General features: G+C 37.0%; 48 protein-coding genes and 1 long non-coding RNA gene across 72 annotated transcripts; 20 read left to right on the top strand and 29 right to left on the bottom strand.

Moving 5' to 3' along the window:
- Positions 1 to 6090: 6090 nt before the first annotated feature.
- Positions 6091 to 17623, top strand: LOC110843439 (potassium channel subfamily K member 13). Its single transcript, XM_022089402.2, has 5 exons — positions 6091 to 6197; positions 6580 to 8925; positions 16080 to 16506; positions 16598 to 17195; positions 17283 to 17623. Exons 2-5 carry the CDS (start codon positions 8385 to 8387, stop codon positions 17406 to 17408), a joined length of 1692 nt encoding a protein of 563 aa, XP_021945094.1. The 5' UTR covers positions 6091 to 6197; positions 6580 to 8384; the 3' UTR covers positions 17409 to 17623.
- A 921-nt stretch (positions 17624 to 18544) lies between these two features.
- LOC110844451 (uncharacterized protein DDB_G0292186) lies at positions 18545 to 22104 on the bottom strand. The gene is made up of 6 exons (XM_022090657.2): positions 21573 to 22104; positions 20057 to 21492; positions 19785 to 19967; positions 19573 to 19715; positions 19282 to 19375; positions 18545 to 19195 (listed from the first exon to the last, which is right to left on the bottom strand). The coding sequence occupies exons 1-6, from the start codon at positions 21844 to 21846 to the stop codon at positions 18794 to 18796; spliced, it is 2532 nt and encodes an 843-aa protein (XP_021946349.1). The 5' UTR covers positions 21847 to 22104; the 3' UTR covers positions 18545 to 18793.
- A 3164-nt stretch (positions 22105 to 25268) lies between these two features.
- Positions 25269 to 30032, bottom strand: LOC110844116 (DNA replication licensing factor mcm5-A). The gene is made up of 13 exons (XM_022090244.2): positions 29727 to 30032; positions 29509 to 29635; positions 29293 to 29421; positions 29016 to 29194; positions 28688 to 28931; positions 28332 to 28575; positions 28039 to 28232; positions 27793 to 27933; positions 27656 to 27701; positions 27402 to 27532; positions 26608 to 26855; positions 26240 to 26510; positions 25269 to 25673 (listed from the first exon to the last, which is right to left on the bottom strand). The coding sequence occupies exons 1-13, from the start codon at positions 29891 to 29893 to the stop codon at positions 25572 to 25574; spliced, it is 2223 nt and encodes a 740-aa protein (XP_021945936.1). The 5' UTR covers positions 29894 to 30032; the 3' UTR covers positions 25269 to 25571.
- LOC118434443 lies at positions 29981 to 33621 on the bottom strand. The gene is made up of 8 exons (XM_035848025.1): positions 33147 to 33621; positions 32811 to 33002; positions 32354 to 32626; positions 31813 to 32208; positions 31421 to 31719; positions 31132 to 31347; positions 30672 to 31017; positions 29981 to 30609 (listed from the first exon to the last, which is right to left on the bottom strand). The coding sequence occupies exons 1-8, from the start codon at positions 33538 to 33540 to the stop codon at positions 30455 to 30457; spliced, it is 2271 nt and encodes a 756-aa protein (XP_035703918.1). The 5' UTR covers positions 33541 to 33621; the 3' UTR covers positions 29981 to 30454.
- A 1160-nt stretch (positions 33622 to 34781) lies between these two features.
- LOC118434348 lies at positions 34782 to 36373 on the bottom strand. Its single transcript, XM_035847639.1, has 2 exons — positions 35778 to 36373; positions 34782 to 35132 (listed from the first exon to the last, which is right to left on the bottom strand). The coding sequence occupies exons 1-2, from the start codon at positions 36003 to 36005 to the stop codon at positions 34782 to 34784; spliced, it is 579 nt and encodes a 192-aa protein (XP_035703532.1). The 5' UTR covers positions 36006 to 36373.
- A 1408-nt stretch (positions 36374 to 37781) lies between these two features.
- On the top strand, positions 37782 to 91187 carry LOC110843436 (voltage-dependent T-type calcium channel subunit alpha-1G). Of its 5 annotated transcripts, none has more exons than XM_035847809.1 (52): positions 37782 to 41238; positions 42335 to 42398; positions 66884 to 66998; positions 70162 to 70258; positions 70338 to 70374; positions 72631 to 72658; positions 73152 to 73224; positions 74694 to 74871; positions 75375 to 75428; positions 76833 to 76906; positions 79679 to 79861; positions 79938 to 79954; positions 80068 to 80111; positions 80197 to 80260; positions 80464 to 80557; positions 80621 to 80693; positions 81535 to 82093; positions 82192 to 82199; positions 82270 to 82384; positions 82475 to 82672; positions 82755 to 82801; positions 83228 to 83235; positions 83309 to 83384; positions 83460 to 83505; positions 84274 to 84422; positions 84495 to 84699; positions 84907 to 84930; positions 85353 to 85635; positions 85707 to 85821; positions 85975 to 86059; positions 86172 to 86248; positions 86406 to 86504; positions 86817 to 86846; positions 86926 to 87033; positions 87142 to 87210; positions 87324 to 87520; positions 87589 to 87717; positions 88184 to 88215; positions 88297 to 88353; positions 88425 to 88486; positions 88570 to 88645; positions 88784 to 88838; positions 88899 to 89050; positions 89120 to 89270; positions 89550 to 89610; positions 89693 to 89721; positions 89823 to 89999; positions 90094 to 90188; positions 90263 to 90311; positions 90393 to 90469; positions 90550 to 90577; positions 90649 to 91187. In XM_035847809.1, the coding sequence occupies exons 1-52, from the start codon at positions 41148 to 41150 to the stop codon at positions 90858 to 90860; spliced, it is 5226 nt and encodes a 1741-aa protein (XP_035703702.1). In that variant the 5' UTR covers positions 37782 to 41147; the 3' UTR covers positions 90861 to 91187. The 5 variants fall into 5 exon arrangements, with proteins under 5 accessions (XP_035703702.1, XP_035703701.1, XP_035703704.1 ...); XM_035847808.1 differs by having other exon boundaries at positions 84495 to 84711; XM_035847811.1 differs by lacking the exon at positions 75375 to 75428 and having other exon boundaries at positions 84495 to 84711.
- Positions 91188 to 91542: 355 nt separating this feature from the next.
- Positions 91543 to 93324, top strand: LOC110844171 (S-formylglutathione hydrolase FrmB). Its single transcript, XM_022090305.2, has 6 exons — positions 91543 to 91847; positions 91948 to 92026; positions 92091 to 92277; positions 92438 to 92511; positions 92600 to 92742; positions 92841 to 93324. Exons 1-6 carry the CDS (start codon positions 91662 to 91664, stop codon positions 93054 to 93056), a joined length of 885 nt encoding a protein of 294 aa, XP_021945997.1. The 5' UTR covers positions 91543 to 91661; the 3' UTR covers positions 93057 to 93324.
- On the bottom strand, positions 93145 to 96119 carry LOC110844170 (WD repeat domain phosphoinositide-interacting protein 3). Its single transcript, XM_022090304.2, has 10 exons — positions 95291 to 96119; positions 95186 to 95223; positions 94892 to 95068; positions 94648 to 94830; positions 94413 to 94573; positions 94264 to 94335; positions 94046 to 94191; positions 93839 to 93963; positions 93692 to 93745; positions 93145 to 93586 (listed from the first exon to the last, which is right to left on the bottom strand). The coding sequence occupies exons 1-10, from the start codon at positions 95323 to 95325 to the stop codon at positions 93549 to 93551; spliced, it is 1029 nt and encodes a 342-aa protein (XP_021945996.1). The 5' UTR covers positions 95326 to 96119; the 3' UTR covers positions 93145 to 93548.
- A 262-nt stretch (positions 96120 to 96381) lies between these two features.
- LOC110843435 lies at positions 96382 to 98996 on the bottom strand. Its single transcript, XM_035847083.1, has 7 exons — positions 98718 to 98996; positions 98410 to 98624; positions 98031 to 98321; positions 97685 to 97939; positions 97197 to 97595; positions 96978 to 97085; positions 96382 to 96911 (listed from the first exon to the last, which is right to left on the bottom strand). The coding sequence occupies exons 1-7, from the start codon at positions 98833 to 98835 to the stop codon at positions 96519 to 96521; spliced, it is 1779 nt and encodes a 592-aa protein (XP_035702976.1). The 5' UTR covers positions 98836 to 98996; the 3' UTR covers positions 96382 to 96518.
- A 232-nt stretch (positions 98997 to 99228) lies between these two features.
- LOC110845112 lies at positions 99229 to 101302 on the bottom strand. The gene is made up of 6 exons (XM_035848705.1): positions 100944 to 101302; positions 100814 to 100857; positions 100399 to 100723; positions 100112 to 100328; positions 99914 to 100004; positions 99229 to 99834 (listed from the first exon to the last, which is right to left on the bottom strand). Exons 1-6 carry the CDS (start codon positions 101216 to 101218, stop codon positions 99320 to 99322), a joined length of 1467 nt encoding a protein of 488 aa, XP_035704598.1. The 5' UTR covers positions 101219 to 101302; the 3' UTR covers positions 99229 to 99319.
- Positions 101303 to 101552: 250 nt separating this feature from the next.
- LOC110842996 (WD repeat domain phosphoinositide-interacting protein 2) lies at positions 101553 to 107482 on the bottom strand. 2 transcript variants are annotated; one of them, XM_022088895.2, is made up of 11 exons: positions 107267 to 107482; positions 106832 to 107182; positions 104579 to 104668; positions 104224 to 104272; positions 103854 to 104076; positions 103695 to 103759; positions 103561 to 103600; positions 103418 to 103464; positions 103109 to 103343; positions 102888 to 102997; positions 101553 to 102777 (listed from the first exon to the last, which is right to left on the bottom strand). In XM_022088895.2, the coding sequence occupies exons 2-11, from the start codon at positions 107126 to 107128 to the stop codon at positions 102698 to 102700; spliced, it is 1236 nt and encodes a 411-aa protein (XP_021944587.1). In that variant the 5' UTR covers positions 107129 to 107182; positions 107267 to 107482; the 3' UTR covers positions 101553 to 102697. The 2 variants fall into 2 exon arrangements, with proteins under 2 accessions (XP_021944587.1, XP_021944588.1); XM_022088896.2 differs by having other exon boundaries at positions 102912 to 102997; positions 106832 to 107481.
- Positions 107483 to 108028: 546 nt separating this feature from the next.
- Positions 108029 to 112298, top strand: LOC110842997. Its single transcript, XM_022088897.2, has 4 exons — positions 108029 to 108170; positions 108244 to 109192; positions 109274 to 109469; positions 109573 to 112298. The coding sequence occupies exons 2-4, from the start codon at positions 108957 to 108959 to the stop codon at positions 111685 to 111687; spliced, it is 2547 nt and encodes an 848-aa protein (XP_021944589.2). The 5' UTR covers positions 108029 to 108170; positions 108244 to 108956; the 3' UTR covers positions 111688 to 112298.
- Positions 112299 to 112341: 43 nt separating this feature from the next.
- On the bottom strand, positions 112342 to 114185 carry LOC118434321. Its single transcript, XM_035847565.1, has 4 exons — positions 114076 to 114185; positions 113515 to 113995; positions 113096 to 113420; positions 112342 to 112940 (listed from the first exon to the last, which is right to left on the bottom strand). The coding sequence occupies exons 2-4, from the start codon at positions 113873 to 113875 to the stop codon at positions 112394 to 112396; spliced, it is 1233 nt and encodes a 410-aa protein (XP_035703458.1). The 5' UTR covers positions 113876 to 113995; positions 114076 to 114185; the 3' UTR covers positions 112342 to 112393.
- An 8214-nt stretch (positions 114186 to 122399) lies between these two features.
- Positions 122400 to 152787, bottom strand: LOC110845227 (gonadotropin-releasing hormone receptor). Of its 4 annotated transcripts, none has more exons than XM_035847890.1 (13): positions 152187 to 152787; positions 148591 to 148958; positions 143146 to 143429; positions 135614 to 135735; positions 134889 to 134983; positions 126995 to 127019; positions 126772 to 126930; positions 126548 to 126709; positions 125653 to 125706; positions 125518 to 125584; positions 125194 to 125263; positions 124638 to 124759; positions 122400 to 124247 (listed from the first exon to the last, which is right to left on the bottom strand). In XM_035847890.1, exons 2-13 carry the CDS (start codon positions 148702 to 148704, stop codon positions 123803 to 123805), a joined length of 1719 nt encoding a protein of 572 aa, XP_035703783.1. In that variant the 5' UTR covers positions 148705 to 148958; positions 152187 to 152787; the 3' UTR covers positions 122400 to 123802. The 4 variants fall into 4 exon arrangements, with proteins under 4 accessions (XP_035703783.1, XP_035703784.1, XP_035703782.1 ...); XM_035847891.1 differs by lacking the exon at positions 152187 to 152787 and adding an exon at positions 150558 to 151681 and having other exon boundaries at positions 122400 to 124154; XM_035847889.1 differs by lacking the exon at positions 152187 to 152787 and adding an exon at positions 150558 to 151671.
- Positions 152788 to 162751: 9964 nt separating this feature from the next.
- Positions 162752 to 165986, bottom strand: LOC110845226 (DNA polymerase epsilon subunit 2). Its single transcript, XM_022091603.2, has 9 exons — positions 165726 to 165986; positions 165481 to 165628; positions 165218 to 165387; positions 164769 to 165125; positions 164536 to 164671; positions 164208 to 164443; positions 163764 to 163947; positions 163475 to 163651; positions 162752 to 163395 (listed from the first exon to the last, which is right to left on the bottom strand). The coding sequence occupies exons 1-9, from the start codon at positions 165794 to 165796 to the stop codon at positions 163309 to 163311; spliced, it is 1566 nt and encodes a 521-aa protein (XP_021947295.1). The 5' UTR covers positions 165797 to 165986; the 3' UTR covers positions 162752 to 163308.
- Positions 165987 to 167111: 1125 nt separating this feature from the next.
- Positions 167112 to 170652, top strand: LOC110845225 (organic cation transporter protein). The gene is made up of 17 exons (XM_022091601.2): positions 167112 to 167274; positions 167352 to 167463; positions 167553 to 167760; positions 167875 to 167978; positions 168050 to 168177; positions 168329 to 168358; positions 168467 to 168635; positions 168947 to 168984; positions 169044 to 169239; positions 169347 to 169433; positions 169515 to 169642; positions 169715 to 169744; positions 169864 to 169892; positions 169962 to 169980; positions 170078 to 170102; positions 170184 to 170256; positions 170337 to 170652. The coding sequence occupies exons 1-17, from the start codon at positions 167232 to 167234 to the stop codon at positions 170559 to 170561; spliced, it is 1644 nt and encodes a 547-aa protein (XP_021947293.1). The 5' UTR covers positions 167112 to 167231; the 3' UTR covers positions 170562 to 170652.
- A 696-nt stretch (positions 170653 to 171348) lies between these two features.
- Positions 171349 to 187534, top strand: LOC110844305 (PTB domain-containing adapter protein ced-6). Its single transcript, XM_022090480.2, has 10 exons — positions 171349 to 171939; positions 175943 to 176004; positions 182701 to 182820; positions 185018 to 185039; positions 185148 to 185180; positions 185263 to 185330; positions 185405 to 185467; positions 186049 to 186338; positions 186432 to 186577; positions 186660 to 187534. The coding sequence occupies exons 1-10, from the start codon at positions 171873 to 171875 to the stop codon at positions 187118 to 187120; spliced, it is 1332 nt and encodes a 443-aa protein (XP_021946172.1). The 5' UTR covers positions 171349 to 171872; the 3' UTR covers positions 187121 to 187534.
- Positions 187364 to 191100, bottom strand: LOC110843434 (copine-9). 2 transcript variants are annotated; one of them, XM_035847745.1, is made up of 10 exons: positions 190745 to 191100; positions 190568 to 190671; positions 190418 to 190488; positions 189999 to 190307; positions 189763 to 189873; positions 188868 to 189110; positions 188634 to 188745; positions 188344 to 188560; positions 187976 to 188246; positions 187364 to 187898 (listed from the first exon to the last, which is right to left on the bottom strand). In XM_035847745.1, exons 1-10 carry the CDS (start codon positions 190807 to 190809, stop codon positions 187602 to 187604), a joined length of 1800 nt encoding a protein of 599 aa, XP_035703638.1. In that variant the 5' UTR covers positions 190810 to 191100; the 3' UTR covers positions 187364 to 187601. The 2 variants fall into 2 exon arrangements, with proteins under 2 accessions (XP_035703638.1, XP_035703637.1); XM_035847744.1 differs by having other exon boundaries at positions 188634 to 188748; positions 190745 to 191099.
- Positions 191101 to 191685: 585 nt separating this feature from the next.
- LOC110843772 (26S proteasome non-ATPase regulatory subunit 13) lies at positions 191686 to 193863 on the top strand. The gene is made up of 8 exons (XM_022089805.2): positions 191686 to 191833; positions 192016 to 192264; positions 192356 to 192545; positions 192621 to 192872; positions 192970 to 193158; positions 193234 to 193407; positions 193486 to 193509; positions 193617 to 193863. Exons 2-8 carry the CDS (start codon positions 192050 to 192052, stop codon positions 193713 to 193715), a joined length of 1143 nt encoding a protein of 380 aa, XP_021945497.1. The 5' UTR covers positions 191686 to 191833; positions 192016 to 192049; the 3' UTR covers positions 193716 to 193863.
- Positions 193864 to 194057: 194 nt separating this feature from the next.
- On the top strand, positions 194058 to 205843 carry LOC110844952 (5-oxoprolinase). Of its 2 annotated transcripts, none has more exons than XM_022091291.2 (31): positions 194058 to 194217; positions 194291 to 194407; positions 194483 to 194591; positions 194661 to 194790; positions 194880 to 194935; positions 195016 to 195260; positions 195348 to 195510; positions 195578 to 195660; positions 195731 to 195929; positions 197994 to 198063; positions 198127 to 198440; positions 198505 to 198706; positions 198788 to 199004; positions 199109 to 199250; positions 199327 to 199592; positions 202807 to 202869; positions 202940 to 202999; positions 203073 to 203100; positions 203177 to 203194; positions 203281 to 203362; positions 203446 to 203479; positions 203547 to 203608; positions 203672 to 203831; positions 203903 to 203957; positions 204038 to 204270; positions 204370 to 204481; positions 204554 to 204712; positions 204821 to 204886; positions 204962 to 205014; positions 205283 to 205568; positions 205636 to 205843. In XM_022091291.2, exons 2-31 carry the CDS (start codon positions 194364 to 194366, stop codon positions 205687 to 205689), a joined length of 3765 nt encoding a protein of 1254 aa, XP_021946983.1. In that variant the 5' UTR covers positions 194058 to 194217; positions 194291 to 194363; the 3' UTR covers positions 205690 to 205843. The 2 variants fall into 2 exon arrangements, with proteins under 2 accessions (XP_021946983.1, XP_035704408.1); XM_035848515.1 differs by having other exon boundaries at positions 194063 to 194217; positions 194298 to 194407.
- Positions 195937 to 197103, bottom strand: LOC110844955 (peptide methionine sulfoxide reductase-like). Its single transcript, XM_035848516.1, is given in 4 exon segments — positions 195937 to 196433; positions 196511 to 196647; positions 196732 to 196849; positions 196928 to 197103. Coding segments are annotated over 4 exon segments (654 nt in total). The 5' UTR covers positions 197089 to 197103; the 3' UTR covers positions 195937 to 196195.
- On the bottom strand, positions 199822 to 202810 carry LOC110844953 (GRB10-interacting GYF protein 2). 3 transcript variants are annotated; one of them, XM_022091294.2, is made up of 6 exons: positions 202281 to 202810; positions 202123 to 202208; positions 201642 to 202031; positions 201371 to 201527; positions 200054 to 201293; positions 199822 to 199961 (listed from the first exon to the last, which is right to left on the bottom strand). In XM_022091294.2, the coding sequence occupies exons 1-5, from the start codon at positions 202285 to 202287 to the stop codon at positions 200248 to 200250; spliced, it is 1686 nt and encodes a 561-aa protein (XP_021946986.1). In that variant the 5' UTR covers positions 202288 to 202810; the 3' UTR covers positions 199822 to 199961; positions 200054 to 200247. The 3 variants fall into 3 exon arrangements, with proteins under 3 accessions (XP_021946986.1, XP_021946984.1, XP_021946985.1); XM_022091292.2 differs by having other exon boundaries at positions 202123 to 202810; XM_022091293.2 differs by having other exon boundaries at positions 201651 to 202031; positions 202123 to 202810.
- A 76-nt stretch (positions 205844 to 205919) lies between the features above and the next one.
- Positions 205920 to 207062, bottom strand: LOC110844956. Its single transcript, XM_022091296.2, has 4 exons — positions 206807 to 207062; positions 206479 to 206727; positions 206220 to 206386; positions 205920 to 206124 (listed from the first exon to the last, which is right to left on the bottom strand). The coding sequence occupies exons 1-4, from the start codon at positions 206922 to 206924 to the stop codon at positions 205966 to 205968; spliced, it is 693 nt and encodes a 230-aa protein (XP_021946988.1). The 5' UTR covers positions 206925 to 207062; the 3' UTR covers positions 205920 to 205965.
- Positions 207063 to 207240: 178 nt separating this feature from the next.
- On the top strand, positions 207241 to 209686 carry LOC110843433 (methyl farnesoate epoxidase). The gene is made up of 9 exons (XM_022089397.2): positions 207241 to 207572; positions 207648 to 207755; positions 207886 to 208304; positions 208400 to 208517; positions 208609 to 208647; positions 208705 to 208849; positions 208965 to 209082; positions 209169 to 209316; positions 209407 to 209686. Exons 1-9 carry the CDS (start codon positions 207350 to 207352, stop codon positions 209586 to 209588), a joined length of 1500 nt encoding a protein of 499 aa, XP_021945089.1. The 5' UTR covers positions 207241 to 207349; the 3' UTR covers positions 209589 to 209686.
- Positions 209687 to 209956: 270 nt separating this feature from the next.
- On the bottom strand, positions 209957 to 218207 carry LOC110843432 (sodium channel protein type 10 subunit alpha). 2 transcript variants are annotated; one of them, XM_035848514.1, is made up of 18 exons: positions 216808 to 218207; positions 216422 to 216648; positions 215688 to 215816; positions 215507 to 215589; positions 215013 to 215385; positions 214820 to 214925; positions 214288 to 214653; positions 214101 to 214217; positions 213837 to 213987; positions 213123 to 213742; positions 212875 to 213045; positions 212655 to 212786; positions 212350 to 212541; positions 212162 to 212251; positions 211805 to 212029; positions 211569 to 211719; positions 210200 to 211483; positions 209957 to 210114 (listed from the first exon to the last, which is right to left on the bottom strand). In XM_035848514.1, the coding sequence occupies exons 1-17, from the start codon at positions 217105 to 217107 to the stop codon at positions 210717 to 210719; spliced, it is 4200 nt and encodes a 1399-aa protein (XP_035704407.1). In that variant the 5' UTR covers positions 217108 to 218207; the 3' UTR covers positions 209957 to 210114; positions 210200 to 210716. The 2 variants fall into 2 exon arrangements, with proteins under 2 accessions (XP_035704407.1, XP_021945088.2); XM_022089396.2 differs by having other exon boundaries at positions 214074 to 214217; positions 216808 to 218206.
- A 2468-nt stretch (positions 218208 to 220675) lies between these two features.
- LOC118434379 lies at positions 220676 to 223387 on the bottom strand. The gene is made up of 3 exons (XM_035847725.1): positions 223115 to 223387; positions 221291 to 223031; positions 220676 to 221208 (listed from the first exon to the last, which is right to left on the bottom strand). Exons 1-3 carry the CDS (start codon positions 223370 to 223372, stop codon positions 220697 to 220699), a joined length of 2511 nt encoding a protein of 836 aa, XP_035703618.1. The 5' UTR covers positions 223373 to 223387; the 3' UTR covers positions 220676 to 220696.
- A 927-nt stretch (positions 223388 to 224314) lies between these two features.
- On the top strand, positions 224315 to 225558 carry LOC110843992. The gene is made up of 3 exons (XM_022090073.2): positions 224315 to 224574; positions 224720 to 225333; positions 225425 to 225558. The coding sequence occupies exons 2-3, from the start codon at positions 224728 to 224730 to the stop codon at positions 225476 to 225478; spliced, it is 660 nt and encodes a 219-aa protein (XP_021945765.1). The 5' UTR covers positions 224315 to 224574; positions 224720 to 224727; the 3' UTR covers positions 225479 to 225558.
- Positions 225559 to 225705: 147 nt separating this feature from the next.
- On the bottom strand, positions 225706 to 233066 carry LOC110843991 (oxidative stress-induced growth inhibitor 1). Of its 2 annotated transcripts, none has more exons than XM_022090071.2 (12): positions 233006 to 233066; positions 229737 to 230163; positions 228395 to 228465; positions 227874 to 228326; positions 227771 to 227801; positions 227482 to 227693; positions 227354 to 227397; positions 227210 to 227276; positions 226990 to 227137; positions 226798 to 226904; positions 226598 to 226692; positions 225706 to 226497 (listed from the first exon to the last, which is right to left on the bottom strand). In XM_022090071.2, the coding sequence occupies exons 2-12, from the start codon at positions 230136 to 230138 to the stop codon at positions 226424 to 226426; spliced, it is 1704 nt and encodes a 567-aa protein (XP_021945763.1). In that variant the 5' UTR covers positions 230139 to 230163; positions 233006 to 233066; the 3' UTR covers positions 225706 to 226423. The 2 variants fall into 2 exon arrangements, with proteins under 2 accessions (XP_021945763.1, XP_021945762.1); XM_022090070.2 differs by lacking the exon at positions 233006 to 233066 and adding an exon at positions 231788 to 231959.
- A 2239-nt stretch (positions 233067 to 235305) lies between these two features.
- LOC110843431 lies at positions 235306 to 258024 on the bottom strand. Its single transcript, XM_022089395.2, has 19 exons — positions 256878 to 258024; positions 252195 to 252341; positions 251414 to 251584; positions 249830 to 249940; positions 249694 to 249759; positions 248222 to 248701; positions 245810 to 246100; positions 245636 to 245696; positions 245287 to 245551; positions 243735 to 243876; positions 242845 to 242961; positions 241662 to 241737; positions 241493 to 241578; positions 241370 to 241421; positions 241224 to 241275; positions 240426 to 240618; positions 240126 to 240208; positions 239029 to 239197; positions 235306 to 236411 (listed from the first exon to the last, which is right to left on the bottom strand). The coding sequence occupies exons 1-19, from the start codon at positions 257670 to 257672 to the stop codon at positions 235425 to 235427; spliced, it is 4344 nt and encodes a 1447-aa protein (XP_021945087.2). The 5' UTR covers positions 257673 to 258024; the 3' UTR covers positions 235306 to 235424.
- A 303-nt stretch (positions 258025 to 258327) lies between these two features.
- On the bottom strand, positions 258328 to 259890 carry LOC110844949 (10 kDa heat shock protein, mitochondrial). Its single transcript, XM_022091288.2, has 4 exons — positions 259618 to 259890; positions 259468 to 259542; positions 259197 to 259382; positions 258328 to 258809 (listed from the first exon to the last, which is right to left on the bottom strand). The coding sequence occupies exons 2-4, from the start codon at positions 259468 to 259470 to the stop codon at positions 258669 to 258671; spliced, it is 330 nt and encodes a 109-aa protein (XP_021946980.1). The 5' UTR covers positions 259471 to 259542; positions 259618 to 259890; the 3' UTR covers positions 258328 to 258668.
- A 316-nt stretch (positions 259891 to 260206) lies between these two features.
- LOC110844947 (heat shock protein 60A) lies at positions 260207 to 263601 on the top strand. Its single transcript, XM_022091285.2, has 14 exons — positions 260207 to 260441; positions 260511 to 260711; positions 260800 to 260872; positions 260975 to 261085; positions 261182 to 261399; positions 261480 to 261726; positions 261856 to 261901; positions 261986 to 262130; positions 262220 to 262403; positions 262498 to 262578; positions 262716 to 262985; positions 263052 to 263111; positions 263215 to 263238; positions 263317 to 263601. Exons 2-14 carry the CDS (start codon positions 260511 to 260513, stop codon positions 263418 to 263420), a joined length of 1764 nt encoding a protein of 587 aa, XP_021946977.1. The 5' UTR covers positions 260207 to 260441; the 3' UTR covers positions 263421 to 263601.
- LOC110844948 lies at positions 263588 to 265553 on the bottom strand. Of its 2 annotated transcripts, none has more exons than XM_035848568.1 (2): positions 265307 to 265553; positions 263588 to 264492 (listed from the first exon to the last, which is right to left on the bottom strand). In XM_035848568.1, exons 1-2 carry the CDS (start codon positions 265320 to 265322, stop codon positions 263660 to 263662), a joined length of 849 nt encoding a protein of 282 aa, XP_035704461.1. In that variant the 5' UTR covers positions 265323 to 265553; the 3' UTR covers positions 263588 to 263659. The 2 variants fall into 2 exon arrangements, with proteins under 2 accessions (XP_035704461.1, XP_021946979.1); XM_022091287.2 differs by lacking the exon at positions 265307 to 265553 and adding an exon at positions 264716 to 264938.
- Positions 265554 to 265700: 147 nt separating this feature from the next.
- Positions 265701 to 295323, top strand: LOC110843430. The gene is made up of 17 exons (XM_035848567.1): positions 265701 to 266004; positions 278635 to 278840; positions 281265 to 281420; positions 285362 to 285496; positions 285555 to 285609; positions 285909 to 286052; positions 287521 to 287633; positions 287978 to 288146; positions 288469 to 288947; positions 289015 to 289267; positions 289344 to 289473; positions 291525 to 291630; positions 291819 to 292195; positions 293986 to 294133; positions 294368 to 294523; positions 294699 to 294849; positions 294945 to 295323. The coding sequence occupies exons 2-17, from the start codon at positions 278717 to 278719 to the stop codon at positions 295141 to 295143; spliced, it is 2895 nt and encodes a 964-aa protein (XP_035704460.1). The 5' UTR covers positions 265701 to 266004; positions 278635 to 278716; the 3' UTR covers positions 295144 to 295323.
- Positions 281905 to 283645, bottom strand: LOC110844962 (glutathione S-transferase 3). The gene is made up of 8 exons (XM_022091303.2): positions 283455 to 283645; positions 283353 to 283371; positions 283217 to 283293; positions 282978 to 283151; positions 282838 to 282897; positions 282717 to 282739; positions 282444 to 282579; positions 281905 to 282371 (listed from the first exon to the last, which is right to left on the bottom strand). Exons 1-8 carry the CDS (start codon positions 283489 to 283491, stop codon positions 282196 to 282198), a joined length of 702 nt encoding a protein of 233 aa, XP_021946995.1. The 5' UTR covers positions 283492 to 283645; the 3' UTR covers positions 281905 to 282195.
- On the bottom strand, positions 289490 to 291490 carry LOC110844339. Its single transcript, XM_022090516.2, has 5 exons — positions 291343 to 291490; positions 291177 to 291285; positions 290739 to 291118; positions 290335 to 290664; positions 289490 to 290268 (listed from the first exon to the last, which is right to left on the bottom strand). Exons 3-5 carry the CDS (start codon positions 291024 to 291026, stop codon positions 289567 to 289569), a joined length of 1320 nt encoding a protein of 439 aa, XP_021946208.1. The 5' UTR covers positions 291027 to 291118; positions 291177 to 291285; positions 291343 to 291490; the 3' UTR covers positions 289490 to 289566.
- Positions 295324 to 295964: 641 nt separating the features above from the next.
- LOC110845035 lies at positions 295965 to 301404 on the top strand. Of its 2 annotated transcripts, XM_035848132.1 has the most exons (11): positions 295965 to 296911; positions 296983 to 297233; positions 298275 to 298396; positions 298465 to 298602; positions 298673 to 298759; positions 298818 to 298904; positions 298992 to 300231; positions 300323 to 300440; positions 300523 to 300629; positions 300695 to 300778; positions 300872 to 301404. In XM_035848132.1, the coding sequence occupies exons 1-7, from the start codon at positions 296115 to 296117 to the stop codon at positions 299070 to 299072; spliced, it is 1563 nt and encodes a 520-aa protein (XP_035704025.1). In that variant the 5' UTR covers positions 295965 to 296114; the 3' UTR covers positions 299073 to 300231; positions 300323 to 300440; positions 300523 to 300629; positions 300695 to 300778; positions 300872 to 301404. The 2 variants fall into 2 exon arrangements, with proteins under 2 accessions (XP_035704025.1, XP_021947086.2); XM_022091394.2 differs by having other exon boundaries at positions 298992 to 300440; positions 300872 to 301402.
- A 348-nt stretch (positions 301405 to 301752) lies between these two features.
- Positions 301753 to 303073, top strand: LOC110844406. Its single transcript, XM_022090597.2, has 5 exons — positions 301753 to 302164; positions 302232 to 302338; positions 302408 to 302466; positions 302536 to 302575; positions 302664 to 303073. The coding sequence occupies exons 1-5, from the start codon at positions 302105 to 302107 to the stop codon at positions 302770 to 302772; spliced, it is 375 nt and encodes a 124-aa protein (XP_021946289.1). The 5' UTR covers positions 301753 to 302104; the 3' UTR covers positions 302773 to 303073.
- A 794-nt stretch (positions 303074 to 303867) lies between these two features.
- LOC110845123 (xanthine dehydrogenase/oxidase) lies at positions 303868 to 314012 on the top strand. The gene is made up of 36 exons (XM_022091485.2): positions 303868 to 304168; positions 304636 to 304693; positions 304762 to 304800; positions 304893 to 304950; positions 305018 to 305126; positions 305196 to 305235; positions 305313 to 305412; positions 305478 to 305712; positions 305787 to 305876; positions 305952 to 306003; positions 306074 to 306295; positions 306368 to 306484; positions 306559 to 306668; positions 306741 to 306876; positions 306959 to 307005; positions 309728 to 309800; positions 309872 to 309888; positions 309959 to 309996; positions 310083 to 310288; positions 310358 to 310509; positions 310606 to 310653; positions 310725 to 310984; positions 311057 to 311130; positions 311234 to 311402; positions 311471 to 311668; positions 311751 to 311919; positions 311997 to 312211; positions 312364 to 312428; positions 312524 to 312696; positions 312766 to 312893; positions 312964 to 313078; positions 313148 to 313304; positions 313368 to 313394; positions 313471 to 313541; positions 313609 to 313776; positions 313855 to 314012. Exons 1-36 carry the CDS (start codon positions 304118 to 304120, stop codon positions 313903 to 313905), a joined length of 4038 nt encoding a protein of 1345 aa, XP_021947177.1. The 5' UTR covers positions 303868 to 304117; the 3' UTR covers positions 313906 to 314012.
- On the bottom strand, positions 307162 to 308812 carry LOC110845125. Its single transcript, XM_022091487.2, has 6 exons — positions 308645 to 308812; positions 308394 to 308583; positions 308102 to 308305; positions 307846 to 308028; positions 307608 to 307766; positions 307162 to 307545 (listed from the first exon to the last, which is right to left on the bottom strand). Exons 1-6 carry the CDS (start codon positions 308748 to 308750, stop codon positions 307344 to 307346), a joined length of 1044 nt encoding a protein of 347 aa, XP_021947179.1. The 5' UTR covers positions 308751 to 308812; the 3' UTR covers positions 307162 to 307343.
- Positions 314013 to 314201: 189 nt separating the features above from the next.
- On the top strand, positions 314202 to 315771 carry LOC110845124 (unsaturated glucuronyl hydrolase). Its single transcript, XM_022091486.2, has 3 exons — positions 314202 to 314473; positions 314568 to 314860; positions 314953 to 315771. The coding sequence occupies exons 1-3, from the start codon at positions 314259 to 314261 to the stop codon at positions 315696 to 315698; spliced, it is 1254 nt and encodes a 417-aa protein (XP_021947178.1). The 5' UTR covers positions 314202 to 314258; the 3' UTR covers positions 315699 to 315771.
- A 1694-nt stretch (positions 315772 to 317465) lies between these two features.
- Positions 317466 to 319303, bottom strand: LOC118434578. Its single transcript, XM_035848383.1, has 2 exons — positions 319077 to 319303; positions 317466 to 318855 (listed from the first exon to the last, which is right to left on the bottom strand). The coding sequence occupies exon 2, from the start codon at positions 318693 to 318695 to the stop codon at positions 317544 to 317546; it is 1152 nt and encodes a 383-aa protein (XP_035704276.1). The 5' UTR covers positions 318696 to 318855; positions 319077 to 319303; the 3' UTR covers positions 317466 to 317543.
- Positions 319304 to 319853: 550 nt separating this feature from the next.
- Positions 319854 to 323077, top strand: LOC110845261 (zinc transporter 1). The gene is made up of 9 exons (XM_022091649.2): positions 319854 to 320854; positions 320930 to 320972; positions 321034 to 321074; positions 321160 to 321244; positions 321317 to 321425; positions 321482 to 321622; positions 321683 to 321808; positions 321895 to 322160; positions 322234 to 323077. The coding sequence occupies exons 1-9, from the start codon at positions 320583 to 320585 to the stop codon at positions 322711 to 322713; spliced, it is 1563 nt and encodes a 520-aa protein (XP_021947341.1). The 5' UTR covers positions 319854 to 320582; the 3' UTR covers positions 322714 to 323077.
- A 997-nt stretch (positions 323078 to 324074) lies between these two features.
- LOC110845262 lies at positions 324075 to 326082 on the top strand. Of its 5 annotated transcripts, none has more exons than XM_022091651.2 (2): positions 324075 to 324313; positions 325246 to 326082. In XM_022091651.2, exon 2 carries the CDS (start codon positions 325369 to 325371, stop codon positions 325777 to 325779), a length of 411 nt encoding a protein of 136 aa, XP_021947343.1. In that variant the 5' UTR covers positions 324075 to 324313; positions 325246 to 325368; the 3' UTR covers positions 325780 to 326082. The 5 variants fall into 5 exon arrangements, with proteins under 5 accessions (XP_021947343.1, XP_021947342.1, XP_021947345.1 ...); XM_022091650.2 differs by having other exon boundaries at positions 324075 to 324354; XM_022091653.2 differs by lacking the exon at positions 324075 to 324313 and adding an exon at positions 324743 to 324975.
- LOC118434267 lies at positions 325863 to 326787 on the bottom strand. Of its 2 annotated transcripts, none has more exons than XR_004833885.1 (2): positions 326647 to 326787; positions 325863 to 326474 (listed from the first exon to the last, which is right to left on the bottom strand). It is a non-coding gene; the product is annotated as an uncharacterized LOC118434267 (long non-coding RNA). The 2 variants fall into 2 exon arrangements; XR_004833884.1 differs by having other exon boundaries at positions 325863 to 326566; positions 326647 to 326739.
- On the top strand, positions 326738 to 331794 carry LOC110845260 (polycomb protein suz12-A). The gene is made up of 14 exons (XM_022091648.2): positions 326738 to 327087; positions 327365 to 327411; positions 327494 to 327695; positions 327786 to 328513; positions 328596 to 328667; positions 328753 to 328834; positions 328924 to 329023; positions 329410 to 329444; positions 329837 to 329920; positions 330001 to 330032; positions 330113 to 330378; positions 330464 to 330649; positions 330716 to 330947; positions 331035 to 331794. The coding sequence occupies exons 1-14, from the start codon at positions 326976 to 326978 to the stop codon at positions 331194 to 331196; spliced, it is 2340 nt and encodes a 779-aa protein (XP_021947340.1). The 5' UTR covers positions 326738 to 326975; the 3' UTR covers positions 331197 to 331794.
- Positions 331795 to 336885: 5091 nt separating this feature from the next.
- On the top strand, positions 336886 to 339686 carry LOC118434306. Of its 3 annotated transcripts, none has more exons than XM_035847470.1 (4): positions 336886 to 337001; positions 337088 to 337166; positions 337238 to 337382; positions 337465 to 339686. In XM_035847470.1, the coding sequence occupies exon 4, from the start codon at positions 337478 to 337480 to the stop codon at positions 339329 to 339331; it is 1854 nt and encodes a 617-aa protein (XP_035703363.1). In that variant the 5' UTR covers positions 336886 to 337001; positions 337088 to 337166; positions 337238 to 337382; positions 337465 to 337477; the 3' UTR covers positions 339332 to 339686. The 3 variants fall into 3 exon arrangements, with proteins under 3 accessions (XP_035703363.1, XP_035703362.1, XP_035703361.1); XM_035847469.1 differs by having other exon boundaries at positions 336889 to 337001; positions 337055 to 337166; XM_035847468.1 differs by having other exon boundaries at positions 336901 to 337166.
- Positions 339449 to 445236, bottom strand: LOC110843093 (Down syndrome cell adhesion molecule homolog). The gene is made up of 30 exons (XM_022089012.2): positions 444978 to 445236; positions 443158 to 444170; positions 351186 to 351282; positions 350986 to 351078; positions 348495 to 348534; positions 348356 to 348408; positions 347302 to 347480; positions 346918 to 347100; positions 346523 to 346610; positions 346333 to 346420; positions 345527 to 345759; positions 345250 to 345455; positions 345096 to 345129; positions 344884 to 344964; positions 344751 to 344815; positions 344321 to 344666; positions 343833 to 344243; positions 343618 to 343741; positions 343431 to 343526; positions 343237 to 343308; positions 343022 to 343132; positions 342837 to 342900; positions 342708 to 342761; positions 342480 to 342644; positions 342365 to 342397; positions 342216 to 342293; positions 342082 to 342139; positions 341638 to 341924; positions 341348 to 341564; positions 339449 to 341251 (listed from the first exon to the last, which is right to left on the bottom strand). Coding segments are annotated over exons 2-30 (3630 nt in total). The 5' UTR covers positions 443231 to 444170; positions 444978 to 445236; the 3' UTR covers positions 339449 to 341250.
- An 8029-nt stretch (positions 445237 to 453265) lies between these two features.
- LOC118434619 lies at positions 453266 to 454199 on the bottom strand. The gene is made up of 3 exons (XM_035848541.1): positions 453741 to 454199; positions 453549 to 453678; positions 453266 to 453482 (listed from the first exon to the last, which is right to left on the bottom strand). Exons 1-3 carry the CDS (start codon positions 453854 to 453856, stop codon positions 453405 to 453407), a joined length of 324 nt encoding a protein of 107 aa, XP_035704434.1. The 5' UTR covers positions 453857 to 454199; the 3' UTR covers positions 453266 to 453404.
- Positions 454200 to 468654: 14455 nt separating this feature from the next.
- On the bottom strand, positions 468655 to 472532 carry LOC110844378. Its single transcript, XM_035848388.1, has 3 exons — positions 469566 to 472532; positions 469201 to 469465; positions 468655 to 469134 (listed from the first exon to the last, which is right to left on the bottom strand). Exons 1-3 carry the CDS (start codon positions 469760 to 469762, stop codon positions 468724 to 468726), a joined length of 873 nt encoding a protein of 290 aa, XP_035704281.1. The 5' UTR covers positions 469763 to 472532; the 3' UTR covers positions 468655 to 468723.
- Positions 472533 to 492273: the final 19741 nt, after the last annotated feature.

Here is a 492273-nt window from a genome sequence, read left to right as displayed (position 1 = left end):
GTTGTGCATGTACATATTCGTTCCAGGTTAGTAGGATAAGCCTCGTTTGCAAACCTGTTTTTGCCGATTTTTGTGTAACAAAATTATTCGTATTAGCGATAATAAGAAGAGTTAACGCATAGCTACTAGGCTGAATTGATTTTGATTCCATAAGCAATTATATGATGCGTTGAAAATTGATCAAGTTGATGTATTCAACATTTGCCCTGGTTTGCCGAACGGCATAATAATTGTCAGGAATGGGTGGTGGATTTTTTTATTAGAATTATGATCATGGTGCACCAATAATAAAGTATGATTGGGAATAATTACACGTTCGCAGGTGGGAAACGGAATTTTTGGTAGTTTGATTTAGTTTGGCTTAAAAAGTGGATCAGCATGAATAATAATCGGGTCTGTCTGCTAGCTAAAATATAAACGAACATTTGCTGAATACTTTGTTACTGTTTGTGAATTCATGAAATTTGTAGCATCAGCACTTATACATCTCTATATATCACGTAACAATAGAACACGTAACAATTGAAATCTTTGATGAAGTTTGTGTGGATTGCCAACTAAAAGTTTTGATATTCATATTTTACCTGAAATTACATACGGTATTTTTATACATAGACGAGTCAATAGAAGATTTAGGATAAAGCAAATGGACTACCAATATCCAACCATTTTGTAGCAGAACAGTATCCAATTGATCATCTTCACTCGAGACGCACATAAGTATGCTGTCATAAGTTTTTCTCTCAAGTGCATACTTTTCTTAAGCATACTTTATTCACAATACAATTCTTTCTAACACACAGAATTTCAATGACAATGCAAACTTAGCATTGTCCCATAGAGCAGATTATTATGAAATGCATATGTATAGCCAGAACGGTAAAAAATGAAACCAATTGCAAAAAAAAATTCGACCTTGACTGAATAAATACCTGGATAAATGTAAAAAAACAGACATTCTATTTTGATAACATTAAAAGCCTATAATTTATTGACAGTTTATAGTATATATGTATAGCTATGTACATGTACATTTAGTTATATACATATTTAATTTGAGAATATATTTATTTAGGAATGGTACTGGTGCACGATGATCTGAAAAGTGTACTTCATGCAAAATTTATTTACATCAGTGGCAACACAAGAACATCATCTACGCATTATTATCAAGTCTATGTAAATATGTATGTACAGATTATATTACATGTGCACATCTACTTTAATAGCATCTAGCAAATAACACATTTCAATGAAGAGTCTGCAGTTCAGACTGCAACTTCAACATTGAAGACCACCTCAACTCTTTCACATACAGATGCATGTATGTAGCTATGTATTTATTAATTCATAAATATTTATGTACATAATAAATTGTCGTCTGGTCCCTTCTGTACAACGAGTTAAGTAAAAATCATCATGTTAAACTTGATCATGGTGCTTGGTTTTTATCGATCCCGTACAGAAAATATAATTCCGTAATTTGCTGAATGAGTTTCTTTTTGTCTACGTGTTATTATGTTTTTTGTAACGTAGTCACCCAAAATTCGTATGGACGCTATGAACGGTACGTTGTTTTGAGTAGGATTCTGCATTTTTATAAGTGTCACGAGGAAATAATTTTCTCTGGCATAAGGAAGTGACTTCTCAAAGTTTCCGACTAATTTTTAGTAGGACCTTTAGCTTCTGGACATGAGACATTAGGAATAACGACGTTGCTCTAATGGGCAATTTCCGTGTCCATAATAGTTTTACAATTCAAGTTAATTCGAGGCTTGAGGACATCCTAAGGTCAATTCTGTCGTACTCCAAAAAAAACTTTAGAACATGCGATACCGCAAAATGTCACCCCTTGGAATGCTTTATTCGGAATCTTTATTGGCAAATGCAAATTTGAACTGTACACAAATATTACTAGATCAAATTCACCAATGCTAAACGATGATAGCAATGACAAATGCTAAACCCGTGGTGGCATTTGCAATCGTTGGTTTGTATAAATGGACTCGCTATCTCATAGGATTAATTTCACATCTATGTTAATTTTAATAAGTTTGTCGCTTCACGCATTACATTTTTGATTTTAGCTTTCAACCAGATGTGTATGCATGCGTATTTTATGACTCATCTTCAATATCCGTTTCGCACATTTTCTATAACGAAGAATTAGTTCAGTCGATCGTATGCACCTCTAGTTAACCAAGACTCTCCATTTTTTATACAAATACTTGCTCCAGTTTATTCCAGCCACTGGATTAGAAATCTGATCCCAATTTCCTTGATAATTTCCGTAGCTTAGAAAATCGTCCCAATTAAAAGAAACGGCTAATGGATTATGGCCTTTATATCCTTGTTTTATAAATAGAATTGAAGCCTGATATACATACGTGTAACAAACCAAGTAGAAAAAGAAGCTTATACGTGTGCGTAAGTAGAAGGCTAAATATTTAGGTTCGGCAATCTGAAAATACTGATGTACCATATATAAAAATGTATTCTTTGGTAAATATTATGCAGGATATAGTCTTAACATTATGCCATTTTTTATGTCTTTTAACTGTAAGAGAGATAATATAATTAATTTTGATACTCAATATTTCCTCAGCAGATATGAAAGCTTCTTTAAGCTACATAATGTGTCATGCATATCGAAGTAACATCTCTCAAGTTGTGAATATTGCCATATGAATAGTGTTTTATTTAACATATAATTTTGTATTACATTAGTTCGGAAAAGAATAAGATGGTTCAAAACTATCTTGCATGTGACTTTTATTTCCAAAAGACCACCGCCCCTGAACAGTGGCACGTTCAATTTGGCCCCAACGGGAATAAGGATGGACGTGATGATTTTTTTCGTTCTTTTCTCACATTATGCCATGTCGTCTCGCAAGATACGTCCGCGCCTACAAATTCCACACACAAGAAAAGTATTCTTTTGGATAGAAAAAACTTTCCCTCTTGAACTGCGTTAAAATAGGTTTGGTGATCTTGCATCAGCGATCGAATCTAATCTTGCAGGGGGAGATCGGCTGGGGGACCGGCAAGGTCAATAAAACCACTTCAGTCCTGCGATTGTAATGAAGAACGAATCATGATAATGCGAACATAACATTTTCTCCAGTGCTCTTAATGGCTGAGGTTGATGGGAAGAGGGAGAGAGAAAGAGAGAGATGAAAGCTGTTCTAGGAAAATGATGTTGATTTGGTTGCTTGTTACCAGCGACAGTAAAAAAAACCGTGCCCAGCCCCACGGACAACGGATGCTGTGAATTTCTTGCCATAGGTCTGAATGACATGCCGTCTTCCTTTGAATGTCTTGCTTATTATACTTAGCAAACCCGTTAGTGGATGATTTCAAAAACCAGTCCGTGGTTGGGGCACTCAAGTTATCTGCTTTGGAATCTACAATATTAGGCCAGTTTATTTCAAATTCATATCTCGATGTTGGTATTTAAAACCGTATGAAAATTAATTGCCCATTTTTGACAGAATTTGGGTGATCCGATACGTTAGTACACAGCCCTTAGATACTAAATGTCAAGAAATAATGGATGGTATCATATGTAATTTAACAACATATATAAATCTATGTAAATGTGTACTTATAAGCAAGAGAGGTGAACATATTTTGTGATGAGTAAGCCAAATAGTTATGAGTTCGACTTCCATTCCTCACACTAGCCACACTTCACGCGATACTTTACTAAAAGTGAAAAATCCATCCCTTCGTCAGTCACCCTACTGACAGGGAAGTTGCATTACCAAATTGGGTCTGTATTTTTCATAGAAATTGAGAATATTACCCTTTACTTTATAACCAGATGGGATCCTTCTCGTTCGTCCTGCTTCCCACTTTCCCTCTTCCATGGCCTCCCAGTAGAGATAAGTTTGTATCTGTATTTACATGCGCAAGTAAAAGTATATAAAAGTCGGACGTGAAGTCGAAGTAGCTCGTGTAATGTACTCTGACTAAAACTGATGAGTTGTTTATTAGTGCCAAATTGAGAATACAATGCTTGGAATTCTCATTTGTATTTTTAGAGAATGTCCTTCTGAAAGATTTATGTATGCAATTTTAAGCAGAAACTTTTCTCATAAAAGTCATAATCCTCATCTAGTAGTATACGCAAACTCTTAATATTATCGCATTTGGGAGTGGATTTTCCCATTTCCTCGGTTTTTGCTGGATGGGCAAAAAAAATGTGGTCGGAATTAAAATTAAAGAAGAGAAAGAGAGTTAAAGCAATTTGTTTTCATTTGCTCTGAATGGGCAATTTACTAAAGAAAACGCAAATAATATGCAATATAAAAATTTACTGTAAATCGGAACCAATTTAAGATTTCTATTTTATTATCAAAGTATAAATTTGTTTTGGCTATACGAAAGGAGTGATTTCTACATTTTTTTTTCTCCTGGGTAAAAGCAAAGTCATGTTGCCCTCGTATAGTCGGAAGTAATAAACAAAACGGGACGTGGGTTTCATCAACTTGCAGGATGTATTGCATGGAAATAGTGACAAAGTTGGGCAGCATGTCAAAGTGCTTTCATTAACAGTTTGCACCATCAATTGTAGAAATATTTTAATAGATTATAGATTTTGCTTTATTATTGAGTCATGCATAAAACTAAACAGTTGCTTGCATATGAATGAAGGTGTTGGCAAATTTTTACTATTGGTCTGTAGGTCAGGCATAATTGTAATACTTAAAGTACGTGCAGATATAAATGTTTGAATACAATATTTACGAATCAAAAAATGTTGGTTTCTTGTCCCACTCACCACAGTCTACTTATTTATATGCATTACATGTCAATCGTGCATACATACATATGCAACAATATTTACTTCAGACAAAATAAGCCTTCATAATCCTTCGTTTGACTTTTTTGGACCAATTATTGCATGATCGCACATAAGAACTACCGATGTTTGGTCATAGCACATTTCCACCGTTACATTTGCTTCAGTGGAGAAGGTTCTGCTGCTCTCTATCTTTAGCTCAAGCTTTCACTCTCACCCAACTTTCTCGCTTGCTTCGTTTTCAGAACACAGATTGCGTCGGGCCCAACGCATCCAGCTCCGTGCTACCGGGTTCTTGCTTTCCTTCAGTTTCTATCACCAAAGTAGTCGATGTTCAATCTCAATAAATTCACGTTCATGTTCGGTATGAAAACATGGAATGCATATTCTGTACAAAAATCTAATTCAGGATACTTTATATATTTTAAGATGGTTGATGTATAAGCTATCAAACCGTTAATGGTTTTCGAATATTTTTTGTCAAAAGTCATTCTGGAGAGGTGTAGGTAGACTCACTCAAAGCTGTGTGACACAAAGTTTGTTTTGACAAATTGAAGTGCACTTTCGCGTAGAAAATAACTTGAAGTTTTAACGAGGTAATTTCGTTTTAATTAAAATATTAGATTCCGCGTTTAAGTACAGAGTTCTTGAAATATACACATTTGAGATCAAGAGTGATTTTAATTAATTATCATTCAGCGTGTTTAAAAATACTTTGAAGGTAACTTAGTATGTATAATTCAAGTCTGTGCTTTTAACTAAAGAACTGGCATTACATAATAAAATTACAAAGGAATTTGCAAAATTCAAAATGGACAGCATTTAATTAAACTTATTTCAAATAATTCCCAAGCCGAAAAATCCCCAACGTGTCAACTTTCTCCTAAATTAAACTTAAATTAACACATACAACCTCTGAACTCTGTAACGATCTATATACGTAGTATTTTAATTTTAATTAGTTCAGTTTCATAGATAATTGCTTATGTAAACACAAGTAGCACATACGATAACACTAGAAGTAAAAATACATACGTGGGAATTAACGTGAGCTTAAATCGGACAAAGAAGCGACCAGTGACGCATGCGGATCTTCTCTTTTCTACACACACACACTGCACTCCTTTACGTATGTCCTTTACATATGTACGTACATTGTAGACGACTTTCACTGTGTGGGTTGTGGAAAGCATGAAATGTGCTCATCTCTCTTTGCCTCACAGATTCTCCATCTCGCAACGATTATGGCGACGACGTTACTTTCGCCACCACCTCCTCACTCTGTGTACAAGGGAGGAAAGAAAGAGACCTACGAGTTCACGTCTCAGTTCGCCAGCAATGTTTGGCTTGGTAATCCGTTGAACTACCCGAGCTTCATAATCTGTTTTCAGAGGTACTTGTTTTCTTAACATTATCGCAACAGTGTCATTTCGTTTTGGTTACGTCAATCCCTTGCACACTTTTCTGCATGGAAGTGTACTTGGAATTGCAATCTGAATTGAATAGCATCACTTTTGCTGACGCCAAGAAACTGTGATTGGGTAACCAACTAGGGTCTAACTTAAACTGAGGAATATAATTGTCAAAGTTAGGAAATTATCCATTTAAAATTTCCATTTCTCTGTATAGTTGTTTTTACTGCAGTATTTTGTACTTTACTTTGGTAGCCTTACTTATTTGTATTCCAGCAGTAAATACAGATTATATTATATTTTTCACTTTTTCAGAAAATGAAATTTAAAACTGGGTGGCTAATGGAATTTAATTATTCATAGGACAAGTGACACCGTGGGACGGACGTTTGTAAGTCGCTACTTTTAAATTTCAAACATGTCCTCTCGTCTCATATTTCGGGTGAGAAAGTCAACAAACGTCACATTTGTATGCAAGTCAAAATCATAATGCGCCGCATTCTGGATGCACACTCTGTCCAGCAATTTGCCCGTGACCTCGTCCGTTTTATGTAGTAGTAGTTTCCGAAAAGTTGTCAAATTACATAATAAAAGTTACAGTGGAAAGTGAGCGTAACAAGTTCAAGATAGTGAGTTAATTATAAAACACGAAAACTGAGAATCCAGGCCATACAAACTCTGAAGAAGATGGTAAAAGTTTCCAGTAAGCGGGTTTGAACATTTTTTGTGTGAGAACTGTGTTACGCAGTGCACTTTGGCACCTTGCTTTCATATACATTTATACATTTGAATATGCGGAAATGAAAGTACATGAAGCGTTACATGTTCACTCCTTCAAAGACATTCGTCATCTTCTTGAGCATTGAAGGAAAGTTATTAATATCCTTCTGAACGTGAATGAAAGTCGTCCACTGACTCAAAACCCAACAACAGGAGGAAATTGACTGGGAACATGAACAGACGTAATTTACTCGGTAGCTTACATAACCTTAATATCTGTCGGCGTAACTATGAGTAAGGACCACGTTGCATAATTTTGAATCCACAACATTTAATCTATATCCAAATAACTACATGCATGTACTTATTTTGTCATCGTGTCGAGTAATAACGTTGCCGTATTGTCATGTGGTAGACATTATAAAATAATTTACTTGTACTTTGTGTTGAGGGAGGACATCACTACATCAGCAATAACTTCAGCGAATGAAAAATAGCGTGCTCGACGCAATTTGCTAGACACACCTCGTGAACTCCTTCTTGATTCTTATCGGGATTACGATCTCATCAGCACTATAAAAGCATAAACTTTCACAAGACTTTCACCACAAAATTCTAACCAATTAAACCTATTTAATCCTCCTGGAATTTGGTTAATTTGGACGTTCGCTAGTGAATAAGCATGACAGGATTACCCAGACGTTAATTTTCCTACTCCAAGCGACGATAATTTTATTTTAGAAATGGTACCTGCCAAATTAAAGCTATAAGAGAAAAAGCAACGCAATTTAGACACGAATTTGCAAATCAAATGTGTTTGGCGTAAAAGTTAATAGATTTATATTTTCAAGGTGAAACAAAAATTATATAACGTGACAATTAAGTGATTTAGATTTAATGAGCAGTCCACGAACGCCCCACAAAAAAACATACAGCAAACAAAGACGACTTTCAACTTTGTGATGATCAGGTTCTGAAATATTTTGCATGGCTTACAAATCCTCAGTTGATGACAACATCAATCTGGAAATCTAATTGGAACTTATATTCGAATTACATCGTGTAATACTTTGAGTTCTGAAATACATTGCTACTTTTCGCCCATGAAGATCAGTTTAGTCATGCAAACTCTGATGCAGCAGCAAGAAAATAAGCCCGTGAAGTGAACAAGTGTTTTATTATATGAAATCTGCGCTGTGACACTTTCTACAAGCCAGCTTCATAATAATTTATGGTCAGTTTCTGGCCACAGTGGCTGAAGTGGTGGTGCTAAAGGCCCCGTAATCGCTGCTCGACGCTTTACTCGTCCCATTTGCCAAATCGTATTCTTCTGAATACATTAGTCCCCTCCTTGCACATCGTCGTCCTCAAATTCGTAAGCATGCAACCATCTGCTGTTGCTACACAAAGTTGATTTGTTAAAAATATAGCTTCAGTCACTTGAACCAATGGCACCCTTACCGCTGCAGAACCCAGATGTCACAAAAAACCGACAAGGTGGCATTTGTCATTTCCTTAACTTGCAAGAAGATAATGTGAGGTTCATTCTCCTGGCAATTTTCCTCTATGTCTACTTGGCCATGGGTGCGTTCATCTTCCAAGCATGTGAGGAAAGTGGGGAGAATAAGACGAGAAGAGATTTCCAAGATTTGTACGATGAATTTGTTCGAAACTTTACAAGGTGCTATTATCCCACCCCCTCGAAAGACACGATGGGACTCCAAGTTACCAAGGACAACAAGTACACTTTCGGAGGTGGCGTTGACATTGGTGCGAACACTACGCTTTTGACCAGCGTGGATGATGTGAAAAGTGTTGATTCTGAGGAAAGCAGCAGCAGGAGTGAGCCTTACCGTATAACGCTGGACGGCCTTCACGAGTTACTTTTTGCATACGGAAATGCTACCCAAGCAGGAATGGTGTGGAAAAGGAAGAGATGGGACTGGGTGGGAAGCTTTCACTTTGCCTGGACCATCGTTTCAACCATCGGTAAGTGAGGTTATTGTACTTGATGCATTCTCAATTTGTATGTCACTATTTTTTACGTCACAATTTGTCGGTTTAGTTTTTGTCAGATGTCAATGTGTATGCTTGATCAATTTGGGACAAATATTTTAGTGTTAGGTAAAGTTGACTAATACATGCATACGTATGTATGCAATAAACATGTATATTGATGCATATATACGATTTTTACCATGATTTTTCGACTCAATAGATGATTCTACATTTTAGAAAAGTTTTTGAATTATAGATACACATTTCAGATTTTTACTTTGACGGGATTACTATGCTATTGCTAAATGTAATTTATCATTTATCAATAGCATAGTAATATAATTTTATATTTTATATTCAATTTAATTTGCACTGAATTTATTCTTTAGTTGTGTATTTGAACTTGAATGAATATTGATAACGAAACAAATTTTTTTAAAGTATAAAAGTTTCTTTCATATTTTGTATCTTTGTACTACTTTCTTTTAAAGTAACCTGTATTTTCAAACAGGTAAAGAATAGTATTGTGTATCTTATCTGAGAATAATGTATCTGCGTTCCGTTTTGTATTTAACAGTAAACCGATCTTGCGCACCCCTGGCGAATACCTTAAAAACAGATTGTGTTTTAAGTTTTTTTGCTATTCGGCACACACACACTTTTCTGGGAACTTTCCTTTAGCTTGCTACAAATTTATGACGTTATTATTATCACTGTTTGCCTGACTGGTATGCTAAAATTTAAACATTAAATCTTTCGCTAGAGTAGTTGTAAGATGGTGTTCAGCTTTCTGTTGAGTAATTTAAGTTCTATTTTTGGTTTATTGAACTAGACAGATGTACAATCCCATTTCTGTATTCAGTTTTAAACTGAGCCGGCCGGAAGCTATGCAGAAATTGTGAAATTTGTTGTTTAGAAATTCATAGTTGGAGCACAATCTGTATAATATCGGTTTACGTACATATGTAGAATTTGGCATAATTGTTCTTTTATTACAATTTAAACGTTCTTTTGATTAAACATTCAAAATTCCATATGCCTTCTTCCAAAATGTATGAACTTAATTAATTACATTCAACATTTTAAAAAGCTTCCTTGCACCAACTGAGAAGAGTAACTGACAAACTCAAACCATGTGGTTCAATAAAAGCAAACCAAATTCATATACGCCAAAGATATAAGTGTGAAGAATGTTGAGGTTTGCGTTCCACGTTTTAGTTTTATTTTTCTCGTAGAAAAGCAATAAAAGCAGTTGAAAACCCCATAAAATTTCAATCTGTTGATGTCGATGTTGGACAATTTATTCCATCCAACCATATGTATGTACTTTGGGAATTGTAACTTGGTCACTTTATCACCTTTTAGGGTAAAATGACGTCTGTTCACAAGAATTTTGATCACTCTTAAAACCAAAATGACGGGAAATCGGAAACTAATTGGTCAAATACATATACATAACGTATAATACTAGCATTTCTTTTCTTGTTTCTCATGAGCTGGTTAGGCTGCAGGCCACAAATTCTCGGCCTGTTTTGATTAACACTGAATTAAAAAATAATTTAATACGTATTGTAGGCTTTTATTATTTCTTTCTAGTAGTCTTAAACTGAGAGAAATGTAACAACCATTGAATAGCTACATGATTTTGATAACTATTGCATTGCCTGCTTTTGCAATGACACTTTCACCCATAAAAACTAATCAGGGTTCTCGCTCAGTCTGCTGATAAATTGTGGTGAGCAGCATCTCATAAAAACAAGGCAACCTAATTCCGTGTGCATTGGCAATTTCATGCGCACGAACTTATAACATCTCACCCTTTTCAATTCAACAAAATCATTCCTAAATTAGGTGCTGCTTTCAGAGAAATTGGAAAGTATTGGTACATTTAGCAGCCTAATTATACATAAAATGGTCCGCATGACATGAGATGAAATTAGAACGAGGTAATAACAGGAATAGTTCATTTATGTCACTCATGCTCGTATGGACTACGGACATGTAGTATAATTGGTTAGCAGCCAATAGCCATCGCAATATCTGCAATGTGTGATACATATGTTGGTAGATCAGATTTTTAGTAATATTTTGACGTAATTGGGACTTCAATACTTTCATTAAACTCGCCACGGAAAACCGTGTATGCTATTGCGTCAGTCAGTGAATGAGTGTCGGTTGATTCATTTAATGTGGACGAGGAATTAGTAATTCAATTAAATTACCAGCCTTTTGCAAAATCATTTCAATTTATTTTTACTAAAGAGATCACGACAAATTAAGTCAAGTATTGGCGAAAACCAAATGTACCTATAGCTTCTGGAAATGATTCTAAATAGATGTTCTCCATCCCGGCAGAAATTGTCGAATGTAGTAATTCGAAAATTTGTAACTTCCGATTCGTTTCACGTTCCATGAGTTCACAACATCACTGTGTAGAACAAATTCTCTTTACGTAGATACTTACACTTACGTACACATATCTGTACAAGTCCCAGTTTCACAGTATAAAATAGTGCTACAAATACAGATGCATCGTTGGATAACCACCAGAAAATGAAAAATATAGGTTAACCAACACAAAGCAACATGCAAGACAAACTTTCTTTTTACCTGATATATGTACATGCATTCGTGCGTATGTACATATGCAAATATACGCAAATGATATAGTGATTCCAATACTAGAACGACATTAGAATGAACAAATGTTGTACGTGGGGATGCACATGCAAATATAGGTTTGAATGCAATGATTACTAATTTGGGAAGCTGTCAATCATATATTTCCCTGAAAACTGACTAGATAACTTGTAATTAGACTTCTAAAAATATATCCTAATTAGAACTAACTAGATGGCTTGAGATTTGTGATTATGTTTATAAACATGTGTATGCATGTATATAAACTTGGAAGAATAAACACTGATAAGAGTTTACACAATTTTCCTTCCAGTGTTTGGATGTCAGTCGTCATAACTGAATATTTCTGACTGTATCAACTTCCACTAGAGTTCAATCGAGCTTTGTAGTTTACTGGAACTTACTTTTGTCCTCGTGAGCAAAATGAGTAGATTAACAGAATTATATCGCCGTTCTATTCATGATTAGAATTTAGTGCTGGATTATATTTTCTATGTGCAAGTGCCAAGAGGTACTTATGTAGGATTAATACTGCGAGTTAACTAAAAATAAGTTATGTCAGCCAAAAGTTTAGTATTCGAGGTTTGTACGTAACTATAAAAGAACATTCCATTCTCTGATTTCTGATCGTGTTATTGCATGTGACAAGGTTTATGACGGGGCTTCTGCAAATATGGTTTTATGAAGTTGCCCAATTAAGACAGAAATAAGTCTGCAGTGAGTGACGCTCAAGAAGATTGCCCACTTATTACTCTCTTCCAACTCAAACTTTCACAATGAGATTCCATAACAGAACAGAGCAGAATGATGCAAAACGAAATAAAGTTGTTTCCAGTGGGATTTCTTTTACTTGAACATGCTCAGAATTTGAAAATGTACTGAAAATAATTAAATGGACATTTCTAACTTATGTATTACATACAGCACCGTTTTTTGAAGTCAAACCTAACTCATTTAAAAATACATTTGTTAAGAAAATTCAAAATAAGTGGCATAAAGTCGATAAGTGTGTTACTACTATTAAGTACTCGTATTGTGTTGAAATTTCAGTTTAACAAAGTCAAGTATATTTCATTGATTATTAGAATTCAGTTCATATTAAATACGTTGTTGAAAGGAGATTGGTTAGATTTTAGACTGACAACGAGAGCAAAATCTGGAGAAAATCTGAACGAAGTTGTACATTTGTTGTTTTATTATGCGAAAGTGGGCAATAGCTTCAAGTTACAATATCTCCGAGTTTTATGTTAAAACTTTTAACATAAGTAGAACTTGTAACAAATATAAAACCACACGGGCAACAGGAACAAGTGTACGTGAGGACAACGATTGGGCTGACAGATTTTGTCACAAAACGGGCATTAGTATTTGTAGACATGTGGACTTACCATCCCGAGCTGCCAAATCCTAGTACCGAAAAACTAACGAAATTGAACACCATAATGTAACGATTCGGCGCCGAAATTTATCAATGGTACCGATCAGGTACCGATCTGGTTGGGTATCAACGTTCACTAACGAGCACCGATTATACACCTACATTTCGGTGCCAAATCCGCACGGAATATTCAGTACCAATGAGTAGGCAATGAAATAGCGTTGATTTGGTGCTAACTGCGAAATTTCGGTACCTTTTCATTAACGAAGTAGCGTTGCATTTCGGTACCTTTTCGTCGGCGCCTAATCGTTACATACTGTGTAGCTCGGGATGAGTACTACGAGACACGTGTGCTAGGCTTTAATTTCTGTCCCATTCACGTGGAGATAACTTGTTGAATTTTTATGCCTTCATTTGTCGGAATTCTTATTTCACTGACAATTGTGTGCAAAGAACATTCGCCATTTCACATTAAATATGCACGTGCGTGGACTACTTATTACAAGTGCATGCATATACATGGATTCAAAAATTACAAACCTGCTAATATTCCTCTACTCCCAATGACTGCAATTTGACTATTCTAGACCTCTTTACCCTAAAAATAATCTACCCTTTCACATGTTAAACTTTTCGCCCAACTTTTAGACTCAACTGCTAAAATATCAAAATTAGACCTCACAATCTAAGGCTTGATACAAGATTTCCCCTGTGTTGTGTACCTCACATTCCCCAAAAAGCGTCCAACACTAAATATATGTTTGATTGAATGCCGACTACTAAACAATGAATGCCGAAACCTGATAAATAATGCCGAAACCTGATAAATAAATATATTCATGATTTGTGACCCACACGAAAACCATCAACCTGCTTCTTAACTACATCCCAAATGACCACAATGAAAGATTGAGATTTGCAAGGGCTAATGGCCATTTATGCAATAAACACATACGCACACATTGGCATATACGCGGTTATGTATTTATTGTTAGTTTGTATAAATTAGAAGGGCATCAAAGTTTTTAAACTTTTTAACAAATTCTTTCAAACAATATATGTATAGTTGCAACATTTGTAATATTTTGGTGCACATATTTTTCAGGCGGTGACGGGTCAGTGCTGATAAAAAACAAAGCAAATGCACCCTTAATATCGATTGCATAAAACTTTCTTCAACTTGTCGACCTCACGTAGTGTTATTGTCCTATCGTTTTGTACATAAAAAGAATAAGATGTAGGAAGGAGGATTACGAAGCTTTGCAATATTCATAGCGTATACACCGTCTAAAAAAACGATGATCACAGACAACGACATCATCTTTGCTACGAGGAGAAAATTCGAGTAGAAAGTAGAAGTTGAGCAAGTTTCTCACAACCAAATCATCCTGTCCACCATCTAATCCATATCTAATCCCAAGAACTATGGACTTACATCCAATCCAATTGAGTCAATTGCATTTTCCATCTGCAACAGAACGCTTTCACTTTCTCCTCCAATTTATTTTACTATGCTTAGCGAAAGAATTGAGTCATCTCGCACTTTGTGCCTTGCTCGTGTTTGCCTTTTCAGTCCCTCATATTTTAGCGAAAAGACAGACTAGAATGGTAAAATCAACAAGGAACACAATTTTGTGACTAATATTACATGAAAGGTTTTAATGAAAGTTTATTATTATGACACGAGTAAAAATAGATACAATTCTGTTCGAGTCAATGCTTTCACTTGCGGCGTGACCATCAAAATCCGAGTTTGGTAATAATTATTGTTCGCATATAACTAACTTTAGCCTGGAGAGGGTACGTGACTATTGCTTTTGTAAGGCTTCGTAATAATACATGCTGACACGAGAGAACAAAAGGGGAGAATGATCATCCTCACTTGAAAGGATTCACTATTTCCGACGTCACCCTTGAACTACCAAACACAAAGTGTTCCGTCAACCGTTCTGCACAGCAAACAATTACATTTCCAGGAAAGACAGGCTCACGTAAAGTGTTTGTTCAGCGAAAACACAATAACCAAGGAAGGAAACTTGATGACACGATGAGCTCATCCCAGCAGAACAGTCTCATGTCAACCAACCAATGCCATGATCAATTTCAATTTTTAACACACCTGACCACCAGTCGAGGTTAAGGAAAGGTGAAAGTTGAGCTTGAATTGACATTGGTTTAGTTACGGTCGTCCCATGCATGATCTGCTCATCCTTGTTATCTCTCTATCCATCAGCCACCCAATCATCTATCTCACTCGATACAGGTAGATTGACAGTAATCCAATACTCGAGTTCACTCGAGTTCATTCATATGGGATTTTTGGAAACATACATTTTGCTTTCTTTGAATGTCGTTGTCAAATGTATATTTTTAAGGAAAGTCACATTCTGTGAATGCTCATGCTGAAAAGCAATATTTGAGTGTGCTTTGATCCTGGTTCGAGTCTGTGCTCTTGACTTGAAGTTAACCAATCTACTATTTTTAAAATCTCACAGTTTTATCGTCATGTCGTTTTATCCAGAGATAGGAGAAATAAAACGATAGTTTTTCATCTGTATTTTATGCCACAAAAGACCGATTTTGATCAATTTGATAGCAAATGGGATGTCAAACCCACTCCCGAGTATATTTAGAAACGTTCTAATATCGGAACGATTTTAATGACTCTCGCTCGTGTGACAATCTGTTTGCACAAAAGTTGGGCCAACGTTGCAGAGTTTGGAGCAAATAAACTATAGATTTCTTGACAAATTCAAAAACTGTTTTAGATTTATAAAATTTTCATGGACATTGAAGAGCAATGCAAATATTGTTCAACTAGTTTTAGATTCCCAAAAGGGGAACGGGTATATAAATATATGTAGTAGGTCCACAAACGGTAATTTTGTTTCATGTTGACAATTCAATGTCAACCTATTCTGCTGAAATGTCACAAATAAATAATTTAAATGGGTGACAATGTAATTTATGGGACCTAAACTACATGCATGCGTAATTGAGGAAAATAAGTAAGAGTTGAATAGTAAAATGTGGTGCTCATCAAATATGTATGTAAATAGGGTAGGACTCAAAAATTACGCATTTTAATGCAATCATAAGTAACACTTGCGATTTTATCTTCGAGCAGGTTATGGAGCGACGACCCCTTCCACGCTCTTGGGAAAACTGTTAATAATTCCTTACGGATTTGTTGGGTGCGCTGGCGGATTACTCTTTTTTAACCTATTTTTGGAGAGGATTATCACATTTCTCGCCACATGTATGAGAAGTTACAGACTGAAACGACAAAAACGTCGACCTTGCATCGACAACGATAATGCCATAGATGAAAAACCAGACCCCCCGAATGCTGCTGCTGCTGCTGGACCCGCCATCGCGATAACGGTGGTAGCCGCACATCGTGGAGCCTCCCCCTCCAGATCTTCCACAGGGGAAGAATCTATCGTCGAGCAGCCAGACTGGAAACCCTCCGTGTACTGGGTGATGCTCTGCCTCTTTGCAATGTCAGTAACAGTGATTTGTGCATCAGGGACCTTATTTCAACAAATGGAAGGGTAAAAGTTACTTCAATTATTGGTTTCGTTGAAACAACGATGATAACATTTTACTACAGCACAGATAAAACTTTTTTTGTTGTTTTGGCAGATGGACCTTTGGCGAATCTGTTTATTTTAGCTTTATATCCTACTCAACAATTGGTCTTGGGGACTATGTTTCATTACAACAGCAAAGTTATGGGAGTATGGAAATGCTTTATAGAATTGTGGCGTTCGTTCTCATGATTTTTGGCTGCTGCTGTATATACAGTCTTCTCAACGTTACTTCGATAGTAATCAAACAGTTTTTGAACTACATAATCAAGCAGATGGACTACTGTGGCGAGTGCTGTTGTTGTACTTACTGTCGATGTTCTGCTGCCAAAGTGCGACGGAGAATGAGTTCCAAAAGAAGGAGACCAAACCGTAGTCTTCGCAACATTAGAAATGGGGTTGGAAATAGCAGTAATCGATGTCAAGTTTCCGTGCTAAACAAGTCCCACGCAGCACGAGCCTTCACTCTGGGTCGTCATCACCCCTACAACATTCCAGAATCGCCAGACTACGACTGTAACGAGAAAGAGGAGGGTGGGCACGGGGGACTCAATAGTAGTCGATTTGATTTGGACGAGAGGCGATGTTCGGGAGAAAACATGATCAGCATTCGTGGGGAGTTAAGTAATAAAGTGAGTTTGGCTGTGATGCAGGTAATTGAACTACATAAATACGTAAAATTTCATTCTACGCAGATTATGCATTTACTTAGAAAAGTCTGTGTACATGTTTTTTTGCAGAAAAGACTTTATGAAACGGCGCAGATGAGTAGACATTCTTCTGCATATGATTATCCAGGCTTTTCAGCAACTTCAGTAGGACCACTTGCAATTGTCACGGAGAAACTGGGAGATAATCCGGTTTAGGACTTATCCTTAGAACCCAGCCACTATGTGACCCTTGTCGTTTTTTGTCCACTCTGCACTCTCTGTTATGTTTAAATTACGGACTCATATTTTTACTACCGATAGCGAAAAAGTCTGTGGGTCTAGTAATGGAGAAACTGATGGAGAAAGTCAGCATGCTGCACAAGTTGACACGAAATGTTTGTATAACATGAGAATAAATTGATTCGATATGATTTCCTGTCAGAAAGAGCTGCAATATTTTGTTACAGAGACTGACAAAGTTTGTCCAACATGGTGCGATATCAGTACGCAAATATTGGGCACCCGCACCATACCATTAGTACTGCAGGATTTGAAGATTTTTGTAACCAGCTTCTTTTATTAAGCAAACGTCTCAAATATTCTATATTGTCCAGCATTGCATATATGTTAATTTCGTACTATACACATAATACGGTATGTGAAAGCACACTTTATTATTAACTAATGTCAAAAATATGTCAAAAATTTTCATATCCAATAATTTGTGAATATGAATAGAAATTTAAAGTTTTGCACAAAATACATGAATTAGGAAGTCTTTAGTTTAGTTCCTGAAATGCAACAGGATATACGTGAATACCTCCATCAATCATGGTGTGCAGCGGCCGCGGAACTGTGGGGACTTTAGAATTACAAGATTTGGAAAGCATAGGAACCTCAATATTTTTGTGGGGACAATGGTCACAGGGTTCCATTACCCATGATGATGTACATTTAGTTATATTTTAGACTTTAATTTTCTACCAACTTTCCGTTTCACTTTTCTTCTCAACTCAACCGTAAAACTCATCGACCAAGACGGAGCTCATTCGCTGCTGAATGTGAAGGTGACTTGTGGCGACGGCGTCAAAAACTTTAACAAGTTTAACTTAAGACGACAACTTATATACATCCGTCATCATCACTCAGAGACATTTTCATTTATGGCTGCACCATAAAAATGGTAGTTAATATCAAATGCAAATTATCTTCTCGAATTCACGTCTCAACAGGCAACAGTATATATACATAGATAGGTATGTATATGTATATATATTTAAACCTGAATATTTTTAAACGATTATTGTAAACCAACTATACGAAATAACTTACTATTGCGACCTACTAGTAAATTGTATTAGCAGATTCCATTTAAACCATATATTAATAAACGGAATAATTTATTAAAGCTTTAAAGAAAAATCGTTTGTTCGTGGAAATTCATTTTACAGACAAAAAACAAACACAACTTTATGAACGATAACAACCTTGCAGTTCCAGACACTAAATTAAACATAACATTTCATTCTAACAACATATATATTGTGCAAACAAAATTGAAAAAAAAGAAATACGCGAAGAAGTAAGGGATAAATATTACGCTAACGCGAAAATGCAGAATTCTGGCCTCCAGCTGCAGGTGAGATGTTGTTGCTGTTGTTGTTGTTGTTATTAGATTGGTTTGAATTATTATTGTTGACAGAATTTGAGTTGGTAGATGGTATCAAGAGGGAAGAATTTGGATTTTGATGTTGCATGCCTTGGATAGCACTTGGATGTGGTTGTAACTGTGGTGCTTCGACTCCTTGTTGCATTCGTCTCATCATTGGATTCAAAAATACAGGAAGTCGGGTTCTTGAAATTCCTTGTGGGATGCTTATTAGAGGCGGCGAAACAGCGTCAGGATTTCCAAGATGAGCAAATAAACCCATCTGTTGTTGCTGCATTGATCGAGATTCCGTTCGAGGCATTCCATTTTGCTCTTGATTGTGTGATTGATGTCCCTAATATTTTTGAACAGACGTGTATATGTATGAAATGAAAAGGTAAGTCACAAAAATGTATGAAATTTAAAAGATATATCACTTACAACTGAAATTGGTTGTCCGATAGTCACTGGAGTCATGACACATCCTTTAGGAAAGTTATTGTTTGGACCTCCAATAAATGGTCCTGGGTGAAGCCTTTTCCAAAAATAAAAATGTCATAATCATACCTGTGAATGGCGTATTTATTAATTACGGTGATTAAACCCAGTGTTTATTAATATTCTACTTAATTAACTATCAAGATTAAACTCTTATTAGTGTCAATACATACAACTTCCGTAATGCAATTAATTAGCAACATAATTATTAACTTCTACTTCACTAGGACTAACCCTTGATTCCGATAGTGAGCAAGACGAGCTTCATAATACTCTTGCAGCTTCAGCACTTCAATCTCAAATGAAGATTTGACTTTCTCTACTTCCACGAAAAGTCGGTCTTGATAAGTCAAGGCATATATCAGTTGTATATCCGTCTATATAGTAGAGATTTAATACTATTGCATCAGATGCATGTCGGTTGAACTAAAATCCAATACCAATACCTTATTCCCATCATTAGCAGGCTCAGCGTCTCGTCGTTTAAGCGATTCCACTTCTTCCTGTTTCAATTTCAATTCCAGTTCTACTTTTTTCAGCTTTTGTTCAGTATCCTTTAAACGTTTTTCGCTTTTTGACATGTTTTTCTTGATTTCCTCCATTTCATTCTCCATACTAGTTTTGCGCCCCTAAAAATTATACAAATAATATAAACCAATTAATCAAATCATAATCAGTTGTGATCAGTTTTAATTTATTAGGATGCATAAGGATTTACCCTAAGAACTTTAATCTTAGCATCTTTCTCCTCTCCTAATTTTACTTGTCGCTTCAGATCATTGATAACATGATCTTTCATATTTAATTGTTGCTCAAGTGATGCCATCTCAGTCTTTATGCGTATGGTTTGAGTCTTCCAGTAACTATCTAATGGATCTACAGACATTCCAGGCGAGGTCTTGTAGTGAACTTTATTTTGGCTATCTTGAGCAGTGGCAGGACTTAGACTTCGAATAGTTACTTTCCTGAATGGGAGAACTCCTCTTCGTTGTCTCTTTTCTAATGCTGCTGATGCGGAAGCAGGTCGTTGCACAACAATTTCCGATGATGGTTGACCGCCAAGACCTGTATTTTCTGACTCAAGTATAAATAATCCACCACTGCATGCTGAAGAAGGCGATTGCACATTGCTGATATTGATATTATTCTCGTTCTCTTTTTTAGGCCCTAGCTCGAATGCAGTATCCAATAATCCTGCACTGATAGTGACATTTTCGTGAGAGTTCAACGCTTCTCCAAGGTTCCGGTCTTCTGACAGACGCAGATTTGTCGGTGAATTAGTGCGACTGTTTTCGATAGTATTACAACCACCCTGGGAATGATCATCTGGGATGTTTGTCCCAGCAACCGAGGAAGCAACAGATGCAATTGTATCTTGTGACAATGACTCTGCAGATATTGGTCTCAACTCAACTACTTTGTCGTCTACTTCTGGGCACAAGTCACCATCTCTAATCGATGTGGCAGTGGAAGTTTTGGTATCCTTACCATCTTCGTTGTTTTTTGGTGACAATGATGATTTCTTGCTCTTGTTACCACTAGCATCGGAACTTTTACGCACCTCCTTATGTTCTGATTTTTGACTTGAAATGGACGAACTCTCGTCTGTGTCCAAAATCTCTCCCGGTTCTCTTCGGAAATTGTTGTTACGAACATTTTTCTGTCGGACAATAGTACATCGTAAATCTTCATCTTCGTCGCCCTCCGCATCGCTCGGGCTGCTCAGTAAATGAACGTCTCCTCCAGAATCATTTCCTTCATCACCTCGGTTCCTTTTTGAACGCTTGGATTTTTTATGTCGCCTGTGATTGGCTCGATGAACCGCGACTTCTGTCTCCAGTTGTTCTTCGGCTTCAGACCGACGCTTTTTCTTGCGTAGACTTGATGGATTGTAGCCTGTTATTGCAGGAGTACTACGTACAGCTAGTACTCGTTGGCGACCATTTCCAAAATCGAAAGTTTCATCCTCGCTTCTTCTATTGATCAATGAAGGAACAGTTACAGATATGTCGGTAAATATGTCCTCACAATGATCGTCCAATCGAATATCAGAAGAATTCGCGTTATTATTATTGTTGTTGTGAATCCGGTTATCAAGATGATATCGATTGTTGCTAGCATCATTGTCCCCACTCCCACCGCTCGCCCAACCAACTATAATTCAAAATACAATACAATTATACTTTTAATTTTAGTTTTTCGCCTCAAGAAAATAATAATTCGAAAAAATTTACCCCTGCGCCTAACTCCATGCAGGTTTTGCAAGTCTGGAGTATTGTGTTGATTAATAAATTCTGCGTTTACGTAGCAAATCCGGGATTGTTGGTGTTTCCGCATCCCACGGCCTCGACCTGACCAACCACCACTAGATCGTCCCCCTCCTTGGAAATTCTGATTAGTTTGATTATTATGATGATTATTATTGTCCCTGAATCCGACAAAGTCCTGCTCATAGTATTCGGTATAACCGCCGCCGCCGCCGTACTGTCGCTTTTGACCTCTCGACATTATTAATTAATCGTCGCGCTAATCCTTCTCTATAGCAAATTTCGTAGCAATTTCGAGGAAATAGAAAATATGAAAACTACAGTTTGGAATTTGACCAATCTACTAAATATTGTGAAACACAACACAACCTAACCTCAGTATGCAGTGTAGTGTAAAGCGTACAATAACAAACTGTAGAAATAATTTATTTACATAATTTGTGAGAGAAGAGGAGGTGCAGTTGTGCTCGACTCGGGTGAAACGTCAGTGTGAATCAAATTTCGTTCCTCACACAGATTATCACCCTCCACCAATCTGGAGAACTTTGAGACACTTTGAGAACTGAGATTGCTTCGACTTGAGAACTGTGAGACAGTTACAAAAAATAGTTACCATCAATTATTGCTTTTGTTTCTACATGTTATGTTTGTAGTTTATAAAGGACAGTTAGTATGTAAACCATCTTGAATAATTTTAAGGTGGTGTAAGTACAAGATATCCCTTCAAACAAGGTTTATAACTATGTCAATTACAAAGACATATGTACATATTTAGTATTGGAACAAATTAAAGCTGAACATTTATTTGTTTTCATTCCCTGTCAGGTTTAAAGTATTTTCAGATCCTTACATATATCAAAATACCCTGTTTTCTAGATCAATAAGGCCCTGTGGCAGTTGTATCCTCAAACAAATCAAATCATGACTTTCTCTTTCAAAGCCACAAATGCCATCACTTCAAACGAAACTAATATTTATGAAAATGTGTTTCAGATTGTTTGAAATAAATCACAGAGCGGAATTAGGATTTACTTTGATGAGAAATAGAAACAACAACAAGAGCTGTCCAGTTTTCTACATATATTTAAAAAATATTTCGCAAAAAATTGTGCAACAAGCATGCATGTATAATGAGCTTTGTGTTGGGAAGCAGGGCGCCGTATGAGATTGCATGGACGCAGCACGAGACTGGCATATTCGTTCCAATTGCTTATTCATGAGCACGGAAGGGAAAGCGAGGAGGAGCACTTTCTCCACATTGCATTACCACGTTATCTACTGGGTTGGAGAGGAGAGGAAATTTCTCCTATACGGCATTGGCCTCATAATAATAATTCTTTTCATTTTTTAGGCGAAAGAAAAAGCATATTTGGAATAAAAAGCAGCAGAATTGGAAAAGAGTAGCTAAAGTATCCAAATATAATAGTCTCTTGTTGGCAGTAATCGTATACACGCAGGTCTGTATTTTCCATAATTCTGGATGAAAGAGGAACCATTCCAACGTTTGACCAAGAAAATGAAATCATGGTCTTGAAAGTTATTTGCGAGGCAGTAAAAGTACTACAAAAGATGAAGAAAGAGCCAAAAAATACTCGCATATTTATTCATCCACTTACATACAAACTGTTGGTAACCTCAGCCAAATGCTGGAAAAATAACAAAAACGAGCCAAAACGTACACCAGGCAAAGTTTGGTGAATTAATTCCAAGCAGAATTGTTGCATATGAAGTGAAATCCTCACGTCTAGTTTTCTTTCAACTCCGTTCACTTCTAAAACAGCCGAAATAACTTGTTCATGGTTGACAAATTCTAATTGTTTTCTTTACTTTTGAGGACATAAAGACAACTTGATTAAGATGGGATGGCAATTATGCTGATTACATACTCGGTTTGTTTGGAGCGTCTTTAAAATTCCTAGAAATAGCAGCAGATTTGTCTGCATTCCCGTTGGCTGGTGCTTTTGAACTTCCTGAGAAACAGCAGCAAGGGATCATCCTACATAAACATATAGGTTCGAGTTTGAGTTTCAGATGAGAATGGAGCTAATGACGAGGACGCCCGGTGGGGACAAATGGTGCTACTTACTAGAGATCACCAAAAGCAGTCCGCAGTACAATTAATTCATATATGCAAAGAATGGTTTGGTACAATATGTATGTACATATGTGCAAAGAAGGACCAGATTTAAGAAATTCGCCCTCGGGACCATCTCTGGAGATGATTATCCAGAACCAAATTCCATATTTTGGAATTTTAGATTCAGTTTATATACATATTTATGTTTGATATGGACAAAAATTGCTTCAGGCTTGCACACTCCTCCATCTCCATCCAACTAGAGCAGTAGTGGTGTGCAAGAAAGAAGTAATAGGTTTGCTTCTTCCTGCCTTCCAGACTTCCTGTTTCATGTTTAGAATTGTTCAGTCGGATCCCAAAGTGTGCTTCTGTTTGTGCTGATGTATAATTCAAAGCAGCAACGTTTGAATTCCTAAATTGCAAAGTGCTGTTTTTAACGTCATGTAGGATGCAACAGATATATACAGACAGACGTATATAGTAGATACAGATGTATGTGTACGAGCAGATCATTCCATAATTTTTCATTAGCTTCATCAGAATTCTGGCTAAAAAGTATTTATGGGAAAATGGGGATAGATTGTCTTTTTGCCATTGAATTCAGAAATGAACTTTCACGCAGCGAATTTTACACATACATGCTGCTCTTCTGCTTACTATTTATTTATCTAACTACCAACCACAGCCTCCAATAACTTTTCAAATTCGCTATGCATCAATATTTTAGTGCTTAATGGATGCCGGATGAGCGTATGTGTAGTAAAATAATGTATCACATTGAAATAAGAGGCTATAAAAGCGCATAAAAGTAAATGGTAAGTGGTGTTGAAAGCTAATGTGATCTTTTCCATCACACTCCGGGGAAACTTGATAAATGGGGAAAGCAGACTGTAGTAGATCACAATCTCGTGCTTTCTACTTTCTTTGCCCACACTAACAATATTTGCGTGTAGTGCAACAACTGATAACATCAAACCATTATCCTATTTTTTCATCGCTACTTTCTAATACTCAGGGGAGAAAGTTGAGTCATTTGTTTTACGTTGATTTTCGCTAAATCCAAAATATTTTTGTTTGGGTAAATTGCCACCATTTTAAACTATTAACAACAAACATGTTTACAACATAACCCAAACTGCCATCCGACTTTACAGGAGGGAGGAAGGTTGAAATATGTATTAACATGGATACGTGGAGCCAACCTTGTGCGAATTCCGACAGCAAGCATGAACTACTAACCAAATATCTGTAGGTATGAAAACATGCTGACAAGATAAACTCGCTCGGCAGTTCCATTTCCAAAAAGTCTCTAGCTACAAGCATACATGCAGCAAGTGGATGAAGGACCAGGAGGTGACAAAACTCGCTATACGTATTTCGAAGAATAAACTAATTTCAACTATCAACCGCACCTAGAAGAGAAGCCATATGCAATTTGTAAAAGCTTGCATTTACATACTTACAATAATTTTTGATGGATTTCTAAAAATCAAATTTAAAAAAGTTGAAGCATTCAATAAAAAGTACAGGCAGACCGACAGTGTGATGTTACAAAACTAATGTCTTTACAAACAGGAAAAGCTGAACACATTATTACCAATGTTACATTTTATTACTTTTGGGACCAAATTGTCCATAGCTTTTTAGTACATGTTTCATATTTGTAAACCTAATTACACGTGCACAGCTTTCACTCTAGATGTTACCATTTATTTTCTGTACTGCAACATCACTGGTGTAAAAATATTATAAACATATTTCATACAGAAAGTTTTAAAATTCCTCACTGTTGAGTGAGGAGTCGATAAGTGATATAATTATTAAAGTAAAAATGTACATTAGAAATATTGTAATGGCGAGTTACTCGTATTTGATGAGTTTGCCACATATTACTTGATACGAAACAGCATTTTTCTTTGCAAGCGATGTTGCATTTCTCCACGGCGGATCATGGTGAACAGGACTTTAAAAATCGCTCTTTCCGGGTATTTCTGTAATAAAATATTGACATGTTAGAGGTTTGCGTTTCAATTTTCATTCTCCTCCTAAATAGAACCCCAAGCGAGCGAAGAGCCAGCGAGCGTCAGAATTGGGATTTTCTTTTCACACATGTCATCAAACCCAACTTTGCCAAAATAATACCCAGCAGTATATGGATCCTAGGGATCAACCCGCAAGAGTCAGTATAGAAGACAGACAGACATCTGAATAAATAAACCACAACAGCGGACAACAATGTTAGAGAACACATGACCAAAATGAAATTTTCTGATACATCTCAGCTTTGTTTGAGCTTACTTTGTTCTCCATAAAGAAAGAAGCCAGATACGAGATGCAAGCACAAACATACACGTGTACCGATATATTACATATACTAGTAGATGAATCTACTTTAATTAAAATCATTTAATACTACTACTGACTCTGGGTATATAAAATGAAATGGTTCTGTCATGTCATGTTCTCTAACAAATTCACTTAATTCCAGGTTTGAAGACTGTGTTTATACAGACATATTATTATTTATATGTTTAGTATTTTCAGGGTGACCGCTAACCTGGCGAATAAAGTCCTGAACTATAGTATGCTCTGATACTTGGGATCCAATAGCAAAACGACGCTTCAGCTGGGTTTCAATACGATTCAGCAATTCTTGGTCTTCTTGAGTTGTAAATCCTTCCACTCCAGCTAGATTTCCAGAACTAGCAGCGTCTAAAGTTGACACCTGGAAAAGTCTGAGCGCTTCATCAATATGAGAATCAGTAGCAAACGGCTTCAACTCCATTTTTGCCAAAGATTCAGCTATACGAATAACAGCCTCAAGTTGTCTGAAAGGTTATTTAATTCAACAAGCACAGTTAACTATTAATTTGTGCAAAAAACAACGGCATTTAGAAATATGATATGAATTATTATGGAACTTACCGGACCGTAATTGGAATGGGATTTTTCTTATCTGCCTCCATCTCTGCTTCGCGATTTCCACTTCGCATGAGAACATAACGATTCTTCAATTTCTCTGCCGCTTCTACTGTCAAACGTGGACCACAACGGCTTCTACAGTACGCAATATACTTTTTCAAAAACGTCAAGGATAATTCTCCTTCTGCAATTTGCTGTTCATTCGCCTTCTGGGCATTCATGTGAATTCTCATGACATGCTTTGCCATCATCTGCAAGAAAGAGTTTTAAAATGTTATAAAACTTATACGACCTAAGGGGAGATGATTCCCATTTCTGCAACAACGACGAATTTTATATTACACCACCAATCAAGAAACAAATGTAGAATGCCACAAACAAGCACGGAAATGAAATGTTTCTTACAAATAATATTTCAAGGACCTCAATAACAAGAAAGGAATAAAACACATTGTGACATTCTGTATTGTTCAAAAAGGAGTGCAAATTAAGTCAGATGGCCCCTGGGCACAGGGTTGCTATCAAAGGAAGCCAAATACAACTTATGTTTTTGGTTGTTCTTCCTCCATTATTTTGCGTGCCTCTCATCATTCCGTTTATCGTAGGTTGTTATTTTTATAGTACAAAAATTGAAAAAATCGGAGCAAGATTGAGCTATCTTTCCTGTTAATTTTTTTGTACTAATGTAATGAAAATGTAACATTACACAATGTGTAGTACACATCACATCACATTAACCCCAAACAGCTCAAGCTTACTATCGAAATTGGACAAGTATGAAATCGGCATGTCATTACCATATCTCTCGATTCATTGTGTTCGTCTTTAACAATGAAAATCATATCAAATCTCGAAAGAATTGTTGGCATGAAGTCAATATTTTCATCTCCTTTTGTATCGTCCCATCGTCCAAAGATTGAGTTGGCAGCTACGGAAATAACATAGCAAATGTAAGTACTTAACACAGCTAAACCTAAGCTGGACTTGGTGAATATAGAAAATGCTTCAATTCTTCATTAAAAATATGACATTTGATTTACAGTACACCTACCTGCCAGAACGGCACAGCGTGAATTTAATGTTGTCGTTATTCCAGCCTACACACATATTTGTAAAGTAGAAATATATTTAATGAATTTAATGTCTATGTAGTTCACCACCATCAATCTTAGAGTGAGATAAACATACCTTTGCAATGGAAATTGTCTGCTGTTCCATGGCTTCGTGGATAGCAACACGGTCATCTTCTCTCATTTTATCAAACTCATCAATGCAAACGCAGCCTCCATCAGCGAGGACCATAGCACCTCCCTCCATTACAAAGTTCCTCTAAAAAATAATAGAAATCAGATTATGAAAATACACTATTATAATGATCTTAATAAAAATATATATTGAAAAAAACGGAGAAACCCTCGTATCAATTCTTCTTACAGTAGTGGGGTCCCTGTTAACAGAAGCTGTTAAACCAGCCGCCGAAGAGCCTTTCCCAGAAGTATATATTCCAATTGGAGAACATTTTTCCACAAACTTTAACAGTTGAGATTTAGCTGTTCCAGGATCTCCCAATAACAAAACGTTAATATCGCCACGACGTGTCAAACCATCCGGGAGTCGCTTACGAGAACCTAATTTGAAGAATGTATTCAAAACAACCTGTTAATTGCTTCAATCAAAAGAGAATATCATCTTTCGTTATACTTAGTTATACATATGTACATATTTACCCGCAAACAGGAGGCATGCAATCGCTTTCTTAATATCATCAGATCCAAAAATGCTAGGAGCAATTGACTTTGAAATCAAGTCGTAGCAATTCGGTTTTTTTGCCAATGTTTGAAACTCTTCTTCTTCCTCTGCTGTAAATTTCACTTTTCCCGTTCTGCCTGACCCCTCTGTGTCTAATTCAATTCCAAACACACGGAAATATGGTTGTCGAACCCCAATGGCCACTTTAGTTTGAGCTGATTTCTGTAATGGAAAATATATAACCATATGGAATTTTTATACGGTGTTTTTACGAGCCATTCATGTATAGTATAGTAATTAGTTACTTCAAATTCAGAAATTCCAAAGTTTTTACCTTTGTAGGTGCTGTAACCTTTTTAATAGAGTAAATCCCAAGAATGCAGACTCGATTTCCGGGAACAACTTTATCGCACAAATAGCGATCACAGTAAAGTTGCATGTGTCTGGGCATTTCTCCTGGAGGAACACTTTCTGGCGACTCTTGCAGCTTCAAAACTTGGAAGTCCACACATCTGCATCTGTCTGGCATGATAAAGTACGGATCTAAAGGACACTTGACGGCACCGGCTTGGACTCCTCTACAATTTTAAATTCCAAATTAAATACTCGACAACCATGTCATTAAGTTTAAAAACATCAGTATATTGAATTAAGGGACTCACTGATTCGTTGAGCACTGCCTTGGTAATGCATACCCCTCGAGACCAGGGGGGACAGTTACATTAGGAATAACCGATCGGCAGCTTCTACACATTAGAGATATTTGGGCAGCTTTAGAACGAATGGCGGACGAGGTCAAAACAATTCCCGAGATTTTCACGAGATGAGACACTTTCTCCGACTACAAGAACAACATGGATTTTGTTATTATTTTATGTACTAGAGATACCCATCCCACCCAATACCACTATAGACGCATAATCCCCCCTATAAACTTACCCTAAGCTCTCGAATCGCAACAGGGTCAGACTTCGAGGCTAGCATCACTTGAATGTCTTCAATCTCGTGGGCATCGGGAGGTCGAGGAGAAGTAATTTCGTCAGTCACTTCCCTTGCGGCCTCCTCAAACTATTAAGAAAAGTCAGCTTCAATAATTTAGTTCCTTGTTTTGTTTTACGAACTAATAAATCTACGACGCCTGTCCATTAAACTTACAATAAGAATAAACTCTCCAGGTCTACGCATTATCTGGTCAGCCAAATCCTCGTTAAAGTTCATCACATCTTCAATTTGAATTTCAATCCATAACTGACGGGTGTTATAATTATGACGAAGAAGATCCCTAGTAAAAGTCAAGTAAACTATCCCTTAAATTGCGTTATTTTTATAAATTGGCAACAAATCGCCAGATTCAACCAAAGTATTAACAATACCTGTATTTGTAGTAGGACGTATTGTCCCGAAATTGTCGCAGAAACTCTTTAAAATGTTTCTTATAATTTTGATGGTCAATAATTCCTCCGGTCGCCTCGTCTAAAATTTGTTCGCCACTGTCTCGAGGTCCCGACACATACACGCTGGCTTGGTCGAATGATGCCATTTCAAAACGGAATTGTAAATAGAATTTTCTAACAAAAATTGAATTATGAAATGCAAAATAAGAACCGGTGTGTGGAACGAAAATAAATGAAACTGAAGAAAGAGAAGAAGCTTTATTGGAGAGGTCTTTGTTGTTGAGGAAGCGGGCCCGTCTTCGCGCCTCCTGGACGGGAAAAACAAGATTCCGGGGAGAAAGTGCTTTCCCATTGAACTAGGGGGCGAGTTTGACACGTAAAAATCGCGTTGGTTGGTTGATGTTGCCATTTATTTTGCAAAACTTTCACTTCATGGGGGACTCGAAATCGAGTAAAAATAATGAGAGAAAATCATAGTTTTTCTCAAATATGTGCACTAAACACTTTAGGTCTTTATCTTTTTCATCAATCATCTATCTACATGTTCTCATTTTTTACGACGCAATATAGATCTACAAAAATTATTAGGTCAAGGCTTATCCGCTTATCCAAGCATATAATGTGGTTTCTTGTCTGGGACACACATTTAAAGCACAAATAGTCAGGTCCACAAGTACATGTAACGCAGTCACGCTGATATCAAATTACTAGAAACTAGGATTTGAAAACTTGGTTTTCAGATCGTGCTCTACGTCGATCCTCCTCCTCATCATTGTCAGGTTGGATTCATTTGCTCGAAGAATGCTTGGACTGAGTCGGGGTCGCGAGAAGGTTGAATTATTCAGCTTTCCCCGCAGGGTATCTAAAATCATGCAAAGAAAATGGTAAATGCAAATGAAAAAAAGTTGCGATATGAATTGAGACCTTCATTAGTTTTTGGTAGGTGAGTTGGGATTGGGGGACTTGTGGGTCGCTGTCGTTGGAACTCCTCAATGTACTTGACGTAAGAATAGTCCTGCTCATCTTTAGATTGAGACGACTTTTCATGATCATCTCCGCCTACCCCCAATTTGTCCCATGACTCTCGAGGTCGACTTTCACTTCTGCTCCGGTGTCGAATTTTTCTAGCCAATGACACCTCTGGATTTTCAGGGCGTATTTGTGTTGTAAACGATTCTCGCAAAGTTGTCTTTGGTTTCGTAATAGGCTTGTGTTGGAAATCTGCTTCTGCGATAAAATATTTGCTCACGGCTTTCTTGTTGTTGTGCAGCTAAATAAATATTGGGAGAACTTAAATGTAGCTATTTATTGATGTATATATATATATATTTGTATTGTCGATAATATTTGGTAGTGCAATATGTAATATATTTTATACACGTACGCGAGCCCATTCATCTTTTTGCGCCTCTGCATTTTGTTCTCTTTTTTTCTGAATTTCGTAATATTCTTGAATTTTTCTTTCCAGTTTTTCTTCCTCTTCTCTGTCCTGAGCTGCCTGCAAGGCTTTTTGTCTCTGATTTATCTTAATTTGCTCAGCTAACTCTGCCCGATTGATCATATCTTTGAGTGGCTTCAAGTCTACAGCAGTATCTGAAGTCTGTGCGAAATCAGAAATAATCCAAAGACTGTAATTATTTTTAGATTATTGACCACAGTTCCTTTGCACATACCTTCCAGTTATTCGGCCTGCCGAAAACAAGTTCTCTTAATTCGTCGAAATCTACATTTTGATCGGCCAACTTCTCCTCTACAAAGTTCCTCAACGTGTCACCATCCAACTTTGTGGGCATTAATCGGTTTGATTTCACATTTCCGTCATGATAAGACCCCAAGGCGGAAGAGTTACTGTTGTTGTTATTATCATCTTCTTCAACATGCATTTGTCTTTGGATTTCAGCAACTTTTTGTTCAATGTGCTCATCCTCGAGATTTCTCGACTCGGCTGCTCTTGAAGAACCAGGGTTATTGACTAAAACAACATGTACAATCTTAATAAAGCATCATCAAATTCACACTCTACACCGTAGATACGTTTCAAGAGAGAGATCAGAGCAATGCATACGATTATAAAAATTAGGATTAGGATGCGGAGTTTGCTGTCGTGGAGTAGCAAATGGATATCGATTGCTGTGTGGGTCCATCATCATCCCTCTTGGTGGCCTATTTTGATACCCTGCTGATGACGGTGGTTGGGGGCGAGGAGGATAATACCCTAGCGATGGGTGAGGATAAGGTGAGGGGTAAGGTCCAGGAAAAGCAGGATACTGTTGGTAACCAGGGGGCATAAATTGAGGCTGATGAAGAGGAAACTGATTATTTTGCATTTGGGGTGGATAAAATTGGGGCCCAGGTTGCTGCTGAACTTCTTGATATGGAACATGACCCATTGTCATGTTATATCCATAGTTGTTCACGGGTGGGGGACGCATGATACCGCCGGTAGACTTGTTCCAGAATCCTGCAGCAACCGATGGAGACTAGTGTTTCTCACGGGTTAACCCGAACCATTACTATTAACATTCGGGTTTCGGGTTCAGGTTTCGGGTCCCATGTTAATAGTAATGGTTCGGGTTAACCCGTGAGAAACACTAATGGAGACGAACGTGCCCGGAAGTTGTTGCCACTTGGGCTTGATAAGTGATGTTGTGACGGGCCTGTGAAGTTTGCATACTCGTTTCCACCATCGTCTCCACCAGCAAAAGCTACAGCATTACTTGCATTCTTGGAAGCGTGGCGGTATGTGTCTGGACTTATCCGAGAATTTTTCAAGTTTGTACGAGCTTGTGCGACTCGACTACATGGCACCTTGTAATCCGTCATTTTTGTTGAGGAATTCTGTGCCAAGATTCGCTTCTGAATGGGAATATCTTCTGGACCTGAAGACAGAAAGTGATATACATAAAATCAGGTACAATAAATGCATACATGCAATTTACTTAAATAAGCTGGGATAGATTCATTTACAGTTTTTACTCAATTAGAATATCGAACATGTGAATTCAAATACTCAATAGTTCATAAAACAATGCGTATGATTATTTAGTTCATAATAACTCTCACAGTTAGGTCTTGCTCTCTTGGAGGTCTGCCAAAAGCTGGGCTTTGGCTGTTCATAATTTGGTCCAAAAGGATGCGTATTTAATTTGCGTTCTTCTTCAACCATTCTCCTACTTTTTTGCTCAACTTGTCTTTCCAACGAAGCTCGGTATGCTTCCTGCTGCAATTTCTTGCTTCCGTTCCCCTCTTGTCTCTCTGAAGGAAACATTCAAATAACTCTTGAAATATTAGCAATCACGCAATGTTAATGCGAACAGAAGAACAGTTTTTTGCGCACTTGTCCCGCTCACGGATACACCCACTTTGAGATTATATTTTTCATTTTTTCTAGAAAAATACCTTTTTCTAGTTCAGCCATGGTCATTCCGCCTCCACTTCTACTACCCACCGAATTCCACGACGCTGTTGGTCTTGTGTATGAACTGAGTCTGTCTTGGAATTGATTATTGGTATCGGCAAGGTTGGAGCAAAGGTTGTCTTTGGCCTTTTGAGCTTCCAATATCAAAGCTGACACTCGAGAATTTTCACTGTTCACTCGAGAATTTTCATCATTGAACCCACCACGACGACTTTGGCCCCCAGGAGAGGTGTTATTATTAGTGTTGAGAGAGGGTGTAGAAATGGTTCCCGACACGGATGATCCGTACATTTCAGGCTGACGAATTGATGAGTTTCTGTCACTCCGAGTTCCTCTCCATACCAAATGGGAAAGGCCTCTGCTTCTGACACGCATAATAAAATTGGAATAAAAACCTAAAGGATCATTGTTGGGGGAACATCACATCAATTTAGGTCCGTAAGAAATACGGTATGGATATCTGTAGTTAACGAGCAATTTGATAATATGGACTTTATCTACAGATACATAATATTCTAATGTTCATGACTCCCTGAAACATCAAGACAGGATAAAAACTTCAAAGATTTGCAAATGTGAATAGTTTTTTTATGAATATTATGATGCATCTTTGACATTGTTTGCAGAACTCTTATCCCCAAACGCAGGTCTGGAACCTAAAACCATCAGTAAAGCTATCCAGACTTTCCTTCTGTTGAAACACCTTTCGCTTCAGACCGAAACTTTCTGGCATTAGTTCAATATGCCAAACCATGTTCCGCACTTGACTTTGAAGACTTCTCCTGCTGAACACCACACCCGCTGATTCAAATGTTTCACCCACACTCAGCCCCACATAAGTATGCAATGTTATTATGCACGTAGACTGAATGCTACGTATGCATGTACAATGGCGTTATCATGCATGCAACATGTTCATTAAAACCAGAAGCAGCGGAATAAGTTGACCTGGTGCTAAAGTTGATACTATTGGAAATGCTAGTGGTCCTGGCGATGAAAGGAACGAGTCAAGCAAAAATGAATGATGATCCTACAAATTGATGATGGAAATTTTACGCTTCTACATGCATGACATCCATCCGCATCTCTAAACTTTCCGGAAAGGAAGGATACCTTGCTTGTTTTAGTTTCACACTTTAGTAGACACACATAATATTTAATATCACAATGCCCACGTTACTCTGTCTGTATATGTGCCTGCTATGCCAGTTTCTCCATGATTTTAGTAGTATGATCACGTTTATCTATTTTAAATTGCCTTCTCGCCCTCAAATGCATTTTTGATAATTCATTCATAAAGCATGAGTTCTGTGCTCAATTTGTGGCTCGACGAGTTTCTTCTGCGGACGGGAATCTCTATTGTGCTCTTGCATGCTGACTATATACTTACCTTATCTATCCACTTATACCTACCTACTATGTATCTACCACCAATAAGTGCCAACACCACGCGATCAAAAACTGTTTAGCTTGATTCATGACAAGGAAACATCGATCATGGACAATTCGTTAGTCGTGGTGGCAGTGTTCTTTCAGTTGTGCGTCTTGACAAAAGTCATCACGCAGTATGTACAATGCTTGATGGAGAGGAACACGGTATTTTTGTGTGATTCCCATTACCTGTCAGGCAAAATTCCACCTGGAAGAATTCCACTCCCAGTCCGGGCCATTGAATTAGAATCCGCCAATTCGTCCTTCATTCTTTCCCGATCTCTGCCGTAGCGCTGTCCCAGCCGACTATTGATGGTAGGAATGGAGTACGAGGAGTCAATACCATAATTTCTTGGGAGAGCTCTTGATAGGTTGGGCACATTGGGGTGATGACCCCCCTGGGAAGAAGAGTTACCATTACCCGTCCACAAATTGAGCTGTGGGGATTCAGCTCTGAACGATGCAGAGGTGCTGTTTCTCTTGGATTGTCCTCCTCCTCCGAAGTATTGATCCCCATTACCTGTCCATGCAGCCTCCTGTTTTCAACCAGTGCAAAGAAACTTTTTTTATTGCTACTCCCAAAAACAAAAACCATGCAAATAAATATACTTTTGCATCTTTAGTATCGCGTAGTGTAGTAGTTTACAATATTTTCCTTTACTTGGCGTTGTTAGTGTGCATAATGCGAAATAAGTTGGTAACCCACATCTTAGAAATGGATTTGCTTCTTAGGAAATATGAGGATTGATTTATCAACCATTTTGCTTTTACTACGTGTACCAAATGTACGTACATAGTTTGCGTCAGGAAAGCGTTGTCATTTCCTGTGCAATAACTTCATTTCACACGATTCTAATTTCCGGTGGCTTCTCAACCTCACAACAATTTTCCTGTTTCCTGTTGATATTTGTAATTATTTATAAAGAAAGCAGTCACTTTTTAACATGGAAAGCATGTTAATTTACAGCCATGATAAGGTGCATATGTATAATTACGACTATTAACCAGTGTTTCTCGATTTACAGTTTTATACCTAAGGTCAGTGGCTTAGAAAGATGTACAAAGAAAACTAATTCTGTGCCGTGATAAATGTTCTGCAAACCTTTCACTTTTTACAATCCTACGCAAGTAAATCGCCATTCTCTTGAATATTCTGAGATAGAAAGAAAATTCCTGATTACCTGGTTTGCCGTTGTCAGCGTAGTTCCTCGTCTTGACAGATCTGAATCTTTATCACTCGCATATCCTGATCGGCTCAAGTGTCTGCAATCCCCATCACCATTCCTTGATAAGGAAGAATGCCCTCGAGTTGCATAAGATTGGATTTTGGTTCCAGATACTTCATGCAACCCAGAATTGCTAATACTCGTGTCTTTCATGTAATAATCGCCATCTCCGCCCATCCTCATTATTTCAGAGGTGAGGCGAGAATAGGTGTCCTTGTTCTGCAAAGTGTCCTTATTACAATTGAGACTCGAGGGGTTTAGAAAATCCGCTTTAAGGATACATTTGAACCACTAATGACGTTTTATATCCGCTACACAAAATAGTTGTGCACTTTTCCAAGAATCGTCCACTCAAATGAGAAAGTGTTAAGGTTTGAGGCTGTTGGGGTCCAATTGCAACGTCAGTTTAACGAAACCTTAAACAATGATTAGATTTCCTTGAAGGCGAAGTGTCATAAAATCGTCTGAAAGAAAAGTTAAAGCAATGTACACACATGTAGCATAACTAAATTAAACAAGCCTCGTGAGTCATTGATGTTACCTTTGTTTAGGCTTTGTGAATATGCGATCAGAAATATGCGACAAAATTGTGAATACAAAAATCCGTAGACCAAATACGAAAATTCACACGTGAGAATTCAGAAGGTTGAACAAAAATAAAATTAGTTGCATACAAAAATAATTATTCCTTTCAAAAATTTTACTACTATAATGTAAATATTATTGACGGAATTTTGGTTGAGGCTTCCCATAAAAAATAATGGCATTGAAATTGTTTCCAGGTCGACTAAAATGATTTACTTTTCCTCACCAGAGCCTGTTGAGGTGTTATAAGTAGTATTGCATACATGTGTAATACTACAAGAGGGGAGGGGTAAGTGTGAAGGGGTATGTGCATAAAATTGGCTATGAAAACAGAATAAAAATTTGGTTTTCAAAGCTACGACGCAAAAACCTCTGGTAGAAAATTTTTCACGTTTCTCATATCCTTTCATTCCAATGATTTGCAGGGAAGTGAATTTGGGTATAATTTGTTTATTTGACGGTTTCGCACAAAAAATTCTAAACCAGATGCCCACAATTGTCCTTGAACCACCACGCCATCCTATTTCCCTAAAGTATAGAAATTGTATGTATGTAATGTAGGTGTCATGTTACCATTGCACAAGACAAGAATTAGATCAGCAGATGTACATCACCGTTTGACAGCGATCTTCTGAGCTAATAGACTTGATTGAAGTCTCTCCTCCTACAATTACTCTGTAGAATTGGGACAGAGTGATGGCGAAGGAAGAATGGATGTTGTGGGATTGAGTAGGCAGAAAAAGTCATACGAGAACATGTAAGCTCTGACTTGCTGTTAATGGTATTTCACAATGTTTAGAGTTTCGTCATGTTATATAAATACAAATTTTTTTGATTATGTAAAAACCTACTCATCGTTTTGCTCCAAACTGGTCATAACTAGTTTCAGGCACTTTCTCTGGAAATATTTGGCTTTCATATTTGCCTTTAAATATTTCATTGTTTGGTCAATAACGGAACAGGACCAACAATAAATATAGGACTTCTTACTTGTCATAATAACAAGTCTCCTTATTTTTGTAGTTGTTCAATACTTAAAAATTCTACATTTTGAACTGTTAATAATGTTCATAATTAACGAGCACAAAAGACTACACACTATTACTGTTGTTTACATAGAGTGGTACAAATATGTATGCATGACAGACAACAGTCATATGCATTTCTTTTCCTAAGAAGGCAAATGATGCTTCGCCGCACAGGACAAAACCTTGCCAATTCTAGAGCCAGGAAAAAACGGGAGAGGGTAGAAACGTGGGTCTGCAAGCCTTCGGAGCGGCGGATAAGAGTGAGCTAACGTTGAAAATGAGAAGGAAGGAGCAGGCGAAGGCAAAAACGAATCCTTCGCTGGCAGTTCAGTAAAGTTCTGGAGTCAGTCCCGAACACATTTGGCAAAAGCGAGTGGAGTTGGACCGCTTCGCTTGCGGATTCCCCATTCACAGATTTCCTTCAATCAGGAGGACGACCACGTAAATTCGTCATTGTGCGAATGTTTTGGTCTCAAATATCTCACGTCGTCTCAAACTTTTCTTCGCAGTCTCACATCACTCGGGCGTTTATTTGTGTAAGAATTGTTGTTGGCAAAACTGAAAGTGAAAGTTTTGTCTCAATTTAGAGAAAAATTTTAGTTTGGGGAAATTAACTTTGAATTTAGCACAATATTTCTTTACGAATTCATCTTTACTTTCTGTGAGATTAAAAAAGTTGGCCTGCGTCATCCATACCCCTGAAACCCTCCTGCAAAGAAGTGATTTCTACTTCAAGTTCATCCCCACTGAATAATAAATCATCCACCTCATTCATTCATCGTCCATCCTCCACAGCCCTTCCACCGTAGTCACCGTATCACTAAACAATTCTCTGCATCAAAGGAAAGGAAAGCATCGAAAATTCCCAGCGCATCACAAATTCGTAAAATATGTGAGGTGTGTGCCTGGCTGTGACTTTGTTTATCATAATTGAATTCTGCAGCGAGTCAGCGATTTTATCAAATCAAAAGGGAAATCTACCACAGCTTTCAACAGATTTGTAGTCAGGCGCACCTGTGTGTTGTGCTGGCGTTATTCGTCATTCACAAATATACGTAGAAATATATGTTGTATATATATGCCCAGCAACAACAACAACAGAACAGCAGCAGAAGTGCCCATTTCCATCTTCCTGTCCAATCCATACAAATTCTCTATTTTTCATAGTTGGAAATAAAGTACCTTGCCGCACTCAATAACCACGTTGCCTTCCTTCTCGACTTTCTCCTATTCATACTTTCTTCTCAACTAGTTTGATACAAAGATCACTGCGCTGAATTGTTAGACTTACTTATAATGGACTAAAGGGAAAGTTGTTTGGAAAAACAAAAGTAAACTCGGCTGGGCTGACTCTTATTCAACAAAAGGTAGGATCGAGTGAGGCGGCGGTGTGTTCCAGTACCGGACTCAAAATTCACTTCAATTCCCAAACCGTCAACCCAAGAAGAAATCTTGCCGCTGGATGCACCTGACGTTCTTTTATTCGCCCAGGTCTCTCCAATCCCACGAGAATAATAATAAGTCGGGATGTGTCCCACTTTCTTTTGCCCTATTCCTCCCACTCTCGCCTGTATTTCAATTTGAATGAAGTTGATGGAAGACGTGTCTACGCCGTTGGGTTGTACCTCCGAGTTGACATTGAAAGTTGAAATTATAGGAAACTTCCTTTCTTTGGCAGTCAAGACAAGTCATCGCCAAAATATTTGTGCACAATTCGTCTGAGTCCTAAGAAAGAGTGTCATTCTCATGCTCACTCTTTTATCATGGAGTTTTGAAAGTGACATTATGGACGATCTAGCCCCAACCTTAATGACAAGCTTTATCTGGACAAAGAATTCGACAATAATCCAAATCCCCCATTCCCAGCGCACAGATGAACGTCAAATCAGAGCAGACAAAGGTACTAATAACCTCTGTCTTCATCAGTCTCTTTCAACCAAACCACTACTTTCTCCGAGAAAGAGATAGCCTCAGGATGTCCATTTTCGTCAAGTGAAGAGATCAACCACTAACAGCAGCAGAAACCAAAGTTGAGATTCAGACTTTGCTTAAGTACTCGTCGTTCGAATGTACGAAGGGAGCACTACTGCTGCTACTGACGGTTATGTAACTGCTCCTACCGGTGGGAATAGAATAAGTAATATGTTTATGCTGGTGCTTATGCGTCGCTACTTGAAAACAAAACAACAAGTGCAATGTATTTTTTCGGATGAGTAAAGTTGCATTCAATTAAAGTTTAAGTGGGAGTGAAGTGAACTCAATCCACGGAACATAAGAATTACAATAATACAACCTGAAAACAGAGACAGAAAGCATTGTCTATGTAATAATCCGCAGTGTGATCTCTTATCCTCCTTGTGAAGGGCTTTCACCTTTGTTGTTGGTGAAAGTGGACGAGAGGGTGCAAGGAACGTATAGCCCAACACACCAAAAAATCCAGAACCAAAACAATCCGACTTAACTTGGTCGCGGAGAAAGTTTAGTTTCTCCAGCACAGAAATTGGGAAAGAATTACTCTGCCTTCGTTGGTGTGCTCGTCAACATATAGCTGATACTCCATGCATTTCGTTTATTTGCTAACTATTATTACAAGCCCATGTTCGGGAATGTACTGCGTCTATAAAAGCGACATAAAATAAAAACCAAGGAAGGATTCGATTCCAATTTGGAAAATTGGACCGATTCTATTCCTGCCCTGGATTCTGCCGGCCTACACAACGCAGCCAGATTCAGCCGTAATATCCGCGTATATATATCAAACAAGTTGAATTGATCCATTATTCTTTCAAGTTTCCTATCGATCATACATACATCGCCTAATGCAATACAACCAGTCGTTCCGCATCTTCAAGCGAACAATGAAATAAAATATATGAACACAAGTCAACCTTTGGTTAACTTTTCCGAATCGAGAAGAAATTGAAACATCCTGGATCTCTGACTAAACTTTTTTTCAACTCGTTGAAAACCTTCTCCTCAATTCAAGACATGACTTATCGGCGTACCATTACAGATAGAGATACAGGCAAGTGGTGCACTTGAAGACTGTTGATGCAGCTCGGGTATATGCAGAAATAAGACAAAAGTGGCAGTAAACATTATTTCGCAAGTGTGTAAAACTTTGTGGTACACATTTTCTGTGAGTCAGGGGACTTTTCCCGAGTGAATGAATGTTCTTCTGAACTCGTAACCCCGTTGGATTTTCCTTCAGACGGGATTGAGCAGTGTTTCAGTGCCCGTGCTTGTTTAGCTACTCAATTTTGTTTTAAAGATAGAATTTATTGTCTGGTGGCTTTTCTGAAACATTCAAACATTTATTATGGATTTGACAATCTGCAAAAGTTTTTTTGTTGTATTTAAGAGTTAAAATCTCAAGAGTTTCTACTCCAAAGCAGTAAAATTTAAGAAAACGTTGAATCAGGAGAAGAGTCTCCAAGTTCAATCTCGTCTGCAGCTTCGTTGGTGGAAATGCAAGAATTTATTTATTTGCATAAGCGTTGCCTTTCCCAGTTCTATCTCGACACTCGCATCATGCATAGGCATTGGCTCGGATTGGCAGAGTAAAGTGCTGTTCAAAGAGCACTGTACGTTCTACATATATCGCATGGCATATTAACAAGACTTTTAAAACTCAACAAAAACAGTCAACGAGCAAAAAGTGTTTTTGTCCGCCTTGCAAAGTCTGGAAATCTCGGCTGGGAGAAGACTAAAAATGGAGCTGCATGGGATTGAGGAGGACGACACTGGAGGCACATCATCCGCTGAGGACGCCGATCTTCCCTTCCCCGGATTCCAACGCATTGGTGAGCTGAATGTTCCATGACTGTACTCGGTTTTTTATTTTTTTTATTAATGATGGGCTTCGTACTTATTAATGACAAAGGCTATTAGAGATGTTTAGAATTATTGGTCACTTTTTCACTGTCATCGCTGACTTCAGTTCATTCATATTTCACCCGTGGGGCGTTTGCTTTTGGTGCTGATGATTTGCAAAGTAAGCAGAATTGAACGATTTTGAAATTGTGATGATGTCCACAAAATCTCTTTGAATCTCAATTTGGGACGATTTCATTTGTTGAGAATATCAAAGTGCGGTTGAAATTATTCCCTTTCACAGTTTCAGTTCATTTATTTCGCAAACTTCAAGCGTAGAATTATGAATAACAAATTTGTACGAATATATATGAATGCAGAATTACTTTTGTGTAAATTCATGCTACTATTAACATTCATGTTGTACAAGTACATGCGTATTTAGTTGGAACTCTTTACTTGCATTCATTCGAGTAGTGTAATCTGAGAATGCATTTTTTGTGAAAGTTGGAGTATGGATTCATCAACCTTCGTACACGCGCTACTCAAGGTTTCATCAAGTTGATATGATCCACTCAATTTGCCTTTGTCGTCGAGGAGATACTAGAGTTTTCTTTCTTGGTGTGCTAGAAATTCCGAAAGAACAAAGAAAGTGAAAGTTACGTTTGCATACTTGTTGTCTTTTCTACACTTTGTTGACCCCTGATCAGGTCGGCTGTATGACACCAAGAAACCAATATGTAAATATAGTGTTCTTAAGATTTACGATCAGCATTCTTCCCGCAATGTTACCTCCTGACTCATCCACATCTACCGTAAATAACATGTTTAAGCTTCTTAATCGCGACTGTTATCATAAGCATCTATGCATATTCTATTCTCATATAATAAGAACGATATGGAAAAAATTGGAAGTCTATGTACAAAATGAATTGCCGTTGTTGTTTGTTGGTAACGTTTTTTATTACGAATTGTTAATTTGTATAAGCCTATTGTTATCTCGATCGAGTTTGATATCTTTCACTTTCTTCAGGTAAACTAATTCACGGGATGCAACATTTGGTAATAATTTGTTTTATTTTTCAGCTGTGCGATGGCTGCCTCAGACGCATCCTTTGAGATACACCTGCCTCCGAATGATCACCAATCCATATCCTTTTTCATACAACCAGTCTTTCATTTAATTTTTAATCTATTTAATTATGTATGGTGTCAACTTTCGTATAAAATGCAACGTTCCATAAAAAATGTTCCTACAGCCAACCAACCAACAATATCAGCATTAAAAAGGTACAGCAAATTCACATTATATAACACAAGATACAGATGCAGGTACAGATTTATTGGATTTGTTCCTTAGGTTGCTTAACCTACGTCATACTCATAATATACGCCTATATGAACATGTATACTCGTAATTACAGTACAGGCATGTATGCACATGTCGGCATAATTTATCCACTGGATGGCTATGAGAATTATTCTATGGCTATTTTATTCTTCAAGAAGCCAAATTATGTGCATTTTAGCCCGAACTAAGGCTTATGGAGCTCCCGTGTCTGCCTGTCTGTACATCATCTCGTTAACTCCTTTTATCCTTATCCAATCGAGTTGAAATTTTGTACACATGTAGTATTTGTCAAAGCAGGAGAGGAATTCGAAAATGAGCCAAATCGGTATGACGGTAACCGGTGGAGGTTATTATAGTGGTCCGGTTGGGGACTTTGGCGCAGAAAACTGGAAATAAACCTCCTGGTTCGGTCCTTAGCCGAATCCAAGTTTTATACTTGCACAAACTATGAAATGGAAAAATCAATTTCCATTTTACTCAATCCCATTCGAGAAGAAATATGAATAGGATAACAGTTAGAGAAAATCATTTAAGAATCGTTTTTCATTTTATGGACGGTACTTTATTGAACCATCATGTAACGACATGTTGTAAAATCGGTTGAACCTGGTAGGATAATGTTTTATGCTGCTATCAATCAAAAGGTATTTTAAATGACGTTGAAAGTTATTCTGCGTTTATACTACAGTAATTCCGAATCGCAGTTCTTCACTTGTCAGAACATTAGTCTAGTCCAAGAAATTAGGGGTAAAGCGAAATTAGAATGTATGTGCATATACATACTTGAACTTTCCTGTTTGTAATGTTCCGCACGAACTTAAGACTTGAGTCTGCAACCCCACGACCGAGCTAACAACCTGGGTGCCTACTTGTAAAATAGTTTCATGGAGGAAGGAGGTCGCCTCACTTACATTCTTCCAGAATTTTCCTTGATTTCACCTCATTCTGCAGAGTTCATCACCGTAACCGGATAATGGGATGTTATCTACATGTACTCACCATGGTTGGTTCACTCAGCTCCCCATTCTTGTCCCAGACTCTCCAGCCACTGAAGAGGCTGGGACAATAAACCAACTCGGGGAAAATGGAATCCTATTTTTTAAATGCACGTTATGCTACACTCTACCCATCCCAATTTCCTAGAATATTTCTTGCCATTGTTATTGAACCATTATTTTGGAAACTTATTTCGAGAAGACCTAGAAGCAAAAATCATACAGTTCATGACAGGAAGCCCTGTGAACGTCAAATGATAAGTGCAGCTCCTGCCGATGAGAAATTGAGAATTAGAATGGTTGCACTTTCACAATCTCGTATGAATGGGTGGAGACAGACGATCTGTCTAGTTTTTCTCCTCGCTCAACGGGAGAACCACCACTAACAGATAAATTGAAGATATATGGGGAATAATGGAGGTGGGACTGGGAACTAAACCAGTGATATCGTATTCCTTCACCACGGCATTCGTAGAGATGAAAAGTGCATATGTTGAATTCCTTTAAGTGAGCATATACTATTTCCTGTGTAACTTTGTCCTTGTCAAACGACTCGTGCCGGCCTAAATATATTTGCATACGTACATGTGTATCTATGCATATGCTGCTATATGTCCTGAATCTGCATACATACGTATGTATGTACATAGATGGGAACTATCTACCTAATGTGTCTTCCTCTCAGCATAAAGTGCTCTATGACGTAATAATATCCATTAGAGATGATTTTGCTTTACCAACCTTGAAAAATAGGAATTGGAGACTATCAAAATTAAGCAAACTGAGTGCTACACGTTAAACTCTTTACATATTCCTGACAGTTTTATAACATTTGCATTTATAATAAATAGACACGAGATTTTATTGTGAAGCATATTTGTTACAACGTTCAGGTGTCATATTACATACGTAACAATGGATACTGCATAGTTCACACAATGCAGTTGTTTGTGAGTATTTACGCAATTGCACTTTCTAAAAAGTGTCACAGCTCTGGAAACGAGATGTTGATGGTGCCCTTTCACCTCTGTATGACGTAACCGATGCATCAAGTTTACAGCTTTCGCAGATGGTGTTCTATTTTTAGCAATTGAGAAATTCTCTCCACAAGCATTTTATTAAGCAGTCATTTCGGGGTGTCCCTTTTATCCGATTACAAGTAGTTCAGGTGGATTGCAGAAAGTGTGACGTGGCACGGCAAGAATTTTAAACACTTCTTGGATACTTCTTCATTGGTCACTAGCTAGCATTGTTCACTAAATGCATTCAGTCGATAGAACTACATATGCACATTGACCAAGTCCAATTATATTGAAGTATTGAAGATAAAATTCCGACGAGAAAGATGACCCAAGTATATGGTGTAGTACAAATAGGCAGATATACATACATTTACACACATACGAGTACATATGTGTGTATTACAAGAACACAGAGTACTTATTTTCCCAACGTACTGCAAATAATTTTGCTTGACTTTGTAGATATCTTGATGGAAGGGATAAATGAGTAGAAATGTAATTCCATAATGCTTAGGTATGTGTACGTATGTTCCGGCAGATTCTGTCTACTGAACACATCAACTCTGGACTTTTTTCATCTTTTACATCGACCCGTTACTTTCTCTTTTCCTTTGTAAGTGAAATGTTACGAAACGAAGCCATTATTCATTATTTACATCACACACATGTTTTGCAATTTATCGGAATGTAGATTTATGAGTGAGTATTACTCGTGGTAACCGAGATTGGTTGAGCTTTTCCGGCATTCCAAACTAATGAACAGAGTTTGTATGCGCACCGAATTGTTTTCTACTAAACATCATATATTGTAAATATTTGACAGGAAACAACCTTGAATTTTCACGTATTCTTCACCCTTCGCATGAAAAGTACTCCGACATTTCACCCTGAACAAAAGCACAATGTTCCGTTAACACATCACAACTTTCACACTATGTGACTAAATATGTTTCCTCGTGGTCCCAAATCCCATCCGTGCCTGGCAAGTAAGCTTCCATTTACTCGTAAACATAACTAAGTCAGCGAAATTGTAATGCATAGGCTGAAAGGCCACGCTGTATGTTATGCGATAACCCACGGAATGTCGAACATCGACCACTTTTTGCTTTCACTCACTGATGGATTTATCTGAATGGGGGTTGGAAGCAGCCAACGTCTGCACACACAGCCACTCATCCGTCCAAACAGCTCTGTTCTCCTCAGCTTCGAAACACTGATGCTTGAACCACTTAGGTTAGTAAGCGGGTTGATGGGTGGGTGGCTGCTACCGTGCTGCATGAGGATTTAAAATGAATGTAGAGCACGATAGACGATAATCCTTTAAAAAGGTTTGCATTTGAAAGGGCTTATTCTTGTCGAATTTTCAATGGGATGAGAGGAGTCTCCTCAGCCCAGCCCTGTCCATGTCATGTCATGTTGTGAGGAGGAGGAGGATGATGTGAGTATCGATGAATTTAAGAAAAGTGAGAGAGAGTGGATTGGATGATGATGTAAAGTAAAACGGGGGAAAATGGGTCAGAAAGTAGTTCACTCCTCGCTTCACTCGCTTTCCAGATCAGGCTCGGGGCAAATAAGCGCTCGCAAAAAAGAAAATGCTTATTCACTTACTTATACATACACACATTAGATTACACTCGTGTGTATAATTCCTAGTCTCAATTCGACCTTCGTTTACATTATCCTGCATTACCAGCTTACCCGCTCGCTCTCTAACTCAAATATAAATGACATTTGAATTTGAGTGTCGTTCGTTCGTTCATTCGTTCGTATGAGTTTAGAATACAAATCGCTAAAATCTTTGTCATTCTAATTTCAGTAGGATTTACTGCTCTCAAGTGTTGTTCGGGTTGGTGGGGCGCTGCCTGGGTGTGAAGTAATGTCAAGTTTGAGCGAGTGAGTGAATTGTTCTACGTGAGAAATGTGAGTTAGTGGAACTTATTATGTATTCTTTATTCCCGTGCTCAGGTTGGTTTTGGCGATGCAGCGCATTTATAACATGAAAGCATGTCCGTGTCCCTCTAAGAGGTATATTTGAGAGAAAGTTAAAGATCAATAGTTCATTTATTGCATGCTTCAAGTTACTTGGATTTGTTTCAGACCGATTAAAACAAACGTACATACATTGAATAGAATTCTTAGGCTTAGAAATTAGTACGTGACACGCGCAATATCGTGATAATGTAGCATGCATTGCTGTTCATTTCGAAATGCAAACGCGCAAACTCTAGTGAGTGGGTCGCATTTGCAGTTTGTGTTCAACTCCTTCGTAAAAAATACAAAAGAAGTTGTCCTCCAAGCTGTAGGCAAAAATTCAATTATTGCATCAACAATTCCGCTGCTGGCTCAACAGGTCTTTTACGACTCAACGTCCACATTTCAGGAGAAAATTTATTCTCGCTTCTTGAGTAGAATGCATTCATGTATGTATTGCATAAGTGTTATAAAAATTCAAGTAGGATCCAGGCCGAGTATGATTATAGTTTTGCACAGTGAGAGATCAAGTTGTCAGGGTTAGTCTCATCTGTTACCTCCATATGCATATTTAGGTGGATGGATTGTACAAGGCGAAATGGTTGGCATTAAAAATCAAAGCCAAACTTTTTGATTACGTTTACATTGCCACATTTGCCCTAAAACATTTTACCTTTAGTAGTAATTTAGCGAAAACAATGTTTAATTCCCTATTCTACAATCTCATATGGCCCCACAAGCAGGCAAAGATACTGAGGATTTCTGAGTGAAAGTGCATCACAGCCCTACAGAATTTATTTCTTTGTATGCATAAGGAAATACTTACAACGTCATGACAAAACAAGCTGAGGATGAGTTATAAATATACAAGACAAATAAATAAATGTTATATAAGCATTTAAATGTCAAACTATGGTTTGTAGCTTTTTGGATAGAGGGATTAGGCATTGGAAGACCTTATATAACTCAGGTGTGCCATGAATGTACATTAACATTTGTTTATGTATATTGATGTGCCGGCGGAATCTAGTCCAATTAAATCATATGCAATCGCCATTACCTGATGCTTGTTGTTTATACACATAAATATTTACCTACACCCACCCACCCACCTTGCGGAGACCTGCAATTACTGTTACCACTGCTAAATATGTATGTCTTTACGGCGGTTTTATACTAACTACTGTTTGCCAGGAGCGAAAGCACAGGAAGCAGAACATCTATTTTACTAATGCATACGCGGATGCAGGTCGGTGGTCGGTCGATGTTGAGTTGGACGAGATGCGAGTCGAGTCGTCTTCTCTCCAGGGATTATTCAGGTTTAATGATGTCAAGACGATGAAATTGAGTTTCATCCCTGCAAAGAATGCAATCAGGCCAATCTGTCATTGGCCAGGAAATAATATAAGTTGGGTGACAAAGTAGTGAAACAAGGATTCTCCTTGCCTGACGACGTTAACAATGTTGCTGTCGTTCACACCTGTCTGGTTATACCATAAATTATGAATACAAAACTTTATTATGCTGCAAGATTCATGATGTTATTGGACCGAAGCTAAAACCCATCACTTCCGATATCTCTGAAATATGAGCTCATTCTACTCGATCCCAGACGAGTGTGTTTGCGACAACATAAATAATCCAAACTTACAGTTGTACTGCATCCGTAGAATTAAAGTAAGTCTGCAGTCTTACTTTCACTGCCCATAAAATGTTATGCTATGCGTAAATCACTGTCAATCTGCACTCGAGAGTGGCCCCGTAAAATTTGTTGACAAGGTTGATTGATTAGTTCGCCGAATTTCTCCACCCGGACGTAAATCGAGCTCTACCGTGACAGTTGGAATATTGTTATTGATTTCTTTGTTTCAAATCTGCTTACTACACAAAGTAGTGGTTATGGTGGCGGGTGGTATCTTCTCATTGCCAAAACTTTGCAACTTCAAACCAAGCTTGAGATGTTTTCTTCTCGACTATGACATATCCATGCTTTCCAATTATATCAAACTATTCACGTGATAATAGCAGTTCCAAGAACTTGATAGGTAATTGCGAATGCATACATAGCATTCTGATGAAAGAGGTTTAAAATATTTTTCTGTCATCATGTTTGGACAACATTTGCTTATTATCTGAGGACCTTATCAAAGGTTCTTGACTTTAGTTTTCATTATTTCCTCTAATTTTGTAACACTGTGTGACGGGTGTTTTCGCAAACATGCCAAGTTTTCACTTTCAACACGTTTGTATGTGTGGATGTTTATTGCATTTTTGAAAATGGCTAGATTTAAGAAAATGCTTTTTGTGGACGACCTTATGCAGTCGCATTTCAAAACTGTCAGTTACGCCATTCAAATATATATCCCAAAAATGTAAAGATCTTATCGCCTTATCGTGGCGACATGGGGCGGAATAGAGAATGAAATTTCTGTAATTCTGGCGCAACAACTTCTTGCCAACTTTAACAATTTGTCACTTTCCTAATTCTGGGAATCCTGATTCAACAAAAATCTTGTCGGTAATAGAACACCGCACGATGACTCAAACATAAAATCGTACATTTTTGTCAATAATGAAATCTAAGATGCACCCAGCTGCTGTACAGGTGGATGCAAGCCATAGTTCCCGTGTAACCAGAAATAGACCGACGTGGATACGTAAATATATGAACTTTTTGTATTAAACTATCAAGTACGTTGAACGCCGTGTCGAATACAAAAATTCAGCTCCTTTGATTGACTGAATAAATAAAACAATTTTCTGCAGGACATGAATTTTTGTAGTAGTTGGAAATTGCAAGAAGCTAAAATTTGCAGCTTATCCTACTAAATGAAAAAGTTGATTTTGTCATTTTTTCATATGAATGTAAAGTCACAGATGAGTTTTTTCATGTTGTTACTAGAGTTGGACAAAGCGCAGGGAATGAGGATAAATGCCTAGCATTTTGGGCATTCGAACATATACTGGGCATTTATTATAACATTTGACATTGGCCTAATGGGGACATAAATATGCCTCGGGTATGGACAGAAGTACCATTCTGGTAACCAGAGTCTTATCAAAGAAAAAGAGATTACACTGCTCTTGACAATTTAGGCAAGAGTTGCGTGAGAAAATTCAATTACGTAGGTTGAAGATAAAAACTGAATTGTATTCTTTTCATTCACTTGTGACCAAAATTTGTCTGATAACAAAGTCCAATTTCCACAGTTCCTGATTTTGTAGGTGTGTATTAACAGGTGCAGGTGTGTCAAGGTTTACGTTGTTATTAAACAATTAAACGTCACGACAATAATTATGATAATTAAAGGCAAATTAAAGAACAATGAAGTGTTCCTAATTGTATCCAGTTAAGTCAAACTGCTGTAACTGCTGGTTTGAATCTTGAAAATATCTTTAGTTAAATTATGCTAATATGAAAGTCTGGAAAAATTAGCTTTTGTGCTGAATGTCAATTTTTAATATGCTCTGTGCAATGTAGACATGCCCATTTCTGACTCTGCAGTTTCACTTCGCTCTTGCCTGCATAAGTCCCAAAATAAATAAATGTTCCATTTCTTTGAAGTTTATACTATCTCATTCCCGTTCTAGATTTGTTTGATATTCGTTAATTTGAGTCAGGTTTTATTGAAATTCAGCTGAATACGAATGCCAGGATCCTTATCATCCTGTAACATATTTTGTAAACAGAATTTCGAAATTTTGAAGTTGGACAGAAGTAATAATATATATCGCATTTTATATGTATATAATTTAAAATTGCATGTCCATAAAACCCAGATTCAACTCCCGTGTCCCTTTAGTAAAACAGTTTTTTCTGCAGCTTTTATGCATAAGACTATTTTGTAAATTCGATATTGCTAAATATGTGCAAAAGTCTGAAAAAACTGTCGAAGCGAAGAGATTGAATTGATGCAAGAAACAATAAATTCAATTAAGTTCGAAACCATTCAGAACCACATTCTGTATGATTCCATCATTTCGGTCGATTTATTACGCGGAAAGAAGCAACTAAATGTAGATATCTTGCATTGAGATTTTATTGCAGATCTTTCTCCTATACTATTCGGCTCTTGTCATTCCTTCAGGTTCTTTATTATCAAAACCAACAAATCGGCATAGCCACACAATAAACTTTCCTGAATTGTATGTTGCCTTTTTCGTTTTCATTTCGCTGGAAAATATTTTCTTGACTTTCACTTTCAGATTTCACCAGTCCAATCTTCCACTTCTGCTTAACAAAATTTTCAAGGTGTGTGGGTGACATTTATGCCATACGATTTACTTATTACGATTAATTGTATCGATAAACTAAGGTGAATGCCTATTTCAAATAGAATTGTATAAGGAGCATAGTGAAAGTCTACACATATACAATTTCATGAATGGGATAGGAAACCATTGTGAGCAAACTCGACAAGGCTAATGCCACATGGATGTATGTGTACATACATTGGTTTGGGAATCCTCGCGAGTATTGGATGACGAATAATACTCCATTATTACGTTTTTAGCCAAGATAAAGGAATGTCATGTTTTTACTCTGAGAAGGACAGTGTAAACCGAGAAGGGATGGCAAAATTGGAGAGAGAAAGGACCCCCACAGACCAAAATAGATTTATGGAATTTCATCTTTTCATTTATAACCGCCGCATTCTTATCCTTTCATCCATTCCATAGGTTCAGTCGTCGGCTTATGTCCTTTCCATTCCTTGTTCTATGAAATGAACCCAGACACACAAAGGAAACCAACTCTTTCACTGGTCGAAAATCTCACTACGTTGCACTTTCACTCTCTTTTTCCTCATCACAGGAAAGTAAACGTGGTCGCTTGCATACATCCATGTACGTGATTGATGTACAATTGAAATAATGCATTAAGGTGGGTTTCGCGCATGTGATATGTAGCATTCGTGGAATCAGATTTATGCATGGATAGCCAATGAAAACGATTTATTTGGTTTGAGAGAGAGAGGAGTTTAATTTATTAGGTAGACAAACATGAATGCTTAATTTGCATGTGTGTGTGTGGACGACATGACCTGAAGTATGATAGCTACACAGGTTACCAAAAGAGCTGCTTCACCAACTTTTGCACATTTTGATGGGCAATAGGTTATGGAAAACAGAATTTAAAAGCGAAATTTCATCCCTACTTTGGTTCGTTGACATTTGGTTTATTTTGTATTTATTCAGTGTTGTAACATCTTTCATCGTGGATGAACAGAAGTGCAGTCAACATTTTATCACGCAATGAAATTCTGTGTCGATTCGACTACCATGAGTCATTATCAGTTTATGTATTTCTATAAATCTGCTTTTGAATTCTGGCCAATTTTCCATTGAATAGGATGCACTCAATACACATGAGATTTGAGTTGAGAAGAGCCTCTTATAGTAGCGAAATGATTTATACTTTCTGAATTGAGCGATAACAACACGGAAACTGAGACGAGGCAAACTACACAAAAACTTCAACACGAATCACCCATTTGTGAAGAGAAGAGTCAGTTCAGTGGCATGCGATACCAACTTTGGCGTTCTGTACTTATTTACCAAAAGGACATTGGCATGCCATAAGAACAAGATGACGGGAAAACACAAAATTCAAACCAGGACGAACACAGTGAAGGAAACAGTATTATTGTTACTGCAGTTTTATTTCTTCTGTATCTACGAACGTTGTAAAACTGGCTTCATCTTTATGATCTAGCGAAGCTTTTTTGAGCCCCTGTGTACATGTGGAGGCCGGTACAAGTAGGGAAAATTAAACCTGGTGGAAATGAATGCATTTATTGTGCGTGTTTTATTATGGAACTAAATATAATGCCATTATTTGATAAAAATTTAATCTGGGACTTTCAGATGTCCAAACACAATTGTGCCAACTCTGCACAATTCATGCTAAAAAATTGTGTTCATATCAGCATCACTCGTTCGCACCAGTATTTGGTTGGACCGATATCCCGAAATGCATTACAATATTTATACAACTGATCCTGAGTGGAGACACTTTATTGTTTTATTGCAGTAAAGCAAAATGTCATATACGTACATGACAAATGTTTTTGAGACTTGCACAATTTTGCACAATTTTTCGCCGAAACTCGTCCAACGGCGTAATCAGATTGTGACAATTTTTGCGACAATTGCGAACCTAGTCTTTGGGTAATAAATGTGAAATGATGTATAGGATTACAACTGCATACTTTCGTTGAATGTTCCATGGTGAAAACTTTCATTTTGAACTGAGCAGCTCATGCATTATCACAAACATTTTATGCATTACTGTTCTGGAGAGCAGGAATTTTCACTGGAACTGTTTCAACTATTTTACTCTCAAATGTGAACCATCCGGGATGGGCACTGTCTTTCCTCCTCGTCTCGAGTTTGATCTGGGTAGGAGCTAGTGTTTGGGTGGGATGATAGAAAGTGAGAATGAACTATTTAAATACATTACGGGTGGAACATGACAAGACACTTTAGTGAAACGAGCCCATCTTTTGATGCTATGTCCTTCCACCGCTTAATTTTGATGATGAGTTGCAGAAACATCAGAGCGGGTGGGCCGGGTGACGGAGAGGTTCATTTGCAAAATATTAAGTAAATAAGAGAAGATGGAAATTTGAATATCTTTCCCAGTTCCTGTATGATTCATGTCTTTGTACAGCGAGCCCAAAATTGTCGTATACGTTTTCAGAGTCGTTCCCAGTTTAATGAGCTTGGAATTCCTGTTTATGGTGGTACACGAAATGGTAAAAACGATCCTACTGACAATCTCATTCCCAGATTAGCAAATTTTCTTTCTAGTGATTTTAATGAGGCAAAAAATGAAATGGTAAAAAATCGAGATTGATTTGTTCTTCCTTCACCACGATTTAGCATTTACCACAAGCTTCGGTTATTATCGTCTCATTTTTCACCCTTGGGTGGATTGTTGGCTGTTTGAATGAAAACTCTCTGCGCTTCTGCAGCAGTGCAAGTTAGGAAGGAATAAAGGAGCTCCTGAGGTTCTTGATCGATCGCAGGACTACTTGTTACACTAAAGCAGCCTCGCATGCACATATCTCACTCCTTTTGGCATAGAACTAAACGCAAGTCAGTTTATGTGGTTTGCTGGAGTGTAATTCAGATATGAGGGAAAGAGCGACAAGAAAAAAATGGTTTCAATTACGAGCTTTTAGGAGAAAGCCTCAAATGCATATTTTATAATCCTTCATAACTTATACTTTTTCAGTGTCATCTTCCCCATCGTAAAATTCAAATTACGTATTCCACCTTACCTGTAAAATACGTTATACGGAGGTTTCATTTAGGAATTTCTGTCGTAGTAGCGTTATCTAATATTATTTGCAATAAGTATATATCCTTTTGGGTCGTATCTCTTGTGTGGTGTTTGACTGCTTCATATAAAAAATATGTCCCTCGTAAAAATTTTATCCAGTCACCTAAATTCCAATTTTCTAAACAACCCTGTTTCTCTCGGCGAAAGTAAACGACTTTTGTGGTTTACCATAAGCTGCTTAATTCCAATATTCGCGGCAATGAATTACAGCCAAACAAGGTTTTATAGCACTCTGATTGGAGTACTTTTGATGATTTAATAAGGATAATTGTTGGTTCTACTGATATTTTCATCATGTGCGAACTTCCGATACAAATTTATGCACATATTACATACATACATGAGTCAATATTTTTCTGAAAACCTGTCTTCTTTCGACATTATGCCCATTGCCCTTCTATGCATATTGTTCGTGCTTATAGAAGGGAAACTAGTTTTCTATTTGAAGTGCAAATGTTTTTGAAAGGCTTTCCAATCTTGTAATGGGGTAATTTGAAGGAACTTTGGCTGAGCAAGGACGAGGAAGGAGAGGAGAATAAGTCAGTGTATGTATATAATATTCGGACTGAATGGAAGATGATCCCGACTCTGCCCGTCGCTCTCCCACCAGCCAACCGCCTCCGCCAAGCCGTTCTTGATGCTTTCACCTGGTGGCATGGAGAGGAGATTAAGGATGAAAACCAGGTGTGATGTTGTGCTACTTATGTATACCTGTGGGGACCCAGAGAGAAGAAGAAGAGTCTGTTCTGTTCTTTCCCGGAGGGATGCATGGATGGATCTTCGTGCTCATTCCTTCCCTGCCGTGTCTGCCATGATGTTGACCATGGATTTCGCCTGCTTATATATCACATCTCAGCCAGCTCTGTTGGTTTGACCTTATTTTTCATTTCAATAGGCTGCAGAACCTTCCTCCATCTCGTCTCTTTCCTACACAGCACTGCATGCCATCCATCCATCCATCCATCCATCTACCAATCTTACACAGATGTAAGTACGCCAAACGGGAAGGAAAGTAAAATTTGAGAATCTGCTTCGATTCCTCCAAGTCTTCCTCTTTTTTTACTCAAAAACATGATTCAGCCAGCTACACACCATTCCGTTATTGAATTTATTTCCTTATATAAAGGAGGAAATGGCAAACACCGGAAGGAACAGATTTATATTTGTCGAGTTTTGTATTTGTGAGCGTTTTGACATGTTCGAGAACGTCAGGGTTGCAGCCGACCGTGACAAAGATTGTGTGCTGTTGTGTACCAAATACGTATGTAGTAGTAGAAGGATCTACTAAGAAAGGTATGTATTCCGCGCTGGTGTTGGCGTTGGTGGGTGGGTGGGCCATTCTTCTACTCCCAGTCCTGCAGATTTTCTTTCCGTCCATTTCATTTGCTTTCTCCTCATGAAAGGAATTGCACACACATTCATGCATGCGACCATTTCAATTTGCACAACGGCATCAGGTCCTCTCCGCCGCCGACGTCAGAAATCTCGTCTCCGTGCGTCAAATCTGAAATTGATTAAGCAATTAACTCAGAAAGCGAAAACCAACACGGAGAGTTTGTTTACTCCTGAGACTGATCCTTCTAATTCACTTTAAGCCGAATTCGAAATGGATTAATTTCTATTGTGCTTTGCAGAAACTCTAGAACCCTCCAAGCAAATTTTAATCTACGTGCATGCAGATTTCATTTCAACGACATACATGTGCACCATGGAAGAATGTACTACTTGTATGCACACTATATTGTTTCTTGACAACTTGCTGCTTCAATAACTGAATTCTACATAAAGCGAATAAAGTAGAAAGCAAAACTCTTGCAGGGTTGGGACGACATTATGGCAAGAAGAGAATGCCATGAAAATGAATGGCAACCAGATACGGGTAAAAGATTGGGCAAGTTGGTTGGAGCCGGGAGTTGGAATTATCAGGATTGTTCCAGTAGATGTACATAAGTAAACTGAGACAGAATTGTTGGTTCAGTTCATCCGAACTGATATCGACCTTCATTCACCAGCTCTACCATCACCACCACGTGTTTACTCACTTTCTCTTCCCTTTGCTCACCAGATCGTTCATTTGGAAGATGAGGGCGAGTGTTGAGTGCTGGGTGAAAATGGAATCAGACACGGTCAACATTGCTGCCAACTTTGGACAAAACTGTTTTCACTCGGCTCAATCCAACGTATTATCTTCTTTGCCCACACAGACATGCATTTTCGTGGATATCATATCGTAAAATCCGCTGCTCCTTTGTTTAAGGAAACGAAGAATGTATGAAGAGCTCTCTAATGCTCCTTTTGAAAGTGTCTCACGCTTGTTGAATTATTATTATCGTGTAATAAACAAAAGTACATAATGTGGGGATAGATATGCGTAAGTACATACAGCTGGACTGAATAGAGTTCAGCTCTTTTAACAAATGCTAATCTAAATAGTCGCTGGTTTTCATAGCGTAGTGGTGAGTTTGCAAGTACAGATAATCTGAAAATGAAAGAAAGTGAGACATACAAAATAAAGGGATTAGACAAACTTAATATCAACAGGTTTTGCCATTGGCGAGTCGTTATACATTAAATACTTTTAGGGTCGCTGGAATCAATTTTTGCTGGATTTGAGCCAGAACAACAAGCCTAACTAGTTGAAATAAGTAAGATATTGATAATAAATTAACGAATTGATAATAATAATTTAATAATTTGCTATGCATAATACTTTATTACTAAATTCAAGTGGTGCCAAATATGCACTGCAAATCTCATTGCAAATATGAAAAAGTTTACCAAGAAGGGCGGAAATATTATTCGTGCGGCTTTGTCGTGATGGAAAATAGCCGAATCACCAATATTCATTAGAAGGGATGCTGCTATGCCTTCGAATTAGTTGTAGTCGATTGTCCAGGAAGGAATAGTGAGATAAATTAGCGAGAAAGCAATATCCTAAAACGGTGAAAGTAAGCTGTCTTTATTGTATTGTCCTATTTATGTGGTTGTAAATATGGTAGCTGCGCAGATGTTCAAATTAAATCCATTCCAAGACTAGATGTTAGGTAGGTTAGGGTGGTTTCATATGTGAAATTTGTAATTGCATGATGGAAAATGATGCATTGCTTTCAATAACGGTAATTACTTATCCGGAACTGATATTATTGCATTTTTATGGTTCCCGTCCTAAATAATTTGCCAAATCAAATTGTTTCGCATGATGAATTTTAGAGAAAACATACAATTTGTTTTTCGCTGCATTATTTGTTGCGTAATCTGATGCCTCATTTTCACATTGAAGTAGCAACATGACGGCAAAATGTGTTTTTCTGTATACGTTTGCAGTAGGTAAAGCAGCAGGGAATGTACGGTGGTTTCAGCCATTCGTACGTACATATATACGTACTTGCATGTATGGTGTATATTGTTCTCCCCGTATTGATTTTCCCACAGGTTGTCGAGTTCAACGCAAAATCTTTCCTTGATTCTACTTTCTTTTCTTCAAAGAATTCACACAATTGTATAACTGCCTTTCTCTTGGTGGGAAATACTTATATTTAGGTTTACAAAGTACCTTGTTTGCTTAAAAAAATTTGATTTTGAGTCAATTCACGAACTGATTATGTGTCAATTCAGAAAATCAATTGCCAGTGCGAATAAGTCCATCAAAGTGCCAAACAAATGAAAAATTAGTTTTCTGGTTTCTATCAAAACTGCATGTACAAAATATTCGCTTGGTTTCATTAATTTGAGCTACATATGTAGTTGAATAGAGTTTAACGTACATATCCAGATATTGTATTACACTGTTCTCTATAGTCTTGAGATAATGGCGTTTGAGTCAACTAGAAATTTTGGTCACGAAAGAAAAATGTCCAGCTTGAGGATCCTGCACGACCGAGCAGACAGTGTTGTGAAACGGCAAATTGCACACTGCTGGACCATACACCCGTTTCCATTCAAAAGAGAAATGGATTCCATTTCCTGTCGACAAGAAGTTGAGCAATGTTTAGTTTCATTTCGAAGCCTTCATATTTCCAACTCTCGAACCTCGTACTCCACAATGGACCCGTAGTCACAACTTTCAAAAGTGGTTTCATTTACTGAGTACACCACCTGAAACCAGAAAAGCGATTCTCTACGCCGAGAACATTACAGAGCACTATGTATTTTAGTGGCCGTGGAATCTCACAAATTGTGTCAAGGTTTTCTAAAATATTTAAACACTTCTGAATAATTCTGTTGGGAATGCTTTCTCTTTATTTATGTGCACGGGCTAGTCAGCATACATATTTACATGCATATTAAATAAGTGCATTCTCCATTTCATAGATCTCTCAAAGACCTGTACGCATAAACAACAAAGTAAATTTTGTTAATTATTTCATATTTCAAATACAATCTGCTAGTATTTTGGTACAAAATGATGACGCATAATCAACTTGTCAATTGATGCAGTACACCAACGTGCATACTAATCACTTCGGAACTAAAATTGTGGATGACGAGATACATGCCCAAAACATGTCGGTTGTGTGGACAAGCCGAGTATATTATTGCTGTCATGTCACTCACATACTGCTTCCTCATTCTTCAAGCCTGCTATAAAACAGAGTGAGTGATTCCGTGAGGTTTTTGATCCCAACTCTGCTGCTAATGCATCACCAAATATATACTTTCTCCCAAGACATTCTTTTTGTCTCTCTGCACGGCCAGCGAGCCAGGATGGTCATGTTGGCCTGGTATCCACGCATAAGTACAACATTGGCAAGGCTACTGCCTGGTACTTTCTCCACCCTCCTGAGTAATGGTTCACGGTTATTCCTTGCACACAAAAACATCATTCGTTTCTTACTTACTCCTCAAAAGGCGGTCGACTTCTTTTCATCACTCTCTCACTCTCCCTCCGCCTGGTACGTACGCCAGGCATACCATTCAGTCATCGACCCGTGCAAAGTAGTTAACTTACGCGCATCTAGTAATGCAACTTATGTTTGCTTTAATAATATAAAAAAAGTTGAATTAACCATTGTAATTGAGCTTGGGCTGTGGGAATTGCACCCATGGGTTGATTTTTAAATGGCTAGAGTGTAATCGCTAAACATAGTAAGATTGATAATAACTACACGTCCACATCCATGTACATAGTTGAAGGTATACATATGAATATGATCGAGCAGCATGTTTTATAGAAGCGGCAAAGTTTAAGACGGATAAATTACTTAGCTTAAGTCAGACACGGGATAATTTGCAAGCCTTTGTCGATCGTTTGATAAAGTTTCCCCGAAGCTTTCAGAGAATGCAAATCACTCTCAGTTTTTCTTGGAGGTTTCCCAAGTTAAACAATTCTGTGGAATCGATTACTTCGACTCACCACCTACCACCACCACCACTACCACCACCACCACCACAGATTAACATGATTACAGGATTCGACAAATTTGTCATCATTTCATCCTCGAGTCGAGTCAGATGATAAATCTTTTGAAAATCTTTAAAGATCAATTTCACAAAGGGTATTTGAAATGGACTTTTGTGCCAATATCCGACACGAGTCTTATCTATCAGAAGGAGTCGTCAGTCATTCATAAAATTGGGTAATAATATGCAGTGTAGAATACCTAATAACAGGGAGCGACCCACCAGTTTCACACCCGTCACGGGCAATTGAAACCATTCAGTAACATATCAAAATGCGTACATTTCATGGATTATTAAATTTCATGCACCACAAACCCGTTCTTGGAGGAGCGGTGGGAGAAAGCGAGGGGAAGGTGAAATGGATGGTCGGTGCGGAGATGATGCCGATAAGGGGGATTGAAATGCCAAGGTGAAAGTATTTCGGTCCGTTTAAAATTGCATGCCTGTCCTTCCGTAAAACACAAGGATGTGAATTTGTAGAGATTGAACAGGAGTTGCGCACTGCGTTTTGCATTATACGACGTTGACGAGTAGCATGAGGGTCTTGGACTTTGTGTAGCTTGTTTTCTCTCCAACATGTTTGTATATGTACTACAGCCACGTTTCACCTGGCTAATTTCTGCACATATACACCCTAGACGATAAAACTGCTGAACTCCTCAACCCAGCTAATTCTTTATGCAAACAGTAAAGTTGAACATGGGAATGGCTGATTAGAGTTTCTCAGAGTGGAGTTTGCTTGGGTAATAAATAAAGTGAAAACAAACTTGCTCCCAGCTAATAAGAAAGAAGGCAGAAAGCAGGAAATTTCCTCCACAAGCACAGCACAAGAGAGCAACAGTCTAATATCTACATTTAGCCAGCAGCAGCAGTCTCTTCATACATTTGCTCTCCCTGATTATTTATTTATTTATTCACCAGCAACCAACAACTGCAACTCCTCCGGTACTGGTCCAATGGACTGAAAAGGCAAAATGCTCGCTGGCTGGTGTGAGGAAAATGCAGTGAGTACATCTGTATGTAGACCTGGTTCAAACAAACTCGTTCGTGCAATGCGAACCTGTCCAACACTGCGTACATTGCATTGACCGCTGTATGTAAGTCCGTTTCCACCTTGGTTTATGTCGACAAGAACACGGTTTATAATGTGCTGACCAGGGTCGTTTATTTCGGCTGAAAGCTGAACCAAGTTGAACTGAGTCTCTACCACACGTATTACGCAGTTTTGAAAATTTCACGCAATAATTATAGTACTAATGCATATCTGTGTGTACTTTTATGATAATTTTATCTGAATGAAGTTGCATAATAGTAAAATTTACAATTCAATTACCGGGTGAAAATTTTTAGTCCTATCTTGGTAGTGGCAGAATTTTGAAAAAAAATATTCAAATTTTAATACCATGCAGGTTATCATGCATGCTTATCTAGTCATGACTCAGTTATCTTCACGAAGAAAAGTAGTATTCGTGTCATATAACTTATGTAAGTATGTAAACATACTTACGTAAGTATCAAATATGTAAACATTCAAAATTCGGCATACGAAATGAAATCATTATTTTCCATATTGACAATGTGTCTATTCAACTCTGAACGCAATTATTCATATTGCTGTTGGACGCACATTTGCATGTACATATATAGCACCCACATTATGTATTTATATCACGTATGTATTTATGTACTGCAACCTTTGTAATGATAATGCATATGCGACATTACCATTCCAAAGGTCAAGGGATTCAACTACATAGATTTAGTTTCATATGCAGAGTGTTATATGTATGTATCAACTCGCCTCTCATGGTTAACCAAACACATGTAGGTGAAGTTTCAAGTTTGATCAGGCCCCATACCTCGGGTATTGCCTTATCCTTAACTTTTCTTTGATAGATAAGATAATCAACTATCTTTCTATAGTTCTATCAAAGTAAAAGTTGAGGAAGGTCGAAGTATGAGGTGTACGGTCAATCGGAAGATGTAAAAGGTAGAAATCCATGACATGATTCGACCGTATAGATGCGCTCGTGACCTTTTCTCAAATAACTTCTTCAGGAAGTGATAATCAACTATCACTCTATATACCTGCAAGAAGTTTAGATCAGAAAAGTCGGTACCGAACGTATACGGTCCCTCGAGGGATAAAAAGTTAGAATTCGTGACGTAGTGAGCTACTCTTCACGAAGGGGAAAATAAGATAGGGAAGAGGAGCGTAGGGTGGTATCAGCGCTACAAGCACTGCTACGTCATAGATGTACATATATAGAGTAAGCAGAGAAGAGAAGAGGAGAGTGTAGTTTTTGACTCAGAAGAAGAAGGTCTAGTTTAACAACCATCAAGGTTACATAGTTTTAAGTTTCCTAAAGTAGAATAAGTTCCCGTCAAGATAAGGTGTAAAATATATATTAGCTCTCCCACGTATTTAAATAATACTAGCATTTCGGTAATCAATATTTTTCAGTCGGTATTGATATAAATAAATATATTTTATAATCTTTCTAAAAAGTGAACTTCTACCACATTTATTCGCACAAAAGTCACAAAACAAGGGGCATCCACGAAAGTGGGTGTGGACAGGGACACGCAAACCCCATAGTTAGAACAGGGGGCGTTATAGTACACATCGTAATTATTGTGCATTCACGAAATATGTACATACATATGCACATTGTGAATGAGAAAAATAGACACAAAGTGAATGAATGCATAAAATTTATAAATATCGACAAACACTTTGTAGTCAATAATACATATTTCACGTCACCATTTGCAATTTACCTCCAAAAGCAGACAATGAATTTACCATAATTTGCCACGAGCAATGGTTCCACGCTTGTTTTTGTTGCAGTTTACGTTCACATTGTCTCTCAGGGATTGTCGTATCACACTTGAGACATAAATTCTAAAATTTGGAATACAACTTGAACTGAATAATTCATGAAATAAAGAAAGAAAGGTAGCTCGCTATTTCCTAAATTCAGGTTTTTTTATAACTGTTGTTCGCTCCCCATTCCACAAACATTTTCATTCTCATCCAGCTACGACTGTCTGAAAAAAAGCAAAAAAAAACTCTTTCTTTATGTTTCTGATTTTTTTAAAGTCAACTCTAGACCATCGTATCTATTGCCACTGCTGGGTAAACTTGGTTCTACTTTGGAGACTTTTAAGAACCTTTAGATTGAAAAATGGAATTGAGTAAAGCTTTCTTCTTGATTTATTGTATCATATTGCACAGTGGGCGTTATTATGTTTGTTGCCAAAAATAGGAGATCCACAGGTAGGTTAATTCCTAACTAAAAATGTAATGTATTGCCATACTTACATGCACATCAATCTACATTCAGAATATGGAGGCATGGTTCAACAGAACTGGATAGAATTTTAAATGGTGTATGCACATGTATGTAGGTTTTGACAAGACACATTGTCTATCAAAACGTGCATGGTAGGCATATCAATAGCTATTCACAATGTCACATATCCATTTAGCACCGCTTTGTGGCACTGTAATAGATGGAAAAATATGATTAGTTATAAAGGTTCATGTGACAGAATTGTGGTCATACACGCTCGCCTCACAGTATCAAAGGTGACAAACGTTGTATTGATTTTAGAATGACATGAAATGTGTTGTAGTTTTTCTTGCAACCCACTCTTCCAAGAAATTCAGTCACCAAGGCAGAAGAAAGTATTGCGGCTACACCGTCACCACCACAACGAAATCAAAAGCTGATTCAAGCAGTGAAAGTCGCCTCCTCCCAGAGTCCAACTGAATCTTATGCTGCACAACTCTCCGAGAGGGACATGCAATTTATGTGAGTAATCAATACTTCACTGACAACAGAGGCAAGTGACTTCCTCGCCATTATGCGCCCATCGATTGTTTCTGCTCTTATGCGTGATAAATTATGTTACATTCGTACAATGGGTGGTGTGACAGTGTGAAGTGAGTGAAGTTCCATTTGCACAACAAACATATGAAAAGGCATCAACGTGACAAGTGTGACATTGGACCCTTGCTTGGCAGTTGATTCATTCGCGATTTATTGTGCTGGAATGTTTTACTCATCATTTTATGACCATAATATACTTTGCAAGTTTCGTCTGCTTTCTTCCGCTGCAATCATCTTTTTTTCTAGAGGAGCTTTTTTTTACTAGGAGAGCATCATTATCGTGCAACTTTTACTTTTACTTTCCGGCAGTAAAGTCTGGTCAGTTGTTCATATACGGAAAAAAATAATAAATGCCCAAGATATGATGGAGGGACATGCACATCTAATCTCGTCAGAGTTCATCAAGAGTGGATGCTGGCCCAAGATTAATGGTGACGCGATGGTATAAAATCATCAAAGGTTCCGTTCCGTAGTAAAAGAGTCAAGTGCAATCACAATCTTTTTACTTGCGCTCTCGTGAATCAAACTACTACTTAATTCTTCTGCTTGGCTGGTGAAGGGAGGAGGCAGTGGATTAATGACGAAGTTGAGCAGTTGTGTATGTGCATAGGTATAGAATGAATGGTATAGATGAGAGTTTTCTGCTGAGGAAGATTATTATTGGAGTCATGGGGAAAGGCGGAAATAAACGTGCAGAGACTCAGAAATTGGACTGGAAGGAAAATGAATAAGACAATAAGGGCTTTCTCCACTGGAACAAGAACATCAGCTTTAGCCCAGCCAACAATGAGTATGCTTACGTGTGTGAACATCAGATCGTATTATACAGACTGTTGACTTTGGGTGGAGTAGGATGTAAAGAATGGTGTAAGTGCAGTATACCTTATTAACTCACAATCCGGTACGTCTTCATATAATGATTTGTGATATTTGGTATTACATTCCTGCATTACGAGGCTGTTGGATAATCCATATGATTTTGGGACAATGAATCAAAAATGATATGCTCATTTTTGTCGCTAGAATTACATGGATCAAAATTAACTATGTGAAGTGGTACGACTCTCTTTTTCTGGAAGTAGATCCCGTCGTGATATGCTTCGGATTATGTATTTAGCAGTATTCATCACTGAGCATTCTAACTTGTACCGGCTGTCTCCTCGCTGGGAGGGAGGAAGAAATTAAGGCTAATTGACCATGGCCATCTGCACGAGCGGTGGATGGATTTATTTTGCAATTACTGGCTATCACTGGGCTCTCCAGATTCAGCAACTCCTCTTCTTGACTCTCCTTTCTCCTTGTTGCGGCTGCGGAGAAATGTGTGGAGTTAATTGCATAAGGACTGATGTAATTTTCTTGCCTGTTCGCACCAGCAACTTGCCAATTACGAATTAATTACACAATAAAATGAGCTAAACCATTTAGAGGATTCCTTTTGCGACTTCAAATAATTTCTGCAGCATCATCTTCCAAGAAACACACCTTTACCAATTTACTGGTTAAAATTAATTAGCTTAGTTTTACACACCATAGTTCGAATTTCTGGTTGAAATTTTTAAGATACAGTTTGAGTTGTGTGTGTGTGGATGCAGAGTACTCGTAATAAATCAAAAAAAATTGTTTTGATTTGAAAATTCAGGTACAAAAACCAAATTAGTTGAAATACATGGTCTTGTTAACCCGAGTCAAGAGTTATATACCCGTTCTGTTCGTGTGTATGTCTTGAACCAATTTTGGCTAACTTAAATGCTCTAAAAATTTCGATGTATTTCGATAAGGATGAATCATTTCAGTGAATAACACCACATTTTACAAGTTGTCGGTAAAACCTGAAATTGGCATCCAAGCGCCTATCAGACCAAAGAATTTAAAGCCAGATTCACGAATTTTTTTGCCAGAGGGACCCAACCGGGTTACCCGCAGGGAGTCTCGAAAGTAACCCTCACTGGGAAATTAAGAAAGAAACGAAGCAAATGACAGAGTCGGGCTACATGACGCTGCACTGTAGATTTTTGTGCCTAGATTGTTTCAACGCTTCAGATTCTTAGAAGAAAATTGTAAATAAATGTGCGTCTGGAAATTGTAACTTGGCTTACATTGTCGGTTTGACTGGACGAAGGAGACGACGACGGGAGGAAAATGTGGGGGCGAGATGAGCTTATTCTCTGACTCACACCGTAAAACCAAACGAGCACCTACGTATTTATGCTTCCAATAATTTAGTCTTTCTCTGGTGGAGCCGATAATCCTAGGGAATTTTGAATGAAATATCGGATGAGAAAATATGGTCGGAATACGCGGAATTGGAAACGGATGCGTGTAATCACTGGGAGTGATCTGGAAATCATAAATAAAAACATTTTTCTCCCCTTTCGCCCGTGACTCTAATCAAATATCAAATAGATTTTCGCCTCGACACATACATACATAATTCAACCCACACAAATAATTATTTACACATGTTTCGAAGGTACACGGCACACAGGTTCGGAATTTCACTGAACCACACCGAACCCATTTGCTTTGCACTCGAACTACTATTATAATTTTGCCAGTTTTGCATATTTACACCGTATTCTACTCCACTCTAACGACAACTTAATTATGCATACTACCCACAAATGTCTACATAAATAAAATTTTCAAATGCATTATAGGATTGTGGCGTAGGCACTCTGAATCCAATTACGGCTCAAGTTACGCAGGTTTGCGAATATATAAATGACCATGAAACCCAACACCTTCCACTTTTGCAATTCAGAGGACTTCAATTGGTGGAATTGGAGAATAAATAGTTATTTATTCATGCTGTGGACATGTGTAAATTAACAATGAAAAGTTAGATGCTATTAATTGTTTCTCGTACAAAATACGATTTAAATACTGTGTCAAGCAGATCAAACTAAACAATCAATATATGTGTGCACGTATAAAAGGGGAATCTAGTGGAGCAGAAAAATTAGCATGCATTTCTAAATTATCAATAAATCTCAATAAATCCGAAATGAATGTAAAAATTCTTTGAATTAGAGTTAAAACTTGAAATTACACCTTTATAAAGGTGTAAACTCTATAGAGTTTTCGGAAGAACTATTAGTTTCTGCAGCGGGTTAATCTAAACGTAAACGTTGCGAAAACAATCTTGATAAATGTATCCTGTAATTGAAGACATCAAAATAAACGACCGGAACTCGGTCAGATAAAGATGACACTTCAGGAAATTATCACAGGCCATATTACACTAACAGAAAGATAAGAAATCGACCTGAAATGACCTGAATCTTCCTTCCTGTGGGTGTGCACTTTGATAATCCAGCTTATTATGTGTTTCTTAAGAAAATTTAACAGTTCGCTTTCTACACACATTTTATCATTAGGAGTATATTTACCTTAGTATGGTCCCTTACTCTAAATTGGTGTGTATCTTTTGTGTTGTTTGATGATAGTGTTGGTTGGTTGGTCGGTAAGTAGTACATTTGAAATTGGAACATGTGTAGACATAAGTACATACATACTATTAAAGTAGCATATTGGTAATGTAGGATTGTCATCAATAAGTAATAATGAAAAAATAGCAATGAATGATACCATAAAGTCTTGACAGGCAATGAAACCGATATTTTCCTTAACTTCTCTCTCTTTCTCTGATAATTACGTGGTTCGAGAGGATCAGCATCCTGGTCATTTTAATCAACTGCGTTACCCTAGGTATGTACCGACCTTGTGAGGACGATGCCAAATGTGATACGCCAAGATGTCAAGTCCTTCAGGTGAGTGCCAACTTTTTATTTGATCTCAACTATTTGTACGTATCCTTTCGCCCCAATTACCACAACTTTTCACACGCTCATTTGCGAGAACTTGTAGACGCGCAGAAATGACAAAGGGTTCGCTGATCACAAATACAGCTTGTACACGTAACTGGGATGATTACTTGAATGCCATTCACTATGTATGAACATACTTAACAAATAATTGGGAATACGTCGTTTGATCTGACTTCCCATAAATGCGAAATTTCGGCCCATGGTCCTATTTCCTATCGTTTCATTTTCTTTCGTTGGCTGGCCAAAAGTTAGCTTTGTGAGCATTTCTCTCGTCTGTATTAAATAGCTCAAAATACCACGTTTTCTATTGGCTATGTTATTACTGCGTCGAGTTTGAACGTATCATGGTGAGGGGCCCCGACGGAAATCAAATAAATGATCAAAGTAAACATTCAGCTTTGCGGAAGGATGTCAGATTTTCCTGTTGGTCAATTTTAATGAAATTGATCTTTGAAACTAACAGACTAAAGTTATTGGATTTTAGTCGTTTTGATTCCTAATTTTATGTATTGTCCGTACATACATAGCACATTCGTCATATTATTGATCTCAAGATCAGACATAGATAAAAACTAGACCAAGTCAAGTTACAAGAGCCACGTGGCAATAATGAAATAACATGCATAACACATATTATTGATAGGACTTTAACCTTTCAAGAAGACCTTCCCGTGCACTTGTTTTAACGCCACCGCCGTCAGAGGTGTACCATTGTACTATTTTTAGATTAATAGTGCAATTGATTTTATGCTCCAATTTACTGGAATTTTGTGTATTAGTTCGCAAAGATGTGTTTTGTAAGAGCCATTAAATATATGTAGCGAGCGAGTATGAGTGTACTCGAAATAACGATGTAATAAACAAAAGTCACGCCATGTTTTTGCTACTTGTTAGTAAGGAAGGCTCGAGATTGTGGTAAAACTGTGTTGGCAAATAAAAATGATGGAATTGACATTTGGTGAAAATGAAATTTGGTGTAGCAATTTTGCTCCCGTCATAAAACACAAGGTTACGCTGATTTGCGTTACCAATTTATCGGCAGCCCTGATTCCGCTCTTACAGTAAATCTCACTTCAATAAGATTCAGGAATTCGGGCTTTGTACTAACTCAAAGTAATCTTAACATTTGAATATACTTACATTACATTTGGCTTTGGCTCGTTTTTGTGGTATAGTTGACAATTAATGTCTGGAATGGATGGAAAGTATTAACAAGAGTTCCATGTTGAGTTTCTTTCTTTGAATTTGACCACTTGATTTATTTTTTCTACTTTAAATTATATGCATTCGTAGATGCTATTGTCAGCGCATAACTAAACTTGTACTACAACTAGTGTAATTTAAATTAAGGTTTATAGATGGACATAAATGTGTGTATGATTAGTTAAGTTGAATAATTTTTCATTAATTTTTGCAATTATATACTTTACAAGTACATATCTAACATAAGTATTATTAGAGTAAGGACACGAATCGTGGCCTTACGTGTCCACACGTTAATTAATCGTGTCCACAGGATTAATTTGTACATACGTAACTTGACTGCTCAGATATGCAAATGCAACCGCTTCAACAGATTTCTTAATTTTGTTATTTGTAGAATTAATTGCTGCAATCTTTCTTACCAAGCGTTGTAGATAGTAGAGCTTTGTGGAAAAGTGTCCCTACGGATAAATTTCACTTGACCAAACCACCAAGCACCGCCCAAATGGGAGGCGGAAGCATAAAAGAAATTGAGGTCGATTAGTAAAATTTCTTTCTCCATTTTTCATCTCAAGCTAAAGTTGGAAGTTTATCATCACGGAGGAAGTGGAAAAGTCTTGCCATAAAAATCAGATGCACATGCTACGACCTCTCATGCTTATGGAACTTGTGTATAGTCCCAACTTTCTCCAAGTAGTGCAGTCGCTATGTTCCTCGTAAACTGGAAAAGCAGGATATAACAGTCAGAGGCAAAGCGGGGAAAAGTGGAGCTGGCAAATGGGAGTAAATCTTACCAAGATTTTTATGCCTAATTAATCATTTTTCGTTGACTGAAAAGTCAAACGAAAAAATGGGTTTGATCTTTCGACTTTCATTGTGCTGATCAATAATCATTCTTCGCGCCCCGAGTGTTCTTTATCATAAACTAATTACACCAAGTTTTTGTAGCTTTAATGTATTTTGTACAAATGTACACGTAAAATTGTGTGGATTTGTGTGCATACAATGGCCCTTCTACGACCGCCGCTTTATCTACATGGTTAAATTGGACATGCATCCTGGACTTAATTGCTCGCATAACTTCCCAATTCAACTGCTCGTCGTGTTCAGGACCGTACAGTAGAATTGAGATCTTTATTATTTAACTATTTGCTTTTACCAACGTTTACGTGAAAGCTTTCCAATGGAGAATATCTCATCTATTCCACATTTCAGAAAGTGCTGAAAAATTGTGTATTTTTCTTAAGATTTGTATGTCTAAGAGTACGTTAAATGAAAGATTATGCTTACAACCTTAATTCCATGCTTCATGTTAAAACTTCCAGACAAATTAACAAGGAAACTTTCATGAATGCAGGCACAACGCTTAAATAGTAGTTAATTAACGAAAACTTGCTAATGAACTTTGTGTCTTTAGACCACAAACTCACTATTTGCAAGTATTAATTAACTTATTAATTTTTCGGCATTTTTTCACCTTCTTCTGAATCACTTAAACTTTCTCCTACTTAAAGTGGCCTATTATAATTCCATTATGTTTAGCAACTAAAACTCAAATTACTTTTTACTATAAAAATATATTGTAATGAGAATTTGACACAACGTTACAATTTGAAATTGACATCCATCGCAAGCGTTCAGATTTTAGATATTAATTTTTACGAATGTCCTCAACATTTCATTCGCAACAATTAAGAGATTATTTTATCATTATTGTGATGTAAAGCAACCGAGACTATTCAATACGACGAAAGACAAATACCCGTAGTCCTTACTGCGTCACAGGCTGTGTGACTATCCCAATTCGCATAGAAAAGATGAGGAGTATGTATGTAAGAGGTGGAAAAGTGAGACTACTAAATAGTTCTCTAATAAATCTTTGTATTTCTTTGATTTATCGCAGAAGTTGGACGACTTTATTTTTGGTTTCTTCACCATTGAATTATTAATCAAGATGATTGCAATGGGAATCGTTGGTCGTGGAGCTTATTTCAACGATCGTAAGTACAATGTTGAGTTATAAGTATTAGTTAGTGTATGGAATGTGCTGCATATTTGACGTATAATTTATTGTTTTAGGTTGGAATTGGCTTGACTGCTTCATCGTATTCTCTGGGTAAGTACATAACGCAATTTCATACAGTAGCAGTGTGTACATACTTCATTTAGCCCGAGTCAGGGAAACAACCGACTTCTAAATTGTGGTCCGTATTGACCGGACTGTGGATGACAGTTGTATGTATTTGTTATGCAGAAGTCAGGTTTAGCCTCCATACCAAATTTCAGCTGAAAATTGCAACTTAAAAAAACTGTATCACCCTCTCATTAGCAATATGTGTGTCAAATTTCAGCTTTCCAACAATATCTTGATTTTTTGGTTCATAATGCCCCATCCACCTACTTATACATATGACTCCCACGGGTCAACCACTTGACCGAACTTGAAGACATATCTTCGAACTGATCCAAGGCCTTGTTGGGATACGCATTTTAACACCTAGTTGGTCAAAATCGGTGCAGGGGTTCGTCAGCTATGTATATAGCATGTCATAGGCAGACACACACAAAGGTTCGGTTCCATAATCCCCGACTTGTGCTAAAAACTAGTGATTTTCTAGATAAGAGCAAGTCTATGGGTGATGAATGCAACTCGCTACGTGTAATTAACCCGTTGCAAATTGGTTGTGTGTATGCAGTAGTAATTCCAATTGCTGATAAAAGTTTGAAACAGTCTGACACCAGCCACTGGTGATGAAACTTCAGAAATGCCATTAAAAGTTAGGTTTAAATTTGGCGAATAGTTGGGCATATACAAACCTCACCACGTTAAAATGCGCAATCCAGTCTAGAACAGATGGAGGTTTAATTATTTCAACAGACAGAAAGTGAAAACAAGAGGCACGAGAGGATATTAAAGAAGTTTTGGTTTTAGCCACAAGCAAGCTTTTAATCTAATCAAAGTTTGTAGTAAGGTTGTCAAATTTGTAATATTACGGACCCATTAATTTTGACACCGCTCACTTGGCGCAGTCTGTAAGTGCTCATCATTTACCCGTTTTCCTCATTCAAAATTGTTTATTGTCACAATTGACCCAGATTTAACTATTTTTTGACGAATAATAATAATTCGCTACAATGAGATTTAATGTCCCACTAATCGTAAGTGGGTCATTGAATACATAAATCTTGAGGTCAACAAGTGACCATTAATAAGTTTCCACGTTTTTTGCACATTTCAATTCCGTCTAAAGGATAAGTTGATAAGTGGGCAGACGTGAATTCTATTCTGATTCTGATTCATTGAACGCATATATGTATATGTACGAATATGTACGTATTTCAGAAAATGCAGACGTGCAAAAAAATATGAGAGGCTTACTGCAGAGAAGACATGAAGAAAGTTCAATTCATAAGATAAGTACTTTCAACACAAAGTACAAAGGGAAAGTTGTTCCGTCTTCCGTCTCAAAAAGTTTGAAATGCATTATTGTGACGATATCTTATTCAAATACTTTGAATAAGAAGATTTGGCTAGTTTCCATCCGGGGCATTAGTTTACCTGTCAATATGACAAATGGATATAAAGCATGATGACGTCCGAGGAGAAACGAAACAACATTTCGAGTTGTAGCATTTCATCTTGGGGTGAAATTTAGGGTGAAATTTATGGAATAGAAATCTTTCAGATTGTTGCATTAGTAGATCACCTATTATATTATTTATGAGGCAAAATGAGATAAGCACAACGCAATACATAAAGGCAGTGCTCCTTCCCTTATCAAAGTTATCCTTATAAGTTATCAAATAGAGATATGCATAAGTATGTGTGTTATACACATGTCCATAGTTCCATACATACATATTATTATTATGTATGCAGATACATAGGGGAGTCTAAGAGGTTAATGCCTCTTTTCCTTCTCATCGTCATACATGTTTGAAGAACTATCTGTACAAATTTCTATTTTCCACATTCGCCACCATTAAAACGCGAAACGTAAACATCCATCATCCTATACACACGAACATACCAACGGAAAATGTTGCAGAATCCGCATATCCTGTTAACTAGTAAAGAAAGCAGTTTGACAAGGCATTATTGCCAAAATTTATTTGTGAGGCTTTTCAACCCTATTATAATTCCATCAATATTAATACATACTTTTTAGGGTAATATATTAATACCAGCCGAAGAAAGATCATGTCTTTTAATATCAGTGAAATAATTTTAGATGAGGAGATAAACTACGTATTATACATGATACCTCGTGACTTTGAGTATGAAATGTTATATGGAAACAGATTGCGATAATGTAGCATTATTCATGAGCGTTTTGCTAACCAAATGGATTTTATTCTCGTTCTATTTCAGGGTGGCAGAGTACTGCATTCAGACTGAGGTAAATGATCATTATTAAATTTGATGGACATGATTTGCAGATGACGACAACATCGGACCACTTCCATTTTCCACCAATATTTTAAAAAGTTGAAATGACCCTTTGGCTCGCCCAATTTTCAGAATGTATAAAGTTTCACCGAGTTTCCTAAAAAAAATCCAGTCCCATGAGTTTGTTTGAGTTTATAGAACCAAGGATGAAAAATTCCTTTAAAAGCAATTTCCATGCATAGAAAATTATTAATACCAAAGTCACATTGGATTCCTCTAATTTTGCGACACAAAACCTTGCAAGGGGTCGAGTCGAATGAACTGGTTGTTCATAATTATTTAAAAGTTCTCCCTGCAAAGTTTGAGATTTGTGTTTAATTATTTCGATGACATATGTATGTAAATGTAGCAAGTTAAATCTAGATTTTTTTAAAGCTATGTGCCTATGTATCTTTGAAATGTGTGTTTTATTTGTTTTAATGAATATTTGATGATTTTTTTAGGGAAATGTGAACTTAACGGCAATTAGAACCATAAGAGTTCTCCGACCGTTGAGAGCAATTAATCGAATCCCAAGTGAGTCACAACTTTCTACTTTTCTCTGCAAATTGAATTATCCAAACGTTAAATTATTACTTGGACTGACTTCTGTCTTGGTCATCCTGCATTTCCTCATATTTCATTAGTTTTCTTGTTACATCGTATCAAATTTGCCTTAGCTTTATGCTCCACAAACAAATCAACACTTTTCCAATATTTGCACATGCGGTCCGTACATACACGTTAGTCCAATCTTGTATTACAAAAGGGACGAGGTTTTACTGTAAATGCGGTATGGCAGTAGCTCCTTTGATATTTTTAAGACGCATCAAAATTAAGAGCACTGAAATATTCTTCTCTCAGAAGAAGACATACATACACTCCCCGGACAAGACACTTATCATCGCAAAAATGTGCAAGATAATCAATTTATTTTCAAATCTTATTTATTTGGCCATAACTTATTTTAAAGATTTTGCATCAATCGAGTGTAGAGAATGCATTGTTGTGACATCACACTGCTTCTATCCACCAAGGAAAATAAAAGAACACTGACTGAAGTTGCAATTGCAGGAGTTACAACATGCTCACTCTTAATACATAAATATGATCCATTGACGCAAACTGTCTAGTCTTCGCACGAATCCCTGATATGTACATACGCCTGATTCGAATTTCAACGGATATCATGAGTTTGAATGCTATTGAATCTCCTGACAAAATCCGGAATCAGATTCCAGTGGAACACTGCTTTAAGGACAACCACTCTATCAGAACTACAGCAACTACCGGCTTGAATACCTTGCGTAACACCAACTAAGGAAAAGTATACGCCGTCTCCGTTTCATCATTTGGTTCTCATCCCATTCCGTTGTAGTCGCAGATACGGTCACCGTTGAGTGAAATATTGATTGAAACATGAAGATCGAAGGAAGAAGCCCATGGTCAGCTCAGCAGACCCCGTCTTTCGGATTAACTTTAGCTCTTCCATCAACAAAATATAATCCTGAATGCAGGGCTGAGCTCAGAGCTGAGAATAAAGTGAGCATTGTATGGAATGGCGTAGGTATGGTGGCCATTTGGCTATAGCGACTGTTTTCCAGAACAAGGGGAAGAAAGTAATGTTTACCGAGGGCAAAAGTGATAATGCTGCTTTATCATACCAACGAGAAAAGGAGATTTTTTTATTCAGGATTAGAGTTCAATAATAACACCTACGTGTTCTCTGGCTTCAGTTTCAGGACGGCTGCATGGAAATTGTGGAATTGCTTTCTTACTGCTTTTACTGCTATTTTTACGATTGTACTGCAGTCTAGAGGTACAAGTTTCTGATGCAAACGATCTCTTTTGTTAACATTTGCCTTGCATCACTCAACACCAGGCAGGATCAGGCAGTCCACCAGTTGTTTAACTGAAAATCAACAATATGCATGTTATATAATAATGAAATCTGTTTGGGTATGACGATACAAAATTAGTGATGACGATGTTGTTTTCTTTTCCAGGTATGCGGATACTTGTGATGTTACTTTTAGATACGTTGCCAATGCTGGGGAACGTCCTGCTTTTGTGCTTTTTCGTCTTTTTCATATTCGGTATCATTGGCGTACAATTGTGGGCGGGGACCTTGCGACAACGCTGCTTCATCGATTTACCTTCGGGAACCACAACGGAAGAGATTGAGTGCGTAATCGAATTTTTGCATTCTGTTTTTGTAAATTTTTGTCAAATTTTTAATGAAAGTTTAAGTATTTAATAATGAGAGATGTTGAGCATATTTTGCGTCTACCAAACTCTTATCAACTTTGGTTAACTGTGATCATTCGTAAACGTAGAATGCATAACTAGTTTACTTATTAAAAGATGTAGCAAATAGTTTGATTGAAAATTTTCCCCTCGATAAACATAATTTTTAAGTAATGAAACAATACGATGTATTTTTTAATTGGAAAATTTGCAAAGCTTTGACAATGACTGGGGACATTTATGTAGTCGTGTGTATTTATTCATATGCGCAATTCTTGTATCACATTATTGCGGAACAATATTTCTAAACGTAATTTTTGTTGTGTTTGTTTATATCTATCTCTGCACTCCACCACTTCTCTCTCCTGTGTCTCTTGCAATTCTTGGTTGGGTAAATGCAATTCAATTCCATTCCACGATCGGATCCTTCGATCCCGCAGTACACTGAAACAGTTGAAACAGTTCTACACGGTTCGAGTGCCGAATTTGCAGCAGTAAGGAACTATTATGATTCGAGTTGTGTGTCACTGTCCCATGACCTCTAATACCTGTTGTGACCCTTTGCAATCCCCCCTACCTCGTTCGACCAGGGCAGTTCTCCACTAATTATTTCATGCCACCTATTTTACTATGTAGCTGTGCTATTGAGTTTGAAACGGCAATACGTGATAACACTCACTATTATATAATTGTTGGTAGATTTTCATGCTGCACCATAGTTAGAACACCCAACTACTTACGTGTGTGGTATTATTGTATGACGGTGTTCTTAAATTTGTGTCCTATTTGCTGAGATTTGTTAAACCTACGTACGTATATAGTACGGAGAGTGCAAGTTTCGAGATTATAAAAGGTTGTGGAAAATGGCATGATTTAAGTTACATTTTAGTATGCACAAGAGTGAACAAAGTATGGAAACCTTTTTTTCGATTATTTTATTCTTGCACTCGTGTGATGCCCATAATTCTGGTATGATGATGAATAACACAGAAAATAATACCGGTATGGTTTGTGGTTACTTGCATGAATGACCATATACTCTCATCAACTTTAATCCTAAGCGTACTAACAAGAATTTAAAGATGACAATCAAGCCATGGCTCTTCAATGTCATGTGAAGCACAACTAATAAATGTGTACAAATATGCAGCACCTTCCTCACTTTTAATTTTGTTGGAACGTAAATTAACTATCTTGAGTTTAATGTTTTTTTTAAGTTCTGAGTTTGAGTACACGACACTAGCACAAATTCCAAATGTTTGGAATTACCTATTATAATTTGTTACTCTTAATTGGTCGATGACTATAACGTGTGACAAGTCCTATATGCTAGATTTTTTGCTGGCTTCGTCCATTGAATTGAATTTTGAGATTGGCATTGATCCAAAAAATAAAAGAAACATTTCCATCTGCTTCCGAAACCTACCATGTTTTCTTTTTAAAAAATGCTTAAACGGTTGTAAATCCTCAATGTGTGAAATGTTGGCTTATGGGCGGACGCAAAAAGTGAGAGCAGTTTTTCCCCACTCGTCAAGGGGGACTTTGCTTCATTCATGTTAAAATTGAACCCGTGTTGTCCTGCCTTCAATTTTTTTTCGATTGTACAGGTACCTGCTAACAAACTGTAACAACTTATGTTATGTCTTTGTGTCCTCCAGTGTGGCGTGTTTATACGGTTTAACCACCTTTACTAAGGGCCTACAGTTTAATGTGTTCAATAATCAATGCCAATATTTACAAATTTTTTAATTTTGTGCAAATATTTTTGCGACAATTAAACCGGAAAAATCATGTGTATTAAATACCTTGAGTAGTTTTTAGTTTGCTGTTATTATGTGTGAGCTTGTAAGCTTGTTTTGTGTTTGGATTAAATCAAAACTTATTACCTTTTTCCACAGGCCGCTCAGTGCGTACTACAGACTTAATGACAATCCAGATCGAGATTACATTTGCTCCCTTACAAAAGATAATGGTAAGTCGTTTCGTTTTATTAATTCACGGTGTGATTAGGTCTCAACTGGTCATTAGAGTGGGATACAGATTTCTTTCGTGCCTCTGGATGAAAAGTTATTGATTTTAATGTTAATGAGAATTATTACGAAAGGCTTGAAAGAACGACCTTGAATGTGGATAACAAATCCTGGGTGAAATTAAACCTAGAGTTGGGTACATACTTACATCCAGTGTTTCGCTTACGGTTCGTACGAACTTTACAAGGAGGCAAGAACTTCATCCATTTTATATTTAGTGCATGTAGCACCAGCATCAACGGCATTATCGTCCTTCTTTGCGAGCTTAGAGTGGGGTACGATTGTCTTCCTGTATTTTCACTTCTCGTGCTGGCATGATGATGCATGCCTATAAATTTTGTATGGAAGTTTCTCATTGAACAAATGTTACTTGAAACTTTCCTCGTTTCATAAAAAATGCAAACTTAATTTACCTTTGCTGTGTAACTTGGCTTATCAAACGAGAATTGCAGTTTGTTCTACATTTCATAACATATGCTTTACAAGTTTGGGTATCAAGGTTGAAAAGAGAGTTTCTATCTTGGCTTTTGACAATGGAGATTTCAAGGCCCACATTCTATTTAAGTCAAATTCTTGCATTAAAAATTAAATTATTCTGTGGGCTTGCTAAGTAAAACGGAATGTTTTACACCACCTATTCTTTAAGCCGCAGCAGTTACAAAGTATGCAACAACAAAGGGCAGTATATAAAGCATGTAATCGGTTTTTGAAGAATTTTTACTCCTCCCCCTTGTGTGGCCTATATGTCCCATGTTATAATTAACATGGAAAGGACAGGTGCCTTGCCCCATACTCCTCAAATTGATCACATGCTTTCTCCACAGTCCGTAAGCAGTTTACAGCACAGAACAAAGAGACAGAAAAAGGGAAAGGTAATCCATTCTTGTGTATGATCCTAGAAATCATGAGACGATTTATCTACTACAGGGACGGAACATATTTTTGCTCATATAATAATGCCTGGCTGGTCATGTAACAATTTTGTCAACAAGTATTTACTTGCACCATGTATTGCATACATATATAAATATATTGCGAGTTTGGTCACAAAACACTAATTTTGTACTGCGTCATGCAATCGTATATCTGTTTACTTACACGTATATATATGACCAACAAGAAGGGGCATGTTTCAAATGCGGACAAGTTATGAGAAAATTGTGTGGTGCATGCAGTACCTTGGATTGTGCTTTCACCCTTGAACATGAAAAATGAAACTCTGTGCAATATTCTATCTCTCTACCACCACCCGGAGTTGGTCAGTTCAGCTCTAATGACTGCACCAACATATGGATATATGTAAGAAACGGGAAATATAGATATAGAATTGTAGAAAGTCACGAGCTGAGAACTCCAAAAGATGTGGAACAAATCTCATTTTTGTACGAGGTATAATTAATCTCCGTCTGACCAGATTTTTTCGTAGTCTGTATTTCAACCAAGAGACTACGTACTTGGGAAAGTGGCATTTGAAACAGAAAAACAAGGTTTTAAAAACCTTATTTCAGGGTTAACGCTATGTAATATTTTTTCAATGAAGAAATGTCCAATAATTATCTGCAAAGTAATAAAGAATCTGTGATAAAAATAGGACGAATCGACGTGATCGGCGTACCAGCAACGTGATCTGTTTCCCAAGTGGAATTAGTCGTAGAAAGTGGAAAAAGACTTGAGCAGAGCCTTGTCCTTTTTCAGGTAGCTTTTCGCCAGTAAATCTTTGATAATTCAATAAATCCCCCAAAAGGTTACGCCTTAAATCGCCTCATTCATCGTTGTACCTCTCATTCAATCCGTTGGTTCAGAGGGTTCAAGGAAAGGAACTATTACGTAGGGACTCGTGGTGTGATGTATTGAACTAACAGAAATCAGATCTATGCCACTGTTTCTTCACCAAACTTTTTCTGGTCTTTTCACCTCATACATAAATCCTCAATGATAATGCAAACTTTCATTCATGATGTAGTGCAAAAACCCGGTGTAAAAACAACTCTGGTTTGATCCCATTCTTAGTTTAATACACAGCGTGTAAAATGTAATGCCAAATGTTGAAAGGTTAAAATTAGAAGGTAGCGGCTAAGGAAAGGTAGATTGAGGTAGCCAGTTCAGTACTAAATGCATGTAATTTATCCCCTTAAATAATACATATATAATGTATGTATCAACGTCAGGCTGTGCAGTTTCGTGTGCCCATGAACGAGAGATAACTATGTATGAGTGATATGCACTCTCTTTTTGGACAGACTGAACTTTGGAACTTGGAACATGCTCAATTCCAAATCCATTAGTTGAGCAGTTACGGTCCGTTGTCGACTTTCGATTTCAATTCAAAAGAGAATGAAACCTCCTAAATCGTGGTGAATCCTGTCCTCGTATCACGAAAGACAACTCTGTGAAAGAGAAGGTCAGAGGCAGGAAGCGGAGTTAAGAGTTGAAAGAAAGGATTATTAAGTGCAAGGAAATTGGACCTCACTTTCCGCCTTTCCAGTCATGCATTCGAACAAACCAGCCAGAATGTACATGTGCACATGGGTTCACGTCCAAATCCGGCCAATGCATTACATAACTAATGGCTGCTAAAGACTTGCTAAACTCGGTACAATTCTCAACTTTGGAAAATCTCATCTTGAAAATATCACAATACTTATTTCAATGAAAATCACGGTCAACTTTAATAATTAATTAGTAATAAATGAAGTCTACTTTCACCCTTTTAGGCCTCCATACTTGTCACGACCTACCCCCTTTGAGAACTAAGTTGAATTATGACTGCACTTTTGACGCTTTACCTGGGTCGCCTAACCTGTCCAATGATACACACTGCATAAATTGGAACAAATACTATACAAATTGCAGAGCCGGAGAGAAAAACCCTTTCCAAGGAGCTATTTCATTTGACAGTACGTGAATACATGGATATGTAGGTACAAATTGGTCGGGAGAAAGTAACCTATATTTTTCCGTTTTATTTTTCAGACATTGGTCTTGCTTGGGTAAGTTGAGATATTTCAGATTATATTATTGAGTCAGACTTGCAAGAAACAATCATCATCGAAGATTTCTATATTAGCAAGTATGAGAAACCTGAAAAATGTGTTGTCTTTAGGTCGCTATATTTCTAGTAATAAGTCTGGAAGGATGGACTGACATGTATGCACTGCTATGAAATTTTTTATATGTAGTACACGATGGTGGACGCTGAATTGTATGATGTATTTATAATTCTCTACTCTAGAATGTACTATGTCCAAGACGCACACTCATTCTGGGACTGGATTTACTTTGTTCTTCTCATTGTGGTAAGTGTATAATTATCATGTGCACTGGATCTCTCGAAATCTATAAAGTTGTATGATCCCAAAGTTGTATGTCCCGAATTGCGAAAACTCATTTCCCGTTTTTCTAATCAACAAAACTTTGGTTCTTGCAAGACTTGAGAAAAAGCGAAACAATCAACATCATTAGATCCGTAACAAGTATTGTCTCTCCTCTGTTGTTACAGATCGGATCCTTTTTCATGATAAATTTGTGCCTCGTTGTGATTGCAACTCAATTCAGCGAAACGAAAAAGCGAGAGTTGGAGAGAATGAGAATTGGTAAGTTGGAAGTAAGGGCCACATGCAACATGGTTTTGCTATTTCTTTCTCTACGGATTTCAGAACGGGCAAGGTTCACCTCGAACTCGACTCTCACAGCCATCGAACACGCCTCATGTTATTCTGAAATTATCAAGTAAGTCAAGTGCTCTCTCTCTCTCTCTACATCACAAGTCCTCCTTTTTCACTCGTCCTTAATGGGGTAAAAAAACGGGAAATGGCACAAGTGAAAGTCAAGCAACGACGAGTCACAGTACTTCTGACCTTCTCGTGTCATTGACATAAAAATGCGAGCACTTTACTATGTTAAACAAAATAATAGAAGCAGCACGAAATTGGACAGTATAGCTGCTAGAAGGCTGCACGAGTAGATATATATGTACTTCTAACCTCTAACCTCGTGCTAGCAACTTTCTCCCTTATCTGTAATTCACAATTAAATTAAATTAATGTATAAATCAATATTTCATTCTTCATATTTGAATAATTTCTCAATGTCGTTAGTTAGAGTAGGATGTGCTGCTGATCAGATGCGAAAAAAATTGTCTGCTTGCTTTGGATCTTCAGTAAAAGAACTACCTTCGTCCCATGGGTTGAATAAGTAACTTTCCAATTTATCAACTTTTCGTGTTGCTCCGAAAGTTTTTTTTTCGTTTCGATTCTCAAGAGTTTTTAGAGCCCAGAATATGCAGAATCCCTGGCTCGATACTTGCTTTTTCTGAGCTTGTTATCTATTTTTACTTTCTTTTCCAACAATGATACAGAACTTTATACATAGTCTTTGTAATCAGAGTAAACTTACTCCTCTGAGTTTCCTTTTTTCTAAGGCTATGAAAGTCTGGTCTGTTTAATGGTTATTATTTTGGATTTACAATGGTCGGCCTCTTATAATCTAAAGTCTGATAATAATTATTTCTACTCTACATTAAAAAAAAGAGATAGTCGTATTATGAAACATGAACACATTTAAATTTCAGACTGATTGCTCACTCGATTCGAAAATTGAAGATGAAAGCAAAACGCAAATTTACTCGCAATGAGGAAAACACAATCGACCTTGGTCAAGTCCGAGGGAATAAGGACTCGATAAAGATTGAGCAAGAATCCGGCCCCCGTTCGACTGCTTTCACTTGTCCTCAACTGCTAGCCATCAGCGGGGCTCTGGGGGCTTTACCACAAGTGGCCTTGGGCACCAGCCCAGTCTCTGGATTACCTGATTGGGGAGCCTTGATTTCATCGCTGAGAAAGGCTCAGCCCATTTCCATATCCGCTCCCGTACTCACTGTGACCACACCCATGGACAGTCCCAACAATCGGGACCTCCGCTCCCACCATCACCACGCGTCCAACAATGCGGACAGGAGTCTTAGTTCTTCGAGTTCAGATATATTTTCCATTTCTCACCGACCCACAGAAGAACTGGGCCCATGTCGAGCAAAAGTTAGGGAGCTGGTAGAGTCAAAGTTATTTCAACAAGGAATTCTCTGTGCCATCCTTATCAACACTTTCTCCATGGGAGTTGAGCATCATCTTCAAGTAGGCACTTTTCATTCGCTTATTGACTTGCATACATTGCATACATTAATTGTATTGAAGTATACTCAAAGTTGTTAATTTTCGTTATTATTTTTTAGCCCGATTGGTAAGTTTACACTGAACTTCTGTGGCATTACTTATTTGGATATTGTCACCATTTCATTTTCTCTTTGCAGGTTAACTACGATGGTGGAGATGTGCAACTTCATCTTCAGTGGAATGTTTTTCCTTGAAATGCTCTTAAAACTTACGGCCTATGGATTTGTAGGATACGTCAGCAATGGATTTGACGTAAGTTGGAAACAGTTTAGTACAAGTTCTAGAAATTAACTCTGCGAAGTTAACTGAAAAGTTGTAAATATGGTTAAACCACAAACATAGGTTTTCGATGGAACCATCGTAATTTTATCGGCCGTAGAAATATGTCAGAAATTATTTTCTGGTGATATTCATGGTGCTAGCGGTGGAGGTGCTTTAAGTGTTCTTCGAACTTTTCGCTTACTCCGAATTCTTAAACTAGTACGATTTCTTCCCAACCTGAGGCGACAACTTGTGGTCATGCTCAAAACAATGGATAATGTAACCAAAAATTGGCAATTTAATTTAAAATTCTCTTTAAAACAAACTTTAATTCTTTGTGGGGTTTGGTAATGTTTTACAGGTAGCCACTTTTTTCGGGTTATTGGTTCTCTTTATCTTCATTTTCAGGTATGACATGCAACTTTCACTCCTTCATACACATACCGAATAGGTAGAAAAAATGTCAATGATAAACTCAATAGTATTTTTTTAGTGCATCCTGATACGACTATGCATATAATGATCAAGATGTGTTATAAACGCCATAGTTGCTTCATGCGAATTTCTTCCTGAAAGATAAATTATTTCAGCAATATATGTAAACACATACGACTCGTATGATACGAGTACATATTTAGCAAACACATGTATGTGATCAGTTTTTTTCTATTCTTGTGACTAACGAGTCATTAGTAATGACACTTGACTTGTTAATTTTCTAAAATCTAAAACGATAAATACATAAACACATAATTAATTTTTATTGTGGCTGAAGCGTTTAACAAACATTTATATATTTAATTGATATGTGCTTTTTTCCATGTTCTGGAATAGTATCCTAGGTATGAACAGTATATGTATATATATGCATAGATGGGTGAAATAGTTACTGACATTTCGGTTCTGAACCGATAGGTATGAACCTCTTCGGATGTAAGTTCTGTGCAGACGCAATAAATCTTCAGGGAAAACTGGTGAAAGTTTGCGACAGGTCAGAACATATTTCTGGGGTCAATATATCGCAAAATTACAGCTTAATTTCAAATTTAATTCCATACATCTTTAGAAAAAACTTTGACTCCTTGTTGTGGGCTCTGGTAACTGTCTTCCAGGTATGCGTTAATACAGGTTATTTGGTGTGTGTAGGATCTTGCAAGTAAGATGCAGCTAGAGCATATATGCATTTATTTATTGAGTGTCATATTTATGTATGTATGTAAAGCTTGGAATGATACCTTTGTTGGCATATATGCACGCTATTTGACTATTTTGACTTATTCACACATTCGTAATAACTAATATCCACAATTTAAAAAATTGTAATTAATAGACGCGCATGTACTAAATATTTTTTCAACATGCACGCACTGAGAATTGATATTTGGTAGAGACATAAGTACGTAAATAGTTTGAAAAACTTGTTTGTGTTGTTGATTACCTTAAATTATTTACGTTTTGAAAGGTTGGTGAATGATAAATGAACGAATTATTAAAATATGTAGAAGTTTGTGCTATAAGTCATGATTTTGAGCACTTTTAATTTGAATGCCCATAGTTTGCTTGGAACTTTGATATTTGGAGGAAAGTTTTGCAACGTGGATTGTTGTTACAAGATCAAGTCGACCTACCCGAGTTGCAAGTGTGCGAGATCCAATTTTGATACCATTTTGTGGTCATGCATCACAGTGTTTCAGGTTTTGTAGTTTGCACTTTACTTTGCACTTAAATATTTCCTATTTTCTATGCCGGTTGGAGTTGTTGCAGACTTCTTTTCCTACTGCATATGCTTCTTCACTTGAATGCTTACAATTTTTGCATATCTGATGATAGCCTTGTGTATTGAACTCATTCTTACGTACTACATGCTCAAACAAATTTAGGTGTTAACCCAAGAAGATTGGAATATTGTCTTATTCAACGGAATGGAGAGAACCAGTCCTTGGGCTGCTCTGTATTTTGTAGCGTTGATGACATTTGGAAACTATGTTTTGTTCAACCTTCTTGTCGCTATTTTGGTGGAAGGGTTCAGGTTCGTCCCCGTGTTACATATTCTCAAACCCAAGTAATTGGCAGTAATCACGAATTTCGTACGATTTTGCAGTTCGGAAAGGATTGAACGTGAGCAGAAGGAACGGGAGGCGGAGGCCAGAGCCGCAGTCAGAGCAGCGAAAGCCTTAGAATATTACGGTGACAATCCCAAAGCCTTAGAAGCCCTAGAGTCGCCCCCACCACCTGTTCCACCCGGTTGCTCCTCCAATTTACGTCCAGCCCCTGTTATCATTACGCACACGGCTGCCACTCCAGAGGTAAATCAGATGGTAATTATTCCTTTCTATACTAATCACCATTAACATTAATGTAGCCATGTTTTTCAAAAAAGAAAAAAAATCAAGTTTGTTTCTTTAAAAGAATATGTATAGAAATCAATTTTAGATTTTTATGTATCAATGTGGTATTTGAGATTTCGACTGGTGAATTGATTGTACTTTTATCTTTACATTATATGCTCACAGCTTTGTAACAACAAGAACAATAAGGTGGAAAAATATTTTCTCACTTTCCCTTAAAGCACACGTATTTAATTAGGAATTGCAGCAACTCATCAAAAAACAAAAAATGCACCCTGGTTTTAAAAATGTAGTAATTTTATTATTACAAAGTTCTTCTTACAAAGTGCAAAATCATTATTACGAAACAAATTGATAGCTGCTGCATTCCAACTCCAACACACTTTCACCATTATCCACTCCACCACTGCTACCAAAGTCAAACCTAGCTTATATAGAAATATTTATGTACCTTATAAAATAGTAACCGGCTACTAACATCAAACGAATTAGATTTTAGATAGTAAAAAAAATAATAACACACATTTCACACTTTTCACATGTGACCTTTGCAATAACTCTGCAATATTTATCTGCGATATGAAATGAAAAGTGTGCATATGTAAATACAGGGTTCTCCTCATCCTCCAAGTGTGACAAGCTCCAGGGTAAACTTGAACCATATAAATGTGAACATCAGGATTCCCAAGGAAGCTTTATCCGCACAACTATCCAACTCTTCGTTGAATTCGTCGTACTACCTTCATCCATCACAAACAGACCTTGGGCTTGGGATGATCCACTCAAGAATGTCGCCCAACAGTTTAAGTCCTTACAGTTTATCTCCTCCCAGTCTCAGTCCGCAAACTTTGAGTCCACTTTCCAGTCCAAAACGGAGTCCTTGCTTGAAGAGGGGTAATATTTACATCATTACCCTGGAGCATTACACTTGCATACAATAATCATGCCTTATATTAAATTGATAGCCAAAAGTTGGCGTGAAGATCGTGAACAGAGACGAAAAGAGAGAAGATGCAGTCTCAGCCCAAATTTAAAGATGAATGATCACAGTAATCATAACAATAACAATATTCACGCCAGGTAAGATGACCGCCGTTGTTTTTTATCGTTCATATCACATAGTTAAACCTTACTGTTCTGAATGTAAACACACTTTTGAAAGCTGAATGAGGAAATAGCGCAACAATCGGCAATGCGATAGATATGTACATGCATTTTTGACACGTTTCACAGTTGGTGCGAATCTCGATGTGCCAGTTTAGCAGGGACCCCACCCTCGCCAAGTTTAGTGGGCAGTGTAAAGATTACACCGTTCAAAGTAAGTGTTCCATTGGACTGAGGATGAGCTATTTTTGAAGTTAATATGCGTTAAGTTCACCAGTTAGAGTTGCATCAAAAAAATATTTTGTTGTTTGTTTGTTATCCTACAGAGATCGTGTCAAGATGCTCTTCACTGGCTGCGAGGAAGATCTGAATACTCGTGCTTTCTCTTCGGCCCAGAAACAAAGTAATAAAACTGAATTAGTAAAGAATTATCCTGGATTAAAAAAAATATTTCTCCATGATTAAGTTTTTAATTTTTGATGGATGCGTTGTTGAGTAATATTCAGAGAGGGTTGTTGCACATATGTATCTTAATTGTCATTTGGTTGTTGCTGTTACAGGTTCCGTCAGCGGTGTCATGCCATAGTCGAATATCCAGCCTTCGATAGATTTATTTTACTTCTAATCGCCCTGAATTGTATTACTTTGGCAATGGAAAGGTAAACCACTCATGGTATCCTAAGGATATATGATCCTATGGAGAAAGCGAGGGAGAGAGAAAGCGCTTATAGAATTTATTGATCACCACAGCATAACCCCGATACATGCTAAACATTATGTTTTTGTCGGCAATCTCAATTTGCCTCATTGCACTCCTCTTAATGATACAGAAATAAATACCCATCGTATGTATGTATATAAGATGGGTACAAGCATAAGTTTAGATTCTTCTCTATTTCTCTAATTGCTTTCTCCTAAAAATCTATCCTTAATATTTACCAACAAGAAGCAACAATATTCTATTTTTGCAGACCTTCCATTCCACCCAACTCAGGAGAAAAGTATGCATTATGAAACATTCTTATACATTTAATGATTATATAATGTAATCTCTATAATATTTGCTTTATATTTTTATAGGTATTTTTTGCTGGTTTCAAACGATATATTTACAGTCATGTTTTTATGCGAAATGTCCATAAAAGTTGTTGCAGTTGGAGGATTTCAACAATACTTCAAAAGTGGATGGTAAGTAATTTCCTTTCTGTACTACATATTATTGTAAATAGAATATATACATGCATATAAATTATTACTTATGAATATGTAAATCATGGTTTACTAACATTTTATTAGGAATGTTATGGACGGAATATTGGTAATTGTCTCTGTCGTGGATCAAATCATTTCCGTCTTTATGAGCAGGTTCGTTTGTCACCAGCTTTTGGCATGCATGGCGTTCATCTCACTTGTTTACTCGGGTTTAGAATGATCATAATAATGAATAAATTTCACAATGGGTGTGCTTTCTATTTCAGTCCTAGAATTTTCGGAATTTTACGAGTCTTTCGTCTTCTCCGATCTCTTCGACCACTTAGAGTAATTAATCGGGCACCTGGTCTTAAGCTTGTTGTGCAAACATTGCTGTCTTCTCTGAGACCAATTGGGAATATTGTTTTAATCTGTTGTACTTTCTTCATAATATTTGGCATACTTGGCGTACAACTTTTCAAAGGTAAATGCAAATACATTAAAAAAATTGAATTTAAACATGTCAACTCAATCTGTTTTAACTTGATACAGGCAAATTTTTTTACTGCTTTGGATCTGTGGAATCTGTAAGAAACGTGACAAATAGATGGGACTGCAAGTCAAATGATCCCCAAAACAAATGGATAAACCAAAAGTACAATTTTGATGACCTTGGTCAAGGTATCTAATCATTTGATCAACCTAATAATTTGAGACTACAGGGCACACAATGCAAATAATGCATTGTGCCATGTACTTTCACTTTGTGAAGAATCAAGTCGCCTCCCGTGATATCCAATGAACTAATTCCAGTGATAAAAGCTAAATAATTAAAATTAGGCCAGGGTAATAATAATAGAAAAATTGAAGAAGCTAAAAGTGGTGTAAGATCAGAGGGTGACGAATTCATATTTGTATTTTGTGTCTCTGTCTTAAACAACAAAAAATATTCAAAACTCTGAAAGAATTTTTATCTGGAGACAATTACGAAAAATTTGCATTCATAGTTTGATTTAGTTTCTGCCATAAAATTTCTGGGTAAATGTTTAGACTTTACTGATTGCATTTTGGACATCTCGGGAGAAAAGAATATTTCATGCATGCAAGTCTCAAAGTTAATTTTGTAATGTATATTTTTTTAACGTAGCTCTCATGTCATTATTCGTACTGGCCTCGAAGGTGAGAATTTATAATTTATCTTTGCACCTCCCTTTGCCACCTATCCGTTAATCACATAAAAATTTCTATTTTCTCTCAAAGGATGGCTGGGTCGGAATAATGTATTCTGGATTAGATGCAACAGAAGTGGATAAGCAGGTAAATTATTAAACTTCATAGTCATTAATTATTCAATTCTCTTATGTTTATAAATATCCTGTACATTTCAGCCTATTGAGAACGAGAACGAGTGGCGTTTGCTATATTTTATTTCATTTCTTCTACTAGTGGGGTAATTAGTGAATAAATATTATCGATTTTTTAGGAAATTTTTAGTTGAACTTGGACAATATTTATTGTGCTGGTGCATTTCAGGTTTTTTGTACTAAACATGTTTGTTGGGGTTGTGGTGGAGAACTTTCATCGCTGTCGAGAAGAACAGGAGAAGGAGGTATTTTTGAAGTATTATAAAAATAATGCTAAATATATTAGCATTATTAGCAAGATTATTTGACACCAATGCTACTTGACTTTAACATCGAATTCTCTATTACAATGCCATTAATTATTCGATCTAACCAAAATATAGGAAAGGGTACGCAGAGCAGCGAAACGGGCTAGGAAGATGGAAAAACGTCGCCGAAGTAGGGTTTTAAAGCTATCTTTGAAACAAAAATAAATTATGCTAAAATAAATAATTATAGAAATGAGGGAACCACCGTATTGGAGTCATTTCGCCTCCTGGAGGATCAGAATTCACCGATTAGTGACTTCCAAATATTTCGACCTAGCCATCGCTGGGGTAATCGGGCTTAACGTAGTCACAATGGCGATGGAGTTTTACATGATGCCAGAGGTAACATATGTGACTTTGGGGGACATCTACGTACCAACAAGTTGTTTAAAACATTTAATCTATTCACAGGAATTAGACTATATTCTAAAAGTATTCAACTACTTTTTTACATCCGTATTTATGTTGGAATTAGCCTTCAAATTGCTAGCTCTGGGATGGAAACGATACTTTAAGAGCAAATGGAATCAGCTCGATATCTTCATTGTAATTTTATCGATAGGTACGTACGAAAAATAGTGCTAATTAATGTCTTTCTCAACCACCAAAACCACGCGTTGCGTCCACTATTTGTATTTGCACCCATTTCGAGAAATCAATGACTTTAGAGGTCATTAGAAAAAAACATGTTTGCGAATCCCCGGAATTCACCAATGACGGGGGAACTTGTCATAAGCAGTCAGAGGCAATTAGACGTTTCATACTGAATACATTTTGTGGCAGCGTTAAGTTTGGTGGTTGAAGGGCCCCTCGTAAATCTTGTATTTTTTTAACAAAATAGCTGGTATAATCTTGGAGAAAATGGAGAGTGACTTCATTCCAATAAATCCGACAATCATGAGGTATACAACGTTAGCAAAACTAATTAATGATGATAAAAACAGTTGTCAAATTTTTAACCAATAATTAATTCTCTATTTTTAGGGTCATGAGGGTGCTTCGAATAGCTAGAGGTGCGCTGTTAAAATAAACCCGATAAAATTATACAATTGTAGAGTATTTATATATAAGCAGGAAAGTATTTATTTATGTGGATAATTTTTCTTGGATTTAGTGTTAAAACTTCTGAAAATGGCAAGCGGTATACGAGCCTTGTTGGACACAGTGGTGCAGGCCTTACCTCAAGTGGGTAATCTCGGTTTGCTATTCTTTTTGTTGTTCTTCATTTTTGCGGCACTTGGCGTCGAGTTATTTGGACGATTGTTATGCGATGATGAACATCCATGCGAAGGTTAGTTAGCCTCGTCTTTAGCCAAAATTGTCCTTTAACACTTCCGTTTGTTCTCAAGTATTATAACTTCTATTTTTGTCTCTTGTGATAAAAGGCCTTGGAGAGCACGCAAATTTTGAAAATTTTGGGATGGCCTTCTTAACATTATTTAGAGTTGCAACGGGAGATAACTGGAATGGAATTATGAAGGTACTGAAGATTTACAAGATTACCTCTAATTTTGAGCGTGTATTTTAAAACTAATATTATTATTATCCTACCAGGACACTTTGCGCGATGAGTGTGATGCAACTCCTGAATGTTTCCGGAATTGTAAGCATTGCACAAAATTATTTCATGGTTATTTAGAGATTCGGCTGCATATATATTTGACCATGCTTGATTTTCTTTCAGGTTGCGTTTCAAAATTCATTGCACCCCTATTCTTTGTAGTTTTTGTACTTATGGCTCAATTCGTTTTGGTGAATGTGGTAAGTTCATAAAAAATTATGACGTACGGTCAAGTAAGTTTATAACTTTAATACACTCAATTGAATATTATCACGATCAGGTTGTTGCTGTTTTAATGAAACATCTCGGTTAGTTATTGCATAATATCGGATATTCACGAGGTGTCAGTTTACTAATTAATTTATAATTTGTCAATCAGAGGAATCCCACAAAGCAATGGAGGATGACTTGGACATTGAAGCCGAACTAGAAGCAGAATTAGCAGCTCAGGAAGAAATTATGGCTAAATTAGTGGATGACATACAAGATACAGATGATCCAGAATCTAATAATCCTCCAAAATTCATAAGGCTTCCCAAAGTTACTTCACTTCCAAACAGTTTCGTATTTACTTATTTTGATGATGACTAGTTTAATAATAAAAAACTCAACTATCAATATATCTAATTGTAGTACATAGGTAACGTAAAATATGTAAATTTTATTATGAAAAGTGAACCTTGCGCCTTGTGTATGTTGTAGTTCAACGTGATTTTAAAAAGATTTCCTTTAATGTTTTTATTACGACAGTGATCTTTGAAGACGTACTCTATTAAAAATGCATTCGATAAGCCTTAAGCCTTTTGTACCTTTCTCTGACTGCTAAGAGTAATAATATTGGTAATGACACAATATGTGTGTTTATGACATGAAACAATATAAACTATTAAATAAAAGTTTTACGTGATGGAAACTCTATATTCATGGGCCTTTCTTGAGCATTTGATGCACAGCATTAGCCACCATAATTATCTCACGCATTCGCACGTTCCTCAAAAAATGGTTGGCTTGGCTGTAAGAAAAGGCAGAAAGTAGCCTGGCTCCTGTGCATATATTTGTACATACATGTATGCGGCTTAATCAGATTATATTCCCCGATATGTTATTTTTTACTGGCATCTAACCACTGTATGCAGCCAATCGTAATCCAACAATTATTTATATGCATCCAAGTATGTGCATACATACATATTTGCCGATGGCCTCAGGGAAGTACCAGAGTTTAAATGGTAGTTTTATGTGTATCCCAGCGTCTAGCAATATATTCACAGCAGTGATAGGCAGCAGAGCGTGCATTTGGCTTCCTCTTGACTTTTCTTTTTCTCGCAGAATCCAACAATTTACTTGCTGCCAAATTTCGTCTAGAAATTAACAGGCATTAATTTTTGTAAAATGGCTGGACGTATGGAAACTCTGTTTCAACGAAACATTGGTGGGGGTGTCCAAACAGTGTTCAAGCATTACAGTTTTGTAAACAAATGTGACATGAAATTTTCCATCTTCGTCCCTGATAAAATTTCGTACGACGAGAAATTTCATGTCATCTTCTTTCTACCAGGAGCTGAGTGTAACGAGCAGGTTTGTTTAATTGCAGCTTAACTCATAAAAAGACTACGGAAATAAATAGTTTAACTGTCTGATAAATTTTGCTCGCTCTCATGTTAAAATAATTTTTTAGCATTTCATCAACAGGACCGAATTCCACGATAATGCAGCTGCAAGTCGATTTATTGTCGTATGCCCAGATACCTCGCCTCGTAAGGGAGACATGAATTATCTATGTTTTAAACCGACAGATCATATAATGCTATTTGAATGCAGGGGTGGATCTGCCTGGGGATAAGGTGAAAGGTCAATGGGTGGGACAGGGAGCTAGTTGGTACGTGGATGCCACTGAAGAGCCCTACGTGAAGCACTACCAAATGTACACTTATGTCTCAAAAGAGCTGTACGACATAGTAATGAAGCATTTTCCTGCACTTCCAAAATTCGGAATCTGTGGGCACAGGTATTGATTAAATAATAATTTAGAACCATAAAGGATCACATAGATGTAGACAAAAATGTCACGTAAATGTCTTAAGCATCAGCATTTCCAAAGAACCTCTCCTATGATTACGAGTTAGTTATGACGAGTGGATGATAATAAACTTTCAACACATTTGCAGCATGGGTGGAGCAGGAGCGATCTGCATTGGGCTAAGGAATCCAGACAAGTTTCCTTCAATTTCCTTGTTTGCAGGTATGCACTATTTTATTTTACAACCTCTCGTTATGCTCTATTAAACTTTTATTGTTATTCAAGATGAAATTATATAATAAATATGTAGCCAATTGCAACCCTATCTCATGGGGAGAAAAAACTGTGTTCCCAACTCTGCTTGGGACGAATAGGGAAACATGGAATAATTACGATGGTTCTGAGGTGGTTAAACGTTATGATGGTCCACGAAGGGAAATATTGGCAGATCAGGTAAATCCTTCATATGCATTCGTATGTATTTCCTTGCGTTTTTGGACGCAACACTAAAAATATTTCTTATGCTTCATTTTTTATGACTGGGAACACAGGGAACTGACGATTACTTTTATCACACAACTAAAACCTTAAACCCTGAAAAACTCGTTGAAGCTGCTGCTGCAAACCCCAAGGGAACCAAAGTCATCTCTGTAAACATGCGGATGCATGAAGGACTTGACCATGGATTCAATTTTGTGAAACGGTTTTGGAAAGACCACTTTGCCCACCATGCTAGGAATTTGTTTCTAGAGTCTCAAGGACTCTAATACATGCCCCTAATACAAATTGGTTAATCACATAAATACAGCGAAAAAACCTCAGCCCTCAAAATTAACATGAAAGTTACGCAATCACTCATCAGTACTATTCAACATTTATTTTCATAATCAGTGCAACCTTTTCAAATATATAGGGACCATTATTATATTTCTCATAACAGAATTCAATTTCCGAAAGACACAGTCAATTCTATTTTTTCTATTATTATTATATTGTCTTGTATAATAAATATCTCGTCCTCGTTATGATAATGTATCCTTAATTTGCTACCACAATCCTTTACAAAAGTTTTAATTTTACAACTGATAACCTTTGTAGCACGTGAAAGAATGGATTGTGATATTTTGCATATCGTAATTTATCAACAATATTCAATAACATATACATTTTTAGTAAAAACTTAACTTTTAGATTGATTGCATATAAATTGCGAACAATTCCGTTGTATATATGCGTTCTATTTCTTTACGTATCGGACTTCAAATTTCAAGAAAGGAAGAATAAATCTCACGAGTACCTTGAAAAGAAGAAATTATGAATTATTAGAGTAAACTTTTTTGATTTCACCTTATATTATTTAATCAAGATTAATAATTGATAAATATATAACAATGTTACTTACATTGGCCTTGAGGGTCGAAGCAAAACTTATGATAACTCCCATCTCCACAAACAACTAGATTGGTACAGAATGAAATGTACATTTACGTAGGATTATGGATTAGCTCGAGCAATATGAAAATATCAGTCCGTAAACTTTAAAGCTCACCTATGACAGAATTCGGATCAACATTTCCAAAGGCACATATGCATGGAGAATTTCCAGGAACTTGAAACTTCGAAAAACTCCATTTAGAGCTAAAGTACTTGGGCAGGAATGATGCAGACGCCAACCTTTAAAATTATAGTTGTACACAAATCAAAGGTTTCTAGATTTTTTGATTATGAAATTTTCAAAAAACATGACAATACGTACGAGGATTGTTTGTTCTTCTTGTGATCATCCACAGCAAAAATATGTACTGTTCCATGATCCGATGATACACAAAGCAGCGTAGAATCGAGATTAAAATTTATACAATAGATCAAAGCAGGTTGTGTTCCTCTTCGTAATTCGTTAATCTGAGTGGGGAAGAAAAAATGACATTAACTAAATGTATCCCCCATGAAAACGAGGGACACATGCAAACCCACCATTGTACCATGCAACGTTTCAAATATACGAATTAATGTTCCTTTTTCCGAAGTTGTTGCCAGCAATGTGCCCTATTTAAACAATTGTCAATATGAAACAATATAATTAGTAATATGACGTCCTCTAAATAAAAATAGTAACTACTAACTTGCAAGTTCATTGAAATGCAAGATAAAGATGTTTCATGTGCGGTAACGCTGGTGGAGCCCTTTTCCGTATTTCCAAGGTCAATCAGTTCAACTTGTCCAGGGCTTTGTCCAGGAAAAGCCAGTATTGAATTTGTTGAGGAGGGACATAGGACACAAAGACCTATAGTGTGAATATCAGAGTATATAATAGTATACATATTTCGACAAGCTAGTAAAAATCAAATCGATGGATACCTCTTGGATTATGGCAAGTCTCAAACACGTGCAATTGCTGAGGAGTCTGGGTAAATGTATAAACCTTTACCATTGTCTCTAACGCCACAACAATTCGGTCTCTTCTTAATTTAACTGCCCTCACTGCGCCAGAGAACTCCATCTCCAACACCACACGCTTCTTTAGATCATCCCAAATCATTACTAAAACAAAGTGGGACTTATTAGAAGAATTACCACATTATATAAAACATGGCTCAGCTACCTTTAGTTAATGGGTACTTTGGGCGGCTCCCACCTCCCACCAAAGCAACGTAATTGCAACGGAACAGCATTTCAACCCTTCCAAGCCCACCATCATTAAAATCTTGTCGTTCTTTTTCTTTTAATGGGTCACAATTGAATACACGGAATCCGCTGTCAGTCCCGCAAGCAAAACAACCTGTGAAATAAAGAGAAGTATGTATTAATTATGTAGTGATATGTACCATTAGCTGATCGTAAAGTCACCAGTACAAGTCAAATTTATGTGCATAAAACTGAGAAGATTATTATATACCTTGATCTTGATTAAATCCAACATATAACAATCCGTTGCTGAAATAAAGAGAAAATAATATTTTGTTTTAATTTTATAATTACTGAACAATCGTATCAAATTTACCTGTACGGATTGTTTTCACCCACTTCCATTTTCATCGGTCGTCAGATTTTTATTTATTTGAAGTATAAATACTATTTTAAAAGTAGATTATACTCGACAGCTCTTGTAAATTTCTTAATCCACGTCTATAGTTGTATAAGAAATAGAACGTTTCGATCGATATCAAGAAAGATCGCCACAACTTTTTAAATGTCAGCCAAATAAAAATTATCAATATCACTGCAAACTTTTTTCGATTCAAAATTCTGACAAGATACGCCCAATCAGTTAAATCATTTATATCGAGCTATATACTTAGGATGATATGACGATAATATGCTTCACATTAAAATCTTATACCGCTGGACAGCAGCACGGCGGCTTAATGTTGTTGATTAACTTACAAATTGACTCAATTTAATTGAGGCAAGTTTGACTTGACAGTCGACGTTTATAATAACACCTGCTGCTTATTACTATTACACATCTCCTTCAGTACACTATTCTTATGTTTAAGTCACATGCTAAGTTAATTATAACCAACGACAAATACTTAAAAAATTATGAATAAGGTGATGCGAAACACGTGTACAGAAATAAAACGACAGCTTCACTAAAATAATTAAGCCTTTTTCTTTGATTTATGTTTCTGTGAAGTATTTGTTCTCAGAATTGACGAGTGCTGGGTCAAAGTGCAGAGTTCCAAAAATACTCTAACGATGATGCGATGCCCGAAAGAAAGTCTTTTTAAAGACGAAATTGGTTTTCTTTTTCTACGTTGTAAAATAAATACCTCTGTTTGGTTGGAGTGCTTGCTTGCTTGTCAAGTCAAGGCAATGTTTACTGCTGCGCTTACGTGGGACTGTGTTGCACATTACTCGACTCAAGTTGTGCATGTATATATATTTGCTACAATTTGGCATTTGCACACCATCATGCATCATGATTCCTGGTATAAACACTGTTGAGCTTGCTTTTGCTTTGGACAAGTTTTTTTGCAAATAATTAGCATCATGCAACTGTATTTATTATAGAATGACAAGCCAATCTCATATTCCTGACTGCCCATGAACCTCAAATAAATCAAGTCAACATTAATACATGAGGAGAGATAGAGTCGCACAGTAATATCATACTGTGATTTATTGAATAATCCATTAGCCCAATATTTATCTCTAGTACAAATTAATTCATTTTGTACAATAAGAAAAGCACTCCCAATTACTAATACGCATTACTAATAGTACGACTAATGCTTGTTCTTATAAATTGAGACAGTGTTGGGTGCATACTCGAGGACGCTGATGTGTCTCCTGTACATTTGAATCGATTTGTGGTCATAGTTGTACTCGAAGAGGCGTCCATCCAACTTGTTATACCGCTCCTCCAGTGGTAGGAGATACCTCTGGTAGGGCAGCCTGTCCTGACACGCGCTGATGTCGTTGCTGCTTCCACGACTACCGCTGCTGCTGCTGCTGCTGCTGTTGCTGCTGCTGCTGCTGCTGCTGTTGCTGCTGCCCCCACTTGCATTCGAACATCGCGACTCAGGCCGAACATCCGGTCGCCGGAAGTTATTTCTTCTGTTATCAGCGGGAAAGTAGACGGTGATCACTGGAGTTCCCATTGCTGGGCTGGGCTTTTCCTAATTAACGAAGGCAAATGTTTTTGAAAAAAACTAAAATATTCAAATGCGTTTAAAGCTCCGAACCTCTGCAGAGAATCCAATTTTTAAGCCCTTTGTCCGACGAAGGAGGTCGATATCTTTCCTTTTCAATATTACATCACCCTTTGCGACTCCAAGTGTAGCTGCAAATCCCTGTACAAATAGAAATATGTATAACATGCAAAAACTTTACAACTGACATTTAGGTGTGTGTGCACGTTTGTACATGAGTGTCACAGGCATTATATTTAATAATTACTGTACCTGGGGTGGAACGTCTTCTAATATTTCAGGAAAATATGAGAATGGAATAAGCTGTCCCAAGTAGCCAAGTTGAGTTGTTCCAAAATCTGTGTGGGTTAAGAACACCTCCGTGTCGGCAGTATCATCATCTGGTTCTTCCAAGTTCTGACGGCGAATGGCTGTGGGCTGATCGCTATGGACAGTGACTCGGCGATATTTCCCATCAAACTCCATAACGAACGCTTCTTTCCCCTGTTTCCTTAATGCAGAAACAGTGGTCAAAATGTGACGGGAATCCATGAAAACATTTCGAATTGGATGGAGATCCTGCAGTACGTCCATGAGGCCAGATTGAAGTTGGACCCATACGTTCCCGCTGACCGTGGCGTGAGTAATTCGGACGTCAGTCAGAATCATGTCCTAAAAAGAATAAAATTTTAGAGTATATTTTTTTTAAATAATTCGTCGGTAGATCAGATATTTGCATTTGTTCTAAAAAATTTCCTTACATAGAGAAACTTCAATGGCGTATTATTCCAGTTTGTGATGCTTCGACAAATGTCACGATTGAATGACCAGTCAGAATTAATAATTTCCAAGTCTGATGTGTAGAGTATGATTTTTGGAATCTCGTCCACTGCATCCAAATCCTCAACAATTTTAACAATCATGTTAAAGTCTGTACATTCGGACGATCTAATAGCATCCGTGATAACTGAAGTTCCAATAAATTCTTCGAGCCCAGCCAGAATGCATTTGATTGCCTACAATGATGCAACAAAATTATGTTTTTGTAGTATTTATACATGTAAATAATAAAAAATCTTAACCATTGATTATAATTGTTAACCTTACCCGCATTGGAAATTGATAAAAGTACTTCATCATTCTATACATATCGGTTCTGTGAAAGTTGTACGTGACTTGCTCGTCAATGTCCACGGCAGTAATGGTCTCCCTCTCAGGGTCAATCTGTACAACCTGGACACGTAGAAAGAGGTCGGTTCGGTCATGGCTTATCTTCCTGCGAATCTTTCCAACCAAAATTTCCCCCACGACGATTTCCGTTGATTCAGCACGCATGTGATGGTAGTCAAGATTATTGTATATTTGATTTAACCGAGCCATTACTGCCAGATGCCTTGTCTACAAATGTATGATATTAGTTTACTTTTCTTGTACACAACATTAATAGCTTCACTCTACTGTTGGCTAAAACCGAAAACGTACATACCTCATGTGGATGATGTGGAAATCCAATGAATACAAAGCCCTCTGAATCAATCCCCATAACTTGACATCGAATTCCGGTGCTAAAAGCCCCTAGGGGAATGGTCACACTAGTCGACGGCGGAAGTTGAAAAAATCTTGATTTTGTGACCCTAATCTTCGAATTCTCAGTTATAACGGCATAGTTTTTGTTGTCAAACTGTTGTTCCAACAGAAGTTCTGGACAACGTAATTAAAATAAATCACTTAAATAATCCCGAATTTTTATATAATTAAATTCCAGACTTAATTTATCCCTAGCGGATGGTTTACCTTCCGGTAACGTCGACTCGCGCACCTCGTCGAAAGCTTCAAGTGAGAAATCGTTGGCCATCCAGTCGACGATGACTTGGTCGTCTAATTTCTCAAATTCTGCTAATAATTTATCCATCGTATTTCTATCTTTCTTAAAACCCTCTTGTCTCGTTTCCGACAATGGAGAAATGGCGGACGCGATTTTTGAGATGTGTTCCTGACGAGAGTTGAAGAAGGAATGAGGCGTTGTCTGCTCGTGTCCTTTTCCTTACTTCTGCTCCTGCTGGCGTCGCTTGGGGAAGCCAAAATCGTGCTATTTCTGTTTCTTTGCTTATCTTCCCAAAGTCGTCTCAAGCTAAGCCATGCACAAATCTATAGACTATTTTGTGTGTATGTGTATTTATTACAATTATCCATAACGAAGGCCAAAGCTATATAGCATTAATTAATAAAATCGATTGATTGACCAATCAATCTATTTTACTAATGCTAAGTTTGTATGTCAAAACAAATTTATGGGGGGTTATACTGGGTACAGCAGCAGGTGTATTAACCGTTCTTTATTCATTGCTATACAGCGCAATTTATTATTTTACATCATTTTGCATTATAAATAATATTTACGAAATATATATGAATACAATTAATCCGATTAAAACTGAATTGTAATGGATGTCACTAATTAATAGAGCAATTGTTATACCAGAGCTTCGAAATTGTTCGAATGCTCCAGTATTTGAATTAAAAATCGTGTTGGTGTCAACCTGTTCAATCTTTTGTGTCAATATCCTTCTATTTGCTTTCTTGGTTAAGTTGCAACGACCTAAAATGTGGCGTTTACTCCCAGGTTGACAATAATTTGTGGAAACTGGAAGTGATTGCATTAAAGCCCTACGGTCATTACAGGAAGGCTGAAGGGAGCCAGGTAAAAATGTTAGAACCGTTTTATAAAGAAAATTGTTGTGCGGATTATTTGCTTGTGGTGGTGGTTCTGGGAATGAAAGTGATCCATTGGAATAGCGATGACACACCTGCCCCAATGGGACGCACTTTTCCACTTCAAATACGGGAACGATTCCTTCGTTGTTCATAAAAGTCATGTTGGAATTTCTTGTCCAGTTCCAAACCAATTGACCTACCATGGTTATATATAAATATCCCAATACATTACGGTATTCCTAAGCCAATATTGCTCCATAGATAGATTGTCTAACCATAATCCCAACATGGATTGGGCTGACAAGTAGGAACAACTTGATCATCGTCATCAGATATCACTAGCCAATGAGTTTCTCTACAGTACGCCTTGGCGAATAATTAATGCACAAAATATACGAAATGTATTTATTTTAATACAGAGATTAATGAAACCAGGCGATCGCATCTAAATACATAATCATGTATGTTCATACCTGTTGATACACAAAGTAACACGTGTCACTTGATTTGTGGTAAACAAGTGGACGACTGCTTCTCTGCATGCAGTCACACTCGCCATAAATGGGGTCAGATGTATTAGGACTGCTATAAAACGCCATATTCCTTTGCTCCCCTCCACAGGGTTCTACAGACCCCAATGCGAAACACCGGTTGGTTTTACGGTCAAGTAGACCATCTTGTTCACACGGGCTACAAAAATGAGTTTTCAAAACTAATTAATCTGTTACACTGTCAAAATATTTATCCAGTAACTGCATGCCTGGTGCTGGTTGTCATTTCTGTGGTACTGATAGTCTTTCCCTGATGATTACGGTGCGTTGGCGTTGGTGAGTAAGGAGCCAATGTAGGAGCAACTGCAATTGGATTTAGATGACCAAATTTTGCATGCGTCCTAGGTTCAGACGGCTGATAATTATTTGGTCTATGTCGAGACCATTTTGGAATCGTCATCGTGGTGTCTAATCTTGTGGACCATCTTGGCGCAGGAAGACATGGGCGAGTATTCCAAACAATTTGCCCTGTAGCTGTGGTACAGTTGTAAAAAAATTTACTCACACGGCCGCCGTTTACTGGAAATGCAGCATCTGTGAATTCAATGATTAGCATCGTGTAAACATATTTAATAAATGCGGTACACCGCCCCCATGTCCACCAGGAAATCGATTATTTGTTACCATATTGTAGTCCTTCCTTCTTGTTCTCAGTTTCATAAAATACCCTGCGCGTATAAGAGCAAATATAATTAATTGGTCCAATATCAGGCCACATCCACAAATTATAATTATTAGAAAAACATGTGCATACATTGTGGGTCTTGATTCCTCAGGCTCTTCTTTTGATAAATTTGGCATTTTGTCTTGGCTTTCTCTTTCGTATGTAAGCGATGGGGGTAAAGTTGGGGCTACAAAAATCGGATTTTGATAACCAAATCGAGTATATCCCTTCAAACTTCGTTTTGCGTGAGAATGAAAAACCTCCTTCCCAGCAGAAACATTGTCACAACAAGCGAGCAACAGTATTTTTAGAAATATTGACGTTATTGACCTCATGTCTCCCATCTTTGAACAAAATTTGCACATAGGGAGATGCTAGATAAACTAAATTAAAAATTGGGAATTTAGTGCATATTATATGAATTTTTATGGACGTCACAACTAAATAGCTACTTATAAGAAAATTTTTGAGTTGCATGTGACATTTATCTGCGGTCATACATAAATTTATATAAAACCCATCATTTGGCATCACCACATTGAGTATGCATACATGTAAACTATATAGTGGTTTGATGAATGTCAATTAATTTAGTAGTATGAAATAATTAGTAGACCAGTGCTATTTTTGGTGACAACATATGAATATACCTACGTACATATACACGTAGCACGTACACGTACCACGAATCCGGGATCATAGGTTGCTTAAAAATTTGTGGTTTTATTCCGTTTGCGACGTATTAATATGTACTCGAATATAACTTTATTTAACAATCATAATATGCATCCTTCCTAATAAAACAAAACTTTACGTTTTTATCGCAGTCATAATAATCATTGTTTTAGTAGCAGCAAAGTTTGACGAAGCAACTCTGCCGTTCTTGTTGGTACTATTTGAATTATATACTTATTATAAGGGTCCATACGTAGTATTATATGTAATAAGATCTTGTATATCATCAATAGAACTATATAAGAATATTATATAGTTGGTAGCCTCATTTCAAGGGATGATGGTATTGCTCGGACCATGACAAAAACGAAGAAACATTAATTTTATATATATATACATAAGTATATACACAATAGAGTACAAATAAAATCTCGCATTGTCTTTGACTATAAAAATTACATGTCAGTTGTTGTCACTAATAATAAAACTTTGTGTGTATTCATTTATCCAAATCTACCAACAAATTCATCATGGTCGTCGTCAGTGATACTTTACTACTATTGAAATTCAATTTTTAGGTTTTTACAATAATAACACTACAAAATTCATTAAAACTAGTTGGCGTTTAAGAATTCAATACGTTTCGTGAATATAACATCATATTTCGTCATCTACCCTATCTATGCATATTCATATATAAGTAAGTAATATCAAACTAAAGTACTAAACAAAGACGCAGTAGTAGTCAGGCGATGAACACACTACTACAAAAGATATTTTAGCCATATTCATATTGTCCAATATTCATATCCAAACTATGACCAGATTATTCTTGTACGGCTGTCACAATAGAAACATCATAATAATATAACGACTGGACAGTGTGATTGAAGAATAGTTTGATGATGGATAGCAGCATCTTGCTTCACTATTCATATGTATGAGTTTAGGTTACATCATTTTCTCCAGTGAAAAATATGTGTAGAAATATTGCAGAGGAAATATCTTTTTTTTGTATTTTAAGTGATGCAGCATAAACAAGATGCACGTGTACGTTGAAATATTGAGCGCTATACGGTGCGCGAAGGCCGGTCGGGTTGGTTGGTTGGTTGTTTATTGGTGTCTGGGAAATCGAATGGGGAGAAAGATCTCTAGATCTCTGCTGTTATCTATTCCAGTGTAGGGAAATCTTTCTCACTTGAACCAGCTTGGTCGATAGCATTTTTCATTTCCAACATTTTGTCCGAATCTAAACCAAAGGAAAAATATCATTAATATAAAATATTTCTGTCTTCGCCAAGTACCCTTTTTGGGATAAAAACTACAATGATTTCAAGAGGGGCTTTCAAAAGGGGACACCTGACATGGATTGTGAAAAGTGACCTTTCACAACTCCGGCGTAACTTGCTGTCCCTGCAGGTCCGGAAGATGAAGGACATTTCTTGGCATCGCTCCCGGTTCCAGTTAATCTACCATTACAATATAAATATAGCGTATAAACAGAGCATATCAAGAGTAGTACGAATCGCCAATGACTAAACATTAACTAAAGCACAAACTAATTTTAAGCAAATACATACTTGTACTGTTTTAGAAGTTGACATTCCCCGCCTTCTTGTGTGTTTAACCCATAGACATAGAGGAATCCGTCATATGATCCTACAATTACTCGAGTTTTGGGGCCATCAGCCTCCGTGACCGTGATTACGGCCACAACACTCCGAGTTTCTACAAATGGGGTTGTAATGGTTGCAAATGAGCGTCCTTGTGCCCACACCTCGGTCACTTGAGTTGGCAGTGAAGACTTGACCCATTCTGGAAGAAATTGTAGTCAAGAATCATGAATACCTGTATGTTTACATATTGCATACTTATGGCTTAAACCATACCCATCCAAGAAGCTGCTGGGCTTGCTAATTCCTCTTTAACTTCGTTGCTAAAATTACACATTTGATCATTACATGTTACAAACTTATGGTATTAGTGGTTATTTTTCAGGAAAATTTTAGTTAATGGTCTTAGGTATACTTACGATTGGTTAGCAGACTCAAGTCGAAAGACATGAACGGTTTCTATAAAACAAAAAAGTACACACATTAGATTTATAAAAAATAAAGGACGACTAAGGTCAGCCGAATGGGCACTTGGCTTAATACTAATACTTGCCCGTATTTGATGACATAGCCAGAAAGGAGTTGTCAGGAGAGAATGATATAGAGTAAATATCAGCTCTGTAATTTTAATCGTATCATAAGAAACATATTATGCACGCATACATATAATAACCTAAAGCGACGCTGGACACCTGGCGGCGGAAAACCTTACCGGCGTTTCATCCCACGCCGAAATTCAAAGAGTCGAGATCCATCCGTCGTGCTGAACACTCTGATAACGGTTCCTTTCGAAGAAGCAGTGGCCAACAATGTCCCGTTTAGGTTAAAAGCCAAAGCAGCCAAGGAAGAAGCATGTGCATGAATCACAATTTTCGCTTGCAAGTTGAAGGCGTCGAAGACTTGCACTTGACCCGTTGAAGATGATCCAGGATACGCTGTTTAAACAAAATCATTTTAAGTTACACATACTAATACAAGTACATTTGAAAATTTATTTGTTTAATATGTCATCTCATCATCGGACCGAATTTTTAACAATTTTGATAATATTTTAAACATGTCAAAGATTTACAAGAACTCACCCAAGAATGAATTGTCAGCATTGATAGATAATGCCAAAATTCCCTTTTCCTATTTATGAAAAGAAATATCATATGTAGATACGACTGCATTTACTTACAACAAATGAGATTCAGGATGAATCAAATGAAAACACAATATTGACCTCTCACTAAAGGTATACATGACCTGTCCCTCTATTTTTTTTGATTTAAAAATAATTATGAATGGAGTCACATTTCGGCACCATTCCACCAAAAAAATCGCAAAAATAATTTTTAGGGTAGTAAACATCCATAAATTTCGGAATATATTTAATATTGAGTAACAGTAGATTATAATTTTAATATCTAATGGTCCGGTGTACAACGAACTTACATTTAGTGGCGTATCCCGAATTGTATGAAGAATTTTCATGTCACGAATATTGTGAATATAGAGCATATTCTCCAGGCATACGACCAATCTCTGCAATAATAAAAAAAATCATCATGCATAATTTATAACAATAAAATTATTTCCGTTTTGCAATTTAATTTACTTTAAAGTATATATTATACTTCCAATTCCAAATAAGGACATTCTATACATGATTGTCTCACTTCGTTTACACCTAACTGTAGAAAATGTATTGTCCAATGAAATCAAATCAAATGAAAGTTTTATAAGTTATTGATGTGCATTATAGCTGTTTATAATTGTCCACTAATGGCATACATACTGGTGCTTTAATAAGCTGAGACAATCATTTTGTATTAACTGATGACTAAAAAAACTTTATCGATTTTAAACGTTTAAATGCAAATATAAGCATGTATGTGAATTATCGGTCATTTACCGTTGAAATTTAGGCATTATTTTATTTAAATTCTCACTAATCATTTTAATATAAACATATAATGACAACCTATGCATTGCAATAAAGGTTCGTGTGCATACGAGTGATAAGGTTTTTTAAGTAAATAAACACACTTAATAGCTGACAGTGGCATAGATAAGTTAGGTACAACATGTTATACTGAACCTACACAACATATCTGCGCTTGCCCTATGATACCTGATCTCTAGTAAGTGTTTCAGCTGCAGGAAAACTATACCCTGTCCCTTACGTTTATGCAAACATCAACTACATGTAGTAGACCATGATTTTTTGTATCGTATACTTATTATAAGCATGCACAAGAGTTCCTGATCCTTTACCCAAACCAACAACGATACAACTAACAGCAATCCTAGCAACAATAATTCCTGAACAATTGCAAGGTTGACCAGCTTCACCCATAGCTTGGCCATCATCAACAACAACAACAAAGAAGTGCAGTAGTGTTCATGACAAAAGTCGCGAGTAAAATGATGTAACAGTAGTGGTGCGAGTTAGTAGTAACACCTTGAAGTCAAGTACATCTAATAAAGCGCAGGATTAAATACGCAGTTTGTCTGTTGGCAGGTTAAATGAAATGCTCACGCTAACAAGAACAATGCACAAAAGAGAAATGATGACAAATTGAATCAAATGAACTGCATTCTTGCGTCATTAGTCCAATTTCATCCGAAAAACAGAACCTGCAAACGATTGATCAGTCAGGGTGGACGACATATGCCCAAGTTCGCTATTATACGTTAAATCTTATACGCTATGGATTTCTTTCAATTGTCATAAAGACACACTGTCTTTACGACAGTTAATAGTTCAGATTGAAACATATATCAGGATGTCTTATTATCCTTGTAAGCATTGCCATATTATTATGTATTTATGTGACACTACTTTACTAGACATGCATTGTCCTTCAGATGATTAAAATCTAATGCACTTTTATTGCAACCTTAAGACGATTTATTAAATCACAATTTGGTTCAGTATGAAACACTCTAGTAACTAGAGTCTAGCTATAACACACCAAGTTTGATGTTGCACTTGCATTTTTTGTGAAGCTTATAATAACATTACACATTGCAAAATATTACCATGTTATTAGTGCGAATAATAATGCAAGTATACATGCAACATTTTTGCAAATGTCGTAATCAAAGCAAAGCAAGTCAAAGGTCACATAATCCAGCATCAACACAAGTAGAACATTGTAATTGTTCATTATATGCGGAACTGGAACAGAAATTGCGACGTACATTTTTTAAGTACATAAATATTAAACCTGTGTTTGGGGAATAAACTTCTACCTACCTAGATTTGGAAGAAATATATGCAAAAAAATCCTTCCTAGCTATTCAATTCCTATTTTACTTACTTATGTTTTATCTGCAATATAGTGACCAAGATAATGCATAACCTACACAACGACGCATAAAAATTAGACCACCACGTATCGCATTATCTCATAAATTAATGGTCTATTTATAAACCTTTTGCTCGAGTACAAAGTTTCTCAACAACAGGATTGATATTTGTGATGATTTCAAACAAAATTTCTAAAAATTTTAACTTGTTTTTCCAGTGAAGTTTAAGAATTTTTATTCTCAAGCTGCAAGAGGCTGATGTGGATTATAAATGGTTCAAAAACAAAGGTTTTCAAACACATCTTTGTTCCCCCAACCAACTGTTATTATTATTTTTAATAAAATGTTTACTCCGTTACTTGTATTAAACAACAAATCTGACCAGATACTTACGGCACGGTTAAGTCTGACGCCCAGAATGGTGTTTTGATAGGAGTAGTTGCATATTTCGTTGCCCTTCTTGAAGTGACAAACCCTTAGCTTCCTGGGACTCTTGAGGGAGACGATGGCGACGAGGGAGGAGGAAAAGAGCCTCTCCACAATTTGGACCCCGTCTGGCGCTGACGCCTCGTGAATCCTGTCCAGTGCCTCGAGGGATGTGAGACTAACCAGCGTCCACTCCCCCCCTGTCCCCACGGCCAGCGAGGAGTAGTCCTGGTTAAACTGGACATACAACACCTCCTCGCCCATTTTTACTTATTGTTCGTCGTCGTCACTTCCACAAACACGCCAAAACCAAACCAACTAATACAATAATGATGATAATTAAATACGATCTTACTAAGTCATCAAATTTATATTTAACTATATCTGAAGTCGTACGCGTACCTCCTCCAATTAATACCACAATCTCACTCAAATTCTATATTCAAAAATATTAAGAACAAAAGAAGAAGCTAAGAAAAATGGTGGGAAATTATATTATATTAATATTATTATTATTAACTGCTACAACTAGTGGCCAAGAATTTGTGATTAATTATCGTCGTCGTCGTCGTCCCAGTTCCCTGTTGCTGTTCTGTGTGGCATATATACGAATGTGAGTTGTTGCAACTGACTGACTGAGCAACAAAAACAATAGTGGACCAACCACAACTCTGAGACTCCTCCAATGGAAATTTCGAGCCAGCCTCACACAACTGCGATCACAGGCCAAATTTCTGCCACTTTCAAATTCGCATACATTTCACACTCTGCACATCTGACTTATTAGACCTTATTTATTTAGTTGTTATTTATTGTTATTTATTTATTTAAATTTATTTAATACCAATCAACACACATGTCCAGTAGCTTTGTGTTGAAAACAAGTCAAAATTTCAACATAATTATCGTAGTTGCATTTTAGAAATGGAGCGAGGAGTGAGATTGTTGTCCAGTAGCAGCAGCATCAACAAGACCAACGATGATTGTCTGAAAATGAAAAAGGAAATCAAAAGGCTACGGAAAAAGGTTAACACATTACAAAATGAAGTGACGAAAGCAAACGAAAATGTTGGTCGGTATATGACTCAAAGCACTTTGACCAGTTTCGGGATAAAATTGTTAAAGAAATCGTCAGAGGGAGAAGGATCTCCAAAATTACTTCGAGATATTTCGCAACAAGTTAGTGACACGTTTTTTACTCCGACGATCGTGAGAAAAAGAACAGTCAAGTTAAGTTCGCCTCATGTTAAGTTACGGAAAAAACCTCGTCGCACAGAGTCATCCATTGCTCAAGAGATTTTTACAAGTAACAAACAACATCATTTAATTATTTGTTGATGGAGTGTTGGTAGTAAATGAATGTTAATATTATATTATAGATCCACTGTTGCCTGAAATTCCCGACAAAGTGTGGACCACCCTCAACTACGGAGCCAGTCAGCCTAGCGAACTTAGTCAATTTCAATTTAGCCAGTCGATTTATGAATAAGTCTGTATTACCATTCGCTCCTTGTGATCTCTCGTACAACGTAGCAGGAACTGCATTAAACAATTACTAACACTCACACAATGTAAAGTATTTGTTTAAGATTCTACAGTAGAATTTCTACTACTTTGCCGTTTTAGAAAGTTTGTATATTCAACTTGTCGCAATATGTATGTAATTGCCAAAATTAACTGTTCTATATAATAATATGTTTTGCTTTATAATAGTCAACATTCCAAATTAACCTGCCGATATAATAAAGTCAAATTGTACACACGTTACGCTGCGCAGTACAATACATTATTATTTAGCTTTTAATTTATGTACGTGTATAAGTGGAGCCTAAACAGGAAATGTAGTTCTGAAAAGTATACTGCAAACAAACACGTACTTATTAATGGGATTTTATTGTAAGTTAGCATTGAATGAATGATAATAACAACAATATAATGATGGGTCCTGTACATGTTTTTACCAAGCTCAATATTGGTGATGGTCTGCCTTTCTTGAACACAAACCTAGTTGAAAATGAAACAAACTTTTAATTGACAATATATTCTTTTTTCCCCAATTTTTCTTCTGAAATTGAAGCAGTGATTGTAAAAAATGAATCCCTTGAGATGGGTGTGGTGGACATCTCCACAGTTTTTATTCGGACTCTTGTTACTCCTCCTTGCTGACATTCATGCATTATTTGGCCCAGTCTGTGATCCAGATACGTATGCTGTTCCATTTGTCCATGTTTTGAAGAAACGCAACGGACAACCGATAGAGTCGTTAGACTTTAGTGGATTCATTAATTTGACCAAATATACTCACAAACTACTTTGTTTGAATGGAATGTGAGACAAATATCTTTTTACTATTTTTTCATTCGCATTATTAACAAGTTCATTAATCTCAATTTTGTCTGCTGATCGCAGTGTGCTATTGTACAAGGATATCATCACCAGAGATAACGACACAGTTATATTTACTAACCCTTCCTTGGAAATTCACATTCATAATTGTTCAGTTTTCAATCAGATTGCAACGAAAAAGGCAATCGAGCTCCGTGATGCTGGTATTCGCGACCCCACATTATTTGACGTAGCAGAATCCGACATTGTGGGCAGACGGGTAAATAAATATATATGCAATACAAGTTTTGTTATGGCACTATATTTTTTAAAAATCGGTGACCATTGAATCCATCCGAGTTACTTCATATGTATGCATATAGATCACTGGAGTTTATCTAATCAGCGAACCCAAAGACTACTACCTTCAAACAGCGGTCATGTTTCTGCAACAACGCTGGGATTATATTGCAACTTCTGATTCTCGAATAACTGATGGTTCTTTGATAACCGTTGGCAGAGGACCCTTTTGTCTCTCTCTCTACAATGACAGACTGGACATTGTGGTGGAGGCGCAGGATGCTGCAATAACGGACACATCAGTCTGCAAGTGGACTTTGGAAGAGGATCGATTGGATCCCGAACTCGTGGGAAAATACAAAAGAATCTTTAACGGTTCGTTGACTAGAGGTCAAATAGGGTGGCATTCGTGCGGTGGTTCTGGAGGAAGCGGTGGGGATGGGTTAGGGCCCTACCCAATTGGTGGAAGTACCACGCCCGCGCCTCCTCCAATGACAACAACAATTGACCCATTTTCAATTTTTCAAGGCTCTAAAGTGACAGCAATTCTTAGGGCAAGAGCCAAGAAAGTAGTAGGAAAACATGGAAGATCCTCATATCAAAGAGGAAATATGACCAATTGGATGGGAGACGGTGGTTCAGAACCTGGCCAACCCAATCCTGGCACAGGAAAACCAATCGTAGATGAATGGGATTTCTCTGAAGACTATTATATTATACTAGACCCTGCTCACTGTGAAATGCTTCCACCAAAAGTCACCAGCAAGTCGCCACAATGTGAGGAAGCGCCTACGGATGAAGAAACGTGTACATTATTCAAGAAAAGTTTATCCATTGATGTAGACCCACCAGTTGAACTTGATTCTTGGAGAAAGAACGTCTTGGACGTAGCATCTAATATTTTTAGCAAAATATGCGAACCTTTTCCTTCCCATGTACCATTTACTGTCTCCCGAGCCCTGGGGTATCTACTCAACAAAACTAAAGCTCAAACGGTAACTCAGAGAGCCATTTGGACTCATTTAACAGCAGAACTGGAGAGATGTGATACTGAAGCGAAACCAATGTCTTGGTACTGGGACAATAAAGAAGACTCAAATGTTCCTCATGAAGCGGAACATGTTACGTGCGTCATACAAAGTTGTTCAGATGGGTGTGAGATAAACGAAACAAAAAGTGGCGAGTCTGCTTGCCACCCATCATTCGACTGTTCGAAAACGCATATCGAATGCCCAAGTCCATGTGCGTTGGACCCAACAACCGGAGCATGTACTTTTGTTCTCCAAAACGAAGATTCTGACGGCTCAAACTGCTCCTCGACATTACCAACTTGTCCAGACCCTTGTGTGCTGCACAAAGGAGTTTGTATAAATCAGGAATGTCGCGTTGTAACTTGCTCTCCAGAAAAAGACTGTAAACCATCATACAACGGAAGTCAGTGTGAAATGAAAAGAGTTGACGATGGTGCTTATCCAACGGCCAACGCCTTGTCTTCAAATGACATTGAAGCTGATCTACAACAAAGTGGAGCAATAGCTGGTCCCCCATCTTCGAATGCAATTCTTGTCGATTATCCACTAAACGAAATTGTTGTCACTCATGAATTTATTCATCCAAAGAGGAATGGCAGCTACGATTTTAATGGCTACCCAATTAATGTTCTAGTTATTACAAAGGTCACTTCACCGCAAGGGCGTAGCATTAATTTCCCGGTGGGGAAAAGCGAAATTTTTGGAGAGTGCTTATTTTATTATCAAGACAAGGCAGAATCTGACTATGAACTGGGAATTGCAATTGATATTTTCTGGAAAATATGGACAACTGTAATTGGTTACTGCAATCAGCATTATCAAGTCCGAAAGTCAGACACTTTTCCCCGGCTGTACAATACATTTTATGAAGATTTTCTATTGCCAGTTATCGAAGAGTGGAAATATCCAAAACATAACCAGGCCTTCAAATCAATTTTTGGGGACTTGAGTACTGACACTGCGCAAGCATGGCTCGACATCTGCTTAGAAAGTTCGTTCATCATTTCGAACGCTTCAAATTATAGACCCCCTCGACCAGTGATACTTGGCGATGATGCAACTGTACCAAAGCAGGCAAATTATTTCCTGGAAATTCCTGATCATACGTCTGCAAGTTTTAATCCAATCAATTTGTCTGACCCAGTAGATCCTATAAAATGTCCCTAACTTGTACTTTTTATTTAATCGCACAATCATGTATAAATATAAGGAATTAATTCTAGTAAACGATATATGTAGAAAATAGTGGTGGTGCTAGTGCTATCGCTATCAAACAACGCTCGCCACCATATAGTTTGCTGAAATTATTAATTTCAAATTAAAAATACATTTTACATCTTATCGTGCCCTCAAAAGTCATGGAGAGGTCACAGACACGATGTACTATTTCAAATTGTCTAGTCCTTATCCATACCTTTCGAATGAAACGACATATGTATGTTAGAGGTAGCTAAGTATTTTTGAGTGTGGTGACCTTTCACTGACAACGACCCTCTAGGTCAATAACAATAACAAACTGGATCTTACTTTTCAGGTCTGCTCTCAACACCCAAAAATAGAACTGCAATTTTTTCTTTCATAAGGTAACGTCCGTCTGTCCTCACCCGTACAGAAGAACGTTCCCTTGAAGTAGTTCGCAACACAATATTTGTAAATTATTTAAGAAACAGGACAACAGGTCGCATTTTTCGTAATAATCTATCATAAGTATACATGATATAGACTATATTATATAGTATATATTTAATACTCTGATTAAATCAAACCTATTAATGAACTAACAATTCAATGATTTTGAACTGTTTATTATTATCATGTAGACTTAATTCTCTTCGATTATAAAAATATTAATTTTTGTACATACGTACATTAATCACCCACGTTCTTTAATATTATTATAACGTTCAAACACAGTTGTAAGATGATCTCCTGACATTATTAAAAGTAAAACGACATGTTTGACACAAAAGTAAATTACTGAGAGCCATGTGCAAGGTTTGATAAAGGCAAATGAACCATATCCCATTCTAATAGCTATTGGCTGCATGGCCTGAAAGTTGATCCTGATCCATTGGAGACGATTGATCTGTCCTAATCGTTTCCATTGAGTGACCACTTTCTCCGAATTTCGGTAAATCTTTCCAGCCGTCCCGTATACCAGGTAAAGAGTACAAAGTGCTGCCATTAAACTTAAATGAATGCATACTTGACCAATGACCGGAAACACTGTGTCTGGCCTAAAGAGTTTGACGAAAAAATATATCAAGGTCATGAGAACAGTCGACAAGATTATCTTAAACAGGAGAAGAGTAGTGTGAAAGCATTCGTTAATGATGGTCGTAAGGAGTTGCAGCCTTCGGTAAAGAGTTAGTTTCTTGACAAATAGTGGACGGAAGTGAAAATGATTCAGCCTTATGGTTCTGTAATCCATAATAGATTCATTAAATTACTGCGTAGATAGTTCAAATCATATATTATTAAATCTTATAACTTCAGCAACTATATATTAAGCAAAATACACAATGATTTCGTAGAAGCCTGGGTGGAGATTATTGCATGAATGGAATTTACTTACTTGATATACTCGAGGTAAGCTCCGAGGCTACTTATCATCAGGTAGTAGCAGGTAAAAAGCATAAAAATTGTATGTAGCACCATTTGTTGCGAGGCTATAATTTCCACGGCCAAAAAGAGTAGTTTGAGTATCAAAAATGTCCATGTCCAGTTTCCTCTTGAGGGGCAGGTTAGCACCATGGAACTCAGAAATTGAGGTGCACATGGGTGAAGCCAGAATGCAAAAGGAATCACGTATGGCACCACCACGGTGAGAATTGTCGAAATGAGGTGGAGAAAGTAAAGACAGTCTTCTTCACGTTGACTTCTTTTCGGCCGAGGATAGTCTGTTATGCAACCCAGCGGAGATTGTATTAAGGACTCAAGTGTGAAATGAAGTTATGAAACAGGATTATATGCAACCATGATTTTACAGCTTACCCAAATCTCTTCTTTCGAAATCTATCATAAAATTGAAGACTTCCATAATCATGTCCCTCTTAAAAAACAGAGGAATATACCACACTGCTGAGCAGTTATGTAACGAAACCCATCCAAAGATTGCTAGCTTGGCAGCGGAAGAATAGTCTGGGTCCATGAAAGACTGGACGAGTCTCACAATTAGAAAAATAGCGTAGCGTATCTGAATCAAGCTTAGACATTTCCATATCCATGTGGTCACAAACGATGCTGCTCGAAGCTTTGCAGAAGTATCATCCCAGCGATATGGGATTGCACAAAATAAAGAAAATATCCTGATTTGTGTTACAAACACATTATAAAACTTTTCTGTCAACATCATCTTCTTTCCATTAAGTGCTGCAATTCTGTCTTTATTATGTTGCAGAATATTATGTCTTATTTAACGCTGGAAAACAATTAGGCAATCCAGGAAGAGCACCAACATGAAACATTTGCATATCTGTTGTGGAAGGAATACACGGTTTGGCTTTCTAGTAAAAATATGTTTAATTCAGGAAAGAATAATGCTAAATATCTAACCTCATGGAAAAAATCCCAGTTTCCGCTTTGATTCTTTGCAGGGTGAGAGATTATATGTAATGTCCTTGTTGTTCAAATTTGTAATAATCAAGAATATGCATACTGCTGTGGAATGAGAAGGTATTACAAGGATCAATGCTAAATTACTGTATGTGTACGTAGTTAATGAGACAAGGTATGAAATAACTATGACGTATTTGTTTGGAAAATATTGGGTTAAATATTGTCAGCTCGTCGTTTGCATTACTTATATTGACTTACCTATTGATTTTCAATAGCTGTCGGCTACTCTGTCATTTAGCCGCACTATAGTTTTGAGTTTAATAATTTCTTCTCGTCGTATCTCGGTCTTCTTCTTCTGACTGAAGCCTGAGTTATCAGAGGGAGCAGAGTGGTGGACAATAAGCTTGGATTAATATTGGTTTTGGCAAACCTACACGGTATCAATATTTGCTCGAAATATAGAATTCATACCAAACAAAGTAAATTATAGGATTGTAGAAATTCGTCAGCAGCCATGTCGCACAAACCTACGCCGACTCGTGAATATTTCATTTTGGTAGGCTGCGAACCTCGTACGTATGTACATATGTAACTCACAGTAAATGTTGGATCGTAGGCAGAATTGATATTGTATTTGTCATACTCAAACGGAAGCACTTAAATCTTGTGTTCGAAAATTATGCTGGTATTTAGCAATTATTGTACAAATACGAGATACGTGCCAAAATTTCTCCTAGAACTTGTTTTTGTGGAGGATATACGGCTCCTTTTAATTGTCCAAAATAAGCAGAATTGCAAAATCTCAAGAGAAAATGTGTGTTGTTAAACCAGAGATAAATGACTATAAAATAACGTCAGCCATTGTAATAATTTATACAAGTAAATAGGGTTCACTGCGTAGAATTAGAATGCAACTGCAAAAAATTTCGCAGCATATGTAATATAGTTACTTTATTTTGCACTCGTTTTTGCGCAGAAATGTTACTTTCTCCCAATACTTATGATTTGCAACCAAATTAAGCTTGGAAATCAATTCTGCATGCATTAATTACTTTCCAGCTGGCAGAATTCCTCCATATTAAGAGCATATTAAGAGCAGCAACAACTGAAAGTTGCGTGTCTCATGTCGCATGAATGTTTAAGTTGCATTTCGAATAACTTATTAATGAATCCGCCGACACAACGGTTGACCAAAAGTTTGATAATAATGTACTTTCAACATGTTAGATATGATGCCTTCAGATCTGCGTATGATGAATACTGAAATGCTTCACTATGATCTAAGCACATGTATGTTTTATACTCTTTTTAATAGGCTTCAAGGTTACAAAATTCACCAATGATTTTGTTCCCTTAAATTTCTTTGTGAAGAGTTATACCACTAATTATTTAATCGAATTTTGACAAAAGTTGGTCATTTTAAGATCGAAGGGACTTTATACATCCTGCCTGAAATCATGAATTATTTATAAAAAACAAAGTCAAATATTAAAATGTGGGGATCTGATAGGTATAACGACTCTTGTACGCCATAGGGAGTACATATTCATGAGACTGATTAGAACAGTAGCTCCTAGCATTCATTTATCTGTCCTAGTCCCTATTACGTACTTGCATCCATATGTGTACACAATAACTCATATTTGTAAGTCTGAAACTTTACATAGTTTGAAAACGCAAAGGTTCAATTCCGACTACCATATGTATGTACATGCACAAGAGTACATATTTCTTTCCAAGTGTCGATGTGCATCTTGCGACACTACTGTCGTCAGACGGAAGCAAGGAAAGATTCTTTTTGTAATCTCTGCAAATTAGTCATGTCATTGAGGACGTCTCTTGGTCCAGGAAAAGCAATAGAGAGAGAGTCCATTGAAAATGTGTAGAAGTGGAGTTGTCAGGAAGGCTCTAGATATCTGTACACACGCGTTTGATGAGGAGGCTGAAGTGGCCCAGAGACAAAATCTGTCAAAGAAAGCAAAGAAAGTAGTCTTGAGCCAACTCGCCAGTCTCGAACCCGCATTATACATCAATTTCTCCCACACACAATCCCAATTACGATGTCCATTATTACACGCACAATGTAACAGTGAGTCGGGACAAAGAAACTAGGGCATCGTCCCCATCAAAGGCAGTTACAGTTACAAATAGGAGTCCGATTCAGTGCCAAAGAAATCAAATCAGTTCAAGTGTGTTGGATGGATCATGACTGGAGAGAAAAAAAACTCTCCACTTTTGACCGCCATTGACCTAAAAGTAAACAAATCAACATTCTGAATACATCCTGAAAGCCATGAATCATTTGTCTTTTTGTTATTGGCTGGTCGTAAATTGTTCACACAAAACGGAAATGAATTGTAAAAGTCGTAACTGATCAGCAACATTTTGTACCGTCTTTTAACTTTGAAATCTACCAAATAAGGCTGTAAAATGGTATAAATAAATACATGTGCACAACCACGACAGTTCAAACTTGGCAATAACTATGATCTTAGTAATCAGTGGCTTTAACAAAGGCTAGCAAATCTAGGAAGATTTTCAGTTTTTATATTGTATGGATACATACATATTTATGTGTAGTATAACAGCTATCAGTGCAGTGATTCACAGCTTTTTGTATAAACCGTTGACATCACCGGCAACATAAAATTAGTCGGAACAAATTATTATAGTTATTCTTATTAGCAACTATTAATCTAAAACTAACCGACAACTAAATAGTAGCAGTCAGTAGCTCGTTCATTCTGTGGGACTGAAATTCCAGAGCATGACAAAACAGTGAGAGCCCACGATTCCATGATTCTTGAATGAAAGAGTACATTATTGTAGTTGATCCAGCAGTAATTCGACCAACCTGATTTTCTTTTATTGCTTTGAGGAAACCACATCTCCACGGGTCATTGAGCCTCGTTCATTGTTATTATTGTAGTTTCTCCACCATTGTGAAAGCAGTCTGGGGATTACATATGATGAAAGAAAGGAGGCTTGCTCTATTAATAAACTAAGTAAATCCGATTAAGATACATATTCCGTGAGAATCATCAGTCATCAACTTTATTAAATCAAGTCTAATTTTTATAAAGTAGGTTTAGACTTTTACTACCATTCGTATTTCTGCATGCTTATCAAGTGCACAGATATACGAATGCACATTGCACAAATATTTGCCATGTCTGTGGACCACAGAGATCCGCTTTCACTCCAACTGTTTGCCTCCAGCGTGTAATTTCAAAAGAAATTGAAGGATATCCTTTTGTCCTTGCTGACATTTACTTTTCGGTGGGTGGTCAGTAGACATTTTTGTTCTTTTTGAAAAGAAAATTGAGTCTGAGTCTGAAATTACTGCGTAGTTTTGTACTCAAACGTCTTTCAAATTTGTATGTGCCAGTCTGCGTTATACATATTTTACTCGTGACTTTGACCCTAAAATCACCCCGTTTAGTTAAAAATTCCTGCAGGCTTTTAGGACGACTTGAGATAAAAATAGCTACAAAAATAGCGCAAGAAAAGGAGACGTCAACACAGAATGTTTAAAGAAAACGAGTTAATGAAAAGAAAGAAAATTCAACGAGACCCGTCCAACCAATGTTTCAAATTTCATCAGAACCAATGCAGCTTCCTTGACGTTTTTTTTGCAGATAGAGTGGATAAAGTATCTCTTACTTGGGGAGTCGTGCTTGTGTTTGCTCAAGATTCTGTAGCCATCGCAGGAACTTAAAAGGGGATGTAATGAAAGTGTATTCTCCAATTTGTTTTCCTTGCAGACCTTCTTTGTGAAAATCCAAGTGCGTATGTTTCCTGGGTGTATGTAAGTAGGTGGAGACATGGATGGACTCCACGTGGCTATCACGCAGTATTGGGGTCAATTCCACTTGGTTTCACTCCATCACTCTCAGCGTGAGTTAACCAAGATATTATCACATCTTTCCCCCTGTTGTGTCGGTTTGTTTTGCTTGACTTGATTCTCCGTCCATTAGTTAAAATAACCATTACGCTTTTGATGAGAGCTTTTATATACACATAACGCCAAGAAAGAAAGTGCGTGAATAAGAAGTCATGACGAAGGTTGAGCAGTTTTATGTTACTTTTCGCCTATCCATCTATAGATGACGACGTACTTATAAGTACGTCGTTGGAAGATGCGTCGTAGATGCCTACGTACACATACGCACCCACCTATTGTCTTGTTCTCCTGTCCTTCCATGTGTAATTTATTTATGCGTATAGCGACATGCACCCCGGCACGTAATTGCACATTACCATAATTCATTTTAGTAGAGCGTAAGATTGTGTCAAGGCAAATGTCAAGTTCAGCCAAACCAATTCAGCTATTTTCATACTAATGAAGCTTTATTCTCACAAATTGCCTGTCACATACGATACAACATTTCCAATGGTAAAGTGCAAATAAGTAGTTACAAATTGTGTCAGTTGATTATTTCTTTCTTTATCTGGAATCAAAGCTCGTTTAATTTATTTTCGAACTAATCCTAAGTATGTACATTTATATGCATGTATTTATATACGTACTTGTACAAACCATGTGTTGAAGGGTAAATGAAATCTGTGAAGCGAAAAGTAGAACGGTACTTCTTTGCTGTCCATTAAACCGGATAAGGTAACACATGTTTCATGTCATGATGTAAAAATCTGATACGGTTGAAAAGTGGTTCTGCCTCGTTGTGGAGTGAGTTCGGGTAAGCCGGCCCATTGGAGAAAGTCCTGCTAGTCGTGGTGCAGGCGACTACTGGTCAACTGGTGAAAGTCCGTTTAGTTATTAGACCTCCGTCATGCCTGTTTTTTATAAATGACACCGATGAGTACGTCACATTACGTGAAGGACTACCAATGATAATGTGACGATGATAGGATTCCATCCACCGCAGTTTGTGGACGATTAAGTTCAAGGCTGATTCGAGAAACTTCAGCAACTACAGTTTATGACAAAATAATACTGATAATATGCAATGGATGACTTGAATCTAGTAAAACAATTCAGCCAGCATCATTAACTGAGAAATATACATAATATGCATTAGATTTGCATAATTCTCTTCATTGTTTACCAAGAATAAGCTATAATGGATATCAAGCCTAAGTCATAATTTAAATTTAAAGAATGACGCTTATTCTAGATTCCATCGCCCAGTTTGAAAAGATTTGTCGATTGGCTACAATCGTTAATTCAAAGGTATTAAACTGTCAGTGGTAAGTAATCATGCGTATACTTATGCGTATTCCCTGAGAGCGATAAAAAGACAAAATTTTAGAAATCCAATATTCTTGTTTCGCTGATGACCAAGCAAAAGCGAAGAAAGCACTTTATCCAGTTTTATGTTCGATACTAGTGCAAATAGTTCTCATTGATAAAGACAAACGAGCAAAAGCCAAAAGGGACCACGAACGAAATTGCATTTCCACTTTCCGATATTCTTGGAGTTGCTCTTTCAAGTTGGTTGTCATTCGGATCTGGTGGGACAATTGAGCACACAAACAATAAAGATTAGATTCTTTTGTTGCTGGTATCACGCAGTTTCTTGATTTCCACTTTCCCCACTCTGTGTTTTATACATACAGTAAAATAAGTATTATTTATATACGTTGGCTGGTTGGTTGGTTGGTGAAGTTGGTTGAAGTGGTTCTACGAAAAAGACCATAATGGATGAGATCTTTGTTGTATGTTCAAGTGGTCGTTGCTCAACATCCAGACCAGATGTCGACCGGTTGAATAATATAATAGGTTACCGGTTGGGAATAATTTTATCGTATATCCCACATAAATCTACTCCCTTGAAATATACTCTCCGTTTCAATGTCTGTATTGAGGACAGTAAAAGTTAAATGCGGTTAGATTTTGACCATGACTTTCTCGACCTTCCTCCTTTAACCACCACCCTCAACATAGCCAAGGTTGAGCTACTGAAGTATTATACAACTTGCAAAACTGCACACGCACTTCTTTCTCATTCGAATAAGGAGGAAAGCGTAGGAGACACAAAACTGGATCGATTTTGGCAAGCTCCTTTATTTTTGGCATAGTGTCTGCAGGATGAGATGACAATGTAAATCCACGAGTATCACAGATAGCGAGAATTGAAGAATATGAGCTGTTCTCGGAGTTTTTGTTTGAGCCAGTGAAAAAGTGTATGTATGTTACGGACAGGGTTTTAAATAAGCGGATGATGCATGTAATACTGTTGACTGTGTTGACTTTGCCTATGCTCTACCGACCTCACAAATTGAATCACAGTGAATTGGTCAGGTCTCCCTGGTCACGTTTATCTTGTGTGGCCAGGCGCTGGCAGCGATGCTGGATCTATCTAAAATGTCGCTACAACTTTTTCCAAGTTGAGGCACAGCTTCATCAAATATGTTCCACAACAAGTTTCTGGAATTCGTCACCCTGGGAAAAGTTAGGTCGTGGATAGCTTTTACTTACTTGTGAGTATACTAACGCTAGTAGATACCATATATTTCTATATGTTCAAGTTAGGTACTTGGAGGCTGAGCCAAGTCACGTAATGTCTCTCTCTAGAACAAAATGACGGATTATGGAGATAATTTTAATTCCTTGATTTATTCAGGGCGAATTAAGCTCAGGGCGAGTTATTGATTCCGCGATTGGTTATTACATGGTAGCGAAAACCAATTGCATAATAGTTGATGGATCTAAAAATTAATGTCACTTTGCGTCCTATGACATTAGGAGAAAATTATATTTTCGAATGACACAAGTGAAGCGTAAGGTTGAAGCAGTGCAATAACTCGAGCGTTTTTCTCCGGCCCATAAAACCATTTCTACCAAATCTTTAAATGGACGTTCTCAGCTTAACGAAATACATATGTGTGCTCAAAGACTTAATGCACCAAGTCGATTTATGATAAAAAAACTCCTGTTATGAATGCCTTTGAGAGCGCTCTGATAAATGTTTCCCTCCGCGAATCAATAAGGATAAAGTCCAGGCTGCATCTTCCATCTGTAGTTGCAATTTATTTTAACAAACCGAGGTCCTTTTTATGCCAAAACAACACAGGATTATGTGCATGATTACGTACCACGCAAGTTGCAAATTCAACTCTCTTGAATGAAAGTCATAAGAATTGACGATCAAAAAGATTAGGTGAAAGTAATGACTTTGTCTTGAAAGTCATGTCATCCAAACTGTCACTCGTGTTTTCAAGAAAAATAACTTGTGTCAACATTGCGTCATTTTTCGCCAACAATATCGTATTATTTTGCAATTTAGCTAGGAAAGGTTGGTAATTTGACGATTTTTCATCCAATTACCCACTCAACTTGACTCAACTTAACCTGCATATGCATACTGTAAGGATGTGTATGTACTATTGATGATATATTACAAGTGTCAATCACTATATTGACCTGTTTTTTTACAATTATAACTTGTTTTGCTTGGAATTTGGGCTGTATTAAGATGAGGTAACCCAACATCTAATAACTCAGTCGGTGATGTGTCCTGTCTAAGTTGGGACAAGAAATCAATTACGCCCAACCAACCCCAAAGAGGTTGACCTTTCTCTAGCTTTCATCGTGTAGATGTTCGATCAAAGTCACCAGGGAAAGCATCCTTCATTGATGTGTAATTTATTAGTCTCTGCTAAGCTGGTCACAGTTAAAAATGCATGTACGGTGTATTGACGTAAGAAATCCTAATCATTGATGAACAACTGGTGCACGGCATACTGTGAAATTGTCTTGAGTGTTAAACAAGTATTAAAATAATATCAAGAGCCTGACAACCAGTAAATAAAGTAAATAGATACTTGATACTTTTTTGTATAATATTAGACCCGGATATTACACATAATGATACTTACATGTATCAAAACCTTATGCAATTTCTGACAAGTCCCAGACAAAGAACATTACACATTCTATATTCTGAAATCAGAGTTTTTTCTAAGAGGAAATTTCAGAACAAATAATTATATGTTCCTGAAAGCACTTCGTTGGTACATACTTAATCACTAATTATGTAATAGTTGAGATGCAAACCGTTGTGAATTCACCGTACATAATCCATTAGCTAATTCCATCATCCGTTAAATTATTAAGTGTAGTGGGTTACCCACTACAAGATCCCACTTTAGAAGTCACAGAAATATAAGTACATACGTAGTAACTACTTATGTATTCCTTCATAATCAAGATATTTTTATATAAATATATAAATGCTGATGTTCCTCATCTGAGGATGAGATCATTGCATAATCTTTGTTTATGTAAACATACGTCTTCTGGGAATAGATCGCAGCACCATTCTATATATTACAACATAAAAATAAAGTATGCAACCCGGTGGAAGAATAAATATGCTTTATTTAATAAGCTTTCTGGGAGGGTCGAATTACAGCATAAATAATTTTCATAAACATATTCATATAAATTTTTACAGGTACGTATTTCTACCATATGACTAATCATAAGTTATGTAATCACATTTCAAAGTGGAATATATGTCATGCAGGTTAAATCTGTGTGTACCTACATAGGTGATAGGTATGTACATACCTGTAAATATCTACAGGTACAACATAACACTGCAACGCACCTAATTACAGAGTCAAAAAAATACAAGTATGTGTGTATGTATTTATTTATTTTTAGCTTAGCTCTTTAAATTTTGAGGTGCATCGAAGGAAAATTAAAAATAATTTGTACTAAACTGAAATTCTTGTTTGTATGAAAAAAGGAATCAATGAGTACTTTATAAAGTTCACAAAAATGGAAATAAAGTTTGAAGTTGATTTATCAACTTTTTCCCCTTCAAATGCTCGGAGTATTTAATATTGAGAGAGCCTCGAAGTGCTACATTTATCTAATGGAAATTATTTTTGCAGATATATCTGTAAATGAAGAAAGAGATTCCACATTCACAGACAACTCTATATTTGCAGTCATTTGCGCAATTATTACACACATATCTATGTATTTAATTAAGGAGTTGGATTAATTTCTTACCTGACTAGATTTTCTAACAATGTATACCTAAATGTATGTCCTGTATTAAGTGCTACATAAATATGTATATTTCTAAAGAGTGTATATCTAAAAGTTAAGTAATTACTCGATATATTCCAGTTAAATTCGGGTTGATTTCTATTGTAAGTCAAATGTGTGTCGTCGTCGAACTAGATCATCTTCCCCTTAAATCGGACCAATTAGAATGGATAATCCCATTCTCACCGTTCCTCTCATTTTTCATAAACCTCAATTACAATCGTAAATAATATGTAAAATAAAATTCATCGAGGACGTACGGCATTTGTGTATTACATATTATCACCTCCTTACACCTGACAAGAATGCAACACTAAGACATAAAACAAAACTGGAGATAATGCGAGTATTTGGTCATAAATATGTACTGGAGTTTCTTGTAGCACGAGACTGAATATATTTTTAAGCTTAAGAGGTAACAAGGTAATGGTCCATATACTTAGGATTAGCTTAAAAACAAAGCAACTTGAGTGGTTTGATTGTAAAAAAATGGTCAGATCTATTATATTGATAATTGTTTCGCCTCAAAAACATACATATGCATAAAAGTAATAGTCTATAAGGAAGGCATAACAAAAGGAATATTTTTGAACTCCCGTTTCTCTAAAAGTTATTCGTGCATGGATGGTTGTAAAAAAAAGAATTTACAAAATAATATTAAACATTTACTTATCCCATTTCATAAATAGAAAATCAGGCAATCTACACGTGATTTTCAATGGCATTGGGGGAAGTTATACCCTTTTTGTTGCAGATACAGATGTGAGTTTCGGGTGGGGGTTCTTTAGCTGAAGGGGTGGCCTGATTGTCATTGTGGAGATTGGGGGTGTGGCTCACATTGTGATTGTTCTGCTCACTCAGACTATTTTTTCTATTCAGAAACTCCTCTTTGGTCTGTTTGTTGCTGAAGGATGTGCTCATTGTCCTCACACTGTCCTTTGATGAGATCCCACTCGTTCCAAATGTTCCGTTGCGGTGAAGGTGGTGATGGTGTTGTTGGGAGTGGTACCCATCCGCCATTGAGTGACCTTGGCCGCACTCCGCGTTCACATTCCTGCTAAGGAGAGACCCATTTAGTAAAGTTCCGCTAGATCTCTGACGATGAAAACTGATACTGGTCAACAACGTCCTTCGGCTAGATATTTCTCTGTCAAGGGTGGAACACAAAATAAGCAAAATTTCAACAACTGCACTACATTTTACTGGTATGGGGATACACACATAAAATAATAGTAGCAAAAGTATGTAGAGAAGCGAAAATGTTTGCATATTCACTACAGGGAATTTCAGCAAAAGAAATTGTCAAAACACGAGTTAACATGCAAACTCATAAGTAACTCATAATGAAGTGCATTCATAATCACGATTTGTTACTTGAAAATCATACACATGTTTTTATAATAGCACCATCAAAAGTACGCTGTTAGTCTGCACGTGCTGTTGGTAGCGTGGGGTGCTAATTGGTTTTCAACATGGGAACGGCAAGAGGTCTGACACCAGTGGCGAAAGAAAGCATAGTTGGGACGCATACACTTACCGCTGTAACTCCTTTCTCCGTGGTGTCCAAATGTGAAATATCCCATAGATAAGCGGATTAAAAAGACTGTTGCTCATCCCGAAGAAGAAAAAACCAGAGTAGAGGTCTTCATTAATAATTTGCTGAAATTAACATAAAAAATATTTTACTTTCTGGCAATTTTAGTAGTATGTTTTTGGCCATAAACGTGAAATGGTCCACATGTCCTTCTGATGCAGCCACAGTAGGAACTAATTGTTCCAATTCGGTTCACATCTGCGTGTCCTTCACCTTAAATTATTAGCTAACGTGATAAGTTGTTATAAAACGACAATGTTGGCCTGAAACGTAACATTCTTGCCATTGTGAGAGCTATAATTAATTTCCTTTGGTATTCAAGCTGCAACAAAAGAACTTTGCCAATCGAATCTTAACAAATCGAATGCGATTAACACTAATCCAGTCAAAGAAAGTCTTGTAGCTAAACCCGTTATGTAAGTGTGGCTCTTGGCCACGTCTGGCGTTGAAGTGGAGACAGAGATGATTATGTGCTAAGGAGTATTTGACGAGGTCTTACATCTTTGTTAGGGACGAAGAAGAGATACGCCATCATCACCGCATAATAGGGTGTCCAGCAAATAATGAAACTGAAATTTTAAGTGAAAGTATATGTTCAATTCATGGTTATTTAAGAAATGATAATTTAAAAATGTAAAGGTATATGTTAAGGTAAGTTCAAGCTAAGTTCCATAGAAGTTGGAGGTCACCATTCACCGGTGACTCATGTTACCAGTTTGTCTCTGTTCGACACTTACTGCTTTGTTGTCCATGTATTTCATTGTTGTATTGTTAATAAAACTGGAAAAATGCTCGAAAAAAGTTATTAAATATGCTGTAGCACCTTGCAACAATGGCAACCGAGATTCGCAGGCTCTTCATCTTGGCCCTTCTGAGTAACTTTCTCCGATCTGTAATGAATGAAAGACAGCATGAGAACACGTTAACAAATGAAAAACCTGTCTGGAAATGAGATTACTTGGATCGATGAGAGTACGAAATGTTCCAGTGTGATCCAAGATCTCCTCGTTACCTGAAACAAAAGATTCGCATAACATTATATTTAGAATTCTAGCCATGCAATGAGATAATCTGGGAATTATTTAAAAAATAATCCATGAATATGTACAGCACAAAATGTTTTACGTAGGTTGGCTAAGTTACATATGTAGCTACATATTAATAAGAAGTTAATCGCTTCAAGAGTAATAACTTGCATTCTCAGAGACTACGGCATTAATCCCGGTATTAAATGCGGAAAAAACACAAAAGGCAGAAAAGGTTTCTGGAAATTATACAACCATGTTATTGTGAAAAATAGTAGTAAGCAAAGCATACCAACTTTTAATTTGCAGAATAACTGACAGCAAGCCAAATAGTTTTTCCCTATTCCATCCAAACACACACCGTTTAAACTTGTTTCACTCATAGTCAGTTGCACACTTTCGTAAATTAGCGACAATTGTTCTGCAAATTAATTCTCAGTACTTATTATGTAAAAATAAAAGATTAGCATTCTCCTTCCAAGCCATTTCACCCTAGTTCGTATGCAAAGGGCAAATTCTTATACAGCTTGCGTAGGAGTATGTATGAAAGTTGTACACGATTTCAGAATGTCAAAAGGTCGGCAACAAAATACTTGAGAGTAACCGAGCTGGAGCTCCAGAGTTGTTTTGATCATCAAGGTAAGCATTGATTAAAGTTCAAACTTTAGACGCGATGATAATTCTTGGGCCTTTAAAACTTTTAGAGTAAATCCTGAGAATTAATTCGAAGCTCTACCCTGATTCGCAAACAACTTTTGCTTAGTTATATATATATTGTAGCAACTTCTTCCCTGCTATTCGTCAATCCAGTGTCATTTAGAATATTACCCTTTAGACTGAAATCTCCATATTTTATGCAAACCCGATCCTGTATCCTGTGCAGCCTCCATACATACATCTGCCAAGTACAGTGCTGCAGGGCTGAGCACAATTGTGATATAAGGAGTGAGATGCAATTTCGTCTTGACATCTCCCCATCATATGCATATTCTGAGAGGTGAAGAGTGAAAGCATGAGAAATGCATTTAGCATTTACAAGTAGCGACACTTACGATGAAGAGTGACGACGGTGAGGATGTAGGTGGTCACAAGGATGAAGAGAGGAAGGAGAAATCCACAGATCAGAGTGAATACGGTGTACAGATGCTCCTGCCAGGGCGCCGTGTAAAATCCATACGTAACGCACTGGAAAAAGTCTTCCACAAAGGGTCCTACACGAAATTAGGTATTAATAACACTCCACAATAATAGCATTACATATAGGAATTTATGTACCCTGTTTTACGTGGAAAATCACCATCTGCAAATACACGTAAAAACAAATCATTATTTTTATTCAATTAGAAAGCCAGCTGTATTAAACGAGCGATTGAGGGTGGTTTCTACGGACTTCTGTGTACAATGGATTTCCAAGCCACAAGTAGAAAAATAATAAAAACCCTGGATGCCCCTGGAGAACTATTTAATTCTGCTTTTATCCAGTTTCCATTTGCAATTAATGCCAAGTGCATGGAAGAAAATTGAAAGCAGTGTTGATGCCATTCAACTCTTTGCTAGCTCCACAAGTTTATAGTGCAGCTTTACAGATAAGGCTTACAATGTTTACATGTACTTATAAGCGTGGCCAACTATGAATAACAGAAACTACTCACGCTAAAACTTAACAATGCAGATGGGCCAATTTGTTAATTTGCATCCAGACAACATTTAAGTAGCACAATTTTAACTTGAATCAAATACAGATCTATGTAGTTTATATTCCTGGTTGTTGTTCTAACTAACAACCAAGGTGGGTGTAAGTATTGGTCAAGCTTACGCGAAAGGAATTTCATAATCCAAGCATTAACTTTTCCGATTAACGACATTGCATAATAAGATGTTGTGTGGGCAAATCAAAAGTACTTATGTATTACGCAATGCATAAGTGTTAATTAAGAAAAAGAAGAAAGGTCGCCGAATTATTTCTGCTGTCTACGAATAAACTTCCAGTAAGTGCAAACTTCCGTGCATAACATGGAATAAGTATTCGCAGACAAAACAAAAGAATTAAAATATAAACTTCTTCTCGGAAGGAATAAACCAATGCTAGCTTCACTTGTCAAGCATGACTGATTAAAAAGTGGATTATTTGCATGAGTTTCTTCTTTGTGTTTGAAAATAATTAAGCTCCTTGGAAGGATGTTGTTATCTCAATTATCTCAAAATACTAATTACCAGACACCACTCAAAGTCTCGCAAATAGAACACACCGAATTGTTTTTAAGGTCCCGACACACACCCACATTTATCTCACTTCCGATGGGAAAACGTACTATGTGCGTACATATTTATGCTAGAAATGTATCTTTGTGATTAATCTACTAGACGTAATATACGTCACTACTTTTTTCTCTCTGACTAATTAGTATTTTTATAAAATTGATTTAGTTCATGTGCAGATCATCACCCCCAGGATTTCTGTAACCAAAATAGTAGACAATTCCATTACTTGAAGAAGGATTAACTACACACGTATCACGGACGGCAAATTAAATCTCGGACCAGTCCTTAAGTTCGGACTTCATGTAACAAAAGTCTCTCGCCAACTCGGTCTCTGATCTGGCTTGCATTCGTGGTGTGTTACTTAGCCTGATTAGGTTTTTTGAAAACCCGTCGGTATATCCACCGACTAAAATATCACGTTCCACCAACCTACAACGTACATAGTCCCAAAAGATGTTGTTTGCAGATTCCATTGCCGATACAAAAAAGCGAGCAATCTCTGATGTTCGTTATGCTACAGATTTGATTATTCTCACCTCGTAAAACAGGTCAATTTCATCAAAACTACGTCAAAATAGGTCTCAAAATCGATTGTAAAATCCCAACCAAAAGTGTAATATTTGCATTATTCAAATAGTGTCTTATCATAAAATAACCATCTCTTATATAAAAGCGCAAGTCAATGTACGCTAGAAGAGTTTATTCCGTGGAAAAGCTCAGATTTCACGGCAGGACTCACATTAATAATTCCATGCATAACGGTAACACACGCAGAATACCTGGTAATCAACCCCTGACTTTTTTCAACTTCATTTATATTCTGAAATGCTCGTGTCCATATGAAAGAAATATTCCTACTTTTGTAGCTTATGCAAATCTAAATATGATGGAAACATCCATACCAACAAACATTTGAGTTTGCATAACTTCTTCCAACTTTCACCACCTAGCACTGAACTGAACTGCCTCATCCCACACGGAGTCCTAGCTTCCATCTACGCGAACCTGCGTGAAGGCAAAGTGAGACACTTTTCTCAGAGCTTCACTTCAAGTATTGTTGCTTTCTCCGGCATCACTCGAAGCTTTTCTACTCTGCTGCATTCAATTTTGGACCAGATTTTCAACCTCAATTGATGTTTTGGGAAACGTCTTGAGCAGAAAACATTCTTTGCGAATCCATATACATATTATTCTGCAAGGTCAAAATATCTGATTTAGTTGGATCGTGACATGAATTATTATAAGCTCAATTCAAATATTATCTGAATCAGCGTAAGTATTATGACCTTCTTGATATCTCAATTTCGCCCAATGTAAGATCAGATTTGTATTTATCGCACTGTTTTGCCCATGGATAATTATTTTTCTCATGATTAAATACTTCAGCGGATAAAGAATTTATACATAGAACATCTAATTCCATGGACCTACTGTTGGAAGTTAATTCTCGTGATACATAAATATGTCGTGTATTCTATACTTAGGCAAGTAGGTGCAATGGATATTCTTGTGGTAGGATCACTCGTGTCTTTATATGTCCCTCATCATTTATCTTTAGGCATTCGAGAACAGAGACCAGACTTACTAGCCATTATAATCTTTATATTGTAATATACGCATCCGAAACTAAGAATTGACCATGGGCAACCGCAATAAAATGAATGTAAGCTAAATGGAAAAGTTAGGGACTTGCCCCAAGTTTTGGTTTGCTATCAATGGAGAAAGATATGATCAAGCAAATTATGCTGACAGGGTTTTCCCATTACTTCCTTATACATAAATACGACTCCTAAGGAAACGCAGTCCACCAGAGTTTCCTCAGAACACAGTCCGCCCAAGTATTATTTTTTTAGAAAGTCAGCCGTCGCCTCCAAGACCACTGAAATTTCCCTCACAAAGATTTCGGTTTGACTTAACGTATACATTTTTCCGGTACATTACACTTCCGTTATATTCCCGCAACGAAGTGCATGTCCATGTCATCCAGCTATCTGAACTGCGGATTATACGAGCAACTCGGCCAAAAGGTGAAAGGAAGCTACATACACATGTATCTAAGGTGAGTCTGTGCGCCGTAGCCAGTAGGGAAAAATTGTCTGTAATGTTGTATCCCTGAAAACAACGTGTTAACCTGTCACTCGTTAACTAACTTTCACTCGCAACAGTCAATCAAACTTCAAGACAACAAAGAACAGAGTAACTTGGTCATTACGTCCTTATTCTCATTGTTGAACAGAGGTTTATTGACTTTTCCCGATAACAACATATCTGAACATGACTCACTGCGTTACACAGCAGAGTTTTTTTTTCTAGGCGAATTTTTGTACCAATCGAAGAAGAATACAGAAAATAATTGAGCTTCACTCTTCCTCGGGCATGCTTATTGCTGATGGAGTTAGTTTGGTGCCATAACCAGAATCTTACAAAATCTTGATGATCTAACAAAAATGTCTTTCCTCCATGTTCAGCGATGATCTATCGTTGTAACTATTTCGACAAAGCAAAGGAATTTGGGGACTCATTAGTTTTGTAAACTCGAGACCTAAATTCTTATGCGAAACTCAAGAGGAAATAATTGGGTCAGAATCAATCACGAAGATCTGTGATATGCGGCGTGGGAGGATTATATGTGAAATTGAGTTTGTAAAATTATTTCCGTGAGGCAAACTTCAATGTTGTCAACATTCGTCCGGCTTTCTAGAGATTTTAATTGAAAAAGCAAATGAGTAATGTGCTCGAGTTCTGTCCACATTGATAATTTTCTAATCAGAACTACATAATTATTTAATATAAATATAGATGCAGCAAAATGAATCCTCACATTCTCAAGTCGTCTGCTTTGAAGTCTAGTATTTATGTATAATTTTTATAATGCTCTTGAATAAATCAATGACATTCTTTCGTAGGCTTGGCGGTATTCAATAAACCGTTTGGACGTTACATAACCCGTCCTTCTAAATGAAATTAAGCAGGCTGTGCACTTCATAGTGCTGAGTTTCATAAACCAAAGTTTAGTTGTTCTGAAACTGAGAAACTTTTCTACGCTTTTAAACGTGCAGCATAAGTCTCCGAAAGAATGTATTTACGAGAAGTTGTATGAAAAAGGAGTGGGCGCAGAATATTTATGCAGTATTAAAGCTGCTTTTATTCATCCTGAACATAGGTACGCACAGTTACTGCACTTTTATTGTTTCAAAATTCTACTTCGTCAGAATTAAATAATAATGCACTATATATTAACTTTCAGAAATAATAACTAAACATATATGTATACATCACAAAATTATTTGCCGAAGTAGATATATGTCTCAATAAAAAGCGATCAGTGACACTTTCAAATCAAATACATAACTGAGTGTTAAAATTTGAGAGATAATTCCAAAATATGCTCTGAGCTACAGTTCATTTGTGTACATAATTTAAGTCTGTTGCCGTTCAATAAACAATAAGAAATAAATGAAATACAAAGCATCAAATACCTAATAAGAAGCCACGATTAGTGTAAACTGTACCACAAAATGGGCTCAACCATAAAAAAATAAAATAAAAAGGCATATAGAGAATTGATTGAAAGCAAAAACCAAACCATCCACTCATAAAAGAATTTAATAGAAAAAAACGAGTTCATCACAACATAATATTCTATTTATAATTTTCAAATAAATCCCAAATTTCAATTGGATTTATCGAAAACACAAATTATCATAAGGTTTGACCGAAAGTGAAATTTTTCCGTAGCAATTTTGCCCAAATTCAATTCAGTGTTATGTAGTAAGGACACAGAGAAAAGGAAAAGAGAAAGTTTAATCTTGGAAGAGATCTCATTATTTACACTAGAATGAATCTTTTGGAAACTGAGAGTGGATGATCAACCTTTGTATATTGATATTGATATAAATATGCAGTTAACATATTGCGCTGTAGTAAACCTTTAGTGCACAAATATTCATCTATGACGTTACAATATTCATCAATCTGGGAGTAAGGTTCGTAAATTCCTGCGAAGTGGAAGTTGGACAAAAAATAAAATTATATTGTGTCCAAAGTTAACATATTAATCGAATATTTTCAATACAAGCAAGGGTTTCTAAGCCTAAGCCTATCAACAGCAACGCGTATAAATTGAGTATTGAATTTGGTGCACTTGAGTACAAAATTCGTGTCAGCTATAATACACAGTGTGTCTACGTGTATAATGTCAAATTGTAAGAAGTAGACGAACTTTACACTTTGTAAAGGGAATTGATAAATTCACGGTGACACTAATAACACGTATTCGCAAATTCCTCGCATCACACACTCCTCCGGAAGAACAATACTTCAGCTGGAAATGCAATACAACGCTCATCACACCTCGCAGCTAGTGAAGTGTCCTTGAAAGGGTCGACATTTTGTCGATATTTATGTATCATTCTTTGACATAATGAACGACTATGAGAAGAGATCAACATGCGCAACTGGGGAATCTGGGTCAAATTTTGATAAAAACAATATAGGAGCATAATGAAGAAATGAGATACGTTCATTCATCATATCTGCTCCAATTACTAGAGGCTTATTATAGAATATCTCATTAATTATATCTGCAAGGAATTAACTCGTTGATTTTGTGAGCAGTCAGATAAAATTAGTCCACTTTATGCAAAATTACACACACTTTTAAGTGCTACGCTATTTCAACCCGTAAATTCCTAGAATTCCAGAAACATTTGCAGACTTAAAAAATTTCTTCCACAAATTATTTTTTCAATTTTATTATGACCTTGACTATTTGATTGACTACCAGGTGGTTTATGTAACCGAAACCTTGCCTTAACTAGTGAGACCAAGTAAAATGTACATATGCAAGTTATGGGAAAGGGGAGAAGTATGTAGTTGTGAATTTAATCGTACGTAGTTTTTAATATGGGATACAAATGAACATTTACATAATCTAACTTTGAGTAATTTTATATTTTACTTTTAGTTCGGAGTCTACTTGAAAACTGAATAAGAAGCAAGCATACAAGAATCTCTTACTCTGTATATAAATAAGAAACAAGCAATGAATTTTTAGGTGGAATAATCGGCGTTATGTAACACAATTATGCCTGAAGGTCAACGGCTAACTGAACACATATTCCAGTGAATGGCATTAGTATTATTGCTTGATATCTCGAGTTCATAAGAAGTACGGTGTTCCTTTAGGCATTACCGACTATGATATGTATTTACAATTCAAGCTCTTCATTCGGCGTTTTTTTCATATGAAAAGGAAAGGTTATAAAGAACTATAAAAACAAATTGGAAAACTATCCATAAATTCTCAGAGTGACAAACTGAAATCATAAGTATTCATAGTCAAATGAGTACAATAGCAAATAACTAAATTCTATTTAGTACCAAAATATGCTATTTTTCTTAGGTGAAGGAAAAGTAACCAAAAGGAGATCATGTTAAAAGATCACCATGGTTACGGCGAAGCCTAAGTATGCATTCAGCTGCAACTTTGAAAAGGTCGCACTGAGATGTAGCCCAAACCGTTCGTTGCATGGAAAACATGTTGAAACAAAAAAACCAGAGAATTCTGTTTTACAAATACGTTTTTTTTATTTTTTCCGAAATTTTAATTCCTTAAGGTAGAAAGTCCGATGCCTAAAGTTTCAAATCCATTTCTTGGCATCAAGGAAGTGTTTCCGACCGGGGGCTTGCCATTTTTATTATTCTCCTGGATAATACGCAAATTTTAAGCCTTTGTTGGACTTAATCGGATGAAAACTCACGGAATTAGAGCTTTTTGAAATATTTCCATCAAGCAACCTATTTACGTATGTATATTTACGTGTTAGGTTACTGGTTGCTAACGTGTGCGAAAAATGTAAGGTGTGTTTAGCATATTTGGCTGAAACAATTAGCAGCGATCAAATTGCATGAAATACAAATATTAACGCATGCATACCCTGGGAGACTAATTTAGTAGGGCCGCATACACACCCACTGCGGGACTAATTTGGTATACCAAGCGTCCACTGGGGGATTAAATAAGTATACCAAACGTCCACACCCACTGGGGTATTACTTTAGTATACCACGCATCCACCCACAGAAGAATTATCAACTTTTAAGATTTGATAATTGCATATTATTTTATGCATTTAAGTTCACAAATCACTAAAAATAATTAAATAAATAAATTTTAAAAAACAAACTTAGGTGAAGGACGCGCTTAAAATATTAAAACAAGAAGCATTACAAAATGTCATAATATCGTTTAATATTTATTAACCTTTACTTCACCGTGGGCCCAACTAATACAGGAGAAAAGCTATACTTTCAGGCATTTGGAACAATTATTCGAAATACGTAGTATTTGTATATTAAGCTTGCAAGATGTGATTGGTTATCTTTCAATAAATCGCGACACCTGTTATAGAGGAAATTTGTTCATATTCTGGCATATTTTAGTAACTCTCCCTGTAACGGTGCACTTATTTGTTAATCAAGTCGTTAGTTTAGTTACATTTATTGTTAATTATTATGAAAAAGTTGGGCCCACTGTGAAGTAAAAGTTAATAAATATTAAACGATATTATGACATTTTGTAATGCTTCTTGTTTTAATATTTTAAGCGCGTCCTTCACCTAAGTTTGTTTTTTAAAATTTATTTATTGTTGAATAGAAAATATACAAATCAAACGAATGGGTGCGGAAAGCTATGCACAAGGTTGTAATGATCTGTCACAAAAGAAACAGCTCGACTGGAAAGATAAGCTCGGTGAACAATGTGACTCAATGTCTCCGAATGCGTGTGTTCCTAAATGGGTACTTATAGATACATAATAACATGTTCGTAGTAATCTCGCAGGACATTGTACACACTAAGCAAAGCAAATGTAATTATTTTTACAAAGTAAGAAACTGCACATACCTGTGGTAAACTTAGTACCGCACTTGCAACCCAGCACACTGCAATTAGTTTGAAACATAGTCCATTCCGCATCGACTTCAATGGGTACTTGACAGCTGTAAATATGTATGTGCAAGATTTAATTCTCCATCAAAACGCAAGTCACATTGTTGTTCAATTACTACTGTTCAAGCAGAAATTATGCCTAATGCTAGGATGCCGTCAAACATTTTCCAGTGAGTAATATTGTGCAAATGAGATTATGAGTTAGAGTTATAGCATCGCATTTAAATTCACTGCGTAGATTCCAAGTACTCTGATAACTTGTGTAAAATTCAAAATCTTGAAAATGCAAGAGTGAACTCAATACTTAAATTGATGATGGGATGTATATCTATATATAGCGCTAGTTCGTACACACTTTATGCTTTTCTAGCCTATAAATTGTGGAGTACAATTATATGTAGCTCATGGTCGAAAAAAGGGAACAAGTCTCATTTTTTTCAACAACAAGTTCTTCTCTTTTCCAAGCAGTTGCCTACCCACATAGAATAAGTCGACTTTCATCCACGACCACCATAAATGAGACAATTGTTCATTGCGGAAATTAAACAGTTTGAATGGCTTCATTTCATCCATTCCGCAACAAAGTAGGAAGCCAAAATGGTGTATAAACTAATGGCGTCATGGTCGCAAATGGAAGCAGATAATTGAATAAAGGAGGAAAAGGACGGCTTGTTACTTACAAATGAATCGGTCGACGCCGATTAGGACCATGATAAATGTGGACAAGTAGAGACTGAACATTTGGAAGAATTTAAATATCTTGCACTCAATATTGCCAGCCATCCATTCGACTGTCAACGACCTGAAACACATAACACAAACTTATTTTAAATTCAAATTATCAATGCAAAACATGAAAAGGAAAACAAACGTAAATCCATCTTTTCTTAGAACAAGTGGATATGTGCACACATAACCAGAGCAAAAGTTAGGAAACATTATATTTATTCGGCATTTGTATTTATCCAGCATGACAAACCATTTGTTCGTCTTGCGTCAAATTCAATCATGGTTTCGAAATACGATTCAAGTTGCATGTATTGGTATGCAGCAAGTTCAGTTTTGTTTATTTTCGGTATGTAGCTACACGCACACTCTACAAAGGACAGGGAAGAAGCACCAAGTAAAAAAAAATCACTTTTTCATACAATGTAAATATCAACGGGTAGAGAATCCGTAATATATTTTCTTGACATATTGTAAAATTACATGCCGACACTGACTGAACTTGTTTACTTCAGAGCGTTGAAAATAAACCAGAAGGAGCAGCATGAAAATCCGACAGGAAGTTGATGGCATCTGCAAAACGTCGCATATGTATGCCCCAAGTTCACCCAGCTTTTGTTAAAACGCATTCGCTTTGGGGGAAGGACATTAAATTAAATTGTGAACAATGGATCCTAAATGCACATGGTCTTGGTCTAACTGTCCTTCATTTTCCCAGCTGCAAAAGATAACGTGAAGTCAACAAAAACATAACTATTGTAATCATTCTGACATAAAGTCGCGACACCGCCAAGCCCTCTAAAAAATAAACAGTCGATCATTAAACTATCTTCAAATTGGTGATTTAATCTTTTTTCCTTGAGAGACACTCGAAATAATCTTTCCAGATACTTCTTAACCGTCAAGTTTTACGTCCTGTACTAACAATTGCCATGAAGGAGACATTTTTCTGTCAGTTTTTCTTGCGAAATCTTGTGAAATCTATTGTATGATTCTGACAATTCTAGAGAAGCTTCAGGAAAGCCAACTGAAAAAGAAGTGAAAGAATGACGTGAAGCCGGTCGACTACGAATTATGTTGAGAAAGATCGTGGAGAGACCCAAGAGGAAGTTTATCGGTTCTTTTTGGCTTGATGAAATGACAATGGAAATCCTGTTGAGAAAGCACATCCTATCCGCCTACTAGAAAGCGTGGACTCGTTCGTATATACTATAATCTTGATGATCATCACCACTAATCCTCATTTTACAGCTTTGCCAACGGTTGTTTTCTTCCGCAATGCAATCATAATGAAATGAGCTGAAAGACTTTTGTTTTCCATGATTTTCCCACAAAAGCATGCAACGTTGGAACTTTGAAGAATAAAATGTGCCCTGAACCATTCTAGGTATGAACTTTATGGGGTGGCCAGACTACTCATTAGTAGAGACAGCCAGAATCTCTAAGCGGCGGTAGCACATGAAAGGCTAATTGCCGACCCCCCTCAGGACACTTGCGTTGATTATTGCGAAATCTGCAATTCGCGATCGTTTAAAAGCCCAACCAGTTATACTTTTCAGATACATTTAAAACTATTATGTCTGACTGTTTGTAATAATACGAAGGAGAAAATTTGAATTTAAACCAGCTAAAAGTATATTTAGATTGTGTAAAAGTTGAGTTACAGCTTTATGTAATATAATAAATATAAGTACAATTAAGCTTGAGACGACTTGGTTGCTAGTGCAGTTCTTTGTTATAAATAGCCTCACCGCAAATGTGCTATGTTATCTCTTTGGACGAATAACAACATAGCACTGATGTGGTTAGACAAGTGGTCGACTTGATCTGACAGATAATGGCAAAATATGGTTTGAAGTGGGTGGGTCCGAAATAAGGAATTCTTCTGCGAGAAGCTTGCAACCGCCTACTTACTGCAGGAGAAATTGAGAATTTCTCAAAGAAAAAAACTAGCCATGACCAGTTTCTGATTTAGGGCTTTTGTGTATACAACATACCATCATACATATTTCTAACCCTGATTTATACTGCAGATATAAATATGCGTATAGTTCGCCAGTCACATTCTTTCACTTTCTCCTCGTTCTTTCTCTCTGCCCTTTCCCTCAACATTGCTGTTTTTTGAAGCATGCATTCATTCTCCATTATCAACGACTTGCATCACACGACTGCGAAGAAATTCTATCTTATCGAGCACGATACCATTAATAGCCAGCGCACTGCCACGTTATCCAAATTACTTTTCTTGACTTACATACATACATGCATGGACCAATAATATTGCATTCCTTTTTAGCTTGTCAATTAATTTGTTACGTGCATGTTGTTGGATACGGAGGAACGAAAAGTTGGCAAACTCTGAGAAATGCGAAATATTTTCAGTAGACAAATGTGTTTTCAGTCCTATGAACGTAATCGAAGCCGAGGCGTTGGCATATCCGCATTTTCAATTGTCTACCTACGACAAATTCTTCTATGTCTTGGGAAATTGTCGAGCAGGCAAGAAAATAAATGAAACAAATTGAAAGGGAAAGTGCCTGTGTTACGGAATAATAAATAGAGTACTCCCCGGGCCCCGTCCGGCAAGCGTGTCAGCCTCAAACACTGTTCTTTCCTTTCCAACCAGTGAGCAGTCCGAGGATGAGAAGGAAGCATCCACTTTCAGACATTGTACGTGACGTTGCTACACTTTTTTTGCCTTTTACTCGCATTTTGGAGTAATCTATTTGGGTATTTCTTTAAAAATGGGTTTATTTCTTTTGACATAAACTGAGGGAGAAAGTATGAATTAGCACTAAAATTCTGCGCAAGAATCTTCTGCTCAAATGACGTTGCTGCGCCTTCCTTATAAACATCGTAGTTATCAAAGATTTTGTGTTCAGCCGTATTTCCTGACTTTAAATTATTACGCGTCGCATCGCAATTAACGTACAAATTCAATTATGTATATTTTTCTCTCGGAGATCTATTCTGTCTTTCTCTTTTTTTCTTACAATGGAATGTGCAAGTGAGCAATCTGGATAACGAAATTATCTAATCAAGCAATCGTTGATTGCAGTGACATAATATAGAAGCAGATGATCAGACCGTATATACTTCTCTCATCTATATCTAAGGGAAGTAATTTAATGCCTCTCCAAAACAATGGGAATTACCCTCCGAATATTTAAGAAGTTACCTAAATGGAAAGCAACCTCTTAATGCTCTAAATTTTCCCTCCCGTTAAATGGAAGTAGCCTCTCATTTTGCATATCATAAATCTGTATAAATTTCTTATCAGTGATGGGTCTTACTACCAAAGTCCGGTTGAATATGCTCATAAAAACCCTAAATCTTTATGTAAAATGTTTAATCAGATCCCCAAAAGATGTATATATGTATGAAAAACATTTTTTTTATTCGTTTTAAATTGCTTAACAATTAGTTTGTTTGACTGCAAAAATGACAAAAATACATAGCTTTAATATTTCACACTGACAAATAACAAGCTTTCCACATGCTTTGGTTTCATATTACATTAATGATGGGAATTATTTGTATATTGCGAATTTCTGAGATTTTTCTAAAAGAATATAATTTTTTGAAAAAATCGCTGACATATGTAAAAAACTGTTTAAGTGTCTCAAAAAATTCACATTTTTGGCTAAATTCCAAAGCTGTATGTCCTATCCATGAGTGGTTTTTACCCTCCACACTAAATTTAATATGAAAATAATAACTTTCAAACACGGTATAGGTCACCCTATAGGGTCACTGGTTGTACTTTGCTCACTTGTAACTTCATATTCTTTCATTGGAAGCGATTAGGTATTAATCGCTAATTTCAATGCGCCGAATTTCACCTTTTTAAGACAATTTCTGGAAATCGCAACCCTATAGTTAGTTCTATTTTACTGTGCTGATGAGAAAAAATCGACATGCACGTGTACCAGTTTTTTAAGAATTGGTACCATAGCTGTTCAAACCACAGTGTGGATCCACAAAGTGGACTGTGGTGTGGAAAGTGGACACGATATTTTTGTGGTTTGTGGAATTGTGGATTGTAGTTTGTGGAAGGGTTTGTGGTTTGTGGAATTGTGGATTGCAGTTTGTGGAAGGGTTTGTGGTTTGTGGATTTGTGGATTGTAGTTTGTGGAAAAGTTTGTGGTTTGTAGTTGTGGAGTCCACAACTACAATCCACAAAACCACAGACTGGTCCACAATGTGGGCAGGTCTGTAGTTTATAGTTATGGTTAAGTTTTGAGGCATTCCTGTGAATGATATAGCCTTAGATAAATAGTTAAACACACGTTTCATGATTTTTCAAAATGCACACTGAAAACCATGTTATAATCCGTAAGCGGGAATTTGGATCTTAAAATTTCGCTGTAAAAAATGCGAATTGTCGCTCACGTATAACGTTATAACTTCGTTGCAACTGAGCATTATGAAAAATTCTGAAACACGTGTTTAATTATGTATGTAATTACTAGTAATTAGCATATGTAGCTGTTCAAACCAAAGTGTGGATCCACAAAGTGGACTGTGGTGTGGAAAGTGGACAAGATTTTTTTGTGGTTTGTGGAATTGTGGATTGTAGTTTGTGGACAGGTTTGTGGTTTGTGGAATTGTGGATTGTAGTTTGTGGTTTGTGGAATTGTGGATTGTAGTTTGTGGAAGGGTTTGTGGTTTGTGGAATTGTGGATTGTAGTTTGTGGAAAGGTTTGTGGTTTGTGGATTTGTGGATTGTAGTTGGTGGATTGGTTTGTGGATTGTGGTTTTGTGGATTGTGGTGAGATGAAATGTCAACTATGATTGGTACTGTATACCTCTTTGTAAAGATGAACTTCGTCTGGCAATTATAAAATAATTTTTCGATATTGTCCTGAACCCAAAACCTGTACCAAGCGGAAGAGTGGATGAGCTGTTAAGTGCACAACAGCTTTAATTACTATGTGGTTTTTAAAAATGCATGTTTTTATGGAAGAATTAACTTTAATTGTATATAAATAATACGCTTTTTATATAAAATGCTAAGATTATGGCTTGCAGATATGTACATTATTTTAAGAGGTAGTTTGCCACCAAAATCCTAATTAAAAAATGACTTTAAGAGGGAGGTATCCATGTAGGGTACTTTTGAAATATTTGGAGGGTACTTCCCATTTAATTGGAGAGGCTTTAAATGCATGCCATATCTAAGTATAGCTTCTATGTTTCCTTGAAGACGTATGTACGTATGCTTCCCAACTAATTGACTCCCAAAATGACGTCAATCACTGAGCAGATGGGCAAAGACGACATGTCATACTGTATCATAATCACTTGCACAGTCTGATACAGATAAAGTAACCCTATCATAATAAAATTAACCATGCCGCAATTATCATAAAGTTGTGAGTCCATGCTATAATTATATTTTGCGCAAAATAACCACTCCTATCTGCTTATTCTCGTTATATATAGGGCAACAATTTAATTATGGTCTAGCAGTTTGACTTAGAATGATGCGCATTTACTCCATTTATACTTATTTCTAATCTTCTACATAAATAGCAAGTATGTATCCATCCACGATGTTCATTGATTTTACTGATCAATGTATTTCATCGTTAGCACAAAATAATCATTTCCATCAAATTTCTTATGCGGTCCCTGGAGATGACATGACCACCAAATGTCTGTAGCTAAAGGCAATAAAATAAATTACCTTCCAGCCCTCAGCCATCGCATAATGAAAACTGACCTATAAGGCTGTCTTTATACTTATAACAGAGAAAATAACAAAGAAAGACTAGTAAATCATACCCCCAGGTGCACAAGCCAAGGACATTCGATGCTCGCCCATTACACAATGAACGAAAGTCATCAACAGAGTTTTTCGTGTAATTTATCCGTCTGCATTTAATAATGGGTTGTTGGAACACAGGTCAGGTCACACCCATCCAACACCCCAGAGGTTAATTTTATATATTTTTGGCAGAAAACTGTGTGCACAAAGATATGATTTACTACATTACAAAACCCTAACGATCAAATAATACTATAATTAATGGTTTACGACAATGAACAACAAAGCTCACTCTTTATTTCAGAAAAAATCCAAATTGCTAGAAACCAACATAATCTGAGGTATTTTAATTGCCAATTTAGAACTCGAACGCTTTCGTAATATAACGACGCGCTGCAAGAACATTACAAAAAGATTATTACTTACTCGGAAATGCCGTCTTTTGTAAAAAGATAAATAGCTATTTTTATTGCAATTGGACTACAAAAGATAAATATCTGTGATCCTAATGGGTTAAAAAGAGGCCTATTTGTAGATTACACGAATACATTTTCATTAAATTCAATATGCTACGCCAACCTACCACAAAGTGACATAAAACATGTTTGATAAAATTACACAGAATGCATTGGTAATGCATTTAGGACCATCCGTTGAGGCATCGGGCTTTTGGAAAAGTGGAGAAAGCGAAAGTGTGTGCATGGTTCTCGCTGGTTTGCCAACTGTTGACCTTTTCTTTGCAATAACAGTTTGTTGTAATAAGTCACTCAATGAACGATATTAAAAGTATGAAAACAGATCGCTCGTCTGCCTCATACTGGAGGGACACGCAGAGTCCAAGAAAACCCCACGGATCAAGAAAGACTCCGCCACCACCGACCAGCCAAGAACGACGCATTGTCTGCCCCGAATACAAATATCCAAGTTCACTTAAAGGCAATGTCCGGCCCAACGTCTAGAAAGACATTTTGAACCAGCATCGAGAAATAATGGGTTCTATGAATGAAATGAACGTCTTATTCCCCACATTGTCCAGTCTCATATACCATTTTTAATCAAAATGAATTGAAGCGAACCGGTGGACACCATGCTCATTCTCATTCTCTCATCACGACATGGTCTGTTCTCCAATAAAATAAAAATCCGCCCTTTGTTTGTCACTTAGCAGAGCACAATGTCAATACAATTGTGCTCTGCTGTTTATTGCATTGCCAGGCCCCATGACCCAGACAAACAATCCCATATTACATCTCCCCATGCACAGAGAAAGTCAACATTCAACGCAATAAATTCATGTCTCCTTCCTACAGGAAGACTGGAAAATACTCTTCGTTCGACGGTTGCAACAAGTCAAATGAGAGAAAATCTGTCTATTGCCTAAGGTCAGTTTGAGCAAATGATGTTTATTTGCATAAGAAGGCCATTACAATTGGACACCCATCGCCTTCAACGGATCAACGGACAAATCCTTGGTTTTGAGATGAAGATTACTTAGCTCCACTTTTGAAGGTGTTTAGAAGGACAGAAAAATCTATTGTTTTGCGTCCTACAGCTCCATATGTGTAGCTCTAGAGTGCGAGGTTGACATATTGACAATTTTTTTTCGGATTTTTTTTGGAACTCTGTAAATTCGATCATCATCTCTTCCATTTCGTCCGTCACTTCACACTTCTTGTCCTCTTCCATAAAAGATAAGACATTGTGATGGGCACTTACCAAATGGCGTCTCCGAGTATACACCAGCCGGTGACAAACAAGTCCGCGATCGAAAGGTGATAGATCAATGTGTAAATATGGGCGGATCTCTGGCGTTTTGATTTCTTTATGCTCACCATTGTCCCCACGTTGCCCACCAGAGAGAGAATCACCATCAGTGAGAGAATCAAACTTTTTATGACCGTGGACTGAGTCAGGACAGGAGCGTGTTCGAGACATCCCACATGTGCTGGAACGTTGGACTGATTTCCGAAAAGCTCCACACATTCTTCGATGGGGTAAATCTAGAAACATTAAAAGAATGTTATGATTAATGGTTTATTACGGATAAAGGTTATTATGAATTTCAACAACGCAGTAAAATATTTAAAAAAAATATATACATATGAAAGTTGGAATTCATTTAACAACAACTTAGTTATTAACACAACAATATTCCCATTTATGTAAGAACTTTAATGTTATGTCAAACCATTAGGAAGATTGACACCTTGACGGGTGAGGGGTGACAAGACAACTGCATGCATATGTACATACATACATGCGTCTAATTGTGTTATCATAAAAATAGTTCAAGCGTACGATTCCAAGTTCTAACTGACAGGTTGCATGATTCAATACATATGAGTGGCCACAAAGAAGAATCCAAATGCATTATCGCCCAGCAGAGAGGATAGTGTGTTACAATTTAGGTTATTAAATGCAAATTTTATGCCACTGGAATCTGACAAGGCATGTATGATTTAGGTACCACCTACGCATACCCCGATTCAACCTGCATGAAGAAATAAATCAAATACAAACTTACTAGCAGGTTTTTAAACAAAAACTCACATATTAATCTATCAGGCTTGAGTCCTCTCACCTCGTATTTAAGATTGCTGATGAAATGACAAATTGCGATATGCAAGAAAATGGTATTAGGATTTAATTTGCATGACATATTCTAATTAATTCAACGCCGTTGGAGACTAAAAGTTTACGCATTTAATGGAACGGTTAAGAACTCCATTTGATGGTTTAACCCAGTCAACTAATCCTAAATCAAAATTCAACAATTGAATAGCATATTTGCACATTCATCGTAATTCGTTCGCCTAAAGGCTGCTTGTGACGAGAGAAGGAGAAATAACGGGCGAGAGAGCAGTCTCAATCTTCCCCCTCGCTTGGAATATAACATTTTTCGAACCTTCGCATCGACCTTGTTGGGGGAGGAGGACGAAATGCTTCCAACAACAAAACTCTCTGATGGTGGATAAAGATAATTTTTCTGAAATTTATCATGTTTATTTCAGATTTTTTCTTCCAGGGGAAGTAACGTATTTAGTAGAGATTTGAAAAATACTTCAAATGTACACACTTTTCAAACCTCTACTGCGTTACCCCCGCTTAGATACAATTTCTCCTTCTCTTGCCACAAGCAGCGTTAACGAAGATGAACGGAGGGCGTAATCCTTCGTTATGTCAGTGTGTATTATCATAGGTGATAGATTACGATTGTTCTTTGAGGCTTTATTGTTGCAATTTGTACACATTGTTACATGGGCCGTGTAGTCTACAAGATACGGCTTAGCTATGAAAGACACAATTATGGATATAATGGGACAGGCAGGCACGTCATTATCAATCAGTTGTTGTGTATGCAAGTGGATAAGCTAGGATCGGCCATGTGTCATATATGGAAGATGCAGAATCACATCATTGAAGGAGAAGATCTTGTGTGATGCGATTTAACCAACTCTCTTAATCTGTCAAGCTGTACTTATACTTGAACTCTTGACGAAAAAGTGCAATAATAGCAACTGTGTTAAGGGAAATAAGTATGTGTGCACATGGGAAAATTCAAGTTCAATCTTAGGAACATTTAAAAAGTGATTCGTCATTACTTCCGATGTCAAAATACTAATGTCTTGTCATTCTTCTGAGAACGTCAGAGATCCATATGTGGATGCAGCCTTTAAAATCACAACACTCTTGGTGAACTTGTTGCATGTAAACTTAATTGTAATCTACGTATGAGTTGCAATTGCAATTACATTATCAATTGCCATCAATACATCATCAATCAATTATTGAAGCTGCTGCTCCACTCAATTACTAACTCCATGTGAATAATTTTTCGGCACGAAACCAAAAAAATATATAAAACAGTGTGGGAATCGGGAAATTACAAAACTTCCACAATCCCACACTTTTTGTATCTATTTTTCTGTACTGAAAATTTTCAACAAAAAGGACAATACTTGTGTTACAACTTTTCTCAAACTACATACTTAACTTTAAGCCGAACATGATTAATTTCAATTATTTATACGGAAGTAAAAGTTATTTTGGTGGAACATATGGCTTTTGAGATATTTTTGGAAACTATCTAAAAATTATCTTTCGCATTGCGTGATTTTATCAGACATTTTTAGGTTATCTCCGTTAATATATATGAAGTCGAGCAAAGTTATCAGTTTCACTTACTAAATAAAAAATTTAAACCGCCTCCCCACGCATAAAATATGAGCAGAATCAACAGAGTATTCTAGGATATTCCTACGGTTTTTATATTGCACATTAGAAAAAGTTTGATATTTCTAACTTTTACTGTCCTATTCCATACTCCGCAGGAAAAAATGAAAAAAGCCGGAAAATCACACCGCGATAAACTTTCTCTTCTCATTTACAATCTGCCAACCTTCGGATGAAAAAAGTTGTCTCAAGAGCCATCTTATAATTGTAATAGCGCAACCCTGACCATCCCATTGAAACATTTATGACTCAACCACTTCTAGAAAAGTTTTATCCAAGATTTATTAAGTGAAACTCACACCGTAAACGACATATATAAGTATTATTATATATCCAGCATAGCATTTTGTCGTGTGGAACCTATGTGGAAGACTTTTTATCGGATGAAAGCTTTCATGATTTGTTCCATTCAACTTACTATCTCAACTGTTCAACTTCCTTAATTTGTTGAACATGCTGAATCCTTAGAGTGGAGTCAGCAAAAGTTGATCCAGATATATTTTATCAACGCAAGTCGCTCTCTAACAGTTTCCACCCACGGAATTCAAATGAGAAGATTTAATGAAGTTGCAAAAAGAGAAAGCGACATAGCTGCATTTAAGTGTTCCCAAATATTCAGCTCCATTAAGCGCAAAACAGGACTCGGTTCGAAAGTAAAAGCATTTACAAGTATTTCTGCAAAAGAAAACAAAACTTTTCTCTCGCCAAAAAAGATGTGGGGTGCTTTCACAACAACGGAGATACTAAATAAGCAGATAATAAAGTGGAAGCAAGCGATGGAGAAAAGATGCAAATATTCGATAAACAATTAGAGATACTTGTATGCATTTACGTGCCGTATTAATTAATGGGAAATTTGGGCTAGATTATTTTCAATGAATGAAATAAAATATTTAATATTCACAAAAGTGTAGTATTTATTTACATAATGCCTTTCATCATGAAGTACAAATATTCATAGATGACTCCACATAATTCAATGACCTGTACTATTCTATATGGGCAGATTCTATAAACATTCCTTTCTTTCGGATTGTATATGTAGGTAACGTTCGTTGCTTTCGGTTTTAGGTACACTGTAATAAAAGCAAAGCGTGTCGCACTTCACCCAAGATTGAAATAAATGACATTTGACGTACACATAATATTACTTTGTGAAACTAAATCATGACAAATTTGAACTCTACGTGCTGTGTTTGCTTCTTTTGATTTCATTGATCTGTCACACCAAAAACAAAAACAAGACCAAATTTTTCAAGTAAATAGAACACAGACATTGTTGCTCATTATCCGTAATTTCGCTGCCTAATCCCTAATTTGTATTATTATAGGAAGGAAACGCACACACGTGCAGTAAACCATGACTAAGTAAATTGTTGATTGAAATGGTTGGCTGCCTGAACGAAGGAATAAGATGCGAAAAAGATTTCCTCAGCACTTTCCCAGATTAAGATGGAATGAAAATGAAGATGTTAAAAACAAAACAAGTTCAACACGGAACATTTTCTAGCCAAGTCGCATCTCATAATTTTTTAATGAACGCATCGTGATAATGACATGTAAGGGGCGGGCGGAAATGAGGAGTAAGCAAACAAAAAGGAACAACAAATCTGCCAGTTTTTCAAAGATAACAAAGTCAAGTATTCAATAATTGACGGGAACTACGAGACTTGCAAGACTACGATAAATCTTAATCATCTTACGCCGTGAAAATACAAACGAGTCAATTTTGTGATATCAACAGGATAAAGAAGAGAAAATTGTTAGTACTCTGTCAAAGTCTGGAGTTGATCATGTTTTGCATAAAACGAGTAATCCAGTTCATAGGAATCGTTATGTACGAAGAGCAAAAAATGCACATAAAATAAAGTTTGCCCTCTAAAGGTAAATGTGAAGCATTATTTACTACAATAATTTCTTCATTACTACGACCTACGAATCTACTACTATTTTCAGCAGCTTTATTTTTCATACCAACCAAGAAAAGCGAATGTATATCAACTAAAGTGTAATGAGCGACCTTCAAAAGCGTTATGTTTAATGCGTTTCCTTCTTTCTGCTACTGTATTTGCATGCACACTTTCCGTGAAATCTGTCTTTTCTTTCCTCAACAGTTCTCAACACCAAGCAATGAGCACGATATACGTAGATCGTTGAAAAACCTTAACTAAATCAAGAAAAAACAAGATACATACAGACAAACATAAGTCTCAAGGATTGGGATTTAAGGTTAACGCATATGTTGAGTTGAGCAGCAATTTCGAAGCATGGCAAGTGCAATAACGATCTTCAGAGCTTGAATCTTGAATATCCGGACAGATAGATACTAAATATCTGCGCAAATATGACTTAACCTAAGATAACACCAAAGTCAACCACATTCCAATTCAACACTTGTCGCCATCAATGCCCACTTGTGAAGTATGAGGTTATCAAAACGCATAAATTTCATCAATCAACACCAACTCCTTCTCGCTCAATAACTTTTATGAAAGGAGTTTGTGTTAGAAGAGACAGATTTTTTATTACTCATAAAATTTAAAATTTGATCTTCTCCGCATTTCTTCACTGCATCATGGAAATTTTGTTAATAAAATCAATTTAATCACGCGGATTAATTCGATTTTTTCTTATCTCGCAGGTCATTTTTGACAAATTTATTACACCTCATTAATCAACAAAGAAATGACAGTATATGGATATTTGGGATATCATGAAAACGATGACCAATGCTAGGCGAACAGTGTCGTCCTTTAAGAAATTCACCATTAGTCAGTCGACAAGTTTTCGGAAATTGGTTTTTTGCGTCACAATTTTCGATACAATTCATTGCTGTTTGTTCCATCTCTGTGATTGGTGACCACCACATACATAAAGTGCATCATGCATATACGACTGAATTTTTAATAAAAATTCAAATAAACTCACCTGCGTAATTTCTCTTGCTGATAAATTCATTTTCTGAAAGGAATAATCCAAGTCGAAAGTCAGGCCCTCATCTCCCCCAGGCTCGTCCATCGTAGGAAGTTCGCCCACAAACATTGGTGTCGAGATATGTTGCGTAGTTAGATTATGGCGCACTCATTATTCTGTCACTTGTAGCCATTTCACGAAATTGCACCCGCGTTGTATGTAGCCCAATGAAGTTTTTCGCAATGCGATGCACTACGTATAAGTTTTATTTATCTCGCCTGAGTTCTCGAGAAAATTCCCTAATCGGGGAGATAGATCTTCATGCATTTATTTGGAAGGGATGGAAAATTTCTCGCAGTATCCCAAGTCTTTGTTAGCTGCGTCTGTAAAAAAATTAGTGTGAGGTAGAAAATACACGTGGAACATTATGTATTATTATATAGTCGCAATTATTATATCATGTCACGAGTGTATTTGACAACAACTTGTGTCAATTAAATAACACAAGAACCAGAAATATGTATATACACAGTTTAATGAAATTTATAATAAATCTTAATCAACTCTTGCAATTAATTTATGGTCAATGTAAACACGAGTTACCAACGCCCACAAATGCGTCACAAATATCAATCTTTCGTTGTTTATTGTATACATTATTGTATGAACAGGTAATTAATGAGATTCGGAGCAACTGCGCAAGTTGATGAGATGTGACGTTGTTCATGCAAGAAGAACTATCCGAAGTTCACGCAGTTGCATACATAAGCAATTGAAAATTGTGGATCATAAATTTATTGTAAATCTTACTAATTGTTGAGCAACACTGGCGTAAAAAATTCTTGAGACTTGTTTTGTTTACAAGTCTGTAGTAATGGTGAACTTGCTCTACGGCTTGCTCTGCTCAGGGTTGTTTACATGTCGATTTATAATAACGACTTTTTGTGCAATTTTTGTTCATGGTTTTGAAAAATTAATAAAACCCCAGAGTCCAACTAAGCCACGGTTCATAACGTGTTTGAGATTAAACTACGCATTGACATGGAGGTGAAATAAGAAAATATTTTTGAAATGGGCTAATCCTAAGTAAATGACGGAAAAAGCAATTACAGAACAACACACGATCAAAATAAAATCTCAATTGGGTAGGTGTATAGTCCGCAAACTCTAAATTGGACCTCAAAATCTTGAGATTCGGAAATGTACCCACCAGCCTAATTACACGGTTCTAGAATAATGAAATGACAGCATATGGAAGGAAGGTTTCCAGATTTTGCCGTACATGTGTATTTACTTTGTACGTGGAATAGTGTTCAAATGCAACAGACTGAAACCGGGACTGTTTCTTAATTATTATTGTTATTGTTTTCCACCCCAGGAAATCTTCCGGATGCACTGATTGTAAGTCACGGTGTGTAAGTAGTTGTATTCAAAGCTCTGAAACACTTGTGTGCATGTCGGGTAGTTTCAGAATAACGTCTCCCACCAGAGTTAATCGTGTGCTCGGGCTGTCGTTTATTGTATTTCCTCTGATTTAATCTGGATCTTAATACTCATTCCACTACCTGATGTGCATATGCATATTTTGTATTTACTAGCAGAGTTGAATGTGTTTCAAACTTTAAATGACCACTTGTAGAAAAATTGATGGTCAACTCCTCACGACAAATGTTTCAGGTCAAAAAAGATATAAACGATCCAAAGTAATGAGATATCGCATGATCAAAACGTAAAATGTAACAAAATGTACACAATCTCAAAATGTGATCTTTTAGTTGCACAAATACTGCAAAGAATTTCGTAACGGAAACTCACGTTTAAAGTCATAACGATAAGTTACATGCATACTTGTATGTTTAACTGCATGTTTTGCTCTCTAAACAAATGTGCTAAAACTTGAGAAATTCTAGCTTTTGTGCATATTTATGCAAATGTCCGTACATAAGGCTACATTTTTATAGACTATGGATTTTGGAATTTACCCAAGTTTGTTCCCTTGCCCTTCACTTGATGTACATGTGTATGTGTATCCAGTTTTAAAATCCAAACAGCAATATCTGCGTTTTCAAGCAGATAGCTAAAAGTTTTATTATCCAAGACCGCACAAGATCAAATTTGTTTCCTTTCATGCACTGCTCTCTCCAACCACCAATCCTAAGATGATTTCCAAACTTTTGAACGTTGAGATATCTGCTCCATTACGAGGATCTGTATCATATTATTAAACGGAACATTTTCACTACTTCTCCACGCACTTCCACACCCTGAAGAAAGATAGAAACTCGCCCGACTATTTAATATCTTGTATTCACTGGGGAGGATCTTTCTTTATAACACAAACGTAACTTTGTGGGTTCGACTGGCAAGTTGATGTTGCGAATAAAGTTTGAAGTTTGGGCTTTGAGTATGAGCAAAAAGAAGAGGTGTTGTTGTTTCACTCTGAGGATGAGCTGGTCAATTGAGGTTAGGCTATTCTATGTACATACATAAGTACAACTTTTGCATATGTATGCACGCTGAAGACACCGACCACGCTGTTTCATAGGGTATTTATATTATGCTAGATGGCTGAATAAATCCTATTTTTTAAACTGCTTAAATTGTGTGCATCTCCATTTACTTCTAAAACGAAAATGAACAAAACTTATTCTGCTATCAGACTCTAATCAGCTCTGTAATGATTAACTTTAATGAATTTGAATATACACACAAACAAAGCATGCAGCGTTGCATTGAAGAATGGAGAGAAAAGGCAGACTGATTGTATTAGAATCTAATAATTGGATGCACTACCACTGCAACGCAGACATGTACCTACTATGTAGAATATATGTACATGTACATGTGTATGTATGTGCTTGTGATGATTACTATGTATTGAGTTCTCTTCCCTCAATTGCATATTCTGTTTGCAATTTTGTTGTGCGAAATATGTGTATAATAATTTTTTTCAACCGTTGGTTCAGACGAAAATGTTGAGTAATACGATGATGATTTCTTTTGCTTCTGGACTTTTGATACAAGTTTAAGTTATGTTCACTATATATTCTGTATATTAAATGTGCTCTAACGACTAAACTAATGAAAATAACCACAATCAACTTATATGACTCTTCTTATATCACTGCTTCATTCATATTAATTTCAGCTACCTGTCCGCATTCGCCACATATTTAGTGGTACTACTGAGTTCTGCATGCATACCTTTGTATTAAATAAATGTATGCATTTGAGTTCGGCTTGCACAAAGTTTATGATCCGATATGACAAATTTATGGTTCTCATGCTTAACTGCAATTGAAAGATATGATGGATAGATATATGTACCTATGTATGTGGATTCCATTAGATAAGTATTTTGTGATTTGCACTATATAACAGTAAGCCTGCTATTTATTCGTTATTTACAGGTAAATCCAAAACCAGTTTGATGAGATTCTCGGACACAATGCTTATTCTTCATTAACGTTGATATTAAAGCAATTCGATAGTTGGCATTGTTGTTTGCATAAAATAACTACAATGTAAACTCCAAGCTACATAGTGTGCATAATAAGGAAAAAGAAGAGTCTCGCCGTCTCACCTACCTCCTCATGGCACGTTATACTTACCGACCAAAGGTAACCCTGCAGTCACATCACAATTGTTCAAGTATGTATGTATGTACTACTCTCTCGTATGTATGAACGTACATTTGCATAAATTGACATCACCAAGAAAGTTGATCACTCAATATTCACTGCCACTACTTTTGCCAATCATTCAGTTAATACAGTATCAATGTCAATCAGTCCTACTCTCACTGCAGAAAAGGGATTAGCAAGAGTCAAACTGCATGTACGTATCACATGAGTCTCATTGTTGTATAACCAACAAATGACACTGTATATGCACAATAAGTTATTTGATTTTAATACTTTCACGAAAAATTGTGACTGTGTTAAAAATGTCCAAACTGATGAAATTGAAAATATAACTTTCACTTTCTTCGTATACGACAGGCGTATTTATAGAATCGGTAATTCTCAGACTAGCTTTTCAAAGACGGTTGTAGGGCAGGTACATAAGTCACGTCGAATAGCAAGTAACTGAGAGACTCACATATCCGCTTGGTTGGCGTATCTCTGGTGGGGTTACGACAGATATGGCAGTCGACTAGACGACCGAGAAAGTAAACGTCACCCGTGGAAGTCAGGCATAGGAATGTGAGTCTTGGAGGTGACGCCAACCATTTTACTCCGTTCTCGGCATATGCAGGAGGAAAAAGAAGGGTAGCTGGTGGGAATGGAAGAGCAAAATCGGTGATCTGAAAACAGGCAGATGCAGGAAAATGGAAATCGCCAGGAAATTTGTTTTTCTTTTAGTAGGACAACTAGCCGAGATGGTGTGGTTCGAGCTAAAAAAATGTTCTTTGTGTGCATGGTGCTACTTGTTACAAAATCTACTCCAAAACCAGCTCCAACTCCGTGAAAAAATATAATCCAGACACACAAAAATGAAACCGAAGGCGGTTTGAGTACAATATCATGCATATAATTCCTGGACGTAATGAGATGCATTTTATATGTATATTTTGAGAAGTCACACGTACATATGTACAAAAAATACTACGGTAAGCGACGAATGCCTATCTCCCTTTGCCTCCTCTGTAATAAATATGTTATTTGAGCCTTTAAATATCCATTTATTTGCAATAGTGCAAAGTGATTTTCCATTTGTTTCCCACTTACGACTACCATTACTCCAAGCATCTCATAACACTTGGTATATGTGACTGTCTCCATGAAAAGGGACCTTATTCACCAAATATCTACTTTAGCGACTTTAATTTATTATGAAAGTTCTTGCCTCAGGCTTTAATTTGCTATTTATTTTAGCTCAATCTGTTAACTACAAGTAAAGTTATTTAAATTCAAAGTGCTGCATGGACAATATGGCAAAACGACCTTTTGGCGAAAATTTTTATATTGATTAAATTTAGAACACTGTTTTAAAATTTAGTATTGTAGCTCATATGGCGCTAATAATAGATTTGCATAGGCCAATACAAGCCTGAATGACCTTACGTTTTAAATTTGAGGTTTATCGCCCCAGGTTAAGTGTCTAGGTCACGTTAAGGTCCTCAAAAAGGTCAAGGCGCAAATTTCATTATTTTATTAGGTAAAGCAAACCTGTACAACCTTAAGTTTTAAATTTGAAGTGGAATGCTTAACATTAATATTTATTTCGCCAATTCAGCTTTTTGACGAAATGGGTTTCGCTGAAAGTTTTCTGTTTTGGTATTTTGCCGCTTGTGGAAAATGAGCAAAGTATGAATAAGGTCCCTTTTCATGGAGACAGCCACATATAGCCTAATATTACACGTTTGAATTACAAGACTATCCATATCAAGGATCCGATTCACTGCAAAACGCTGCTTGTGTGAAATCGATCAACTGGGGCAAGCCGAATATATATTTCGATGGAGTTTTGTTTGGATGTATTGCAAATCCAGCTCCGTACGACCATTATTGGAAATTACTGTGATTCGCTTGCGCAAATATACGTAAATCTGACATTCAAAAACAAGTAATTTAAGCCGTAGACTCGCCCAATAAAACAGGAATGGATCCAACAAAACCATACAAATTCTCAATGATAATTGAACTGCCCAAATTTTGTGATTATGATTTTTACATTAAACAGGAAGAAGTCATTGAGTATGTAGTAATTTCCCAGCAATTAAAACTAGACACAATAATAATGATAATTTTTCTTGTGATTATTCCTTATAAATATAAATATGTAAATATGTGGAAAAGATGCGTTTCATATTTAATGGCTTCAAGCATTCTGACTTAATGCTGTTGATCTACTGATGTACGATTGACCAGTGTAAAATTATAATAAACCGTCACAACGAATGTAACCAAGGGGTGAAAGAAGTGTGTTATCCGTATTTCAATTCAAATTGATGCATGTATGCAATTTGACCTTTAAATGACATTTCATGACCTTTTGACCTTGATGGGTGTGACCTACAGTGCCCATCTTCGAACTCGTCCTGTCCCTTGACGCTAGGAGTTTACGTTCAAAATTTCAAGTGTCTATGTCTTTTCGTTCAAAAGTTATCGGAGCTACGGACAGACAGACGGACGGACGGACAGACGGACATAACGATCTTATAAAGGGCTTTCACCCCTTAATAAACCTGCTTAATTTTTTTATCAGGAAAGATACAACCTGACTTGTTTATTCGCAAATATTTTGAATCGAGATCATAAAGGTCATGTAAGTCGTCACCCTGTGTGTGCTGCACTATGACCAGCTCCAATAATAAATTTTACCGTCATTAATCTTAAGCGATAACCAGAAGTGAAGTCATAAAAAGTGACTTACCGTTTCCTAACAAAAACAAGAGCAACAATCCAGTTTTTGATGTTAACTTCCTTGCTGAATAATCTTACATGACATTGTATGTATTTAAGGAAGGAGAGTAATTTAGTTTACATGACTCTGATTTGCACAGAAAAAAAATTGTAATGCATATTCTTATTACACTAATTCTTAATATAGATTTTACACTTTAATTCGGAGGCATTAATATGGTTATATTTTCTCTCAATGGAAAAAATACATCCAAATACTATGGATCGATCACCATCTATTCTGCGTTTATTAACTCATACATATTTATTTGTCCCATATTCACCACAAACACATGAAAAATCAACCAACAAAATAGTTCAATATATTTACATATGTATGAGCACCAACTATAATCCAAAAATGACCATATTCACTTGCAAAATAACTAATTGGGGCTTCTTACAGTTTCTTTGTTTTTAACAAACTTTTTGCAAAACTGTTATACCAATATGTAAAACCTTATTGATGAAACTGGGTCGATTAAGTAATCGGTTGCTTGAATTACGTACTTACATAAATATCTAAAAGCATAAGCACATATAAAAATATGTGCATCTCTTGTGATATAATGTTACAATTGCCATGTCCGTATTGAAATCACCGTATCAGAAATATTCATCCAGTTTTTTTTATAGGATTAACACCATCACGAGTTCTCAAATACGAAGTAACACGCTAACCAATTTCTATACCTATGCAAGTGTTATTTAAATGGTACGTAGCATGCTTGTCGTTCTCACTCCCTTGGTTGGCCAAACATCTTCAAAGAAATCCAAGTGCTGCAAAACATCAATTATTCGGATTCAATTTCTCTGCATCTCTGTTACCTGATTTAGTAGGATCAGAGAACTGAGGGATTGAGACGTCGGCAACGCTTTGCTGTATTACATGGTTTCCTATCTAGATCGCCTGAAGGGGAGTCTGGTGTAATAAACTATTCTGAAAATCAGAGATCTTCACGTTAGAAAATGCTCCATGATAGCTAACTCCTTGGGCCTTGTAGTGATTTTTAGCCCAGTCAAGGAAGGACATCAGAGTGTCAGGCCGACGTCTAAAACCATAACGATATCAATAATTCATGCCACTCCTCCCCGTCGCTGCCATCCACAATCAAATCCATCCCAAACCTGAACACATTTTTTTCCACGTTCCTTTTGTTGAGCTCAACTCAAACGCGAAGAAAAGCTGGACTTTACTTTTGAATCATAATCTGATTACGTGCATATATTTGGGAACGAATCGGCAGATATTTTACATAGACAAAAATAATACTCCCACATTCTTTTTTTCTGAACAAGAGCAAGTCCCAAGCAGATTCTCGCTCATTCAAGAAATCTCACATCAATCTCAGCAGACTCAATCGATTCAAAGCCGTTTCCAGCCTTGTTTTGTTCCCACGCTAATGGATTTGTCTTTTCCTCCTTTGGGAAAAATCCCGTTATGACGTTATTATTCAAATTTTATTTCTATTGAAAATGCAGACTTTTGGTACCGTAAACTTGGTGGATGAGAACGGAAAAGTGAAGCTGGGACATCAAGGTTGAGTGAAAGAGAGATTCTGTGTTTTTTTTCTTTTCGTTTATTTCTATTCAAAATATAGTTCATTTTTTACATCATCAGAATTAATATTGATGATTTCAATGACTTGTTTTATCTTGCTGGCTTACTTGGTAATTTATTCATTTTCGTCGTTCATGCCATAGAGCATCCCGGAATAAATTTGCCAAGCTTATGATTAGTGGTGTAACAGTGTTCTTCATGTAAGCAGGCAATATGCACTCATAAAGTTATGTTATAAAATGTCTGAACAATGAAATAATTCAGCAGGTCAGGTAGTGTTCACTTGCTCCTCTGTCTGTGCATATTCCGTCCACTCTCACCAGCGCAAGGTTATGTTCACTTAATATTTCTTGGTCAATGGTCAATTACAAGGAGAGTTTAAGAGATATGTACATATGTTGGTAGCTCATTCCGATTCGTGACAGAGTTAATAGCCAATTAAAGAACAAAGTTACCATGTTTGTACAGCGTAATTAAAAGTAGTTGCATTGTTAAGACGCATTTGATATTACTTATTAAAGTACGTTTTTATGGCCTCAAAAGTTTTATAGACGAATTGAGTGATTCGCGATTGTCACCTTTTAGGCACTGATGAATATGTTGGTCTTGGTGTTTTGATATGCATTTTTACGTAAAAAAACTCGGCAGGATTTTAAAAGCATGCAATATTTTGTTGAAGTTTGTTACTAAATACAAACCATAACCTTCCATACTTCCATTGTATAAATACGATCTGTGAAATACTATTCTTTCATTCGTTGTGCCCGTCTTAGTTTAACTAAAAAGGAAGGTGACTTTATTTACATTTTACAAAACTTAGCATGCCTACAATGGTAAAGCCCGAAATATACACACTAACAATAAGATTTTTCCAGTATATCTGTTAAGTCCCATATGTTGAAAGAGTGACTAATATTCCTAATAAATGGTACTAAAATGCATAAGTAAATCATATTCAATGCTTTTATTATATTTATTTTTCACCGGAATATCATTCAAAGTATATTTATCTGCTGGTACTAAATACATGCATATGAGACAAATATATGGTTGCAAATGATTTGCCTCCTACGTATGATCGTGAGTGAATCACTATGAAGAAAGCCTCTTATGTACATTAATATTATTTTGTGTACGTGTATTCTGTATTCACAGAAATTTTTCCCGAAATATTGAATTTACTATTTTGTTAAAAATAGTAAATCTTTAGTTTCTGGAAGAAGACCTAGTCCGTAGTCGCCTGAAATTAGAATATCGAACTCTCCAATCTAAATATAAATATGCTAAGCTGTAAATCATAGAGATTCGCACCAACATAAAAGAAGTTGCATAACTGATTTCCAACCAAGTCCTGATTATGGCACCTTTTGCATAGTTTATGCCGTAATCAGAATTTTGTTCGGAGTGTCAACTCGATACAGTACAGTTTTAAGTAATTTCAAATTTATGAGTGTTACGAAACAACAGACTGAACTGACAATAGGCAGGTAACCCTATGCATGCATACATTTAATGTGTACATATGACTGACTGATGTAAAAATAACTGGACAATAATCGAGTTAAAGCTTTATGTAAAGGTGAAAATTACATAAAGGGGAATATATACTGTAATTATGGGTAAATGTATCTGCAGATTTCCAAGGTCAAAGTACATACACTAATCAGTCAAACTTTTATTCATTTGTATTAATTAGCACATATATTAATTATGTAGGCATATGTAATTGCAATGAAAATAATATTTGATAATCCTTTTCAAATGTTATGCTTAGAGAGAAAGAGAGATGCGAACAATCGCTAAGTTGTTTCTATTTTTCATTCTCCAGGATTATTTATACAAAATTAATCATGATTTATTTGCATTTTTCTACATCAACTGATTTTTTATAGTGAGACACTATAATTACAGTCTATTGCTATTCTACATATATATTTTTCCTGCGTTATCTTTTATGCCTTGGTTGATAATGAAAATGAATTTTTATATCCGTATTTCCCAGATACTTACGTGTGCAATATGTGCAAACAAACAAATTATGCTCTACGTAACGTTTCGATGTGCATACATACTTTGATTTCATAAAACTTCCCTTCTGGCACAAGTTCGAAAATAGCCCAAAACCTGTGTCGACTATTTACATACGCCATTCAGTCAGGTAAATCTGTCAAACAGAAAACCTGTCCTCCAGTTCAGTCATCAACATCCATTGAAAATAATGAGTTCAAAGGCGTCTCTGTACCATGTTGCATACTACTTTGGCTAATTACGTGAGTTGATTAATTAGGCAAATTAATCATTAAAATAAAAAGGTATGTGGATTTTATCCTTGGTGAACACGATCAATTTGTCAAATACCATATCTGGGTATGACATCAGTCACATGAATATTACTCGTGGGTTTGTGATGATGGTATTACTGCTGTACAATTCTTGTCTCAAATGTGAGAATTAATGTGTGATAACCATTTTTGATGACTTAATTAAGTTAGTGTTACAAAAAAGCATTGACGAAAATGTTAATTTTACTTGAATACAAACTTGTTTACTCGTAGTTACATACGCACGTGTGCAATTATTTGTGATACAAAACACTTAAAAATACATTTTTCAACCCTCCCGGAGTATTTTGGATAAACACTTTATAACATTCAAATATGGAAGGCGTACCGGAAGAATATGATTTTTGTGAATAAATACAAAAGTTTTGTTACAATTTCAATAATAAAATAAAATCCCTCCAAGGCTTCTTAACGTGTGGGACGTATTTTTGCGTCAGCAATAAAATACTCGTCTCAAATTACATAAATAAATTACACAAGTTTGGATTTTCGTGAATACTTATGATAATATGCGCACGTGTTTCCTGGTACGACGAAAGTGTAAAGCGAAACTTTGTTGGTTTAGAGTGATCAACATTTTATAACCTTTGAATATCACATCACGCATACCTGAGGTAAACTATGTTCAAAGTGCAATATGAGAACTTTCTCCCAATTCCAGATTTAATTCAGCATTTAATTCCATTTTAATTTGAGGACTTCAATGTACATAATGTATTTCATTAATTTCATTTTGTATGCTTCCGTCTCATATAACCGTGCATATTTTAAGTTATGTAACACTCCTACATAAACGAGGAATTTGAATGTATTTCCTCAACGAGAAATGAGTATGTAGGTACATATGCAAGCGTTGGTGTTTTTGCGGTGAAGATGCATCTTAACCAACTTTCCCCGGTTAAGACAAACACTTCAACGAAATAACCCTTTGAAATTTGTTTAATTAAATTACATAAGTCCAAGGCAAATGAATATATCAATTTAACGAATCCTAAGCATAAATATATCCGAATCCCATGAGCGTATGTCTTTTGCATAAAACTGGAAGGGTGAGGGGGCTCAAATAAATTACTGTCAAATCTTCTCGACTTTCTATTTATGACTTGTAGGGTTTCCTTGAATAGCCAACTTAACCCATCCTCAGCCGGACTGCATGCTCAAGGTTCGTGGCCTATGAATTTGAGACATTTTTATTACTTGAGGTATCTCTAAATTGGAGAAAATACGAGTTCGTGATCTTGATATAGCCCAAATAGTGATTACTCAACTGAAATGCAATCTGCTTGCTTGTACATATAGCGGTTTTATGCTTGTACTGATGACTGAAATGACGGGTCTGGCTGTAAACTATTCAGCATAGCACTGATAACTCGACTACCTAACTTTCTCCTTAGGGCTTAGGTCATGGTGGAGGTTTATTGATTGCTGGTTGAACTAAACTATCCACGAATATAAGATTATTGAGATTTACTACGTAATATCCCTTTAACCTGTGTATATTACCATCATGCCACATGTCGAGAATCACATTATGCCAATCCGTGAGATTTTCATTTTCATTTGCTTTTGCCAATGTTATGAATGATTTGCTCACGTTTCATGTAAATTTGAATGTCATTGCATCGATCCGTAATCTTGTTCCCAGACTTTCACGGCCAATTATTTTGTGTCTCAGGAAACTACTCACTCAATTCGTAGTTAATGCTACACTTGACTCGTGCTGCACAGCACTCAACAAATCAGCCAGTATAGACAGAAATACATAATAGTAGAAACTGGAGCAAATTCTAGTCACGGAGACGCACTTCCCATGAGAATAAATAGTCGCTTTAAGCTAAAACTAGAGAAACACGATGTCTCGAGTTTTGGTCCTTCAAAAACCAGTGAAAAATGTGCTGTGTCAGACAAGGTGGTCGTGCTCCATGCATCTCACACCAGTTCCGTCAAGGAAATTTGTTGTAGGTGTATTTCAGCTTGAAACCTAATTTTAAGGAGGAGACAATATCGAATGAACATGGCGTAGAAATGTTCGCATGCATGACGTGTTTTCGGTGCCAATTTCAGTGTCATATTAAGGACTGGCTGACAACCGTGTGTATACAACATTGGGTGCAAATATCAATAACTTGCTGCTGCTCCGAGGCATGGTTTGCAATTTCTACGGCATTATTTTGCATCAAGGTGAGAAAGTTGTCTAGCTTTCATTAAATTTTAACCGAGCTACTTTATGCTCCCAAATTTCGAGCCTATTTTGAGTGTATGGAAATATAAAAGTGCATTGTCTAATATAAACCCGAACTCATGTTTGTTCACTAAATATGCACAATTGCAGTTAGCTTAATAGAAAGAGTTTGAGAAAACAACCATTTCGGTGATTTCGAATGTTCAATAGAACTGACCCCACCAGGCCTTGTTTGTAGAAAGCATAAATAAGTAACGCGTATGATCTTTTCCTTTGTGAAAGCAAAATTCGGCACACCTTGCGTTTTCAGATTTAGGTAAAAAATGATTTTCAAGCAGACTTCCCAATTATTAGACGCATGGGCATATGCACATCCATGAAGCTAACTACTAACATAAACTATACCCACAGTCTCCCTTGGTCCGTAGATCCGCATTTAGAAAGCTTGCCAAGGTTGCTAACCTTGGCATTAAAGAGAAAACTTTTACCCACAAAATTATGGCCATAAAAATTGACGACTGTTTTATTATATCCTCTTCCTACCTCAATAAGGAACATCGTACGCTAGCAGGATGTGTGTTTATACACGTCACTTGGGAGTTTTAATATGCATGCACCCGAATGAAGTCCTGCTCTGGATTCTGCAGCGATTTTGTGATCCAATACTTGCTATTGATTAGAGGTTTGTGGTGGTGACTCGAGTTTGTCAATATTTATGTTTGGACTGTATAATGGGATTCCACTTATTTCACCTCGTCTTATGCTGTCAATAATTCAATATCCTTATTAACTCACATAAAGAGATTTTACATGAATGATTTAGTAGCAACCTGCACTCGTTACATAATTATTCGTACATTTCAATTTGTCAGTCTAACTGCATTTAAGCTCAAATTGAAAATCGAGTGATAAGAATATTAAGTTCATGTTTTATGAAGTGAATAGTAGTATTCCCAGGGTGAATTTGGAATTTGTGGAAATTTGACTCGAGTTCATCAGTTCAGTTGCATGCTTAAATTCATCAGGGATTTAATTTGCATTGGATCCGCATTCACTTTCGCCAGAGAGCAGGGCAGCATCTCAATCAGTATGGCATACCTAAATATTGACTTCCTTGCAACATTATGTATCAAGCACCAAATTCCATTCTATTTTACATTATAATCTGTAAAACCTGCTCAATTTCTGCACTTTGAATACCGAAAACCACACCTGTGTCACATAGTCTTCTGCTGGCATGTCATCCGATAGAAATTCTGTAGACATAAATACAACGGTCACATAGCCACAAATATTGGATTTTATGAACCCGGATTCACGGATGGATAACGACGTGTGGTTTCAACATGCTTTTACTTTGCTTTCCTCAAAACGTGTAGTATAAAGGAGTGCTAAGGAGTTGGAAACTTGTTGGTAATCTCGCTACGACCCAACGACGACCCCAAAATTGCATCGGCTTGATGGGAACTGCCAGCCTAGTATTTGTGGTAATTGGGCATGGTTTTATGGGATTAATAACGGGAATGGCAAATCAATGGAATACGTAGAGTGAAATGGATGACCTAAAATTTCCAATTGTTTCATCCTCAACTATGTAGAAAGGACGCAGCTGGAAAAATCGAACAAGTTACCGACTTGATGGCTGTTACATAAAAATGGAAATAAGTGTGAAAACAAAATTAAGTAATGGTGAAAGCAGATTCTTGATTTTAATTGATCTTCTGTTATGCAATATAACAACTTTAGTTATATGTACCTAACATGTTTATTGAAAAAAGTGTACTCACTGTGTGTAGGAGTTAAAACTAATCCACTATAATATGTAGACCCTATGTGCACACATCATGTGCATGTGAGGAAAACAGACAAATATTTAAATCAATAAAAATGTCATCATAGGTTACTTACAGAGCTTGACTTGGTTATCGCAATTAAGTACAGCTAGTAGGTCAGTGCAAATGGAAATGTACAATTTCAATTTATACCAGTGCTTGGGAATGTTCACTCATTTTCACTTCCGATGTAACCTCTCAATAGATAGCACTTTCTTTGCACCGAGCATTCTGGTAAAATAACCGCAATCAATCAGCGGTTAACACCAACATATTCACAATCACATGGAAGGTCGTAAACACTCAAATAAATTCCAAACAAATCAATTGCAGGAAATAATTTTTCAAGGTACGATGTTGGGTAATATTTATGATATAAACTGTAAAACGTAATAATATAACTAGGTCGTCAGTCTGATGGGAGTTGACAGTCTTCAACTTTATTCTCAAACGGAGTGTAAACTTTGAAAGAGTAATCCGTTTTCAGAAAGGAACCCTAAAAGGAAGGAAATAAATTATGACACTCATACTACGTGACAAATGAACACTGAAGAATCATGTGTGTGAAAACATACTGGATTAGTAAATATGCAACCCGTGTTGGTCTCTGTGAATGGATCGGCTTTATCCCCAATTATAACTAGATCAGGGAGTGGATATAGTGATAAGGCATGATCAAAGCTCCAATACACAGGGCATATGTGCAGTGGAAGTGGACACAGATGAGCTTGGCCAACAACAGTTGAGACAAACTGAAAATTTGGGCAAAATATTATTGATATATTAATGTACAAGCACATGTAGTAGGGAAATCAAGCATCAAATTTAATGGCACGAGACTTGCGTCACTAAAACGAAACATACTTCTTTTGGTATATCGCCAGATGACGGGAAATATATTGAGTTGCGGCAGAGCTTTGTGAGAATATCTTCCCTAAATATGACGATATTTTTAGTGCAATATCTTATCCTAAAAGGGTTTGATGCAAAAACTGAATTTGGAATCTTCTCACGGAAGTACAGCGTGATACAGTCAGCAAACGGTGGTCTGAAATGAAAATACACCAAAAACTTTCAAATCTAGACGTACATAAAACACAAGATCATAAAATTTAACTCTATAAAATTGAAACTTTCCTAATAAAATGGAACGCGTTTACGACGAATATGACGTTGCCAAAAGCCAACTTTTGCCGAGTCAAATAATTACTTACTACATTACACTACATATATATATCCTTGGGCCACTAGGCTAAATTGGGATGGAATGGAGTAATAAATTTATTAATAAAAACACATTTGACCAACCTTGGCAGAATGTTGACAAATCCAGGATCTGTTGGACCAGGTACAATAATAAACTTGGAGTTGAGCACTAATGGCGGAAATTCAGCAATTATGTCAGCCAAGGTCTTGAAGCAGTCTTTTAGTGCAACGGCACTTTGAACCCCATGAGGTTCAGATAAAAAGTTTCCCATTATAATAAATAAAACAGGTGGAGCTTCTGAATATCCATGTAAGAGTATTCTTAATTTTTCCAAAACCTGCAATAGGCGACGTACATGATTAATTTTGCTTGTTTGAGTTTCAACATAAAAAGTCGTAATAATTGTCTAGAATGGGCAATCAATATTACCGAAATTTTATCCAGATGAACGTCAGACAGGATAACAAACATGGCCCCTTCGTTCTGCTTGTCTATTAATCGTAGGCGTTCTTTACTTATTACATTTGGGTTACCACCAAAAAAATTAACGCTCCCATGATAACTTCTATTACGATAGGATTAATAAAACCATATAGTGATGTCAGTATGCATACCTTGTAATTCTCATATTAATAATAATAATTCTTGGTCAATATTCTTACTTTGTAACCAAAGCCGTTTCCGGAGGAGGGAGTCCCATAGCTTTTATATGAAAAATCCCTTCATCATACATACCCTCAGCTAGCACGAAACAATTTTCTGTGTATAGGCCCGTATGAAATTTTGTTTCGGAAAGATCCAGTTCCATACTCCCAGTGTTGTCTTCAATAAAATATTTCCCCTCCTTCAGTTGACTAATCATTCCTAGTACAACAACGTCCACGACCTTCGTATTCGATCCCGCAAGAAACTCTATAGGGCGAAGTTGAAATTTTTTTCGGGCATCATCCCACTCGCCTCCTCTGATAATGGGGCTGAAAAGCTCGTGATGGTATGTTCGTTGAAGAAGAATAGAATATCTGAAAGTGTTCACAACATTGTTAATCCACCAGATGTATTTAACAATTTACGAGTGATTGATACAAGTTGGGCTTAAAACACTTTGACTGACCGATTTCTGTAAATTAAAGCCTTATGTGTGGCACCAGCCATCAGTACGTTAGGCTCTGTGACCGGGAGGAACTTCTTTTTATCCGCATTGTACGAGTACCTGGGCACATCGAATGACGAAATGAGAGTAATGAGTTCCTCTTGTCCTTCATCAGTCCCTTTCCCACATTCCTGGCATGAAAATATGAATACAAAGAGATCAAAAAATTATATCGTCCATGAATCAGGCTGCGGCTCAATAAGCCAATAGTTTAAATTCCTTACCTTCACAGCAGTTTCTACAATGGCCTTGTCGACCAGTGGAGTTTTGAGCTTTACTTTTAAAATTCTGTCGACAATGCGCTCCGCCCATTGTTCAGGTTCTAGCCCTGGAAGGGGTGCCAAAATTCCAACCAGGTAACTTGTTGCATCACTAATTAACAAAATATTCAACATTTAATAATCGATGCGATACATCACTTCCAATGGTCAAATTATTTATGTTATATGAAAGCAGGGGATTGGTTTACCTGCGAATTTGAAGTCCATTCAATTTGAAAAGCGATGAAATCACTTTCCGAATCCTCTCCGTGTTCTCCATTTTTCTCAATCCAATCAGTCAACCAGTAAAATGTCAAGTACACCAAACTATTTTTAATCTCGACAACTATGAATTTTGATCTTCAGAATAATAACTCAAATTACAAAATAAGTTAGCTGCACTGCAATGCAATCAGGTTGGATTGTTGTTGGTGAGAAAACCAGACAGCCGCCGTAATTTGTGTCCCCGGTCTTCTCTTTACAGCTCTCCATGAGACGAACGCTGTGTTGAAGCTGATGTGCAGCTCTGACGCTGAAGAATTTGTGCCGTGTCGTCGAAATTGTCGCTGTCCTAGTTTTTAAGTGATGGTCATTCATTGTATAGCTGAGAAAGATGTGTCACATTCCGGCATCATTTTCAATGTCATAAACTCATTTTCATCTTCCCAGCATAATTGCATAGACATACAGACATTACATACGATATACGTGACGTAATTGAAGGCTAAACGACGCCTCCTGCTTATGTAACCAAATTTTGATCAAAATTCGAAAAATAAAAAGGATGAACCGCGTGTGGCGTGATGTCGGCAATTAGCACCCAATTCTCGACGGATTGGACGAGGTGCTTCACTTTTCATTTTAAGACAGAATAATAATTGGAGATAATTTTAGAAGGTGTTGCAACGTGCAATTACCACATGCTAAATTTACAATTTAGTAACCGAAGCATAATTTGTGCCAGTTGTTTTCCTTATCGGGAAGAAAATCAGAGACCCCACGGTTTTGCATAACAGAGTGATCGAAACTTTATTGGCTTACATAAGATGTAGGATATAACATGTGCAAACTACCTATTTTATAGGCTAAAATTAAAAACCAGTTAAATCTGGACCGTAACTTATCCACACCCATTCCGTGTTTTGTCATCGTAATCATGATACAGAATATTTTGCATACGAGACAATTGGCTGCATGTGACAAATGATCGAATATCATCCAATTTTATGGCCGCATGACGGATGGATTTTATAGCAGGAATCAGAATGACAATGGATAAAGATTTTTACAACATGAATAAACCAATAAGTTCCATCCCTTTTCCGTTCGTCCTAGGCCACGCTTCCATAATTAAGTAAATGTGATGGTCAGTACTCGTGTGTTGGGCAAGGCAAGTCAAGCTTCTAAATACGGCGAGGACATTCGCAGGTTAAAAAGTCTCATCAAAGTTCGCCTTACAATTTTAGTATTATTCCTTCATCCAGTTCAACCGTGGGCTCAACGAGACGTTAATTACTAGCTCAAATTACCACACTATAATACACTCTAATGGTTTCGGTCCTCATCCTGTCGAATAAAACTATACTTTCCACCCTGAATCTTGTCCACTCACCCTGACATCTTGGAGGAGGGAGGTGTTGCATATACTCCATCCATCAAAACCTAGTTTTTGTATAAAATAAAATAGTACTTTGACCAACCTACAGCTAGTCAAGATGCATACTGATCCTCTTCTCGAAGATCTCATGGCCCAGCTTGGTAAAAACTTTATCATTAGGTTTTCCGTATAAGCCATTGCTATCTAACAAGCAATTTAATTAAATTACTATTTTTAGGGTCTTTTGGAAAATACCAGTTAAGGCAGCACCTTTTGCATTTGCTGACAGCATTTTTGGCTGGTATGCATATGTTGTCCTTGACCTTTGTTGCACCCACGCCACCTCATCGGTACGAATATTTACCTTGTTCATTGTTAATACATACATACTTTTAGAATTAAAGAAATCGTCTAGCGTTATTATACTTTCTCTTTCTAGATGTTACATTGAACAACTAGATCTCAATCACTCTGGAGCTCCTGTTTTTGATAAAGACATTCTCGCCCATTACATGCCTCTGAAACTAAATGGTGACTTGGACTCTTGTAAACGGTTCCCGACTCCTGAAGAGAACTTGACAATCTTGACATGCGATGGCAAATTCGTTTACGACACGTCGTTTTATGGACAATCTCGAGTCTATGAGGTATAAAATTAATTATGCAGTAATTATATTTATTATTATTGTTTCGTTAGATTATTTGCCCTGCCCATAATACGTTTAAATGTAATCATAGTCCTCCAACTTTTGAATTTTTAGTGGGATATGGTATGCGAACGAAAGTGGATGAGAGCGTTTATCCAATCGATTTATGTGTTTGGGGTGTTTAACGGAGCTTTAATCTTTGGCTCTCTTGCCGATAGGTATGAAATATTCGTAAAATTAAATTTATCGCAGCAAAGATTTTAATGAATTAATGGTGTTTAATATTTAGATTTGGACGTAAGAGGATTCTGTGCTTTTGTGCAATCCTACAGTTCGCATTTGCCATCATGGGGCCCTATATCACCAATTACATAATGTACAGCATCAGTCTGTTCTTCTATGGCGTATTTGGATCAGGTTAGCCCATCGCCAAATTATTTCTTATGTTCAATCACGAATATTTATTTATGCATGAAAATATCTCATCGAATAATTTGATACATTTAACTGACTGAGCGAATTCAGTGCATATCTCACATTCATGTATTTGTTTAATTTCATGGCACAGGAGGGGCGTACGTGACAGGGTTTGTTCTGTGTAAGCCTCATTATCACATCGGTGTAATTGGAGATGCCAAGAATTTAAATTTCTGGCAAACAGCTAATTAGCAGATTGGTAATGAAATCCAATGAAATTTTTTCACAGCAATGGAGCTAATTGACAAAAAGAGGCGGACGTATTGTGGGACGGCATTTAGCGCTTCATTTGCAACTGGCGTCTGTTTCGTGGCCTTGTGGAGTTATCTAATCCGAGATGTAACGATGCTCCAAACCGTTTTCGCTCTCCACGCCCTCATGCTCTTCGGACACTTTTGGTAATTTAATTAACACTCATTTACACTAATTCGTACATAAATGATATGCCTTCTTTTGACATAAACTCGATTAGTATAAAATTAATATTGCACAAAAGTAATTAGGTTATGAGAGTAATTATGTAAAAAGAGTTTTTTAAGATGATAGATGCTTTCACTCACGCACACAATTCTGTCAACCGAACTCATTTTTATAAAGGGTTTTATAAGATCTAACGGTCTAATCAAACATGGTTTGCCCAGATTATGAGGCAGGGCCTGATGCACACTTGTCAGGTTTTTATTTTAAATTTCTTTGTCGAATAAATTAGGTTCATTGATGAGTCCATTCGATGGCTATGGAGTCAAGGTAAGTAATGCTTCATAACGTTGGTAATATTTCAATAATAAATGGGATGGTCTAAAAAGGGCTCATAAAGGAAGCGGTGGCGATTGCTCGGAAAGCAACCCGTATCAACGGAAAGACGTTTAACAATGTGGACGAAAGAAAATATTCAGTGGTTGCACTGAAAGCCGTGAACACAGTTTCAGAATCGTACGGTTTGTCAGATCTGTTCCGAACTCCTAATCTCCGATTCAGAGCCATTAACACAGCGTTCCAATGGTGAGTTACTTTTAATGATTAATTATTTCGTGAATAACAAGTGACTACAACAAGAAGTAGTATGCATCATTTCATAAAATTTTCTATCTCATTTATTCATGTCTCAGGTTCTCAATTGCCCTCTGCTTCTACGGTCTTGCTTTTAATACGGGAGGACTTCCAGGAAACCCGTACTTGGTTTTCTTTCTATCCGGGTAAGTAATACGTAGTAAATATTTAGTGAAATTGTATTCTGTCCATCGAATAGATAAAATTAAATTGTAATTAAAAAATAGGTTAGCTGATCTTCCTGGTCATCTTCTCGTCATTTTAATCGTCGACAAGACGGGAAGAAGGCCTCTGAATGCGTTTTTCCTGTTTATTGGAGGAGTGGCGTGCATCGTTACTACTTTCATTCCAAGAGGTTTCATAATCAATAAGGTTTTTAATTATCAAAAGTACGGAACCTTAAATGAAACTCTTTTGTTAAATTCAGGGTTGGTTGTGACAACTATCGCAATGTTAGGTATGGCTAGTTACATTTAGTGTAATTTATCCATCATTAAAACTCAGATCTTCACGGTGATCTACTTCAACAGTTATAAATCGGCCTTAATGTAATTTAATGTAAAATCTAATTTTCAGCAAAAATTGCAATGGCAGGCTGTTTTGCTGTAAGGGTTTAACAATAATTATTTATTATTGTTTGATTTATGCATAATTAATGGATAATTAATTTATAGGTGATTTACAACTACACGGGTAAGCGAAGCCTTTAGTTTTGTAATATGTTTATGTACATGAAACATTTCAAACTTGTAGTTTGCAAATTATTTACTACGCATATTTTTTTACATAGCCGAACTGTTTCCGACGGTCGTTAGGTAAGGGTACATACATACGTACATTAATCTGTTATACAAATTTTTATACATAATATTATTCAAATCATAACTGTTCGTTAGGAATTCTGCGGTTGGCTTGTGTTCCATGTCTGCAAGAATGGGAGGAATGTTAACTCCACAAATTACTCTATTGGTATGGATTATCTTGAAGATTTTAACATGATCAATCCAACTTATAACTCCTGACACGTGAATTTTTTTAAATTAACTCAGGACTCGCTGGATAAATCAATTCCCACTCTCGTGTTTGGAGGTGTGGCTGTTGTTGCTGCATTTACAGGACTCTTCCTTCCAGAAACGCTGCACAAAGAAATGCCCCAGTCCTTGCAAGACGGAGAAAATTTTGGAAAGGGAGACACTGCTTTCTCTTCCTGCTGCGGTGGTCCATCTAGTCAAGAATATTTGAGGGATCCAGAAGCTGGGCGAAGATTAAAGTAGATAATGCTAATGAAAATTTACTCGCATTTACGGTGTCACTCCGCATTTTGCAAATAAATAAAATTCAGTTTGAAAGTTGTTATCTAAGAAATTTGATGGTGGGTGCACCTGAAAGCATTTGCTCTTTGTTGCTGATTTATACCTGCATACGTCCAGTTCCAGCCTTTGTTCTCAAGCCTTTGTACACCTGGATGTACGTATATAATTCTCATGGCACAAACTCGCTCAACCCTCAACAGGTATGCATATGAAGGGATTGTTATACCTACGTGCTTCTCTTAACTTGTGATTTTAAAGAGGCCACAAGTCGTGAATACTGAAATCCTTTATTTTCGTTCAGGTTTCTTGGTTGATATTCACATCTTGAGAGTGGTTGCGAGGTGGGAGAAATTTCACGGGGGTGGGTGTATGTAAAGGTGTTTGTTAATGGGAATATTGGGTTCACCTGATGCAATGCATTATTGTTGGTCATGTCATTCAGTCTGCTGCTTATACGGAAACAGAAAGGCTTTGGTTACTAAAAGGTGAGCACATGAAACAGACAGAAGGGATGATGAGGAGCTTACAACACGAGTATAAAATATCTAAGTGTGTAATGGGAGGTAGAAAACAAAACATCGTACGTAACAATACAACTCAATGCATAATAAAACAAGCGCAGGATTTTATACGCTTTTGGCTTATACGAGTGGGTTGTAAAATGAAAAGTAATGCAACAAACCAACGATAGTTGAAAATACAGAGTGACGATGAATGCAGAAGGGATGATGACAATGGAACGGTAGAGTTGCTTCATTATTCGCAGTCAGTCCTCCTCGGCAGTTTCAGCAGTAGTCCTCCTCTCTCTGGTACAGCCTTCACTGTCGAGTTGACTCGTTTTCTTAATCACTTTAGTTGTACTTCATAAGATCATCGGTGTGGTTTTTTAGTTTTTTTAAATTAAAAAATCAGGATAAGGTCATACTTTACTCGATAATCGAGACTTTGATTAATCGTGTTTGGGAGGGGTAAAAAGTAAGCGACTGCGTTTGACCCGTAATTTCATGGGTCTGCCAAAACCGTGAATAAAATAAGAGATAAACCAGGAACATTATAAGCAAAGCCAGATGACGTGCAGGCTGAACTAAATAAGAGAAATATTTACGTGAAGCTATTTAAAAAGTTAAATGTTTAAAGTTCTTCCGTTCACATTTAACGTCCTCTCGGCCTGTGTGTTAGTCAACTTCATTTAATTTCTTGCTGCATTAGCTGTGTTTTCATTTGAAGTGTGCTCGTATCTTACTATTACTGCGTGCGTCTGTTACTTCCGTAATGATGAAGAACAATGGGCTGCTCAACAAATGGTCTCTCCACAAGAACAAGAGTGGAGTCAACAACGGTATGCAAATTCACTACTTGGTTAAGTTGTTCTGTGCAAATTAATGCAGATGCAACTTTATGAGAGATATATTTTACGGAAGTTTCAATTTGATATGAAATGCACATACGTACGCTTTAAACTTTCGCATTTATTGTTTAAATATATAATATGTTTACATGTTTGTATGTGTACATATTATTGTGATATGTAAGCGATGCATCATTTCTTCTTAGCAGTTTTGATTTCAAATTTCAAATCCAAACAATGATTCATAGTGACAATAAATTTACTGGAGTCATTTAACTTTCGAACCTGAATCACAATGCACAATATAAATTATATTCACTTACAATTCGAAAATGAAGGTCAAGTCCAAGCTTTTTATTTAGAATATGTATCACCTACATACATAACTACACTCTTAGAAATGTCATAAAGACACAATTTCATGTATAATTTCATTTCGTCAACTCATGGTACAATTATTTGTATTATTTTGCCAAGTTGCAGTACGTAACAGAACCACGCTTTTAACTTTTGACCTGGTTTTATTAGCAATTTTGTTCGTGCATGTGCGTATTTATTCTCTGATTACAATAAAGCATAGCCGTGAAGATTGTGCAAAAAATGGCTTCCGTCTTCTTAACGACGTCCATTTTGGTTAGACACGATCCAGATATTATTAGGAAATATGAAGTCCTGTCAAATATAGACTGCATACATGTGCACGGTGTATAAAACGGCTAGGATAGTAGTGTAGAGTTGATTTCTATTCTAGACACATTGGTAAAGCAGTTGCCAGATTTTATTAATGTCAACTTTGTTTGCGTATATTTATAACAAGCTAAGGAGGAGAGTACGCCAACCTGATAATGACAGATCTTGATGTCCTTTGGATATATGGTAGTACCCCCTCTGAAAGCAAAAAGTGTGAAGCGGTTTGATGCCATGGCCCAATTTACGCCCGTCACACCCCTTTGAAGGCGCGCCCGATGCCAAACTAGCTGCACTAAAAAATTCGCCAAAAATCCAATTTTGTTCGGATTTTCATAATAATTATGTATTTGTGATCCCTTTATCATATTCAGTTGCAAAATTAACTTTTCAGAAATTTTCAATATTTTCGAATATTTCCTGAAAAGGGCATGGCTTGAAAAAATTCAAAATTCCAAAAAAATTCAGATTGATATCTGATATGATAAAGCAACTATGTGGGATCATAAATATGTAACTATTATGAAAATCCGAACAAAATTGGATTTTTGGCGAATTTTTTAGTGCAGCTAGTTTGGCATCGGGCGCGCCTTCAAAGGGGTGTGACGGGCGTAAATTGGGCCATGGCATCAAACCGCTTCACACTTTTTGCTTTCAGAGGGGGTACTACCATATATCCAAAGGACATCAAGATCTGTCATTATCAGGTTGGCGTACTCTCCTCCTAAGTTGTTCCAAGTTTAAATGGAAAAACAGTAGACTTGTGAGTATAATTCATCTGGCTCTGAGCATATAGACTTTATATGTACATGGATGGACAAGTATTTATCAAATACCGAATATTTGCAATCTAATATCCCTTCATAATATTTAATATGCAAATTATACTTCCCAAGGATGAGTCGTAAATAGACAGGTGTTTATGAAGAGTAAATAAAAGCGATAAAATCTTTGATGGGACTTACAGCAAATCAAATTATAGTTTCAAGAGGGTCATACATATGCAAATAAAAACTGCAATTCACCACTTGCTAATTGGCGCAGTTATGTACATTATTTACAAAGGAAGCCCAAGATTAAATAACTGTGCAGGCGAGGGTGGAATAACAGAAGATTAACTTCATGTCTACTAACGGCAAGAACATGAACATAATAGCTTTCATCTTGCGTTTCAACAATTCAACATTTTTCAACCGCGTCCAACTAAGGAGGACAACCCTTCACCGACAGAATCACCGATCTTGATGCCCTTTGGATATGTTGTAGTCCTAGGTGAGTCTAGCAAAAGTGAAGAAGGATTTCATTCAATGGCCCCATTTGCGCCCGCCACACCCACTCAAAGGTGCGAAAAACACGAAAAACACCGTTTTCGTTCATTCTAAAAATCACCAAAAATCCAATTTTGATCGGATTTTCATAATTTAAGCGTTTTTGTGATCCTAGATAGTTGCTTTATCATATCCAATAGCAAACTCAATTTTTTTGAAATTTTGATTTTTTCGAAGGCATACCCCTGGTCAGGAAATTTTCGAAAATACTCAAAAAATTAAAAAAATTGAGTTTGCTGTTGGATATGATAAAGCAACTATCTAAGATCACAAAAATGCTTAAATTATGAAAATCCGATCAAAATTGGATTTTTGGTGATTTTTAGAATGAACGAAAACGGTGTTTTTCGTGTTTTTCGCACATTTGAGTGGGTGTGGCGGGCGCAAATGGGGCCATTGAATGAAATCCTTCTTCACTTTTGCTAGACTCACCTAGGACTACAACATATCCAAAGGGCATCAAGATCGGTGATTCTGTCGGTGAAGGGTTGTCCTCCTAAGGAGGGGAGCTTGCGAGGTTGATAATAACAGATCTCGATGCCCTTTGGATATGTGATAGGGTCTCATGAGTGTACTAAAACCCTGAAGTGGTTTGACTCCATGGCCACATTTGCGCCCGCCACACCCACTCAAAAATGCCCAAAAAACGCTTTCACTCGAGTTTTCACTCACTCAAATCCACGTCAAAAATCCAATTTTACTCGGATTTTGAAATTTCTTTCATCATTACGCTCCCAGATAGTTGCTTTCTTCAATTCCATATCAAACTCAATTTTGCTGATGATTATTTCGCAGGCGTAATTTGAGTTGTTGATTACTACAACAATCCTCATTCAGAATTTCAAATTTTAAAAATACTAAAAATTTCGAAAAAATTGGGTTTGATATTGGATTGAAGAAAGCAACTATCTGGGAGTGTAATGATGAAAGAAATTTCAAAATCCGAGTAAAATTGGATTTTTGACGTGGATTTGAGTGAGTGAAAACTCGAGTGAAAGCGTTTTTTGGGCATTTTTGAGTGGGTGTGGCGGGCGCAAATGTGGCCATGGAGTCAAACCACTTCAGGGTTTTAGTACACTCATGAGACCCTATCACATATCCAAAGGGCATCAAGATCTGTTATTATCAACCTCGCAAGCTCCCCTCCTAAGTACGCTACTTAAAAACCACAAAAAATGCATGCCATTTTTATGTAAGGCCAAATATTATGGTTGAACGTAGATATTTATGTTTCCAGTATTTTCATGAATTGCCAATTTGCAAACATTATCGCCTTTTGTGAATTAATTCAAAGGGCAATTTTGGATTATTGAATAGTGCAATTATATATAATTTTTTTGTCATCATGCTTTGATATTAATAGTTTTGCAACTTGACATGAGAGCGGTTAAAATGAGATTACTTGGGCCAGCGACACCATGATGCACATATAAACTGCCAACTTCCTTGTGGTTAAATGCCACCAAAGTTGTGCAGTTAGCGTTAATTTGTAATACTTAATTGTTGCATGTATGAGCGATTTGTGGTGTCCAATTCGTTGTAACGTTTCGATAGATTATCTTACAAAAAAGACTCAACAGTGAAGAACGGATTGAGTAACACGATAACTTTCCGACAAAATGTAAATTATGCAACTAGGGCATACATTAAGACGTCGAAGAACAAATGTTTATAGTTGTAACTGCAAACATACATAAATATGTACGATTCAATTTATTGATAAGTAAAACCAAACGCGGTACCCCCGCCATTGTATGAAAATTATAATTTATTTATTTTTAGCCCGACTTATTCTTAATTGATACATATTTTTAGGCATTCCTTCAAAAATGTAATTACTACAGTTAAATTTTGATGAAACCATGTAATTTCAATAAAATAAATCCCTCAACGACTAGCGAACATGAGTCAGGGTTATATACACAGGTTTTATAAAAGTGAGATTCACTAGTGTGACCATAAAAATTTTGTCTTTCTAGGAAAGAATTGGATTCACGCTCCTGATGCACTCACAAGTGGTCACATTGCTTATCTTGTTAAGGTAAGTGAGTTATAAATATGTTTTACTTTTCTTCTAACGATAAGCCTCGCATTGATTACGGAGAAACGGCATAACATTTCCATGTTAAAATACAAGGTTCTTATTGCTCACAGGTAGCGTTCGATAATAACCAATCAATTGGCATTTATTTTTTTTGTTAATTAAATTTCAATAGAATCAATCAATCATCTTCAATTTTTGAATATTCAATGAAAATGATGGTCTTGTTACATTATAAAAAACCTTCATATAATGCCATAGTCTTAATTTAAATTGCGCTGCATACTTGTTACAGAGGTTCAATTCATTTGTTGTAATGTCTGCAAGATGACCTTGCATGTGACTGGTATTAACTTACCACTGTAAGGTGGCAAGCGTCATCAATGACCACTAGAAAAACACTCGACGTGTTTTGCGACTCTACGTCAAGTTTTCAATACGTACATATTTTCACCATTCCTTTCACCGAAATATGACTCTCGTAAACATAAGTTCACGAGCAAGTGTTCCACTTAAAAAGCAACTGCACCAAATAAAACCGAACCCCAAAAACTGAGTTTATAAAGTGGGCCGCTTGTGTAAAGTCTGGTTTTAGATTGTGTTAACATGATCAGATTTTATCACCTGCACATATGAGTGACATGCATGTGTACCTACTTATTCCACTGCATATACGATACCATCAAGTTTTTCATACACTTTGATCTAAAGTCTAAAGTCCACTCTGAATGGTCCTCAGTACGATAAAATTTGGATACGCATTGCCTGGAACCTGTTTTGAGAATTCGACTGGATCATCAATTGCTACTTCGTAATTAGGTCGTAATAATGAGAAACTATTTGGTACTCAATTTCTTAACTCTTCAGAATCACTGTATAATGGGATTGATAAAACCATCACACGCATTACAGACAGATTTTTCTTTGTTGCAATTAGTGATACAACGTAATGATTGTCGTATACTTTTTTGAATTATAATTAAATTATATGTGTTTAAGATTAGTAAAGATGGAGTATGTAACAGAATACATGGTGTCATGCGTGTAAGCATTGACTAAAGTAAAGTCTGTGCTGGTTGATAGACCTCGAAAAATAATGGTTATGACATTCATATGTATTAACTCACTACGCACAATAAATTCTAATGGATATTGTTTATGCAAAAATTAGTAATCAGTCATCCAGCAACTTCAAGAAGAACTATAGAAAATAATAATTTGGAATTTTACACACGCTGTCAACTTTGATTTATATTCAATTCACAATGGGCCAATTTTTCAATATATTGCTATTGACTGTTGTTAAACTGTGACTGTTATTCAGAAAATCATAAGTTTATTTCATCAACGTTGTTACGATAATCTAACCAACAACATGAGAAGACCACATTTATAAAAATTACAAATTATCTACGCAGTTGTAAAAATCAGTCACGACACTGGCTATCTTGCAGCAGCCAGTTATTAGATAAAAAATATGCACTGCAATTTTGTGTGCAGATTTTATCTACCACCATTACTGCAAATTCCTTCCGGCCGAGGCCTTTCGTGCTTTTCTGCTTGCTTATTATGTCACAAGAAATAAATTATTGTCATCTACTAATCCATATGAAACATTCCTTGTTTAACTTCTATGATTTCAAGAGCTGTCTTGCTTCGATTTTATATTGATCTACGCAACTGTACATACATATGTTCGTAAACTCATAAACTAACTTTTATTTTGACATGATGATATAAATTTTTAAATACTTTCTAATTATTAAAGTCCTCCATTGAATCACATCAATGCCCAGGCAATGCTTAGAAATATTTGCGTATATTATGTATTAGCTTATTATCCAATGTATACACATAATTTTCATTGGTTATATGTAGAAAGTGCGTATAACATCAATTTTAAATCCCCACAAACCAATAACCCAATAAATCAATAATTTGATGGTGAACTACAGGTTTTAAATGTTCTTGGTAAGTTCACTTCATATAGATCAAGATTTGTAATTTAGCATTTCACTGCGTACAGTTATTTGCCAAACACACTTCACAAGCCAAAATTGCCAAGTTCCTGTTGTGACCATTTATTATCAATTTAGAACTAACTTTCGACCAACACATTGGCTCTGTATCAAAGCGAATCATGTGAAATGGAGCGTATACATTTTTTGACACAATGCAGCCAATCAGAATTAGCACAATGGTCACTTGGATCATTTTACTTTGAAACTCAATGCGTCTTCCGGATTTGGACATGCAACAACGACTTGTACACGAAACGATTTCGAGGTTTGACATTTTCGTAATATTGTCACAACATGTCTCCACACTTGCCATTTCTTTTATTTCCATTTCAACAAGTCACACACTGCACACACCCCAGCAGCATAATTTCCACCCTGCCACTTTCTCTCAGTCAAATTGACGCCATTTAATCGAAATTGGCATTTCGGCATATGATATTGCATTATGCACAACAATAGGAACTAAACAACAAGCCAACCCTGCATTATGCTACATATATTACTAGATGCATACATATGTACGTATGAGTATGTGAATTCCCTTCACTATGGTGTATGCATGTGAATATTTAAAGGCAGAAACGCTACCACCCTGCTAAATTAGACTGAATTTCATGTCCTTATTTATTACATGGGAGAACAACAGGACCTATTTTGGCTGAGAATAAAGGACTCGCAACAAATTTATCAACCAAAACATTTAAGAAAAGTTCTCACTCGTCGTCACCTACATGCATCCCAGATCCTACATCATTTCTCATGACGATCAGAATAGTGAGCTGACAAGCCAACCACCTTCATAGATAAATACATACGTTTCCTTTGAAACACTACCTTTCTGCAATTTTATTTATGCTGCATTATTCAGATACCCATTGGAACGGAAGTGCATAAAATGTTAGAAGTTGGTCTGTGTGGGATACATATAAACTTGTGCACTAATTGCATGAATTTTAATTCACGTTACATAATACTAATCCAAAAGAAATTGCGATTGTGTTATTAATATAAATGTAAATGTGATGATGAACAAGACATCGCCCACCAAGAATAATCCTGCCTATCCGGTCATGCATACAACGACCATTTTATTGTGTAGTGCTATTTAACATTGTCATGTCATCCTAGCCGATTTCTCTTCTCCTCCATCCATTTCCTTTTCTTCGCTCTCCTGATGAATTAAATTACAGATTTCATCAATCGATGTTTTAATAGATTTTTTTATACCTGCGATCAGACGCCATATATTGTCTGACAAATATTAAAATGATAGAAATTGATGAAATTACGTGATAAATATGGGAAAGATTACTTGCTTGCTATCCAAATATTATCCTTGACAATGATGCTGTCCGTATACATTCTGCTTTACCTCGCAGCTACGTGGATTGTTTAAAAAAGTACTACGTAATATGAATGTATCGTCGTATCATCATCATCATCATCCAAAATTATGCATTAAGCGTCGAGCAAGCAGATCAAGAAAAAATAGTGTGACTCTGCTTTTACTTACGAACCGCATCATGCAACGGACAGGTTTGTGTTGGAAGAATTGTGAATCTTATTTATTAGGAGACACGAGAGTTGGTCTTGACGAGAGATTCGTGCAGGTGCTGCAAATCCAATGTGATGAGAAACATTAGGTGTGTATTATGGCATACAAGGCAACAAAGCTTGGCCGTACTGGCTCTCGTGTCAGGCAGTACCAATCTCCGCAAAGCACCACCATCATCAAATATTTATATTTATTTATGTAGTTAGTTTTTACAGCCATGCAACTATTGAGCAGTGCCTATGCTGCTGCTGCCAACAATGGAATCGTCCATTTGGGTTATGACGAACAATGGGGTTGAGACGCAAGATCATTTGAGGGATATTTGTTTAATTGTATTTGTTTGGAGAAAATGATTCACTCGGATTGCTTATATAATTCCTAGAAGCTTGAAAAATGGAGTTGTACGAATCATGAGTCGGAGTAAAAATATTTGAATTTCATAAAAATAAATATGTATGTTTGTAGCACAATACATTTAGCAAAAGAGTGTATTCAATCATGGTGACATACAGAAAATGGTAAATCAAGTGAACGAGAATTAAAACATGGAACATGGGAAAATGTTAGACATGAAAGTTTGAAGTGCTAGTAGGTTGGCGTCGGCACTAAATATCTCGAGAAAGAAATAAGAGCAGTTTGTTTACTAACACACACATTTTTACTGACTATTTTAAAAGTCGGAGACGTGCTATAAATTAAGAATTTGTAAATATATGCATAACAAAGCGGAAGTATTAAACTGTTGACTGTAGTTGCTTTTAAATAACAGAAATATGAGAGGTATAAATATATGTACATACATATGACGCCTTCTGAATGTTAAGTTATGCAAAATATTCTTATACGGTTTTTGCCAATGATATGATATCGTTGGCACTATTGATTGCCTAATGTCCACAGAGTATTAAGTGCTATGAGCATGCAGTGATGTCGAAAGAAGTTTTTTAACAAATTATATATATACATATACTGATATACATATGTACATATTTATTTTTATTGTTTCAAAATGTGTATACATAGCTAAAATCTTTATTAACAATTTATGTACCTCCTGTATAACTGTGCAGATGCGAGACTCGGTGAGAATCAAGACTACAAAACTCTGTGATAAAAATGATGTCGCCTGAAAATTAAGTTTTCGGGATGCTTCTTGTTAAAATTTCAAGGCATAAATATGTGTTTCGTTATAATTATAGTCACGGAATCATCTACTAATAAGTCTGTGTGACAATTGGTCTACCCTGTGAAAAGTATGTAGCAAATTACAAAAAAGGAACACGGTTTGTCTTAGCGTAACTAGTGGAGCGGAAATATAATTTGCAATTATGTCGTTCCTTGTTGTTGATCAAGGTTAGTAGACTCTCTGCAATGATAGTGGTTTCATTTAGTGGCGTGGGTTTGATTGTTATTCTTGTCAAACCGACGTAAGCCATCCAAGTTGATTCATCTTTATCTTGTCGAACGGAGCTTTCCTCTACTTAGGAATTGAATGTGCTCCAAAGGATGTCAATGGGTTTGCACTCTGAACTGTGCGTAACATATATTGGTAGATAAAGAACAAAGCCCATTTAAATTGTTACATATGCATTGCACTCATGACGGGAAGTGTGTAATTATGTGCAGATAAATGCACTCACTAGACGCTTATCTAAGCAGATATATGCAAATATAATGATTTTTATCTCCGGTTATTAACAAACTGTGAGACTTATTGTTTTCCGAAGCAGTTGAAAGTGAACCAAAATCATATATTTGCATTGTATACCAACGGCTCATGAATGATGAGCTATAAAGAAATCGGTGAACAATTGCGTGATTAGTTTAAATTTAATGTTGCTGTCAGGAAGTTTATTTGCATGAAGAGATCATGAGAATGGGAAGAGGATTTGCCTTGGTTCGAGTAATCTTCAGGATTTCCTGTCATTTATTGCTTCATTTTATAAGGTTTACATTGCACTCAGCGGATGAGTACTAAATGAGTTGGCAAAAGCAAATTTTTTGAGCAAACTCATTCATGTTTGCATTTTGGATAATTTCTATCGGCACAGCCTTCGTTGTTTGAGAGTCGGGCAATCTTATGAAGGAAAAATAGTGATGTTAATATCTTTGATTTTTTTAAAATCATGCATCTTGGCCATTGCCAAGCTAACCTTGACGTCGAACTGTTTAGATTGAACATAACGAGTTGGTATTTTTTTCAAACATTTTACAACGGATCGGCATGCCGAAGATTACATGCTGTTGTTGTCATGCTATGCTGGCTGAGCAAATTCTGTCATTTTATTCGCCGAGCTACATATATCAACTTTATTCTCTAGAGCAGAACTAATAACGCAAACTAAATTTTATGACCGGAATGGATTTAATTACACGAAATATACTTGTAAACTACAGTTAGACGACTAATAAAATGTCTCTAATTGTTACTGCATCTCAAAAATAAAGATGTAATGAACTAAAGTTATGGCCATAAAATTGCAGTTTAGTGGAATGATGTTTTACTCTTAAGATTGTAATTTTTTTCAAAAACAACCATTAATATGATACGTGGATATTTCGAGGTATATCATTCAGATCAAGTGCAATTGCAGATAGTACTAATTACTCAAAAGAAAAATGAATATTAAATACCTTGAAATGGGTAATACGAGCCAGATGTCCAACATGACTGTGCAATAATGCAATGCAATTCTCTAACAGGATGCAGTTGCACTGCACACGTCACTTGGTTAAACCTGAATTTCAGGTGAATCATTCGTCCCATTTATGTCTTACAACATTCGTAAATTACCGTATAAGTATTATGTACGTAGGCACATACATGAATCTATATACATGTACGTACTTTAAAAACCAAAAATTAAACTTGTGACAAATATCACACTAAATGTAGCAAACCAATTGCATTTTATCAACGCAGAAGTACATATGAAATAAATCTGTATATCTGTAATATTCAACTTATTATTCAACTGATTTTCCTGTGAGGGATTCCCAATTGAGACCTTTGTATGCTTGTTTATGTGTACTCATGTAATAAAGTCCTCATGACTGGCTTTGTTTCTCTGTAAATTTAAATAAGCATGATTTATAATGCAACCTGATTTTAAATTGCAGTTTTTGGGTGTAACTGAAGCAGAGCAACCCAAGGGAATCGAGGTTGTGAAAGATTGCATCCGTAAATTGAAGCTTGATCAAGAAATCCGTCGTGCTGAAGGTGGAGGCAAGATTCCAAAGGTAACTTTAAATTTTGCAACAATTTATTCAAGTACCCAGGCCCGAAGTTTGTGCAAGTCAGATAATGCATTAAATGTCTGAAGGAGAAAATAGGATGCAAGGCGGCATAAATAATTATCATTGTCTGGGTGAATACCACATCTCAGCCTAATTCCCAAATCTTGCTTTTAAATAATATTTTTGAAGACCATTCCTTTGCCTCGAATTGTATCATATAAAAGCAAAGCCAAATATGCAAATTTGCTCTGTCATCCATTCGTCACAATTACAAGCCGATGGGGTTTGCCGTGCCGACATGGATTTTTTATTAAGTTTTTTAGAAATGTGTAGCACTGCACAAGTAAAGGGATTACTAATCCCAAGTAGTGCTGGCGTCAACGCAAAGTAAATCTCTTTCAAATTTATAAGGTCTGAGCAGCAATTAATAGTCCTTGAAACCTCATTTCTAATTTTGCATACATAATTTGTTCCAATGCAAATTCTATCGACGACATGCTGCATATGCAATTTATTTGTTCTCCATAATAAAGTGACACAGGTGCTCAAATGATAGGTTATGATTTTGAAATACCAAGTGATTAATTGAATTATAAAAAATTAAATGGTAAGAGAATACATATTTTTTGCTCCAGGTCGAAATAGATATGTATTGTAACACAAGTCAGGCAAAAAACATGTGCGTATGTACTCTAAAATTATTGTTGCGGGTCTCCTCATTTACATAAATCTCACGGTGCTCATTTTCGGCGATACGGACTTTCCATGTTATGTAAACTCTGTCTTTCGACCTAGCGTCAACATCTGCAAATGATGTGACATACCGGAATAATTCTAGTGTAGGTATGCAACATATTCAACGCTCTGATGGACATTTAGCTTACTGTTAAGTAAGCTAATTTTAGCTTGTATGCATGTGAAGCAAAAATTTAAAAGAGTTTGAAGGTTACAAGTTGGTATTTGCACAACAAATCAATACGTCATGGTCCGGCCGGAATACTTATAAAATGCTCACTGTGTGTTACTAGTATCAGCCAGAGATTTTTATCGAGTCGCAGACAAACCTGTAGAAGTTTCACTTATGCGTTTAGCGATTAGTCAAGGTACATCAATTTAGACTCATTGTTGAAAGCAAAAACTGTCCTATGGTCATCGGAGGTTGTAACCCAACTGATTTGTCGTATAATAAAGACGCGAAAACAAAACTGGCTGATCATAATGCCAAGAATGCTCATACTTGAGTACGAGTTAAAATGTAAAATACGGAAAAAATCACTCCGAAAAGAAATGATTTAGGCATGACATCAATGAAATCTAATGGAATAAACGTGTCGAGTCTGGTCTAGTTTCCACATTATTCGGCCAAGCACAATAATATATTAAACACGATTTGCAAAGCCAGTAATGCCATTTTTGTAAAATAGTTTGGTTCGAATGACCTGTCTGATATTGGCCAATTTGGTGCATAAATCAACTATTTGGGCTTTATTAAATAAATTGACTTGCAATATGCGTCTTGAAATTTTAATCTGATCAATATCCGTTTTTTTGTTGTCCTGATATTAAGAATTATATAAATGTTGAAACATGTGATGATGTGAACATGTAAAATATTATTTTTTATAAACATACCAAAAAACTTAAACCTCGTTGTTTTGCATGTAAACTTAACGATGTGAAATATCAGGCAACAAACTTGCGTCGCACATTAAAGATACACAAGTAAATATGTGCAGTAAATAATATTAATTAATCATTTCTAGGTTCACGTCTCAGCTTGTCATTGACACTATTCAGTCAGCTTGTTATTACTCTGCATTAGCTTGATGATGCTAATTGTTAAAGATTATCTTAAATCTGTATGACAAAATGTTACGGGGAGCCTCTGCTATTCTTCTCATTTGTATTGTTAGCATCAACAATTACTTGAAATTAAAATTGGAAATAATCATCACGTATATGTAAAACCAATTAATGTGCTGTATGATTATACCTAAATCGTAAATTATAAAGATTGTCGTGTTCAACTTAATTGTTGTGGTAATTTGTGGTACTTACTACTTTGTACTTATGTGATTGGACACTTGAATTAATAATGCATGATTAATGTACTTTGACGAGGTTAAATATGGTCTTCAAAGTAACAGGATAATTGTTATTCATTCAGTCCTGACATTAATTGCTTCACTATTGTTTGCAGGCTGAGGTGACAATTTCAATAGGTAAGGCATTATAAATAAATATTTAATTCTTGCAAATATCGGCACCTGATATTTCTCGAGGTAGTTTACCACTCGAGATGACTTAATTTATCTTAACTCTTTTTACAGACGGTGTGGCCGTGCAAGAGCCAAAAGGGAAAGGTATGCATAAGCGTACAAGTTGAAATCAAAATGAACCGAGAAACAAAGTTCAGTTAAATAAACCACAAATTTGTGTCCTCAGGAATCCTTCATCAATTCCCACTTCATCAAATATCCTACTGCGCGGATGACAAGACAGAGAAAAAATTTGTGAGTATTTACTTGAAACAAGTTGGCCAATCAAGACGTATTTTCCTTAATTAATCTGAACATTATCTTTTCAGTTTTCTTTTATCGCCAAGGACGGTGAATGTCATCGTTGTTTTGTTTTCTCATCTGAAAAACTGGTAAGAACAATCGTATGCATGATTTCATCCGTATCGTCGTGCATTTTGATTTTTGAAGTAAAATATTCCGATAGAATTTGCAAAATCGCAAAGTAATAATGCCAGAAAACTTTAGTGCCAATTTAAAGTCGATTTTTTACCGTAGTTTATTTTGTGGTTTTAGGGTTATAGTAAAATGTCAACTCATGTATAACAATGTTGCCTTCCTACATAAGTAACTGTCACTGTCACGTTATGCGTTACTCTATCGGATTACAAAAGTTGGGCACATGATTGAAGAAAATTTGAGATCCTGTTACATTTTTTACCACGATTTTTCAACAAGTGTTTGCCACCTAGAAGCATCCATATTGGGAATGCTTAAAATAGCACAAGCCTAATTTGGTCGCTAGAATGCACGCCAAAGTTTATATATATAATTCTATTATCTTTGTTTCATTCAGTATTGCATGCATATACACCAAAATTCTTGTATGCTAAACTGTCATAAAATCATGTCAAGTACATTGGTTAAATAGTAGCTTAACTGACCCATGTTCTCATACATAATTCTAAGAATGTATTTATTTTTTCAATCTTAGGCGGAAGAAATAACGCTGACAATTGGCCAAGCCTTCGATCTTGCTTATAGGAGATTTCTAGAGACGTCTGGAAAGGAAATGGAGTTCAAAAGAGAAATTATGGTGTTGCAAAAACGAGTTGCAGAACTGGAGAATGAAAACAGTGATTTGAGACAACAGCTTAACTTGCCACCAGCCACAGTTACAACGGAAGTCAAAGTATCCAAGTCTGTTGATGGTGATATAGATTTGCTTATCTGTCCTCCAGTTCCTCCAAGAGAGTCTGCTAATGTTGCTAATCAAATTTTTGCGTAAGAATAAAGTCATTAATTATGCTGACAAAGATAACTATACGAATAGTTAGTTGCATTTTCTAATAATGTATGACGATTGTAATGATGTAGGGAGTTTGCAAAAACAGCAAATGAAATAGAGAAAAGAGCACAGGAGACTCGTAAATCAGATGGACTACTGTTCGATGATGATCACATTATGCAATTAGACAGCAAACCGAGAGGGTCGCCTGATGGAATTGAAGCTCCTCCAAGAAGTAACTCAATAATTTACTTTAATATTGGCAATATTCCGTGAAATGTTAATTCGAGAGTCTAAAATCATGTGTCCCTTTGCAGTCTCTCCTCCACCAAAGGCACGGAAAAATGAGAATCTTTTGAACGGGTCCAGCTCAACGGATGTATTCAGCTCAGATCCGTTTTTTACAGCGGATGACCCCTTTGGAATGTCTGACTTTGGAACTAAACATTGCCACGAATCTAACAAGCTTAACGGTTATGGGGATACCAATGGATTCAATGCTTTCAACGGGAATAACAATATATCGTCGTATGGCAGCAATGGTGTGAATTACAACAACATTAGCAACGTGTTTAGTAGTACAGCACTTACTGCTAACTACAATAACATTACAGCTCAAAATAACCTAGCAAATAATATAAAGGCTCAGCCGCAGCAGATTGAAACAGCGCTAGAATTTCTAGACAAGAAAATTGAGGAGATGAAAGTAGGGTTTAGTCGTGGGATTCTGAACGATGATTTTCCTCTTGAATCTTTGGATCCTTTAAAGTCCTCGTAAAATTTTACACTTCAATTGTTTCTCTCTCGCACGAAAGTTTTTCAAGGTTTTTACCACTATTGCTTTCCTTTTACATATACTTAAGCCTGGGTGAATTTAGCTCTTGCTCCGTAGTTTCACCGTGACTTATTAATCAAAGAATCGCCAACGAAAAAAGTGATAATGATCGACAGGATTACAGAGAAAAAAGTACGTGCATACATACATAAATATGGATGAAAGTCACTTTTGAGCCAAATTAGGTAGAGGAATATATAAAGATCGTGTTTATTGTAAATCAAGGAAACCTTCATTAAATGTATTTCTTGTAAAATATGTTCTACATACATAAATACATATGACATAGTCTAATATACGCAGTTTGTTTTTAGCTGTAATTTTTTAGTAAATAAATTCCAGCATACACACAGACAATCAATTACAACAATGTGTTGGTTAAGTATTAAGACTTACTTTTAAGCATACACTCACAACCATTAAATTACTTTTTATACTCGGAACATCTCTTAAAATAATCGAGGGCGTGTTCTTGGACGGTAGTTAATAATTCTCTGGTAAAAATCTGCTTTGGATCAGTTCGATACTGTTCATGAGTGAGTGCAGCCTCCCAATGACTCCTAGATCTAAAATGCATCAAATGCACAAATTTCCTACTCAAGTAAATCCCATTGAAAGACAGTGACCAAGCTTGATCTAGTTGTAGAAGTAATCTCAAGTCTCCAAGACCAATCCCGATGAAAATGAGAGACACCGGAAGTATCGACAATTCTTTCAGCAACTACGCACAGGGGGAATTTCAGCGTCATAAATACTTCAAATTTTATATCTACGAAATATTCATATGTATGTGCATACCGTCATATATGTTGTGCAATCCGTGAACTGTCCATCGGTAAGAATGACGACGGTGTAGTATTCAAAAGCGCATTTCCTTGCTGAAATTAATGTTACCAGGTCACTGAGCAACGGGGACAAAAGACTTCCAGTGTACAGGACGATGGCGCTGGAGGCTGACGTGGATGACGTGGACGAACTTTGAGAGCTCGCCCCTCCGCCAACCCCAGTGCGACCTTGCTGGTGATGAGAAAGGCTGAGGGCAGACATCAAACTGAGACAAAGACCGTCACTGCAAAAGTACAATACAATATCACAATATCAATTGGAACTAATCATTCATATTGATATTCAAAGGGAGGAAAAGAATATATTCTGTGATTAATTACTGATAGTTCTTCAACGCAGATGCGATAAATTGGTGCCCAGGCCGATATGCATTCATGTAAGCGTTTGAGGGACATCCAAAACCGTAAAAGACGGCGTGACCATAGGCCACTGCGCTCAGGGCTTCAGAGCAAAATTCTAGTGCTTCTTCATAAGGTGCTCTACCAGTTTTGGAATCGTGAAGAATTCGTTTATGCAGTGTCTCATTCCAGTTTGAACCTGAAAATTGTTTATCAAAATCAGCAATTCTGACAATCGAATGAATTTATGGGTAAATAAATATTTCATTTACGGGAATAATCAATGGCAAAAACGGGGACTATTTTCCATCCATGGTTGAAGTAGTACTCAATGGGATGATTTGGAATTTTGGAACAAAGCTTAAGAATGACTTTGATTTCTTTCTGCTAATTTCGTAAACACATATCATTGAATTTTACAAACGGTTAAGATAGTGCGTACATATGCATATATTCAGTATTGAATTGAAACCAGAGCGCAGATATAGTAAATTGTATATACTCACCTTTTTGTAAGGGTAGAAAGAATCAACTCGATCAACAATCAGCTCCTGATATTGATCTTTTAGCAAAGTACCCAAAGTAGTCAATGCAAAACCTTTCCTGTCGAATGACTCCTTTTTGAAAATATCAATTTTTAGGACTCGATCCGGGTCGCCGTTGGATAATCTCGATTCATTAAAATATACTCGTTTCCCATCCGAAACAAGAAAATTGGCCAATACTTCATCAAGCTCGCTTCGGTATACCTTGCCACGTGAAAAAACATCTTATTGTACATATTGTATTAAAGTATGAAAGGAAGGCGTGATTTACTTAAGATGAAATTTATATAAATATATGTAAGAGAATGATAGGTAGAAATCGGTAGAAATAGGTAGTAAGTATACTCCAAATCTGTGGTAGAAATCCACCAAACTCAAGTCTTTCCGTGCGCTAAGCAGAAGGAGTTAACGACTCCCAATTCATCTTGTATTTTTAAACTTCAAATTTTGTTGTGTACTTGAGATTTTCAAGATTTTAGGGTTGATATGTGGAAGAATGAAGAAGATTACGACTTGGTAGTGGCCACTTAATAGGTCCGACCACTAACATCAACCACCTGTGTGCGTGGGGCAAGTGAGACTTAAGCAAGTGAAACGTTGAGATTGACCAGCATGGAAACGGAAGTTGGGAAAAGAGATGGACAAGAGGATTCGAAGATGAACTGAGGATTCAAAATACAACGTAAAGTATTTACTTGGGCATCGAATTAAATTGTACGAATGTACATCACTTCTATAGGGCGAGGAAAATCATTACTTTATGATGCTTAAATTATGTAAAGGTAATGTTCTATCGTTTAAGACAAGAATATATTTTCAATTAAATATGCAGAGTTACAAAGAGTAACCAACTTACCAAAGTGTAAGGGTGAGAAAGTTCGAAAGCGTTATCCTGGTTAAGTTTATGTAATTCGACAAAATAATCTGCGGTGGATTTTTCGGACTGCAATCCAAATTGAAGTAGAACCTAAGATTGACACAAGTTATCTACCTATTACATACAGCCCCGCATGTCATACATAAATGCATTTACAAATGACATGCCAAAACACAGAAACTAATCGTACAGCTGCCAAATATTACATGTCTCACCCCATAAGGCGACGGATGCAAAATTTCTCCCCGAATCAACAAGTTTCCTGGAAAAAGTTTCCTTGGCTGTTTCGTCAAATACTTAGTGCCTGAAACTCCAAAATCCAAGGACAGATATAACTCCAATCCTTTGCTACCAGAAACTAAAATTTTATCCAACGTTGTGTGCGCAGTACTCCAAAGTGACATTTCGTCACGTTTCACGTCCATCGTTTCTGGGATGGGACCCTTTTTTGAAGTGATGAGGTGTCTCATTTCGAATTTTAAGGATATTGACGTAGCATCTTTCTCATCAAAGTCAAATAGCAGCTAGGCATCAAAACCAACATGTACCATTAATTAGGTTTATATAATTTAAGTGTGCTAATTGGACTAAACTCTGCAAATATAAATATGTATGTGTATACGAATGTACTTACTGAAGCAAGAAATTGCAAATTTGACTTTCCTGGTAAAATTTCCGTTTTGTATTTTTCTAACCATTGTAATGCTAATACAATACACGTTTATGTTTAATAAAAAAATTCGTAATTCGTTATTCATTCCTTCTATAATATGCTAGTACATACCCCCAGGAGGTCTCCAAAAAACGGTGACTTGTTGGCTCTTGATGTTTGCACTACTTTTTAGCTCACCGGTACTCGGGGTCAACGTGTATGACGTGTTGACATCCCTGTGTATGACCCAAAAGAGTGTAATTAACATGGCATGCTTCATAAAGATGGTGCTAAAAAAAATCTACTTACTTCAACACCATGAAAATCTCAGCTCGAGTATTGTAATAGATGCTATTTTCCGTTGGCAAGCTCATTCCGCTTGTTCCGCCGTGTATGACAAATTGACAAATTTATATAATCTGAGTTGAACTTCTTTAAAAAATCACAGATGATGAGCAAGTAGTAGCCAATGGAAAAGTACGCTATTATCACTCGGTGTATGTAGAAAGTACAGAGTACCCTGGAATGTGTGTGTTGTTTGTGTGAAAGCTACCTACTTTTAGACAAATCTGGAATCCAGGCCATCATGATGATCTTGTTGGAGATGTGGACGTTGTTCAACAAGTAGTTCCCCTCACTCGGTCGTCCCCAACCTGCCTGCTTTCACTTCCTTCCCTCCCTCCCCACATCAGCATCATATCGCCACGACCATGCACAATCACACGAGAAGAAGAAGAATCACAACAAGTGTCTCCCCGAACATATTGATTTTCCCTGGTGCGCATCCATCTCCGACAAAACTGATAATAAATATTACGACGTGGTTGGCATGTATGAGGAACAGGAGGATGCGGAGCATAAAAATATCGCCCTCGACTGTCTGTTTTTACCTACTTTCTCCTCTAATTAACCACCATTACATATCTTTGCTCTGTATTTTTCCTCAAATTGGATTAGTGATGAGTCGGGATGTGTAGATTTGTCACATTAAAAAACAACTCTGTAGTCTGTCTGTGATGCATACCTACCTACTATTTGTACATGAATGGATTGATGATCTTTGCACTGATGAACAGTGCGTAGCGTGCCGTTATCTACATTAAAATTATTATGTTTGATTTTTCACACCTCTGTCATCACCGTACATTTCACCATCGAGAGGATAATACTTTAATCATCATAAACCGTTAAGTTTCCGGGGAGAAAGTGGAGTGGAGAATCTGTGGAGAAAGTGGGAGTAGGAATAAGTTGCTTAGAGAGTGATGACGACGGGGGAACTTGCGATCGTTTACCCGGAAAAACAGCTTTTAACAGTGACTTTGCATTTCATTTCACACACCTGAATTCTGCATTTTTCTGCAATTTTGTGTCAAAAATTTTGAACAGGAAAAAATCGTGGTGAGTATTAATTTACATATTATTACTTTTGTGGGTTGTGAAATATATCTGGTATTGTATTAACGTTTGTTGACACACGAGGTAATTGTAGGTTGGTCTAAAGTTTTGACAATGTCAAATTGACATCTAAGGATTCTTTACATTTGAAATTTTAATTAATTATTCAAAATATTGTATTTTAGATATATAATAAATAGACACGAATTAACAGTCATCATGGTTCGAGACGTCAGTGGTTATTTGCGCAAGAAGGAGGGAGATTCCACTACCGCTTTGGCGAATGATTGGGCGCAGTTGGATGACCTCTACTCAAAACGCTTGTGGCATCAACTGACTATTAAATTGGGCGAATTTGTTAAACACCCGGAACTTCAAGAGAAAGGACAGCTTATTGAGTTGTACGACAACTTTATTCAAGATATTGAAATGAGGTAAATAAATATTAGATGTGCCCTTTATGATACTTGAGCATATGATTTAACTACTCAAGATTTACTGCTGTGTTTGTAACAAAAATTGTAGAATCAACCCCCTCTCACTGATGGAAATGCTGGCAATCATTGTCAGGCAGATTGAGGATGCAGATGAGGCAATTGAATTTCTTGCTAAAGCTGAGCCGAAACTTAAATCAAGCGATGTCGCTGTTGCTTTGTGCTTGATAACGAAAGGTGAAGTCGTACTGGGAAAGAAGAAAGATACTAAATTGGCAAAAGTATTATTATTAGCAATAAATACATCTAAAGTAATAATTTAAATGTCTAACTACATAATGATATTGTTTATTTAGGAGATGATGGAAACAGCGGACGGAATTTTAACCCAGATTGATGGGGTTTCTCCTGCACATGGGCGATTCTACTTATTGCAGAGCTGTATTTTTAAAGCTATTAACGATACTGTACAGTACTACAAGAGTGCTTTGAAATTTTTGGGATGTACCAAGATCACGGATTTACCACTTGATGAACAACGTGATCATGCTAAACACTTGTCTGTGGCTGCTCTTGTGAGTGATGGAATTTATAATTTCGGGGAGTTGGTGAGTAATTATTTGTATAAAAAATCTGTTGAAACTAGTATTAAATATTTTTTGGTGGGAAATACTTATTGCTTATGTGCGTATCACTTGAATCTAGCTGGCTCATCCGATTTTAAACTCTCTGGAAGGGACCAAGGACAAGTGGTTGATTGAATTGCTCAAGACATTCAACGCAGGTGAAATCAAAGCCTTTAATAATATGAAGAGACAATGGCAGACTGAACCCACTCTTCTGAAGCACGCCAAGGAATTAGAAGTCAAGATTTTACTTCTTGGATTAATGGAGGTATTGGCCGGAAATTAATAGTTGACTGCCTTAACGTGAAATAATTAACTTTTAATTACTGGTATTTAATTTTAGATGACATTTAAACGCCCAGCTACCACGCGACAAATTGGTTTCGATGAAATAGCACAGACTTTGGGAATCAAAGAAGATGCCGTCGAAACATTCGTAATGAAAGCCATTTCAAAGGGGTTAGTGGATGGCACTATTGATGAGGTGTCAAGAAAGGTTCACATGACCTGGGTTCAGGTGAGTGGCATGCACAAGTCTGTTCAAACTGAAATTATTATTTTTTTCATTATTTGTTCCTTTGAATTGAATTTACAGCCCAGGGTTTTGGACCGCGTGCAGGTTTGTAGTTTTTAATTTTCATTCTTTATCTCATAATATTCTATGTAATGAAGAATTTTATGATTTAGAAATAAATTGATTTATCTCATTGTTGTTTCTAATTTCAGATTGGTAACATGATTTCCCGTTTGGATGATTGGAAAAAGGAAATTCGACATGTTGAAAAGTTAATGGAAGATAGCGCAGAGGAAATATTATTGATATAAATAATTGTAATCATCAATTTGTAAAAAAATGTTTCACCCTTTTTGTACTCGTTGAAATTTTGAAACTCTAGAATTAGGTAAATTCAAGAAAATCATTGGTGTGAATTGGAATGGGTCAATAAATTTTTAGTTTGTCTATGATCTTGTATATTTTCATGGCATATGTTTCATATTACTGCAAAGTACGTTACATAACACCATTTCATATACTACGTTATAATTTTGACTGATTTTCAGTTCTTTTGAAGTTATCAATAGATTGCATAACCAAGAGATTTAGAATGCATGGGTATATGGATCGATATGTGTACATATGGATGTACATACGACCGGTGTTTGTTTCATGTGGCAGCTGCTAAAAACACCAGCAGAAAAAGATCTGTTAAAGCATATTTGAGTTGACCACATTCAGCAACGTCTAAATAATCTGGCTGGATTATTTTAACGAAGGAAGATTATAATACTACCAAGGTCGGCCAAAGAATCAACAACCTGATTGATGGTAAAAACTGACAACATATATAACCATTTTAAAATAAGTTAAGTCGAATAATTTCCTACTAACTCAACTTTAGATTGTAGATGAGCATAAATAAATCCGGAAAAGAGCAACCCAGGCAATCGGTGTGACCACAATCATTAGGCAAGATGAAATTCAAATTCGCCGTCGATCGTGGAGGCACGTTTACTGAGTAATATAACATATTAAAACTAAGTTTATAAAGGTATTTATAAGGTAAGTTTAACAAGTATATTTTTCTATTAAGTATCATAGCGAGATGCCCTTCGGGCGAAATAAAGGTCATGAAGTTGCTCTCGGTGGATGAGTCATATCCTGATGCTCCACGGGAAGGGATTCGTCGTATCATTGCTCAAGTATTTGACTAATTTGGATTAATATTGGAATTGCATGCATTATTATTCAAACATGTAAACATGGGGTAGGAGACTGGGGTGGACATCAAGGGACCAGTGGACGCTTCTGCAATTGAATGGATCCGAATGGGAACCACGGTGGCAACAAATGCATTGCTAGAACGAAAAGGCGAAAGGATGGCTTTACTGATAACCTCCGGTAATAACATAACAATGTTTTGTAATTCCAATTCGACCCACAAATTTCCATTTATTTTCTTAATTATTGTGATTATTTATATTCAACAGGATTTCGAGATTTACTACACATTGGAAATCAAGCCCGACCAAAGATTTTTGACCTGGTAAGATCTTGTCATTATTTGCATGAATTCGCTAGCTATGTGTTACGGACTTTTGTGTTGTTAAATATTTTTAATTGTAGAGCATAGCAATGTTGGAGAACCTTTATGAAGAAGTTTTAGAGATTGACGAGCGAGTGGTCACGGACAGGACGGACTGCCAATTGTCACCCGAGTTGAAAGAATCCTGGAAAACCGGTACTACTCTGAACAATGAAAAAGTTTGGATCGCAAAAGAAATTGATTTGGATTCGGTTCGTTCCTCATTGATTGGGTTGAAGAACAAAGGCATCAAGTCAATTGCCATATTATTACTTCATTCCTACTCGTAAGAAACGTGTTTTTACGATCTATGGTTTTTGCAATTTTGTTGGGAGCTTAGGATAAATATGTGTCAATTATTTAAAATAATTAGTTATCCTCAGCATGAATTGAAACTTCGGAATCTCGCATTAAGTCTTGGGTTCTCTCATGTCTCACTGTCTTCTGAGGTAATGCCAATGATAAGAGCTGTTCCTAGAGGTACGACCACATCTGCAGACGCTTATCTTACCCCTCTGATTAAAGAATATCTGAACGTGAGCTTCAAAATTTATTAACCCGAATTTATTCAGTGGGTGTATGAAAGATTGATAATTTTTTCAGGGATTTTCGTCTGGATTTACGGGGTTGGGACAATCACAAGTACTTTTTATGAAAAGTGACGGAGGACTGACCCCCATGGAAGAGTATGTAGTCTTGTAATTAATATCTCGGATTTAAAGTGTATAAACCTATGAAAATATTCAAAATTTTCAGATTTTGTGGCAGTCGTGCAATATTATCGGGGCCGGCTGGAGGTGTTGTAGGCTATTCAAAATGCTGTTACGATGAATATAAAGTTCCTGTGATTGGGTTCGACATGGGAGGGACTTCTACAGACGTATCCAGATATGACGGGCATTTTGAACACACATACGAATCCATAACTGCTGGAGTAACTATTCAAACCCCACAAGTAAGCATTATACTTTGTCCACCCGTTTTAATACTTGCACTTTTTGCATTGATAGATTAAAGTTTACAAAAGTTTATAATTATAAATACATCAACAATTATAAGTCATCAACACACTCATTTAATTTATCGACTTCGAATGATCAGCACATCCGCGATTATGGTTCCTTTTTGTGCCAAGGATTTCCCACAAATCACTTCAAAAGAACTTGGAAATCGATAAATTGATTGAATGTGCCATTGAGCTTGTCACTCCCACTAATGCGATCAACAGTCAATGTCGGAACGCTTCTTATTCGATATTTGATTCTTGATGGATTGTTCCACTTGCGGCGGAAGTGCAAGTTGTTCCAATTCATTCTCAAATGCTTTCATACTTCCGTAACCACCAATGTAGCCGTTCAATCTGGTTGCCACAAAAGAACGAACAAGTTGTTCTCCAGGCTCAATGTCCAATTGGGATAAGATTCGTGGATAGCTCTGGAGCAAATATTTTTGGTGATAACTGTGTAAAAAACAGGAAACAATTAATTATATTTAGTTGATCTCACTTTATTTATACGAATAAATCATAAAAATTACTTTTCCGCTTCGTAAAAATCTTTTCCTGACAAAATTTCAGTGTTAATGGGACGAGACCTCTTCTTTGCTTCTTGCTCCTTTGACTCCTTTGCCAATCTCTTTTGCACTTCATTGTGGTAGAAAATTGCTGACATGTACTAAAATCATGTATGATGATAAAACTGGTTAATGAGTAGGGAAAACCATAATCTCATAATATTTATTTGCATCAACAAACTAACCTGTCTGGAACACTTGCTGGTTGTTGGGTCGTGATTCTTCCAAAATATGTCGAGCATGTTACTGTATGATGTTACTTTGGGGTCATATTCAATGTCAACCGATTCGGTGTGATTGCCCCTACAAGAATATTTTACTTGAAATACTCATGAGACACTCTGATCAGTAGTTTAAAAATCAGTGTTTTAATCGACTTACATTCGATGGTAAGTTGGATTCACAGAAGATCCGCCAGCATAACCAACTCTGGTTCTGATAACCCCTGGGGCACACCCAAACTGCCCCTCGGGGAACCAAAATCAGGACATTCCAAACGTTGCCCTCTCTCCTGTCCACCCTTCGTAAACTTGATCTCCCATTGAGTTTCCCTTCCTTGTTCTGGTTGTGGTATTAAGGCGATGATCACTTCCCGTGGAAGGCTGAAGAATCTGAAATGAAGAGATGAGTTGTGCTTACGAACTTGGTGGATATAATAATGAAGTACACGGCTGTTAGAAGACGTTCTTTGTCAATTTACTATGTACATATTGGCACATTATTATGTTTATTCATTTTAGTATAGATTATATTCGCAGAGATGTATGTATGTGTACACATGGCACATGTACATACTTATGTATGGTTTGGTTACTTGTAAAGAGAAGGAAACGAGGAAAATTTGGCGTAATGTCCTTGGCACACTTAACTTGCAATATAGCCTAGTAACATACAACCTATGCAAAATTCAATTCATGTTTTTATGTGACGATAGACTCAAGGTAGGTGCGAATTAGCAATTCAGTCGTGATTTTTCATGTTACCTTTGAGTAAATGTAAAATATGTAAAACTGTCTTTATGTAGTAAGAATACACAGATATCATATCTAATCCTAAGATTGGCTGTCCAAATCTTACATATATATATCCAGTGGTAAAGCTTACCTGGTTGTCGGAAGTGCACCCAATTTGCTGTACAAATAAGCTAAACTTTTTTAGCATACTTATGTAAATTCCCTCGAGTTGGACAAGTATTCCGTACCACAACTGGATGACGAATGACTAGAATGAAATGGGTTTCTCTTCTTTTTAACTAGCGACAATATTTACGCGTTGTCAATCAATATATTCCCAGGCTGCTTATCGCTGCATATAAAAAACTATTATGCATGCAACCTTCTTTATGTAGTTGGTGCATTCCTTGGCTTGCTGATTATGCAACTTTTTACATATGATTCAATTTTGGTAATAAATACATCTTTAATTCGTCTATTTTCTAAATTAATAGCTCGACATCTCTACAGTGGCAGCTGGGGGTGGGTCCAAATTATTTTTCCGATCTGGAATGTTTATCGTGGGTAAGCTCTCCTTTCATCAATTTGTGAAAAGTGAAATTCTACAAGAAATGTGAAATTTATTAGGTCCAGAATCTGCCGGGGCGCAACCGGGACCAGTGTGTTACGACAAAGGAGGTTCTGAACTCACAATCACGGACGCAAATCTCGTGCTTGGAAGAATACTTCCCGAATTTTTTCCAAAAATCTTTGGGCCTAATAATAATATGCCCCTAAACAAAGACAAAACTCTGGAATTGTTCAACAAACTAACAGATGAAATTAACAGATTTCTGGAAGCGCAAAATGACGCTAAACGCATGACTGTTCATGAAGTCGCGATGGGCTATGTTCGAGTAGCAAATGAAACGATGTGTCGACCGATACGAGCCATCACACAAGTGAATAAATACATAGTTTGCGATTACCTTAGTTAGACGACGCGTTTATAACTATTTCGTTTAGGGCAAAGGGTACGATACCTCTGTTCACATGTTGGCGTGCTTTGGAGGAGCTGGAGGGCAACATGCTTGTGCCATCGCTAGCTCTTTGGGGATTTCCTCCGTCTTTGTTCCGAAATATGCTGGAATTTTAAGTGCAGTTGGAATATTTTTGGCCGATGTGGTATACGAGGCTCAGGAACCTGTTGGAAAGGTTTATAGAAAAGGTATGAACGATGATTTATGATTTATATATCAATAATCTTTCTAAAACTTGCAAATATAATAATTAATATTGTAATGGGCAGAAACTATTTCGTATTTCGACGCAAAGTTTGCTGACCTTGAAAAACACTGCACAGAACACTTGACCAAATCTATGAAATTCTTTAAAGTGGAGATTGAAAGATTTTTACATCTTCGTTACGATGGAACAGATTGTGCCTTAATGTGCCTTCCAAAAGATACTACAAATTCTGAAACAACTAGCAAATATGGAGATTTTATTTCCAGTTTTGTGGAGAGGTAAAATTATATTGCTTTAATTGCAGGAATTATTTATTTGGGATAGTGTTTTGTCTCCAGACATCAGGTATTCATGTAACATGTATTAAAATTATAAAATTTAGGTATAGCAAGGAATTTGGATTCACGATCCAAGGACGAGATATCATAGTTGACGACATAAGAGTTCGTGCGGTTGGGCTAACTGATAAGGATTCTGGACAAGATTTAGAAATTGCTGATTCCAAAATACCAGACTGCAAAATTGTAAACCAAATTTGAATTTAATAATTTCCGCAAATGAAATTAAGCATTTTAACCTTGGGTATATTTAATTTTTTAGAAATGTGACGTTTATTTTGACGCCGTTGGTCTTGTAGAATCTCCAGTTTATTTATTAAGCGAGTTAAAATCGGATCATTCTATCCAAGGACCGGCGATAATCATGGATTCTTTGAGTACAATTTTAATCGAACCAGCAGCTATTGCTGAAATAACAAAGAAAGGGGACATTTTAGTCCGGTTGGAATCTTCTCTCGGTAGGCGAGTTAAAATTGGGACAGAACTTGATACAATTCAACTCAGTATATTTTCGCATCGATTCATGAGGTTTGTTTTCACCATTTTTTTTTATTCATAACAAAGCGATTCACATTATTTTTATGTTTCGTGTGCGAATCCGCAATTAACAAGTAGCTACCGGTTCTTTCCGGGGGAGTTCAATGTCAACATTCTCGATGTTTCGCCATTTATTGTGGGGTCTCCCTCTGTTGGGCAGCCAGCGTTCTTTGAAATCACTTCTTGTAATGTGGCACGATTAGGAGGAAATTGGTCAACATCATCTGGCACCAATACGAACATGGGGATTTTATCCAGAACATATTGTTCAGCTTTTCGTCGGAGCTGTCGGGGAGGAGTTGTAGCTGGTCCGACTAAATGCTGCGTGCCTTTGTTGGTATTGCTGAACGTACAGTAATGCTATATCAAAATAACAATAAAATTTCATTACTCCCATTCATCAAACTTGTTACACAATTTCAATTTGATACGTATATATACATGTATATTACCATAAGGAATCCTTCCCCCATTTCTGCAGTACTCATATCGTCGCAGAGTATCGGCAACATTTCAAGACAATATCTGAACGACTGATGTAGGTACCAAAAAATTTGACTATCGTTCGAGAAGTGGCTGTTTCGCATGGCAAACATACCAAGCGAGAGCCACTTTCCTGGATAAATTCGCAGTGTCAGCATTGTCCTTAACAGGTCTGACCTGTTAAGAGTCTTTTCTGGTACGAGGAAATGTCAGCTGTAGTCTGGAACACGCCTGCTAAATAGAGAATGGGCATTCCTCCTTTAGCTCGTGCAGTTTCATAAAATGAGCGACGGTTTATTGACATCTGCAATTTTCTTTCTGGTTTAGAGTTATGGGCACGCTCTGAAGCCTTTTTGTTGTCAGACTTATTGTACTTGATCATACTTTTTAGCCGCCCTGATAGACGTTCTCGGTGTGTGATAGAGTGACGTATGTAATACCCTATGTCCTGAGCGAAGAGGATTTCAGTCCGAAAACCTGGAGCGTGTGTTTGCATATAATTTTGCAGAATACTATCGTCTTGCATATTTAAACCCAACCAATTCATAAATTGTTGTCCATCACGAGCTTTGTTCTCGTCCCTGCAAACTGCGTGTTCGGTAACTGACGACGAATCCGATGAGGTGATAGGTTGGTTATTGGGCAGGATTTGCAACGCTACGCGATCTGAAATGATTGTGTTACTGGACTTCGGGTTGGTGACAGAGGCTGGTCGGCACAAATTATCCTCCATTGGTGAAGTTGATCCGTTCCCCTTGTGTGCATTCTTCCAACGGGATCTCCGATCCAAGAACTCTCTCGAAAACTCCTTGGCTTCCTTCCCATCGCCAAGATAAGATCGAACATAGTCTCCCACTTCGTAGGGAGATTGAACCTCTTTGAGGAAGGACACGAATGTGGGGATGTCCACGGAACCGGAAGCAATGGCCTGAATTCTATCTGAGCACCAGCGAGTAAACTCATCAGCGGCCTGTTGTGTCATCTTTGGTCGGTTGATTCCAGCTTTCTGATTAGTAGCGGCGCCGTCTTGTTGAACAGAAAATAGCTTCATAAACGAGTCATCCGAAATTTCTTTGGTCTTTTTTCCGACTGCTGGTCCACGATTGTTGCTATTGCTTGAAGAAGAAGGGGCAGAAGAGGGGAGAGGATTATTGCTTCCTTTCAGTTTCCACGCCATCGAGCCCATGGAGGAGTCATCCCATACTCCACCTAATAACATATGTTACACATATTTACTCATGATTAGTATTTTTATTTTATGCAATTAATTACAAAAAAATACGTACCAGTTACTTTCTTGGCACCACCCCCACTGCTATTACTACTTCCACCCCCAGTACCGGCTAGGGCTCGATCAGCCCAGGGTAGCTGAGCACTCCATACAGCTTGTTTTTGCTGTTGTTGATTAATTATGGCCCGCTTCTCACGTTCTTGGTCTTGTTGCTAAAAATTAAATTTATTTAATGGAAACCAAATCTATGCATAACTAATGAGGTTTTCAACAAGTCAAAACTACGACAATAACTGCATGTAACTGTAATAAAATCAAATATGAACCTTTTGCACCTTGGCTTGTTCTTCTGCCTGGATTTCAGTTAAAGATTTGATGGGAGCCTGTTTCGTCGGAACGGCACCAGCATTGTCGACCCATTTTAAATTGATGGCTTTCTGCTGTTGAGCTTGTTGTTGACGGAGCTGTTCTTGTTGTGCCTTTTTCTTCTGACTCGCTTGTTCCTTTTCTTGCTTTATTGCTTCTTTTTGTTGGATCTCTAACAGACTTTTGGATTCGTCACTACCTTCCATATTTTGAGATGCATTAGGTTGGACGGTGGCAGTATTCCATGAAAATTGGGCTTGCTGTTGCAGCTTTAATTCACGTTCTCGTTCTTGACGAAATTTAACTTCACGTTCAGCTGCGACCTGGCCCTTACGCTCATTGTCCAGTCTCTGTTCCTCAAACAAACAAAAAATATTTCAAATTAGTACAAATCGACATAAATATATTGACAAAAATTGTAGCCCATATTTCTAAGCTGACGTTGCTGTTCCAACTCTTGTTTTTGAAGTTCTTTAACATGTTGAAAATCTGCATCCTCATGTTTCCGACGTTTAGCTTGTCGCCGACTAAAAAATTGAATAATTTTAAGGTATTAGTTATATCAAAACATGTAATGCACAACCAAATATTGCCATTACCTCTCATCACTCTCCAGTTTCATCTCTAACCACTGCTCCCAACGTTTTTGAAATAGAATATTGTTTTTGTGCTTTCTAAATTCAGTTTGTGCTACTGAATGCTCGGCGGAGCAACAAAACTGTGCCCACCTCGACTGGAACTCATCATCAGTTAAACGAGAATTTCGGACCCATGCAAAAGACTTTGGCAACAACAGTTTTGTAGATTTTGGTGGCATTTTGCAAACTAAAACCACCTACTTTTGTTTTCTTACAAAGCTTCTGTTAGAAATGTTGTGCTGATTGCACAGTAAACCTGGACGAACGACAAGAGTTTTGAAGTTCGCTGTTGAGAGAGAGTTGAGAAGAAAGTTGTGCTTGTCTCACCGTAACATAAATACTCGTTTAGTTCACATTTCTCCATAATACGCAGCTAAACATAAAGCTACGCCCACAATCAAAATAATAAATACTGTCAGAAGATCTGTCATTGATAAACTTATTGTTGTAAATTTAATGATATTTTTTCCAAACAATAATTGGTTAGTATTGCGGAACAAATGGGAAGAATTTTACAACGGACTTCTATTTCCACAAATATTAAAGAAAGGTTTAGTAAACCATAATTGCCTAATTATTTGTGACTATGCATATTGAACGACGTAAATATTATTTCATAGACTGGACTTTTCATGTGCAATATTCGGCCCAGACGGGGGACTCGTCAGCAACGCACCTCAGTATGAAGGATTTATTACTACTGATAATTAGTGAGCTAATGTCAATGGTTATAATCTTTACATTTTTGGGTAGTATTCCAGTTCACCTAGGTGCCATGCAGGTAAGGTGTACATTTAACATTTGCATGCCACCATATAATTAAATTGTTATTAATTTACACGTTGTGTGCTGTGTAGGAAGCTGTGCAATATCAGGTAATAAAATACATACATGTTGAATTACTTCACAATCATTATTTTTATAATTCATTTAATCATTATTCTATCATTGATGACTTTAGCTTCAAACTTTGGTCGACGATTTAAAGCCAGGCGATGTTCTTTTGAGCAATCATCCCATTGCTGGTGGGTCACACCTTCCAGGTAAATAATAATTCCTACCAGGTCCGTACATTGAAATTGAAAAACAGAACACAACGGTATCCTTTTCATTCTATTTTTTTTAGATCTGACTGTAATAACTCCAGTCTTCCTTAAATCGTAAATATACAATGATGTATTTCTACGTATTTAATGTTTTTTTCGTAATATGTTGCCCTATGATTAGAGGTGGAAATGGGAAGCCAATATTTTTTGCGGCGAGTCGGGGACACCATGCTGATATCGGAGGTAATATTTAGCACGCATTGTAATCAGAAAAGCTCAAGGAAATTAATGAGTGGCACCATTTAGGAATTACTCCCGGCTCCATGCCACCACATTCAAAATCGTTGTGGGAGGAGGGTGCCGTCTTCACAAGTTTCAAACTTGTGTCTGAGGGAACTTTTAGAGAGAAGGAATTGATTGATGAGCTTAATGCTCCAGCAAAATACCCAGGCAGCTCTGGGACAAGGTTAAATTATGACTTAATTTTATTCGTATGGTCACATTTTAAAATTCTATAATTTTCTGTTGCTAAATTAGAAATTTGCAAGACAATCTGTCAGACTTACGAGCACAAGTCGCTGCGAATCAAAAGGTAACTTCTATAAAAATGTTCCAAGACTCAAAAATAAATAAAAACAACAATATACCCTCATGTTTTTTTCCTGTGTTCAGGGCATCAATTTAATTCTGGATTTGGTAGACGTTTATACCTTAGAAGTTGTTCAAGCTTACATGCTGCATATCCAAACTAATGCAGAGGTAGCCGTAAGGCAAATGTTACGAGATTTTGGCCAAAGCTTGGGGACCAACGTTCTGGAAGCTAGTGATTTTCTTGATGATGGAACTGAGATTAAACTGACTGTGACTATCGACAGTGATAAGGGAAATGCCACTTTCGATTTTACGTAAGGATTTTACAATACATATAAATAGCATCTAATGTATGTATACTGGACATATTTTATAAAAATGGATAATACGTATGCGGTTTTACCTTTACATAGCGGAACTGGTTATGAAGTGTGGGGAAACCTAAATGCACCAAGAGCTATCACAGTGTCGGCAATAATCTACTGTCTTCGGTGTTTAGTAGCTCAGGATATCCCACTCAATCAGGCATGAAATCAGCATGTATATATTTCGTCTTATCGTTATGTTGCTATTTAATAAAATACTCAATTTACACAGGGTTGTCTTGTTCCAATTAAAATTATCAACCCTCAAGGAAACATTCTTTGTCCTTCCGAGGATGCAGCAGTTGTTGGAGGAAACGTCTTAACTTCACAGCGTGTTGTTGATGTCATTCTAAAAGCTTTTCAAGCATGTGCGGCTTCACAAGGTTGTATGGTACGGTAAATTTTCTTATTTCTGAGGACTTGTAAAACGACGTGTGTATTTATGGACATACCAACATATAGGAAGTGCTCTGAATTTGTACGTCTATCTTGTTTTTAGAATAATGTAACTTTTGGGCATGAAACTGTTGGGTACTACGAAACCATTGCTGGTGGGGCTGGAGCTGTATGAACATAATTATTCAATTTTTTCGTACTAGTAAATCATCTTTATAATCACTAATTGTCCTGTTTTCTCAAGGGACCAACATGGCATGGAAGATCTGGAGTTCATACACACATGACCAACACTAGGTGATTTAATTAATTTTTTTATTGTGTAGATTTACAATTTTCAAGGAAATCATAATTTGTAGCATAATCTATACGCCAATCTTTATTTTCAATCAGATTTTCAAGTGTCACAAAAAGTTTCTTGAACCTAGATTCGATGCAGTACATTAAAAAATTGTGTGCGAATTATTGGTTACATTGAGCCACGTACTGTTGATTGCATTTGATTTGTTGTCATTTTTATTTTATTAGCAAAATTATATACTAAAATATAAAAATCATATTCTAGGATCACTGACCCAGAAATTTTAGAAAAGAGGTACCCAGTCATTCTTCAACATTTCAGTTTGGAGAGGGGAACTGGAGGAGTTGGAAAATTCAACGGAGGAGATGGCGTTCGCCGAGAAGTTATGTTCCGAAGAAATATGACCTTATCTGTTTTGTCTGAACGCCGTGCGTTTTCTCCGTATGGAATGAAAGGGGGGTCGGATGGATGCAAGGGGAAAAATCTACTAAAGACTAGAAACAAAACCATCAACCTTGGCGCAAAGACATCAGTTCCTGTGAAGCCTGGGGTAAGGAATTTTTTGGTATAAAAATATGAACTTAATTTATTAATTCTTAATTGCATTATATTTTCAGGACGTATTTATACTTCTGTCCCCCGGTGGAGGTGCCTATGGTACTGCCGATTAAATCGTAGTCTGTCAAACACATGCATGCATAAATTCCTCCAATGAAGTGAATAAAAGTTTGATGCATATATTTATGTATCTGTATATTGATGGACAAATTCATTAGTAGTATATCTTGATATTTATTATTTATCAATAAAAATATAGAGCAATGACTGGACGGTTTATTTTAGAAAATAATTTAATAGGAATTCAATGGTTGATAAAAGGGACTGAATTGATTGCTACATTCGATGGGAGAAACGATGCCGATTTTGTCTTGTGAAATATTTGTACTTCAAGGACGTATCTTTTTTAGCAATATCCTTCCCTGTTTATGAACACCATTATCTATGCTTTCAATATTCCTCAGATGTCCTGCCAATGGTATTTCTCGAATGACAGAAAATCCACACCGATTAAATATGCGGTACGAAAATTCTGAAGTTGTATCCACCTAAAATATGCATTTATACACGTAATATTAAAGCAAGGGGGTCCTTTTATTAATTCAAAGTAATTATTCCAATTATAAAGGCGATTTAATTTTACCTGCATATAGGCAGCATTTTTTTCTCTTGCAATAACCTCAGACTTATCAACCAGTGTCTTGCCGATCCCTTTTCCACAATATGCAGGGAGAACATTCAGGTATACACAATTCACCGTCCTAACCCGTCCATCAGTGTCCATGCCGGGTTTATAAACTTGCATTGGAACTTAAAAATGAACAATTAAGTAGCCAACATTTTATATATGGTCCCATTAATTAATTTCAATACCTACATTCAAAAGTATATACTTATTACACCTTGATTGAGGAAGCCGAGGAATTTAGCAATTTCAACCATCACAGGTTCCGTCACATCAAGAAGGTCTAACAGCCCCCTTCCTTCCCCTACAGACTCTGGTTCCTGCAAGTTTTTCTCGACTAAAATGTTAATTGCAACTCCGACAATTTGACCGGTTTTTATGTCAATCGCTTGAATGCAGCATTCTTGTTGGACACTGCCAATAATGGTGGGTGTAAACCATCGCTGAACTTGATTAGGTGGAAGTTCTTTGTGACGTAAAATTTATTTGAAAATCAGCATTAGTCCCACTAAGCATATTAGTTTGCTAGAAAATTCAAAAGTTACCTAGTGCTCGGGATATTGGCTCGTTTGGAAAAAAATTAGACAGCAAAAAATCAGCAACGTCTTTAGCATTTTCCGGTAAAATCAATCCAAATGAAATTCCGTCTTCCATTGTGTGCATATGTATGCACGTACAGTACGTACAACGTGTGTATGTATTTATAATCGGCAAATTACATGCGCTAAATACTATGAGCGGTGTCGTGTGGTGGTCAAAGTATGATGGAATTAATTATTTTTCCGCTGTCGCAAAAACTAATCATAGGTTATCAGCACTCTTGATGTTTTTTTTCAATTTACTATAATTTAATATGTTATGTGCATAAAAAGTTCATGTTCGCGTTAATTGAAAATTGAGTTATACAATACAACGCGATTAACTTTGAGATTATATGCCGACTTTAACAATGACGTGATGGTACATTTATGTATTCTAAGACTGCAAAATAATGCATGGGTGACTTTCGTTTTCATTTTATCTGCGTCATTTACCAAAGACAGATATTTGTAGCTCGAAAACAAAAATAGGATTTATACAAATTTAAAATGTTTGCAACATTTTTCACGTGTGTGGTATCCGCCCTGTTAATTTATTATTTGTTAACCAAGCGGAGAAATAGAAAGTTACCGCCTGGCCCTGCAAGGTACCCAATACTTGGAAACTTACCTCAAATGGCCAAAGCCCACCCATTCGGGTATCGAGCATTTCATAAACTTTCTGAGCAATATGGGGAAATTATGAGTGTGAAAGTTGGGCTGCAAGAAATGGGTAAACTGCATACGTATCTATACTTAAATGAATGTACGCAAGTATTTTGAATTAGAAAATTGCTTTAATTTTCAGTTGTACTTTCATCCCATAAAGTCATGAAAGCTATTTTGGATAAAGACGAGGTTAGCGGTCGTCTATGGACAGGGATTTTGGAAGATCGATCCTTTGGAAAAGAGCTAGGTACGTACATATATGCATACATATATGTACATACATAGTGCATATAGGATAGATTGCATCACGATACGAACGGGTATTTGCGGATACATATATCAATAATTAGAACCCGAAAAATGTCGCTATTTTGCAGGGATTGCATTTTCCAGCGGAGATTTGCAGAAACAGCTCAAGACATTCGTCATAAAGGCACTGAGAGAATTTGGGTTTGGTAAAAGCGCTTCGATGGAAAGTATTGTCGAACTCGAGCTAGAATGTATGGACAAGCGACTTCGGTCCGCCTCAAAAGTGAATGGTGGAAAGGTGCTGATGGAACGATTTTTCCAGCCCAGTTTGATGAACGTTTTATGGACAATGATGGCAGCGAAGCGATATGATCACGATGACCCCAAGCTCACTAAGCTTTTAGAAATTAACTCTGGATGGTTTCAAACTGGAAGTTTTGGGTCTGGAATAATAACAGCTTTTCCTTTCATAAGGTTTTTGTTTCCTGAGTGGACTGGTTATTCCTCTTTGATGCATGGAAATCGAAAAATTCATCAATTTGCCAGGGTATATTATGCTTACAGAGATTATTGCTCACATAAACATATGATATAAATATTGATGAGATAAGAACCTTAATTAATTACTTTAACCATTTACAGGATATTATGCAAGAACATCGAAGTCGAGGAACGTATAAAACAGATCCGCAAAGTTTCGTAGATGTGTTTTTGAGAGAAATCGACAACCAGGATGGAGATTTGACGACAGCATTCACAGGTTCAGAATTGTCTTAAATGAATTAATGTTCATTAAATATTTTACTTTATATTTTTACAAAAATTTAACAATGTCATATGTACATATGTAGATGAGCAGTTTATGATCATTTGCTACGACATGTTTCAAGGTACACATTGTCACATTTGCATACATTTTAGTCGCATTAACTAAATAAAAATTTAAGGTGGATTTGAGACCTCTAGCAACACTCTGGCCTTTGCAATTTTGTACATGATACTGAATCCTGAAGTCCAAACGAAAGTTCAAGAGGAACTCGACTCTGTCTGCCCTTCAAAGAAAACACCTATCCTTCTCTCACAAAGAACAAAGTACGAGATTGCTAAGTACATCATCTCATAACTAATATATTTGCACGTCAAGTAGATAGTTTGCTTCTAATTTCCTTGATGCTTTATGTCTGCTGAATCTGATTCTTCCAATTAGATTGACGTACACATATGCCACACTGATGGAAGCCTTTCGAATGAGTAATATATTACCAATTTCTGGCCCAAGAAAAGCAATGACAGATTATACATACGATGGTTACGTTATTCCGAAAGTAATTGAAATATAAATTTTACAAAATAAATAAGGACATTGAAGTTATGTGTTGATTGTGTATATATTCAATCGATTGATATACAGGGAACGGCAATAACTTTCAACACGTACAGTGTAATGCGAAGCAAAGAAACTTGGGGAGACCCAGACAAATTTCGACCAGAGAGGTTTTTGAACCCTGATGGAGGACTTAATTCGCTTGTGGACTTGATTGGAATTTCTTGGGGGCATGGTATATAAATACTGCTAATGATATCGCATTTCAATTAAATTTAAAACACCATTAACGATAATACTAAAAATGCTCCATAAAATTATGCAGGTCGACGGTCGTGTATAGGTGAGATCTTGGCAAGGACCACTGTTTTCATGTATTTCACATACCTGCTGCATAATTTCTCCTTCCGGCGTGTCCATGATACGAAACTGCCAACAACGGAACCAATTTATGGCATAATCTTGTCTCCACAACCGTATGAGTTAATCGTTGAACAAAGAAGTTGAGAGCTGAAACAATGTATCATTTTATTGCCAATTCCCGTGGATCAGAAGTAACACATGATATGGATTTAAAATAAACATTTAGTTGTATTTCTAAAATATTCTTCTGCAAGTGTATTTTCGATTCCAATTTCGCTCTCCACTTGTCAATTCTATACAATTATTAGAAAAGCATTTTGGTAAATTATTGCCAACATGGTTTTGTGGAAATCTACATATTGCAGTCCTCCCAGAATTGCTCTCACTCTATCTGATGTTAAGAGACTCTTAAATTCGTCATGATATTTTTCTTCATTTTTCTTGTTGGGCCAAAAACAAAGGCCAGTTAATTCCCAAATAATTCTTAATGACTAAATAATCGACCCACTCACAGTTCACTGCACACCATTTGCGTAATACTTAGGAGGTTAAGGTTAGAACAAGCTTCACTCATTTCGGAGGATCCATGTGCGGATTCTTGTGAATTGCTTCCCATTAATGCACAACATTTTAGCATCAAATTCTGCTCAGTAGTTGGATCTGGGGTACCCTTAAAATCGAAAAAGATAGATTTAATATATTATATGGCTTCATTATTTGTTGATTTTAATGTAATTAATATATTTGTTTAATACTTTGCATCCGCGGTGTTGAATGAAATTCAGCAAAAGTTCTTTGGTATCATAATTAGTTAAGTTTTGTATAAATGCTGAAGTTGCATTGCTGAAGGGTGAACAATCGTCGTTATATTTAGCAGTAATATTCGCCATTTCGCTGCAGTTAAATGACAAGATTAGCAAACATGTTATTGGCAATAAAATGATAGCTGCAACACAATTATCAGAATCTCGAAATCTCGACATTTTTCAACTTTCCTCAAATATTTACCAGACAAGTAAGCTATGTGAGTGTGTATTTATAATTTTATTAAGATAATTTCAGTCTGTTGCCAGTTTTTAACTATTTCTAACTTGCAGTGTAGAGTCAGTACATATACTAAAATGCTTCACACAAAATATTAAATAAATGGAAATTTATTTTGGGCATACAGTCTTGAATATACTCATTTGTATGTAAATCATACAAAAATAAATATACGATGATTCATGGTGTCCACAAAAGTTTCGAATAATTTCTACTTTATTTTCATAATCAAACAGTTGTAACAATAGCTTCTACATGAAGAATGTAACCATTAGCAGACATTCTAATTGGGTACTTGATGTCTTCATCCCCGTCGTCTAAAGGATCATCAGACATTGGAGTTAACATTGTTGAGACAGAGTCGGGCTCGTCCGGACTTTTTGCGTAATCACAATTAAGAAATCCTCCATTGGTATGCTTGTACTTGTTCTCATTTACATCATCGCTGTGATGAGGCAATTCTTCATGTTTTGAATACAAAGATTGACTGATACTCAGAGTTTTGAGAATTTCATGCAAAACAATTGCAAAAAAACTCCCGATGAGAACATGGCTTAAAATAATAAACGAATAAACGTACACGGGTAAAGCTACTCCTACAAACTCCGACCAACACGAATGTGTTTGAGCAATTTGGAAAGAGTTTATGCTTCCATAAAATGGAAGTGATATTAAAGACACTGAAATATTGTTTAAAGCACTCGTAGCTCCTTGAAAATCACCAAGTGAGCTCATATTATTATTGTTGGAAGAACTTATTGTGCTGTTATTAATCCCACTGTTCAGCCCGATTGCGGCGAACGTGTAGAGGAGAATTCCTTGTAGAAAAACAATGTTTCCCACACAGGGAAGAACTCGAAGTAAAGATGAATAGCAAATGTAGACAAGTTTGGCATTGTTTGTAAAAATTTGCAGTTGGAAGATTCGTAGTATTCGGAAAAATCTAATTGTCTCCGCAGTCACAAATCCGAGCTGAATTTTGAAAACTAAAATATCTGGAAAAACGTATACGATTTTTCATTAATACACATCCTAATTCTTCATGTACATATGTACAATTCTGGTGAATAATTGTGTCACCTATAATTCCAACAGCTATTATAACAGAGTCGAGCAAATTCCAAGCCGATTTACAGTAGTATTTTCTCCACCCAAAAAGTTTCATTGACAATTCACACATATACACAAGAATAATGAAAACCGGGTAGTGTCCCCAAATAATTCGCCAATCCTACAAAAATTTAGAAAAAAATTAGCACTTAGCAATGTAAAAAGAGAATATTGCAAGTATAATTAAATATGTATTGTAATTTAACCTTCGATGTCGCAAGATGATGAAAAGTTATCACCAAACAGTCGCAAATTATGGTGACCATCACAGTAATGTCAAAAGCATGTGTGAGCGTTACATAATGCGTTACTTGACTGCATAGGCCTGCTTGTTTTGGGGCTGGAATGTGATATGTCTTTTCTCGGTGAAAGCTGAGCTTCTTGTCTTTATAAATCGCACATTGAGCAGGCGTCATGAACGAAGCGAGCAACTAGAATGAACAAATGATCGATTTATAGCTAATTTATTTATAAACTAAACATTTATACCGTTTTAATTTTAGCTTTGATACAAATCAAACTAATTTTAGACTTGGTATTTAATACTAAAGTTAGACTTTTACCTCGCTGTTCAAAAGTTCGGCTATCACAACTCCTACAAAAACTCCATAAAGTAAAATGTGGACGAAGAGCAGGCCTGTTTTAATTGAGATCTAATTGGGAAAGAAAGCCAAATATATTTACATATGTAGATACAAGAGGAAAGCATGTATTTAGTCCATTAAATTAATGATCAGTATTATTTGCGTACTGTTGCAACGGTTGTACCCAGACTTGCATTTGTCATTTCACGGCTAATATCATCATTAGTGAACCATTTGCTGCTGCTCAGTGTTGTTTCGTAATTGTTCTTCAACCAAATAAGACAAATCCATAAAACAGACAGTCCAAAGAGGTATCTCCACAAAGCACGAACAACAGAAGTGATTCCAACCAGGCCCATCTATATATTTAATAAAACCCATGTTAAAATACATACCCGTCCATAGGTTTGAAGGTTTCTTTAATATAAAACTATCGAAAATTGGTAAAAATAGAACCAATGGAAATTCTTACCTTCAGCCATTCCAATCGGTTGACAAGCATAAGTGCCCGAAAATAACTTAATGAGGTAATCAATTTGACTGCAGGAATGTCTTGAAGGCTCACTTTACTCAAGATAGAAGTGTAAAGTGTGAAACCACTGGCCTGTTAAATGACAACCATAATACGCATACATACATAAATCTAAGCATGCATAATCATTACGTAATGACTTTTGATAATGGTGGCGTACCGAAACTATGAGAAAATCCAACAGCCAAGGAGGACTTTTTAGCGATTTGAAATTGTTTTTAACCAGCTTCCACAGTAAGATGAGCAGAAAATAGCAGACAAACAGGAAATCAATGTACAATCTTGGATTGAAGTACGGAGACATTCTTTGTAATAAATCAAATTTTAAAATCTATAAATTACATCAAATTAATGATTATCATTTTGTCTTCAAGCTAAAAAGTTTAGAAAATTAAAAACTATGCTCACGGAAGCAGCAGAGGCCCCTAATATTACTCCAACAGAGAAAAACCTGGTGGACTGAAATTGCCGAACAAACTGCATCATGGAAGACACTTGTGAATTTTGCTGTGGTCGAGAGTCGTCCGGACCTAACTCCTCAACGTCGTCGTTAATTATAATCTTAGGTACATGGTGAGCCATAATATGATGAGCGTTATTGTTGGGTCCACCATTTGAGGTAGGGATTGGAAGATCAGTAGGAATCACTTTCACTCTGGGACTGGTTGCTGTTGGATTAGGGGGAGAAGGGCACGAATTTGACCTTTCGTTGCTTTTGATGCATGATGAGAAACACTTTGGAAGCTGCGACTTTAAGAGTGAAATAGCTTTTTCCAAGTTTTTGTAATTTTCAGTTTCAAAACAACAATCCATTGGTCTTGAAGCCAAGTCACACGTGTAATAAATCACAGTTACGAATATCACAGAGGCAAACACCACGCCACAAATTATTTCGAACAACCAGGTTGCAAAACATAAGGTTATTATTCCACTCCCAGTCTTGCAGTTTTCAAAGACCGTTGTCCAGTTATTAAATAGAAATAGCTCGTCCAGCCAAGTCAGCACCCGTTTATTTAAAACATTTGAACCTGAAAGTATCCAATAAAACAAAGTGCATTGCATTTAGTTTCAATAATCTCATAATCGATATTGAAATGACGGTGATTTTACTTTATTGCCTACCATCAATGTACGTTGCTACTCCATATCTTACACTAAATAATCCCAAGAGGAGGATTGCCAAGAAGGACAGGCTTGAATAAAGACTTTTAAAAAATACGTAGAATATTAGCTGCAAAGTTGGCCATCGAGACATAATTTTCACTACTCTAAACTGCAAATAAAATAAATCATTGTTAGATAAACTATACATGCATGCATACAGATCTGGGTAAAATATTTTCGCATATATGTACATACATGCACCAAAATTGGCAACGGATAAACCTTATTTATAACGAAGATCGTTGCAACAAGAAAGTCTAGGAACGTCCACCAGGTTGTCATTGAAGGAGTTAGAAACAGTTTTAACAGTGTCTCCACCACATAAAGCAGCATGAACGCCTGCAATTCAGAAAACTGTATATTATTAGCATGCGCAGACATTAATAATTCACTATGAGAAAGGATGAACCTCTTGTCCATTTTTAAGAATCCAGGACACGAAGCCATACTCATTCAGCGTGTGGGAAACTGTCAACGACAGGAAAACAATGTCCAAACAAATGACGGTGGTCATAAAGAGTTCCATAAACGGGTGAAACAAGACTTTTTTAAACACATTGAAGGCACCATGATCACACTGAGGTAGTTGAAATCGTGGAAGACACGGAAATTTATGTCCAACAGGCCCCGTTTGGTGGGCGTGGAGGTGGTGGTGGTGGGGTTGGAAATCGAATATGCCAAATCCAATACTCGCAGCTGCCAGAACACTCACCCCAAAAGTCCCGAAGACCAGAGTTAGGGTGACATATAGGAAGTGATTCAGAAGTGGATCAATCTGCATTAAGAAGGAATGACATGTGAAGATTTCGGTGGAATGTGCATACGTAAGAATGGAGTAGTGACTGACGACGAATTTTTCATGAGCATTCTGCACGCACATTGTATAACGTATAAAATGTGTCAAAGTGAATGGAAAATAATACACAATAGTTTGTTCTTACCTGATTGGGAAACACCCCAAAGGCTTGAAACGTAGTAATACCCGTCGTTTGGAAGAAAATGTTGATGATCCGGGACGTCGACCCAATGAGTCTATAATCTTCAAAGCTTAAAGAAATAAGTTGTTTTACATGTAACATATTTACATAGATGCATATGAATCCAACGCGCAATAGGAAACATTGGGGGAATTACCAGTTGTTATTAAAGGAGACATTGAGTATTGAACTTGAATTTGTATTCCATTCTGTTAATTGTCGTGGAAGAAAAGGGGTTTGTTTCGAATTTGGAAGATGCAGTTCATAATTTCTTGTCGATTCACTAGACTCATTTTGGTATTGATTGTCGTCGCTTCCTCCTCTGGCTATTACTTTATCTGGGGTCAAGGGATGTGCACAGTTGAAGGAAGTGTTATCTGCAGCGTTCGAATTTTGAATTTGCATTTGATGGCTTTTTATGTGCAAGCCGACCATGGACAGGATCCAAAGTGTGAGCAATGAGTATATTAGAGCAGGTACGAGGTTCTTGAGAATTTGTGTGGTTAATACATGAAATCCGGTCCTTAATGCTGAATGAAAGACATTCACCACACCCATTAAGTCAAATATTCTGAAGCCTCAACTACTCCCATATAATATTGATTGATTGATTGGTATTTTGGTATTACGTCTTTTGACTACAAAACTTACCAGGTACGATTGGAATGAATTTGAGCAACAGAACTCCAGACAAGGAATGTAGGAACAAACTTCTCCAATAAACGTTCAAAAATCTACAATGACGATCAATACAATGAAAAAGTTGCCATTCAGCGAATACAAATACACAAATGAATCATTTCAAATTTCACGAATTTCACGCTTTGCATACATAATAATAAACATGGCGATGTCCAACCACTCCCAAGGGCTTCGCAAGTAGCTGAATTTAGATACAAGGATCCCTCTCGCTAAAACGTTGGCACATATTTCAGAGAAAAGAAGTCCTCCAAAAACGTATCTAAAATGAAAGAAATTTTTTGGTCGTGAAAACATTTTAATTCACTAATTGCGGCGTGTGCACACAGTGAGAATATGACGAGCTATGCAAATAGGTAGTACGTATATCTGCGTGTACTTATATACAAATGTATATATGTGAATGCATTAGTGGGATTGTGGGAATACATAAATATAAAATTTGGAAGACCCACCAAGTTGAAATTTATTGTATTTCGCTCTTGTTTGATTAAATTAAAATCTAAGCTTTTGACGATGCGCAGTAATTAATCAATGACAGACCCAATTATCTGAAAAATGTCAAGTTCTTTCCACATTTCTCAGGCTTATCGACGCTTTTCTGTCCTACAAATAAGCTAATTGAACTAGTATACGTACGTATATACATGCACATAGGCATATACATATGTATACAACGTTGTTACATGTTTGAAGTATGCATTCCTCTTCTTTTGTTATCATTATTATATACGAAATACTTTTCTGCCAAGTACACACGTAATGTATAGATCCTTTAAAACATTATTTGAAGGAGGTTTCTACATCTGTAAAGTTTCAAGCTGCTGCTACCATAAAAATAATTTAAGTGAACAAAACGAAACGAACCTTGTGAAATTCCAGACAAGCGTTGCAATGGAATTACTCGCATAATTTGGCAGAATAAAAGACAAACAAAGGCAGCCCAATGCAATCCCTGTTAGCACTGGTAACTGCCAATTCCATGAAATAAGTATTCCGATTCTTCTAAGCCGATTGAAAGGATTAAAAATAAACGCAGACTTTTTTGCAGACAAGCGGTGAACTTTTCCATCTCGTCCAACGACTAGAAACGTCTGCAAACAATTAAGCAAATCAGAGAGTAATCATAAGCATTCAATTTGTGCAAATGTCGCACGACCGTGATCATGATGAACTCGTGGACGAGTTCATTGTCGCAATATTTCCCCGTTTATAAAGTTACATGTTCATATGGATATGAAATGAAAGCTTACTTCGTCACGTAAAAATTCTGGGTTTACTTCCTCCAAGGGTTTACAGGCTAAGTTCTCATAATCAAATTTATCTCGTTCATTTTGTGGCAAATACTCCCCGTCTTTTATGTTTAATTGATTCTTTTGTCCATGATCCAACCATGTCTTTGCACCGTTGCTCGTGATTGATGAAGGTAAATCAAAGTCTAGGTTTAATTGCCTCGAAGATATTGTAAAAGGAACATTTTCAGCATCTGGATTTCTTCCGGAATTACATGGTTTTCTCAAAGGTGTGAATATAACACTGGTTTCTTGAGACATTCCGTCCAAATTGGGACGACTCGTATGAAGCAGCTTTGGGTAACCTCGAAGAATGTTATGCTAGCATTACTTGATTGGTTACAAATATGCAGTTGCATAAAGTACTAAATATGTGAATAATTGCGAGACAGTTCCTATTTCGAAGAACTAGGTAGTACTTTTACGTGTATATATTTTTCCTACATATTATTTCGCACATTTGGTTTTTGTTCACTGATCCACCACTTTGTTTTCATAAGAAAGTTGTTACCCGTAATAAAATTTGAACTGATTTTGAGGATGAATCACGGGATTTTGGGATTCCACACTTTTACCCCATTCGAGGGTTCTCATTTTTGGTACGAACTATACATGTAAACATTGTGTGATACTAAAAAGAATTGCAAGAAATTTAGCGGTCATGTTGAGGCTTGGTGTCAATTTTTACTTTGCTCGTAACTTTTAGGCCAGAATTACCAATGTACAGCTTGGGCTTTGTGGGACACTGCCGCAAACTACGGTACCGTTTTCGTGTGATCTTCCTCTGGCTGATGGGCTGGCTAGATTTTGGTCATTCAGTTGGAGTGGGGCAATAGAAGTCGAAAGCCGATATGAACGATACACACCTTTTTCTTCACCTTCATTCTAATTCCTCCACAGAGACGACGAGACCAATGTGTATCGCGAGTAAAGTGAAACACTGACACTGAGTTTGGGAATTCGGATGTCCGTCCTATCGATTAATCTGATAAATTATTGATTATCTGATAATGTCGATAATGTCTGTTCTGAAATAGAGGGCAGAGCACAGGTGCACTCTCGTATAAAGCACGAATATATATGTATCTTGACTCCCTGGTGTATTATTAATAATAAAATACGAGACTCTTCTATTGAGACACAATAAGTCCGAGAGAAAACCACCCGATGGACGAACAACTAAAACTAAACACTACCATTCGAAATCTAGTTGTACATAAGGCAACATCGTGTTCCTCTAACCAAGCTCTCACATGGACGGCACGGTGCCATGTGTATGGTCCTGTATTTAGTATTTTCTCCCACGAATTGACTTTGTCGTCATATAGAATTGAGAGCTGACTCCATCCCTGCCTGCCTGCCTGCCTGTCTAACCGACTCAACCAGCAACCGGAATTCGGGGTTTCGCCAATAGCTGTTGTATGACAAGGCATTGTAGGTCGCGAATATAAGAAACAAACCGAGTTAGTGGTGTGGCAAAAGTTTGACATTCATACAACCGATTTCAATACACCACTTATCCCTTCGTACTTTCATCAACCTGTATGAAACTCATACATAGTGCTTACCTGCACTCTATACACATAATACCTTCTTGTTCTCCTCTGCAAGCATGTACAATACTGGTATTAGTGTGCGCAACAAAAACACAACTTGCATATACGGAATCCGTATTACGGATTGGGGGATAAAAGAGCTTTGGCAATTTTTACTACGTCGACTGCGTTTAGACCGTTTATTGTGTTCGCTTTCTTTCTTGGATAAATATTTTCAGAGTTTCTTAGTCTGGAACGCGATACGGTTGTCTTAAACTTGGACTGTTGGATCACAATAATGGACAATAAGCTTTTAATGCACCGGATTTTAATAGTAAATAGTATGACAAATGCTTGTGAATAATTTACAGAATTCTTTACAAGTAAATGTGTCACAATTTTTTAGAGGAATTTGGAAGAAGGCTATGCAAGGCTATTTATATTAATTACGCGGCTAAATAACTCGATTGGTGGCATTAGTTTTGCAAGTAAATGATATGTGCGAATTTAATTGTGCGGAAGAGGATTAATGACAAATTAGAACTGTTGGCCTTTAAATTCGACCTCGACACTTATTTTAAACTCGTTTTAGACGATTAGTATCTCTACGTAGACAGTTGTAATTACAAGCTCCGACACCACCACCAACTTTGCCTAATTATTCCTCCTTACAACGCATTCTTTTACACTTAAGACGTCTATTAATAGAATTTGATGTTTTCATATAAAAACTTGCAGAAATTTTCAACCCACGAATGCAAGTTCAAGAGGATATTGCGAAGATAGATTTGCTAGGACGTTATGCATATTAAATTTGGGAATCAACAGATGAACACTGATTTTCTTAAATCTTTTCCTTGCACACTTGCATCATCTGTGTTTTCATAATTTAAAAATCTTCTTAGAAAGGCAATGCCCTTAGGAGGTTGGTATATTCACATAATAAAGCGATAAGCTGAGGGTGGTTAAACAAACATTTTCATCCATAATTCACACTACACATTTGCTTCCTTTCGTTCCTTTGGTGGCACGTAGATTGATCGACGTGGGAGACAAGATGAGAAAATATTCTTTACATGTTTCTCCCGTCAATTCATTACTGAATGCTTTTCTGATTTCTGTACGTATCCCGTCGGAAAATGCAAGATTATATAAAATAGCACAGATCTTATCACGAGGATACACCCGAACATATTTATACTTTTTTGAACTGCAACAACGACAATTTTCTGCTTCACTAACAATGATTGAGTGACTGAATATAAATACGTACATATTTTTTAGACGTATATGTTGAGGGCATTAGTGTCAGTATTAATAGTTGGCCTGAGATTATTTTAGTAGAAGGAGCAGACAAGACACCAACTAAAAACGTGGATATGCATACTTAATAATGGATTGAAAGTTTGCAAGTTAAACATCTATCAGACAAGATTGACCTTCGTTATTGCCGTCACCCGCTGGTAAACTTGGCATGAGCATTCATCCTCGTTCACAAGAGTAATCAACAAATGTCAGATATTTTGGGGTGCAATTTGTTATCCGCGTCTCTTGGTTTACCAGAGTATCTAAATATATATGCATGTGTACATATGCATGTGTGAGTAATAGTATGAGCTAATTATTAAGTTTAGTGAATAATGTATGTAGGAACAGATGATAAGGCGCCCGAATTATGGATATGCACTCACACGGTGTCATTAGAGAGACCTACTCACATCTTACACAACCTATCTTGTGACGATGTCTTATCGTACAATGAAGTGAGTGCATGTTAGTCACTTTAGTAATAATAAGTCAAGTGCTAGACAAATGTTATGATCATTACGGATAAAATCTGTTTTTGGCACTCAACTCCTCCAACACTTTAGACTTTGTGTGCGTTAGACCTGAGTAAGATAAGCATGGATTGCAATCTTTCGTATATGCTCAGAACAGCCTCACCAACTACTAATTCACTACACAAAAGATAGAATTTTTAAATTCCAGTAGACCTTGTAACTTGTCGCCATAAAACTAAAACGATTGCATACAAACTTGAATTTAAATACTCATGCTTGGTATACCTACAGTACTTATATCTGTACATGTGCATGTAAAATGAGGGATGAGCATAGAAATAAATTGAGAACAAGGGACAATGCATCATATATTTCGGAGCAAGCCTACATATCTCGCAGAGCTTATAGATGTATTCTACAAAATATGATTTTGAATTTGGGGCCCTATTATAAAGATGTAGAAGATATTACTGAAATTTACAGGAAAAACTCCAAGTAAAAATCTATTCAAGACTTTGGTTCATCATAATCGAGTTATTTTGTCCGGCCATTCCTCACAGTATCAAATCCAAAAGCGTTGGCAATGTTGGCATACTGCGCTTTCCCAGGTTTCCAGTATGGTTTTCTGTCCATTACACTGTTATGCACGCCAAAAGTGTCAAATGCCTTCTTTGCTTTATCCAAATTCTGGAGAAAATTTCTTCGCTCTTCTCCAACGTCCATGTTAAATCTTGCATTTATGTTGCCACCCTTTGTGTAGGGCTGACGAGTGCCTTTTCGTCGAGATTCATTCTTCACACCTGTTAGTTCTTTATTCTTCTCCAAAATCCTCTCATTCAAAATGGTCCAGCGAGATGCGCCCGTGTCTGGAAGTCCCACAAAGAGGCTGGGAGCTATACTTTGCTCATTCCATCGAGAAGGGTGGGGTTTCACCAAGTTGAATATGGTCGAATCAGCAGCCAATTTCACAGGCTGTGGGGCTGAGTGAGTTAGAAGACCACCTCTGGTTACAGTGTGCATTTTCTTTTCCAAAGTTCCGAGTGGACCTATGGAATTATAGGATACATGCATAAGTACATTATAAGTACGCTGAGTATTGAAAATAACCCATTTATTATGAATAAATACCGTGATATCCAATCACTGGAGCTGTCATTGGAGACTTGTGGGGTTCTTGACTGCTTGGACTTCTGGACTTTCTGTTCCTTCTGTGACTTCGTCTTGACCTTGTAACTCGTTGTTCGTCTAAACCAGTTTCTGACGAGCGCTGCCCATTTTTATCCAAAATGGATGTCGGCAAATTTTCTTCGGCTGAAAGTTTGGTGATGTTACTTTTTGTATACTTTCCCTGAGATGGTGGCTCATCTGAAACATGTACATGACCAATATCCAGCATGTTGCGTGCAATGGGGCCACCGTACTTTATGCTTTTTATGTGTTTTTCAAATTCCGGAGTATCATTATCTGATTCCAACATACGCTCCAACTCAGCAACTCCTCGATTCTCTAGTTTTGTTTTCGAACTGACGTGTTCCAAAATTCCTCTCCGAGTTGATGGACGAATCACATGGCTGTAATTTATTAAGACATTTCCGATGGCTTTACTATATCCATCGTCAGTATCCGTGGGTTTCAATGGGCGGAGTGGAAGTGGTCCAGCAGAGCGATCAGGAGTACCGGCAGTGACAGCTCCAGGTTTTGAGGTTGTATCTGCTTCAATGAAATCTATTTTGTGACCTTTATTTGGACTTGAGGATCGAGATAGGACTGGACTAATCAACTCGTGGGCAGAGTTATGAGCAGCCTGAAGACGCCTTAAATCTTTCAACTTTTTCTTGTTGGCTGACACCTTCTGACTTTCAGAGCTTTTCTTATTAGCTGTCTGCTCATCATCTTTAGAATTCATGTGTTCTAAGGCCAAACTTTCTTCATAGTACTTTCTGTTTAGAATTGCAGATTTAACCAAATCCAGCTCGGATAACTCGCTTTCCAAGTCTTCAAGCGACTGCCGTTTACGAGGATCGCCTAAATTTTTCTTAGATTTGGATTTCAAAGTTTTCACGTTAGATTTAAGTGTCTTCTTGGATGCAAGATTTTTGTTGGCTGATCCCTGAGCTGGAATTGATTTTGGAGGCAGGTCTTGATCCTTGGCATTTTTGGAATTTGTGGATGAAGTCGACTTGGTCTTTTGAACCTTGTTAGATTTGCGTCGTGATATTCTTTTTTTCTTTTTCACTTTAATGGCTGCAGGGGGAGAATCGTCAGGATTAGTTGGATTATTTGTTACATTTTCATTTGCTTGCACATTTTCCGAAATGATGATTTCATTAGTTTTTGATTTCTTCGATTCATCCTCTTGTGGTTCAATCTGTGGGGTTAACGAGGCTGGGTCTTGATGAATTGTAGCCACCTTGCCCACGCTAGTTAACAACTGGTGCAATTCATCAGCAGAGAACGGACGAACAAACCCCCCTATCAATGGAGCCCCTTGACTTTCCTGAGTAGTCGGATCCGTTACTGATTTGAGAAGCTCATTAATGGTTACCAGTTGCTTAATGTACTCTTTCCCCCCATTTTCTCCCACTGGAGGAACCGTGGTTGACCTTAAATCTGAGGTGGATTTGCTCTTCTTTTTCATCTTTTTCGTAGATTTGCTTCTCTTTGAAAAATTTGGACCGTGCTTTTTCCCCGTTAAGCTGCTACTTACTGGATTTGATTTGAGCTTTGACATGGATGCTGAAGCTTTTACAGCAGGTGGGCGTGGCGAGGTCGTGGTGCTGTTACTTCTTTTTAAGGATGATGCTCTATGACTGAGGAATGTTTTTGGTTTTGGACGAAGTTTCTCAAGGTTCGCAGATTTAGGGGGTAGCTGGAACAAAGTTACAATTTCAAATACGCATTTCTGTAATTTGGAGCAATCATTTTAGCCATTTATTTGCAATGATATCTTACCAATGCGACACGAGGGAGTGGAGTATGCTTGTAACCCGCTCTTCCTGACCTTTTCAGGGAGGTCGAGGAATGCGGTGGCGTAGTTATTTCCACCCTTCTTTTCTTGCCATCCGTTGTGTCCCTCATCACGCCCCCTCCTGCTGCTGCTGCTACGTTGGACCCTTTCCCCTTCAGAAGATGTGTCGACGGTTTGGACCTCGGCTTCAGAATTGATTTCATGTGACCCTCTTCACTGTGTCCATTTTGTGATCCCTCCATATTTTCCCCTTAAGTTAGATTATGTTTTTGCTGGGATTTAGTTTTGTTAACAACATATTTTAATGCACCTACCTTAAATTAATTCACCTGGATGGTACCCCTCAATAAATTATTCCTTCTGCCAACTGGTGGCCATCATTGGTGTCCTTAGGTCGATAGTTGGGTTACTTAATAAAGGCTGTTTTTCTGAAGTACAAGATGATTTATGAATGAATTAAAATTAAATGAGTGCTATAAACAAAAATAAGCTCGAAATAAGACGAAATTATTTTATTGCCACTACCAATCTGAAATTTTAATATCCCAAACTCCCCACGCCAACAACGAATTTTTAAAAATTATGGCATGTAAACAGATTTCAATACTTTATCATGAAAACACATGCGGGGTGACCATGACTATGAAATTCAAAGATAGGTCAACTGTTGTAGTCATAAATACAATTCGTAATTCATTCATTACAAATAACCTAATGTCGACTTCATTCCTTCATTCATTCGAAATGAAGTCGACAAGTCAGGAACCGAGTCCTCTTCTAAATTGTTATCCGAATTGATCGGACTAATATTATCACCCCCGTAGTGGGGATGGCTGAATGTTTGTTAACTATTTTCTATTATTTGGCACCAATTTTTTGAATTGATGCATTGATGAATTGATGCATTTTACAAATTGTGAATTGCTAACAAATTATTTAGTAACTTTGTCACAAGTATATGTATAAGTTCGTGTAAGCAATTGTTATGTAATCAACATTAATCAAGCTGATAATAAACATATCACTATTTTTTGAAGCATTTACATTACAATTTTTGACTAACTTGACCGAACGTTCATAAAATGTTTTCCTATTGATCTGATGCATGCCTTTCAACGAATGCACTCTACTCATAGAGTTGATCACTCGCATTCTCCCTTGTTATATACAACTCTGTGCATTCTCCTCACACCTCAGCCGGCAGTCAGCAGGCATTCCAACAACTTCAAATTGTTGTTGTCTCTGTTTGGAGATAATTTGACTTTCCAAAATTTTGTACTTTTCCCATTCGTTAATTTTTAATTTTTTGATTTGAAGATTTTTTAGTTAAATTACAAACTCATTAAGCTAAAAGACTAAATTGATACCCAACCCGGTGTCAATTTTCAATTTATTGAATAATCGGCTCAAACTAGAATAGATTAATCCATTTTCAAATTCCCGAGTAAGTCTATAAAATAGTTCTGTCTGTTTCATCTTCTTGCCTTTATATTTGTCCGAAAATTCAGTTATTTCGTGTTATAAAGTATATTAGTATACTACTAATTATTTAGTTTAATTTATGTATTTTGTTGTCCACGACGGAACAGGTAACAGGATGGCATACAGCGCCTCAGATAGCGAGATAGATATTGAGGTTACTGAAGATGGTAGTGAAGATGAGCTTCGAGAAGAGTCTGGAGAAGAAAAAGAAAAAGTCGTCGTGTTTGACCATGCAGCGTATCAGAGGAAGATTCGAGAAATGGACGCCTACTATCAACGAATGCGGTCATTTGGAATGGAATTTAACGAAGGAAGGCAAAGTCGTCTTGGAGCTGGACGTGGGAGAGGCCGACCCGTTAAAGAAAATTCCGATGAAGATGACGACAATGTTTGCAATTTGGTGGAAATTGGAAGCAACGTCAGTATTAATCGTTCATCTAGGGCTTCTTCTCGAGCAAGTATTGGAGACCCTTTGGGAATTCGACCTGCAGGTTCGGAAACACAAGGATTGAACAATGAATCGTGCAAGGCTGGACGAGTAATGCCAGAATCCTCAAGGGCTGGTCGAGAAGTGGCAGGGTCTTCAAATGCTAAGAAGAAGAAAATGAATGGCTACCTTCTCTTTGCCTTGAGCAAGAAGAAGGAGATCGAAGTCCAGACGCGGACAAAGATGGACAAGACCATGGACCAAGTCCTCAAAATGTTTGATGAGGAATGGAAGGTATGTGCTTTTACATTTCCTTTTATTAGTAATTGCCGATATATTTTAACGTGGTTAATTAATTGATTGGTTTTAAAATCATTATACATAGAACTTGAGCGAGGACGACAAGACCGTCTGGAAAGACAAAGCTAAAAGGGCGTAGTAAATGAAAGAAATTTTATTCATCTATAAATTGAATACTTATAATAAATTGAAAAATCTTTCATGTTTACAATTTGATAATTTTAATTGTTTGTCATTTTATTTTAATCAAACTAAATTGTTATAAATTGTATAAGAGCAGACGAATTGTAGCGTTCATGATTGATCATGACTAAAAGCATAAATTGAACAATGCTAGAAAAAAATAATTTGGTTTACACCTGATATAATGGAAGTATAGGCACATATTAATGTGTATGTAATATAAACAGTCCTGAAAACGAAGCAAGCAGCATATTATATAATACTGCAGATATATTTAAAATTATAGCAAGGAATGAATATAAATGTACACATAGATAATATGGTTACACATCCGTGCACGGCTATACATATGTATGTACATAGTTCGAAATATATTGACTAGCTAGTAGATGTATGTGTGTATTTATACATGTATTTATATTCACGACTATGTACATATTTCTAAAAACGAATTACAATTAGCTGTACCCAAACCCAGTAATATTATTTGACTGCAGGTATTTGTTTTGAAAAAGTCTGTAGAGTAGCTTTACAGGTACATTTACAGGTTAAATTATTTATTGTGCAGTCTACAATGCAATAGTTCACGTATAAATTTATATTTTGCATCTAGAGAACTATATGTAACTTGGCAGACTATATTTTCTGTAAGGTACAACGTGTGAATTTGTGCTGATACCAGTACTACTTACACTTAATCGCTAAGTTATACATCGTGCATGATAGATAAGTAAATGTTTTGCTAATACATTTTTTTGGAGATAACATGATGTTATTAACATCCCTTCCGTTCCTTTGTCTGGTTGCTTTTAAGAATCTTTTTTTACCGGATAACAGCAATGGGAATTGATTGATTTGGTTGTCAGCATATTTAAGTACCACTCTGCGATGATGATTATTTTTATTTTCTTTCCACTTCCTCCTTCTTCTGTTTTAATAGATGATTGGAAACGGCAAGTGCTCCGCCTTGTACGTCTGGGAACAAACAAAAAACTTGTTAAATAATTTTACGTACGAGAATGAATCAGATATGCATAATAATAACTGAAACGCCACAACAATTCAAAGCGCTTACATCTAACAAAATTTTCTCCGACCAACGGTCCCAACCCAAACAAGCCAGGCTGACGAACACTCTCATGAGTTGCAAAATTTATTGCAAGAGGGTTCCTAAATACATAAAAATGTATAATTTAAATTTTTTGTCTGAGCTCAAAATCCAGTAAATCCGATAAATCGTAAGTATACTACTTGTGTATCATTATGACTTATTACCTCTTGCAATCTATTCTCATTCCAGGGTGAATTCCTATGTCGTACTGAATGTCTCCGAGGAATGACAAATCAGGATGAGAGCCAATACAGACAACGACAGCTGAAACCTGAGAAATTCAGATAAATCAATTACTATGATGTACATAATGTTAATAAGTAGGCATTTCTTATTTATTTATATGGATGACAAACCCTTAGAATGCGACATGAGCTCGGTCCAACCAATTTTACCCTTCTGTCTGGGAGGATATCCGCCACAACATGTTGTTCAAAAACTTTATATCCTTCATAACCCGATGGGTACTGCATCATCTGATATATTTTGTGATACTCGGGATACCTTTTTACGAACATAATGGAACAATTAAATAACGAAAGATGGAATAAGAGTTAGCAATCTCCATTTACTCACATGTTGACGGGAAGGTGCTTGAAAATTAAATTCTTATCGTCCACATTTCTACGATAACAATGGACCACTAGGGAAAATTAATACCAATTAAGCTTATCGTACATAGACAACTTAAATTTATTTATCAGTTGAGTAATATAATACCTGGAATAGAATGGAATCGGGTGGCAATAATTGCGTCGGCGGCACTAATTAAGAAAACATACCAATAAAAATATGGACCCAAAAGGTCGCACAACTAAATTTGCATTTTGCCATATTTACATACGTACCTTAGGCCAGCTCCGATTATCATCACCGGGTCTGAAGATTCACTCAACTCCCCCGAATTGATGAGACTCTCGAGTTCATTCAAGGAATGCAAAACAAATGGAAGATTTTCTCCTTGGACGTTGAGTATATTTGGGAGGTCGGTGGTCCCTGTGGCCAGACAAAGATTTTTTGTCACGTATGTAAATGGTTGTATCCCATTATTCGTCTTGTCCTTTGAAAAGAATTAAGCAGATAATTAATTGACCGTTTAATTAATCGACGGTTATAATAATTTTAAAAAAAACTTACATATCCTTTGACAGTCCACAAATTCTGATTGCTATGTATTAATCATAAATTTCGAATCATTGGACTATTCAATCAAACACATTCGAATTCTATGCTTGCGTACCGTTTTCGTATAGCTTTGCCAACAGGAATCTCACTGATCGTGTGTCTCCTGAAGTTTCGATCTTCATCTTCATCCCCACTTATCAAATCTGGAGGAATGTTATCACAATGCTCTGGAAGACTTTTTGACTGACACACCGTCACCTCAGTAATGACGGATGAGTTGCGAAAATATTTTTGAAGGTCATGGGCCGCAACGTAGTCGCAGTAATATTGCGCCACCGATGCTACCGTTGCCCTTGACTCCCTTTGAAATCGCGACTGTTGCATTCGTTCCCACTCTCTGAAATTGATTTGAGGAAGCTCCATCCAACACCCACGACTTATGGTCAGGACGTCGCCTTCCATGGACTGCCAAGCCCCACCAGGCGCCGGGCCTTTCCCGATGACGACGTGGTCAATCTCATATTCGGATCTGTGTTTCCAATCTAGGAGCGATGGCAGTTCAAGTCCGCTGAAAAGGTGTTGTTCACGTTGTTTTAAATTAAGTCTTAATTCTTGTTGAAAAAATAATAATCTTACGTGTCGGCTTGAGGATGATTTAGAGTGTCAAATAGTAAGGCAATTGGATTTGATGATCTTCCTTCCAAGCCCTATAAAATTGAACAGGGAACATATTTTTAATTTGCGTATGCGTCATTAAATTTGTTTACAAGAACTAAAAAAGAATTACTCAGTTATTGAAAAAAACTGAACATGTTACGAATGCATGTACATGATACTAGTTCGTACTGACAATACTTGTTGCGTCATTTTGTGGATTAAAAAGTATCTCTCAAAACGTTGTAATTGCATAGCTCAACATGCGCATTTGTCTTGTGGTAGACCAAGAAAGTTACACACATGGAAATTTTCGCCTCATACAAAAAAAATCATTTCCTTAATACCAGAATTTTACATGGCACATATTTATGTATGCATTGTCTATCAATGTCTTTCTCTCTTTCTCTTTTCAGCATTTATTGAACTTTGAGACATGATAATGACTTGTTTATGAAAAGAGAGCAGAACGGAACTCCAGTCGGACGGAGCAATTAATTTGACCTGGCTGGACCAATTCAGCGGCATTCAACTTCACTTATTTATTAATCCAATCCTCATAAACGACTGATTTATTGAGTTGGTGTTATTGGAACGAAAATTATTTAAATGAATCATGAGCTAAGCACATGTTAATTAACAGTTTATAAGACAGTTTATGTCTTATCATGGAGAAAAATGTAATGAATGGTTTATTGATACGCAGCTAATCCGAAATGTTCGGCTTTTGATTTATCTCAATTATTGAAGTAATCATATCTTAATATGTGGACAACCAATCTGTGCGTACTGTAGCATATATGCTCGTATTGCATGTGCATGACTTGTTTAAATCAGCAATGAGAAAACCAGCTATCTCATCAAGATCATGGGAATCCTGCCAAGGTTCCAGTGAACTCAATAAGTTCCACTAACTAACTAGCTATACGTATGTATGTACATATACCTGATGAAATTGAAACACAAACGAGAAGCAACTACGGCTGCTGCATGTCACCTCATACAAAATGTATGTAAAATGTGTGTATATTCTTTATAAACATTATGTTTAAATAAACTACTTACATACATACATGTATTTTCTCTTTCTCGTGGCACACCCACACTTTTGCACGCATAACCTGTGCATAACCTTTTTGGACGTACAAATATCTGTAACCTCTCATTTGCAGAAACAACGGTGACCCAATTTGTTAGGTTTGTTGTTCATCACAGATATACAGATATGAGCATGTGGCAAATGCATCTACTTTTAGAATCTAATGTGGATGCGTCAAAGGTTTTTTAAAGAACCTTGAAATTAGGACGAGCAAAAATATTTTACCTGAGCAAGAAATGTGAGGTCTTGTTCAACCAAACTACGATTTCCAGTTGGAGAGGTTTTCGAGTCTGCGACAAGTCTGCAGTGAAGCATATCGTTTACACTTTCTCCAAGTCCATTGTAGTAAGGACAATTGCCAGCCAGGAAATAGGACAGCGTGATAGCTGACGGGCCGTTCCCCACAATGACAACTTCTTTATAAACCGGAGTCACTTCCCTGCGGTGGTTGTGGGGGCGATTTGTTGTGCTGTCGACATCCTCCAGGTCGACAATCATTGTTGTTGGGGACGGAGAGCTGGTGATGTGATCATTTTCAATTGAGGAAGGCCCAAATAATTGGGAATTGTTCTTTCCAAAGTCACCATTCTGTTTGTGTTCTTCGATGGTTTGTGCACCTAGTACCATTTTGTAGCAGAGAATTCACATTCTCCTGCAATTAAAATTAAACCTCATCTTATTCAGTTGTTCAAGGAATTTTTGTGTATCAATAATATGAAAGACGAGAGCAAAACTTTGGAAACCACGCACAGGGCATATAGAAAAAAAATATCCTTATCCCTTTATCATATTCATACAGTTTAGTATAGGTATGTATAGGTAAGGAGAATGATGCATGCAAATATAAGTCGGCAAGAATTAAAATAAACAATTCCTAGAATTTAGCTTCATTCCATTGATTCAAGCATCAGCAGCTCAGGTTCACCAATTGACATCTGACTAAAAGTCTTTGATTTATGGGAGTGACATTTCTGTGACCTTTTATTTTAAAACGTCAAACTTATTTCATCTCCACGTAATGTAAATAAAACGCTGATTTGTTCATAATTTTTTTCTGTCAATTTGCTGTCAGTTAAACACATGCACATGGACAAAACGTTGACAGTATTCCGTCTTTATGTTAAAATAGCTTGTTCAATATGATTTCTATAATATCTGCTGAGAAACTTAGCTGTAATCTCATTTTTCTATTCTGTATCTCCTTTTGGTGACTTTGCGGTTGCCTTACTCAAGTCGTAAGCCCATAAGAGGCTTGACAGACAGGATGAATTCTATTACATGTAAAATTCTATTTGCTGTACAGATAATGACATGACATTGCAGTTAGTCTGTCCAGCTCAACTTCTCCCGCAGTCAGGAATGATAATAGGTATTGGTTTACACTCCGATAAGATAACAAGTCTGATTATTGGCGTCATTAAATGAGCATGTGACGAGCTGAAATAAGGTGAGGTAGGGGACATGGAAATAAAGCTTTGGTCAAGACGTAATAAGTAAATACATAATTCATGCCGTGTAACTTGATCTTTTTATTCCCATCCTCCGTGCTGCTGTTGTGATTAGGTATTCGCTGTGGAGACCTTGATCTTGTTTCGGGGTCATGTTTGAGCCGAGTCTCTTTTCTGACTCTGACAGAAAAGGTTTAAGTCCAGGTTATAATATGCTGGAGTAAATGGAGCTTATTGGACCCATCATCGGATCTCTCTTTGCTCATGAACTCCACAAGAGATAGCACTAACCAAACATGATAAAGCGGATTTCGATTCACACCATTCTCAAAAGTAAAATTTGTCATGAAACTACAGTAAATGCAAAGTTAATGGCTTGAATAGGCTGTCCCACACAACTAAGGATAAGTTCAACTAGAAAAGTTGATTGGTATTCATGACTATAAGTTTTTATGCAACATATCTCGCTCTCAACTTTACATTAGCGTTATGAAAGTGATTGAAAATAAAAACAATCAAGTACGCAAAGTTGTGTTGTGTGCCCAGTAAAATATACGTAATGTACATAATCTGCGTTATCCAGTTATTTGTAACGTTCATTGCAAGCGCAAGATGCAATATGTTGAAAAAGGTTAACTTGTGGGTGTTTTAAGAAGCTTTGCCAAAATCAAAACGTTTCAAACGAACATATTAGGAAATAACCAGACGCAATATTAATGTTCCCGACGTTGATGTTTTAGATGTACATACTCGAACTTTTGGACGTCTGGAACTTATGTATACCTCGTATGAATAAAATTTGAATGAGTTTGATAAAAAATTCTGTACCTCTTCAAATCTCAATTTTCAATTGAAGTGTTGCAGCTTTGTGTTAAACTGATTTCTTTGATTTCCAAGTTCACAGGATCACTAAAAGCTTAGCACTCAAAATGAATGTTTTAACAGCTCAGCCAGAGTTCACCGGTAGACTGAAACAACTGCATGTTACTACATCGGGTTTTACTACGCTGGTATTTGGGATAATGGTATGAAACTATATGTACTTTCGTACATAGTGCATATGTACATATGAAATGAAAAAGGAGAGAGGGTGGTAGATTGCCGTTCAATTTACCATTGACTTGCTGCGGGATATATCTACATATATGCAATAGTTCCTTCTTTCTTACACTTTTGTCCCAGTTTTTACAAGCAGTATTGCATGCATACGTAGATGATGCCAAGTGCAAATCGGAAACGTACGAGAGTTAAAAGTTTACTAAATGTGAGTCAGAGGATATTCAAGAAGAGTCTGCACTTAAGGATGACGCAATCCCGTAATAACTTTCAAATGTAGTGATTTATGACAAAAGTAGTAAATTTTGTATATGCATTTAAAAAGTCGAGCTATTATTAGTAAAAGTTTCTGTCTAGCCGGTTCATCCTCCTGCATCAAGGGGCATAGACATCACATGTTGTCAGAAAAGGGCATATACACTTATGTGCATTTGGGTGCATAAGTGTCTGAACCAAATGTCCATGAATGAGAACAGTTCATTTTGTGTCTAAATGAACGCGACTGAACTACTCAACTATGTATATGCATGCATGTACATTGTACATATGCATAACGTATGTACATTGGTCTCAATCTCCAATCAATATGTATGTATAAGACTGGCTTGATATGCAAATAATTTCTGTATAGTGCAACCATTCAGAAATTGAATGTTAATTCACAATTTTTTGTATAACGGTTGCAAGATACAAGCTCTGGAAATTAAAGTCCGGGAAATACCGTAATCTGTCGGAAGCAAAATATTGATTTAATAAACATAAATATGTATCAAAGTGGATTTAAACCACCAAAACCAGAACGAGCGAGTTGAAAATATTGTGCTTTGTGTCATTGCATAATTAATAACAGTACATACATCCATTTTCGCTGCTTCGCGAAAACAACTTGCGACAGTTTTTAACTAAAAATGTCAATATGCTTTCTTACAGATACATACATAAACGCCATTATTTACACACTAATGACAAAAAAGATGGTAAACAGCTTACCTTTATAATTTGGAAAAATTGTCATCTATCTATAATAAATATTTCACTCCACAACTGCTTGGGTTTTTTAAAACTATGAAAAAAATATTGTTCCCAGCTCAAAATACTAAATACTGAATGTCAATGAGCCTCTATTTTTGTAATTATATTTTTTAATTGAGAAGAAATTTACATTATTGCTAGTAAATACTCTCTCCAGCACAGTTCCCCTAAAAGCCGACAACAATTTTACTGGCAGGCACGTTTCAACTGAAGCAGTGCTGTTTCCTCCCATCATTTGAAAGCTAACGAAAACCAATATAGGCTGCAAGGCAGTGACGTCGTCTTCGGAGAAGGAAAAGTGAAACGAGACTTGTGGGCTTCGGTGGTGGGTGGGTGGGAGAAGTTCGCGAATTGGTGGATTGGCACGGTTTTCGGGGAAAGTTGTATTTTCACTCGGGGGAAACTTTCACTTCTTGCCCATGGATGACTCAGCCAGGCTTTTCTGCATTCTTGTGTGAACTTCATCACCAAGCTTTTAGCCGTCTCCTTTGTCCTCCAATTGCTCTTGGTGCATTGTTGATGGCATTTAATATGAACGCCGCCGCCCAAGGAAAACTAGTTTTACGACATTGCATTCTAATGAATTAATCAAATGACACGGTACATTTGATGACAATGGAGGAACGACATTTAAATGTTCCATAAATAACTAATATAATATTGAATTGCCGGTTTAAGCGACTAGGATTATTTAGTTGTTGTTTAAATGTATATGCATATAAATGCATTTATGCAAACAATCTATACATATGAACATACACTTGTCAGTCTGGTTCAAGTGCCGGGGGATTGGAACTTAGTACCTGGGAAACGTCACCCAAAAGTTCCGATCCCCTGCACATTTTAGTTATGCAAGTTACAGGGAAACGGAACCCCCTTGTCGCAGGATTTAGCGGGCTTCGATTCCCCGGTACCCTATTCGACAAAAGTTACGATTCCCCGGAACCCAAGATTTTTCTTCGATTTTTCATAAATTGGATAAATTTCAGGAAAAAAATTTTGTTGTCTCAAATTAACCTCCCACTAATGAGGAACATTGGATAAAAAAATTAGAATTTTTTATAGTCGCGCAGGTTCCTAAAATCGCAAATATCTGACAAATTTGAGGAGCGGCAAGCTTAAAAAGGTACAGGGAATCGTCACCCAACAATTATTTTCAGGGAGAAATACAATTATTTTACAGTTATTGTTACAATTATCACGTTATTATTATGTTACAATTATTTTTCCCTAAAAATAATTTTATTTTTTCCTGAAAATACTTGTTGGGTGACGATTCCCCGTACCTTTTTAAGCTTGCCGCTCCTCAAATTTGTCAGATATTTGCGATTTTAGGAACCTGCGCGACTATAAAAAATTCTAATTTTTTTATCCAATGTTCCTCATTAGTGGGAGGTTAATTTGAGACAACAAAATTTTTTTCCTGAAATTTATCCAATTTATGAAAAATCGAAGAAAAATCTTGGGTTCCGGGGAATCGTAACTTTTGTCGAATAGGGTACCGGGGAATCGAAGCCCGCTAAATCCTGCGACAAGGGGGTTCCGTTTCCCTGTAACTTGCATAACTAAAATGTGCAGGGGATCGGAACTTTTGGGTGACGTTTCCCAGGTACTAAGTTCCAATCCCCCGGCACTTGAACCAGACTGCTTGTGTGAATGCGGCGTGGTAATTCAGGGAATACTGTTGCACTTTACTAAAAAATTACGTTTTTTAGTAATTCGCCATTTCAATTAAAAAAAGAATTGGAAATAGCAGCACTATTTTTCAGCGTAATACAAGGCTTTATTACTTAATACACCAGTTGTGAATTATATCCGTGTATATAGATGTTTAATACACGAGCCAACCTTTATAACCTTGAATAATACAATGGTTCAATAACTCTTGGACCGTATGCATAAACGACCCAGATTATCTGGAAGTTAAACATGGCAATTTAATGAACTCGATGATGATTGCGTCATATACGTATTATAACCGCAACAATTGTGCAAACTATAAAATGAAACTGCAGAAAAATATTAAAGACTATCCTTATACCACATCCTTATGTACTTTTACACACCATAGACAAATCTGCCTATATTGTGGATGGAACATTGGTGCTTTTAACACGCCTTAAGTTTTACTTGATTTTAATTTTTTAACCACATATATATCAGCTTTGAAGATATCCATCAATATTTATTTTTCAGAATTGTGTTTATTTATCTGTATGGCATAAATGCATTTATTCACACAATATTAATGTAAATAATTTAATTGTATAATCAATTTATTCGTTCGTGGGAAAGAGTTAGATTAAAATTATTATGGGCATGTGCACATATTCATAAACTAGAAAACAAAAGCAATTAAGTCAATATAATAATTAAGTTAAAGATATGGAGATGCATCACTTGTGACCGTCAATTTTAACACGGGACTTGAACTGGACAACTTATTCCATGGCTGATTAGCCTCCATAATATACCTTAGATTAGAATTATCCATCACGGAATCGGATATAATCGATGTCTTTTTTGGATAATGGTGCAAAATGGGAGAGGTTCTCACGGCCCAAAGATCTGGCACCGAATTAAACTTTTTTCTTATAGAATCTCTTGGAACATGTAATTGAAAAACTTGAGGTTCGTCTTCATCATCGCTTCCCCCCGTTTCATCTCTAAAATGGTCTCCATTTTTCTGCTTCTTGGTTAAAATAGGACTTGCACTGCAAGCCCCGGATCTAACCATCCCAGAGAAATACACAAACGGTTGTTTCAATAAGGTCAGGAAAGACTTTTTGTTGGTGCCCCCAGAACCGCTAAATCCAGCGCTAGTATTACTACTTTTCCTACTGGAACCCTTGCCCTTGGATATGGAAATATTAGACTTTCCCGAATCATCTCCAATGCCAAAGCTGTCGTCGCTCCCCCCAAAAGTTACTCGAGGTGAAAGCAGCAGTTCTGGATTTATATTTATGTTTACATGTCCACCAGTTTCCATCATCTCGCACGTCTTCGTAACACGGCACGGGGGTTCATCAATAAGCAATTTGGGTTCCGATTTGAACCTGATTTTTGTGATAAGCCCATTTCCACTGGAAGCTAATAGAGAGCGAACGTTTGGCCAACTGGATCGAGGCGGTGGTGGTGGGGGTTGCAAGGTGGCTCCACTTTCTCTGATTTTGCTTTTACTGCTCCAACTACTCGGATCTAGAGTGGCGTTTGGGTTTTGAAAGTTAAGGACGGAAATGGGAACGATGAATCTGGGGCCGTGAAGAAGGACCGTGTAGATCTCGCTTGTTTCTTCTGACGAATCCATATCTTCAGCACGATCAGCAGAAACCGAGTCTTTTGAGTCCCTTGGTAGTTCCTTGCCCTTCAAATAAATTGTAACGACCATTAATTAGCAAAAAGAAGTTAACTGATGCATTCGATAACACAAGTTAAATACATTAAATACTTTTCAATATTAACTAATTTCTGGAGGCAGATGTACGTAGGAGAAATTAATCAGTAAAAATAGGACTTCTAGCAGGCCCTACCAATGACCCTAATACTGTTACTGTATGAAAAACAGATATGTGTATATATAACTATGCTTCATATGCTTTATGTGCTGGTATATACGGATTCATGTGTCAGGAGATAGGCTTGTGTCATTTAAAATCTACAATCCTGGCCCTAATTGGTTTTCTGCATCTGTTTTAGCCAATTTGCCTCTATAATCCTTCTCCTCTTATCCAGCTTGAGTGAAACTGAAGCAAATGAAAGTGAACGGCGATGGAACGTACTATTTATTTACAAGACGAAAGTGGAGAGAAAGATTGCAAATTGTAAACTAAAAGCTTGTGATATTCATCAGTGTCATGAAGGTAAGTGAGCCACTCATCCGTTTTGTTTGGTTTGGTAAATAGTCGCCGTAATTTCACAAATTATATGACCGTGGGGTGAGAGTACAGTTCGGTGTATTTGCGTGCATGGCTACTTATTTGTTAACAATATTGCTGCTGAAATGAGATTTGTTTAAATAATTTCCTCGGGGAGTATTTTCCTATCTTTCGGTAATTTGGCATAGAATTTAGGCCGTCACAATTTGCATCGCTTTATTGGTTTGGTTTGGATCAATCTGCAGGATTTGGTAGCTCATCCTTTCCACTTTCTCTTATTGCATTCACTTTCACTCATCTCATCACTCTCCGACTCTGCTCCTCGTCCACCACCACCTGTGAAGGTAATGGGTTATGTGGGATTGAAATGAGAACTGAGATTAGAATTGAATTGGCATGACATAAGCTGCAAAATCTCTTGAAGTTGATATTTTCTGATAAAATGAGGAAGAGAAAGGCTTCAACATCGTTCTCTAAACGTCCCATCCCAACACGAGTTTCTGATCAACGCCCAGATACATGTACATACATATGCACGTGTACAACATACGTACACAAGCATTTGGGCAATTTACTCTGCGGATGTTTGTATGCAACTTCGATTTACCTCAAACTGGTTTAAAATCCATGAAACTCTTTAAACTACAGAGCATGGATAAATTTTTAAAACTGAAGAACCAGTAAATAGTTGTAATCAGGCTTGGTGCAAGCTAATGAAAGTAGTCATCGTTTGAAGTAGTCATCGATTGAAGTAGTCATCGTTTACTAAAGATATAAAAGGCAACCGAGAATGCATTTCAAAAGAAATCAATCACATTTGCCACAACAATTAAAAGCGTTTTACCATGAGCAAAGTTTCAAATAGCATTGACATATTTTATAGTTTCTAGATTTACATTCATTTTGAGAGAAAATGCAGAAACGTCACTTAATTCTATTCGTATCTTCGTGTGGATCTAACCCTGTTCTTGTTTAAGTGCGTAGCGTAGCCCAAAGTTAGAAAATGAAAATTAGAATCGCCACAAAACTATAAGACTGACCGACTCACTGAATTTACCGACTTTGTCAGCTTTAATTTACTGGACTTGTGCTTCATTTCATTTCAAATTACGTCGAACGCATGCACATACATACACAAGTCGGGGAGAAGACGAGGTTTGTTCTAATCCAAGTGAATAGTAAAAGAAGGAGAGATAAAAGTTTTTTATAGACCACATCATACCAATAGAAAGGAAAAAGCAAATACGCCCCAAGTCAAGGGAAATTCCGGAAATGTTGGCGTGGCACGCAACCGTTCTTGTGAGAGTGAGAAACAAAGTTGAGATTTGTAGGATAAGCATAAGCAGACAACGTATAAAATAACCCCGACTGTTTTTATGAACCCAAGCAAAAGACAATACATACGTAAGAACTACAATTCATTGTCATGTACAGGTTTGGAAAATTTGTTCAAATTCTAAATTATAGTATAGAGGTGAAACATCTGTAACTAAATAATCCTGCCCGTGCCCCGTATACTCTGATGAAATATGTCTGAATGTCAAAAATTCTTATCCATATTAGGATAATATATTTCCATTCTTGTAAATCTGCCTGCCGGAACTTTGATTTTTGATATTGGACATTAACATTCTATGTAAAAGTAAAAGACACTAAGGATCCATTTTTTGTTGCACTGGCGAATCTTTGAAACTGAATTTTTGTTGTAAATTTTACACACGGCTGGTTTTTAGGGAAAGCTTGAAGTACAGTTTAGGTATTTGATCGAATAGTCTGACAGTTATTGTCACATTCTCCGTCCAACGTTCGTAAACTCATCTCAATCACTCAGGCAATGCAATAAATACTCACTCGGGATGACAATTGGCAAAAAAGTTGTTCCCCTCCAAACTCCCATTCAAATGCAAATCAGTTAAAATTAAAATTTCTGCGATCCAATGAAATTGCCAACTACTGACTTCTTAAGGGGGGAAAAGTAAAAGTTAATCAAAATCCTTTTAATATCAAGTACGGAAAAACTCTGCGTAACACACAAACGCATATTATCAAACGGAAGAATCGTCAATTCAGTCTATTAATGAAGAACAAACAACTTGCTTCCCCTACCGATTTGTTGGTGTTGTTGTCCAAAGAGGCGACCGAGGAATGGCTCGAGCACAGCAAAAGGTTCTCCAGTCTCCAAATCTCAACATCAATGGCTTCGATTTGTCGTTTGTACACTCGATTCTGAACCTCTGCACGGAACATGAGCTCCTTAGCGTCTTCAACCACCAATCTAAAACGTTATTATAATTCGAGATAAGCATGACATCAATAATTCGAACTTATAATTTTGAAGAATAATAATGTGTGTACACCTACAATTCATCGTTGTGCATTATTGTATTCAAAGATGCATGTATGTAAATATGTATGTTGTAAAATAAAGAAGGTCCGATTTCTACAGATACTTTCACATTTCTGACTATCTTCCGTTCATGGCATCGTTTTTATTGTTCAAATTCTTGTGTTTCTTGACTTCTTCTCGTTCAGGTGAAAGGAAAAAAGAAATCCTGCCTGTTATCTGAATAAAATGAAATCGGGAGCAAATTGAATCGACTTTGAGTTTTTAGCAGAATGATTTGATTGCGAAGGACATGCAACCAAAGGAGAAAATGGCAAAAAGCAAGAGTTGTTGGACGGCTTGGTAGTTGGAGAACTTTGTAGTTTTGAGTTATAGGTCGGACGGAACTTTTTTATTTGACTGCTTGACAATTGACAATTTCCACTCTATTACTTTGCTGTGCTTTACTTCTACTTCTACTCAATACAATTGGTAATGCAAATATCAGAAGAGATAAGAAACGTGAAGACAGACAAACACAAAGCAACCCAAGACTAAATAAAAAAACCTTTCCCAGACATTTCGGAATTTCGTTTGCTTCTAAATTTGATTTGTTTAGCGTTTGTCTGGTATTTTCATTTTCAAGCTATTCCACACATAAGCACTTCAGAGTCTGTCATGGCACAAACAGGAGTGCCGCCAGTGTTACCAATAAAATCGTGCGATTAAATTATATATGAAGTGTAAGTGGGTATGTGTCATTTATTGATGTTGAATTCAGTCATCATTATTTTTATCGTCGAATGAAAAACAAACAAAAGTTCAAAAAAGATGAAAAAGGAATAAATTCAGATTTGATGTTGGGTTGGACATTTCTCACCTGCGCGTGTTGAACTCAATTTTGAGCCCCATACTTTCCACCACAGGATCTCCTTTATGACCTCCTGTTTTTATGGCGTGGATCTAAAGGTAAGAAAAACGCTGTAAAATGAACATCCATTCAGTAGTAGGAAAAAGGTGTCATCGACGAAGATTCTTTCCCCAACAGGAATTTAATAATATTTAATATGATACATAAGTATCAGGATATAAAATCTCTCCTTTTACTCAAACCAGACATGCATGAATTATGTTGGTGGTCAGTTGAAAGTAAGACGTCATACTATTCAATATTACTTACCTTTGGAAGGAAAAGGAGGCAGAGGGTCACCGTGGTTGAAGTGAGAATAAGTGACGTGACACTTACAAAGGAAAGCGTTACCCGTTCTGAGACGAGATTTGCCAAGGACACGGCCAACACTGATGTAAGGACCACGATGTAAACGCAGTACGCAATGTTCTTGGAGTCATTAAGAACGTGGATCTTGACGTGTCTGAAATAAGGAAAATTGATTGTCTTATACACCTGCATGGGTCATCATCACACGCCATGCAACAAACTTTTGCCGTGTCGAGAATAGTTTGTATTGCATTACTACAACAGTTCGGGTTTACTTTTGATCTTACCATTCATTCCATCTATCAACTACTTATATACATTTATATGTTTATATATGCTTCTGATGCTTAGTGCCTCTAACAATGATGAAAACCTCCATTTAGCCCGAGCCAGTACAATACATATGAACGAATTTTGAAATTTTGTACATTTCTGATTTCACCCCACAAACCAAATTGAGCCTACTAATCAACCGATTTGACTCATCTTCCGTTCCGGCCCACTCGAAATATGTGCTGAATTTTATTTCGCATTGTATTTATGTAATAAGCCTAAAGAAGTGGTACGGACGCGTTCATGGGGACGGACAAACATGCTGGGTACATGTGTCCTTGCTCAAGGAATATTACCAGCACTCTTGTACATGGGAATGTTTTTATTTACTTTTTTTATAAACTGTGAGACGAAGCTACGAGTTCAGTTATAGTTGCAGAAAAACTGCTGGAAAGAAAACAAAAGGAAGACGGAAATCAATTTCACCTGGTTTCCCAAGACATGTAGATCCCAACGACTAGAAGCAAAGCTTTATACGCTGAAAACAAGAAGACAGGAAAAGTGTTTATTTTAAGTGATTAAACTAATGCAGTTAAATTACTTGCCACCATATATTTGTATTAAGCACGTACCGTACATAGCACTCAGCCAGATATGACCGTGTTGAGATCTGCACACCTCGATCTAAGGAAAACAACAAATTTACAATAATTACAAGTACTTTAACTTGATGGTCAAGCGTTTTCTCAGCTTACCTGAGGCTGGTACACAACCGACCGATCAGATACGTCTTTTTGTAGCGTGAGATTTTGTAAATGACGATGCATTGGATCAACCACCGCTAATTCATTGCAATTAATTCAATGTATATATAAATGACGTACGGGTTGTAAATATGTCAATCGGTTGTTAAATAAAACTTACCCCAGGATGTGACGATGATAACATCAATGAGTAAAAGTAGCATCACCAGTAATATCAGTTGCGTATCTTTCAACATCTGCAAATGACACAAGAGCTTGTAATCATGAAAACAAATGTGTTACACAACCTGAGCATAATTAGGTAGGTAGGTTTATTCAAGATTGATATAGCGCAAGCTCTTACAATCATAATCATTCATTCGTTACATATACAAACTCATTCAAACTACTTACATACATAGTTTCATCTCATAATGTACAATCTAAGAATTAGTAAAGTGTGTGCTCAGTTGTGGGCATGATCCACAAGTAGCACACGGCATCCCAATAAGGCTAATCACACACCATAATAATATTTTAGGCTACAATCTAATGATAATATGTATATAACAGCAGTAGCAAGGGTGTAGAGGGAAAACTGATAGTTCTGACCTGAGCATAATTAAGTAACATATATTTATACAGGTACACGTGAACCAAGAACTCTTCTCAAATTTCAAATGAAAACTGGGGATGTTAAGCATAAACAGAGTTCTGTATATATTTATGTCATTCGTGAAACTCTGAATTAGAGAGCAAAAGCATGGATAAAGAAAAACGGTTCTGATGAATTTTAGTCTATATTTGTTAGTTGGCTGTTGCTCGCCGATAAAGTTGATGGACTGTGGATGTTAGTTACGTATAGCAAACAAGTAGGGTAATAATGCGTTATTGGAATAGAATATTAGCAATCTGCATTTCTTCCTCCTGGTTGGACAGAGTGAGATTGTCGGAAAGGAAAGATGACGCAAGTACGTATGTATGTACCTGCATAAGTACATGCAATATATATACGAATATCTTTCTCCTTCCAATCAAGTCAATTCAACTTGAATAACTTGGAGTAGAAACGGTTGAACATTACATTGTTGCATGAATCGTGTCCTCCGTATTACCCTGAGTATGTTAGTTGCATATAAATACGGCTAAAAATGCAAGAGGAAAATGTTTGGCATAGTAATATCAAATTATCTATCCCTGACTGTACTTATCTCTTCCTAGACTTATAATTCAAACTAAAATGTGTGTTTATGTGCTATACGTACATACACTCACCCCCAGAAGTGTACATACGTATACATAAATAAATCTAATAATAAATGCACAAAAAGTGTAAAGGGTATTTGAAGAAATTTTCACTCTACCTTATTTTTCACAACTCCAATGCAACTTCTCGTAAAGATACGATGAACACGATATGTTTTGACAAACATTGCTCCAAACGCTAGGGAGAATGCAGTCGATAGAAGATAAGCCCTTATCTGAAAGCAAAGGGATTATAATTCTGTAAAAAATGTAGAGCATTTTACTTAATATCAAAGCGATTTACAATTAAATATTTAAAACCAATGATTGTTTATCTATTTGCATAAAATGGAGCATATACACTTGTTTCAATTTTACGTTTTTCATATTTCAGTAAAAAAAGCTAATCTAAGTTGATGCACAAAAAATGTGCAAGTCTAAGGATTCTAAGTATGAAGAGATATTGACATTTATTTCTTATCCGTGTTCACTTTTTCTGAAAACATGACACTGAACACAACACAGTGGTTCGTCTCAGGGAGAAAGTAGGATTCGATTACCAATACATGCTCGATATCTGACTGACTGACTGACAACCATCAAGACAAGATTATCCTTTTTGTCCTCTCTTTCGTTGTCTCAAACGAGTGCTCCCATGCACCCGTCTTCACTGAAGAGGAAACGAGGGATTTCGGATCATACGATATGTATTTCAAAGTAGATCTGTATCTGGGTCGAATGAATTGATTTTCAAGCCAGAGTCAAGAAGGAAAGTTTAATGCAGCCCTGCGTAACGTTCTTTGATTTTTTCATACAATTATGCTGGATAATTGAGACAACTTTGTTGAAATGCGTGGGGATATTTATAAAAATGTCTATATATATACATAAAATTGAATGCAGGAACAAATTAATTAATACATTTTCATATTTAGCATGGTTTGAGCCTTAGAAATTATTGTAATGATAATTTATTTTAGATTTGCATAGGAAACGTGCTCCTTCTTACTGTGCATATGTAGGAAAACCGAATCTCATTTGACCCGATGCTAGGACCAAAATCTGAGCCCAGAATAATCACAGCAAAGTAAGCAAACATGCACCCGATGATAACCATATTGTTGAGACGGGGGCTGGAAAGTTTAATGTACCTGAAAAACCAAAAAATCGCTTCATTTAATGTACAAGTTAAATATTAGGGATTCAGATATACATGCATAGTCATGTTTTGTGCAATTCAAACTATTAATATGAGCAGCAAGGTTTTGCTTAATGTACACTGCGATTCATGAACTGAGTCGGAATTTTACTTGCTAGATTCCTAGGCAAATCTTGAAATTTGACAAAATTGTATGGTACCAGGGAAAAAATTCAGAATGATTAAGTAAAAAGATCCGAGATAAAATGAACATGTTATCTATGTATGTTCATAATTTTATATAACAGATTTTTTTGACAGAAACTTTGATATTTCTGTATGAAAATCTCTCTAGAAATCGGAAATGCATAGGGATTTTTATTAACTAAGGGAACTGGGGGATTCTTCGTTTGGCTAAGATTCGATGAGTTGGGGTTTTCAGTGTAACGAGCAACTTGTTTGAGGAGCGTCGGTTTTCATGCTTTTCGAGAGTTGCGGTTAGGTGGCTGTGAAAGTCCATGTTCGACAGCTTGGTATCTTTCTCCACCACCTTTCACCAGCATTCCATCATTATTAAATTCAACTCTATGTATGTTCCTCCCTTGGCTTCTTTATGTAAATAACTGCCCAATTAAAATTTCTGCTATTGGACCTCTGTACAAATCAAATTTAGTTTTATCCTGTCCCTCCAACTGATTTTTTACAACACATTTTGATATGAATTTTCAGACCCAATTTTCAAAGTACATCAATAATGGAGATTGGCTAAGGTTTAGTATGAAGTACTTTTAGAAGTACTTGAAGGTTTAGTACTTTTAGAAGTCACTGCTGAAGTTTTTGAGTTGTGCGCAAATTATGCCTCAGAATAGAGATAAAATCTTGAAGGACGAATGATTTCAGGTAAAATAATTAAGAAAGATTTTGTCACATGTCTGATGCAAAATCACTAAAATTTACCGTCAGTACTTATGTATTTGTTACGTCATCATTTGACCATTTGGCTCAAATTTTCATTTTCAGCCAGTATCGGTTTCTAATCTAATAATAATTTTCCTTCTGAAGTCAACCAACTCATAAAAAGGGCAATTAAAAGGTGAAACCGAATCAAAATCTAATGGTCACGCACTCTCCTCAAAGACGAGTGGCTAGGTCGCAGCTACACGGACGTGGAATAGAAATGTACACAGGAATCCTTTTATTTCAGTAATTGAATTTAGCAGTGGTTGGAAGTGTCGAACCCTTCCTTCTCGCAATTCTTTACAGTAACGTAGCTTCTTGGCCTGGGAGAGATTCAAAGAAGTCGTTTGATTGGAAAAGTTTCAGCAGGTAAAGGATGGAAAGTCATGAATGTTGGGATTTTTATGAAATAGTTTTTATGAAACATTTCTTGACATTAACAACAATCTCAATAAGTTGAACTTGCTTGAGTTTCCTGTAGTACAGGTTGAAGGCCAGGAATGCAGAGGCCAAAAGGATGCCGAGAAAGGCCACGGCAGCCACAATTAGGTATAAAGAATGCTCCACACGAATTAGCTTTGTGCGAAACTCCCTCCTGGATATGGGGACTTGGTTCCCAGGCCATTTGATGGTCCAGCATTGGGACAAGGGATGAAAGTCGTTCGAACACAACTCCAGTTTGTTCTCTTCTCTGTCTGGATGAAACAAGCCGACTTGGCGCAAATTTCCGCCTACGATTATAATTCATGTGTATCAAAAATTAGTCATCTTGGTAAATAAAGAATGAATGCATTAAGGTGCTATCAGGAACCTACCTTGAACTTGCATAAACGAGGTAATTCCTATTCGATCAGAACCGGAGAAAGTTATTGGTCCCTAAGTAAAAACGATAAACTTTAATAAAATGCTATTATCTTTCAGGCGTTTAAATTAAAGCAATGTATGTTTGCATGTACGCCCAATATAAATCATATTAAACTTTAAATTACCGATATTCCTGTAAACTTGAGTTTTCCAATCTCATCGTTCAACAAGTTAGAAAAGTGATTATCCATGTAATTAAACTTTTCCAGAGAGTAATTATGCTTCTCGACGAGCTTTTCAAGACCCATCGCGATGGCCCAAATCGCGTCATAACTCTCAGGTGCAAAGGACGTTGTTAAAAGGGTGCTAATTGAAGTCTTATTTATGGAATCTTTGTCCATACTGACGGGATTCATCAAAAGACGTTTCTCCATTTGCATCCTCTCCCTCAGCCTCGTCCCAAATGACTCTGTCGTCTTCAATCCAATCAAATCTTTATTAAATTAATTAATCTTAATTCCATCTGCCATGCACTTATGTACATATTACACAACACTTAAGCATTAGTGACCCGTAGACGGCGCAACTGAACTGTGCTTGAACATGGAGAGAACAGACGGTTGTAATTGAAATACTAATTTCTCGCCAATCAGATTCTGTGCTATATTCACTTGTCTCCCATGCTTTAATTTAATACAAACCAGTCAACTTGTAAACTTGTTTCGTAGCACATATGCATCATTTCATGTAGGACTACTTATTAAGATGCATTTGACAAGTAACCTGTACATGCTTGGAAGGGCTCGTGATTATTTTATAATATTTTTAAAACGTCATAGGCAAAAATGTTTACGTCCTCGCAGAAAATAATAAATATTATGTAATACTGAACTGTTTGGCTTTTGGTAGTAAATCCAGCAAAAGAAAACTTAAGGAGTAAAGGGCTCAAAGTCTCAAATTTCAATTTCCAGTCGAGAAAATCAAACCCACAATGAGTAAATAAGCATTAATTTCTTGTCCACTCAATTGCATAGAATACACAAGATGCTCACATTCTCTCACGAGTGAAAGCACACTCTGTAAATTAGAGCGAGGAAGCAAATATTTGCAAATTTCTGACTGAAAACTGATTTTATTTCATAATTCTTAACAAATAAACTTCTCCGCAGCTCATTTTACTCACTTTCTTTTTAGCCCGAGTCAGGGCTTATGGAACCGTCATGTCCGTCCGTCCGTCCGTCCGTCCGTCTGTCCGGCACGATAGAGCCAAAACGGCTGAACCGATTGACTTGAAATTTTTACCATATGCATATTGGACAAAGTTAGGAAACGAGTTCGAAGATGGGCGAAATCGGTCAAGTGGTTGACCGGTGGGGGTCATCGGAGTGGGTGGGGTATTATGCACCAAATTTCAAAATTGTCGTAGAAGGCTGAAATTGGGTACAGAGGTTGCTAATGGCTCCTAATAGATAAAAATGACTTTAAGTTGGAAAAATTTTCATCTTGAGGGACCCTATGGGATGACCCATACTGATTTTTCAAAATCGTCATAACAAGCTGAAATTTGGTAGAGAGGTTGCTAATGGGTCTTAATAGAAGAATATGACGTGGAATTGGTAAAATTCTTATCAGGAGCGACCCTATGGGGTGACCCATACCGATTTTTAGAAATTACTTTAAAAACATTAAATCCGGCAAGGTCATACCTAATGGCTTCTCCTGAAAGGATATGAAGTTAAAAGTGAGCGAATTTTAACCAGAGTGACCCTGGAGGGTAACCCATACCATTTTTTAAGTTTAATTTTTTCCATCTGAAATTTGGTACGAAGGCTAAAGACCACTTCTTGATAGCAAATATAGCTGTGGAAGTTCAAAGTGGTAATATTATGTCGGTCAATTCGGAGAAAAATTTAGAAACAGCTAGGACTCACGGAGTCAGGGACTTTGTCCCTGACTCGGGCTATATGGAGTCTGCACTGTAGGTTTTTATAAATATAACCGGTAGACTCATTCTGTCAATGAGTAAAAATATATAATAAACGTTCCTCAGAATGTCGAACCATGTACAAAGAAAATACGCAGAAAAGTGATTGATGGTGCCAGGGTAAGTGTGGCGAGGAAAATTGGGCTATGTACTTGTTAAGTAGCTACTTTAAGCGAATCCGTCCGTCTATGTTATTCCTCCAGAATGATGTAACATTTTGATATTCTGTCTTCGGGTATAGACAATATTGCAAATAAGTTTCAAAATCTCAGAACTCGAATGCCGAAAATTTGACCCTGTGGATTATGACCTACTGGTCAACAGTTAATCCCTTATCGTATTGTTGGAAAGACCTCGCGCAGGACAGAAAAATTTCAATTAGCACATTGGGCTTGTGACGACACGGTAAAATGTAAAATGTAAAATTTTAAATAACTATGTACATAGTGCCGACGTTTTTGTTTCGATTCATTATCACTACTTTCTTGCATATATCTTTTCACTAGAGTTTATTCAGCTTACATATTTATTTTGATGAACAGATGCATTCAAATTTTATTACATAAGCAGAAGTTCATTTAGCAAGTAACTGTAAACACGCGAAATTACTTACCAATCCGAAATCTGATAGTCTTGCATTATCCAAAATATTAAATCGATCCACCACCAATGTGTTTTCAATCGCGATCGTTAATTCTTTTAGACTGCACTCGAGCTCTGATTTAATTGAAGGTTTCCTCGTTGAACGGCCTTCCTCTCGGTCCCCTCTGCTCCCATGAACTCCCTTCGTCCTAAGTCTGCTCAAATTATATTGATTTGCTCCAGTCTTGCCATTAACCTCAGAATCGGAGGAGGGGGAGTAATTAGTATCGTTATCGATATTATTATTGATGTTGTAGGCATGACGCGTTTGTGTTTCGACATGCGATGGATTTCCATCACGAGTGCGTAACCGTCTTGATCTTGAGGAGGAAAAGGATGACGGGAAGTCAAACCTGGAGAAAGTGGTGGTGTCATCTTTCCACCAAATCGTCTCAGGTTTCCCGATCCATATCCAAGCAAAATCCGGCCCAAACATATTTCTCTTGAAGACCTGTAATTTGGGCACACATGGAGTTTTCGCAAGCTGGAGAATGGAATTTGTTCATGTAATAAATAACTTGTGAAAAAGTACGTCTTCTTCTTTCTAATCTCTTGCTAATGTCTATGCGTTAAAAATGTCCTTAAATTTGCTAACGTAGTCATATTCATCCACATCCAGTGTTTATAAGAAGTCCTAGTAAAAAAAAGTGACAAAAGCCGCTCTGGCTGGACATTGAGACAGGGAGAGCGTGAAGTTGAGTAAGCTGTCATTTTCACGGATCAGGAAACTCATCTCTGCATTGGGTCATCATGTCATGAACTTTCTCCGTCTTTTGGTCATTTATCATCTGATGTCTGTCGTGTTCATTCCTACAACACCCTCAAATAGTCTGGCATGGCGTGTCGGCTTCATTTGCATGAAATATATTTGGTAAAAAATATGCATGCAATGCGGAATATGTTTTAAAACCATGAAGACTATAAGCAATTACCAAATTTCCATCTAAAATGCATCCATTTATACAAAGTAGCCGTAGTTCATCTGAATAGATGACAAAGTGTTTATTCTAAAATATAATATGGCCTACACTTCAGGTATTCAATTTCCTGTACTTATTCTCCAAACATGGTACTCATTTGCATCAGATTGCATTACATTCTATTTACTAATGGACCGTAATGTGCTTTTATTTGTTTAAGAGACAACTAACCCTTGATATTGAGTGGCCTTAAATCTGATGATATGTTAAAGATATTCATGATGGAGCTGAGGCTCCGACGAGTTATTTTAGTTGATCATTTTCATCTTACCCCAAATTCATACACGCAATTACCTACGCATGTACTTAGGAATTCTTAAGCATTAGAAATTGCAAGTTTGATATCAGTAGAACTACGAAGTGAATTTAATTCGAAAAGAGTTTTGTACATTTAAATATTTAGTATTTGTGATTTTTCTTATGAAGATGACAGAAGAACTAATTATGATAAATATAAATTTACCTCACAAAACACCTTTGGAGCAATGTCAATTCCAAAACTTGCGATAATTATCCGGGAATCAGACTCCTGCATAAATGGTGTGTGTAAGTATATTCAATAAAACTCATTTTTCCAACAAAAATTTTGATAAACATACATTCAAAACATCCAACTGATCCTGCAAATCAGAGAGCGAGAAAGTCAGTGTTGCTTTGCACGTAATGTTCCCCTTTTCCTCCATGTCTTTCATAAGATGGTGGTTTACGGGCTGCAACATTTACCAGAACTTTTAGTTTTGTATACACGTGACACTGAAATGTTGCAAGTGACAGATTTCCGTCTCTTCGCCAATATTTTTCTACATAGTTTCTATACAGAAACCTTATGAAAGGCAAGGTTGATAAAAAATATCTTAAAAATTGATCCAAACAAGGCGACGATGTCAGAAAAAACAAAAGAGTATTTGAGTGTCAAACCAGTTACAATGTCGAATTTATCGTGGAGCACACCAGTAGTTCAGCATGTATTCAAGTCCTTGAACCCATGTTCAAGGCTTATCACTTCATCGTTTTGTGGGAAACCCATCAAGTGGATAGTTCTTGGATTTTTAAAAAAAGATGGCAGTCAGAAAGAAAGCAGAGTAAATTAATTCATTGTCTAACAATTCGTCGTTGTTTGTTGTGAGGGTTTTACCAATCTTGCACGTACACGATAATTACAACACACTAAACATTATGCACATTGCACGATTTTATTGGACTGGTTGTCTATTTCTAAACTCGCTTTTGCACAAAATATGCAGTTGCGAAAGGCTACGGAGAAAGCAGGCACAGAACTTTCAACAAAGATCATTGTGACACTTTCTTTGCAAATGTCTTACAATATTACAACAGAAGAGTCGTCCTGGTCATCATAATATCATCATCATGAGGAATACAGCGAGATTGGTATTGATTTTGATCATTATGTAGACGCGAGGAAGTGCGACTCATTGCAATATCTGCAAACCGAGCAATTTTCTTGGTTTCTTGTATTTGCAGATGAAGAACTTTGTGGTGTCGGTTTACTTTAAGAAAATGGAGAAACAAAAAGAGCTGGTCTTTGCTCAACTAGGTCTTCTTCCAATGTATTTCATCGAATACAGTAAAGCCGTACACTGACTGATTGAAAGTGAAACTATATAAACTCTGTTTGGTGCTCATACATGGATACAACGAGGAGTGTCGATATATTTATATGGGTGTATATCCAATATCCACTATATTCAGGTTATAGTCCAATCTCAACTAAATGCTGCTTTATCTTATTTTGCATTGTACAGTCGAGAAAATCCCTCTCTTATCCCAAGAATTGTGTAGTGCAAGAGCTCTATTATCTTATTACGAAAAATATTCTACTGAAGCGAAATGGAATCCAGTCGTATGGATAAATTTCCAATCTTTTGTCATTGTGCGGTTAAACCGATGAGTTTCCTACGGTGAGTGAATTGCTGATGCTCCTTTTCATACAGTTGCACCCACAAATTTATATGTTCTCACAATAATGAGTAAGTGGATCACTCTGTAACTCTGTACATAGGAACATTCATTCATTGTAACTGCACAAGAGCACTTGCATAAGAGAAGCCCACAACAGCACAAAATGACAGTTTGCAATATAATTGATGCAATTATGATGATGCATGTTAGTCGAGCAATACAACTGGGTGGAGAATAATTAAGTGATTGTGGGAGGGTCTCACCATGGAGTATCGATTCTCATTCTCAGTGAAGAAGGAGACCGTGTCCCAGTTGAAATGGGAGATGAGTTCTATTATCGCCTCGGAATGGGAGGAGACGGGGGCGACCGTTCTGTAGAAAAAAGGAAACTCGGAACGATCCGATAATGAAGGAGATGTGGACCCAAATGAGACCTGAAAAAAAATCATCTCATCTTTAGCTCCACTTGAGCATAAACGATCTCTTTAAAGTTTTTAAAAGAAAAAAAATCAATTCTGCACGCTCAGCGAATTTAAGTTGAGTCAGTGCCAGCCTATTTGTGTAGAAGGGAAGAAGGGGAGCTGATGAGAGACTCAAGTTTTATTTTCACTTTTACCTCATTATGTTGTCCTACATATATACCACTTGTACAAGATAGCTTGTGTGGGGGAAAGTTGGATTTTCCTATGAAAGTTAGAAGACAAAAGTCTACGCAGTGGTAATAACTTTTAATCACTATCACCATATTCCAACTTGCTTACGTATGTATTTATATAGATTTATGCATGGATGGTCCAGCTTACACATAAACAAATGCATTTATCAATATATTATACATGCTGCTGAAAAATAGAATTTTTCCATAATTTATTTGTTCCTTTATTTTGTAGATCAAACTTGATAGTTTTCTCGGTCGCTTTATTTATCTACTTGGATTAAAATTTACAAAGATTGAGGTTAAGTACATGTACTTAAAACTAGATATACTTACATGTGCATTTTCACCTTATATTTGTACCAAATGTCAGTCATTAACGTACTCACCTGAACAATTCTTTGGTGAGTGGCGACTTTTGAGACCCTTTCCGTTACTTCATCGCATGCTGTTCCAAGTAGAGCTATTATTTTAGTGCTGTTTTTTTGGCTGTATAAGGCGTGAAAAAATGCATCAACTCCAGTGCCAGGATCACACTGCAAAAACACAAATACAAAAACAATAATAGATTGTTGTGAAATGTGTGTACATATTATTGCAAATATCTCTGCAGACATGATTTTCTTATATGTACTAAAATTGAGAATAAATTGATTTATCTGCACAGGAAGATGTAAGCACGAAAATAAATTAGACTTGACAAAATCTTCTAAAACTTGCCACTCAGTTAATGGGCACTTTTGATAAACTGTTTACGGAAACTTTCACCCTTCATGAATCGCGTCTTGCGTAATCTATATAAACAGTGATAATACAGCTATTAATGTGTCTACTTCAATTCGCACATGAATCTATTAACGTTAATGTAAGAGGAGATAATTGAACTGAAATTTGATATTAAAAAAGTTTGCAGGAAAAGATATTAATGGAAAATACATAAATAACTATTTGCTGGGCTTCGATTGTTCCCCACGCAGAATTGTCTTCTTGTTGCTTTTAATATAAAGACCAGTGCATATATACACTATGTGAAAATTCAAACAGTTAAATATTAACTGTATAAAGATAGAATATTATCTCATGATAAACCCCAGTTAATTTAGATTTGGAGTAATTTTAACCAAGGATTTAAATTTTCAAGTAAATAACTCATTTCCTAAGCTTATTGATCGTCTCAAACGGTACGTCTCGTCTTTTTATCCGTATTAAGCATTTTAACGGCATAACATATATATTACACAACTTATGTATGTACACATATATTCACATATATCCTTATGGAATATATATATAAATCTCGTGTCGAGTCTCACACTTGTCAATTCATCTTTTGTTTCAAAGTTGAAATTGAGCAGCAATCTGTATCCGTCCATCTGTTCCTCAAACCAAGTCTTGACCAACCAACCACGTCTCGCACAGGGCTTATCGTACATATGTGAACCGACGAACTGTGGAAATTGTGAGATGTTGTTGGTGAAAGTGCGTTTATGATTTTGCTCAAGCTCGAAGAAGTTTGCCATTTTTCGACTTGGCCGCATATAATGATTCACAAGTTTCCACACCCTGTCACAAGCTCCTTCCAGAAGTGACGGGAAGCCCAGATTGGTTTATGGATTATGGATGATATAGAGCATACACCTTTCATTCAACAATTTCATTTGGCCAACTCAACTGACTTCAAGTGAGCTTGCAATTTCAACCGGATCAGATTCCGAAGGAAGTTGATCACAAAATTTGGAAGTTGTCCAACCTGCAAAAATCTTTTATGTATTCTTATACGAAAAGTGAGGAAAGAAGGTGTACCAAATTTCGAGAAGGTCTCTTTTATGTTATCCGAAAAGCTATTAGATTATACAAAAAGTATTACACACATGTGTTTTCCACTCCTGAACGAAACAGAAATTGTGAAGTAACAATTGACGAGGAGATTGAAGTAGAAAGAAAAAAGAATAGTTGCCGAATTAATAATAATCATTCATTATTTTTATTGACCGCATTGCCCTTGTTGGACCCTCCTCCTAACCATTCGCTGTCGAACAATCAAGACCGAGGAGGAAGTAATGTGCAAGAGAAATCATGTAAGAACGAGAAAAGAATAAGTTTTGGGTGGGATGTAAATAGGCAATTTCCTTCCAAGAGTGAAAGTAGCATGAAACTGGCCAAAATTCGTTTTGCCTTCCACTTCCTACCTGAATTTATAGGTGTGTTGATTGCTTATAACCCACATTTAAATGGCTCTAGACACGATGTTTTCTACGTCTCAGGATGTCTATAAAAATCAAACAGAGCGATTACCTTTCACTTCATTCATGGGATAAAATTAAAACCATACAAATAAATGAATCCAAGGGGGAAAGGTCAAGACTGTTACTCTATGTCATTCTCCCAATATTGAATTTTTATGGAAAATTTATTTAAATTAACGTCAACTTTAGTGAGTTTAGAAATTTTAATAAAAGCTTAAAGTCCTACAATGTGTAGCCCCACCGGTCCAACAAATCGACCGATCTTGTCCATCTTCGAATTTGATTCCTACATTGCCCCATAGAATATGTATACCAAGTTTCAAGTCGGTCCTTTGAGGTTTACGATGGTTATCATTCCAAGTCGGACAGACGGACGGACATGATGATGGGCACCCTAAGCCCTGATTCAGGCTAGAAACGAGAGGAAAGTAAAACTGAATAGGAAATGTCAACCGGCTTATGAAATTATTTGTGTGCTCCGCGTGCTTGAATTTCTGGAAGAAATATGTAGGTAAATTATCGCAGTAGAATACGATTCAGTTGTTCATGTATGTGGACGAGACCTATGGGCCATAAAACATTAGTTGTCACAATTAGTAGTAGAATAAAAGTAATTTCCTGCATTTTTGTCCCCCAGATTCTTTGTAGCATGAACAAAGGAATAAAGGAGAAAGTTGGTAGATGTTTTTTAGTGATTCTTCAACATCACTAACTCAAACTCACTCACTTATGGAAAAGTCTTTAATTGCTGCTCGATCATACATCCGCCACAGTCGTTTGCAGATAATGTTTACTGTTGCTCATAATAAGTAATACTTACATACACGAAGTTTTTTTTCTTCTTTCGGGATCGTTATGAACAATGAAAACTCTGTGATACGTTACAAATGAACTTTTTTGTTTGATCGTATTCGGCATGTTCACTTGTGTGAAATCCAAACTCTCATCCACTCGTTGGAGATGAACCACGATAAATGCATATGTTAAGAGATTGAAGCTTTCGTTAGGCCGATTTCCAAAGACTTTCACTTCCAAGGGATTCTTATTCACACACACACAGCTTTCGTTATGGGTGGATTGACATTTACCTTAAATAAGAGCATAATGAATAGAAAAGTGATGAATAGAAGGATGTATTCAGATCCAAAATTGTGAGATTTTGAGTGAAGGAAACCTAGCTTCTTTCATCCCGTTCGTCGATCTCTTGGTCGGTGTGTGCACACAGATATGTATACATAGATCTATACATATATACCTGTAATAAGTTCGTATAATATCTGATGAATGAGCCTGTCGACAAGTCCTTCCTTTGTATTTAGTATAAAGTCTTCTTGTTCAAACAATAAGATTATATTGCAAGATGGTGTCATTAAAAATCTGCGTTATTTATCTTGTCAGACTGCACATTGGGAAATAAAATCTAAACTTGAGAGAGACAAATTTTCGGAAATTTTAATTCATTTTCTGCATTGGAAAGCTGAGAATGGTCGTATTATTTTGGAACATATTTGGTTGTTTTGTGGGTGACGTTAGTTTGATAGTGCATGAGCGTAGTGTGTGTGTGACGTTGACTTTTGAGACGACTTGACATTTTTTCCTTGCTCCCGTCTCAGATCATAAATATTATTCTATGTCACATTCCTTCCTATCACCCTCACCTTCTCTGCATTACTATTGCGAGTGTAATTTCATCTCTGTATTCTAAATGCGAAAATATTGATTCAAAAGTAAAGAGACTTTTCACGGAGAGATTTTGCGAATTACGTTATTTCTTAAATTAGGTGTCTCCATTTTGAGGCTGGATCACATCAGAAAATCTCTAAACCCGCAGCGAATGCTGAGTAAAAGTCTCATTCAATTTAATTTATGATACAAAGCTGGATTTACTAAATTTCTTGGACAGGGATGTATATTTAAAATTGCTTTTAGTCAAGAGGACACCCCGATATTGTGCATACATAGGTTCATATTGGCTAAGAAAGTGAAGGCCTACATGCACACATATTTATATTCTATTCTTATCCGTTAGTTGAATTGAATTTTGACGAGTTTTTCTATGCATCATACGTTCATACATATGTACGCAGGGTGCTGCTGGTAGAATGGAAATAAGAATCTGTGATTGTATCTCTGAGATATATTGGATGAATGGCACGCGGAAATGATCCCTTCTTTCGAATTGGATGATGGTCATATCTAGATACATACACACACGTGCACACCTACATATACACGCTACATATGCATGTATTTACGTATGTATATATCTCACTTTCAACATTTCAACTTGTTTCCACTGATTTATTTACTTACCGTAGATGGGGTAATAATACGACATCGCCATCGCCATCAAAGTGTCAATAAATATGGTCAATTTGTGTAGTTTGTTGATCATGTCAGTCAGCGTCGGTTAGTCTGTGACGTGAAATGTAATGTAAATTTTCTTACTTATGTATAGCAAAACATTGGCAATCCAGTTTTGCTTCAATTCGCAAAATCACGATAAAATCAAGTATGTAATAAGTTGGCAATCATAGTTGAGTATTGTTATTTGAGTAAAAGTCTTAAAATCAAGGAATGGGCACTTTCTCAAGTTTTACTATAATTTGACAGATGGATGCACGTGTGAGGAGAGTGACAAATACTCTGGCCAACAACTTACTCTCAAAATAGAAAGATACATAACTTTATTAATGGGCTGGGGTAGAAGAATGAAATGGAATATAATGATCTCGAAATCTCAATTTTGTGACTCGATTGTGGAAACTTTTGTGACTTCCAGCAGCAACAAAATCAGTAAGCACGTGCATTTATTTACATACGTACCTGGGTGTCATTCGTAATTTGTACAAGTTTATAGCCCGATAATATCTTGTCATTTCCGTTCACATCGTCCAACGCCATTTGAGCAGCAGCTCGTTCACTTTCACCATTGTCTCTCCTCCTCAGCCCCAGCGGAGTCTTCGTGATGTAGTTGAATTCAAAGAGTCCAAGAATCGTAAGGATTTTTCTCCCATCGGAACTCAACAAGGCGTTGCTGCCCGTGGTATTGGCACCACTCTGAATAAGTTTCCTGTTCCTTCTCACATTTCTCAGAGTTCTCGACTTGCTTAATATCACATCGGGTTGGTCTTTAATTTGAACAGGCGATGAAGCCATGGTGGTAGAACTGCGGGTGGTTAAAATTACAGCAGGTTTGCTTCCGACTCCTGATCCCACAACATTGTGTAAGAATCGCAAAGAAGAATTTATAGGATTCGTATCATTTAAATTGAACACTTGATGAGGAACAAAGCTATTTTTCTTAATTTCGCTATTCATCCTGGGAAAGCTCGTCTTCATTAAGAGTAGGGTCAGATTAGCTGTGGATGAAGATTGACTATTGAATGATGATGATGATGGTACAACACTACGACGTGCCTTACTCATATTGATGGTAGAATTAGGAAAGAAAGACCCATTTGATACTAATAATGAATTATCTTGGTATGTCGTTGGCTTGATTGTGAGATCAACTTGGGCACAGTGACGATCACAGAAGAGGATAAGGATCAAGATCCAACAGTGTCTCAATCTAGAGGAACTGTGTCCTTCGCAATTATGAAGAAATGAATATGCCATGATTTCATCAAGAAACTCAACTCGATAACTTTATGGTAAACTCGAATTCGAATATAAATTACTTATTTTTCCACGTTTGCGACAAGGCAATAAAACGTAGTGACTGATGAGAGATGTGTATGAAATGTACAGAGGAGGTAAATTGAGACAAAGTGAAAGTAGTCGTGGGTTAGTAGAGGCACGCAGGGGTGCTGGTGGTGGTGTGGATGAACTGGGAATGGGAAGTCTGGAAACGGGGCACATCAACTTCCGACGAGAAAAAGCAGGACGACGGGAGAAAGCTGCGTTGTTCTCTTTTAATGCGTGCTCGCCAATTCCATCTTGGCTGCTACCTTGCTAGATTACGGATCCAAAGAAGTATTATAGATCGCTGCACAAATAATCATAAATGAACAATTAGATATTACTAGTCAGTAGAGAAATCATTAGAGAAATATGGGTGTGTATATGCACGATGAGAAAAGCATAATTTTAACTGTGCTCTAATCATGAAGACATATTCCCAAGCGACTAATTCCCCACAGGAGAGGAACACATGAAATTGCATGAGGAATGATTTTCAATTATATCGATTGAATAGAGAGGAGTTAATTGAATTGAGCCGAGAGGGATATGCATTCCATTTAGGTTAAGTCCACGCTGCAATAAAAACTAATTGAAATAATTATTAATTGAATTTATTGATTGAGGACAATAATTTTAGAAACGACTTTCAACACATTCATCGGTATCAAACTTAATCGCTAAAACATCTATTTTAACAAAACTAGATTTTATTAAGAGCTACAGAGACAGCCATGTTTATCAAGTGGTGATCTTAAATTGGTCTTAATTTTTGTCTCGTTGCTGAATTAAATGACTAATCAACTTCGAGACAACAATGTAATGACATTGCTTGGACTATTGTTATTATGTTGTTTTTTAAATTCATATGGCCATTGAATATTCCACAAGTTTTGGCTGAATGATCAGAAGAGTAGATATTGAGAAGATACTTCATTCCTTCAATTTGGCCAAAATGTCATGTTCTCGGTATAAGAAAAATTCCTTGTCTTCAAGCTCGACCTTCGTTCCTCCATACTCGGGAAGAAGAACAGAGTCGCCTATTTGAACGGAAACAGGCACAGTCTCGCCTTTCTGTAAACCAGAATATCGAATATATATGAAATGTACTCTCTACTGTTGAGTTTTTCGGATCTTTTACAGACCGCCTGCAATGCTTGCAGTCACGTGATGACCCTGCAGACAGATCATTATGTAGCATCCATCACGGTAGAACGCACTTTTTTACAAGTACCAAGAATTTGCACACTAAAATTCAGGATAATATATGCAAATAATTTTGGAATCATTATAAGACCCAAAAATGGTCGGATGAAAACACAACATGTGATGTCTGCATAAGGCCGTGACGTAGCTGCAAGCATTGCAGGCGGGGTGTAAAAGATCCGAAAAACCCAACAGTATACTTGCTCAATAATAATATATTAATTAATTATCCAGTATGGTTAAATTATGAATTACCTCATTCCTGTGACCAGGACCTGTGGCTACGACTGTTCCAGTGACGACTTTTCCTTGTGCCTTTTCAGGAATGTAAAGTCCGCCCTTGGTCTTGGTCACAGCTTCCGCCTTTTCCACCAACACTCTATCGAAAAGGGGAACCACCTTCTTCACTGCGGCCTGAACGGCACGAGCTGCGGCAGCGGCCTATAAAATGCATTAATAAATTAATTTTATTTCATGGTTAATAATAATGATCTATCTATAAATTATCTATTCCACCAACACTTACCATTATTTTTTAGTTGATTGTTTTAACTGGAGAATGAAGAGAATTGACTAATATTTTCTTTGTACAGGACAAGATCTGAAAGTTAGTAAAGAAATCTTAAGTTTCAAGTTTCGAAATCCTGTGATATCTAGAAAAGTGAATTACAATTACCTCAAATATAAATTATTCACCACACCGGTCTCGCGTGTTAGAGATGCAGCAGTGGATAAGAACACGAGATGACGAAATCTAAATGTGACCACGGATTTACAGAAAAATTGTCTCAAAGTTTAAAATGTGGAGGCAACTTTCAGCACCTATTCACACTTTCCAATTTCCTTTTCGTACGCAATTTTTTGTCGCAGAAAGATAATTCTAATATTCCTCAAGAACTTTAAAATTTCTTCCTATTCACGATTTTCATAAGCTAGTACTAAAAAGCATGATATTTTTGGAATCTTTTTGAACGACCCTCAAAAATGGAGCCTCAGCATGGAAACTTCTGGACGTGCGGGCCCGTAACGAGCATATCCAGGTTTTCAGATCATCCATGGCAGGCGTCATAATTGATGCTCTGTGTCTGTAAATTAATGATATTTTATACATTGAATCAATGGACTTTTAAATGATTCTCATGATAGTTGAGCGAACCTGGTTGAATGGCAGATGATAAATTCATGCAGCGTGGGGGCCATGAGACTTGATTCGCACATGGCGGACGGAGGAGGAGGGGATTTCATGCCGGTTTTGAGGAAGACTTGCTGCCTGCATTCGATTTCATCAGATTTCTTCACTTCAATTCTCTGGCCGACAAGACAGCAAAATAATTCGTCTATAAAAACCTTCATTCTTTAATTATTTAAAATTCTTTGACGAATAATTTGCCACTCTGTGTTCAGTTTGAGTGTACTCGTCAGCAAAAATTTTCTCTAATAAAAGTTTTTCTATTGTCATTTTGTTACTTAAAAGTTTTAATTCTTTCAACTGATTAAAAGGTAATGATTTATATTTTTTTTACTGCGAAGAGTCGAATAAACTATTAATTTGAGAATTTTTTTATGCAGATGTACCGTCTTCCAAATTTAGCCCGTCAAGTGGCAAACGCCAGGCTATTTCCAATTGTTTCGTCAACAGCACCAAGCGTGTCGGTGTCCCATCGTCGCGGATATGCCAAAGATGTCAGATTCGGTGCTGATGTCCGAGCACAAATGTTGGTTGGGGTTGATATTCTTGCAGATGCTGTCGCAGTCACAATGGGACCCAAGGTACCAAAGTTTACTAGATTATTAGATATTAATAATGTTGATTATAATAATCCATTCAAATTATGTATATCTTGTAAATTGCCTGTAGGGAAGAAATGTGATCCTTGAGCAATCATGGGGTTCTCCTAAAATTACAAAGGACGGTGTAACTGTCGCAAAGGGTATTAAACCAATCTATTTACATCTCTGGCAAATTGATTAATACAAGTTGTTGAAAGTTATACTATGGCGGTGTCAATTAATCGTGCAAACAATTCTTTCAGCCATTGAACTTAAAGACAAATTCCAAAATATCGGAGCTAAATTGGTACAAGACGTTGCTAACAATACAAATGAAGAGGCTGGAGATGGCACAACGACTGCAACGGTTTTGGGTAAGTTTATTTATATTTTATTTAATATGCAAAATATTACATCATTTTCCCACACGCCATCAAGTAACAATTGCCACAATATTTACTTATTTTCAGCAAGGGCAATTGCTAAAGAAGGATTTGAGAAGATTAGCAAGGGTGCTAACCCAGTCGAAATTCGTCGGGGTGTAATGTTGGCTGTTGATCATGTTATTGCCGAATTGAAGAGGATGTCGAAAAATGTGGAAACTCCAGAAGAAATTGCACAAGTTGCCGCAATCTCAGCGAATGGTGACCGAGCTATTGGAGATCTGATTTCAAATGCAATGAAAAAGGTAATAGCATTATTGCAATTTTACTTTTGTTAGTCAATGAATAATGTTATGAGTGAAATAATTACTTTTTCCATGATAAGGTTGGAAGGGATGGAGTTATTACTGTCAAGGATGGAAAAACCCTGCTGGACGAACTTGAGGTGATCGAGGGGATGAAGTTTGACCGAGGATACATTTCGCCATACTTCATTAACACGGCCAAGGGAGCCAAGATTGAGTTTCAAGACTGTTTAGTTTTACTTTCCGAAAGGAAAATTTCTTCCGTTCAATCCATCATCCCAGCTTTGGAGTTGGCCAACCAGGCTCGCAAACCCTTGGTCATTATTGGTAAGAAATAGATTAATTGGCTTTATTAAACTAATTTTATGTATGATTAAAACTCGATATCAGTCCCTGATTGATTAATGATTACCTCAGTAGTATATTATTTCAGTGTTCTGTTTTGTACATTTACAGCTGAGGATGTTGATGGCGAAGCCCTTTCTACCCTTGTGGTTAACAGGTGAGCTGCTCTAACCTTTCTTTTTGAGCCGGTTGCAAAGGTTTTTGCAATCTTTTTAAAATCTATTTTACTATGAACCAACAGGATCAAGATTGGTCTTCAAGTCGCAGCAGTTAAGGCCCCTGGCTTTGGCGACAATCGCAAAAATACCCTTCACGATATGGCTGTGGCCACCGGTGGATTGGTCTTTGGCGACGAAGCTGACCTGGTGAAAGTCGAGGATATCAAGGTACGCGACTAATCTAATATTCTTCTAGAATATTCTGGGGACTGAGTTTATTCTTGTGTGCATTCATTAATTTGTATTTTATGAAACAGATGAGTGACTTTGGGCAAGTTGGTGAATGTGTGATTACTAAGGATGATACCCTAGTCCTCAAAGGAAAGGGTAAAAAGGACGATGTTGATAGACGTGTTGAAACTCTAAAGGATCAAATCAAGGAGACAAACTCTGAATACGAGAAAGAAAAGTTGCAAGAACGATTAGCTCGTTTGGCGGCTGGTAATAATTATTATTAGTCTTTGAATTTCATGCAATTTAAATATCTGATTAATTTAATTGCATTATTATAATTCTGTTTAATGATTATTTGTAGGTGTGGCTGTTCTTAAAGTTGGAGGAGCTAGTGAGATCGAAGTCAATGAAAAGAAAGATCGAGTCAACGATGCTTTAAATGGTAAGAAAATAGCTCTGGATTAAAATGTAATTGTATGAAAATAAGGGGGTATTGCATCAATTATTTTGATGGTTACGGGATAATTTTTATTACCGTTATTGATGAAATTGATTCAAGTTTGTAATTTGTATTTAAAGCTACCAGAGCAGCTGTAGAAGAAGGAATCGTTCCTGGAGGTGGAACCGCTTTAATCCGTTGCTTGAAATCATTGGACAGCCTTTCGACTGCCAACAATGATCAGAAAATCGGTGTCGATATCATCAAAAAGGCACTTACTCAACCGTGCCAACAAATTGCTAAGAATGCTGGAGTCGACTCATCCCTCATTGTTGCAAAAGTTATGGACAACGCGGACGTTAACTTTGGATACGATGCGCTCAACGACAAATTCTGCAATATGATTGAAGGTTAGACTCGCATGAGACTTTAAACATGACTCCGCTGGTTGACATTCTTTTTTTATTCATTTCTAGCTGGTATTATCGACCCTACCAAAGTAGTCAGAACGGCTTTAATGGATGCCGCCGGTGTCGGTAAGCTTATTTATTTATTGTATACTTGAAAAAAGCCATTCACAAAAACGCATGATGACAACTTAAATCATTATAAATGTTTGTTTTTATTATTTGTGAATAGCCTCTCTACTTTCCACTGCTGAAGGTTCGTACATTTTATCAGTTTGAAAGCTTAAGTAGTAATCAGAATTTAGATAATCATATGATTTATTATTAATTTCAGCTGTCGTTACCGAAATTCCAAAGGAAGAAAAGGATATGGGAATGGGAGGTATGGGTGGAATGGGTGGCATGGGAGGGATGGGGGGAATGGGTGGCATGATGTAATCTTTAAACGTAGTGGAACATCACCATAGTCTGAGAGTATGATTGTTTGAAAAAAAGTGAACAAGACAACTATATTTTGTACTCGTTTTAGTTATCCTTACTTATACTGCTACTTCCTGTGTATGTTGTTGTTGATTATGAGTCGTAATAAAAGAATCTAGTTGTTACATTGTACCAAAAACAAGGCCAGAATAAAATTATTGTTATTCAGTTATTACATACATGATATATAAACAATTTTAAAAACATTCACAAATTTTTAATTTGAGAGTTGAGTTAATTCGCAATTCGTCCCTTAACTCCTTACTTGTTTCGAAATGTACGAATTTCCCAGCTGCGTTTACTTCATAAAACAATTCCGCATTAATGTTAAGAGTTCCTCCCAAAAAATCCACCTCTTCCGGAAATCGTAGCACTATCCATGGGTTCAGTTGGGCCTTTACACAGTTTGCAAGGGTCACAAATTCCGGGGGCATCACTCGTTTGGTAGAACTGAACACTACGTCAACATCCACCTCTTGGGATTCTTTGGCAAAACCATGAATTTGAAGAATGGTTGGGACTGACACCGCTTTGGCAACCGCTTTGGTAAAGCTATTGTAATATGAACTTGGTTCTTTGCACAGGTCAACCATATTTCGATGAGTTGTTGCCCAAGCACCACCTCCAAATACATCCGTCAGGGTCAGCATGTCAAACATTATTTCATGAGTGTATAAGTCTGAAGGTCGGTGAGGGGCGTGCAGAAATTGTGACTTTTCAGATATTGACACCAATCCTAATTTAACTGCATAAAATCCATGCCCATGTCCAGTGGCTGGGTCAATTTCGGAGATCACGGCATATTGTCTTCCACTTTGATCGGTGGCTCGTTGAATCTTTAAATTTAGACTTGACCATGCTGCCACATCTTCAGCAGAAAAACTTCTAGTTTCCAAAAGTTTTTCAAAAAGTGTTTGAGCAGTAGTCAAATTGGCTTCTGATGGGGCTACATAGCTTGTTGTTGAGATATACGAGTTTAGCACCAAAGTCTTCAAATCGGCGTTTTGTTTAAGATTGGGATTCACTTCATCTGTGCAATTCATTTCAGAAAATAAATTACTATTACTATTAATTCTGCTAACCGTGGGGGGAAAGTATTTGACAACAAATGTAGTAGTAGACATTTTTGCACCGGAATCTGTAGTACTAATCTCAAACTGAAAGTGTTACTATATTAACCAAAATGAATCAGACCAAAGCCTCGACGAGCTCTTAATAATTTCATACTTCAGGCTAAATATAATACTACTTACGAAATGATGCCTCTAATCCTAAGACGAGTAGTGCCACAATAATAGTATGGACCAAAGACAACATCATTGTACGTTCGTGATGCGAATAGCAGCTCCTTAATAACATACCTTGATACACATAAATATGAACATCGACAATCAATAATTTGCAGCTCGTTATACAAGTGGCAAATTGAGTGTGAAGGGCAAATTTGTCAGTGAAATGATTAACATGCGATGCTTTTTGTTATTTGCTTTCTGCATACATAGCTTTACATAACTTTGGAACGGGAGAAAAAACTAATATGTGTAATACAATGCTGCCTATTACGCCGTAAACACGTCAATTAAGTATTTCTATTCATGATTAACAAGACACAGGTGCACAAATGTAAGGGAAATGATGGATTGGAGATTACACAACCACTAAATATTTGACTACCAATAATATGCATATATTTTAGATCTATGTATGTGTGCATGCATGAGTGCGTATGTATAATGAACTCAGACTGATACACCCACTTATGCATTATTATTGCTGTGAATAATTGAACATACATTGTGGTAATCGGTTATAAATAACTAAGTATTTACAAAGTTTACCTTTACCTTTGCATTTTGCCATGCCGAACCAATAACTCACTTTGAAACTTCAACCGGCTATTTTAAATGGATGTCATTCATCAACGAACTGAGCTGGGTTAAAAATAATTCTTACCCCGAACCGGAACAACGAACTTTTACAATTTTTAAACTTTTGCAGATAGTATACACATTTAAAATATGCAAATAAATAAGGATGGCCTGAGCTTGTTTTTAAGCAAAGACTTTATTTTTGTGTAATCGATGCAGAAATTGTACACACAGAATAATTTTGTCGTCCAGTGGTCTCGTTGGAGTCAAATGAGGGGAGAAGAGAACGGAGAAAGCAGGGGAGTTGAATAAATAAGAATTCGTGGTAAAAGTCGACTCACTCTCGCAACCCCACTCTCAGTTTCATCCTGACCTTCGCTCAGCTCGCTCCTCCTCTGCCAGACTTTCTCCATAAATTGCTATCAGCAATGTGGCTTCCGTGAGTGAGCGCAGGTGGTGATTCACCGATCGGTCATTGTCCACCAACTTACCGGACAAGTCGGAAAAATTTGCAAGGTTGATAACGTATAACACGCTGAAGGAACAAGCAAGTTTAGTGTTCTCATCCACTTTGAGACACTGTATGCACGTCAAAGGTGCGGTAGATTTTTGGTCCGTTTTGTGATTTATATTCGCATCGGGGTACCCAACTAGATCATCGTATAATAAAAAAGGTAAGAGTTAAAGCAAAACTAAGTAAGCAGCAAATGTTCTCAGGAGGGACATTAGTTTAGCTTCTGGTAGCATGTATTTACTTATATGTGTAAATATAGTTGTACACTGCCAATTACCTAGCATATCACACCCCCACATTGACTAATTCGTCTCCGTGCTTGTTTCAAATCACATTTTGGTTCATGCTGATGTATGTACGAGTGGTGTGGTGCTGACGGTGAAAGCATGTAATGCAACCACGCATGCAAGGTAATCACGGCCCCACTATTATATAATTATTATAAGTAACAGAGCTACTCTCATGTGTGAACATTCTTGGTTGTTGTAACTGCTAAATCGTAAATAGTAAGAGTGGAGAGGAATTTGAGAAGGACAACTTTTCCAATTACGATTGGGTATGTTTCCAAGAAATAAATCACATCCTGAATCTATCGAGCATATCATACGAGCAGAGTCAGCCCCGTCTAATGGCATAAGTATGGCATATAAATTCATGCAGGTCTTAGCGGTTTGCGTGGTAAGTATATGTATTTTGTGGCTTGAAATATAACTCGCAGAGCCATCATTACGATGGCTAATGACTTGTGTCGCTGCCTTAGAGTAATATTTAAATTTGCATTCTTTGTGTAAACTACGAAGCTTCTTTGTACAAACATATGCAAATATGTATGTAAGCTTTTTCGGTCAAGATAACGCTCAGAAATCCCATAATTTAACCTTATAATAATTTGAAGCCCGAGTCAGGGTTCATTGAATCGTGTTTGTCTGTCTGTCCGAAACACGATAGAGCCGAATGACCAAGAGACCAAAATAGCTGAACCAATTGAGTTCAAATTTTACACACGCATATGTTGGACAAAGTTAGGAGTTAAGGTCGATGAACAAAATCGGTCAAGTGGTTGACGGTGTATTTTAGTAGCAATTTGTGCAAGTCATAATTGTTTCAGTTCCATATTGCACCTTGTGTAAATGTTTGAGTATCCTTTTCCGACTTGAATTTATTGCACAACATATTTATAACGTGAAAGTCAGACGACGCATGATTCAATTTAAGAGAGTAAAGATAAGCGCCACGTTGAATGGTAGATTTTATTTGTTCAACTTCTTTGTCTTTGCCAAAGGAATTTGTTGATTTGAATTGGTAACGATTTACAAGATCGATCACTGCCCAGATTTACTTGACGCTCCACTTTTCTTTAACCGAGTTACGCGTATAACGAAAGTCCAAGCGGCTATTGTTTTCTTACTCGCCATGGTCTGTGTCATGTACGTAAGAACGTAATGCATATACCACCTCGAGATCGCCTCCTATTTTTGGACAACCAAATTGTTGCAATTCAATGTGTGTGGTGGGCGAGTTACAATCTCGTATATCTTCATGTCTCTAAAATAAACAAACTTGTAGGAACACATGTATGTACACACGCTGCTCTTACTTCCATTGTAATCCACACAAGGAAATTCCAGATTTCCGGTCGAAATTGGCTTTCCCTTTGGATAAAATTGTGTCTCATTTCTTACCATTGGAGGAGAGCTTTATTGTTTTATTCAGTGTGCAAAGTTGACCACTTTCACCCCAATTTCGCTGCGCCCTAGCACCAATATCAGCAATAAAGATGGAGAGTTTAAGTTTGTGCTGGTTGTGGGGGATACTCTTTTGCGTTTATTATCAACTTTTTCCTCCAGCCTTCCGTTGGACTTTCTCATTGGAGAAGGCATTAAATGAGTGTAAATCCAACATAAGGGCTATTAAGGCGACTGACTTAACAGCCGCCTTTGCCTGGTGAGAGTTCTGCATTAATAATAGCCCTTTGAGAAAAGTTTACGGCGATTCTTTCCCTCCGTTACAAGCTTTGAATACATACACAAGTAATTTTGCAACACTGGAAGTAAATCCATACTTTATGCCATGCTTGGAAATAATCACCGTTTACCAGCAGTAAATATACAAGAGATACACACACACATATCTCGTATTATCAAAAATACTCCATTATGTTCTGTATTCTGGAGGATCAAGAAATAAGCTGCAGTTTTACGGAGCTTTAGGTACTTTAACCGACACACATTTAATGATTTGCCGCACTACGAATGCAATTGCTAATATGCCTATTTTCTAATTTTACATGAAGTGCAGAGGATATTTCAGGATAGTCCTGCTCAGGGAAATTTTCCATCCATGTATATTGTGTTGTACATATTCCGATAAACCTCAAATGGGCTGGAACACGAGGGAAAAATAATATGCAGAGACAAGACCATCCAATTACCGAAACGAACTTTCTCCAGTCAGTAAGCAAGCAGGAAGCATAGTCAACAGTTAACAGTTTTTTTCCCTTTTATTCAATTTTCTGAGCAGTTCACTTCCTAAACTGTACATTTATAGAATCAAACGTATAGAATCAAACTTTAATTCAGTTCAGCGATTTGGCTAAATCGTGCTCTACTCAATCACTCTTCTCAGGCCGTACCACGACTCTGCTTCTGTACGTACCTATTTACCTACCTGGTTAATGTTGTTCTGTAAAGCAAGAGTCCAGTGAAAGCTTGCATTTCTTTGATTTACCTGGTTTCTTTGTTCCTTCGCTTGCTGTGTTTCAGACGATGTAGATATTCCCACAAGAAATAAGAAAAGCAAGCAAAATAAAAAGCGAAATAACATTTTCTAACATGCAACAAAAATAAACTAGTTTGGGATGGAATACATGGGCTCACGAGCCTCCAATAAATTCTGCATGATACACGAAATTCACTTGGTGAATTCGTACATACATATCTATGTGCATATCTACGTACACAAGGCAGGAAGAATGACGAGGACCACACTTACAGACTACATACATGCTCATGCATTGTTTTCCGTGCTCTGGAGTGCTGACATAGCTGAGGGAGAAAGCTTCCTCTGTTCTCATGACTGCCACTCCAAAAGGTCACAAGTCAACGGTATTTTTGTTGTGGAATTCCAAACTTTCGAATCTTGTCGAGTTTTGCTTTCACGAGTAAGCAAGGGACAAGTTGAAGATGGATGGGTGACTTTGGTTCTGTTTGCTTCCGTATCATTATATCAGATGCAAAATGTCCTTGTATGTGTAGTCTCGTGCTACTCCTGTCTCCTCGCTGGATGAAAATCGCTTCGTTCCATTTTGTAACTATTATGCTATTCCTTGTTACTCGAAACTTTTGGGAGCTCAAGTTTACAAAAGAAGAGATTGCCAGTGGCAAAAGACCTCAGATTTATTTATTTATGTATGAATGCAAATTACTATCATTCCGTGTATCCAATCCCACCAGTTTCGTCGCCGTGAATAAATACGAGAAATTACACCGAGTCAGTTAGAAAATCAAACGAAAGGGATAAATATTTTAAGCTACCTGTTCAGAGGTAACTCTCGAATACCTTCTCATCGCCACCACAAACCAGATTATAAGCAGAACTTTCACTCAGGTGGGTTTGTTTAGAATATTAAAATAATATTATATTTAGAATAGTATGCAAATATATCAAAGACATTCTCAACCCGAAATTGAATGAGAGTTATACGAATAGGGCAGAATTCCGACCTAGTTTTTAAAGGGCAGCCAGCTAAAGCTCACGTTCGGAAGATTGAGCACGTTTTTCATCGTTCAGGGAATTGGAATATGAATTAAAGTTTCAGTCAGTTTGAATAGGAATCACCACCAACATGTTCTGCAAAGAGTTAACTCTGGTGCCTGCCTGTCTTAAAAACTAAACAACCACGACGTCATATTTGAACAGAAAGTGTTTTATTTCTAAAGTATCATGAGCATTTTCCACTACTTTCTTTTGAACTGAAAATGTTGTCTGCCTAGGAATGAAAAATGAACCACTCTGGATTGTTTGCATGCATGTGTTTGTATGTTCGTGTGTGTGTGGTTTGGTTGGAGCTTGTGTGTGTGAGGTTCATTTTGGTACAATGAAAATCTCAATTTCAGACTACATACATATGTAACATAAAGTTTCTTGTAAGTCGAAACCAAGCTGAATTATCTCAAGGCTCATCTTCCTCATCTTTCGTCTCATCTGCTTTTGTGGACTTTCTCGTTCCCATAACTTTTTCCCTAGATATCAATACGGTATCAAGTTTGTTGAAAGAAAACTGCAAAGTTTAAGCTTGGGAACAAAATGGGCGTTCTTCCCATCCAGTCACACCACCAAACTCTCTGTACCACGTTAGGTATATGTACGTACATACATATCATGGGTCACATATGTATATCCGGATGAAACCCACTATTGAGGTTGAGGAGCAAAAATGAAAAAGTCGGTAAATGAAAAGTTGGTTTTTGCAGTGCGTTTGATTGATTGAGTCATAATATAGATTCATTGATCTCTGTCAATGCCCCGCTTAACATCACGAGCTGATCCAGTTTCCAGAATGAGTTACAACCACCCATTCACCGTATTTTCTTTGACTTTTTTTATACGTAGAGACAGCAGTAGCTTTGTGTTGGATCTAATACAGATAGAAGATGGAGTATAATAATCTGGGTTACTGTGATGGTGACTGGAAGTTACATTTTCCATCCAACTCCATTATCCGGGAGAATCTTTGTTGAAGGATTTCACGAAAAATGTGCGACTTGCGGATGGCGAGGGAAAAAGTATGAAGTGAAGTAAACTAACTTTCATCACTGTAACTTAATGAACTCATTTTTCCGCTGGAACGAATTCCTTTTATTGCAATGAAAAGGCTGCAAGATTCTCAGTATAGTCCGTCTTCGTCGGACCTGAACTCATGTAATTGTTGGATGGATGGATCTATCACGTTCATACACATTTTGGAAACAAACAAAAGTAATCGAAACTGAAAGGATCAGTTCTCTCTGGACTTTCACCAGCCCCGTTGTTCCAGGCATGCAGCATCTTTCTCACGCTGCTTGGCTTCATTCCAAGCGTTCGTCAACCATACACTCAAAGCCACAAATGCCACTTCAAGTCATTATATCGATATCTTGCTCCCATCTACTTTTCTATTTATGAGACCTTCATCCGGAGAGGACACACTTGTAAATATTTTGGAACCTCGCAAATATTTTTTTTTGTAATTTGAGCAACTATTTATTTACCCAGCCATTGGTCAGTTATATAAAACATTAAAGATTCTGTAGCTGAAATACTATTAGTAATTCATTATATAAGAGCCCTTATTGTACGAAAACTATTTAAATTAATGGGCCTCCGTGACGCCACATATTATCCACCTACTCGTGTAACAAGGAGTGTCGACAAGTTGTTAGTGAAACTGTTTATGGTTATTGCTATGCATAATTATATACGTTTATATCAGTTTTGTTACCTTAAGCTTGCGTGTTGCAAACCGTTAATGAGCAGCGGTTTGTAGACGCAAATTAATTTTAAAGAATTCTCTCTACAACCAGCCTCAAGTAGAATTTCAAATCTTTGTGCATGTGTAGTGCGCTCCATTTTCCATATTATTGATCACAACTTTCTTTCTACGCAATATTTCACCATGCTACATAATTAATACTTGTTAGTTCTCTTTTCATTTTTACTTGTGCCACTACTTTCTCCATGTAACTTCTAAGTTTAAAGATGACAATTTTGAACTCTTGTCAAATTGGGACTTTTATCCACTCTCATTTAGCCCGAGTCCGAGTCCTACTTTAATTTTTGGTCAGATGACCCAACTACTTAAATACTATTACCAAGTGGTGTAAAATTTAACAACGCAGAATATGTACATCTATCTTATACTTTCCAGCGAAAGTTACCATACACATAGATCAAATAGTGTTCTTGGTCATTACCAATTTTCTCCAAAATTTCAAAATTTTTAGATCAATTTAAAAAATCAGTTTGGCTGATTTTCTGGACCACTGCCACAAAATTTCTAGAAATTTACGCGTCACAGATAGACAGACATTACGATCCGATAAGCCCCTGCTCGGGTTAAAAAGCAAGTTCCTAAATATAATGTCGCCATGCTTTTAAGCAGAAAGTTTGATCAAATTAGATAGCAGTTCTGGGATTTCGTTAACTTCACGTACATATCGTGAGGTGGTTGTGCAATTTCATTTTTAGTCGATAATGTCAAAGGGTGAACCATCATCACCAATTTATGTATAATTGCACCGTGTCTAATTACTAATATTTACCCAAGGTAGAAGAGAAATATGTGCATTTAATGAACCAAATAAGTGTCGCAAGTCTGTGAAATTCTCAAGTTTGTTGGGTTATTAGCAGGCAGATTAGTTCGGTGAAAACTGTTGAGCTAGAAGAAGGTGAAAATAACCCAGATCGAAAGTTGGTCCTCTTTATCGGTATACTTAATTTAACTTTGTACGTACGAGTTAAGGTTCACTGCAGCTACGCCGAGTCAGTTTCATGTTTTAAGTGGAAAGTTGGATGAACTTTGTTTAGCATGAAGTTCCCCTTCCCACACCAATTCAAGTGTTTGCCAACAACGGAGGACAAACAAATCAAATCAGGCGAAAAGCAGGAAATGAGAAGAAACAAGTTTCGCTAGCTTTGGTTTGGTTGGTTGGTCTATGTGCTTACATAGTTAGAATTTTGTGTTTGATTGGATTTCGAACAAATGGAATGAACGGCACAAAATTACGAGAACCAAAGCTTCCGGAGCTACTAATTCGACCCACTGATTGTTTGTAACAACGTCGTCATAAGTGATTTTATTCAACTTGGTAAAACAATTTATTCTTCTTTCAGCAACTCAACAAATCCAACTCAGCAAATTCTGCTGTGTCCGAGTTAGAATTTTAGTGAATATTAAAGTACGAGGGTAGTCCGTGTGAAAGCCTTTTTCCCGTTTGTTGGGTGCAACTTCTCGAAACTTGATAATTGAATGCTGAGTAAACATCAATAAGTTAGTACTTTTGGCTCGTCGTTAATTGTCAGAGATTTGCATATTGGCAACGAAATCAGAGTTTAACTGAAAGTTCAGCGATAAGAAAATTATTGGAGTAATTCTGGAAGGATTAACCAAACCCATTAAATTGTTTTCATAAAATGGTAGCCACGTACAGACTAGCTTTCACTTTTAAACCTAAAGACTTAAATACAAGCATTATCATTTTCATGCTTCTCCTTCACAATTTTTACGATGGTTGGGTGGATGGACTTGCACGTACGTATTTGTAGATATGGAGCAGCACTAATTATTGTTGGTGATAAAAGCAAAAGCATGTAAACTTTCGGACTTAATTACGCTAATTATGGTCTTAAGCAATTTTTGCTTTCCTTCTTCTCAGGAATTTCCTCAGTTGTTTGTGGAATGAGGTGTCACAAAATTTCATTAAAAATTCGCATCTATTAGTGTAATTCCAACAACTGATCAGCAATTACACCAATTTTAGTGGGCAATTGCATTAAGTCACGTTCTACAATTTCGTCCTAGTTTGAAAATTCAAATGGTTGGCCCAGAATAGACGAGAATGAGACTGATTTGTCGGCTGACGGCACCGACGCTCCTTTGTGGTTTCGCCACGATAATGGGCAAATAAATTCTAGCACTGAGAGATCTGGATTAGATACTCTGCCAGCCCTCCACTTGTACCACCAGCCATTTCTGTACTTCCCTCGATCTCCTCCGCCTCAACCTCCCGTTCTACTTTCTACATGTTTACTGTAACTTTCCTCTGGAGAAAGAAGAAGAAGATACACGCATAGTTGAGTCGGTTGGAGAGGAAGTGGGACACCATTCAGACTTTGCTTACAGCTTACAGAGTTGGATAGGTGCTGTTCCTCCTTTACCCGATGATCCAATCCACTCATTATGTGCTACTTGTGATGCCAAATGCCTCTTGAACCCTGAAATGTACAGCTTTCTTCCAACTACATTTGCTGCTACATAATACGTCTCAATCCGAGCGCTTGGCTCACTGGGAGGAAATTAAGTTGGAAACAACTATCACAGTTGAGAACTCGTTTCACGAGCCTAAATTTCCTCACACGTTGTACACAGGTCTAAATATGCATGGAGATTAGGTTCTACCGGAGATTTTCTTAATTATAAAAAGGCCGACTCTGCATGGGTTTTTATAATCTCGAAATCCAGAGAACCCAGAATTTATTGGATTATTTTGTAGCAAATAGAAAGGGTGAGCGGTTGGTTGGTGCGCTGTAGTTGGGTTTATAAATTCGGAGAAAGTAAAAAAAAATGTACAGCAAAATGTTGGGCGAAATGGACGTGTTCCATCTTCGTCCATGCAATGTCGACAAGTCTATTTCCGGTTTTCAACAAAACCATTGTATCAAAAGCACATATGAAGAAATGACAAAGCTGAACATATCATTCTTAACCCGACTTATGGATTATGAGGTCGTCATGAATGTCTGTCAGATTCCCGAGTTTATCATTCTCAGTGATCTGCACCACTGGTGTTTGTTTGTAAAAGCGTAAATTAAGATTTTTTTTATATTTAAAACTGCTGCATATAATGAAGATTATTAGTGACAAAGCTATTAATCTGTTGTTGGAAGTACCCTTAAACTCTGTCTCGGGCTTTCGGGGAGAGAGAGTTTTTCCTATTGTACCATGATCGATTTGAGACGGAATGAAGTCAATCTGAGGTATCCCACAATCTGAAATAACTTTTTGGATGCATCCAAATAATTTTTCTTGCTCCATCCGTCTACCAAAGTGCTCTGTCTTAGTGCTTCGTTTTCTGACGTTGATGGATCCTCAAAGGCTTTTCTGCTTGATCGTAAAATACGCTATTCTATTTCGACCTGAAAACCTCCGTTTTGTTCTTTTCAGCCGGATGATCTTAGATCACCTTTCTATATTTACAAATCTATTGGAATATAACTACAAAAAACTATGTAGTCAATTTCTATACTAAATACCCGAAAATAATTTGATTTGTCTGAAATATATCGATTGCATTATTACAACGCTATTGGTGAACCGTATTCGTGTGCACAAAGAGCCTCCCACATACAAATTATTGTTTCACTCTTTTTTCCTACAATTCACTGAACTTGCGTAAGTGGAATAAACACATTTTCTCTGTATTTTCTCCTTTTTGTGGCTCGTAGAAAATTTAACTACTATAATCAACAAGCTTGCTTGGTTGCAATTTAATGAAACTTTTTGAGCTGGTGAGAAGGACACCACCACCAGTTTGAAGTTATGATATTCTGTCGTGCGAGTCTGTCTTCTCGCTCAGACCTTTCCGTGTATAAAATAAAATAAAACAATATCAAGAAGAGACTGCCAGGTTGCAGCCTGTCACTTCTGTTTCCCCAGAGTGGAAGATATTCTCCTCGTAAATGTGCTTTTCGGATTCGTATTTCCTGCACTCCTAGGGTTTCAGTACGTGCATGCTATAAATATTTGATGACAAATGAAACAAGCTCCAGGATGATAAGACGAGGTCGAGAGTTTGACATATCCATAAATTGAGTTGGATGGAAGGGTAGTACAAATTGTAGGAATAATGGTGGCCACACTGGAATAGGAGCTTCGTCTCACAGGCTTTCAATCAAATCAGAAACCCCATCAACTGCGGTGCGGTGACAAGTGGACGTCTGAGGAGGAGAGTGTGGTGAAAATTTTGCTCTCCATTCTGTCTCATAAATAATAAAACTTGTGAAGCAAAGAAGGAATTATATCTCAAATCTATTTATATATTTTTGCGTCTGTCATTTATTTATATGTCTTGCGAGGAAATGAGAGCCACTTCAATATCGCTGCTTGAGATCTGAGCAGACACAACAAAAACAGTTTGCCATACATTTGCTGAACAATTGGTTCAGCGTGCTATAAGGTCATTTAGGCAGCAAGAACTGGTCATCGTGGAACCAACTCCTCCTCCCAAACATACGAACGAGAGGGAGAAAGTTGAATTTGGTGAAAGCAGTCTCCTCTCATCATCACTCAAGAGCACGGGCGAGCCAGTCAGTCAGGCAGCAGTCGTCGTGAGAAAGCTCACAGCACCAAGTTTCTTTCCAATATGGACTTGAATGATTCAGAACAACAAACAATCGATTCGGGTCATGAGAACACTTGGGCACTATTATGCACTCCTCTTCTACGTGGGTTTATTATTTTCTCCTTACTCACAAAAGATATTCAGGTGGTAGCCGATCCAGAGAGGGATAAAGAAAACAATCCCCGTCGTACAGCCGTGTTTCTACTCCTTTGCAATGAATTTCGCTTCTGTATTCGTATCTGGAAGACCAAATTAATTCGACTTGCACATATATATTAAAGTTTATTAATATTTAAGTGGTTTACTTTGAAAACAAAGTTGAGTACTACGTATCTATTTCATAATAATGAATGCTTATTACTTTATGTAACGTATCATATATGTAACGGTGTACTGCAAATTGCTGTAGATTATTATTTATTACTATTTGTGCGAATACTAGAATAATAAGGACTGTATCATAAAACTTTACACATTCATGACCTCTACATCATTAACAAAAAAGTATGCATGTACCTATGCACGCTCTACATATTTATATGCACGTAACAACTGTTTAGCTGTTCACAAAACAATCGCATCCTCAGAATACGCAAGTAAATCCACACCCGTCATACGTATGCATAGTCCTTCAACTATATAATTCCAATGATTTAGATTGAGTAGCACAGTAAGTGCAAACTTCTGTCATGTTCCAGCTGGCAGGACATTTATCTTCGTTATATTGCATATTATCCCATTTTTCTTTGAATCTGTTTCTACCTCGGTCTCTGTGCAAGGCTTGTCTACAATATTTTGTAGTACTTTCAAGTCGTTCGAGTTAAACAGATTACAAGAAATAAACTTGTCCACCAATTGTCACAATTGGTGAATAGTAAGTACAAAATGTTTGTGCGAGCAACACTTGAAATCTGATTGGTGAAAGGACTTTCTTTATGAAATGGACATTGTGCACCTAGAAAAATGTAGACCTCCTTCAGCCTCGCATTCCTTTTCAATATCACCGAGATCCATAAAGCGGTCGGCTGTTCCTAACCCATATGCAACCCTTGAATTGCACGAGAATAGGAGGACGCCTGTATGTAAAAGCCACACCAAAGCCATGCTGCTAAATCCAATTCGAAATCCAGAATCCTCCACTTGTGAATACACATCCATTTTGAACATAAGTATCCTCATGCTTACAAAACCGGCCTGTTTGAGGATATTGAATGGATTTATCACAATTTTTTTTCAATTCGACTTTCTCTCGACTATTTTACTTTTTCCACTGAACCGCAGCACATATGACTGCATACAATCTCTTCACATATGTATATGTAGCCACTTTAGACATGGTTATTGCCAGAATTATATTCCAGACTTTCTCGTGGAATTGCCTTTAGGATTCTTTGGCCCCTTTCCTGGTCGAACAGACAAACTTTTTGAAGCAGTGCCATCCTTCCATCATCGCCCGCTCGTGACTGCCTCGAGGGCTTTCTCCTGTTGTCAGTGGGGAGAGAAAGTGCATGTAGTTTAGTTACCTCACCGGGAAAAATCTTGGTAGTTTGTTGAATTTTATTTCACAATTTTACACCCTGATCGGCATTTCATTTATATGTAAATTAGTATTTTACATTTCTTCCGTCACTGCAGTGACCTAAGTAAATTACGATTTTGCCTCCAGCTTTTTGCGTTATAAGCGCAAATTGGGTTTCTTTCACAGCACGTTGCAAGGAGGAATGCTTTCAGTGTGTATTTCTGACTAATTGTTCCGTTGTCTTAAGCATCACACGAGACGATGACAATGAGCGTGGTGCGATTGAATGGTCGCATCGTGTAAACTTCATTTTAGAAAATAATGCTAAAGACACAAGGCTATTTTCTCTGCGCCATGCGAACATCTAATGTGACTCGATGTGAGCCAGCTCCATAATCCTCTCTTAACATCCAGTTACGAAGGACAACACTATACGATCCGTTTTATTGTATTACTGAAAATCTACCGAACTTGGAAGATTGCCCTGCTCTCCTTAAACTGGTCTGGAGATAAAATATTTTATAAAAGCACAAAGAGATGAGATTTATAGGGGAAGAATAAGAAAAGCAGTAATCTCCATCCAGACTGAAATAAGGAATACGGCATAATGGAACTTTTAATGAAAAAATTTTGGTCTCTCTCCTGCTCTCTCCTTCGCCCAACCAACAACTTGCTCGATACTACATTCGCCGGGCTTGATCTACTTCCTCGTTGAGTGAAAGAGAAAAATTTCGAGCTCATTTTACTTGCGTACAGGAGAGAGAAGGACCATGATGGGACACCACACACAGGAAAGGATGCCGTACATCCGTAATCTGCTGTACCTATATTTGGAGTAAAAACTAGTGATTATCTAAGAGGTCCTTCAATAGAGGGACGTTTTTGGGATGGTTAATGATGAAAGGAGGAAATCAGGAGAATATTGATTTTTTTAGTCACTCGATGTCAAACAAAAGGCTATTGAGCGACATCGTTAGCAGAATTTTTTATAAGTTGGTTGTAATTTTACATTATATTAAGAATGGCCTTGTGAAAGGTATATGTGCATGAAAATGGGGGACTTGCACTTTTTAACGAAATGTCTGACTATAAAAGTAATCCTTGACTTGTCATCTCAAAAGAACACAAAACTTTACTACACCGAAAAATAAATGACTTTCTTCTCTTCTTCCAGGCACAAATTAGTTGACACCTTTACGCAAGCAACCAATGAGTCATAAAAGAAAAGGAAACAAATAAAAATCACACCGACGACGATGATGTTACGATGCGTATTGACAACGGCAATCTTGATGTTGACGATGACCATCATCACTCATCCAGCCGGGGGTTGGTCACAAGATCAAGTTTCCTGGACGCCAATATATGTGGATACCGCAAGTAAGTGCATTGTTCCATCTTTATGCAAAAACTTGTCATAGTTAGTTGAAGAAAGCAATAAGTTACAGTACTAAAATAAAATAAGTAATTTAGTTATAAAATTTCTTGAAAAAAATGTGTGTGGTAGAGGTCTGAACAGTCTGAAGACGTGAGAAAATGCAAATAACTGAGACAATCTGGTGTCTCTTTATTCCAGAATCAATTTTGCAATACTTGTTTAAGCAAAATAATATCAATAAAGAAATGTCGTCTGACATTATAAACATGACAAAGACTAATGTGCAGGCCATAAATCCCACTTTTCATTTCATTCCTCCAAAGCCCAAACCGAAAGTCAGGCAAGTGACGAAGAGACAGCAGAAGCCACTCTACAGCCTTCTTAGCTTATTATTCTTGGAACGAGGGAAGACAAGACAATAATGAAATGCCATTTACTTTTCCTTGCAATATTTTCCCTGGGAGGAATTCAACTGTTTGATAAAATCGTTTTTATTTGGCAAAGGATGACTTGACAGATGCTGTAGAATTGAGCTATTATCAACGTGATAACTAAAGTTTGCCAAAGTTGTAACTGGATTGGGAATTTTTCTAGGCTAAGCAAGATTGATATATCGTCTACCGGGATAGATTAATTACATCTGACGCCTTAGATTGTTCCTCTCGTTTGTTTTTGGTCCAAAAGTCGACATTTTACTTGGTTGTTCCATATAACCCGCACTAATTCCCAACAGTGGTGAAAGGTGCAGCAGTTGGGGAAGATCACCGGCGTGCCTGTCTGCTCTTTGACAGTTGCTCGTCTATCTCAATTATCTTTTGTAACTTTCTCCAACTTTCGTGACATGCTTAAGGAAATAGACGTTTAATGTCCGCTATTGGTTAAACGCTATTGTTCACAAGCCCAAGTAATTTATAACTCAAATTCTTTCATGCACGGTCAAACTTTACAGAGGTTTAAAAATCATTCCCCTTTTCCGAAGCATACCTGTGTAAAATACTAAATTCCTTCTACATATGTATGAAAGGACACAACAAACTGTGTGTATGTATTGCTTAAATTGAACTCTATGTCAAATTGGAGTGGAAAGTTTCCATAATCTTTCAAATTATGAGGATTAATTATTTGGTGTGGAAAATGCATTTTCATGAATGGTCCGGCACAGTTGACAGTAACTAGAACTTGTACGTATCACCATATGAAGTACATAACCAGGAAAAGTAGAGAACCGTTAATGGAATTTATCATGCTCAGTCGACCCAGTTATGAATTTACGGCAATGCAGAAATCTAAACTCGGAATTGCAGGATAAAGGAAATCTGTGACATCATTTATTGATCTGATCTTCAATGAAAATGATGACAATAAACAGTGTTGCATAGATTCCTTTGATAAAAATGTTTTGCATATTCAAAATGTAAATTCTTTTTTTGTACACACGATGTCTATTTATACACATAACCTTTTACCATTGAAATATGGCAAGAGTATAAAGGTATCAAACTTTTCTTTGCAAATACATGGCCTGAATTGTGGCCCAGTTTAAAGAGTTTCAAAGACCTGTGAAACTGGATAGTGCTATAGCCCGTCATATACATTCTAAAAGTGAAAGTGGGTTAAGTTGCGGACGAAAGCTGACGTCATCACTGCCAATTCTATGTATAGATATATGTATCCTGTGACGTCATACAAAGTGACAGTCGTGCTATTGGAACACAAGGTTAACTTTAGCCGAACAGGTATCTGACATACTTTTGAAGAAAAACACTTTGATTGGTTTCCGGTCACATTCACAAAAATTATTAAATTCCTTACGGTTGAAATGATGCATTTTCTACACAAACAACTCTATTCTCTACAATTTATTATGGCATACTTTATTTATATAAGTATTTGGACCTGTCTTCCAATTTGATTCTATTGACAGAATTTTATAAGTGACGAACGATGGTGAACTAGCAGCATCGCAAAATTTTACACTTGGATAACAAACAGTACACCACCACCACCTGTACTCCCAGATATCACTTTGATATCACTTTGGGGAATCAAGTTCCCAGTGGCCTCCTAGTCCTCGATCTCTTGTACATGTGAACACTATGCACGTACCTTTCTCCTTTCATAAGACGGAGGAAACTAAGAAAAAGAAAGTGAGACTTTGTTTGAAATGTGTGCACATTTTCACCCTTTACGATATTTGTGTCTGGTCGTAAAAAAGAAATTGGCGTTGAATGAAAAAGTTTGTTATTTTAACTGTGTTGACTCACAGATCTTGAAAGAGAGGGAGAAAAAAGACGGGAGGAAGGTTGACAGTTGGGTAGCCTTCTTCAACGTTAAAATAATGTCATGTCTCATTCTTCCAAAGTGTTCATCGGTCGGTGTTATAGAGTAGTTTTGCATAATGAACCAAATGGAACTTCCTTTTTCAGATCGCCTTGATCTCTGGACCACGAGCTCGACAGGGTGTGCATGCCCGGACGGGAGGTCAAACGATTGTGCCTGTTGTGTTCAACCCGGTGGCTGTCTTTGTTCTTTCAACTCAAACAAATGTGCTCAGTGTGGTTTAGAAGACGCCTGTCAACGCTGTAAGTCCATTAATTTTCATATTATGTTTAAAGAGTTAATGAGCTGAGGAGCTCGATGTGACAATGCCCAACAAAACAAACCTGCATAAATACTATTAATCACACTTTCGGATGCATGCAATTATACTTTGGTATGAAAGTGACACATTTGCGTGGAAAGTTTTTTTCCCAATTTGTACGTTATTTAGCACACCATATTATATTAGAGCTACTCCACATATGCACCTATGTATGTACATATATATGTATTCTACGCTAATTGCTTTGTAACTTTTTACAATTCATCACTTGTGGTGGTGGGGCGTAAACTTTTCCCATTTTTTGTCTGGAAACACCTTGTGTCATTCGCATGTTTACATTATGACCTGAACCACGTCCAGCTAAAACTAATTACTGTGTACATATATAGTTATTTTAAGTATTTAAGTATAAGTGCATTTCACAATAAATCAAGTACTACGCCTTCGGTGAATGAGACTAAAAATTTGGTAAATAGACATTTATTGAATCAGATAAGGTACAGAGTCAACTCGTATTTCATAGCAGACAACACTACGACCGACTTATGTACATATTTCTTTATCATGGAATGGAAGACGTTTGATTGAATTACGTACGCTTAAAAAGATTGCAACAATATTGTGGCAGAACCAGAACTAACGCTTTCTCACGTTGAGAGTAACTAAATGTTTTACTACGTAACCGAATCCTATCTTTCACGATAGACATGCATTCTACAAAAACAGTTGAAGTTGAATGACCAACTTCACGTCGTTTATCCACCACTTCCGTATGCTTTCACTGCTATGCCTTTCGTAATGACCATCCATTCTTGAATTTGAGGTATGTCAAACACGTCGTCCTTCAATTTCTTCAATGTCGGAAAGTCTCTGAGACAATCGGGGTTGACCATCTCCTCCGCGACGGAAAAAAAATTGGCTAGGGCAAGGTCTATGAAGCACAATAACCAGAATTATAAAAAATAACCAAGGACAGTTCTGAGAGCGATAGGACTGTAAATACCTGCATAAGTCAGAGTGCTCCCTGCAATCCATTCTCCTCCAGCACACTCCAAAAGCTCTGCGAACTTTGTAAAGTACTTTGGAAAGTGGATTTCAAGCAAGTCTTTCCTCATCAGTGCCTTCTTCGCGATACTTTTCTGCAAATTAGTATGCGAAATTTTCAAGCAAGGCTTATCACCATTTGTTACATACGTTTTTCGCTGTAATTGTAACATATGGTAAACTTGTTTCGAGATAAAGTGAATATATAACTATTACTAGATTTTTATCTCACCTCATTGGCAAAGTCTCGGAAAACTATTTTTTAGGGGGAGAAATTCAAATTACTCAGGTTTTACTCATTGAATACAATAAATTATTCTTTAAATGCATAATCATTAATTTTCTATGCGTACCCGTATGGCGGACAACATCCGGAGTATTTGACTGAAAAGAGTCCTTGTATGCAACACAACCTGTCCCACGACAAGTTCACAATTTGTGTACTTCTTAACCTGGCAATTGTAATTTATACATCTTACAAATATTAACTTACAGAGTCTCAAGTCATAAATTAATTCGGTCGCTTCATCAGCACGAGCAGCCTCAATTTCAGAGGTTCCATTATATCCAAATCTTCTGGCAATGTAACGCATGCATGCGTGCACTTGAGTTAAAACTATGTCGTCTATGCACAAGATAGGAAGTTGTCCGACATGCTTGGAAAATCCTATCGTGAAAAAATAAATAGATTTTTTAGTTTTCAGAAGCTCACAGAATATTACACATACTTACTTTTTTTCTGTTCACTCCATTCATCTAGAGGAATTCTCTCATCTTCAAAAGTTTGTCCAGAAATTTGAAACATCCATCTGCCAAAATATTTTATTAATTACGACATTTCCGCTATTTTTGTAAAAGCGACTTTTACCTTATTGGCTCAGCGAGACCTATTAAAACAATTTTTATAATAAACTGAGACATTTCTACTGTGAAAAATAACACTAAATAATAGTAATACGAGAATCAGTACCTCTAATGTCAAAGTAAGTTAGCTTGTATGTTGGCATTTTATCTTCTGAGTTTATCCTTTCAGAACACAGAAATATTTTGACGTTGTTTAAATCTGTGTTTTGGTAATATTGTGTGCACTCTTTTGTGTATATATGTATGTAAAGTGTAGAATTGATGCTCTCACTTCAAGTCAGTGAAAAAAGAACGAGAATAATGGCACGTTTATATACTTTTGGCTCAAACGGGTCTTGCGAAATACTTGCATGTCATGACAGAAGAAAGCCAGGAGAAACAATAAGAATGATTGCTTTCATTGACTTGAGAAACAAGTACACACAGGCAGCGTTTGTGCAATTTTGCAATACGAATGTCTGGACAAATACTAGGATGATGTATGTGTATCAATCGTATAGCATACGTTGAATGTTACTTTGTATATGTATTGTTTATCATTTTTTGTAGGACGTTATTGCGTCAAAATAAGCACAGGCTAGTTGGTACATAATTTCTTTTGCATGTATTTTCCGTAATCATAAATGTAAATGTTAATATTCGAGTGAAAACATTGCACTTTCTTCCAGTGTTTTGTCAGATGTGTATCTGCACACGCAATAAATTGCGATTGACTCCTACTTACTGTGTACCAATAAGCTCTCAACTCAATGCAATGCCCTTCCATGTGTATGTGTACATACGCATCATGTGGGTCAACCGGCTGACCTTCATGTTTAGTCAATCATTACATAATTCAATAATAGGTGAAAGTTCCCATGATTCTCCAATGATCCAGAACATGCATAATTGATATTTTTAAGGGTGAAAGTATCTTGAAAATTATGCAATTTACTTTAGATAATTACATGTGTCTGTATATAAAAGCTAGGAAGATTAGAGAGGTTTACATGAATGTCAAGAATCAACGATCTTTCAACAAATATCGAATTTTATACTTGCATTTAGTGTTAAAGTTCTAAACTGCAGCACTGGAAAAAATGTTAGAAGTTAAATCTTTTACATTCGCGACGTCATCTGCAGACTTTATGATAATAAAAATCCTAATTTTTACTAATCCAATCCACCAATGCCGATCTAGAAAAGAGATTTTGTAGTAGCGACATTGATGGCTAAACCTGGCAGTTGAAAACAAGCTAAGTAGCAACTAGAACTATCAAATTTCATATGTAAGTACATTTCACCATTGCTGAGTTAGAAGGGTGACCACATTCACTTTCTCCAAGTGACTCGCTCGGTGCAATTCACTCACTCACTTACTCAATACGTAGAACTAAATGTATATCCATCAAGTTTTACTTTTGAAATCCTCCAGTGTCATATCATATCCCGTTTAATGTAGCGACGACGTGGCTCTGCTGGTCTTAAATCAGGAGAGCAGCGTGGGTTCAACTTGAGCGTGAATTGCTACTTCCTTCCAGCGCATCAGAGAGTGGGGGCTTATATATTTATATATTGGCAGAGACAGGAAAGCCGAAAAAGCCCTAGATATGCCTTGGCTAAAGTTAAGCCGTATAGTTCATGGTTCACACTCAATCAGGAAAAGTGAGTCTCGCTCAGGGTGTGATGTCGACTATGTCCGTGTCAAATGCAACGCCTTCACGTTATGCCTATCTCACAACTTTCAATTTTAGGGGAATAAGGTTCTAGGGCCCATGTAACAAAATTGAGTCCCCACTTTCTTCCTTTTCGGATGTAATATCATATACCTAAATCATATATTTATATAGTTCTAAAATTGAATGATGCACGTGGGACAAAAGTTACTTATAGGCTAGAATTTAGAAAAAGGAGCAAATGTCTTTTTCTTTTACTATCCTATTTTAGTTTGTTATTAAAGAGAATGTGTTTAACACGTATACAGTTTTATACGATCGATATTCTAATTTTAAATGATATTTTTAACTGTTGCAGTTTGTAACGTTTCTATTTCTTCACGATCTGTTGCGGCTCGTTCGGGATTGTCTTGGGTGCAAATAAAATCTCCCGAACTGGAGGGATTGACTTCATGCTGGTGGAGACTGCACAGTGCTCCAGGACAAAGGATAGGTAAAATAAAGAGAATAAAAACTTTGGTAAAAATCCAACTAATGATATTTATTTATAGAAGTTCAGATTCACCGTATGGTTTCCATCGGCCACTTTAATAATAATACGCTTACGTAAGTAAAGTTATTCTCATGCATGTGTGTTATGAATACGTATGTAGTTTACTTTGCGAAAGCACGAAGATGGTATTAGCATCTGTCATTTAATCTGCCGTTATGGTGGTCTTGGAATGAAATCTGAAATCTGATTCAAATCGGAGTTATCATGTTTGCTCAGGCTGGGGTTGTTATTACAGCATAAGTTATGCTTATCATCCTGCCACTTTTGTACAAATATGCCTTCAGATTTCAGCATTTATTGTGCCCACATATATTTAATCTGTATATGTGCCTTTTTCACTTACGTATTTCAGATGCCTTGGAGGTTGGTTACAATTTTCAAACGGGGAAATATATTCTCCTACGAGACAAGCAATACAAATGTGTGCTCAAAATTCGAGATTCTCTCCTCCTGTCGTTTTCTTTGGGGATCAGGGCACAGCCACTTTATTAGTGAGGTGAGTCCACACTTTAAATTCGCATTGTGCTATATTTAGAAGTAAATATGTGTGTATGTGATGCAGGTTTTATATGATGATTTATTTAATCCGAGTTTAAATTCAATTTTAAGCAAAGTCTCAAAGTCTGACCAAATCATTTTCTGCATCGTGTACAATAGGACGCAAGAGTGGCATTAGGGGTGACACGGCTCATGAGCTTTCTCCAAAAATCTTAGCAGACTCAGTTAACTTTGTGAACTTTGAGTAAAAGTTCACTCAGATGGGGGGCAGCTAAGTAAGCATTATATTGACAAAGTTGGGATATACTTAAGTAGGCTGCTGGGGATGGATACACTGACAAAAATTGTTCAGTACTATTTAAGCCAAAACAGTTAAGTAGTAGTGGCAAGGAGAGAAATACACATATATCTTCGTGCCCAAGTTTTGTCTGCAAGAAAAAAAGTTGGTTCCTTTCCATCCGAAAGTAGAGTAAAGTATCTGTATCTTTTAACGAGTGAAAGTACCGGCTCTGGTCTAGCTCCTTATACTCATATGTACGTACGTATGTATGTAGGCGTACTTTCGTTCATTCGGACTCATAATGAGCAATAACAGAAACGTAATATAAAGCTCTCCGGGGTGTACCAAACACGAAAAAGACTTTATGCAGTAATGTTACGAGTGTCCGTTTAATTATTACGCCAAGAATCTAATGACCATCCCAGCTCTCATAATATCGAAACAAAAGTACAACCTGCTAGAATACGTAATAATATTTCTTTCCTTCGTACAAACACGTATCGGGCGTTATGTATGAGAAGAATAATTAAGTTTAACAATCAAATTAACGAAAGTTAAACAAGAATTATACAACAGTTTTAGGTGAATATGTCCAATCCTACCAGTTGTATTTGTAGAGTTGAGACTTTTTTGTTAGGTATTATGACAGCATGTCCGCTTGAGAAAGTTAGTTAATTGTATAGTTTTACATTCTTAAACACATAAATATATATGTCACATAAAAGGACGGCCATAGTTTCAAAACTTTGGCAAAAATTTCAACCTGAGAGAAAAACAAGTTTTCAACGAAACGGAGTAATTTGCATAATTTTTCTCGAATTACTAAATTCCATCTTTAGATTGATAGTATGCAGGCCGAGAAAAGACTTAGACCTCAAGATTTACCAGGGAGCTGAGAAAATAAGTTGTTAAGATTTAAATTGTCCTGTCAGTTACCGTTATGCTAATCGACCATTTTGTAAGAGAGGGAGAGGAAGAATTTAGATGAGAACAAAGATGGGTATAAAAATTCAAATTCACAAAGGTAGATGTGCGTCCATTAGCTCACATTCTCTAAGTAAGGATTCTCTTGCAGTAAAGATGAAGTCGTAAAATTTTAGAATTATATGCTTTTTGAGCATATGGTTGGTAAATCGACATGGATATCGAAATTTTACGTATGTCCTCCCATCATTTCTCTCCATAGAACTGAATCTAAGACGACGAGGTCTTCGCTGTTGGCATATGTCAGTTTCTCGTCGGCTGATGACTTGGTGCTTGGGTTTGCAAGAAAGGGTGGTCGACTTCGTCCTCATTCAGGTATGTGCCAATTTATACTTGGGATTTATATATGCAAATTAATTATCTCATTCGTGAGATGAGAAACGCGATTCTTTGATTTTTACTCGTAATTTCCCTTTAAACGAATCTTCGTAGGCTCACACATAATGATGCTATCATATAAATTGATAAACTAGTGTGCACCTTCGTTCATTGAACGGCGTAGAAAGTTACTTGTTTTGAAAATATTGATAAATACCGTTATAAAAAAAATGACGTTCAAGCATTTCAACAATGGAAAAGGTTGTATACTCGAAATTCTATGCAACGTCTATTAAATTTGTATTGTGCTAAAACTTATATACTCTGCTCTTGACACACAGCTTGCGATTGGACTTACGACAACTGCTTCAATAGCGAGTGTGTCGTAGCGTCGCCAGGATATCCAGGTCTATTTCCTCCACATCGTAAATGCCGATTTTTCCTCAATGCAAATTTTACCACGGATAAAATACAAATCCACTTTACTGCCATAAGCTTCCCACCTAAACCGTGAGTAGCTTTTACAATATTTTATGTATAAGCTAAGCATTTGTTCCATGCATGCATACATTTTGTACAATACATGCATACATGTATAACGCACATAGTCGTATAATGTTGTTTACGGCTTCTAAGATTCAAAACTATTTTTTTGTACATTATTTGGTGAATAAGAACAGATAAATTTTTTGAAGCTGCAGTGGGTCACTGTGCATGTCATAAGAACCTAGCTTGCCAACAAAGTTCTTTTCGTAAAGATAATGAGTCTTGATAAAAGTCACAAAGGTTCAAACTACGTAGTCAGACTGACTTGGCCCTGTTTCATCTTTAGCCTATGTTCAACCCATCATGTGGCAATTTGGAAAAGAAACGTGTCCAGTTGGGGAAGTCCATGGAAAACTTTGTGTCAGGAGACCGACAAAATATCTTTGGAGATTGATGGTGGTTCCGCTGTTATCGAATTTCGATCAGGCGCTACAGTTTCCCCTTATCTCTACACCGGCTTCCGAGCTACCGTTCAATTCATCCACACTGGTGCCCTCGTCCCAACCACGGAACCATCTCATTCCCTCGTTCAGAACCCAAAATCTGAAACTGGTCGAGTTGCATCGCCTGGAGGCAAAGCACGGAGACCACTATCACAGCATCAAGGTCATCCCGCAGTTTCAAGAAAGACGGTTCACCTACCAATAACTCCAAGTAGTAATAATTATGGCGACGACGATGACGACGAAGAGGATGACGACGATGATGATGACGAAGATGAAGAATATTCAGGCCCCGTCATGGGTTCCCCAAGAGCACCTTATGGTACTTGGTATTTCATTGAAATGTGGGTTTGGTGGGTAGTCTTATGCATAAACCTTGTTCTTTTCAGATGCCAACGGTGTTCATCAAATAACTTGTGGCCACACTTTCGACGGAAGCTCCACGCGAGGAACTGTTTTCCGTCTTTTGATCCCAAAAGACTTGAGACAAAGCTTTGTCCATCAAACTTTACCATCAGAACTTCACGCTTCTCACACTGTGCCCAACAAGCCCTCCCTTGCCGGATTTGTCAAATGTCAATTGGAATTTAGAGGAAAGGTTGCAGATGTTGTGCAGCTCGCAATATTCAACTACAGGCTCAGGTAGGACGGAAAGACAGATAAAGAAGGAAGAAACTGTCATGTTGCGAAATGCCGTATCTTATTTTATCATCCACAGAGGATCAAGCTGCTCGTCATATATGGAAGTGTATGATATGGCGGAAGTTGTAGAAGAAGTGACGAATCAGACGGACCACCACCGTCTTCTGGGAGACAAATTATGTGGCCCATCTGGAAACGAAGTGAAGGTAAATTTTAAGTGAAATTTGATTAATGAAGGCGAACATTTATTTGTTAAATTCATCTAAAAAAATACGAGTACATGACATAGATCAAAACATTTAAACAACAAAGTTGATAACAACCTTCTGATCCTGACCTTTCTCCAACTGACTACCCTCACTAATGACCAGATTAGTTTCAAACAAAAAAGCATAAATACATTTGAGATCAACGACATTAATAGCACAATCAAAATGATTCATTTGTTTATGAACTCCCTTCACTAGAGCACCCTTGTAGGTCTGTCCAACCATTTCTCCAATCTTTATAGCAGAGTGAGCAAGTGTTTCATAGTTATTGGCAGCTTTTTCCATTTTGAGAAATTCTTCTTCTTCTTTTGGGCTGAATTTACTCCGTTTTGTGACACTCTTGATATTTTCCAGCAACGTTGGGATAGGACTTTGGAAAATAGGCATGTCTTCATCCTCTTCAAAGTGGTTCATCCCAGTTTCTGCCTTCATTTTATCATGGTATGGGGATTTAGCCCCAGACACAAGTAGACTGATTTGGTTTTGCACACCCGTGTAAAATTCTGCTTCATCATTACGTCCAAGATAGACGTAAGGGAGAGAACGATTGATTTCTCCTGACACGCCTGGGGGATTGGTCGACACGTGGGCAAGTTCTTCTCCTTTGTTAAATGTCACCCAGTTTTCGTTTAAAAATGATCTCACCCAGGGCAGGTCAGCAGCACGAAATAGTATTCGTGAGTTGAGCAGAGAAGCACCTCCCTTTATCATCACCAACAATGAGACTGCCAACTGTAATTACACAGATATAAGTTCTAAATACTGACCGACTGTATTAATTATTTGTAAAATGCTCACAAATGCAGAATCGTGGACTTTGTTATTGTCGTTTTGATACGGCCAGCGCCCAATTATACGGAAAAAAGTCTCCTCCTTATCCTTCCTCTTCTTTACAACATAGTCATAGAGCTGGATGCTCTGATTTTGTATTCCTGACCCCCCAATAGTTTCTTTTCCTCCCCATTTTTTCATAATTCCGCATTCATCCAACTTCTGCCTTATCTCACTATTAGTGTAAGGGGTGGCTGTGGCGTAAGGAGCTAGTAATGCCAGGATAGGGGGAGTAGTTCTCATGTCCTGAAGTAACAGGACTTCTCTCGGAGCATGAGTCTCGCAAAACTTTCCAACCTACACATTAATCAAACATGTATTACTTCTTCATAACTAAGATTGATTATATTTATTTATCAATGTATAAGTACCCGACAAACAGTAATGCAAGTAGTGATGCTACATTTTTGTGTTCGTCCGGCCCACCCCTTGAACTTCCAATCGTTTCCAACTTTCTCCATCTTGACCACTTGCAACAGACCACCAACCGTTTGCATCGCCACCTTGTTCTTGTTGTAAAATACGTGGAGGGGGGTATATTTGTCCATGTCCGTTTTTGATTTCTTGACATGATTAGTCCAACCATTAACTAATTGTTTTTGTTCGTCCGATCCCCAAAAAGTTGTAATCTCGCCCTGGTATCCACTATTCTCCATCATCCCTTGTAGTACGGCTTTGATGATAGAGTCCGGTTTAGCTCCTTTCGATTCTGATGATGGTGACGGTGTCGGCTCATCTTCAATTGCTAAAACTAAAAAATACCACATTATTATCATCATGGTGTAAATCACAATAAGTTTAAAACTCACCATTCAGTTCAACTTACTGCCCTTCCGCATTGTGCGCGACGACTTTAAAGGGACCATTTGCAGGCACATCAACAATAATCTTGACACGTTTCATTGGAATTGAATTTTCCTATGAAAACCAACATTTTATTACTCATCAACAACATTTAAATAGATTGAGTCTTACCTGATCATTATCTACGGGGTTATCCATCGCTCTTTCTTTTTTATTACAAAAGTATTATTTTTATGCACGGGGGTGAGAGAAACCGGCTGGATGACTGACAAACTTTAAACGAACTGGACTTGACTTTCTCTTCCCAAATGGCTTGGGGCAGGATGATACTAATTTTTTGTTTATCTTTCTAGCGATTTACATCGTCACACAGTCGAATGGCTCTAGTCACCTTAGTTCTTCCTTTTGAGGACACAGTTGCAGCAGAATATATTGATGGTGCTTTCCGGTTTCATGACGGTATACAAGTCCACAAAATTCAGTTTGTATCATGATATTCCTCTTATTTATGATGTAGAGTATGAAAATTTGTACCTATACCACGACACGCTAGATATTTATTTGTCGCATTGTACATAAATATAATTACTGCACAAAGTTCTACATATGCATCTCTACATGTGAGTGACATTTGTGTGTTTTCATAGAATCCATCGAAGGGACTGTGAAGCCAATGACAAAGTCTAGCTGTGAGGTGGTTTATTACGGCGTCACCACAAGTCCGCCCACCGGTTCAATTTTAGGCCCCCCTCATTCCCCACTTTTTCGCTTATCCACATTTCCCTTGGTTTGTACCTATTCATTCCTTCCTGGAGGAAACCAGACTGTGTCGCTCACTCTCACGAGGGCCGGACAGGAAACATCGTCGGCTGCCATTCCTGGGTCCAAAGTGTATTGTCGCAGCTTCTGTGGAACGTCTGGATGTCTTTGTGACTCTAAATATGCAGCTTTGACGAAAATCGACCATCTTTTAATTTTGGCAGGATCTACACCCATAAGCTGTCTTTGTGGCTATATTAGCGAAGTGAGTTATCTTTTACATATTTTCAATTTCAACTCTTGCATTCTTATTAGAATTATATTATGATTGCCTGGGTAAGTATTTTCTAGTGAGTATGTAATTTCGCCCCTAGTCCATTCATTTATGTCCCATTCTCTGGGTTTTATGACTTCCTCCTTCCTCCTCCTGCCTATTTCCAACATATAATTTAACCCGAGAGAGTAACGGTTCATATGTGACACGTATGTAAATTTATGTGTATATGCAGCACGTAGACCGTTATAATTTCCCTGCAAGCCATTCTATACATTATGTCATGCAGGATTGCATCATGCTTGGAGGAAAAGTGTCTTTCACAATGACGCCCACAAAAGGCTCTCCTTTCATCGCCGAGAAGCCAATAAGACTCCAGTGAATTCAGACTTTGGCGTAATTACATGCTATTCATCCCATTTGTTGAAATAGAGAAAGAGTGGCCGATTTGTGCCTGTTTTGATAAATGGGCCACACTCTTAGCATCTTAATGACTGCTTAAAGTCTACCTGCCCTCGTTACACAAGGTTCTAAATTCGATGACATTTTTTTTTATCTTTTATACAGAATTTTTCTAAAAGTCTCAACTTCAGTCCTTTATTTTTGCAAGATTACGTACTTCCAACTGTTCGAAAAATGATCCCCTGAAAGTCATATTTGCAATCCAATTACTCACATGATGCTTCAATTCAGGCTGAAAATTATATGAGCTATTTTTATGATTGGGCTTCTGCTTTCTTTAGTTTTTCATGTAAATTGGCATGAATTCAAGTATCCAGAATACATATATGTATATTCAATTGGTACAAAATGTTATGCTGCTCATAGATAAATAAATTTAAATATTCTGTAAATTCGACCACACGACACGACCATATTGTTGCGGTTCGGAAAATTCGTTATGATTCAAAATATTTGCGGGCTTCTGCCAAACTTTGGACATACTTTGTATCCTTAAAAGCTCTCTGTCGAAATTCTTTGTAGAAACCACAGACATTTCTCTTGGTGCAGATACTTGACGAACGAGCATACATTTTATAACTACCACTCCGCCTTCTGCAAACTTTGTCAACTTTTATAATTCATTCATTAGCCAGGATTTGCTCTAGGTGTTGAGTCTACGTTCATTTATATGACTGACTTTCTCTGTCTCTTTGCAAAGGTGAAAGTAGTGTGTGTGCATGTGGAGATAGACTTGATAATGCTGAGGGCGAACTTGCTTGACTTTCACTGCATGAATTTATTCCCATTTGTCCCACGGCACAGCTTGAATAATGTAGTGGTAGTGATATGAACATTCAGAATGCCACCCATACATATCCATCCATCTCTGTAAGCTTAATCCCAGCGGATTACAATTTCCTCACAGTCGGGTAGACAAAACGCCATCCGTGACTAATTTTCGCCTTTGTACTTTGACTTCTGGGTGAAATTTGCACATCTGACTGACTATTAGCTTGAAACCAAATTGCATCATATCGTGGAGTAGATTTGATATGTATGTACATCCCTTTGGCTGTATATCCAGCTCTCAAAACGAACTTCATCAAAATTAATGTCACAACTAACCTCATGGGTTTGTCAGGCTTAATAGCGTGTAATTGACTGGCTTGACTTGAATTTTTACTTCAAAGTGCTTCTAGATATGCATGACATCAAGTTGCACAGAATTATATGATAAATATGCATAGGAACGAGTTTCTTGTGTATATACATAAATGTGTATGTGTCCGACTTGCACGTGGTGTTGACAAATGTTCTCTTCATGTGGGTGTATTTAGGACGCCCTGCCAATGACGTTTGAATCTCAGAGTGCCATCACCCTTGTCTATCATGCGACGCAAGTAGGGACCGATTTCAGCTATGCGGCCTCTTTCACATTTAGAAGGAAAATCCTTTGCGCCAATTTTTCCATCTCACCTCCATCCGGTAAGATAGCCAAAAGGCACGATTTACTCACAACCACATCTTTAAAGTATAAATATATCCAGAGTGTCTGGGTTGAAATTCTTAAGCTTTCTAATCCCAAACTCTGGAATTCAATGAGACGATTCGTTGATAAATTTGGCTTTGAGCAGTTTATCAACCGAATTAGTTTTATCAGTCGCGACTGATTATAAATATATACGATATTTAAATGAGTGTTCTATTGCATTATAATAGGTTCGAAACGCTGGAGGGAAGCCTTGGGCCCGGGTGTCACATCATTCTTCCAGCCTTCTAGGGAATTTCAGCAATACACGTACTTTCACTGCACCTGGGTCGTCACAATTCCTCAACGATATAATCTCACTATTGACTTTGTCTCTGAAGAAAACGGTATGTATACACGTAGTTCCTTAATCATGCTCTATCTTTAAACGCTCTGCAATTCCAGTGAAATCAATTATGATTATTACAAATGTAAAATTAAGTATAGTTGGCTTCCCAATGATATTGATTTCACGCTTCTTCAGAAATAATTTAATTCAACAATTTAATCTCGCGTTTACAGAAAAAGACTGCAATGTATGGAATCTGACTCTCTGGGCCGGAAACGAGGAATCTGCCAAGGAAGACTATAGAAATGTAATCGGGATGTTTTGTCCACGGTCCGGAAGACAGGAAGTTAAAGTTCCTGAAGACATGATGGAGGCTCATATTAGGTAAATCCACAGAATCATTTAATTTGTACTAACTTTTATTAAGTTGTTGGATTTTCAACTAGTGATTTTTTAATATTTTCCGTTTGGCCCCTCAGATTAGTTGGAGTCAGCTTAAGGCCTCCACAGTTCGAAATTAGGTGGAAATATACAGATATTTTATTGCCTGATTTAAACGAAAACACAAGTTCCAAAGGAAATCATATACAAAACTTTAAGCCAAGTGATATTCTTGTACTTTTAAATGTGGTTCTCATAATATGTTCAAGCATAGTTTCATTTTGTATAGTTTCTTGATCATTTCAATAAAGGGATAACATAGTACACACACTTTGAACTGTAAAGTTAGAGCTTATCTGCAAGTGTCGGATGAGTACATAAATTAGATGGCTAATTAAGACCCAAATCAATATTGATGGTAATATCTGACTACAATGCTGAAAATAATAAAGAATCCAAAGTACATATAACCGATAATTTTGTTTCTTAACTATTTATTGTCTTCTTCTTTGTTCTATATTTGCGACGTCAAACTAGCTGTCAAAGAAAGTTAATTAGCATTGTTGACACGACGACAGGATAAAATCATAAAATGCATGCATGCATATAACCTCGACTTCCTTAGTGCTATTCATCACTAAACGAATATTCTGTATTCTATGTTCCAGAGAATATTAATTGAACTTTCACCTCATTAAAGTTCCGATGTGTGGGCCGGACCTCCTTTGAGCTCGTCAATCAAAATCATCAGTCTGACAAATAAGACTGCATGCAGCCCGAGCCCGTCGTTTCCCTTTTTCCTGTTTTCTTTTGAAACCCAGTGAGGGTCACTTTCGAGCACCCCACCAATAAATATTTTAGAGAAGTGGCATGGTTATTGTGGATCAATTTTTCTAAATGTCCTGCATGCAAACTTTCTTGAAGTAGTCTGATATGCACCTGAACCCTCATGAAAAATTTCAGGTTTCTCGTACGATAATATATCGAATTTTTTGGTATTTACCGGTAAATAATATCTCAACTATTCTTATCCTTGAACTCGTCCAAGGCCTTGTCAAGATATGCATTTTAAGAACAGGTTGGTCAAACTTGGTTCTGTCGTTCGTTCGCTAGCAGAAAAGACAAGGCGGGTACATAAGCCCTTACTCGGTCTAAAAACTGTGTATTCACACTGTGCAATTAAGGCTGGAATGATGGATTTAGCAGCGCGTGTGATAACAAGGAGTCATAAAAGAACAAGCCTATGAAGAATTTCAACCACACCACAAATGGCAGGCTACACGTTCTACCCCGAGGAGCTGGACATCATTCACCAGCAGAATAGTTTTAACCAGGCTAGAAACAAATCGTTTTTTTCTGCACTTAATTTTAATTTGATCAAACCATCCGCAAAGGAAAATGTTCCCAACTCTGGTCGAATCACCAGGTTATTTCGGCCTCTACGGATAATTTTAACACTTTTGGGTCGTTGGCCATTCCAACCTCAACCTCAGGATGTGACGACGATCAGTAGTATTAGTAGTAGTAGTAGAACAAGTCCACTTTCCCAAATAATTGAACCTGACTTGGCTTGGATCGAACAAAGAGCCGCTGCTGGTTCTAGATTTGGGCAACCACTTCCGTCAGATCCAACTATTAGCCCAACAATTCCCGTGTACGATCTCTACACGGGTTCTCTCAAATCTGGTGTGGTCTTTTGGATGTATTTCATCCTGACAACACTTTTTCTTTCGACCGTTCTCCTCTTTTCCGTCCTTGGGTTTTGCGACTTTTTTCTCGACTGGCGTCTATTCGCCGTGAGCTCGTGGGATGAGGAAGAAAAGAGAAATTTTGAATCAAATTTAGTTCCATTCGTTTTGGTCTGGAGTTGCCTCTTGCATTCCTCAATTTCCAGCATTTCCTTTATCATTAAAAGAAAAACGGTGGCCAAGTTCTTAAACTACTGGAATTTTGCTATTGACTCGATGGACATTGATGTTCCAAAAGGGATCAAACGATATGTTTTGATGAACCATGCATTTTTCTTATCATTCCTCATCATTATTTTCATAGCATATAGAATCTTGTGAGTTTTTAAAACTTTATAAACTTTTTGGAGTATCAAGTGTATTTAAAAAATTGCAAAATTCAATGCAGATGTCTCAACTTGATTAGAGGAGGTTCCGTCCTCGTTGGAATTTTGACCGTCCGTCCTGTCATTTTCTTGTTTGACAGCACACAAGGCTTGTTTAAGATTCGTATTTTCGGAATGGTGGTCATACTTTATTCCGTGTATGCATCAAGAGCATTCCTTCTCCTCTTCTCCTTCAAAAGCAAATTGTTAAGGCATGCTTTCAAGATTTGGAATAAGAGACTGAAAATGCTTATCAGATCCTCGCCCACAGCAAGTATGTACATATACATAGTCGGACCAGGTATTCCCGTACAAGCATTTCTAGTGATAAATCTCAAAGTATTAGTGCTATCTGTTCGAAATTTTTACGGATTAACAAGGCACTAATATTGTTTAGAAATCATAACTTCTTTTTCAAGATTTCCTCCACGGGCGTGTACAGAAGGCATAAGTCGTGACGAAAACTGCACGTTCGCGGCACGCACGATTTTCATGGGAAAAGCGACCAGATCTTCTGTTGGTGTGACCTGTGGACTTCCACACTTGTGTGAGATTTAGAACATACTTGCATCTATAATTTTGACCACCAGTCATAATTTAGGGGATAAAGGTCTGCAGGTGCTGAGGACCGTTCTTGTGATGAAATAAAGTCATGAAAATTCGTCCAAGGCGGTTTTTTGGACAATTTTGCACCGTGAGCAGGAACAGAGTCTTGCTGAAAGGTCCAATGTTGATTTCCCGAGGGGTCAGTGTTCAGGGGTTTAGCAATTGGCTCCAGGACACTCCAAAAATATTTCTTGGCTTCAACTGCTACTCTTTGCGGTAAAAACCAGAGATTTGCTTTTTCCAGCCAACTTGTTCGCATTCACACCATGGTGGCGACTTCATATTGACTTCCGCATACTTAATGGGATGTCAGACTTCCGTATGGTAAATATCTGGCCATTTTTTCTATTAAATTTTTCTCTGACGGTGGAAAGTCTGAAATACTTTTCCCAAAAAAATGGCGCGTACCACGATCGAGTAGTTTTCGTCACGACTTATGTCTGCTGTATAAGCCCGTGGAGGAAATTTTGAAAAAGAAGATATGATTTCTAACCAATATTAATACCTTGTTCATCCGTAAAAATTTCGAATAGATAGCACTAATACTTTGGGATTTATCATCCAGAAATGCTTGTACGGGAATACCTGGTCCGACTATGTATAACAATATCTGTGTGAAAGGAAAAATAATGTAGACCCAGAATATATTTTTAATTAATAATGCAATAATTTGAATGTTTTCGGCTATATAATTTTGTAATCAATGCAGCCTACACAGATGAAAAGTTGAGATGCGAGAAGGCTTTCGAAGACTACAGAGTCCTACTGAAACTTGTTCGATTGACTGACCAGGTATTTGGAATGGTTTTGCAATCCTACTACGGAAGTCAGGTATTAGCATATTCTGAACAACATAAAGTCAAAATTTGTCCTACATAAATTTCATACAAAACTTGCAGCTCCTCAACATGTGCTTTGAGTTGTATTATCTTGCAAGATCAGGAACATATAACAAAACTCCTCTGGAAATCTTAGCAGCTCTGATTGTCTTGGTTCAAAATATTTACATTTTTTTCACTGTTTCACTGGATGCTGCGGTAATAGCAATTAATATGTATCTAATTAACATCTATAAGTAGGAAATAAGTGATAAACATATTTATGTAGAACGTGAATGAAGAGGCAATGAGGGGACTTGAGATACTGCGTCGTACCGGAATTTCTCAAAATCAAAGCATTCACAGAAAATATTTGGTATAACCCTGACAAAGTTACAATTTTAATTGGTAACACAATGTATGTTTGTCTATAGATGGCAAATATGCAGATAATATTTACTCAAAAAATAGTCCTTTCCGGTGGCAAGTACTTTTCTGTTGACAGACCATTCATTGTTACGGTATTCGACAAATCTTTTATAATCTCTCACTCTCATTATGCGCAAGCATACAGACATTCCACAAGTATATGATTTTCCATTTGATAGGTACTTGGTGCTGTTTTTACCTATTTTATCATTGTTCTACAAGTTGGACCCTCTTTGCACAAGAAGATTGAAGAATCGTAGCCTAAGATTAACACGATTTCTACATATGTGAATGCATTTTATTATTAGATATATGTACATATGTAGATAGTGGCAAGAAAAAATAATGCTGGGAAGGAGACTCGCTATTTTGTAGTATGTAACCCAAATTACTTAACTAATTAATTAATTTTGATTTGACCCTTAATTTTTATTACATACTACAAATTAGTGAGTCTCCTTCCCATACTTTATTATATAAATATACCCTCACTCCCAAAATTCGCCATATACGTATTGATTCAAATATATGGATTCATAACTTTGTATGAACATCTATGGTGTTCAACAGTTAAATTGAAAAAGCAACGTTAAAGATCACGAAACCTGTAATGTCTGAAATTCTCACGGTATAAGCTTCGACCATATGCATCATACAAAAATCAATTTATGGAGATTTAGTTTGATGTCCTGTATCTGTCCCTCCTGAATGTGAAATACATACATATATTATTCACAAAATGATGATTATAGAAATGCAAAATTCAAAACGTATTGACATATGCAAATCAGGCTGCAAATAAATTCTGTATCAATGAATTATGTATTCTGTGTAGTAGGAAGAAAAATATTACTCTATTGATGGCTATCACTCAAAAGTGGTGAGCTAATCCTAAGATGTGGCAATAGAAATCAAATGACTGGAGTTGTAGCTTACCAACCAAGCCAGATATGCACATATCATTTATGTACATACCATTTATACGTAAATCCTGATAAGGCAAAGATAACAATGAACATAATTGAATATTTGTAGAGTTTGTAGGATGACTAGGTTATCCCGTCACGGCTACAAGTTGATAAGTACGTATGCATAGCCTATGACTGAATTCTTTGGACATATCTACGTATGTGCATATAACATAACCTACATGCATATTTACATTCTGCATGCATACATATATTGTCCATCCATCATTCGGATGGACAATATCTGAGAATCGCTGTTCTTTGTATGACTCAAGCTCAATGAAAATATTCTCTTTAGTGCCACCGTGTGTAGTGTTAGTCAATTGCAGACAGAATGGTGACAATATTAATTATTTTATCTTAAAATATTCGATATTGCTGATATTTCAGACCTGAAATCAACAACCAATAGATACATGATTAATTTTAGGCTTTAGTCATCTACCAACAAGTGAGACTACATAAATATAATCGAGCATCGTATGCTATTCATACCGGACTTTTTTTCGTAACAATAGTTGATTTGTTTGTTGAAACTTAAGAATAATAACAATGGAAGCAGAAAGTATAATCGCGAAAATTTCCCTGGGAGAATGTGCTGCATTTCACGAGACTGACATTTTCAGAACTTTCTGTGAAGAATTCGTCAAGTTGGAAGAAGTAAGAATTAAAACACTATGAATCACATATGAGAAGCAAAAAAGGTTTCTGTAAATTAATTTGGTGTTTGAATCTCGTTTAGAAACAAAACGATCTCGCAACCAATTTATACATCACGGCAGGAGTCCTGGGCGGCGTCTGTTTGGTTTTACTCATATTTATCACAATGCTTTTCGTTAAACTCAACAAGTAAGTTTGAAAAATAATTTAATTTCCCGGCCATTTAAAAGCTTATCCAATTTTTATTAATATAGTGGGTTTAACCAATTGTACGATGGAGACGTGTTACAAAAACGAGGATTTAGCACGTACACTGGTCGCCCAACAGAATCGATGAAGTATGTCTGATGTGCAACATTTATTAAGTTAAACTGAATAATATAGTTTGTTCCTCTAAAATTTATTAATTTTTTAAAATTCAAACAATTCAGTCCTGCTTTTGCACCATCACCGCAACCCTATTCTGCTGGAGGTGGAGCAACATTTGACAACGCTACGGCAGGAGGGGTTCGTGTCCTGCCACGAAATCCACCCACATTTCGAAACAACTCGCCCAATGAAAAATATTATTAGTTAAATGCAAACAAGTGGATTTTTGTTTATAAAACTTTCAATCTTTTGATGAATGGGAACAAATCGAACAAATTATTATTATTAAATGAACCTGTAATAATAGAACCTTTTTAAAATGTTCTTTACCTAACCTCACACTTTTCAAATTTTACAATTTGAACGACAAGTACATGAAGCTATAACTTTCAATTTTACTTATATATTGAAAACTACATATATTTCCCTTGAATTTTCATATACTGACAAGTGTAAAGTGCCTTTTTTCTACACATAAAAGCTGTAAGTTATTCATATAAATATGTAAGTTGTCCGAGTGTACAGATTGAAAAATACAGGTATGCATACTTATAGCCACGTAATAAATGGTATTCCTAAATTTGTCCTAAGTTGATTCATTATCTTTGAGTATTACTGATTGAGTCATAATTATCACCCACGCACATTCTTTCGACTTTGGCAATTCCTTTATCTTTATAAATATATTTAGCTAAGTACAATGCAAACATATATTACAGTAATAATAATGGACAATTTTACGCAATACGGATTAAACCGAAAGCAGAGAAATATAGATACATGCCTCATCGCTCGTTATAGATTTTCATGCCTCATCCAATTAGGCATAAGCCAGTGAGGACGGGTTTCACAATTATAACATGACTGATAAGATAAAATCTCGGGGTGTTATCACGCACGGAGAGAAGGACTCACAAATGCTGTCGGCATACCCAGATTCCAATGACATGTGCAAAACATTTAACGCCATTATTCACTTCCATGAGGTAATTTTGGCCACCATTGTACTACTCGATATCTCTGTTCAATAAAGTTTAGGTGGATGATTAAGTATTTAGTATGAGATACACTTGGAATGTGGAACGTCAATAATAGGCTTGTACTCATTTGATTTTACAAAGTTTGAGTCATTGTTAGTAAAAAGCGTAGAATAAAATACAGATTCAATCAGGTGGTCACAGACTCCTACCGTTCCTTACATTGTATCAAAGGGTATTTAAAGAGTTGTTTAATATACCTTTAAAAAATATAATAGCACAATAAATCGGTGAACCCGTTACTTAAAAAATACCAAAATGACCACAAATTCCACTGCAGTAGAAATACTTGCTAGAGAAATTTTTGCCCTAAGAGAGGTAATCAAATCGTACACACATAATCTTAAAACTAACTTGAGGTGACATTTAATTTGCGCAATTTCAGGACAACGACAAATTCCAAGACCATATTTACATAGTCGCTGGCGTACTTGGCGGAGTTTGTTTGATTTTATTGCTTTCCATCGTGATAATGACTGTGGTTGCTTTCAGGTAACCAAACTTATTTTTAGACGGTGACAATTTTCAGTTTAATTTAAAATTGGGTTTGTATGTGCATAGGCTCAGCAAAAAAATTGTGGAAGTGGAAGAAAATAGGCGAATTGCTGATGAATTAAAAGGTGTGCATTTTTAATTTAAGTACGAATTTTTAATAGCAAACAAGACTAAATTTTTTTTTGTAATTTCAGCTCGTAAATTCTCCGCATACACAGGAGAGGAAGTCCACAGGTATTAAACAAACAGAGCATTAATACTTTCACATGTAAATTAGTCAATTAAGAGCGAGTGTTGAGATTTTGTATGCAAATTTGTCTAGGCGATTACAATCTGCTGCCCCCATCAACAACAACAAGGATTCCGAGTATGCATTTAACAACCCAGTGACCTCAGAGTATCAGCTCGGTGCCGTGCCTAAAAAATTTTAATTGAGTAGAAAACGTTCATAATGTTTTCACAATTTATTTCGTACTATTCAATTTACTTTTTTATACATGTCCACACTGTAATAATTTACTAAAGTATATCAATAACTTGACCAGCATCGTACTTAAAAGTGAGAGTAGCACACATACATTTAGTGTGTAATACTAATATTGTACTGTAGAATTCTCCATATACGTTATATGTACATACACGCCCTCCGTTATGGTTTGTGTGATTGGTCTGCAGACAGACCACTTCCCTTCTCTTATCGTGAAATAAAAATCGTCTTAATATTTAAAGTTACTGGACTTTAATGTTGATTACATAACAATTGCTTACACGAACTTATACATATACTTGTAACAAAGTTACTAAATAATTTGTTGGCAATTCACTATTTGTAAAATGCATCGTAGTTTTAAATATAAAAAATTTCATATTTTAATATTTTACTTAATATTTTACTTTGATAAATATGACTAATCGTAAGGCCAGAGTGCAATATTGAGAAAGTGATTGTGTCGAATCATGTGACATTATGTACATTTGCATACTTATACCACAGTTTACATTATATATGTACACGTCTATGGTTTATACATGCATACTTATTAAATTTATGTTACAACCACGTTTAAGTGAGTTATCAAAGTCTCACTGTTTCGCATGCAGCTCCTCATGGGATAAGCATTATTGCGTAAAACACCTCATTATTCGACATCTGGCAGCATCAGTTGATTTTAATTAATTTGCATAAAATCGGATTGGTTAACATGGGTTGGTGAATAATATGTTGTCACTGGGATGTATAGTAAACCAGCAAATAACGGCTTCGAATATGTGCATAGTGTGATACAGAGCACTCAAACCCAGACGATCTCCATGCATGCACGATTTGTGGATGACACTGATGGAGGCAATTGAGGAGATTATCCAGAAAAGAAGGATTGTCTGCAGTGATATGATGACGATTATTATGTACTGCTGAAAGATGTTAAATTAAGTCTGTGGAGTGGAGCATGTACGTAATAATAATATTCCACTGCGTGTCACATTTGTATAACTGATCAACCTGGTTAATACATTTCGGTTCTCCATGAACCTTTCAGTATGCAGTCAGCGTTTAATTAGCACACAACGACTTGAAGAAATACTGAAATTTTCAGTGATTAGACATACTAATAGATAAATACATGCACACAATTAGATAATCCATCAGTGTGTCAGTGGGTCGGTGCATACACGAAAAACACTGTAATACGCAGATACATACACCGCTCTACAATATTCTCCGGTGTTCAACATCTTGGTTTGGATTTCATCCTGCATACAAATACTTTGTAGACAATGATTCCCAAGAAGACATCGTCCCTCATCTTCTACGTAAATGGACAAAAGGTACGGATTCACTTGGTTTTGCTCAATTAAAAAAATCTTGGATTCATTTAACATTTCAATTTTCAATATCTCAAATGCTAAATGCAATGCATGACATCCTTCGTAAACAAGTCAAGGTTAAACCCAACTCTATCATTGCCACAAACTGTGCAATAATAATTGAGTAGTGATGTTTTTTAATTTACTGTGAGTTGGCAAAGTTAAACTCCACATTTGTACTTGCAATAATAATTTAACTATTGCAACATATTATGAATTTATGCAGTTCAGCTTAGTACTTTTCATGAGGTAGCAAAATATTCACAAAATTATACATGGTTAACAAATAGCAAATGTCGAATTTGTACGAATTATTACGAATATTTGACACCATCATGCAATGCAGACTACATATGCAGATCAAGAATTTAAATGAGTAATCACATAATTTAAATGTTAATGCTTGTAATGGATACATGGAATTTTAGATTGTGGATGAAAATGTCAATCCTGAATGGACGCTGTTGACATATTTGAGGAATAAACGTGAGTTTATTTTTACTAATCGAGTTTTTCATCTCATAGTAATCGAAATATTGTGACTTCAATTTTAGTACGGTTGACGGGATCGAAGTTGGGATGCGGCGAAGGAGGTTTGCGTTCAATTAAATTATGATTTAAAATGATACAATTATGTAATAACATTAATAACAACAGTGTTATAATAATTCGTTTCCCTTAACAGGCTGTGGGGCCTGTACCGTCATGCTGTCTCGGTTTGACAGAGATACAAAGAAAATTGTGTATGCTTGTGAAGTATATTTTACATTTAAGCGTGAATTATTACCTAAGTAAAATAATAATTTATAGCAACTTTGCCGTGAATGCGTGCCTAACTCCGATATGTTCGGTGCATGGATCAGCAGTAATCACTGTCGAAGGCATTGGAAATGTGGCGAATGGACTTCATCCTGTTCAGGTGTGTTGACCTTGTTTAACCCCTGAAGTTGTCTCAATTAACTAACCATAGATTACCAAATGAATCTAGGAAAGAATTGCAAAGAGCCACGGCAGTCAATGCGGATTTTGTAATGAAACTAATTTATTCGTTTATCGAGTCAAAATGACCAAACAATGGATATTAATAAAAGTATTGAAAATGAAGGCACCCCCGGAATCGTAATGTCCATGTACACTCTGATGCGGAACAATTCTTTGCCATCCATGCATGAAGTGGAAGTCGCTTTTCAGGGGAATTTATGCCGGTGAGATGTTTACGACCAGCCAGTTATATTTTTTCCTTGATTTTATGAGCCTCCAATATTTATAGTTGTACCGGGTATCGACCAATTCTGGAGGGATACAAAACCTTGACCAAAGAAGGTGCTGCAGGTGGGTGTTGCGGAAAATTGCAAAACGGTGGTTGTTGCATGCAAAACGGCACTAAAGAAAATGGGACTTGCACCAATGGAGGAGATGCAGAAGAAGAGTATGGACTTTTCAATCCAAATACTTTCAAAAAGTACGATCCCTCGACGGAATTCATCTTTCCGCCAGAGTTGCAGGTACATTTTGTCCTAATTCAACAAGTACCTGATACAGCAAATTGAATTATAACTCTAATTTCCACATGGCGCAGCTAACATCTGACTACGATGATCAATACCTCGTATTCAATGGGGAGCGAGTTACATGGTACAGGCCAACCAGTTTGGGACAACTGCTTGAGGTAACGCCATCTCAAGATAACAATATTCCGATTTTTGTACATGATAAACATACCTTGATTTAACATAATTTACAGCTAAAGGCAAAATATCCGTATGCAAAAATTGTTGTGGGGAATACAGAAATCGGTAATTTTTGACTAGACGACTAGTCTTAAAAAGGCATTTCTTTTCATGACCTTTTTACCGATGTATACAGGTGTGGAGGTGAAATTCAAGAATTGTTTGTACCCCGTCATCATTCAACCCACACGAGTCCCAGAGTTAGTTGATGTCAAACTCGAGAGCAAAGGGGTTCGGTTCGGGAGTGCAGTAACACTTTCAGACATGGAGACTGTCCTTCGAGAACAGATTGCTACACAGCCGGAATACAAAACTCGGGTGTTTTCAGCCATTGTGGAAATGCTTCGATGGTTTGCAGGTGAAAATGTCAATCAATGCACTTGTCTAAATATTTCTTATCCCCATAATATAAAAGCAAACTTTTTTACAGGGAAGCAAATTCGAAACGTTGCTGCTATTGGAGGGAATATTATGACAGGGAGCCCTATATCTGACCTCAACCCCTTATTCATGGCTGCTGGTTGTGAGCTAGAGCTTAAAAGCAAAGGTAGTCTCGGCTATGCTAAATGTACATAGCAGCTGCGCATTAGTTAATTACTCTATTAAAACTTTGAAATTTAGATGATCACAGAGTTGTTACGATGGATGACACATTCTTTACTGGATATCGGAAAAACATTTGCAAGTCGGAGGAAATTTTACAGAGCATTTTAATACCATACCTAAAAGAAGTACGTATACATATTTATATTAAACATAATTTCGCTTCATTTTTGTGTATAAAATAATATATGCAATGGCAGGACGAATACTTTTGGGGTTTCAAACAAGCAAAGCGCAGGGATGACGATATTGCCATCGTCAATGCCGGCATGTTTGTCCGATTTGAAGTGGAGACTAATACGATTCAAAAGATTTCGTTAGCGTTCGGTGGGATGGGTACGTGTACAATTTGCAATGTATTTTTTTCCTTAACGACGTTTTGAATTGTTCAACATTGTTATCGCCTTTCTACTTCTAGCTCCGACGACTGTGATGGCGAGAACGACGCAATCATCTCTGGTTAAGGTATTCCCTTTTTGACCCTTGTCCTACATTTCTAGAAATAAATAGGTTTACTCGGCTAGTTCATGCGCTCCTCTTCTCTGCACGAACATACGCACAAAAAGCCTAAATATAAGACAATAGCTAGATATATAGAAATAAAAAAACAATAAAGACAAATATGTAGTCATCAGATTTACTTTGTTTTGATTAAACTAGAAATAGTATATAATAGCTAATACGCATCGGTAAACAAAGTACCGGCTAATTATTTGATACTATTTAAACATTTTAAATAGTAGTCTAGTCCAGTATTGTTAGTTGGTCAGTTAGATATCCGAGTTGTCAGCGATTTACTTAGCCTAAGTTTTCTTAACGACGGTAAAATCCAGTTTAGACTGTTTTAATGGTTTTGCTTGTATTGGGAGTAGTGCTCGACGCTTTGTCATCACTTGAGGTGCAGTTATAGTTTCATCTCGAGGACTGGTAGTTACGGTCTCATTTTCTGAGACGTTGTCATGTTTTGATTCCTCCTTTCCACTTTTGAGCTGTCCAACTGCCAATCTACAAAATTGTTCATATTATGTAAGACTGCCAATGTCTATTTTGATTTTATTTATAACAACCTCATAGCATTTACTATTTTGATTGGGGTTCTCTTCATAGTTGTTCTCCTATCAGCACATCCTTTGTTAACATGTGTCTTGAGATTAGAACTTGTTAAAAACTTGTGTCCGCACCAGCAACATGTAAAAGGTTTCAAACCTGTATGCACATTTTTGTGGCTGCAAAACAAGTACCGAAATTTTAAGCTTTACAAACTTTTAAGTTTTAAACTTTGTTATTACTTAGAAAAAATATTGCCTGTCCAGTTTTGATCTGTCAATCGTCACGTATTCACACCCTTCGAAATCACAGAAAAGTTTTGGTCGTGTCGATTTCGCAACATATGGTGCCATACCCTTCGCCTTAGTCTTAATCGTTGGCAATGGCAATGCCACGGTATCAACACTAACGACTCTTTTCCTGGCCTGATTGATTACCGACCTGTGTTAACAAATTTAATTTTGTTAAATCGAATATCAAGTGCAAAGATTATAATGAATTAAACAAGTATTACATTAACATCTCATCTAGCTTATTGCGTGTTCCGTTTTCAGCTAGGAACCTTTCCCCATTTTCAGGACGAATAGACCCTTTGTCATCCTTTTTAAGTCGACGTGCTCGGTGCCTCAATTGTAATCCAGTATATGCGTCAGACGCAAAAATTACAAGACAAACGAGATTTTCCTTCAGCGCTGTGCATCCCGGCGTCATGTCATCCCTATTTGTGTCACCAATGTTGTTTCAGATTTTTTATTCAAATTGTAAGGTAGTAAATACAAATATATGAATGTTTACACTATACTTACTCGTAAGAACACCCAGTGTCTTTCGAACCCGGCGTATGCAAAGATTTCCTTCTGTTCTGATTATTCCTTACAGACTTATTAATTTCCTTCGCACTAGTTAGGGAGGAATAGCCCAGAGTAAAATCTCTAATCACTTTCGTACTGTCTGACCAATACTGTAAAAACAGTCTGTGAATTTCATACACATCACCTGAAAATAAAATGTTTATTATTATGTTGGGGAAACAAATTAAGATGTGAAATAAAATTACTCTTGAGGGCCTCAGCTGTCCGAGTTGTAATGAGGTTACTTTGTGGGTCGAGGTAGAACACTTCATTGTGTCCAACACTATCTAAATTTAACCTCTCACTAACCATTTTGAATTTAAATTTAATAGGACAAAGTTTATCCTACTAATCCACAAAATCGTTGTGGAACACAAACATTAGTTTCAACTTTCCCACTATTCTTTTCTTGCCCATGCGAGCTCTTCCCCTTGCCCCTTGCCTTCCTGAGCCGGAAACATTTTATTTATTTTACTAGCGTATAGCCCGGCCAAGGCCGGGTTCTAGAGTTCCAGTGGGGGGTGTGCCCAAAGCGAAAAATCCGTCATACTATATTTTAAATAATTCCCAGTGGAGACTTTGTCATACTACATACATACATCAGACTGAGGGTTTGCCCAAGTCATACTGCATTTTAATTAACCTGGTCACAGTAAAATTTGATTCCCCCCTGTGGGAGTAGTTGAATAGCTAATTACTTAAATTCCCGTCGCGTGGGAGTAACTGCATAGCTAACTATTTAAATTCCCACGCTTCACGCTCCCGTTAAGTTCCATAAACCCCGTTAACTTCTACAATTAACGCCAAGCTATTGACGGATTCGGATTCAGCGTCAAAAATACATTCGAATTGATATGCGACATCACGAATAAGCCAGATTTGGACACCACGGTCACGGCGAGGTCACGGGGGCCTCGCAGGTCAAAACCATTGACGGCGTTGGATTCAGCGTCAAAAATACATTCGAATTGACATGCCACTCGCTGTGGGTAGAGTTTCTCAAACTAAAATAATTAATTAATAGTGTTTATCACGATCACTTATCATGATAACCACTATTGATGAGTGATGTATGTATGTGGGGTGTACATGTTCATGTATTCATTTATTCATGCAGTGCAGTGCATGCATGCAGTGGTTGCTCCGCTTCCTTCTTTGTCTACTGTATGGGGCAATTTGCATTGCGAAGACGGACCCAGGGACCCAGGGATCATACTAACACTTTATTAGAGTAGATGTGTGCCCGTGTTCCGTGCGATTTTTTTAAATGTTGTCTTTTGCTGGTCAAGCGTCAGTGGAATCAACACATAGTACAAGAAGCAGCTAAGACTTTGATCGAAGATCTTCCTCTGGATCCCAGCGGTAGATTTTTATTGCGAAATTTGTGTTATCATAACGTATTTCTCATATTGATTTATTCTTGTTACTTTTAGCACCAGGAGGAATGATCGTAATCTAAATCTAAATATGAAAAATAATATGAAATGAAAGTAATCTAAATCTTTTGTTTTAATATACAGGAATTCCGACGGTCTCTAACGCTCAGTTTCTTTTTCAAGTATGTATAAACAATACGTTTTTCATTTACCAATGTTTCAGCCACGACCAAAAGCATAATACTGAAGTGCGCAATTTGATACACAGGTTTTACATGATTGTTCAAGAGAAGCTGAATCAAAGGTTGTCCTATGTAAAACCTTTGCCATCAAATTTCAAGAGCGCTATACAAGTTTATCACAGAGGAGTTCCAAAAAGCTCGCAAATCTCGCAGATTGTTCCATCAGGCCAGCCGGACCATGATCTCGTTGGTAAACCCATACCTCACATGTCCGGGATGAAGCAGGCAACTGGTAAATAATTCTTTAAAAGCAGTCCTACAAAATTGCCATTGGGAAATTATTTACGCTCGTTGTTTATAGGTGAAGCTATTTATGTGGACGACATGCCAAAATTTGAAAATGAGCTGTATCTCGCATTGGTTTTTAGTAGCAGAGCTCATGCAAAATTAATATCTGTTGATGCAACCGAAGCATTGCAGCAAGAAGGCGTAGTGGACTTTATTTCAGCAAAGGTGCGTATGATGAGTTGTAGTCAATTGACACAAATGTACATGAATATCGTCCAGTTAAACTTTGCCAGGTAAATAACACAACTCTTAAAATTCCAGGACATTCCAAAAGAACGAAACAAAATGGGTGCAATAATTCACGATGAGGTATACAGTGTTGTACATTAATTTCGCTTTTAGTAGGATATCTTGATCAAGTTTCCCGTAATTATTTCCAGGAAATATTTGCCAGTAAAACTGTAACTTGCATTGGGCAGCCAATAGGCGCAATTCTGGCGCATGACCAAGCCACTGCACAGAGGGCATCAAAAATGGTGAAAGCGGAGTACCAAGATATCAAACCACTCATCATCACCATTCAAGATGCCATCAAGCACAACTCATTTTATCAGGATTGGATTCGAAATATAAAGAATGGAAATATTGAAAAAGGATTTTCGGAATCTGACCACATTCTGGAAGGCGACATGCATCTCGGGTAATAACATTAATGATAACAACCGAGTTCTCTGGGACAAAGTAAAATACTGACATTTTACGTTTTGTGTAGAGGTCAAGAGCACTTTTATTTGGAAACTCAAGCGACAATTGCTCTCCCAAAACTGGAGGACGGAGAGACAGAAAGTACGTTATTAGGCTTGTTATCCAAAATTTAGATTCTAAATTACTCTATGATGAAACTGGAAATTCACTCATGATAACTATAAATTTGACCCACTTTGGGCAGTATTTTGCTCTACTCAGAACCCCACCGAGATTCAGCTCTTGACGGCTGAAGCGCTGGGAGTCCCAGCTAACAGAATAGTCGTTCGGACAAAGCGAATGGGGGGTGGATTTGGAGGGAAAGAGACGAGGTCAATGATGCTCGCAATTCCTGTCGCTCTCGCAGCAAATAAGTAATGTCATGATTAAGTTATTATTTCTACAATCCAAGAAAAATGCCTGAATGATGAATTAATTTCAGACTAAAACGTCCAGTCCGCTGCATGTTTGATCGGGATGAGGACATGGGTTGCAGCGGTACAAGGCACCCATTTTTTTGCAGGTTTAAAGTCGGGGTAAAGAATGATGGACGTGTCATGGCGTTGAAAATGACTTTGTACAACAACGGAGGCAACTCTTTGGACTTGTCCTGTTCGGTAATGGAAAGGGCATTATTCAGGTACCCATACAGTTGCTGATTGCATACATTGTTGTACTTGATATCTCACAAATGTACACTTTTCATTCGCTTATCCTTGAAGTGCTGACAATGCTTACAATATTCCAAACGTTGACTTTACTGGATACGTCTGCAAAACCAATTTACCATCAAATACCGCATTTCGTGGATTTGGTGGTCCACAAGGAATGATGTTCACGGAAAATGTATTTGATCAAATTGCGGACAAGTTAAATATTGATCCCATCCAGGTTAATATATCTAACTGACTGACCTAATTGGTCATTACTTTCCGTACAAATCTGTCTAAAAAATAATCTGTTCTTAGCTTCGAGAAATCAACATGTATAAAGAAGGGGACGAAACGCATTACAACCAACCCTTAGAATATTGCACCATTCCAAGATGCTGGTCAGAATGCAAAGCCAACTCAGAGTTTGCCAAAAGGCGACAAGAGGTCGATGCATTCAATGCAGAAAATCGTTGGAAAAAGCGAGGAATCTCCTTAATTCCTACAAAATTTGGAATTGCTTTCACCGCACTGTGAGTTTAAGTAACTTTATTGAATAACTAGATAAACTATGATTTAAGACGAACACATAAATATTATTGACACAAATGGACTGAATATGGGCCAAACTTGTGTAATTCGCCTAATCAAAATAGTCCTTAAGTTTTTTTTAATAAATTGACAGCTTTTTGAATCAAGCTGGGGCACTGGTAATGGTATACAGAGATGGTTCGGTACTTATTAGCCACGGTAAGGCCAATGATATACATATAAAAAGCATTATAGTTTACGAACAGTTAATTCTAAACTATTTAGTGAAATCGATAATTACTGATATTTCGTAGGTGGGACCGAAATGGGACAAGGACTTCATACAAAAATGATCCAAGTGGCGAGCAGAGCGATGCGAATCTCCAGCGACAAAATACACATTATGGAAACTTCTACTGATAAAGTACCAAATACTTCACCCACCGCTGCAAGTGCGGGGTCAGATTTGAATGGAATGGCAGTTTTGGTATAAAATTTTAGCACATGTTGTATATTAATTTTAGTCCACTTGCATTATGCATGATAACCCGTGTAGAATGCCTGCAATCAAATAATGGAACGACTCGAACCATACATAACAGCTAAACCCAAAGGACGATGGGAGGACTGGGTCACGGCGGCATATTTCGACAGAGTTGGACTCTCTGTTGCTGGATTTTACAAGTACAACTTTATCTGATTTAACAAAGATTTCCAACTACCTTATCATTAATGTATCAAATTATTCATGTAGGACGCCTGGGATTGGTTTCGATTTTAAAGCGAAACTTGGAAAACCATTCAACTACTTTTGCTTCGGAGCTGCTTGTGCAGAAGTTGAAATTGATTGTCTAACAGGGGATCATGAAGTACATATGTTTATTTATCGTTAAATACGTATTAATAATAGTAGTTTTAGTCCATTCAATAATTTGTAGGTCCGTCGTTGCGACATAGTCATGGATGTCGGAGAAAGCATAAACCCAGCTATCGACATTGGTCAGATTGAGGGTGGTTATATGCAAGGTTATGGACTGTACACCCTCGAAGAACTGCGCTATTCTCCACAAGGTCATTTGCTGACAAAAGGGCCAGGTTAGTACGAATCAACAATGCGCGTGTACTTATGTGTTTGTTAAATAAGAATGTATTTTCCAGGGATGTACAAACTTCCAGGCTTTGGAGGTAACATAAATAGTTCGCATTTTATAAGTTATATAAGATGAAATGAATTATAATGCTTATTGATTTCATATTCCAGACATTCCTGAAGAATTTAACGTTTCTCTGCTTAGAGGAGCACCGAACGCGAAAGCAGTGTTCTCATCAAAGGTAAGTTGTAAACCTTTTTTGTAATGGCAATTAAAATGTCATCACTTGTACTCATTTCATTTTGCAGGCGGTAGGGGAACCCCCTCTCTTTCTCGCTGCTGCGGCATTCTATGGAATTAAAGACGCCATAAAGTCAGCTCGCAAAGAGCAAAGTATCACGGGACCTTTCCGTTTAGATTCGCCAGCAACTGCAGAAAGAATTCGAATGGCCTGTATTGACCAGTTTACAGAGAAGGTAAATCTTGCACTAACAATTATGGCTCGATAGATCAGTCTAAATACAGAATCTAATCTTGATTGATCATGATTTCAGTTCCCAACTCCAGCTTCAAACACATTTAAACCATGGTCTGTAACTGTGTAATATGCGGTTAATGTACATATACACAGTTTCATTAGTAGATTTTCACAGTAGCGATACATGACAGATGATGTATGAAGAAAAAATAAAAAACTTGTTGTTTACCATTATATTCTTCTCAGTTTTACTCAGTAGCAAACAATGCATGTACTAGATTTGACAGTAGATTTTGCAGGTCACAGATATGAACGGCTGACAAGTGATAAGCTCATAATCCAGCATTTGGATAAAATTATTTGTGTTTTCTGATTTGATAAAAAACAAGTTTGCTGCATTTGATTGATTATATTGTGCACACCTCCAACTTATTAGTGCCATCAGCATAATTACCTAATTACGTGACTTCACTCCTCTGCATGAAATTATGTCATACCGATTTTCACCTTCACAGTGAACACTTCCAAAATCCCATTCTCAGGATGAAGCTATACGCCTTACTCGTTTCCTTGCTATTCGTAGCATTAGTGTCCGAGAATAAAGCACAACTGCCAACGTCAACAATTATTGACTATGCTGTGCGACAATATGCAATCCTTTCTGAACGTATTTTGGGCGAAGAAGATTTTATTAGGTTGGTTATGAATTTTTCTCAAATAATAATTTTCATCCGCACATGATTTATTATTTCCACTAAAGTACTAAAATGAGTACATATACGTATGTAGCACGGGCAATCCACTTCAGCCAACTTGGAATTTTAAAGGGTTTAACGACTGGACAGTCGGCTTTTACGGGGGGTCACTGTGGATGCTGTATAAATTGACGCAGGACACATATTGGCGACGACTTGCTCTCGAGTACCAAGAAAGGATAAAAGATCGACAATATGACACTTCAAACCATGACGTCGGATTTATTATCATGTCCACTTTTGGGCTAGGTCTGGAATTAACAAATGATCAAAGTTTTGTTCCCGTTATTCTACAAGCGGCTGCCTCACTCTCATCCAGATATGTTCGTAAGTATTCGATACCAAATTCAAAAATCGATTAATATTTACTTGAGTAATGCAACACTTTTATCTTAATTATTACGATTATGTAAATTTAGCTGCCACCGGATGCATTCGTTCATGGAATAGTGGTGAACCTGGAGAAGTGACTGTGATTGCTGACAACATGATGAACTTAGAACTCCTTCTTGCTGCATCTGAACTTGCCAATTTTAACCCCGATTACACCCACATGGTTGTTTCCCATTCCTACAAGACCAGAGAACATCACTATCATCCAGATGGTTCCGTTAATCATGTCGTGGCCTTTAACGACAGCACAGGTGCAGTCGTAAGAAAGTACAATGTTCAAGGCTATAGTGACAGCTCTGCCTGGTCACGAGGTCTGGCTTGGACAATTCATGGCTTCACTTCCGTGTATGAACACCTCAACGATAATCAATTCTACTTGGAATCTGCGGAAACGGCGGCGAATTTCTTCATAAACAACTTGCCAGCCGACTATGTTCCGTATTATGACTTTAAAGCACCCATTGAAACGGAATATTCCCCCCGAGATACGGCTGCGGCCTCCATTGCGGCACATGCTTTCCTGAAACTATTCAAAATCACAGCTAATCCCGTGTACTTTGAGACAGCAGAAAAAATCATGGAAAACTTGATATCTGACAAGTATCGGGCAGATGGGAATCCACTTTATAGGCTGCCAGCCATCCTAGTTAATGGAACAGTTTTCTTTCACCAGAATGATTTGGATACTGCAATCGTCTATGCGGACTTTTACTTTTTGAATGCGCTGGATGTGTACATTGAAATTGTTGGGACGAAGGGCAATCAACTTTAATTTTAATCTCCTAAACACATTTTTTCCCATAATTGATGCGAATAATAAATTGTTTATTCCTGAATTGATTTGACATTGTTTCTTTGTTGGTTGTACTTTAGTATGATTCACGTAAATATTATTTGTGCATGATCGATGTGAAGCACGTCCGGCGACCCCACTGTCCAGTGAAATCTGCCAGCTCGTCTATCTCTTGTGTCCCCGGCCATGCAAGGGTCGTTTTCTCCAAATAAGTCTGTAATGCTTACGTCAAAGGTTTCATCAACCTGAGCCATCCAGGGACGCCCTGCACTGGCATTTGGACGTCGAAGAGGAATTTGGAGGATGTCATATAGAAAACCATCATCGTCATTTTCACTGTCGCTACTGCAGTCACTTTTCTGTTTCGTCTTTAATGGATCTTTCGTGGGATACAGAATTGGATTCTTGTAACAACAGAATTTCTTCCGGTTTTCCTTGTTCCTTCTCGTTTCTCTGCTTTCTTGTCTGAAAAAATTAATACATATGTCTGCATCAAGTAACATTAAGATAAGTATTTTTTAATTAAATTAGGTTAGGTTACCGCTGTAGTTTTGTTCGGCAACTTTTTCCTGGCTAGATTCAAGGGATTTTAATGATCTGCAAATTTTTGCATATTTCTCTTGTTTTTTAGCCTCTGCCATTAAATAATTTCTATATGCGACTGGGTTATTTTGCTGAAAATCTTGTATAATTCTTTTACGAGTGAGTTCAGTTGCAGAGTGTGGTATAAAGTAGCGATAATAATTTGGATCGAATTTTGGAAATTTGTACACTTTTTTTCTTGAACCGAGATTGCAAATTGATTTACAGTTTTCTAAAGTCAAAGTTGTTTCACTAGGATTGTGCTTGAGAAAATAAGTCTGATCCTCTTCTTGGTTTTGGTCATTAGGAGGAATTACGAATCCACTTTTCAATGCTTGATCCCTTCTTTTTACTTCGGTCAAATTTTTACAATCTCGTTTTTCAATTTTCCTACATTTTTTCACGGATTTTGGTTTCTCCTCGTCTGAAAGTTGGAGGTATTCTGGAAGTACTAGCGGAATTTCATTACTACGGTTTGCGGTTAGCGACATTACTGCTCGTCGAGTCACCAGAAGGATAACAACAGTGAAAAACGAGCAGAGAAATATCCATCCGTAATGGGGCGAACCTACTTTGTGGAAAATTGCATAAACTAAACTCCTAACGACAAATATTAGGATCGATACTGCCGCTCCAAAAATTAGAGATGAACGAGCCAGTCCTATGAAAAATGTTATCCCAACTGACTTTTGGTTTGGAATTGGTTGATCTGGAATTGATGAAGGACAGCGGCATCGTTCTGGACCATTAATTGGATTAAACAATGATTGTCGCGGAAGTTCTGATGATTCCTGAGCGCTGGAAGTGGGTGATGTCTCGGCTGGTATGTCTGCTGACATTTCTTCCTCGAGGTTAGAGTCGCTCATTTTGTTACTACACTATAATCTTGTTCTAAAGTTCATTCAGCTTCACTTTGGATTGTTCAGCCTCAAATTATCGAAGAATTAAATATGAAATAATTCATGCAGTTAGATGAGCTGCTTGGAGATATTTACTAATTATACCAATAATTAGAAACTATTCATAATAATCATTTTCACCAAAAAATAAATCACAAAATTTTGCAAAATTATACAAAATAAAATTGGACTTCATATGCAATAAATTATGATCCATATTAATGGATGATGTTTTAGAATTAGTTTTATTGTTACGACCTTGGGACCTACATGCATCGTAGGAAAAAATGTACGGAATGCAATAATTGTGTTTTAATTTTTATAACATTTATACATAGGAAGTTTATGTTTGATGCTTCGAATGTTCATCGTTACTTGAACTAGATGTACTCGTATTAGCTTCAGTAATTGAGGAGATAATCGATAGCGACACAGTCGCGGAAGGTTCAGCCACCAAGTCAGCAAGTTTTACTTTCCTCATGGAACCAGGATTACTTCTACTTCCGGTTTGCACGTCATTTAGTAAAATATCATCTTGCAAAATATCTGCTTCATAATTTGATGATTTAAACACCAGTTCCAAAGATGGGTGTGACATGTCACTCCGCGTCTTGTCTACAATTGCATCATCAGAACGACTTTGGATTTCATTCTGAAGGATAATTGAAATGTTTGACTGTTCAGGGATTAGTAATTCAATTTCTTGTGCATCCAAATTTTGAAGTCCTGATGTATCCTTTTCAGCGTCTTTCAGTGATGATTGAGATCTCAGGTTATGTAATTTGGCACTATCGGATCCTTCAAGTGACCTCCAACTTGGTGGGCTTTTTATCACTTGCGTCTCAATTGAATCGGTCGATTTTTGCGAGGTATTGCTTTTGGAAACTTGTGTGATACTCGCGTCGTCTGTTGAATTATCATGAATTGAAAATAGTTGAATGCTGGGTACAGGGATCTGGTCACCCAATTTGGTAAGGTAACGCAATGCCTCATTTGATTGTGGTTTTGGATTTTCGATGTTTAAATTAGGTATTTGTGGTATCTCCATATTCGCAGTGTCAATTGTTGGCTCAGGACTGCTGGCATTTCTATTCTTCCAAATTGTCCAAAGTAAGACTTGTAGCAAGAAGAAAAAGATTGAACTCCCGACAAAGAGCCAGAAATACAGCCACAGCTCATGCGAGGATGATAGAGCAAGTCGTAAGTTTGAGGTTAGGAAGATGGCGAATGTCAAGAGACCGGCGGTGACGATTCCGGGTTTTAAGACATTTTCCCACAGATTGAATAATTGTCCCTGGTCAACGTCGACGACTGCTGGTGATTCGAGGGTGACGCATTCTTCGGTGTCGATTGGAGGCGGGCGAGTTTTGGATAAGAGGAATACCAATACATTCGTCTCGAACTTCTGGCCTTGTCGCATAAACTCCACTACACTTGCCTCTACTTCGCGAATATGGTTTTGGAAAACATCCCATTTTGACGTCCCGTCGGTCATTTTGAGACATTAATTTAAATTGAAACGTAAATGACAGAATTTCAAGATGACATTGGCATCAACGCTATAAAATCAAGATTATTTGACACTTTATCAATCTATAATTATTTTATTTGTAACTCCACCATTTGTCGCAACCGTTAAAAGACACAAGAGTTACCTAGATCAAACGTATTATTTATTATTAACATAAACATTGATAAACTATGAAATACACTTAGTTGGCTTGGGGAGTAGAGGAAAAACCCGATGTTGGTGGGTTGGGAAAACCTTTACTTGATCCGGATAGGCGTCCGAGATCACCATTCGGCCCCTTACATGATTTTTGTAAATAAAACGACCTATCATTTAAAATATAAAATAATTCTTCTAATTGGTTACCTAGATACTAAATGTCAAGCAATCGTGCTATAAAATGCAGTGACTGTTTTTACCAAGCAATATTGGGAATTGTTCTTTTCATAGCAACGATGGGTGGAAATTACGACGGATAGTGGAGTGTATAAAATAATCTGAGTTCGTACTAAATTAGACACATTGGTAATGAGCAAACGCAAGATTCCTAAAATGGTTAGAAACCATTACTACTTAATAAAGCTTTTTTCATGAAGGAAGAGGGTCGTGATATGAAAGCATCATTATTATTGCGTTCAATTCACTCATATGTATGTACATAATATTTATTTTCTAATTTCTACCACATCCTAATTGTCTGGCTGTCCAATTTTCCAAATAGATAAAACTAGCGTTCATTAACGCGTCTGTTATCTCAGAACGAACCAGACAGACAGATGCTCATGCAATTACAAGTATTGATAATCGCCAATAGCATTATGTATTGTAACACCTGCAATACTTTCTTCCGTACATTGTACATCATTCAATTCATGAACAAAATCGCATCGATAAACAATACACTGCATTTGGGTTGAAGCTTTCACCACGAATCATCTCACCATCACCAGTAAAAAAATCCAGTAAAAAAAATGCAATTCTTTTAGGCAGACGAGATCTACTATGCTACTGCACATTCTTGCACCCGTTTTTTGTCTGGTAAAAATATCTGTTCAGCTGCTTATACTATGCAACGTGCCTTTAACTTTAACTTTGTATATGCGTATGCAGTCCGTGATCGAAAAAAACCGTGATTTAAAATGAATATGTGTCTTGGGTGGATGGAGGAAGTAAAGGCAAACCGGATCGCAAGATTAAAAATACATGGAAAAAGGTGAAGTTCATTCATCTGTTGCAGTCTATTCTACTTGTTGGAAATCTTTTTCCATTACATAAATTCCTCTTCTTCGTCCTGGATTATTGGTCTGGTGTGGTGGTTATGCGACACTTATGTAATCCGAAAATGTGTTGCTGGGTTGACCCGTAATATGGGTTTGTACTCCTCAACCAGCTTAACTGAACTACCAGTGACAAGTTATGCACTAGTTGCAGCATAGTTAAACAGTAATTCAAATACAATGCGGAGATATCAATTGATCCAAATGTTGAAGCTGTGAGTGTGAATGTCTACAACCATTAAGTCTTCTCGTATGGTAATAAGTTATTACTAATAACATTCACACTTGTTGAGTGAGGAGAAAGAGAGTGAATGTTGAAGTTGTCTTTATGGTTTGTTTAAATATGTTGGAAGAGATAAGTGTGTTTGTTTAACGCGACGAAGCTTTATCCTCATCATCAAATTTACGGATAAATTGGAGAACACCAGTAGAACTTGAAACATGTAGTGTTTTTATATATTAATACATACAGCAAATGGGTACAATTTTTTGCAATATAATTGGCAAACCGTATAATTCAGTTTCTGAAGGAATGTACGAATATATTACATATACGTGCGACGTAGTGGCGTATTAACTGACAGGCAGCTCATTTATGTCGCAATTAGCAACCAACAACGGAACATATAAAGATTCTGAGGTTTTATCGATCGCCGTCCAATATTCACCAGAGCAGAACAAAGACTATCAAAATTTTGTTCTTAAAATGCCACCTTCCACAACATCCTCGAAATATTTCCTTCGGGAACTCTCGCTAATAAGACTTTACACTGTTTTGTTAATAAGTTTCCTTTACTTTATTGTTCAAATGGTCATTGCGCACATGGCTCACAGCTTAATCCTTCAGGTTGATGCATACCACATGCTGTAAGTAATATTTTGTAACAGTTTTAGCTATATTTTATGTGGTATTTATTTATATGTACATTTTGTTAAATTTAGCTATAATATTTTGGCTTTGGCTACATCGATAATTACGACAAAGGTATGATATTTAATGACTCCAATGATTTGATTCCACATAAATGAGAATATATTATGCGTAGATGTGTCGAAAAGGGTCAAGTCTCAAGAATACTTTTGGATGGTACGCACCAAAATAGATGTCAAATAGTTATTCGTTAACAAGTTTCTGATTACAAATATTTTGAATGGTCACGTATAATCTGCAGGACTAGAATTGACGTCTGTGGAGCAGTTGCTAGCATTTGTTTCCTTGCTGCATCCTGTTTTTCCATTATTATTGAAGCACTCCAGGTATGTAATTTGAATTTCTCTATTATTTAGTTAAAATTACGTTATTAATGGTTAATTATGTTTCCTAATTAGGCTATGCTGCATTCCTCGCATCATGAAAATATGAAAATGCCAATTCCAGTGCTAAGTGTCGGATTGATTGGGATTTTTACAAATACTATAGCTTATGCTATTATCGGAGGTATATCGTTATTTTATTCATATCTTCAAACACGTAAATATTTTTTATTTACTCAGGATACACACGTCAACAGAAAAGCTTTCTTGGGTCTCACAGGGATGGTCAGGATATCGTCATCTCTCCATCGGCAAGAAGGGGTCCATCAAACCCTAAGCTAAAGTGTGGAGGGCCGTTGGACGTACTGAGAGACTTCTTGGGTATTTCAAAAATTAAAGCGATAGTATTTATGGGTTAATAACTCTTCCAATTTTATTCAGGTTGCATTTTGGTGGTCGTTGTTGCACTGGTTATTCATCTCTGGAAACATGAAATGGCTGATTTTGTCGACCCTTCCATTGCCATAATTGAAATCTTTATCCTCGCCATTTTGTCGTACAAATATGGTATGATCTGGGATAATGATTTGCACTACTCGTAAAGTTTTACACTTGTATGAATTAATCCAGCTATGTACAACTTATGCTTATAGCAAAGGAAGCTGGCCATATCCTGCTCCTTACCATACCTGAAAACATCAACGTTCAATCTTTACTGGATGAATTGTATCAAACTTTTCCAGAAATTTCCGATGTGCATGAATGGCATGTCTGGCAATTGGACCCATCTCGAGTAATTGCAACCGCACATGTTGTTCTTAAAAACACAGACAACTGTTGGATAGTTCAAAATAATATTATCGAGTTTCTAGAAAGCAAAGGAATTACATCAGTAACCCTCCAACCGGAATTCTTAGAGGTTTGAGAATTGACTTAATAACGGCTAACAAAACAAAATGAATGTGCTTACAAATTATTTCACTTTCTATCAGCTCCAAGGACAGGCTGGTGGTACCGGGGCTTCGCCGGAAACTTTACGGAAACGTCAATGCTTTCTGCCCTGCCACGAAACGGAGGATTGTTATGAAAAAAAGTGCTGTTTATCCGAACACGAGCTAGCTTTGCTTGCACAAAAAGAGACGTCTGGTCATAATCACGGTCACAGTCACGACGACGGGCATAGTCATGAGCATAAAAAAACGTGGACATGGAGCAATCCACTGAAAAGCAGTAGTTTAAATAATGTCAGCAGTCAGAAAGACGATGCTTTGTTAAACCCTCCTCGCATGACGGCACATTCTCACGAAAAGAAGTCTAATCCAGAACTTGCCAAGGAAAAGAACGCCATAGTGGTCACCGAAATCCGTCCAAAGGGTCCAACCCCAGAGCTTGTCCCCCCACCCTCTCAGGAAGATTCAAGTGAATCAAGCGATGAGGATGAGGATCACAAAGTTCGTAAACCAATGATTTAATTCACAACGTCAAGATATTATTGAGACAGCTTTTGATTTTGTTCAAAAAGTTAATTCTTTGCCATAAAATATACGTTAACTTTACGACTGACTACAGTTATCATTTTTCCTCTAGTCTTTATTGTCATAATATTGTGTTTTTAAATATCAAAATATAAATATGAAAGCAATTAAATATAGACATAAATTATAATTTCTCATATTTATTTAGACCAAAAATGTACCATGCAATCAGTCATTTGTATATTTTTAATAATTGTAAGCCCACGATAAAAAAAATACGGAATTGTCTTAATGGATAAAAATGCATGTAAATAATTTATTACGCATTATTTTTTGGAATATAAATGTCTATGGAACCTTCGCTCATTTCACGTCATTTGTATTATCAAAATCAATGCACTCATACTAATATAGTTTTACATCGACAGTATAAAAGTCTCTCATATTATGTCCGCATTTATACTAATAATATTATGCTTATACGACTCATGTATGTATATATTTAAGGAGACCGAGAAGAGAGTTGCATTGATCGATATGATTTAATCGAAGCATTTCAGCTTCAATGTATCGATTTTCACGATCCCAATTTCCATTGATGCCAGCCAAGGATAATTAGCACATTAATCTCATTGAAAAATCATAGTCTGAAGTACAGATGGTCACATATCATATCATAGTGATAAATTTATGCTGAAGGTTTAGCTGGTGCAGAGCAAAAATAACAAGCCATGCAGTGTGTCATAAAATTTATGTCAATTTGTACCATTCGTGTACGAGTGTAATACACATACACATGCGTGTATGTTCTACAAGGGTAGTAAGAAATGCATTTAAGCAACGAGAAAATAAAATATTCCAACGAATGTCTTTGAAAACCATTCACGGTATAAAATTAATATACTTCAGTGCAGAATATATTTGAGTTCTGCTTCTAAATACGTGATCAAATTACACGCATTGTGATTTTTACACATACTTGATACTGAAATAGGCATCGGAAGCTCTTCGGGGCATTTGGGGACATTATAATTGTAACAGATGAATTAAGAGCCTTATTAGTAATGATAGGTTTCCTAATTTTTATGGGCCCCCACGGTTCCGCGGCTCCTGAACTATGTATGTAACTTAACTATATATATGTATAGGTTCTATCACGAAATGAGCCAAGACACTTTACATAAGTACATGCTATCATATCTGGCCATATTGTGTGAAACTTAATGTACTGGGATGTTATGGCTAACTATTATCACATTCAACTTGTTAAAATGCTCGTCTCCTTCACTACTTGTGTAATAATATTATTGAAACATGATCATCTACTGGAGACTTTTCCGATAATAAAATGCTGTCACACTCCTCCTGCACATGTACCGTACCGGACTCGCAAATACCGAACTTGCATGTTATGTACTTACTGCACTGCACATTAACAAATCTTGGACAGCCTATATTCACCAGTTGACATTTAGACCAGGCAAATGTGAATTTATTCACACCCTCGACTGATTAATAATTAAGTAAAACAAAAGCTCTGAAGACACACTGGATGATATCTGGGACAGATCTTTTCATCGGATTCAAACTCAAGGAAGTAAGATAGAAAAAATCGATCATTAGCTTACGTGCATCAGGGTAAGCGATCCATGTGTGCATTTTTTAAATGGTTAGATATTTAATTTTCTCCTCCTCTGCAATACTTAACGGCTTGTCGTGAACATTTTCGTTTTTCTTGGCAAGCATAGACAGACCCCCGGACGGTTTCACTTTCAAAGATTATTGTCGGCAAAAAATGTGTGTAGAAATGCTGTCTCTCTAGTCAAGATCTCGTTAACGAGATTAACTAACTCGGGTTAAAACCATTAAACAGACAGACTTGCATATGCACGGGTACATGGTTAAATAGTTCGGAGTACATCCTGCACGTTCATTTTTCCGCTTTCGATTTCGGTATCATTGGTGCATAATACTTAAGCTTGGCAGGATACATGGAGTTAATATTCGTGATTGTGAGTCAAGTGTAGTTAGTTGTTTTCATTTAAGGATTTAGTTCATGAAATTGTAAGGAATCTTTAATTTCTGAAATCGTGAGAAGCGAGTGTCTCATTTCCCAGTTTTGTGAGTTAAAAATCCTTCACTACTTCTCACACCACGAACAAGCAGCATCAGCAGCAACCTTTTCCAGCTCCGTCTGGATACTTTCATTCGACCCGGATTTTGAAAATGTGACGGTGTCAGGTGTTGAGTTTCAGTTTAGTACGTAGGCTCCAGTTAAATTAGAGTTAAATATCAAGCTTCAATTTTTGAGTACCACATTTGCATGTTTGCATAGGGCAATATATTTTTCGTCTCATCTACATCGTACCTCACTCACATTTAGTACACTAAAGAATGTTAAGCTGTTGAAATTTTGTGAATAAAGTACAAACATTAATAAATCCTTTAACAAAACGTAAATATAATTTATAATTTTGTGTGTATTATTGTTTTTCAAAATAATAAGTCAAGTCTTGGTTAATTTTACAGTACCGGTGCCAGAGGGATCCCAGTCAATAAGGACATAATCCATCCATTCATCCGCGCCCTGTGATAGTCAGTTCGTATTTAAGAAAGCGGTTCAAACGCAAGTTTCTTATTTCTTATTTCAAGATGAAGCCACTAAATTCATGGATCACCACGGTCAGCGTTCTCGCAATTGCATTGTTGGCAGTGCATCCTTCTCTAGCACAAGACCCGGATGTTTCGTTATTGGAAGCCGCTGTGGAAGTTTTCAGCGACATAAAGGCTGCATCAAACGGGACACAGCCCGACTACAACGGTCACAATCATCATCTGATGGGGACCGATGAGTCAAAGCTCTCATCTGACAGCAAAAATGTGGCAGGAGATGGACACAAGTCTGGAGGAGGCAAACCAGCGGATTCGGGCGATGCTGACCGCACCGCAACAATTGCAGGATCTTTGCTCATGGTTTTTATTGTCGGCGTGGGACTTATCATTGCCTTTGTTCTCAATATTTTCAAAAAGAAAATGGATGACCAGCTTCATCTGGAGGTGTAAATAGTTAGTAGTAGTAGTAATAGAATAAGTGTTTATAAAAATTCAACAAACGACAAATTCTCAGTTCGAGCGGAATGACAAGCTTATTAAGCCTATAATTTTAATTTTTATTATCGAGAAACATGAATTTAACTATTGACGGTGATCTGATGAGGTAGATAGATATGGGGTAAAAAATACTTAAAAATCTGTACCTTCATGTTACAGAGTCATGAATAAGGATATTAAGTAGTAACAATGATTGTTAAATTTATACAATATCGTTTTAAATATGAATTAAAATATATATACGGTAAACCCAAATTCTGCGTTGATCGATCACTGCATAATGCATATAAATACTTTCATACAAAACACGGAGCATTGAATGAGTCTCACTCATAACGCATCCAAACTTTCACGTCCAACTCAAGGACCACAGATGAAGCTATTCTGTTTTGCATGGATTTTTGTACATTTTTTGAAATACCGAGTCTTAGAATTCCCCAACTACATCTTTCTCTCATCATTGGAGGGTGTTTCCGGCGGCTGAACAACGGAAACGAGGATGGATGAAAGAAGAGTGTGGCGCTGTATATGCAGAGCAGCAGCAGTGGGTTGATAAAATAGCTTCTTCTTGGCCAACCAAATAGTCCGATGATCCATCCACCCATTCAACGTACGATATATACGAGAGTTCAGTGTGACGATGGAGGCTAAAAAAATCATCAACTTCTAAACTTTGTTTGAACCCAAGTTTCTCCTGGACAAACTGTTAGGTGGACGACGATGATGGTGGTGGTGGGAGCTTAGTAATAAGACATGCATGGATGGAATGTATGTAGCATTAGGTAGGATTGGAGAGAAATATTCAAATTGTAAGTTTACCTGACTGGAATAAAGGTTAAACAGTGTTATGTGTGCGTATTCAACTTGAATGAAGCAATACAATAGCAGTTTAGCTGCCTTATTGGTGCACTCGTCTTCGTATTAAAAGCAACTTAAAGACCGGCGAAAGTTAATAGTTTGTAGACTACAAATTGTAGTTGTCCTCGGCTTCTCTTCATCGTCCACCACTGCCATTAATACTTCATGGAAAGAAGAACCAGATAAAAATGGTTGTCATTTTCCATATATGAACATATTTAAGGAAATTTAGTAATTACGAGTAGGGTTGTGCGTGGTTTTATCTTGATACGAGTCACATCGGGGGTGAGATGGGGTCACGTCAAGTGGCCGTGGCCGGGACACCACAGGAGTCACATGCCGTTAGGTCAAAGGCTGACAACTTTCAACATGAACATGACAAGTTTCTTGAGGACTTTGAAAGTAAGAAAATCTCTAATAGTTGAAATAATATGTATATACTCAAAATTCCAAAATAGCAGCACTCGAGAAAGACCGGTTAAAAATCTTAACCTGGAGATACCATAGCTTGTGAATTGTGATCCTACAAAGTGAACTTTCGTCATTCGTCAGAATAAAAATGACAATCTTTTTTTTGGTGGTCAATCACAGTAAAAATGAATGCCAATGATTAATGTTTCCAGTACATGGTGCAAGTATGGCGAATAACTGACTTAACAATAATTGGTTATTTTTTCAGAACCTACCGTGATTTACCGATTAATAAGAGCAACATTTCTTGCAAACGTAAGAAGACCAATATAATGGATCTTGTATATACAATATGTTATGTAATTGCGATTTTAATTGTTGGACAATAAAATTTCAGCCCAGATTCCTCTACCGGAACCTGTCTTATATGAAAAATCGAGTGCCTCGCCCTCACAACCCCAACAGAAAATTTAGCAGTATAGACTCCTTGCTACAACAAAAAACAAAATTACTAGAGGATCAGAGAGTTAAATCGATTTTAACAAAAAATTTAAACTTTTTAAATATAATAGTAATAGGATTCTACGATGGACAAACTTGTGAGTTTATTACCGCATTTAGAAAACATATATTCTGATGAAAATTATGTTATTTATGGAATTACATTTGGAAATATTTGCATTATGTAGGGCTATCGAACACAGAAGCCAAGGTGGACATTCAAGTAATCAAAATTTGCGGAAACAAACGCAAAGAAAGCCAGGTGTCATTAAATAAATCCTTCTCAGCAAGCTGTCGAATCCCTGTGAAGACACAAACTGAAGAAGAGACGTACAAAGATTTTTCTATTTCAATTCAGAAGGGAAAATACCCAGTGCTATCTATCCCGAAGGATTCTTTTAACATAATTAATGGTCATATTGTCCAATCTATAAGACTGGCGGTCAGAGTTGCTATTCCTGCTTCAAAATTGGTCTCTAAAACCGAAACCACCACTGCCAAACAAGACTTGGTCAACGGTAATGAGAATATTGAGCTTCAGGATAAATCTTCAAGTTGTAAGGGGAATGGACGCGTGTCCCTTCCAGGCGGCGGCGGGCATGGTGTCAGCCTTAGGAAGACGAATGGAGCTGCTGAATTTCCCGATGACAACAAAACCAAAAGACAGCGATCTTTGCCAACAAAGGATAGAGAAAATTTTGTCTACGATGATCCACAAAAAAATGGAAAAAGTAAAGCCAACGACAGCGTCGTTTACGTCGGAGTGCTAACCGTTTATGATCGAGACACAAACATTAACATTCCAGACGAGGGAAATTCTGATTTGGAAATGCGATTGAATAGACAAGATCAAAAGAAAACAATAGCCCAGAAAAGAGCTAAGCGAGAAAATTCATGGGAAGTGTCTCTACAGCCTGTATGTACAAAATTACGACAAATATTCAGGAAATTTATTAAATTGTTAGTAACTTTGTTTTACTAAACACGGTTCTTTACAGGATCACGCCAGAATAAAAGAATATGAATATGGACTTCGAAATAGACCCGGATGGGGTTCTGCAAAAATTGTGGTAAAATTTGTACATTTATACTATTTTCAAATCGAATAATATCCTTTCTGTGTTTGATCACTTTGTTATGTTACTCTTAAATTAGATGGCAATTCGATCATCCACGGACAAACTCCCATCACATGTAACAACGGTTGACCGCGTTGACCCTGTTAAACCATCGCCAGGTAATTAACAGCACACTTATGTATATGGCTATAAGAGTTTGAGTTAAATTCTAATCAGTTTGTTAATTATTATTTTTTAAATATTGCAGTCATCAAAGCAGATTTGGATGATGAAAAGGACGAAATGGAGGTTGTTCGAGTTGTATACTATTTTGTTCGAGGCACTGGTCCAAGACAGTCGACCCCAAGGTAATGATAATAATACCAGTAAATTAATACGTATGTCGATTCTCGAAAATGAACAACTGAATTAGTTCCCATGAATTTTCATTGAAAGCTTAGGACATTTTAGTTGAACGAGACTGTTTGCTTGGATTTATTTAGTACATATGTAAGACTGAGTTTGTTGTCGAAGGTATTTAAACGGGATAGGTACATAAGTGATGTGCAGGGCCATATTTATACAGACGAGGTTCTAGAGTTGAGTTCTTGAACAGTAATAATCTTGACCTTTCATGTAACTTTGTCTGGTACTGCAAGATGGTGTCATTTGGTTTCTTGTATATTTCTATGTGATCTACGTAACTGTTTCTCAACCGTACACGTATGAAATGAAAGCATTAATATTTTTTCAGACAGACGACCGAGTGTCGCAACGACTCCGTAACAGGTATGTTTTTTTTTATTAATAACTATAAATGAGACTAGTTCTGTATCAAAATTATGATAACAATCACATCTACAAGAACGTAACATTTGTACTTACGAATACGGCGTTACATATTAATTAATTTGTGTTATCACAGTCTATAGATAATAATTAACTAACTAATTTATTCTACGTTAACTAAACTAAAAGTGTGTGCAAAATATGGAGGGAGGAAGTTGACAAATAATATGTTGTGAGGAAAGCAGATGAAGAACTGCCGGTGTGTAGCATCTCGCTCTAAAATCTCTACACATCAGATATTGAAATACTTTGACCATCACCAATATCGGTGTTTTACTTGTTCATTCAAATTAAGATATTTACATGACATAATTATTTCACAATTCCAACAGGTATATCCAAACGAAATGACTTGAGGTGTCCTTGGTGCTCCATCAACTGCGTTATTTTGTATTCTCTATTAAAACATTTGGAAGGTAATTCGAAAACTTATTTTCAGACTACAAATATTTAATAATCAAGAATAATTTAATAACCAAGTATTTTTAATTTAAAGTGTGTCACCCTCGATTTAAGTTTACATTCTCGGTAAGGGATGAATTAATTTGTTTAAGTTGAATTAATTTGTCGAATAATTTTCTTGACCAAATTTGTGTCCCTTATTTCAGAGAATTGCAAATGGAGCCAGAATTGATGTGGCCATAAACGAATCGTTCGATGGATCGTACACGGGATCGGCTTATGACTTGGTTGCACAGCCTCCAGGACAAGCATTTGGTCGTTCAGTCCCTCCAGGAAAGAGAACACAACTTTTCTGCATGCTAGCCTTTAGACCTAGGAAAATGAAGCGTGAAAAGAATTCTCTCCGAGAATTTTTTGACAACGAAGACAAAAATGCTGATCAAAATCGGAGTTACATGATTGGACATAATCGGTAAATTTTAATAATAGTTTATTATTAAAATTCACAACATATGTAGACACAAAAACTTCAACCAACTATTTATATGGCATCACAGTCTCTATCATCATACAACCACATGTCTACCAATTCATCCTCGTGAAATTGACGTGGATTCTGAAGGGGAGCCAGATCCAGAATGGCTTAAAGTTAAGACTTGTATGATGATTGATGAATTTACCGACGTCAACGAAGGAGAAAAGGAGATTATGAAAATGTGGAATCACCATGTGATGCATGAAAAGTAATTACATTGCACTTTGAAAAATATTATTATGGACGGTTAATATGTAGGATTTAATTATTTCAGCTATGTTGGAGACTGCCAAATACCTCTTGCATGCAAAAAATTTGTAGAACGTTACGGTTACAAAGTGATACAAAAAAATCTATACAGAAACTTTGTTCTACATCTTACGAATTTGTATGACTTTGGGCTATTACCTGCACAGTCATTTCACGAAACGGTACAAGCTTTGCATGGCCAAATGAAGGAGAATAACTCGTCTAACGCACTTCGGGATTCGTGGTCTTCATCAAATGTAAATAAATTGGGTTCATTTTATTAATTCGTCGCATAGTTAGTATTTGTTGCTAAATCTCATGTTATGCAAACTTTGTTAATATAGACACTGCTAGCGTCCATAAATTTTACTGCCGCCTTGTCAACCCCATCTTCGATAGCAATGATTGGAGGAGAACCCATGGATGTTGATGTGAGCAGCACGTACCGTAATGGAATTATTGCTTCCTCCGCTTCGAATGGGTCAGATAAAAACGGTTTGTGCTGATCGTAACTCATAATGAATACGTCAGTATACAAGATGTTATACGTAGTATAAGATAAGAAAAAAGTGCATGTTTTACGTTACAACAAACTTATTATGAATATTTCCCTACTTTTGTATGGTAAAATGTGCCTGCAATAAGCATGTATAAAACTGAACCACAGTTTAATGAGTACGTGTTTATTTGTTTTTAAAGTTGATGTGCACTAGCAACTTGTTTTAATCAAGCATAATACATACATTATACTTTTTAACTTATTACATAATGTTTTTTAATCCTCCCTCTTTGGTACATGAATTGTGTAATGTTATTGTACTGAGATGAGGAGTCGTGGATATGTTTGAGTTACCACACCACATAATAAAACCCTGCCGCACAACTTGTGGAGAATAGTTAGTTTTTGTAATTTATTAAAACTATAATAGCAAATATATTGGTAAATGTTAAGGCAATTATGACAAGACCAATTACGAAGTAGCATATAACAGTATGTTCTTACTTTTCTAAAAAAAATATGTATATCATTATCATGCCACATCACTCACGTCTTTCCGCAACTTTGACACAAATATGTTTAAAAATAAAATTATTTCAAACCTACTTAAAATACTTGTTAGTATGTCCTCAGTTTATTTGATATGTAATGATCGAGAAAAGCTTCGTCCATACCTCATGTCATTATCATATCCTGCTCCCAATCGGATTTTTCGATTGATCGAAATTTTTAATTCTTGTGGTGATAATTAAGAAAATCAGATCGGGAGCAAGACATGAAGCATGGACGAAGCTTAATGGTTTTAATTAGGTATTTACATTTGTTTCTTCACACAATTGACAATTGTGTAAATATGTACATACATATGAACGTATTAATTTACCAACATTCTTCCATGCTATGTTTCGACTCTTTGGCAAATGAACTCATGGAAGTGATACATGCTCCGGCGAATCCTTTGACCCCATCCACTGTGAATTTATTCCAGACTTTATCTGCTGCCCCAGGTCGCCCTCCTTCCTCCATTTCCGCACTGTCAACATACAGAGCTTCCAGGCTATCGAGTTCCGAGCTGCTCGTTTTGCCCGTCGAATTGAGCGTCTGTTGATTCTCCTCTGTTGACTCTTCAGCAGTGTCCTTCTTGGGCACCGATTCGGTTTCACTCTCGTTTTCCACTAGTGTCGACGATCTGGTGCTGTCCTCGCTCCCAATGTTTTCTGATGATGTGAATGTATTTATCATGATATATTCATTTCTCATGCTACTCTGAGTGATCGACTCATCGTCCGTTGGAGAAGGCTCCTCAATTATTGGCATGATTTCTCCAGCAGAAGGTTCAGTCGTCGTGGTCGTTGTTTCTTCATCAGAATTGTCAACGTCTTCACGCTTCCATCTAATTTCTTCTTCCACCACAGTAGTCGATTCTACTGGAACGTTTACTATTGGTGATAATGTAGTAAACGTAAAGTTCTCTGCGGAACTAGATAACGGTGATGAGAGTGTTGACTGCGTCGTTGTTGTAATTTCTTCACTTGATCCGGTTGTTGACAAGGCATTGACTCTTTCGGCGGAAGTTGTTAATAGTGTGGTTGTAATTTGACTGGTAGTTTCCTCCTGTGAAGTTGTCGGCTGTATCTGCGCTACAGGATTGGTTGATGTGGTATCGATTTCTTCTCCAGAGGAAGAACTTGGAGAGGATTTATTTTCTCCGGAGAAACTGGTTATATTTAATTCATCTGTCGAATGAATCTCTGTTGAAGTGGAAGTCAGAGTGTCTTCGGACAGAGGCGACATGGTCGTCGTACTAGGCTCGCTTTCATTTTCTATTGACAGTGACGTTTCGTCAATGCGTTTCCTGTCGAAATTGATAAAAGTGAAAGTAGCTTTAAGTACAGTTCAAAATATTAATGAGCTAACTGTCTAATATTTTCGAGGGCCATGTCCGTAAACTCGCTTTCCATTGAAATTTCCCCCTCTACTCCGTCTTGCCTGCATAATACAGAAGGAATTCAATTCTTAATAAAGTACGACGTATTTATATAATTTGAAAGCATATAAAAAGCAAATCAAAAAAATCGTACTCGTCGTCGATAGCTCGTCTTCTCCTCCTCCTTTTCTTCTTGGCGAGGAGAGATTGTTGAGTTCGAGATGGTTGGTCAATTGGTCGCTTTAACCAAACAGGGAATTTATTTACATCGTGAACTACACGAACACATTTTTCGAAATTGCTCATTGTCGTTTTGAGATCAAGAGTTGTCTTGAAAATGTGGTCGTACATTCTGAACGCCATGGAAGGATTATACCTGCAATGATTTTACATTTAACTTGATATAAAATAAAAGTATGTAACAATGATGAATGTCGTACCATCTTAGTAAAATATCTTCGGTGAACAACGACTCCATCTGATTTTGAATCAAGTCATGGAGAACAGAGTCCTTGAATTTAAATATGTTTTTATATAACAAGAAAAATTAAAGTATTTCTGATAAATACTTCTCTGACTTCATAAAATAAATATTGTTTATCAGCTTACCTCCTTGAATTCTGGAAAACATTGATAATGAAGAAAAGACTTTAAACGCCAAACAAATTCTAGCAAATAATCATGTTTGGCTGGCTCCGCGTTGTAATCATTGAATTTTGAAATTGGAAGTCGGCTCTCGTTTGTAAATTTATAGTCCTGATATTTGGAATACTACATACAACAAAAAATATTATTACTCTGTGCGTCAGTTATATTGCATTTAGACACGTTATATTTGCAATACTTTTTCAGGACACCCTTTATCCACGGAAAAATCTATTGGCTTTGTTCTCTTTTTACATTGTTCCAATAAATCGAGGATTTTCTTGTAGTATTCCGAATTAATTGGCGATACTGGGGCATATTTTTGAAAACTCTCGGATAATAACTTTCTGAACATGACCAAGAAGTACTGGTAAAATTCCTTAGGGATGTATTTCATATTGCATGCTGCATAAGCCAGGACGGCAGCTTTTTCTAAAATCTCCAACTCTTGGAAATCTCCTTTGGCATAGTCCATTGCATCCTTTTTCAACAATCTGTTTGTCCAGTAAAGTCCGAGTCTTTCAGACTGTAAATTGATCTCGGAAGTTAGAATTGCAACATTTTTGAGATCATATATCGTCTTTTTCTCTGGTCGCTTGAGTGGTTTTCCGAAAACGTCGGCTTTCGGTGCATCAGGAATAACCGTTGACATACAACTCTGGCAGACATCTAAAATAATATTTAACAGAGGGGTAGGTAGATATCCGTGAAACATAACTGCCTTGCATATTTATATGACTTTATTATACCTGTAGCTGTTTTGTTGCTATATTTTTGCACAATAACCATATTTTTATCATCAATGTTTTCACCCGAAATCTCATACCATGTTTTTCCATCATCTTTCTTCCAAGTGAAGCAAGTGCGAGTAAACAACAATTTAAATTGTGAAGCCTTGTTCACTTTTTTGTTGAAAAAGAGGGAAACATTATAAATATAAATGCCATCAATTTCCTCGGTGAAAGTAGGAATTGGGGCACGAAGGCAAAGTTTTATATCAGGATTATTTTGATCTTCAACTGTCCAGTCGTCCCTTGGTCGCTAGAAGAAATAAAATGACATGACACGGATAAGATTTATGTTGAATTACTTTAGAACAATCATCAGCATATTTGATTGTTCATAAATGCTAATATAAAAATCGTCATACTACAATCAAAATTCCAGCATCGCCATTCTTCCCATGAATTAGTTTCCATTTCTCCTCAAAGTCATCCCCCTTGATTGTAAATCCGGACTTGTACGAGGAAAGTAAAACAGGTTCCCCCGAGTCCCATGCACTGTATTGGTCCCCCAAGTATAGCATTCCTTGCAGATTCTGGTTCATTGTTCCAAAACAATTTGAAATTTAAAAAAATTAATAGTAATTTCACAAGCTTCGAGCACCTTGTCTGGCACGAAGCATGTAACATCTCCTTGAACAAATCTCGGAACATCTTCTGCGCTGCACCATTTATTACTGAGTCTCCAACTGAAGAGAGAAAAGGCAAAAATTTTGTCACCCAAGATTATGTTGATAAATTATATGTCTACTTACGCCCCTCTTGAGCAGACGCAGTCCCAACCATTCTCATTCACTTTGAAATCGGGTTTCCAGAAGAAGCCTGCCGGACATTGGTTCGAAAATATATCGAAGCGTTTTTCACCCGAGCAGAACCTCACCCACCCCGGTTTTGCCTCTCTCACCAAATTCACCCCCTCCGCCTCCCCATCAAAGTCTGTTGGTGAACTGGTTGCATGAGAAACCACCGCTATCCAGATGGTCACTATCCTCATTATGATGTCGAAGCAATGCATTGTGTCACATAAATGCAGATGAAAATGCAAATGCAAAATAAGTAACAATTAAGAAAAACTAAATGCACACTTTACAGTAACTGATTAATAAACTGACTGATTAATAAATGCGATACTCAAGTCGGAACTGGCACAGTTGATGATAAATTGTTATGATTCTTTTTAAACAATATGAAACCAGTTGTTAGTAAACTTTGGGTGGATATACAATAGCCCTTGCAATATGAATTTTGTTTAGGTGGTGGAAAGATACTGATCTATTGTAGTTACTTTTTTCATTTCTCATTATTTTATGTGCATATGTATGTGTATCATACAATGCTATGTTTCTATAATAATGAATATTTTCGTATAAGTAAAACTCGATGCGAAATTCTTGTGATTTTATTTTGCAGCCGGCTACTCTGAATTCAAGAAACAAATTTACGACCCATTTCCTAGCTCGTTTGACGCCAAACCCGTGGCCTATCGAACCCTTTACAGGAACCAGGAATCAGAGCCCGGAAGATCACAGACACCAACCTGTTTGCATTGTATTATAATGCTTCACTTCAGCCCTCATTCAAAATACGTCCTCTCAACCGATGTGTATCTCTGAAAATGCCACCTGTAATGTGACCAGTTTTGGACAAAATCAAATTGGGATCAAATCTGTCGTTGATCACGGAATATTTTCCATTAACAATAAGAATGATAATGGACCCGTGCGTATGTATTGTACCAAATTGCTCCCTCCCGTCGTTTCTGAAAAAGTGCCAGATGTCTCGTAATTTAATTTACTCACGACACCATGTCCCCCTTTCTCATGACTGTCTTGTGGCACGCGCTGGCAATTGGCCGTCTGATCATCAAAGTTTGCAAACGATATGACTCTTTCACGATGCTGCCTCTCTGCAAGAGTGGTTTGTTGTAAATTGTGGTCCAGTCGCAGATTTTAATTCGCAATTAAACCATTAGCTAGACAATATAAAACAAGGTTACAAAATGTAGCATGGTGGTGACTACGAAATTTGTTGATTTTAGTCTAGTAAGGAATTCATTTCCTGGTTCTAAAATTATAGCATTTTTTTCAATGTACTATTAGTTTCTACAGAGTGTATGCATTTGTTGTCCGGCTTTTATTCTGTTGTACTTACTTATGGGCATCATGAATGAAATCATGCTCAAGCTACTCGCTCTACTACTTTAGCGGAGCAAATAACACAAAGACCACTATAATTTGAAGATGTCTGATTTCAAACAGCTTATCATCAGTAATGCATTATCATTAATTCTTTTGGGTAGTATGAAAGATTTGAAAGAATGCCCCAAACGAGATATTCAGCGTGAGTCTGCGGGAAGGGAGAATGGGTACACTTCGTACAAAACCCCACGCTATCCACTTTTTCCATCCCCTTCGCATTTCTACTACCCTCACTCAGGGAGAAAGCGTCCCTCAATTTGGTAATTATATCAAAATTAACGACTATAAAAGTCTAATAAGGAATTATTTTAAGGATTGATTTCGTTGACTATGATCATTCCTGAAGGCATCTTATCGTGCAAAGATAAGACACGGACGCATTAATTCTTTACCACTTGGGAGTATTCCACGCATCCCTACCGAAGGTATAAATACAATTATCTAGGTACATACATTAGTGACATTTTAGCAATACGTATGCTGTTTGTTTTTTAAGATCTTGACGACGCTAAGCATTTTTCGATTCTTGGAGATAGTGCGATATTAATATCTTTTCTATACCCCCGCCCCCTCAACTTGGGAGGACAAAGCTGAGCTCACAGTGGATGATAATAACGCCAACTCAAACGTATTACTTTTTGGTATGTTACACTAGACTATACATAAACTGTATATGCAAAGTGTATTGCAAACTATTAAAGTTAATTCCTGCTTTGATTTCAGTTGGATTTCCGAAATGACTAGTTTTTGTAGGTCAGCTATTATAGAACAAAGCATCCAGAACATTGACGACAGCTCAGACTCGGAAGACTTTCGAGTTAAATACCCATCATCCTTGATCACAGACGACGACGGTGATGATGAAGACGATGAAGAATATGATGAAGAGTCTGAGGTACTTTACTATAACTCTATTAATGACGCCGACAATTCGTATCATCCACAAGGTAGGCAAAGGAAGCAACAAATCCAACATATCAACAGGGATGATCATTTTAATATTTTGACTACGGAAGAGTATTTGGAAATGGAGCATCAACCGAGAAATCGTAATCTTAAGGGTAAATTGTACATGCTCAACCCAGAAGACTTTCCAGAAGACCCTATAAAGCAACAACAAATTAGACGAGCGAAAGTTACTCATGATCACCACAAGCGGAAATCGAAAGAGACCCAAAGACTGAGGATTGAAAATGAAAAATTGCAGAAATTAGTTCGGATATACAAAAAGAGAGAGAAATTTTTGCGATGGTTGTGCGAGCTGTGCACTTGTCACGCAGTAACATCAGCATTGTCAAAAACGCAAAGTAAAACTACGGCTGTGCCTAGTAGGCCACCAGTTGAAAATGCGAATTCTTCATCCGTTGTTATAAGACCCTTGAACCACCACCCACGCCCACCTCCACCTCTAGCACCGGCTATTATGCATTCATCTTTTCAAAGTACGAGAACATATTCCAAAGAACGACCAGAGTTAAAGCAGATATTGCCAAGACTGACCTCAAAGAACGCAATTGAAACTAAGCCAAAAATATTTTCAATCTCCACACCGCCAGCACCACTTTTTCAATCACCACGTCCACAACCAGCCTCGATCGATTCAAATTATTCTAATGTGAAATGTGTTCAGGCGGCGAATCCCTCCTCCCGAAAAATGCCAAACCTTAGACCCATATTACAAAAACAACAACCCGTACTGCACGCAAATCATGCACAGCTACCATTACAGTTGTCGCGAAATATTTCAGTTAGACCGTTTATGTATAAAACGTTGCAAATTCCCCAAAACCTTACAAAGATGGCACAAATGAACCGAGAAAATACGAAGGTACAAGTTCCTGTTGCACATACTATTACTGCAACCCCCGCTTACCCATTGTTCAATAATACTGCTATCACAATAGAAAAAACCTCGGGACCACAATCTGCACGAATGCATTTAAAATTAGATCATAAGACTGAAAAAGTGAAGAAACACATTAATCCACTCTTACGTTTTCAGAAGACATTAAATTTAATAAATAACATTGTAGAACAAAGCAAAACTGGGACAAATAGAGCAAATAATACAAAGACAACGGAGAGTCAAAAGTGCGGTCGCAACGGAAAAAGACCAAGCGAACCAGCAGCACGAGGGCAGAAGACGCCAACGATCGAGTCATTGTGCGGAGGGACGCAACCAACGCATGAAATTTTACGTTATTGGTCCGATGAAATTATTCCATTGCCTCCTAAGCGTCGTGTCCAGCAGAAATCACAAATTATCTCCAGTATTGGTATTCCGCTAGCCGACGGTCAAAATGATCTACAAAATGAACAAACTCAACGACGTAGCAAAAGGTCAGCAGCGACGTCCAGACTTAGCACAGCCGAACTACTAGGCGGAGTAGGATCAAAATTGCACAAAATTGTGAATAACGCCTTCAACACGTGCCCTTCTGATACTCCTGAACCTCCTCTTGTAAGCATTTCTGAAGATGTAGATGCAGAGAGTTCATCCGATCTCGAGGGCCTAGATTGGAACAATATCGAGATCCAATATGTACGACCAAGGCAATTGTATGCTTTGTGCAAATCTAGCACACCATAATAAATTGTGTTAATATGTACATTTGTGTGTTCCTCGTTAAAAATGCATGACCAAATTTTCTCTTGCTGCTTCGTGATCGTAATGCGAACTTGAATAAATAAAAATTCAATGCAAATATTCACTTTTACGTTTCATTTTATTATACCGAACACATCCTGATCATGAGTTTATATTAAATTGATCGTCAGCATTTCACAAACATTGCCATATTACAAGAAAGGTCACGTGACAGTAAAACTATAGTTTAGATTTTAGTAGTATTTCCAATGTTTTGTAAGTTTTTACGAGATACAGAATATTAAAGAAGTACGATTTCGATTATATAATTATTATTTCTCAATTATTATGTATACGAGCCGCAAAAACAGTGTTATTATTAAGACTGAAGGTGGACATTATTAGAGGTTGGACAATAAATATTTGTGATGTGACATCTTCTTAAATATTGCATGCATTCGTGAATTTCCTTATAAAAATGAGCATATCTCTTGCAATAAGCTAATTATTCATCCCTACGTAGCGACGACGAATTTATTTCTATGAACTCTATACTAAATACATAAAATACCTAATTCGACATATAACACAACTAGAAACAAACATCGTAAAGTTAATATAAATTAAAATACAGACTAAATTTCTATGTACATTTATTAAGTAGGTAATCCGACTATACAATATTATGGCTTGCGAAGATAAATTGTCATTGTGTGATGGCTAATTTGAGTTAAGTATGGTTTACAAAATTTTAAAGTATGTATAGTACAAAGAAGTTGTACCTTTCAAGTAGAATAAGTATATTTGTAATTCGTTCGTACCTTCTGCTTTACACACCACATCACATACACATTTAGTTTATAACTCTTTAATGTGCATATATTTACATTCTGATTATTTTTTCTTGGAATTATGTTACGCAATATTCTAGCTAATTTTAGTAAGTTCTCTGGATTATCTGATATCTACCTCTATAAATCTACCTACATGTTATTATTGATACAAAATTTACACGCTGTATAAGAAATATTCATTGTCACTTGTAAAAAAAACACATTAATCAATCACGCACAGTTGACATAAAGTATACTTCATGTGGAAGAAAGCGTCGCAAAACATTAATTTTATATATGTTTAGAAAATAAAACAATAAAAAATTAGGCTACGAAGGGTGCATTATTTTTCTAGATTAGCTATAGTATAAACAAGGTAAATATTGCAACAGAGTGGGGGAAATAATTAACAAGTAAAAAAAACTTAAGTATACATATTTTGTCATGTTAAAATCTTTTACTTAATAAATAGCTGCATAAACGGATGAATGGACAAGCACTTGCACCCAAAACTGTGAACACGCGATTACATAATATGCATGTTCATGAATATATATGCAATAAGGAAATTAAACACTAATTAAGCAGCAATAACAATAATCTCCTGCACTTAAATGATGAGATCATATAGTTTTATGCAAATCTTATCAAGTTAAATTTAAGGTACAAAAATATACTTTATCAATGACGTCTATAACAATAAAAATAAGTAGTAACCATTGAATTAAAGTATGCAAATTCGCTTCAAGTTGTATGTCTAGTATATGTGATGTCGTTTATATGTATGTATGTAGGCTAATTCTTGAAAAGTGATGCAGGTGGACAGAAGATGAAGTATATAGTCGAATTTTAAAAAATTACAAGCACACTCGCCACACCAGACACACTACAAATCACTTGAGCATTTAAACAAATAAATTATACGTAGTTCTTGCATTAGTATTCTCAGTGGGATAAGTGGGCGCTTCCAATACGTTGATAAAACTATTTTTGTAAAATGGTCACTCTTTCGGCTTATTAAATAAAAGAATCTTCATCATCATTTTCACTATGAGAATATAATGATGTTTCTAATTGGCACGATTGTCGTCTGAAATAAAGTTACAAAGGAAGTATTAGTTCCATGTTGCATCGATCGATTCGATAAAAAATCACAGGATTAATAATCCCCAATTTGATCACTTACCAGACGATTATTTCTCTAATAACTCTCCTATTGCGTGAGTTAGGAGTAGAGTAACCACTTTCTAAGGACTCTTCGAACGTCATTGTCATTGGTTGGGTTCTAGCTGGAAGTTCCTGCTCATGACCTCCTCCGTTATGGGTGGGGTGGGCATGGGAATGACTCGTTGGCTCTAAATATGGGTCCGGTAACCCACTTAGCTCATGGTATGGCGAATCACCTAAAGATTTTGAAATATAAATTAGCAAACGTTGATATAGAATTACATATTAAAACGACTTTTCTTGGCGTACCAATGAGATCTAGTCTTCTCTTAGGTTTAGGTATGGGACCGTATGGGTCCGTGGCGTAGTTGCCTCGGTTATCGTAGGAGACGTAATCGTCTGGTGCGTTACTGTATGACTGATGATGCTCGTAGTTACCACTATTCCTGTGATTTGGATGGGGTTGTTGTTGCTGTTGTTGCTGATGATGCATGGTGGCGTGGAGATGATTGTGATTTATAGATTGGTTCTGCATATTGATTTGTTGTTGATCACTTGGCACAAGCTGAGGAGCCTTCCACAAGGAATCTTGTGAGCTATAAGAAAATAATTGAAATTATTATCTATATAGAACCATGAAGGACTCAATGCATTAAAAATACACAAAAAACAAAGTTTATGATTGATTAAACCAAATCAGATCAAATACTCGCAAAACCAAAAACTCTATAAAATATATTGAATTGCACTTACTTGACGGACCCCCCGTTGTTAGAGTTGGAGTAACTGTTCTGATCAATGTATGGAATTGCTACGGAAGTAATAGGAAAAATTGTTAGAAACAAATTTCAATTAGATTTCTACCCTAGGAATTTTACATTACTTACTTCCATTTCCATTTACAGGTTGATGATGTAGTCCGTTATAACTAATGTAACCGTTTTGTTGATCGAAATTTTTCAGAGCTGAAAAAGAATCACATTATTAATAAAAATTAGTATTTAATTACGATTTCAAGATGCACTATACGACTTACTGTCTTCGATGACGTCCATGGAACGTTCCATTCCTAAACAAAAAATAAAAATTCGTTGTAATCTATACCAATTATTACCAATACTGAAATGAAATGCGAGTAAAACAACACTAACCTTTATTCTCCATTCCATTGTAATACGGTGGTGGAGCGTCTTGAGTTGCGTCACGTCCACGGCCCATTTCATAATCTTTTTTGACAATCTTCTTCTTCCGACAACAGCAAAACATGAGGATCAGTCCCACACAAATTAGTACAACAAATCCAGACACTACTCCTCCTAGAATGGTAAAAAAATACTCTTTAAGTTGATTGCCTTATATTTATAAATACGATGACTTACCAATTACGTAAGGAACTCTTCCACTAATGTGCGCCTTTGCCGGGACTGAGTTCACTACAAATTGATTGAAGTTCCATTAGTAATGAATCAAAAAAGTTGAGTTTATAAAGCACAAAAAAATGAACCAACCTTCATCTGCATTGATACTGTTTCCACAGGCAGCTTCAGACTCAAAACAGATTGAGACGCGAACCTGAAAGATTGATGTACATATATTTTATATGCTTGTACGTATAGTGTCTTGTAGATTAATTTTTTAAGAGTAACAAAGGCGAACTGCTTCGAGCTATAAACCAAATAAAAAATTTACTAACTTGTTCCAAAGGTTTCTCTTCCTCAATAATGTGCTCATGTGTGTTGACAAATTCTAAAGGAATCATTCTATACTTTCTCCAACTGGCTTCACCGGACACAAACACTTCAATCTGAAAAATAACATAATTGAAACGTTGTTATAATTTTTTTTACACAAACAAGAAAGATGCGTCAACATAATTCAAACGTAGTAAAGAAATAAAAAAAAACCCACCTTAGCTTCAGCCATGGGCATCGGTTTAATGAGGTTAAATAGCAAAGTTTTAGACTTGGGTTCAAATTTCACCTGTAAAATGAAATAGTTACTCAATTAAAGTTGAGTTACGTTATCTCATTAATCATCAACACCAAACCACATGAAACTAAATATTATCACTAATTATGCAGAGATAATTTCAGATTACTAACCTCAATAGGGTCAGGAATTTTGGTCAAGTCAACTTTTGTGGACCCAGTGAGATTCTTAGAGAAATCGCTAGTTCCAACATCATTCACCGCTTTGATCTATGAAAAAAACAAAGAAAGTAAATCTCACATCAATCGTTTGTTTGAAAATGAGATGGACAAAGGGAAGTTGTAATTCATTCAAACTTACTCTGAAATTGTACTCGGTCTGTTGTTTCAGACCGGTGATGTTGCATGGATTTTGGCAACTGGCTTCCCCAACGGCTTCATCATCCGAAAAGTACTGCACCAAATACTTGGTATCTTCATATCCACTGCAATGACGAAATTATGTATTATTTATTGCTATTTAATATACACAAGTTATTTTATGGTCAGGTTAAGCGGAGCAAACTAAGTATTTACCCATCAAATCCAGCCTCCCACTGAAGTAAAATAGACACTTCCGTAGCATCAATGACTCTAATATGCTTGGGCGTCGATGGAGGACCTTTAGCTTCCAGGGTAATGACTGAAGATGAATTTCCCATTGAATTAGTTGCCTTGCATTTGTATCCGCCATAGTCTTCTTCTTGAACTCCGTGCACAATTAGAGTTGAAATATAAACGTCATTTGCCAGAATTGTCAAGTTTTGTTCGTATGTTCGAGAATGCTTGGAATCAAAGTTGAGTGTTAAAGAATTGTGAAACCAATCAAACTCTGGTTTGGGGAAAGCTTGGATTTTGCAGGGAATATGTGCCGTTTCTCCAGAGTCATAAGCTACTCTATCGATTTCGGATGTTCTTTGATGTATAAAGATGGGCTTATGTTGAACCCTATATATTTTATAATACATTTTTATAGTATTGTATTTAGTATTATAGTTATTGCAACGTTTAAGTATGTATTGTACCTTAAATACATGTGACTTTCTTCTTTTCGGACTTCATTCTCAGCAATACACGCGTAATAACCCCGGTCTTCTGCAAGGATTTGACCACTCGGCCTATTTTCTCCAGTAAAGAACAACGTGCTATTCACTGTGTAAGCACCATTCTTGACTTCAATGTCGTGCGTTTCAATTCGATAAAATCCACGAGCCAACTGGGAATTCGGTTGCAAGATTTGACCATCTTTAGCCCACGAAATTGATGGTCGTGGTTTCGCAGTTGCGGTGCATGAAACTTTGAAATTAGTATCGCCAGTCTTTTTCAAAATCTGAGGTTGAAGTGTCTGGACGATTTTTGGTGCTTGGTATACTTTGGAAAAAAAGATCAAAATTAATCATTTTCGCAATTATATACGACTCACGTTTTGTTGAAAATTAGCCTATAAAAGTATACCTTTCAAAGTAGCAGAAGCAATGGTCCCGGTTCCAATTTCGTTTGTTGGTTGACACAAATAAACTCTGGAAACATGAGGTCATTTTGAGAAATATGAAATGAAGTACAATAATAAGAATTAGCTTCAACTTACCCTTCAGAAGATACTTTGGCAGATCCAATATTCAGTTGAGGGCCGACTGAAATTGTGCTTTCAGAACCTTCTTTCCACCATCTGAAATTTTGATATGAATCATATAAAGAAAGTGACAAGTGTGAGGAATTGACATATTTTTCTTATTATTATTATGCGACATATGGCCGCTGAGTATTACTATTATACGATATTTACGCTCCAATAATTACCTAAAGTTTGGAAGGGGCCATCCGGGAGGATTCGCTATACAAATTCAAAGAAAATAATTGTAAAAACATTGGAAGCTCAATGATAATAATTGATAGCAGGTTGCTATTTAATTTTTATTGGCTGTATTTAATAACTATCATGTTATCAACCTACCTCCGCAATTTAAAGTTACTCCGGACCCTTCTACGACGTTTGGTTCGGCTGGTTCAATGAATGTTTTGCCAGGAGCGTGTTTAATCATCAGGGTCACCGTGGCATTTCCAGTTCTTTCGTAGGTACTGGTGTCCCCGGATGGGTTGATTATATTGACAGCTTTGCAAGCGTAGGTTCCCACATTTGCAGCAGACACACGTTCAATCCTATAATTATACAGGAAATAATGCAATGTCTGACCACTGTAACACGAAGTTTCTTAAAAATTAATCCATACCGTAAAATATCTCCAGTTTGTCGGAAATTGGGGTCATCCATTTTTATCCATTCGATGGAAGCTGGTCTTGGGTTTGAGGACACGTTGCATTTGATCCACACATTTTCACCTTCTTCAATCTCTTTCTTGGCAATCACGGAGACGATTGGTGCATATAAAACTTCCAAGCTCAAGTCCGACTCTCCTGATTGTCCCAACCCGTTCTCTGCCTGGCAAACGTACGTTCCTGCGTCCTATTTGGATTCAAAATCATCTCCGTCAGAATTATTTGCATATTTTTCAAATGTCAATTTTATTGTGCAAACTTCAAATTTAATGGATAATACTAATGGCATTTAAGAATAAGATACGATTAAACAATCCATTAAACTATACGCAGCTGCGTATTTGCGTGAAAACAACTTCTGTGTAGCTGTCGCAGGAGAATAAGGCAATCTTTCTGGTCTCAGTTCAATACTTTAAAACCAAAAAGAATAAGAATCTGGACATAAAAATTCTACTCAGGTAGCCGAAGAGAGTACAGGAAACAAAACCACAAAACCCACGACAGGCGTATGTATACGCACTACCCACACGGAAAAGATTGCTGCAAGGACAGCACAGCAAAAGATCCGGTCGCCTACCATGGTTTTGGCAAGAAGACGCCACAACCAGTGGCGATGAAGAGGGTGAATCTTAATGGACGTGATATTACATGAAGGCATGTAACGTTGATATTCGAAGAGGAGGATTTTCATGCGAGGAAAGGGTTGGATTGGGACCAATAATTATCGTTACGCGAAGAAATGCATTGTGCTGCAACAAACCTGGATTGAAACTCTGGGAATGGTGTAGGTGAAAGAGGTCTCTGAGAATCGTCCGTTTCTAGTCCATTTAACAGAGTTAACTGCGGGCCTAGAATTAAGGGAAAATATTTTAGTCCAGTTTCACCAGAATCTCCTTCTTCCTAAAACCAAATAACACAAGTACAAATATACTTATGTATGTATAACTTACTTGCTATCCACATTGCACGTTAGCCGACATGGCGATCCTTTCTCGACTCGCAATGGGTTTTCCGGACCAACTTTCACACGTGGATAATCTTCCGGGGAAAAATACAAGAAAACACATTAATACCTCGAATGGATGCCGTTTTATTGCTGACACTTCCTCCTCCTTGACTATATGTATGCAAGTGCATTATACTTGGCTTATTGTCTTTTAATGCATCAATGCAACTTTATAACTGTCCCCCATTACTTAAACCATTACGAGAAAATTATTGCTTCCAAGAATAACCAAATGAACCCCAAGGGGGATGGTTGGACAACAAGCCAATCCACCCCACAATTTCCTGCCTGCTTTTCTCCCCCCGTAGTAAATACATAGTAGTTAATTAATTGACTTACAATTAACATTGAGTTGAGTTGAACTTTCCAGCTTTTCTCCTTCACCCAACGCCCTGTTCCACACCACGCAGCGGTAATCCGTCCCATCGTCATCTCTTTGGGGAACAACGGACAAAATTGCTGAGGTAGGGTTGTTTCTGGACCCTCCGTTCTTGATTATGGATTCCAATGGGTAGGGCATCCCTGAAAATGCAAGAATTCAAGTTTGTATTTTATTCAGCATTATACTTAATTTGAGTGTAATAGATGTCAAATTCGTAGTTTGCATCATGCTTTAACGGCTTCCATTTTCATATGATGAGTGAAACCAAGTACCCAATTTTATAAATACTAAACTCTCTCTCTAGTCATCTCGTGTTTAGACTAATTCGCTTGAAAACCTACCTGCTCGGTACCATCGGATGAGTGGGTCAGGACTTCCACCCGAACTTGAACAGGTTAATTCAATTGTACGGCCTTCAGTGGCTGAGGGTTCGACGGGTGTGATGCGAGGAGGTCCGGGCGGCAGAAGCACGGTCAGCTGAAAAGTTTTTGAGTGAAGTTCGTGTCCGGATCCTTGAGACCTGAGAGGATTGAATAATATTTGTTTTCATTGACGTACTTATTTTAAATATGTTTCACCACGATGACCAAAAAGACATGTGTGAGCTAAATGCATTATCTACTCTAATAAAGTGTTAGTATGATCCCTGGGTCCCTGGGTCCGTCTTCGCAATGCAAATTGCCCCATACAGTAGACAAAGAAGGAAGCGGAGCAACCACTGCATGCATGCACTGCACTGCATGAATAAATGAATACATGAACATGTACACCCCACATACATACATCACTCATCAATAGTGGTTATCATGATAAGTGATCGTGATAAACACTATTAATTAATTATTTTAGTTTGAGAAACTCTACCCACAGCGAGTGGCATGTCAATTCGAATGTATTTTTGACGCTGAATCCAACGCCGTCAATGGTTTTGACCTGCGAGGCCCCCGTGACCTCGCCGTGACCGTGGTGTCCAAATCTGGCTTATTCGTGATGTCGCATATCAATTCGAATGTATTTTTGACGCTGAATCCGAATCCGTCAATAGCTTGGCGTTAATTGTAAAAGTTAACGGGGTTTATGGAACTTAACGGGAGCGTGAAGCATGGGAATTTAAATAGTTAGCTATGCAGTTACTCCCACGCGACGGGAATTTAAGTAATTAGCTATTCAACTACTCCCACAGGGGGGAATCAAATTTTACTGTGACCAGGTTAATTAAAATGCAGTATGACTTGGGCAAACCCTCAGTCTGATGTATGTATGTAGTATGACAAAGTCTCCACTGGGAATTATTTAAAATATAGTATGACGGATTTTTCGCTTTGGGCACACCCCCCACTGGAACTCTAGAACCCGGCCTTGGCCGGGCTATACGCTAGTTATGTATAAACGTACCTCATGCGACATTCGAATTTTCCGTTATCTCGATCATAGCTGGCGTTCTTGATCTTTAGGAGAAAATAATCAGATTAGTATGCTGTGTATTATTACGATGATACTCTGCAGAAGCAACATATGCAGTAATTGCACTTACCTTCAAGTCGTATTTCCCAGCGGTCGGTACATAATCGATTCTGTGTGAAAAAATATGGAATTTTTAGAAATAATGATCATTTGGTTTTGAAGAAGATTCATTGAACTTATTGGAATAGGTCAGCTATAACCCTCAACTTTCTGAAAACAAAACCTTGTGATTATAGTTAGGACTGAGGAGTGAGCAATATTTAATCCGTCTCTAATGAACTTGAAATAAATGAGGTTAAATCGTTGGGCTAAATAAATATGGGTTATTTTTTAAATTAATATCAAATCACTGGCATCAATGCAAGTGTACGAAGAAAAAGAGAATCCCTTCCTCATAATCAAACAGCAGCTGTAAAACCGTAAGGATTGGAATAATTCAATCCGGTTTATTTTAATACAACATAATTTTTTGTTGTAAAAGTCCAAGTAGCGATATGCCAATAAACTCCACGTCGATCTCAACTCCTTGCAAATCTCTGATCGCTCGCTCCGCTTGTCAAAAAAACCAGAAACAACAAAGGTACAAGAAAATATGCTCGGCTAATGTCTAGGAGCTCAAGATAATTGAACCCTCGTAAAAGTTTATCCTGCCTCCATAAAACCATAAAATCAATTATTTTTATCAATTCAACCACACCAAATCTGTCGATTGGTAACAAATTTTTATGCAAATCAAGTCCAGCAAGAAGGCAGCATCACTGTCAAAACGCTACAATAACCAAGTGTGTAGCCCCAGGCTTACGTTAGCGAGATACGAACCCCTTCCTACGATGATCAACTTCCATTTTCAATTCTTTATGCATTTTCTCCATGCCATGAGGAAATTCAACTTGGGCATTCGCCACAATTAAAATTCAGCAAATGTAACCAACTCTCCTTTCTGAGGGCGAAACATCATCCATCATTAACAGAAGGATTTTTTATGACCATTGTGTGCATTTTTAATAGCATATTTATTGGAAACACTTTTTCGTATTCCTGGTGGATCAATGTTAAGTAAATATCGAACTTCTGAATTATAAAATTTACAAAATAAAGTGACAACTTCACTCACATATGTATTTATTATTTATCGCTTACGGGAAAAAAATGAAAAGTTTATTCAACAACAGGGCAAATATTCACACCCACAAATAACAACCTCAATCTTGACTCAAATAATAGAAAAGGAAAATACTTTATAGCATATTTGTAGTGAAAAATAGAAAGAGGCTCCACCCAATGTCCACACAATTTACAAGTTCTTAGCTTAGCAGTATATGTAATTACACTCTCAACTACTTGACGACGACCCCAGGACCACGCACCCTATTCTCCATCCGTCCGTCTGTTTGCATTAGAATAAACAATGGGGCACACCCAACAGGGGCTCTGAACAACTGCTTCAGCTAAACATGTACTCGCCCTCAACAAGACGAGGATAGGCGTCTTCTTGTGAAATGATAAAAAAACACAACGCCACCCTCAATGCGAACAATCTTATACAAAATTTCGAATTCGTCTCATCAAATCATTTGTGTAGATCAATGCAGGTTAGACGTATGTACATGCATAATGATGCCAAGAAAGACAAGGCAAACGTTGTGAGATGGTATCCAAATCTATTTGATAATCCAACATCCCATCAAAAATCAACAATCATCCTCCTGCTGCTGAATCCCAATGTGGCAGCATGTCTATTTTTTCATTCTTCATTCGTTCCCATCAAAAGTCTTCATTTGCTGACCATTCAATCTCTACGCATCCGGTCCTTCTTCGTGTACGAACCAGTCAATTAACATGATGCTGACACCAGGACCAAAAACGATCGACGATAAATAAATAATGTGACCAAGACCAGATCTAATCTTATCTAATCAAAACGAGGGGTAAAAGATGCAATAAGAAATGATAGTTAATTGTAATTAAAACCCACTGCACTCTCGCTCATCCTTAGCCAACCAACCAACAAGGAAACGTGCCCAGCACGCCAATCATCCATTCAGCAAAATCCCATCCAGCCTTTTGTCCGTCAAACCACCAGAGAAGATTACGTTTGCCCCTTTTTGTCAGTTTTTATTAAAATTTTAATCTGCCGTTCTGGAACGAATTGTTTGGTAAATTCGAATTTACATTATGCTGATTAAACAAAAATATTTATTCATTTGCCCAAAATGGCAATCTGTTTATCATCGTCTTAAAATCCAAGATTGCATAATCCAAAACAAAATCTTCTTTTTTGAAAGCAAAATACGTCGTGTTGGTGGTGATTGGACACAAAAGAAGTAAATCTTCATTGAGTCATGAATTAAAATATGTATGCATCGTGATCAAACTGAGTTTTTTAAATGCAAAACTTGTAGACGAGGGGAGTTCATACAAGTGTCAACTGATTATGCTTCCCCCTGCAGTTCATATCAAATGACAAAAAAATCTACCAATCTGATCAGCTTGAGGATGATATTCTTCTAATTGTTGTTTCGTACAACAAGTGGCAGAGGTTAAATCATGCATCAACTTACTCGTAATTCTGTTCCAATGGCGTTCCTTCAATAGCAACATTGTCTTTGTCTCGGTTGTTCGTCCTCGTCCAATACACAGTTGGACCACGGGTGCTGCAAGGTAAATTCGTTATTTGAAATACATTAGTAGAGTTTCTTAAAACTTGAATGCATTTCTCAAGTCCACTTTCATGCATGTATAGGTTTAAAATTAGACATACCTCAAATGGGGGCCAAAGCGACACTCCAACACGACATCGTCCCCTTCGGATACATCTCTCATGTCATCCCCACTAACCATGCCGCTCAACAGGAGTCCTGAAAATGATAAATTAACATTGCATTATAAAACACGAACCATCATAACATGAATTCAACAACTGCAGTCTATTAAAAATTATGGGGATGGATGAATGGTTGGACGGTTCGGAGAGTTTGGTCTTCAACCCCAGCCATCTCAAAGGACAGCAGAACAAACAAACAAATATTCTCATTAAAATTAAAATAGGACACAATTCACAAAAAATATATTAAACACGACAATAAAGAGACAAAAAAAACTTTTGCGCCAGACAAACACATGTCGAAGTATCCAGATAGCGGAGAAAATGATCAAACTTTTTTAATAAAAGTCAAGTCATCCTCATTATTATTGTGAAGCTGTTCCATCGAATCACATTAACTTATTAACTACAGACCCTCCCCAATCCTCAAACTGTGTATACAAAATCCAAACCAAAAAAGTTTGTCCTGTTTTGCTGGACAATACACAATACAACCTTTGTTAGTATTTTCAAACAGAGTTTCCACCCTCCAATATTCTGCCTTGAAGTAGGTACGTATGACTACCTTGGTCATGAAGAAATACCTCGCAAGAAAATATGTACGTAAGCATTATCCGAGGGCGAGGGACATCTCAGGATAGTTAATAATGGGAAATGCACTAATGGTAAAAAGAAATTTGCTATGAGTGACTGATTAAAATCAAAAGAAATCCACCGTCGGATGAAGCGATTACCAGAAAGAAAATCAATTCGTGCGTTATGGTTTTGATGTTATATCCAACCTTCTCCGAGTAAGCGTCAAGTTCGTGTTTCGCAAATTAGTATTAGAAATCAGTCACCGTATCAGTTTTCTTGAAGGAACTAAAATTCTGCTGTTGCCGTTAAGTCGAATGATTCTACTAAACTATATTTCAGTTCCATTACAAAAAGGGAGGCCCTTCTTTCTGTGGAAGTAGATGGATATGTGTATGAACTCAATGTGTCTCAGTCAGGATTAGAAAAGAGTAAGTTAATTCGTCAGTGGAAAATGTCGACTCACCAAATGACATTTTAATTTAGTATTTCTTAGTTGTTCAAAAATAAGTTTACAGATTCATGTGACATTCTAAAAATCCGAATAAAAACTTTGACTGAAACTTTGTAGTGACGAAAGAATGACAGAATTGCATGCGAGAACCTTTCCATTCTCAGTTCATTACAGTTTTCGTTGTTTCACTGTACAGATAATTCATAAATAGGATACACGTAAGGCGATAAGTTTTTTTAAATATATACATGATCAGAATTATCTGGCATCAGAATTTTAAAGTAAAAGTAAACGATGACAATTTGACACATGTCAACATAATTTTACGTGGAATGTGAGTTCCTAATCTCATGAACATTTCCTGTCTTTTTATACGAAATCCAAACAATTCCACCCAAGACTCGTAAAAAGGTTTATAATAATAATAATAATATCATTTCGAAACGTTTAAAAAATCCGGCAATCTAATCTCTTCTTGGGAATAAGACCAAAGTTCATTCCAACACGTTTTACACCGTCTCTTGCCATCCGTTTGGTATAATCTTGGTTAAATTCAAACCAGTTTTGTGTACAATTAGGCTCTAATCCTATCATTTGAAGGTATCAAGTCTTACATAAAAATACCTTGACACGAAGTAAGGGCAGCAAACTTAAAGTATGAAATACGAGTGTCAAGAATTTGTAATACATTCCTCAGACATGACTGCACAAAGGGGTAAAAAAGCGATGCAAAGACTTGATATCTTGTGATTTTTTCGTCCCTTGTATCAATTTTTTTGTACATCGCATTTTACAATTGATTTGATATAAGCTGTCAGTAAAGTCGGGTTATTAAAGCTGTCTAAAAAATTGTCCAGAAGCAAAACTCTGGAATTTTAAAAGGTCTCAGCTCCTTGTTCGAAGCGTTATATTAAAGATTTGATTCGCTTGTCAGCGCACGGAGGTGGTCAACAAGCAAACTGCTCCCGTTTCTTGAGACCCTTTTTATCTTTCCCCTCGGTGCCTGTGGAGAGGGACAGCGTTACTTGGCACCACCATCATCATCCACTCGTGTATTTACCTTCAGGGGTGTGATTCTTATTAGCAGCTCAACTATGCTTTCAAAACTAATTTACAATTTTGATGTGAATGAATGATGTCTTTTGTACTCGGCTAAAAACCGTTAATTCTGAAATTGGGGTGGAAATTATAAAATTACTGGATCAGTTGAATTTGGTGCATCACATCTGTAAATTTTTACCTGGTTCCGCTATAATGCTCATATGACCAAGGAGAATACGCAACAACAGGATATGACAAGAAAGGTGAAAATGACTTAGTGGGCGAGAGAACGAGTGCGCTGACAAAAGTCGTAAAAAATAAAACTGTGAATGGTATTTAATGACATTAACGACAAATGTTGGGGAATCGTATCTCAAGTTAAGAAGAGTGCACTTTTTAGAAAGAATATCACAAAATAAGGCTAGAGATCTGCCCACTCTGCTGGAGATTCCGTCACTTCAACCTCACTGTTGGACGCCGTCGTTTCACTTGCTTCGCCCAAATCAACCCAAAACTCAAATTATCTGAAACCTATTCTCTAGATAAGTGTGTTGACTTGTGGTTTGGTTTCGTCTAAAAATTGTATTGGCAAGCTTTAACGCTTCTTAATAAATTTCACACCAATGTAGAATAAATATCTGCAACTATGTACAATTCATGCGACTAAATATTTGCGTAGGTAGGTCACCACAATATTACAAGAAAATAAAATTTTAAAATGTAGAAAATAACGCGTGTACGTATCCCAAGTATGTATGGTGCGCAATAGATAACTTTTTGTTTGTTTCTGCTCAGATCGAAATTGTATAGCAAAAATAATAAATGTATGATTTGCATTCTCCTCTTTGTTGCGAAAGGTAATTGAATATTTTCCTTGACAAAAACCTGACTTATCAGTTTACACCTGAAGGACAAAAAACCGTCGTGCCATGCCAAACTCTTTTGTTTGCAGCTTTATCTCATTCCTCTTTTCTTTTACTGTAAACTTTATTTGCACATCTTTTTCATTTATGGAAAGGAATTGGAAAAGAGTCAAAGCCGGAGTAATTTGCACCAATGTTGTGCCGTCGGTGTGCCAGGCAGAGAGAGAGAGTGACTGAAAAATACAGAATTCAAGTAGCTCTCTGAGCAAAATTGAATCAAGCCTTTCTTTCATGGCGAATAAGGGGAGTAACCACATAAACCTACATACTCAGATATTTGTATGTGGATATGTACACATACATAGGTACACAAATTCGTATGTATGTTTCTGGAAATGCTGCCCGAACAACGCTTCTTGCCAATCCGGGACGACGACGAGAACAAATAACATGACACAAAAACAACACACAACGAATCTCAACCAGCAAAATCTCAACCAACCAACCAACAAAAGTGGAAATGACAATGTAAAAACTTTCAAATGCCCAGCACTCAGATATGTACACACAAAGTGCAGTAATGCAAAAGTGTACATGAGCAAAAATGATACTCTAGCTGTGCAAAAAAACATGGAAAGAAAACGGCAATGTAATCGCTTTCTGAAAAGGAATCATCCGAGTGAGAAAAAAAGTTCCAGGCATCAATAGTGAAATGCACGACGACAGAAGGAGGAGGATTTTCTGCATTGAATCAAGCGAGGAGACGCACACATGGGTACAATTCCAGATCCAAATCTATTATTTCTATATTTTTTCCACCATCGACTTGACAATAGTGTCCAACCACCAGTTTTACTCTATTTCTTTATGAATCTCTTTTTTAAATGAAAACACGGCAAAGTTGGTTAAGATTTGACCGAACAGACGAGTTGAGTTAGTTACCATCTGTCATCTTATGTTTGAAAGAGAAAACAACACAACAACAGCAGCATGTCAGATTCAGTTGCCCATTGCGTCTTGCGGTTTTACGTGGTTTGAAGAAGAACAACGGAAACTGAAAGTCTGTTACCAGGCTAGGCAGTCATGTAGCTAAAAAAAGTATTATACGTTGTATCAAGTTGTGTGTACGTACTTTTAAACCCTTCGATCTCGATATATAAAGACCGTGATGGGTTGAGAAAGAATGGGACACGGAGGAAATGAGACTTATTTCTATTTCCCTGCTGTCTGCTCTGCTTCAAAGGATTCCCTTCGTAAAGTGGTAGCAGAAACATTTACATATTTCCTGAAATATACGCATCCACGAAATTAGCTCACTGCGTTTGTCACTCTATATAAAGTTTAGTATGCTAAAAAAAGTAAGTAAAGGGAATCAGGTGCAGCTAGAAAAAAAACTTTGCTTTTTAATATACAAACGACATATACTCATGCAGGAAACACCTCAGATTCTGATTGGGGGCCAAAGTAGCTATACATATAAATACAAATAAAGTCAAAGGAACAAAGACTGACTGAAAAACAGGGGATAATGGGAAACCATTTTTTATTATGAACTTCAACTTCACCTTTTCTCATCTTCCATTTGTTTTTTTGAGGGGAGCGAGATCCACCCCGTAAGAAGGATGCAAGATAGGAAAGCAGAGTCAGTACATAAAACTCCACCAACTTCACAAATAACATTCACCAACAATAACATAAAATGAAACATCTTTTCCTCTCCTCCAGCCCAAGATTAAGAACGTATCCACACGTAAATAGCCTACCCCAACATTTTACCGGGGTAAAAAAGGTAACTAGCCCAAAGATTTGGAGAGTTGCTGCAGCAGCACAAATCTCCTCCTCATCCTTTTTATCCCCTTTATTATCATTCGTTCATTGTGTTACCTCATGTTTTTTCTTTTTTAATACTTCTCCTGGACTTTCGGAGGGACCATCAAGTCACTGCACGTACACGGCCGAAGACCAATATAGACAACAAGGGCTAATCGTCAATAGATGAAGTTGGTGGAATCAGGGGGAGAAACAGTGCATGGTGGACTTAAAAAACAAGGCTCAAACACAAGATTCTCAAATAAAGCTAAAGCTTCAAAGCAAAGCAAACCCAGCCAACCAGATGACTGGCCATTGTTCCTGAGACAAAACCCCATTTCCGATTATTCTTTGACTTCCATTTCATTTCTTTCGAGCTTAGAATCCACCAAACCGAAACAGAGAGAGGCCTTGACTCCTCCAGTTCATCAAATCAGTAGCAAAAATAGCACAATCTGTACATATGTACGTGTGTAAGATACAATGCTTTCAGGATGGTTGGACACATTTCAAATTTAAATAATTCAATTTTCCAGATTTGTAACAATTTGTCATATTTACTAAAATTGTACGCATCGATCATGCCAAAGTTGATATGTATAGATGAGCAATGACCAACATTACATATTCAAATTTCTTGAGGTCGACTTATTTACCCGTCCCCAGAGTCAATCACCAACTGAATGCGTAACCCCAATGTCAGAAACATTCCACGTCTCAGAAACATACTTCCCCCAATTCATTTCCATTGCTATGAATCACAGACAATAGATTTGATGATGTTTCATTTCTTCTGTGCCTTGAGCATAAAAGACTTTTTTACCTCTGTGTATTTTACACACTTTCAACTTGTCTCTCTAATTCGAGTTTATCTTCATTTACAGGGATGTTTGTTCCCCTAATATTTCAGGATTTCGGGAAAAATTGTATCCGCTAACTCTTTCCAAGTCTTATTATTTGGTAAAACTTGGAGATTTTCTCATTAAAAGTAAACAAGTCTAGGAAGTGATGATCAAACTCTTGGAAAAACTTTTTTTTTAACTTGGGCTTAACTCAACTGTGAACTGTCATAAGCAGAAGGTACAAATCATTAGAAATCTCTTCTCTCAAAATAGATCTGCCAGATAAGCAATTAAAAGTTTCAAGTTCCCATCTATGCAGCTTCATATCCGACACCGGAGATAATAAATAATTACTCTTCTCCGTTTAGGTTTAAAACAAAGAAACACAAAACTTGAGGAAGGAAACAAATCACACCTGCCATCCACTTTACACCTTCAACCTCAACCCTTTTCTTCAAACAGTAATAAATCGTCATGAGAGATTTATATTTCTTGCAGTTGGTAACGAGAAAGGTTACAGTTTTTTTCTTTCATACCAAATAAAATTCACGTCCCATTTCAATTTAAAGATTATCCAAAAATTAACCAGCTATGAGAAACTATTTGGATAAGAAAAGTGTGAGAGATTACATAATAAACTGATTGGCCAGGATTAGATAATGGAACAATTATTTTAGTGGCTGAGAAGGTGGTGTGCCAATGCATGTAAATAATTGCTACAGGGAAAGCTGCTCTTGTTAGCATTTTCACCCTGCGACTGCAAAAATTTTAATGCAAATCTCAGATGCTGTTCAGTTCATCTGATAACTCGAGTGGATTGAAAGCGGTCTTCATAGTTAATTTTAAATCTGATTTATTTGAAAATTAAAATGTAGGCAGATAATTCGTTTTGTAGACTGGAACTTGATCTAAATATCGGCTTGCAAATATACTGCTTTATAGCAATGCTCAAGTATTTAAATTGAGTTTTCAGCCTCAGCCGTTAACGTTATTTAATACCAGTTGATAAATACAGCATTCTTAGCTGACCAAATCATGCAATTTCGTCCGTTGAAAACTACTGGAGTATTTAAATTCAAAGGATTTGTGATTAAACCAGGTGTAAATTATGAGATTATTCTACTCCTTTGATTGAGGTCCTTATCACATCTCATGAATTTATTCTAATTGACTACTTTTCTACTATGTCAAGTTTAATGTGGAACTTGCAAGATGTGTTGCCGTTTACTTTTGAAGGGATATTGGTTGGTCGTTGCAAAACAACATTTTACTAACTGTCGTGTCTCGGTGAATGCAGGTGTCAGTTGAAAGATTTCCAGCTAATGATACAGATTGGATGCTGCTATTCTGCATACATACGTCCTTACTACAGAATTTGTGGTTTTGCCACATTCATAAACCTTCGCCAGTGAAACTCAATCCAATCAAACGAGAATATTCATTTAATCTTGAAGAGTTGAAACAACAATAATGTTGTAACTGAACTGAATATGTGGATAAATTAGGTCCGTCCATACCCATTGAATGTGATTATGTATCAAATAAAGCAGTCAAGTCGAGCACTTTAGCATCAGATCAGATCTTCGGACACAGTCAACATTATTATGTACACACCGAATAGAAGAAGCTGGCAATGCAATTAATTCCCGTTGCAACGAGTAGCCCATCATCAGCCCAAGGAAGATCCATTAATATTGAGCCGTTGGTACTGCACAGCCAATTCACATACGCGGTCCTCCTCGTTAAGATTTTTAATCAGACTTTTGCACCTTGAATTTCTTGGTCCAACAACAAACATAAATCTAATCCACCATCTCCAAATCGTGAGATTAGTTACGTGAATTTTTTCACTAAACGGCCATGGTCGTCTCGAATTCAATCTAACTGAACGGTTGGTAGTATGCATATGTGCGAATGCATGTACGTCCTACAATTTTTTGCGTATTTATTTAGTTGCGCCAAGCAATATTAGTAAGCTGTGGGTGAAATCAATTTATGATTCGGTACTTCGTTTTCTGCTGAAAGAATAAGATCGAGAGTTTCACTTATCTCGCAGCTTGACTCATCAAGTTTCCATTATTTTAGAAAAGACTAACCGAATATCAAGTTAATTTCCATATCAAAAACAGGTCTATATGTTTGCAGATTCAAATTTTTCGTAAAAATGCAAACTTGCACGAATTAATTCACTCCCATTTCCCTTTCGGTGATCAAATTTGAAACGAACAAATAAGGTGTGCCATATTTTTTATGTGATGAATGCCGTCGTCGCATTTTCTAAGGAACGAATAAACACTTTCAATTCTGCACGACCTCTTCACGAAATCCTGAATGAGTTCAACTCAAATTCATCCATATTATGTCATGATCATTGTTACAAAGAATAACCACCGGGAAGGAGTTTGACGAACCCAAGCTAGAAGGCAAGCTCATTACACTGCACTCTTGATTTGTGAATTTGGACTAAACATGAAAATGAAATTAAATGATTTCGTTGTTGTCTGCAATTTCCAAATTTAAAGGAAGTCGCCTATTAAACTTGAACTTCTGAATGGTTCCATAATCGTATTGTGCTTTCTGTGATGATGATGAATACGCGTAATGAATCACCCACGCAGTCATACATCAAAATTTATTATTGTATATATTCCTCAGACATTTGTAACGAGGTAGGAAATTATTACCATTATTATTATTATTGTACATCAAACCAACTGATTTAAAGACCGATGAGCAGCAAAGTCATACTATTCTATTGCAAGGCTATACGTATTCGTGTGTATTTGTGTGAAGGAAGGAGAAAGGACGACAACGACGGAACTGCACACCTGAGAATTTCCCAAGCTCTACTACTTCATCCACTCCAGCTCACAAGTGTACAATCACGGAATAATTGCGCGTTGCACCCAAAGAAGTGGAGAATTGGCAGATTTTCCCACCATTGATTGTACCACGCTGCTCCTTGTTACGAATACGCTCAGCAATTACTACGTAGATAGATGCTGCTACCACGGAGGACCTTTTACTCATGGGCACCATCCATCCAGGTGCACTTACGACTGTGCATTATGATGATGATGATGATAACTCGGTTCAACTCCCTCAAGTCAAACACGCTAAATCGAAGAAAGGGTTTCCTCTCATTCTTATTCACTTTTATCATTGCGCGTCAAAGTTATGGAATAAGTTATGTGATGATTATCCACCGTTCATGTTCAGTGAAAAGTAAGTAAGTGACTTATCATACCAACAATCGAAATCATCAGCGTTGATTGTTGTGAGAATGGGCTAAATTTACTTTACTCGGGTTTCCGTTCCGTTGTAACACAACTAAAATGCTCATCACGAGCATTTTTTCCACGAAACAACAATCAGATCGAATGTATGTACATATGTACACGCATTCAATTCTTATTCGAATCTTGAAGACTGGAACACGAACACGAATCATTGGAAACGTGGAGTCTTTGGCATACGCATTGTGAATGGAAATAATTGTTGGATGAGACTTTTATCAAAGTGTCTATCGCTTCAATAACTTGATATGAATGATCCCGATTGAACTTAGAATTTTCCATAAAAATCACATAACATTGAATTGATAACCAAATATCGAATTTCAAATGGCAGTTGCAATCAAATCGAAATACACCCAAGATACCCATCTCGTCCACTCCGTCGTTCGCCTCCTTGTACGTACGTATATTATCAAGGAAGACTACTTTCCACTGGCAACAAGGCATGGATCCACTCATAGTCAGCCCCACAAGAGCAAGGTGTAATTGATCCGGTCCAAAAACAATTGGCGGAATATACATATATCGCTACACCACAAGCTTATATCATATATCGGATCGGACCCAATCTATATCGAACCATCGTCGTCATCATCATGCCAAAAATCCAGCCTCCGTTGTTCCAGTCCAAGAGGAGAAGAGAAGCCCTTAAATCCTGATCTGGATTTGATAAGGAAGCCAATTTTTGATCTCATGATTAATAATGCCTAAAACTAGATTTGGGTCCGGCAGCAGCAAAGGAGTCTCTGGCATCCAGTCGTCGATTTATTGACCATTCGAAGCAAGCTCCAAGCAAATAGAAACCTTGCACCACCAACATGATTCAACATTTCAGACTTTGGCTACCTACCTCCTCCTCTTTTTGTCTACATCATCAGCCCCATAATAATAATAATGCTACTCGTAATAACAATGCTAATGATCCCTCTTGAGCCGAGTAGGAAAAAATCCTTTATTTTTCAAAGAAGGAGTCTGATTACAGGTGCAGCCCAACCATGAGGAAACGGTAGGAATGGAATGGAGCTCCTCACAATGATTGACCTGATTGATGGTGAAAAAAGAATACGCACGTAAAAATTCCCCTAATTCAAGAATTTCTTATTCCATCTTCTCAATTTTAATAAACAGCGGGTTTGGTTTTAGGATTTCAGACGATCCAAAATAAAGGGAACAACTGCGTGGAAGCGCAAAGGGAGCAAGTAAGTAATGGGTGCCCGACGATGCACAGCTTCTGGACACTGCTCTGGACTACTAATTACAGAAAATCAAATTGCAATACAATGATAAACATAAATCTCTGCATCATCAAAGTTTAAAGTATAACATTTCATTTCAACGAATTAATGACTGTTGAATGCGAAACCAAACCGCTTTTTGCTTCCCCTCATGTTTCGGAGCTCCCAACTTATTTACATTTGTTGCGTAGATCCTTCATACGTATGCGTTCGCCTGGGTAATTTAAATGTCTTTTGAATTTTGATTTCCATTTTAACCAAACTTTGAAACCATCTTCACATACGAAATGAGCTACCTGGCTTTCAGCCTGAGGAATATCCTTTATTAATTACCATTTTCAATCATCTCTAATTATACAAATGAACTAAATTGGTCAAACCTGTACTGGTTAAGATCATTAGGCCGTAATCACGAATTTCAAAAATTATATAGGTATCTATATTATATGATATGATCCAATTTTGATAACGCAAATTATTGATTGCAGAAACTCTGCTGAGATGAAGAATTGCACGATAATTATTGCCCATTTAGTAAATGGCGAAAATAATATTTACCAGGAAAAGTAGCTCAATCAATCAGTAAAATGGTAAGCACTTGTATGTGAAGTGTGTGAATTCTTGACTGATGAGGCAATCTGTGTTGTTGTACAAAAGATGAGAAGTCGAACGTACTTAAGTAAGATGTAGAAGCACATTATGCATAGTCTACTAACTGACTATATGATATCACCATGCTCATCCTCCCTTCATCACACTGATCCACTAAATTCATCCACTTTATGAGCAAGAAATACACGGTTGAGAGAAACAGAGAGAAAATAAAGTCAACTGCTTCAACTACAAATTCAACTCGACTTCATTAAAATGTTTACCTTTGCACAAGTTGTATCATTAAATATACAAATAGTAAACATGGTTCGGAAAATTTAGGGGGCTTTGAATTTGAGCTTGTGACTTTTGTGTAAAAAAAATCTTTCGCATGGCTCATAGATCTTTCATCTCAATCCTGTACATATCCCGGAGAAATCTGGGAAAAAGAGGATTACATGACTGGATAACTAGAGTTGGTAGGATCCCATTCGTCTTGAGTCAATTTGTCAGAGTAGACCAGAAACCCTATGCACTGCTGGTTAAGGGGTAACTCTTGACTTTGTTTGCATGGAATTTGTGGATGAAAGTTGAAACTGTTTACCCTCCGTGTGTGTGTGTATGCTGCATTAAAATAAAAGTCTGACGAAGGCTATGGAGTAAGCAGTAAAAGTTATGTCACTCATGAACACACATCCGAGAGGAGAGAGAGATTTACATCCAAAACAGTCTCGTAAATAAATCTCCGAGTTCTGACTTCATCATGGTCGCAAGTGTGGAGAGATTTTAGGGAATTGAGATCAAAGGAACTTTGCTAAACAAGCAAATACCTTCAACCCCCACGTTTTACACAAAACTTCATACTCTGCGTTATCGGCCGTGCAGAATGCTCATATGTATATTCGTATGTTGATATCATTTATGTTATTTATATGAAAACTGCATCACCATCCAGTGAACTCTTTTTAACCCTGGATTTCATATATGCACACTTCTTTGAAAATGAACTCACACCCAAAATTATACAAAGTCTGACATATGTAACATCAGAAGCAGGTATTTTAATGTCATTTAAACTCGCTCTCCTCATTTATACCGTAGAAGGAGAGAGCGATTTGATTCTGAGCAAAGTTCAACATCCAAATTAAACTATTTTGTATTGTTATTACGTTATTACAATGGTGGGCATCTTATGAGCAAGAACTCCTCGCTCTGCCTTTCCTCAAGTCAGGAAAGACCAGATATGTTGTTGTCCAACTCCAAATTAAAGTGCTTAAAGTGAGATGAACAAACCTGAACAAATCTGCTTCACACTTACAAGGTTGGTTACCTTATCAAAACCATCTTGGAACCCAGCCACCCACAACAACAAGTAAACTAGGCGTAATCTTACTGTAACAACTAAACAATTATTTGCATTTTGAACAATGAATTGAAAATCCAAGTTAAAATGCACTTTCCTAACAGGCAAAAATGAATTTGCAAACATTTACACCAAAAAGCGCATTAATAGAAGAACACGAATATTAAGGCATTCGCAGAATTGCATAACTGGATCATTTCAATAAATAAAAGAATAAGAGACGTAAAATAAACCCACGTAATATTCTCCCATGTTTGATATGCATAGCTAAAGTCAGTCTTCGTCTGATTTTTTCTCTGACGATGGAAATGTAAACAAGAAGAAATGAATAAATTATTCATTATCCACAGGTGCTTGGTTCTCAGTAATCAAATATTTTTACGACAACTCTTATACTAATAAAGTCATTATGGGTCAGATACCTTGTTCCTCGCAGACATACGCACACCATTTTTATGCAAATGTGAAAGTTGCTTCAAAGAGAATAAGCAACTGTTCAGAATTTTCTTTGTGGATGTACAGAAATGGAAACCAAGTGAATTTGAGTGCAATCCAATGATATGGGAAACAACGCTTTAAGTAAGTTTCTTCACACACTACTCGTTCACACCTGTTCCAGTTCACGAAACCCTTAATTCTCTCCTCCAAGATTTTCTCAGCCGATTGCAGCTTTTACTCGCAGTCCTAATAATAAAGACCAATTGTGCAATTACATCACCCAACCAACAACCAACTTACTTTTCACACCATATGGAAAGCACTGATATAAAACCGACAAACTTTGGCCATAAGAGTAAAACAGTAAAAACTAATAATGCTTGTTCTCACTCGTTTCACCTTCTTCTTGTCCTCACCTCTTCCCTCTTCCTTTCCTTCTCGCCTCTTGATTGCAACCCTTGAGCCCAATCAATACAATACACGATAGGCGTGTATGTGTGTAGTCACATCGATAGGGTCACACCCAGTGTGTTAAACAAAACTTGGAAATTTCAAAAGTCATAATCAATATCAATATCAAAAATCTATTTCTGGAAATTACATTAGAAGTATTCTTAGACCCGTTATTTAAGTAGCAAAGCGTTCAATGGAATGCATAAATTCATGCCGTGCAATTAATTGATATTCTTGGAAACTTTTAGAGGACTGCAATCATGGCGCAGAGTTGAAGATAATTAAATGCACACTAGTTGATCTTGTTTTAAAGAATGTATGATATTGCGACTTTTACTTGACAGCTTTGGCTCTTTGGCAAAAGATTTAATCCCAAAACAACAGCACCCATGAATTGAATGCAGTTTTGACGCATTGACTTTGATGTGCCTCTCTTGAGGAATATTGAGAGTTGTGATGTGTCGGTCGGTGCCAGAGAATTCGGAGACAATGTAATGGAAACATGCCCCACAGCAGAATTATTTGGTAGCTGAAGTAGCCTTTACCATCAAACACGGTAATTTCATTCTCCAAGTGAGGAACCGGTCTTTTGAATTGACCAGTAGACGCAGACAATAATAATGCTGCCAGTCGGGACCCCACCAACAACAGATCATCGTGAATCTTGAACTTGACTTGAGCAAAGCACCAAAACACAAAACCCAGTCGTTGGATTGGATCAACTCTGGTTTTCCTCTTTTCTTGGTGGAAGTAAACGCAGCAAGAATATCAAATGAGTGGTTTCCAATCAAACGAACCAAACTGGTAAATCTTGAAATCATGAGTCTCATCTGGCAGCTCCAGCTCAAGAAAAAAAGCAAGAAAACACCAGAAAAAATCTCATCTACACTTCACCAACCAATAACACTAATACCACACCACTCGCCTTACTTATTACTACCAGTTGCATTGTAACCTTTCATTATCATTTTGCTAACGTTGGCATTTACACGGACGAACCAAAGCGTCTCGTGAAAGATGGACGAAATTAAATGGATTCTCGAGTCTTCCTCGTCAGCTAACTTGGTAAAGGTGCCGTCCAAGGAATATATTATACTCGCTGCTTTTTTAAACTCGAGCAGTCCTGACTGCGTTAATATTCCGACTTCATCTTACGCCAAGTCAAATTCCGGCTTTTTTAGTATTAAGGAAACATTTGCATTTTACGCTCAGCTCAGAATAATAATAAAAAAATCACTACATTAGGTGCATCGTAATTACCAATACTAAATACATTACTTTTCAAGAGGCGAAGCAAATTGAACACTTGTTATTATTCTTAATAATTTAAAACGTCGTTTTTAATGTACTTCTTAATATTTAGAAATTAACTTCAACCTTGTTTGATATATTATTTCTATCCATGACTGTGTGACGGAACTGACGAGGGGGCAGATGGCAACGAGGGTCTCAAAAATTTCTCACTCCACCTTGAAAACCCTCAACCCAACCGTTCCTTAATTTAACCCTTTCTTCCATCAACAATCGACTTCACCTTCATCTTGTTGTTGAGGCACAATCCCATCTCTCTCTCACCTCACCAAATAAATCTACGTAGACGACACCTGCATGGCTTCTCAACCGGAAAATCCCGTGATTCACTCATTTCATCTTTCGAAAGGACGAAGAATCGGCTCTATAGACTTGCTCATTGGGAGGAAAGTAACAACAACACCTCGAAATGCAGACACTCACAAACCCACGAGAGAATAATAAGCAAATAGCAAACGAAAAGCACTACAGAATCAAACAGCAATACAGAACTTTTGCTTTCATGTAGCAATAATTATTCCATCATGTGTTTACTATTCTCTGGTTTATAAATGATGCAGTCCGTTCTAATCAAAAGATATGTATTACTGTTTGAAATTTCAATTCTACAAAACATTTTGGAGGTTGACAAAGTGTCCAGCAGAATCCGATGACGGGAGTGCATCTTCAGAATGCATCTTATCTTAATAAGCATCAAGTTTTATAAAGTTGACCGATTTATTCTGATCATGTTTTCCTGCTGCTGTCGCTGGTCATTCCACTCTTATCTAATGACATCCGCTCACAAAAACACATTAAAGACACAGCTCAATTAGAATAATAATCTTGACGCATTGTAATTACAGAAATAAAATGAGACAAAAAGTGTCCCGACGCTTTACTACGGGAGAACAGTTTACAACAAGAAATACAACAGTTGTGGAGTATGCCTTCAGAATGAGTCAACATTTAAGTAGTCACTGCATGTCTTATGGGGATTTTCTCCATCAATTTAAATCGAATAGCTATATTTTAATTAAATACAAGACGAGCTGGAAATCAGTGTTGATAAAGATATGCTGAGGCAAAAAAACAATTTAGATGGCTAAGAAGTATACAGCTCACAATTAAACCCAATGGAATTGTGGCAAGAAACACACTAAATATATTTTAAAATATGTATGATGAATATATCACTCATAATTTTGGGATGCTGAGATGTATATCAAGTGACGAAACAAAATGATGTGCTGCTTCTAAAAGCTAAAAATATTTGCCATATGCTATTTCCACTTGCTTGGATATATTAAGTCCTTTCTTGAGAGATGTTGCGTAAACAGATTGAATTTACAACTCTGTATTCACTTCTCAATGACGGCGACGTCGTAGTTGTAGTCGTTAACGAATTTTAGGTTGAGTGGATCTCAGATGAATGTCTGCCATAATAATATTATGATATTAATGAAGAAGAGAGTCGGTGTGCTCAAGTGTTGAAATTTCATTAGAAATGGGAATAAAGTGCTGGTAATGAGTTCTGCCTGTATACAATGCATAGCGTGCATAGTAAATATACGTATAGATGCACTACCTAATCCTAAGAGGCCTGCATATAACAAGAATGTCGTTGTCACATTGCACACCCATGCCTACACTAAACTGAACGCATCACTTCTCGCTTTACTCTGGTATTATACATATTACGACATTCAAAGGTAACAAAGTACGAACAATTGGAGGTGACATGCAAAAATTAACTCTTAACTTGGATGATTTAATTAGCTCCTGTTCATCCCACTTTTTCAGTTGTTTCCACTTGGGTGACTTACCTACCTACGTTTGTTAGCTGTCATGGGTCTGCCTCTCTTTTAAACAAATCACAAGTCTCCTTTTTGCAATTAAAGAGTTGCGTACAAAAAATTATTTTAATTCAATTCATTCTCGAATAAATTCTTGTGATCTTTGTACTAAATTTGGGACTGCAACATGACGATTCCAAAATAGTTAACATGATTAAAAAATTTAGCTTCCAGCTCTTTCGCAATCAGTATGCAACTCCTAATTAAATTAGGTCTGCGCCAGAGCAAGCACTCGTAATTAACTCTGCTTTCCATTTATAGGATGGAATTAAATTTTAGTTTTAAAATTATCATCCGACGAGAACTTGGTATTCGAGCTTAGATTCGAAGTGCCTGCCGATGCGAAGAGTAACGTCATTCTAATTAGACGTCAATATCCTCTTGCCCAAATTCAAATACTTGCATACGTATTAAGTACGACGCCCAATTTTAACTAGAATGCATAAGAGCAGGGATGGACCGGAAGAAATAGGGCAGAAACCGTTCTTACTTCAAGGAAGAAATGACCATGCTAAATTACCAGGTTGGTACTACTACGTAAAGTAAATTGATTAAATCACAGCAGCAGCAATTTACTAACATGTGTACATACATGCTCTAAAATTGTCTCAACAAACTGCTCTCAAATCCCAAAGGGCAAAGTGCACAAAAGTCAAAGTAAATTACAGCCCAACAAAACGACAGGACTGTGTCGGGCATACATACAATTAATTCCTCCAAGTCATCTGCACCACTGCATAAGCACCAACGTCGTGTGTAGTACTTACTTACATATGTACTAAACTCACATATTATTATTATGAAGTAACATCAAATTCTCAACCAAACACGCCAATCTAATTTCCTCTGCTATTAAATTCCTTCACTCAAATCGTATCAGCCATCCAATTTCCGTACAGAACTAACGAAATCAAACCATTGTTCTTTCACTCTTTGTTTAGTGGAACTAAATTTGTGTCGACAGGTCACAATGGACACATACACAAGTATGCATGCAATTTGTAATCACCTTTTCTCGGGATTATATAGGAACATAAATTGAAGTGCATTGTCCTTGTCGATCGACACATCTTTGATTTTATTTTACTGTTCGAAACCAAAATATTACTTAAATAAATAAATACAATTAATTGCTACATGTGAACCATTACGATATTCTTTCGTGTTCAGCAACTTCATTTTGTGCGTCGATCCATCTAAAATAAATGCAAATTAAATGGAAACGCAGTCAGCAATGTGTATGCATGCCCACATTGTGAAAAGCAAATAGAGGAACGTGACCCTATAATTAAACTGCTTGTCCCACAATTTTGTTGAAGACATTAAGCAAATATCAAAGAACAATTATATTCATACTGTGGTCTTGGTGCATATGAAAGTTTGAAACGATTTTGCGGGGAATTGTGCATGAAACCACAGCAAAGTGGCAGGAGGAGGAGGAGGGTACAGATCATAAAGTGAGATTAGAGTGAACATTCAATTATTAAATAATCGTTTCATCATCATCAGCTCAGGCAAACTTCACCGTTTTCAAACTATTTTGCTCCTGACCAGTTTGTGTGTGCAATATAGCCAGAGTGCATGCGAGACGAACGAGTACCAAGTATTTATTTGCAACAAGGCCCTTTGGCGTGAGAATTTCTCCCAATTTCGCCCGTCTGCTCCAACAGAATGGCACATTATTGCTAAAGAACGACGGCTGGTTCGTGTTGGTTTCCGCTACTAATCTACAATTCATTGATTTTGCCCATGCTCATTCCTTCTGCCATTCGCGTGGTGCCTTGGTTCGTTCGTAGTAAAGATGTAATGGAATGCAGACGTAGTGAATACACGCCTACTTTGCTGGGAAATTAGCAGAGAACAAAGCAAAATGATGATATCGTTCTCGTTCTTGTGGATTATTTTCTACAGTGCAAAATTCAACTGGTTCTCTTCTCATCCGAACCACTAGTTCAGTCCTGAACAAGGCTGCCAAAAAACAGAACCGCCAAGCTCTTAATGGCCGACAGACCCATATTGCTTTGCGAAAAAAGTTGTATGGAATCCCGTGCGTATATATAGGAAATGAAGTTCTGAGGCGAATTCAATTCCAACAACACTGCTTTCGTGGTGGATGAGCTCATCCTATCTATGCCTGGATGGTTCCATTAAGAGAAACTAGAAGTTGTCGACCCACGGATTTTCGGATTTGCCTGGCTTTCACCATAAAAGCGAGAGTGGATATTATGATACCGAGAGGAAGAAGAGCAAATGGAATTTTGCTGAAAAATATCCCTTGTGCGTTTCATTCGTAAATTGATGTTCTAGATGAAGAGGAATCTGCTAACCGCAAATGCCATTCTATTTTAAATGTGTAAAATAAAATCTGTATGATGCACACGTAAAGCAAGTTTTGTGGGCAACAACCAAAAATGTTTGGAAATTAGTTCATTCCTTTAGCATTTCTACACATGCACGTATTTAGAAACAGGGTACAAATTGATATCCGACGTCAGACGTTACATGCTGTTATTACATATTGCTGTATTTTAGTTATTACATGGATACATGTGTAACAAAAACTTTGATAAAATGTCAGAATGTTGTCTGATCGGTCAGTGACGTGAACTCTTTGCACATATAAATGCACAATCTACTCTGTACCACCGCCCCTGGCGACATTAAGTCACCTGTGCTTTGCGGTTTACCGGAACACGTTCTTCCAATTTTTATTCCTTGTGAATAAAGACATTCACGTGTATACAGTCAACAAGAAAATCAGTTTTACTACGCTTGTACATGCAATATTGGTGTACTTGTTTTCATTTTTGAAAGTTTTTAAAAGTTTTAAAATAACCGTTCAAAGGTTTAAATTTTGAAAAAAACTAGCAGAATAAGTACAACAATTGAAACAAATGAAAATTGTTAAATTCTTGTCAGATCAAGTCATTGATTTAGTTTTCCAGTTCCCTGTGAAAGATTGTTCTGTTCAGATATCGTTATCTATTCTCATCATCAGCTAAAGAAAGGGCTAATCAAACGGAGGTTCAATACACCGGACTTTTCTGTCAGATGTTCATCTCTACACAAGACGGCGTTTTTTTCTGTCTAGCGTGGCCCTATTTTTTGTATCCGTCATCCATCTAAATCAGGATATTTCCGATGGACACACAAAAGTTGGCTGCACAACGATTGTAACAGATTTGATTCAACCGTAATCAGTAGCAACTCATGGTATTTTGTGCACTGTCCGTTTCTTCGGTTTTATTCGGACATGAACTGAACATGTTTTTTATCCTTCATTGATGCTTGGTTTGGTTGGCATAGTCAATGTCGCTCGAAAACAATGCACACGATGAAGCAACCTAAAGAAAGTAGGGAAGGGTTGTTTCGTGGATAAATGTGCGATGATGATGATGAGACAAGATAGCTGGAGCAGAACGGAGGAAAACGAAATCTGAACAATGCCCCGACAGTCAGTGTCATTTCCACGTCCGTACAAACCAGGTCATCAAAAAAAACAAGTTCATCTTCACTGTCTTCCTCATGTCATTCCGCGTCTGGACTTGCAGACCACAAAGAAAATATTACTTCATCTTATCATCATGGGCCCAAGTTACATGGAGGAAGGAACTGGCTGTCATTGGGATTTAGTAATCGTGGCTAAAACCGCAACCACGTATTCCATCCTGTTTACGAAACTGGTACTGGGATTCAATTTTGAGTGTCTTGGTTTATTCGGGCTGTAGCAAAAGCGGATTTGACTATGTTTTTGCATGGTGAAAATCACAATTTTGCAATATATTCATGAGTGAATGCATTTGCAGAGGGGAAAGAAAGTAAGCCAAACAAAGTTGGGTAACGATGAAGACCAAACTCAACCTCGGGGATGGATGCAGATTATCCAATTTCACTCAGCCAACCAGAGGGGTTTCCCCATTTGAATTTGAAATGAGAATCTCCAAAGTTTGCATACCTAGAAGAGAAACCACACAAAAATTAATCAAAATAATATTCAACACACAAAGTGTTGCTGTTCATTTTCAGGAACAATGGTTGTCGTGTCATATGTGCGGCAGCAGAGCAACACTAATAGATTTAGTTTCGTCACTATATTTCATACACCATCAATTAAGAAATATGAATTTGTATTGTTTGTGCATAGAATCGAATATTCAAGAAATCCTTTAGTATTTCGCATAAGTGCAAATACTGACCTAAATGTAGTGCATGAAAAATGCAAATATTTTGCTTTACTCAGTTATACATAGATATATTTTTTTCAGACACTTCATTTATTGGCATACAAATTGTAAGGTGAATGAGCTAGAAAAAGAATACATTTCAAGTATTACGTTCTTGAATATGTTTTGTTCAATGGTTTTGGCATATTGAACCAAATGATTGGATTCCAATCAAATAAAATGAATTCATTACCGCTCATCACGATGTACACTGTAGGATAAATTATAATATGGATTTTGCAAACTTTAGGCTCACGAGTGGTCGAATCACGCACGGATCCAATGGGCTATTTTATTATTTTATTTAAACGAAATTTGGTTTCCAGATACGGAACACGTAGTGAACAAGTTTGTCGGATGCATCCTTCGTCAAGAAAATTAAGATTAGCAACTCCTACAGATATAACCTTGACTCATACGCTCTATGAATCGATTTAGTGATATACCGTTTTGGTAATATATGAGTAAGCGTTTAATGCCGCATGGTGCAAAAAAAGAGATATGAATCGACATCTTAAATCTCCTGTTGGCAATACTGCTTTTGGTGGTTGGTATTAAAAGTCAATGTCGAATCTCACCTGGATATGTGTTGCAATCTAATTCAATTAACTCAGGAGATTTCTGAGATAAACTTACACAAAACAAATATTCAATAAAGACTGTCGGTGTGTATTATGCGAATAAATGGCTAGAAGGTGTTGTTGCCTTCACTAATTTGATTCACACCCTTTTGCCTCCATTGTTTGGTCTACATTGACGATAAGCTCTGTAATAATTCATTGATGGCCTTAGCAGATCGCAGAGTTTTTTTTAGGTGGATGCAGCAGCTCGAGTTTATTCCTGTTTAGTGCAGTTAAGTTACATTGAGATAATTTTCAATCAAAACTATTAACCATGTGATTATTAAATCACGGTACCGTACTGCACAACCTTATTTGCCGTTTATTAATACTTGCACGGACAATGGATAAGTTGTCAATATTAATTTACAAAGTGTTCACGAGGAGCCACGAATAGCAACAATCAATCGAGTGAGAAATATAGTGACCATTTAGTGAGAACAGTTTGCATCATAATAAATAAATGTTGACCGCATATATTTAGATATGTCTGCTACCGTTGTGCGATTTAGCGAATGAATGATGTTGTGACGCCATTCGATCGCAGCCCTAATGTCTCGTCTTATCGATTTTATAAGTCCTTTAGGAATTTTTAATGACTTCTGCTGTGACAAAATATGACACGAAGCCGATGATTGATTACTAAAATGTTTCTTAACTCGCATTTCTCTCTGCCCTGACCTGACTTTTTATGGATATAGCTAAATTTTTCTAGCTATTAATAGGACGCATGTATCATGCACTGACTTGCTATTAAAAACTTTGTTACAGCATTAACTCCCCATTAGAAGAGGCATCTAATAATAACGACAGAAATTAAAGGAACAACAAACTGCCATTATTGCTACGGTAAAAATTGCCAAAATTATTAATTAGGCTCATTCGTAGACTACCCACAGCGATTCTGTCAGACTCAAACATATCGTCATCATCAAAATAATATGCTGACTATGAGCACCAATATTGCATGTTTCTTTTTACTTGATCGTGATCTACAGTGGAGTAAAATAAAATGCACCCACCGTTCAGAACGTCCAACTAATAAAGCTCATTAATCTAAGGTGTGTGTTCTACTGCTATCTTGCATTACGACAGACGGAAGGTAATAAGCTCAAATAAGTGTAGAAAGTGTTTCTTCAGAAATTAAAAATTTAGGTCAAAACTTAAATTGGCTTTATGAAGTATGAAGGCAAAAAATATCCGCCCTAAGGACGAGTTCCTATGTACCACGGGGACTACTCTCTGGCGTGGTTCAAATGCTCTTTCTCCCAGTGCAGTAATAATGGTCTTATGGTTGGGTTAAAGTACAAAATATTAAAATACCAAGTACTAACCACTACAAACTTAGAACAGAGAGAGAGAGAGGAGAATAGTTAAGTGTCTCCACCTCAGTCTCTCATTAATCATCTCGTTAATTACAAAATCTCCGCCTCCTCATCTGCTCATCTCCCTGACTTCCAAGGATTGGGGTAGTTTTGGTTGGCATGAATATTTCCATTTTCAAATCCCAAATCTCATAATCTTCCCTTCAACTTGGAAATGCCCTCACTCCTTGAAACACCCCACATGCAAACAACACAATTTGCAGTCTATGTGTCTGTGCATCATATTTTCACACCGGCTCAACCAAGTAGAGATTTTTGTGTTAGTTCTCACTCACTAATGAAAAATGAAGATGCAAATGCATGCATATATTTTAAAGGGGATGTGTCTAGGCGTATAGAGAATAAAATTGCAAAAACTAATGAAAGAAAAGTGAAATGGGTTGCAAGATGAGAAGAAATGGCGATCTCAGATTCCATTATGAGAAAAGAACCTCCTTTTCCATGTGAATTATTATGGCAAAAAATTACCCAGATTTGACTCAGTGTCGCTACAAGAAATAATTATTATTTGCAATCGTGCACCAGGCAAGTAGTCGATGAAATGCTCTCCTTCTTATCTTATCTCCGTCATCTCACTCCGAGTCCGCCCGTTTTTTGCCTAGTTAACAATTAAAATATTTGACACTCTTCATATTGTGTTTCGCTCATTCGAGAAGAGGACTTGTGCCAAACTCCATCCGAGGACATTAGTCATTTAGGTAATTTACTTTCCCATAATTCGGCGGAATGTAGAGAAGCAATTGCGCTTCAGCCTCAGACTTGCGACACACTCCTTCAAGAAAATTGAAGAATTATTTAAATAATCCATCATCCTCTTATTACGTACTGACCAATGGTTTAGCACTTTGTACATACATATGTAGTTAGTAGTGTAACGTATGTATGTCTACGTCTGTAGAACTAGAGATCCACTTTTTAAATCAATGTTTGAAAATTCAATTTAAGAGTGTTACATCATCAATTTGCAAGTAGGAACGAGCCAATTTCAACCCGAATGCACTAATCAATGGTCAGAGTTTAATTAAACGGTTTAATTTGTATTCCCACTGGAACAATGAATCAAGTGAATATCAATTCGACACGGGAACAATTCTACGAATATTCTCAAACCTTTGTCTTATTCACTTGTCTAATTTAACAAAAAGTTTCAATTGCAAAATTAATTCATTTGCTAACAAAAACATATCAGAACTCCCACAGAGTCATTCTAATCACTCACCTAACTACATTTGGACTTGATATAAAAACATATACATGCATGTGTATATATATTTTGTACATATATACGAATATACGATAGTAAAAAAAATAAATGGGCGAAAATAAATGGACACCTGTTTTGGCTGACTTTCTTTTATTCTATTTCTCCATTATGAGAAATCCACCTGCCTCGTGTAGAGTATTTTTTCATTTGATTTCTAAAATTACATACATAGACGCAATGTGTGCTGAATTATTGATTGCATTTGATTCTAGTGTGGCATGTCCATCAGTACTTTTTCACTTGCTCTCGTTGCTTTGACAGAAGAATGGCCTGAAATAAGCAATTCTGGCAATTAAAGCTTTCCTTCCTGCGCTAATGAGTGATTGTTGTCTTGATTTACAGATTGCTTGCTTGCTGCCTTGATGTGAATGAAGTGTTGGAATCTAATGGGTCAGTGAGATTCGGAGATAATTTTGAGCGAGATCAACGAAGCACATTTCGAGAGACAACGAAACTTTGTGCCGAGTGAAATTCACACGCTTGCATGTGGCAAATATGTATGTACCAGTGTCTGTACATTAAAAGGTGACTACTTACATATATGGATCAAACGAACGGCGTTAGGATGCATTTCGCTGGATGTTTGCGTGTCAGGATAAATTAGGATTCTCAGGATTTATATCTAGTCTACGGACTTGTAGACAATGGGTTTCATGATAAACGTCATCTTATCACTTTTCTCTATTAACTGACGACTGACGGATATTAAAAGTAAAAAAAACTTCATGTTTTTCACAAGCGCAGAAAATAAAGTACTTCATCGTGTGTGGCTGGCTGGTCAGTACAGAGAAAATTAATTTAAATAGTAATTCCTTCTTGTAAAATAATTCAGGTAGAATACGTGGGTCGATGTATATAGTTCGACTAACATTATTATTTTTTACTCAGACTGTTGAAATGATTGCTAAATATTGATCAAAGTTAGTACGACAGAAATAGTGCCACCCACCACATGGTCAAAGTAGAAATCGAGTTGAAGAGTGGATATTTCCAGGAAATGCTTTCATCTTTGTCATTGTCAGGTAAGTATGTGCGCAATCTTGTCAAATAACTTGGTCATCAATTTTCAAAGAATCGCAAATGAGGGCTGAAGCTCTGCAATCGCACTTTGCACGAAACATTGACTGGTGATGATTACACGACCATACACAAGCCTTCATACATATCATTCATGTCGTGTCCCCGTATGATGATCGTTACGTCGATGAAGTTGTTCAGCTCGGCATAAGCTGTTGCATGAGAGCATATATTTATTTATGTCGTGTGCTATACATGTGCAAACATATCTGACTAAAATACTTTTGATCATCTTTTCAATACAAAATCCTTGATGTTAATTCCGTCCGTCTGATCACTTACTCATGATTAATGTGATACGGCTGAGTAGTTCTCATTTCATTTTGATGGCAGACTTTGCCTCATCTCATTGAACAATAATGATGTCGTAGCATACGTACGTACATAGGTGTATGCTGAAACGCTTCCACTTGATTGATGGCAATGCTGTTCGGGAAAAAAAGTACCCGAATGTTTATTTGCAAGATTAATGCCAACCAAGAGTGGAAGATATTATTGAAATAAAGAGGATGAGAAGGTATGAGGGCTGGTTGATGTGCCAACAAAGTGAACAAGTTGTCATAAACTGTCTCAACATAATTCCTCTACACCAAAATGTATGTATTTCCTCCTTGAGGAAAGGCATATCTAAGACGAAGGGGCTACTCGATCCCTCCCCCATTCGACGGAGAGATCAAGATTACAGCTGCATTAGCAAAATAATAAAAGTTGGGCAGCGTGTTGTGCCAAGTTGAGAACAAATAGATTAAAACTGAGACTGTTATTACGAGAGGATGTCTACTCCTTGTGCGAACAGCTCGCGATAAATTAACTTCCTCCTGTGTTAATAAACACCATCCGCTATAATAATCCTTCTCCTTGTTGAGCTAACAATGCACAACGCCCGCGTGTATCTAAGAAGGCTATTAAAGGATACAATGACTCGGAATTTTATGCAATATTGCACTCTTCTTGTACGTGGTTGACGCATTATTGTGTTGGACCCGAAGAAGAAGATGCATACATAACAGCACGAAATTCACCGCCGTCATTACACGACGACGACGACGGTGTACGTATGTATACTTAGGGCGAGGGAGTAGCTCATTGTTGCGTTTGCTTAAACTTGAACTTTACATTACATAATGGGCTCTATTTAGATTTGGCAATGCAATCAGCTTTAAGCCACCTTTAACTAACTAATCACATAAGCCGGTGATGTCGTCATCCAGCCTATATTTGGTCCTTTATTAAAAAAATCTCAGTTGGCAATGATGGGCAGCAGGCCGTTGTCTTTATCAGCAGCAGCTTACCTTTCAAATAACGTTAATACATAAAAACTACTTTTGCCATGCACTTATTTACCAGCGACCAACCATCATCACAAACTGAAGCTGATGCAAGCAAGCAGTTATTAAGAAAAACCTCAGCTTTCTGACAACATCGTGCGTTGTACTGCGTAAAGTTTTGAGTTAAAAAGACGCTCTCTGCTTGCTTAGTTAATTGGAAGCAGTAGTAGTTGCAGTTCTGAAGATGCTCACTGAGGTCCCAGCCTATGTACTGCTGCTGCAATGATGGGACTAATGATTACAACTTGGCTTTAACTAACTCTAACGATAAGTACAAGTGTCTCAGCTTAGCCAAACTAGCTGGCCAACTTGCTGTGCAAGTTGAAAGTGGCCAAAAAACTTTGACAACTTTTGGACGAAAGACATTGTTAGAGGAGCAACTTCTTTCCTCTCTCTCTCACTCTCCTCCTTTTTCGAAGATTTGACATTCGCCATTACATTGTGTAGTGTGGTATGACCAGAATGCATCGTCTTTCTTTGCTTATGCTGCTTAGTGCCAATGAACTCATTATGCAACGCACATACACTCGTACACAAATGCACCCCTACGCTATGGGCTACTACTTATCAAGGAACAAACAAAGTTGCATCAGTCGATTTGCAAATATGTTGTGAAAAATGGCGACAATGACGAGTCGACTTTTGTTGGATATGATAGAATAAATATATAAACATTTAGTTATTTTTGTGGATGAGAACCACAAATCATGTTAAATTTTAAATGGGCAATTTTTATCAGCAAAATGATATCATCTATTGCATCCTCTCTATCAAAAGATTCTGCATGGAATCGTAGCAGGAAGAGGATGAAGTTTTATTAAGAATTACGATTATTTAAGAAGAGGAAGTGATTGCTGTGATTTAGAATGAGCGTTATCTTTGCTGCCCTGTGGGGAAGACTGATCGCAAACACTGTGACAATGCAGTTTTTATTGCTCTTATTCAAACAAATGACATCAAGACCTAACAAAAAATATCATATTATGTAAGTTGTTTCAACGCTCGTCGTTTACTGATTTAGAGGGAGATGAGATCAGGTTTAGTAATATTCGCTACATAATTTGACAAAAACTCGGCTTAAACACCTGACTGCATTGTGGAAGGATGTCATTTTTCCCGTTTAAGTAGAGCCTACGTATGTACATACGTTGGCGTAAAGATGAGAGGCCCCCATACGATACAGGCCCATGCATGATGATTACAAATAATTGGAATGGCAGTAATTTTCAAAGTGCTAAAGCACGTGCGGTGAGTGTCGTCGAGAGACATTTTTTGATGAAAACTACTTTTTGCTACAATTTTGCGGTGAACTAAAGCTAACCATTGATTTTGCCCAGCAAGCTCGGCAGTTAAAGTGTAATAGTGCGTAACTTTGCGATTCTTCGAAATAATACAAATCTGACGAGTCGTTTCTCAATAGAGTAAACATAAAAGAAACTTTAAAAGTCCACGATATGACATTTCTAAAACAAAGTATTTTTTCGTGACAAAGAAAGTGAAACCAAAGTTGTGTACTACTCTCCGTTTCTAATGTCTTAACCTGCGATTATTGTCTGATGTTTATTTATGCAGATTTTATTTTATTGAACACTTAATAAGTTAGCCAATAATCTACACCATCCGAGTGATCCTAAAATTGATTAGGAATCATTTTTATACTCAAATCTTGATACTAATCTAAAATGTATACTGCAACGTTAGATATTGCAAAGATCGTACATATATATCAGATGCATGACCTGTTCTTCTTATTTCATGCGGAATATCAATATAGTGATTAAATTTTGTCAGCCTGTAATCTTGTACAGCTATCTAAAACACAGCGCAAAATTAATGTTGTAAACCTAAAATAAAAATACCACCAAAGAATTAGATGATAATCCATACATATTTTAGCACTAGAAATCATTGCATCAAGAACCAAATACATACAATCAAGAGTTACATCAAATGAAGTGAAAGTGGGACTCGCTCGACTCGAAGCATAATTTTTTACGACTTTTTACATTTTTCGTCACATTTAGTACGCTTATTATTGAATTGATTATTAGACACCTAAAAACCAACACATTTATTAAATGCAAACTGCTTGTCCGTGCAGCTCGTAAAAATAAAATTTCCAATTGCATTTGATTACTGTCATTATAAATAGTTCCCATATTTGAGTGGCATTTAATATTTTCCAATTATCTCGCGACCACTCGTAACGATGAAACTCAGCCAACCAACCACTTAATATAGAAACGAGTACAAGTTTTCATGCTGTGGATTGAATGAGTATGACAGTACGTGTCTAAATCCATTCGTGATCAGCAGGGGTCTTTTTCCGTAGTTTCGCTATTTTCTGCCCATTTTTTGCCTTTGGGAGAATAAAGTACTACTTCAAGACACTTCATAAGTTGAGGTTGACACTGACAAGGGTGACAATGACAAGCGTGACCAGAGTGTCGTCGTGCAGTTGACACAAGACGGCAAGAAGGGACACCAACCAGGTCCTTCTGGGGAGGGAATAAAAACGACCAAAATTTGGACCAAGTGTCTGTCACTCAAACAAACCATATGAACTTCCTTTCACGTCTGCATGGTTTCCATCCTTCCACCACCACCGTCATCATAATAATCATTGTTATATGTGTGCTTCATAAATAAAGCAGCTTTTTACGCTGTTGATGAGACGGTGCAGTAATTCATAAAATACTTTGCAAGATGCATTCGACTTTTACTCGAAGACGTACATCCTTCAGCAAAGAAACTTCTCACTCACTTTTTCTGATATCATTATAAACACGAAAATGATGAAGAATAATGTGACGGAATGAATGAGCTGAAAAGAACTCATGGTGTACTGATCAACCATCACCGCTGTTGAATATAACATCACAAAGTGGGGAGCAAATAAGTTTCTCTCCTGTGATAATGATATGATAATATGAAATGATGAGGTTATTTATCTACTTATGCATGCATTTCCACTTATCGTGTCGTTTTCGCATTAGGTTATTTTTTGAATGACTTCACCACGTCACCAGAAATGTGACTTTCCGTTTCCTTAAAGTTGAAAGTCTAGTGCGTACGTACTGCATAACCTGTAGCTTCAACCAATTAATTAATGATAGAAATTATCAAAATGTGAGAAATAATTTGGTCGAATCAGGAATTAACTAGCTAGTTGAGTGACAATTTGCACATTGTGCTAAAGAAGTAATATCACACTTTTATAAAGTAAACGTGCTTCACGACTAATTAATGAAGGAGTGTATTAAGGCCTCAATTTCATTAAATTATGATGACAGTTGAGGCATGATTCCTGCACATTTTTTGTGTGATGGCACAATTCTTGTAATTTATTTACTGTAACATAAATCGCCTTGATTTTTAACCAAAATATGCAAGGAGGTATAAACCCATGTAAAAAAAGAGGATAGCGACGAGAGAGAACCAACATACTCATTCATAAACTGATTCACAGATGCTAAATTATAGTTTTTGCTAAAGTAAAATCGATTGGTGAGCAAAAAGGTCAAGAAATAGTTTTTAAAAAATCTAGCAAATATTGTAAATGAGATGCAATAAATTGTCGGACGACATGCGTTTACCAGCAAAATATTTTCAACTTTTCCTCTGTATGAGACATGAGCTGCTACCTCTGAAAACTGTATATGACGTTCTTATTTGTTTTTGTCACATTAATACAACTTGTATCTCAGTTTTTCATGTCAAGTGTCAAACCGCAAATTCCACCTGAATGCCAGACCAAGCTGCAAAAGATGCATGGCACACAGAATAATGGCCATACTTTAATAATCTTTGTTTTGAAAATTCCCAAACTCCCACTAACAAACTCATTTAGATGTCAAACAAGTCGGTCAAACCTTCACGGGATACGCAAAATAATAAAGTTGTGCCAAACCTCACATACGCAGAAACACGCTAAAACATTGCACTTTGCCTCGTACGAAACTTAGCTTATTAACCCATGTATGGTGTACCTTTGCAAATTGTGGGTATTGCAGTTTGATGCGTATGTACATACATCCACCACATTCCCATTTCCCTACATAGGCGTTCTCGTAATTATGAGATTTGCAGTATTCATTAACTTTGCAAAATGTAAACAACTGCGACCATGAATTTACATGCAGTGTGCTAGATAAAATTATGCTGGGTGGAAGTTGTCGTCCCATAATATACAAACAAATGTCGCTTCTACGATATCAGAGCAAGTTCAAGCTTATTGGCTTTGTACGAGACAATTATTTCGAAAATGAGAAGAAATTCAGCTCAACAACCACATGTGTACGTACGTACATAGAAACACATGTACATATGTACAGATGTAAAGCTGCACTACGTATGAATGGGATGTTTGTGTAAGAAACAAGTTTTGCAGGGAAATTAAATCGTTTCACTTACTTTTCTCGCTTAACGTTAACAATGAAGTCTATAAATCTCCAATTTACTTGACTCTGCCCAGACACGTTGGTAAGTGCAATATTGTGGCTTGTATTTAGTTCTTGCAAAATATTAACTAGCGTGAGCCACTTTGATTCCATATTCAGGTCACACAACTCTCAAACTTCATAAACCAAAATTTATTGATCTTTCACTAATTTGAATTCAACATTCAAATTATGAGAAGACTTCGGACATAAACTAGATTGAAAAGTTGACATTGAACGACTTGAAAGTCAAGTTCAAGTACATTCTTGTAATGCATATGCAAGGAAAAAAAGGATGCATAAATATTATACCAATCTGTTTTTGCAGCAACACAAACAAAGTAATTCAAAAGGAGAAATGATTATTGTTAGACAATTTGCACCTGCATTAGCTGGCAAAAACTACAACCCATCAACAATGGGTGCATCCTATTCTTTGAATTTTAACTGTGATTGAGTTCAAGTTAAGATGATTCCACCCTTTGTGCATACGACTGTGTGTGCAATCGCTGTTCCCATTACTCATCCCTCCCTAAATTTATTGTTTATGAGACAATTCAGACAATACGGTCGTTGAAATACAACGTCACTAACGTAACAAACAATTGTTCCTCCTCAGTCTGATGTAGACAATTGTTGGTGTTAAAATTCAAAGATTTGAATTTGCAGCTAACGTAGCATCTTGAGCGGTTTCCGTCAATGACGTGCCTACCACACTTGACATCGTAAAACAATTTGCGAGACTTGTCGTGTCCTTCTCCTTTGTGTATCAATTGTTGGCTGGCAGTGCGTTGTATAATTAACAATCCTATTGAATTCAAATTAGACACCTATCGCAGTTTACAAAGGTAATGGCGCGACAGAATGCAAATTATACAACGCACAAGGTTGTGTGAACCTTTAAGTATGGTCACGATAAGTTATAAAAAATCAAACGAATTAACAATAACTACCGCAAAAAAACATGTTTTTAATAATTAATAATAATGTATTCAGATTTGCATTTCAAAAACTCCCTGGGATTAATTGGCTCATAACTTTCAAAAAAATGAAGAAGAGCTTTAGTTTAAGATCTGTGTATCTGTGTATGTGTAGACCATGACTTGTATTAATTTATTTCCCAAATCCAGAAATCGTTAACTAAATTGCTCGTTGTTGGAGGAATGGGTTTTCATCTCATTCTGGCAGAATTAAACAGCTCTTGTTAAATAGAGGTGATTCTTGGAAAATAGCCAAAGTGCAGGAAGTGAGTAAATGTCCATCTCAAACACGTTTTCTTAAAAAAAGACTCAATAAATAAAGAGTCGATAAATTTTTGAGCTAAATACACAGCTCTCGATTCCCGTTAGTTTTAATACATCGTTTGATACAAAATACAATTCAACTAGTAGCAATCGCCATCGTCAACTACATGCTACCAAATGTACAATGTATGATAGCGAAACTTTTTTACAGATAAACAACATAAACGTAAACCCCTAAATCTCAAGTCCAATACATACACTCAAGTGAATAATTTACAGCAATCTCCAATCTACGTCTATTGGACCACCATTGCAAAAAAAGACCATGCACAATGGATGGACCAAAGTTTAAGCTTTCTGTTCAAGGTGGTGGTACAACTCAAGATTTGCACTTTACTCCATCTCGTCTCGTCTCTGTCTCAGGATGGAAAGAGATACGGCCAACCAAAGCTTCATCTCATCATCCCCACAACCTGCAACAAACGTGTGATGATGCATAGTGAAATCTCAAAGAGAACAACAATGCTGCCTTCGTATGCATGCTTTATGTCGAGTAAAGTTGCCAGAGAGCCGGACTCGGACGACAACAATAAAACCTCTCTGACTTGGCTCTGAGCAAAACTAACAGTTCCCTGACCCTGTTAGCTCTCGACTTGACTTTGAATCTGCTCGCTCGATCCATCCACAACATAATCCGTAAAGTTTTAACTCGCACCTTTTTCCTCCTTTCATCCCATTACGCTACAAATCTGATTCATATTATTTGGCCATGCCTGCCCTAACACAGTTTTATGACGTATATGCTTTCCGTCACTTTGGTATGACACAAGGATCCTTTTATTCCATTATTTTTCCTGTGTCACATCAAAACTACAATAATTTGAAATGAATGGATACCTTTGACACACCCCACGGCAAAGGCACTGCTTAAGAAAGAGTAAAACTTTGTTTTTGTCCACGCAATTTGCTGACATAAATTATTTCAAGTGGACTTGACGTGTACAATTGGTGCCAGTCAGTCAGTGGCCAAGGAAAAGAATAATAATAAAAAGTGCGAATACGTCAAAGGCAAAAAAAGTGAAGTTTGAGATTTTGAAAGGATCGATTGAACTGAGAATTTGTGAGGCTAAACGTGAATAGGATTGACCTTTGAAGTGAAGTACACGTTGAGAGAGGCTTCTGAATTGTATGCGTGAATGTATGGACGTGTTGAGTGTGGGTGTGGCACGTAAGTGTCACTAAACGAAACACTTTGTTAAATTGCATAAGAAAGCGTACGTACGTATGGCCACCTACTTTCATGTGACAAAGACGACTTGATCCTTTCACGATTGGATAGTGATGCACTGTGTTGTATGCTGCATGATATGCTGACTAGGTTAGTGAGACGAATTATCATTGGAGAAATTCTATGAAATGAATATAGGTAAATGAGGTTATTATGATTATGGTACATCAGCTCAGCCTCTGATTTTCGCAGGTAGCAAAGAATGAGTATCTGCTGGCTGGTTACCGACAACAAGAACCGACAGACCGCGTCATGCAGTACCGCACTCTCACCGCAAAACCGTTGCCTCCATTGAAATCGGCTTTCGATTGTGAGAATTGGCTCAAATCAAAATGCAATTCGCTGATTTACATTTGGCCGATATTGATTGATTGATCCAATAGTTAGCTAAAACTTTGTAGTGGTTTTCTGTTGCTGCACAATTGACACGGGCAGAAGGTAGCTAGGACTATGTCATCTGATGGTCTTACCTGAAAACGAAACAAAAAATTAGTTCACTGTCATTTTGGTAAGTGGTTGAAATAAGTAGGATAATAACAGTCGAACCGAGATTGAACAATAACTTTTTTTCTTATATAGGCGTAAAGCCAGTGTAACATAAAAGCAATTTTTTATACTTACTTACAAGTCTGCCATGTATATTTATACATTTTCCCAAAATAATGAATTTACCTCAAATTGCAAGCAAAATGTGTCAGTTTCATCACGACATGAAAAAGTGCGAAATTTTTGACAACCTCAATCTAATCAAAAAGTAATTTATTTCAATATTTAAAAAAATGAATGTCATTTCATTAGTTGCATTCTCAGCTTTCCATTCTTCTTAATTTGCAGAAATACACAATCTGCATATAAATAAATATATGTAAACGGATTGCTCAAAATAAAGCAATCACTTTGGAATACCAACAATGAGACATGGTACCATCAATTCTGATAGCGTGTCCTATTATGTACACCCAGCTTGTTTATGGGCTAAAACCGTCATCCCTCATTACTGTCTCATCATCCTTGTTGGAAATAAGCAACCTGGATGAATGTCATCTTTTTTGGCATCAAATCAAATCCAACCCTCGGGAAGGCTTGTGTCTGCCTCTAATGCTGATCCCTTATCGTCCCAGCAGAAAAACAACAATACAGACATATCTTCAACGACAAGAAAAAAAGTCTTAACAAAGAAAAAACTCACTGACGCAGACGTCGAGATCGAGAAAAGAGACGCAGAGCTGCAAATTTTGCGGGCGGAAGGGGTTTTCCGAAATCCCATTTATTCTAATGATATGCAATCTAGCCTGCTGACACACTATTAAATGATACGCCGCCACCACTACCACCACCAGCACCAGCAGAACGTAAAGGCACGAGCTAACCAGCTTAATAGACCAGGAGGAGGAAAGTTTGGAACCTTAAAAAAGCTACCAACGCCGGGCCGGGAGGAGAAGGTGTCGTCCGCAGTGCTTCATGTGTACATACGACTCATACGTACGAGCTATTATTATTATGTAACGAGCAAGTCTGGAAAAATTGTGCACTCATCAGATATCAGGAAGTGTGTTAGACATATCCGAGTTCCTCCAACGGCTACGAGGACGATGACAACGACACAAAATTACATTACTTATTACTTACTTCCCTGCACTGTAAGCACATTATTTCGCGAGGAGTAGGGCTGCGGTGCGGCGTAAACTTAACCTGCAACGTGAGCTGGCATTTTTTCACACTCAGCATCGCATCGTCTTTATCCTAATAAAATAAATCCCATTTCGTCCATTGACACCCAAGCTTAAATCCTGGGTGGCGTTATTCCTCCCGTGGTCGTCTAATATAAACTTCCTCGGAGCTTCATGCAGATTATTGCATTCGTGATTTACCATATATATCAACATCACCCATTTTCATCTCCATATGAGTAAGACATATGGAGCTTTAAGAGTAGGTTTAAATATAAAATATCTTATTTGACACCCCCGCTAAACCACTCACTCGTTCATCTAAATCTAGCAGCCGTCTCTCCTTGCATGAGGGAGACACAGCAAAGCTTTTACGCTTCCATCAAATCAACTTTCGCACCAACTTTTATTAAATGTAATATCAAGATAAATATTATTCCTTCTTTGCTCATATGAGAACGTCTCAAGAATGAAAACTGATGAAGTGTGTCATCACCCCTGAGGCTTTCGCTGGCACAGAAACCTGCACCTTACAGCATTGTGTGTAATGGCAGCACAAGTAAATCTAATGTCATTCAGATAGTTCCTATAGTGCTCATCATACGTACTAACGATGTACATATGTAAGAACTTCAAGTATTTTGCAGTCTTAATAAATTCCGCACCTCCAGTTAACCAAAACTTAACGCGGATTGGATATGCATTGGCGCAAGAAAGGAGAAGACGACGACGGCAGAAGAAGAATAATGGGAGTCCCGTTAGTCTTTCGTTTCGTTTCAACTTTTGGCAATTCCTTTAACATCAACTTGGCCCACTGAATGATGCAAGCAAACGTCACAAACCAGTATTGTTATTATAAAGAGACAAAACTCGTCCCCTGTTTATGAAGTGCGTTGTAATATTTACTTACTCAGGTGAATAGACACCTGTGCTCGGAGGAATTGTGTCAGGCAAAAATTCGTTCCTCTATTGAAACAAGTCAATCAACGCTCCATTGAACGAAACTTTTGTCTTTATGATTATTGAATAAAGTTATGTTTAGTTAGTTAAATAAACGTTCCACAACAGGAGGAGACGAGCAACCCATTATTTTCCCCATGACTCTGCATATGAATATGTGCACATACATTTTGGCCATTCTGGGCAATGACTTTTCATACCAAACTAAGAATAAAATGAATGACGCAAAACATATACAAAGATAGCAGTACGTTTACTTATGTGTTAAATGTCTAGAAGAAAAATAAAGTTAAATAATGCACACAATGTTGTAACACTATTTGTATCTGTAAATGCATGGCGTTGGTGAAAGAAGGCCGGAGAAAATTCAAAACTCCGAGAAGAGAGGACAAATAACCAAGTCATTCGCACAATCACATCAAATAGCATCGCACGTTCCCATTCGCAGTAAAATATAACGTCCGTTTTTTTCACTCCCACTAGTCAACTTAATGCTATTGCCATTTCCATTCCATGCTGTGATACTTGATGAAGGGGAAACAAATTGCAGCAGTCCCCATTACAATAATACAAAGCCGGAGCTTTCATCTCATTCCATTTTATGGCTTCAACTGCACAGGATTATGTAATGTGGAAGAATAACTACAATAATGCTCGACATTTCTCTCGGCAAAAACGATGACTTTTGCAAAAACGAAACATGTTCAAGGGAAAGACACGAAGTGAAAAGACTTTTGAGGTTTGACTGTTCAAGTGGAAGCTTAAAATGCTCACAACCACCTCGTTCGTACTACACAAGTTTTATGGAGAAACTCTCTTCATCAGTAGTCTTCACAATGTGTTCGTTAACACGTTGAACTTGTGCGAGTTCAATTGACTTGCAGTTTTAGACGAATTCATTGTTAGTCATGATTAACAATGAAAAATGTATGGTTGCATGAATGAGCTTTTTGTTTCACAAGTTAAGTATTCAATGGCCCTCCCTCATCAATTATCACAAGATTCGGGTACAGACAAAAAGTGTAATTATATTTCCTAAGAGCTATGATATCTTTACTTTTGTTCTCATCTAAAAGTTTCCAAGTACATCAACCACCATTTGAAAAGCATACGAGAAGAGTCACCGAAATCCCATTAAAATAATTCATTTACACTGCATCATTGTCAATTCATTTATGACTAGTCTAAAATGAATTTGGTTGCATTAAGCGATTTGAACCAAGTAAAGCAATTTTGCCAACCAGAGCTCGTGCCAAATGAATACACGGCATAATTAAGTGGTCTGAATGTGTGTGCGGTGTGTGGTTTACTTTACTGAAATGGAGATGATTCGCCGAGTCAAAGTGCTTCAAATCCCCAAGAAGCAATTAAAAGGAAGGAAATGGCTGAGATTTAATTGCTATCGCGTTGTAATGTACTCTTGACATCTTCATGCATACACATTCTACGCGTTATATAATAACAATGATTACTACTTTGTCACACTGCGGCGTAAAATAAAGCACACATATCATCAAGTATGAATAAATGGATTCTTGAGATGTGCAAAAAAGTGGCAAAAAAGTTGGCAAATAAGTTTTGAATTTGTGAATTGGAGTATGTATGCAGTCTCGTTGGAATAATGGCTATGTCCAAACATATATAATTGCAAATACGTTTTCACGATTACAATGAATGCTTCATTATGAACCTTCAATTTTTTGGTTTGAAGACCCGCACACCAGCTCAAATAAGGATGTAGTGTATGTATGTACATACGGATTTAATGAGTCACTAACAATTTGAACCAAACCAACGTAACCGAGATTATTGCTAGCGGCGAAAACCTAATTTAAAGCTGAGCAAACATTGATAAGTTAAATTAAAATAATTGTCGGATTTGAAATATCCCAAAGAAAGTTAATCCTCGAGGTACAGTTACACATCGCTAAAGGTAAAATATAATGATGAGCGAAAAAGTCGTCACAATCTATGACGTTCTTTTTGTGAGTCTTACTTAATTCCCTTGTCCCACAAATGTTGAAGGGTAACAAACAAACCAAGACTGCGGCAAATTATTAAGTACATAGCAATGCAGCGACAGTATTACTGACCAAAAACTAGAAATAAAATGGAATGATGCAGCATCCCGTCTTTTATAAAATATTTTAATTCTTTGCCACAACAAAATTAAACAGTAACTGTACAGACAGGAGCAATCTGGCCATAAAACTATAATCCACAAACCACCTCCAATCCCAAGGGTAGACAAGAACAAAATAACAACAAGCCTAAAGAAACGCAGGAACAAATCTCAACTTGTAAATGAATTTTCTCCGACCACGTCGCATTGTGCTATTTGTGTAATCCCTTTATTAATAACAGGATCAGAAATTATCTCCAATCTTTGATCGTCCCTTGTGGGCTTGGGCTCTTTGTTCGAGTTGAATGAAATATGCTTCCACTTTTTATCAAGCCAAACCTAATAAGCCACCACTACCAACTTGGAGAAGGTATGTTCATAGGGCATTCATAACTTTGTATTTTCAGTTGTGCGTATTGTGTGTTGCATTGTAGCGATTCTTAATCTTCTGACCACGTTTAACTTATTTCGTTCATCGTTTGGATTTCTTTCGCTATTTAGCGATTATTACTTATCATCCTGCATTGCAAAGCCAGGTAGAATGACCACAGGAACAAATTCGTTGTCCATGTGCTTTATGTATTTATAGGAACATTTTTGTTCACACATGACATTATATTGTGTTTTTCATGTGATGCGTTTATAAGAAAATGTTCAAATATTCACCAGAAGTCAATTGTATTCTATATTCAAATCTATGTTTTATTCTCCATATCAAACAAAACACAAAGTTAGATTTCACTGTAATCTCGTCCTCGGGGTTTAATATCTGTTATTTATATGGTTGCGTTGTGGTTACGACAGCTGCCTACCAGCTATTGCTGCGTAGTCCTGCGTGCTCTAATTGATAAGACGAAAAGTATTGCACGCCCGGTAGTGATTCACATTTTAAATTTCAAAAAATGATCAAATCCACTCTGTCACAGCATGACTCAAACTTCCGAAATTCACATTTATTTGAATAAAGGCTCATTTCCATAAGCAAATAAAACAATACGTGGCCCACCCCAGATCTACAGAAGTATGAAAGAAAAAAATCACGATATTGTTGTCTTTTGAACAACTCTCGAAATGGACTACTACATATCTTACCGCCCCTGCCTTCGTTTTTATTAAGTTCTTCAGACAACATGAAAATCCAATTTGATTTCAGATTTTGTACTCAAAGAAAGCAGTAATAAAATAATTTTAATATCTTTCCAACATGTATTGTAGAACAATAAGGATTTGCGTATGTAAAATGCATTATTAGGGGAGAATCTCATCAGAGGGGTAAAAAAGAAGGGCTAATAATAATAAAAATCTTTAATTCCACAAGTTCCTACAAATATATGCTAAGCCCCCGTTGCTCGTTTTTTTGTGAGATGGTTGCTTAAAACCAAACTAAACATGAACAAATGATGTCTCAAATTCGAATATATCGGGTGTGCACATCAAATATTTATATATTAAGAGAAGCCGGTAGTCAAAACAAGTATGTAAAAATAAAACAATGCATCAGGTGAAGAATCCTCGTAACAAAGGCGTTGTAGTAAAAATTGTAAGAATGCATATATTAGACTGTTTTTTAAATATGAATTGTTGGAAAATGGAGGAAAAAGCTGCTTACACAAGACAACCACCAGAATAATAGTGGGCACACAATAACCTGCCCAGTAATAAACCAGTGCGTGAGCGAATGTCCATTGTTCCTTGTTTTGACGGCATATTGAACGATTCTCTAAAGGATTTTTTGTAATGAATAACTCATCATAATTTTGCCACTACGTAGCCATACTTTACTCTCTTGTGCTTCATTGGATCTACAAATTGAGCTGCTCAACCTGAAGAAGACATATGAATTAGAAGAAGAAACTCGTAACATACATAATTTATTTATTGGATCGAGGGCCAACGGCATTTGCTCAACATTTAACTCGCATGTGTTCTACTTAAGACACACAAGTCTAAAAAGTTGCGGCTGTCTAATCCCAAGATGATGATGAGAATGTGTAGGCAGACTTGGTTACAGCATTATTATTGTCGTGCTGCTCCGTAAGTTCAAGTTCATTGTTGCCCTTATTGCTACATAGTTGCCCGAATATGATTGATTTTCTTGCATTGCAAAATTTCAACCAGTTTTTATCGTTTCTTTTAAACTAAACCACAGTCGGTTGAAATGAGAAAATAATATTCGCCAAAGTGCAGACTTTTATTTTGTAATAAAGTAAAATCGAAACCAGTAACGATTGGGCCGTTGGGCCTCAAAAGGTCAAGAGAGCGGAGCAGCATTGCTACTCATCAAATTTATGTACGCACACGTTATACTTTTGAATGAAGAATGCATTACGATGTTTTAAGCTTTTGACTAAAAAGATGGATAATAAATATCGCAAATTTAACACTGAACCCATAAAAATACAATTCTGTCCACTTGAGATATCAACTTGTGGGAGCGAGGTATCAGATACACAAGAAAAATTCATGGCCAATAAAAAGTGAGTATAAAACAATTAAACCGAGCAGTAAAACTGTTTCTTTCTCCTTTCTTTTTATCGTAAAAAGATATGATGTGATATCATCCTTGTTTTATAACTGATTTTAATACGATTCGAATTTATTTCAAGCCGAAAGCCACACAGTCATAAACATGGAGATGTACATATCACCAGCTATCCATCCGTTTAACCCCGATCAGATAAAAGTTGACCCCGTCGCATCTATGTACGTATGACCACTACTCAACACTGGCAGGAGGAATAAATTTGATTTTCCATCGAAAGTTGCATTAATACCTGTTGTGTTTGTGTGTCGTCGGTTAAGAATTTACATGCAGTTTAACGATTTACCAAAGTGGACCATTTAAGTTGTAATTGGTTTCGATAATTCATTCCCAATCGTCGTGGGATTTAAAAGGTCGTTACGAACCCTTTATTACAACCACACAGGTTTCAGATACCACATGTTTGACAGTGTATTCCGAACTAAAGTTAAGTTTATGACGAATTGTCACATTTGCATAAAGAGGGATTTATGACTTTGAAAAAGTGCCCACAACAATCTTATTCTATGTGGAAAACAGTTTAACAATACAATAATTAATTACCTACTAGCACTGTCGGGCACTTGCCAAATTTTCTCTTTGATTTACATGAAAACCGTCCATGAGGGTTGTTATAATAAGTTGCCCTGCCTTTATCCTTGGTCGTCCTGCACGGACTCATTAAACCAACCATATGAACATATATACATGCATATGTACGTGTGTGCAGTATGTGGTACAAGAAACTCAGGCAGGAAAGCAAACACAATATGTGCGAAATGAGAGAGTTTAGCTAACAACCCAAAGATGATTTATTAACGCACATTTGGACATTACTTTATTCCACTTGATTTCATGGCTGTACATAAAGCTAATAAGATTGAAAACCTTTGTTGGTCTAGCCCAGCCGAAATATTAATGTGCAAAAGAGTTGATGAAGTTAATTGTTTCTTTTGTTTTTATAATGTGGAGTTCTTAACCATTTAAAAAGATTTTAGCCACCACCTTTTGCATTTAGTTATTTTAGAAAACAACAAGAAATATTCGCTCCTTTCGATATGATCTCACTACTAGCTCTCGCTGGTTTCGTAGTCAACACTAAAAGTTATCAGAAACCCATAAAATAAATAAGTATGAGTAAATTCTAAATTTTATGACAACAACCTCAAAGGAGTTTTAAAAAAACTTCAAAATAACATTGATCCCAAAACATTTTACAACTTTTTTTTAGTTCTGCGAGTAAATATTTATCTTATCTCACCAAAAGCCTCCTTCTCTCCTCGCCAACATGGAAGAAGGCAATAAAGGACCACTGAGACGAAACTTTGCAATGTAGAGCCGGAGCCAGGTGAACGTGCCATTTTATGCGAGCAATGAAATCCTGAATACTTTTTACGTCTCGCGAACACGTCACCAGTGTCATGAATATCTCATCAGATTGCAATGGGGATGTCGAAGTTGCCTCGCTGCTGCCACACTAAACTTAAAATTGGTCTCTTTCATTTCAACCCTTTGTCTCATCCGTTGGGAATGATTTGCAATTTACAATTCGCAACGATCACGTCTAAAAAGTTTCAGATCAATTTTCAGACCTGAAAGTAATCGCTTGCCAATCTGAAGTCCGCTCAAATTCTTTCATTTTCTCTTTAATACATTGTTTGCCATGCATGCAGGCGCCGCAGACCGACCAGCAACAAATAATAGTATCAACATGGCATAACTGGTTGCTGGTTTTGGTTATTGTTTGAAAATTATATTAACTGTACGTAGACTCATTTATTTGTAGTTTGGTTTCATTGGAGAAGATCGACTCATTTATGAAGTTTACAAAGAAATACAAAGGCAAAACTATGATGATCGATAAGTTTGCAATCTATTTTCTTTTTAAGGAGAATGGAGATTTTTGAATAGATCAGGATCGGTTGGTCGGTAATTGAGAAGATAATTGAGTTTGTAATTATAGCAAAATACACATAGCTGACAACATGCAAATATGTACGCTAACTATGTACTTACATCAGTGTATACGCGTATGTACATATCAGACACAGGGATTTTTAAATAGATACTGTTTGAATCTGTCACTTCATTATTCTTTGACTATATTTTAAAATGTTGCCGATCTGGAATTTGCAACAGACTTGGGCATAATTGTAGACTTGTAATGGGAGAGTGTGAATGAATGGATGAATGAAGAAAAATAGTACAAAATAAAAGCACAAAGGGATTTTGTGATTGAAAGCGCACCCGGGGCTTTAAAAATTATCTCGTTTAAAAGATGCCCACAAGAAATACTTTTAGTTGCCCATGCTCTACACTAATAATAATAATGAGAAACCCCTTATTTGCAACAGCGATTGTGACATCCATATTTTAGCCACCTGCTAATTGTGTGTTTTATACAATTTATCAAACAATGGTCCGCGAAATCAATAATAATTGGGAAACAAAACACGAACTTGGTATTCATCAATAACGTCATTCCTTAAATGGCCAAAACCCATAAAGACCAAATAGCTAATCAAATCAAAATCAGTCCGTCAGCAACTCTCGGCGAATAAATGTTGATGAAAATGGATTTGGTTGAATGAATAATCATGAATTTTGCACTGGATGTTTTCAACCACGGCTAACTAAACAATGGCGTGTATAATGTAAAACTAGTGTGTTGTACAAGAAAGGAAGAGCACCGTCAAGATAAGAATAAAAGAATCAATACTGCTGTAGGCAAGAGAATCCGTCCGCGACCGCAGAACAAACCACACATTCATTCCTTTGTCGCATATCTTCTGTTTGCTACATCCTACGCAGTAATCCAATAATACTTTTCAAAATTGTTTTATGATGAATAAATTACAACATAAAAATATTTACTGTTCATTTACAGTTCTTGTAAACGTTACACCAACCTTTGTCCGAACTGTCCCAACAAATTAAATAATTCACTCTATATTAGACTCCTCGTTCAGCAGAAAAAGCAGTGCATCATCCGACCCACGAACACGTCCGAGTTACATTAAAGGATATAGAATGTCGTAATCTTGATTCAATGTTGTTGGGCATTGCGATGGTCAATCCATTTTTGTTTATTGCACCACACGTCTCTTTACTGCACCTCGCCAACGTCTCTCCATTTGTATCCATTTGTCCCCAGTATGTGAGCAGAGTGGAAAGTTCAGAAACGCTAACGAGGAATCCCATGTTGGCATTGTCCGGACTCGCTCTATGCTTTTCGAGCTGACCTAACCTCCAAGGGGGGTATTTATTTAAGGTGAGGTCTACGATTTTCTTCCTACTTCCTACTTCTCCTTAAATGCTAGAGATCCCACCGTCAGTCTGCACAAAGTTTGGCATCACACTCACGACGAATTTAAAGTCCATAGGTATACGCTAATGCAGCAACCGTGTGTAAATCACCATTGACAGTCAACCCATGACTTTTTGGCCTACGCTATCCGTTCGTAGAAGCAAAATCAAACTAAAGTAATCCAGGTAACGTAAAAGTTTAAGTGCACATGAAAAAAGTTCCTAAAGACACGCTAGAGATTTAAGAAGCGTTTCCGGTTTCAACTTATAAAAAATACTGGCCTTATACATCCCAGTTCATCCCACCACAGACGTATGTATGAAACCCTGCAAGTTTTCCGTAACTCGAAACCTTGTAATGTTTACTTCTCAGAATTTAAGTGTAAACTTTTCTAGTTTGGGTGGAACATTCCAAGAAAAAGAAGAAAGATTTAAAAACATTAGAATTCCTTCTGGATTAAATTACCAACGCTTTTAGTGTTATTACTGTTATTGCTTCGAAGGTAAAAATAATGGTGTAATATCTCAGCGAGATATGTACTGACCATTCCAGTCGTATCTCATATTTATTTACCCCGCAGCATCCATGCTAGTCTGAGGCTGTATCTGCTGTTCCGATTTAATTTGTTAGTCAACACTTTTGAGAGAGGTCAGGATGCGGTGGGGTTCCCTTCTCACTTTCCTTCCAATAATCACGATCATTACACGTAAAATTGTAAAGTATTGGAATGGGCCACAGAAATTCATGGAAAATCGAATCACGAAATATATTACCTTCGAATTAGTTTTCAATGTGAATTTTTGTAGTCAATCGAATAATTTTTTTAGTGATTTTCTGCATTTTTACAATTGAGATCTGTTCACTGATCGACATACATACTTGCAATACGTACAAAAACATTATTCTTCTTATTGGTTTCATGATGGTGTGGTGGGTCCGGATCGATATACAAATAATACAATATATTAAAATGTACATGCAAAACACATTAGAAGAGAAACAGGATTCTGGAATTGATCTATGTAGACTTTTATAAAAACTTATCTCTTTTTGCGGTTTGTACTGTATAGCATTGGTTAAAAAACACAAAAAATTTAAATAAAAATGGAGCGGATATTGACACTGACACCCGGATCACGCCTCCCTCAACTCGATAACGTAATCCAATATTCACAAATCCCTTGTACAACAAAGAATAGAATCAAGTCATCTGAATCTCTGAAACTATATAAATATGCCGGCATTCTTAGCCAGCTTTAAAAGAACTGATAGCACGCACCCATCTTTTCGATGTGATGGATTTTGTCATCAGCCCTTTGTAAGTCAAGTCTTTAAAAATCTCGAGCTCACACTGCGTGGATTTTGCGGTCAAAATTTTGTCGTTTAAAAAGCTGTCAGGGTGGATAATACAAATGTAAAAATCGATTTTGGAAGTTAATACCGGTAAAAAGAAATTAAGCCGATCTTGATCAGTTGGTGATGCTTTGAAATCCCGAACGACGGGTTTCAGATTTCTTTTAAAAATTACAAGCAAGTCAAATAAAAGTAGATCTCAGCTAGAACTTATTGGTCGATGAGGTGCGTTTCTGAATTTCAAACTCACGTCAACTAAATATGTATAGCCTCCAAGTGGTAAATTTTAATCTAATATTATGGGTAATACACTGTATGGCTGTCTGACGTGGTTGGGTCGATGATATTCATCACGCCCAAATGAAATTGGTTTCACATCATTCTCTCAAATTCCATCTCAACACCACTCAATTTCTCCCCACTTTATTATGCGTGCACTATAAATATAGCTTCCACGACGTATATATCTCTCTGAGCTGAACGATGTCTTTTGAAATCTTCATCCAGTTATCAAGCAACTTCAACTCACAATCAAATCTAATTTAAAATCAGACCCAATCCAATCCACCCAAAATGTGAAGTTATTTCGAATCGCAGCTTTGAAGATTGTCGAGAAATTGGTATCTGTCTACCCTGTTGATATTTCTGATTAGCTGTGTATGTACCCATGCAGTGTTCAAATACAAAATGACATTTGTTGCACCTTCCAGTAAGTTTTACAAGCTGGAGCTGATAATATAACTTACATACATTATTGGATGCAGCTAACTTACGAGTCGTAAACAATAGCATGATCTTATCTTCCTCAGAAATAAACTCATTCGAAAAACTGTTTGCAAAAGTAATAACGCCAGCAAATACTGAAAAAAAAATCTTCTGAAACGAAGCTCAAACACATTTCCATCTTGTTCATACCAAAAGCTTTGCACACACACACCTATGCATATTTCCTTGAATAACCCGACTGCAGGATAACAGGTACTGCCAAGTTGGATCTAAGAATATATGAACGTATGTACTCAAGGAATTAAGATCCAGTCCACGTGTTAATTCTATTGGGTTCTATTATAGAGGGTGAAATACACTCCTGCCTGCCTCTCTTTCCAGATGCAAGAGCTCAATTTCACTAAATCACGCTTACCTCGTTAGCAACCCTTTGAGAACTCTTCTTTTTCATTAAAGCTTCTGTCTCTCACTCAAGTCTGAGCTCTTCCAAGGGATGTAAAGCGAACAAGCATGAGTTGTGAGTGTGTGAGATTTTTTTCATTAGATTCATCTTATAGCATCCTTCGAAAAGCAATCAAAACTAGCTGCATTTACGTGTGGCTTCTGGCTTGAATGCATCATACTACGTACATAACGCTCCCAGATCCATCTTCCATTTTATGTATGCCAAGGCATTCTGATTAGATTACGTTTAAAAGAAAAAAAAATATTAAAGAAACAATGATTTTGGTTAAAGAGAAACCTGGAAATGTACAACTTATAGGGTTACGATCACGATTTGCATTTATCTCGCATAATTTTGTTTTATGATACGTTCGGTAGAATCTGGTGGTGCGATATTATTTAGTACGGCTCAACCTTTGAAATCTGCAACATTAATTATGTGTTGGTCACTTTGTGACCCATTCTGTTCGGGCTCTCGAATGGCTTAGTTTTGGTCGTGGCTTCAATTGAATTTGAATGACCTAATTCACTGAGACCATGCTCAGGCAGTTGGGGGAAAAGTATGTGTCCTATAGAAGAAGGTTCGGTCAGCTCTCTCAGGTCTAATCTCAATCTCCACAATCCGTGATAGACCAACCAACACGACCCTCTAGTCACCTTCAGCTTACAAATGCCTTGATTTTCATACATTTACTTCATCCTCCTGCTCGTGATTGTGGATAACAAAGGGACATTTACACTTCAACAACCACACCTTCGCTTTACTACGTCTACTACTTCCTAACTAACCTTCACGACTGCTGCAGCGTGATTATATGTGCAACTACATATGTACAATAGACTTGATTTGATGCAAGCGCTTATATCACCAAGTTTTCTTAGTCGCCTTAAAGGACATCTTTTTCCATACTTGTTAAAAGTCTAAAAATATCTTTCCCGATCTGAGGAATAGTAAAAAAAAACCTGCGTGTTATTATTATCTGCATCAATTTCAACGTAATTTTCTACCGTGCAGAAACACAAGAGGTGCGTATCTGGATAAAGTGATTGAGATGATTAAAAATGGAATGAGAAAGAAATTCAAAAGTTGACCATACAGGGTGAGGAGGTTGTTGTTGCTGATGCAGCAGTAGCAACCGTAACTACTGTTTTAACTACCTATTGCTTTCCACGATCAAGTGTTATGTAGCTTGGTCTCATTACATCATGCAGAGTGGGAGCCTATCTTTTTAACAATCTTTCTGCTCTCTTTCCACTCCCAAATCCCGGCCAAAACGGCGGCCTGTAATATAAATGTTGGAAAGTGCTGGACCTTCGTACACAATGCAACGGCTGGAGGAGGAGGTGGTGGTGAATCCAAGAATGATTAAAATTTAAAGGAAATGCTACTGTAGGAGACCACCACATAGGCAAAAGCTCGGTTGGTTCGTTGGTTCAAGTAGATTATCTCTTTGAAAGTTAAAGTTAATTCCCTTTCCTTGCTCACTCTGTGATCATACCAAAGCCATACCTGCGTTTAGAGATTGCTGCTTCGACTTTTGAGATGATCCTCTCGCAACCACAACCAAGCCACATAAAAACACAAAGAAGATTCATTTCAGTCCTAGCTGTCCAACCAAACTCTTAAAAATTGCTCCACATTTCCACTCTGCACATTACATTATGGAAGAACCCTTTATATTTTATGGACTCCTCTCTTCGACAAAATACCTGTCCTATCCCTGCTTGCCTACCTCATTCTCATCTACATGAACATCATCCCAAACACCAACTACCTGTCCTGTGGCGTGGCTTGGAAAATGCCCTTTTTTTACTCGGATGGAGCCTTGAAGTGAAAACTTGGCCTGGAGCTGACGATGAGCGTCGGTTGTTTTTAATACATTTACAAGAGCACGAAACAAATTCCCTCTGTGTCCTGTTGCACTTGTTTCTACCCGTCTCGTCAATATCACTCGCTTGAATAGTTTATGAAATGAAGTGGGAAGGCGTAGAGGAATAAAACAACAACAAGGATCGACGCATGGAAGGAAGTAAAATTACAAGTAGTCCGACGTAACGATAGAATTTTTTTAAGGGAACCAAGAAAAGGAGACGACTCTACATAGTTATGCGTGCATCTAGTATGTACGTGAGGGGATAATGTAAAATGGTTCCAGTGAAGCCACGTAACCAGAGCATGAGACAGCCAGAGCACATTAGATATTCAACAAATTAACAAGGTACAAATTAGAAAAATGTCCATCATCGTACTCTCGTGGTTTCTTAACCAGGCTTGACTTTCTCATTTCGAATATATGTACATACATATAGATACATTTACGCTTCTCTTTGCTCCGATATACGTGTGCACTTGCATTTAATAACAATCTCCGATTCGTTGAATGTGATCAACATTACTAATTGTTTTTTTATAAAGATTAAGATGCACCTGGTTTTCAACTCTTCTTTTGACTCAATATTATGTGGTTCATTTCTATCACAGAATTGTCCCAGTATACATGCACAGGCAATGCTATTTATATGTATGGCAATGTATAAAACAAAGCGGTGGAATGATTCTTAATAAAAATTCTCTCCATTTGCATACGAGCCTTCAAGTTTGATTTACTGTTTTACATCAACAAAATTCAGGTCTCGTATAGAAGACCAATGTTTCCTACACTCGTCGTCACAATTGCACAGTCCGTCCACTGCATTACACATTATTCATGCATGCATCTTGGAGTTTTTCCTAGTGGGACTATGTATGCTGCTTGTGGCCAAATATACCTCGTCAAAATTTGAAAGTCAATGCCCATGAAGAAGACTAACAATCCGTCGGATCCACATGCATAACATAACGAAGGGAATAAATGATATTCAATTCAGCTGTCCATCCATCCATCTTTTATCTCTCCGGAGAGCGATGTGTGTGCTGGCTGCAGTTTGCTGACTTGAAATATTTGCATCGGGTTCCCTCATCTCCCTTCTACCTACAAACTCCAAGTTTCAAAATAGACAAGAAGTTCATGCATATCACATCACACACAATTATGGTTTCAATTCAATGTCCATCTGCACCACCAATGATTGTTTGTTGCTTTTAATTCATGCCTTGATGCAACAACGCAGCTGACCGTAACAATCTGCAGTTTCGTATAAAGTTTGTTATCGCTTCCTTCGGGCAAAAATGTTTGAACGGTAAATGTTTCTTTGTCCGGTGGACAGTCAGTAGTATGGATTTTACACGTTGCAAATTATGTATGACAGAAATTTTTAATTACCGCAAAACACCGCTCCCCTTAAAATACCAGGACGCATTTTATCTTGTGTCCGAATACGCAATGTCCAATCTCGGTGGACCGTTAAGAACAACAGAGCTCGAACACGTCTTACCTGTAAACACAACAAAGACCAATTATTACTTTCAATGTCCATTATGTTACTGATTTTAGAAATACATTACACTATCAGCACAACTGCACCAACCACACATAGATATTGCAGAGACGCTTGATTCAATATTTACCACGCTTTAGGCGCAGGAATTCAAATAGCTAAATATATGCATGCACTCGTGTTACACAAGATAAACTTGCACAGTACACAAATGCATCAACAAATTGTAAGCTATAGGCAAGATATCTTGTACAATGTAAAGTCATCAATCTATCACTCAATAATTCATCAGGATAGAAAAAGCACGAACGCATTCACACGCAACACACGGTGTGGACTGCATCGTAAAATTTCCAACAACACCAAACATCACTTTATTTACTATCGTTTACAGCATTTAAAAGTTTATTTCAGACTTGTCCGTTCCTCAAACCGATTCCCCAACTTTGTATTTCAGACGTCCATGATAAAATTAAACTCGAGACCTCTCAATGTCTCTCGAATGGATAGACAACACAAAGTGGACTTTACATTCATTACAATATATCAGATGTAAATAATTAGGCATTTACAAAGAATGAAAATAGTCTTGGCCATGTACTCCGCCGTTGTAATCTTGCGGTTGATAGTTTATTTATTCATTGTGTGCGAGCATAATAAAACAGAGTATTAAAAAACCGTCCTTATATGCAGATATCTTCAAGTCAAAGCAAAACAGCCACACCTTCCTTGCAAGGTGTATTGTAGTAAATGATTCTGAGCAGGACTTCTAAATACGAAGCAGTCAAGCACAAGTTACGGCAAAAAATAGAGACGCATTCGCATCTACTCTATTTTATTTTGTTTCCTATAAAATGAAGGACTATATATATTCCGCTTAATAAAATAATGTATTCCATATGCAAAACTTTATTTTCGCAAGGAACCTTCAACAAATTAGGTGCAATTTCTGCGTCTGTAATACCGTCATCTCGTCATTTTGGTGTCTATTCTGCTAGAGATTAATATCTTTCATATATGGAGATAAGAACGTCTCACGTGTTGGTTCCCTTCACATAAATTAACATACATCAGCCAGCTTTATTCTCCCTCACCTGCCAATCTTTAACAGCATCAGGCATAAAACAGTGTCACGCTTTACAAAAATAATCATTCCACAGAAAAGAACGAAAGGAAATGGGACAGACGGGCACATGCAAATTGACACCGATGTTATTTAACAACAATTAAGGAATGTTACACGTTTGTGTCTGGTATTTATTAATATATGTAATAGGAGAGGCTTTATTATATTTAATTTGAGCCATTTCGGTAGTTTGAGGTACTCGAATATGGTAAATCATAACAAGCTGAAATATGCGTACAAAAACAGAATATCTGTCTGTGGCACGAAGAAAAGGTTAGCAAAAGCAAATGCGACATGAAATTCACCGTTAGTAGTCAAGCTAATACATAACTGCAATAATTCATTCTTTTTTTCAATCCACTCTTTCATTCAAATTGATCAAATTCATTTATTACCAGCCAACGAAGTAAGTAGGGAATGGCCCACCAGCGAGTCAAACCCTTGCAGAAGTCTTTAGTACTGAAGTTGAATGAGCAAGTGGAATGTTATGACATTTTGAACAAAGGAGAAGGTTTGCTTTACTTAATGACCCTAATGACAGAAAGACAAGCATGATGAAAGAGTAGTGGATGGGTTTTGTGCTTGGTTATCATCATGGTAGCTACACACAGTCTTCTGCACTTTTCTCCTACTCATTCACATTTTGCAAATCGTCCGTTAAACTCAATGCACCGCGACGACAATGTTAAATGTATGTTGCATAAATGGGACGGGATGACAGGACAAAATCTTCTACATCATCCCACCAAACAGTTTGATTCATGGTTTAGAATTTGTGTGGGCATCGTTAACGCCATACAAGTCAGGCGGATATCCTTTGCTTTGCCAAATCTATTACTATCTGTGTATGTACGTGGACGTATATATTAGTACGTATATACGAGATTGTGGAGTGGAATTATGATGAAAAATTGTCAATATAACAGTTGAGGAGTTTGCTAAGCCTTAGCCAAGTCATAATCCAAGGTAAAAGGTGCAAATCAAACTAATTAACTAAGCAAGACAGCACATCAAGACTCGATAATGCCTCCATAATTGAAGAAGTAGGCCAAGTCCTCCAATTCAAGTGCAATTTGCTCACATCAATGTAAATAAATAAATAAATACGCCGCTAAATATTTGAGGATAAGGTTCACTAGCCCGACTATAGTTCAACTTCAATTGGTTATACTACGCTACGAATTATGAATCTTTAAAGTACATCGCGCACACCAGCGTGTGGTTTGAATTTTGAATGCATACAAATTGGGGACTGATTCTGTTGAAAAAAATCTGACCATCTAACTGAAAATTTTATTCAAGTCGAGGCAACCAAGATAGCTTATCTCATTTAAGTATTTATTCTTTATTTTAGCAAATATATTAAGTCAATGGTCCTAATTTTTTGACATACTTTAACCTACGAAATTTTTGTGCTTTCGCAACGGGTTTGCTTTATGCGCCGTGTTGAAGAGTCGGGAACATTAGAACTCCATTTGCTCCTTGGCATAGTATTTCACATTACTGAACTCTTTTACATGAAAATGTTTCGGGGAAGTACGTATGTATAACGCATGCAAGGCAATTTCACTTCATACATACCTTACAAAGTATTTGCGTATAGTAAAGAGTACACTGGCCCAATTTCAATTAAGCTTCTCCATTTCCTAATTAAGTCAAGTGTAACGCTAGGATGTAGAAAGGAAAAAACTTTCTCAACATGCAATTCAGAAAGTTGAGAAAGTAACAAGAGAAAAAATACGTACTTTTCCTAAATAATAATTGAACGTAAAGATACTTCAAAGGCGGAGAAATGCAGTTCACGGGCAGAACAATTTTTAGAAACGTGGTTCGAGTTGCTTTTCAGCAAAATGTGTTTTTACGGAAGAGCTCCGTAAAAAATAAAAAATGAGAACGGGAAGCTATACTCGTGCATCATCCGTCCTGGCCTATTAGCAACTGCTGAACATGGCACTCGCAAGACGTAGCAATTGAGGAGAGGACTTCATTACGTTCAATTTACTCACAGTGCAAATTTCCATTAAGATAGTTCCCCCAACATGGACGGTGAACTACTTTTTAAATTTTAAAATAGGAGACACAAGGTTGTTTATGCATACATACACCTTGGAATAATGTTAATGATTATGTAAACGACCTACACTTACCAACAAGAAAATCCAATTAAGTAGAATGACTGGCTACTCTTAAATTAGTCATTTTTTTCCAGGATGAGCCAGTGAAATTATCTTTGCCTTGAGTGAGTAGAGTGGTGAAGAAAGCCGTTCTTTTCAACGTTGTATGTCAAGTACACTGGAGTCTAAGGCTCATAATAATATTCCTATTCTGTTGATTGGATGGATGGAGTGTTTTCAGTTTGAGTCAAACATTGAGGAATATAATTCAGAGACAAGAAAGCCACCACTCACTCATCGCATCTCATCGCCGTGCACATTAGTCTCCCCTTTTATTTCCATTGTAGCAAACGGCACTTAGGAAATTGACGGGGAGAACACAAAAATGAAGATTAACTAAGAGCCCACTTACTCCAGTCCGCAGACATTCGACTCCAACCAATTTTCACCTCATTTGTTAAGTCACCTGCTTTGTTTTCCTACCAAAATAAGAGAAATTAGAATAATTCTTACCATTTCGTTCCCCCCAACTCTTTTCTTAATAATTTATCTCGGCGCAGTAATAGCCTACTTAAGGGGAGATAAATTACCCGTCATTTATGTGACTAGATCAATCAAATCGGAGTTCCATTCAGGTACAATATATCACTAAAATCCCATGTAATGGAGTGATATTTCGTCATTACTGGAATCCTGGATTCCAAATAAGCAATGGCACTAATGGTAAACAGAGATATGCATAAAGATTTGCGCTAATTACCTGCATCAAGGAATTGTCAGTAACTTTACATCTAATTTATTCGAGCATAGCAAAAACTTCTCCAAGGATTTAAATGTTTCCATTAAGATTTGATAAGAGTGGGAATAAATCTTAAAAATTACTGGTGGAATTAATACGCAATTTACACGAGTGTCTGTCTACGCATTTTTCCTGATGTAGAAGTGAACATTTTTTCGACATTTCTATAAAAATAAAATATACAGATTCTAAAGTGCATCTTGTCAGTTAAGCCCAATCTAACCTGATATTACATGTACTTCTATTACTGACAACATTTCCAACCCCATCACCTACATTTGATAGATAGTGCTAAAAGCCTTACTTTTTTATAGAGCCAGGCGATCATATGAAAGTTAACTCAAAAATGCTACGGGACGTCGTCAAGTTTAAGGGAAGTGTGTATGCTTTAATAAACAGCAGAAGTAAAACAAAGCCCCTCAGCAATCCATTTATGGTATCAGATTTACGGCCAAATGCAACCGCTTGAGTGCTTTTACCTACACCATCATCGGTCAAACGAAAAGCACTGAAAGGTGATCACGACAATGCACAAATCCAATTCACACTCACACAGTTTGCCAGTGACAAAGAAACAAAAAACACAATTTGTTTGTTGAGTGGTTGATTCAGAAATGTGCACCTCCGAGTAAACCAGGTGAAGCGAAACAAGAAATCACTGCAGAACATTATATGCATGTAAACATCGTAGAGAGGAAAGGAAAGGATGAACCATTTTGTTGAACAAAAAGTCCAACAAGAAACCAAATCTGCACTTTTTATTGGTTTTATAGCATCATCAACAACCAAATGTGAGGCATGAGACGCCATTTACTGTAGACGTGCTAGTGTTTAATTTCAGTTAAAAACAGCTCCCATTACGACTAATCTCTGACCAGAGAAAACATCAAGCAACCAGTGGAACTTTCCAAGAGATGGTGGAACTTTATTTTACTGAAGGATGAACACGGCAAACTTCCGGTTAATATTGCGCTCTATAAAAGGACAATTCATGAAGCGTCGCCATCCTGGTGCCTCAGAAAAATTGTCTTTAAGAAGAACGTTGTTAAAAGCCACACAATTTAAAAATCAAATTTCGAAAGTTGTAATCTTTGTAAATTACCCATGCCTTTTTTGTTGGTGCAATTTACGCCTTCTAACTAATTCAAGTGCACACACGTCAACTAATGACCATCACATTGCCAATTTTTTATAATCCAAGCCAAGTCATTTGTGAGGAGATGAAACTCCTTTCTACACAATTGACACATTTCATTGTTGGCCATTCGTTATAACACTCTAGCGCTAAGCTCTCTTGGTCCGATTTACATGACGCATTTGCGTAGCGTATTTAAATGCCACTCTTTGGCCCTATATCTGTGATGCATGTCGATGTCAAATTATTTGTACAGACGTCTTTCAAGACGTTAACATTTCGAACGCAATTAACGACAATGGTCAAGCCAAAGCATCATGTAAATGGGCATCATGGCAGTGCAGGCAAGGATGATGAAGTTGAACTAATAACAATTCCCTAAATAAGTCTGAAGGAAACACCTGCTCAGTTTTGTTCTTCGATACTTGATCTCAAATGAGTCCTGCACTATACGTTTGAATAGTGATTGCTGTGTGGACGTTGTCATAATTTCCTACCGACGTTGTATTGTAATATACTTCTTACTTCTTCATGCCCAGTAATATAAGCTCCAGTTGTGGTAAATGTTTTTGTCTCCTTTCAGAAGTAGTTCAAATCGACGGGCGATGGATGCAAACTCAAGTGAAATAAAACAATGCTGGACCAATAAATGTAACCACGGGATGAACATACATATGTACATCTTCACGATTATATACTTCCCAGGGGCAAGCTCATCTTCCCTCGTCCCAATAAAAATATGCCATTGCAGTCAATGCAACTTAATGCAGTTGTTATCTTTCAATCTTCATTGAAAAAGGAAGAAATGACAACTCAACTCTTATTTCTTCTAGTCAACACCTCATTGCGGAGAGATAATTAAGGCTGTGTGTCAGTGAAGTGAGAGTAAGTCCAGCTAGAGTTTAGTATTCGACATCCGTCCACTTTTTAACAATAGCCTCTCATCGGCCAACACTTAAAATTCATTATCGTAGCGCATAGGCCTTTGCGAGTTGATCATTGGCATCATCGCACATATGAGAACGTCAACACCTTCAAACTCTGTCCCTTCCATTTTAATTTCACAATGAAAGTCAATTTCGCTTCAGAAGATGTAGGAAGCCAACGAGTTAAAAATAGATTCTACATTTCAGACAAGTACAAATGTTAAAGTGATCTCACGTATGAGACGTGAACATGATTGCAGAGGACAAAGCCTTCCCCGTCCGTCGTAAATATACGCTATGAAGGTGTTATTGGATTTGCATTATTCAAAATCTCGCTCCCAACTAAAGTCTACCTCAATCTGAGATAAGAATAAATCTCGCTTGAGGCCGAGTAACTGTCGTCAACTCATTTTTGACCAGTTGTGAGATAGGATTATGAGTTGACCATTCAATTCTTAAAATTTAGGTTAGTCTTTCAATCAAAATGTTGAATAGAAAGAACGTATATTATAATCAACGTATGTATGTTAGCCGTTTGCAAAAAAGTGTTAAGCTCAAATCAGATTAGTTTGTAGTTTTTTTTACAAGCATCCAAAATTGAGGGCAAAAAATTCATTTGATTATCTTAGCAGAAAAATGTGTGTTATAGCTTAAATCATAAAGCATGATTATTATTATTATCTTTTATCTTATAAGATTAAGCATTTATGATAACCATTGAATTAGACGAAGAGGTAATAAAAGAAGTTTTGTCTGTTGTGCCAAAGTATAGTGACCAATATTTTGCAGGAACGAATGTTGATTCCTTTAAAATTGTCACGACAAACATTCTTATTCAAAGTAAATTGACTAATCAACCAACTAATCGCTAATATATTCACCTTTCGCTCACGATGAAGGCATCTTCCAAGTGATTCTGGTCAGGAAGGTGTCAGGAGCACTGTTTACTCAAATTGCGTCATGTTGCTTGCACGTACAATTGCATGCAATATTTATCACGCGTAAATAGGTAGGTAAAAGTTAATATATAAAATTGAATTATTATCTCTTGCACATTACATCTTTGCATTAAAATTTCATATCAGGCACACGTAAAGAATGAGTTGATAGTGTCCAAGCCGCGCTTTCACATTTACTTAACGGCGACATTAATGATGATTCAATTACAATTGGCAGACGTGCGATGCAATGCCTTGCACACAATTAAGTATCCGTTACTTCAGAAGAAGCAGTAGAAGAGGAAAGTTAAATCAACTTTCAGGACATCTGAGGCGCAAAATATGCCATCAAAATGTTTTTATTACTCTTTTTTAGTAATTAGCAAACACGGTCTTCAAATCATTACTTCCTGAAATCAAGTGGAATTTGTATCTTTGTAGTAGCAGTATGTGGTCGCTTACGTACGTACTTGCTATGCATATGCATACACACATAGTTACTTCCTTAAAGTCAACAAAATGTGAATCGACAACGCGTGAAATTGTTTTGGGCAAAAGGAAATTGAAAAACGTGATGATTAATGTGTTATAATTAATAAGCCGGTATGGGACTCGAGGAGCTCTCAGGAGAGTCATTAGATTTATGATTCTGAAATATAATATCGGATTTTAGGGCAACAATCTCCTCCAAAGTCTGGAATGGAAGAGTTGGTTTTACTTGCATTTAATCTCTGAATATTCCGACCGCTGAATTATTTTCTAGGATTGTGGCAGAATCATCCTCCTCCTCTCAAGGTTCGCCTGTGTACATAGTTCCATACAGCTCGCTCGCTAAACTGTGAAATATGGTTTAAAGAAAATAAATGGAAGACTAGCCGAGGGTGCCGGCTGCTGAATCTCTGCAGGATTCTGGACAAATCTTTGTTTTTGATACAATTCATAACAAAACATTTCCCTGGTCGAGGGCTCCTTGAATAAATTAAGCTTTTCGAGTGCATCCTCCTCATCCATGAACAACATTTGCATTAATTTCGTAATAATAAACGATAATCCTACGACCGGCTGTTATATATGTAATCAATTCAAACACAATGATCCACAGAAACAATAAAACACTTGAGTGGTCATCCCTTATTACGAGAATGGATGTGCAGTCTAGCCAGCCAGCCCACGGTTCAAAGTTTGATTAAGCTATTTTAAATACTGATCCAGCAGACGTTGCGTCGCATCACTCTCGATCTGCTCGGATTGCTTGTGTGTAATAAAATTAATCAACAAATTTAAAGCACCCAAGCACCAGCGATACGATAAGTGTGGGGTGTTTGTTCCACACCATACTGCTCCGCTCCCCCAAAACAAGTAATAATTCATCAATGTGTGATCTCGTGTAACGTGTTCATTCATTAAACAAGTGAAAATACTGTAATAAAATAATAATTTCTGCCTCTCGGCTGCCCACGCTTACGTATATTTTGCCACGCTACACTGAACATCATGCCATAAAGCAAGTGTTACATATTCTCATTTCTATATGCCAAACTCTATGTAAAATTTGTAACAATTCCAAACTTTTAAACTAACTAATTGTCACCTCGAGGGAATTTAAAGGGAGAGCGAGCGAGCCAGCATTCATATTATAATTCTTCTGGTACGTGCAAATTTGAATTGTTTAAACTCGTCAAAGCACTAAATCGTAAATCCCCGTAGTCACCCTTTGCCTAAACTTTGGTTCCATTGGAGGAGGCGAGGCCCTAAAGTTTTGAATAAATATTATACGAGTTCATTCAATACATTCAAATCGGTCTCGATTGGTCATTAGGGTGTGCACAGTGAACACATGAAGCATCGAGATTCAACTCTTCACAACCAAGCAGAGATCAATGTGTTAGACTCCCCTCTCTTGATATATACACATACGTACGCACACAATCGGAGCTGGTCTAAGTAAGCGTTTAAAATTTAAATGACAACGGAACTGAAGCATTTCTCCCTAATAATGAGTTCCCTGTCTGCCTGCCAATGTCTGTAGGTGGAGTTGGCCATTGGGCCTTTGAATATGAAATGTGTCCCCTATTTCACTGCTTGGGGACAGTGTCAACTCAACGAACTCAACTCAATTAGTAAGATCAAACAAATTTTCCATTTCATTAACTAGTGCAAGTGCCATAAATAGAGCCCAACTAAAAACTGCATGCGTACGTACGTATATCTTTAAATCTCAGGATTCAATTTTCTACCCGACAAATTTACATGGCCCATGGTTCTTGGTTTGGCAGCGGGTTCAACGTGTGCAAGCACTGATATCAAACAAAGACAAACACGTTACAGCAGCAGGTCGGAGGATGGATAAACCCAACTGTCAAATCACAATCAAACCGGTGCGGGATGACAGCTCGTCATAATTATCAAAGAGGTTTTAATTTGAAGCGTGGAGTGTGATGGACGATGGACTGACGGAGTAAAATGAAGTCGACCAACCACAATAAAATGCACCTTCTTAATAATGCGGAAAGTGGCACTGCGATTAAATATGTATACTTACATTCATACATCAATACCACGTTAGACGGATCAAAACCTAGCGCAATGGGAGTGTTTAGCAGCTATAGGAGCGTTTTTGATAAACGATGGCAGAGAAGAATTAGTGACTGTTTAAAAGATGGGTTGGCTTTTTGATATTTTGAATTCAATTCTGCGAGTGAGGATGAGTAAGAAGACATTTGCATTCAAATCGGCTTCCGCTTAAAGTTTAACTGTGAGCTGAAATCTTGTCTTGTCTTCTCCTCTTCAAAGAAAAGATGAGATTTTCTTACTCGCGAGTCGCAAATCAACTGAATTTGGGCGTGGTCTGAATATTTAATTGCTCTTTCTCTCTCTCTCTTTCTCAATTCCCTATTACACAACGTTCATGCAGAAGATGAGGCTGTCTTGTCAGAAACTTGAGCACGCAAAATAGCGTTGACTTTAATTTATTTCATTATGTTACGTTGTATTACTTATTTAAACTAACGAAAAGACTGCGAGAAGGGTAAAATCCTCCTCCTCCAGTCTCAGCCAGGCTTCGGAGTGGCAAAAGAGAGGATCCAGCAAGATAAATGCAAATAGGGTAGATCATACGAAGGAGGCTCATTTGGGACTTTGACTCTCCTTGATTTGTGACGTGAAGGATTTAATAATTACTGAAATGGGATGATTAAGCCCCTTTCACATAAATAGTATTTTTACGCATTCATAAAATAAGTAATCACTATTCTCACTCCGATTTGACACAACGAGGGACGAGGGATAAAGCTGTATATTTAAGGCGTCTGCATATACGTAGGAGCAGCCAAGGATGGAGGAATAAAATCACAATGTGAGACCCCCTTGAGACATTTCCGTTTTCAAATTGAATCCCTGAATGAGAAATTATGCCTAAAGAGAAGGAAAAAGGTTCGACAGGCCTGTACAGAATTCGAACATTGAACGCATGCAAATTCCCATAATAATAATATTAGGCGCAAATCCTACAAAAGTCTTGAAGCAACCCGACGGAAGCGCTGACAAATATATGCGTGCAATGAAATAGCACGTGGAGTGAATGAGCCAACTGTAAAAAGTAATACATATTCAAAGCTGAAAAATAGGGACAGCAGTCTACGATTGTCGGAGAAAAGCGCGAGGCATGCATGAGCAAAATTATTGGGGTCTGAACTTTCTTCATATGTACATAAGATGCACGTACATTGCTCGTTTTTCTCAAAATTTAACACCTGCATATCTCTTCTCATTTTCGCAAAATAACAAACTGCTTTTAGGGAAGAAGGAATCCTTCAATATTTTCTCCAACTAAAAATTACAGAATCAATACCTTTAAGCTTCTTTAACCGAAAACCTTGGGGAATGTGTATAAACTAAATAATCCTCAGCTCAAGCCATGCATTCATTCATATTTTACTCTAGTCATATGTTACACTACCCTGTTTTCCCCACAGCCTTCACAAGTCATTGTGTATATTATATTAAAAATATACGTAATAAATCCATTGCGAATCACTGGTGGTGTAATGTTCAAACAGCTCTGGAAGGACGGACAGGTATGAATTACAAATTCTTCGTCGGAGGAGGTGTTCAGTAAATGGATGTGAAATACGAAAGACGAAATAAAGAACATCAGTCAGTGAGTCAGTGCATTGTAAACCTTCCAGATTGGCATTCAGAGAATTTCCAATCTGAGCACTCGCAGCTCTCAAACAAACCTAAAGAATTCTGATATTGTCATTGACAAAGGTGGGAGAGCCGTCCACCGAACCAACTTCAGCACCGGCTGCGAGATCTTCAGCTCTTCCGCATCCACTTTTGGTGTCTGTGTAAAGTCTAGAAATCCCGAATATTGTCCCGGAAGATTAAGAGCGTATTGAATTAGCTGTTAGTGTGCTGAATCCCCTCTGTTGAACATGAACGCTTCGGTTGGCTGAGCCTTTTCGACGGCGAAGATGTTGTACAGTTGGAAACCTTGGCAAGCCAAAACTTTCTCAAATTCTGGATCTCATTTCTTGTCTCTCTCGCACTCTCATGTCGAACAGATTCAAAGTCGAGTTGGTTTGTGTTGTCATCGTCATCACCACTATGTACGCACCATAAGGAGAAATATAGTCCTCCCGTTTCTCGGATAGTTGAATCCTGTCTTAAGATTAGCTCTCTTCCTGGTTTGTCTTACTCTCATGTATCTCACAATTGGGTTTATTCCCTGACTGCGGTGACAAAGGATGGATGTAGTATACGAACACAATTCGGGCTACAAAATTCCCTGCTCAAAGGAAACTGGGTGGAGACGAATTACGCACTTTCCGATAAAATATATAGTGTTTGGATTCTCGCATAATCCAGACGAAAGGCGGAAGAGATTTCGAGATTTTAACTTGGATGGAAACAAGTCGTATGTCTTTGTCCAAGTCAAACTTCATTTATCACTTTGCTACGTTCTCGAGAGAAAAATAAGTATGCTATTCATTTCCGTTGTAAGGATATGTATGTATTTAAAGGTGTAATGCGTTCTGAGTAAAAATTGTGCGTACTAATAATTATTTATCAACATAAAATATACTTAGAACACAAGATGTGTTTCTGATTCTGTATGCAAATTTTTACCCCATCACATAATATGTACATGCAAGTGTGTGTGTATCTATTTCAACCAACAATCAATAAGCCTGCAGTGCACAGGAATATAAATAAGAAAATAATAACAATCACTAGAAATTGCAAATCGATGGCATTTCCATTTATTTTTATCGCACATTTTTTATACTAATGGAGCTCCAAATGTTGAATGTTGCTGTACTTTATGTTGGCCCAACTCCATAAAAAATGCAAACATGCCATTCAGCAATGCATTTAAAGTCGGATATATTGATCCTTGTCGGCCAAAAGGTAAAGCGTTACTGTATTGAATATTTATTATTGCCGATTTTTTCGTACTGCATACTTCCGTGTATTTTTTTCGGTTAAAAGGCTCATTCAAGTCGCTATTTAAATTTGCGATAGATGGATTAATGGCAACGTGTGCATTGTTAACTAATTGAGTGCCTCGTCAACGTCCAGAGTTGCAGATAAACCGAGCTGAAATATGCGGATCAACATATATGAACGTGCATATTTACATATGTACGTATGTACATTATGCATTCAAAGTATTTCGAAGCGAATAGTCAATTAGCTCATTGTTCTGCTCCCTCCATCAATGAAATTAGTTGGTTTCTATCCCGTCTAACTGAATTAGATAAATAAATAATTAAGGAAGACAAATAAGCACAAGAAGGAGCTCCGTTTATTTAGATAACAGTTACAGAAAGGCAAATGCGAATTATCGGGCCCGTCCAATCTATGATGCATGCTGCACACACAGCGAGCTGGCTTTTGCTTATTATCTGTTTTCCTTCGTCGACTTGCAAAACCTTCATTTTGCCGAAGAGCTCAAAACTAAAAGTGAACTGTTGCCGAGGAGGAGAAGGGAAGTTGCTAAATAAATTCGGTTTGATGATTCGCCTGCTCGTTCTTATTTAAACATGACAGAGTTGACGGTTCATTAGCAGAGAGAATCCCTGTAGAGACTGCAGGAAAGTTTACTTAACCAAATTAAATAATGTTCCGCTCTTCCCTTGTACTTTTTATGCCAACATTTCTCTCTCTCTCTCTTTCTCCCTGCCTCTCTTTGTCTACCTGGTAATCCAATTTTGCTCATCATCCACCTCCACTTTGCATTTTTCCTGCGTTTAGCCCCCTCAATTTTTCTGGACGCAGCTCTGAAATTGGAGCAGGGAAATATTTTGCCACAGACGTGTATCCAGTGTATTTGATTTCTAATTGATATGAACAATGTCATCTCATTTTCAAAAAGCTAAACATGTCATGCAGTATACATAATTGGACTGTATGTTTTGATTAACAAATATGTATGCAAATCTTGTATATTGTTTGAGTTGGACTGCTCGTCTTTCATTTTTTGCTACGAAATAGTTACATGTGCATGCATACTATTTATAAAAAATTTGATGTATGTACGTTGCAAACTCTCCTTCTACTTACTTTTTCATTTTTTAAACCAGACTAAGGAGGGGAGCTTGTGAGGTTGATAATAACAGATCTTGATGCCCTTTGGATATGTGGTAGGGTCCCATGAGTGAACTAAAACCCTGAAGTGGTTTGACTCCATGGCCCCATTTGCGCCCGCCACACCCACTCAAAAATGTCCAAAAAACGCTTTCACTCCAGTTTTCACTCATTCAAATCCACGCCAAAAATCCAATTTTACTCGGATTTTGAAATTTCTTTCACCATTACACTCCCAGATAGTTGCTTTCTGCAATCCAATATCAAACTCAATTTTTTCGAAATTTTTAGTATTTTTAAAAATTGCAATTCGGAATGAGCATTGTTGTAGTAATCCACAACGCAAATTATGCCTGCGAAATAGTCATCAGCAAAATTGAGTTTGATATTGGATTGAAGAAAGCAACTATCTGGGAGTGTAATGGTGAAAGAAATTTCAAAATCCGAGTAAAATTGGATTTTTGGCGTGGATTTGAGTGAGTGAAAACTGGAGTGAAAGCGTTTTTTGGGCATTTTTGAGTGGGTGTGGCGGGCGCAGATGGGGCCATGGAGTCAAACCACTTCAGGGTTATAGTACACTCATGGGTCCCTACCACATATCCAAAGGGCATCAAGATCTGTTATTATCAACCTCGCAAGCTCCCCTCCTAAGGCCAATCCTTATTATTCCTTTTTTTCTTTTTAGTTCGGTTGGATTAACTTTACGACTATTGTAGATAGAGAAATGATATGCAAAATTCGCCATAAAGGAAGCACGAGAAGCAGGTTAGACTGTTGAATGTTGAACTAGAAACTCAAACTTGTCTTTTGCTTACTACTTTACTACGTCCTCTTCGGTTCACTTCACCAAGTTAATGGTGGAGCTGCTAAGCTGAACTTATGGCATGGGTTTGCATTAGTATTGCATATACGTAAGTACGTACGTGCATACATAGTAATACATACATGGGGATGAAATATAAAAGCGGGTTTATACGAGGACGGAGGTAAGTAAGTCTTGGTGGACTTCTATGCAAATTCACAACAAGATATACGGTAATAATGATGATTTTTCTCCAACTTGATACCAGCCAGACAACTAGCTCCGGCTTAATGCGAAGGGCAATAAAAATATTTCATGGTATTAAGTTTGTATTAAGTTACAGGTTACCACACTTTGCCCCCCTCCCTCAACATACATATCGAGCAATAACCAAACGCTCGTTGGCTGGCTGCCTACTACTACTTGCTTTCTCAACTTTGATAATAAATACGATAAGCATGACAAGATTTAAGTTTAAGGCTGCTTTTTTCTTTCATATGCTCCAAATTTGGTCAATCTCGCTGAAAGTCACAGATGAAAGAAACCATCGCTCGCTTATTCGGAACGACGGTTGAGAACGTATATAAAAATACGTACACTTTGTTCGTAGTTTTGGAAAAGACCGTGTACGGAAAAGGATAGTAAGAAAATTGCTATTTATCAAAAGAGAGAGGAAACCAGTGCGTTGAATCAAGAATCCTGCTGCTGCTGGTACATAATGGTGGCAGTGGTGCTGTGGGCTTGGATGGATGGAACTTTTTTCCTTTCAATCCAAGCTTGCTTGCTGAACTCGGTGTAATTTCACTTGAAATCTCATTTCGTCATTGTACGTACCTGGAAAAATAAAAAAAGAAACTGTAAGCATAATATTTCGCACCACGTATGTGTATTTATAGTAGGAAACGTTATTGTCGGAAATAGTCCATATAATTTTAGTCACATTGCAAAAATTGAAATGTGCAGTGTGACAAAATAGAGAGAAGATGCTTTCTTAGCCCAACCATTTCACTCAATTGTTGTATGTACAAAGTTGTGATGGTGCAGCTGCATTACATTTAAGTCTAATAAATAAGTTGAACTTATTATCTCCTCCAACGTTGCATTCGCATGACTAAACTTTGGTTTTGAGGTGGATTGAGATGAACTAGAAAGAAAACCTGTTCTTCCAGTTTACTGGTCGAAAGGTTACCGTCCCTTCCTTAAAAAGTCTGACTGAGCGACGAACGAGGTGCAATCAAGCGTCCGTGTAATATTTCCCGTTCTTTATTCTTATGCGTTTGCTAACATCCACTTTATTCTTGCTTACTCATTCACTCAGGTTCAGCTTCTTAGAATTGAAATAAGCTGATGCTGACTTATGCACTCCCTACTTTTTCAGGAGTGCTCACTACGAGATAAAATGCATTTAATCAGCTAGCCAGTCATCATTATTTTCTACTTTATTATGATGAAATGACGGTCATACATTCAATTTCGCCATGATGGCTCAAAGAGTGGAGTATATGATATCATATACCCGTATCATGTTGCTTTATGATTACTTGAATCACCCGAGTGTAAAATGCGGGTGGATATAGAGGGAGGTAGATATACGTACGCGTATTACTTACAATTCTTCCTCTGCCTTCAAGTCATAATATTCACAACGAGGGACGGAAAGTAGGTAATTTCATCTTGTACTATTCGATAGTATGACGAAAAATATGGCACACCTGGGCAATACCATTTGGTAATCAAATAGCTGAGCAGTTAACAAGTAACAGCAAGCACAAGTAATAAGTTTCCTTCCTAATAAACCTTAGTCTGTAGTTATCTGCAATATAATACCTGCAATGCAGTGACCGTACACAGTAAGACATATGTATGCACGTACGTACATATTTATACGAATGTGTGACTTTTACTTGTAAAAGATACTCATCGGTACTGTTACCTACTCTCTGAACTTATGCAATGATATGACTGAATGGCATGTCATGAACCGTACTTAATTTGATGTTTGTTTTAATTCTGACGGCCGGTAAACGCACAAGTTATTATCCTCGCATGGGAATTCATCACTTTGATTAGGTGACTTAATTATACACCGCTTGTTTAAACCCTCTTGATTACTCTTTCCTCAAGTTCAGTAGGTGAATTCTATGTACATACATGCTGAATCCGAACCATGATTATTACTTTTTAAATAAATGCTGCATGTTGCTCTGATTCTGATGCATACATATAATTATTCGTGCAATCAAGAAAACTACGGCCGAGAGAAGACTGTGTACGAGTCGACAAATGCCACATTTTTTCAAGTAATCATTACAGCAGCTCGGATAAATAAGTGGCTTGAATTTTATACACAATTACTTTATTTGAGTAAAATTGGACCATTGGTGGAGTGTTGGAGTCCACCCGTTCTGATGAAATGAGAAGATTGTTTGTCTCGACAAGAACATCTAGTTGAAATTTATAACACGCATTCTAAGGAAGATAAATTCTTGTAATTTATTTAATCCCTCGGAGAAGATCACGACCAGAACTTGGGAGCGGACCACTATTTTTGTTTTGTTAAGAATTTGACTTTCATGGTGCCAGAGTTCAGGGCAAGTGGAATACATATTTAGGAAATGACTGCATACTGGAAAGACTCGTTTTCTTGAAAATGAAAATTTCAATTCGTATACTTTTCTGAAAACATTTTCGTATTTTATAGAATTTTTAACAGAGCTTCATAACATGGCAATTGGAACCTAATTTATGGAGAGCCCTTTAAAAAAGCAAAAGTGAGCAATAAAAATAGTAACCCTTGGTCAACGTCAGCTGGCAATCCAGCCTTTTATAGTTAATTAACAAGAAGATTAGAGTTAAAGTGAAGAGGAAAAACTGAATTACTCAACAGTGTGTGTATTCCCTTTCTTGTAGAATTTTTCCCTTAAAATTACTGGAGTTTAGTATTCAGGAACAAGGTTTCAAGATGTGGCCATTTATCTTCAGTTACCTTGTTCTCCCGTGTAATAAAAGCAGTTAAATGTATAATCTACCCTTCAAAATACGATGAAAAAATATTTAAATTCAACATTTCCTATTAATAAATCTTGGCCGCCTTAAAAATAAACCAAACTTGGACGGGAGTACTAAAGCATGGAACACATATTCATTAAAATTCTGAGCACGGGAGCAGTATGATAAATACAACCGTTTAATACAGCAACACAGTCCTTTTGTTTTTGTACTCTTTTATTTCGAAAAAGGTGTTTGAGAGAGAATTACTCTTTTTGATTTCACAACGCTGTATAATCTTGTATTATTAAAGATAAGATATGTCAAATAGTAGCTGTGAAGCAGGATTAATTGGCCCAGTTGGACATCCTGCGTCTGATGTGACGGGAGAAAGCTGGAGGAGGATTTTTTTTACGCTGGAAAGTGAAAGGGATATACACACACATTCGTAGGCGTGAAATTTCTGGAAGGCGCATCGGGTTGTTTTTTTGACCCCAAAGGAAAAAGGCAAGTAAAGCAAGTTGGTTTCGGTGAGTTGGTGGTTTGGATACCCCCTACGGACCTGTCAGATCCAATTCGGACTTTTATGAAAAACACTGATATTTTTACAGTCAGGAAAAATAAATATATCAGGCTTTTAGTTGATTTTTCTTCACCCTTTCTAGTTTTAGCTCCGCCTTATTATCATTTTTCCCATTTATCCGGCAGCAGAGTCATAATATCCTACTTTACGAATGGTTCCTCTCTCTCTCCATTTCTAACCCATTCATTGATGTGATGTCTTCCCGACACTTTTTTAGGGTCACTACTTGCCATGTATATGAATGTACATTGAATGAAAGGCAGTGAAAACTTTCTCCGAGGGTCATAAAACCTTGTGGGAGCATCCCCTTTCTTGGTTCGTTTACTACGAGTTTGGTTTTGGTTAGTTGTGGGGTTCTTCTGGGGTAAGGAAATTGATGTAATGCACATCGCATCGTGTCGTGAACACAAACTTTTCCATTAGAAGATGCTTCCAGTAGGACAAGAAGACTGGGCTGAGATGAGATGTAGAGCTCAAAAGTGCCAAGGAGAATAAATCAACAATCATCTAACCAAGTCCACCCTCAACTAGGAATTTATCAGAAAAAAGTGTCACCGAGCTGAATAAAAAGGAAAGGGTCACTTTATCGAATAACAAACTTATCCGACTTGGGAATTCGTCGAGTTGTTCAAAAAAATAAATAACGTCCGCTCTAGTAAGTGATTGAGAAACTCAAGTTCAAAGACCCAAAGTAAAGTTGAACCCATTTGCAAAAATGATACAATTTCGGCAATGGTATTACTGCTATTTATTCTTGTTTTGTCCGTCTTATGTATGTATTACTCAACAAGAAGACTCGGCAACTATGCATAGGCGACATTGACTTTTCTACTGAAATAAAGCAGCAAATTGCCAAAATCCGGCACCTTTCAAGAGTAATAAGGCCACATTAATCTTGTCGTTCAACCTGTCATAATTATAATCAATTTGCTCTCCGAGAAATAAAAAAGGTGAGCAAAAGTGATAAAAGTTTGGGGGGTTTGATTGCAATTTGGCCGAAAACTCTTGCTGATTGCACTTTATCAAACTCTTCTGTGTTGGCATTTCCTTTCTTCTATAATCATCACCGCCCACCAAGCCGTCACCGATCTATTACGGCCTTTATTCCGAATAACAAAAGACCTATCAAAACAGAATACGCATAATTTTCACTTTCAGTCGAAACCATTGAATTGAAAGCAATAACCTTTCAACTACATATAAATACACAAGTACATCGTTGGGCTCATTATTAGTCACTAATACACAATAACACTTATGTACTTCTTAACGGCACAGAACAAAGAATTCCAGAATTCACCTGCTCAAATCAAGTCGAACCGAGGTAAATGTGATCGTGTACATGTACGTAGGAAGTCATCACACAATACGATTGGCACAATTGGCACTATTACATAATGCAACATAATGGGTTTGTGCTGCCGTCGTGAATATGAATTTCGGTGTATTGTTGGTTGTCTTTTCGTACAAAGGGATTGAGCATCTGCATTGAATATGACCAACCAAGAAGAGATTGATACCCCTATAAATCAAATGTTTTAATAAAATATGGTGATATTATACACGCCTTTGCATTAGTTACACACCAACAATTCTTTTAGGAGCAACTTTCCCTGCTGCTAAGTCTCGTTATTTGCCCGTCCATTTCACAGTCATCATATTGTCATCCTCTCCTCATCGCTCCTTTCTCCGGTCCATCCCTTGAAAGCTTCGCATTATAGGAGACGACGACGACGAGGAGGACACACAATGAACACAGAACAACATTGCACCCCACCGGATAGACACCACTACCACCAGTCAGCAAGTCTGGAATTATTGAAAGGACTAAGGAATAACCCAGTTGGGTGGGCTCTCTCCCCAAAACTTGGTTTCTGTATTGTTATTATTATTCCCAAGTCTGGATTTGCACTCGAGATGTATTGGACGCACTTTATTGTTGGAGGAAAATAGTGGACGCACGCACCGCTTTCCCCACGAGGGATAAGTCATTGTTAACTAAATTCCACCCACTAGAGTCCAGAATAGATCAATAAAATATGGACTTAAATATGCAGCCAGCTTCTGCAGACAACCGATGAGTTGTGTTTATCAGGTTTGCTTTCTCAGAGGGAAACGGGGTGTCATCACGACGGATATGATATGCTCGAGTGAGAGGGAGGATTATAGCTTCGGAGTGCTTTTTGGGTATAGCATTATCGAGCTTCTTCAGTTTGGCTGGGGCTCAGCATTGTGGTCTGATTCAGGAAGGGATATCTATGTATTGAGAACGATTGGAACATTTTTGCTGTTTTGGCAATTTATCAAAAGGAATGGGATGCATATTTGCTGCATACAACAATATCCCACAACAAAGAAGAGGTAATTAAACCAATAAATAAAATCAAACCAATAAGTGTTTCGCTCCTTTTAATCTAAATCATTGACTGGACCTTTCGCCGCCACATTGTTACATTTCTAGATACACATATTAATGCTTATCTCAAACTGTTTGCATCTTTATGACCATACGTTCTTGCCCCGTGTTTACTAATGAGAGACTGAGTCAGAAGAATCAAGTATTCTTGGCCATCGGTTGTTCCAAATATGTATGCGTCCTCCAACCCTCCTCTCGTGACTCCAGAATTAGCTGGATATTTTAATTCTCAAATCCGTAAATCAGTTGGAGAGCTATTATGTCAACGTTGTGGCCTCAAGAGTGGACAAATGCACCCGGGTGGTGGTCGTGGTGGCTGATGAATTGGATGTTGGTTTCGGACCCGGCTCCTCTAATACTGCTTATGGTGCAGTGGTCATCGCTCGGTTGGGCTAAATGGGCAGCTACTTAGCCAAGGATTCATTTCATCCGCTGTTATTGTGTATATTCGGATGATGTAAGCCAAACCCAAGCCACTTAGTTCTTATTTCGACACGGATCATTGAATAAAAGCTTGTCGGAACGAACTCGAGTCAGGAGAGTCACCCTCCTCTTCTTCCATGTCGTCACATTTGAGAATAAGCATAAGCATCAGGGATCCAAATGCGATTGTTGATATTGTGCTGGTGCAGCTTGTAATCAAAATGTCCCGTGTTGACAATGGTTGAAATATGGCCGGGTCATGATCTTTTCGGTCACGACCAACCAAAAATTGAAACTTGTATTTCATGCTACGTACTTATGGTCAACTACTTTGTGGTGATAGTGGATTGGGATGGCGAATCATCTTCCTCTTACATGACTCTGCACAAAATGTGTGATAGGAGATTTGTGATATTTGAGAGATTCCTTCCCATGTGGGTTTACAGCATATTGTCAATAATGCATCAATATCAAAAATATGCGTGTTCATAGATAAAACTACTGACTGGTTGGGCTGGGTTGACGCAACACATTCTTGGGGAGTGTGATCAAAAATTGTTTTTAACATTTCGTCATGCAAATTACAAGAATCTGCTCTGATGACCAATGCATAAAATAAATCGTGTTTGTTATTCCAACCATAATCGTTTGAGTAAGATTACACAAAATACGTTGTTTTCTTGTTTTGATGAATCAATGCGTATCTTATTAATTAAAATGAAATGAAATGAAACGAGAATTAAACGAAAAACCTGATCAGAGCAACCAATGTTAAACTTAAAATGGGTGTAATCACATTTTTAGTTTATTAAAGTAAAAATCCATCGCCGATAAAAATTAATTTTCGTGCTTCATCATCTACTTTTAATGAACTGACCTGGCTAACTCATTAAAAATGAGTCAACTCTATTGTAACAAGTAAAGCAATAAAGGCAGTCGTTTAGAAATTTTGCAAACCTCATCCTCCTTCATGTTAACCGTCATCTCTCTTCTACCTGCCTGTGCCCGAGACCTCGCAGCGTGTACTCATTCACCAGCGTCATTTGCGAATTCACAGAATTTGGCATTAAAGGAAATAGGATAATGACCATCTATCTCTTTACAAATCTGGCCTCGTCTACCATGAGTGAGAGTACCTTTCCTATCGTTCCATCTTGTCATGTCATGTCGGGTGTAAAAGAAGAAAAACTTCAAGTTATCAAGTTTTAAAAATTTAGGTTGGTTTCTCTTCTGTCATCGGGGTGGGTATAATTTTGTCAGTGCATAATGTACATATTTACATGTGTGTGTATATTGTTGCATATTTTCCACAACTTTGGTGTTCGTTTCAAAAATTGCACTCGTGTATTACACAAAAAATGTTAAATTTGGTCGACAAGCAACTTAATTCGTTTGACCTTTGTCTAGTTGGTATTCGATACCTCTTCTACCACCCCCACGACCACGCAAAGAAAGGAGTCAACCATCACGTTTTCTGATGCAAAACTAACTACCTGTCATGTATATTTGTAAACATAGTTCACGATTTTTTCCAACTATGAGGGATTTCGTTGGCATATTTTCTTCAGGATGCTGTTAAGCAGATATTCCTTTGATATTACTCATATTCGTACATACATGTGTACCTGGGTATAACATATATCGCGGATCTGTGTCCATCTGTCAGAATTTTTAATGAGAAATGTGACTAAGAGCTTCAGACTAAGAAATAAATAAAAGTAAACTAAGTCTTTACTCGTATTCCAGAAAAAGTCCAAGCAAACTTCTAAAGCCAGAAGTATTTACTTGTAGTGACAATACAAAAAACGGACATGATTGTTAGTGGTCCTTCGAACTTGTATGAGTCAAAGTCGTAAGTAGATTCCAATAATAAAGTGACTTTCGTTTTTGCTGACTAGTGAACGAATTTCCCTGTGGACGTGGAAAAATCCGATAGGGTCTCGTTTATTCAATTTCAGATCAACTTAAGCCTTGTCAAATACGACTTAGGATACGGATGGGGCTGGTTGGTGGGTGGGTGGGTGAGGCAACTGTCAGACTTTTCTGCTTATATTATGTCAGAGAAGCAAAATATTTCCCAGCGTAATATTGTAGTTTGTATTTGAATTTGTGGAGCTCGTCGCCTCGTGCGGTTCCTTATTTACTTGTTTTGTGTTAACACTTTTATATTACGCCATTCAATGTAATGTTATGCAGTGCGTTTGCTGAGAGTGAAATCCACTTCATTTGTACGATTTGTACGACTTGTGCACACAGACAGCGGCTTAGGTTCACTCCCAGACTACTCCCTCCTGGAGCAAAAGTGGAATAACAGTTAAGGGAAATTGCCAAAATTTTCGCCCAAACGAAATCCTCTCCATTTGTTGCTTGGAGTTTTGCAATTTCACCACTCTCCTTGTTCCTGCGTAAACAGCGAGCCAACTTTCAGCCAAGCACATACATATTTAGCATTTCATGCACTTACGTACATATATACGTACATACGTATACGAGTGTATGTGTATTTCATGAGGATGCATTTTGTGATCTCGTGGTGAGCAAGTGTTTACATTTCGCAGTCTCTAAAGTGTTATATGTATATTTGCAATGTAAGTCAACGACATATATTTCTGCAAACTGAAACAAAACCGCAATATAATCATGTCCTTTCCTTCTACTCAGCGTCGACAAGGAAAAACAATGGGAGAGGAATGTCCTAAATGTGCGACATGTCCATATTATTATTTCTGAACGTGGTGTATAATGAATTCAATTCTGCACGCCATGTTGTAGGCCTGTTTCACCACACGACACAACCTTACTAATTTTATTCTATACATTAACGACGGTGGATAAATAAGGGGGTGATCAACAACCTTTTCATAAAGAACATCATCATACCAAGATTTAAGCTCGGCATGCACATTTGTAGTTAAATGTAAATCATTACCATATCATCTCTACACACCAGAAAATTACTACTTTGGAAGATATACATATGTAGCGCATCTCATCTTGTACATCGGTGTTCATGTTTTGTTTGCATGGAATCACATGCTATGAGTGAGGTCATGGGCTTTTGACTTTACCACACATTCATTAATGCATTCATCACTAAATACCACCAACGAACCTTAACCACAGACCGTGCAATGTTCCACTTGGTGAACTTGATCTGCACAAAAGAGTGTTAGTTTAACACCTTTTGTGTAAATAATTATGATTATTAACAACTAATTTAGATTACTAATTGCCAAAACTATATTGCTTTTTTCTGTGTAGAAGAATGAGAACGCATGCAAGTTATTGCATTATAGAAAATCCTGGGATCATCAAGCTTACATGTATCAATACAAATTGCAGCGTTTTAAATTTGTTTAAATATTTTTTTCAGCTTTTCTTAAGAGCTGCATTTTTTTGCCATGAAAATATATACGAGTCCTACCACTTGGAAGTAAAGCAAATAAAACCTTATTTTTTCGCACATTTATTGCGATAAATTTTCCTCAAGAGTACAAACAACAAAGGAATTTCTCATTTTACGTGCATATAATCTTCGTGAAAAAGAACAATAAGAAATTATTATATGCTAATAACCCATACCGTTCCATTTTTTAGCCCTGTTCGATTTGCGTTCACGCAACCAATAAATCAATTTGGATTTAGTTCTACGTATGTATAAACAACGGGACCCAGAAAGACGAGACGAGACTCTCACACGTCGCATCAGCTAAAACACCTACAAAACTTACCTTCCTAAACCTGCATGTACCTCTTTTAGTTGTCCTTCATACAACTTTATCGACATGACTTTCTACACACAGCGTCTCGATTGAGTTGGGTTCTGGATCATTACGAGTAACAGCACTAATACTTCATTTTAGCTGCGTCAATAATCATTTATCATTTATGTATGTATAGCTTTTTTGCGTTTTCTCGAGTAAATGCGATGCAATCCAAAGCAAACAATGGCTTAGGTTGGTTATAGGATTGGGCCACAGTTTGTTCTATTCCATGTTGAAGGTGTGCATGTTTTGTAGGTTGGTGCCGCAATCAAATCAACTAAGGCGATTACAGATTTTATGGACTCGCTAAATTTTTGCGTGTTGAACAGGAAGTAGCGCACAAAGTGAGACGACTGGTCCGACTTCAAAAGGTTTCTTTTGTCAAAGTTGAAACGCGAAGTAAGTAATTATTTTGTTGAGGATTAGCTGAATTGAGTATTAAGCTTATTATCGACGTAGCGTGGACGTTTTGACTTTTCGAAACTGTAATTGACAAAGTACTTTTATAAAACTTTGATCCATTTTTTTATTTCAAGCATAAACATCTCCTCTTAATTTCCACCTTTGCCCTACTTGAAAGTAAGTAGGATAACAGTAACTTTTGGAGGTTTACTTTGCCATTAGACCACTACCAAGTCTGACCTAAGGAATAATTCTAAGAACATGTATGTACTATTGTGAGTTTGTAAAATACTCAAAGAATAAAAAGTAATTCGCTTTGACCCAAATCCAATTAAGTAATATTATAACTCGCTATGGACCCAATCAGATTCACTTTTATTTCTCCTTACTGAATCCAATAATGCATATACCACTCAAATTCCTAGCCAACCTTGGCTAGAAATTATGTACGGTGGGCTGGAGTCATGGCCAGGCAAAATTCGGATCGGTAAATGAGAGAAAATCATAAACCAAAGTGCAGTTTACTTTGCTCCCGACAATTGATTGATACGGGATGGGCACAGGGACTTTGCTGGCTCTGTAGAGTTAACATCGGCTTTCAAAGCGTACAAACCCTCTTTCTTGTTATTGGACTTGGTATCTTTGCCCATTGACTATGAACTGGGGGGAAATGCACTTTATGCGCAGAAGAACTAACGAGATGAGTAGCTTTAATGGAATGAGATGAGAGGTTTGAGAACAGAAAGGGCGAACAGGGGGAATTGACGGGAAGATGACTTTGGCTGTTGTTGTGACGCTATGCAATACAATTTTGACTTGGTGCATACCTCTACAAATTTTGTTAGTTCTGGAGACTGCAACATTATTCAGCTCAAGTGTTTGCTCACTATACAGTTGTTTCTACGTCACCCCATTCCTCATACTAATTGTACAACTTCCTATAACCAATCAGTCTTTTTCGTTCCTGAGCAATTTGAAAGATGGACGGATAGATGGATGGAAAGAGTAAATGTAGCACGCATGGAGGGGACGAGGATGAGTGTGTGCCCTGCGTTCATATGTACGTACAGAGATCACTTAAACCTTCATAATAATAATGGTGGTAGGACACATCTTAAAGTTTAGGCTTTGGCTCGGCTGAATGGAAAAAGGGTAATACAACCAGGGCTTCACCCGGCACTATGAAACTTTTGATCTTGAAACGTCTGATAGAATTATGTGAGTGAGGTCAAAGCATTGTGTCACTCGTATACTTGGTACTTCTCAGAATTAGATTTCATCTCAACGCGGGTCCAAACGGTTACGTAACGAGAATCAACCCTTCCAATCCATAAATGCATTCCCATCAGACATTACTTAGCTATTCACCCGATCCGATCCATAACGCTGATTCCTGAGGCGAGGGAAGCTATGTATGAATAAGCAGGCAAGGGTTAAGTCGGGTTATGGTCCCTTCACTTCACGTCCTAATCGAACAATCCTCAAAGTTAGGATACCAAGGCTGGGAATTACAACTTTAATACGTACTTAGTATTTTTTTGCGATGAAATAGGTCGGCCTGAAATCTTAACGGCGACTGACTCAAGGTATGGGACGATCCAAAGTATTATGATTAATATACGATCCCCTTCACACAAGCAGCAACTTCTTTTAGAGTCAGTTGCGTCTCTTCGCTTCCTGTTGCACACAACAACAATGCATATGTACAGACAGATAGCAGCATTTATTTCTATTCTACTCCTGCTCAGTCATATAAATTCTAACGAGGATTAAGACAGAGATCGGATCACAGCTCATGGAACCCCATCGCATTAGAACACGTACGGGTGTAGGATGACGAAATGAACGAATTAAATTCTTTAATCTTAACCTGAGAAAGGTATAAAATTCAGTTGTACATCTTCGATTAAGGTTTATATACGTAACTCTTCAGTTTAATTGTAAAATGTATAACTTGAACCCTGGGTTGGATGTACAAAAGGTTTGGTTTGGCGATGATTCGAAAACTGCAGTGAGCTGTCTCTGATAGTGGAGAGAGTTGAGGGTTGTTTTTAGCTTGGAAGACTCGAGGGTTTCCATCCATCGAGTTCGGATTTGTATATTCACAAAGTTTAGTTTAGTTTGTATGCTAACGAAACTCTCAACTCAACCAAAGACTCGTCTGTCTTAGTCATTTTCACGGCTTATTGGATTAGTAAGTTGAGAATTAAACTTAAATCTTATAAAATGATGGGATTCACATTCTTAATTTGGAGATTGAGTGACTTTAATGCAACTCTGAGTCATTTTCATTTTAAGTCACAACCTTGCAGGGATTATAATTGAATATTTCAAGACCACCTTCACTCCTCCTCCACAAACGCCGCTGCTGTTTCGAGATGGGTTTGGTGCAATGAAAAGCTGTGAAGATGAGCACACAAAGGGAAGTTAAGTGGGATAGTTTTCCAAATTACACTCTTTCGTCGGGTGCAGTCGCCCACTCACTTATTGCCCACTAAAAGAAATTCAACTTCAAAGAGAAATCGATTCGCTTCCAATATTCCCAGAAATTTAAAACTCTCCTTTAGGGACACTAAATTCTGACACCTTCCATATTCGGAATAATTTATAACTCTATCTTCACAAATCTATCACTTTCTACCCCAGTGCAATTAGTTACCACTCTGCTCCTGCCACCCAGATTCAATCTGATCTGGAAGAAGAAGGAAGAAGAAAGCAATCTCATCTCGTGCAGAAAAGCAGGGCAGATAAGATGTGCCTGCTTCTCGCATTTGCTTTTCCTCTCACTGTCTCCCCAGAACGAAAGTTAGAATAGGTCCATTTTTCTTACAAAATGGTACTTAACATTTGCAACTGAGCAGACACTACCAATCACCTCACCCAGTGACTATCTGACACTTACAATTTACTTGGCAATTTCTGTCTTCCAACATCCCTGAAGTGTGATTCATTCCATGCTGGGGCTAAGGTCAGCAGTCTTGGCTCGCAAATTCCCTTCTACAGTGACACTTGGTGTAGTTTAGTTTGCCACCAGGGAAATGGTGACTATGGATGAGTCACTTTTTGCAAAAAGATTATCCAAACCAAACCACTACAAGACCTCAACAAAACAAGCAAACTCGAAAAAAATATCTGTTGTACTGACTAGAATTCACATGCATTCATATGCACAGTCAATTTAAGGTAAAGAATTTCTGTAAGTGCCGAACTGGTAAATTTTCGCGACATTGAAAAACCTCGTCTACGAATAATATTCTGTTAGCTGGAGTCTAGATACATAATTGCTTATTCTGAGCAGCAGTGTAGGCAGACAAATTCCACCAACATAAGTCAACTGCTTGACAGAAGTCATTTAAGGTTCTTTGCTGCCTTCTCCGAGTCCTGTAACACGCCAACCTTAAAATGGTACACAATGGCAGTTTTTTTAATTCCATAAAATTTCTTGTGGGATTATTATTTTCATGCCGAGTTAAAATATTTCCCCCAGGTTCTGTATCCTTTGCCAAAATCAAGCTCCATCCAACCTACGCCTCATCTTCACCATCCCATCCAAAATAAAAATTACCACATTAACATTTGCCGACCAGCTGAATAAGGTGAGCCAACAAAGATAACAATGGGCTGTATATCATTTCTTTGCCTGTCTCCAGGCAAAGCGTTAAGATTAAGTTTTTGCAAAATCCAATCCCTTCTCTTAATGACATGTCATAAAGTGGAGCAAATTCTACAAATTTTGCACGTTTACCCACCCATATCTAATTCTATGGAACCTCATCTGTTATATAATTTAACACCTTCTCGGCTACCACGCCTTCCAGTAACGGCAACAACAAACATATGGCTGCGCTTGTATGCACGCCTCATGCAGAAGTTTTAAAACTAAGTCAAAAAGCCTTGGAGCAATAAAATAAAATTATTATGATGATGTGTTTGGAGGTTCCTCGCTCCTCGTGGGTTTCACGCTTTGAGCGATATAAGTTTTTTTGTAAGTGTTGCCTGATGCGGGGGAAATGGCACAGACATGGAAGTGGAAATTATTGCTAAAAGGTTATGGAATCGTATAATCACAGTGATGATCATGATTCGAGATTCTGCCCAGATTACCTACCCAACTTTGCTGCTTCTGTAATAAATCGCAAATGCCCGTAGCGAATGGCGATTCCAACTTTTGCCATTTTATTTTCTGGTTTTGTAAAAGAATAGGTAGTTAAACTTGAAACCTTTTAACATATTCCAAAAGGAATCAGTTATGTTTTAGTTTTATGATCACTTCAAACCCTAACCCTGCATGGCCAACTCATTTAGTCACTTTGCTCTACAGTATTCTGCTAATGGAAATTTTATATGTTTGTATGTAAGTACATACACGTATAACTCTGTAGTTGCTGTACATATGAATGTTGACCACATCTGCACGGACGAAATAAATATTTTAGCGTGTGCATGTAGTGCTTTGCAACACTTCATATATTCGATTCAGTAACAACTTTACGTGAATAAATATTGCAGAGAATAAATAATTTGGGTGTCCATTTATTTATTTATTCGATAGCACTCAATTTGTACAAGCCAGTTGTTACAGTGCATACCCGCTGTAAAAAAAATTCCAGTCCCTAAACCCTAAATTTTGAACCATGTTTAGCTTTTATGCATAAATGCATAACTATTCCATAGTGTGGATTTACATTTTGATTCATATTACATCTATACGAGTGAGATTTGAATGGTGGCTACAATTTAACAAATTTAATCCCCTTGTTCTGTCACGTTAACATATTTTAGTGCTGAAGGAAGACAAACCAAAAAGCGATTCTCGTCCTAACTCATGCCAGCAGAACAATGTCAATTGTGAGACAATATTCGTCAGTCGAGCAAAAAATAGGACTGAACTCCCCAAAGTATAATTTTTCTTGTTCTACTCCAAATGACCGGGGTGAAAATGAAAGTAATAAATTGTCCATTTTCCAGACGAGTGGACACACCAATTTCATGATCTGTTTGATTTAGATTCTGTGGCAAATTTAAAATAAAACACAAAGATTTTCATCATTGTGCTGTGCAGCTAAATTGTTGAATCAAATACATCAGGATGGAACAAAACGCGATTATTCACCTTTTTTATGTAACCCTCGTCCACATTAGGCTTTATATGTCCCTCATAAGGAAAAGGAAGGGGTACTTGATACATGTAGTAGGCTACAAAGCCAGTAAAGCAATATCCATCTCATCCATATCTCATCCTACCATTACGAGTTAAGAATTCATGCACACAACACACAATGCAAGATTTATAGGGACGACACACCATAAAATCAATTCGGTTTCAGTTTGCCCTTATCTGGACTTCCTTAGCTAATCTGGACAATATTTCAAGATTTGACTCAGATTTGAGTCACCTTTACAATGTGGAAATGATTAATGTTGGAGCAGTATCCAAGTCTTCAAGATCAATGCAATTCATGTTTGTTACATCCATCAAATTCTCTCCCAGATTTACGGACGAACACAAACCAAACAAAGTAAATCTGTATTCGATATTATGAAGACAATTTTTCCAAAAAAGTACAGAAAATTGCTGGGGTTGTGCAATCTCGGAATTATCTTTCGGTACAGGAAATCAAATGGACTGCTGCTGAGAAAAGCTGCAAGGGCTCGGTCCATTTATTTATTTTATTTGCTGGCATGTAATATGTCTCATCGAATACGTTATTAATTTCGTTCCGTATCTCAGGAAGATGATGATGATTCCGGACAAGACGACTAAAAGTAATCCCACCAAGTGAGTAAATGTTGAAAGTTAGTTAGTTAAGGAGTCAACCTTTCTTATGTGACTCACCTCATCATCATCAAACTTCCTAAAGGCAGAGAAAACAGAGAGGAAGCCAAATAAAATAAGTAGCTTCCGTGTTTGTCGGATCCTTTCTCATACTTTATTACTAGATCGTTCACCTGAGACAATAGCATAACTTGGAAATATCATGTGTCTCATGTGGACATATACATACATACAGCAGAGTATTATATATACTTTATGTATGTATGCCCACCCTGGTTCATGGTATTTAGTTATTGCTATTTTATTTCTTTTAGCCTGTAAGGACAACACAACTGACAGAGTTTGGACTGGATGTGCCGGGCATCTGGATATAAACTAAACAAAATAACAAAGTGATCCATCCATATCCATGCAAGGAGCTATGACGCTCAGCGGTCCCAAGAGTGCCGAGAAGTAGAAAGGTTCATAATTGGATTTTCTTTTAGTAAAGAGAATAAAAAAACTAAATTCAGGTCAACAAGACCCATAGGATGGGTTAACTAACTCAACAAAATCTAGAAACGACTGAACAGCATCTCCAAAAAAATAACTTTCCTCCTCCACTTCGGATAAAAGAGATATGGTTGTCCGATGCATCTTGGTTTTATACACACGATAGATGACGACAATGAAATTCTTTACTATTTCACTGTTATCTACGAAAAGTTTTCAAGTGCCACATATAAGTATGTATATACATAACAGGGCTGCATTCAACAGTTCAGGACAAAAAAGTTTTTATAGTGGTTTAGTTATTTGGACAAACTTTTGCTTGACAGGTATTTACAAAAGGGGAAGGCTAAATATGTGAATTATTGCATATACACATTGTTATACACAATTCGTCCAACACGGTAGTCCAAAATATATGTATGATTGCTCATTATACAACAATTTCAACTGTAACACATCATCTTGGTGATTTTTTTATTGAAATGGAAAGGTAGTAGACCATGGTAGTGAATTGACTTCGTTAAAATACCTTTCCATTTCTTCTCTTTTTTGCCGCAATTGTGCCCAATACCTGACACGGAATGAATTGATATACATTCTTGACTTCAAATTAATGTAAACGAGCGGTAGCAACACGTTCTTCCAGTCAGAAGTGCAATGTCTGTCTCTGTACGAGATTGGGTAACTCGTTAAGGAATTAGAAGTAAGTAAAATGAGCACCGTGAACCGGCTGTCAAGTGATTCTTTATTCCTGCCATGACCACCACTATCACTAACAGACAACAATCGAGTTCCCCACATTAAAAGTGTGTGTAAAGAATTAGTTCAGTGTGAGAAACACTAGCCTACATACGTAAGCGACAGGTTGAAGTCGGAGGAGGGTATGCATTTGATTTGAGCCAAACTACCTGAACCAGCAAACAGGATAGATATGGTGGTAGGCAGCTAAAGAAAGTAATTGTCGGTTTTATGTTTGAAACTTTGTGAATAAAACGAGGGGAAATGACTCAAATATGAACACCTGTCAACCAACTCACTTGCCATCCATCCCAAAATCCTCCCATTTATTCTATCCCTTCTTTCCTTTTCCAATTGCTTTGGTGTGCGTGAGGGGTTTTTTTAGTTCTTACACATACATGTTCTTTCTCCAGTTGTTGGCTCTTTCTATTGTGTGTAAGTGGCTTAATATGTACAATTACGGGAGAAATGGATTCAGGAAACGCTTTTGGGTAAATTAGGTTCCACCGAATAAAAGCTTCCCTGTCCCCCATAAGCAATGTGGCAAAAGTCGTTTCAAATTAAAGTAAGTGATGAAGACGGTGCATAAAATAGATCGAAGTTTAAGTTACCTGATGGACATGACAACTTTTTTATGCAACGAATTACAAGTGAAACTACAAAGAAATGTCAACTCGGCAGTAATTTGACGATTTCTTTTATTAATAACGTGAAACTGGAGAAAAGTTAAAAGTGATAACTTATTATTATTCGTTTAATCGGACCAAATCCTCGTTTTAACCAAAATATGAGGATTATATGATAGCTGACAGTTGTGAACCATGAAAAATTTAGAGCTGCCGACTCAGACAAGGAATAAAAACAGTAATAATAATACAAGGCTGAAAGTAGAGAGGCATCTTGTCACGTCATTTAATGCATATCTGCATCCTCTACACACAAACTATCGGACCAATATCCATAATATCTCTGCTGGTGGAAATGACGAATCCTCAAACAAACGATTCTACATCATCAATCCTTCTTTTGTAAATAATGGAAAGCACGAAAGTCTGTTTTCTCACTGAATGGCAGAGCCATGTAGCTGGTCTTCAACCTCTGCTACGCACAAAAGCAGGAGTCTGACTGAACTGACAGCTCACAAGAAGTTGATAATAATGAGAATAAAAACTGAATGGTAAAATGAAATATTACATCTTTCACCCTTAAACACCAAATTCGGTTTCTCCTATTCGCCGAGACGACGAGCAGTGAGTGAACTAACAAGCAGAAAACTTTCACAATACTCAAAACTTCAAGTTCAATTCAACTTTCATTCCAAAAGACCAAGACCAACAGAAGGCGGCGACCACACATTCAACATTTCTCCGCGTAGTAGTAAAAACCGGGTTGAAAGACAGTTTTACGTTTACCACCGCATATTTCGTTATCTTTGGTCTTTATTCTCGGAAAAATTTTCACCCCTCTATGCTGTCTAAAGAAAATAGGGGAAAGATATGAAATGCGGGTGTGTGTGTATTCGTCGTCGTATTGCTATCAGATCCTAAAATACTTATGAAAAATACCACACCCCGCCATTCGGTCGCGTGCCTGTATATTTCTTTCTTCTTCTTCTCTTCCTCCTCCAAGACTTGGCTGACTTATTTATTGAATTACAAGGAGAGCAGTAGAAGAAATAGGAAGAAAGACGGCGGGAAGAAGGATCCCCTGTGGTAGCAATAATTCGGTTTGTTCAATTAATTCTCTACCGACACCCCACCCAGTTCAACGGGAGCTAAGCAAGCAAGCATCACAAAGGCGGAAAAGAGCATGGAATATAATTGGACATGTTTCTCGTCTTCGGCAACAAATCCAGTGTGGTAGCGTCGTGCTTTGCTTAGTTGGCTCCCGCATGTCGGAATTAATAAGCGACAAAAGACAAAATGTCCGGTGCCTTTGTGACACCAAATAGGATACCAAATATGGGCTCGTACTTTTTCTTCATTTCTTTTATAACTGTTAAATGGCACAGGTTTGCTCACACGGCAATAGCTAGAGATGTATGTAATTACTACGTTATTATTATTACTATCCATTAAAATTAAAGACACTTTTGTATGCATTTCTTATGCAGAAATGTCTTTAATTTTAATACAAAGATCGTAATTTATTGACGAAATATAACTCTGCGCCTCAAAGTCAAACCTCTGAGGGGAGAATGATTAAGCCTCATCTCTCTCTCAGTTTAATTTATAACAGTTTATATAACAATCCAAGCTGTGCATTAATTAGAAAAAGTAGTATGCTATTTATCCTTTAGAGACACAAAAGTTGCTTTCTCCAACTGTCAATCACCATAAGCGAATCCTGCCTTAATCCCAATATGAAACGACTCACTCACTCTCCTGTGAACGTCAAGCTTTGCACTCTATTCAATTCTCAATAATAAATGAGCACGAGGATCTAAGAACAAGTCTATTTCACAAATTAAAATATTGATATCTATTCAATCCAAGTTGGGAAGGAAGTCCCGTTCACTTATTTTATGTACGTATGCTAATACTGCGGCTACCCCAAGAAGCGAAACAATTTAATGCTTTGATACTTTGATATCATGATCATCGCCATTACCATAGATTACTTTACTTTGCGAAGGGAAGGAAGGGGGAGAAGAATCGGAACACCCAGTCAACATTTGTTTATAGGACGGAAGGGGAGGTTAATTTTCCCATATGAAACCAACTTGTACGTCTAAACGTGCTGCTTGTTGGACGAAGTCAGTCGCAGCAACAACAACGTCGTCGTCGTCCATCCATCGTTTATCCTTGTTTAGCGCAATAAATGAAATGATCGTAATGGTAAACCTTAAACGCTACACACGTAACAAATTGGTTTCATAATGGATTAATCTTCAATTGGATTCGGCAGCCTGTTTGGTGCTAATGCAATGCACGGAGAGAGATTTAGAGTCAGACACAAATCAAGGAAACGGAAGAATTTGACTTGGTCTGATGTCTCGTCCAATATAATTTGTTAAATTTCGTTATGGGCTCCTTGCACCCTCACCAACAAAATCCCAACCAAAATCAACCCTCCAAATATTACCACCAGTATCTAAGTCATCCAAAAACATCATCATTGTTTCCTTTTTTTAGGTCCTCCTGCATTCAAGATCACAACAAATGAGCAACTGAAAATAAAAGTGTCTTTTCATGCACATTTTCAGTGTCCACTCGACTGATAAGTAGATATTCACACAGAAGGAGTCACTCAATCCTCACACCAATAAAGCCAATTAGGAAGACGTAAGAGAGGGTTGTGGTAAATGTGGATATGGTTTTGGGCTTGAGTGTTAAACAATATTAATCTAATCTAATGAATAAGCAAACTTTGCAAACAATGAGACCTAAAATAACAATGAGACGGATTCGTGCCCACCACTACTGAACCAATTGCTAAATAAAACCATGGACCAAGTCTGTGCAAGATTCTGGGTGCAATGCTGCCATAACTCGAGATAAATAAGCTGTTCGTGACATTCATACATTCATCTCAAGTTTTTGGAGTTACCCAACTTTCATTTGGTTGAATGAATCATGGAAATAATTTTATTTCTTGTTTATTTTATGAATAAGGTTGGAAGGCGATGCTGCTCACACAATGCACATCAGACATAACTTCTACCAACTATTGCTGAGCTAAGTAAAACAGCTTGGAGCTATTTGCTAGCCAGATTTTGCTTACTTTGTGCCGTGAACACAGGGTGGGTGCGAATAATGATGTTTTTACGAGGACAATTTTGATGATATTATGATGATGTGAGAATCCAATTCATTCATTTCAATTGCAGGGGCAGAGACCGACCCAAGAGGAACAGAACAACAACAACAAGGACAAATATACGGGAACAATTTAAGCAAAAGGAAGTCTGCGAGCCATCAGGCAATTGTGCCAACCTATTACTAGACGTATAAACTGCACAACATCTGACAATGTAAGTACTACCACCAAACAAAACCCCTTTTAACGAACAACGCGTCGGCAGAAGAAGGAATCGTCCGTTATCATTATTACACATTTACTATTATTGCATTGTGATGATTGTTTTGGTGCTGACGGGAGGAGGACAAGTAAGTAAGTATGACGTGAAGGAAGGAAGGAAAGGGTTCAGTGGAGTGTCTCATTCACCACCATCAGCTTTTACTTTGCGTAGTGGGGTTGATTTCTAGTGTGTAAGCAACATGCAACTACGTACAATTCTGTACAATTTAGTGAGACGCTAGACTTGGGTCAAACGACTCAAGGCAAAATCATGCAATAAAGTGAAATATGAAATAAATGCCGCACACCCTCTCCTCATAAAGAAGAAGAGAGAGAGCTATCTACTTGTCTCGGAAATAGGAACCCTTTGGGCTCAAAAAGAGCTTGTTCATTCTTCGATAAAAATGCAAAAGTCAGAAACAGATGACAGTCGGAAACGGTACAAATAAACAACGACACTTGAGCACGACAATCTTCAAACCGAGCACCAAAGAAAGAATGCAGTGCAGGGCTCACTTATTTGGTTTAACTGAATGTGTGTGTATGTGTGTGTGCACAAAACAACGACTTTACTTCTCTTGGTTAGTTTTTTGGTTGGGAAGTCATGCAATGAACTTGCTTCAAAATGTGTACAATTTTCAACTCAAACAAAGTTTTTATGTTTCGTCATGATATTTTGTGCTGTTTTGTGACCTGGAGCTAAATGGAGAAAGAGAGGAAAGAAATAACGAGAGAGCAGATGAAGAGATGCAAACTTTCCCCTTTCTCGCCCTTTCACAGAAAAGTATACCATACAAATACCAGCAAGAAAACATGGGACATGATTTGTCGGATGTTGTCAATGCCATTATTGTTTCAAATCGTGTATTTTCTTTTGTCATGTTTTATCATATCGTTACGATAATATAAGTATTTTCTGGTTTGTTAGGGGATGCATCTGTATAAGGGAAAACAAAACTGCGGATTGCGACAAATGTCCACCATCAGTGATTCTTCTCGTCACCATTATTCATACAATTTGTGACTGAGATTACCCTCTTCTATTGCAAATTGAACGATAATATATAACTTTGAGGTTGAGGAGCAGAAAACCCAACAAGTGTTGCAAGCTTGTTGCAACTTTTTTTTGTCTTTCAAAAAAGTGCGTAGTTTTAGCTGTCTAAAGCAGAACAAGATTGGAACCGCAATGTTCAATAGGCGGGATAGTAGGTGGAGAAACCCTCCGAAATCGGAGCCTAAATAATTAATTTGTCTTATTGCTACTCGTGATTATCTTCCACTTTGGTCCGCTTGTCTATCCACCGACCGGACAGGTTGAGTTTTTGGCTTTTAGCGTCAGTAGAACCGAGAGGTGGGGGATTACAAAAAGGGTGGCTGGCTGGTGCCGCAATTGATTTCTAGATTTCTGTTGTTGGTTGTCTCTCCCGGATAAAAGAAATAATCGTTACAACTGGGACACGGAGACGGGACAAGAGAATCACATTACGATTGCATTGGACGAAGGTGAACAAAGCCCTGGAGCTGGCAGGAAAGGGGTTTTTGAGGTCGCCTCCCCTCACCAGAGTGAAGAACAAGTCGAATTGAGCTGGAGATTACACTCACCTCACCACACGCAAAACTTTTGCCATTATTTCCACCCTAGACGCCAACACCATGCAGCAGCAGCAAAAAGACAAAAGTGAACTCTTTCCTACTTTGACACAGTACAGAAGACCAAACTCACCTCCTTCTCTCACGGGATTTATCTCTCCCACAACTTAAGCACACTGAAAGCTATCAAACTTTAATGGGAATGGGATTTATTGATTGTGATTCATTCAGTCGTATTAAAATTTGATTATGGACCTACATACATATATACTTTGCTCCCTCCTAAATATCGTACAAATTCGACCAGTCATTCCATTCCCACTCTTTCTGATTAGAGCTATTATTATTCCTTGATATTTTAGAAATTGCAATTAGAAAGAAAGTAACAGTCCATTATTCTCAACTTATTTTAGGCTAATTTAACGAAGGGAAACCTCACCGCGTCGTCACTAGCAAATCAAATGTATGCGTAGGTATAATCGTAGATGACGTTTTTTGGAATGGCGAAGGGTTTAAGTGAAGTTCGCCTCAATTATTTAACCCGCTACTTAATTCTGTCATTCATTTACGCACGAAAGGTGTATTTTTATCGTCCACAAGGAATTCTCTTACATACGTTTACATATACTTATATACTGCTGCATATATGTATATACACACCTTCCTATCAGGTCGACCAACCGAAGGAACACGGACGATTTGAGTTGCACGATTGAACTTTGGGAATTCAAAGCATTGTGCGGAGGACGACGGTTGAATGGGTACAATAAAGGAGATAGATAGAGTTGGACCGACGGAGGACAGAATAGGAGCCAGGTGAAACTTTTTCATTTGAAATGAGAGAGAATTAGTAAGAACTCGAGTTACTCGAGGGTATTAACAATGGCCTAATATCCAAATCTAACTTTGTCACAGAACAGAAGTGACAAAATACTTTTAGAGCATTCATTCCCTCCTTCGTTCTTTCGCTTCAAGAATATAATATCTTTACGCACTTTGTACAAAAGAGTATGTAGCTAACTCAAGCCACATGCAGTCATATCCATATTCCGATACTTATATGCATTATTCCACACCACAAACAATCGTCGTATACACAAACATGATGTTAGTAATATGAAAATGACTTAAAATTACGGAAAGTATAAGTATGTACACAATAACCATGTGGATACATATGCACCCACTCACAGTGCTCGGCAGTTGGTCACAGCATCAGAGACGGTTGAAATTGTACAAATCTACAAAATTATCTCTTTTTACCTTCCCATGTATTTCATGCCAGACTCCTCATGCCATCAAGAACAAATTTGAGCCCAAAGTGGTCTCTCGTAATTTTAGAAGTGGGTCCTTTTTGTTCACGGCTACCATTAAGATTTTGGGTGACCCATGTCCAACCATATCCAACAAACCAGCCTCCTCTCTTCTATCCAACAACCTCGAGCCGATTTATCCGTTACTTTCATATTATTATATTTACTACGACAGCACACAGCTTATTCTGTAATATGAAGTGAGTAATATTTAAGATCGGTGAATAAGGGACCGCTGCGACACGACACAATTTACTGTCGCACAATTGTCAAATATAAAAGGTACTTGAAATGTTTAAAGGCTCTTCAGATTTCCCTGCTTACCTGTCTGCCTACCTACATTTCAAATTCAATGTGCAACTTTATATATATTTCCTTGACTTGGTTGGGTAGCTACAACAGTGCAATCTCTTGGATGACAATTGCCAACAAAGTCTCAATAAATGGGACAAAGTACAGTTTAGTTTGAGGGAGGACTAGAAAATATAAAACTCTGCTCCACACCAAATTCCCTTTCAACGGTACTACAGCCCTATCGAGCATTAAGGAGTACAAACTACAAATTGCTTTGAAATTTTGAATAATACATTATGGATGACGTCGAGGTGCGATGTTGATTTCTAGTAAAAATAGAAATTATTGAATGTGAAGCGACAACGTATTTGTGCAAAGTTGATTTTTTATCCACTTTACTCGATGAAGAAACTGCACCTACCTTCATGTATTTATGTACACATACGAGGCTGGGGTGAGGTGGCTTGGTCGAATGATTGTAGCTGGTGATGATGATGAATAAATAAAATATTCAATCTTTGTGACCCCACTTGACTTAACATCGCGCATCTCACATCTTTATCCATCCTTTTTTGCTACTGTACTAAACCGAACACCACTCAAGCCAACAACAATGCTATTTCGAGATTGATTGAAAAATCCTAACCATCCCATGTAAAATCAGTTCAGATGGGTTTGAATAAGTCAATCAGTAGTATAAAGTAAGAGTTACCTACTTTTAAGAAGGTAAAAGAAGGCGGCGGACAAAAGACTTTTCTGCTTTGCTTCAGATTGGAAACAAAAATGTGAGATTTTGGCTTGGCCAAATTGGTCTGTCGTGAGTTGCAAGATTTCTCAAATGAATAACTGGAAATCACGGCTCAATTATTTCAATAAACTTAGCACACCGCTTTATCGTCTATATTGTAATATGATTCTATATACGACACAATTCTCAATTCTATATAAGACAGAATTGGCCATGTAGGGAATATGCATAGCAAGTTTCCTACGCATTAAGCACCTTTTGTAATCTGTGGAATTTATAGCTGAATGAACTGAACAGACTCTTGTCTATTCACATAATTTCTCTATAACTTAACCAATTTTTCAATCAAATTCTAGTGAAATCTTAATGAAAATAATGAATCCCTAATCAAATTTTAATCCATTCAAGCAAATGAAATCCATTCTAAAATCTTAGTGCAGAAAAGAACTGAAACGAACTCAAAAGTTAAAATATTTTAAGACAAGATTTGTAATTGACAATGTGACTGCCCAAAACTTGTCATTGCGGTTGAAAGTGCACTTCCTACTCAGATTGCATGTACCACATAATTTTACTCATTCACTGACTACCTGGTTATGACGAACTACCTGGAAATCTAAAAATATGAGAAAGTGGAATGCCAACCTCAGACAGGTGACAATACTGAAAGAACTCGTACTTTCCAAACAACCTCAAGAAACAGAAAACTTTGTGCGGTTTGGGTTGCAACTAACTAACTAAACTTTGAAACCTTTCCACTTATTCGACCTTTTTCTCATTTAGTTGAAGTCTGGCCAGGATCAGAAAATGTCGCCAACATGTTCTTCATTTTCTTCCACTGAACCCAAACTTGAAGAATTTACCTTGATGGCGACGCGAGATCAGAGGACAAGGACACGTTTTGGAGAGAATAAGTACACAAATAAGAAGTCCAACTCGAGACTTTTAAGTGCTTCTACTGCCCGTGTGGACATAAAACTTTAATTTCCACCCATTGCTACTGAAACAAAACTTTTCTAAACAGCCATCCCCTGCAGACGATAGTTTGGATTTCAATTTTCAATACAAGCTATTATCTAATCCGGTGAATTTCTTTTAACCGAATGACGTTTCGCAGCTTACTTCATTGTGAATGGCGAGATAAGTATAAAAATATATTTTTCTGCTACTCTACAAAAAAATCTCAGTCAGACGTCTAGATTTGATATCAATATCAGGATTCTACGGTCCACGATAAAAGTAATTCTTCTTCTGCTGCACACCCGAAATACGAAAGTGCGATTGTTTTATTGCTTTCCCTTTGAAAATGTTGAATTTGAAGGAGGTGGGTTGGGGTTTCCAAGTTATATTGTTGCAGAACTCACAGTTTTATGATATACTTTATCTGTCGTATTTGGTTAAGAAGAAGAAACACCCAATTCTTCTCGATCCTCGATATGGGTACCATTCATATACCATATTCAATCCAGAGTAGAATGAAACTTTACATTTTAAATTTTACAACGCAAGGAAAATAAAAGTTCAATAAAATAGTTAAATTTTGAAACAAAATCCTATGCATTTCCCATGTCTCATGCCACAGCCATAAAAGCTGACATAAACTGATGAGCGTTCTCTATACCTCACTCTACAAATGTATAAGTATAAATTTTCCTATGCTTCGACATGCATAGAACTAAAAACAGTTGCGGCAGGCAGCAGTAAGAAAGAAATGTAGTATCGAACTTTTCGTCAAGTCTGTCAGGTTTTGTGTCATAAAATAAAACTGAAAAAGTTTTAACCCTACATGAACAGCAGGAAATAAAATATTTAAGAGATTTTAATGGCCTTAAACTTCTTTTAAGTGGTGGTGTTTTGGTTTTGAACATTACACCTTTGAAACTTTATAGAGTGCTTAGGTAGGGTTTCAAAATAATTTAGAGGCTCCTTCCGACTACACCTTTTGTCGCATTGTAAATTTAATGCATGCACGCTGGACAAGTCCCTGACATCAAGAAATCAAAAGCATTTACATGTGATGGCGTTCGTGGTTCCCAAGTTGAAATTAATACCCTCACGAAAAAGCTATAGGGATGTTGACCCTCTATAATTCGAGCTCAAAATTAAGCAACCGAAAGCTTAAATTTCTCACAGGCATCACAACAATCAACTCGTCGAGGAAATAATTATTGATAATCAAATTTAGAGCCAAGTTAAAGTTCACTAGCTCTTATGCACGAAATTATACGGTGGGGTTTCTTTGAGTAGGTGGGAAGACCATCAACAACGTTGTTGCAAACTGCCAATTAACTTGCTAATTAAAGACCTGGGAGAAGGAGGAGAAGCAGAACGCCGTGCTTCCAACTAATGAAATGCAATGTAAAGTAATGTAATGCACGGCATCGGAGGCCGTCGAATAATATCCATGTATCTATAAGGATGGACTTTTGAAGTTGTAGAGTCGTCGTCTCAAGAGTTGAAAACTTAAAGTTTGTTTACCTGTGAGAGCGAATCCAATTACGAAGGAGGACATCCTACCCTCGGTAGTTATGCGATTCCTTGACTGGAACATAATGATGGGATGTTGAACGATGCCGTCAACTTTAATGCGTCAAAGAGGGAACTAATTGTTTGACGATCGACTTTTGTCAATCTTGATTATTCCAATCCAATTTGAAGGTTCAAAATTCAAAATAATCGCATGAAATTCACTAAAAACGAGTATAACCCGTATCACTACTACAGGTCCAAGTTTCTCACTTCACCACAACAAAGGCAAGCTTTCTTAGCTTGAATCATATTTTTAAATGCGAAATCCATCAATCCGAAGTTTAGAAATATACTCACCACTATAGCTGTGTCAGTAGTAGAATATAATAATTTTTCAAAACTTGTACTGAGAATTTCACAATAATTCAACTACACCCAAGTCTAACAATATGTTATAATTTGATTAAGTGTTTTATTCAGATCCACGGGTTGTTCTGTCCATTCCTCCAAAGTTTCCGTTCAGTAATTTGTGTTAAATTGCATTTATTTTCCTAAATGCCAAGAAGTAATATAATAATATCCACTTTTAGATTTTATTGATTCACCTCCGATGAAAAGGTATGAATACTTGATCGGCCTGATTGTTTAGTATTCCGCGAATGGAATGGGTTGATCCAAAGTTGGAAATAAAGTTTGAAGTTTCAGATTATTGGATATTAAACACATTCACCACAATCTCACCGGCCAAACTCAATTATTTATTTATCCTCAGAGACCACGTAGTATATATATCCCAGTGCTCGGGATAATTCAAGTTAATACGTTATTACTTCTAGTATTAAACTTTTAACATCCTTTTAAGAGATAGGCCAATAACAAACACTGCACTATTCTGTAAATGCGCACATCGAATAAAGTTGTCAATTGTGGAAGCGTCCCAAACCGCAAAACGAATCCTTCACGATCTTCTTAAAGCTGAAGATTGATCTCGGTCAGTAGAAAATTCCCACGAAAATTATGACCTGGAAATAAAAAAAGAAAGTATTTTAAGGATGTCACAAGCCAACAATAATGTCGTCTTGTAATGCAGTCATCAATCCCCAATACGAAATGTGTAGTACTGTCAAAATATGAATTTCAGATTTTGAACATTTTCACCCGACTTGTTTTGACTGCACTTCCGAACAGACTCAGCATAATATTCCTAACACTAAATAATCACATAATCGGATGTCAACATCCGAAAACCAGTGATACAGCACTCCGATACGATATGAAAATGACGAGGGTTTTATTCCCATTTCCGTTCCTATCTCTCCCTGCTGTGAAACGTATTATCAGTCTACCAGCTTATTATCAAATCAACACAATTTAAACTTTTCCGGAAACACGACGATTTAACTCGATATCTACTTTTGAACTACTTCATTATTCATGTGATGCTCACAATTTCATACCTACCGTGCACTTAGCAAATGAACACCTCGTCACCACTATACATATATTTACTAATAATAGTTTTGCACGTACTAAAAGTCCGGAAATACTGAAATTCTTGTATATCAAAAAACAACCAAACACTGCACACAATCTACGACGACCTACTAAAATATAACTCCAGTAAGTCCTCTCCAACAACAAATAACAACAATCCTACACAGCCGGCATCTGCACTCCGGCTAAAAATGATTCTGCAGCAAATTTTTCATATGATTCAAGTCCCCTCTACTTATTTTGTCGTTGTCCGTTAGAGAAATCCGAAATCCGGGCCGGCATGGAAATGAAATGAGAACGATAACTGAAACGGTTTTATACCCACGTCAACTTACCCCATGCACATAAACTCGCACAACAAAGGTACCCTTCTGCTCAGCCCCGTTCTTGTAAGGAATTCAATACGTTTCCAAACACACTAGTGATTATTTTATTAATCCAAATTTTGAAAGGGTTCACTTTGCATATGTTTTATATCCCGTTAAAAAACCATTTTCTTTAGCGTCGAAGAATGCTGCAAAGAGAGAGAGAGCGTGAATAAGACTTATAGGAGCGTGTATGAGAGCGAGAGACAGCGTCTGCACCTGGCTTCCCGAAGGCTCAAAGCAAACTGACGACCCAGCTCCTCAATCCCCTCTCAACTTGCCTCAAACCACCGCAACCATACTCCTCACCAGCCTCCACTCTCTACGTGAGATGCACTTTTCGCTGAAATGAGATGACAATGAGATTCATATTTCTGCAGTTTTTTGCAGTCTCGCAAAATTTGTTCCCAAAATCGATCGTAAATATTGAAACTTTGATGCTATTCCACTGAATTTTTATCGTTTATACTTATATTATGTCGAAATTGAGACGGGAATATTTGAATTGTGTGCATACCTGAATAAAAAGCATATGGTGTAATTTAAATATGTTACAGGAAATTCTATCTTTTGGGAAATATGTTGCATTCCTTGTGTTTAATGGGAAAGGAAATAAAATTGAATCATCGATGGAATTTCTCTTCGGAATGTGTTTGCCGTTTGCCGTTTCCTAAAAAACTTTTGCAAATTTGTCTTCTTTTAAGGTTAAATTAACCGTTATGGAGTCAAGCTGGAGGTGAAAGTTGACTCAAGTGACTCAAGCTTTTGTGTTTGTGTTTGTGTGGCTACTTGGTTGGTTGGTTGAGGATGGTTTCTTCCTTCTCGTCCTTGTGAAAGAAAATGCACAGCGGAGAAAGAATGGTAAGTACGTAAGTATGCAAGAGAAGAAGGAACTTATGCTCTTATTTCGGTTCAACAGCTCAATCCTTTGTCCTTTTCTGCAGGATCTGCATATGAGGGAAAGATTCATCCGGATTTCAGGTTTCTTTCTGCCCCCGTTCCTGCGATCCGACCATCCGACAAAACGTACTTTCTCTCTCTTTCCGTAATACTGCATTGTCCTGGATTCAATATGGTCATGATGATGATGGTGATGGAAAAGCGAAAGATCACACACAACTTCCACTCACTCTACTCTTCCGCTGCTGCTGCTGGATTAGGAAGGTGGTGGTGCCTTTTAATAATATCTGAGAAGTAAATCCTTGAGAAGTCACTACGCAGCCAGACTTGCTTTTTTTTTTCTCTCTCTCTTGAAGTGTATGGAAATCAGAGAATATCTTCTTCATCGTCTTTCCTAGACTTTACCCCGCTTCCTTCCTTTTTCATCTTTTCTTGCATGGTTTCACCTTTTTTATTCGATGAGTATCTTAAATGCTAACCTTACCATCGCTTGAGCTACCCCAGCCCAGACCTTTGGCAACTCGGTTTGGTTTTCGTTCGACTTTTATTCACTTCACTTGACTTTACTTTGGCTTCTTAATCTTCCGGCAGGTCCAAGTCTTGAAGGATGGTGCGGCATCCGCATTGATGACGGCGATATTGCATTCAACGGTTACTTTCTCTGAGTTTGTTGGAAAAAGTTGAGGTAAGGACATGACCTGTTGTAAATATGCTGTTGTGAACAAGGGAAAAAATCGACTTGATGGTGGGATCTATATATATTTGTCAGAGATCATTATTTGTATCTATACATGTTTCGTCATCCTACAAATATTAAAGCGTGATGGGACTAGAACGAAAAATTGAAACATGTGTCACCAAATAATTCGTAATAACCTACAGAACTCGGACTACAATTTTGTATACATACATTATTGCATCTCATTTATTTGCGTGGGCAGGAAAATGTGGCTTATTTCGAATCAAATTGATATAGAGCTGAAATTCTGTGACGTTAAGAAGTATATCTATTAAGCTAATTTTGCAAGAGATTCATTTAAAGTCATAGTTGCAGAATTAATATCGTTCATCCTCCTGATTCTGCAGTGCCAAAACTCTGCTAGTTGGACTTGGTTAACAAAATCCATGTCGTAATTTGCATCCAGCGAACAATGGAATGACGCAATATGAAGAATTGGGTTGATGTTGACAGTAAATGTCACACATGAGAAAGAGGACCGTAGCTTTGCTGCCCAGATCGACAACTTTTGTTCTGGAGTGGACGTGAAAGAGAAAGTGAATTTGGTCTGTAGTTTAGTCAAGTCAAGTGAGTTTGCATTTCGACAGTGACACACTTTTACTCAATATACGAAAGCCCAGTTTCACTAGGCTCATATAGCATAGCACTCGTATAGTTCATGGACAAGGAGAAAGTGCGAAAGTGTTTTGGATGGGAACTAGTCAATTCGGGAAGTTGAAACTAAAGTTTAATTATCTTGCTTTTATGCAGTATTTGTGTTCACGGGGCTTATTGTCTGTGTGTCATAACAAAGTTTGGATTTTGAATAAGGTATAAGGTTACACAGACCGAATCAAAATTCCCAAAATTATGTTGTCAACAATGTCCCAATTTCCAAGAGCAATCGGACAGCATCTTCTTCTTCGTCGTCGTCTTCATTCTATTTTATTGACTGAAAAGTTCTTTTCTTCCAGGATTCAATCCAAGGAGACGGGAGACAGTGCTGTACGTGAAGTCAACATTTCCGGCGTGGAGGAGAATATTAAAATCCAAAGTTCTATGTTCTATGCCATCCAATCTTCAATTTATCTATGAACACTTGATTCCTCCAGCTCTTAAAGAGTCTTCTCCTTCCGCTCCCTCTTCTCCTCGATTGCTTTGACTTTTCCTTGTGGACACGTATTGAGAATTCTCATCTCATCGGTGACTGCGACTCATCTCATTTGAATATTTCGCTTCCTAGAACTGATTGTTGAGTTGAGGCTATCTCCACAGCCTACTTTTCACCCATTATTGTACTTCAAACATTATTTTATTTCGGGTCCAGGACAAAAATCTAATAACAATATTTTGTATTTCAAAATAAACAAGTTAGGAATAGCCAGATTTAAACTAAACATAACGGCTGGTTTGAAATTTCAACTTTTCACATTTTTTTTATTTTCAATAAATGCACTGTAATCGAAGAGTGTATAAAATTTGATTCGTTGCATCATCGGACTTGGTCGTGGGATAAGTCTGGTTGAAATTGTACGAGTAGAGTAGACAAAGACGCAGCAAGTATTTGATTTCATAATGGAAGGAACATGATATAACGAACCTGAGTGTTCACCATAATATAACGAACTTGCATGACAAAAGAATCCTGAAGTGGCTCTCGGAACAAAAAACTGATTAAAATGAAGAGGAATCAAACAGGTAGCTCTTGCAGCGGAGGAGACGCAGCAACTCACTTCCATTTCACATCATGCAAGCGTCGTCGTATTATTGAAGACCCACGCGTGACTCTTTACAAGAAATAAAAGTATTTGGCCTGGTCAGGTGGCTCGGTCGATGTCTTCCTTTCAGCCTTCTTTTAAAACGGTTTCCTAAATTATTTTGAGACAGATTATTTCAACAGCGATTTCAATTCCCTGTTGTTTTGGCTAATTTTATTTACAACTTTTACAAAGGTAAATGCAAAGGTATTACTAAAAATTGAAACAGATTAATTTTAAAAAGAGTTTCCGAACACGTCAAAATTCGAAACATGTTAAAGTTCGAATCAAGAAATATATTAAACAATAGTCAAAATTAAGCATTGTTCTTGAATACTGTTGGAAAACCTACGATGATACGAGTACGTCTCATTTATTTAGAAGGGAAATACTAAACATACGCACATAGGTACTTTTCCCAGTGCTACAGATGTATGCATCCTCTTTGCACGCATCTCTGAAAAATATCTATCAAATAAAGGCTTCATCTTACATACCTTATATCATACGTCCACGAAAACTTTAATATTCAGGAGGCTGTTGGAGTGACTTCAAAAATTAAAATGAGAGATGCAACCAGACGCCTTTGAATCCCTGAACCTTACAAAGTCATCCCTTCACCAAGCGATCTCTTATTGCCTCAAGTCAAGACGTCCCATATACTTTGGACACACTTGTATTAGATTCCTGGTTGAATGGGTCTTATCATTAGACGTGTAGTCTATTCTAACCATACTCTCTCATAAAAGTCCCATCCATTGTTGTTCAGTTTTGTACGTGTAGTCAAAGTCTTGTGTAAAAAATGTCCCTCTACTAAAGGGTATTTTTTATGCTCCCAGTTGAAATGTTGGCCTCCCCCCTAATTTTCTAATATGTGTATAATACAAGTGGAAATTAACTATTCAAATCCTTATTATAAATGACGGTGGGGAATTCTGTTGACAAGTCCCATGGAGAAAATTACAGAGGACATTGAGGGTTGAGAGTTGTTGGATAAAAGCTGCCCAACATAGTACCAAACAACAAGATATATAACGCAGCATAACAGTTAACCATCCATATTTTCCAAGCAGGGTGGACTAAATTTGTTCGAGTCAGCCCGATGTCTTTTCATTTTATTTGTATTATTATTTTTTTTAAGAAACGTCAACATTGTGAATTCGCTCTGCTGCGTTATTAAAGTTGATTGGTCGTCAGGCTATATATAGACATACAAAGACGAATTCCGTTCTTGGGCAGCAAGTTGAAAAATTAGTTTGTGGAAAATAAAGAGTTTATTTTCCTACTAATTGGTTGAAAACAGTGGAATATTTCGTCACTACTCCTTTTCCCAAATTTTGTCGCATGCACTCGTTCCTAATCTTTTATCAGTGTCATCAAGCTCGTCACATAACTCCAAAAACGTCCCTGTGCATCATTAAATGAATTTAATGAAGCGGAAAGAAAATGGCATTAACGTTTAATAATTCGTTTTTTGATTTGGTTTAACTGTGCCCATAAAATCACTGCCCACGTTTTTATTCCCTTTATGATTTAGTTTGGATAATTTGCCCTCCTAATTACAATCATGGTTCACTAATCCGTCACTTTTTCCAAGTGACGGTGGTTGTTGCGTTATTGCAATTTTCAAATAAATTGGCGATTAAAGAATAGCAAACGGTCCGTTTCGTCTTCAAATTATCAATCTTTATATTTATTATACTAGCAAATACGCATATACCTGCAACTCTAACGAGCAACAAGCAATCATCAAATTGCAAATTTCGATGAATGTTAGAAGGTTGTGCAACTTTGTTAATTTTGGTTACACATTGTACATCACCCTCTCCTGAAAATTACGTAACGAACGAATTGAATAATAAATAAAAGTCGACGATGTACACTTTAAAATTTAATTTATTGTAAAAGAGCACGACATAAAATTACTAAAGCACAAATTTGTTTTAGTAGCTACTACTTAAATGTAAAAGTGCATACAAAATGTGATCAACGAGCTCACTCATCCATAATTTATTAACTTTGGTAATGGCATATTATAGTAACCAAGCTTTAAAATGAAACGAAACGAGCAGAAGTATGTTTCAACTCGACCGTGCCGGGATACTAGCAAATACTTGCAAAAAAGTACTTGTAACAAAGTTTTACTTCATTTGTATTTTGGACCAAGTTTGCATTTTATTATTGAATTTTTCAAGTGGCAAAAGCTGGTTTAAGATTTGGTCTTATCGTGTATGCACCCAATTTTTGTTTTCATATTCATACCTGATGAATAATCATCGTCATTGTTGCAGTTTGTTGGTTAAAAAGTAAGTATGACATAACCCTTCGTTCGCCTTCTCTTATTAGGAATTCTTTCGGGAGGTATAAGTAATGACTAACTAACTAACCATCCAACTAACCAAATCAAATTATCTCGGCACAAATTGTAAATTACAACTTTCACCTCAATCGTTAACTTTGCTTGTGATAAGAAGGCTTAATATATGCCGTGTACTCTAATGATACCGATATCCAAGAGCTAATTTGATATAATGCGGGCTGACATCAGTCAGTCAGTCATAGTTTTGCAATCTGTATTAATAATTCTGTTGCCGTCAGATTTACCTTACTTCAAATAATGAAGAATGCTCCACAAACCTCAAGTATCCTTTGTTAGCTTGAAATTACTTATGCTACGCTGTATATTCCAAAACATGCATCGTGTCCAACATGCGATTCGGTGTTGTCTTATTGTCAAACTCAAGCATCGTGTCTTTCAATTCATGAAGACAGATTATACCTGACGTATTAGCATTCCGCATTATTATTATTATTATTTAATGCTGATCTTAAATAAGACCAACCCCATAATTTGCACACACACTCAGCAACTCGAGCGCTTCATCCAATCATGCTTTCATTTCATTCATTTGATTGATTACTTGCACTAATTTCAACTTTCATCTCGAATACAAGCATACATACGAGTGGGGAGCATGAACTAATATCCTTTGTGTAGCCGAATAAATAAATACTTGTAGTTCATTTTTAATACTCTACTGATGTTTGACGGCGTTATTTGTCTGAATTAGGCGATGCTTATGAAATGATTGCGTAACAGCGATAATACTCGTGTTCGCTCAATCATCAATGACTAGCCTTTAAGTAAGATAAAATCATAATTTTACATATGGCACATTTCTGACAGCTAAAGGTTCACTCACAAACGTAACTTAATTAAATATTTCAATCATATGAATTTGATTACAATTGACAACTGCAATTAATTTAGTTATAGTATTGAAAATATTTATTAATGTTGGTACGATTTGTTTATACTAACAGATTTTCACGTTGATTCTCCCAAGGTTGCATGTACTCATTGCGTATGCATTATGGGCATAATTTAATGGCACAAACTTCTATGATTGAGTTTTCTTTAGCAGCAAATATGCAGCAAGGCTGGGAATTGACTGTGAAAACCCACTTCGTTTCATTACAGAGATGACAGAAGTACAGAAGTGCGGTATTTATAATGAAGATTAAGCATGGGTTGGGTGCCCTTGGGTTTCCACGCACTTGCAATATTCAAGACGAGAAGCCTCTAATCCCCCGTAGAAATTAGGATGAAGTATCAAAATTGCATTTTTATGGTTTTTCATAGACAGCTCCTACCTACATATCCAACTACCTGTGTACACTCTGAACCAGCTCTGTAGGAAAAGCTGCAGTTTGTAGCATTCTTTATTTCCTATGCATGTCTCAGTTACCTGTTTTCCTCTTCTGATATTCTCGCTCAATAAATAATTATGTAAAAAGAATGCTATTCCGACGAGTAAAAGTGCTTCTCATGTTGTGGCAGCTTATTTGCTCAATCCTTGATCATGTTTGGTTGGGGAAGAGGGCCTGAAGGGATTATTTTCAAAAAAATGTTACAACAGGAATTGCTCTAATCAACAACTTAAATCAATCCCGTATCTTGAACTACGCAAACAAGACTAATTCCATGAAATCTTGGATTTATCAGTAGCAAGCAGCGTATACTGCAATAATCAACCACTTGACCATGATGTGGACTTTATCATCTGCATAACGTATCTGTACTACACATATGAAAAACTTTGATGATGTGATGATCCACAATGGGCCTGCCTCATCGATGCAGCACTACCAAGTCTGCAGGGCTGTGTCTGCACATGTATCATCACTACAGCATGAGTAGTCCTCAGAGTCATTAATTTTTTATGTTGGACAAATCGAAGCCCAAGTACACCGATGGTCATCTCATCACTTTGTAAATTAAAGTCCAAACTTTCAGGCTGACTTGAAAATGAAGGGAAGCCATGGGTTGGATTGCATGGATGATTGAGCCCTTAAGGGTATTAGAATCTCATCACTGTTTTTATACCTAGTTTAAGCGGTTAAGTTATTGAAAATGCTAGGTAAATGTATTGATTGCTGAAAAGTGGGAGTATTGATTGGTCATGTTTATAAGGCATCCCTCATTCCCTTCAACTTGTGCGTACCTATGTATGTATGAGAAATGTAAAGGAATCTATGTATGAACATATGTAGCTTGATTATGGAGGGATCAATTAAAACGCTGTGGTAAACGTTGATAGGAGTGGGATTGAGTCTGGAAGAATGGTCACACCACAAAATTTCTATTTCGTAATTCTAATTATTATTGCTGGTTTGTAGTTTTTTGCACGATTGAACTCACCAATCTAAAACCATTATTTTAAAAGTGTGAATTAAGGGTGCAGTAACAAATGCTTCATTGTTACGTGGCATGTATTAAGGCCCGGCCACACGGAGAAAAATTCATGTTTTCATGCGTAAAATTTGTTGCAAACACCGTTCACACCAAAGAAAAGTGGTGTGAAACAATTTGCATCGGAAAATGTTCAAATGTTTTTTTTACGCATGAAAGTATGTGTGCCTAGTGTTCACACCAAGCTTCGGTGAGTAAAATTTTACTCACAAAACCTTCATGCAACAAAAAACTTTACTTTGAACATTTAATGTCCTTTCAACGCATTTTTATTTTAAACAATTAGGAAAATTCCACTTTTCATCAAATCCCTTCACAATGTCCATCCACTTTTCTTTATCTGGCACCTATTATAAAAATTACTAATCAATATATATAATTGTAGCGCTACAATTAAATGTATATAAGCATACTTTCAGATAAACCGGTTGCAAATTTTTCCATAAAGCTTGATTAACGGACTTTATAATATTCTGCACAGTTGACCTTCCAACGCTAAAGCTGGTTGCAATAGTTTTGATTGAATCCCCACTTACTAAATACCTAATAAATTAAATCAATAAGTATATGATGCAACTCTGCGCAAACTTTTTAATTATTATTACCTGAGGCCAATAAATAGCCGCTGACGAGGAGGTATTGAAAGACGATAATTTGTATCTTGCAATGTTATATCCAATGTCACCATGCCAAGTACCTTATCGAATTGGATGGGAGACATCCGCCTGTACTCAAAGAATTTATCGGAATAACTACTGTTCAGCCGATATTAATAGTCTCAATCCCTTGGAAATTTTTCTGGGAGGTTATTTGGTTTTTTGAAAATATTATGAAATATCTGCCAAGAAACCTCTCAGATTTTTTTCAGACTATTAATATCGGCTGAACAGTAGTGTACATCATTTCAAGTTTTAAATGCTCGCCCAGCGTTGGCCGCAACAAATTTAGTGGATGAATCCAACATTTTCTCTTGGACCTTTGCCTAATAAGTCGACGTCTCAATAGGATGAGAGCAACAATCGTTTTATTGTCCATTTGAAGCTATTAAAATAATGTAGCGCTACATTAATAACAAAATAATAGCATTTATATTTAAAACTAGCATTTATATTTAAAACCAAATTAATCTTTGGGGCGAATTTATGAAATAAACCAACTTTCAGTTTTGAGACAACTCGATGATACATTTAAATGCGTTAAAAGGATAAGGATTTTGAGATTTTTCATGTAAGAATTTTATTTTACTTTGAACATGTTCAAAGTAAAAAAAAGTTTACTTGCGAGTAAAAATTTACTCGCTTCACCGTTCACACGGCGTTTCCCGTTTCATGCAATAATTTTACTCGCGACAGATTTTGCGCAAACATTTCCGTGTGGCTCGATCAATTCTTTTTCTTGTGAGTCAAATTGTTGTACGTACAATTTTACTCATGAAAGTCATAATTTTTTTCCCGTGTGGCCGGGCCTTTAGAGTCAACAGAATCCGGATTTACTTATGCTACACAGGTTGCATAATATATTTAGTATTCTCACTTTGAGCCTTCTATAAACCAAACCATTCAAACGAGCATGATACGTTAGAGAAAATTTATTTTCCTTTTATTTTAAAATAAATGTGACGAAATTCGTGGATTTAGAACTTCACTTGACTCACACTTTTATTAAATACCAATCAATGGTGATGAGAATGATGCTATTGCGTGTCGAAATATTCGTCACACTTCGTACAACAAAGAAATTACTTCCTTACGTTGCATTTTATTCATGTTGACAATGACAATATATGTAAATAGGATAATTTAATTTCAACGGTTTATAACTAGGATTTGCCAATTGTTAGCAGTCCAAACTACATATAAATTGTGTTTACAATCCTTCTGAAACCACATACTCACATGTAATCGAACAAAGGAATATTCACACTGTTGGACTTTCAGCAGGTAACTTTGGCTGGTTTCTCGCTAATCCTCACATAAAATCAATCAACACTTCCACAACATCTCAAATCAAATAATCTCAAATTGAAATTGGATGTTCAAGACAATTTAAATTCTGGCCATGACTTGGGTCAAGCAACCATTGACACTTAAGTACGAATACTAAATCCTCTGCCTGTAATATGCATGTACATATGCGTCGAATTTGAGCATGCACGTTTCTTACTTTCTTAATCCAAGTTTTTTTTGTTTTTAGTGTGGTTTTGTGGTTAAATACCATCGTGAAAGGTAAGCAAGAGTGTTTGTTCACTTCACCACCAACTAAGAATACACATACCAAAATTAAACAAAAAAAATATAGCAGATATGGTTTTAAAGTTATTTGGTAACGATTCATATTTAATTGTTTGTTTTGTTGGAATTATTTACAAATCATTTTATGACGGCGTCATCGTCGTTTTCGTATGCACAGAAATGGTTTGGTATATGCTGAAGCTAATGAGGTTCAATCCAATTTAGAGCAAGTCATTTGTCTGGTTGCCTCCATTTGGTTAAAAATTTCACACTTTGAGCCTTGTTTTTTGTTATCATTAGCATTAGGAGTCAGTCATGAGTTATTGCATGGAATAAACACCCCATTTATTAAGTAGCTTCAGCTACTTTATGTGAAGACTTTGTCTGTCTGTCCGTCTGTCAGCAGGGTTTGGAAAACCCCGGGGTTCTTGTAGAAAAACCCAACCCCTGGGGTTTTTCCGGGGTTTTTGGGGTTTTTGTGGGTTTTTGGGTTTTTGTGGGTTTTTGTAGGTTTTTGTAGATTTTGGGGCAGGTTGAACCAGAATTCCTAAAATTATATATTAGAGATAAACTAATTTTATATACAATTTTAACATGCAATTTTAACCGTTATCATTGATTTGGACTGTTACATCGAAAATTTATGTTTGACATGTAAATCTGGATATATGCAATGATATTTGGAAATTCAAGTCGCAAATGAAGATTCTCAAAATTTCAAGATGAAGTAGAAAAGTTAATTAGCATTGATCTACGTTGTAGTTTAAGGGATTTTGTTTCAATCTACCTCAAAATCCTACAAAAACCCCGGAAAAACCCACAAAAACCCACAAAAACCCGCAAAAACCCCAACCCACAAAAACCCGGGGTAGCGAACCCTGTCTGTCAGCAGGATAACGGGAGAACGGATAAAGATAATCGAAATCGGTTTTCGCCATCATACATAAGACCCCAGGGGGAGGATCCTATCAACTTTTGGGTGCAACCGGACCACACCCCCTGGCGCCAGGGGGTGTGGTCGGGGCAAAATGAGATTTTTAGTGCCATCGAATCTATGGATGAACTAGAGTAAAATTTTGTGTATCCCTTATGTGCCACACCCCCCGGGCGCCAGGGGGTGTGGTCGGGGCAAAATGAGATTTTTAGTGCAATTGATTCTATGGATGAACTGGAGTGAAATTTTGTGTATCCCTGATGTGCCACACCCCCTGGGCGTCAGGGGGTGTGGTCGGGGCTAAATGAGATTTTTACAAAAATTGAATCTATAGCTGAAATAGAGTGAAATTAAGTGGTCCCGAGTTGTACCACACCCCCTGTGCGCCAGGGGGTGTTGTTGGGGCAAAATGAGATTTTCAGTGAAATTAAAAAACATGGATGAAATACACTGAAATTAAGTGTTCCCCCGCTGTCGTAGGGGTGGAGTGAATCTGAAGCTACTTCCGTATGCGCGTTTGCGACGGTTTATTTCATTCCATAGTTTGCTTTCTGTGTGAGAATCCAAGTATGGAGAGCAAAAATTGAAAGTATTTAGTAAAATTTAGTAAAGTAAATGTTTTACGTTGCAGCATAGCAGTTGAACGTCGAGAATGGGTGACTACCTCTCATTTTTTATGTGTGTACCTGGTACAAAGTTTGAAACCGACAGCGGAAATTCACCTCTGAGAGAGCGAGAGAAGCTGGAAATTGTTACAAATACTCATCAGTCAAGTGGACAATCAACAATGGAAATGATAATGACATTGAGCAACAATGGCTGGCTGGACTCGACGCCCACCTCCTCAGCCACCCATCTCACAACGGATTTTTTAACTTTTTGAGGGGAAAATAATGGACTAATATCTCTTGAGAAAATAAAAAAAATCTCCTCCCCTCTCACTCTCTGCAAACAAAGTTCGTGGTTTACTAAACAGGTGAACTGTACTTTTATTATACTCACCGTGTGACGAAATGAGTCCGTCAGAAAGAAACAGGGGCAGTCACCAATGCCGTGCATTCAATCTGCGCTTACCCGACCACACAATAATCCTGCCGATAAGAAGGTGGGCTACACACGGATAAACTTCAAAGTTCTATTTTCTTTCGTTCCAAGCAAGACAATAAAATGGAATAATGAAACGAAATAATATAATAAAACTTGGTTGATGATCGTTCTTGATTGTTATGCGTTGCACTGGATTTGACCTGACCGTGTGGAACACAACACGCAATTTTATTTTACTATCTTTTTATAGTTTGACTCACGGCGTAATATTGAACACGGTTTTTAACCTTTTCCACCTTTCTGCTTCGAATCAGACAAAGACCAGGTTTACATCAACGAAAGAACTGTTCGCACTGCAAACGGTGTACTTTTTTGTTATAAACTTTAATAAGTATAAAAAACAAAAGAATTGCAACTGAAAAATTGTTAAACATTGAAGCCCCGTCGGTTGGTCGGAAATGACGAATGCACGATTGCGTGTAAATGTTTAAATTGTAATACATTAAACATTGCATATATTGAACTCGTAAGAAGTTTATGCTTCATTTTGAATTGTCAATACGTACGTATGTATACTTATGTAAGCGCAAAACTTGGAAGATTTTGCACTAATCTGCAAAACATTTGGAATAACGTTGCAGAAATTGTATTGTTTCGTCCAGCCAAAATAAATTCAACGGCTGAACTGAAGGTCGTTAAACTGCTGCATCTCTGCTACGTATGCTATTCTCCTTTGGTAATACACTCACACCCAGGCAATAACATAAAAATAAAATAAACCGTCCAAAACTGCAACCACATACAGCAGCATAACAATGTGCATCGAATGAGCCTGGGGGTGCGTCTGGCCAGGGAAATGCAGGAATTGTCCGAGAGGAGAAAGTCTACATGTACAAAGTGTATATGTACAGAGTTGGTTAGTTACTGCTACGAAGGTAATAAAAGAGTGCATAAAAAGAGTTTTGGGTGTACATAATCCTATTTAAAGTTGTGTACAAAGTGAGCCAAATACAATAAAAGTGTACGATGATTGGGTCATTCCGTCTTCCTGTGTTTACCCAGATTGCACTGCATTCAATTGCTTTCTCCTTTCCGGGGTTTCAAGAAGATTGGAAAAACTGGGGAGTGGGATCGACTTCATTGAACGTGCACATGTACATATGTCTTTTGCTGCTGGGATTTGGGGAGGAGAGAAAGGCAAAAGTAAATGGTCTAACATTCATGCATCCCATTCCCCTCAAATCTCTTTCCGTTTAGAATTATTCCAAATCTAATCATCTCTCGGGTATCTCTAATTTTATGTGTTTAGAAAAAATTAAACACGGCGTCGGGCACATTGTGGGTCGGTTGAACGTTTAACAACATTTTTATCTGTATGCATAAATTACGCAAGATTATTACATTTTTAAGATACTGCTCTTTAAGTTATTTATTATTCATGGTAAGGACGATGCAGTCTCTGTCAGCATACAGTGAAGCACGGTTCCGTCGACGACGACGACGACCTAATTTTGTTTCTTTCTCAACTGGAGGAGAACCAGCACGAGGAGTCAGGCAGGACTACTCGGGCTGTGTACACACATAGCCAGGGGAAAAAGTTGATATTATGTATGCATATTATGGCAGTAGTAGTGTAACTTGCAAGGAAATTCCTTGATAACGTTTAAGTGTCCCATTCTCCGGTTTATTTTGATAAAATGCTTCCAGGCGTAGGGAAAGTAAAGAAAAGCAACTTTGTGTCTACACCACTCAATCCATGCCCCAACCTTTCGCGACGACGACGACGACAGTCATTCATGTGACCAAGAGAGAGTTTCCCAGCCTTGCATGGTCCAAGGCACAAGCGTCTAGTGTGTGGTTGTCTGCGGTAGTTGGTAGTTTTGTCCCTTTGCCTTTTAGTGATGTTTTAGTCGAGTGGATGGAGGTGGAATGTGGAATGAATCCAGTGAAAGTGAAGTGGCATCCCACTTTCCCATTCACTGCTCAAGATAACAGCTACTACGTATGTACGTATGCAGGATACTGCAACATTGGAAATGGCAACTTTCTCCACAGAAAAAGTTGGATTGTTGAAAGTTTGTTTACTAAATAAACCCAACTTGAGTGTTATTAGCTATGACGAAAATTCATATATTTACTCTCAGTATGATATGCACATATCTTTTCATATATCACACATACTTAGCAATAACTTTTACAAGATTTGAGACAAAATATTTAACACAAGATTAAGACCAGATTGGATTACAGGTTGTGAAGGCAGTAAATCATGTGATTAAGTAACTTTGCAGGGGTCTACCGGTTTACTCCTGTGAAATTCCTAATGGTAAGTTTATTTGCATATATAATTTACAGATTCTTTTAAACTTTTCATGCAATCCCAATTTATTTTGCAACACAATTCCAAGAATTTTTTATTTGTTTGGGAATTGTTTTAGTGTATTCCAACGATCTTGTCACTGTTAATTATTTACACGTTTTCAAACTCCAAGCCTTAATGTGAAAATACATAGATAAATACATTGTTAGTATGCACATGCATACTCAATAAAAGTCTGTCGTCCTGCAATTCAATCGAGTCTCATGCACAAGTTGAGGCATTCAACATGCGATACATGATCAACAAATAAACAAGGAAAATAATCATTAACTTCCTTCACGACAAGAGTGTACATAATGACACGAAATATGAGAATGACAGTTCCCAATATAAACCCTGTTGCACTCTAATGTGGAATATTTAAATTAAAGTTTTTGTTTGTATTCCTTCAGGTCATTTTCACTCGCATCGCACTTTGCTCGTTTATCTTTTTTGGTCGCTTGGAGGTAAATGGACGTCCATTTATGTACTTCCAAACGTACGCTAACGGTTGCAGAAGCTCCATTAAAACCACTACCGTACGAGATAGATGTACAAACGTGTCGAAATCGCACTCTTGTCTTCACTTAACTCTGAAACAGTCTCCTCACCACAACGAATCTTGTGATGGGATGGAACAATTGGAGTAGATGACAATGGTTTAAACAAAGAACTTAAATGGACAGTGGTGGTGGTGGTTGGTGTAATCGTTATCGTCTTTGCTGCTGCTGCTGCTGGGAGAGTGATTTTAGATGAAGAAAGTCTGTCTGTTGAAACCACTCGACATTTTATTGTGTTGATGTGATATGCTTCATTGGAGTTTGTGGACTCTTACTGAATACTAAAAAATAAAATGCTTGAGTGCTTGTGATGATTTAACGTTGTACAGATATTTTGTATGTGTCTAGTTGGAAAATAATTTACTTCATTTTTTGACAATCAACAGAAAGAAAGCTTGTAACACTTTATGAATGAGTATATACAAACATACAAGTTTACATAGTGTGACAAGAAAATACATCATGCAATGACCTTTCCTCGTGCCATTATTCACTCTTGATTGAGGTTGTTGACAGCGGCGTGCAAATTATTGATGACACCATCAAATGTTTGTATGTAGACAGGTTGTATTGATAGATGCAAAATTGATACAACTTTTACTCAATGTTTTACAAATCCCAATTTGTTTAAAGTTAGTCACACTCTCGAAATACAATTTGGTAAGAAATTTGAGTGTTTTAAGGGTTCACGCCAATGTTACGTACTTAAGTACATACACACATCGAGTGAGAGAAATGACGCAATAAAAACACTTTTAACGTGCCTTGAACATATGACACTTTTGAAAGTCGTCCAACATTTCCAACTGCATCCCCCATTACTTTTAACTTTTAACTTTCTTCACGGATGGTCCAACTATGCTTAGATTTTGAAATCTGAGTCGATTTTCTGAAAAATTTATGATTTTAAAGATTAAGATTAACGTTGAAAATTAATGGGAGTTGCTGCTATTCGGGCGTATCTCAGAGTTTGTTCAAAGGAAGAGGAGGATGACAAGAGTGCTGAAACCACTTGAAGTTGGGCATGCATGTAGTGCAAGCTGGAGCCAATAATGCTGAAGATATTATTATTATTTATGAACATGGGTCCTTAGAATTCACGCTGTAAATTTCATTTTGGAAAGGGTAACGTACAACCATGTGCAAAGTCAATTAAGACTCTTGACACTCTCTCAACTTCTTTACTAGGGCTTTGCACGTCATGCCAGACCACATTTTGACCATAAATGTCATAAAACTCATGAGCACGGTAAACCTTATGATCCAAACTTTAAAAACCGTTTACTTGTACTTGTCGTACTCGGCTGAAAACCTGAGAAAGCAGTTCTTCAAGAATGTTTGGCATGTTAACACATTGCCTACTTCTGGTGGCCTTCTACATTTAAATTCAAACTACTGTATCAAAAACTACTGCAAAAATATTATTTGAATGTCAACTAGTCATGCAAGTTTAAACTTGTGCAACTAATCGAAAGTGCATATGAGAACTAGTCGTTGAGTAATTTTATGTATCTTTACGGCTGTAAAGAATTTTTGGAAGAGAGTTTTTAGATTAGCCGAGAAAGCCACTAATTTGCCACTAATTATAAATTAAGGCCAGTTCTGGTCAAACAACTTTTGCCGAGAAAAAGAAAACTTACTTGTTCAATTTAGCGATGAGACACATGGGGAGGCAGGAGATGAGTCGCATTGGCCATCGGCCGTGTGTGAAACTTTAGAAGATCTAATTTTCCTTCAGAACTTCTCCAGAAAAGTCAACTTCACTTAATAGCTAACCACGTTGTGCTATATGGCTTGCTCCATCCGGTCCTATGTACATATGCCCATGCATTACCGAATCCTTGTGAAATGCTCCAGTTTTTCTCCCTTAGTTCAAAGCATCTCAATAGCCAACTGTTGTTTGACAACTAACTTATTGACCAACTTGTAAAGCCAGTGAATGAGGAAAAACGAGAAACTTAAAACCATAAGCTGAGCGCTCTGAAGATTGAATTTCGTTTGTCGTCTCTAATCTTTAAAATTTAAGGCGAGTTTAAATCTAAGTAGCTTAACTTTTTTCAAGTCTTTTTTTATTATGTCCAAGTGTTCATATATTCAAGAGCCACCTTTTAAACCGTTATAGTTTATTCTTGTCAACGAGTTTATTATGCAATATATCTATAATTTCGTATCGTCATTTTCATCTGCTCAGCGCATCCTCATTACTTGCATTTATTCATTTCTTGGCCTTGATCAGTTTGCTGGAATTGTTATACGTACGGTGTTAAAGTTATATAAACATATATGCTCTGCGTTTAAATCATCTTCCTCCGATATTATTGAAACATCTTTAAAAAATTGATTCGAAGCAAACCAATCGTTCCAAAAATGCATTTCAACAATGGCTCGACTTTAAATTTCCAATCAGACATCAATCTGACTCGTTCAACACTGGAAATGTCAAAGTACTGGTTCCAATGTGTCAAAAACTGGTCTAAACCACAATCTTGAAACAGAACAGGGCAAATTGTTAAAGACACAACTACAATGAAATCACTGAATTGAAATGTGAAATCTACTCCTGTCACTGCTCCCATCCTTGATTTGTTATCCACCTCTTTCTACAAATGATAAAGTCGCTGATGATTATAAAAGTGAATTTAGCCTATTTGAGAATCTCGGAGCATAGTTTTTTTTCTGACGCCTGTCAACTGCACACTACTCAAACCCAGTCTCCGATAAAAATTAGAGCTGCTCAGATTCCACCACACGCCACGCAATCACATTCACAACCATTATTGACCTTATCCCTTCAAAAATGGACTGGCTGAGAGGCAACGCTGGCAGGTGAAGGTGAGACTTGTGTTGTAATTTCATTGCGTCGTCGCCCCTTCTTCCTTATCATTCACCGTCTACCTTAAAGTACTCTCCAAGACGCTCTTACAGCCAGATACGCGCAGACCCCAACTTATTATCGCTACTTTCTACATAAGTATTGAGGCCGAGGGTGGCTGCTCTTCTGCTAAGAAAGCACTTATAGGTTCATGGCCAAAGTGCGCAGTGAGGAAATGGTTAAGTAGTGGTCTGCTTATTTGAAAATGTTTTGATTGAAGAGGAGAACTCAGAATTCAACAAGTGCTGAAGTAAATTAACTTGGTCTGTTGTTAACTGCCTACTTTTGTTTTCTGGTGAAGTAGGTAATCTAATACGTCGAATCCATTGTGGTCCTTGTGGACAGGACGACAGACACAGAATAAATAATAAGATGTTGTACAGTGTTATCAACATCAACAGAAAGACAGAGGAAAACCACGCACCTTCATTTCTTACACGAAACCCTAGAAAAGCCTTTCCTTCCAGTATATTCTGTTTCTGATGATGAACTAGGAACCTCTTAAACCCAAAGCTAAACAACAAATACGATACCCCCACAACCACAGTGAGTACTTACACTAAAAACCACAAACTGAAACACCTGCCGTCGTCGCCTGTACATTCACTTGCATGCATACAGCCAAGCCGATAGGTGAAGAAACATAACACCAATAAAACTTTGAAAAAACGGACCAAGGCAATCTGTACCTGTATTTTTCTCATCCAGAAGTGAGTTGAAATATCGATTTGGAAATGCCTTCGATTTGAGGATTTAGGATAGAGTTGAACAGATTGTAGAATGAAGATGGACTGGAAATTGGGTTTCGTAATGAACGTTTGAAGCCGTTCTAGCAGAAGCAGCAGGATAAAGAGTGGTGGGTAAAGAAACGAAGGTAGACACGCCACTTTATGAACCCGAGGTTGTTGTTCTTCGTTAGTTTGCAGTTTAAAAGTTTGAATAGGCATCAATATGTTCAGAAAAGTTTTTGAGTGAACAAAGTCCCAACTGAATAGACTACTTTACCCTCCTCGCACTTCCCTGCCTGTGCTCAAATGCCACTTTTTTTCTCGCCCACTTCATCGGAATCGTCCCTTCGGAGAGTGAAAAAGTTCAATCATTTCATTCCTTTCATTTCGAGAATTTTGAGAAAGGGAAAAATGAACGGGAGGAATTAGAAATTTGTTACTGCTGCAACAGCGCAATGTTTCAGCTTTTTTTGAAACACTAAATAGACTTAAACTATTTGTACACTGCTTACATACATACTTTTCATATGTAATGTGGTAACCCATCAAAAAGTAATAAGTTTTAAAGTTACAAGGCCAAAAATTTAGATTCTACATCTTTTCTTGACCTAGATTATGTATTGATGTTCGATTGGGAAGGATCTAAGACCCATGAAATAAGAGGCTTTTAAAATATTCCGTCAGGACGCATGTTTTAGATATGAATTGGATTTGAATCGGTTGATAAGTGACTAAGAAGTTATCGAACATACAAAATCTAGCTCGGCATAAATAAATTTTTACACGAGTAATTAGGATGATCCAACTGTTTAAAACAAACTTGATTTAAAGTTGATTTTATACTTCGAATTGCTGCATATTTTTATTATTAATACGTAACATCTTGTGGAAATCGGAAATTGAATTTGTGACATTATAGCAACAGTATTGAAGTTTGGGAGAAGCTACATAAAAGTGCAAGAGGCCCCATAAAAAATGCTTACTTTTTCTTACCCATCTCAACCGTCACCTCTGTTTTCCAATTCAAATACTATCGAATGAAACTTTTATATTCTAGCGAGGTGAATAAATGAATTTGAATGAATCAAGAGTCACCTCACAGAAAGTGTACGACGATAAAGTGTATATTACAATTTCCAGCCTTCATTTACCAACTGGGATGCACACAGTTAACAATGGGATTTGATACAATGACATCAACTGCATATACGTCCAATATGATTGTGGACAAGACTACGACAACTTGGATATGTGACCATCCCTCCATATCCAAACTCTGTCCTGCAAGAGGATTCGTAGGAGCAGTACTTAAAATCCAGGAAATGCATCACCAAATGATCTGTTGACTGGACTCTACTGTGAAACGTGAGCCGGGTCTCTTTCCATCTCAACCCCTACTTTCAAATGAAAAATTATTACGCAAGGATACTTATCAAGAAATAAATCGCTTCAGACTTTCAATTCAAGATTCTAAATTTTACAAAAGAAAAGTCTCATAGAGTCAGTGTTGCATTCAAACACGGTTCGTAACTGAGACTGCAACAAGCAGTTTGAAAGTTGGGCTGCAAGAAGGTTTGAAATTCAACATTAAAGAAGGAGGAGAATTATTTATTTCTTATCAGATAAGCTCGAGCAGCATACGTAATCGAGGATTTACTCCTGTACGGAGAGGAAGATTATTACGGGGTGACTTGTGTTGCGTTGCTGCAATGAAAGATTTTGGGTTTGATTGAGGATTTGGAAATGTTGTAAGTTGTGTTTGGATCACCGCTCAACAACGGCATTTTCAGGACTCGCTGGGATATTTGGACAAAGTATTATTATTTGGAATACAATTGTTGAAATAGTTAGTAATGCGGTAAATGCATGTATGTATGTGTCTGTATGTATGTGTATACGGTGGACCTAAATTTCAATTCTTTCCAGTGACATTTGTAGATTTTTAAGCATGAGTATAAAAGCTCCTGATGTTTGATTTCTTAAGAGATTATTTAGCAGAATCTTTAAAAGCTTGAGGTAAATAAGTATCTGACTGGGACAATATTGATGTATATCTAAACATCTTTTGGCAATTAGAATTTAAAGAATTTTCATTGGATTCACATCACGAATTTTTCGGGAGGACAGAAAAGTTACAACGGACGGATTGATTTAGTACGCAGACCAATAAATTGTGCAAGGTGGTGTGTCTGTCGTTTGACTTTCGCACCTGGGTGTGACCCTCGTCAATCTGATGAAATAACGACAATTAACACATATTGCAAGACTACTCAAAGTTTACGACATTTCAAGAAGAATTTTCAGCAAATTTACATGCAAATGACAACTATTAAGTGGACAAGAGTAATTTATGTCTGCGAGCTTCTTACAAGTATTTTATAGTAAGTGGGTCCACGTGTAATGTAATATATGTATGCATGCACGTCCACGTGAGGGGCTCAAACTTATATACTAATTAATTATTAAGGTAATTGCGGAAACGATTTACAAATTGAAAACAACAAGGAGATGACGAGAGTAAAAATGTGTTTCTATTTCATAAATTTCATTTTATTAATTGTTTTGTTAAAATGCAGGTAGTTGTCTTAAAATGCATTGTTGTATGACTTTTGGTACCCCAACCTTATGCTTGGCAGAGAAGAAACAGTTGTTGCATGCAGATTTTTTGGTGGTTTAATTAATTGTCATTCAAATTTAAGTTGTTTCGGCTGTTGGGAGGATGTCAAAGGAAGAATTCATTAAAACAAGTGACCGTGTACGGCATTCACGAAATTTAGTTAAGTAGTCGTCGAGTCTGGTGAATTATGACAGAAAATCTTGGACTGAACGTGCTTACGAATTTGCATAATTTTCCATTGAATATATGCATATTGCGAGTATACATATAGCGTTGCTTTCGCATGACGTGAAATGTCGACGCTGGTTCGACAACTCCTTTGTGTTACATTATACCTTCTTAAATTTCAGTCGGTGAGTTTTGGACGTTTCTTGCTAATCGACCGTTGACAAATTGCAATTCCGCTCGCCCGTGTCACATTTACATAAGTTTATGTGTTGATTTTAAGTAGTATTTCAATCAAAAGATGATGCATTTTATTGCCGCTGACGTGACATGGACAGTGGTGAAGAAAGGGCTTGTGCGGGATGAGAGATAATTATTTTACGTACTTTTCCCTATAGAATAACGAAAATTACTAATTATTAATTTATTACGGTTCGGTAAAATACGGTTCGGTATAAAATGTGTATTTTCGCAAAATCGCTAATTGTTAAAAATATATGTATTATTAATATTCTTGCGAAAAAGAATTATGAACCAAACACGGAATCAGACAACTACATTTTTAAGTTCAGTTGGAGATGACAACACACAAAAACTTTAGACTCTGTGACATTTTAAAGTCACAACTTTTACATAGTTTGTAAATGCATGAAACTAACGCAGCAGCTGAAAGGAGACTTCCTAGAGTTTTTATGCTAAATGCAGCCACCTTTGCTGACCTTTATGTCCCACATGTTGTATCTAAACCCTTCTAGCACATCTGCTATCTTATTCATGTTTCTATAATGTTTAGATGAAATATTGATTTGAAATACACATTAACATTATTATTCCATATTTCCTTGTCCTTTATGCCTCGCTGCTAATTTGCGAAATGCAAATTGAGATGAGAAAAGTCAGTGAGCATGCAGAAAATGCAAAGCAACCATCTTATCCATTCAAGAGAGGTCTCGTCAATATTCAACCCTATTTTTATTGTTTTTATTTAATTGTGTGGTGGAAAACGCGGCTATAAATACGAGTAGGCAGTCTGCCAAAGCTAATAGTAATAATATATCTGTGCACAATCAACATGCCCCTGCAACATGCAATCTCAAAATCTCAAAATCTTCAGAGATCATCAATCAGACACAAGTGGATTTGATTTGTTGTTTGGATGTGGATGCACTGATGCCGGATTACTCTTTGTAATTTTAATCAGGAATGGACAGACGGGCCCTTATGGGTTCATTACTGGTAAATAATTTGATGTTTCTCCGCTGCCTGTCGAATGCTAAGCAGGCGAAGCCACGTTAACTCAATAATGATGGCAAAAGCCAGAGAGAAAGAAAGACGGCTGAATGAGATGACTATCATCAACCATTCATATTCGGGTAAGGCCACAAATTAAACGAAATGTATTGGAAAGCGTATTATTGGTGGATGTGTCGATCGTCCTGTAAACCTGAAATTTCTGCTTTTCCAATCCTTGGACCTGTTGCGCAAGTAGATAGTTGCGAGTTTAGTAGTAGCGAGTGGTCCGTTGTTTTCGGGGAGAATGGTTAGTTAGTTGGTTGGTAGAGTTGTAATTGACTCGGAAAATAATGCCTTTTAAAATGCTAAATAGCAAGTGTATCATTACACTTAGCATATAAATGAGAATGATTCGAGGCTGAGTGAGGGATGGACAAGACAAGGACTCATTATCATTTTATTGTGATTTTGATTGAATCCTGTCGAGTCGGGGTATTGTGTGTATTGATTGGTAGTGCTGGTGCAAGGTTTGAGTATTATACCGATCTGTCAAGTAGAAGAGTTTTGTGATTTTTCGAAGGCTGAACATCAGAAGTGGAAATACCGTTCAGTTCAGTCGTTCCTTGGAGTTGTACATATCGTACATACACGATATGTTACAGGAAGAGACAGCAGGTGCATCTGCATATGAAGATGTGTAGCGCAGTTAAACTGCTCTGTACAGAGGATGAGATAAAATATTTTCAATGTTACATGGAAAAGGTATCGCAGTATCGTGTGCACTGAAAATTATTTATTTGTCCCATGAATTTGTAATAACATTCGAAGAATATCTCCATATTTTAGCCAATTCCATTTCCCAGATACGTTTTATGCTCACAATTTCCAGTGAACCGACTGTATCTAAATCCCAGTGGACAATTGAGTGGGAGAACTCCTGCTCCTTGACCTTTTCCTGTTCCAGGCTCCCCCTTTCCTAAATTACCCGCAGGACGAGCACGACCAAAATCTTCATCTTCAACAACGCATATTGGGGTCCAATCTGAATCTTGGATTTGATACGTCCCCTCACTTGCTCCCCGGTTAGACAGCCATGGTTGGCGACACACACCTTCGAGACGTTCACATTTCCCAGATGTTTTGTCGTAAAATTTTAAATCATAAGTTAGAACTTCACAAATGGCCCGTTCGCAAAAGGGTCCTTTTTTGGGGTCATTTGTAAAAGCGAGCCAATATCCAGACGGACAATTACTCTGCGTTTAACGAAAATTATTTCAGTTTCAGCGCATGCATTTAAAATTTGACGAATTAATATTTACCTGTTCCAACAAAGGTTGACAGGATCCCCATCGCTTGACATAAGCCAAACTTCTGACCTCGCCTGCCTCAGTGATACCTCTGCAGTAGCTCCTGGGAGCATGATACTTGTTTTCCAAGTAAGCGTCACAGTTGCAATCGCAAAATCCAAAAGGTGAGCCATGCTGAGGAAACATAACCATGTTTTCGGGACACGGTCCTTTTAAACCAGCCAAATAGCATTTCCCAGTTTCTTCAAAGTAGACGAAAGGGATTCCAAAGAGTGGGCTAAAATCATAGTGCATGAAATCCATAAAATAACACCTTCAATTCTGACTTCAATTATGTAACCTAGTTGAAACACTTAATTCCACCAATAATCACTTACTCTGGGCAACTTGAGCCACTTTGAATTCCGACGTTGTCTTTCCCACCCTCAATAAAAACACTGTCGTCAGAATTGGGTCTCCTGGATCTTGAACTTGGTTGATAATTGTTGTGGGCAACTTTATAGTTAGAAATTTGTGCGACAATCACACTGGGTGTCGCAAGCCCCACGAGTAATGAAAAAACAAATGGTGTCATTTTTAAAATTATTTGTAAAACTAATACCAACTCACGAACTGTGGAGAGAAATCTAGCATTTTAAACTGATTGTATTACGAAGTTATTACACATACCCGATCCGATGCCCATGTAGAGTTGTGGACTGAGGCAAGTAAAGATGGTAGGCGAGCGTGAGAACTTTACAAGTTGTGTTGGAGAAGCGTAATAAAAATTGGTAAGTTTTGCAGGATGGATGGCATAATTAGCAATAAAATCTGTCTCGCTCACTCCTACAACTTGTTCACTTTACTTGCGCCTTTACAATATCTAACATCGGGCAAGGTCAACTTCTTGGAGTGGCATTTTCTTATTCCACCTTCGGATTCATGGTACTGATGACGTATGTATGTATGTACTGATACCTATGTATTTAAATGAATTACGGCCTATAATTAACACTAATGCACAGCAACGTATCGTCACTTATATATAATTCATCCACATTAGACCAATTCTGTGCACTCGAAATATTTAAGTTTAAGGGATATATACTGCTAATTAATTGCTAGTTGGTGATTTTAAATATTACTGGTTTCATACACTTACATGTGCATGTGGATAGATATCAATTTTCTACCCGCGTGCCATTAAAAATTGAAAGTATGAAATGTATGTAGATTAACATTTGTTCTAATTTTGGAGTGAAGGGAAGGATGGTTAACCTCTTGCCAACTGGTATACATAATATGCCTTTATTTCTCTGGAAGTTTTTGGAACGATGCATAGTCGTTATGCAATCGTAGAAGCATGGACATAAAGAAGAATGCTCTGGATGACACTCAAATGCAACTTCGTCCTAATGGAATAAGGCAAAGGCTCTTTAAATAACATTTTAGCAGTGGCTCCTCGCCAACCAACTAAATCATGAAGCACCTTGGAAAGAAATATTTAAATATTAATAATCCAGACAGAAACGTTTATTAAACTTTTTGCGCAAAACATAAGTAATGTAATGTAATTTGACGCAACTTTGAAGCCGTTTGGCTCTAACCGAATGATCCTGGTCATAAACCAAATGGCTGTATTTCGAATCATGAATCTTTTAGAAATTTGGGATAGTGCCATAATGGTTAAATGGAATCTTCCAGGTGAATTATTTCCCAGACTGTGCAGCCCCAGGACACATACATACGTCGTTGCTGCTCTTGCAAAAAATTTGACTATTAATGAGAACCACCAGACTTTGCTAATTAGACTTTTCATGACCCATTTCTACCCTGTGTGTTCATTATAATTTTTACTTTCGTAGAAGAAAACTATGCGTATTACACTTCTTTGAAAAATTGTGCATGAAATAATGTATCTATATTCCACCAGCTAAAAAATATTACTTTCTTTGGTCAGCATATGTCTCAAAATCAAAACCGGTCCGGCATTCTTAATTGTGCTGTGAATTTGTGGTTACTAAACGCGTGCTTTGGATGTAAGTATGCATACTATTATGTAGCTCCCAGGTCAGCTACCAGGAAAAAAATATGTACCACCAGAAAAAAATTTGCACTTTTCATAGATTTTTGCATTGTACTTTACATACTCTCAAGTTCAAAACCATGAACAGCACACACCCACATATTTAATTTCGCACTGTCTCCTCAACCAAGTAAATGTTACTCCACCAGAAGACGACACCATCTAATTTATTTAGCAACATGTACATACATAAGAATACAAGAAAACATTTTTATAAAATACTGTATTGATTTTCATGCTGTTCATTAAAAATTCAATTATCTTTTACGATTTGAAAGCATTTTAATTGCTCATAAACAAAAATCAAAACAGATAAAGCATTGAGTTCAAAAAAGCCAATGGAATTTTCCTTTCATTAACTCATTAACCTGTGTTTTAAGAAAGTAATTTATTTTTGGAGTGGTCAGACAGAGCCCAACAACTTATTAGTATTTGTGCATCGTCGTATATGCAACGCGGCGCACAGTAGCTGTAAAGTTCTTTATCTGGCAGCCAAAATCTCATTTCTCGATCCTCCGTCTAGAGCGAACAACAGTAGCCGATTTAATTTCTAAAATGTCAAAACAGTTTTAAATATTGACTCTGATGAAATCAAAATATCAAATCTATAGCTGCATAGACTTCGTACTCCAGCAGCGACATGCTTATGCACACATGTGTTATATAACGTAACGTAATAATGACTGACGATCTCTTCCTTCCGACGATATCCTTCGTGGCAGTTACGAATAAATGCGTCTAGTTAGCAATTCTTATTTCAAAAGTTTTTGTCAGTTCAAACCAAATCAATGCCGGTCGATTCCTGCAATTGATCTCATTAATATTAAAGCAAGATCAATGCCGCGTTTACCAACCATGCAACCTGCTTTACCACCGAGGACTTGTCAGTGCAATCTCCTTCTTCCTCTTAATGTAATCCCATTAATAATGAAAATCTACATGCATATATTCACATGCATGGCAGCCCAATAAGCCTTCTGGATGTTGATTGAAGGGTAAAGTAAGTGATGTAGCGTTGCTTCTGGATTTCTAAAGGAACAGTTTTTTTGTGCATACATGTTTCATTCTGGATGCGATGCGATATTATGTAATATAAAATAAACAATCCCTGCTGGGCAGCGTCTTCTGTTAATTGGATTCCTTAATATGGAAATCAGAGAGAGAAGGGCTTAGCAAAAACTGTTTCTGAATATCCATTTCCTTCATTGTACACCCTTCCAATATTTCGAGGCATGTCCATCCTGAACATTTTACCCGATGCATCTTGAGGATGCAATGTCAGGGACCATTTCTTTTGTTGCTCAACACCTCACTCATCCTCAGTGGCTGAGATTTGAAGGAACTGCCTGCAATCAGAGTCATAAGAAGCTTCCTATCCGACCGTCAATCAAGTTGATCATTTTCCAATAGTATTATTTAGACACTTCGACATTATCTCATGAAATGCATATAAATATATGGATTTACGTATATTAGAGTCTAAACAGAGACAAACCTTTGTATGTTGAATAGTGGCTACTGATAAATATATTTCAAAAATAGAATTGTACAGTAAACTTAAAGTTTATGAACTAATAAAAATAAATTTGAATCCTAACCAGAATTTTTTTTAAATCTGATTAAATTCTCTGCACAGATCTAACCTAACCAACAATTTCGTGCTGCTTCTGAGTATTTTTTTTTTTACTTATTTTCTAGACTTTTAAGAACTTCGTAGAGTCGAAACATCAAGAGGTCAAGCGAGGTCTAGAGTGTCATCGAATAAAATGTGCATATGTACATCCCGGTCATGCATGCATATGTTAGTTGCACAGCATGACATGGTGGAAAAAAGGTAGTAGAGTTTGCTGTCAAAAGTAATTATTTGTTAGTACAATATGACACTGTGAAATTAACTTGAGCAATTTGCTCCCAAGTTTAAAAAGATGGTTCCTGTCTGCAGTATTTTATTTATTTAAGATGCGTGATGACGAAGGGAAAAAATATTTTTAAAATTGCTAATGCAACTGCCACATTTGGACTCACGAACTAACAGAACGAGATTAATTGCAAATGGATATTGAAGGCAAAGTGGTGGTATCCATAAAAATTAGACATAAATAAGTACTTACATTTGCTCAAAGCTCAGCTCCTAAGACTAAGCATATATTTTATATATGTGTGCAAATAACTATGTACGTTTTACGGCAAAAAAACTGGCAAAATACCGTAGATATACATACATACGTACGACGTGTCCAACTGGTTGATCCGTAATTTGGTTTTGCATTTGGAAATGGAAAAGCCTGTTTGAAAATCTTCAATCTGTGATAAATTAATGAGCGTTATTAAATAACAAAGATGATGTGAGGTTCGATTACTCATTATAGAATATTGCAAAATCTCTGTGCCAACCAAAATCGTAGTTTACTCAGAAAGAAGTGGACGCTTGTATAATGAAGAATTCTGGGATAAAATAATAAAAATAAAATATAGAAACAGTTTATGTGCGGAATACAGGAATCCACATGTCCGCCTTTCGTTTGAGACTGGTTTGTTCAGAAACGAGAATAATGTGTCTACACTACTTGTGGACTACACGCAGTCCGTTTTAAGGAATGAACAAGGAAGCAAAATGGGCTGATTGTTGAAACCCTGCAACTACCGTGCAACTAATGAAAATTACAAAACGTTACGTATGTTTGCCTGTAAAGGTTGAGGATTAGCAAAACTGTACAAAACAAGATAATGGATAGACATGCTGGTATCTGATTGTGAATTTTGATACCTGCAAAACTCAACCAACTTTACGCGATCACAAATCTTTCAAAATCGCAACTTCAGACAGACTTACTCATCTTGAAATCTGTCATGAACGAGGAGATTATAATCTAAAATTGGTTAAACAGCAACATCCAGGTAGGGTAGGTGGCTGATTGTTGTACCAGGATCAATTCATCATGACAAAAACTGGTAGCTGTGCAGTTTGATTAGACTTTTTCAGTTTTATTTGTTTGCAAAATATGCATAGAAATTTGAATGCACAAAAATTCGGACCATACCCAAGTTACATATGTAAGTACATATGACGTACCAGAGTTGGCATGCCCAATTAGTAATGCGAGGACGGAATGATACATAGCAGATAAGACAGACAACAAAGTTTTTATAGCCGGAAACTGAAAGATGCATATCTTTGTATGTATTATTAGAAAATCGTCCAATCAATACCAATCAGCGGAACTACATTCTCTCGAAAATTCATCATCTATGAAGACCATATTTTTAAATCGTCGCTGATGTGTTCTGTGAGCAGTGTTTTTATAAATTAAATGCAACTCACAAAAAACTACAATTTTGAGCCAAAAATGAAAGCCTGGCACTTAAAATGAAACCGTAGCAAAAAGATAAGTGTGAGACTGCGGAATTCAGTTTGAAATAGGTTTCTTCGCTATCCTCGGGCAAATTGCTTTTAATTCGCTGCGCATAAAATTGGATCTGATTTCAAGTTGACGATGGATAATGTACATGCATCGGAAATTACACTGTTTGATTTCATGCTCACACTCGCAGAGTGCTTATAAATAGACACATGCTCACATTCTCAACGTTTTATATATTTTTTTTTAACTTTTTTTAAAAATCACATTAAAATGTCAAAGAATGGCCGACTGGTCATACAACTAATATGAGTCACTTTTTATGATCTCATAGATAAAAGTATTAGTAACTGTTGTTAAACCAATTTTGTTGGCTTAAAATCGCAACTCAATGTTCACCTTCACCAGGCTTTAATACGATGGAAATGTGGACATAATCCCGAGTAATCCCTTAAAAAATATGTGGCTCCGAATAATTTGACTGAATAACAAAGCAGACATATGAATTTTCAACTCTGCATCTCATCTTTTCTGTGATGGCGTAGAGTCAAGTGAGAGAATGGGACACACAAAAGATGACGGACGACTTAAAATTTATTTCAAAATGTTCACATTTTAAATTCTCTGATTTATACCAGAATTCAAATCACTTATCAAGATCGTAGTCTTGAGACGAGTTGCGTCCTTCTCTTCGTGTGCTGAGCCGTGAGCCCCTAATTTGTTCAACAATGCATTTTGACAGTTTTTAATACCGCGATGGCCTCCTCTAAACATCCATCACAGTCCAACGACAATCGTCTCTAAGTTTTTTTCTACAAAGTCGTTTATGTTTATATAGTTTCATGCATACGTAATTTTTAGTTCAACATATGAATTTTCATCTTTTAGCCATACAATAATCACTCGTTAACGAAAGTTCATATGAACACCTGCTTATTCTGTGCCTTTCCCTCAGAGTACGTTACCGTCTTTCGGTGTAGGTTTGTCTGAAAAAGGACTTTTACTTGTGCAGATGATGAGAAAGGGTGGTTTATACTGTTCGGTGTGTCCTATTGTGCTTACATGGCTGCTGACTCCGCCAGAATATTGTGAGAGTCGGGGCGTAAGAGAGTGACGAGAAATAGTGTGACCACGACCAGTAGTGCCGAGAGTAGAATTTGATATGAAAAAGTTACCAGAAAGATGGGCATAATAATGGCCGAGCAAGCAAGTGGAGAGACAATGCTTGTCATGTCCTGTCACCAGTTTTATTGAGCTTCTCTTCTCTTGTACTTAACTAACTTGCCTTTCTTGACTTAACTTTAAAAGTAAAGCAAATATTTAACACTCGTTTTTTGCATAAAAATGACCATCTTTGTGCCATACGCTTGGTAAATGTGTTTGTGTGGTTGGACAAATGACCTTTTTTGCAGGTTTCCACTTACCCGAGAGAGAGAGGGTTGGTGGACTTTTCTTTATGTTAGTGGCAAGCATTATCGCAGTTACGGTCGTTCGTTGTTACTGGCTGCTTAAACACTCTACTCCGCAGCTCTCGAGAGCAAATTACTTTGTCGCCTGATGAGCAAAGGCTCGTTTGTCCAAGAATCGAAAACTTTTTTGTGTTTGTTTAAACTTTTTACTAAAGTTTAAGTTGACTTGGGAGTAAATAAAGTGGAATTGGTATTTGCATATTCAACAGGGAGTCGTGATGTTTGGTTTGTATTAGGAGAAATACTATGCTAAAGGAAGGCTCAATATGCATGCGGAATATTGTGGAAGGACCAGCTAAGTATATCCTTGTGTCATCCTTTTGCTCTTAGCAATCAATTTAGAATGGTTCGGGTTTGCTCAAATTAGAGTGAACTTTGATTATATAGTAAATCTAATGGGTGATCAATACAACGAATGGGACGCATATAAATAAATTTATTTACTTTACATACATATTAATTGAATACGACCCGTTATTTTATTTGCACTGCAATTTGCGGGAGAAAGGCAACAACAGGACTTGGACACCAACGTATATAATTTTTGCTTCTGTAATCACCTTTCCTTCAAGTTTAAGATATTGTACATTTTGATGGTGCTCATGAAGAGAAAGATGTTGCAAGTTTCTTGCAGTATTTAATAGGCAGTCAACAAAGGTTTTCAGCATCGCTAAAAAATAATCTTGCATTAAGGAAGCTAATTTTCGCAGTATCCTCTTATTCTGCATGGTGTATAAAATTGAACTCGAGTTATGATAATAAATAACAGCCATTGCGTGGCAAATATAATTCTACTTCATTATTGACAATAATAAGGTTTCTCCACCCACCTTCTACAAAGACGAGTAAAGTGCATTCACTTCACTTTATTGCTCGCATCATTTGCTCAAGAAATATGCATAAATCTCGTTTGCTTCACCTTAAAATATGGTTAAATTCGCAAAGTGTCAATTGTCATCGCTCAGCAAAATCAAAGTCAACGTCAAGCCAATGACCGTACCATGGCTTTTATGTCGTTTGGCAAATAATTGTACGAGCTGAGGCAGAAGAAAAAGAAGCTGGTCTGTCAAACTCATTTGGACAGTTGTTTGACTGAACAAACTAGTCTCAACAATTTATAGCAACTCTGCAAACTCAGTCACAGTATCCTTCGTGTTTTTAACTACTTTAACATTTGCAACTCATGAAAAGTAAATCCATTGGCAAATTGTCTTGTTTTTGACTGTTATGGACATAAATCCTTGCAAATTTAAAACAAACTTCAAAGTTATTATTGAATTCAGCTACAAAAATATGACAGTGGTTGAGAAATGCCAATATTTGATGACATAAACTCAACGTCTTTGCGTTATCGCCACTGATCACGCTTGCTATTTACCACAAATCTTAAAGCTAAAGTTAATTGTCAGTTGCGTGATGGCAAGTATTGTGTTTCCAATTGAGTCAATTCTTTTATGTCAGACAAAACGGTAAATCTACAGAGATTTAATCAATGTCACCAATCAATCCATCACGGAAAACTATATGCATAGCTTACGGATTTGTTTCCTATAACATATTCATTTACATATGTGCATCATCAAGCACATACCTCCATAATTTCACGAGGAAAGATTTTTTGTTCACCATATTTAAACAGTGACTCGGTTCCTTGAGGCGACGGTCTTACAAATGCATCGAATCGTTGACTATTTCTTATTATGCAAATTAATGGAGTGGCTACCGGTGGGTTTATGTTACTTACAATTCGTAGTATCTAATTTCAGTATGCGACATTGTGACTTTGTCACCGTGGCGCGTTCAATGGTAATGAGAGAGAGATATTGGTTGCATGACAAATTACTGGAAGTTAAAGCGGTGAATATCTTGTATGCTATATAGTAGTAGAACTTTCTTGGATTGAACATAAATGTCTCAAACAACATCACATTAACAATCAACAGATTCTGAAGGATACACTGAAAAAAGTCCAATGTGTATGTACGATATGTAGATCACACAAAAAGTTGATTGGAATTCGAGAGAACGAGATAAGTAGTGTTACTGCAATAAATTTCCGAGAGTCGGAACAATTTATGTGCCGTTTTCGCACCCTGGTGAAAACAGGATTTGTTCATATCCACTGTGGAACTTGATTTGATTATTGTGCACTCACACTTGCAATACTTGGCTTAAAAATTAATGAACCTTCATAATACGGAATTTCATCTATGTAGCCCACTTTACACCATCTAGAGTAATTTGATGATGGCACTTGTACTCTGATTATGAGGTACGAAGTTCTGTTTTGGCATGCAAAACAATTTGCAAGTTCAAACTGTAAATATGTAGGTATATTTATAAAACATAATAAATACTAAATATGAAGCGATGTATTTGCTACATGCAATGAGTTGCTAGCTGCAGTTTGTGAATATTTTTAGTCATAAATATCAAAAGATAAATCAATTTCATCCTATACATATAAAAATATATGTGCACATATGACATATGTATAGGTATTGGTAGACTGTAAATAATCAATATTGATGGAAATCAAGTTAATTAAATTGTTCTAATAAATTATTCTTCCGGAGAACGTATCAGATGCAAAAAACGGTTTTAATTCATGGACACTGGTCACCCCACTAATATGCATTCTGCTACTGTACAAATTACACAAGTCCGAAATCCACTAAATAAATCAAGCTATACCTTCGTTTGATTACCAGCGTTAGAGATTAAAATCTCATTCATGTGTAAGCAATTGTTTTCAATCCACAATTTTTATCGAAAGCCACTCGCATTCCCCTTGAGCAAACTATCCTAAATAATTTTCACTATACACACTGTATGCATGTACATCTAGCAGAATCCCAGCGCATCTTCCCTGTCAGTACTTGTTTCGCTAATGAAATGGTAATAAAGCCATTCATCTTTATCCACATTTTTCAATAAATTATCTTTTTTCTTACCATGTCAGGTTTCTGCAACTGCGTTTACTGCAAGTGTCTGTGGGCGAATGAGCTGCTTCAAATTCTTTCTTTTGTAAATTTGATAAATTTTTATATCCGTTCTTTACATAACTGTTGATGGCAGAAGGATATGCAGTTTTTTTAATGTGCACCAAATCATTTTCAAACCAGTAGAACCACTTGGCTGAATGAAAACGGCCAATAATTGCAACTACGTAGAGTATCGAACGTGTCGATAAAGTTTGTCACCCACCCAAACGTGACAACATGTATAGCAAAACTCCGCAATGATGATGAGAAAACGGCGACGGTTAGATTCGACATTTTTAAGATAAGTAAATTAACTACCCCGATAGCTAATTTTTATAGGAATGTTAAATATATTATCTTAGTTAGTGAAATTTAATTATAATCAGCAAGTTCAGTGGCAAAGGTTGAGGGCTGAGCAGGGTTACATTTAATTTATCTGTATTTACAGGATTGCTACACCGACGAAGATCGGGCTGGTTTGAGGAGGATGCGAGAGGTCAACAGTCGCTTGATTAGCCTGTCAGCAGTATTTGGACAGGAGGAGAGGAGGGTCTCCATTACTTGCTGCTACTCCTATTTGTTTTCTATTTGGCAGAATTAATTGCTTTTTATTGTGCTTCTGATGAATTAAAGTTGCAACAAATGTCCATCCGTAGCGTAATAAATGGCTCCTGTGGTGTTGGTCACAGGGAAGGAAACAAAAGAGTGGTTTGAAAGACGACTTACAAAATCCAACAATAAAAGTCAACCTTTCCTAGTGGGCTTTTGATAAATTGAGTTTTACAAAATTAACCACTTGGTGTTTTGCGTTACATAAGAAGGCTTGTTATGTATTACTCACTACTTTTCAGGATTATTTGTATTACCAATAATTCCAAGGATTAAGCAAACTTTATTATTGTGAAGGCGTAAAATCTTGTCAATAATAATTTGCAACAATAAGACATCCTACATATTTGCATACATGTACATATGGCCCATAAGTAATTTGACAATGTCAAACGATTTGACGAACTAAGAAAGTTGGACGATAATTCTATCTTAGCAATTGTTTTTTAAATTTTAATTTCTTTTAATTCATGCTAAAGAAAAACCTCTTAAAACATATGAATAAGCGTAAAACCAAACGTGTTTAATTTGTTCAAATAATTTAGCTGATGCAGATATTGCAAATATATGCATAAAAGCATAATAATAATATTGCTCTAACAATAATAATAATACTGCACTTGCGGATCTATTTACATACATAGCTAAATATGTATGAACCTATTTACTTATTTCGAAATATGAAACTGGCTCTTATCACATTGGAAATGTTACCCAGATTTCGATAACTTGAGCTCTAGCCTAATACGAAACTGCTTTGTCAATCCAAACTCAAAATACATTATCATACGTACATACGTACATTTTCTTCGTACGTATATAATTTAATATTTCGTACGTGACTATTTCATTTACAGAAAGTAACAGGTGTGCACTTAGTCATCATATTTTGGACAACTTTAACTATAAATGCACGCAAAATCATAATAATTAAATGCATAACTACATATATACATATTTGTTGAAGTGAAAGGAAGGTAAGTATCAAATGACGGCTAACGGACATTTATTAAACTTTGAGGATGCAGCAAAATTTAGCAGACCAGAACTTACATAGGTACAACAGCCGAATTGCGAGTTTGGTCATTCTGTAAAGCAGTAAAAGTGAAATTTACTCCAAACAACGAAAATATGTATTTAACATTCTACAACGTAAAGGCATTCTAATTGAACATAATTTTGCAAAGTTGAATTTAAGTCGACCTTCAAATTTTGGTTTGCTAATTTCTTATGCGTGAATGTAATGAACTAATATAAGTTGGAGAACTTTTAGAACACCGTTGAAATGACGGCTTAAAATAAATTTCCAATATTCTCGCTCAATCTATCCTAATCTTATTAGGTAACAAATTTTAAATTGCGAAAAGAGTTAATCAATTCATACATACTTCACTGGTCAGGTTCAACCCACAATTGATGGCAATCATTACTTGATGTGGTATTTGGAAGCTAACCATAAACCGCTTCAAAAAATTAAATAATTGGCTGAATGAAATTGGTATGCAAAACATGAATAATGAACAAAAATGTCGAATCACGTCTTAATTTTTAATCTTCCATCTCAATCATTTTACATAATTATTTTTACAAATTTATGTTAAAATTTGTATTCTAGTTTGAGTTGAAATGCAGAAATTTTACGTTCGTAGTTAAAATAAAATATTTTTTTAAGCTTAAGCTTTACACATAATATTTATTAAAGTGATGAAATTCACAATGACCTGATGTTACCCGATGATCAATTTATGATGAAACGTTGTACAGCAAGCCTGAGTAGTAATTATCTATGTACGTAAATATGCGTTGATTGGAGTCCTTCTCTGTAGAATAAAATGGTTTAACCCATATGTAAAATGCAACGGATTTAATTGTTTGATGTCATTAATGTGGGTTGGACAGAAGCATTTATGTGTCCAGCAGATACCTGCCCTGGGCTCAAAATTAAACTTGGAGTGGTTTTAGTGTGATTATGGGGGAGTGCACGTTATTAGGAGTCCAGTAAACAAACATGGGTGCACAGGCTCCATGTACTAAAGGTAGGAAAATGATGGTGTTGTTGCGAGCACATTCAAGTGATTGATATACACACAATATATGATTATCCTGCTAATGGAACGACTTTGGATTATTGACAAGGTCTAATCAATCAATGTTTTAATCTGATCAACAATGTCCATATATGCATGAATCCGAAGGTAGAGCAGTAGCATCGGTGTAATAGCTCGAGGTGAAAAGGCATTACAAGCACTGATCCTCAGCTTACTTTTCTCCATGCGGGTCAACCAACCCATCGATCTGTGGTACATCAGATCGTAATCTACGTAAAATTTTGAATGAGAAATATTGATACGAAATAAAGGAATTGGCGACTCTTTACGGCGACAAAAAAAAATAAATTACCGTTCCGTCACTACAAATGCAAGCAAATCATCATCGTGGCTGTATCCACGATTCTACACAGTTCTGATCTGATCACAGATTGTGCGAACATTACTACTTTGCATGCATATAATAATTACAAGAGACAATATCGAGCAAATCCCTTGAGGAGCTTATTTTTAGTTCTTGAGCCGTGACTTATTCACAAATTGGATTACATCTGCATAAAATGTAAATCATCCGTTATAAAAGTTGCGGAAAGGATGTTCCGATCGTTGTTTGGTTAAATAGCATCGTTGACAAATGTCCCGTTTCCAATCATGTCAATCTTATCAATTGGTAAAATCACAGATTCGAGGTTGTCAAAATTGGCATAAATTTATGGCCTTTATTATTGAATCAAACCCTTTCTGCTTAATAGATGATCTTTTTTATTTTATTTTTTATTATGGAGTACAATGGCTTTCTCAATTCAATTTACTTGGAAGCAAAATTTAGCACAGCCAAGCGTATTGTAGTAAAAAATCTCGTTTTCCTCCAGTAGTAATTTCTATTCACAACAAGCGTGGAAACCACTTGCCCCTTGCATTGCATCAATTCATGTCCCTGCTCATCGTTGACGCTTATCCAATACAGATAACCCATTCATTCGTCATACATTTCTACTCATCGATAAAAGTGTTCTGCATAAAAGCAAAATAAAACAAGCATTTTACGGCGTCTGTGACGGATGAGTGGATTCCCTTATTATGTATTATTCGTTTCCCCTAACATAATTGGACGCGGTCCATCCAGCGGAGGATAAATAAAGATGCCGATAAGATGCTTTTGTTCATCAGTTGACCACGGGTACATGAGTGGCGAGGGTGGCTGTTGGTGGGGGAATAATTTCCAGAACCAACCTTTCGCTGACTTGTGACTTATGCTGTCAAAGATAGGGTTGTTCTTTTTAATGTGAATCAGTTCCGTGGCTTCAATTGCACTGTTCAAACAGAACTTTCTAAAGAATCGATAATATGGAAATAGCTTTGTGATTCTGTTTAACATTAGTGGGCATATTTTATTTGTACAAATTTATTTACAAACTATTTTCGACATATGCATGCAAAATACAAAAATAGGTAATAAGGGTAGACTTGTCGAGTGTGTATGTACATAGAGTCACTCAAGCAGCAAAAACGCAACTGATCATCGGGAACGAGAGGATGACATTCACGTAAAAACATTGGTATTAAAGGAAATGGGAACGGAGGGTATGTATCGTAGAAGATTCATTCCTTTGATTTGAAGGATGCAGGACAATGTCACAACAAAATGTCACAATTTTATCTACAATAGAACGTACGACTCAGCTATTGTCATCTCACAGATTGTACAAAGAAAGACAAGACCAAGGGGGATATTCCTCTTCTAAAATTACTGTCCACCACTAGTCAGAAAATGAAAACAATGGACTGCACAATTTGTATTCTAAATGAAACTCCGAGGATCTCTGTTTTTGGTAAAAAAAAATTATCTTCAACTTGTACTCCCATTTACGACAATTAATTTTTCAACTCGTATTTCTAAAAAAGTCGGGAATACGCTTGGTCGCTATAAAAAAAATTGCACAATGATACAGCACAATTTGAGTAAGTGGACAACAGGAAACTTTCAAAACAGCCACGTTTTATTGACCTTGTATATGTTGTAGTGCACGTTGTCCGATTCATCGTTCGATTGATTGTCATTATATCAGCACCACCGCTTTCATTTGAGTTTTCCTTTGTTTCAGCATCAGACCCATCCCTCGATACGTCTTCTGAACGCGATATCATGTTCCTTGAGTCGTTTTGTGCGTCGTCTTTCCCTTTGTGGTGCAATTGAAGCGTGACAATTCTAAGCAAGGATGTGACGGGGTGTGGTGGTCACTCTCGTGATTTTAGGGCTATTAAACAGCTCCATTCAAACATAATCATCACATCGTCAGCAACTGAAGCAGCAGCATCGTTAACACTTGAGCAGTTTTAGGGGACCAATGTCCTTTCATAAATCATGGTGTCAACCAGCCTAAATTACATACGTGGTCGTAGTAATTTTTCTGTGGAGTCTAATCGCGCTCCTCTGTCATCATCCTTCTGGAACCACATGAAATTCAGAAATGTGGATAAAACGTTCAAGTGTATCATTTTCAGAACTTGTCTCGTGCGTATGTCGATGGATTCCAATAATGTAAGTTGCACTAAAGGAGGATCAAATTAGAAATGAAACTTGAACATAAAAGAAGTATATCCAACTTGAACCTTTCTGAAACATTTCTAACGGAAATCCGTCAGTTCTTAGGATTAGAAGAGGTGGACAAAAACTGTCAGCCAATAAAATCTATAGATTGATAAGCACGCTGTCTTTTTCAAGTGTTCGTGATTTATCCTCACTTCCGCTCGACCTCTGTATATTTGCATAGTCGTTTTGTTTCGCATGTTTGAGCATTGTGATATACATACATAACCGTAGCCTAATACTAATGGATGTGAAAAGGGGTTATCCCTATCGTTCAGTCATTTTCATCCTAAATACCCGACAAGAAGGGTCGCTCAACCAGCACTTTAGAGCAGCATTGAAGAATTTGTACAAATAATACTGATCTCAATAAACTGACATCAACAATAACGTCTGATTCAGATTTATTTTTCAAGTCATTTAGTAACTGCGCTATAATGAAAATAATGGTTTCTGTTATTTATATTAAGAAATTTATGAGGAGGAACTGAGTTATAAATATAATTCTTATCATTGATGATTGCACAGCTCAAAAACATTTATTTCATGTCTGAAATTAGATCAGATCAAAGATTTTTGGACGATTACAAGAACTTACAAATCAGAAGTTATACATAGAGCCATTGACTTTTTTGTTTCCTCGATCCATTCAGAATTTCACTGCATTTCGTGCTTTGCCGACAACAAGAATTACTGTCATTTGAATGGACTTTTTTTCAAACTGACAAATTGAATAGAGTGCGTAGATGTCAACTGCGATTGCGAATTGTGACAACCCCAACCAAGTCGGGGTTGGCCCACGCCTATTACATTTTCTTCTAGGATTGAACTTGAGTTTATCTATTGAAATCTAGTGCCAGATTTACTTCTATTCATAGTTTAGTTGGGTGGTAAATGACATTTTTCTTCAAAGTCTTCCTAATTGTTTTTCGCCTTAGCTGTGCTTTGTGCATCTCTTTGCATGAGTTCACTCATGGTGAGTGACAGGGCAATTTTCCAAGCTTTTTCTAAGATAGAATGAACGTCAAATTGGAAATCTTTGGAGTGAAAAACTTTCATTTTGTCAATAAATATTTGTTTACATGATTCACTAGCACGTGGTCATTATGTTTGCATTCTTAAATTTCAATTTTCGCTCATTTTCTAATGAAATATTGGTATGGAATATAAACGTAATGCAATCCAAATAAGTTTATAGGAAACAATTATTATTTCTTGTCCGATATTCGCATCAATGCACTGAAAGAGACTTCAAAGTCACCCGATTTTATTAAGAATTCCAGCGTTAACACGGTCATCAATATGAACAACATAATCTAAAATGCTTTCCCCATGGACAAAGTGTACGTTGCCTACCCAGCGGAAAATTCAATCTGGATTACATACTATGTAATAATGTTTCGGCTCCGTAATTTATTGCCGTTATGAGTCAGCTAAATGTTTATTTTTTTAGGTTTAATGGCAAACTTGGTGTGTGGAAGAAGCACGACACATTTCCCGTTTAATCTAACATTACGAAACAACGATTTAAAGCTTTGTTGTATATGTTTCATGTACATATGATGTTTATTATGAGGGTCCATATGTATGTACATACATACATACGCCCCTCTCAAAAAACGGAACGGAACGGGAATGAGTGCAGTAAATGACACAAACTCATTTTTTACCATTTACATTTAATCAAGTTCAGCCAGCAGCGTTGATTGTCGGCTTAAACAACATGACTTGTGCAACTAAGTGGTAATAGTCTTATGATTTATGATCAATTTTTTGACACATGTGAATGTGATGTGAACATGATTGCTCTGATTCCATTCAAGCCACATAATGGGTAAGTAAGCATTTTGCGGTTTTCTCATGTGAGTCCTCATTCGTTGACATCACTCATTTTGTAACATTTCGTACAAGCATCAAAGAAAAGTCAAATTTGCCCAATTAAAGTAGTTTCTCCGTCATACATTCATAATGCATAGATGAACGAAAGAAAGAAAGAAAATAATTCAAATTTCTAAACTCCTTGCGTATCTCACTCGGAATGAAATGAATTTTTGTTTAGTAAATCAGTTTGAAATGTGCAAGTTTCATAAATAAAATAAGACGACCGGTGACGACCATCCGGACACCGATTTTAAATGATTGTCTTGAATAGAGCCACTGATTGGAATAAATAGTTCGCATACCGCACTAACTGCGCTGGAGCATGCTATCACTTCCCCTCAATGTGCATGCATATTTATACGTACCTCATATATAAATGTGCATGAAAGATGTGTATATTGCATATATGCATGCACTCTCTCCAATTAAGTTTTACCCTGTAATAATTGTCCAGAATTGGGAAATTTATGATCTCGTAAAGCATCATAATGTGTACATTGGCTCAACTCAAACTGTCTCGAACATCTTTTAAATGAGAATCCAGCTGTGTGCCCCTCACCTTGAATTTAACCCAGAGAAAGTGAAGGAGTTGCATTTAAGTGGACTATTAGAATGCGTTTTATTGTACCACTCATTACGGACAACGAAAACTAATGTGACCTGTTTCCCTTGCATATAAATAAACGAGTTCAAATCATTACGCGTTTTCTTGTAATGTATTTGTATACCAATAAAATATAACATGAATACAAATTTATGATTGAAAAATTTACATGCAGATACAATAATTGCAATACAATAATTTAGATTAAATTAAACTAATTTCGAGTAAATTATGAACTATAAATGTCTAAAATTCTAGGCACACATTCATGATTAAAGAAAAGACGAGGAGAACAATCAAACCCCCGAACTTCGATATAAATAAAGTATCACAATAATGTGTCAAAATCCATCTCACTCAACTCTCCCAATACTGGAGCATCAGTACCAGCTGCCGTTGAGATTCCGATGACAACTTAATGACACTCACTTCCCCAGCCTCATTTTAGTCGGGAAAAATTTTGTTTGGTTTTCGATATCATCAGAAAAAGAGAGCGAGATTGAACAGAGAGGGAGAGATAGAAAATCTCACTTTTCTCATTGCTTGGAGACTGCGGACCACCCTTCACCAGGATTGGATTGAGATGCTTCAATTTTTTCTTCTCGTTCAGTTTGTCGACGTTTGCGTTTTATTTTATTTTGGATTATCAATCAGGGTTCGTGGACTCATAAAGACGAGGTGACGAAATAAGGGCATGCATGTGCAGTGGACAGGTCCGGATTATCTTTTGTGTAGTAAATACATGCTACAAAAGTATACGGGCACCCAGCTCAATGAGTGTATTTGTGTTTGTAATAAGCCCTCGCAGGGTTTATGTACAATCGGTGGATGATCAGGCAGCTAAACAACCAACCCTATTTCATTTTGAGATTTTTTTTATTCTGGAACAGCGTGTGGTCTTTCGTGTACCAGTCAGCCTGACACCTTCTTATCCCTTTTTATTACGTAGGACATCTCATCATCAGTGGTTACTTCATTTGACTGAGCTTAGTTAGCGTATCCGACGTATTTGGAAAGGATTTTAGCTCTTGATGTTTTAAATTTTTAAGGAAAAATGCAAGTTCTTGCATTTAGTTTTTGGATTTAAATGCAGATGTTTTTCTTAAACAACACACGAATCACTCATACATATCTTCAATCAACGTGGAAAAGTTATTGCCAACTCTTACATAAGTGTGACTATTCCATAATGCAACGAAATATGTATGTGTGTATTAACCACTTCGCCCCTATAACGACTATGTGGCGTATTTGACCTTTACGCCGAGTACGACCATGTGGCGTAAGTTCCCTTGGCACCGGAATACGACGATGTGTCGTATTGACCCTTGACAACGGATACGACTATGTGGCGTATTTTCCGTTCACACCGGCCTACGACTATGTGTCGTATCCGGAAAAAATTAGGTCATTGCCTCTCCAAGCAAAGCAAAGCAAGAGTTATGAGTCAACAACCCGCCCTTTAGGCGGGAAGATAAATTTTCTGTTAGGAAATAACATTAGAAAGGGATGCAAAATAAATTTATAGCCAAGTGGCTATATCTAGCCAACACGCCGAGTTGTGAAAACTTTTTTTTGCAAGGAAATTTCGACACCGATTTATTTCAACAACGGTTTACGATAAGATTAGAGAAATTGTTTTGCTCGCATGTAGCACAAACGGGCGTTTTGGGCGAGAAAACTAAAAGTTTGATGAATTGCATCATTGCATGGATTTAATTATATACCACAAATAATCTTGCCGGTAGGGTAAACTACGTCAAAATTAATCATTACGTATTGGGTGCCGCTGAAATATCTTTTGGGCGGGGAAATTTAAAATTGAGAGATTGCCAGGAATTAGTAGAATTTAATTTTCCCGCTTAAAATTGATTTCTATTCACCAGATGCGCCATAGTCTATTTTCGAGCAATTTCCTCTCACGGGATAATTATTCATTGCCATTGCTGTCTATTTAAAGTCATTGTAAGGATTATTGGTTTTCCCGCCCAAAATCGGCTCCTAAGGCGCTTTAGGCGCTATAATCAATATTTGCGAGTTTACGTACTATTATGCAAGTATTACTCCATGCTTGTCTAACTTTTCATGCAATTACAATCATTTTTAAAATTCGGCGTGTTGGCTATTTTCGGCTATAAACATTGGTGGTTCGCCACAACTCAAAAATGCAAATTATAACTCAAAATCCCTTCTTGAAAGGTTATTCACATCAATTTTCATAAAAAAGTGTCCAGAATAATTCCGGTGGGAACACCATTTTTTAATTCATGGCCCAGGAATTAACGTCATGCAGTAGATAAAAATTTCGGGCTCAAGGGAGGTAAAAATTCGCGGTTACTAGGGGTGAAAGGTATGAAAAAACTCGTCTCCTAGGGTTGAAGTGGTTAACGTAAATATATGTTTAAGTATACTTATACTTATGGTCTCGTATTTAGAACAATTCAGATATAATAATATTGATATTTTGCAGTTTATCCACTGTTGTAAGCGACTTCTGGAATTTAATATGCTTATATAAATTCCACGCCAGATATTTGAAATGCAGTAAAAATTTAATTTTTTAACCAAATTTTAAAACTTTCTAGGTTTCCATTGAACTCTTAACTCTCTTCAAATGTATTCTTTAGACGACTTTGGATCTGACTTTAAATCCCTTTAGCTTTTGCGTAATGCTAAATTTTTGCTGGGTGAAATAACTCTGGTTTGAAAGAGGGTGAGAAAATGAAAGAGAGGGTTGCTTCCTTCTTGACAGATTTTGTTTGGACTTTGGAAATCCTTTGGCTGGGAACGTAATCCTTTACACTTTGCCATGTGTCTCACAAGAAGATTTCCATTCCCCAGCATATGCACAGATCAGAGTGTACATGCAGCTACAATTCTCCAATTTCAAAGATGCACTTACAACAAAGCAACTTAAGTTGAACGTAATTTAGCGTGATATTGCACTGTATTATGAAATGGCGCTGAGGGCGATGGAAGTGCACACGAGGACTAAACAAACAAATCAAAATCCACATTATTCTGCTGGTGATGAATACATATGTATCTATGTACATGCATGCAAACGCACACGTGCTCCCAGCATCCAGCGTCATGCAGTTTGTGAAATACTTACTAATGCACAATGGCCAAGGAATGCAAAATCGGATTAATTTTGTACCTTGGCACATTTCAAATCGTGGCACAATGAACTTTTTTGGTGGATTTATTTCAGGGTTAGGTAAGCTGCACTTCTTTGTATTCATTTTTCGAAAGTGGGAATTTTACAGAGCTGAAAAATGTTAATAACTCAATTCGAGATTTAATAGTAGTTTACTTGTGCATACATACACTAAAACCCATCACCCATCCGCTCCCCCAACACAATACATTCAATCTCAACCCGGTTGACTTCCACCCTACGGCCTTGCTTTTGTACCGAAATGCAATAAAGATTTCACATTCCTACATTTTTATGATTATGTCCCGGCATAAAAGGCATTAGATCACGACGTCATCTTCCACCCACCCATCCACACGCTCAAACCGTACCGAATTTTACTAAAACCCGGTAACACTGCCTACCCTGGCGGAAACAAGTTCACCAAAAAAGCCACACCAAAAGGACATGGTGGATGCCGTGGAGGGCGGATTGAGCATAATAATCATGTAATGCAATGTCGAAAGTAAGGATGGAAGAAGATCTCGTTTGTGGATGGTGGGATGGATTCCCTCAGTGCCAATGTTAATAATGGTAATGAGAGAGGGGTTGAGATGGGTAGATTCTTCGGTGGGGTTGGATCAAATTGGAATTCGGATTCAGGCACTGACTGAGTAAAGTCCGACGAATCCCGGAAAATGCCATTTTATTGAAACCTTTGTTGTTTAAATAGATTTTATGGATGACTAAGTAAATGTTAAGAGACGGAAGAAGGGGGTATGATTACCCATTTCTCTGGATGATGAAATACAGATCGAGGCCTTAATATGTCGTTTTCCTTAAAAAAATCTATATTTTGCATCTGTTTTGGATTTGAGATTCATCGATTCAAATTTCTTAACTTTATTCTGCTGGTAGAAAATTACTTCTCAAAGAGGTACATACACACATAAACGATTAAATTCAATTTTAGTACTTTAGTGTCAAAATCATAGTTATTTTCTCCTTATAATAGAGAAAGCCATTAAGATTATCCGACACTATCACTCAGCAACTCGTAGCATGATTCATGACATCAGTCATTATCTCGTGAATACATATGCTGATTACAATGCAGCGCATTAACAGCAGACACACAATTAACAACCAAAGAAGCACACGAAACACTGAAATATTTGGAAAACAAAGAATCCAGATTTATGAGAAAGAGATTGATGAGCACCAAGAACCCAGCCCCCTGATTAAAATGAGGGTGCAATAATTTCAGAGTTAAATTTTAATTAAAGACTTCTCAAGTCTGGTCCATTATTATTTGAAATATTTCTATTTTTACGGCTTTCATGCGGTTGGTTACAAGCTGCAGCCTCCGCACTCGGAGTAATGATCTACATTACCATCACAATGCATATTTTTCCTTATTTCATTAGTAGACCTTCGTTACGAATTGGTCTAGCGATATTTTAAGCCTCCCACAGAAGCAGTTTTTTGCCTTGCTATAAATGGTAGGAAGCAATAAGGGTGGTAGTTTGAACATACACATTTTTGAGTAGTTGTCGGGATAAATGTGCCATGCCCCGCATTTATTTTCGATATCCTTATACGAGTAGCCCTTAATAACAAGCATGAAGTTGTTGTACATATATGAAGAAATACATTATATGTACACACACATCTGCTTTCTTATTATTCAAAGGTCCAGTTCCCTGTAATACCCAAAGGGATGGTTGCGTAAAACACGTTAAAAAACGAAACAATCTACTGCAGACAGAAGGTTAAAAACTCAAAGAAACGCCATTAATCTTTCCAAAGTTAATTTAAAATCTTTCATTAAATTTTTCTGGGCGGAAAGGAAAGGTTCATGTCCAAAATCGATCGAATCCATGTACTCGAGTCCCTTTTGAGTCCAGCCCGTGCTACTTCATCAAAAAATTGCTAAAGAAGCTCCCTCCTTTCGTCCAGTTGGATTTTTGAACAAATGCACTCTGAAAAGGTTTACGGGCAGAGAGAGAATGAAAAGAAAAATAACTCTGATAAAGCTGTTTACCAAATGCAAAAGGGTGAAGTCAGGACACCTGCCCATCGTTTCCACTTTGTATTACCCATAATTTTATGAAAACAATGAAACATTTAAGTTTGACTTTCACCTGCGGATTTTAGCTACATGTGTAGCTGAATTTTCTACGTGTCACGTGTGTTAAGTCTAAGACACAATTAAGCAGTGGAATTCAAATTGCATAATGCCAAGTAAGAACATGCTTATACAATATATTTGTTTTTCTGCTACATTCTCTGATCCACTCCATCTCGATGCATGAATTTCCTCGCTCTGGTTGATTT

Source organism: Folsomia candida, unplaced genomic scaffold (genome assembly GCF_002217175.1).
Source record: "Folsomia candida strain VU population unplaced genomic scaffold, ASM221717v1 Fcan01_Sc002, whole genome shotgun sequence".
Classification (NCBI taxonomy): Eukaryota; Metazoa; Arthropoda; class Collembola; order Entomobryomorpha; family Isotomidae; genus Folsomia; species Folsomia candida.
This window is presented reverse-complemented; position numbering and strand designations above follow the sequence as displayed.

What these genes read in the sequence shown, in the direction of transcription:
- LOC110844116 (XM_022090244.2), bottom strand. Translation starts at nt 29,893, where the DNA reads ATGGCATCATTCGACCAAGCCAGCGTGTATGTGTCGGGACCTCGAGAC. An exon ending in AGACAATTTCCATTGCAAAG is followed by an intron (nt 27,702 to 27,792) that starts GTATGTTTATCT and finishes ATATGTGTGTAG; the next exon opens with GCTGGAATAACGACAACATT. An exon ending in ACAATGAATCGAGAGATATG is followed by an intron (nt 26,856 to 27,401) that starts GTAATGACATGC and finishes TCTTTCTTGCAG; the next exon opens with ATGATGGCAAAGCATGTCAT.
- LOC110843432 (XM_022089396.2), bottom strand. Translation starts at nt 217,107, where the DNA reads ATGTCTCAAGAAACCAGTGTTATATTCACACCTTTGAGAAAACCATGT. An exon ending in ATCGCCATGTTTATTATTAT is followed by an intron (nt 215,590 to 215,687) that starts GTATGCAAAGCG and finishes TCGTCATTGTAG; the next exon opens with ATTTTTGAACGTTTATTGGA. An exon ending in TGGATTTTCTCATAGTTTCG is followed by an intron (nt 212,787 to 212,874) that starts GTACGCCACCAT and finishes GTCATTTAACAG; the next exon opens with GCCAGTGGTTTCACACTTTA.
- LOC118434348 (XM_035847639.1), bottom strand. Translation starts at nt 36,005, where the DNA reads ATGAGGATGGGCGGAGATGGCGATTATTACATGAAAGACACGAGTATT. An exon ending in CGCTGACAACGGCAAACCAG is followed by an intron (nt 35,133 to 35,777) that starts GTAATCAGGAAT and finishes GGTTGAAAACAG; the next exon opens with GAGGCTGCATGGACAGGTAA.
- LOC110845226 (XM_022091603.2), bottom strand. Translation starts at nt 165,796, where the DNA reads ATGGAGAACACGGAGAGGATTCGGAAAGTGATTTCATCGCTTTTCAAA. An exon ending in TTGTAGAAACTGCTGTGAAG is followed by an intron (nt 165,388 to 165,480) that starts GTAAGGAATTTA and finishes TTTTCATGCCAG; the next exon opens with GAATGTGGGAAAGGGACTGA. An exon ending in GTTGCATATTTACTAATCCA is followed by an intron (nt 163,396 to 163,474) that starts GTATGTTTTCAC and finishes CCTTCCTTTTAG; the next exon opens with GGTTCCTTTCTGAAAACGGA.
- LOC110843435 (XM_035847083.1), bottom strand. Translation starts at nt 98,835, where the DNA reads ATGGATAAATTATTAGCAGAATTTGAGAAATTAGACGACCAAGTCATC. An exon ending in CGCCATTGAAGTTTCTCTAT is followed by an intron (nt 97,596 to 97,684) that starts GTAAGGAAATTT and finishes TATTCTTTTTAG; the next exon opens with GACATGATTCTGACTGACGT. An exon ending in AAATTGGATTCTCTGCAGAG is followed by an intron (nt 96,912 to 96,977) that starts GTTCGGAGCTTT and finishes TTCGTTAATTAG; the next exon opens with GAAAAGCCCAGCCCAGCAAT.
- LOC110843772 (XM_022089805.2), top strand. Translation starts at nt 192,050, where the DNA reads ATGGTTCGAGACGTCAGTGGTTATTTGCGCAAGAAGGAGGGAGATTCC. An exon ending in ATTCAAGATATTGAAATGAG is followed by an intron (nt 192,265 to 192,355) that starts GTAAATAAATAT and finishes CAAAAATTGTAG; the next exon opens with AATCAACCCCCTCTCACTGA. An exon ending in TTTATAATTTCGGGGAGTTG is followed by an intron (nt 192,873 to 192,969) that starts GTGAGTAATTAT and finishes ACTTGAATCTAG; the next exon opens with CTGGCTCATCCGATTTTAAA.
- LOC110844406 (XM_022090597.2), top strand. Translation starts at nt 302,105, where the DNA reads ATGACCACAAATTCCACTGCAGTAGAAATACTTGCTAGAGAAATTTTT. An exon ending in AAATTTTTGCCCTAAGAGAG is followed by an intron (nt 302,165 to 302,231) that starts GTAATCAAATCG and finishes GCGCAATTTCAG; the next exon opens with GACAACGACAAATTCCAAGA. An exon ending in AATTGCTGATGAATTAAAAG is followed by an intron (nt 302,467 to 302,535) that starts GTGTGCATTTTT and finishes TTGTAATTTCAG; the next exon opens with CTCGTAAATTCTCCGCATAC.
- LOC118434306 (XM_035847470.1), top strand. Translation starts at nt 337,478, where the DNA reads ATGACTAGTTTTTGTAGGTCAGCTATTATAGAACAAAGCATCCAGAAC.
- LOC110844962 (XM_022091303.2), bottom strand. Translation starts at nt 283,491, where the DNA reads ATGCCAACATACAAGCTAACTTACTTTGACATTAGAG. An exon ending in ATGGAGTGAACAGAAAAAAA is followed by an intron (nt 283,152 to 283,216) that starts GTAAGTATGTGT and finishes TTTTCACGATAG; the next exon opens with GATTTTCCAAGCATGTCGGA. An exon ending in TCCGAGACTTTGCCAATGAG is followed by an intron (nt 282,580 to 282,716) that starts GTGAGATAAAAA and finishes ACTAATTTGCAG; the next exon opens with AAAAGTATCGCGAAGAAGGC.
- LOC110843430 (XM_035848567.1), top strand. Translation starts at nt 278,717, where the DNA reads ATGATGTTACGATGCGTATTGACAACGGCAATCTTGATGTTGACGATG. An exon ending in TCGACTTCGTCCTCATTCAG is followed by an intron (nt 287,634 to 287,977) that starts GTATGTGCCAAT and finishes CTTGACACACAG; the next exon opens with CTTGCGATTGGACTTACGAC. An exon ending in ATAAGCTTCCCACCTAAACC is followed by an intron (nt 288,147 to 288,468) that starts GTGAGTAGCTTT and finishes TTTCATCTTTAG; the next exon opens with CCTATGTTCAACCCATCATG.
- LOC118434379 (XM_035847725.1), bottom strand. Translation starts at nt 223,372, where the DNA reads ATGGAGGGATCACAAAATGGACACAGTGAAGAGGGTCACATGAAATCA. An exon ending in CACTCCCTCGTGTCGCATTG is followed by an intron (nt 223,032 to 223,114) that starts GTAAGATATCAT and finishes ACTTTGTTCCAG; the next exon opens with CTACCCCCTAAATCTGCGAA. An exon ending in TCCAGTGATTGGATATCACG is followed by an intron (nt 221,209 to 221,290) that starts GTATTTATTCAT and finishes ATAATTCCATAG; the next exon opens with GTCCACTCGGAACTTTGGAA.
- LOC110844339 (XM_022090516.2), bottom strand. Translation starts at nt 291,026, where the DNA reads ATGATGGAGAATAGTGGATACCAGGGCGAGATTACAACTTTTTGGGGA. An exon ending in CTTGCATTACTGTTTGTCGG is followed by an intron (nt 290,665 to 290,738) that starts GTACTTATACAT and finishes ATTAATGTGTAG; the next exon opens with GTTGGAAAGTTTTGCGAGAC. An exon ending in AAGTCCACGATTCTGCATTT is followed by an intron (nt 290,269 to 290,334) that starts GTGAGCATTTTA and finishes GTGTAATTACAG; the next exon opens with TTGGCAGTCTCATTGTTGGT.
- LOC110842997 (XM_022088897.2), top strand. Translation starts at nt 108,957, where the DNA reads ATGAATCCCTTGAGATGGGTGTGGTGGACATCTCCACAGTTTTTATTC. An exon ending in CTACTTTGTTTGAATGGAAT is followed by an intron (nt 109,193 to 109,273) that starts GTGAGACAAATA and finishes TGCTGATCGCAG; the next exon opens with TGTGCTATTGTACAAGGATA. An exon ending in CCGACATTGTGGGCAGACGG is followed by an intron (nt 109,470 to 109,572) that starts GTAAATAAATAT and finishes GTATGCATATAG; the next exon opens with ATCACTGGAGTTTATCTAAT.
- LOC110845125 (XM_022091487.2), bottom strand. Translation starts at nt 308,750, where the DNA reads ATGGTTAGTGAGAGGTTAAATTTAGATAGTGTTGGACACAATGAAGTG. An exon ending in GACACTGGGTGTTCTTACGA is followed by an intron (nt 308,306 to 308,393) that starts GTAAGTATAGTG and finishes TGACACAAATAG; the next exon opens with GGATGACATGACGCCGGGAT. An exon ending in AAGCTAGATGAGATGTTAAT is followed by an intron (nt 308,029 to 308,101) that starts GTAATACTTGTT and finishes TTGTTAACACAG; the next exon opens with GTCGGTAATCAATCAGGCCA.
- LOC110845035 (XM_035848132.1), top strand. Translation starts at nt 296,115, where the DNA reads ATGGCAGGCTACACGTTCTACCCCGAGGAGCTGGACATCATTCACCAG. An exon ending in CAGATCCTCGCCCACAGCAA is followed by an intron (nt 297,234 to 298,274) that starts GTATGTACATAT and finishes TAATCAATGCAG; the next exon opens with CCTACACAGATGAAAAGTTG. An exon ending in ACAGACCATTCATTGTTACG is followed by an intron (nt 298,905 to 298,991) that starts GTATTCGACAAA and finishes TCCATTTGATAG; the next exon opens with GTACTTGGTGCTGTTTTTAC.
- LOC110845262 (XM_022091651.2), top strand. Translation starts at nt 325,369, where the DNA reads ATGAAGCCACTAAATTCATGGATCACCACGGTCAGCGTTCTCGCAATT.
- LOC110845123 (XM_022091485.2), top strand. Translation starts at nt 304,118, where the DNA reads ATGATTCCCAAGAAGACATCGTCCCTCATCTTCTACGTAAATGGACAA. An exon ending in GTTTGGGACAACTGCTTGAG is followed by an intron (nt 305,877 to 305,951) that starts GTAACGCCATCT and finishes CATAATTTACAG; the next exon opens with CTAAAGGCAAAATATCCGTA. An exon ending in TAAATATTGATCCCATCCAG is followed by an intron (nt 311,920 to 311,996) that starts GTTAATATATCT and finishes ATCTGTTCTTAG; the next exon opens with CTTCGAGAAATCAACATGTA.
- LOC110844947 (XM_022091285.2), top strand. Translation starts at nt 260,511, where the DNA reads ATGTACCGTCTTCCAAATTTAGCCCGTCAAGTGGCAAACGCCAGGCTA. An exon ending in ATTCTGCAATATGATTGAAG is followed by an intron (nt 262,986 to 263,051) that starts GTTAGACTCGCA and finishes ATTCATTTCTAG; the next exon opens with CTGGTATTATCGACCCTACC. An exon ending in AATGGATGCCGCCGGTGTCG is followed by an intron (nt 263,112 to 263,214) that starts GTAAGCTTATTT and finishes ATTTGTGAATAG; the next exon opens with CCTCTCTACTTTCCACTGCT.
- LOC110844956 (XM_022091296.2), bottom strand. Translation starts at nt 206,924, where the DNA reads ATGCACACAATGGAAGACGGAATTTCATTTGGATTGATTTTACCGGAA. An exon ending in GCCAATATCCCGAGCACTAG is followed by an intron (nt 206,728 to 206,806) that starts GTAACTTTTGAA and finishes TACGTCACAAAG; the next exon opens with AACTTCCACCTAATCAAGTT. An exon ending in CCTCGGCTTCCTCAATCAAG is followed by an intron (nt 206,387 to 206,478) that starts GTGTAATAAGTA and finishes TTCATTTTTAAG; the next exon opens with TTCCAATGCAAGTTTATAAA.
- LOC110845227 (XM_035847890.1), bottom strand. Translation starts at nt 148,704, where the DNA reads ATGTTTGTGGGCGAACTTCCTACGATGGACGAGCCTGGGGGAGATGAG. An exon ending in CGGTACTAAGTTTACCACAG is followed by an intron (nt 127,020 to 134,888) that starts GTATGTGCAGTT and finishes GTGTATTTGCAG; the next exon opens with ATGGTGATTTTCCACGTAAA. An exon ending in CGGAGAAAGGAGTTACAGCG is followed by an intron (nt 124,248 to 124,637) that starts GTAAGTGTATGC and finishes CACCCTTGACAG; the next exon opens with AGAAATATCTAGCCGAAGGA.
- LOC110843991 (XM_022090071.2), bottom strand. Translation starts at nt 230,138, where the DNA reads ATGGTACTAGGTGCACAAACCATCGAAGAACACAAACAGAATGGTGAC. An exon ending in AATCATCCTCAAGCCGACAC is followed by an intron (nt 228,327 to 228,394) that starts GTAAGATTATTA and finishes ACACCTTTTCAG; the next exon opens with CGGACTTGAACTGCCATCGC. An exon ending in ATGAGAATAGATTGCAAGAG is followed by an intron (nt 226,693 to 226,797) that starts GTAATAAGTCAT and finishes TTATGTATTTAG; the next exon opens with GAACCCTCTTGCAATAAATT.
- LOC110845260 (XM_022091648.2), top strand. Translation starts at nt 326,976, where the DNA reads ATGGGGTCACGTCAAGTGGCCGTGGCCGGGACACCACAGGAGTCACAT. An exon ending in GGGAAGTGTCTCTACAGCCT is followed by an intron (nt 328,514 to 328,595) that starts GTATGTACAAAA and finishes GGTTCTTTACAG; the next exon opens with GATCACGCCAGAATAAAAGA. An exon ending in ATTCGTGGTCTTCATCAAAT is followed by an intron (nt 330,948 to 331,034) that starts GTAAATAAATTG and finishes TTGTTAATATAG; the next exon opens with ACACTGCTAGCGTCCATAAA.
- LOC110844952 (XM_022091291.2), top strand. Translation starts at nt 194,364, where the DNA reads ATGAAATTCAAATTCGCCGTCGATCGTGGAGGCACGTTTACTGA. An exon ending in TTATTACTTCATTCCTACTC is followed by an intron (nt 195,261 to 195,347) that starts GTAAGAAACGTG and finishes TAAAATAATTAG; the next exon opens with TTATCCTCAGCATGAATTGA. An exon ending in TTTTCGCATCGATTCATGAG is followed by an intron (nt 199,593 to 202,806) that starts GTTTGTTTTCAC and finishes ATAATTGGTTAG; the next exon opens with TATTGCGGAACAAATGGGAA.
- LOC110844170 (XM_022090304.2), bottom strand. Translation starts at nt 95,325, where the DNA reads ATGAAAATGGAAGTGGGTGAAAACAATCCGTACAG. An exon ending in GGTGAAAACAATCCGTACAG is followed by an intron (nt 95,224 to 95,290) that starts GTAAATTTGATA and finishes TCTTTATTTCAG; the next exon opens with CAACGGATTGTTATATGTTG. An exon ending in TGATCCGAATTCTGTCATAG is followed by an intron (nt 93,746 to 93,838) that starts GTGAGCTTTAAA and finishes GTACCAATCTAG; the next exon opens with TTGTTTGTGGAGATGGGAGT.
- LOC118434578 (XM_035848383.1), bottom strand. Translation starts at nt 318,695, where the DNA reads ATGACCGACGGGACGTCAAAATGGGATGTTTTCCAAAACCATATTCGC.
- LOC118434443 (XM_035848025.1), bottom strand. Translation starts at nt 33,540, where the DNA reads ATGCGTGTCAGAAGCAGAGGCCTTTCCCATTTGGTATGGAGAGGAACT. An exon ending in CATGGCTGAACTAGAAAAAG is followed by an intron (nt 33,003 to 33,146) that starts GTATTTTTCTAG and finishes TGTTTCCTTCAG; the next exon opens with AGAGACAAGAGGGGAACGGA. An exon ending in CCTACCAAAAACTAATGAAG is followed by an intron (nt 30,610 to 30,671) that starts GTCTCAATTCAT and finishes GCATGATTTTAG; the next exon opens with ATACCCTGCGGGGAAAGCTG.
- LOC110844948 (XM_022091287.2), bottom strand. Translation starts at nt 264,821, where the DNA reads ATGTTATTAAGGAGCTGCTATTCGCATCACGAACGTACAATGATGTTG. An exon ending in AGGATTAGAGGCATCATTTC is followed by an intron (nt 264,493 to 264,715) that starts GTAAGTAGTATT and finishes TGAATTGCACAG; the next exon opens with ATGAAGTGAATCCCAATCTT.
- LOC110845261 (XM_022091649.2), top strand. Translation starts at nt 320,583, where the DNA reads ATGTCGCAATTAGCAACCAACAACGGAACATATAAAGATTCTGAGGTT. An exon ending in CGTACTGAGAGACTTCTTGG is followed by an intron (nt 321,623 to 321,682) that starts GTATTTCAAAAA and finishes AATTTTATTCAG; the next exon opens with GTTGCATTTTGGTGGTCGTT. An exon ending in CATTTTGTCGTACAAATATG is followed by an intron (nt 321,809 to 321,894) that starts GTATGATCTGGG and finishes TTATGCTTATAG; the next exon opens with CAAAGGAAGCTGGCCATATC.
- LOC110843992 (XM_022090073.2), top strand. Translation starts at nt 224,728, where the DNA reads ATGGCATACAGCGCCTCAGATAGCGAGATAGATATTGAGGTTACTGAA. An exon ending in TGTTTGATGAGGAATGGAAG is followed by an intron (nt 225,334 to 225,424) that starts GTATGTGCTTTT and finishes CATTATACATAG; the next exon opens with AACTTGAGCGAGGACGACAA.
- LOC110845124 (XM_022091486.2), top strand. Translation starts at nt 314,259, where the DNA reads ATGAAATTATGTCATACCGATTTTCACCTTCACAGTGAACACTTCCAA. An exon ending in GGCGAAGAAGATTTTATTAG is followed by an intron (nt 314,474 to 314,567) that starts GTTGGTTATGAA and finishes ATACGTATGTAG; the next exon opens with CACGGGCAATCCACTTCAGC. An exon ending in ACTCTCATCCAGATATGTTC is followed by an intron (nt 314,861 to 314,952) that starts GTAAGTATTCGA and finishes ATGTAAATTTAG; the next exon opens with CTGCCACCGGATGCATTCGT.
- LOC110844949 (XM_022091288.2), bottom strand. An exon ending in GTCCTGGTCACAGGAATGAG is followed by an intron (nt 258,810 to 259,196) that starts GTAATTCATAAT and finishes TCTGGTTTACAG; the next exon opens with AAAGGCGAGACTGTGCCTGT.
- LOC110845112 (XM_035848705.1), bottom strand. Translation starts at nt 101,218, where the DNA reads ATGTGCAAATTTTGTTCAAAGATGGGAGACATGAGGTCAATAACGTCA. An exon ending in GAAATGACAACCAGCACCAG is followed by an intron (nt 100,329 to 100,398) that starts GCATGCAGTTAC and finishes TCATTTTTGTAG; the next exon opens with CCCGTGTGAACAAGATGGTC. An exon ending in CAATCCATGTTGGGATTATG is followed by an intron (nt 99,835 to 99,913) that starts GTTAGACAATCT and finishes TAACCATGGTAG; the next exon opens with GTCAATTGGTTTGGAACTGG.
- LOC110843434 (XM_035847744.1), bottom strand. Translation starts at nt 190,809, where the DNA reads ATGAGCTTGCCAACGGAAAATAGCATCTATTACAATACTCGAGCTGAG. An exon ending in ATTTGCAATTTCTTGCTTCA is followed by an intron (nt 190,308 to 190,417) that starts GTAAGTACATTC and finishes TTTGATGCCTAG; the next exon opens with CTGCTATTTGACTTTGATGA. An exon ending in TTTTGCCATTGATTATTCCC is followed by an intron (nt 188,561 to 188,633) that starts GTAAATGAAATA and finishes AACAATTTTCAG; the next exon opens with GTTCAAACTGGAATGAGACA.
- LOC110842996 (XM_022088895.2), bottom strand. Translation starts at nt 107,128, where the DNA reads ATGGGCGAGGAGGTGTTGTATGTCCAGTTTAACCAGGACTACTCCTCG. An exon ending in GCGTCAGACTTAACCGTGCC is followed by an intron (nt 104,669 to 106,831) that starts GTAAGTATCTGG and finishes TTATTATTGCAG; the next exon opens with AGATTGGTCGTATGCCTGGA. An exon ending in CGGCGTGGGATGAAACGCCG is followed by an intron (nt 103,760 to 103,853) that starts GTAAGGTTTTCC and finishes TTAAAATTACAG; the next exon opens with AGCTGATATTTACTCTATAT.
- LOC110844953 (XM_022091292.2), bottom strand. Translation starts at nt 202,287, where the DNA reads ATGAGAGGTAATGGCAATATTTGGTTGTGCATTACATGTTTTGATATA. An exon ending in AACAAGCCAAGGTGCAAAAG is followed by an intron (nt 201,528 to 201,641) that starts GTTCATATTTGA and finishes TTTAATTTTTAG; the next exon opens with CAACAAGACCAAGAACGTGA. An exon ending in TGGTGCCAAGAAAGTAACTG is followed by an intron (nt 201,294 to 201,370) that starts GTACGTATTTTT and finishes ATATGTTATTAG; the next exon opens with GTGGAGTATGGGATGACTCC.
- LOC118434619 (XM_035848541.1), bottom strand. Translation starts at nt 453,856, where the DNA reads ATGTCTCCCATCCAATTCGATAAGGTACTTGGCATGGTGACATTGGAT. An exon ending in CGGCTATTTATTGGCCTCAG is followed by an intron (nt 453,679 to 453,740) that starts GTAATAATAATT and finishes TTAATTTATTAG; the next exon opens with GTATTTAGTAAGTGGGGATT. An exon ending in TGCAACCGGTTTATCTGAAA is followed by an intron (nt 453,483 to 453,548) that starts GTATGCTTATAT and finishes TTTTTATAATAG; the next exon opens with GTGCCAGATAAAGAAAAGTG.
- LOC110844378 (XM_035848388.1), bottom strand. Translation starts at nt 469,762, where the DNA reads ATGACACCATTTGTTTTTTCATTACTCGTGGGGCTTGCGACACCCAGT. An exon ending in AGTGGCTCAAGTTGCCCAGA is followed by an intron (nt 469,466 to 469,565) that starts GTAAGTGATTAT and finishes CTATGATTTTAG; the next exon opens with CCCACTCTTTGGAATCCCTT. An exon ending in GTCAACCTTTGTTGGAACAG is followed by an intron (nt 469,135 to 469,200) that starts GTAAATATTAAT and finishes CGTTAAACGCAG; the next exon opens with AGTAATTGTCCGTCTGGATA.
- LOC110843433 (XM_022089397.2), top strand. Translation starts at nt 207,350, where the DNA reads ATGTTTGCAACATTTTTCACGTGTGTGGTATCCGCCCTGTTAATTTAT. An exon ending in AGTTGGGCTGCAAGAAATGG is followed by an intron (nt 207,573 to 207,647) that starts GTAAACTGCATA and finishes TTTAATTTTCAG; the next exon opens with TTGTACTTTCATCCCATAAA. An exon ending in CTTCTCTCACAAAGAACAAA is followed by an intron (nt 208,850 to 208,964) that starts GTACGAGATTGC and finishes TCTTCCAATTAG; the next exon opens with ATTGACGTACACATATGCCA.
- LOC118434321 (XM_035847565.1), bottom strand. Translation starts at nt 113,875, where the DNA reads ATGATGTTGACAGAAAAGTTTTATAATGTGTTTGTAACACAAATCAGG. An exon ending in TTTCGAAAGAAGAGATTTGG is followed by an intron (nt 113,421 to 113,514) that starts GTAAGCTGTAAA and finishes GTTGCATAACAG; the next exon opens with ACTATCCTCGGCCGAAAAGA. An exon ending in GCTTACCTCGAGTATATCAA is followed by an intron (nt 112,941 to 113,095) that starts GTAAGTAAATTC and finishes TATGGATTACAG; the next exon opens with AACCATAAGGCTGAATCATT.
- LOC110843093 (XM_022089012.2), bottom strand. Translation starts at nt 443,230, where the DNA reads ATGTTCCAGTCAAGGAATCGCATAACTACCGAGGGTAGGATGTCCTCC. An exon ending in AATTGGATTCGCTCTCACAG is followed by an intron (nt 351,283 to 443,157) that starts GTAAACAAACTT and finishes TATCATTTTCAG; the next exon opens with GACTCCTGTTGAGCGGCATG. An exon ending in CCATTGGAACAGAATTACGA is followed by an intron (nt 348,535 to 350,985) that starts GTAAGTTGATGC and finishes TTTTTCACACAG; the next exon opens with AATCGATTATGTACCGACCG.
- LOC110843439 (XM_022089402.2), top strand. Translation starts at nt 8,385, where the DNA reads ATGGCACCCTTACCGCTGCAGAACCCAGATGTCACAAAAAACCGACAA. An exon ending in GACCATCGTTTCAACCATCG is followed by an intron (nt 8,926 to 16,079) that starts GTAAGTGAGGTT and finishes ATCTTCGAGCAG; the next exon opens with GTTATGGAGCGACGACCCCT. An exon ending in TGAGTTTGGCTGTGATGCAG is followed by an intron (nt 17,196 to 17,282) that starts GTAATTGAACTA and finishes GTTTTTTTGCAG; the next exon opens with AAAAGACTTTATGAAACGGC.
- LOC110844305 (XM_022090480.2), top strand. Translation starts at nt 171,873, where the DNA reads ATGATGAAGAACAATGGGCTGCTCAACAAATGGTCTCTCCACAAGAAC. An exon ending in ACAAGACAGAGAAAAAATTT is followed by an intron (nt 185,331 to 185,404) that starts GTGAGTATTTAC and finishes TTATCTTTTCAG; the next exon opens with TTTTCTTTTATCGCCAAGGA. An exon ending in TTTTCTCATCTGAAAAACTG is followed by an intron (nt 185,468 to 186,048) that starts GTAAGAACAATC and finishes TTTCAATCTTAG; the next exon opens with GCGGAAGAAATAACGCTGAC.
- LOC110844451 (XM_022090657.2), bottom strand. Translation starts at nt 21,846, where the DNA reads ATGTCGAGAGGTCAAAAGCGACAGTACGGCGGCGGCGGCGGTTATACC. An exon ending in CTAAGATTAAAGTTCTTAGG is followed by an intron (nt 19,968 to 20,056) that starts GTAAATCCTTAT and finishes TATAATTTTTAG; the next exon opens with GGGCGCAAAACTAGTATGGA. An exon ending in GCTCACTATCGGAATCAAGG is followed by an intron (nt 19,376 to 19,572) that starts GTTAGTCCTAGT and finishes TTTTTGGAAAAG; the next exon opens with GCTTCACCCAGGACCATTTA.
- LOC110844171 (XM_022090305.2), top strand. Translation starts at nt 91,662, where the DNA reads ATGGCTGGACGTATGGAAACTCTGTTTCAACGAAACATTGGTGGGGGT. An exon ending in ATGCCCAGATACCTCGCCTC is followed by an intron (nt 92,027 to 92,090) that starts GTAAGGGAGACA and finishes ATTTGAATGCAG; the next exon opens with GGGTGGATCTGCCTGGGGAT. An exon ending in TTCAATTTCCTTGTTTGCAG is followed by an intron (nt 92,512 to 92,599) that starts GTATGCACTATT and finishes ATAAATATGTAG; the next exon opens with CCAATTGCAACCCTATCTCA.
- LOC110843431 (XM_022089395.2), bottom strand. Translation starts at nt 257,672, where the DNA reads ATGGCATATTCATTTCTTCATAATTGCGAAGGACACAGTTCCTCTAGA. An exon ending in TTGGAGTTGTGAAAAATAAG is followed by an intron (nt 241,738 to 242,844) that starts GTAGAGTGAAAA and finishes TGTCATTTGCAG; the next exon opens with ATGTTGAAAGATACGCAACT. An exon ending in GCCTCCTTTTCCTTCCAAAG is followed by an intron (nt 240,209 to 240,425) that starts GTAAGTAATATT and finishes TCTTACCTTTAG; the next exon opens with ATCCACGCCATAAAAACAGG.
- LOC110845225 (XM_022091601.2), top strand. Translation starts at nt 167,232, where the DNA reads ATGCATACTGATCCTCTTCTCGAAGATCTCATGGCCCAGCTTG. An exon ending in CGTGACAGGGTTTGTTCTGT is followed by an intron (nt 168,359 to 168,466) that starts GTAAGCCTCATT and finishes ATTTTTTCACAG; the next exon opens with CAATGGAGCTAATTGACAAA. An exon ending in CTCCACAAATTACTCTATTG is followed by an intron (nt 170,257 to 170,336) that starts GTATGGATTATC and finishes AAATTAACTCAG; the next exon opens with GACTCGCTGGATAAATCAAT.
- LOC110843436 (XM_035847808.1), top strand. Translation starts at nt 41,148, where the DNA reads ATGGAGCTGCATGGGATTGAGGAGGACGACACTGGAGGCACATCATCC. An exon ending in TGCTTCATCGTATTCTCTGG is followed by an intron (nt 70,375 to 72,630) that starts GTAAGTACATAA and finishes GTTCTATTTCAG; the next exon opens with GGTGGCAGAGTACTGCATTC. An exon ending in TTTTGATGACCTTGGTCAAG is followed by an intron (nt 87,718 to 88,183) that starts GTATCTAATCAT and finishes TTTTTAACGTAG; the next exon opens with CTCTCATGTCATTATTCGTA.